Here is a 576,716-nt window from a genome sequence, read left to right as displayed (position 1 = left end):
AACTCATTCTACTAGGCCACCATCACCCTGATACCAAAACCAGACAAAGATGTCATAAAGAAAGAAAACTATAGGCCAATATCACTGATGAACATAGATGCAAAAATCCTCAACAAAATACTAGCAAACAGAATGCAAGAGCATATTAAAAGGATCATCCACCATAATCAAGTGGGTTTATCCCAGGAATGCAAGGATTCTTCAATAGATGCAAATCAATCACTGTGATAAACCATATTAACAAATTGAAGGAGAAAAACCATATGATCATCTCAATAGATGCAGTAAAAGCTTTCAACAAAATTCAACACCCATTTATGACAAAAACCCTGCAGACAGTAGGCATAGAGGGAACTTACCTCAACATAATAAAGGCCATGTATGACAAACCCACAGCCAACATCGTTCTCAATGGTGAAAACCTGAAACCATTTCCTATAAGATCAGGAACAAGACAAGATTGTCCACTCTCACCACTGTTACTCAACATAGTTTTGGAAGTTTTAGCCACAGCAATCAGAGAAGAAAAAAGAAATAAAAGGAATCCAAATCAGAAAAGAAGAAGTAAAGCTGTCACTGTTTGCAGATGACATGATACCATCCATACAGAAGCCTAAAGATGCTACCAGAAAACTACTAGAGCTAATCAATGAATTTGGTAAAGTAGCAGGATACAAAATTAATGCACAGAAATCTCTTGCACTCCTATACAGTAATGATGAAAAATCTGAAAGAGAAATTAAGGAAACACTCCCATTTATCATCGCAACAAAAAGAATAAAACACCTAGGAATAAACTTATCTAAGGAGACAAAAGACCTGTATGCCAAAAACTATAAGACACTGATGAAAGAAATTAAAGACGATACAAACAGATGGAGAGATATACCATGTCCTTGGATTGGAAGAATCAACATTGTGAAAATGACTATACTACCACAAGCAATCTACAGATCCAGTGCAATCCCTATCCAACTACCAATGGCATTTTTCACAGAAGTAGAACAAAATATTTCACCATTTGTATGGAAACACAAAAGACCCCGAATAGCCAAAGCAATCTTGAGAAAGAAAAACAGAGCTGGAGGAATCAGGCTCCCAGATTTCAGATGATACTACTAAGCTACAGTAATCAAGACAGTATAATACTGGCACAAAAACAGCAATATAGATCAATGGAAGAGGATAGAAAGCCCAGAGATAAACCCATGCACATATGGTCACCTTATCTTTGATAAAGGAGGTAAGAATATACAATGGAGAAAAGAGAGCCTCTTCACTAAGTGGTGCTGGGAAAACTGGACAGCTACATGTAAAAGAATGAAATTAGAACACTCCAAAGCACCATACACAAAAATAAACTCAAAATGGATTAAAGACCTAAATGTAAGGCCAGACACTATAAAACTCTTAGAGGAAAACATAGGCAGAACACTCTATGACATAAATCACAGCAACATCCTTTTTGACCCACCTCCTAGAGAAATGGTAATAAAAACAAAAATAAACAAATGGGACCTAATGAAACTTAAAAGCTTTTGCACAGCAAAGGAAAACATAAACAAGACGAAAAGACAACCCTCAGAATGGGAGAAAATATTTGCAAATGAAGCAACTGACAAAGGATTCATCTCCAGAATTTACAAGCAGCTCATGCAGCTCAATACCAAAGAACAAACAATCCAATCAAAAATAGGCAGAAGACCTAAATAGACATTTCTCCAAAGATATACAGATTGCCAACAAGCACATGAAAGAATGGTCAACATCACTAATCATTAGAGAAATGCAAATCAAAACTACAATGAGGTATCACCTCACACCAATTAGAATGGCCATGATCAAAAAATCTAGAAACAATAAATGCTGGAGAGTGTGTGGAGAAAAGGGAACCCTCTTGCACTGTTGGTGGGAATGTAAATTGATACAGCCACTGTGGAGAATGGTATGGAGTATCCTTAAAAAACTAAAAATAGAACTACCATATGACCCAGCAACCCCACTACCGGGCACATACCTTGAGAAAACCATAATTCAAAAAGAGTCATGGGGCTTCCCCCTGGTGGTGCAGTGGTTGCGAGTCCGCCTGCCGATGCAGGGGACATGGGTTCGTGTCCTGGTCCGGGAAGATCCCACATGCCGCGGAGCGGATAGGCCCATGAGCCATAGCCGTTAGGCCTGCGCGTCTGGAGCCTGTGCTCCGCAACAGGAGAGGCCACATCAGTGAGAGGCCCATGTACCGCAAAAAAAAAAAAAAAAAAAGAGTCATGTACCACAGTGTTCACTGCAGCTCTGTTTACAATAGTCAGGACATGGAAGCAACCTAAGTGTCATCGACAGATGAATGGATAAAGAAGATGTGGCACATATATACAATGGAATAGTACTCAGCCATAAAAGAAACAAAATTGAGTTATTTGTAGTGAGGTGGATGGACCTAGAGTCTGTCATACAGAATGAAGTAAGTCAGAAAGAGAAAAACAAATACCGTATGCTAACACACATATATGGAATCTAAAAAAAAAAAGAAAAAAGAAAAAGGTTCTGAAGAACCTAGGGGCAGGAGAGGAAAAAAGACGCAGACGTAGAGAATGGACTTGAGGACATGGTGAGGGGGAAGGGTAAATTGGGACGAAGTGAGAGAGTGGCATGGACTTATATACACCACCAAATGTAAAAGTGATAGCTAGTGGGAAGCAGCGCATAGCACAGGGAGATCAGCTCAGTGCTTTGTTACCACCTAGAGGGATGGGATGGGGAGGGTGGGAGGGAGACGCAAGAGGGAGGAGATATGGGGATATATGTATATATATAGCTGATTCACTTTGATATAAAGCAGAAACTAACACACCATTGTAAAGCAATTATACTCCAATAAAGATGTTAAGAAAGAAAGAAAGAAAGAAAGAAAAAGAAAAACTATAATCGGACACCATTGCAAACTCCCCGGGATGACTGAAATGAAAAGCACAGAATACACCAAGAGTTGGCCAAAATATAGAGCAACAAGAATTGTCCACACTGTTGATGGAAGTGTATTTGGGTAAAAACCACTTTGGAAAACGGTTTTGGAGTATCTATTCAACCTGAATACAGGCCAACGTATAAACTGTAACTTCCAATTCCACGTCTATACCAAAAACATGCATACATATTTTCACTATAGGACAAATAAAAGAACATTCAAAGCAGCACTACTAATAATAGGCAAACCCTGTGCACCCACCAAGTGCCCACCAACAAGAGAAGGAACAAATAAACCGTGGAATAAGTTAGGAACAATTTACAATTCATGCAAGATAGGTAAATCCACAAACAAATGTTGAGGGGGAAAGAGCAAATAAAAGAAAATACACACCAGGTTTATCCAAAGAAAGCCAGGCTGGTTTAACATCCAGAATTAATTAGTGTAAAACGCCATATTAACAGAATAAAGGACAAAAAAAGAGATGACCAAAAAAGATGATGGTGGTGGCCTAGGGCTGCAGCAGAGCTGGAAGGACTGGGAGTGGGTGGCCAAGGGATGTGCGGTTTCTTTTGTGGGTGATAAAAATTTTATACAACTGATTGTGGTGATGGTGGTACATCTCTATTGACATACTAAATAATACACTAAAAGCTGCTGAATTACAAACTCGGAATAGGTTAATTGTGAATTATATCTGGATAAATTTGTTCAAGGAAGTTAATATGTATGGTACAATTCTATTTATATGAAGTTCAAATATAAGCAAATATAAGCAAAACCAAATGTAAGCAAAACTGATCTAAGTTGTTAGAAGTCAGAACAGTGGGGACCCTGGTGGGAGAGGAAGAATGGTAACTGGGAAGGGGCAAAGGAAGCCTCATGGAAACTGGGAATATTTCATTTGTTGATCTGGGTGTGCTCCCTCCATGAAAATTCAGGGAGCTGTAAACTCAAGGACAGCACACTTTCTGTAGGTATGTTATATTTCAATAAGAGGTTTCTTTTTTAAAAACTAAATTGATTTACACATGAACCAGCCCTATTATTTCTCTCCAGTCCCACTTCCTGACAGAAAAATTACTGATCTCCACAACCTACAAACACACTTCCCTTCTACTTCATTTACTTCCAGGGAAAAGCTGAGGAAATACTATTATTTGTGCTACACCACAAAGTGATAAAATATTTTAAATGAATGAGAAATTTAGAAGAGCAGTCAGTATCAAAAATGCTTATGTCAATAGGTACCATTAAGTGTCAAAATCACCTTCAGGGCTTCCCTGGTGGCGCAGTGGTTGGGAGTCCGCCTGCCGATGCAGGGGACGCGGGTTCGTGCCCCGGTCCGGGAGGATCCCACGTGCCGCGGAGCGGCTGGGCCCGTGAGCCGTGGCTGCTGGGCCTGCGCGTCCGGAGCCTGTGCTCTGCAGCGGGAGAGGCCACAGTAGTGAGAGGCCCGCGTACAGCAAAAAAAAAAAAAAAAAAAAAAAAAAAAAAAAAAAAAAAAAAAATCACCTTCAAAATCATTTGCATCTGACATACCAAAACATATTACTAATATTTTATCTACTAAATAATCCATTAAAATATGTCTAAAACAACCCAGGTTTAAACATATCTTTTAAATAAAGTTACAGATACTGAAAGCATTTACTTACTTTTAAAAGACTATATGTGAAATAAATATAAATATATTATATAGCAAGAATATAGTGAACATAAAAAATCACAAGATTTTTGTTTAAGTTCTATATGAAAATGTATTAATAATCTTTAACATAATGTATGTAGAATATGGTGACTATTTTAAAAACAGCAGCACAGTTTTTAATCTCCCCAAATCCCCACATCAGAACATACAACGTAACAAGTTAGCAAAACACAAAAGCTCATGCATACCAGTTACAAGGAAACTTGGTGAGGAGAGAGCCCAGTAAAGTACAAAATACAAGGAAACAGGCAAACCCCCAGCGATACCAGGAACTGCATGGCTTTGTGTGCAAGGAAAGGAAGGGGGAAAGGACAGGGCAAAGGGCAGACGGAGAGCATCACCCTCCCCCCAGGGCTGACAGGTGTTCCCTGCACACGGGCAGCCGGCCTGAGTGGGGAGGGGGCTGGGAGTGGAAGGGGCTTTACCCAATCCGACAGCCGTGATGAAGCCAATATGGCTCCTATGGACTTGAGATTGGTCGGCCAGACCTCCCTTCCAGGACAGGGTCCCACACTGAGAAGAAACTGCTCAGGCTGTAGGGGTGATGAGAGAGGAAGGAAACTGTCTGGACAACACCGGGGAGGGGGACCGAGCCAGGGAGCCTCAGAAACCAAGCTGCCGTATTTGAACTCTCCATGAGAACATCAGGATGGGAGAGATCAAGGAACTGGAAAGTTATCCTGGCCCTGCTTTCCTCTAAAGTTCAGCAAAATTCAGTTCACACAAAAATGAACAACAGACAAGTATCAGGGTCAAGCCTGATACAAAGTTATTATAAGAACACAAAGAAGAAATATCTCAATAAAGCTGGGGAAAATTAATTTAAGAAGAAAAAGAAAAAAGAATCAAAGGAGAAGAATAGCATTCCTACACACAATGAAATCCTACCAGAAAGACAAAATAAATTTTTAAAAAACCACCTGCTACTCTAAGTTATCAGACATGAAACAACCATGTAGATCAAAATGAGGAAAACTTAGAAATGAAGTTACAGAGCTCAGGGGAAAAAACTAGAAATAAACAGTAGTTCACTTCAGAAATGATGCATCAATGAGAACAAACATAATAAATGACACATTAAGAGAAGGTAAAAAAAAAAGGAAGGAAACTTTAAAACAAAACAGAAATGAAGTGGCAAATATTAAAGGCAGGCAAAGAGGATACAAAGAACAGATGACAGGAGTCATTAAAAGTGGACATTAAAGCAGTAGAACAGAACAAATGCTCACAGATATAATTTATGAAAAGTCTACTGAATTCAACAAAAAAAGGTTTGACTACGTATTGAAAGAACACACCACCTACCAGAGAAACTGACTCAGCACATAACACCCTGGCATATTATACTGCAATTACTGAACATTAAAGAAAGTTAAAGTCCTCTGGCATCTAGACAAAAAGATAAGTGACTTTATAAGGGAAACAGATTACCTGCCAGCAGCCTTTGCCACAGCACTGTGTTGCAGAGAAGGAAGGCAGAACGTAAGGTAAGCAGGGAAAGGAGATATAAGCCAGTGGTTTTCTACCCAGCAAAACTGACCTTTCCTGTATAAAGGACACAGAAAAGCTGATGTCAACACGTGATAACTCGAGGATTATTGTTTCCATGAGCCTCTTTTGAAGAAATGACTGGACCACAGGCTCCAGGAAACCATGAGGACATAAGACTGGTAGTTGGAGGTAAACACATGTAGAACAGACTAAATGAGGGTGAAAGGAAGAACACAGTATTTCATGGATACATGTTCTGACAACACTGACAGCAATCAAAAGTGGAGGAAATGTGACAACAAATGAGAAAGATGGTTCATGGTTTTCAGGGGTCCTGTTGGTGATAGGTTTCCCTTGTTATTTTAATCCTGCTGTAGGTATAATGGGGGATAGAGCAGATGCATAATAACAGATTGTTCGAACTCCATTACCTCTGTGCTCTTGAAAATCAGGATTTTCAGCATGGGAGAAAAGAGATACAAATGTAACATAAAAGAGGTGTAGTAAAAATTGCATTTGAATTGCAATTACCAGTATGAATTCAAAATGTAGTCTGTCTTCAAAAATTCACATGATTTTCCCAGCTTTTCCCCTACAAAAATCTAGAAACAATGACCAACCTGCATCTCTAGAAATAAGAATGTGGTCTTGATGCCACGTTCACTAAATACAGCAGGTTCCCTTGACACTGGCTAATCCAAGTCTGGGACCAAAAAATGGACAATATGGACATCTCTGAAAAACTCTAGCATTGTGTCCAAAGGCCTCAGATGCCAACTTGAAGAGACCCGCCCACCGGCCAGAGACAGGAGTCACTAAAGTCTGAGCACCAACACGGGTAATAATCTCAAAGGACTAAAACAACATAAAATGTATCTAATCCATGACTTATAATAATACTTTTAAATGAAGGGTCGTCTTTGGAGAGTGACAGGAACAATCCATTATTTTGCTAACTTGTAAATAAACGGGAAGATGGAGCATCTATCTTGGCTGTTCTGTTGTAGAATGAAACAGCTGAAGGAAACCCTCCCATCAGACAAACAACTCCAAAAGGATCAAGGGCAGCTCTCGGAGTCTGATGCCGCCACTTAAGGTGACGTTGGAAGACAAACAGAAGAGCCCTCTGGGTGCCATCCAAGCCAGGAGGTGGGTGACCTGCTCTCCTGGGAAAAGCCACCACCTGCTTAGCGATGCAGCCGTGGTGCAAGGCCTGACCCACACTCCAAAGTCCTCCAGCGACCAAGGATGCTCCTGCCACTCCCATGAGGGCCTCGGACTCCCTGCTTCACGACTTATTCCTACAGAAACGCAAATCCACCAGCAGGTCCTCTTAAAGGGGCCTCTGCTTTCTCTGCACCTTCCTGCTGTTCTGAGCCCAGATGACCACACCGGGCACCTCTGTGACCAGGTTCTGCGGGGCGCACCGAGGGGCCCTGCATTCAGAGTCTGTTCTGACCCAATGCCGCTTCGGGGACAGGCCTGGGGCAACCCCACCGAGGACCCTCCTCCGGAGACCCGGGACTGAGCCAGGCCCCGCCCCCCAGCTCTGACTGACAATTAAGGGATACTGCCCATCACTTCGTGACTCTTACATTGTTTTACTCTAGTTCATTCTTTAGAATTTTATTTTATTTTATTTTATTTTTTACGCGGGCCTCTCACTGCTGTGGCCTCTCCTGCTGCGGAGCACAGGCTCCGGACGCGCAGGCTCAGCGGCCATGGCTCACGGGCCCAGCCGCTCCGCGGCACGTGGGATCTTCCCGGACCGGGGCACGAACCCGTGTCCCCTGCATCGGCAGGCGGACCCTCAACCACTGCGCCACCAGGGAAGCCCCATTCTTTAGAATTTTAGGTCTTAGGCTGAGTAACACATTATTTCTCACACTGTCTCCATAAACTATCCCTAAAACAATTATTTGCCTTAACAGAGAAAATGTCCGGGTACCTAAGAGAATTGGATTCCTGTAGCCAAACCCCCAACCAGTCACAAAAGGGCTTCCCAACAATCTCAAAGCACTACCTTCGTCCAAATCTTGCCCTCACCGTGACCAGGACCTCAACAAGGTGGACAAACTTTAAACTCTGCCAGGGACTTTGAAAGATTTATAATGTCCGTAGCTATGGGAAGCTCCTGCCCGCGTTGGCCCTCAATCCCTTGGCAGCATTTACAGCCTCGTGGAATTCTCGAGCTGCCATGTACCCCACGGTCCCCACGGGTTTCCATGGCATCACCCCCGAGAACAGGAAGTGTTCCCTGTACCATTTACAGATGTGGGGCCACCTCTAGGGCAGGAGCCAGAAAACTCTTCCTGTGAAAGGCCCAGCAGTAACTGTTTGAGGCTTTTCAGGTCTCATGGAGCCCACGCGCAGCCATGAACACGCGGCCATGAACACGTGGCCATGAACACGTGGCCATAAATGCACAGCTGGCTGGACCGGACCCGCAGGCCAGAGTTTGCAGCCCCAGGTGTAAGAACACACTGAACAAACTCAAAATGTCTTCTACCCGACAAACCTCCACCTACTCACAGGCCTTTCTGCTCCAGACAGAACGCATGTCAGCTGTTCTCCAGGGAACAGCCCCAGGCCCGTCCTGAACGCACAGCAGGCCCTGGGATGGATGCGTCCCCTGCCCCCGCCCCTGGTCTCCCCTCTCTGGGGCCTCCCGCAAGGGAAGCTCATCCCTCTCCAAATATATTCTCAGTAAACAACCTTCTTCAGCACTAAAAAGAAATGAGCCTTCAAGCCATGAAAAGAGAAGGAGAAACCTCCAATGCATCTGACTGAGCAAAAGCAGCCAGCCTGAAAAGACCACAGACTGCGTGACTCCAACTGCATGACATTCTGGAAAAGGTAGAGCTATGGGGACAGTAAAAAGATCAGGGGTGGTCAAAGGGAGGCATGAGCAGACAGGGTACAGAGGATTTCAGGGCAGTGAAACTACTCTGTTCGATACCATAATGGTGACTTCACGTCATTCATTATAAATTTGTCCAAAACCAAAGAATATACAGACACCAAGAGTGAACCCCAATGTAAACCATGGACTCTGGGTGATGGGTACGTGTCAGTGCAGGTTCATCAGTTGTAACAAATGCACCGTCTGGCGGGGATGGTGACAATGGCGGCGGCAGGAGTACATGGGAAACCTCTGTATCTTCCTCTGAATCTGGTTGTGAACCTAAAGCTGCTTTAAGAATTGTCTTTTTCGGTGCTTTGTGACCGCCTGGAGGGGTGGGATAGGGAGGGTAGGAGGGAGGGAGACCCAAGAGGAAATGGATATGGGAACAGATGTATATGTACAACTGATTCACTTTGTTATAAAGCAGAAACTAACACACCATTGTGAAGCAATTATACTCCAATAAAGATGTAAAAAAAAAATTGTCTTTTTCTAACAAGTCAACCTTCTAACATATTTCCAGCTCTAGTGCCATATCAACCTCACCAAACAAACATTTTAACCTGCCCAGCCCCCCGCCAAAGATCAACCAAGTCAATCCGACATTACCATCTTCCTCTCCCACCCTCCAAATTGGCTCGCCCACTGCACCACCCCAAGATCTTCCCAGCTCTGTCTGCAGGTCCACACTGAGCTGCAGGCAAGACACTGTTAACATCTGCTCAGTGCAGACTTCCTACCCAAACTCTCCTTAAAATTTCTAACCACCTACACCCCAGCATATGTATTTATTTATTTAAACGGCAATTCACCATGAACGACTGTACAAGTAGAAACATCACAGTTAACATTCTGAGTGGCGTGAGCTCTGAGATGACACGCCTCTGGGAAGAAGAATCGTCCTTGCGAAGGACAGGACAGGGACCCACACGTCAGCAGTTTTACAGGAAAGCAGGGCAACAAAGCCCATCACTCTGTCTGCCTCAAACCAGCTGCATCCATGCCTTGTGCTTTGAGCTCTGGTTCCCTCAGTGAGTGCCTGCAGGACAGACAGGGCTAAATTTAAGACAGAGAAAAGGTTCTTCAGGGCCACACGGCTGCTGTGTTACTGTGAGGTCGTGCTGTCACAGATGGCTCTTCAAGTCCAGGCGCTTATTTGTTATGTAAGGACAGGTCCGTCACCCACCCAGAGACAGTCTTCAGAGGAAGGAAATGTTCTTGGATCAGAACCCAAGGTCTCAGACAGGACCAGAAAGACCCGTGTTCAACCCTGAGATAAACGCGTAAGTGTCAGAGCCTCAGGACCAACTGACCTAACCCGAGAGTGTCCACGAATCCAAGGGCCCGGCCGACACGGGAGGAAGGTTTACATGTGAGGCTGGAAATAGCCCCAAACATTAAGAGACCTATGATTTCATTATCCTAAGTATTTCAAGAATTTGGAGACTCAGCCTAACATTGAGAAGAGAATTATATTCCAGGTTCACACCTGAAGTTCATGGAGTGTTCTAAGCACGTCTAAGGTCTCATACACAGACACACAGACAAACACACATACACACACATGCACAGACACACACGGAGACACCCAGACATACACACACAGACACACAGACACTGACACACACGGAGACGCCCAGGCGCGCGTGCGCACACACACACACACACACACCCAAATACAAAGAGACACACACACATACCCAGATACACACACCCAGACACATACACATACAGACATCCCCAGACACGCAGACACAGAGACACACACCCAGACACACACACACGTGACACTTAACAGGACAAGGACAGTCCTACTTGAGTTAATAAAGTCTCAGTCCTGAAAGTATTTAATTTACATGAAATAAGTTGTTTTTTTGTTTTGTTTTGTTTTGTTCTGTTTTGTTTTTGCGGTACGCGGGCCTCTCACTGCTGTGGCCCCTCCCGCTGCGGAGCACAGGCTCCGGACGCGCAGGCTCAGCGGCCATGGCTCATGGGCCCAGCTGCTCCGCGGCACGTGGGATCTTCCCGGACCGGGGCACGAACCCGTGTCCCCTGCATCAGCAGGCGGACTCTCAACCACTGCGCCACCAGGGAAGCCCCATGAAATAAGTTTTTGACAAATAAAACAGAGCACATTTGGGAAGAATCTACCAATAAAACCGTCAGGATAACCGCATTCTAAACCACGCTGGTGGGAGAATCAGACAACAACAAGGATGTGACCCAAAAGCTGTATTTCTAAGCAGCTCTTCTTTTTTTACACTGACTCCCTAGAGGAAGGCAGCTTTTTTTAAGGGAAAAAGATCCAACTGCTTTAAAGAAACACAAATTAAAATGCAGAGAAGTGTGAACTGCAATGAAATTTACAATTGTTTTAACTAGAAATCATTCTTCCCATTCAACAAAAATGTACTGAATAATAGTTCAAGGCACTAAGAAAAGGCAAAGGAAGCCCTCCTCGGCCCGTGTCTGCTCAGGATCTGCTGGATGCCCTACGACGATGGTACACAACGCTGCCGGCACTCACAGTTTTCACTTAAAAGTCCACAAATGAAAGCGGTGTATCCGGGCACACCTCTAAACCCAGCCACGAGGCCTGTGAATTCCTAATGCACCACCATCCACCAGCCCGCGTCCTGCACACGTGCAGCCTGACCCCGACCTCCAGGCAGGGGCTTGTCTCTGTGGGGCAGGTTCACAGGATGATTAAACATAATTACATCCCAGACAGTTCTTACCATATTCACCAAGTAATTCAACCTGGGTTTCCCTGTTCTCAGTAACAAATCCTGTGCTTGGTTATTTCATGTTTATTTAGGGCAACATCTTAACTACGTTTATATATGTCACCTAAGAGGAAAAGTCCACTGCACTGGTGGTGAAATCACAAATCCAGGTCCAGCTGAGGGACCATCAGCCTCAGTAAATAATTTTTTCCAGTACTTTAAAAATGGTAAAGGAGCTCATCTTACCTGTTATGCTCTGAAATATAGATAAAAGATGAAAAACTTACTTTGCAACTATTTTTCCAGGAAACGTAGAAATTTTGTTCAAATTCATGGTAAAAATAAAATCCCTAAAGAGGAAAGCTAAATACAAATTTATAATATATTAGAAATAAATGTAGCAGCAGAATGATGGAGCCAAAGATGTCCACGCCCTACTCCCCAGGACTTGTGAGCACTCCCCGGCATGGAAAAGGCACTTTGCAGATGGGATTAGGTCCAGGATCCTGGGATGAGAAGATAATCCCACATAATCAAATATGTCCGTAAAAAGCAGAGAACAGACAGGGACCCTCAGAGAGACTTCCCTGTGTTGCTGGATTTGGGGGCAGGGTGGAGGCAAGAACCGGGACCCGCATGGCACCTCTGGAAGCTGGAAAAGTTGGGGCCGGACTATCCACTAAAAGCTTCAGAGGGCCCACCCTGTGGACGCCTTGATTTCCGCCCAGTGAGACGGTGCTGGATTCCCGACCTACAGAACTCTGTGACGATCAATATATATTGTTTAAGCCAACAAGTTTGAGGTGATCTGTTACAAAGAAAAATCTGAATTCTCTTGGGATAAGGGCACTACGCTGACCCCAAAATTCCACGGATAACTGAGCAGTCACTGCTACCTGACATCTCTCTCACATATCTGCACAAATTACATGGGTACCATCAGAAAGAATAAAAGGCCCTAGGAACATAGTAGGAAGAACTAGCTAACAGGCTGTCTAATCCCCAGTCCTACTCCTGGAATGACACGTGCCCTCAGCATGCTTACTGGGTTTGTGGCAGTGTCTCCATAACCCTCAAAGCCAGATTAACCGCTAACATGCAGTCAGAGGGAACAGGTGTCCTAAAGATGGCATTTCATCACAAGGAACTGACTCAGGTCTAGGAGCCCCATCCCCGCGGCACCCAGCCTGGGCCATTTTCTTCATCCTAACTGACCCTACAGTGTTTTTCCAAAAGCATTTTGTTTAGGGATCATCAGTTCTTACACACACACAGAGCTGTTATTACCCCAACAGGCATTTTTAAAAGAAAAGAAAAAAAAAGCTTCAATGTAAACTTTTATGAAAAGAAATTGGTGGAAAAGAAGAGTGACCCCAATTAGCATTTTCCCAAAATACAGAGATAATCCAATATTGGAAAAGGTAATACCACCATTTCTCAGTAAATGATAGCACAACAGCTCATTGCCCACTTAGTGGCAGAAATAAGTACAGCCTTTACTTTATACATGAACTACAATAAAACCAGAATTAAAGATTTGAAGGGAAAAAATGAAATAAAAATATTAAAGTAAAATATAGCTGAATGTTTATGCAAAATCTGGCAAAGGAAGGCTTTTTAAGTCACAAATCATAAAGGAATACATTCCTAGATATGATTGTGTGAAAATTTACTTCTTGCATAAAAAATTGTAAATTGACCATCAACAGACAATTGGTACATATATACAACAGAATACCACACAGCCATAAAAAAGAATGAAATAGTGCCATTTGCAGCAACATGGATGGACCTAGAGATTATCATACTAAGTGAAGTAAGTCAGACAGAGAAAGACAAATGTCATATGATATCGCTTACATGTAGAATCTAAAAAATAATACGAATAAATCTATATACAGAACAGAAATAGACTCACAGACACAGAAAACAAACTTGCGGTTACCAAAGAGGAAAAAGGAGGGGAGAGGGATAAATTAGGAATTTGGGATTAACAGATGCATGCTACTATATATAAAATAGATAAACAACAAGGATTTACTGTATAGCACAGGGAACTATATTCAATATTTTGTAACTGCCTATAATGGAAAATAATCTGAAAAAATATATATATACATATATATATAAAACTGAATCACTTTGCTGTACACCTGAAATTAACACAATATTGTAAATCAACTATACATCAATTCAAAACTTATAAAATTGAAACTTAAATGGCAATCTGAGAAGCAAAAAATATTTGGATCGTAAATACATGAAAAGAGTTAAAAGACTCAACCATGCAATTCATACACACAAAAGAGGAAAAAGAAGGAAAAAGCATATTCAACAGAACCAATAACCTAAGTAATAAATTAAATCGCCCATTACGTGTCACCTGTCAAACCAGTAATTATAAAGAGAATTTTAAAAGCAAATACTGTTAAGTGTGTAATCTTGGTGGGAAGGCAAACAGGTGCATTTTTCTGTATTGAAATATACACTGAAAATCTTTTAAATCTTCATATCTTTTGAAACGTTTTAACTCCAAAAATGTATTCTAAGGAAATAATAAAGTAACTGAATAGAGGTAATTCATCCAAGCTTTATTTATATTATGAGAGAATTGGACATCACTGTCAACCTGAGAGGCTGGCTACATCAACTGAGGTGTACCAACCTAACAGTATTCATCTGTGGATAAAAACATTTTAACAGCTATGAAGTACACCACTATATGAGCAGACCTCAGTGGGCATAACCAGCCCACCCGGTTGACAATGATGTATACAACGGAATATTACTCAGCCATGAAAGAGAAGGAAATCCTGCCATTTACAACAGTGTGGATGGACCTGAAGGTATTATGCTAAGTGAAATAAGCCAGAGAAAGACAAATACCATATGATCTCACTTATATGTGGAATGTAAAAAACAAAACAAATGAGCAAACGTAAAACAGAAACAGTCATAGATATAGAGAACAAACTGGTGGTTGCCAGAGGGGAGGGGGATGGGAGGATGGACAACATAGATGAAGGGGATTAAAAGACACAAACTTTCAGTTATAAAATAAATAAGTCACAGGGATGTGAGGTATAGCATAGGGAATATCATCAATTGTATTGTAACAACTTTGTGTGGTGATAGATGGTCATTGGTCTTATCATGATGATAACTTCATGATGTGTAACAATATTAAATCACTATGTTGTACACCTGAAACTAATATAATATTGTACATTAATTATAACTCAATAAAAATAGATAAATATTTTAAAATATTTTTATGAACAAGGAGAGTTGCCATAATATACTGTATTAATTTGTTAAAACATCTGTTATTGAAACAATTGGTATAATCATTTTATTAATATATCTTGTGGAGATATATATATATATATATATATACATAGACATAAAAAACATGGAAAGTAAACCAGGACAACAATGACCATCTCTGATCCAGCAATCCCACTCCTGGGCATAAACCCAGAGAAAACCATAATTCGAAAAGACATATGCACCCCAATGTTCACTGCAGCACTATTTACAATAGCCAGGACATGGAAGCACCCTAAATGTCCATCAACAGAAGAATAGATAAAGAAGATGTAGTACATATATACAATGTCATATTACTCAACCATAAGAAAAGAACAAACTAATGCCATTTGCAGCAACATGGATGGACCTAGAGATTGTCATACTGAGTGAAGTGAGTCAGACAGAGAAAGATAAATATCATATGATATCACTTACATGTGGAATCTAAAAAAAAGGGTACAAATTAATTTATTTACATGACAGAAACAGAGTTACAAATGCAGAAAACAAACCTATGGTTATCAGGGGTAAGGGGCGGGGAGGGATAAACTGGGAGGTTGGGATTGACATGCACACACTACAATATATAAAAAATAGGTAACTAATAAGGACCTACTTTGTAGCACAGGGACCTCTACTCAGTACTCTGTAATGGCCTACATGGGAAAAGAATCTTAAAAAGAGTGGATATATGTGTATGTATAACTGATTCACTTTGCTGTACACCCGAAACTAACACAACATTGTAAATCAACTATACTCCAATAAAATTTTTAAAAAATGACCATCTCTGAATCTTGTTTTGTTTATGCTAATCTCTTCAAGGTAAGATATAGTGCTTGTATGATTTTTAAAAAGAGAAGAGACAACGAACTTAACACAATTTACAATTACAGTGTTCACAATTTCTACAAGTAAGTCTCTGAACTAGCCAGAGAGAAGGTACTTTCACAAAGAATTTGTGTAATTTATTTTTAATATAAATTTACTTGCTGCTAAAACAGTTAAAATTATTTAGTGATAAAGGCAATGGATATTCGCCATCCTATGCCCAGGAGTCCTTGTAGGTAAGTGTGATCTTCCTGCAGATGTGAGGAGATCCAGGACTCATGAGCATGGCCCCTCACTCACTCACAGGGGGCGGTGAAAGGAGACTGCAACGGGCCTGGCCACAGTCAAGGAAGGTTACTGACGCATCTGAGTGAGAGCCTGGGTCCCCACCGCCCAGCAAATGCTGGTTAATCGTACACATTCTGCCTCTATTTCATTCTGTAACATTAGAAACTGAATTCTCCACCAACACAACGGGTGACACCAGAGCCCTCCTGGCCTTCCTGCTGATAAAGGAGAAACCGAAGAACCCACTATTAGGTTTAGCCCCGTAAACAACCAACCCAAAGTGGACTCATGCATTTAATAAGGAAAAAAATTAGGTGTGTCAAAGTAAACACATTGTAAGAAATCAGAGGGCGTTCTAAAACCCTAACTAAAAACAAATAACTCCTGGCCCCGTGAAAATGAATAACGTTTTAATAGGTGGCTGCCTCTGGAAGCATAAGTCGATCATATATAGACGTTTAGGATCATAAATGGGTCCTATTTTGTTTCTCTTTCTCCATAACATTTGTCTCTGAGAAACACAGATCTATTTGTAGTTACCTCGAGGAAAGTGAATTTTCTTCTGCAAAATAAATTAAGTTTGTGAATTCGTAATTATTGTGGCTTGACCTGGAACCAGGGCTAAGAACGCTTTCTATAATTTCTCTCACTTTTAAATGAAACAAAATATCAAAGTGCAGCCTGTTTGTTTCCTTGCCAGAACACAACAGAAATGTAAATACTGTGCTAAACTTGGTGTGAGGGATGCAGTCACAGGAATTACCATGCATGTCATTACTTACACTGAACCACTGTATCCATGAAACGATAGCCACTTGAGTAATTCTAGTAGATTGTTTCAAAAACAGTTTATTGTCATCCCCAAAAGTGCAAACGTGCGTTTTAAATATAATCCATCTAAATGAATTTGCATGCATACCCGTTACCATTCCATGCTCCTAAGAGCCCCCATGCAAAATTCTAACATTGAAGAGAAATGGTTCTATATCAAGATGATATGATCCCCGTATCTTTCTTATTCAGACTCTTGAAGATACCTAAGGACCATAGGTTAGACCATAAAAGTTAAGCAGTGTTTCTCAGCCTTGCCTCGCGACATTTGCACCAGATCATTCTCTGTTGGGGGGCATTGCAGCGTGGATCACATCATCGTGGCCTCAACCCCCTAGATGTCAGTAGCGCCCTCCCCCCAAGCTGTGAAAACCAAAAATCTCTCTGGACATTGCCAATGTCCCATGGGGGCAAAAGTGCCCCGTTTGAAAACCACAGATATAAAGGGAGACAGAGGACCCCCTCCATGGGGTTGGAGCAGCCTCCCCGGGTCTCTCTAATGAGAGAGACTGGAGGGGGCATGAGAAACATGGGATGGAGGCAGGGAGATGAGGACTCCGCCAGCCTCTCTTCTTCCCCAAATCCACGTAAAGGACAGCGGTGAAAACCTAGGAATACATCCCAAACACAGCTGGGAAACAAGAACATGCCACCCCTACAACGAAAATAATGGAATTCTGAAAGAAGATGGATGGAATCAGGGTGACCCGCAGGGCAGCATCCAGGCAGCAGGCGGGGCCAGAAAGCAGGGCTTCTGACAAACCCTAGCCAGCGAAGGGCCACGGCTTCTACGTAACTTACCCACTTCTCAAGAATATTTATAGAAAGACAAGAACCCCACACCCAGTAAGGGAAAGTCACGGGGTGCCTGAATCAGGAAAGGAGAAAAGTCTCAAGTCACTGACTTCAGCTCTGACCTTTAAAACAACTGAAAAAAGCAAATGGACACCAAAGTAAGTAGAAGAAAGGAAACAATAAAGACCAGAGAACAGGTGTCAGTGAAACAGAGAATATAAAAACAACAGTGAGGGCTTCCCTGGTGGCGCAGTGGTTGAGAGTCCGCCTGCCGATGCAGGGGACGCGGGTTCATGCCCCGGTCCGGGAGGATCCCACATACCGCGGAGCGGCTGGGCCCGTGAGCCATGGCCGCTGGGCCTCCACATCCGGAGCCTGTGCTCCGCGACAGGAGAGGCCACAACAGTGGAAGGCACGCGCACCGCAAAAAAAAAAAAAAAAACAATGAAAATCACTAAAACCAGAATCTGGTTCAATAAGATCAATAAAGTTGACAAACCTAAGACAGATGAAGAAAAAAGGAGAGACGAAGACTCAAATTAACCCCACGCAGCATGAGAGGGATGACACCATTGCAGATTCCACGGAAAATAAAGGCCTGGGAGGGGAAATCAACAACTTGATGCCAATGAACCTGAAAACCTCAGGTGCTTCTCAGTGGGGCTGGGGGCTGACCTCACCCCCTGGGGGCATCTGGCCATGTCCGGAGCCGTGTCTGGAGCTCACGGTCAGGGAGAGGGTCCTGGCATCAGTGGGTGGGGATGTGGAACCCTGCCCTCATCCTTCCACACCCAGGACAGCCCCCCACAGAGAATTCTCTGCTCCAAAATGTCAATAATAGTAATGTGTCTTTTAAGCATTATCCCTACATTTCCACGAATTCCCACAAAGTTCTACCCAAAGGCAGAATCTGACAAAACTGCCCTTTTCGGCAACTTTGCCTGTAAACTGAAGGCAAGGCAGCTGCTGTGCTGGGGCGCTGGGGGGCTGGGTGTGGGGAGGCGCAGAGGGGGTGTCACAGGCCACTCTGGGGTTATCCGGGGCAGCAGGCGCTGTGGAGGCTCCTCACGGGCCAGCTTTGCTGGCAGCTTCCGGAAATTGTCCTGAGAAGCCTGTTCCTCCAAGATGCAGTGTCTGCCGTGGACCAGGAGCCACACGTGGTACCCTCCTCCCGTGGCCACAACACAGGCTCCTGCAAGCGTGGAGGCTGTCAGGGCGGCCCTGGTTCCTGTCCCCAGGACTCTCCGGTCTGCCCTGTTAGGCGTCCTGGTCCCCAGGGAAGGACAGTCCAGCAGGGAGTGAGTTATCCATGGAAACACAGGGATGCCCTGTGGACTGGATCTGGAGGGGGAGCTGGGAGCCGCTCAGGCTGCTGGACTGACAGGTGGCAAGGATGTCAGTGGACCCACGGTATTAGGACCCAGCGGAGTTTCCGCTCCGAGCAAGGGCAGAGGGTCAGACCAGGGGTTCCTCTGAATCCCCCACTGGCACCACCACATCCCCTGCAAAAGCTCACGGGAGCCTGCAGAGACCCCCACAGGTAGGACCACCAGGAACTTAGGCGTCTGAGGCATGAAGCACACTCACTCACACTTACCCAGAAAGTCAAGGTCTCAGGCCAGCAGAACCACTGGCCAGGGCCAAGGGGATGTGGAGCAGGCAGGGGAGACAGGAGCCCCGCAGAAACTGGAGCTACCCTCACCCCCATAGTTCTTCTTCACTGGATCACATATATATCTATAATGAAACTAAAGCAACCTGAACAACCCATAACCTAGTTTCCGAAAGGCTGTGTTGGCTGTTAGTACACAGGGCCCAGCAACCAGGAAGGGGTCACGCTGAACTCAGTAAACTTTGCTCCCAGACCCTGACTAGGAGGTAGATTGTGCGAGGAGTGGGATAAAAGTAAGGGTGTTTGCATTTTATACGGGACGGGGGCATTTACAACAGAGAGTGCTATTTGACAGCGTGGGGATGAAGAATGGGATCCATGGAGCAGACTCCAGCGGGGGCTCCCACGGGGGCCGCCCAGCACTTCCAAATAGGCTCCCTGCACCTCTGTCACTTTCCCTCGCTGGGATTGACCCCTTCCCAAATGGTAACATGAGCACAAACATCAACAGCAACAACAAAGGAGTTTTCCAGCCTTCCTGGCAGCCAGACGCAGGCAAGGCCCCCGGGTCTGGGCCCCCGACCTTCCCTGTGTGGGAGCAGCTATCCCTGGAACGAGGCTCATGCCCGGGGACCAGGGCATCTCCTCCTCATGCGGGGCCCTGCAGCGGGGCTGACAGCCTCGCACAGAACATCTCTATCCAGCCCCACCAAAAGGTCTGTGATGTGCCGACCACCCCTTCTTTGCAGTTAAGAACCCTACCTAATTCCTGGAAAAAATATGCGGTTGTCTCTCGCTAGCTGCAGGGAGTTTGATTATAGAGCTGGTAAGAGCACCGAAGAGACATCATGCCTTGTCTTTGCTGAACCAGAGGGGGAAGCAGTTTTTTGAAAAGAGAGAAGAAAAGGCTTGGTCTACACCCCAACGTTCACCTGCAGCACTATTTACAACAGCCAGGTCTTGGAAGCAACCCAAATGTCCATCGATAAATGGATAAAGAAGATGTGGTACATATATGCAATGGAATATTACTCAGCCATGAAACGGAACAAAATTGGGTCATTTCTAGAGATGTGGATGGACCTAGAGACTGTCATACAGACTGAAGTAGGTCAGAAAGAGAAAAACAAATTTCATGTATTAACGCATATATGTGGAATCTAGAAAAATGGTAGAGATGAACTGTTTTGCAGGGCAGAAATAGAGACACAGATGTAGAGAACAAACGTATGGACACCAAGGGGGGAAAGCGGGTGGTGGTGGTGGGATAAATTGGGAGATTGGGATTGACATATACACACTAATACGTATAAAATAGATAACTAATAAGAACCTGCTGTATACAACAGGGAACTCCACTTCGGTGCACAGTAGAAACTAAGACAACATTGTAAAACATCTCTACCACAATAATAAAATAAATAAATATATAAAAAGGAAAGAAAAGGCTTGGTCTCCTCAAGGCTCTTACACAAAACTCCCACCAAAAAATGACTGTGTTCCTGGCTATGCAGACTGACACCCCGTGTCAACATCTTTTTCTGAGAGCATCAAAAAGGTAAAAGAAGGTCTTAGGACACGGAGGTGCAAACATGTGAGGTGGCACCAGGTGAGATGCACGAGGGGTAGAAGAGGAGGGAGGAAGGTCATCAGGGGGCCAGTGACAAGGGTCCACCTGAAATTTCAACATCATTCATGCCTTAAACCTCTCCTGGAGTAAGAAGTAAGAAAGACTACAAATTGCTGCCTCTTCCTTCGAAAAATCAATGAAAGCCTCCATCTCTAAAGCCTTCAACTGATTATTTTATTTACTGGCATCAGGGAAGGTAAAAGGTCACACCTCTGCTCTCAAATACACTCCAAATGTGAGTGCAGATGGGTGAGTGGGCTGTGGCCCTCTGGGGGTTTCCTGAGAACACGCTGCCGCTCCGGGTGTTTTAGGAACGAACAGCAGTCAGGTTGCCCCTGAAGGGACATCTGTGCCCCGGCTCACTCACCATCAGTGAGTCTCAGACACACACGCAGAGCCACCGCCACAAACTCGTGGAAGCCCTTTATAAGCCTGGTAAGGTCATTCAACATCCCTGGAGAAGCCCCGTTCCGGGTGTGAGGTTTCACCGCCCACGTGTGCCCGCAGAGCCCCTCCTCCCAGCACACATGTGACAGCACGTGTGACATGTGACGCCAGCAGGACCAGAACCCAGACCTCATCTCACACTCGCTCCCTGGATCTCCAGTGGCCCCTCCCCTCCTTCCCAACCACTACACACAAGCACCGCATTTCTGAGCCGCTTACAGACACACCTCCATCTGAGCAGGAAAATCCTCTGCTAGAAGCTGCGAGACTGCCCCCTGGGTATTTACCCACCTCCATCAACTCCATCACCTGCATCACCTGCATCACCTGCATCACGTCCATCACCTGCATCACGTCCATCACTGCATCACCTCCATCACCTGCATCACCTCCATTACCTGCATCACCTCCATCACTACATCACCTCCATCACTGCATCACCTCCCATCACCTGCATCACCTGCATCACCTCCATCACTACTACTACCAGTGCCTCCCACCGCGTGGACATGGCCCAGAGGATGAAAGGGGTCACACAGTACCTGAGCAGTCCCCATGGTGGTGGAGCTGGTGCGGGCCGGGTGTTCACGGGCAGCTGCTGGGAAACCGGGCTGCTACGGCCGGGCCTCGGATGGTGGGAAGGCCTATGATGAGGAATGGATAGAAATGGGGAAAACATGATAAAAAAGGGTAAACAACCTCCCCCATGGAAAAAGAAACATATGGAATGTACATTAAAAAAACATGACACTGAGCAATAATTAAATCAATCTGGAACAGCAATATGGCAAGAACAAAACAGGCAGAGCCGCTGTTTATAAAAAATAACACCAGGTATTTTTAAACAAGACCGTGGAACCGAGAACCCTGTAGGCACCTACATCACAGGGGCATTATGCAAGTATTTCGATTTTCAAGCTGGATTTGAGGTTATGATAGATAGATTTCCCAACTTCAAAACATTCACCCAAAGAGAAATAATAAAACCATGCTTTAAATTAGGGGTGATGATTCCTCATATAACTTGAGCATGGAAACAATATTTGTGAACGTAGACTGGTTCTGCAAAGAACCAGGCAGATTCCAAGAAACAAAAGAACAGTCCCAGGGAATATGAAGAATCGATCATTTTCTTTCCACGAAAAAAAAAAAGTGCTATCCCCAGATAAACCCAAACACAGCATTTTTTAAAAGAGGTGCTGGTTCATATACTTTGATAAATTATAAAGCCTCCGCTCCTTTTTTCATTGCATACTGATACACGAAATTACTGTTTCCCCCAACATGAACCAGATGAAAGAGGAACATGCTTTTTTTTAGAAGACTTGTTTATAACATCACACTGGAAAGTGTGCTGTGCTTTCTTCATACTGAGCTTGTAGGAACACGAGTGTTCACCCACAAAACACTTCACGTGGCCCTGAAACACTGTGGTCACATCAGATTAATTTCCACGAATCCAGAAGAGCTGCATGCTGTACCCCATCTTCTGAAAATCCTGTTTTGTCAGCAAAAGCTCTGACCAATCACCAGTCTGATCACATGCTACTAAACATCATGTACTTACTTTCAAAGGTACGAGCCTAAGAAGTTGAGAAAATGAGCCATTTCTTACTGTAGCAAGCACCCGCCACAAGCACTGATTACAATACACAAACTGGATATCCACCCTTGGTCCCCGGTAACCAGTTAACACACATGTGTTGTGACTATCAATCTAAACGGTATATTAGTTCCAAGTTATTGAAGGTTAAAATGCCCGACCCTCCCAGAACTGACATCCAGCTCTTCTGCTGGACTAATTCACTTACTGTATCGCCAAGATCTCTCCATGTCAGCACACAGTGAGGCACGCCTCCTTTTAATGAACTTTACTTCACTGCATTTTGCAGATACTGTGGTTTTTACAAATTGAAGGTCTGTAACAACCCTGCATAATGCAAGTCTGTTGGTGTGATTTTTCCAACAGCCTTTACTTGCTTCATGTGTCTGTCACATTTTGGTAACTCTCACAATATTTCAAACTTTTTCATTAGTATTGTATTTGTTACTGTGATCTGTGATCGGCGATCTTTGATGTTACTATTGTAATTGTTTTGGGCATCACAAACCTCGCCCATATAGGACGGGAACTGAATCATTAAATGTTGTGTGTGTGTTCTGGTTGCTCCACCGGCCATTCCCCATCTCTCCCTCTCCTCAGCCTCCCTGAGATAAAACAATATTGAAATTAAGCCAGTTAATATCCCTACAAGGGCTTCTAAGTGTTCAAGTGAAAGGAAGAGTCGCACGTCTCTCACTTGAAGTCAAAAGCTAGAAATGATTAAGCTTAGTGAGGAAGGCATGTCAAAAGCTGAGACAGGCTGAAAGCTGGGCCTCTTGCACCAGTTAGCCAAGTCATGAATGCAAAGGAGAAGTTTTTGAAGGAAATTAAAAGTGCTCCTCCAGTGAACACACAAATGATAAGAAAGCAAAACAGCCTTATTGCTAATTTGGAGAAAGTTTCAGTGTCTGGTTAGAAGATCAAAGCAGCCACAACATTCCCCTAAGCCAAAGCCTCATCCAGATCAAGGCCCCAACTCTCTTGAATTCTGTGAAGACTGAGAGAGATGAGGAAGCCGCAGAAGAAAAGTCTGAAGCTAGCAGAGGTTGGTTCATGAGGTTTAAGGAAAGAAGCCATCTGTATGACATAACAGTATAAGATGAAGCAATAGCTGCCGACGTAGAAGCTGCAGCAAGTCAACCAGAAGATCTAGCTAAGATAATTAGTGATTTTCAGTGTGGATGAAACAGGCTTCTATTGGAAGAATATACCATCTAGGACTTTCATAGTGAGAGAGGAGAAGTCAATGCCCGGCTTCAAAGCCTCAAAGGACAGACTGACCCTCTTGTTAGGGGCAAATGCAGCTGGTGACCTTAAGTGAAAGCCAATGATCATTTACCATTCCGAGACTCCTAGGGCTCTTAAAGATTATGCTAAATCTACTCTGCCTGTGCTCTATAAGTGGAACAACAAAGCCTGGACGACAGCACATCTGTTTATAACATGGTTTATTGACTATTTTCAGCCCACTATTGAGACCTACTCCTCAGAAAAAGATCCTTTCAAAATATTACTGCTCATTGACAATGCACCTGGTCACCCAAGAGCTCTGATGGAGATGGACAATGAGATTAATGCTTTCAGGCCTGCTAATGCAATATCCTTTCTGCAGCCCACAGATCAAGGAGTAATTTCTACTTTCAAGTCTTATTATTTAAGAAATATATTTCATAAGGCTATAGCTACCAATAGCTACCATAGACAGTGATTCCTCTGATGGGTCTGGGCAATCGAATCAAGTCAATTGAAAACCTTCTGGAAAGGAGTCCCAATTCTGGTGCCATTAAGAACATCCGTGGTTCATGGGAAGAGGACAACATATCAACATTAACAGGAATTTGGAAGAAGCTGGTTCCATCCCTCACGGATGACTTTGAGGGGTTCAAGGCTTCAGTGGAGGAAGGAACTGCAGATGTGGTGGAAACACAAAAGAACTAGAATCAGAAGTGGAGCTTGAAGATGTGGCTGAATTGCTGCAATCTTGTGATGAAACTTGAAAGATGAGGAGTTGCTTTTTATGGATGAGCAAAGAAAGTAGCTTCTTGAGATGGAATCTACTCCTGGTGAAGATGCTGTGAAGGGTGTTGAAATGACAACAGAGGATTTAGAATATTACAGAAACAGCTGATAAAGCAGCAGCAGGGTTTGAGAATATTGACTCTACATTTTTTTAATGTTGCTTTTTTAAAAATTCTTTTTCATATTCTTTTCCATTATGGTTTCTTACAGGATATTGAATATAGTTCCCTGTGCTATACGCTAGGACCTTGTTTATTGGCTGCAATTTTGAAAGAAGTTCTGTGGGTAAAATGCTATTAAATAGCATCATCTGCTACAGAGAAATCGTTCCTGAAAGGAAGGGTCAATCAGTGCAGCCAACTTCAATGTTGTCTTAAGAAACTGCCACCCCAGCCTTCAGCAACCACCTCCCCGATCAGTCAGCAGCCTCAACATCAAGGCATGACCCTCCTCCAGCAAAAAGATTACAATTCACTAAAGGCTCACATGATGGTTAGCATTTCTTACTAATACTTTTTAATTAAGGTAAGTACATTGTTTTTTTTAGGCACAGTGCTATTGACCACTTAATACACTACAGTATAGTGTGAGCATAACTCTTATATGCACTGGGAAACCAACAACTTTGCGTGACTTGCTTTATGGCGGTGGTCTGGACTGGAACCCACAGTATCTCAGAGCTGTGCCTGTACTTAATTATTTTTTTCTTGCCTTGAAGACTCACAACTGGCCCTACAAATCCCTTACTGTTAGGCATTTGTGTTGTTTCCAATTTCCTCCAACTGGTAACAATTCCGTATATATTTTTGATTGCTATTCTATGAGTAGAATTACTGGGTCAAAGGATATGCACATTATTAGCCCCAAATGCTGCCCAAACATTTGTACCTATTTACCCATCACATAGTATCAATTTTTTTTTGTTTTTGCCTCTGTTGAAAAGAAAGTTTCTCATTGTTTTCATTGAGTTTCAGGGCCTTTTAATATGACTATTGATCAAATGTATTTCTGTATAAATTGCCTGTTCCATAGATTAGCCTACTTCTTTGGGGTGATAAATTTTTAATTACCAAACAAGTATCTCTTTAAAAATTCCGGAATTTTATAATTCTGCTCTGTAGGTTACAAATGTTTTATTTCATTGTCATTCATGTGTTAACTTCATCAATGGTATCTTGCAACAATTTAGGTGGGTTTAACATTATTTATGTGTCCAAATATATCAATCCTTTCCTTAATGGTTTCTGTGATTAGAAAGATCTTCCCAATTCCACAATTTAAGAGATATTTTCTATTAAATTTTCTTGTAGCCCTTCTATAACTATTTTTAATGACTGGAACTTTTTAAAATGTATTTGAAACTTTTTTGGGGTGTGAAATAGAAATTAATTTTTTTCTCTCCAATGGCAACCAGTTACCCCAACAAATTGGCCAAACAATCCATATTTTCTCCACCAACTTGAAAATGCCACTTAAATAGAGAAGTTTGTTCTGCAGATCTGTCTACATTCTGTAGCATTAGAATGAGATTTTCTCTCCAGTAGACCAGAACTCCCACCATTCAGATTTTCTTTAAAACTCTTTTTTGGACAATCTTGTGAATTGATTCTTTTAGTTAATTTTATTATCCCTTAATTAACTCCTCTCTCCCCACCTTTATTGCCCTTTCAAACAAGATTCTGACTAATGTTACAGCGCACGAGCGCACACGGACGCACACACATGCACACCTGAAGGGAAGTGATGTGTTTCAATACTGAGTTTCCCACTACAGTGTCTCCCCATACCAAGCCTTGGTAATGTCTTATGTCCTTTCCAAGCATTTTATCACTTTTTCCCCTATAGCCCTCATCCATTCCTGTTTTATCCCAAGGTATTTGGTAGGGTTTGTTGTTTTTGAGAGTGGACCTCAAAAACAAAATTATTTTATCATGTGCAGTATAAGGATTTTTATTTATTAGTTTTTTTTAATTAGTTTCTATTTTATAACAAAGTGAATCAGTCATACATATACATCTGTTCCCACATCCCTTCCCTCATGCATCTCCCTCCCTCCCACCCTCCCCATCCCACCCCTCCAGGCGGTCACAAAGCACCGAGCTGATCTCCCTGTGCTCTGTGGCTGCTTCCCACTATCTATCTACCTTACGTTTGGTAGTGTATATATGTCCATGCCTCTCTTTCGCTTTGTCGCAGCTTACCCTTCCCCCTCCCCATATCCTCAAGTCCATTCTCAAGTAGGTCTGTGTCTTTTAATGTGTCCTGTATAATCAGTGTTCCTACTGATCTAGCAGATTCTGTAGAATATCTTCCATTTTTCACTGAAATTAAGTCTTGATTTCCAATATTTTATCTCCTTTATTTTCCCATATAACCTTAAGTATAGACCCCAGAATAATACAGACTAATAGTGATCATTTTGACATTGTTACTTTGTTCCATATTTTAGTATTTCCTCCATGACTACCATGCTTGCTGTGGTTTCTGATTATATTCTTACCCCTGTTGAGAAAGGTCCCTGCCAATGCTCTTTCACTTAGAATTTATCATAAATGGCTACTGTATTGTTTCAAGGTCTTTCAGTATCTACTGATACAACTGTATGTATTTTTTCTTTTTTAACACGTTCATCTTATTCATTCCCACAATAGAGATTCTATTATTGAAATAATCTTAAATTTATGGAACAGAGCCTACTTGGTCTTATTTAATATACAGTTAATTCAATGTGCTAACAGTTTGTTTATGAAATTTACATTTACACTCTTAAGTGAAATTAGCCTTTTTCTGATCCATTACTAAATTATGGGATTATTCATTATAAATGAATTATTTATAATTCATTATAAAAGAGTGATGCTTATTTCTCTGAAATAGTTTAGATAACATAGAATTATCAATTCCAAAAAGTTTCTGTAGAATTTACCTATGAAATTGAGCCAGTGCCTTTCACAAAAGCACATTTATGAAAAAATTTTAATTTTCCCATGGTTACTGTTCCATTCATATTTTCTAACCTTTGTTCAGTCAACTTATGGCATTTATATTCACCAAGAAAACCAATGATTTCATCTTGATTTTCCAACTTCTCAGCAAAAATGTCTACAGATGATCATATGATTTTCTTTTAACTTTATTATTTGTGATTCTATCACATTTTCCATCTCGAATTCTTCATATTCTTGAATTTCCTCTTTATTTTCTTTATTAATCTTGCCACAAGTTTATTCTCAGTACATTTTTTGCATGTTCTTGTAAACATCACAGAACTCTATATTGTATTTAATACAACCTGAGAGTCCATTTCTAATCTTTTTTTTTTTTTTTTTTTGGCCACACCGCACAGCGTGCGGGATCTCAGTTCCCCAACAAGGGACTAAACCCAGGCCACGGCAGTGAAAGCCCAGAATCCTAAGCACTAGGCCACCAGGGAACTCCCTGTTTTTAATGTTTGAGTTTTGCCCATTTACATTTATTGTGATTACTGATAAACTGGAACCTATTTTGTCCTGATAGTTCATGTTTCATTTAATGTTTTTCGTTGTACATTTTACTATCTTATATAGCAGAGGATATATACTATCTTACGTCCCCAACCTTTTTGGCACCAGGGACCAGTTTCGTAGAAGACAATTTTTCCACAGTCGGGGTGGGGATGTGATGGTTTCCGGATGATTCAAGTGCATTACATTTATTGTGCACTTTATTTCTATTATCATTACAATGTAGTAGATAATGAAATAATTATACAACTCCCCATATTGCAGAATCAGTGGGAGCCCTGAGCTTGTTTTCACTTGCCACTCACTGATAGGGTTTTGATATGAGTCTGCAAGCAATTGATTTATTACGGTCTCTGTGCAGTCAAACCTCCCTGCTAATGGTAATCTGTATTTACAGCCAATTCCCAGCACCAGCATCACCGCCTCAGCTCCACCTCAGATCATCAGGAATTAGATTCCCATAAGGAGCGCGCAACCTAGATCCCTCGCTTGTGCACTTCACAATAGGGTTCGAGCTCCCATGAGAATCTAATGCAGCTGCTGATCTGACAGGAGGTGGAGCTCAGGCGGTAATGTGAGTGATGGGGAGAGTCTGTAAATACAGATGAAGCTTCGCTCGCTCACCCGCGGCTCCCCTCCTGCTGTGCAGCCCGGTTCCACTACTGGTCTGTGGCCAGGGGGTTGGGGACCTCTGTTGTATAGGATTTTCATTTTACTTTTTTTGTACCTATATATTTTGTTTCTCCCTTAAAAGTTTTAACATATGCAATTATATATGTTTTTCTAGCAAAGCCATCAATTAACCAGTATCTCTAACATCCTCTTGAACAAAACAAGGACTTCAGCGCTACGTTCTCACTTTCCTACAAGTGTAGACTTCCCTCCCCCATACTACATCTGCTCTGATATTACCATTATGTGGATTCCAAGTATGGCTGCTTATCAAACAAAGAGAAAATGTATTCCTCTTTCTAAAATCAATACTCATAAATGTGTCTTTGGTATTTTTCCTCACATCTTTCTGGGTTAATTTTTCCTCATCCTCAAAAACATGCTCCTGTTTTTCTTTCAACATGGTCTCTGTGGGGTCAAATGTCCAAGTCCTTCTATGTCTGAAAACATCTTATTTCACTGTCTATATATATATATATATATATATATATATATATATATAATTTTTTTTTCTTGTGGTACGCAGGCCTCTCACTGTTGTGGCCTCTCCCGTTGCGAAGCACAGGCTCCAGATGCGCAGGCCCAGCAGCCATGGCTCACGGGCCCAGCCGCTCCATGGCATGTGGGATCTTCCTGGACTGGGACACGAACCCGTGTCCCCTGCATCAGCAGGCGGACTCTCAACCACTGCACCACCAGGGAAGCCCTCACCTTCAATATTGAATGACAGTTAGACTAAGTATAGAATTCAAGAAATTCAACAGATATCTCCAGGCACCGATTGTTCCTGTTGAGATATTTCTTGTCAATCAGTAAGCAAGTTCTATTTCCTGGACCAAGTCTCTCAGGATTCTGTCTTGACTCTGGAGTGTGTGATGTTTCACAATGATGGTTTTTCTTTGCCTTTATTCCAGCCTCACAGGTGGTTCAATTTTTCAATCTGAAGACCGTTTTCCTCAATTTGGGGAATTATCAGCCATTTGATCACAAATATTGATTAACCACCTTATTTTTTTATAATTCCCTTCTTTAGCATTTTTGCCTTTTGGATCCAACTACTGCAACATTAACTGTGCTTCCTCATGTTCTCTCTTTACCTTTTTTGTGCTTAATTCTTCTAGTGCACTGAATTTTTTTTCAGCTATGCTTGACCTGTGACTATCTACTGAGTTTTCATCTCAAGGGCTATCTATCATTGTTATCATATTTCTACTTGGTGCTTTTACATAATTACCCCTTCTTGCTTTATAGGTGTTCCACATGGCATATTGGTTAAAAACACAGGATCTGAAGCAGAGGTTTGAACCCAGGAGCCACTCTTTACCAGTAACACATCCTCTGCATGCCCATTTCCTAATCGGTAGCTGCTGATAACAGGACTTACCCCATGAGGCAGTTATAAGGACTAAGTCCTTATTACTCATGTAAAGTCCTCAGAACATCAATAGAAACATCTTAAGAGCTTAGCGATAACACAGGAGTGGTCTCTGGGGCCAGTAACTTACTTTGGCTGTATGAACCCATCCACCCTGCTTTTCACTGCCTCTACTGATTTTAAGGGGAAACAAAACTAAATTCTACTCTAAAATTCTTCCTTTTTCATGGCATCTGCTCCTGCTTTGTAGATGAAATGTGAAATCTCCCTTCAAAGACATATGAGGGCTTTTTCTAAGTTCTCTTCTGGTTTCTCCTTCAGGAGGTCACCATTTATAACTCAGTGTGTTTTGCCTGTCAAGTGACGATTGCCTTCAAATGGCCTATTTTTTTACCATCTACTCACCCTCATCCTTCCACAGTCCAAGCAGCCTGAGTCTGGTTTCTGGGCTCCAGAAGGTGGACAGGCAGGCTGCCACTGAGGAGGATGACGGCCATCCTGAGACTGATTAGCTGGAAAAGTGTGGGCCCCACACTTGGTGAGGCAAGGAGGAAGCTCAGGCTCCCAGGCTCTTATGCGTGTCCACAGCTGGGGGTGTGAGAATGTGCCCCCCACCCCAGCCCACGGGTCCCGGGTCCCAGAGGGAAAATGTTCGGGTCGGCAGAGCAGGCCCCGAGGAGGATCCGATCAGCAGCGTCTGTGGGTTTTTAGGCCCTAAACCTCCTGTAAACGACACCGTGTAATTTTAATATAAACTTAACTTTCCATTTTTATTCCTTAGTGCTAAAAGGAATAGGATTTAAGAAATGTAACACACACACATGCGCACGCTTCAAGAATGGAAAGCAGACCATGGTTCATATTTATATTTTACAAAAAGTACTTTCCCTAATAGAAACAGATGAAATTATAGGAATCTACTTTCCAAATCACAAAATAACATTTTCTTAATTATATCATATGCACACGAGTATAAACATTACACCAAATATTCCCTACCTAATTTATGATATCCATAATTATTTCAACTGGCCATCCCAAAATGTCTCAGGTTTTTTTACCCTCTAAAAAGGAATATAAACCACTATGATATGCATGTGATAACAGGAACTGCAGATCATGTATGTTTGCTCTTTTGATACTTTAATAAGATGAGAAGGGGACTTCCCTGGTGTTCAGTGGGTAAGACTCTGCGTTCCCAGTGCAGAGGGCCCAGGTTCGATCCCTGGTCATGGAACTAGATCCCACATGCATGCTGCAACTAAGAGTTCACCTGCTGCAACTAAGAGTTCGCATGCTGCAACGAGGATCCCATGTGCCGCAACTAAGTCTGAGCACAGCCAAAATAAATAAATAAAATTTAAAATAATAATAATAATAATCAGATGAGAAAATGTAGAAATTTCAAGTTCTGTTTAGTTGGTTAAAAGGTAATCTTTTTTTTTTATTGGTGGCTTGTGGGATCTTAGTTCCCCACCAGGGATTGAACCTGCTCCCTCTACAGTGGAAGGGCAGAGTGCTAACCACTGGACAACCAGGGAAGTCCCAAGGTAATCTTGATTCAAGATAGTACTGAAATAAGAATATCTTCTACGGTAGCTAAGAAGAGGTTATGGTAAAGCACAACCGAATACAGCAATGACACGTGTGTTCTACTTTTCTCATTTTGTCCCTGATACGATACACAGATATCAATCATTCCTCACGTGGTCCCTGCAGCCAAAGCCAACATCCTCCCCATTTTCCAACAAACTTGAATTAACTGCCTTCTCCATATCCACAGACAAGGGAAGAAAGCAGAGCCAGTTCCCAGAGATGTATTCTAAGTATCACACACTAAGGTGAAAATAACTCACTCTACATATTATCAATTCTGATCAGAACTTATCATGTTTCGTCCAAGCATCACATCAGAGGTGAGTGCCCATGTTTAGGGAACGAGATCATCTATTAAAGTTTTAAGAAATAAACACATCTCAATAGATGCAGAAAAAGCTTTCAACAAAATTCAACACCCATTTATGATAAAAACTCTCCAGAAAGTGGGTATAGAGGGAACTTACCTCAACATAATAAAGGCCATATATGACAAACCCACAGCCAACATCGTTCTCAATGGTGAAAAACTGAAACCATTTCCACTAAGATCAGGAACAAGAAAAGGTTGCCCACTCTCACCACTATTATTCAGCATAGTTTTGGAAGTTTTAGCCACAGCAATCAGAGAAGAAAAAGAAATAAAAGGAATCCAAATTGGAAAAGAAGAAGTAAAGCTGTCACTTTCTGAGGATGACATGATACTATACATAGAGAATCCTAAAGATGCTACCAGAAAACTACTAGAGCTAATCAATGAATTTGGTAAAGTAGCAGGATACAAAATTAATGCACAGAAATCTCTTGCATTCTTACGCACTAATGATGAAAAATCTGAAAGAGAAATTAAGGAAACACTCCCATTTACCATTGCAACAAAAAGAATAAAATACCTAGGAATAAACCTACCTAATGAGACAAAAGACCTGTATGCCGAAAACTATAAGACACTGATGAAAGAAATTGAAGACGATACAAACACATGGAGAGATATACCATGTCCTTGGATTGGAAGAATCAACATTGTGAAAATGACTATACTACCACAAGCAATCTACAGATTCAGTGCAATCCCTATCCAACTACCAATGGCATTTTTCACAGAAGTAGAACAAAAAATTTCACCATTTGTATGGAAACAAAAAAGACCCCGAATAGCCAAAGCAGTCTTGAGAAAGAAAAACAGAGCTGGAGGAATCAGGCTCCCAGACTTCAGATGATACTACTAAGCTACAGTAATCAAGACAGTATAGTACTGACACAAAAACAGAAATATAGATCAATGGAAGAGGATAGAAAGCCCAGAGATAGACCCACGCACATACAGTCACCTTATCTTTGACAAAGGAGGCAAGAATATACAATGGAGAAAAGAGAGCCTCTTCACTAAGTGGTGCTGGGAAAACTGGACAGCTACATGTAAAAGAATGAAATTAGAACACTCCGTAATACCATACACAAAAATAAACTCAAAATGGGTTAAAGACCTAAATGTAAGGCCAGACACTATAAAACTCTTAGACGAAAACATAGGCAGAACACTATGACATAAATCACAGCAAGATCCTTTTTGACCTACCTCCTAGAGAAATGGAAATAAAAGCAAAAATAAACAAATGGGACCTAACGAACTTAAAATCTTTTTCACAGCAAAGGAAAACATAAACAAGATGAAAAGACAACCCTCAGAATGGGAGAAAATATTTGCAAATGAAGCAACTGATAAAGGATTCATCTCCAGAATTTACAAGCAGCTCATGCAGCTCAATACCAAAGAACAAACAATCCAATCAAAAATAGGCAGAAGACCTAAATAGACATTTCTCCAAAGATATACAGACTGCCAACAAGCACATGAAAGAATGCTCAACATCACTAATCATTAGAGAAATGCAAATCAAAACTACAATGAGGTATCACCTCACACCAATCAGAATGGCCATCATCAAAACATCTACAAACAATAAATGCTGGAGAGGGTGTGGAGAAAAGGGAACCCTCTTGCACTGCTGGCGGGAAGATAAACTGATACAGCCACTATGGAGAACAGTATGGAGGTTCCTTAAAAAACTAAAAATAAAACTACCATACGACCCAGCGATCCCACTACGGGACATATACCCTGAGAAAACCATAATTCAAAAAGAGTCATGTACCACAATGTTCACTGCAGGACTACTTACAATAGCCAGGACATGGAAGCAACCTAAGTGTACATCGACAGATGAATGGATAAAGAAGATGTGGCACATATATACAATGGAATATTACTCAGCCATAAAAAGAAACGAAATTGAGTTATGTGTAGTGAGGTGGATGGATCTAGAGTCTGTCATACAGAGTGAAGTAAGTCAGAAAGAGAAAAACAAATACCGTATGCTAACACATATATATGGAATCTAAAAAAAAAAACTCGTTCTGAAGAACCTAGCGGTAGGATAGGAATAAAGACGCAGATGTAGAGAATGGACTTGAGGACACGGGGAGGGGCAAGGGTAAGCTGGGACGAAGTGAGAGAGTGGCATGGACATATATACACTACCAAATGTAAAATAGCTAGCTAGTGGGAAGCAGCCGCATAGCACAGGGAGATCAGCTCGGTGCTTTGTGACCACCTAGAGGGGTGGGATAGGGAGGGTGGGAGGGAGACTGAAGAGGGAGGAGATATGGGGATATATGTATATGTATAACTGATTCACTTTGTTATACAGCAGCAACTAACACAACAATGTAAAGCAATGATACTCCAATAAAGATGTTAAAAAAATAGTAATAAATGTTTAATAAACAAAGGGTATAGAAGATTGTCATGTGGCATATGTCGTAAAAAAGGATTATAGAAAAACAGTTTACAGAGTAATGAAGTTTCATTTACAGAATGTATTTAAAGAACAATAGGCAGCAAAACGCTAAGTGTGAAATCCAATTATCGGCGTATTAGGCACTTACCACTTCATATTTGCAATTGTTTTATAATCACTGTACTGCCGTTTGCATAAGATGTGTAATGGTGCGTACCAGATCCGTACTCTACATTCTGCTTCATATTTTAATTAATGACTAAAAAGATAATAAACAGTATTTCAGTACAAAATGCATTTTGAACAGTATTAACTTATCAAGCATTGCAAGAATCAGTGATATTGGAGGAATTAAAAGACAGCAGCCAGGGCTTCCCTGGTGGCGCAGTGGTTGGGAGTCCGCCTGCCGATGCAGGGGACATGGGTTCGTGCCCCGGTCCGGGAGGATCCCACGTGCCGCGGAGCGGCTGGGCCCGTGAGCCATGGCCGCTGAGCCTGCGCGTCCGGAGCCTGTGCTCCGCAACGGGAGAGAGGCCACAACAGTGAGAGGCCCGCGTACCGCACACACACACGAAGAAAAGACAGCCCGCAGAGGTGGACACAGCAGAGCAGCACTGAAGCCCCAATGTCCCGCAGAAGGCGAGCCAGTGCTCAGAGACGCCCCACGATCACGGGCAGACGCATTTAAAGGGCTTGACGGCGGATCAAATTAAACCCCGATTTTTCCGCAGGACTGACCCCCACCCAGAGGAAGCATCTGGGCACAAACCTCAGCTGCAGCTCCAGGCCCAGAGCGGAGGCCCCGGATGGGGCGTCACCAACCACAGACACAGGGTGCCGCGCACAGTGGTCTCCCCGACAGGTCAGCCAGACAACAGAACAGAACTTCCGTGCCAGCGATTACGGAGGACGAACGGTGACCGTCAGGCAGACATCCCCACACGCGCTCGGCTGTGCCCTTGGGGGGCGTCTGAGGACAAGACAGGCATCCTCTTGAGGGGACTATGAGTTCTACTGATTTCAGGCCCCTTAACTCACAGGGGTGGACACATTCCAACTCACAACAGAATGAAGAAATTGTATCTGTAATCCCATGTTCTTCCCCAATGCTACGCCACCAAGGAACCACTTAAACTACACAGGATCGCGCTGTGGAAGAGAGACTGAAAACACGTCTGAGCTGATGAGACAAGCCGCACGCAGAGGCCGTGAGAGAGACGATGGATGGACAGAGGGAGAGAGAGAGAGACAGATGGACAGACAGACAGACAGAGGGAGGGAGACAGAGACACACACAGAGGGAGACACACACAGAGAAACACAGGGAGACAGAGAGACACAAAGAGACAGTGACAGAGGGAGAGATAGCCAGGCAGACAGAGAGACAGGGAAACAGAGAGACAGAGACAGACGGACAGATGGAGGGGGAGAGAGAGACAGACACAGGGACAGAGACAGAGAGAGAGACAGACAGAGGCAGAGAGACCAAGAGAGACAGAAGCAGAGACAGAGAGACGGAGAGAGAGCATGAATATAGACTTACTCTCAGCAAGTTACAGACGCCAGTTATTGCCTTAGCAGTAAAAAGTCAGACCAAAATAAAGGGTCTAAGAAAAAGTCAAAAAATTAATGGGAAGGTTTCAAACAGTGACGAAGCAGCTGAATGAAAACAGTTGTTGATAACCCTTTCCGGAGACACTTTGGGGACACGCTTTTTAAGGGGATTTCCACAGTTAAAGCAGTGACCATGGGCCCACACAATGATATAGAAAATACAGATAAATTTTGAGGAAGAAGTCCTGATAGATTCGAAAGGTACTAGGCAGCTAAGCATTAAGTACAAATGTCATTACCGGGTAAATGAGGTGTTTCTGTCACAGAGAAACTGTTGGTCCATGGTTCAAAGGCTTAGGGAAAGGCAGGGGTCTACAACAAGGTCATGAGTGTTGCCCGCCTAGGCCGCCCCGAGACGGCTACACGCCTGCACTTTGAGAAACCCCACCTCTCAGCAGCCAGTCACCCTGCGGAGGACACAATCAGTTCCCACCCGGAAAGGTGAGCACACCCATCCCTGTGGGTCCCGGTGGGCAGCCCCACGGTTTTCCCCTGGGAAGAGGGGGTCACCCATTCCCTCTGAGGGGAAGCACCCTCCCCGCACCCCCCTCGGGGGCCCAGCAGGACCAGGAGAATGTCCTGCTCATCGGAGAGGATGAATCCCACCCACACCCTAGGCCTGAGGTCTCTCCTCCTTCGGGGGCACCCACCACCCCTCACCTGCCCGGCACACACAGGTCCTTTCCCTTGAGGTCTCCGTGCACAAGCTCACCCCACACCTGCCCACCACCAGGTGCACACACGGCACTTCATCCACGTGTCATGGCAACAGCAGGGGTCCAGTGTGCCAACCCCATTGATCTGACACCCAGGGGCCCTGTGCCACCTTGTAACACAGAAGGCACGTGACCTTCTCCGACCCTCATGACAACCAGGGGTGGGAACCACGCCCACGACTGGACAGGAGAAGTCAGGATCGGGGAGCGAGACATGGTATGTCCATAGGAGCCCTGGCCAGGACCCCGACTCGGGTCCCTGACCTCAAGGAGCAGGGAGCCTCAGCGATGCCCTTGGCCCCAGGGAAGCTCCCCGTCCCCTCCACCTCGTGTGGCAACCAGGCCCAGCTCCCAGCCCCTCCTCCCATCCGTGGGTCCCTCCTCTGCTCTTTACTGGTCCCCCTCGTCCCTTCCTTAAAGTCCTTTTAGCCACTGTTGTCTTATTTCAAAAGCAGCTTCAAGCTCTAAAGGTAAAACGGGAAAGCTAAGAAACTGCCTTTTGGTTATGGGATAAAAGCAACCAGAGGTTGTGCAGGAAGCAGATAAATATATTATGGGTGTTATCCTGTTCCTCGGGCTCTGACAAGCATAAAACGAGAGACAGAAACAGAGAGAGCGAGAGAGGGAGGAAAAGACTGAGAATACCTCCCGTAACGTCAGGCCAGAGGCGAGTCTAGGGTTTAGGGAGAGATCACGAATACTTAGTGCTACCGGCCCGCTGGGCAAACCCACAGTAACCAAAGTCTCTCACGAAGAAAGTAAAAATGACTATATTTAAGACAGATAACCAACAAGGAGCTGCTGTACAGCACAGGGAATTCTTGCTCAGTATTCTGTAACAACCTAAATGGGAAAAGAATCTGAAAAAGAATAGATACATGTGTATGTATAACTGAATCACTTGCTGTACACCTGAAATGAACACAACATTGTTAATTAACTATGCTCCAATATAAAGTAAAAAGTTTTAAAAAAGAAAGTTAAAACGCCCAAAACAAGAAGCATATGAAGGGGCTTCCCTGGTGGCACAGTGGTTAGGAGTCTGCCTGCCGATGCAGGGGACACGGGTTCGTGCCCCGGTCTGGGAAGATCCCACATGCTGCGGAGCGGCTGGGCCCATGAGACGTGGCCGCTGAGCCTGCACGTCCGGAGCCTGTGCTCCGCAATGGGAGAGGCCACAACAGTGAGAGGCCCGCATACCGCAAAAAAAAAAAAAAAAAAAAAAAGAAGCATATGAAGGATCCAACATCTGAAGAAGCTGCTGAAATTCTCTGAGTCAAGAATTATTTGAGGGGCTTCCCTGGTGGCGCAGTGGTTGAGAGTCCGCCTGCCGATGCAGGGGACACGGGTTCGTGCCCCGGTCCGGGAAGATCCCACATGCCACGGAGCAGCTGGGCCCGTGACCCATGGCCGCTGAGCCTGCGCGTCCGGAGCCTGTGCTCCTCAAGGGGAGAGGCCACAACAGTGAGAGGCCTGCGTACCGCAAAAAAAAAGAATTATTTGAGGTTCTCCGTCCAAGGCAGCAGATCCAAGCTTCAAGCCTGTGCCTGCTACAGTCATAACAAGACCGTCCATCCTCGGGGACACTAGGGTTTATACGATCCCATATCACACAGTCACAGTACTAAGTATCTGTGTTTATTATTCCTTCTGGTCTTGCTCTTTTGTGCCCTGGTCATTTCATAAAGATAATAATTTAATATTTTTCTTTTATATATTGCTGTCTAATTTATAGAACCTTTTCAATGAGAAGAGTGACGAGCATAAAACTGTAATTGAACAGGGAAGCCTTTCTGTCTCACTTCACGATGGCTACGGAAAGCAGAGCTCTTTGATCCATCACGAATTCTCTGCATAAAAAGTGCCTAAGAGAAAGAAAATGAAATCGATCGACTAAAACTGCAGCGTGTGCCACAGGAAACACCGAGGAGCACAAAACGACGTACCGGGAAGAAGTTACAACAGATTCCTGTCTGTGCGTCATCTCTGCCTATAGAGCACGAATGCCTCTGCCTCTGGTCTTGTGTTACCTGTTTTCCTTTTGAGCTTGAAGCTGCTTTTGAAATAAAGAGGACAATGGCTGAACGGATGCTAAGGAAGGGAAAGGGGGAATGAGCAAAGAGCAGAGAGAGGGAAGCACACCCCCAGTCACAAGGGAACCCGCCATGCTCCCAGGGTGAGCACACAGCCCAGACCTGCCCCGTCAGTGCAGTCCGCCCCCGACCGCGGCTACCAGCTACTAGTCAGGATGCGCCCGCTGCTCAGTGACCGAAAGACAGTCAGTGTACGGCTTTCCTGGAGCGACGAGACGTGATGGGGGTGGTGAGACTGCAGCAGCCGTGGGCTCCCTGTGGAGAAGGCCGCCTTGTGAGAGACGCACAGCAGCCTGGAGCCAGGTCAGAACTGGAGAGAGAACCACAGCCCAAGGCCACCCCTGGAGCCCTTAGATCCTGCTTCCAACGACACGACCCCATCAAGTCCCCGAACGTGTGTAAACCACAGTGAGCTGAGCATCTGGCACTTGTAACCAATCGAGTGAGCCACTATTCTAGCCCAGGAAAATGTTGCCTGGCATCTTCTTCCGGTTCTAAGATAACATCTTACGCCCGGCTTTCCAAGGGGTTTCCAAATGCTCTTGGCAAAGATCATATGCAAAGGAAATTAGCAACAGAGAGCGTTCTTTTTCTTCTTCAAAATGGAAGAACTAGAAGGGAAAACCCAGCAGGAACTAACAGACCAGGATGAAATCTGCACGCAATTTCCCACAGATACATGAATATAAGTGTTGGTAAGATTCCCAGATTGGATCATGTCCCAGCAAACACGAAAAGATTAGGCCACAGGGGTACATAGGACCCTGGAAACTACAGGTGATTTGGGAGTTCAAGACCACAGACACAGGACAACCCTCCTGTGAGCAGGGATGCGCCTGACTTTGGGTCTGGGTTGTATTTCAGGGAAGACCTTTCGAGAAGGTGAGAGTTGAGGAAGACGTAAGAAGTGTGATGAAGGTAGCATCCCCAATCCAAAGACACCTCCTCAGCAAAGACTCTGAAACAGCCCCGTAACTGATCATAAAAGTGGCTTCCCTGGAGCTCAGCCACTGCCCAGAAGGAATGAGAATTGGGGAGGATGATGGGGAGTAGGGAGGAAAAGCTAGGGTTTTCCCTTCTCAGACTTACACTACAGATACAACTTCACAAAAAATCTCACTCTGAGGCATTATAAGAGGGAAAAGAGCAACTGCATGTAGTTGCCGTTTACTTAGGGGCAGGTCACTCCCATTGCAAGTGACTTGAGTAAGGATCTGGGGCTTTAAAAAGTGAAGATGAGTCGACATAAATTACTGCAGGACAATCAGTGCCCTTTCTGGATGACTTAAGATGAGTTAGAGTGAAAACACCATAGGAAAGTTTCATATATCTTGAGGGGATGAGAAAGGAAATAATTAACTTGGCACCTTCAAATATTCTCATGTTAGAGTTTTGCTGGCGAAAGTACGGGCTGCTGAGCCACAAACTGGAAATTACAAAACACAGAGCAAATTCTAATATGGCCACCCTGTCCTTTGTCACTATGTCCCTGACAAGACACAGAAACAGGAAGGTGATATCAGAGGACCAGGCACTCTGGGGCGTGTCTGACGCAGAAAGATATGTGTGGTCCAGTGACGGCTCCCACGGGCGAAAAGCAGAGAACAGGAGCTCGGGCTGAACACGCCGAGGGCCCGGGGGACCCGAGACCCCCAACCGCACACGCGGAGCCCATAATGGCTCACTTTCCTTCCCACTTACAGGAGAGTCTGAGAACTGGACACACAGCATCGAAGAGGGTAAAGAGCAAGCAGTTTCCCTGGAAATCCCAGAATCAGAATGAAAATAGCCTTCGAGGAGTCCTCGCAAACAGGGCGACCTCACAGAGTTCAATGATCTGTTATTAACAAAGACACCATCCTCTCTCCTGCTTTTTGTTTGTTTGTTTGTTTTTTGCGGTACGCGGGCCTCTCACTGCTGTGGCCTCTCCCGTTGCGGAGCACAGGCTCTGGACGCGCAGGCTCAGCGGCCATGGCTCACGGGCCCAGCCGCTCCGCGGCATGTGGGATCTTCCCGGACCGGGGCACGAACCCGCGTCCCCTGCATCGGCAGGCAGACTCTCAACCACGGCGCCACCAGGGAAGCCCTCTCTCTCCTGCTTTTAAAGACTCTGCAGTAAGAAGCCCTTGCAGCAGGTCTGGAGCTTAGTCTACCGTAACGTAGATGCTCGCCTCTTTTTCTCGCTGACTTTCAGATTCCCCATCCGCACCCCTCCCAACCCAGTAAGAAAAGGCAGCGTTACACTCACGTCAGAGCTGCAGGTTGAATGTATGCAGTGGATCCATCTCTTTATCCGTAACTGAACTTCAAATGTTTCTTGAAAGTCCTTGAACTGTACTTCCTTCTCAGAGCTAGCAAAACACTAATTTCCAATCACTAGTGCAGCACAAATATAACACGCTCGTTCGTTACGTTCACCATTCTCCACGTAAGTCCTGCAAAGTGGGAACAGGAGATTCTAGGGAAAATGCACTTTGCTGCTTGAAACAGGAAAAAGTCCCTGTGGCTCAAGTATTTCTACTTCCCAGGGAAGGCTAACACATTGGAACAGCCTCCTGATACTAAGTGCACCTTGTGATTTTGAGTTTTATAAAAGACAGAATTGACAACTAACTTTAGAAGAAACAAAGTTCTGAGTGTGTGTCTTACATAATCCCTCTCAGCAGCCAGGCCCCTGGTAACAGTCGAGTCGGCTCTGACTGCGGACAGTCACTAAGCCTCCTGGCCCTGTTTCCTCGACCACGTGAGTCGGCTGAGAGGCCTCAGAGGTCCCTCTCACTTTCAACCAATAAATACTGGATGAAAGATTATACATCTGTGCAGAAGTTATAAAAACGAGTCACACACAGATGTTATTTTTTATAGAGTTTACATACATAGCGAGGGATAAGCCATGAACAATAATCAACTACAATATAAGGAGAACACTGTAATTCTATAGGGTGAGAGGGGGTGAAATGCAGTGCGGACTCCCAGACAGGAGAACTGACGCCAAGCTGGAGAATCGAGGAAGGGTCCCTGTGAAGGAGGGGGTGCCCAGGCCGGACCTGCTGGGACCTGAGGGTGGTGTCGGGGGGGTGGTGTCCCGGGGCCGTAGTGGAGCAAGGGAGTCAGAGGGACCGTTAGTGTTGGGTTTGGCTGCAGCACAGGGGTGCATGAAAGGGAACAGAAAAAACAAGAGCGGCTGCATCAGCCCCTGATCTGCAGACCCAGGAAGAGCAGGCTGAGAAGCCGGGACTTGGCTTTGGGGCAGTGGGGACCACCCCACTGCCTTCCTGAGCAGGGAAAGGCCGGATGGAGCCGCTCTGGGAAGGGTCTCCGGGGCCCCCAAACATGGTGGAATCAGGGGCACGACAGGAAGCAGCCAGTTGCACTGAATCGGGGGACGATGGACACAAGGCCAGAGGCGGGGTCAGCACTGGAGGGGGTCTCAGAGGCAAAAGGAACACGACCACGCCCGCAGCCACGGCGTGGACGGTGCGGGGACAGGAACGCCTCTCCCGCTGGCCCTTCCCTCCTGGGGGTCGGGGCAGAGCAGGTGGTCCTGGGCCCCCAGGCTTCCAGCAGTGCCCACGAAGCTTCCAGGCAGGGTGGGCCACCTCCACCCTCTCGGGCCACGGTCACTGCACAGGGCCGCACCCTCTGGCACGATTCCAGAATCTAGGGGCCTGAACACCCCACACAGCCCAGACAGCAGCCCGTGAGCCAGGGCCACGAGCCTGTCGCCCGCCAGCCAGCCTCTGCCCTCTGAGGACCCCCCCGCGCCCCAGCACTGCTTGAATGGCCACTTTTCTCTGCCCGTCTCCGGCCTCTGCTCACCCCCCTCACGCCCTTCAGAGCATCTACAGCCCCAACAGGCCCTGGACTTGCTGCCACACACCCTCTTGTCTCTTTCTGCCCTGTGTGCTTCTCCCTTTCTGGACAGTCTGAATTTATAACCCTAACAACCCCTGGACACAAGACTCCAGCTGCACTTCACCCTGCCTGCAGCTGTGGACGACCTCATTCTCCGTTCACTTCTCTCCAAGGAGGAAGGGTCGGCCCCAGGGTGACCATGGGTTCCAGGGGGTTGACTCGATCTTAGAAGTTACAGTGGTTCGTGACCCACACCCCCCCAGCCCAAAAGCTGCAGCACGGAAGCCGATATCCAGTATGTCTGTGGGGCTCGAAGTTCACAGCAGCAGGTGCCGACTGGGGGAAAAGCTCCTTAGAGGGGTGATGGTAAAAAAAAGAGTGAGAAACAACCTTCCACAGGCTGTGAGCTCCCTGCATGGTGAATTTTACCCTCAAAGGCACCCCCAGTGTTTAGCCCAGAGCTTGGACCCAGGGTAAGGGCTGAAAACATTCAGACTGTCGCTCTCCTGCCCCCGCACCACCACGACCACACCATGTGACCACAAGACCACACACCACACAACACGTGACCACGAGACCACACACCACACAACACGTCACCACGAGACCACACCACCACCAGACCACATGACCACACAAATGTGACCACGAGACCACACGACAGAGGCAGAGAAGCAGAGGGACACGTGTGGCCCCAGAGCCAGAGACAGAGGTGCAGACACAGCCGCAGTGGAGACCAGGCCCCAGTGGCCCGCTGTGGGACAACTGTCTCGGATGGAAAACAGGTGCAGGAAACCGGGAGGAGACAGCAAGGAGCCTGCGTCCCAGGGTCCCCAGACGGGATGGCCGCTGCACAGGCCCCGGACGTGCGGAAGAGCGCTCGCACGCGTGACTTTTCGCCAAGGTGCCCAGGTATGGAAGGGGCACCCCCAACAGCTCGCGTGATTCTCAAAAGCATTTATGTTCCACTTTACTTAAGGCAAGAGTTGCAGGGCTTCCCTGGTGGCGCAGTGGTTGAGAGTCCGCCTGCTGATGCAGGGGACACGGGTTCGTGCCCCGGTCCGGGAAGATCCCACATGCCACGGAGCAGCTGGGCCCGTGAGCTATGGCCGCTGAGCCTGCGCGTCTGGAGCCTATACTCCGCAATGGGAGAGGCCACAACAGTGAGAGGCCCGCGTACAGCAAAAAAAAAAAAAAAAAAAAAGAGTTGCAGCCTGCAGAGTTTTCCATGAGACTAAGACCCATGGGGTCTTGTGAAAATCCTACAGTCCTCAGTTTCTCTTTAAAAGGGAGATAGGGCTTTCCTGGTGGCGCAGTGGTTGAGAGTCCGCCTGCCGATGCAGGGGACACGGGTTCATGCCCCGGTCTGGGAAGATCCCACATGCCGCAGAGCGGCTGGGTCCGTGAGCCATGGCTGCAGAGCCTGCGCGTCCGGAGCCTGTGCTCCACAACGGGAGAGGCCACAACAGTGAGAGGCCCGCGTACCGCAAAAAAAGAAAAAAAAAAAGAAATAAATAAATAAAAGGGAGATAATATGCATCTAGAAATCAAGATTATAAGACTCGTTGTCAAATTATTCAAATTATTTCCTCTTGTAGATGCCCTTTGCTAGATTCTTTTCTTAAACAGCTTCATTAATGAAGATGTATTAATAATAATTACAACTTAATGGCTGTTTACTATGGGTCAGAACTATACATATTAACCAGCAAACATGCACGCAGAATTCTGTGAAGTGAAAAGAAAATTCCAGAAGAGATGGTGCAGGAGGCCAGGCTGGTTACCGTTTATTTGGGTGCCGTGACCTGTGGACGGGCAGAAAATCAAAGGACTCTGGGGAGAGGGGTTAATGGGAAAGGATCCAGGGAAACCGTAAATCCTGATCGCAAGGAGTATTAGGCTTCCCGGGGGTGACAAGAAGGCAGGGAGGGTCACCCAGGAAGGGGAGGGGGGAGCACACAGAGGAGACAGGCACGGCTCCCAGCCACCAGGGCAGAAAAGAACAGAATCCCACCTACGAGAGGCAGGACCACGTACTTTAGTCTCAACAAACATCACCAATGCCCCCCGCACAACCCACACTGAGAAACACACATGCTTGCACACACACAGACATGCATGCAGAGCTGTAGGGGTGCACACGCGCATACACACATACACACCTGCAGCCCTGGACACACTTGCATACATATATGCACACCTGCAGCCCTGCACATACACGCAGGCACACAGACGCACGCACAGGTTCCCCTACTGTGCACACCAAAGAAGGCGTCCTGCCAAGTGACTCTCAGTCTCTACCTTGAGGGGCAACAGGATGACGGGTCCGCTCAGCTCGGGGGTGACGGCTCTGTCCCTGGCAGACGTCACGTGCTGCACCATGGGGGCAGGTCTGTGGGCCTCTGGGTGGCGCCTGCATGGTCATATACAGCCGTCGGACTCAGGGGGTCAGGACTAAATGGACGTTAAAGATTCTCCCACTGAGCCTCTCCAACGAACCTCCTTCTTGCCTCTGAAGAAACACTCCCGCTGCACAGCGACCCTGAAGAACTCCAACAAGTCGGGAACCTTCGAAACACTGGCCCACAGACGTCCTCACACAGGCCGGGGTCTCTGAGTGCCTCGAGCCTGAGAACAGCACAGTGAGATCCTCAGAAGGGCGACTGGGCATGTCGGGCAGACAAGACTCGAGCAAGCAGGCACCCAGAACAGGGTAAGGTGGCCTCCTTTAAAAAGTGGCCCCAGGGATTCCCTGGTGGCCCAGTGGTTGAGAGTCCACCTGCCGATGCAGGGGACGCGGGTTCGTGCCCCGGTCCGGGAAGATCCCACATGCCGCGGAGCGGCTGGGCCCGTAAGCCGTGGCCGTTGAGCCTGCGCGTCCGGAGCCTGTGCTCCGCAACGGGAAGGGCCACAGCAGTGAGAGGCCCGTGTACCGCAAAAAAAAAAAAAAAAGTGGCCTTATTTTAAAACTTTTTAAAATGTCATCCAACAGTGCGGTCTTATCAATGTGCTTCTTCCATGTAAGCACTGCAGAGGCCTTCATTAAAGCAAGTAGAAATGCTTATCCAATTACAGTAATTATAACATTAATTCAAAATATTTAAGCCCTTTTAATAATCCAAAGCGAGTTCACAGTTAATAGCCACTGTTTGATATGCATTATTAGTAAAATGCATTTTGCCAGAGATGCCTCATCATCCCGTGGACTTTGTGAGGAACCTGAGCCAGCAGGCAACAGGGCATCAGGCAAGCTGAACTCGCCGGTGTCCAACCTGTTTTTCCAGTTCCCAGCTTAGCCCACCTCCGACGCACCTCATTCTCCTATCCTGCTGCTCACTACTGCAGCCCCGCTTTGCCACGTGACTTATCCTCCACGCCTCTCCCGCCGCCCGCCAGCCAAGCCCACACCCTTCAGGGCCCTGGTGCCTCCGCAGCCCCACTCACTAGCCAGGGGCTCAAGGCAGTGACTGCTCAGGCAGGGAAGGGCCCAGCATGGAGCGGAACATCGAGAGGAGGTTCTGCTCAGCTCCCGGAAGCTCCCCATGTTCGTAGGGAGGAAACCAGCTAACCCCAAAGAAGGCCTGTGGGTAGGGACCTCCAGGGATCCTGTAACCCGACACACATCAAGCTGCCTCCAGTCTCTTGACATTCTAGGTCAGAACACAACCAACCTCAAGACTCTCAGGAAAATAGCCAGTGGGAAGCCCATCAGTAAACATCTACCTCCGGGGTCAACAGAAACAAGTACCTATTGTTTGCTGGGCCTTGGGTGCACCCCCTGCCAGGCCCTGAGCGGAGCTGGGCCGGAGTCGGGAGAAAGGCAGGACCCAGGCCCTGTCGGGAAAACCTTGGAGGTGGCAGACGAGAGCCTGACGCAGAAACTACCACATGAAAACGTGGCAGGGCTCCCAGGACGTCCACCAAGTGTCGGTGAGGGTTTGGTGTGCCTGGAACTCTCGGCGTTGCTGGATGGGACATAAGAAAGCGGGACACGCAGAGGACTGTGCGCACCTCTCCAAAAGTTACACCCACAAGTGTGGCCCAGCAACTCCCCTCCCAGTATTTGCCCAAGAGAAATGAAAACCTATGTCCGCAGGATGGCCCACCTCATCCACGAAAGCCAAACGCTGGTAACGACCCACAGAGATGGGACAAACAACGCCGTGGTCTGTTCATGGTCATACAGTGGAGTCCTCACCAGGAATAAAAGGAAACGGCTATTGACTGGCGTTCAACAACATGAAAAAATCTTAAATATATTATGTTGAGTGAAAGAAACCAAACACAGTAAAGTACAATCTGTATGGATCCATTTTGTTGTCACGAATAGGCATATAGTGACAGAGGTCGGAAAGTAATTGTCTCTGGGGACCTCTGGGAGGGGGCACTTCCTAGAAATGGGTACAAAGGAGGTTTCTGGGGTTATGGTCTCTGTGTTTGGGAGGGTAGTTACATGGTTATGTACAACTGTCATATTCACTACTGGTCCTTTTTTTTTTTTTTTTTTTTTTTTTTGCGGTACGCGGGCCTCTCACCGCTGTGGCCTCTCCCGTTGCAGAGCACAGGCTCCGGACACGCAGGCTCAGCGGCCATGGCTCACGGGCCCAGCTGCTCCGCGGCATGTGGGATCCTCCCGGACCGGGGCACGAACCCGTGTCCCCTACATCGGCAGGCAGACTCTCAACCACTGCGCCACCAGGGAAGCCTCTACTACCAGTCCATTTTATTGCATGTAAATCATTCCTCGGTAAAAACTTTTCAAAGAAGTGATGTCAGGTGTCCCGATGGGAATTAAATGAAGCTCAAGACAGTGCCTGCAGACAGGCGCTGGCAGTTAGGGGGGCTTCACAGACAAAGGGCCCCTTACCCGTGCTTGAAAGGGAACAAAAAGGGCCAGATTAGTTGTTGGGGAGCATCTGATGCCACGAGGCTTTAGGGGGACGGAAGGTGGTTCCAGGAGAGACACCTGGGGGAGGTCCGTGCGGGGTCCAGCAGGGAGCAGGCCAGGGGGCGGGGCTGGGAGGGGAGCTGAGCACCGGGCACCTGCGGCTGCAGAACTGGGCAGGGGGCAGGGGTCAGCTCGCGGAAAGACTTACAGGTCGTGCCAAAGGGGTCTCAATTCCCCTACTGGAGGCTGGGAGCTGGCGAAGGATTTTAAACAGGGGAATGGGGTGATGGATCAGGCCTGTGCTTTCGTGAAGGACAAATGAGGGGGCCCTGAGACCACTGCAGAGGAATCCGCTCGGACTGAAACAGTGACCAGAGAAAAGCAGTGAGGGCTGAGCCCGGGCAGTAGCTCTAGGGATGCAGCACCAGCAGGAGGGACAGCTCTCCCCAGATCCCTAGATACCACATTAAAGGTTTCTAAATGGCGCTTAAAATCAAGAAAGAATCCAACCAGCTGCACAGAAATCCTGAGGATTTCCTGAAAAGCAGAGGTCAGTTTGGACGGCTCGTGGGCCACGCGAAGCGGCGAGAAAGCGGCCGAGAGGAGGCAGAGAGCAGGCGGGTCCCGGGCAACACAGCTCGTCCTCGCTGTAGGGGTCCCCGGGCCTGAACTCCCCTACTTTGTTCAGGCTCAAGTTACAGCACTATTCGCCATCAAGTTCAGTGGGAACGGATCAATAACAGATAGCAAATAGGTGTCTTCCAACAGACACACACGTAAGACGAGGTCTAACCAGCTGATGGAAATGTGACGTGAGTCCTCTGATTCCAAGTCTGCAGCGGCTTCACAGCGTACAGCCATCAAAGGAGGAAACGCACGTAGGCTCCCTAAACAGTCGCCCCTCCCTGGGGTGCTATGCTAGGGCATGGGCTGCTGGGTCTCTCCCCAGGCTGCCCAGAGGGCTCCAGGGCGGCCCGTCAGCCACTGCGACCCAGGACCCAGCACAAGTCACTGTCACGGCACACGTGGCAGCCGGTTCTGCTGACTCAGGGCCGGGGAATGATTCCGGTTGTTAGAAACAGTTCCTGCCATCAGGCCCGTGGGATTTCAGAAGCACAGATGGACAGACGACCCGGATCATTCAGCACGAGGACATCACGCCATGAGGACAGGACACCCGATTCCGCCAACAGAAAGAGAAACAGAGAAGCAGCCCTCGTGACACCAACGTGGTGACAACAGGTGGCAGGAAGCACTGTGCCAAGTTCTGTGGAAAGGTCTGAATAGAGGCGTCGGACATGAAAACATAATCATCGTGATAAAACAGGAGAGGCTGGGGACGCCGAAAGGGCAGTTACTGAGCTGCAGGGCAGGCGAGGCTTCCACTGGAAAACTGCACATGATGCGGGGTTTGACAAACACGAGGTGACGGGCAGGAGGAATGACTCCAGGACCCGATGCCTGTCCAACAGGACTCACAACAGGACACCAGAGAGAGCAGGGAGGAGGAGAAGACAGAGAGAAGACAGATTCCCGAACACAAAGGAAAAGCGGCAGCTGGAGCTTGAAGGCGCCCCAGGGCAGCAGGAGACAAGACAGAGCAGGACTCCAGCCAGGACGGCGGGGGCACAGCCCCGTGAAACTCCGAAGATCAGATCAAATCAGGGCGGGAAGGGCGCGGGTCACCCATGAAGAAGAAAGACGAGGAGGTGCAGTCAGACCTCAGGCACATGGCCGTGGCTCTGAAGGGTAATGACTGAAGTTTCATTCCAGCACTCAGTAAAATTAGATTTTACGTGGGAATAACATATTTTTAGTCACCGAAGGACTCTGCAAGCTTTCCCACTCACAGATGTTAACAAAGGCCCTCTCCCGAAGACAGACGCCAGCAAAGTGAAAAATGAATAAAAATTAAGAAGGAGACACGGGAGAAGAGCCAGCGGCAGATGAAGCCGGGAAGGAGGCCAGGCACGGCGGACAGGCCGCAGCCGGGCCGGAATGCCCGGCTGAGGGTCACTGGAACTGAGGCTCAAATAAAATTATGTAAGTATGCGCAACCTCACCGGTGATCTTGGAATTAATTAAAGCAATGGTATGACAACTCTTCGTCAGAGCAGAAATCGTAGAAGGTGGATAAAATTCAAGCTGGTGAACACTTGATCCATCAAAGTCATAGGCATGAATATTCATTGATTCAGCAATTCCACACATTCACAAAGATGAGTATGCAAGGTTGACTATTATAGCATTGCTTATTCTAGGAAGAAAAAACCAGAAACGACCTACGTGCCCATCACCAGGGGAATGGTTAAGCAGATCACAACACATCCACACTACAATGTGCTGTGCAAATAAAGCCGGGAAGGAGAGGCGGCTAAAGAGACGTGACAACTAAACGTAACTCTGATCCCCACCTGGAGTCTGTACAAAAGGGAAAAAGGCGATAAAAGACATGATTGGGTCAATTGACAAAACTGGGGTGTGGGTGGTACATTAGCTAAACACACTGTATGATGTAAAGTTGACACTGATCCCTGTACTGTGACTATGGACTGACTATCCCTATTTCTGAGAAACACGTACTGAAGGATCTAGAGGTGACCTGCAAGGATATTTGCCACTTACGCTCACGTGGTTCACAAAAGACATACAGTATATGTGAGCTGGTGTGCAGAGAAAGGAGCGTGACAAAACAGTGACAACGGGTGAATGTGGGTGAGATGCAATGGGTCTCTTTCTACTGTTCCTTTCTTGACATTTTCCTCAGTTTGAAATTAAAAGGTTTGAAATAAAAAGGTTTCCTTAAAGGAATAAAGTAGGTTTTTATGCACATACATTAAAATGGAAAGCTGCGTGGCACATTAAGTGAGAAAACTAGCTGGAGAACACAACGCACAGCACGAACTTATTTATGTCAGAAATCTACACAGGGACACAAATATACATTCATAATGGATATACAGTTATTCGTATAAGTACAAAAAGACGCAGTTACATCTAGGGAGGATGAGAAATTGGGGGGCTTAGAAATTTTGCATTCAACTGTGAATTACCTGGAGTATTTTCAAATCTCTTAAAAACATACTCTTTGTTGAACTGTTTTCACTTGACAACACTGCCGGGAGTGGGGAGAGATGAAGACTGTGGTGAAGGTGATGACCCCGGATGTCCCCAGCTTTTCACTGCACAGAACCAGCTGGCCACACGCTCCCAGGATCAGGAGTGGAAGCGTCATTCACTCAGAAAACATGCAAGACGCCAACGATGGTTCTGTCGAGGTGCTGGGATGACAACTGATCGTTGCGTTCTTCTTTGTACTTTTCAGTACCCTCCAAGTTTTCTACAATGTGCTTGTATTCCTTTGAAAATTGGGCAAATTATATATAGTTTATATATATATAACGTAATATATCATCTAATTAAATCTCCAACGTTAATTGTAACAAAGGATGGTTCAAGAGCATGTATCAAATGAAGGGGAAAACGTGGAGAGAGCAAGCCGGGCTTTTTCCCCAGAAAAAAGTAGGGAAATGGGGAAGCGCATGGCTGGCTTCCTGGCAGCAGAGGCCACGTGCAATTCTGTTGCAAGAGGGGGTCTGTCCAGAGTCTACCCTGGGCGTCGGGGTAAACCTACCCCCCAGGCCGCCTGGGCCTTCCTCCCCCAGGTGCCACGCAGGTGCCCAGGCATCCTGACCCTCACGCCCCCGCGTTCATAAAGTATCTTTATCTTTCACAGACGAAAACCACCAAGGAGCAGGAACAGAGTACTTCAGCACTCGAGGGTAGGAAGTGGAATCACATCACACGTGTCACCGACTCAGCCTCTTTGCACTTGGTCACGTCCTCCCCACCCCACCGTCACTTCCCCTTCATCCGTCCAGTCGTTCCTGGACGTCCAGGCCACCCTTCACTCACTGCCCTGGAAACACGGCCTCGGAGCCCCCCTGGGAACAAATGTCCCCCTCTCCCCTTCCCGTCCAGTCCTGTCATTCTCTGAGGCCCTGACAGATCCAAACTCCCCCGGGACCCGCGAAAGGGACCCTCCCTCCTTCATGACCTTCCATCCTGTGGCCCCCGCAGGGAGGGGCAGCCCAGACCCCAGGGGGTGGTCTGTGGTCATCACCACCATCCCGGCCGGGGGGGGCTCTCAGTCCCCAACTTCCACAGGAGGAAACGGACCGCCGGCCACACTACTCGTTCCAGAGAGACCTCAGGGTCATATCCCGGGCCAGCTGCCCGGGCAGGCCTGTGCTCCTCCCCGAGAGCCAGACGAGGAGGCCCAGGCCTGCAGGGCCCTGACACCCCCGTAAGGACGCCCTGAAGCCAGAACGTCCGACCCACAAGCAGCAGCCTGAGGGTGGGCGCAGAGGCTCCCCGAGGCGGTCCGAGTCTGGGGCCCGAGTCCCATTTGTGGCCCCTTGGGAGGGACCTCCCTGCAGCCTGAGCCAGGGAGAGGCAGCCGGAGCCAGGCAGGGGTGGGGGTGGGAGGGCCGGGGGGTCACCAGGGCCCCAAGGGAGCAGGACGAGACGGCACTGCATCTGCAACGCCAGGATGTCATCCAGAACACACTCGACTGGAGAGAGAACCACGGCCGAGGTCTGTTTCCTCTTCCCCACATCAGGGGTCACGCCACAGCGATCGAGAAATAAGGTGCGCACGGCACTGGGCCTCAAAGATGCTTGCCCCTGGGTTTTCATAGGATTCAGAGGAAATATTACACAACCTTGAATGTTTTCAAATTGGCATCTAATATTCTCCATAAATTCAAGTGTCAAAGGACATAAAACCTGGTACAACTGACATTGGACATTCTGAGAGAAAACTCACATCACACGTATCAGCTGGAGCCTAAATGCTGTACAGACTTGATACCAACCATCATCCATGTAAAAACACGTGAGCAAGCTGGTCTCTGATGGTCTAAAGCATTACATCTCTCATTTTTGTTCTTAAATTCTCATTTTCATCCCACCTTCCCCACAGAACTGAATCCTGCTCAGACACAGATTTAGGTTCAAAAGGCTGCTTTCCCACTTTCTCAGCACGTGCACACACACGCATATATACATGTATGTATATAAAGTCAGAAATGTATTGTTCAATTTTATGTGACATAAAGATTGCAAATAATAATTTCCACCTGACTAAATTTTCATTACTCTTAGACTTGCATAATTGACCCCAAAATAGAAATATATGATAAATTTTGATGAATGAGTATTTTTTTTTTTGGCCACACGGCTTGAGGGATCTTAGTTCCCTGACCAGGGACTGAACCCGGGCCCTTGTCAGTGAGAGTGCAGAGTCCTAACCACTGGAGCGCCAGGGAATTCCCTGATGAATGAGTATTAAATATTAACATTTAAAATTTAATTGGAGGGCTTCCCCGGTGGCACAGTGGTTGGGAGTCTGCCTGCCGATGCAGGGGATGTGGGTTCATGCCCCGGTCCGGGAGGATCCCACATGCTACGGAGCGGCTGGGCCCGTGAGCCATGGCCGCTGGGCCTGAGCATCCGGAGCCTGTACTCCGCAATGGGAGAGGCCACAACAGTGAGAGGCCCACGTACCGGGAAAAAAAAAAATGGACCGATAGTGAATATGACAGTTGTACATAACCACGTAACTACCCTCCCAAACACAGTAGATTTTTAATTTAATTGGAAATGCATCTCCATGAGAGAGAGATTTTTTTCCAATCATTAGTGTGTCCACTGATAAATATTACTTTTTAGTGAAGAAACAGTTCAGCATCAATGAATTTTTCAATAGCTATAAGTACGGAGAAACTTAGATTAACAAGTGGGTGACAATGTAACAAGCACCTTGTTATGGCAATGACCCTCAATTCTACCATCAAAAATATCTTTGTTGGGCTTCCCTGGTGGCGCAGTGGTTGAGAGTCCACCTGCCAATGCAGGGGACACGGGTTTGTGCCCCGGTTCGGGAGGATCCCACACGCTGTGGAGCGGCTCGGCCCGTGAGCCATGGCCACTGAGCCTGCGTGTCCGGAGCCTGTGCTCCGCAACGGGAGAGGCCACAATGGTGAGAGGCCCGCGTACCGCAAACAAAAAAAAAATCTTTGTTAATTAGCTACCAACTCTATTTTATCCTCTTTCAATTATGTTGAAAGCAGGTTAGGAGACACCAAAAAAAATTTGTACCTACTCATTAGAGTCATTAACTTTGTCAGTGGCAACGCTGTTGTCTTTCCCCTGATGGCCTCTCCTACCCGGCAACACGCCGAGATTCAGGATGACAGGTGCAGACCTTGCCTTTACGAAGTGGGAGAAAGGTGGAAATGAGACCAGAGGAGAAAAGAGAGGTTCAAGCATAACAAACACTTTCTTAGATTAATATATTTCAGGGAAAAAAGCACATATGAAACTTACAATCAGGAAATTAATTTCCTTAAAACACTCTCATTGTGTTCTCCATAAAAAGCCTGATGCGCTGACAGAAGGAGCACCTCATTTTGAAGACACTGAATTAAGATAAAGAAATAACACAAATTCCCTTTCCTACCTAAAATGTCAGGAATGTATCTGCCTTTTGCACTCAGCTTTGTAAACTCAGAAAATAGTCCCAGTGTTATTTCCGCATGTACACAAGCTCATGAGATTACTTTAAAAATATGAAACCATACTAAACCAAGATAAATGACAGATGCTCACGTGCCTCTTAATGCCCTGAACCGTGTTCTCCCATTAAAAGGAGCTGCAAAGCACCTTCTGCAGTGTTTCCAGGCAATTCAGTCCCAAGCAGCAGCAGGCAGAGGCACACGTATTAACATCAGGGGACGTTTCAGGAACCATTTGCAAGCAGACTTAAAACCTACCTTGATCACAGGATTCTTTCACTGTTAAACTATTTCCTAGAAAAATCACATTCTTCAGGGTAGCCCAAGTGACTTGGGCAACTTTACTTAACCCTGCAATAACTGATGACTCCTTCCAACTGTCCCGGACATCACGCTGTCATAGTTCGACTTTCCTGGATAAGATGGGCAGCCATGCACAATGTCTGAGCCACAGGTGTACACTGATGTTTGAGGTGAGTACCTATGGCTTGTCATGTATAGTTGACAGCACCATGAGAGGTGAAGGGGACCTGGGGTGCCCCTGAAATCCCCTGAGGAGGGCTTGTACTTGAGGACACAGGGAGGGGGAAGGGTAAGCTGGGACGAAGTGAGAGAGTGGCATGGACATATATACACTAGCAAATGTAAAATAGCTAGCTAGTGGGAAGCAGCCGCATAGCACAGGGAGATCAGCTCAGTGCTTTGTGACCACCTAGAGGTGTGGGACAGGGAGGGTGGGAGGGAGACACAAGAGGGAGGGGATATGGGGATACATGTATACATATAGCTGATTCACTTTGTTATACAGCAGAAACTAACACAACATTGTAAAACAATTATACTCCAATAAAGATGTTTAAAAAGAAAAAAAGAAAAAAGAAATAGTTCTAAACCAGAAATATTCTAAGTTAGGCATGTGATTGGCAGATATAAGTTCATGCTCAAAGAGCCCTCAACTACCTTGACATATAAACTGTAACTTCAGGTTTCAACGTGTTGATTGGAATTTTCTGTAACAGTAACGTAACCCAAATTTGTTTGGGTTTGTTTCTCAAGTCTTTTTATGAAGAATTAAAATATTTTTTGAGCATTAAAATTAAAAAGTGCATGATCTACAGACCCAATGCAATCCTTACCAATATACCAATGGCATTTTTTTCACAGAACTAGAACAAATTATTTTAAAATGTCTATGGAAACATAAAAGACCCTGAATAGCTAAAACAATCTTGAGAAAGAAGATCAGAGCTAAAAGAATCACACTCCCTGACTTCAGACTATACTACAAAGCAATATTAATCAAAACAGTATGGTACTGGCACAAAAACAGACACATAGATCAATGGATCAGGATAGAGAGCCCAGAAATAAACCCACATCTATGGTCAATTAATCTACAACAAGGCAACAACATACAATGGAGAAAAGTCAGTCTCTTCAATAAGTGGTGCTGGGAAAACTGGACAGCTACACGTCCATGACATCAGTTAGAACATTCCCTAACACCATATACAAAAATAAACTCAAAATGGATTAAAGACCTAAATGTAAGACCAGACACCATGAAACTCCTAGAGGAAAACATAGGCAAAACCCTCTTTGACATAAACTGTAGAGATTTTTTCTGGATCTGTGTCCTAAAGCAAAGGAAATAAAAGCAAAAATAAACAAATGGGACCTAATTAAATTTAAAAGCTTTTGCACAGCAACAGAAACCATTAACAAAATGAAAAGACAACCTACTGAATGGGAGAAAATATTTGCAAATGATATGACCAGTAAGGGGTTAATATCCAACATATATGAAGAGCTCATACAACTCAACATCAAAAAAAAAGCCAGTTAAAAACTGGGCAGGGGCTTCCCTGGTGTCGCAGTGGTTGGGAGTCCGCCTGCCGGTGCAGGGGACGCGGGTTTGTGCCCTGGTCCGGGAGGATCCCACATGCCGCGGAGCGGCTGGGCCCGTGAGCCATGGCCGCTGGGCCTGTGCGTCCGGGGCCTGTGCTCCGCGGCAGGAGAGGCCACAACAGTGAGAGGCCCGTGTACCGCAAAAAAAAAAAAAAAAAAAAAAAAACACTGGGCAGAAGACCTGAATAGACATTTTTCCAAAGAAGACATACAGATGGTCAACAAGCACATGAAAAGATGTCCAACGTCGTTAATTATCAGGGAAATGCAAATCAAAACCACAATGAGATGTCACCTCACACTTGTCAGGATGGTCATCATCAAAAAGAACACAAATCACAAATTTTAGAGAAGATGTGGAGAAAAGGGGACCCTCCTATACTGTTGGTGGGAATGTAATTTGGTGCAGCCATTATGGAAAACAGTATGAAGGCTCCTTGAAAAACTAAAAATAGAGTTGCCATATGATCCAGCAATTCCACTCTTGGGTATATATCTGAAACAAACAAACATACTAATTCAGAAAGATACATGCACCCCAATGTTCATAGAAGGACTGTTTACGATATGTAAACAGCCAAGATATGGAAGCAACCTAGTTATCCATCAACAGACGAGTAAATAAAGAAGATGTGGTATATATATACAACGGAATACTACTCAGCCCTTAAAAAGAATGAAATTTTGCCATTTGCAGCAACCTGGATGGACTTGGAGGGTATTATGCTTAGTGAAATAAGTCAGACAGAGAAAGACAAATACTGTATGGTATCACTTATATGTGGAATCTAAAAAATACAACAAATTAGTGAATATAACAAAAAAGAAGCACACTTGGGCTTCCCTGATGGCGCAGTGGTTGAGAATCTGCCTGCCAATGCTGGGGACACGGGTTTGAGCCCTGGTCCGGGAAGATCCCACATGCTGCGGAGGAACTAAGCCCGTGTACCACAACTACTGAGCCTGAGCTCTAGAGCCTGCGAGCCACAACTACTGAAGCCTGCATGCCTAGAGCCCATGCTCTACAACAAGAGAAGCCACCGCAATGAGAAGCCTGCACACCACAATGAAGACTAGCCCCTGCTCGCTGCAACTAGAGAAAGCCCACGCACAGCAACAAAGACCCAGTGCAGCCAAAAATAAATTAATTATTAATTTTTTTAAAGAGAAGTAGCAGCACCAGAGTCACAGATATAGAGAACTAGTGGTAACCAGCAGGGAAGAGGGAAGGGGGAAGGGGCAGGACACGGGGAAGGGAGTAAGAGGTACAAACTATGAGGTATAAAATAAGCTACAAGGACCGCCTGGAGGGGTGGGATAGGGAGGGTGGGAGGGAGACGCAAAAGGGAGGGGATATGGAAACATATGTATATGTATAACTGATTAAATTTGTTATAAAGCAAAAAATTTAAAAAAAAATTGGTGAATACTATGGTATGAAAATCATACCTCAGTAAAGCTGTAGAAAAAAGGTTAATGGCAGAATCTAGGTGATGGGTATACAGGTGTTCATGTAAAATTCTTTTAATTCTGCTGTATGTTTGAATATTATAATAAAACATTGAGGGAAAAAAAATAAGCTACAAGGATAGACTGTATAACACAGGGATATAGCCAGTTTTTATAATAACTATAAATGGAGTATAATCTTCAAAAATTGTGAATCACTATATTGTACACCTGTAACATATAATATTGTACATCAATTTTTTAAAATGCTGCAACGAAAAAATAATAATAATAAAAATATATAGGGGGGCTTCCCTGGTGGTGCAGTGGTTAAGAATCTGCCTGCCAATGCAGGGGACATAGGTTCGATCCCTGGTCTGGAAGATCCCACATGCCATGGAGCAACAAAGCCCGTGTGCCACAACTACTGAAGCCTGCGTGCCTAGAGCCCACACTCCACAACAAGGGAAGCCACCACAATGAGAAGCCCACGTACTACAACGAAGAGTAGCCCCCGCTCACCTCAACTAGAGAAAGCCTGTGCGCAGCTATGAAGACCCAACGTGGCCAAACAGTAAAAAATAAAAAAAAATACATAGGACAAGAAAAAATTAACTAGTGCATGAATATTGACTAAGAATTGAGGACGGTTAATTTTAAAATATTGATCACAAGAAATAACCACAAGCATCTCAATATTATAATATTTAGGAATTTATAAAAAATTGGTAGTCTACTGAGACAGTGTATTTATTATGGGTCATCAACCCCAAAGGCAGTCTGAAGCCTTGCATGGTTTGAAAGGAGAATTCATGCAAGATGTCTACCAAGATCCCACCCGTCATTAGAAGTGATTCCGCTGAGCAGGAGCCAGCCCCCACCTCTTGAATCATAGTGTTATAATCTCCTAAATGCATTCAACTCTTCCCTCTTGACATCACAAACAAAAAGTATAGCACAAGAACTGGGTTGCAGAGAATGCTAACAAAGATACGTCAGGAAGTGAGGCTGTAGTTCCCATAGCAACAATCACAGGGGCCCTTAGACCGATTCTGTGCATTTGCGTTGTTTGACTCCAAGAAGTAACTTAATTCCTTAATGTGTCATGTAAACATTCAACCAAAACCCTGTGCCACAATGAATTCCTTTCTTCCTTTTGGGTCAGTGGTCGTAGAGCCCTGTAACCACCATCACCCTCCACATTCACAGGACTAATGTGGTGCTTTAACAACACTTCCTCTTTTTTTAACATCTTTATTGGAGTATAATTGCTTAACAATGGTGTGTTAGTTTCTGCTGTATAACAAAGTGAATCAGGTATACATATACATATATCCCCATATCTCCTCCCTCCTGCATCTCTCTCCCACCCTCCCTCTAGGTGGTCACAAAGCACTGAGCTGATCTCCCTGTGATATGCAGCTGCTTCCCACTAGCTATCTATTTTACATTTGATAGTGTATATATGTCCATGCCACTCTCTCACTTCGTCCCAGCTTACCCTTCCCCCTCCCCGTGTCCTCAAGTCCATTCTCTACGTCTGCATCTTTATTCCTGTCCTGGCCCTAGGTTTGTCAGAACCTTTTTTTTTTTTAGATTCCATATATATGTGTTATCATACAGTATTTGTTTTTCTCTTTCTGATTTACTTCACTCTGTGTGACAGACTCTAAGTCTATCCACCTCACTACAAATAATTCAGTTTCGTTTCTTTTTATGGCTAATATTCCATTGTATATATGTGCCACATCTTCTTTATCCATTCATCTGTCGATGGACACTTAGGTTGATTCCATGTCCTGGCTATTGTAAATAGAGCTGCAATGAACATTGTGGTACATGACTCTTTTTGGATTATGGTTTTCTCAGGGTATATGCCCAATAGTGGGATTGCTAGGTCATATGGTAGTTCTATTTTTAGTTTTTTAAGGAACTTCCATACTGTTCTCCATAGTGGCTGTATCAATTTACATTCCCACCAATAGTGCAAGAGGGTTCCCTTTTCTCCACACCCTCTCCAGCATTTATTGTTTGTAGATTTTTTGGATTATAGCCATTCTGACTGGTGTGAGGTGATACCTCACTGTAATTTTGATTTGCATTTCTCTAATGATCAGTGATGTTGAGCATCCTTTCATGTGTTTGTTGGCAATCTGTATATCTTCTTTGGAGAAATGTCTGTTTAGGTCTTCTGCCCATTTTTGGATTGGGTTGTTTGTTTTATTGATATTGAGCTGCATGAGCTGCTTGTAAATTTTGGAGATTAATCCTTTGTCCGTTGATTCATTTGCAAATACTTTCTCCCATTCTGAGGGTTGTCTTTTCATCTTGTTTATAGTTTCCTTTGCTGTGCAAAAGCTCTTAAGTTTCATTAGGTCCCATTTGTTTATTTTTGTTTTTATTTCCATTTCTCTAGGAGCTGGGTCAAAAAGGATCTTGCTGTGATTTGTGTCATAGAGTGTTCTTCCTATGTTTTCCTCTAAGAGTTTTATAGTGTCCAGTCTTACATTTAGGTCTTTAATTCATTTTGAGTTTATTTTTGTGTATGGTGTTAGGGAGTGTTCTAATTTCATTCTTTTACATGTAGCTGTCCAGTTTTCCCAGCACCACTTAGTGAAGAGGCTGTCTTTTCTCCATTGTATATTCTTGCCTCTTTTATCAAAGATAAGGTGACCATATGTGAGTGGGTCTATCTCTGGGCTTTCTATCCTGTTCCATTGATCTGTATTTCTGTTTTTGTGCCAGTACCATACTGTCTTGATTACTGTAGCTTTGTAGTAAAGTCTGAAGTCAGGGAGCCTGATTCCTCCAGCTCCATTTTTCTTTCTCAACATTGCTTTAGCTATTCAGGGTCTTTTGTGTTTCCATACAAATTGTGAAATTTTTCTACACTTCATTTTTAAGAGGGATGCGAACACTAATAAATTAAGTACAGCACTTAATCACAGTTGTAGTGAGTGTCAAGTGTTTTCACATTTTCATTCATTGTTTCCATTTTAAGCTATTTAATTTAAAAAAAAACCTGAGGTAATATTAAGTTTTTTTCTTTAATGTTTTTTGCCCTTCTATGAGTATCATTAGGAATCAAACCTCTTTATTAACAAGTCAAGAAATAATAAGGAAGAAATGTTAATTGCACTTAGACAATGGAGAAAATATAGGCAAAAAATTTTAACACAAAATTTTAATATTCAATTAATATAATGCATTTATAAATTTGACCCTATAAGGTGTACTAGGCCAAGCAATTTAGTACTTATTAATAATAAATATGAAATGTTAAAACAAATAAATGGTAGTAGAATCCTTAACACACGTGACTAATGTAAATAAAGGTGACTCAATAACAAAAGTTTAAAAAATGGTTATATATACATATTTTCATACCTGGCCTGAAACAAAACTAAAAAGTGCTTTAAAAGTCATAAATCGGGGCCTCCCTGGTGGCGCAGTGGTTGAGAGTCCGCCTGCCGATGCAGGGGATGCGGGTTCGTGCCCCGGTCTGGGAGGATCCCATATGCTGCGGAGCGGCTGGGCCCGTGAGCCATGGCCGCTGGGCCTGCGCATCCAGAGCCTGTGCTCCGCAACGGGAGAGGCCACAACAGTGAGAGGCCCGCATACCGCAAAAAGAAAAAAAGAAAAAAAGAAAAAAATAAAAGTCATAAATCACAAACAGGCCAAATGGGTGAAGGGGGTCAAAAGGTGCAAACTTCCAGGTATAAAATAAATAACTCCTGGGATGTAATGTACTGCCTGGTGAGTGAATAATTCTATCTTGCGTATTTGAAAGTTGCTGAGAGTACATCCTAAAAGTCCTCATCACAAGTAAAAAAAAAAAAAATGTGTAACTATGTGTGGTGATGGATGGTAACTAGACTTATTGTGGTGATCATTTCACAATATATACAAATATTGAGTCATTATGTTGTACACCTGAAACTAACATAATGGTATGTGTCAATTAAAGAAAAAAAATCACAAACAGTACACAACTGCATGGAGTTAATGGTAATTCCTCTCCAAATGCTCCTTCCCCTTAGACACAATCTAACACAGGTGGATTTATCTTGGTACTCTGTGTTGACATCTGCAGTAGTTTGTATTCTGGTACAGGAGAGGTCCCTTCCAGCCTTTAGAAACGGGATGTGACGGTGTGACACGGTAAGACCAATATGATTGGTCTCCATCCCAGTTGCTGGCAGAAGAGTTTCTAAAACCCTTGGAATTTCTGAGTGAGACAGGTAAAAGGAGAGTCTTTGTTATTCATAACAAGCCCCTTTCAACCCACCTGAGCTATGCTAATGGAGTGAGTCTAGGAGGATGGGGGCTGGTTGTCAAGGGAACCAGCTGATTAGAGGGTTGGAACTTTCCGCCCCACACCCCGACTTCCAAGTGGGGAGAGGGGCTGGGGATTGAGTTTAATCACCAGCCGCCAATGATTTAATCAATCGTGCTTCTGCAGTGGAACCTCCAAGAAAACTCTCAAGGAAGGGTTCAGAGGCCCTTGGTGGACCCGGGGAGGTGCAGGGGAGGGGGTGGCATATCCAGACAGCAGGGAAGCCCCCTGCCCTCCTCAGCCCTCACTCTGTGCGTCTCTTCCTCTCTACCCTCTGGCTGTTCCTGAGTTGTATCCTTTATAATAAACACCTTCTTGTGTTCTGTGGGTTGCAGCAAATTATTGAACCCAAAGAAGGGATCGTGGGAACCCCAATTTGCAGCCAGTCAAAAGTACAGGTGATAACCTGGGACTTGCTGCTGCATCGCGAGGTGGGGAGGTCCTGTGGGCTGAGCCCTTAACCTGCGGGTCTGTGGTGACCCTGAGAGCTAGTGTCAGAATTGAATTAAACTCTGGACACCCAGCAGGTGTCGGGGGACTTGCCGGTTGGTGCAGGAAAACCCACACTTTTGGTGTCAGAAGTGCTGTCGGGAAAAACAGATCAGGGGCAAAAGGAAAGCAAAGAGGCTGGAAGACGCTGCAGTGACCCCAGCAGACGACACAAGGAGGCAGGAGCAGTCATCCTCTGTCACTAAGACGGGAGGTGCAGGCACGCAGGGGGCTGGAGGGCATATGATGGCAGAAAGAAGGTTCTGGAAACCAGAGAACATAAATCACCCTCACCTTCCTAGAATAACTTCTTAGAACAACTTAGCAGATCTGTGAAAACATACACAGGCAGACCTCAGAGCTACTGCAGGTTTGACTCCAGACCACCTCAATAAAGCAAATATCATGATAAAGTGAGTCACGAATTTTTTTGTTTCCCAGTGCATATAAAGTTATGTTTACACTAGACTGTAATCCGTTAAGTGTGCAACAGCATTATGTCTACAAAAAATGTACAGACCTTAATTTAAAAATTATTTTACTAGGGACTTCCCTGGTGGCACAGTGGTTAAGAATCCACCTGCCGATGCAGGGGACACGGGTTCAAGCCCTGGTCTGGGAAGATCCCACAAGCCGTGGAGCAACGAAGTCTGGGTGCCACAACTACTGAGCCCTCGTGCCACAACTACTGAAGCCTGCACACCTAGAGCCCGTGCTCCACAACAAAGAGAAGCCACTGCAATGAGAAGCCCATGCACTGCAACGAGGAGTAGCCCCTGCTCACCGCAACTAGAGAAAGCCCGTGCTCAGCAATGAAGACCCAATGCAGCCAAAAATTAATTAATTAATTAATTAATTAATTTTTAAAAAATGCTAACCATCATCTGAGCCTTCAGCGAGTCATAGCAGTAACATCAAAGATCACTGATCACAGATACCATAACAAATATAATCATAATGAAAAGCTTGAACTATTGTAAGAATTACCAAAATGTGACACTGACACAGAGACACAAAGCAAGCAAATGCAGTTAGAGAAACGTCACCAATAGAATTGCTTGAAGGGCTGCCACAAACCTTCAATTTGTAAAAAAGGCAGTGTCTTGAGAAGCGCAATAAACCCAGGTCTGCCTGTATCGTGCTTCCCCTTTACCCAATATTCCAAGGATGCTCCCAGCTGCACTGCTGTGAAACACACAGCTTGAAACCCCGTGTGTGCGTGTGTGAGTGTGTATGTGTGTATGTGTGTGCACGCGTGCTAATGCCTAGATGCATTCTGGTTGTGCTGTATGGACTCTAGGCTATTCATCCACTAAAAGGAGTGAAGACCTGTATGTACTTACGTAGAGAACCCTCCAATGTGCGCCGGTAGGGGAATGAAGTTTTTTGCAGAAAACATAATCACGTTTATGTTACAAAAAGCCATTTGTGGGCAAAGGACCGGGTCCAGAACTATCCTGTCCAATACAACACCTAATAAGCACGTGTTTCTCGAGCACCTGGGGTGTGGTTAGTCCAAATGAGATGTACCATAGTGTAAAACATCAGACTTAGAAGGCTTAGTACAAAAAGAATGTAAAAAGCTTTCATGATTATTTTATAAGGATTATAAAATCAGGTGATAATATTTAAACTTGGCTTAAACGAAATATGTTATTAAACATAATTTCACCTGTTTATTTTCACTTGTTTTAATGTGGCTTCTAGTGGATTTAAAATCAGGTAGTACCTCCAATATTTCTTTTGGACACACAGTCTAGTAGGTACTCACCATGGACTGGATTGGAGAGGGGAAAATTCTCACTCTTTATATACTTCTGTGCTGTTTTAATGTTTATGGTAAATAGAAATTACTTCCATAATTTTTAAACAAAGTGATTTTTAAAAGAAGAAGGGCTCCTGAAGTTAAATTTGTTTCACCTTATGCTATAGGGAAGCTCCATAGAGGCAGCCACAGCTGTGGTAAATATGTCTGCACTCTGGGTGGTCGGTATAGATGGTGGTGGTGGTGCTGGTATTTTTACTATTATCAACATCATCATCATCACCACCATCATCATCACCATCACCATCATTATCATCACCATCGTCATCATCACCACCATCATCATTATCACCATCACCACCACCATCGTCACCATCACCATCATCATTATCATCACCATCATCCTCACCATCATCATTATCATCACCACCACCATCATTATCATCACCACCACCATCGTCACCATCACCATCATCACCACCACCATCGTCACCATCACCATCATCATCAACATCACCATCATCATTATCATCACCATCACCATCATCATCATCACCATCATCACCATCATCATCTAAACTACCCAGATTAGTACTGAACACCTTTTAACTTGGGACTGAGAGTCATCCCTATAATCCAAGTATTCTAGATATGAAGCAATTCAACAGCAAACACTCAGTGTCACAGCTGGCAGACCCATCTTAAACCAGCCCCAGGGGGCACAGGGACATGAGGTAGTTGAAGAGAGTAGTAAAAACCAAAAGGCTTCTGAAGGAGTTTCTCTCCACTTAACAAGGGAGACCCACCCAATTTTCCTATGAAACGTATTTTGATCTCAGTGTTAACAGATGTCTCTAGAAGCATTTATGAAAAGCATTTGCAAAACATTTTAAAATGTTTTAAAAGCATTTAAAAAATGACACTTTTGAGTATTTGCACAATATTCTTGGAGGCATTTTCAAGTAAATATGGCCAGAAAAGTAGAAATACACATGATGACATCTTTAGAGTTTATGGGAATTTAAGCCATCATGGACATAAACTAAGGACCAGTCCCATCACGACAGAGCAAGGAGAGCTGGGTGAGATCAAAGCCAGGGCAGGAGTCAAGAGCTCGGACAGCAGACAATTCAACCTGTACGTCCTGTTGCTGGGCTCAGAGAGTGATGCTTGCTCTGATGATACTTTTGTTGACTTTAATCCAACTCCCCCAAATAAAAAGATCATCTAAAGGTAGTTTTTTTCATGTTTCCTACCAGGACCAGGTCGACACGCCGTGCAGAAAACTGACCCGGATTTCCACTGGGTGTGAGGACCGTGGATCCATTCAAAAAACTCACCGTGCTTTTCACAAAGTACAGTTTTTAAACCAAAACAGGGCTGAGAGGTCAAATGTTTGTCCTGCAGTGGACAAGAGGAATGGGTCCTCATCTGATCGTGCAGTGCCCTACTCGGAAGCGGAACTGCCCACCTCACCCCCAGCCCCGACGGGGTCTGCTCACAAAGCACACAGTTCACCAGCCCTGCAGAAATGACCGTGTCAGCACGGCCGACCCAGCGACCACAACTCACAGCCAACAAATGGACTGATGTGGACAAAGGGGGATCATCCAGTCCTCACCTCAAGGGCCATGCACCCTGGCGAGTGCAGAGCCCACAGAACAGCCAAGGGCAATGCTGTGTGAATTACAGAAACTCACCGAGGGGGAGGAGGACGTTGGTTTGGGGCGATCCAGCGAAACTGGAGAACAGATGGCTTTCTGCAGAGCACAGCATGTACCCTCAGTCTCCAAATTCAATTTCCACAAGGAAAAAAGGCTTTCGGTCATCACTCAGAAAGTCTTCAGTCACAGACAAATTGACAGAATACGATCCTGTAACTAAATAAATCAGAAGTGTAACCTACTCCCCAGGGTAAGGAGGCTAAGAACGGTGAAGCCGGCACAGTGACCCAGCGGCCACATTGCCTCTGCGCCGGCTGCCCGTGCACAGGAAACACACCGCGGCTCTGGGGCAGGAGGTGGGCTTTCGTCCTCAACTGCGGGACCCCAGGACCCTGGAGGGTCTCTAACAGCCTCATGCTGTGGAAATCAATTCAAATAATAGGAATAGTGTGTTTGTTTTTTGCAGGAACATACAAAACATGTAGTAAGATAGCCTAGATAAGGCCTTGAAGGTACTGGTTAAAAAGTGATACAGGAAGATAAAATCTTTTATTATTATTATCATTCATACCTACGAATATCTTCCCCTCAGAAGATATATACTGTTCGAGACATGGAGAAACCCCCCGGGGGGCTGCGTTAGGGCCTCAGTGACCGGGACCCACACCTGCTGCGGCGTCAGCTCAGCCGGCGGTCGTCAGGTGTCACTGTGGACATGCCAGGACAGCTCCTGCTGCCTTTTGGGTCTCATTTCTGGTGGAAGAATCCCGTGGAATCCAACAGGCTCCTGACCCGTCCTCTGGTTCATGTGGTCACGCAGAACTGGACATGGAATCTTCATCTAAATCATTCAGAGTCCAGTGTTGCCCTCCAAACGCATGGGACTCAGGATTCTGAACGGATATTAGCTGAGATTTACTACTATCTTCCTTCCTAAACTAGGTGAAAGTTTCCATTAAAAAAAATTTTTAAGACCAATATGGGAATATGAAGGCTTATGGGGGATTATCTCTGGGCCATTTCACTGCACAAATCATGTCACATCTTTCCTGACTCGAAGTTAAGAGGTACACGTTCCGGAGCAGTGGCTGCTCTCGCTGTGGCCACCCAACCGCGTGACGATGACACTACCAATCCTATGAAACAATCCCCAGCGTCTCTCCACGGGCTCCTCATGGAAATTCAAGAGGCCGACACTTCTCTCCTACTGAGATCCGACACCACAAGTCTCTGTAACTCTTCACTTCGTAGAATCTTAGCTTCATATTACTCCAAATTAGTCCTTTGGATTTTCCTGGTTATCATTATTTATTAACCTTAAAAGATATTTTGTGTGGATTTTCTTTCTCTGGAGGGTCTGGCTGATAAGACCGATGTTCGCGGACCACTGAGCACACCTGGCGACCGTGCACTGTCTCCCATGAGCACATCACCTGTTTTGCTACCACAGGGCACAAACGACCACGTTCTACTGCAATAAATTTCTTCCAAGTGATCAAGGTTGCAAATTTGCTGAATTTGAGAAAAGTCACTCGCTAGTATGTAAACTACTCATCACTAGCACCCAGCCCACACTTCTGCTGCAAGTGTCCGGTGTTTCAAGTGTGTCCACATCTCCTTTAAAAATGCTTTGTGACGTCTCCTGTCACCAGCACGACCAGTACACATGGTGTGGCCTTCTGGTTCCCTCACTGGCAACAAGGGAAGATGGATGAGGGAGAGCCATGCAGCGCCAGCACCAGGGGCAGAGCGTAGACGAGGCCTGGCTGGGACAAGCGTCCTCTGCAGACACGCGGTTCACAAACGGCCACGGGAGGAGACACGGCCGCCAGTACAGGGCCAGACCAAGCGACCCAAGTCTAATTTCTCTTCTGTAGAAGTGAACGTGCTCGAGGAAATTTGTTATCCAAAATCTCGGGCCCAATTCCGCCTCCGTCACAGCTGAGAGGCGGAGGCCGGGCCTGTGCTGCGTCAGGGGCCTCGGGGATGTCCTCAGCCTCGGTCAGCCCCGCCATCCACACTCACAGTCCCAGGCCATCCGATGTACTTACGGCACCGATGAAACAGCTCATAAGTAAACTCTCGATGCGCCCAAGCAAGCCTGCATCCCGGCCTCGCTTATTCCATGGTCCAAAGCCAGCAGGGCTTCTTGGGGTGACTGGTTCTTTGGGGCTCCGCTCTGGGAGGGCAGAATTTTTTTTTTCAAAGAATGCACATCCTCCTCTGCAGCGTCTCCAGCAATCGTGAAATGACGCTCCAAGTATCGGGCAGGGCCCTCCCCACCCAGAGGGAAGCATTTACCTGGAAGAGCTCCACCTCTGATCCCAACAGCCTGTGCACATGGACTCACAGACAAGAGAGATGCAAGGTGGTCATTAGTCCACTATCAAAACTTATTTGCTGCACAATTCAGGTCACCCCAGAGTTCAGTTCTGGAGATCATTACAGAGATTGATTTGACCCATGTCAAGGAATACTATGACTCATCTGGAGAACGCGGTACCCCAGAGAAGCATAACTTGCGTTGAGCGTCCAGCCCACACTGCAGGTCTAAGTAGCTACCCGGGAAGGATCTGGAGGACGGTTGTACACCCACACCCAGGACATGCGTATGCGTGCATGTGTGCTTGTGCGTGTGTCTGTATGCATGTCTGTGTGTCACACACATGCACACGTGTGCCAGAAGTGGGGCAGAACGGGAAGGGGAGACACCTGGCGTGTCCTCCTCTCTCACCTGCCCTCCTGCTTCCTCAGCTGCCTCAACCTTCATGATACTGCATGAGTCCACATCCCTTAATCCAAAAGTCCAAATTCAAAAGGTCCTGAAAATCACAAGTGTGTGGGCCACTCACTGAGCCGCAGAGCCCAACTCCCCCATCCCTCACGGAGAGGGGACAACTGGCTGGAGCTGCTCTTCATCACCCGTGTGGTGTGAGTATCCTGACCCTGCAGAAGAGATAATGCCCATCCGCCCTCGGACAACCTGAGGGTCTCTGGACAGCGCCCCTTCCTCTGCCCTTTCTCCTCCCAGCACCTTCCACGACCCGGGCCCACGCGTCCCCACAGGAGGTGGCTCCAGGACAGGAGCTCTTTGCTTCTCGGCCGTCCTCCAGGTTCAGTGCCTGGTAAACGACGCCACTGCAGACATCCTCGTTGACGAAGTGTTACTTAAACCACAGACTTAACATTATAAATTTCTGAAATTGGCGTACAGGCTAAGCTGCAAAAAAAAGAAGGTAGACAATTGGAATGGAACCTTCCGTGCACAGGAATATGGTTTTGAACGAGGAAAACCCCATGTGTCCTTGTCCTGCCATTTCGCACACCAGGCACCCAGGAACCCGATGCCCAGTTTATTGATTTGTAAACTGGAATGAGCAGCTCATGCCCACAGACATGAAGAACGCGAGTAACGTAGGAAGGGATGCTTTAAGCCTGAAAGCGGCAGAAACATCACTCTCTGGTTTCAGTGGTGGGTAGGGAGGACCGCAGCTCCCAGAGCCACAGGTGTTTAATTTTAAAAGAGAACCAGACAACTTTTTAAAATTTTATTGGGTTATACTTGATTTACAATGTTGTGTTAGTTTCACAGGCAATTTTTAAAGTCCCTTTCTAGCCCTGTGGTGTGTGAGCTCTGATCTCATGACTGAGCCAGCCAGCATTTCCTAAAGGAAAGGTCACGCACAAACGGAAGAGGAGACGCGGGTGGAAAAGGGAGATCCCGCGGGTGGCGGGTGGTCACCTCCGAGCACAGCCGGCCTGGCCCCTGCCCTGCTGCTCTAGCGCCCGGACCCCAGCTGCACACACACACGTTGAGCTCTTCGGCTCAACAGGACTCAAGCAGAAGACACTGCTTTATCTACAGACGTGCCCCAAGCCTCTACGACCTGTGCATGTGCCATTAGAGAAAACATCATCTCAGAACGCATACTTTCCCTGGAAAACTAGGCTATAAATCACGAGGACAGCCAGATGGGGCTTCCTGTGGGTCAAGAAATCAGAATTTGAGGTCTGAGTAAAGCGCTGTTTAAGATGAGCTCACCACTGTCTGATCAAAACCATGTGAAACCCTAGTGAGAGAGAAGAGACACTCAGAACTGCGGGGCTGGGGGGACAGTGAACCAGGCATCAGAGCGCTAACCCAAGTCTTCACATCAGCAAGTCCAACGGCTAACGAAGCCAGGGGTCGCCAAGCTGCGGGGACCTGCTGGGTAAGGGCACGAGGGCCACGGACAGCCCTGCCCACGGGCTCGCCCACCGCCCGGCACGCCCGCCCACGGAACGTCTCCATGCACCCATAACATGGTCCAGGCAAATTCAGAAAAAATCTGCACGTGGGAAAACAGCAGAGGCAGACTGTTCGCCTCCAAGTACTAATAAGGGTCCGGCTTCAGACGGCACTGGTCGTGGTAAAGGGATCTGGGCAGCACCCATGAAACAGTTGAGAGGATTGTCGACCACACACCTTCGTTCACCAGGCACGAGCAGGACGAGTGCAGGACGTGAGGCCCGGGAGCACGACCCCGAAACGCGTCTGACACGGGCCGCCCCGGACGCAGCAGCGGAGAGCCGAGCCTGCGGCACTGCCGGGTCCCGGGGCCTGTGCCCCAGAGCATCAGCTGAGGACGGACCCGGGAGCCTTGCGGGGAGGCAAAACCTGAGGTGGGGGGTTCACCCGTCCTGGACTGAGAATGACACAACAGCCCTGGGCTCTGGGGGCGGTCAGCGGCAGGACAGGGAGGGCCCCCTGCTCCCTCTGGGTCTCGGTCAGAATCCTAAGGTCGGGGGGAGCAGGATAAGGGAGATAGGAAGCTGGACTCTAGAATGTGCAGGAAAAGAGCACGAGGCAGAACCACTGTGTGACTGAGCTCGGAGACGCTCCCTTCTCACTGAGGGGAATAAACCCAGAAAAGCGGACGGCGGGGCCGTGGAGCTGAGTGCACAGGAGAGGCACGTCCACGGCAGCCATGGGTGCCCTGATGGCAGGGAGAGAGCAGGGGCTGTCACCACGGCAACCTCCTTGCCAGGAGGCCCCAGGAAAACACACAAGCATCCAGCTCCTGGGATGCTGTGGGACCAGAGGGAAAATGCCTTACGGAGAGGGTTTCCTGACAGCAAGAACGCTCTCTTAGGGCTCTGGGGTTGTCAGCGTTTGCTTTAGAAACTACACTGCTTCTGAGCTGATGACTGGGGAAATGCCTGGTACAAAAACAAAGATTTCTAAACAGCAGTAAGCCACCCTCTTGGGGCAGCATCCCTGTCCTGTGACCCTGTCAGACGGGGAGGGGGAGTCAACCCAGAGCTCACTCAGACCCCGTCAGCATTCCCAGGGCCGGCAAAACCCACAGGGAAAATCAGGACGCGATTCCTTGTAAGGGTCATGTCTTAGATACTCACACAACTTTAGCCTTTGACTCCAAAATATTAGAATGTCTTCCTTAATTAAGAACTTTATTTTGTGTGTGTTTATTTCTCATTTCAAGTTTCTAATGTGAGAAAGCACAAAGCATAATATAACAAAACTGGGCATATCCACCGCTTACATTTTCTTCAGAAATAAGACCTTAACGCTGGGAGTCCACTGTGCCACCCTCCAGCAGAGACGCCTACATGTGCAGACCCACACTGTTTTATGTTTCCTTATCTTTTTTTTTTTTTTTTGCGGTACACGGGCCTCTCACTGTTGTGGCCTCTCCCATTGTGGAACACAGGCTCCGGACGCACAGGCTCAGCGGCCATGGCTCATGGGCCCAGCTGCTCCGCGGCATGTGGGATCTTCCCGGACCGGGGCACGAACCCGTGTCCCCTGCATCGGCAGGCAGACTCTCAACCACTGCGCCACCAGGGAAGCCCCGTTTCCTTATCTTTATCCATAAATAAACATAGTATCAATGGGTTTAAACGTATGTCAATGACGTCCTATGATACAATACTTACAATACTTACTCTTACTTTTTACTCAAGAATGCTTCCAAATGCTACATGCAGACCACTGGCCATACTGTAATAAACACTGTAAGCCCTTGGGCACTTGTGTAAGAATTTCTCCAGGATGGACACAAGGAGATGAGCTCTCCAAGTCACAGGGTAAAGCCTTTCCACTCTGCTCGACGTGGCCAGGCTACTCCGGCAAGCAGACGCACAGCTAACCCTCCATCCTGCAGTGTGTGGGCTCCTTTCCTCCATGTCCTCACCATTATTCAGTACAATTAGCTCTTTTAACTTTTGTGACTATGACAGGTATACGATTGCACCTGGTATTTTAATTTATATTTTCCTGATTACTCTGTTATGGACCAGCTAGTTTCCCTCATCTGTGCGTTGGGACACGCTCCCAGCCAAACGACCACGTGGGTGGAAATTATTTTTTAGAAAGCAACCATTTAAAATCTAGAAACTGTCCTAAGAACATGCAACAAATGAAGAGCTACTCGAGAAAATCAACTAAATCCTGGTAAAACCAGCCTGCAGTACAGTCTCAACAAACACAACCCACTCCCACCCCACCCCCGGCTTGGTGTATGGGAAGCTCCATTCCAGGTGGGTGTGGAGACGGGTTTCCTCCCGCCTCAGATTCAATGAAGGGGTACAGGAGGCCAAGCCACCAGCATTGCTCGTTCTCCTTGACTCTGAGTTGCAAAGGCCAAACTCCTGTCAGTGACACCAAGAGGCTGGGAAAATCCTTCCTCTACCTGGTCCCAGCCAATAGGGTGGAAGGTCTACTCCAGGTGCAGAAAGCTACTTGGCACCCCAACTGTCCTCTGCCCATAAAATAGAGGCTCTATGATAAGAGAGGCGCTGTCGACTGAATGCTTGTGTCCCCCTAAAATTCATATTTTGAAGCCCTAATCATCAATGTGATGGTATTAATTGGTAGGGTTTTCAGGAGGTAATTAAGTTTAGATGAGGTTATGAGGGTGGAACCCCCCTTATGGGATTAGTGCCCTTATAAAAACAGGAGGAGACAGGAGATTGATCTCTCTCTCTCTCTCTCTCTCACACACACACTTTCCCTCTCTCCCTGTCTCTCTCCCTCCCTCCCTCCTCTCTCCATGCATGTATCAGCAAAAGGCCAAGTGAAGACATATCCAGGAAGAGAGCCCTCACCAAGAACCTGACCACATCCTGATCTCAGACTCCCAGCCTCCAGAACCATGAGAAATAAATATTTGTTATTTAAGCCACTCAGGCTACAGTAATTTGTTACAGCAGCACAAAATGACTAAGACAAGAAGAACAGATGCACCAGTGGCTGCCCAGCCCTGCTGGTAGAGAAGGGGTCACTCAGAGAGAAGCAGGCCACTCCACTCCCAGGCCTACAGTCATGGCTCACAGATTGTGCCCTGAAGGAGAGGCAGCCCACAGGAATGAAGAACCCCAAAGCTCTCTACAAAGGAACTGACTTCATTTGAAACAGACTATAAGAAGTTCAAGCCCAAGAGCACTCTCAAGACAATGGGTATTTAGATGAAGCAATTAAAATGAGGATGGTAGCTCTATGACAACAACAAGTTAAACGAGAGGGAAACAAGTTTATCATAAAGAAGTAGGGAAATACACATCTAAGAAGAGCCTTCCTGGGGTCAGAACAAATCTCAAAGACTGACCTCAGAAACTATCATTGAAAAGGGGCCCAAATGTAATTGGATCAGACTGTGGCACAAATTATTCCCCTGGGCCTAACAGAAAACAACAGAGAAATCAGCTGACAACTAGTGGAGCCTAACAGCTGGATGTGGTACCAAATGAGGCAGAAATGTTAAGAGAGAGGAAAAGATTGAGACAAAGAAAACTCTGGTAAAACTACTGTTATCTGGGGTGACTGTGTGCAAGGCCGTGCCCTCTAAAGAGCTTCACGCTGCAGGGGATGTAGACTCCACTGGAAGAGTCCAGCCAAGACTTTCAAAGTTAAACATCAAGGAAAAACAAAAGCAAGCCCCAGAGATAAGATCGAAATCCTGGACTACCACGGTAAATTATCTAAAATGTCCAATTTTCAATACAAAATTATGAGACATGCAAACAGACAGGAATGTGTGATGCATACACAGAGGGAAAAAAAGGCACCAGAAACTGCTTAAGAGAAGACCCAGGTGTTAGACGTAACAAAGGCACCAAAGCATCCACCATAAATATGTTCACAGAACAAAGGGAGCCATGCTTGCAGAAGAACTGACACTGTCTCGTCAAATAGTGAACATAAATAAAGACATAGAAGTTGGGAAAAAGAGCTAAATGGAAATTCTTGACTTGAAAAGTACAGTAATTGAAATGAAAAGTTCACTTGAGGGGCTCAACAATAAATCGGACTTTCAGAAGAATAAGCAAAGTTGAGATAGTTCAGTAGAGATGATGCAATGTGATGAGCAGAAGGGAAAAGGGAATGAAGTAAAATGAAGACAGCGGTAAAGAAATGTGCTCCGGGCTTCCCTGGTGGCGCAGTGGTTGAGAGTCCACCTGCCGATGCAGGGGACACGGGTTCGTGCCCCAGTCTGGGAAGATCCCACATGCCGTGGAGCGGCTGGGCCCGTGAGCCATGGCCGCTGAGCCTGCGCGTCCGGAGCCTGTGCTCCGCAACGGGAGAGGCCACAACAGTGAGAGGCCCGCGTGCTGCAAAAAAAAAAAGAAATGTGCTCCATCATTAGCTAATTCAACATACGTGCAATGGGAACACCAGAAAAAAGGGGAAAGAAAGAAGCAGAAAAAAATATTCAAAGAAATAATGGCTGAAAACAAAGTTCCACAATTTAATTAAAAAATTAATATACACATCCAAGAAGCTCAACAAACTCCAACCAGGATAATGCACAGACCACATACAGATATGTCATGATGCTAAAAGCCAAACACCAGGAGAAAATCCTGAAAGCAGCAAGAGAAAATGATTTGTCACATATAAGGGAGCTCCAAGAATATGAACAGCTGAAATTACATCAGAAACAATGAGTTCAGAAGGAAATGGCATATTCTAGGCTGAAAGAAAAAACTGTCAACTAAAAACCTTATATTCAGCAAAACTACTTTTCAAAAATGAAGGTAAAATAAAGAAATTTCCAAATAAATCAAAACAGAGATTTTGTTGCTAGCAGAAGTGCCTTAGAAGAAAGACTGAAGAAAAATTTTTCCATCTGAAAGCAAGTGACCCAAGCCAGTAATTCAAGTACATGGAAGAAAACACACCAGTATGGTAGGCAAAACAACAGCACCCCCCAGCCCCGCAAATCTCCAGACCCTAATAGCCAGAACCTGTGACTATGTTAGGTTACATGGCAAAGGGGAATTGAGGTTGCAGATGGAATTAAGGTTGGTAATCAGCTGATCTTGAGATGGGTAGATTATTCTGGATGATCTCAGTGAGCTCAGTGTAATCACCAGGGTCCTTATAAGTGTAAAAGGGAAGCAGAAGATACAGAACCAGAGAGATGGCTGGGGGGTGGGGGTTAGTCCCAACACCACTGCCTCTGAAGACGAAGATGAGTCCTGTGGCCTCCGGAAGCTGAAATAAGCAGGGAAAGGGATTCTACGCTAACCCCTCCAGGAGGAACACAGTCCTGCTGACACCTGGACGGTAGCCCAGTAAGACCCATTTCAGACCTCTGACCCCCAGAAATGCCAGAAATGCCAGATAATCCATCTGTGGTCCTTTAAGCCACTAAATTTGTGATCATTTGCTATAGCAGCAATAGAAAACTAATATGGCTAGTAAAGATAACTATATAATTATAAAATGCCATATAAACACTTATGTCTTCCTCTTTCTTCCCTTAACTGATTTAAAAAGCAATTGCAAAAGACAATATGTATATGGTTATTCATGCACATAATCACATAAATGTAATTTATTTGCTTTTTTCTTTTGTTGTTTGTGCTTTTGGTATCATTTGTAATAAATCATTGGATAATCCAGTCATAAAAATTTGCTCCTAAATTTTATTCCATGAATTTTATAATTTTAGCTCTTATATTTAGGTCTTTGATTTATTTGTTAATTTTTGTATATGGTGTGAGGGAGGGGTCCAACTTTATTCTTTTGCATGTGCTGCATATCCATTTGTCCCAGCACTACATTCTCCCTTCATTTAATTATCTTTGCACCCTTATCAAAAATCAGTTGGTCCTATGGCATGAAGACAAAGAGCCCAATGGAGCAGAATAGAGAGCCCAGGAAGAAACCTTTGCACAGATGGTGAAATGATCTTCAATAAGGGTGCCAACCCTACACAATTGGGAAAGAATAGTTTCTTCAACATATGCTGGGAAAATTGGAAATCCTGATGCAAAAGAATGAAGTTGGACTTCATTCATTACCTTCACCACCTACAAAAATTAACTCAAAATGGATTAAATACCTAAACATAAGACCGGAAATGATAAAACTCCTATAATACAATAGGTGAAATGCTTCATGGCATTGGACTTGGCAATGATTTCTTGAATAAGATACCAAAAGTACAGGCAACAAAACAAAAGCAGACAAATGGGACTACATGAAACTTGGAAGCAACCAATATGCCCTTCAGTAGGTGACGGGATAAATTAAGGGTGGTCCATCCAGACAACGGAGTATTATTACGTGATAAAAAGAAATGAGCTATCAAGTCATATAAAGACATGAAGGAACCTTAAATGCATTTAACTGAGTGAAAGAAGCCAATCTGAAAAGTCTAAATACTGTATGATTCCAACTCCATGACATTCCGGAAAAGGCAAAACTATGGAGACGGTAAAAAGATCTGTTTTTGCCAAGGGTTGGTGGTGGGAAGAAATAAAGAGGTGGAGCACAGGGGATTTGTAGGGCGGTAAAATGACACTATGACACTATAATGATGAATGCATGTCATTTTATATTTGTCCAAACCCATAGAATGTACAACACTAAGAGTGAGCCCTGATGTGAACCATGGACTCTGCGTGATGGTGACGCGTCAGTCTAGGTTCATCAGTTGTAACAAACGGACCATCTGGTGGGGATGCTGCTAATAGAGGGGTCTGTGCAAGTGGGGGGGCAGGGGGTGTATGGGAAATCTCTAACCTCCTTAATTTTGCTGTGAATGTTAAACTACTCTAAAAATACGGTCTTGATTTATTTTAAATTCCTATTTTTATTTGGGTTAAAAAACAGAGCTAATAAATGAATTCAGCAAAGTGGCAGATACAAAATCAACACACAAAAATCAGTTGCATCTCTATAATAGCAATGAACAATCTGAGACGATAATTTTTAAAAATTTCCATTTACAGGGCTTCCCTGGTGGCGCAGTGTTTGGGAGTCCACCTGCCAATGCAGGGGACACGGGTTTGAGCCCTCGTCTGGGAAGATCCCACATGCCGTGCAGCAACTAAGCCCATGCACCACAACTACTGAGTCTGCACTCTAGAGCCTGCGAGCCACAACTACTGAAGCCGGCGCACCTAGAGCCCGTGCTCCGCAACAAGAGAAGCCACCGCAATGAGAAGCCCGTGCACGGCAATGAAGAGTAGCCCCCGCTCTCTGCAACTAGAGAAAGCCCGCGCACAGCAACAAAGACCCAACTTAGCCATAAATAAATAAATCTATAAAAAAATTTCCATTTACAAAAGCATCAATAAATAAAATACTTAGAAATAAATTTAATCAAGGAGACAAAAGACTAGTACACTGAAAACTACAAAACACTGCTGAAAGAAATTGGAAGGGACATAAATGAATGGAAACACATCCCACATTCATGGACTGGAAGATTTCATACTGCCAAGATGACCATATTACACAAAGTGATCTATAGATTTAATGAGATCCCAGTCAAAAATCCCAATAGCGGTTTTTTGCAGAAAGAGAAAAACCCAGCCTAAAATTCATATGGAGTCTCAAAGGATCCCAAATAGCCTAAACAACATTAAAAATGAAGAAAAAAGCTGAAACACACACACTCCCTGATTTTAAAACTTACTACAAAGCTACAGTAATTAAACTGTGGTGCTGGCACACAGAAAGACATACAGACCAATGGAACAGAATAGAGAGCCCAGAAATAAACCCTCATGTCTATGGTCAATTGATTTTCAACAAGGGTGCCATGATCATTCAATGGGGAAAGGCCAGTCTTTTCAACATATGATCCTGGGGAAACCTGAATACCCACATGCAAAAAAAATGAAGCTGGACCCTCACTTTATACCACATTCAAAAATTAATTCCAAATGGATCAAAGAACTAAACACATATATATGGAATTTAAGGAAAAAAATGTCATGAAGAACCTAGGGGTAAGACAGGAATAAAGACACAGACCTACTAGAGAATGGACTTGAGGATATGGGGAGGGGGAAGGGTAAGCTGGGACAAAGCGAGAGAGTGGCATGGACATATATACACTACCAAACGTAAGGTAGATAGCTAGTGGGAAGCAGCCGCAGAGCACAGGGAGATCAGCTCGGTGCTTTGTGACCACCTAGAGGGGTGGGATAGGGAGGGTGGGAGGGAGGGAGATGCAAGAGGGAAGAGATATGGGAACATATGTATAACTGATTCACTTTGTTATAAAGCAGAAACTAACACACCATTGTAAAGCAATTATACTCCAATAAAGATGTAACCAAAAAAAAGAATTAAAAGTATCAACATATCAAACTTTGGGGGAGTTCCCTGGTGGTCCAGGGGTTAGGACTTGGTGATTTCACTGCCATGGGCCCGGGATCGATCCCTGACTGGGGAATTAAAATCCCGCAAGCCTCGTGGTGTAGCCAATATATATATATATATATATATATATATATATATATATATATGTATATATAACTTTTGTGTATAAAAGTATAATATCAAGGAAGTGAAAAGACAACTCACAGAATGGGAAATAATTTGCAAATCATACATCTGGTAAGAAATTAGTATCTGGAATACATAAAGAACCCCTAGATGCAACAACATAAAGACAAAAAACCCAATTCAAAAAATGATCTAAGGACTTGAATACATATTTCTCCAGAGAAGACATACAAACGTCCAACAAGCACATGAAAAGATGCTCAACATCACTAGTCATTAGGGAAATGCAAATCAAGACACAATCGGATACCACGTCACACCCAGTAGGACGGCTGTTATCACTCCTAGTTATACATTCGTCACCACTCCTAGGTACACGTCCGAAAGAACAGAAAACAGGAACTCAGATTACAGGTACATGCATGTCCGGAGCAGCATTACTCACAGCAGAGCAATGTGAGTTGTGAGTAATGTGAGAGGTGGAAACAACCCAAGTGCCCACCGACAGATGAAAGGATAAACAAAATGTGGTCCATCCATATAATGGAATATTATGAAGCCTTAGAAACGGAGGAAGCTCTGAAACACTCTACGACATGGATGAGCCTTGAAAACATTACGCCAAGTGAGATAAGGCAGACACAGAAGGACAAAAATTGGATGATTCCATTTATATGACTTATCTAGGGTAGGTAAATTCACAGAGACAGAAAGTAGAATAAAGGCCACCCGGGGCTGAGGGAGGGGAAATGATGAGTTAGGGTTTAATGGGGAGAGAGGTTCTGTTGTTAAGAAAAAAAGTCCTGAAATGGATAGTGACAAAGATTGCATAGCATCATAAATTTACTTAATGCCACTGAACTTCAAATGGTAAAATAGCTAAATATTATGTTATGTATGTTTTACCACAATAAAAAAGGAACAAAGTGCTGATACACCCACAACATGGTGAAGCCTGAAAACATGCTGCTCAGTGAAAGACACCAGTCACCAGAGACACCAGGAATGGTGTGATTCACGTCCAGAGCAGACAGATCCATGGAGACAAAAAGCGGATCAGTCCTGCCCGGGGGTGGGGGCTGGAGTACCTGTTAATGAGTACAGTTTCTCTGGGGGGCGATGAAAATGTTCCAACACTGACTTGGTGACGGTTGCACAGTTTTGTGAATAGACCAACAACCCTGGAATTGGACACTTTAGATGGGTGAATTGCAGGGTATATGAGTTATATCTCAATAAATCTATTCTAAGGGAAAAGCTATGGCAAGCTTCCCCAGGGTGCTCACCTATGCCCAGGACACCTGTGGGCATGGTTCCTGCACCCAGTCAAACAGCACAGAACTCTGCCATGATTAACAGCAGCTGGTATTCAGGTCAGATGTGGGATCACGTGTTCCCTGGAAATGCGATATTTATTTATATATTCCTATTCTCTCTTAATATTAAAATACAATCATACGAAGCGTAGTGCCTAGTCAGTACTTGGTCTGTTACTAGTTGTAGGTACAGAAAAACCTTTCATGTTTGGAAAGAGACTCTATGAGGTGCGTGCTCTACCTTGTGATACCTGGTCTCAGGTGGGAATAAGCAGTTTACAGATCTGTGTCTACGATTCCCAAACTATTTCACTGAGTCCAAGGGCAAGATAATGGCATTTTTTTTAATGCTGGAGGGGATTTAATAAGAAGGTCTCTGGGTGTGTTGTACTTAAACTCTTGTACCTAACTGGAGGCTTCCCTCACCTACATACACACCTGACTTCAGGGCACAGCCTTCTGGAACCTAAAAATGTCATTTTTACTAGAAATTCACTCCTGTGCATATTGAGCAAGTCCTCCTGTGCTCCAACTACACTCAGCAACTCTTCGGCTGCATCACAGCCCTATCCCTACCTTGGAGTCCTAAGCCTCTGCTACAGACCAAGCATCTGTGTCCTCCCAACATTATGTTGTAACCTAACCCCAAGGCGATGGTGTCAGAAGGTGGGGCCTTCGGAGGTGATGAGGTCATGAGGGTGGGTCATGCTAAAGGGACCCCCGAGAATCCCCAGCCCTTCCCCCACGTGAGGGCACAGCGAGAAGACACCGTCTGTGAACCAGGAAGCTCTCACCAGACACGGGATCTGCTCCGGAGCTGTGAGGAATAGACGTCTGTTGTCGCTAAGTTGCCCAGTCTGCCGTGTCTCCTTTTTTTTTTTTTTTTTTTTTTCGGTATGTGGGCCTCTCACTGTTGTGGCCTCTCCCGTTGCGGAGCACAGGCTCCAGACGCGCAGGCTCAGCGGCCATGGCTCACGGGCCCAGTCGCTCCGCGGCATGTGGGATCCTCCCGGACCGGGACACGAACCCGCGTCCCCTGCATCGGCAGGCGGACTCTCAACCACTGCGCCACCAGGGAAGCCCTGCCGTGTCTCCTTATAATAGCCTGAACGGACTAATAGACACCTCTCCAGGGCAGAGCCACCCTCATTTCCGAAGTCTGTCTCTGGTCCATAACAGGCAGTGTCAATATTTTTTGAAAAACTGAATGAGTTAATTAAATTCTTCAGCTCTTTCTCTATTTCAAAATGAGAAATCTACTACGGATGCCAGGATCCGACACTCTGCCTTCAATGTGGCCCCAAGGTCTACCCGAGACACAGAACTTTCTGGCTCAGGTGTTGAAAGGACCAAAGCAGAAGGCGCAGGCTCCTCCCAGAGCCCAGAGCTGGCACCTCAGCCGAGCTGGGACCCACCCGGGGACCAGCCCTCCCGGCAGGGAGCCCACTGAGCCCGGCTCTTCGGAGTCCAACACGAAGCCTCTCTCAGGCAGCAGCTCACGTTTCTTTCATCTGTTTCCCGTGGTCCACCGCCTCGGTGAGCCTTGTTTTATTTCTCAGCCCTCAGCTGTCTACTTCCCTAATGAACACAAGGACTTCCAAACCCCTGGAGAAAAGGCCTTCATTTGACTACTCTCCTGACTGGGGTCCAAAAAAATTGTTGCCCTGGGTTTTCCTGAAACTTGCTCACATCCGAATACATTCACCAGCTCAGAGCCCAATTTCCCTGGGGACCCTGTCCCCAGACACCCTGCATGGCTGTGACTGAACCAGCGCTCTCTCAGCTGGTCCGGGCTCCAGGGTGAGGCAGCCCAAGGCTGTGTGGGGATGCGGGGATGATTCTTGTCCTGATAAGGAATCATTCCGGGTGTTTCCCCCGCCCCCATCCAACTCTGAATAGGCAATAACAGCTTCTTTCAACTCCCTCATTCCAGGGAGTCAGCTGCTGGTTTTAACGATCCTCAGAAACCCCTGTTCCTCCAGAGAGTCCCCAAGGAAGTTACAAGGACCCGCTTCCCGCTGCATGATTAATGTGGATCCTGGGGTGAGTGGCTCTCCTCCCCGACGTGACCCACGTCAGGGTCACCCCATCCCGCTGTCCTGCTCCCTCCAAGTGGACCTAGATTTCCAGTTAGGCTCACACACCGCCCAGCACTTCACGCACAGGAAGATGAGAGTGAATGGCCAGCCCACCAGCCCCCTAAGTACAGAATCTGAAAGGGCGTGAACGGGCCCTTCAGATTAAATCAACAGACCAAGAGAAAAAAAGAAAATCCAGAATTAGACCCAAGTGCCCAGCAAAATATAAACTTTTACCTTAAACCATCAGCAGCTGTTGAAATTTGAGAACAACTAGTTCATCAGATCAGACACCAGAAGGCTGCGCCCTGAGACTGAGTTAGGACAACTCGGATGGGGGAAGGGGCGAGGAGAGGGAGTAGTCACATGTGCAGCCACGCGTCCGCCCCCCGGGCTCCACGCTGTACGGCCCGTGAACGCAGAACAGGCCCCATAAACGAGCTTCACCTGCTGCATTCACCAGGTGTTCTACTCAGTAATGCATGTGTAGAACTTTTACATGTGTTCTCAAATCAATTTTTAACATAAGACTTACTGAGAACTGGGTGGTACTGAGATATCACCTTTGAATCCCTGATCTACTTTTATCAAGGATTGAATCCACAAACATTCCCTGATTCTCCATGTACTGTTCTTGTCTAGAAGAGCAATGCCTCTGACCTCTCGGTGGTATGTGCCCCTTGGAATGTTTTCTAGGAAGGCTCGAAGTACCCACAGCTGTCTGCATCATCCCACCTGGTCTCCTTGGAAACCATGACTTGCAAAACCTTCCTTTTCAGCATAAATTCTGTAACACCTCTTTCCTTGATACCCAGGACAGAGGTGCAAACAGAACCAATCCGTACAAAAGAGAAACAGAGGTGGCATATTGTAAAGATAGATACATCATAGTTAGAAAGGATTCAGTTATATTCCAGTGTTTCTGCTGCTAATTTTAAGGTCCTTCATTTGGGTCTTATATCAAATTTTAAAACAGGCCCACATTCAAATGATGGCACCACCACTGTGTGATCTTGGACAAGGAGGCAACCTTTCTAAGCACTGGGTGCTTTTCTGTGAAAACGGGGAAACTAGACCGACACGAAACAGCCCAACTTAGCAGCCTGCCACACCAGGGACACGCCAGCAAAGGCAGCTTTTTGCTTGGTTTTACCTGCAAACGCTGGGTAGATGTCCAGTCTGCGGTTCTGAACAATATTCTCACGAAAATCAACTAGTCTTTCGGGCAACCATACCTCTACCTTTTGAATCGTTTGCATCAAGCTTAAAATAATTAATCCATCTTGGCGACATCTATAAATTAAAACAATTAAAAACGAAGCCGCTACCTGTTTTAACTCCAGTGTGGTCTCATAAGCTATTATTTTATTAATAATTCTACTAAAACTCAAGAATCAGTAAAGATGACAATGAATGCATTTGTTTTCCTGCAATTGAACTCAACCATTTTAATTTGCAGAAACATAAATTTACATGCATATTTTAACCAGTGCTGTGGACTGAAAGTGTTCCTCCAAAATTCATCTGCTGAAGCCCTAACCACCAACATGACTGTTTGGAGACGGGCCTTTAAGGCCGTAATTAAGGTTCTATGGGGTCATAAGGGTGGAGCCCCAACTGATAGGACTCGTGCCTAATAAGAAGAGGAAGAGACAAGAGGAGGAGGACGGAGGCCCTGGGGTCACAGTGAGGACAGGCCCTCTACAGTCGGGGAAGTGGCCTCACCAGAAACCAGCCCCGCTGACCCCAGCCCCAGGCGTCCAGCCTCCAGACTGAGAGAAGTAGACGCCTGTGCTTAAGCCCCCTCTGTGGTATCTTGTTATGGCAGCCAGAGCAGGTTAACACAACCAGAGGAAAAGAAGCACAAATAGACTCCATTTATGTAACATCACTTTGTGGGGGAATCCATGAAACACTCCGCTTCAGCCCATTATGTATGAAGAGCAAACAAAATCCAGAAAGAATAAACTAAAATTTTAATTTGAAAAATATGGGCCTTCCCTGGTGGTGCAGTGGTTGAGAGTCCGCCTGCCGATGCAGGGGACACGGGTTCGTGCCCCGGTCCGGGAAGATCCCACATGCCGCGGAGCGGCTGGGCCCGTGAGCCATGGCCGCTGAGCCTGCGCGTCCGGAGCCTGTGCTCCGCAACGGGAGAGGCCACAGCAGTGAGAGGCCCGCGTACCGCAAAAAAAAGAAAAATATGAGCAATTTTGTCCCCATTTTCTTAATTATTCATTTTTCATCAGTTTTCTGCCCAAATCACTATAAAACAAGTAGGTCAAAAACCATCTGAGGGCTTCCCTGGTGGCGCAGTGGTTGGGAGTCCGCCTGCCGATGTGGGGGGCACGGGTTCGTGCCCCGGTCCGGGAGGATCCCACATGCCGTGGAGCGGCTGGGCCCGTGAGCCATGGCCGCTGAGCCTGCGCTCCGCAACGGGAGAGGCCACAACAGTGAGAGGCCCGCGTACCGCAAAAAAAAAAAAAAAAAAAAAAAAAAAACCATCTGAAAAGAAATCTGTGTCCCTTTCACCAATAAAATACAGTTCTTCATAAAGCATTAAGAACAATGTTTTTCACATTCTGATTAAAAATGACAAAACCCGTTGCTAAGTGCTGGTGGAAGCTTCACGGTTGTCCCCTCCTCCCAGGCCCCGGAGGACGTATTTTGGACAGCAGAGGGCACCAGCTCGCCGGGGCTGAAGCACAGACAGCTCAGTGTCCTGTGCCCACGGGGCTGGCATGCAGCACTTTTTTCCACAATCTGAGGAAGCCACACTACATCTAAGTACACCCCATCCACAACAGTGACAGAACAGTTCTGTAATTATCTCCACAGTTATCACAAAGCATCATCGCTAAGGACCAAACCTGGAAAGGAGGTGGTGACTTGTAAACAAATGAGTTAATAGCATGTTCAAATGAAACGGTGAGATGAGAATTTCTGAAAGGTGGTTTGATCCAAGTAAAGTAGACGGACGCCACTTTTTAATATTTTTACTGTACCGTGGAAAGAACACTTAAACTAAAATCCACCCTCTTAACCCATTCAAGGTCCAACACAGCACGGACCGGAGGTGGCATGTGGGGTAGCAAGGTCCCGAGCTCATCCCCCCCCGCCCCCGCTTAACTGAGACGCAGGCCCGCGGACGAGCGAGCAGCCTACCATCCTTCCCCGCCCCGCCACCACCTTCCACCAGGATTCCGTGGGGCGGACTATTTCAGGCACCGCATGTAAGTGGAACCATGCAGCGTTTCTCCTTCTGAGATTCACGATGCACTTCAGATGCCTCTTTATGTCAACCTTCCTTTATCCCCTGGCTGCCTGGCACTCCCTGGGGCATGGCTGCTGACGACCAGGCCCTGGGGCCCAGGAGAGACCCCGCAGGCATCAGCCAACAGCCTTACCTGCAGCATGAGGGCAGCGCTGCCTGGAGGGGACCCGGCGGATGGGTGTCCTGAGCGTCCACAGTGCCGCTGGCCCGTGAAGGGAGAGGGTATGAATGTGAGGCATGCAGACATGTCTGTGCCCTGATTCTGCTCAACGCGCCACACCACGGGCTGCACAGGCCACGCTTCTCCATGCTCACAACCACCCTGCGAAGTAAAACAAGCCTCCCTTTTCAAGTACAGAAACCAATCCTTAGGTCAAGTGACTCATCCACTATAAGACAGTAAGGGGGGCTTCCCTGGTGGCTCAGGGGTTAGGAATCCGCCTGCCAATGCAGGGGACCCGGGTTCAAGCCCTGGTCCCGGAAAATCCCACATGTCGCAGAGCAACTAAGCCCACGAGCCACAACTACTGAGCCCTCACGCCACAACTACTGAAGCCCATGCTCCTAGAGCCCGTACTCCACAACAAGAGAAGCCACCACAATGAGAAGCCCGCGCACCGCAACGATGAGCAGCCCCCGCTCGCCGCAACTAGAGAAAGCCCGCGTGCATCAACGAAGACCCAGCGCAGCCAAATAAATAAATAAATAAGTAAATCTAAAACTTAAAAAAAGACATAAGGGGTGAGGTCAGAATTTGAACTTACATATATGTGACTCCAAACCCATATTCCTCACAGCTACACCACCACACATACACACGTGTGTCACCGACCAAAAGAAAAAAAGATCCGCAAACAAACTTCAGAACCAGCTCTCAGAGGATACCAGGCTCATGAGCTCTGAACATCTAATGGGTCAGTTCTGGGGCGTCTCCTTAGACATGGGGAACTCTGTGAGTTACAGGAGGAGCAAGATGGTCAGAGAAGGGACGAGGGAAAGCCACTTGTGGGGAATGGTCTAGAAGCAGAAACAGATGTGGGAAGAAGTGCCTTCTCCATTTTAGGGCAAGGATCCTTCACAAAATCAGTTTTACCTTAAAATATAACAGGCAAAGCCTGGGGCAAGATCCTATATTCTGTGCTTCTGGCTTAAGAGGTATAGTTCTATTCCTATTGGCCAGCTTGGTGCACTACCATCATTTTAACTGAAATAGGTCTGGATAATTTTTATATCTCCAGGCAAGAAGAAGGAAGCATAAGCCCTCTTGTAACAAAACACGTTTAATATATGTAGTGGCACATGATCTATTTTATGGAGAAAATTTGAGATGATTACAAACATAATTGGTTTGTTAAGTATGAGAGATGCTGAAGGTCCCTAAAGAGAAATATGAACAACCAAACTTCAAAGATAATTAAGAAAATGCATGTTGGACATTCCAATATATTTTAATCCTTTAAAACCTAAGACATAGGAGAAAACATGAAGTGTTACAATCACACTACTTCTTAAACATCTATACCTGCCACCAAAAATTATCTACGGTTATCATAAATGACAGGTGCAAAGCAGAGCTTCCAAGAGAGAGAAATCCTCATTATGTTGGCTCTTCCAGCAACAGTAAAAAGTTTTTAAAAAGTAGTATATCACTTGGGGAATCATACACTCAACATCTCTCTATATACTTTTTATTGTGGTAAAAAAAATATATACATAAAATTTACCATTTTAACCTTTCTTAAGCACACAGTTCAGTGGCATTAAGTACATTCACAATGTTGTGCAACCATCAACACTACTTACATAGTTTTAAAAATATTCATAGCAGGCTTCCCTGGTGGCGCAGTGGTTGAGAGTCCGCCTGCCGATGCAGGGGTTCGTGCCCCGGTCCGGGAAGATCCCACATGCCGCGGAGCGGCTGGGCCCGTGAGCCATGGCCGCTGAGCCTGCGCGTCCGGAGCCTGTGCTCCGCAACCGGAGAGGCCACAGCAGTGAGAGGCCCGCGTACCGCAAAAAAAAAAAAAAAAAAAAAAAAAAATCATAGCAAAGAGGCTTAGCACAACACAAAGAAATAGGAACAAACCAGGTACAAGCCTAAACGCCTGGGTTTCTGCTTAGGAAACAACAGGAGGTAAAGTATAGGTCTCGGGACAACGCCGACGTGGTCCCTGCCCCCGGACTCCCCGAGCACAGTCGGTCCACAGGACTCAGCCACTCCGGGCTCCCTGCCTCGGCCGTCACGTCGGCGAGGGTGACCCCCATGTACGGCGACACGGCAGGGACTCGGAGGGCTCCATCCAAAGCCACGGAAGAGCGAGGCTCAGCTTCCCTGGCCCATCACGCCGCCCTCCCCACCGCCAGGTTGTGTTTCTGCTCACTGGAAGGCCCACAGCCGTGGACGCGCCTGAAGACCAGGCAACAGCTCTTCTGCCACCTGGTCCCCCGGAGTGTCCCCCGCGTCCCTCACAGTTCACACTCCCCATCTGCCGTGGACACTAAAACAGCCGCGTCCACACCGCTGTGATCAAGGGCCTTGGGAACTTTCCCACAGAGCAATCAGCTGGATATATTTAGGGAGGATGAATGTTGTCAAAATTCATTAGGTGCCAACGAAAAAGAAATGAATTACCGTGGCAGGTCCCTGCCTATGGGCAAAGAAGCCCAGGAGACCACGAGTCACCGCAGGAGAGGCACAACCTGAGTGACCGGGGGCCAGACATACATCTTCTCCTTTCCCACCTTTATTGAAGTGTAAGTGACACACGACACTGTGTAAGTTTAAGGTCCACGGTGTGATCATCTGATACACATATATATCGTGAAATGTTTACCACAGTGAGGTCTATTAACACTTCCTTCACCTCACATGGCCACCATTTGTTGTCGTGGTGGTGGTGGCAGTGGTGAGACACAGCAACTTTAGGTACATAATACACAACTGAAGTCACCATGCTGTATGTTAGGGCCCCAGACTTACTCATCTTATAACCGGAAGCACTGACCCTCTGAACGACAAGGGGATCCGGCCAACCCCCAGCCCCCCGGCAACCACCATTCTACTTTCTGCTTCTATGAGTTCAACTCGTTCTTTTTTTTTTTTTAATTCCACATATAAGTGAGATCATACAATATTTGTCTTTGGCCTATTTCACTTAACATAACACCCTCAAGTTCCATCCTTGTTGTCACAAATGGCAGGATTTCCTTCCTTTTTAAGGGTGGTTAATATTCCATCATGTATGTATACCATTGTGTATATGTAACCATTCATCCGTCAGTGGACATTTAGGTTGTTTCTATCTTGGCTTGTAAATAATGCTGCGACAAATGTGGGGGTATGGATTTCTCCTTGAGATAGTGGTTTCATTTCCTCTGGATATATAATTTATATCTTCTCTTTTTTTAATTTTTTCAAAAAATGTATACAGGTGCCGATATATTTTTTTTAATTTATTTAAGAGCATTACCAAATTACTAGGGTATTTAGGTTTTTAAATGAATGAAGGAATACTACATAGTAGTATAATAACAGCATAGCTGTTATTACTCAGGAATGTAAGGTTTTTAACATTAACATTACGTGCTCTTACTTTTTAAAAGCTGGCCCGCCCCTGTTCCAGTCCAAATAAATGCTCGTAGGGGTCGTCATTGGCAGATGGTTGGGAGAGCCTGGGAGGACAGGGGCCTGCAGAGGCACTGACGCTTATCCCCACATCCACTCTTTTTATTGTTAGTAATAATACAACCCCTGAGTTTAAGGTTTTTGTCACGGTGGTGGCAAAATATAAATAACATACAATTTGCCATTTTAACCACTTTTAAGTGTATACTTCAGGGGCATTAATTACATTCGCAATGTTGTATAACCGTCTGCACTGTCTCCAAACTTGGTCAACAGCCCGACAAGAAACTCTGTGCCCTGTAACACCCGCTCCCTCCCCTCCGCCAGCCCCTGATAACCTCTATCATACTCTGTCTTTATGAATTTGCCTGTTCTCTGTATTTCACATAACTGGAATTTTGCAACATTAGTACTTCTGTGTCTGACATTTCACTCAGCACAGTGTTTCCCAGATCCGTCATCTTGCAGCACGTGTCAGCCTGCATCTTTTTCAGGGCTGAATAACATTCCACTGTATGGATGGACTGCATTCTGTTTATCCATTTATCACTGATGGGCAGTGGGCCGCTCCACCTTTTGACAGCTGCGAGTAAAGGCTACAAGTCCCAGTTTGACTTGCTACTTTCAGATGATTTAAGCATATTTTAGGAGTGGAACTGCTGGTCATAAGGGGTTTCTGTGAACTTTCTGAAGGCCTTCCAAGCTGTTTGCCGCAGCAGATGAGATATGTTTCATTCCCACCGGCAACATATGAGGGTTCCAGTTTCCCCACATCCTGACCAAAATTTCTTTTCCTTTGCTGTTGTTTTGGGGTTTTTAATTGTTCTTTGTTTGCTTGCTTATTGGTTTGTTTTGTAGCTCTTGAGTACTTTATTTTGTTTTAAACACCTTTATTGGAGTATAATTGCTTTACAATGGTGTGTTAGTTTCTGCTGTATAACAAAGGGAATCAGCTATACGCATACATATATCCCCATATCTACTCTCTCTTGTGTCTCCCTCCCACCCTCCCTATCCCACCCCTCTAGGTGGTCAAAAAGCACCGAGCTGATCTCCCTGTGCTATGCGGCTGCTTCCCACTAGCTATCTATTTTACGTTGGGTAGTGTATATATGTCCGTGCCACTCTCTCACTTCGTCCCAGCTTACCCTTATCGCTCCCTGTGTCCTCAAGTCCATTCTCTACGTCTGTGTCTTTATTCCTGTCCTGCCCCTAGGTTCTTCAGAACCCTTTTTTTAGATTCCATACATATGTGTTAACATACAGTATTTGTTTTTCTCTTTCTAACTTACTTCACTCTGTGTGACAGACTCTAGGTCCATCCACCTCACTACAAATAACTCAATTTCATTCCTTTTTATGGCTAATATTCCATTTTAATATGTGTCACACCTTCTTTATCCATTCATCTGTCAATGGACACTTAGGTTGCTTCCACGTCCTGGCTATTGTAAATAGAGCTGCAATGAACATTGTGGTACATGACTCTTTTTGAATTACACTTTTCTCAAGATATATACCCAGTAGTGGGATTGCTGGGTCGTATGGTAGCTCTATTTTTAGTTTTTTAAGGAACCTCCATACTGTTCTCCATAGTGGCTGTATCAATTTACATTCCCACCAAGAGCGCAAGAGGGTTCCCTTTTCTCCACACCCTCTCCAGCATTTATTGTTTGTAGATTTTTTTGATGATGGCCATTCTGACTGTTGTGAGATGATATCTCATTGTAGTTTTGATGTGCATTTCTCTAATGATTAGTGATGTTGAGCATTCTTTCATGTGTTTGTTGGCAATCTCTATATCTTCTTTGGAGAAATCTCTATTTAGGTCTTCTGCCCATTTTTGGATTGGGTTTTTGTTCTTTTGGTATTGAGCTGCATGAGCTGCTTGTAAATTTTGGAGATGAATCCTTTGTCAGTTGCTTCATTTGCAAATATTTTCTCCCATTCTGAGGGTTGTCTTTTCATCTTGTTTATGGTTTCCTTTGCTGTGCAAAAGCTTTTAAGTTTCATTAGGTCCCATTTGTTTATTTTTGTTTTTATTTCTGTTTCTCTAGGAAGTGGGTCAAAAAGGATCTTGCTGTGATGTATGTCATAGAGTGTTCTGCCTATGTTTTCCTCTGAGAGTTTTATAGTGTCTGGCCTTATATTTAGGTCTTTAATCCATTTTGAGTTTATTTTTGTGTATGGTGTTAGGGAGTGTTCTAATTTCATTCTTTTACATGTAGCTGTCCAGTTTTCCCAGCACCACTTAGTGAAGAGGCCGTCTTTTCTCCATTGTCTTTTCTCCATTCTTGCCTCCTTTATCAAAGATAAGGTGACTATATGTGCGTGGGTTTATCTCTGGGCTTTCTATCCTGTTCCATTGATCTATATTTGTTTTTGTGCCAGTACCATATTGTCTTGATTACTGTAGCTCAGTAGTATCATCTGAAGTCCAGGAGCCTGATTCCTCCAGCTCCATTTTTCTTTCTCAAGACTGCTTTGGCTATTCGGGGTCTTTTGTGTTTCCATACCAATGGTGAAATTTTTTGTTCTAGTTCTGTGAAAAATGCCATTGGTAGTTTGATAGGGATTGCACTGAATCTGTAGATTGCTTTGGGTAGTATAGTCATTTTCACAATGTTGATTCTTCCAATCCAAGAACATGGTATATCTCTCCATCTGTTTGTATCATCTTTAATTTCTTTCATCAGTGTCTTATAGTTGTTTGTTTGTTTTTGCCATCCTGGTAGGTGTGAAGTGATATCCCTTTGTGGTTTTGATTTGCATTTTCCTAATGACTGACTAATGATGTTCAGAATATTTTCATGTATGTTGAGCATTTTATACCTCTTTTGGAGAAATAGCTCGTAATGTCCTTTGCCCATTTTTAATTGGGTTGTTTGTTGTCTTATGGTTGATTTGCAGGATTTATACATTCTGAATATTAAACCCTTACCAGGTATATGATTTGCCAACATTCTTCTCCATTCGTGAATTGTCTTTTACTCTGTTGATGGTGCCCTTTATGCACAAAAATTTTCCTATAATATAAACAAGGTCCAACATATATATATATATAGTTTTGTTACCTGTGCTTCTGGTGCTGTATTTAAGAAACTATTGCCAAAGAAAGAAAGAAAGAAAGAAACTATTGCCACGCCCAACGTCATAAAGATTTGCCCCTATGTTTTCTTCTAAGGGTTTCAGCTCTTACAGTGGTATTTGACCCATGATGAGTTAATGTCTGTATATGGTATGAGGTAGGGGTCCAACTTCACTCCTGTGCCTGTGGACATCCCGTTTTCCCAGCATCGTTTGTTGAAGGCACTATTCTTTCCCCACTGAACAGACCTGGCACTCCTGTCAAAAATCAATTGCCACTCCCTCTTTTTATATGGCTCATAAGCTAAAAATGGTTTTCGCATCGTTACATGGCTAAAAAATCAAAATAATAATGTTTCATGACATGTGAAAATTACATGGAATTCATATTTCAGTCTCTATAAAGTTTTCTTGGAATATAGCAATGTATATTCATTTATGTGTGTCCAGGACTGTTTTCACACAATAATGGCAGAGATGAGAAGTGCAAGAGAAACCATATGACCTGAAAAGCCTAAAATATTTATTATCTGACCTTTTATAGAAGACGTGTGATACTCCTGCTCTAGGATAAGGAAAACGTTTCCCGGCTTACCTTGAAGACAGGAATGACCATTTGACTACGTTTTGGAAGGTAAGATGTTAGCAGAAATGTTGGGTGACTCCTAAGAAATGTGCTTAACAATAGGGAGTGTGCCTTTCTTCATCTTCAGTGTTCCTCCTAACTGCTTAAGAAAGCAGATATGATGACTGGAGCCCTGGCATCCATCTTGGCCCATGAGATAGAAGACCCAAGTTGAAAGATAGCAGAGCAACAAAATAGTAGCCTGTATGCCTGATGCTGAAGGAATGTCCATAGCGCCATGCATGTTCCTGGTTTGGCCCTTGTTTATATTATAAAAAATCAGTGTCTCTTTAATTCACTGTTATTTCAGGATCTTTTTCAGATGGTGTGTCAGAACCTAATCTAGACTGAAATGCATCTGCCCCTAAGAGCTGCTGTATTTCAATGTCATTTAAGTCAATTAAGTCAAATGCCACGCATTTGGCAAATGATTATTTTGTTCCTGGCACAATAAATCAACAGAAACTGTCTCTACCAACTGTGGGACCCAACGGTTAGAGTCACTTGGTGAAGAAGTTCTTTCATTTTGCCAGGTACTGAGTAACAGGCTTAAGAATATTCTCAACAAACTACATACATACCAAAGGAAAACAAGGTCTTTACCAAGCACAGTATTTAAAAGTTATCAATTATCAAATCATCTTGGTCCTAGAAGGGCCTTTGAAAATCTTCTAGTAAATGTTACCAATTTTTTTGCATTTGAATTATATTTCAAATAGACTTATACACGAAAACCCCTATACAAAATACAGATAAAAGCAGATAAGCCCATATTGAAACCGGGATGGAGAGATGGGAGCCCCATCCACTCCCCCTAATTCTCAAGTTCCTTCTGCAGTACAGGCATAGCTCAGAGATATTGGGGGTTGGTTGGTCTCAGATCGCCGCAATAAAGTGAGTCACACAAATATTTTGTGTGCATATAAAAGTTATCTGTACACTATACTGCAGTCTGTTAAGTGTACAATAGTATTATGTCTAAAAAAAAACTAAACATATCTTAATTTAAAAGTAATTTATTGCTAAAAACAAAAATGCTGAGCCTTCAGCAAGTTGTAATATTTTTGTGGGTGGAGGGTCATGCCTTGATGTTGAGGCTGCTGACTGATCGGGGTGGTGGTTGCTGAAGGCTGGGGTGACAGTTTCTTAAAATAAGACAACAGTGAAGTTGGCTGCACTGACTGACCCTTCCTTTCAGGAACAATTTCTCTGTAGCAGCAATGCTGTTTGATGTTATCCACAGTAGAACTTCTTTCAAAATTGGGGTCAATCCTCTCAAACCCTACTGCTGCTTTACCAATTAAGTTTATGTAATATTCTAAATCCTCTGTTGTCATTTTAAACAGTCTTCACAGCATCTTTACCAGGAGTAGTTTCCCTCTCAAAAAACCACCTTCTTTGCTTATCCATGAGAAGCAACTCCTCATCCCATTCAAGTTTCATCATGAGATTGCAGTAATTCAGCCCCATCTTCAGCTCCACTTCTACTTCTCTCGCTGTTTCCACCACATCTGCAGTTCCTTCCTCCACTGAAGACTTGAACCCCTCAAAGTCATCCATTAAGGATGGAACCAACTTCTTCCAAACTCCTGTTAATGTTGATAGGTTGACCTCTTCCCATGAACCATGGATGTTCTTAATGGCACCAGAACTGGGACTCCTTTCCAGAAGGTTTTCAATTGACTTGATTCGACTGCCCGGACCCATCAGAAGAATCACTGTCTATGGTAGCTATTGGTAGCTATAGCCTTATGAAATATATTTCTTAAATAGAAAGACTTGAAAGTAGGAATGACTCCTTGATCCATGGGCTGCAGAATGGATGTTGTGTTAGCAGTCATGAAAACAACATTAATCTCATGGTCCATCTCCATCAGAGCTCCTGGGTGACCAGGGGCATTGTCAATGAGCAGTAATTTTCTTTTTACTTTATTTATTTATTTATTTTTGGCTGCATTGGGTCTTTGTTGCTTTGTGCGGACTTTCTCTAGCTGCAGCAAGCAGGGGCTACTCTTTCTTGCGGTGTGTGGGCTTCTCATTGTGGTGGCTTCTCTTGTTGTGGAGCACAGCCTCTAGGTGTGCAGGCTTCAGTAGTTGTGGCACGCAGGCTCAGTGCTTGTGGCTCACGGGCTCTAGAGCACAGGCTCAGTAGTTGTGGCACATGGGTTGCTCAGCAGCATGTGGGACCTTCCCGGATCAGGACTCGAACCGGTGTCTCCTGCATTGGCAGATGGACTCTTAACCACTGCACCACCAGGGAAGTCCAGCAGTAATATTTTGAAAGGAATCTCTTTTTCTGAGCAGTAGGTCTCAATAGTGGGCTGAAAATAGTCAGTAAACCATGTTATAAACAGATGTGCTGTCATCTAGGCTTCGTTGCTCCATTTACAGAGCACAGGAAGAGTAGTTTAGCATAATCCTAAGAGCCCTAGGATTTTCAGATGGAATGAGCACTGGCTTCAACTTAGAGTCACCAGATGCCTTAGCTCCTAACAAGAGGGTCAGTCTGTCCTGTGAAGCTTTGAAGCCAGGCACTGACTTCTCCTCTCTAGCTATGAAAGTCCTAGATGCCATCTTCTTCCAACAGAAGGCAGTTTCATCTACACTGAAAATCTGTTGCTTAGTGTAGCTACCTTCTTTTATCATCTTAGCTAGATCTTCTGGATAACTTGCTGAAGCTTCTCCATCAGCACCTGCTGCTTTGCCTGGCATTTTTATGTCATAGAGATGGCTTCTTTCCTTAAACCTCATGAACCAATGTCTGCTAGCTTCAGACTTTTCTTCTGCGGCTTCCTCATCTCTCTCAGCCTTCACAGAATTGAAGAGAGTTGGGGCCTTGATCTGGATGAGGCTTTGGCTCAGGGGAATGTTGTGGCTGGTTTGATCTTCTAACCAGACACTGAAACTTTCTCCAAATCAGCAATAAGGCTGTTTTGCTTTCTTATCATTTGTGTGTTCACTGGAGGAGCACTTTTAATTTCCTTCAAGAACTTTTCCTTTGCATTGAAAACTTGGCTAACTGGTGCAAGAGGCCCAGCTTTCAGCCTGTCTCAGCTTTTGACATGCCTTCCTCACTAAACTTAATTATTTTTAGCTTTTGACTTCAAGTGAGAGACGTGCAACTCTTCCTTTCACTTGAACACTTAGAAGCCCTTGTAGGGTTATTAACCGGCCTAACTTCGAGATTGTTGTATCTCAGGGAAGAGGGAGGCTGAGGAGAGGGAGAGATGGGGAATGGCTGGTGAAGCAACCAGAACACACACAACATTTAACGATTCAGTTCCTGTCTTACACGGGCGAGGTTCGTGACGCCCAAAACAATTACAATAGTAACATCAAAGATCACCGATCACAGATCACAGTAACAAATACAATACTAATGAAAAGTTTGAAATACTGTGAGAGTTGCCAAAATGTGACACAGACACATGAAGCAAGTAAAGGCTGTTGGAAAAATGGCACCAACAGACTTGTTAGATACAGGGTTGTCACACACCTTCGATTTGTAAAAAACGCCACATCTGGGGCTTCCTTGTTAGCACGGTGGTTAAGAATCTACCTGCCAATGCAGGGGACACGGGTTTGAACCCTGGTCCAGGAAGACCCCACATGCCATGGAGCAACTAAGCCCGTGTGCCACAACTACTGAGGCTGCGCTCTAGAGCCCGGGAGCCACAACTACTGAAGCCCGTGCGCCTAGACCCGTGCTCTGCAACAAGAGAAGCCACCGCAATAAGAAGCCCGCGCACCACAACGAAGAGTAGCCCCTGCTTGCCACAACTAGAGAAAGCCCGCGTGCAGCAATGAAGACCCAACACAGCCAAAAATGAATAAATTTATTAAAAAACAAAGCAAAAACTCCACATCTGCAGGGAGCAATAAGGCAAAGTGAAATAAAGTGAGGCCTGCCTGGACTCAAACTTTATTAAGTACTTTCTAAATGCAACTCAAACTTTCCAATAAAGCTTGTCAAATTATATTAGTAATTACCACAGCTTTACTGAATCTGTTCTGGTTACTGGGAAATTTTTTTTTCTTTCTGAATCTTCACTTCACTTCGAATAGGTTAAATTACCAAGTACCTGGATCTATACGTGAATTTTAGTACAATTAAAAGTAAAGTTCTGTGGTCAGAATTTGCAGTGGAAGCATTTTTGGCCCAGTCACGCCTCCATCTACGAGGGTATCTCTTAAGTTTCGAGCCCTGGGCTCAGCTGCTTAGAGGCAACCCAGTTCCTTTACATACTGTAACTGCAGGGCCCTATTTTATGGTACATGCGACGCAGGTCAGGGATGTGTGGCATTATAAAACTAACTGGCCCACAACATGTGGATGAGTTTTATGACCTCACGATAGAACAGCTTGAACTCGGGAGTGACGCCCAGACCAAACAGCCCTTGAGGACTCACAGTTGCTTCCCAGCTGTTATTCTCTCAGAAGACCTGTTAATGGGTTTTAGAAGAAACCCGCAGTTCTTTTTTAAACACCACAGTGACAAAAGTATATAATAAGCGTTCGGATAAGTTGTGATCTCATTTCTTCTCCCAGATGGAGTAACTCATAGGAAATAAGGAAAGTGCTGAGTAAGGGTTTAAAAAGCCTTGTGATAGAAGTCATTCTCTAAAGAGGAACTAAAATAAAACTGCTGTCCCCACACTCCCCGCCCTGCTGGAGGGAGGAGCCTTTGCCGGGCCTCTGATGCCATGCCCGGGACCCTCCTGTCGAAGGGAAGCCGTGAGTGGCAGCCGCTGGCCCAGCTCAGTGGACCGGGAACTCTGTGTAGACAGGACACCATGCTCCCTGGAGAATGGATCATAACTCAGTAGCACACCAACATATTTAAACCCTAACACAGACTGGGAAGCTGTAAGACACAGACATCCTATGGGAGTGAACGAGCTCTCCTATGAGAAGCCAGGAACACGGCCAGATATGGGGCTCCTTGTACCCCAAGACCCTTGATTTACTTACGACCCTGTCACTTTCTGCTTCATCCTTGATGTTGTTTTAAATAAGGAAATTATCAGCTAAGGTTCAAAACCACAATCAGGAAGGAGCTCTGTTTCCATTTCCCTGATTTTTCTCACCCTTTTCCAGTTCAGCTGTAGGTACTGAGTTCCTCACGTCTTCCGGGTGCACAAGGCACTGTGTCAGCACCCGCATGTCCACAACCTTGGAGAAGAGTGCGCCAAGCTCCCTGCCAGGCAGGCTCACCTCCTCTTAACCAGCATCGTCGCCGGATGGGGTCCGACCAGACACCATCTGTGCATCTCCAAATTGCCTTTGCCACCCACCATGCATTTATTTCCATAACTGTAACTGTCACTCCTTATCTCTCCTTCTTCCCATATCCTTTCAGACAACATCTCCTAGGAACGGTCTTGAAAGTGGGGACCCCCACCTAACACGACCCCACTTCAAGGTGCCACGTACACGCCTTTCCCTCTGGAGGTTCCTCCTGAAATATGGTGACGGCACAATCAAGAGGGCCAATCACAGCCCCTCAGATTCAGGCAACTCAATAATTCCTGAGCAGAGGGCTCTTTATCTCAATGAGCAAAAAGTGTAACTTGAAAATGGTATCACTGCACTTTCCTTAAATAGAGACACCTCCCTAAAAATCAGGTTTCTCAGAGAAGTACAATAATAGCACGCAAAGGCAGGGGGTCGTTAGCCCCAGAGCTCAGGGTGATGGGGCCGTTATCCCAGCCGCATCACTCCTCCTCCCTCCCAGGCATAAAATCCAGAGCTGATTTTCCTCCTGTTCCTTCTCCCCTTCTCCCCACGCTCCCCCAAACACCAGATTTCCCGATTCCTGATTCCCTAAACTAATGGTCTTCATGATTTTGCACAAGCACCCCTTAGAAACATTTTGCAGAGCTAGTAGAGCATTGCAAACGGTTAAATTCCTAGCATAGTGTCATGACTGCCATTCAATGAAACTGTTACCCCGTTCTTTTCGACGTATCCACTAGACTCGCAATGACCACATCCATTCGGGGGCCACCAACCTCCGAGCTGTCTGCTGTGACCAAGCAGACGGACCCCACGGAGGGACAGTGCTCCTGCAGCAGGCGAGTAGTGACCCTGAGCTGTCTCTTTTCAAAACACATGAACCACCAGGCCGTTAGAAATTTCACACTGTTACTTTAACTCCTTCAACTCCTAATTCCACTCCATTTACCCCAAAGAATTTCATCCTAAAGTAATATATTTTACGCTTGAAAGTTTTTATTGATCATCACTTCATTCTGCCCTGCAACAGAGATATGTATGTGAGTTAAAATAAGACATCCTGTGACCATGAGGTTCCAAGTTTTACACAGATACTGCAAATTTCTATTCATAATTTTAAACGTAAAAAGGAAACTTTTACCACTTCATGACAGAGCTCTTTTTTTTAACGTTTCCTCGAATAAATATGACTTCTTGCTGGACTGAAACCGAGTACAGCACCATTTCTATTCTCTATTTTGTTTGCCAAGATGTAAGCATGAGAAGCCTTTTTCACAAAGAGGCTCCAGCCACTGATTCCTGCAAAGTGCTATAGCAAAACTCACAGCGATCTTCCATCCAAAACCACTCTTAATGATCCACCGGACGACAATCTGAGAGGTCCTCCTCCGGTTTGGTGGAAAAGGAAGGACTCAGGACCACCTGATCTGCACCAGGACATGTTCCCCAGTCCCTATAGGGTCATCTCTCTCCCTTCCCACCAGCATCCCGAGTGTCCCCCAGAGATGGGCGCACTCTCTCCCCACAGGTCTTTGCAGAGGCCAGGGCAGTGGCTCTAGAGGACAGAGGTGGGACGAGAACACTGGGGAGAGGGGCCCCTTGATCTCAGGACGAGTTCTAGGGGAAAAGGGAACTATGTCATACTGTGTGTTTCACTGTGTTCTGTCTGTAATGCAGGGTCCTTGCAGACGTCTAACACACACACACATTCACACACGGGAGGGAGACTATCCACCACAGTCACTAAGATGCCTGATTCAAGAATCAAAGCGGCATGCTCGCCAAGGGAAACATCACAGGGGTTCCTGCCCGTCTGTCTGTCATCGAGCTCTGATTCTCCAGCATCGGCATGTCTACTTGTGAAATGTGAAAACACACAGACCTTTTAGGAACAGTGCTTCAGAGAGAGAGGAGAAACGGTAACACTGAATTTCGGACCAATGTCATTTAAATAATGCTGGAGAATCCTATTACTTTTCAAACTTTTAAAATAAAATAGTGGTTTACCTCATATTCAAGGTGCCCAAGTACCCAATTAATTACCTCCTCTTCCTTCTGAGACCCCCTTACGTGACTGCCAAGGACTGTAAGGAGAAGCAAATCTATAAACACGAAAGAAGCAGGTGCTGGAGAATCTGAGGGACTTGCTGAGTGGGCAGAGAGGAGGACTGAAGATGCAGAGCTGAAGAGGTGACAAAACAGGCGGGAGCGAGGATGCAAGCCTGGCCACCCTGCGGAGGCCCTGGGACCCCGGATGGGTCACTGGGGCAGAGAGAGACATGGTAAACGTCAGCCACTGTATGGTCCTCAAATCCCTTCATACAAAATGCCCGCCGGCCTGCCCCACCCACTCGTAAAATCGGAACTCTTCCCTTCAAAACCAGAATTGATTTGCTCTAAATGAAGACCTGAATTCTGGGACTTAGAGCTTCTCTAGCACCTCGGCCAGCTTTCTGCCCAACCGTCCTGAAGAGAAGCCCACTTGGCGACAAGCCCCACCTGCAAACACAGAGCCGGAGCCACAGTGACAGAATAGGCGAAAGAGACATTGCAAGGAATAGAGTGAAAAAAAGCAAATTAGTCTCCACAGAGAAATCTGAGAAGATATTGGACCATGATAAAAAGAAACAGAACAAAAAGAAGTCTTAGAAACTGAAAATAAAATTGAGATTAAAATTCTGATGGAAGTGTTAGAAGGCAATGTTGAGAAAATCTGCCAGAAAGTACTACAAAAATATAAAAGAGACTCAAAAGTATATAATGGAAAAGACATAGGACACTATGAATCAACGTGAGGAAGGTCCTGCATACAAAGAAGAGTTTCAGAAAGAAAAGAGAAAAGATAAGAAAATAAAAGAAAAAAAAGGAAAAAATAAACAACAGAAAAAATAGATGGTAAGAGATTATCAAGGAAATACTACATGAGAGTTTACAAAAGCCAAAGTCACATAATTCAAGACCAAAAGCATCCACGTAGCCCAGCATTTTGACTGAAAAGGGGGAGAACCTACACCCATGTATATCTTCGTGAATCTTTAGAACACAAAGATAAAAAGAGAAAACTAAAACTGTCCAGAGAGGAGAAGTCAGTTATAGCAAAGGAACAAGAATTGGACTTTCCACACTAAATTACAATAAACAAAGGAAAAATGCCTTCAAAATTCTTAGACAAAATTATTTTGACCCTGGAATTCTATACCCAGCCAAACTTTCACATATATGAGGGCAGCATTTCATACAGGCAAGTTCAGAAAATTTATCTTCTACTGTTATTTTCTCAGGAAATTATTTGAAGATGTGTATCAACAAAAGGAGGGTAAAAATCGAGGCAGAAAGACAGGAAATTTAAGGAACTCTAGGTCAAAGCAACCAAGAAATGAGAGTTAAGAGGGAGAGGCTGCACTTCATGCCCAGAAAGCAGTTCGTTCTGAAAATCAGAACAATTGTTCAGGAAGAAAACCTCCTGCAGGTCAGTCAGTTGATGGGGGGATCAAAAGGGGTGGTTATATCTTAGAAACGTACATTATCCCTTGGGCATTTGGAGCAACTTTAAAAGGCAATGAAGAAAGAAAATGCAAGAAAAGAAAACATCATTAGAAACTCCAGGAGCAAGAAGCTGTTTCTTTCTCAAAAAGAAAACAGTCAACATGCACCAGTCGGCAGAGCCATGGAAAATATCAGCGGTCGGAGGACAATGCAAACACATACGTCTCTTTTGTGTCTTCAGCCTATAGAAAAAGCAAAAAAAATAACTACAATTTCTAAACAGAACTTAAATGGACTCAACCTTGACAAATGCTGGCTGGTGAAGTGAAATGAGAAAGTAAGTAAATTGAGAGTGGCTAATGTCTCCACAGCACAGAATGGGTGTCAAGTGACACCACCAGAGCCGCTGGAATAAGAAAGAAGGTGGGGATTATCCATGAAAGCTAAGGAGTCAGCAAAGAGAAGAAACTAAAAGGAGTAACTTGATTATAGGGAGAGAAGGGGAAGACGTGGTAAATAGCTAATAACATCTAGAGTAGATTAACTAGGAGACATGGAAATCATCTGTGAAGGCACGAAAACACAGAAACAGTAAAAAGTGAGTTACACAGTGAAATTTCTGTCTGATACTATAATGATGGATACATGTCATTACACATTTGTCCAAACCCACAGAATGTCCAACCCCAAGAGTGAACCATGGGCTCTGGGTGATGGTGACGTGTCGGTGCAGGTTCATCAGTTGTAACAAATGCACAGCCGGTGGGGATGTTAATGATGGCGGGGACTGTGCATGGCGGGGCAAGTGGTATACAGGAAATCTCTGCGGCTTCCTCTCGAGGTTTCTGGGAACCAAAAACTTCTCTTAAAAAATAAAGTGTACGGGCTTCCCTGGTGGTGCAGTGGTTGAGAGTCTGCCTGCCGATGCAGGGGACATGGGTTCGTGCCCCGGTCCGGGAAGATCTCACATGCCGCGGAGCGGCTGGGCCCATGAGCCATGGCCGCTGAGCCTGTGCGTCCGGAGCCTGTGCTCCGCAACGGAAGAGGCCACAACAGCGAGAGGCCCACGTACCGCCAAAAAAAAAAATAATAAAGTGTACTTAAAAACAAAAAACATCTAGTTACAACTGATTCTCCTGGGGTTTGGGCTGAAAGAGGTAGGTAAGACCCTACTGCTTTTGATTATAATCCTTCTGTACTGCTTGCCCATACCTGAAGTATGTGCAAGTGTTACTTTAAGACATATGGAAAGATATATATTAAAATTAAATAGCTTTTAAATTTTTATTATATAACAAACATGAGAAGCAAGAATAAGGAGACAGAGTTGAGCTTTTCCTCATAAAGGAAATTCTTCATTATTGTTTCAAAGCTTATAAAGAAAGGAAAAACGTAGCCCTGAGTTTTTACTTGAAGGAAATACTAAGAAGGCTTCCAATACAGGCAACACCTGGTTAGATCATCCTGCCTTCTCTCCTCTCCCAGCACCCACCAGCCTCGGGCCAGAGCCACCCATTCATCCTGAACCAGCTTCGAAGCCTCGGGCACTCACAGCTCCGACCTCTGGGTCCCTCATCTTTAGAGCAGATTGATGACAGAGAAATGGCCTGTGCTTTGCTTTTCTTGTGGGGTCCTGTCTGGTTGTGGCATCAGGGTGATGCTGCTGGCCTCAGAAGATGAGTTTGGAACTGTTCCCACTACCTGCATTTTTTGGAAGGTTTTAAGAAGACCTGGTTTAGTTTTTCTTTGGATATATGGAAGAATGCAGCCACGAAGCCATCTGCTCCTGAGCTTTCCTTTGCTGGTAGGGTTTTTTTTTTTTGCGGTACATGGGCCTCTCACTGTTGTGGCCTCTCCCATTGCGGAGCACAGGCTCTGGACACGCAGGCTCAGCGGCCATGGCTCACGGGCCCAGCCGCTCCGCGGCATGTGGGATCTTCCCGGACCGGGGCACGAACCTGCGTCCCCTGCATCGGCAGGCAGACTCTCAACCGCTGCGCCACCAGGGAAGCCCTGCTGGTAGGTTTTTGATTTTTGATTCAATCTCCTTATTGTTAATGGTCTATGAGGCTATTTCTTCTTGATTCAGTCCTGATAGATTGTATGTTTCTAAGAATTTATCCATTTTTCTAGGTCATCCAACTTTTTGGCATAGAATTGTTTTTAAAAAAATCCCTAACGGTCCTCTTATGTCTAGGCATCCGTCGTACCGTCTCCTCTTTCATTTCTGCTTTTACCTACTTGAGTCTCCCCTCTTTTACCTGCTGATCTAGCTAAGGGCTTGTCAAGAGCAGAACCACCGTCTTGCAGCACCGTGGACTCAGTCCCCACGGCACGTGCCCCACTGGCTCAGGAGAGGACCAAGAACCCACACTGTCTCTACACTGAGGTTTGAAAATAATGATCACAGTATAAGTAACCTGGATAGAGTCTTGATGAATAATTAAACCTAAAGAACTACAGAGGAAGAGAAATTGATGTTTAAACTGAATAACCAGAATTATCTATTCCAATTCCATCCACTTAGAGAGTGTGAAACCAGAGCCAGGTGAGGCTGATGAGGCTGTGCTCACATAATCTCGGCTCATTAGGGGAAAGGGCAACACTAAAAAGGAGTGAGGGGCTAGTCTGTATATTAGCCATCAGCAGACATGTGCTAGTAAATAAGCTCTACGTGGAAAGCGCAAGTCAACGTAACCATCATGCAGAAGAGGTGACTGATTTCAGCGCTTGGAAGACACCCAGCCGTCTTCAGTACAGAGCCTCCAACCCCTCCACACCCCCACGCCACACCCCCGATCCGAGAGCCGGCCCGTGGAAGCACGTGGATGCGCCAGCCGAGAGCAGCAGGCCTGTGCTGAGATGTGGCTGAGGATGCACCTGGGAAAGAGCAGAACCCGCACAGCCCTGCAGGAGCCAGACCCGCCATGAGGTCAACCAGGAAAGCTAAGACAGCCCCGCCACCCTGTCCACTCGCAATATCCCTGATGGGCGTGAGGAAGTTAGGCTCATCCCACACCCAGCATCACACACCCCGCAAAACCATCAAGATCAAAACCTTGAGAGAATCCTGGAAGCACGTTTTTCGAAAGTTCCAAGTTAAACATATGAACTTCAGATGCTGTTCTGTTATTTCTAATTTAACATAAATACTCATAGATAGCTTTTTTATCAATAAAAATAAAAGATGTTCTAATCAAAAAAAATCATAGAGAATGTCAGATTTAAAAGAAGCCACGGGGCTTCCCTGGTGGCGCAGTGGTTGGGAATCCGCCTGCCGATGCAGGGGACATGGGTTCGTACCCCGGTCTGGGAGGATCCCACGTGCCGCGGAGCGGCTGGGCCCGTAAGCCATGGCCGCTGAGCCTGCGCGTCCGGAGCCTGTGCTCCGCAACGGGAGAGGCCACAGCGGTGAGAGGCCCGCGTACCGCAAAAAAAAAAAAAAAAAGAAGAAGCCAGGTGCCGAGAAGCCGGGCAGCCGTCGGTGGGGAGCCTGGCCGAAGGAAGGGCCTGCCTGCATGTCGGTCCCAGCCCCCTGCCACCCTGGCCTGCTACCCACCAGGCCTCAGTAACCTCAATGTCACTTTGATCTTCACAGCCCCATGTGAGGTGAGAAATTATCTTCATCCCCACTTCACTGATAAGTTACTGAAGCCCAGAGAGGCTAATGTCACGGTCAAGTGCACTCAGCCAGCTCTGATCCTCACTCCCCGCCACCGCTTCAGGTGGTCACCGCTCCATGGTGACAACAGCAGAGCTGTAGGGCGCAGCCTCGAGGAAGCCTGGTGCGCTGGTCCTGCTGGCCTAAAGCACAGAGAACAGATTCAGCCTCTGACCACACAGTGAACTCGACGCAGAACCCTGGGGAGCTGCACACAGCTTCCCACCAGCCTCAGCACCGTCTAGATTCTGTGAAAAACATGAATCCAAAACGGGGAAATCAAAGACACACAGTCTTAACTCAAAGACATCTGATCTGAGATGCAGCAGTGCATGACTGTAAACGCCCCCAGCCAGGGGGGCCACTCTACCTGGTGAGTCAGCATCGAGCAGCACGGGTGCTGAAGGAGGTGCATCCAAGCTAGTCACGGGCACCGTTCTTAGGAATCTTAGGAATCTGCCAGAATATCCCATCAGCCAGTAAAACACAGTGAGCCAACTTTCAAAACAACATGCCTAAGACCCAGTGTGAAGTAAATCTCATGTAACTGCACCATTGCCAATACATAAAGGAAACTATTATTTTAAAGAAAGCTCCTAGTGGGGTGTTTCCTAGTATACTTTTGTAAATCCAGCCAATCATTAGATGATAACTGGTTTGCTGGATTCAGGTATCTTATATAAGATGCCTTCTGAATGTTATGAGATGAAGAACTAACTACTAAAGGAAACCAAAAAGTAAAGGAATGGTCAGAGTTGAGGGAAGGAAGCATTTATAGGCGTCAGTTCCAAGAAGAAAGGGGTTTTGGAGTTAGACTGGAAAGAGGAACGGGCACAGACCAAGAAAGAAAAATAACACAAGAAACAGGCTGATAACGAATTCTCCAGGTGGGTGGTATGGCATGTGCAAAGGACCAGTGGCAGGTGACAGTAAGACAACAACAGGGAATTTGAGCAGCACTTTGGGGCAAACGTTCCATAAAGGCTCACAATGGAAATCCTCGGAAAGGGGACATTTTGCAGAAAGCCTTGAGAGCCAGAAAGGAGAAATCTGGATTTGACAAAAGGCAACAGAAAACAGCATGCAAAGAAGTGACATGATAAAAATGGCTTTAGAAAGATTATCCCAGCAGCTGTGTGTAGGATGGTTTCAAGCTGAGAGAGACTGGAGGCGGGTTGGGGGGGGAGTTCTGTAAGAACGTTCTCCTAATTCAAGTGCAGTGTGGCGAGGGTGCGGCCAGGCACAGCGCCCAGGGGACAGGAACAAGGAATTCTGGGCCCGTCCTCAGTTTCCCCATCTGTGAAATGTGAGGCTTCACCAGAGGACATGTCAACTGGAGCAGTTTTTGGTGCAACAAGTTTTCTGTTCTCCATGATCCAAGATGTCCAGGTGGGCTGGATGTGACTATGGATTCAGGGAGAAGGGAAAAAGTAAATTCCAACCTGCACGTCTAAACAGCAAGGCCTGGTTTGGCAAGTTAAAGTTCATGCATCTTTTTATTGTCTTAAAATTCTCTTAAATACAGGAAACTGCATCCGTTCTAACTGAAAACAGATCAGAGACCTCTCCCAAGCAGGAGGTTAATGGTCTCCAACCTCAAGGGCTGGAACTGCACCTCCGCTGGCTGAGGCCAGAAGCCTTGGTTAATCCTTGACGCCCCCTACACCCCTTTCCTTGGGCCTGGAAGACTCCCAACTCTGCTCCTGATTCCTGTTTATTCTTCCCAGAACCAGAAATGCCACTTCTGCCCCCAGACTCCAGGCTGCTAGCCATGGGTCAGAGGACCAGTATCTGCGCATAGCTGTCTTCAAAGCTGAATCAGAATCATGAGCATGAAAACACTTTTAGTATATGATTGCTGTATATTTATTTAATATTTATCTCCCCCCACAGACTCTTATCCAGCATTGTCCTTCTCGTTTATTTACTAAAATATACATAATGACGAGCACAGTTTTGGTACCTTGGGAGTTTACAACACATCGAATGAAAGAATTATTCATCAATAATAAACACTAGGGCTTCCCTGGTGGCGCAGTGGTTAAGAATCTGCCTGCCAATGCAGGGGACACGGGTTTGAGCCCTGGTCCGGGAGGATCCCACATGTCGCGGAGCAATGAAGCCCGTGCACCACAACTACTGAGCCTGCGCTCTAGGGCCCGTGCCACAACTACTGAAGCCCCCGCGCCTAGAGCCTGTGCTGCACAACAAGAGAAGCCACCACAGTGAGAGGCCTGTGCAGCGCAACGAGGGGTGGCCCCTGCTCGCCGCAACTGGAGAAAGCCCGCACACAGCCACGAAGACCTAACACAGCCAAAAATAAATAAATAAATAAATATTTAAAAAAATAATAATAATAAACACTAAATTAATGTCCTCGTTTGTATCCACCAGATATGCACCCTAAAGTTATTTTCCAAAGGATATATGATCAGCAAGTTTCTAGAAATTCAGCCAGTTACCCAGATGATTACGAACTGCTGGGGTGACTTACCAGACGATTAAAAACATGTATCCTGGAGGGGACGGTGGGCACCCCTACAACCCCCTCTTCTCTGAGCGCTAATGATTCCTCCGAGGGGATGGAGGACGCTAGCTGCACCCTTTCTAACCAGTTTTACCCCCGTCCGGACGGATGGGATGCGGGGAAGCCGCGCCCCGCCGGGTCTTCGTAGCTCTCGGGTCACCACCCAACTGACCATGCGGGTCCCTGACTTTTCAACCAGGGCTCTGTCCTTTCCTTCAAGGTCCAGCAAGGCCTGTCGGCGCAAAATCCAAGGAGCACCGCTCAGTGGAATCGGGAAGATAAGCTGCAGCTGGATACGACGCGATGATGCAATCGCAGACGCCCTGCGGGTCCCGTGAGCGCAGGGTCTGGAAGCATGGGGGCGTCTCCCCCAGCGGCTGCGGTGCTGGCTCAGAAACACTGAGGGAGGCCCCTCGTGCCCCCCCAGGACCACCCCTCGCACCCCCCCGGGACTACCCCTCACGCCCCCCACGGGACCACCCCTCGCGCCCCCCCAGGACCACCCCTCACGTCCCCCCAGGACCACCCCTCACGCCCCCCCCAGAACCAATCCTCCCGCAGGAGTAACCGAAGCCAGCTCCCCGCTCCCACTCGGGAGCGGAGCCTCCCCCACGGGGAGGACGTGGCTGAGTAGGCTGGGTCCACATCCTTCAAACAGCACGTGGAGGACACGTGGTGCTGCTTCCGTGAATCTCTGGGTCTCAAACGCCCATCTCCTGGCAGTTAAACAGACCGGCCGTCACCCCTCACTTGCGGTAGACACTAAAACACACCCTGTGTTCTCTACACAAAATTTTTTTAAAGACGTCAAGCAAAATAATGATTATTTACCTCATGTTATTATGTTTGTTGGATCATGAGAGGACACACAAGCCTGTTTGAGAAGCAGATAAAGCTCCACCTGGTGCGCTGGTAAACTCTTTACACCTACAACATTGGAGCAGAGGAATAAAGAACTCAGAGAAGCTTCTGAGCTGGTGAACGGCTCGCCCTCCGGTTACGTCCTCTCTCTTCACTCTCTTTCTGGGTTCATTTACTGCCCGGGCACCTCCCACCTCCCCCGGCGGCCTCCCCGGGGACTTCTGACTCCCTGAGAATCTGTCCGTGATTTCCAAACACCTGGTATCTTAACAGAAACTCTAGACTCTTCTGTCCTAGAAGGAGATGTTGTCCAGGCCTACTTAGGATTACGCAGCCTTCATTCTTCCTAGGGATCGAATGCCCCCGATTCTTGACAGACAAAACTGAATTATAAAACAAATCGTGGCTACCTTAGCCCAGAAGTAACACTAAAGAAAAATGACAGGATTACAAACTTGCCCGTTGTCTCTCTTCCTCAGAAGGTGCATGTGTAAAGTTCAGGTTCTGGAGGCGAAGTAGGGATCCCGCCAGGGTAGCCACTGTCCTCGCTTCCCCAGGAATGACAAGGTCTGAGGCTACGCGGCTCCTGATGGCCTAAAGCTCATGCCTGTGCCCCTCATTGCAAAGGCTTCCCAACTTTTCAGGCCTCTGTTCGCATGTTTGCAAGAGAGAGATGATAATACTTGACCCAAATAAGTCAAAAGACTCTCTTCTCTGTACTCTGTGTGTTCTTTCAAGGGGGGATTTAGGAGCAAACACTGGGTTCACCCGAGCTCCATGCCACAAAAATCAAGGGACGACCCTATCCTGGGCTAAGAGAATGCTACTTCTTCAGAAAAAAATAATAATTTTAAGCTTGAAAAAATAAGATGAAGCAGAAATTTAACACTTACTGTAAGAATGAAGAAAGGGAAAGGAATCCCAGAAAAAGCCTTATGTTTTTTAACATTATGATTCAACTCATTTAAAGTCTTCAGAAGAGCCAAGAATAAGGACCAGTGGGAAGAACAGAGGAGGAGAGGAAAGTGACCCTCCTGTGGATCATCAGGGCCGTGTCAGAAGCAACGCACCACCTCGGGCAATTATGCCCCAGTGGAAGAGGCCGGCCAGCGTGGGAGGAACGAGGACCTTCTCAGTGACAGGCTGTCGTGAGAGTGCGTGGCTGGTGACACCTGTTTGCTGATGGGACAGGAAGCAGAAACTTTCACCTTCCCAAAGCCCCAAAGAGCACAGGCCTGGAGACAGATATTTTGGAATAGAGCTATTTTCGATCTGGACATTTTTCAGACACTAAATTTAGCCAGCTTCAATTATTTTTAAAAATGCTATCCCATTAAACCTTTGAAACAGGAAATCTGCATTTATTATAAAGTTGGAACACAAGGTTCTCTGGTCAGCAAGCCCAGGAGGGACTGGGCGCCCAGCAACAAAATGCCACCGCAGGTGCATCTGGGAAGGTTGAAGGATGCAAACCAACAGAGGCCTTGACAATCCAACACTGAAAATGTGTGGTGTTTTTAAAATAATAACCCATTTGATAAGTTTTTTGAAAAGTGATGTTTTAATTTGCCTTTTTGTTACCATTCACTAGTGGTTCTCATTCTCAAATGCTTACGGACCCCTTCACCAATTTCTTGTTTTTTTCCCCATCCACTTTTATGCACACTCGAAAAACCTTTGCATATAAAGGAATTAGCCTGTTTTTCAGGATGAGAAGGACCGCGCTCCAGGCTCACCATGCAGCCTTACTTGGGTGGGCAGAGAGAAGCTCCCACGAGCTCTGGTCGAATCTACTGACCCTTTCCTTTGCTGCTCTTTGCTTGTTTTCCTTTGTTGCCCTCAGAGAGCCCTACCTGTGGCACAGTCGGCTGCCCTTTTCCCTGTACTTGGCGAGGTGGCAGCGAAATGAGCCTCGTATTCAACACTGGCGGGAGGCTCTGGTCACCAGCAGGTTCAAGGTTCATGGAATGTTCGTACCCACTGTATGTGGGTGTCACCACAGAAATCCCTGGAATCTACAAGCATGGCCTTATTTGGAAAACAGGTCTTTTTCAGTTGTGATGAAATTAAGAGCCTTGATGTGAGGAGAAAATCCTGGATTATCTGAGTGGGCCCTGGGTCCAATGACTAGTATCCTTAGGACAGAGATTCAAGGTGGACAGAACGGGAGACACGGACGCAGAGGAGGTGGCCCGTGAAGACAGGGCAGAGATGGGAGTGATGTGACCACAAGCCAAGGGAGCCGGGTCAGGCACCAGAAGCTGGAAGAGGCAGGAAGGATCTTTTCCTGGGTCCTCTGGAGGGAACGCAGCTCTGGAATGCCTTGATTTCAGGCTTGTTTCCTGTAGTTTTAAGCCCCTGAGTTTGTGGTAATTTGTTACAGCAGCCCTAATACACTAGATACATCCATTAACCCAGTAATTCTGTTTCTAGGAATTTACTAGAGAAAAGTTACACTTTCAGAAAACATCAAAAAAGGTATTAATCACAGCTCGGTGCTTTGTGACCACCTAGAGGGGTGGGACAGGGAGGGTGGGAGGGAGGGAGATGCAAGAGGGAAGAGATATGGGAACATATGTATATGTATAACTGATTCACTTTGTTAGAAAGCAGAAACTAACACACCATTGTAAAGCAATTATACTCCAATAAAGATGTTTAAAAAAATAAAATAATCACAGATTAATGGCCAAAAATTTTTGCAAGCAACTTAAACATTGAGCAATAGGGGAATGGCTGAATAACACTGCATACTGGAATATTATACTTCAATTAAAATCAAACTGTCAAAGAATATTTTGAAAATTTGGGCAAGTTCTCAGAAAAGAATATAAAGTGAAAAAAAACAAAAAAAACCCAGGAAAGTTCCCACTTTGGGTTTAAAGAATAAGAAGACACAACTGTAATTATTTCTAGGTCATGGAATTATTGGTGACTTCCACGTCATTAATTTGTGCTTCTCTATAATTTCTAAATATTTAGCAGATTAGATGACCAGAAAAAAGAGAAAAGAAAAATGTATGAAAGCAGCCCAACCAGCCCCCAATTCACCACAGCTATGACAGAACAAAATATATCACAGGAGAGAAGCGTCTCCAAAAGTGGAATAAATATAACAAAGAGAAGATCTGGTAGCCAAGGAAATGCGTTACCGAGTCTGACAGTAAAGCACTGACCTCCGGGTTTTGCCTATTTTTGTTTCCCGGAAAAACACTGAATGCTTTCCAAAGCATATCCTAACCCTAGAACAGAGAAAACCTGTAAAGGATGGAACGGCGGCTCACAGGCAGAGCCAAAGAATGGGCTGTGTGCATCGCCCACAATTAAGAACCTGAGTCGCCTCTGGGGACACTGCTAGGTGTCTGACACTGTGGACCTTGATTTTACCCCATGTCCCTATGTGGGTGTCTCTTTTAAAAACATAAACATGTTGTAGCATGACACGAGATACTATATCTCTCACCTTCCTCCCAGTTTGGACTCCAGTGCTCTACTGGGGAAAGGCCAAGCAAGGGTTTCCCCTTTGGGTCACGGGATAAGACTGCATATGTCTGCCTGGCCCACTGCCACCCCCAACCCAGGTGCCCCGCACGCCTCAGGCTGAAACGGAGCAGCCCCGGGATGCCCCACCTCTCAGAGCAAGGCAGGGACGAAACGCGCTGAGGGATGCCCAGGGGACACTTCCTCACCCCTGCCATGGGGCTCCTACCTTCCTGAAGCTTCTTCAGCCTCCCCTCGGCCGAGAGCTGGTCCAGGTCCTGCCAGTGGGGTCCGTTGTGCTAAAGTTAGCGGAACTTTGTTTCTGGGACTTAAGAACCCTGACACGTGAATTCCATCAGACAATGGCCATATGGACAACTGATCAAAGGTGGACTAGTTACAGCGGGTCTAGTGGGTCATCAGAAGGTGTTTCTCTGTCCTATTCGCTTTACAACAGCTCTGCAACCCTTTACTGCACGGATGCATAAAGATTCTCTTAAGACATTATTAGATTACAGAAGTGTTATGTTGTGCCCCAGGCCATTTATAAATTCACAATAGGCGTGTAATAGACACTATTGGTAGATACCCAGACAGCCATCCCCCTCCTGATTTCTAAGGGAAGTCAGCTTTTCCCCAGGGGTCACCCTCGTCTGCGTGGCCTTAGGAGCACCAGGCACAGCCTGAGAGGCGGCTTAAGATGAACCTAAACCCAGGCAATGATCCCATCCTTCTGACCGTAACCGGTCAGGCATGACGGGATAGGAGGTAAAGACTTCTGGAGACGTTCTAGGGAAGGTCTCTTCACTCCATAAATGAAACAAGGGAGGCTTCGCAAAACAGTCAGCTGATCACAAACCCTTTCCTCTTCTTTCCCGCCTCCCTTGAGGTGTGTGTAGCGCATGACAGAGGCCAAGGGAGCAGGAGCAGAAGTGGTGCGTGTGCTCCCAGGCCACGCCCACGTGGCCCCCCAGCTCCTCCCTCTACTGATTGGATGAGGATGATGGTGGCAGAGCCACCAGACAGAAAGAGCCTGGTTACAGGATGACCATCTGGGGGACCAAGAAAACCTGTCCTGACTTGACGTGACCGAGAAGCCAACCTGTGCCACGTTGCTCCCCAAGTGCTTCAGAGGGTCTTTGATACAGCAGCTACCGGACCCCACAGAGGGACGCGCCCTCGACATATGGGGAGCGCAGGCACGGGCCGTGCGAGGGCCCCAACGCCAAGCCTCCCAGGCCAGCTGCTCAGGGAACGGCACGGAGGGAGCAGCAAGGCTGGGCCTCAAGAGGGGACTCAGTCACGTGGGCAGCAGGTGGCGGGTGGTGCTGGGTGGCGCAGACTGCTCTGGGACGAGGCCTGGATCCCGAGTAAGGTGCTGATGCCACTGGGTGACACCCCCCTCCCCCCCACCCTGGCTGCTGGGTCCTTCCAGACTCCCTGCTGTGTCCCCCGCACAGCAGCTCAGACGAGGGTGCTGTGCGTGCTATTTGGTAACCTGGTTCCTTCACCTAACGGGATACGGACACCCCTCTGTAGTATTAAACATTTAATCTTCATCTTTTTAATGGCTGTGTATTTTTTTACGATGCTATATCATAATGAATTTATCCAATCTCCGGTTATTGCTATTTTCCAATATTTTACTGTGGAACAAAACTGGAGTGAACATCTGTTTAGCTGATTTCCTATAAATTCATGATTATTCCCTTAGGATACGTTCCCAGAAGTGAAATTGCTGGGACTAGTTATATGCAAAAGAAGATGATTTTTTTTTTAAATGGAGTGCCTGCTGTGACTTTTAATAAAATACAATTGGAGAAACAAGCAAGTGGATGAATTGAAGACTAAGAATTACTGTTTGGTTGCTTTAAAGAGCTGCATAACCCATCTCTCACAACAAAAATAAAACTTTGAACCTAACCATAGTAATAATCTAGACGATTATGTTGTAGATGCAGGAATGCTACACAACGGTCACAGTGGAAGCTTGACGGTACAACATTCAACTGTTTATGAAAACGTCTAAATTATCTATAATATGGATTCATTATTAAGTTTTTAATAGAATCAGAAAACAGATATTCAGAAACTTATTTAGAAACTGTCAAAATATTACAAAGAATGTCAGAAAATGGAAATTATTTTTAAAGAGCCAAAAGTTTCATAAAACAAGCAAATCCATTGACGTGCTTGTGAGGTGTCCTGTCTTGGTGAGACTCATGCAACTTGGAGAAGCAAGCAGTAAAGCCCACCCGTAACTGAGGAACCTTCCTCGAGTGTGCGAAGGGTCAGCTGCTTATGGATCTACTTATCCATTCAAACGTTTATTGAGTGATATGATCTAAAATGCTACGGTGGGAACTGTGAGGTTGCCAAATCCGTCCGTTCCCTGTTTCTCCTGGCAGGAGCAGGAACAGGGTCTCCCCAGGAACGTCCCTAAGGCCCAGGGACCCCAGTGGCTGAGCAGTGGCATCCAGGGTCTGGGAACATGCAGTTCGAGGTCTGAGAGGATAAATACGAGGAAAACGTAGAAAAGAAAAACTAGTGCTGGTCAGGGAGTCTTCCCCACCAAGCAAGGGCAGTGGTGAGTCTGGTAAACACCACGGGGGGCAGTGTTCCCTTCACGCGCCCATCCATTCACAGCAGCCCACAGGCAGGCCTAGGGCTGAGGAGGGCAGGCTGTCCTCCTGAAGGGCAAGACAAGCCGGGGGTTCCCCTTGGGGCGCGTGACGGTCACCCTCATCGCGAGCGCACAGGGAAGGTGCTGGGCCTTCCGATGCCATCAGGAGGAGCTGCTGAAATAGCTCCTGTGCCCCCAGGGGCTGGAGCTCCGCTCCCCGCCAGGCGGGGTGGATGGCGAGGAAGCGGGGACAGCAGCGACGATGTGTCTGCTCCAGGGGCCTTGTCTTAGGCTGAGACACTTGATTTACATGAAAGCACAGTGGGAAATAAGATACATGTGACCTGAGAGATCTGAGTTTTCCCCAAGACATACAACTCGAACCCACATATAAATGCTAAACTGAAGTAGACCAGGGGGAGGTCCAGAGCTCAGAGCCCATCTCCCGAAACCACAGTTTCCCATCTGGTCACAGAGGGAACGCAGAAATACGAGGAAAAGGTCACTGCACCTCTTACGGGTTGCCTGTGCATGTTTTGCCTTCCTCCAAAGTCTACTGTAATCATGAAAAACACTTCTGTGTTTGTATTACTGATGTATATGATCTAACCCAACCCCTCTATACAAAGTCAACCACGAGAGCATCTTTTACGATTCAGCACTTTTCTTCACTGAAAAGCGAGTATGCGATGTCCACCCCGCAAGGGAACCAAGCGAGGCCCTCTGTCTTCTGGTTTTGTTGAGTTGGCTTCCAGGAAACTCCGACTCAAAATTGAGGCCCAGAGGACTATGTTAACCCTTGTGGTTACCATATTTGTTTGCTCCGATTGCCTGTTTCTACTTTATTTCATTTCTTGGACCTTGTCCTTTTGTCAGTGAGTCAAAAAACTTTTTGGAAAGAGGTAGCAAAACATATATAAGAAAGTAAAAGGAGACTGGAAATAGTAAATACCTAAGTTTTATGGGAATTCGGAGAGTGGCTTCATTACGTCCAATGCAGGATGGCCCAAACTGGGCCCCAATTTCATTTCTTCATGATCAAAATAGTGGACACATGTTGGGCATTTACTCTGTATGCTGTTCTAACTGCCTTACTCTCATCAATTCATTTAATCCTCCTGACAACACTACCATGTTAACACTGGATCTGTCCCTCATGTAGTGATGAAGGACAAAAATACAATGAGGGCAAATAAACTGCCGGTGCCACGCAGCCACCCAGGCTGTCTGACTCCAGAACCCTCACCCTCACTCCTAATCACTACCTACGTGGCCAGTATAAAAAGCTGCTGGTTGGCATCGTACAAAACTAGCAGGACAAATTTCCATTAAGCACAAGAGGATAATTTTACGTTGCCTGGCTTAAAATGTGTACTCCATGGGTGCTAGGAGATCATTTCAATATTTTTTTCTTTTGTGCAGAGTATGGCACATGTTTTAAAGATAATGACCACTTAGATTTACAAAGTTACTTTTTAACAAATTTTGCTACAATTTTATGCAAGGGCTGGTTTCAAGTACTTATTCCTTTTTAACAAAAATTACTTTTTTTTTTCCTGTGGATACACACAAAAAGGCATACTAGACAAAAGGGTCACCGATGATGGATAAGTGTCACCCCACAATGAGAGCTTTAAAGAGGAAATTTTCCGGGAAACTAAAAACCTTTACATCCCATTGGGTGGTCAGGACAGAAACCCACGGTAATGACGGTTTCAAGCCCTACCTGACTCTGGACCTCAGTGACGTCGTAGGACCAAGTACATCCGTCCACGGCCCTGCTGTCCACCCGCGGCCCGGCCCTGCCATCCTGGGTACTGGCTTCCCAGGATGGACAGGCCACCCCGCCCCAGGCTGCATGTGATGGACCTACATCCTTTTAGATTTACCTCCTAAAGCTCTCCATTCTTGGCTGAGAGGAAACGCCGTGCTCTTCCCAGAGGTGGGGGGGTCCTGACCTCCTTATGCAGCTAGGAGCCCGCCCCCAAGCAGCCACACTCTAGAAGTGGGCAAGGCCGGCTCTCCGAAGAGAGCGGTGTGCAGGTATCCTGCAGGGCCAGGCAGCGTAGACCACAGAAGCCGTCTGCAGTCAGCCTGGTAAGTTCAGCTCCTTGGAGACCCCCCCGCAAGAAAGACGATGGTGCAGGAACAAAGGTCAGGAGAAACTAACTGGGGACACTTCCCAGGAGATGCGTTCTCTCAAGAGGAACCACAACTGAAGCTCCTTGTGGGAATGTCAGAACCTCCAGAAACGGGAGGCGCCCTGCCGGGCTGAGGGTGAGGGCCCTCAAGGGCCCCGGAGCTCCTGCCTGACGAGGCTCTTCACAGCGGGTGAGGCCAGGGCAGAGGCCCCGCAGAGAAGGGGACAACCTGTCTAACACGTGGATGCCACTGCCTTGGCCCAGGAGATTAATAACACCGGCTCCAAACCCGCTGTTTGTCACTGGTGTTAAGCCCTGGAAACGAAGGGTGCTGTAAAGGTAAAGGCTCTCCTAACGGCAGATGCAGGATTTAGGGGGTATCTGCACCCCCCAACCATACCCGTCGACGCCAAAGCCCACATGCTTAGCTCCCTGTAAACCAGAGTGTCTGCCATGAATAAACTGGAAGCTACCGTGCTCAGTTTTGTGACACACATGCCCAGAAGACAACGACACCTACTTTAAAAGCTGGTGATCTGCTGGAAATATGGTTACATGATAAAAACAACTTGTATGTAAAGCTGTGGTTGATCAGAATGATTTTTAACTGCAGAGAATGCTTTGCCCGCTAACTTCCTGTTGGGTGGCCCATAATTCTTTTATAACCAACATGCTGCCAATGTTTTAAATATGACTCCCATCTGGCCAAAATGATGAATCATAGTTATTTTTATTGTATCCAGTGAATGACCATGGCATAGCCATTCCAAGGGTCAATAAATAATACATTTAATTAATTTCCCTTTAAAATCTATGATCAAAGTGTATATCACTCAACTCCTTGAGTGACTGAGAAATCATGAAGTTTTCCCTCAAATATAAAAGAATTACAGCATTTCTTCAGTTTCATCATGTAGGCACACGATGGAAGACACTCTGTTAAAAACACAGATAACAAATTCTCTAACAAGCTTTAAAATGTTAGAATTTAGTTTCAGAATTGGTTGGATTCTGGGTATCCGAAATCTAATGTGATTTAAATTGTGCAAAGTGCTTTTTCACTTTTAGTATTTAATGTGAAATTTCCACCAATTTCAAAAATGAAGTAGACAAAAATAGGAGAAGTAATAGACTGCCATAGGAGGACATATTTATGTCACTGGGGAGAAATCATGCAAAGCAATCTGAATTGTATAGAAATAAGATATATTGTTATTAATTCGCCTACAACACAAGAAACCTAAGGCACAAACACACTGGTGAATAAGTACATGTTTACTTCTATCTCCGGCCACTTCGGATAGTTATACTGTTAAGTGGAAGGAAAGGGAATAAATGATTACCAGCATGGAAAGTCGAATAGGATAGAATGCATATTTCAGAAAACATCTTTGTGGTGAGAAAACTTAAATTCCTTCAACACTTTGGATTATTTATGTAGAATTCATTTTGCTCTTTAACCTAAAATGTAATCTGCAGATATGACATGATAGATCGCTAGGGTAAGTCATCCAATGCTTATCGATTTCTTAACCAAGAACAGAGGAAATTAGGGACAGGAGGGCACGAGGGGGCAGGAGGGGCTCGCAGACACAAAGCAGGCCTCCCTTGACGGGGGATCACAGAGGAGAAACCCCCCATTGATGGAACTCCTGACCTGGGACGGGACTCGAGTGCTGGTGGGAAGGGGCTGTGTGCTTCAGGACAGGCCTATTTCTTCTTACTGTTTTCATTCACTGGGTCCATACCTCTCCGAGCCCAGATGTGCCTGAGCAGAGAGCGTTCCCCACAGCCTGCTGGTCCTGCTTCCAGATGTGGGGTATAAAATATTCTAATTTGTTCCCTTCCAAGCAATGAGAAAGTCACACCATCTAAAAGGAAGTGGTACACACACTCTACAATTACTATCAGAGCTAAATCTGTGAGTCACCCAGCCACCTGCACAAGACAATTTGGCTACTGGAAAATCCTGATTAATGACATTTTTTTTTAAACACCAGAGTAACAGCTTGACCTGCCAAGAATTACGATTTTTTTCATCATTTCACCATTTTTTGCCTTGGTTACCTATTACCTTTTGCGGAGAATGTAAAGGAAGTAAAATGAAAATGGTGTTGTAACGCACATTAACCTCAAATCCAAATGTTCCTTCCAAGGTGTCGGGGGAGGGGAGACGGCTCTGTGGTGTCGGCTTTGAGCCAGAGAAAGAGTCCTTTTGGATGAGGCTGTGGGCTTTCTCAGGCCATGATAAGATGCCAGGGGGGGTTCTAATAACTAATACAATCGATTCTCATCTGCAAGCAAGAGTCTTCCTTAAGTCATAGATTACCAGGCCCGCGAGTTCCAACCAGACACACTGTCCAAGAGGACACACGAGCTGGTTACCGTGAGCAAAGCCCCAAGACCCCCGGCGCTGAGGCCCCTGGGGAAAGTCCTAGGCTGAAGTCCTCAGATGGCAGAATAAGCAGGTGCGCTTTACATTTCCGGCTCCAAAACCACCCACAGCCCGTGCTGGCAGAATTAAATCACAGGAAGGACTCGCTGCCGATCGCTTTATTTTTGATCGATCCGAGCCAGCCGCGCCGGCAAGTCCCGAATTCTGAATCCGGAGCCCGGCCAAGTCGCCATTCACCGGGGAAGCGACACCCAGGCGGCCGGACCACGTTCCGGCGAAGCGCGGGCGCCGGAGAAGCGGCTCCCGAGTTTCCGACGCAGGTCGACCCCCGGAGCTGGCTCTCGCCGCTCTCCGCCGGCGAGCCCGCGGGGCCCCACCCCACCCCCGACTCTTCGCCCAGCCCCCGCCGGGTCCCGTCCACTCTGCTCCGCGTCTCTCGGCGCCGCACGCGGGAGCCGGGGGCCGGGCGCCGGGCACCCAGCTGGCCCCCCGTGCCTGCCGCTCCCGCCCCTCGCCGCCCAGGCTGTAATAATGACAGCCTCCTTATTTCTCTTGCTACCGTTAGCGAGCGAGCCCAGAACGGCAACAGCCGCTGCCGGGGGAGGCTTGGTTACAGAATCCTGCGCCGGGTAGCGGCTCGCTTAGCAACCGCCCCGAAAAAGCCCCCGCGCTCCGCTCCCACTCGGAGAGCCGGAGGCCGCCCTCCCGACGCGCTCCTCCAGCCACCCCCGGGCGCCGCGCCCCGGCGCCAGTGACCCCTCCCGCCGCCCGGCCGCGCGCCCCCCGCGCCCCACGCGCGGAGCCCGGGCTCCCGGCGCCTTCCACGCGCTCCCAGGAGCGGTCGGCGTCCTGCGCCGGGCGGGGGGAGGGGGCGCAGTTTGCTGCCTGCCGCCCCCATCCCCTCGCGGTGCCCAGCCGGAGCCCGGCGCGCAGCCCCTCGCCGTCCGGCGCTTCCTCCCGGGTCCCCGCGGGTCCCCCAGCTTGCCGGGCCGAGCGGAGAATGTCACCCCTCCGCGACGCCCCGCTCTGCGCCCGCTCCCGCGCGCCCTGCAGCTCAGGGTGAGGGGACCCAGTGCACAGGCTGCCCCGGGGTCCCCGCCCCTCACCCAGCCGCCCTCGCGGGGCCCCAGCGGTCCGTCCCGCCGGGCAGCCTTCTCCCCCGCAACCCCCGACGGTTCTCGCGCCCCTAGCCCCGTCCCCGCGCGGCTCCGGTCCCGGTGGCTCGCACCTTCCTCAGCGTAGACATCCTCGGGTGCTCCAGTTCAGCAGGTGCGGGGCGACATGGCCCGTCCGCCCGTCAGTTCGCCAGCCCGCGCGTCCCCTCCACTGCCGCCGCTCCAACCCGCTGGAGCCCAGCGCACGGTCGGTCCTCACGGCCGGCGCCTGCGCACTGGGCGCCCGGGGAGGCACCGGCGCACGGGGGGGCGGCCGGCGCGCGGCAGCATCTGGAGAGGGGCCGGGCCCGCGCCTGGGGGAGCGCCAGGCCTCTACGCCGCGACCCCGGCCCGCGCTTGCGGCCCGGCCGCCTGGCGCGCCTCGCGCGCTTCGCGCGCACGGCCTGGGGAGCGCGCGCCCCGCCCGCACCGCCAACTGTTGCGCGGGGAGCGGCGGGTCACGCGGGGACGGCGGGGGACAGGAGGCGCCCGAGTGGCTCCCGGGGGCAGCGGCCTCACCGTTGCACGCGGAGCAGGTGCTCACGGCGCTGGAAAGTCAGCCCGCGCGTCCGACACGCACCCCGACACCTGGCACAGCGCGACCCGCTCGGGAGCGGTAGGAGAGACACGCGGGCGCATCGTGCGAGGGATTCGTGGACGGGGTAAAGTCTCCCCATACCCGGGACGCTCACGCGACACAGAGGACGCGGAGAGATGTGTACCCTACATGTCAGCAAGGGTACCGATGGGCTGCCCCTCCTGCTACCTAAACCGAGCCTCCACCTTTCCATGCGCGCTCCTTCCCGTAGAGAAACATGCCGCCGTGTCTTCGCAGGGAGGAAGGGTCACCACGGCGTCCCCAGGCCCAGGAACAGCGTCTCTCTGTCGGTAAACCTGGGGCGATGGGGTCTGGACGCCTTCGCGCGTCCACTCCCCGAGCGCAAAGACCACAGCAGCAGGGGGATAAGGAAGGAGAATCGGTTCAGTCGAAATTCTGTCCACGACCTGCAGCGAACTGGAACAATTCAGCGACTTTGGCCATGTTTTGATAGACTGGGATTAAATTCATGGGAATGCTCTTCCAGGGTGGGACTGCCAGGGGGAGGGAAAGTTACCATGGCCTAGCGTGAAGCCGCCTCACCGGTAACCAGAGACCAACTGGCTTCGTTCCCGCTTATCCCTGTGTTTTACCTGACCTTGGGCCAGTCCCAGAGCCCCGGTTTTTAATACATCTGCAAAACGGAGCTTTCCACGTTTCTAACTGGGCTGTTGTGAAGTTTAAATGAGATTAAAGACGTGAAAGCTTCTAGAATAAGAGAAAACACCAAGATGAAAGTTTATAGGAAAATGGGCAGGGATTAGAATAGGAAAAGAGAATCAGGCGACCAAAAATATTTGGGATGAGACTAACCAATCTTTTCCAGAAATTCTAAGATCTTTAAATAAGAACACTGCCTCCATAATATTTCTTTATATAATTGATCACTCACATTAATCAATTGCAGCTTATCTTCATAGCAGAGTTCCAAGTGCTGAGGGAGTGGATACAAGATGAACTAAAGAAACCTGCCCACAATCACATTTCTCCTTAGTGTTTATCTTCCAACTTGTCTCCTCTGTCAAAACCAATGCATTGTGTGTTCCAAACCTCAACCACAAATCTAAGTTCTAGATCAATTTTTTAACTTTAAAATGTACTTTCCCTTTACTTCCCTTCTCTCCATATTTGTCCTCATCCTTTCATCTTTCTTAAATTAATTAATTAATTTTTTAATTTTTATTTTATATTGGAGTATAGTTGATTTACATTGTTGTGTTAGTTTCAGGTGTACAGCAAAGTGATTTAGTTACACATATACATATATCTATTCTTTATCATATAGGTTATTACAGAGTATTGAGTAGAGTTCCCTGTCTATACAATAGGTCCTTGTTGATTTCATCCTTTCATTTTTTAAAAATTCATTTATTCATTCATGCAAGAGCAACAACAAAAATAAGAAAAATGTACTGAGTGCCCATCATGTCTGTCAAAATGTGAGCAAAACAGAGAAGCCGTCTCTGGCCCCTGGAGCTTCCAGTCTAGAAAGAGAATCATTTTTTTTTTAAATAGCACAGTAACATATAATTACAAATTATAATTACTTTTCTAAAGGAAAGTAGAGGGTGTTATTGAATGGTAGAAAGGCATCCACACAGCTCTGAGCTGAGAGAAGAACCCTTTTTGGGAATCCTCATTAAGTCTTTATCTTCCTCTGGGTTCTCCCACAAGCAGGTCCTGAGACATGAATTTGGGTGCAGGTAGCTTATTTGGGAGGGTGAGGCAGGAAGTGAGAAAGGAAGCAGGAAGAGTGAGACAAAGAGGGAGGGAATGTTATTAACCTTGATGCTTATCAAGCTGGCCACCCCTGTGGAGAGTGGGATCTCAATCTGGCTGGGGATCCCCGAGGGCACTGTGTGGAATGCACCTCAGAATTGCCTGCCTTCAGTAGAAAGGCTGGACATTTTTCCATCTGATCTCCATCTGCCAATGATTGCCTGTTGCTCCCCCCACCCCAGGTTCCTCTGGCTGAGTAAGTCCCACAGCTTCAGAGAACGCTGTGAGGCTGAACTGCAGGGCTTAAGGTGCCCGCAGGTGAGTGCAAGGGTCTCTACAGCAGAAGCAGCATGAAATCAGAAGGCCACTTCTACCAGAGCCCTGGAGAAGGAATGGGATTCAGGCAAGAAGACAGTGGGGCAGGGAAAGCATTTCAGGTAGAAGGAAGAGCAGACCTGAAGAGCCAGGGGAATAACAGTCAGAGAAACCAGAACAAAGTGAGCGAGAGAGAGAATAGCATTAATGCATCTGGAGAGCCAGTGAGGGGTGTTCAAAGGACATTTTAAGGACTCTGAGTTGTATCTTATATACAGTGAACATTTTTTTTTTTTTTTTTTTTTTTTTGCGGTACGCGGGCCTCTCACTGTTGTGGCCTCTCCCGTTGCGGAGCACAGGCTCCGGACGCGCAGGCTCAGCGGCCATGGCTCATGTGCCCAGCTGCTCCGCAGCATGTGGGATCCTCCCGGACTGGGGCACGAACCCGTGTCCCCTGCATCGGCAGGCGGACTCTCAACCACTGCGCCACCAGGGAAGCCCTATACAGTGAAATTTGACATAGGATTTTGAGCAGGGAAATAAGATGTTCTGCATAGACAATCATGCCATTTGTGGACAAAGACAACTGTATTTCTCCCTTCCCAATTTATACACCTTTTATTTCCTTTTCATGTCTTACTGCATTAGCTGGGATTTCCAGTACAATGTTGAAAAGTGGTGAGAGGGGCATCCTTGCCTTCTCCCTGACGGTGGCGGGGTGGCATCTAGTTTCTCACCATTAAGTATGATGTTAGCTATAGGTCTTCTGCGGATGTTCTTTATCAAGTTGAAGAACTTCCCTTCTCTTCCTAGTTTGATGAGAGTTTTATCATGAATTTTGGATTTTATTGGATTTTTTCAAATGTTTTTTCTGCATCTATTGATATGATCATGTGGTTTTTCTTCTTTAGCTTGTCAATATGATGGATTACAGTCATTGATTTTTCAATGGCAACGAGATTTTTTAAAGGTCATTTTGGCTGCTATGAGGAGAAGAGATGGAGGTGGGGATGGGAGTGAGGAAACAAGAGTGGAATTGGGGAGATCAGTTTAGAAATGTGTGGATAAACCGTAGTGAGAGATGATGAAGACATGAACAAGACAGTGGAAGTAAGAAATGATGCAGGTAGAATACACTTGCTGAGATTTCTTCGATGGGTCAAGGGGGAAGAGAGGGAGGAGAGGATGCCAATGAATCCCAGGTCTCTGCAGCTGGGTAGATGGTGCTTCTGGGAGACCACTGAGTGGATACCGACAAGTGTGCGCTGGATCCTGTGACATGAGGTCCTGTGACTTCAGCAAGAGCCGTTATGGTGTGGGAGGATGGAGACACATATGGGCAACAGAGTCAACTGAAGATGACAAAGTGGAGACTGACTTTGTCGTCAACTCTTTCAAGAAGTTTGAGTGTAAAAGAGATGAAAGGAACAGGGCTGGAGGAAAAGAGATGGTTTCTGGGAAGATCTCGTTGTAAGGTTAGAAAGTCCAGAGCTGCTTGAACACTGTTGGGAAGCTGAAGTAGAGAGCGAGGTCAAGTGTGAACTAATCAAGGATACCATTCCGTGTGCACTGCCTCTCTCCTGCACCATCTATTGTTAAATAGACTTGATTTTTTAGAGCGGTTTTAGGTTCACAGGAAAATTGAGGAGAAGGTGCAGAGATTTCCTCTATGCCCTCTGCCCCTACCCACGCACAGCCCCCACCCCATTATCAACATACAAACTAGATGGTCCATGTATTACAACTAATGAACCTATGATGACGTGTCACTATCACCCAGAGTCCATAGTTTACATTGGGTTCATTCTTGGGGTTGTATATTCTATGGGTTAGGATAAATGAATAATGACGTTTCCACCATTATAACATCATACAGAGTAGTTTCACTGCCCTAAAAATCCTCTGTGCTTCATCCCTCCCATCCCAACCCCTGGCAACCACTGATCTTTTTACTGTCTCCATAGTTTTGCCTTTTCCAGAATGTCGTAGAGTTGGAATTATATACAGTATTTAGACTTTTCAGATTGGCTTCTTTTGCTTAGTGATATGCATTTAAGTTTTCTCCATGTCTTTTCATGGCTTTTGATAGCTCATTTCTTTTTAGCTTTATAATATCCCATTGTCTGGATGCACCACAGTTTTCTTATCCATTCACCTGCTGAAGGACATCTTGGGTGCTTCCAGGTTTTGGCAATTATAAAGCTGCTATAAATATCTGTGTACAGGATATTGTGTGCACATACGTTTCCATCTCATTTGGGCAAATACCGGGGAATGAGATTGATGGATCATAGGGTAAGACACCACCAAACTGTCTTCCACAGTGGCTGTGCCCACCAGCAATGATGAGAGTTCCTGTTGCTCCACATCCTTGTCAGCACTTAATGTTGTCAGTGTCTGTATTTGGCATCCTCATAGGCGTGTAGTGGTGTCTCATTGTTTTAAATTGTAGCCTGTGATGACATATGATGTGGGGCAACCTTCAATATGCTTATTTTCCATCTGTCTATCTTTGGTGAGGTGTCTGTTAAGGTGTTTGACCCATTTTTTAATTGTGTCATTTGTGTTCCATTACTCATTTTCAGTCTCAACTTGATCAGATCCTTCAGCACATAAATTTGGTGTGTGTGGCATGTGTATTTTCTAAACAACCCTCTTTTGATTATATGTGTGTATGTGTGGTGTGTGTGTTCTGTCTTTAGGGACCCTCCAGCTGCTACCCCATCTTGGGTCCAGTAGAGAGAGATCTGCACCCAATATCTTCCATTTCTCTGCTGCAGTTCTCTCTACTGAATTCCCATCAAGCTTTTGCCTCCGCCACTTCAACGAAATTACTGTAATCAAGGTCACTGAAAACCTGCGCTTGATGAATACAATTGTCTGTGATGGGTCCTCGACATCATTTCAGACCAGCAATGACGTGACTTGGCTTCAGGACAGCTCACTGTCCTCCCGGCCCCCCCTGCCCTTTCCCTCCTCATCTCCCCACCTTCTAGAAGTTAGAGCCCCTCAGAGCTGTCCTTGGACAACTTCTCTATCTACACTCCCTCTTAGAGCTTTAAATGCACCTACATGCAGACAAACCCAGCTGTGTATCTCCATCCTCGTCCTTTCTCCTGAATCCTAAAATCCTATTCAGCTGCCTAATTGATGCCCACATTTACACATCTAAGGAGCACCTCAAACATAACATGCCTGGCACTGCACACCACCCAAAAATGACCGCCCCCCCCTCCACCCCCCAGGGAGGTTTCTCATCTCCTTGGGACCACTCCAGCTTCCCAGTTTCCAAACCAAAACCTGGAGCCATGCCACACTTCTCTCCTGCCAAAGCCACTCTTGCTCAATCAGAAAACCTCTTTTGCTCTGTCTTCACATATATCCAAATCCAACCACCTCTTCCCACAGCCTCATCCACCACTACCCTGGTGTTAGCCACCAGGGTCCTTCTCACAGGGATGGACTCGAGCTGGCCTCCTGCTTCCCCCACCAAATCTGATCTCAGCTCAGCGGCTCAAGCCACTCCTTCAAGATGGGCTTCAGATAATTTCACTCGTCTGCTCAAAACCAGCGGTATCCTCCATCTGACTGCCTGGGAAACGTAAGGCTGATCCTCGCGTCTTCGCAAACTTGCCCAGCACCACCTGCTTTCCTGTCTGACGGCGGCTGTCACTGTCCCTGCACCGTGTGCTCCTGTCGCACGGGCCCTGTGCTGCTCCAGGCCTGGACGGTCCCTTCTGCTTTGAGTGCCCTTTGCCTGGACATCACCGAGCCTTGCTCCCTCTGCCTCAAGCCTGGTTCAAATTACCTTCCAGGAGGCCTTCCTGACCCCCCACCTCCCCACTCTGAAACCCCTTCCCGGTGGGAAGACAGTGACAAACTCTCTGTCTCACGAGGACTTGTCTGCTTGTCAGCCTGTCAGGAGGTGACCCGGCTTCCATAGCAGGGCCCGGCACAGACAGGCTCTCAGGAAATATGTTCTCCAAGAAACGGATTCAAGGAAGAAGGGTAAACAATAAACCAAGGTCCCAGAGAAGGTGAAATGGTTGGAGGGGAGCACAGGGAAGAAATCCTCCTGCCGCAGTTGCAACAGCGGGCAGAAGGGGTCAGTGCCACAGGGGTCAGGGGTCAGGGGGTGGCGGTCTTCCTGGTCAGTCCCCGGGCTCCCCTCTTCCCAGTTTCCTCTCTGCTCTGAGTCTCCGCTTCTGCGGTACGATAGGACCCTGGCCCGATGGGCGCTCAGCGGACCCCTCCCACTGCTTGCATCCCTGTGCAGCGCTGGGACCCAGGGTGACACTGTGGACGGTCACCCAGGAACACAATCCCGCCCCGCGCTGACCTCCTCCCAGTGACCGCCTAACCCCTGACTCCCCTCCTGCTGACCCACTAACCACATCTCGCTGACCCACCCACCCACTTCCAGTGACGGTCTTCTGATGACCCCCTAACCCCTGACCCCCTCCCGCTGACCCCGCCCCATGACCCCTCCGCAGCCCGGGTCGGCTCACCCGGGTCACACCCTTCCCTCTGAGCATGCTCGGAGTAGTAACGCCCACGGGCCATGCCCACAGCGCGCGTTAGAGCCAATCTGCAGCCGGTGCGCGGCTGATTGGCGTTCAGCGGCAGAGAGCCCGGATCCTGATTGGGCAGGCCTGCTGTTGTGGACGGGCCTACGAGGACGGAGTCCGGAAGTGCAGTCGCGCTGCTCGGGCCTGGGCTGGGGTCGCAGGGGTCGCCGGGGCGGCTAGGCCGGCGGGGCGGCTAGGTCGGCATGGCGGCGCTGCGGAGGCACGGTAGGCGGGGCTCGGGGGTCTGTGGGAACCGGGAGCTTTGGAGGACGGGGACTCTGGGCCGTCGGGGACCCGGGACTGTGAGAACTGGGGGAACCTGGGGCTGTGGGGACGGAGGCTGTGAGGACGGGAACTGTGAGGACCCGGGGCCGCGAGGACGGGGACTGTGAGGATCCGGGGCCGCGAGGACGGGGACTGTGAGGACCCGGGGCGGTGAGGACTGTGGGGACCTGGGGCTGCGAGGAAGGGGGCTGTGAGGACCCGGGATTGTAAGGGGCTCCTCCCAAAGCCCAGATTCTGACTCTCAAACCATTTACCTGCAGGGATTCTGAGTTTCTGGGCAGGTAACTAGTGTTATTAAGCTATGGTAGTATTTTTAGTCAACACCAAAGGCAGGATGGATACATTTAATTGGTTAACCTGGTTAATTAGCCTTAGAATGAATGTCAGAGATACAGGGAACTCCAGACACCTCATGGAAAGCCCAGTAAACTTCTCATTACCCTATAATCATTAATATTAAAATGAAAAAGGAATATTCTATTTTTCCCAGTTTTATTCAGATATGATTGATATATAGCACTGTGTGGGTTTAAGGTGTGTATACAGCGCAGTGACTTGATGGGCTATGTACTACAAAACCACCTCATCCATCACCTCATACAGTTACACAATTTCTTTTCCTTGTGATGAGAACTTTTAAGACCTACCGTCTCTCTCAGCAACTTTCAAATTCGCCATACAGCAGTGTTAACTATAGTCACCATGCTGTACAACTACATCCCAAGGCTTATTTATCTTATAACTGGAAGTCTGTACCTTTTGACCATCTTTACGCATTTCTCCCATCCCCCAATCACCTCTGGCAACCATCAGTCTGTTCCCTGTATCTGTGAGCTCCTTTTTTCGATAGTTTTTTTTTTTAGATTCCACAAATAAGTGAGATCTTACAGTATTTGTCTTCTTTTGACTTATTTCACTTAGCATAAAGCCCTCAAGATCATCCATGTTATTGGAAATGAAAACATTTCCTTCTTGATGGCTGAATAGTATTCACATCTGCTTTATTTATCCATCCATCAGTGGACACTTAGGTTGTTTCCTTGTCTTGGCTATTGTGAATAATGCTGCAGTGAACATTGGGGTGCATGTATCTTTTTGAGTTAGTGTTTTTCTTCTCTTTGGATAAATACCCAGAAGTGGAATTGCTGGATTGTACGGTAGTTCTATTTTTAATTTTTTGAGGAACCTTCATACTGTTTTCCACAGTGGCTGCACCAACTTACATCCCACCAACAATGCATAAGAGTTCCCTTTTCTCCACATCCTCACCAACACTTGCTATTTCTTGTCTTTTTGATGATGGCCATTCTGACAGGTGTGAGGTGATATCTCATTGTGTTTTGATTGCATTTCCCTGATGATTCGTGATCTTGAGCGTCTTTTTGTATACCTGTTGGCCACCTGTATGTCTTCTTTGGAGAAATGTCTGCTCAGTTCCTCTCCCATTTTTTATTCAGATTGTTTGGGGGTTTTGGCTATTGAATTGTATGGATTCTTTCTGTATTTTGGGTATTAGCCCCTTACCAGATATATAGTGTACAAATATTTTTTCCCCTTCAGTAGGTTGCCTTTTCATTTTGTTGACAGTTTCATTTGCTTTGCAGAAGCTTTTTAGTTTCTTTTGTTTGTTTTTGCTGTTGTTGTCTTTGCTTTTGGTGTCAAATCCAAAAAAATCATTGCTGAGACCCATGTTGTCAAGGAGCTTTTCCCCTATGTTTTCTTCTAGGAGTTTTATGGTTTTGAAGGTTTTAGATATGTTTCTCTTTTTGTTTGGATTAGTTTGGGCCATGGTTATTTTTTTCCTCCTCTACGTTTAAAACAGATGGTTGTGTTTTTGCCCTTTGAAAGGAAAAGCCCAGTGGCAACTCTAGTTAATAAACATTTGCTTAAAATAGGAAAAAGAAATGAATTTCTCAGTAAGGCAGAATACAGAGAAGAGTAAATAATGTTCCCAGTCTGTGGCTTCCTTTGTAGAAAAACGCTTTGCCTGGCTTCCCCCATTGCTCTGAGCCCCAGGCGTTAGGACTCACCTGGTCAGCCTTAAAGAACAGATCATCTCATAGTGACGAAATTCCTCAACAGTCAGATGTTAGCTCCAAAGCGGGCATTACAGTATTTTGATGGGTCCCCAAGCTACTTTTTATAACCCCCACCAGCAGTGGAGCCAGCAGGCTCTGCAGACTAACTGTGAGGTTCGCGGGGGGCAGCCCTGACTGTGGCCTTCACGGGCCCCTGTGGCTGGTTGACCCCCTGCACCCTGACTGGGCCTCCTCTCCTGCCTGGGGTTCTGCTCTCATTCGCCAGCAGCTGCTCTCCAGCCTTCCGGTAGTGCGGCCTGGTCAAGCCTGGCAGCAACGCCCTGCTCTGGGCCCTCAGCTCGCTGCACCCAGAGGACTCGACTTTTCACCATCCGTCTTGAAACAGGCCTCCTTCCTGTTGGGTCTCTGACAAAGTTACCGAGTAAAGTTGGGCTGTTGCAGAACATTGTGGTGAAAGGCTGGATTAGTAAGTCTTGAAAGCGTCTGAGCAGCCATTGTAAGTGAGAAACGCAATGTCCATTCTCCGCATCTTCTTAACTAGGTCGCAGGAGCACTCGTGCTGGGGTAACAAACACTGAGGAACACTCGGTGGGGTTTTAGCCGGAAAAGCTTCTGAGCGCTTGTACCGGGTGGCGGTGTGAACCAGGGCCGCCTCTTGTCTTCCTGGTCTGCGGGGCTCGTGACGTGGACCCGATGCAGGCCGAGTGACGGTGGAGCAGTTGCCCCGCTGGCCGCGCTCGGGGCGCCGTGGGCCGGGGCGGCGGAGGCGGCTGCAGCGTATCTGGGCTTCAGAGGAGGAGGGGAGAGGAGGAGGCCCGGCAGGAGGGGGACCGTGGGGCTGCTAACCCCAGCGCGCCTTGGGGGCCAGGGTGAGGGCGGCTGGGCGAAGCGCTTCTCTTCTCGGGAGCCCTACCGCGTGCCTTGGAAGAAAGCCCCTCAGCTCGAGCTCAGGGTGAGAAAGCACGAGGCAGGTGGGCTGGCGTGCTGCCTGGGGGCGGTTCTGAGGCTTCCCTGCAGGTCGACGGCCCTGCTGGGTGATGTGGCCTCCTATGCGGTTCGTGGCAGAGCTCCTCGGGATGAAAGGAGGCTGTTGCCTTTGAAGCAAGGCTGCTGGAGGGAGAAGTAAATCTTTACTGTTCTCTCCTTGATGCCGGGGAAGCCTGTGGCCTGTACTGGAGGCCGTCCCTTGGGCATCCTTTGGGAGCTTCTGGGTTAACAGGCAGCGGTGGGTCCCGCACAGAGTGTGGCGGTGAGAGCAGTGAGCATCCAGCACAGAGTTATGGGCAACCCCGTGGGGACTGTGGAATCAGGAGGGATCTCGGCACAGCCCGGAGGGCACTGTGGGGAGGGAGCTGCACTGAGCTTCTCTGGCCATCTCGCGGGTGCTGGCCTGCGCGCTGGAGGCTGACTGCTGAGGGGTGTCCTCAGTCCAGCATCCCCCCACCTCCCAACAGGCACCTCGCCCCTTTTCAGAAAGTCCACCGGCTCTGCTTCTGGCTGTTGCAGCTTCTCCGCTTGGAGCATGTGGAGCCTTGTCCCCTGATGCACAGACCCCGGCAGAGCCTGGGGCACTCGCCCTTCCGGGCCCGCTCCACGCTGGCCGTGGACTCTCAGATGGGCGAGCGTGAGGGCCATCCAGGGCCGGCGTCCGGGCTAGGAGGAGGACATTGCTGTCATCCCCTCCCTGCTACTCGCGTGTGTCTGTGTGTAGCTATATGTGTGTGTCTGTGCATGTGTGTGTCTGCATGTATGTTCACGTGTGTGTGTGTGTCTCCCCCGTTGCACCCTCAGACTTACACTGCCCGCAGCTTCCTTTGGAGTCTCAGACCCATGGGTACTTGTTGGGGTCTGTCTCAGTTGGGAAGACCCCACTTTCCTTTGTGTTGAGCCACGTGCCTCGGGCGCCCCAGCAGGTGGACGGGCAGTCGCTCACTGACCTGCAGGAAGAGCCCAACTCTCTTTATCGACAAAAGTGTCACTTCGGTGTTTTCTTCTGTTCAGTGTGATGCGGCAGATCCCTTCTCTTCCGGATCAAGAGCGCTTTTTCCTTTCAGCGATCTCCCAGGACTGAACGTGCGTGCCGCAGGGCCTGGAGAGGGTTAACGCAGAGATGGGCCGGGGCTGGAGCGGGGGTGGACACGGCGCGGGGAGGAACTCAGAGCTGGAGGTGAGGGGCCTAGGCCACGGCATGGGAGGTGGGGAATAACTCAGGGACCAGGGAGGGGGCTCAGCCAGGCGGGGACGTGCCTTGCAGGGTCCCGTACCTTGGATGTGACTGGGGACCGGGGCTCAGCTACCTCCTGACCACTGCTGAGTGGTGAGCCTCACACTGCCCTGGGACCCGGGTGGGGTCACTGTCACCTCTGGGGAGTGCAGAAAGCCTCAGCCTGTGGCCAGCAGCAGGACAAGGTGGGCTTCGGCGCACCAGCTTCAGATCTGGTTCCTCTGTCACCATCCCCTGTGTGTGACGAGCCCCACGGAGGCGGTGCCGCCTGGGGCAGAGCCAGCGAGGTCGGACTAGCGCCCTCCCCGCCGGTCAGCGCCCGGGGCCGGGAGCTGCACCCCTGGACCGTCACCTCCAGGTGTCCGTCTGAATCTGTCCAGGAGGCCAGCGGCCGAAGGGAGGATGGAAGACGTGAGGGTCGAGGCTAGGCGGGGGCCATTGGGGCGGGGGAGGCGGGAGGTGTGCTGGGAGCAGTGGTAGGTCTCTCTCCCGGGCTTGACAGGTGTCGCGCGGGCGTGTGTGTAGGTTGCGGCGGGAGAGGGGCGCACCCGTGAAGGCGGTCCCTGGGACCCTCGGGCCTCGTCTGTAAGGTGGGGGCTGTTCTATGTCCTTTCACGAGCTGGTCAGTCAGGAGCGGCTGCCGGAGGAGGCTCAGGACAGGCCCAGGAAGGACAGTTTGTTGGGCTCTCGGGTCCTAGAGGCAGGGCCACGCCGGGCACGTGGGGGGATGGCCAGGGGGTCAGGGGACGGAGGACAGGACGGAGGAAGACTGAGGGCACGGCCTTTACTGGGGTTTCCAGGGCAAAGGCAGGCGGGGCGGGGGGAACACGTACGATTGGCTGCTTTTAGTGATTTTGCTGTTTTTGGGTGACAGGGCTGCCCCGAGCCGCCGGGCACCCGGCCCGGGTGTTTCGGGCAGAGGAGAGTCACCTCCCCGGGGGCGGGGCAGGCGGAGGAGGCCGGGCCTGGCCGGGCTGTTGGCATAGGTCACAGGCGGGCTTCTGGCTGGGCCTTTGGCTGGCGGCGGATGCCAGAGCATCACAGTAGACAGAAAATTTAAGATGTATGACTACTCGGTGAACAGCAGAGTCGTGAGGATTAACGCGGGTCACGTTTGTGAGGCGTGAGGCCCACGTGAGCAGCCTGCCGTCACTGTCACCCTGGGTGTGGGACGTGGAAGCGGCCGAGCGGGACCTTGTCGGGAAGACGGGGTGCACGGCCCAGCGGCTGGAGAGACGACAGCGCCCGGACAAGGCTTCAGGACCGTGGGAGCAGGACGGTTCCTCAAGCAGAGGGTGCCGGGCGCAGTGGGGGCACGATGGGGAGCCAGGGATCCTCCCTGCTCGGCTGGGGCTGCAGAAGCCAGTGGGAGGATGGGCACTTCCTCCCCAACATCCTCACCCGGAGAACAGGTGACCCAGCTATGGTCAGGCAAGCCTTGTGCCCTTTGGGTTGAATTCCAGATCTGTCTGCTGAAAAAGCCAGTGTCGATTAAACTGGAAAAAAAAATAAAAGTATTGGAGTAAGAGTAATAGGTTATCCTCTGTCTCCCCATTGTAATGAGGCAGCTTTCCGAGTTGCCTTTGAACGTCCCCTCAGCCCACCCCGCCGGGTCTTTCGCATTACGTCCTGGTGAGAAAACAAGACAGGCTGGGAGCTGTGTCTGCTCTCCCTGCATCTCCTGGGTTAGGACGCAGTCACTAAGCCCAACGAAAACGATCACAGCCTTATGTGCACTTAAAATGTTTCTGAATAGCTGATGGCATAGTAATTGCTGCTTAAAAAACTGCACGGAGAAATTTTGGACAAAGTTTAGAATTTTCTTTTTTAAGTGTTAAAGTTTTGGGAGAAAATGAAAGTTTAGTGGATATCTACCTCTTAAATGGGGAGACCACGTCAGACTGGTCATGGCGTAGGATTCCAATTATGTCCCATTTGAGTACTATTTCTGGTCTTATTTTGAGAACTATCTTCCTTTTAATTAATATTTCAGAAAGCTTGCCAGCTGTTGCTTAAATCTTAGCTAATTGTTTTTCCATTTACAATTCTATGATGAAAGTCATTAACAAACTATCATTCATTGAATTTGCATACTATATTCAGCGTCTCTTTCTTGTGAACTGATGCAGTGCTATTATCAATTTATTCCTTTATTCATAAGCATCCATTAAATACCTTCTCTCATTATAGGGATAAAATGGGAAAAAAAACCCACATTGAATATTGTGGGAGAAAAAGCTATGGAGAGGTTGGCAGATAAACATAGTCTTTACTGAAAAGAGAAAATTGAAAATGCTGTATCAGATTCCAAGAAATACCCTAAGAAAATTTAAATTTAAAGTGTCTCTTAAGCTCTACAGATATCAGGTGGAAAAGGGAATCAGCTGAGTCAGTGTTTACTGAGGTTGGGGAACTTCTTCCTTTTCTTTATGATTTGTCAGTGTGTGTTTGTTTTGGAAGATTTTCTCTACTATGCCAGGCTAAGGTCAGGAGGCTGTCATCAAACAGGGAAAAGGGCCACAGGGAAAGTTTCAATGAATTTCCATTTCTGATCTTATTTTCAGTAGCAGTTTTTCATTTATATATGATTTCAAAAAGCCTGCCAACTCTGGTTTCAAATTCTAGATAATCACTTTTCCATTTAGATAATCACTCTAAAAACGTACATCATAAAACCATTTGTTCTGATGTTTTTCTCTCATAATGAAATATCTCGAAGTCACTTTTTAGAAGTTATTTGTTAATATTTATGGTCTCTTTTATTTTTGTGTAATTCCTATAAGCATGTGGCCCCATCAGTTTTACTGTTTCCCATTAACATCCACCCTTGGAAATATAGTTTTTTAGCTAATTTTATTCCTCATGACCCCAGACTAGCTCCACGTGTTTTTTTTGTCCTCTGAGAGTTATGCTTTTCTGAGAGACAGTGGTTCATAGGGATGATTTGGCTAGAGAATTACAAATGAATCAATATCATTTCTAATCTCATCCATTACCAGAAAGATCTACAGTATATATTTAGTAAAAATAAATGTATAGTTTTACACCAATGATAAATAAAGTATATTGTGTACATAGATGTTGAGGGAAATGTGTATCACTTTACCATCAAAGTGAACTTTTTTAAGGAAAAGAAAAATATTTCTGACATTGATGGGGGTCTCAGTGGTGACATTGACTTAGTGGTCTCAAAGATCAGAGGTGGGCTTCCCTGGTGGCGCAGTGGTTGGGGGTCCACCTGCCGATGCAGGGAACACGGGTTCGTGCCCCAGTCCGGGAGGATCCCACATGCCGCGGAGCGGCTGGGCCCGTGAGCCATGGCCGCTGAGCCTGCGCGTCCGGAGCCTGTGCTCCATAACGGGAGAGGCCACAACAGTGAGAGGCCCACGTACCGCAAAAAAAAAACAACAACAAAAAAAACAGAGGTGCTTTTTTTTCTACCACATAGTTTTCATTTTCCTTTGCTTTTTTCAGAATGGAATATTATGGAAGAAAAATTTCTGTTTCTTTTTTTTTTTTTTCATGAGAGCCTTTTCTAATAGAAAGTACATGCACCCAGTTTCCCCTGATGAGGAAGCTTTCCGAGCTGGGAGGTGTGCCGGAAGCACCATCTGGCTCAGGCAGGAACCTGTTAGGCATTCTGCCCTAAGACCACAGCGAAGGAGACCTAATTCCTTGAAATGCTGCCATTAACACCTCTGTTAAAAATGGAGCAAAGCCCTTCCTTTTTTATACCCAACTGTTAGATTTTAAAACGCGTGACTGTGTGGAAGAAGAGTTCAGAATTGAATAGTTTACCACCAGCAGTCGAACTATCTATTTCCTTTTGAGTTCTTCCCAGGTGTCTAATTTCCAAAGAACACTTTACTGAAATTTTATTTTTATTTGGCTTGTGTCTTTAACCTGAAATAGCAAGTTTAGATGGCAGTCCTCTCTGAAAATTATATCAAAATGACTTAATTCCCCTGTGACACAGAGACTTGATCTCTCTGTTTGGTATTTCGTCGTATTAATTTCAGACAGGATGTTTTTCTCCACAATGACCTTTTTCTGTGTCTCTCATGTCCCAGCTCCAGTCGCCCGTCGCGTGGTGATTGTACTTGTCTCCTGCAGGCATCAATGTCCGTTCCCCTGCTTTTTTATGTTCCGCTGATTGCTTTTTGACAGACAGCAGAGTTTCAAGTTACAACCTGCCCTTGCTGGGAGAGGGGGACGGCACAAGCAGGAGGGCGGTGGTGGTTCACTGAGCTCCTGTCTTGCCACGGAGCTGCCTTCCTGGACCCAAGCACCTTGCTCTTTTTTGTTTGTTTTTGAGCACAGTGGAAATTAAGCCCAAAAGAGACTTTTAATCTCTAAATTGATTTTTAGGACTACGTTTGCAGTAGGCACGCGGGTGTGTGTGCGCGCGCGCGCACACACACACACACGCACACACACACACACAGAGGCACAAGGCGCCTTTCAACAAACCAAAGCTGACAGATGCTTTTTAAAAATGATGTTTTACTGTGTTCCTACCCTGAAAAAAATAACCTTTCATTTATGTTCTGCTTTTAATGTGAATCCCTAAGTAGGTTTGGCCAGTTAGAATTAAGTCCCTATTTGTAGGAAACCGGCAGGCAGTTCATGGGGTACCCAGCTCCTTCATAGCCCTGGAGGCTCAGAGAACTGAGAGTCCAGTGGCTACACATTTCTTTTGGTCTAAAATAGCTGATAATTTGTATTTAAGTAAACTTCGAGCTCCGTTTGTGATAGGAGTCCCATGTGACTGCACAGGAGCGGGTCCATCGTCCCTTTGAAAAGCAGAGGCACTGATCACTGGGGCTGGTGGGGGGCTGGGCAGGCAGGTCCACGCTAACAGCTTGTTTGCTTCAGAGGATGTTCAGGCGTTCAGTGGTCTTATTCCCTGTGTGTCTCGAATGCTGGGATAAAGTGAGATGCACCGAGGAACCCTCCAGCAATATTGGTTGGTAGAAAGTATTGTTTCCACTCTGTTTGTTACACATTGCTCTTTTAAAGCTGATTTTGAAAAATTAAAATCACATTATTTTTAAAAAGACTTTATGCTTTAAATTGTGTCAACTGAAGGTATTAGACATGTATATTTATCAGTAAAATTATTTTAATCTGAGGTACCTGGATATTTGGAATCCGTTAAGACTTACTAGTTAAGCTTCTCGTTGAAGACACAGCTCCCACTTCCGCTGTTGGGATGCCCGTCCTGACAGCTGTTTGAGATCATCTGTTCTTGTGCCTGTTGACAAGACATTTGATAAGTATCTCATGGATCATGGATAATAGGACGTAAAGCCTGCATCTCCTCTCAGAGCAGTTTTGTTCCCGTGATAACGTTTATTACAAGTCGTAGGGGTTGGATTGATGGAGCACGTGTGCTGCCGGGAGTGGGAGCTTGCAGAGACGCCTGGAAGGTGTGTTTTTACTTGTGAGGTTTTTAACACACATGAGTGTGAGATGGAAATCATGCTGCCTCTTGGGTTTACGAGATGCTTAACCCCATTTAGCTTAGGAGGATGAAAGTTCTCCTCTTTGTTTTAGTTTTTGAACTACTGTGCTCAATTTTAAATTTAAAACTTAGGAAAATTGTCTTTCCCATTTGATGAAGTGTGAAGCGTGCAGACCCTCTGGCCTTTATGAATTAGCACATCTGAATCCGTGTACTGTTCTGCCCACAGTCACCCTCCAAATATTCATCTTGGGATTTAAGCGTAGAGTATGACACTTTTATATTTAAGTTGTACTTTTATGAACATTTGTTTTGAATTTTGAGTGCTCAGCCTGTGTTCCCTCGATCTTAGATGGTTTGCGTGCTGTGCGTGCTGAGCCCCCTCCCCGTGGTGCAGCCGCGGGCTCCTCAGAAGCACGCGAACATGTGGTGCGTCCTCCTTCCCCGTGGGCACGTCCGGTGCTCGTGGGGCTAGTTCCCCCTCTGCTTCTGTGTCTGATGTGGGGCCTTGTGTCTTCAGTGGCCAAGACGGTCCTCCCTCGAGCAGCTGTGGTTGTTCAGCCAAGGACGGATGTGACTGGATTTGTGTTCAGAACAGGGACGCACCCTCCTCCTGGACACAGGCTCCTTGGAGACGTGTCGACCGCAGGGCGCAGGCAGAGGGAGAGCAGGTGAGCCTGGAGCAGCCCCTGGTGCCGGCAAGTAGCCACATGCTCTCAGAAGGCGGGGGGGGGGGGCGGGCATCAGGCGGGCAGCGCAGGGGCTGGCGGGCCGACAGTGCCCCAGGCCAGGCCATGGGCGCAGGGCGAGTGGGGAAAAACAGTTCAGTTTTGCTTTGTTAAAACACCGGGTGCTGCGGGCCGTTGGGTGGGCTTGCCTGCTGTTGGCAGTGGGGTCTGGATCTCAGGCGAGCTGGAGGACGTTTCAGCTTTTATCCCGGACTGAGACAGGAGTGGGTAGGGAGAGAGGCCGGGCATGAGGAAGTGAGAGCCCCGTCATCCACTCCTGTGTCGTCTCTGCAGCACACCTGTGTTGTCAGTCTTGCAGCCTCGCCCACAGAGGTATTTCTGCCCATTTTACAAAGGGAAACAGTGAGGCTCAGAAAGACCACTTAACTCAGACAAGATTTCCTACCTAGGAGTGGCAGAACTGTGGCTTAACCCAGTTGAACCTGCCTCCTGGAGGGATCCCTGGTGGGTATTGTGGGAGAGGGGAGGAGCTCTGCGTGGGGAGACCTGCAGGTTTGCCCTGTGCTCTGAGCCTCCTGCTCGCCGAGAACCTCCTCTCCTCTCAGGGTCACGAAACTTTGCTTCCTGGTAACAAGGCTGAGGCGGCAAGTATTGAACCTTTGAGTCTTGTGCTAGATTTTGTTTTTAAAATGTCAGTGGGGACACTACAGGGCCTGGCAGCCCTGAGCAGGGTCCCATAGTCAGGAGACATGGAGAGGGGCCCCTGTCCCTGGCAGGGCTGCCTCTGGTGGGGCGTCGGCTAGGATGATGTTTGAACCCCAGCTCTTGCCACCCTTCCCTATCGGGGAGGCCCAGAGCCCGAAGCAAGACCCGGCCAGCCCCCGTGGGGCGGATGAGGCCGCCCTTGGACCACGGCCCTCAGACCCAGGCCCCTTATAAGGAGCTCTCAGCTTCCAGAGCCAGGTGTGAGGCAAGCTTGTAGCCCCCAGACCCCACCCAAGTTGGGCCTGGCCCCCGGGACCTCAGCACTGGAGCGCTCAGCCTGGGGCTGGGACTGAATCTTGTCCCTGAGGAAGGACCACGTGTCCTGAACCTCCCAACGGGCTGAGACCCCTGCAGCGGTCGTGCGGGGACACTGCAAAGCCAGTGAGTGGAGAACCAAAGGGCCTCGAGAGCCGGAGGCTTTGCAGACACGCTGCCAGGTAGCTCCTTGGTGAAAACCCCTATTAATTAGGCTGTAAATACAATTTATTTAGGCAATCCGTTGAATTCAGTGAAAGTGCCACGGGCTTTTGTTCTTTTCCTTGCCCCTGCACACTACCAATGTTTCAGCTCGGGATCCACGGCAGAAAGCCCAGGCGGTGAGTCCCTGGCCAGCCTGCTGTGTGCCGCTCCCTCTCCACCTGTTGTCAGGGCACCTGTTCAAGCAAAATGGTCAGGTGCCCAATCCACTTCGGTGTTCCCTGGAGAGGGGGGCCTTCTGGGGGCCTGGCTCGCGCTGGTTTCTCCCCGGGATTGCTGTGTTTTTATGCCGGGTTCTTCGGGCTGTGTGGCTGCTCAGCTGTGATGCAGGCACTGCTTGGTGATGACCTGTGTCAGGTTTTCCTGTAGTGTTGTGTGTTCAGACACACACGTGTGTGCAGAAGCTTCGGCTCAGAGATGACCTCAGCTGGATGCCCGTGTCAGCCGCCACCAGCCCAGGCGAGTCTCAGGCTCCGAGCTTCCCCAAGTTTGTTTTAGAGCAGAGTGCCCAGTTAGGATTTTACCTTAATATTTGTTCTAGTTCATAAAAATGCTGACTTGTTGATAGTTTGTAGGTAAAGTTTATTTATCTGCCTTTGGTTTCTCCTGGAAATTGCCACCCAGTCTTTTGGAATAGAGTGTTTTCCCCTCTGCCATTTAAGGAAATGTACAGGACAGTTCAATTTCTAACGGAAACTTGGAACCTACCCTCTGGACATGTCTTTGAGCGCCAGTCTAACGGAACAGCCTGTCTCCCCGTGACGCACGCGCTGCCCGGGGCCATCTGCAGAGGCCTTGGGAATATTCTGAGCCGGGCCCTGCGCCGTTCAACCAAGCAGAGGTGGGGGTTGGAGTCCAGCATTGCCGGGACCCAAGACCGTAAATGAGGGCATCGTCGCCAGAGACAGTTTCTTCCATCCAGGGCCTCCTGGCCAAGCGGGCAGCCAGCCATCAGGCCACCGGGCCAGCGGGCGGGTGGCATCAGGACCCCATGCTCCTCCCAGGCGCCCGGCCAAGCAGTGCCTGGGCTTGAATAGTTTTCTGAGAAGGACTTTCGTGTTTTTAGACCCAAGTTGTGTTTTTTCCAACTAGTACCAGTTGGAGGGGGTTATTTCTGCTGCGAGGGCTGTCTGAGCACATGATGAGATGAGGAGTGGTCTGCGTCTTTAGGGTTGTGCCTCCCACGTGGGGACAGGGACCTGCCCTCTGTGACCCACAAGCCGCTCAGTGGCCCCTTCAGACTTCCCCTCTCACGTCACCGCGTCCTCAGTGGCCCAAATGTACATCCTCCACTTCATCGTCTGAAGAACTCAAACCCTTCTCCGGGGTCCCGATTTCTGCCCCACGGTGCTTGGTTACTCCAGAGCAGCTCTCTCTTTGCTGATTTGTTTCTAAATTTAATGAGGTTAAAACAGGTTCATTGGGTGAACCTTTTCCCCTCACCTTTTCTAGGATGCTGTTTTGAGATTGTATCTGTTCGTTGTTCACACTTAAATCAGGACAGAAATATTTATTCATTGTGGCAGCTCTTCCCCTCCAGTTAGATCAGAATGTAAACTAAAATAAGCCCAATGAAGACTCTGCACACCCTTGTGAGAACCTTGCCAGCTGTGCTGGTCCCCGGCGGGTGCCCTGGAGGAAGGAGCCGGGGCTGCCTGGGGCCTGCCCAGCGTATCTGCTGTGAACTGACGTGGCCCCAGCCTGTCTGGGGCTGCGCTGGGGCCCAGGACCTCAAACCCAGATTCTCAAAACACCTCGCAGTCTGTGCTTTACACATACGTTCAACCAGAGACAAGGTGAGGGAAGAACAGAACTGTGAGCCCAAGTGCGGCCCCCAGGTGTGAGCACAGGTGTGAGCGGCTCCTACCTGTGCTCACACCTGTGGGGGCATCCAGTGCTGGGAGGGTGGCATCCTTTCAGAGGACAGTGCCGAGGGGTCCTCTGATGGGGACAGTGCTGGGGGTCCCCTGAGGGGGACGGTGCTGGGGTCCCCTGATGGGGACGGTGCTGGGGGTCCTCTGAGGGGGACGGTGCTGGAGGGTCTTGGGGGGACAACCCCAATGGTGTCGTGTAGGGGGGCAGTCCTGAGGTAGTGATGTCGTGATATGTCTTCGTTTTATATAAAATCCATTTGCAATTTAAATAAAACTTCCATCAGTAATTCTTTTCCTTTCTTTTGCAAATTGATTGCCTCTGTAGTGTTTGTTGGAAAAGTGCTGAAGAAACTGTATCCTGAGGTTCCACGTGGCCAAGAGAAGAGGGCCCCAGTGGGTCCAGCCTGCAGAAACCCACCTGAGAAAGTGGCTCCTGAGAGAGCGAGGGGCAGGAGCGTCCCCCCCATGACAGGTGAGGGCGGGTTCCTTGGACGTTCCCCAGGAAGCACGTGCCTGGCCTTAGGCCACTGGGGTATCACCTCAGGGGACGGGCAGGTATCATTCTGCTCACACTCTGGGAGAACAGTTACTTCACTTGGGGAGGGAAGAAGCCAGCATTGGTGCCCCCAGCTGGGGACGAGGTCAAGTTCGCCATTGGTGTTGAGTTCGTCTACATGCTGTTCCCGGTCGCAGAGACTGGACCCTGCTGCCTGGTCTCTCATCTGCCCTGTCACCCTGCCCCAGTCCCTGTCCACCCAGGACGCACTCCTGACGTCTCTCCTGTTTCAGTCTCCTGTCCATTGCTCTTCACAGATGTCTGTCCAAGATCCTCACACAGTGGGGTGGTCGGCCATGGAGGCTCCTCTCATTCTGGTTCCCCATCAATGCAGCAGTGTTGCCCGCCGAGGGGCCACTGAGTGGGACACACGGAAGGAGGCCAGGCGAGGTGGGGGCAGCCCTGGCTGCAGCCCCTAGTGCCCAGGTGGACGTGAGAGGGCAGAGTTCCCAGCACCCTTTCTCTGGTCAGTCCCGTTTCTCTATGGCAGTGGCCCCTCACGGGGCTCTGTCCCGGAGTGATTCTGTTCCTGAGCGCTGGTCTCTCCTGCTGGCCTGGCCCGGTAACCTTGTGTCCACAAATCCTGACCCTCCCTGGTCCAGATCTCAGTGGCAGGCCCAACAAGCCCAGGGCATGCCTGCTGCCCACAGGCTGGATCTCCAGAAATAATCATACCCACGCCTGTTTCACCCATGAGATGGCTGATGCCTGTAGACGAGGGGAAAACGTTCCCCCCCCAGAATGGGGGGCTCCACAAGCTTGTCCTGCAGGATGGACCCGGGGCTGCCGAGTTCCCTTTCTGTGTCCTCGTGTGCCTCGGTGTGGTTGGGATGCTCTGACCCCCATGTGGCATCCCCCCAGGACCACCACTCTCTGGCGCACCTGCTGCTGTTCTGACAGAGCCTGCCAGGTGTAGGATGGACTCCCACCCCTGGAGTCACACTAAGGAATAGTGGCTGCTATTTAATGCGGTTTTACCTTTCGAAGACCATACTGTCATGGGCTGAATTGTATCCTCCATAATTCATATGCTGAAGCCCTGACCTCAAGATGTTGACTGTGTTTGGAGACGGGGCCTTTAAAGAGGTGATTAAATGAAACGAGGCCATTAGGGTGGGTCCTAGTCCAATGTGACTGGGGAGATCAGGAAGAGATCAGGACCCGGACACGCACGGCAGGACGACTGCGTGAGGACACGGGGAGAAGACGGCCATCCACACACCAAGGAGACAGGCCTCGGAAACCAGCCCTGTGACACCTCCATCTCGGACATCCAGCCTCCAGAACCAGGAGAGAAGGAACACCTGTGCTTAAGCCCCCACCTGTGATGCTGCCCAGAAAACTAACGTGACACCCGTTCCAACTGCGAGAGACGCACGTGGTTTTGAATAAGCACAGCACAGCTTAGCAAGGCGGGAACCGTGGGGAAGACGTGCCGCCTACAGGAGGAGCAGGCGTCCCTGGGCGTTCCTGGTTTTCTGTCCAAGATTGACTGAACCCATGTTCTTAGTCTTTTTAAAAATTTTGCTTTTAGGGTTTATTTGCATTTTCTTCCCTCTTCTAACATGATGGTTTTAACAGTGATTATTCATTAACAGTAATAATCTGGGTGGTGTCTTTCCACGGAAGCTCCAGGTTCAGTCATGTCATTTCAGCAGGCGGCTGTGAGGTGCTGTTGTTGTTCAGTATGAAGATGTTGAACTAAAAATCAAGATGCTGATGTAAAGTTGGTTCAGAATGTATTAATTACGTGAAATGACCCATACGGAAGGTTCAGAAGCTTGTTCCATGGAGCAGATGCCTGGTATGAGTGGATGAGGGGGCCCTGAGCACGGGGAGCCTCCATCACGTCCGCCAGGAGCTGGGGGTGGGCCCCAGCTGCCTGCAGCCTGAGCTGTGATGGGCAGTGGGGCACCCATGCGGCTGACTGGTGATCACACTGTGGTGGCCGGTGCCAGCGGCTTTGTGGCACAGTCGGAGGACAGAACAGGATAGACGCCAGTGTCCGGGTGGAGTTGGCCCCCCAGCCAGCACGGTGATGGGGCCAGAGGAGAGGTCCCATGAGGACCGCAGGTCAGGTTTCAGCCCGTGTTCTAGGTGGACCTCTCCACCCGCGTGATTTCTCAGGCTGCAGACTCTGCGCGTGGTGCTTGCTGTCTAAGGCAGCGCGGTGTAGACTGGCCACCTGCCATGGCCTGAACTAAGGGGGAGTGTTTAATGAGGGTGTGGTGTGACCAGGGCAGTCTCACCGGGTCCTAGAGGGGCGCCCAGTTGCTGCATCTGCACACCCCGCGCTTTCTCCCCTTCCAGAGCACCCTCTGGCCGCCAAGCATCCTGGAGTGGGGTGGAGTCTGGTGGGCAGGACCCCCACACCCTTTCTCATGGCTTCAGGCAACAAATAGAGGAGGCATTTCTGAGAGTTTTAGTATTTCACAGATGCAAATGAGCCTAACTTATATGCCTTTTTCTGAAAACTCCATACAACGTGCGGCAACTTTTTTTTTTTTTTTTTTTTTTTGGCGGTACGCGGGCCTCTCACTGTTGTGGCCTCTCCCGTTGCGGAGCACAGGCTCCGGACGCACAGGCTCAGCAGCCATGGCTCACGGGCGTAGCTGCTCCGCGGCATGTGGGATCTTCCCAGACCGGGGCACGAACCCGTGTCCCCTGCATCGGCAGGCGGACTCTCAACCACTGCACCACCAGGGAAGCCCTATTTTTTAAAGGTAAAATTCATTTAATCTAAAGTTTACCATAACCATTTCAAAATATACAGTTCAGTGATTCTTAGTATACTCACAATGTTATGTAACCATCACCACTAATTCCAGAACATTCTTTTCACCCCAAAAGAAGCCCATATCCATTACAGTCATCCCCATTCACGCCTCCGTGCTTTCTGTCTCTACAGATTTGTGTATTCTGGACATTTTGCCCGAGTGGAATTGCATAATAGGTGACCTTTTGTGTCTGGCTTTGTGTCACTTAGCATGTTTTCCAGGTTCATCTGAATTGTAATGAGTATCAGTGCTTCATTTCTTTTTGCTGCTGAATAATATTCCATTCCGTGGATATACCACATTTTGTTTATCTGTTCATCGATTGATAGATATTTGGGTTGTTTCTACTTCTGGCTTTTATCAATAATGCCACTTTGAACATCCCTGCACAAGTGTTTGTGTGGACATGTGTTTTCAGTTCTCTGGATATAAACCTAGAAGTGGAATTGCTGGGTCATGTGGTACTCCTATGTTTAACATTTTGAGGAACAGCCAAACTGTTTTCCACAGCAGCTGCACCATTCTTCATCACACCAGCCATGCGGGGGCGGGGGGGGGGGGGTTCCAGTTTCTCCACACCCTTGCCAACACTTGCTATTTTCTGTTTTCTTACCCTACTAGGATAACCATCCTAGTAGGTGTGAGATTGCACCTCACTGTGGTTCTGATTCCGATTTCCCTGATGACTGGTGATGTTGAGTGTCTTCTCATGTGTGTGTTGGACATTTGTGTATCTTTTTTAGAGAAATGTGTATATAAGTCCTTGGCCCATATTGTAATTGGATTGTTTGTCTTTTTGTTGCTGAGTTGTAAGAGGTCGTCATAATCTGGACACTAGAGCTTTATCAGATACATGATTTGCAAATATTTTCTCCCATTCCATGGGTTAGCATTTCACTTCCTTGATGGTGTCTTGAAGTATAAAACATTTTAATTTTGATTAAGCCCATTATATCTATTCCTTCTTCTGTTGCCTGTGTTTTTGATGTCATATTTAAAAGCTGTTGCCAAATCCAAGGTCACAAATTTTACATCTAAGGTTTCTTCTGAGTTTATAGTTTTAGCTCTTACATTTAAGTAATTTATCCATTTTGAGCTAATGTTTGTATATGGTGTGAGGTAAGGTTCCAGATTCATTCCTTTGTCTGGATATCCAGTCATCCCAGCACCACTTGTTGCAGAGACGGTCCTTTCTCCACTTGGCACCCTTGTCAAAAATCGATTGGCCATAGATGTTTGGGTTTATTTCTGGGCTCTCAATTCTATTCCATTGGTCTCTATGTCTGTCATTATGCCAGTACCACACTGTTTTAATTACTGTAGCTTTGTAATAAGTTTTGAAATCAGAGTAAGAGTCTTCCAACTTCGTTGTTTTTCAAGATTGTTTTAGCTATTCGGGGTCCCTCACAATTCCATATGAATTTTAGGATCAGCTTGTCCATTTCTGGAAGGAAAAAAAAAAAGGGAAGTTGTAATTTTGATACAAATTGCATTGAATTTGCAGAACACTGGGGATTAGGGCCATCTTAACAATATTAAGTTGTTCAATCCATGAATTTCGTCTAGCTTTCCATTTAAGTCATTTTTAATTTCTTTTAACAATGCTTTGTAGTTTTCATTATAAATTTTATACTTAAAAAAAGTTTATTCCGAAGTATTGTACTCTTTTTGATACTATTGTAAATGGAATTATTTTCTTTTTGGATTATTAATTGCTAGTGTATGGAAATACTAATAAATCCTTTGACCTTGCATTAGACAGTGGTATCTTAAATATGGAAATACAGATTTTTGTATGTTGGTCTTGTATCCTACAACTTTGCCAAACTTAATAGCTCTAACAATTTTTTTGTGTATGTGGATTTTTCAGGGTTTTCTATATACCAGATCTTATCTGTGAGAAGAGATATTTTACTTCTTCCTGTCCAATCTGGATGCCTTTTACTTCCTTTCTTTCTTGACTAATTACCTTGTCTAGTACTTTCAGTATAATGTTGAAGTGAAGTGGCAAGAATGTGAATTGTAATCATTCCTAATCTTAGAGGGAAGCAGCCAGGCTTTCTCAATGGAGTATGATGTCAGCTGTGTGTTTTTCATGCTTTCTCTATTGAGTGTAGTGTCAGCTGTGGGTTTTTCATGCATGCTCTTTGTCATTTGAAGTTCCCTCTAGCCCTAGTTTCTTGAGTGTTTTTTTTTTTATTAGTGTCTGCTTTATTTCTTGAGTGTTTTTTAACCCTGAAAGAGCAACATATTTTTTGAAGCAATATGTCTTGGGAATTTTGAAGAAAAAACAATTCATTTGCAGCTAGAAAAAGAGAAATCTTGGCTAAAGGCAAAACAATGAAATCACAATCAAATAGACAAATAAAAGTTGTGTGCAGGTCATATGAAACATTCTGTAAAGGTCATCTGAGAATTCGCTTGAAAGCTTGATGCTTGTGGAGGACACAGTTTGGCGATAAGCCGAGCTGCAGGTGTGCCCAAGTCTTTTTCAGTGTTGGAAGAAGCAGCCAAATGAGGAAAGGGGCCTTTGTCAGTCAGTCCTTGGATGAGGTTGAGAAAATGTTCTTTGTACAGTTAGGACACAGCATGGTGATTCTGATAACTATTTGTTCACTTTACAGAAGTGCATCTGTTTGTTTGTTTGTTTGTTTCAAAAGGGCATTGGTGGTTCCATTTGTTCTTGAAGATGAGGGCATGATCTGTAAACGGCCACAACAATCCGTGTGTATGCATTTTGGTGAATTTCCGTCACCCAAGAGCCCATGTTGGACCCTTATTTTTCGTTATTGCTTTATATCTGTATATATTTTAAAGAGCCAGGTAATCCCAGAAGAATTATAAAAAACAGCATTGTGCCCCGAGCTCCATGACACAAACACACCGATTGTGAAGGCTGCGGCCATCCCAAGGGTGGCTCGGTGGCGGTGCCCTGGCAGAGGGCGCGCGTGTCTGCTTGTGGGCAGGGGGCCATGTGGACAGGCACAGTGCAGGGGGAGTCAGAGGTTAGGCATGAAATCAAGCTCAAGTGGGTGTCCTGCAAATCAGACACAGAGCCAGAAAGGGTGAGAATTATGAACCTCGGATCTCAGCCAGCCGACCAACGAGAGGAGAGCTGATTAAGTCGCCTCTTCTGAAGCCTCGCGGCCAGCCCGGTGTTCCTAGGGAGACGGTGGCCTCTGTCAGCAGTGAAGGGGGTCCTGACATGCCTTGTCCAGATCCCCAAGCCTCACCCTGCGGGCCCGATGTGTGGGCGAGGGGATGCTGTGGCCGTGCTGAGCCCCGAGCCCTGAGCAGTGAAACACAACATCTGACTGCCGTCCAGCGACGAGCCATCTTCTACCAGAAGAGATCAGGGAAACCCGGGCCGGGAAGCTGCGCTCTGCGCCTGGCCACCCTGACACAGACAGCAGATCGCCTTCCTCAGCCCGCAGGCTTGGCCTCAGATGAGTGCGTGCTCGGCAAGGGAGCATCCGGAAGAGCTCTGCCCTCAGGTGCATCCTTGCCCTTCATCACAGGAGTCATTTCCTGCCTCAGGTCCACGGCGCCGCCTGTATTCATCCTGATACTTAAGTGAGCAGTAGTGTTTCCAAGTTCTGTTTGCTGATTAAAAGCTCCCAAAAGTATTCTGTGAAAAATGATCAAATGTTGATGTCACCCGACAGGGGATGGTCTGCCTGGAAGCACGTCCCTGCTCTGCCCTTGATCCTGGCGGTAACGACACAGTTGTTAATCAACCGGATGGATCAGATTAACATAAGAACTACATTCTTGCCTCTTAGCTTCACAAAAGTGAAGTATATTGATGGCAGAAGAATTTGAAAACATTCCAAAGCTTTTACAATTTAAATGTCTCGCAACCCACACGTTCTGTTACATGTGCATTAGTGATTTTGCTCAGTCCTTGTCATTGTTTTTAAAGTAAAATATTCATTTTTTCTGAGAAAGACTAATTGGGATATGCACTTGTGTTGGATAAAGGTTACTTTGCCATATCTTGAATGAGAACATGAAGATTAAAGTGTCTATTCTCCCCAGTGTTGAGAGCCTGGGGAGCGGCACCGGAAGCTGCCTCTTTGCACGGTGCAGACCAGCAGGCCCACTTCCAGGAATTTGTTTAGAGGAACCCTGTGGTCAGTTGTGCAAAGTTATGTACAACCAGGATGGTCATAGCAGCTTCTTGTAATAGTGAAAATTTAGAATCAACCTCCCTATGCAAAATTTAGGACAGTGGTTAAATTATAGTTAAATTTGCCAATAACATGGAATATCATGTAGCCTTTAAGAGTATGTAAGTTTAAATGTATCTTAATATTTTATCACATTCACTTTTGAATGATATTATACATATAATATATACGTGTATAATGATAAAATATGTGCAGCGTGATCCCATTAAGACGTGTGTGTGTCTGTGTGTGGGTGTGTACAGACACACACAGTGCATACGTGTTGTTAGCATATAGAGGGAAAAAGGTCCAGAAGGTTATGCACCAAAATGTTGAGATTCGTGTTGTGGTCATGAGGGGTGTGTTACGTGGAGTCTTTTTATTTTCTGCTTCTTATTCATGAATTAGTTATGTTTTTATACCATATTATAAAACCCCAGAAGTTTACATAATAAGTAACTTAATGTGAATTTAAATAATCATAGCTCACCCCTTGTTCCTGGCTGGGTGTAGAGCTTAGTGGCTCTGCTGGCAAAATGCTTGGCTGACTGACATCAGTATTTACGGCTCTGGCTACCCATCTACAGTGACGTGGCTGGAGAAGCTGCTCGGCAAGTAGACGTCTGATGGCATCTGTCCCTGCCTTTTCCTGCAGGTGGTGACACTCGAGTCCAGCCTGCGCGACGGCTCTACACCGTGGGCCTGCCTCCTGAGGGGTGGGTCCCTCCTCCGCCCGAGGCCCCCAGCTGCTCAAGTCCCGAGAGCACCTCCAGCAGCGAAGACACAGGAGGTAAGACCGCTGACAGCCTTCGGGGTCTTCCAGGGTCATGACTCCATCTGAGCTTTAACGGGAGTGAGTGTCTCACTGCCGTGTGGTCTGCAGTCATCAGAGATGCCTGTAAGATCCACAGCAGGAAAAGCTCAGGCTGGGAGGAGACTTAAGGCTGGAATGTGATCGCAGCCCCATTTGTTAGCAAGTTAGAAGTCTGGCGTTAATACATCCAAATGTGAAAGTGCTTCTCTTGTTAAGTAGGACTTTTTTTCTTGATTTTACAATTTTTTCAAAATTTCTGACATTGTATATCAACTTTGTAATGATGGAAATAACTTATGTTGCATCTCTTGTGGAAAATTGAATGATGATATTTGCTTTTGCTGTTGGATGTTTTGTGAGTGAAGGAAGATCAAGGGTCAGGTGCTCTGGTGGCGGTGCAGAGGCTGCACGTTACATTCTTACCTTAAAAAGTCAAATGGTAGGGCTTCCCTGGTGGCGCAGTGGTTGAGAGTCCGCCTGCCGATGAAGGGGACACGGGTTCGTGCTCCGGTCTGGGAAGATCCCACATGCCGCGGAGCAGCTGGGCCCGTGAGCCATGGCCGCTGAGCCTGCGTGTCCAGAGCCTGTGCTCCACAACGGGAGAGGCCACAGCAGTGAGAGGCCCGCGTACTGCAAAAAAAAAAAAAAAAAAAAGTCAAATGGTAGTTTTTTCCCCTTTTAATTCATCATTTCGGAACTTCCTTAAGAGGAATTTGGAATTTTCAGATAAAAATTTTCCCCAGTTGATTTTTAACAAGTAAAAACTAAGAAACTCTGTACCATAAACCTTAACTTGAATATCAAGAAAATATGATTTTCTAGTAGATTGATCTTTTTGACTTCCTAATTAAAGTGTCAGAAACCATAAAACCAAAAATGTGATAGCTAAGCAGTAATATAGTCATCTGTTCAAGCTCTGTTGAAAATCTTTGGAATATAATTATTGGATAAATAGATTATTTCATTCAAAAATTAAGCTATGTTCTTATAAAGATAAATTACTTCGGTGACATACTCTGTTGTGTATTTAGTATATTCAGTAAAAAAATGCGGACTCATTCCGGGGCTGTTGCCCACAGTGAGCTCTGCTGCCCATGCCTCCCGGGCGGGTCTTTGGGCAGGATCCCAGCCGAGAACCTTCTGGGTGCCCTTGACTGAATGCATTGCCGAGCTAGAGGGACGTCCTTCCAGGAGATGGGAAAGCGTCTCAGCAGCTGGACACACGTCCCTGTGGTAGTCACTCTTCCTGGCCCTCAAGTCCCAGTGCCACCGCCTCCAGGAAGGCATTGGGGTGGCCTGGTGCCACTCTGCTCTAGCAGGTGAGCAGTGGTCAGGGCGAAGCAGAGAGACGGGGAGTCGGTGCCTAGGACACATCCCTCTAATTACCATGGTAACCTGCACATCCCCGGCGACTTTCATTGTACCTTTGGCTCCAGCAGGTCCCAGGTTACGTTTCTGCAGTTGCTTCTTGGCAGGCCATCCTGTTCATGTCCCTCTTTCTGTCCTCTGGTTCCCGGGAGCACACAGGTTCCAAGGACCTTCTCGCAGAGGCTGTGGTCAAGGAAGGTGTGGTGGGCCACCGTCTCCCTCAAAGGAGAGAGTGGACTGGGAAGGGAGGTTGGGGTCTCCTTGCAGGATGTCAGCTCCATCCCTAAGGTCACAGGGTGACGTGTCCACCTTGCTCTGCCGTTCTGACTCAAGCTTCTGCCCTGACCTCACACCTGAACCCCACTGCTGCCCCCGCCCCATGTGTATCTGTCCCACAGCAGGCGGGCCTGGGCTCCTCGATGCCCTCCCGGTGGCCACATGGCTCTACCCCGCTGGGGACAGGTCTCAGCTTTAAGAAGCGGTCCTTTCTCTCAAGAGGCCCTGTGAGCTCAGTTCCCTAAGTCAACATCACTGAAAACGTTGACCCAGGTTTTCAGAAAAGCTTTGAATAACTCCTTTATGCACTTCTGGCTGGGAAATTGATATCTTTCTATCTTGAACACTTGTAACTCTTCTCCAATGTTTCAGCTCACTTTTCTTAACTGTTGCTCTAATATTTTTCCCTTTTGTGAACCCATTTGACAAGGTGGGCGCTTCAGGGGTCTGAAGTGACAAAATGGAAGGAAGTGTTGATGACACTGTTTAAAATGAGAGACCTGGGCTTCCCTGGTGACGCAGTAGTTAAGAATCCGCCTGCCAATGCAGGGGACATGGGTTCCAGCCCTGGCCTGGGAAGATCCCACATGCCGTGGGGCAGCTAAGCCCATGCGCCACAGCTACTGAGCCTGCGCTCTAGAGCCCACGAGCCACAAGTACTGAGCCTGCGCACATAGAGCCCGTGCTCCGCAACAAGAGAAGCCACTGCAATGAGAAGCCGCGCACCGCAAATAGAGAAAACCCGTGCACAGCAACAAAGACCCAACGCAGAAATCGATCTTAATTAATCAATCTGCCAAAAAGTTTTTTAAAAAATAAAAAAATAAAATGAGAGACCCTTCAGAGAGGCCTGAGAGGCCACCGCGCTCAGCTGGGAGGCATGTGTCAGGGGTCGTTAGGGCTCGATAGGGGGCTGGGACAGGAAGAGGGACGCCTGAGCCAGGACTGGCGGGGCGTGAGGCGTGCAGACCCACAAGGCTGAGAGCGTGAGGACTGGAGTCGGAAAAGAAGAAAAAGTCCAGAGATGACTGTGTCCACTGTTGATGTCCATTTGAATGCCCAGCACCAATAAGCCAGTTCAGTAGTGACTCCTTAAGAAGTTGGGAAGGAAGAGGCTTCCCGGTCGGCTGACCCGTCTGCGGCCGCCGAGTCCCGCGTCTCCTCCCTCGGCCCGTGAGGGGCGGCAGGTGTGGTGACACCCAAGGCTCACCCCTCCTCACCTCAGGGCCTGCTCCGGTCGCCCTGCCCGGTACCGCTCTCAGTGGGTGTCATGCCTGGGCAGGGAGACTGGGGCACCCTTCCAGGTGGCCTCGGTTCTCACCCCCTGCAGGTGACGGTGAGAAGAGCTGGGTCCTGGCTGAAGGAGGGCACTGGCTGCCTGGCTGCCCACCTCCCCTCTGCCCCGGCTCCCCTGACATGGACTGAGAGCAGGAGTGACTTTTTTTTTTTTTTTTTTTGGATAAATTTGAATTCATAATTTTTTTTAAATTTCTTTTTGGTCCTGGTCTATCGGTTTTGTAACAGAATTTGTCCTTCACGTTTGCATCTCTATGGCTCATTTACCATCTTCACGGGCTTCCTTCCACCCTTCACCTTTAGTAGCTGAACCAAGAATTCAGCCTTTCAACAGAGAGCAATAAGCCACCTGCGTCCCTTTAGAAACAGGATCGTGACTGTGGTCTCATCATTTCAGTGTTGGCTCTGGCAGCGAGCCGTCAGCAGTGCTGCCCCATGTCTTGCAGGCGCGTTTCTGAGAACGTAGGTGATCTTGGCGAGTGACAGTTCAGGTACACTTACCTGGTTTGAAACCTGCTTTTCACAGCCACCACTTTCTACACCATCTTCTCCTCTTTTCCTTAGTTAAGTATTCTTGCTAGCTGTCCTTCTCTGCCTCCCGTTTCCAGCTTTCAGTGTCTCATCTCTTATCAGCAGGCACTTGTCCTTGGAGCCAGACCCCATGCAGCCAAAGGTGCGTCCCTCCTCTGCAGACATTTGCGTCCTTCTGTCATAGCAGCTTTGCAGAGGTCCTTTTTTCATCATGAAAAGGCAGGAGTTCCTGCCTGCCGCTGCCAGTAGGTGAAGTTCTGGAACCTCTACACAGAAACTTTACATTTACACATTTTACACAGAAATAAGAACCTCAGTTTGTTTTATAAACTAAAAAACAGGCCAGCCTCTAGGAAAGAGGGCCTTTTCTTCTCTGTTACTCCAACCTTTTTTTTTTTTTTTAAAGAAAAATATTTTGTTTTTCTTGACCACAGAAACACTATAGAAAAGTCAAGCATTACAGAAAACGCACAGGAAGTAAAACATCACCTAAGGCCACCAGGCTGAGACCCTCAGTAAACATCTTTTGAAACCTCTCCCCTGTGCATGTTGTATATGCATGCGCAGATTTTATAAAAGTTGTACCATATTATATATACTGCATTATAAACCACTTTCCCCACTTAATGTATTTTGGAGGTTTTTTCCCATTTCAGTGCATATAGATATATTTATATCATTTTTTAAAAGTAGCTGAAATCTATTTTATGAAAGCAACTTGTTTATAACTAGGCTCCCCTCCCCTGCATTGAAAGACATCTAGAACTTTCCCTGGTGCTCAATAAGCACTTTGCACATGAACATCATTGTACATACATGGTACATACATGCAATAGTCTGATTACCTCCTGAATATAAACTCTTGGAAGTGGAAATATTAAGCATAAGAGTACCTGTGTTTCTAAATTTGAAGACATAATAACAAACTGTCTTTCAGAAAGCTGTTCCAATTTTCATTCCTGAAGACAGTCTAAGGAAATTCCCTTTCTTCCATTGCCTGGACATTTTCAGTCTTTTAAATTTTAGCTAATTGGTTGGACAACATATATCTTACATTTTCATGTGAGAAAACTGTGCGTTAGGGAAATTCTTTCTAAGCCTAAGAGCCTAAATGACAGGTTTGACTGTGAAGAAATTCAAACTTTCTTTATGGCAAAGGGCACTATAAACAAGGTTCAGAAGCAAAGGACAGAATAGGAGATGATATTTGCATATTCCACAGTAGGTGAAAGTTAGCTTCCTTACCATATAACGAGATATTACAAATCAGTAAGAAAAGAAAAGATCACCCCAGTAGAATGAGCAGAACAGATGGCGACACCCAGAGGGACAAATAATACTCACAAGCACCCTTGTATGGCTCCTGTTTTTATATTTTTATATGAAATGTTTGACCCATCTGAGATATATTTTGTTAGAACAAGGTGCAGATCCATCTTTTTAAAATAGATTTTCCTTTTTAAATCCTGCACTTTTTCTTTAGTTACCTATTACTTTTCTTGATGGCTTAGAAGCCCTGTATGTGATGGACCACGTTCCACATCCACGGCTCTCTTCTCGGCTTCTGCTCACCCATCTTCCCCGACCTGCGTTCCTCAGCGGCTGCCCCGCTGACTCGTGGGCTGGATGGGCCTTCACCGTGGGGGCTTCCTCATGCCTCTCTGCAGGCCGTTGGGTAGCTGCAGCGTCCATCCCTGTCAGCAGGACGGCTGGGGGTCCCTGCCCTCATCCGCACCTTCCCTGGGGCCACATAGGCATTGCAGAGCCGCGCGGAGCTGAAGGGCCATCCCAGGAGTCATGGGGCGCCCACGGAGTGGGGACTGCACCTGGGTCAGAGGAACCCGACCCATCTGGTTTCTTTTTTCTTTTTCCAGAAGCGCGTCTTAGTCATGAATGAGTGATTCCCACGTTTACCAATCTGTACATCGATCTGTTATTAATGTCTTATATAACTATTTACATTTCTCTGTGACCTCTTCCAGTATTGATCTCTGGATTTCATGATGGCACCACTGTTTGTTTGGGTTTTTTTTGGCTATCATAACATACTTTATGAACTTTTTGCAGACGGCCAAGTTTGATGAGGGCTGAGACTCTGTAATTAGGTCATCTCCGCGTTTCAGGAGCCACCTCCACAGAGTTCCCCCACCTGCACGTGCTGGGCTCCCCTGGTAAACGTCACCACCAGGAGGGCTCCCACGCCCTAGAGAGTGAACACCTGGGCAGAGTCTGGAATGCACGGCTTTCTTCTCCTTCTGCTGCCACAGCCCCGCGCCACCTGTGAGGGTGCCCGGCCTCCTCCACACTCTGCCCTTTGCTCCTTCAGCTGCCGCTCCGAGAGGGCACAGTTAGGCCAGAATTCACTCCTTGAAGTCACTTCCTCCCGTCCCCGTCCCCATCCCAGGGCCTCCAGGGCTGTGGGCTCGAGACTCAGCACCGTCTCGGGGTGCTCTGACCCAGGCGCCACCCTGGACCTGAGAATACTGGCCGGCTCCACAGTCCAGGGATGCACTGCGACCTGGTCCCGCTGCACTGTCAGAGTCGTGTGTCAGCTCTTCCCAATGTCCTTGTTCTCCTTGTGAGAACATGGGGGAAGCCTGGTCAGACGCCTGATCGCTTCCCTCGCTGCTGGCTGGTTGTCTGCTTTCCTCTTCCCTGGGCTGTGGCCCTGCAATCAAGTACACTCAACATCTGAAGCATTTTATAATCGCACACGCCCGGAACTACTTCCTCTCTTTGTGCCTTTTCCAGGATTTATGTCTGTATTGAAGATACCTGCCTTTTTATAACTGAGTATAACATAGCTATGATGTTATACGTTACTTTAGTTGTTGTAACAGTTATGTTCATTGCTTGCTGGGTGCCAGCAACCTGGCATCTGTTTTTGGATCTGTGGTTTCAGCGACTGAGAGGTGCCCCTGTCCCTCCGGGTGTCTTTCTTTTTTTTTTTTTGCCGTACGTGGACCTCTCACTGCTCTGGCCTCTCCCGTTGCGGAGCACAGGCTCCGGACATGCAGGCTCAGCGGCCATGGCTCACGGGCCCAGCCGCTCCGCAGCATGTGGGATCTTCCCGGACCGGGGCACGAACCCGTGTCCCCTGCATCGGCAGGCACACTCTCAACCACTGCGCCACCAGGGAAGCCCTTCCGGGTGTCTTTCTTACACAGTCCCACGGCTTGCTGTCTGGGCTGTTTCCCTGTTTTTCCTTGCTGGGAGCTTGTTTTGGATCTTCCTCTGCAGATGTCTTCCTTTTCCAGATTTCCTACGAAATCTGACTTGCCTTTGGTTTTAGTTCCTTCACTCAGGTCTGTGGCGCAGTTCCCCGGCGCGTCACCGTCACCGTCACCGCGGTGGCTCACTCTCAGGGTCCCCGTGGCCCCACCTCTTCGGTGCCTTTCTCGCTTACAGCTGCCCCCTGCAGTGCTGTTTATAACGGGAAGCGAGACCCCCCCGTCTGGCTGGCTCTCGTCAGAGGGCGCAGTGGGGCACTGGCGGGGCGGGGAGTGAGTTTGGGACACGGAGCCCCTCTGCCTGGTGCCTCTGCCTCTGTCAGGGCTCATTCAGGCTCGTCCCCTCGCCCTGGATCTCCTCCTGTGACCTCTGCCCCTGCCTGCTGAAGTAGCCCAGGGGTTCCCTTCTGCTCCTGCCTTTCATGTTCTTGCGAGTTGGTCCTGCTGGGGCCCAGCTCTGTGCTGGTTGGTGCGGGGGCTCCCGTTCGCTGACCTCACACACGTCGCCTGTGTCCGTCTGAGACCTGCCACGCTTGCGGTCACCCCCTTTGCTGATCTGCTCCCCGCTCCAGCCAGCCGGGCGGGATCGGGTCGGGTAAGGCTCCGGCTTCCTTCTAGCCTCTGCCCGCTGCTCGGTCCCTCCAGCGTGGGGACCTCTCCTCCGTCCAGATCCTGCCCTCCGCACGTCCTCTCTTGGCCTCCCTGACCCCGCCCCCCACCACGACACACAAGTGCCCCCTCCCTTTGCCTTCCATCCGGTATCTGGTTGTTTCTGTAACTTCCTTGCTCTTGCATCCTCACCTCCAGCCCCTGGGGGACGGAGCTCCGATGTGGCAGGTGGCAGAGTGGGCGGGAAGGGCCCCGGGTTTGCAGCCCCGCTGTTGACTGTGGGTGCCGTCTCCCTTACTTCCCTGAGCCTCAGTTTCCTTGGCCACCTGATGGGGTAATAATCCTGCACTCGCACACCACATGCTTGCTGTGCCAATTAGATTGGGTTTGTGCGAAGCTTGTGCAAACGTGAGCGCTGCCAGCTCTTAATTCCCTGAGGCACCGGCGCCTGCTGGTGTTAAGTCTTCAGTCAATATTTGATGAACCGAATTGCGTAATTATTTATAAAAACAGCCTGCAAAGAAGGAGCAGTCCTCTCTCCTCGTATAATCACTCGTATAATCACAAGTGGTTGACTGTATTGACATGGTTTTTGTGTTCAGATTAAGCTGCAAAGTCATTAAAATCAAGTCATTTCAATGGAAAGCTATTATGATTAGTATTCTGATAGCAAGCTCTGGTTGAAATAGTTATTAACTTCATGTTAACTTTTGGAAGCATGAGCTAAATGCACAGTTCTGATGTGGCTTCGTTGTGAGTCAACCATCCTTTCAACGAGTTTTGACAGCTTTAGGCCGCAGTTCTAAGGCAGATCCATCTTCAGATCTCACTGGCTCTGTCTGGGCTGAAGAAACCCTGATGCGTGATTTCTCTGAGCTTCCCAGGTGCAGGGCACAGCAGGCACTCTAGCTTGTTTGACTAATAAGGTGCAGTTTTCAGCAGAGGCCACCGGAGTCAAGGTAGAGTCCTCGGCAGGCTCTCAGCAGAGATTCTCTGACCGGGGCCACGTTCCATACACATCATACTCTTTCAAGGGCGCAGCAAAGCCAGACTCAGAGTTAGCAGGCTTTCATTCTTGTCCCGGTGATTTATTGAAATGAGACTTAAGACATGTAATTGTGTGAAAGCCTTTCCTTTCTCACAGGTTACTTGGGGGCATCTGAGGGACAGTAGAGGTGGTGTCATTCTGAGCCACTCTTTTCTCTCAGTGAGTCGAGAACCCCTCAGTTAGACTAGCTGCCTCTGCCATGCACTGTCAACAAGGTGACATAAAAGGCTAGACACGGAAAAGAGTTCATGCATTCTTAGAGCACCTAAAAAGGCCTAGATTGTTTCTAGAAGACTAGACTATTTTGTATGCTCATGTTTTTGTTTCTTTGGCATGTTATTGGTGCACACACCTGATAACCTGGATTCCTCTCAGTCACAGTGGAGTGAGATAGCATAGCTTTAGATATATGATTGACCAAGGACTATGTGGGTCCGAATATTAATTTTGAAATAATTTACCAGTGGAGTCTGCACAGCTCTTTAACCTGTCTTTATAAAAAAAAGAAAACCTACATTTGTTCGGATTGCCATTTATTTTCTTAAAGTATTTACTTAATTTCCAAACCATTGTTGGCACATATTCATAAGAAACTTGGATTAGAGAAATATTTAGATCTTGGTAAACCCGTACACCACCTTAGCTTATTGTTAAGCAAATGCATTACAATAATAGAACAGATTATGAATACTTCTTTGGATATTGATTAATATTTCTTCAACTAATAAAACTTATTGATTAATATTTCTTCAACTAATAGACATTCCATAAAGAGATACTGAGAAAAGAAGGTGGGAAATTATTTAAGATGAAGATGTCCACCCTTGGCGCTTTATTCAGCGTAGTATTGGAAGTCCTAGCCAGAGCGATTAGGCAAGAAAAAGAAATAAAAGTCCTCTAAATCAGGAAGGAAGAAGTAAAACTGACTCTCCTTGCAGATGACATGGTTTTATATATAAAAAACCCTAAAGACTCCCCCCGCAAAAAAACCTGTTAGAATGAACAAATGAATTCAGTCAAGTTGCAGGGTACAAAATCAGTTTCCAAAGATCAGTTTCATTTCTTTACACTAACAATGAACTATCAGAAATTAGGAAAACAGCCCAATTTACAATTGCATCAAAAAGAATAAAGTTCCTAGGTAGGAATAAATTTAATGGAGGTGAAAGATCTATACATGAAAACTATAAGACATTGATGAAGGAAATTGACAATGAAAAATGTAAATAAATGGAAAGATATTTCATGCTCGTAGATTGGAAGAATTAATATTGTTAAAATGTCCATACTACCCAAAGCAATCTACAGATTCAGTGCAATCCCTATCAAAATTCCAAGGGAATTTCTCACAGAAATGGAACAAATAATCTTAAAATTTGTATGGAACCACAAAAGACCCTGAATAGCCAAAGCAATCTTGAGAAAGAAGAACAAAGCTAGAGGTAACATGCTTTCTGACCTCAAACTATATTACAATGCTGCAATAATCAAAACAGTGTGATATTGGCATAAAAACATACACATAGACCAATGGAACAGAATAGAGAGCCGAGAAATAAACCCACACATATATGGTCAATTAATTTACAACAAAGGAGCCAAGACTGTGCAATGGGGAAAGGACAGTCTCTTCAATAAATGGTGTTGGGAAAACTGGACAGCCACATGCAAAAGAATGAAACTTAGACCCCTGTCTCACACCATACACAAAAACGAACTCAAAATAAATTTAAGACCTGAATGTAAGAACTGAAACCATAAAACTCCTAGAAGAAAACATAAGTGGTAAGCTCCTTGACATCCGTCTTGGCAGTGACTTTTAGGATTTGACACCATCTGTATCCTAAAGTAATGAGGTAGCACAAGAATCTTGCGAATTTTGAATGTAAATTCCATTGCATTTTCACAGCCAGTCAGATTCTTAATCTCAAGGTAATCAGAGCCAAACAGGAGAGTACTTGCAACAAAAGCATCCGGTGTGAAGTAGCAGTTGGTCATGGTAGAGCCAGGGTGATGGATCTCCTCTGTGTCCAGAGGCTGACCTTGTGAAGGTGACCTTACACCCTGCTCCCTGCTGTGTCCTGGGCCTTAGAAGCCATTGGCTGCGTGTGAGACTTGGATTAACGCATTGACAGCCCAAGGAACTGCCTGTTAGTAAAAAGTCAAGAGACCCAGACTTCCTACCTAAGTTCACCCTAATCTATCTGACTGGGAGAGAGAAAGCCTGACTATGAGAGTCCTTTCTGTTTGTATGAATACCGAGGAGTAACTCTGATGATCAGCAGATTTAAACGCACCACGTATAGCCATACTTCAGTCTCCAAAAGACAGTTGGTTCATATTTGTGGAAACGATAAATAAGCAGCTTTTGCTCTTGACTTCCAGAACACATGGGTTCTGTGCCCTGATTGCACCGTCTCTTTCTGCACCGTGGCTGGTTCTGAGATAACGAGCTATTTGTTTGAGCCTTGTGTGTCAGACATTGGAGGAACAACCGTGACGATAACACACCCCTTACTGCTGTAGAGCTTAGAGGTTACGGAGTGGAATGAAATCAGTAACAGACTTTGTCATTCAGTACTAAGTGTTATTAGCGATAGAGACCAAGCACCACAGGAACACAGCGGATGGAGAAGCTAACCTTGGGAAGTCTTATAAAGCACTTGAGATTTGAACTGGTAAGAAAAGTTTGGCTCATAAACAAGAGGAACGATTTAATTTTAGAGAATGAAGAATCATGAAAAGGTCTGGTATGTTTGGGGTGGAAACTGTTATAAATGGTCAAGTTTATCATTTTTCCATATTTTTATAAATTATGTTACATTACTCGGAGTTCTGCATGTAACCCAGCCAAACAGCTACGTTCTATTCTTTTTAAAAGAAACTGACAAGGGATTAATCTCCAAAATATACAAGTAGCTCATGCAGCTCAATATCAGAAAAACAAACAACCCAATCCAAAAGTGGGCAGAAGACCTAAATAGGCATTTCTCCAAAGAAGATATACAGATTGCTGGCAAACACGTGAAAAGCTGCTTAACATCACTAGTTATTAGAGAAATGCAAATAAAACCACAATGAGGTATCACCTCACACCGGTCAGAATAGCCATCATCAAAAAATCTACAAACAATAAATGCTAGAAAGGGTGTGGAGAAAAGGGAACCCTCCTGCACTGTTGGGAATGTAAATTGACACAGCCACTATGGAGAACAGTATGGAGGTTCCTTAAAAAACTACAAATAGAACTACCATATGACCCAGCAATCCCACTCCTGGGCACATACCCTGAGAAAACCATAATTCAAAAAGAGTCATGTACTGCAATGTTCATTGCAGCTCTATTTACAATAGCCAGGACAGGGAAGCAACCTAAGTGTCCATCAACAGATTAATGGATAAAGAAGATGTGGCACATATATACAATGGAATATTACTCAACCATAAAAAGAAATGAAATTGAGTTATTTGTGGTGAGGTGGATGGACCTAGAGTCTGTCATACGGAGTGAAGCAAGTCCGAAAGAGAAAAACAAATGCCGTATGCTAACACATATATGTGGAATCTAAAAAAAAAATGGTTCTGATGAACCTAGGGGCAGGACAGGAATAAAGACGCAGATGTAGAGAATGGACTTGAGGACGGGGGAGGGGGAAGGGTAAGCTGGGACGAGGTGAGAGAGTGGCATGGACATATATACACTACCAAAGGTAATATAGATAGCTAGTGGGAAGCAGCCACATAGCACAGGGAGATCAGCCTGGTGCTTTGTGACCACCTAGAGGGGTGGGATAGGGAGGGTGGGAGGGAGACGCAAGAGGGAAGAGATATGGGGATATATGTATATGTATAGCTGATTCACTTTGTCATACAACAGAAACTAACACAACATTGTAAAGCAATTATACTCCCATAAAGATGTTTAAAAAAAATATGTTCAATTATGTGTAGCCATTGCCCAGTGATCTATAGGTTATGCTGGAAATGTTAAAAGAGGAAAATAAACAGATCTTTGTATCGACTGTAATGCCTGCATATCATATCTAGGTATTAACATGCATTACTGTTTTTCAAAAGAAATGTTGAACCGTGTCTGTGTGAGTTAACTGGATATTCTCCACGCTAAGTCGCATCAAGATGTTGTACTTAGGAAACAGACACAAAGATGTCTCCTTTGGGGAAAAGGCCTCTAAGCACCGGCTGCTGAGGTGGATGTGAGCCCATGTCGGCTGGCACGCGATTAGGGTGGTGAAGTCCTCCTGCAGTAACCGCTGTCCCTCATCTGTGAGAAAATGAGAGACTCAAGCACCAAATACGTAGTCGAAAGGTCATTGAGTGATGAGTATTTCTTCAGATCAAGTAATTAGTCCTGTCAGTTACCATGAACAAGACGTGGAAAGAGCAGGGTGGCCGTGTGACCTCTGGCCCCGGGAGCCGGATGTCCCCAGCCATTGCCTCCTGCCCACCGCTCCTGCACGAGCCCGTGGTGAGCGTCCCGGACGGTGCCGTGCTGTCCAGAAGCAGAAGGACTCCCCCACCTCCAGGGCCGTGAGCCCTGGGAGTGCCACAGGGGCATGAGCTGAGGTGGAGACTCGGGTGACCCCAGGGCAGCGTGGGCGCCCCTGCCTCGGCCTCTGCGGAGCCCTCGTGACGGGGAGGCCCAGGGACAGTGAGGCTCCCTGCTGCTCTGGGGCTGCGGTTCCAGTTCCCGGTGGGGTCCCTGCGGTTGATGGTCTCTGCCAGGGTCGGCACTCACCGGCGTTATCCTGCGACCCTGGTTGCCGTGCGGGTGGGCGTCCTCCTTGCCGCCCTCGCATCCTGCTTCTGTGTCCGCAGGCTTCCAGGCAGCCTGTCTGTAGGGCCTGGGGGCCTTCTGGACTCACAGTGGTGCCGTCTTTAGCTGACGTCCCCCGTGAGGTCTGACACTTTCCCTCCTCTTGTTGCAACGCCAGGGCCTCTGGCAGGGAAGCAGCAGGGTGAGGGCTTCACGTGCAGTGTCCCTGCAGGATTTTCTCACCCTCTATCGCATTTCGCATTTCCCTTACATTTCTAGTTTGCTACACATTTTCATGATCTGTTGATGTTAATATTGATTGAATACTTTATATCACTACAATCAAACGGTTAATGTTTTGTTTAGAAGTTTTGTATTGACGTTTATGAGAGGGGTTGGCCTGCAGCCTCCCTGTCTTTCAGCGTCCTCATCAGGCATTGAAATGAGCACTGTGTTGTCCTCACAAAGCATGTGGTCACTGTCACTGTGTCTGTTCTCCAGAAATGTTTTTGTTTTTTTTGTTTGTTTGTTTGTTTGTTTTTGTGGTACGCGGGCCTCTCACTGCTGTGGCCTCTCCCGTTGTGGAGCACAGGCTCCGGACGCGCAGGCCCAGCGGCCATGGCCCACGGGCCCAGCCGCTCCGCGGCACGCGGGATCCTCCCAGACCGGGGCACGAACCCGCGTCCCCCGCATCAGCAGGCGGACTCTCAACCACTGCGCCACCAGGGAAGCCCTCCAGAAATGTTTTGTATGGTGGGCGTTTGTTTCTTCCTTAAATGTTCCTTAGACGTCAGGTGAATCCACCTAGTCCTGAAGTTCTTTTGTGGGGTTATTTTTAACTAAAGATTCAATCTTTTAATAGATACAGGACTATTAAGATTTTCCGTTTCTTCATGTGTCCAGTTTGGTATGTTGTACTTTTCTCAGAATTCTCCATTTCGTAAAACTGTGTAATTTATTTGCATAGAGTGCTTCACAGAGCCATCTTATTGGTCCTTTTGCGCCTACAGGATGTATGTTAACACACGCCTTCACCCCACACTGGCGATTATGTGTCCTCTGCCCACCCCGTCCAGTCTTGCGCTGTTCGTCTGTTTTCTTTCTTCACGGTGTCAGTGCTGGTTGCTGTCTCTCTGTTGGGTTTTCTTTTCTCTTCCTTTATTTTGTGCTCCTCTGATTGTTATTTCTTTCCTTCTGCTTTCCTCAGGTATAAGTTGCTGTTGTTTTTCCAGCTTCTTTCTTACTTATATCATTGATTTTTAGCCTTTTTTCTTTCCTGACATATTTAAGATTATAAATTCACCTTTAAGTAGAATTTAGTGCCATCCCATGTTTTGAGTTGTCATAATTTCATCAAGTTTAAAATAATAATTTTTCCTTATTATGAAAGCAGTATCTGCTCAATGCCCTACAGTTGGAAATCAGAAAAGTACAATGAAAACAACCTACAGTCACAGCACCCAGAAACCACAGTTAACCCCACAGGTCTGGCATCTGGACCTTCAGTATCTCAGTGTGTATTAAGTTTTCCTCTTAAGAAGTGTGCACACACACTTATATGAAAAAGTATGATGCTCTTATGTTTTACACCCTTTTTTGCCACCAACTCCTTCTCAAATTCCTGTTTTATCGTCTTTTAGAGCAGCAGGCTGATAGCATAATCATCCTCACAGGGCAGCATTCATGCTGTGCTCTCACCACTTGCAAAGGGAAATGAACCGGAGGATGACGTCAGTAATTGGCTCGGCTGGAAGGGCCTGGAGAACGGAGATATCGGGGAATAAATGAGAGCAGCTCTCTGGATGCCACTCTTGGTGGACAGTAAGGATGCCCCCAGATGACTGCATGCTGGTCCCCAGATGGCTTTACTGTGACGTGATAAAGCATCCTATGGATGACTTTTTTCCATATCAATAAAGGCAAGAATAGACCCCAATGAGGAGAAATGTAATTTTTTCTTTTTTTAAATGAATCTGGAAAATTTTTTAAATTCCATAAGCAGTGGTCATTTTTCAAACATTAATATTTTACAAGAGCAGCTCAAGGGCCAACTATTCAGAGATACTCATGAATCAGGTGTCTGTCAGCGACTCTAAGCAGGTCTCTAAAATCAGTTAATATCAACTTTCAAATGAAATAGGAAAATGCTGTGTTCAATCACCCACTGCTGATTGAGAAGAGAGAGAAAATGTACCAAGTATGGGACTGTATGACAGTGTCACATCATGACTTTATGAGGAGTAATTTGGGCTTCATGCCAAGTTGCAGGCACCACCAGGTCTCCTGGTTGTCACGTGTATCAAGAGAAAACTGAGGACTCTCATTCCAGAGTCGGGGAGGACTCTCCCCGTATCCAGAGGCAGTGTCTGGTTTGATGATGACACGAAGCTGCAGTGGAGGGGGCCTTCCGTGTCACACAGGCCGGGTGGGGTGGGTGGACGCTTGTTTAAATACGCAGGTGGGAGTTTGGCTGCATGAATAGACTCAGAGCTCAGAACAAGAGAAGAAACCACCTCCACGGATCAGAGGGTGTGACCAGCGGGTTCCGAGTCTCAGGCCCCTCATCACAGGAACCGCAGCTCAAGGACCACACGGCACCTTCTGTCTGACGTCAGCGGCAGCTCAAAGCCTCAGAGTGCGAATTACAGGGAGAGGGATCTTCATTCCACGTAGTGACGCACGGTGTCTCAAAAGTGTCACGCATGGTGTTTGATTTCTCACCATAACCTGTGGTGGGCCTAAGGAGAACCTGTGAGAAGTGAGGGTTGTTGAGAAAAAGCGTCTGAGCGTTGATGGCAGCATGCTGTCTTTGGTTGGCTGGGACGGAGCAGGTGGGCACGTGTGGGCAGCAGCGGGTGTGCTGGGCGTGCACCGGGCATGTGCTGAGCATGTGCTGGGCATGCACTGCTGCGAGGGTGCGGGGATGGGGTGGACGGGGCAGGATTGGCATGGGGGTCGTTCCTCTCAGGGCCCACGTCCACTGCAGGCCTTACCACCACACGTCCACTCCAGACCTTGTCTGCTGCGTGGCAGTGACTGCCACATCTCGACCATGTCACTTACCTGCCGAGAGCCCAGACTTCATCTTCATTCATATGGGACCCATTGCTGATTGGGATGGACAGGTCGTCACTGTTTGCTTCTCATCCTCACACGCAAGAAACTCTTTAGAAGGTGCTAAAGGACATTTTAAAAAACATAAGAATTCATGTTTCTCTCCCCAAGACCATAGGCATGGAATTTTACTCTCGATAAAACTGCAACAACTCTTACATCCTTAAAATCATACCATATGTCATGATTGTAACAACGTTGAATAAATACACATACACATACGCGTACACATACATACACCTTTTTTGGAAGAACAAGTAGGTTATTAACTTACTTCATGGTAAATCCCAGGATCCTTAACAGTGTACTTTGTTGGTATAAAGCTAAGAATCACTGAAGTAAATATTTTAAATTCCTTTTCTACTAACATTACAAGATCCTAATGGAAAATTTATTTAGCCTAGTAAGTTTGTTATGGTTGCATTTTACAGAAAATTGTTATATTTGAATTTTTGTTTTTTAGATCAGGATCTTCAGGCTCAACCAAAGAGAAGAAGAATTAGAAAGCATAATTCAAAGAAAAAATTTAAAAATCCCAATAACATTCCTGTAGAACAAGCAGAATTAGAGAAACAGCAGAGTATTTTGCAAGAAAAATTGCAGCCACGGCACACAGATGGCCCCACAATAAGCAAAAATAAAAAAAGGAAACTGAAAAAGAAACAGCAAATTAAAAGGAAGAAAGCAGCTGGTGTACTAACAGGAGTCTCTGGCGTCAACTTCATGTACCAGCCTGAGGAGACCAGCAGTGAGCAGGACGACGTGAGAGTGAGTGATGGAGAGGACGTCGCAGACGGGGAGGGAGGGGTCCCGGATGCCGAGGAGGAAGGAGCCACGGACGCCGGGAAGGAAGACGTTAAAAGTACCAATGAAAAGGCAGATGGTATCCTGAACTTTTTGAAGTCAACACAAGAAATTTATTTTTATGATGGTATGTTTTTTCCTGTTGTTCTTTTGAATTAATGGCATCTACTTATTTGGAAAATTAAGCAAATATAAAATATTTAAATGTTTAAAATACAAAACATTAAAAATATTCAGTATTCAAAGTAAGTCGTTAGTTTTGAGGCAAAGATCCAAATATTTGGGCTTCCCTGGTGGCACAGTGGTTAAGAGTCCGCCTGCCAATGCAGGGGACACGGGTTCGTGCCCCGGTCTGGGAAGATCCCACATGCCACGGAGCGGCTGGGCCCGTGAGCCATGGCCACTGAGCCTGCGCGTCCGGAGCCTGTGCTCCGCAATGGGAGAGGCCACAACTGTGAGAGGCCCGCATACCGCAAAAAAAAAAATTTTTTTAATCCAAATATTTAAATTCATCCCACCAAAGATCTGGGCTGGCCCCCTGCTCTAGGCTCACCAGGGGAAACAGCCAGCCCATTAGACGTGTGGGTCCAAACGAGGGTGGTCTCATCATCCTCATTTCTCTAAAATCCAATTTCAGAATATGTTGCTATTCTCAGCTATGTGTCTAAAGAAGAGATAAATCCAGGTTGGAGATTCTGATGAACTCTTGCTCATTTTCATCAGCTAGTGGAGAAGTAAAGGAAGCACAGCTCTCTCTCTTTTGGACACACGTTGATTTGCTCCCCAATGTGTGGCTTAGTGATTTGAGATTTTTCAGTAAGCATATTTGACCACTGTTTTTCCTGATGGAGGAGCTGAAGTTTATCCTGGGATTTATTCTGACGGGTGATAATCCCTCACCTTTGTGTGGAGCCTAGCAGACAGCAGCCCTGAGGGTCAGGAAGAAGCAGGTGCTGGCTCGGTGCCAAGAACAGAGGTGCTGGGATAACTGGGGATGCCCCTGTTCTGATCTGTCCCTGGGAGATTCAGGGGATGTGGTGGGCTTAGTGCGTCGAACCTCCAGCATGACCAAGATGGAGAAATACTGCCTTTATGATAACTGGAGGGGTAAGGAATGGATTTAAACAGTGATGCAAAAACACCATGATTAACGGGTCCACTTGAACCAAGATTGACCCTTTTCCTCTTTCGCTTGTTTATCCACACTTGGTGTTAAGTTGAAAACATCCTTAACGAATATCCACATGAGACTAATAGGAGGACGTGGCGGATACACTGCAGAACAGAAGTAGGCTTCAGAGAGGTCTCAGTAGATTATCCATTCTCTGCGTGAGGGAGTAGCTTGTGGCAGACAACCCTCCTGCCAAGGAAGACTGAAGTTTAAAGTGTACTTGTAGTTTTAAGAGCTGCTGTGGAGAAGCCCTTGTGACAAATCCCAGGGGAGGTGAACCACAGGCCGGGGGAGCCAGAGTGCTGCAGCCCTCCTTCCCTCAAGGTGTCTGCCGGTTTGGACAGGGGCTTGAGCGAGGGTCCAGGGGCAGGGGCAGTGCAGCCCTGGAGAGCAGGCAAACCAGCAGAGCCCCCGTGGTCTCACAGGTCTGGGGGGGGAAGTGGAGGGCCCAGGGTCGGCCAGCTCTGTAAGAAAGGAGGGCCAGAGACCAGAGCAAAGCTCTGCTGGTCCCCCCTCCAAACCTTGGCCAAGCCCTGAACTGTGGGATGGGAGGAGGGCAACCAGGCAGACCTCTTCCACACGGCAGGGCGGCCTTTGTGGTGTCCTGAGGGACCGAGCAGGCAGGGCTAACCTGACCCTCCAGCACAGCACGCAGGCCACGTGCTCAGGTATAGGTGGACAACTGCCGGCCAGACGTGCAGCCACCCTGTGGTCAGTTCAGTTGCCTGACCCTTCTCTGTCTGCCGAGGAGAGGCAAGGCGGGACCCTCTCTGGAGGAAAATGTTGTTAGCCGAGACCCTGCGACTTTCATGTTCATTCCAAGGAGTGTGTCAGACACAGCAAGAGACCGGACCATACGACCCGAAATCATGAGGAAAAAAGCAGCAGAAAGAGGCCACGGGGTGGAGACGCTGATGTTACCAGACAAGGGACTTAAAATAGCTATGATCTAGATGTCCAAGAAGTAGGGAGAAGATGGAGAAAAAAGGTGAAAAGTGGAGACTTTCACCAGATAATTTGAATCTGTTAGGATAATCAAACAGAAATTCTAGACCTGAGAAATACAATAACAAATTAAGAACTCAAAGACGAGTTCAGACAGCAGATTAGATTCAGCATAAAAGAGAATTAGTAACTGCAAGGCAGGCTGAAGGAAGTATCCAGAGTGAAGGAGGGAGAGGAGAGGATGGAAAACACAGAAGGAGCATAACAGCCACATGGGTCCGAAGGAGCCTCACCCATGGGACTGGGGCACGAGGGACGTGTAAGAGGTGGCAGCTGGGAGTTTTTCAAAGTTGGCAAAGACCGTGAAGTCACAGATTCTAGACATCCTGTGAACACCAACCAGTATAGTGCAGAAATGGCCTCAGCATGATGTAGGCCTGCTGCCGGCCAGCAGTGGGAACAGCACTGTGCTCATGGGGCAGCCTCCTTGGCTTTCTTGGAGCATCCCAGATACCCAGCAGCTTCATTCTCTGTTTGTAGATGCCTGACACCATCGGAGGGCTTGGTTTCATGTGTTTCCCCTGCTCCGTGCATGGACTCCAGTACATGGAGCACTCAGCTGCTTTACGAGATCGGTGCCCGTAATAGACACCACCTGTCCAGTGTGGTTCAACAGTTGTATTTTGTCGTTTGCTACTCATAGTTCTGTTCTGATCATCTCTCAAACACATTGTTCTAAATAGAAATATACGTTTGAGGCTTTCTTTAGGAGGTGAGAGCTTATCTTCAGTTTGTAAGAGTAAAAATGCATTTCTAAGTGACCCTGTCTTTGTTTAGGTGTCTCCAAGGATTCGGACTCGGCTGTCTTCATGGAGACCAGTGGAGAGCTATTTAAATATCTTGAAACTCACAGCATGCCCTCCTCAGATGTGTTCATTCTGGATCACATGAAAACGCTGTTACTTTTGCAAGATACTGAAAGATTGAAGAGTGCCCTGGAAGTGTTCCCAGAACATTGCAGGATGCCACCCGGTATGTACTGTGCACTTTATTCATTGTACTGCTTTAGACACTTGTCTAGGGTTTGCCTCTGAAAAACTTACTCTCTAGCAAAGCAGTCCTGAATCAGAAAATATAAGGATGCACATATGGCTTGAGGAATAGATTCCCACAGAGGAATATGCTTCTTGCATCTCTCTTGCTATAAAAATACCTCACATGATATATGCAGATATGCGTGTGCAATCTAATTCTCCAGACTTGTGAGCTCCACTCTTAGGAGCAAATCCTTATTAGTTTAAATGGAAGTGAAAGAGTTCATTTCTTTTTCCCTTTTCATTTTCCTGTGCTAGATTCGGAGAAGGTACATTTTTTCTGTCCTCCAAATGTCTTGGTCTGCCTTCCTGGACCCTACAGTAAAAAGAGAGTTGAACTATAAGATGATTTCTCTTTTGTTACTTCCTCAACCTTTGTTGGGTGCCCATTTCATGCAAACTGTAGAGTGCTGGGCCGACTGTGCTTGTGTCTTCACAATGCCATGGGTGGGGCTTCACACTGGCAGCTTGAAGTCCCACTGGGCCACGGTGGCAATACTCCGGCCACAGAAATCTGTAAACACTGAGTATCAGAGGGTGAGGGCTTTTTGGAGAGCACTTCACCTGCACAGCGTGGAGCAGAACTCTGTGCCGGGCCCAGGACAGGCACTGGACAGACTTCTAGTTGAGTGAATGAAAGTGATGCTACAGATGACCTTGGGGCAGTAATCTCAAAATGAGTACAGGGCATGGTTTTTCTCCTTGGAAACCTCATAGTATAGCTGGAGAGTCAAGACTGACATGTTTAAAAAGCCACATATCACATTTCGTCACATGAAATAACAGTAAAGCCAGCAGTAAAGCAATATGGCGCCAGTATAATTAGCAAGTGGCTGGCGGGGGTTGACGAGACCCTGTGCGTTGGGGTCGCCAGGAAGACCTGCCTCCCCCGTATGTCCAGTAGAGATCTGTTAGGGGGCCTCGTCTGCCCTGCCTGTGTGGCCCTGGTCCCGCCGTGGGTCTTCAGGGGAGAGCGCCCTGCCCTTCGGGGCTTCCGTTCTAGTGGGGGACGGAGGAAGCCAGACGGAGAAGTCAGTGAGGTGTGCTTCGTACAGCTGAGCCCACGGAGAAGACATGGTGGGGCGGGGTCTTGTGGGGGGTGGGGAGCGAGGGGGCAGAAGCGGGTGGGAGAGGAGCCGGGGACCGGGTCACGTCGGGCCCTGGAGGTTGTGCTGAGTTCGTTGGCCTTTATCCTGGGCGACGTGGGGCCGCTGGAAGGCCAGCCTGTTGGGTCTGACCGCACTTAGCAAGATCTCTCCGGCCGTCACGTTCGGACTAGAGAAGGGGTCGGGGACAGCGGGGGCTTCGGTCATACTCCCGGCGAGATGGCTGTCCCGGGCGCGGTCAGATTTGGGTCGGCTGTGAAGGTGGACTCAGTAGGGTTTGCCGACTGACTGGACGTGGGCGTCTGTGACCCAAAGCCCTGCGCAAAGCCTGCAGTGCATAATGAGGCCGGAGAGGCAGCCACAGGAGCAGGTGGGGTGCTGAGCGGGGCCGGCTGGAGGTTCCTGTCGGACGTCCACGTGTGGGGAGTCAGGCCTGGGAGAGCCACTGCCAGTCACCCTCACAGAGCAGCCTGGGCTCCGGGGGAACAGAGGCTTTGTCAGAGCGGGGCCAGAGAGTGGGGGGCTGTGGGACCGGAGATGGGGTGAAGGTGGCACCTTTGGGGTGGGGCAGTTGCTGCGAGGAGTAGGACCAGAGGAGGCATGAGAGGAGCGAGAGCCGGTGGGCTGCCGGCGGGAGCAGCTCCGGGAAGGGAGACCCTCAGGCAGGGGAGCGGGTGCTGGCAGAGCCCTGCGCCTGCTGGGGGCGCCGCAGGGCCACTCGGGACCCCCAGCCCCGTGATCCAGTGTTTGCCCCTTTCCTTACTGCTGGTTGTTGGGCCTGCTGTATTCAGTATTTAAAAATTTACATTTCCATAAGAAATGTAAAAAGATGTACATTTCCGTAATTTACATTTTCAGATTGCAAAAAGCCAATTTTATTAAGTTAATCTAATAGGAAGTTTTTATGAGAGATGAAAATAAATCATTTACAATTCAGTGGAGTTCCTCACACTGAAGACATTCCTCACGCGTGGCTCTGAGATGCACCAGGAGAGTTTGGAACAGGGATCGGGGATTGAGAGGAAACGCTTCTCTTGCTTCTTACATTGAAACCATTGGGCAGGTTTTGCCTACAAGCACCTTACGTAGCTGGTGGAACTAAAATTTATGCATGAAGCACTTTTCTGTGAAAACGGATTCCTTTTTAGTGCATGTAGGATGTGCAGTCAAAGTTTTTCTAGGTTGAACTACTTTGTAAAATGAAATCTTCCAAATGGTGAAGCTTTACTTTCAAATATTGGTTCTGTCTAATTCAGATTTAGCATTCTGAAATTGTTTTCTTTTTCATAAAACTAGCTTATGAAGTTTAATTAGTAGCTGTATCTCCCCTGTCTATAGCGTAAGCCTGGAAATAGTAGCATTTTAAGAGCAGACACAGGGGGCCTTCTCTCTCTGCTGCCTCAACGATTGTTTTTCCTAGTTCGCGGGTGTTTCATTGACTGGGGTGTAGCAGCCATGTCCCGAGGCCAGTACACGTGTTTCTACGGTTGGTCTCACATATTGTGTTCCGTCATCTGCACGTACATGCGCGTCACCATCTGTGGGGTTTTTATCATGCTCCGCGCACCATGAAGATGCTGCAGGCATCCCCGCCCTGGACCCTCCTGAGTCCTCTGTGCACACATTAGCCACCATCCTTGGGAGCCCAAGGCTGGGGGGCCGGGCAGCTGGCCCGGGCAGGACGGGGGATGAGTTTGGAGGCCCCTCAGCCACACTTCTGCATGGAGCGTGAGATGGGACCCCTCCCCGCAGTCCCAGCCTCTGCTCGAAAGTGCGTCTCGGGGCCTCAGCAGCAGTCGGCTGCCCCTCGGGCACCAGGATCTGAGCCAGACAGGGTGTGTGCGCTCTCCGGGTTGGAGCCTGCGGACCTGCGTGCCCCTCAGCGAGCGTCTTTACGAGGAGTGAGGCCCAAAATGAGGGGCTGTGACCTCAGCTCAGGCCCTTTGCTGGGCTGTTCCTGGGACAGTTTCCTGAGACCTGAGTGCTGTCCCTTCCAGCTCATCTCACTTAGAGTCCTGCTTCTGACTTCCTGCTACTTTGTCCACCTTTGAAGTAAACTCCTATTTCTGTTTCATTTCAGTTTGTACGTGGTCTTCTGTGAGCTCAGATGTTAAGCATGTAGTATTGCGTGTGGTGTTATGGAGTTCAGCTCTAACAGAACTTTTGTATGCAAGTGAAATACAAATATTCCAGACTCACCCATACTTTTATGGGATTCGCAAGCGTGCCGACCATCAACATCATTTCAACACCCGAGTTGTGTTTTATTAGATTATTTCAGGGTTTACTTTGGGCCTAAGGACTAATAGCTACAAAATAATAATTTATAATTTTTCTTTTTGTTTGAATTTTTTGTTTTATTTTATTTTTTGTTCTGTTTTCTTTTTGCTTTCCAGACTATGCCCGAGTAATCTCAGCTGTCTTTAATTACTGGATCACACATATCCTTCCTGAGAAAAACAATGAATAAAATCAGTACATCTATTTAAGAAGAGCTAATATTTGACAAGAAAGTAGGAAAGACAGATATGAAATGGGCTGAGACTTAATTCCTGTACACAGAGAAGATGAAATTCTCTAAGTTTTCTTTGTAACCCAAACCCTGGGAACTTTGAGGACATTTCTATTCATCTGTTTGTACATAATAGGTAGATGTAATCTGAGACTTTAAGTGAGAAATTGGGATAAAATTGAAAATTTCTTTGAAATTCTGTGTGTCTTAAATTAAAAAATGGACATTCTGTTAAGTTGAATAAACTGTATAGTTTGAAGCTGTGTATATATTTTGATAAGGTTTTAAATCACTTTGTGTCTGAAAGTTTAAGAATGTCGTATGGATATTAAAACGTTCATGTTTAAGTAGTTTGATTCTAGTTGAATGTATTGATTGTTTTCTTCTTTTTTTCCTCTTTACTTTGAGAAGAATATCAAGAACGTGTTTTTCCTGTTTGATCTTCCTTTTGTCACAGAAGCCGTCACCAGTTTTCAGTGAGACTGAGTTTTAAAAACATCAGTCAGTCGATGCCGCGTCTTAGGATTGGCACTGTCTCTATACATGAAAATATACTTTTTTATTGTGGTAAAATATATGTAACATAAAGTATGCCATTTTAGCCATTTTGTTTGTTTGTTTGTTTTTTGTGTTACGCGGGCCTCTCACTGTTGTGGCCTCTCCCGTTGTGGAGCACAGGCTCCGGACGTGCAGGCTCAGCGGCCATGGCTCACGGGCCCAGCCGCTCCACGGCATGTGGGATCTTACCGGACCGGGGCACGAACCCGCGTCCCCTGCATCGGCAGGCGGACTCTCAACCACTGCGCCACCAGGGAAGCCCCATTTTAGCCATTTTGAAGTGTACAGTTAAGTGGCATTAAGTACATTCACAGTGTTGTGAAGTCATCACCACTGTCCTTCCTTTTTTAGGCTGAACAATGTTCCACCTTCTGTCCGTGGACACTGGGGTTGTTTCCCCCATTTCCTGTTATGAATAATGCTACTGTGAACATCATGTACACAATTCTGCGTGCACATTTGTTTTCATTTATCTTGGGAGTGGAATAGCTGGATCAGATGGTGGCTCTACATTAACCTTTTGAGGAGCTGCCAGGATGTGGTCCACAGCCCCTGCACCATCTTCATCCCCACCAGCCAAACATGAGTGCCAAGTTCTCCGTGTCCTCACCAACACTTGTAATTTTCCATTTTCCTGGTAATAGCCGTCCTCATGGTTGTGCAGAGGCATCGTGTAGTGGTTTCAGTTTACATTCTGTGTACTCATTGGCTCTTCTCCTTAGAGAAATTCCTGTGGAAGTTATTGCCCATTTGTGAATTAGATTATTAGCTTTTTGTCATTGAGTTATGAGTTCTTTATGCTGGGTATTAACCCCTTATCAGATCTATGATTTGAAAATATTTTCTCTCATTCTGTAGCTTGTCTTTTCACTCTCTTGTTAGTATATATATAGATAGATTCTTTTTCATATTCATTATGATTTATTACAGGATATTGAATATAGCTGCCTGTGATATACAGTAGGACCTTGTTTCTCCATCCTATATATACTAGTTTGCCTCTGCTGGTCCCAAACTCCCAGTCCATCGCCCTCCCCACTAGCAACCACAAGTCTGTTCTCTGTCTGTGAGTCTGTTTCTGTTTTGTAAATAAGTACGTTTGTGTGATATTTTAGATTCCACATATATGATATCATATGGTATTTGTCTTTCTCTTTTTGACTTGTTTCACTTAGTGTGATAATCTCTAGGTCCACCCATGTTGCGGCAAATGGCATTATTTCTTTTTTATGGCTGAGTAGTATTCCATTACATATATATATATATATATATATATATATACCAAATCTTCTTTATCCATTCATCTGTCGATGGACATTTAGGTTGCTTCCATGTTTTGGCTATTGTAAATAGTGCTGCTGTGAACATTAGGGTGCATGTATCTTTTTGAATCAGAGTTTTGTCTGGATATATGCCCAGGAATCAGATTGCTGGATCATATGGCAACTCTATTTTTAGTTTTTTGAGGAACCTCCATGCTGGATCATATGGCAACTCTATTTTTAGTTTTTTGAGGAACCTCCATACTGTTTTCCATAGTGGCTGCACCAGCTCACATTCCCACCAACAGTGTAGGAGGGTTCCCTTTTTTCCACACCCTCTCCAGCATTTATTATTTGTAGACTTCTTAATCAGATTAGGGCCATTCTGAGTGGTGTGAGGTGTTACCTCATTGTAGTTTTTTGTTTGTTTTTTGTTTTTTTAATTTATTTTTGGCTGTGTTGGGTCTTCGTCGCTGTGTGTGCGGACTTTCTCTAGTTGCGGTGAGCGGGGGCTACTCTTCGTTGCGGTGCACGTGCTTCTCATTGTGGTGGCTTCTCTTGTTGCAGGGCACAGGCTCTAGGCACCCGGGCTTCAGGAGTTGTAGCACATGGGCTCAGTAGTTGAGTCTGGCAGGCTCTAGAGCGCGGGCTCAAGTTGTGGCACACAGGCTTAGTTGCTCCACGGCATGTGGGATCTTCTCGGACCAGGGCTCGAACCCGTGTCCCCTGCATTGGCAGGAGGATTCTTAACTGCTGCGCCACCAGGGAAGCCCCTCATTGTAGTTTTGATTTGCATTGCTCTAATAATTAGCAATGTTGAGCATCTTTTCATGTGCCTGTTGGCCATTTGTATGTCTTCTTTGGAGAAATGTCAATTTAGGTCTTCTGCCCATTTATTGATTGGGTTGTTTTTTTTGACATTGATTTGTATAAGCTGTTTGTGTATGTTGGAAATCAAGCCTTTGTCGTTCACATCGTTTTCAAATATCTTCTCCTAGTCCATAGGCTGTCTTGTCATTTTGTTGATGGTTTCCTTTGCAGTGCAAAAGCTTATAAGTTTGATTAGGTCCCATTTGTTTATTTTTGCTTTTATTTCTGTTGCCTTGGGAGACTGATTGGTATGACTTCTGTCAAAGAATGTTTTGCCTATGGAGTTTTATGGTGTCATGTCTTATATTTAAGTCTTAAAGCCATTTTGAGTGGACCTGTCCTGATCCCCATCCTGGTTGGTGGCCCATCCTAGCTGGTGGCCCATCCTGGTGTCCAGGCCTGGCTGACAGCTCCACTTACCAACCTTTATTAAGCTCAGGGAGCTGTATGGTGTATGGTATATGGGTGTGTTCTAACTTGATTTATATATATGAGGCTGTCCAGCTTTCCCAACACCACTTGCTGAAGAGACTGTCTGTTCTCCATTGTATATTCTTGCCTCCTTCGCCGAAGATTAATTGACTGGAGGTGTGTGGGTTTATTTCTGGGCTCTCTATTCTGTTCCGTTGATCCATATGTCTGTTTTTTTGCCAGTACCTTGCTGTTTTGATTACTGTAGCTTTGTAGTATTGTCTGAAGTCTGGGAGGGTTATGCCTCCTGCTTTGTTCTTTTTCCTCAGGATTGCTTTGGCAATTTTGGGTCTTTTATGGTTCCATATAAATTTTAGGATTATCTGTTCTAGTTCTGTGAAAAACATCATGGGTAATTTGATAAGGATTGCATTAAATCTGTAGATTGCTTTGGCTAGTATGGCCATTTTAGCAATATTAATTCTTCCAATCTAAGAACATGGGATATCTTTCCATTTCTTTGAATCATCTTCAGTTTCCTTTGTTAATGTTTTATAGTTCTCAGCATATAAGTCTTTCACCTCCTTAGTCAGGTTTATTCTTAAGTATTTTTTTTTGGATGCAATTTTAAAGGGGATTTTTTTAAAATTTCTATTTCATTGCCTTTCTATTTAATTGTTATTATAAAGAAATGCAACCAATTTCTGTATGTTAATCTTGCATCCTGCTATTTTGCTTAATTCGTTTCTCAGTTCTAGTAGTTTCTGTGTGGAGTCTTTAGGGTTTTCTTTCTATATGTAGTGTCCTGTCATTGGCATATAATGACAGTTTTACCTCTTGCCTTCCAATTTGTATACTTTTTCTTGTCTGATTGCTGTGGTGAGGACTACCAATACTATGTTGAATAGAAGTGGTGAGAGTGGGCATCCTTGTTCCAGATTTTAGTGGGCTTTCAGCTTTTCATCATTGAGTGTTATGTTGGCTGTGGGATTGTCATAAATAGCTTTTATTACATCGAGACATGTTCCCATAAATGGAATTGTTTTTATTTCCTTTTCAGATTGTTCATTGCTAGTGTATAGAAATGCGGCTGATTTTTTGTATTTATTTTGTATCCTGCTAGTTTTCTGAATTTATGTATTAGCTCTAACAGTTCTGTGTACGTGGGTGTGTATAATCTTTAGAGTTTTCTACATATATCATATGTGAAGGAGATCATTTTATTTCTTTCCTTCCACTGTGGATGCCCCATTCTCCAGAGCTCCTCTTCCCCATCACCATCTGTGTCCTTAAGAGGTGTCTCTCCCACTAAGTAGAACCTTCTGGAAGCAGATGAAACAGCAAGGATGCCCTACTGGTTCTGGCAATCTGTCAACTTGAGACTAGTTTGCTGTGAAGTTCCCTGAGCTTAATAAAGGTTGGTAAGTGGAGCTGCCAGCCAGGCCTGGACACCAGGATGGGCCGCCAGCTAGGATGGGCCACCAACCAGGATGGGCATCAGGACAGGTCCACCAACCAGGACAGGTCCACTGACCAGAACAGGGCCACCCAACCGGGATGGGCCACCAACTAGGATGGGTCATCAACCACGATGAGCCCACAACTGGAACAAGCCACCAACCAGGATGGGTCACCAACCAGGATGGGCCACCAACTGGAATGGGCCACCAACTGGGATGGGTCATCAACCATGGTGGGCCCACAACTGGAACAAGCCACCCACCAGGATGGGCCACCAACCAGGATGGTTCACCAACTGGGATGGGCCCACTGTACCCCAGGGGCTGCCTCCTTGAGAATGGATGATGGTCCACGGTCTCCATGGAGCTGGAAACAAGACACGGCCACAGCCTGAAGTAGGACTGTGGGCAGCTTCCTGTCCACGCCTAAGATGGCCTTCGTCTCATTTCCCCCTCGGTGGAGGTACGATCTGCTGCCACAACTGCTTTTCCCTCCTCCCCTGAGACATAACGTCAGTGAGGTCAGACACCCAGGAATTGTGTCACCTTCGCCGCATGGCTGAGGGGTCACTCTCGGCAGATAACATCAACCTGCTGCTTCCTTTCCAGAACCTCTGACTGCCTTGGGCGGGACACCTGACTTTCTGATTTGCCAGGTTGTAATCCTTCCGTTAAGGTGCCTCTTAATTAATGATACGTGTTTGCCGGTATGAAAATAAATTAAATATTGACAGATTCATAATTTCCCATTAATTCTCAGTATCCAAGTTGTGTCTTTCAGTTATGCACAATTTACATCTTTTCCCTGCCCAGCAAATGAATACATTATTGTTGAATTCTGGGGAAAACTTCTGATTTGCAGATAAGACTTAACCGTTTACTTGATACTTTCTGGTCTCAGCACAGAATCCCTGTAAACTTTCCTCCTGTCCGCTCATTGGGTTTTACTTTGTCCGTTTCTCTGACCACACCCTAAAAGTACTGAGGAACAGGGGTGTAATTGAGAAGGTGGGATGGTCAGGGTTAACCAGTTTTGCGTATCATTCTAATGTCAAAAAGAAAAATGCCTCTTCTAGAAAAAAAATAAATCTTGTCTCTGTGTCAGCATAAATACGATAATCTGTTTCTCCCAGTGTGACTGAAGTTAGATGATAATTAGATCAACTTATCTTTTACAATAGTGCAAAATATCATTCAGTCTGAGTCATTTGTTTTCTGTAAAGCATACCAATTAAGGCAGAAAGGAGGCTCTCGAGAATGTGAGGAATGCTCATCACTGTGAGATGGGGGGCAGGGCAAGCCCAGCGCTTTCCTGCCTCCTGAGATCTCAGCAATTAGGAGAGGTGGCAACAGTGTCTCCCTGCTGTTCCCCAGGCCCCGATGCTCAGTGTTTTCAGAAAAAACTGTCCTAGGTTCGCTTACACTCACTTGGCCGGTTCTGGATTTCCCTCTCCATGCAGCACTCGCTGTGCCCAGTTTCTCCAGGGAGCATGTGTTCTCATTCAGAGAATCTGGTGAAACATTGGGTCCCCTCCAACATAAGAAGCACGCACAGAGCTGCCCCACCACACACACGGACACTGCACAACTCAAGGGGTTGCAGACTCCCTGAAGCCCACGCAGCGGTGGATTGATTGTCTACTTCTGCATGACAGAGTACCACGAATTTAGGGGCTAAAACAGTGCCCTTTATTGCCCCCCAGTGACCATGAGTCAGGCCCAGGCTTGGCCCGCTGTGTCCTGGGTTTGGGGCCTTACGGGCTGTGGGCAGAATATTCTATTCCTGTGGTTGTGGGACTCTGAGACCCTCGTTTTCTTGCTGCTGGGGCTACTTTCACCTCCCTGAGGCCCCCCAAGTCCCACTTCCCCCCTCCCTCTTCCCACCTGGCAGTGACTCCTCTGAGGCCAGCAGGAGACCTGGGAAGGACCAGGTTCTGAAGGGCTTTTTTCCCCTGGTGGGGTCAGGCCGCCAGGTTGGTCTCCCTCTTGCTTCATTTAAAACCAACTGATTACAGGCCTTCAAGTCCTTTGTCCTTGCATGTGGCACTTGGCACCGACCCTTCTGGTACCTCCCTGGCCCATAGCACCTGGCACAGGTCTTGCACTGGTCACTCAACAGACATTTCTTGAGGCAGTCACTCAAGTTTTCCTTCCAGAGGACCTGCCGTCGGAATGTGGTTAGCTGCTGCCAGCCCTTCAGACCCACATACTGCATAGATCAGATGTCCTCATTTACCAGGGTAGACCAGATGCCCTCGGTTACCAGATGACCTTTATTACCAGGGTAGACCAGATGGCTTTCATTACCAGGGCAGATCAGATGACCTCTCTTACCAGGGTAGACCAGAGGGCCTTGGTTACCATCACTGTATAGGCCCCTTAGATGTTCAACTGGGGTCATGCAACCCCTTTCATTTTGCAAAAGAGAAGCTAGCGACCAGAGAATTTCGGAGGCTTGCTCAATGTCACATAGCACTCATAAAGGTAGAAAGTAGAAAGGAAGATGAGAAAGGTGTAGGTGAGAATGTACAGGTGATATGTTTTCAGAATTCAGGTGGAGAGAAATTACCCTCATGGAGGAATCAAGGGAGAAAGATGGCTTCATAAAAGGTGATACCTGAGCTCGTCCCTAAAAGACAGATAGGATGAGGATGTGTGGAAATACAGGAGGAAGGCAGAGGGGCTGGGAGGTGATAGAGCAGGTGGAAGAAGGGGGTGCTTCCCCGGTCCTGTGACCGTTTTCTCTCTGCACCAACACAGAGAGATTTCAATCAGCAGCTATGCTGTTGACTCATAAAAGTGTCACACTTCTGCTGGAAGTTATCCCCACGAATGTCTCCTCTTCAGATGTAATCACCACCACCCATGCTGGAAATGTGCCCGTCCTAAAATAATAAATGTTTTCTTAAGGGGTTAGAACATTCCAACATGAATGTAGACAGTAACTGACGGGAACTTCCAGCAGTCAGCCGTGCAAGGCAGTTACCACAGAACAGACATCAAGTAACTATGTCTGCAGAAACCACAGGGCAGCCTCATCTGTTCGTCCTCACAAACTCCACAGGATAATCCACTTTCTTATCTCAATGATGTTCTCATGGCAAGTTTAGGTGCTCATCCAGTTTTTAATTATATTCATAATGGAGAATGAAGAAGAAAAAGGCAACTAACACTTATTGAGCACCTGCTGTGTGCCAGGCGTGATAAATTCCTTACCTACGGTATCTTTCTATTCTCGAAATCCATTAAAGTTTGAACAGTTACTAGCATCCCCACTCTGTGGATGAAGAAATGTTTGCTTGACCTTAAGGTCACTATGGACCACGAGTAATGAAATGTTAGAATTTCCGTCGCTAAAGCTAACTTGTGATCATCCTTTCTCATAGACGTACATATCAAACTCGGCCTCACCACTTAGCCAGTTGTTTCCTTTTCCCTGCATCTGAGAATAGCCAGTGTCCATGACAGACATAGAGACCCATAGTGTCTCCTGCCTGGCAATGATGTTATGAGGCCCAGAGCAGAGTAGGCACACAGCACGTGTGATCTGATGGTGCCTGCGTGCATATGATATCGTGGTCTTAGACAGTTGTCACTTTCTTTAGTGGCTTGGGAGCGTCCTGAAATGGCCTTTTGGACCCTGGCACCATCCTTGTACCTGGCTGTCCCCCTACATGTGGTCCCATTAGTTGATGCACTTATCAGCTGTGATTCAGAAACATCCCAGGGCTGTGTTGGGTGCTGGGCTACACGGATGAACAGGAGCCAGTGTCGCATTTGTGCCCTGGGGCCAGCCAGCTGCTGTGCATTGTTGCCACATGGGTGAGTCATGACCAAAACCGCAGCAGATCAACAGGAATGAAAGGAGTCTTCTGCAGGCCTGAGTGGACGCTGACAGTACAGCGCCTGAGGGAGCGTCAGAGGTTGTCCCCGGCAAGGCTGGCTTTGCTGCACTCGGCGCCAGGCTCGGGCCTGAAAGGTTCACCCCAGCCCAGTGCTCCAGACGAAAACCGGTGGAGGCCGTGGAGCGGATTGATTTTAAGGACTTTGTCTCGACAACACTCCCAGCAGGAAAGGGCAAAGCCAGGTGAAGCGATGTAGCCAGAACCGAAGACGAGCTGCCAGAGAGCCAAGGTGACCACGACTCCAGCCAGCAGGACGGGGGCAAGTGTCCCGGAGGGGCCAAGGGTCAAGGCTGACAGGAGCACCAGGGGAGTCCTGGGTCCGAGCAGGCTCAGGCGGCCCAACCCCTCGCGGCACCTGCGCACAAGGCAGCCCCCCAGGCTGGCACCTCGGAGGCTCAAAGAACTCCCTGTTTATTGCTTTTAAGAAATGTTATTTTTATTCATACTGTTAAAAATTAAAGCAATGCAAAAAAGTACAACTAAGGAAGTAGAATATTACTCCTTAAGTCCCACCACACAAAAACAAAGATGGTTAATTTTGCTGAACATGACAGGCCTGGAAGGATGACAGCCATGCCGATGGTTGGGAAGAATTTTATAATAAAAGTCTCAAATGAAGATGAGTCCATTAAAACTAATAGGCATTTCAGCTCATTTTACTTGGATTTAATAAGTAAAAGGTTATGTGTTCAAGGGAAAGAAACTGAAACCGTATTAAAGGAGGTGCTGAACTTTGTAAAACTATTTCTCCTCCAAAGAATGTTAGTTCCTAAAGGATCCTTGCAGTAGCTCTGCCTGGGGGACTGACCCCTCAAGGGGAGCCTTGTAACCTGGGGGGACTCTCTGGACATCAGAGAAATCGGGTGGCCAGTTGGCGTTTAGGAGAGGGGGAGGAGACCAACCACCATGCAGGATGGCCCTCATGCAGTTTCCCCAGATGCCACCTGACCTGCAGGTGTTCCAGCGACAGGTATGCAGGTGAGAAAGCTGTTTACAGCGATCTGAGCTCAGCACCACCTCCATTTTCACGTATAAACACAAGGTGGTTTTCACACAACTGCAGTATTTCCTGCATATCTCAGGAGTGCCATGGTCTGTCGTACACATGGGAGATGTAGCACCTCATTTTGTGCCAAGAACTGTTCACCTTTTCTGAAAATCAATCCCCTTGGCAACGTCAGTCGTGTTGCTGAGTCACCATCAGGTGGGGAGGGGGAAATACCGGGAGACCACGACCAAAGATGGGAAAAGGATTGTGCACCAACGCTGCAGACAGACAGACTGCCCACTGCACGGTAGTGGCCGAGCCCTGTGTGGGGTGAACTGCCCCTTGCCCGCCTGCGGGATCTCTCACCCCGGCACATCCATCGGGGCTGCTTCGGGGATCCCGCATCTTATGGGTGCTGAAGAGGGGTGTCTGTGCTGCCTTTTAGGGGAAAGTCTGTTTTTAGGCAGAAAATGTGCTGGTGCAGGTGGGCGGTGTGTGGATAGTCAGTGCCACGTGGGCCAACAAGGGTTATATGGAGCCTGAGGGACTCGGGCCAAGTCCAGAGCTGAAGAACGGAGCCCAGGTCACTTTGTCACACCTGTGTCTCCAGCACCGAGGCCACGGATGAAATGCTGTGAGAAGCCCTCTTAAAACTCCTGGAAAAGAAAAGTCTGCACGTATGATTCCCTTTCCTGGTCATCTGTCCCCGGAAGACTCTGAGTGTGAAGCCGAGGACTCCACGGAATAGTTACCCCATTTCAGCTCTTGTTACGTGAAGGGTGATTTAATAGTCTTGATTTGGCTGAAGTGGGCCTTGGCAAACTGACAATAGGAAAATGACAGTTTCCTGCCTGCTCTGCTCATGAGTAGAACTTGGCCCACATTTAATCATTCGGAGCGAGCGGGGTGATGGCGGGTGAGGAAGAGGAAAAAGTGCAGCCTGGGTGCAGGGCCCAGGGATGGCGGGCCAGCCGTCAGGATGCCTCACAAAGAAGCTGGCGTCTCCTGCGGGCCACCAGGTGCCAGACAGACGTTGGTCCCCTCCATTCCGGAGGCTGAAGTCCCAGGCCACAAGCCTGGCCGGTCCCGTGGGGCCTCTTACTGGCCTGGAGACACACCTTCTGTGTCTTCACGTGGCCTTTTGTCTGTGGGGAGGGAGAGGGGACCCCAGCACCCCCATCAGAGCAGGATCCACCCTGTGACCTCATCTGACCTTAATCTCCCCGCAAAGGCCCACCTCCTGAAAAGTCACACAGGGGTTAGGGCTCTCGCAGGTGCATCCATATGGGCGGTGGGAGAACAGAGAAGAAAGAGGCAAACAGAGCGATGAGGCTCAGGAGGTGAGGAGGGGGCTGGGGAAGAGAGGTCTGGTCCATGGTGCCCGGTGCTCAGAGAGGCTGGAAGGGGCTCCGGGTGCCCCACAGCGGAGGGGATGACAGAGCCTCTCCTCAGGGCTGGCCCACCACGCTTTCCGGGCCCACGAGTGACACCATGGAGCCCCCAGAGGTCAGAGCGAGCCAGTCTCATTCTTTCCCTCCAGGTGAGGCCTGCACCCCCGGGGCTGAGAAAGCACAGCCCCTGGAGATGTGGTGAGGGCCCTCCATCTGCGATGCGTGTTGAGCCGTTGTGATGTTTAAGCCAAGGGCAAATGCTGGTCCGCCTTAAGCACGGGGTCTTGGGTCCACAATTATGGGGTCAGCGCCTGGGTGGGGGTGAGGAGGGTCAGGAGCATCCAGAGTCTCCGCCACTGAATCCAGACGTGGAGCTCCCTGCAGAGTCGGGGGAACTGTGGGCAGAGAGTGAAAAAAGACATCCTCTCAAATGAAGGATAATTGTGCTCTTGGGAAGAAAGAGGAAGGACCAGCAGGCAGAGTTCCCTCCATTTCATCCAGTCCTGAGCAGCTGTGATGTCACAGCAGTAGCAGGAAGAGACGGAGCCAGGGACATGGACGGCGCCGTGATGCAGGGGGACCTACAGCAGGGTGCACGGGGCTCACGGGCGCACCTGACATTCGGTCCTGGTTCAGACATCCTGGTGTCAGGACGGATGGAGACCCCCAGGTGGGGAGGGGCTGGGCGCTCGCAGGCCACCCAGCTGGGGGAGGGCGCAGTTGCTCTGAAAAGGCTTGTTGTCCTTGTTCTCGAGTGTTTGATCCTCTTTTAGCCTAACTGAGCAGCTTTTTGGTGGAGGGGCACGCTAGCGTCATCAATGCAGATGAGAAGGAAAACGATGAAAAACACAATTGTGACAAATTTTCGGTTGGCTGGCCCGGGGAGGGGAAATAAGCAGAACCAAAAGTTTGCTTGGGGACTTCCCTGGCGGTCCAGTGGTTGAGAATCCGCCTTCCAATGCAGGGGACGCGGGCTCAATCCCTGGTCTGGGAACCAAGATCCCACATGCCACGGGACAACTAAGCCCATGCGTGGCAACTACTGAGCCTGCGCACTCTAGAACCCGCACGCCACAACTAGAGAGAAGCCCGCGTGCTGCGACAAGATCCCACGTGCTGCAACTAAGACCCAACACAGCTGAATAAATAAATAAATGTTGTTTTTTTAATTATTAAAAAAAAAGTTTGCTTGAACCGTTCTCACAAATCAGATTGCAAAGAAATTCAAACACTTAGCCACAAACAAAAACTTGCTGATGAGGCTGTGAGGGACAGGAGGGTCACCACGTGGCTGGTGGGAGACACAGGGCACTGCGGAAGGTGGTCTAGAAATAACCCAGCAAGGGCTCCTGCCTAGGAACCCATCCTGAGTTTACATCTGCAATGGTTAACGACAAATTATATATATACACGTGTATATATATATGCACATACATGCATTGTATGTTATATACAGCATTGTGTATTACATGCAGCGTATACAACATTATATATTGTGTGAGAGAGAACAATGTTATATATTGTGTGATAGATAATGCGTACTGATAGTACTTGTTGCCAGTGATAAAATTCAAATCTTCACCTGAAACCTTGAATTTTGGAAACCTCATATCCATCACAATTATTGACATGATTTCATATTCCAGCTGCCACCAAGCTTTAAGAAACTTTGGGGCTTCCCTGATGGCACAGAGGTTAAGAATCCATCTGCCAATGCATGGGACATGGGTTCGAGCCCTGGTCCAGGAAGATCCCACGTGCTGCAGAGCAACTAAGCCCATGCGCCACAACGACTGAGCCTGCACTCTAGAGCCTGCAAGCCACAACTACTGAGCCCGCGTGCCACAACTATGGAAGCCCACGCACCAAGAGCCTGTGCTCCACAACAAGAGAAGCCACCACAATGAGAAGCCCGCGCACCGCAACGGAGAGTAGCCCCCACTCACCGCAACTAGAGAAAGCCTGCGTGCAGCAACGAAGACCCAAAGCAGCCAAAAATAAATAAATAAATAAATTTAAATTTAAAAAAAAAGAAACCTCAGCTTGTTGAGGTTGGCTGTTGTATAAAAAGTATCCATAATTATCAGGAAGGAATATTAACATACTCCTTCCTCTCTTTTCCCATTCTGTAGTAGATTTGCTAAAGAGTTTGTTTTGAAAAGTATAGTTATTTTTCACTAAAATGCGTTATTTGTGTTAACATGTGAGGGGTTTATTATTGTTCTTTTAAAATGAATGAGTACATGTTTTTAAATTTCTGTTTAATTTCTAGTGTGGTAACTGTTTATAGTCATATACACACAAGCACAGCTCACAGTGTCCTCAATACCTTTCCAGCATGGCAGGGGCTCCTGAGAGGTAGAGTTTGGGAACCACTGCTGCCCACCTGCTGCCCGGAATTAACCAGGCTCCTTGGAGAAATGGCCGCTTCCAGGCGTGGAGCAGGAGAAGTACAAGGTGAGTCCAGAGTATCTTGTTCCAGGAAGCAAGTAATTGCTCAGAAATGTAAAAGGACTTATCAAAGTGACAGAAAAGCCAGCTTCGAGAGTCTCCCAGTGGCCAAATTTGGAAAAATTTAAGCATTAAAGAGAACAATGATGTGTAACCCTAAGGAAAGGATGGGGAGGGAGGTGGGGAGGAGGAGCTCTTTTCTCTCCCCCTCTGCTCTCCGCAGGGAAGTCGGGTTGGGGCTGAAAGTTCCAACCCTGTAATCAAGGGAGGGTTCCTCTGGCCACCAGCCCCCATCCTGAAGCCCTGGGGCCTCACCAGCAGTCACCTCATTACTGATAAAAAGTCACTCATCACTCTGGAGAATCCGAGGCTCTTGTGTCAGGAACTTGGGACGGAAACCAAATGTTACCTCTCAGTATCACACCTGCTGCAGCCCCAGCAATCCACCCTGTCCTTGGGCTCACCAGGAAGAGGGTCTCACAGGGGCGGGACAGACCGAAGTAGCCAAAGGTCGGAATCATTTTCCCCCCTGCCCACAATTTGGGGAGAACAGAGATGGGCTCTTCCTCGGAGCCAGGCCTGCCTGGAGGGGGCATCGTGCACAAAGGTCCTGAGCCCGCCCCTTTCTTGGGGGACCTGTCCTCACAGGAGGAGTGGCCGAGGGGCCTGGTCGGACGCCAGGTGTGAGCGCAGACAGCCATAGACCAGACGTCCCCCACCCCCCTCCTTCCAGGTCACACGGGGCCCCAGCCCACCATGCTCGATGGGAACAGGCTAAGGGTTCAGTTGTGATCGGGACAGACATGAGTGTCTTGTGCAGAAGCTGGACCGGTCAGCTGTCCCCGATGCAAATACAAGGCCGACGGGAATGGACGTCGTGGAAGAAAGCTCAGAATTGGTGTTCAGATGTTTACAGACAGCTCCCTCTCCCTCTGAAGTCTTCCCAAAACACAGTGAAGAGGTTTTTTAAAGGCACAAATTCACGACTTACAGTGATGGGGATGGCAGATCTGGAAAATCTAGTCCGGGTCTATTGGTACAAAAAACAAGAACCAACACAGTTTACTCAGAAGAATAGCCCATGTTATGAGCTGATTGTCCCCACTGCCACCCCAAATTCACCTGTGGTGTTTTATTACAGCAACTTGCTATGGTCTGAATGTTTATGTCCCTCGAAAATTCATATATTGAATCCTAGCCCCCATGTGATGGTTTGGGGGGGGGACATTTTGGGAGGTCATGAGGGTGGAGCCCCCATGAATGGAATTAGTGTCCTTCTAACAGAGACCCCACAGGGCCCCCAGCCCTTCCTCCACGTGAGGACACAGGGAGAAGACACCATCTATGAACCAGGAAGCTCTCACCACTACACCTTGCTGACACCTTGATCTTGGATGTCCGGCCTCCAGGACTGAGAAGCAGACATCTGTTCTTTATAAGCCCCCAGTCTGTGGTACGTTGTTACAGCAGCCTGAAGAGACTAAGACACAGCCCAAGCTGACTAAGCCCAGACGCTCAAGATTTGGCAACATCAGGTTCTGTAGAGAAGGTGAAGGTCACCACTGAAATAGGAGGATCCTTTAATGGTCAGTTAAGAAGCTCTGACCCCTGAGGCCCCTCCCCAGCTCTGTGCCGCCCAGTGACTGCACCTTTCTTACCCCTGCAAAGACGGAGCTTGAGTCTCTGGAGGAGAAAAAGCAGAGGTTCCCTGGATGGAACCAGGTGCAGCTAAGAGCAAGGCTCCCATCCTGACAACATGGCATCAGGGTGTCTCGCTTGTTCTCTGCTTGTTGCTCATCCCTCAGGCCACTTCCTCATCACACCCCAGGGCTCCCAGCTAGTCCCCCGCTCTGCCAGCCCCCAAACTTGTCCTTCACGGCTCTTACCACGTCTAGCCATGTGTGTGTCTGTGTGACGTCCCACTGTGCCCGCCTGCAGATGCCAGGGCCTCCAGGAGGCCTGCTGTTTACCTTCTGTCCTCAGTTCTGTGGTCGGGGATTGGCGCACAGCAAGACTCGGCGAACCTTACTGAGGGGATGAGTGGCTGGAGGCCGGGGACTCAGTGCAGGTCATGTGGAGGGAGGGCAGGGCTTGAGGGGCTGTGGACCAGAAGAGAGAGACAGGAACCAGGAGCCGAGAGTAACAAAAACAGGACGGGCAGTCAAACCCGGGAGGACCGTCCGTTCCAAAACACGGGAAGCAAACTGCACAGAAATCCCAGAGCTGAGCACACAGAACTTATAAGTCTCATGGGAGAAAAAACAAAAGCAACCAGGAGAGTTTAGACAGCTGGGTCGGGCCAGGTGTTGGAGAGGGTGTTGGGCTGTGCACGGCTGCAGGACAGGTGGGCAGGACAGGACAGCCTGGAGAGGGTCCAAGCACTACTTTAATCAAGCACAGGCCTCACTTATGACTCTGCCGCTCTGCCTTTGGGCGCGTCACTCAAGGAGGTTCACGTGGGTCCTTGAGCTCATGCACGAAGATCCTCGCGTTGGCGCTGCTGGTGGTGGCTGCAAGCCGGAGGCTGCTTGGTGTCCACCTACGGACCAGGCCATAGTGTGCGTGTTGAAAGCGACAAATCAAATGGACATGTAGCCTCACAGGTGGAGTGCTAAGAGGAAAAGTAAGAAAAGTTTTCATAAAAATGCATGCTAGTAAAACAATAGCAGAAATTTTGCAAGAATGTATTCAAGTAAAAAGTCACATGGTAGAGAGGGGAGAGGGAGTGGGGAAAAGAGGATGAATGACAATAGCCAGAGAGCTCGCACAGAGCAGGAGTGGTCAGGTGGGGTAAAGTGAGCAGCATGATTAATTCAGCAGCTGGGGTCCTAGAAACAATGGAGCAACCAACCAACCACACAACCAGCTAAACCAACCAACAACACTGCCACTCAACTAGCCAATCACACAACCAACCAACCATACAACCAACTAAATCAACCAACAACACAGCCGCTCAACTAGCCAATCACACAACCAACCAACCACACAACCAACTAAACCAGTCAACAACACAGCCACTCAACCAGCCAATCACACAACCAACCAACCACACAACCAACTAAACCAACAAACAACACAGCCACTCAACCAGCCAGTCACACAACCAGCTAAACGAACCAACAACACAGCCACTCAACCAGCCAATCACACAACCAACCAACCATACAACCAACAACACAGCCACTCAACTAGCCAGTCAATCACTCAACCAGCCAATCACACAACCAATCAACCACACAACCAACTAAACCAACCAACAACACAGCCACTCAACCAGCCAATCACACAACCAACAACCACACAACCAACTAAACCAGTCAACAACACAGCCACTCAACCAGCCAATCACACAACCAACCAACCACACAACCAACTAAACCAACCAACAACGCAGCCACTCAACCAGCCAGTCACACAACCAACCAGCCAACTGTACAACCAGCCAACCACACAAGCAAATATGCAACCAACCACACAACAAACGACACAACCAGACAACCAACCTCAAGAAAGAAAAGAGTGAGCTGCTCGATGTAGGTGGGTATTTGGTGCACCAGAACACTCACAGTTTGAAACATGAAATCCGCACTTTGTAAACATTGAAGTCCATGTGAGCAAAGGGCAAAAGAAAACTAACGAAATTTATATCAGAGTTCTTAAATGTCAAAAGATTCCGAGACTCCTGGCTACGCTAATACACACATAAATGTCTCTGCAGGCTTAATTATTATTTGCTGTGTTTGATTCACTTACAGCATGCCTGCAGCTTTGGGGTGTGTGAATGTGAGAATAAAATAGAATTTATTACTGTAAGTCACAGAGTGCAGTCTCCTGTCTAGAGACACAGAGGCCTAATCTGTTAGAAAATCTAGGCCAAGACGAATAGCAGAGCCTGTGCTGCTTCTCTTCCTGAGAACATGCACGTGTGCCTCAGACCAGGGCCCACTCCGAGGCCCAGCTGCAGCCCAGGCTCTGCAGGGACAGCCTGGAAGCACAGAGAGCAGATGGTGTCTGGTTTCCCGGTTTGCAGCCTTCTCAGCGGCCTGATGTGACCGTGCCTGAAGGGAATCTGTAACTAACGGGAATTAAAACACCACATCGGCCAAGTTGGCAAATTGTTGACTCTTTAAAATATGTTCCATCAGATGCCACTCATGTTTTCAGTATGCATTCTCTTTTTTTTATAAGATGTATGTTATCTATGCATGTACCGTTTTGAATTAGGAAAAAATCAACCTTTATTCATAAAATTACTAATTGGCATTGAAAAGGGGACTCAGGGGCCCACATTTCAGTACATGAACAAGAGGGAAGAAGTCAGACGTTGCAGAGACATCTTGGTGAGACGCTCCGGAGACCCCACATGAGCTGGGTGGCTGCAGCCGAGCTGTGTCCTGGGGCAGGCGGTATCATTCCTGAGTTTTCTCAGCAGTTTGTCTTCTGCTTTCCCCTCTCTCCCAACTTGCAGAGGTTTGCTTTGTGCCCCAGAGATTTTTCCTGCCCTTGCTCTGTGTTAGCCCTGTGGTAGAGCCTGGGAGGGGCCTTATCGGAGGGGAGGGGACGCAGGGGACATGGGTGGGTGTGGGTGACCAAGAGAGCCAGGAAGAGCTGGAGTCGTGTCTGGAGACCCAGCAGCCAGCGTGCCCTGCGGACCGGCTCATCCGTGGGCAGAGGGTCAGCACCGGGGCTGCAGGTGCAGCCTGAGCCTGGTCTCTGGAGGACACTCGGTCTTACACGTTCATGCCCCGCAGGCCTTCACGAGGATCCCCAGTGTCCAGGAAGTGCTTGTTGAGGATACAGGGGAGGGAAAAAGCTTTTTGTCTCCGCTCCTGGGTTCTGCGCTGGGGCCCGGAAGTTAAACCTGCAAAAGACAGATTGACAAGAGGAAACAAACAGAGTCTCCTAAGAGGTGATCACACACACACACACACACACGTACGTGCACGCACAAACACGCACACGCATGCACACACAGACGCGCACACACAGACACCCACGTGCACATGCACACGCACACAGATACTCCACAAACATGCACACAGATACATGCACGCTTACATAGACGCACGCAGACGCACAGAGAGACACACACATGCACACACACACACACACAAACGCAGACACACACACACTCAGGAAAATCCAGTGGTGAGGAGCTCAGAGGGGTGGTTAGAACTCGACTCACTTGAGCAAAGAACGGGATTTGCAGAGAAGTGACAAGACAAGGAAAGGGCAGCCACCTGGGACGGTGAGCCTGTGGGGAAACGAGTGCAGATAAAGAGGGCGTAGGTTTGCCGTGTAGATTCCTCTGTGCCTCCCTGGGCTGGTGAGAGTCTGGATGTGTCCCCGGGGATGAAGAGTCTAGGAGGCGTCCTCTTCCTGCTACGGTGGTGGAAGACACATTACAAGTGGACATTTCTGTCCTGCTTCTAGGAAAGTGGGGGCGGGGAGCCGCTGCTCCCCAGTCGCCTTCAGCTCACAATGGCCCTCGTGCCAAAGAGGCCAGTGCTGTGGGGGTGGGGGAGGTGTGTTCTGCCCCTGGGTGTCCTGGCTCCTCCTGGGCTCTCCTGGGGTGGGGGGCGGGCTGGCCATGGGGTCCTGGGCAGTAAGTCTGCACCACCCAGCATTCCCTGAAAGCCTTTCAAGAATCCCAGAGGACTTTGGACAAAAGACAGAAACTTAAGGTAAAAGTAATATATCTTCTGGGAAAACCAAACTACAAGGGGAGCCTCTTGGAAAAGCAGGAGTCAGCGCTGTCAGAGAGACGAGTGAGGCTTTGTGCAGATCGTTCTGACGGGATGTAGGCAGGACCAGGGGGGAGCCTCGCAGGAGGGGCGTGGGGATCAGAAACAGGAGGGAAGGCCTCCCCCATGAGAGGATAGGAATTAGGTCAGCAAAGGCGAGGAGGTGAGAGGCTGCGGCTCCCTTGATGGAATTAAAACAAGTGCAGAGGGCTTCCTTGGTGGTGCAGTGGTTAAGAATCCACCTGCCAATGCAGGGGACATGGGTTCAAGCCCTGGTCCGGGAAGATCCCACATGCCGCAGAGGAACTAAGCCTGTGCGCCACAACTACTGAGCCTGTGCTCTAGAGCCCACGGGCCAACACTACTGAAGCCCACGTGCCTAGAGCCCGTGATCTGCAACAAGAGAAGCTACTGCAACGAGAAGCCCGCGCACCTCAAGGAAGAGTAGCCCCACTCGCTGCAACTAGAGAAAGCCCGCGCACAGCAACAAAGACCCAACGCAGCCAATAAATAAATAAATAAATTTATTTTTTTAAAAAAAGTGCAGACACGACACCCTCCCTGTACAATTAATCAGACAATATTATTAAATTATCGTTTGAATAATCTTTGAAAAAAGGTCTTGAGATGTAGGATGCTTTAAGGTACAAACTATTAACCTTTTACCAAGTAATTAAAGCCATCAAGTTATGTATGTAAATGTAATGGTGCTTTGCATCCATTTCCTCCAAGATTAGACTTGGGGGTTTCTTCTTTTTTTTTTTTTTTAATTTTAAATTTTGAAAATGATGCCTGTCAGCCCTGTTATATTTACCCAAGGGATGTACTGAACAGCCCATCCCTTTTGTCCTTGTTAACTACACACACATTTAGACCATGCTGAGGACTCTCCTTCACGAGAATTAATTCCAGGAAGCTTGAAACTGAACTCTTGGTCAGGCTCCAGCAGATGGCCCACCAGTGTCCAGCAGTGTATCTGTTTTAAGGTAAAATCACAGACTGGAGCAGATGTTTGTCCCCTGCCTCCCCTGTCAGGGGTTGAGGAAACGTCAGCCACACCCAGAAACGAGGAGCTGGGGCGGCCTCGGGGGAGTGACAAGGGTGACGGGGGCAGACGTCAGGCCAGACCCTGAGCACGGCGGAGGAAGTGCATGGACTGTCCTGCAGGGCTTTGTCCGGTTTCACATTTCCCTCAAACGCTCACTCCTGACCCCGGAAGCACTTGCTTTGAAGTCTTGGTTGAAACAAAACTGGGATTTTTAAGAAAAGTAAAACTAACACAATTTCCGGTACTTTAAAATGTGAACTGTATTAAGCTTTTATCGGCTTTTGTCAAGATCAGATTGCAAGGACTTCAGTCCCAGCCACACCCAAAGTGAAAGAAGAGATCCTGTCCTGTTCCCAAGGAACCAGTGGCCAGATGGGGCGAGGGTTCTGTCCTGGGTGCCTCGCCCCTCTTCCCTGGGGCCTCCTCCTCCCTGGGGGCCTTCCTCACCCTGATTGTCACCACAAACAAAATGAAAGGAAATACCGGAAATAGAGGCCAGGATGGAACCAAAGGCTGCAGAACGCCAATTCCATGGAGCTCAGAAATCACGTGCTCTGTTTACACTCACAAGAGGAGAGCGAATCTCTTCTATCGAGAAACCTCGTTCACGCTCGTTTCTTGGGTTTGGTAGTTTTTCTGGATCACAAGCAAGAAAACATTATGTAGAGAGAACCAGTCACATATCTAGGATGTTTGCACACATTACTTCAAAGGTGGGGGGCTTACATGGAAGGAGGCAAGTCACCCGGACCAGGTTGTCTGGCTGGTGCTTGGGAGCAGGGAGGGGGTGGGGAGGGGGCAGGGAGGGGCAGGCTGGGTGCCGACCAGGGCGGGACGTGCCTTAGAGCCTGCGTCCGAGGGGCTGCAGTTGGCCAGGGGGGGTTGCATGTCAGCGGCTCCCGGGAGGAACTGGGAATGAAAAGTTCAGCTGAAATACAAAGAATTCACATTTTTGGTATTAAAAGATAGCATCTGCTCCCATTTCGTGAGCACCCACCCTATACAGGCTCTTCGTTTACGTGGAGCATCGTTCAAGAATCTGTGACTAAACGCCCAGCTCTGCACCTACTCCTCTGTGTCCAGGACGGCCACTGGGGCTCGTCCTACAAAGGTGCTCAGAGGGCTTCCCGGCCACGGCACAGAGGACGTGCCCCTCAGATGTTAGTTATCGTCGTTCTTCTGAGTGTCTTGGAACCTCAGCCGGAAACATAGGGTCAAGCAATAGGGCATATACTTAGGGGCAGACAGCCAAGGAATTCAGAGCTGGGGTTATTTCTAAGCCCAGCGCCTGGGTTGGTCACTTTCGCGGTAGCCCCTTCGGCTCATGCGATGACCCCCCCACCACGCCCATGACAGGCGGGTTATTTGATATTTCGTGTGTGCCGAGCTGTAGCCCAGAGGCTCTGAATTAAATTCTTAGTGCAAAGTGCTTTCCAAACCGTCACTTCCTGTGTCTCTGTTTCAGTTCTTCTAGGAAGCTGTTTTATCCAATAAGAAAGATTGGAGTTTTCAGCCTGGAAGAGGGAGCAAGGTGACCACGCCACAGAGACGCCAGGGTGGAAATGAGCAGGGGCGGAGCCCCGGCCGGCCCTAGACGGAGCCGGGCTCCAGGAGGAGAGCGCATTCATGAACCTGTGAGATGCCCTCGAGCGCCTGGGCCCAGAGGTGAGTCCCTGGGAGAGCTCGGCCTGTGTCGCGTCTTTCACCCGGAACAAGACAGGCAGAGAGGTGACAACAGGGGGACAGCGTGTAGCTTCCGAGGGTGGACGGTGGTGGGTGAGTGGGTGAGGGGCCCCGGCGCAGGCTCTGGGCTGAGTCTCGGGTGGAGGTGAGCGTGCAGCCCTCCTGGAGGGGGACACGGGGCGTGGGGCTGGGAGAGAAGAGAGCTTTCCCTGCCTTTGCTGCTGCTTAATCAGCTTCAGCTCAAAGTGAACTTATGTCCCAGAGGCCCTTTGGGGGGACACGTGCTGGTTTCCTTCGGCCTCGTGCCTGATGGGTGATTCTTCGTGGGGGGGGGCGGGCGGGAGGACCCAGCCCGTGGGTATGCCCACCGAAGGGTGCGGCCAGCCCGGCGGCTCCGCTGGTGTCAGCACCTGGGGAGGGAGGGAGGGAGGCTGGAGCCCCTGAGGACCACAGTGACTGGGCTGCAGAAGCAGGAGTGTGGGTTCAAAGTCGCCTCATCGCCGAGCGCTGCGTGCGGGCAGGTCGGTCGGAGCCCCGGTGCGCAAAGTCCACACGGACGCCTGTGAGACTGAGCCCAGGGCTCCGTCCTCGGGCCGGATGAAGGGGGCAGAATCTGTGCGGGTGTCCTGGACGCGAATCAGTGCCGGGAGGGCCACGTCCTGGGGACCAGGTGATTTTTCTCCGAGAGGAAAGATTAACAAGGCTTCGGGGCCGCGCGGGCGCCTCGGGCCCAGGTGTGTTGCTGCGTGTTCCCTCCCGGGCGGTGGCCCAGCGCCCCGGGTGTTCGCCAAGCGTGTTGCTGGGACCGGATGCGGCCCCGCGGGTGGGGCCCACGCGGGAACGCGCGCTCTCTCTGTCTCTGCTCTGGAGGCCGGAGGCCGGGGGGTCACGGCGCCGGCAGGGGGCCTCCCCGGGGGCTGTCGGCCGCAGACCCCTCCCCGCCCCCGCTCCCTGTGTCGCTGTCCGCCCGTCACTGGATTAGGACCCGCCGCCAGGACCCCGTCTAACTCGAGCGCAGGTGTAAAGACCCCTCCCCGCGTAGGGTCACGTTCACGGTGCGGGGGCAGGACCCCCACGGCTTTGGGGGACACAATTCAACCCCCAACAGTAACAAGACAGTTCCTGAGCTTGGAGGACGCGCGCAGGACGGGGTCAGCGGCCGAGCCCCTCGCGGGTCATCTCTGCCCCGCTGGGAGGTGGGCCCCGCTGTGCCCACCTTTCTCGGAAAGGGGTTTGGGAGCGGGGACCCTGGGACTGCAGGCCAGAGTCAAAGCCTGCCCCCTTGGCCTCTGGGCCCCGGGCTCCCGTGAGTAAATTGTGTCCGAGATGGAGTCTTAGTTCATTTCCAGGCCTACCACCTAGGAGACTGTTATCATTTTGCCTCTGAAGATACTGGCCGTCCACCAGCACTGTGGCCTGAGGAGGAGGGGCCCAGGGCCCCCGAGTTGTGAGGCCGCCCTCACAGTCAGGACTCAGCAGTAGACCTCAGTCGGTCTCAGGCTTTATGCATCTGAAAAGTCGCCTTTTGAGAATTGCTTCGTGAGCAGGAAACTTGAAACATTGGGTTTTCAACATGTAAACGCAGTTTGGTTTTGAATCCATTTGTGATGTTTATGAGAAGAGGCCATACGATTGCAAAGCCCTTTCTTGTAACTTCAGGTCCAGCCTGTGAAGTGAATTTCTCTTTCTTGGTAGCAGCCTTTGGGGTTAAGAGAATCTGCTAATCAGAAGTGAGACATTTAGTAGAACTAGCTGTTCTTTTTATTTATTTATTTATTTATTTATTTATTTTTGGCTGTGTTGGGTCTTTGTTGCTGCACGCGGGCTTTCTCTAGTTGCGGTGAGCAGGGTCTACCCTTCATGGCAGAGCACAGGCTCTAGGCACACAGGCTTCAGTAGTTGTGGCACACGGGCTCTAGAGCGCAGGCTCAGTAGTTGTGGCACATGGGTTTCGTTGCTCCACGGCATGTGGTATCTTCCTGGACCAGGACTCGAACCCGTGTCCCCTGCATTGGCAGGAGGATTCTCAACCACTGCACCACCAGGGAAGCCCTGAACTAGCTATTCTAAGAAGCCATCCCGGTTGTGTGAGAACTTTGGAAGCTGGTTTCCAGGAGGTGGTGGGTAAGCCAGCTGGGGGTTGGTTGATTGGTTGGTTTTGGGGGTGGGGACCTGGATCATCAGGGAAGAGTTCTTTGGAGAAGGTGACCCCCATCTTCCCGTGCGTCCTGGCCTCTGCTCTGGACCAGGCTGCACCCCAGTCACTGGACCAGCCCCCTGACCTTCTGTGATGTTATGATAAAAAGCACATACTTTCTCTTCATGCCCAGCTCCTGGCTGGAGCTCCCAAACCTCTCTGATTTCCTAAGCAATGAAAGTGCCAGGAGCATCTTTTGCTCTGGTATTTGGTCTTTCTCCCCACTTCCTGACACTGAGCCCCTAAACCCCCTGGGGTTTCCTGGGTGATGGGAGCATGTTTGTCCAAACGAGACAGCTCTGGGTCGTCCTGGACAGGGCTGGTCACCAGGAGGACCAAGGCATGGTCAGAGGCTTGGGACTTCCAGCCCCACCCTCGTCCTCCTCGGAGAAGAGAGGGCTGGAGATTGAGTTAAGGACGGATCGCGCCTTCGTAACGTGATGGAGACTCCATCAAACTCCCAGTAATGGGAGACTTGGGAGCTCCCAGGCTGGGGCGCATGTCCCTGTGCTCGGGGCTCAGAACCCAGGGAAACACGTCCATCGGCCCCTTATATGATAAGGATTTGATAAAGGACACAGATGAACAGCCACAAAATAGGGCACAGAGCGCGAGATCTCGGGGTCCCTGGGAGCTCCTGTCCCCATGGAGTTGGGGTGCATCACCCCCAGCCTACAAACTCGGGGTCAACCTGTGACTTTACCAGGTGCTTACGTATAACCGCTGCTGAGGTCTGAATGTGTGCGTCCCCCCAAATCCATGAATCTGAGACCCTAACCCCCATGTGTTTTGGAGGGCTCTTGGGGGTGGTGAGGTCTTGAGTGTGGGGCCTGGGTGAACGGGGTCCGTGCTCTCATGGCAGACACGGGTGAGCTGTGTCTCCTCCATCCCCGCGTGGGGACGTCCACGACCTGGACGAGGCCCCACCTACACGCCGACGCCCTGATCTCGGACCTGTGCCTCTAGGACTGAGAGGGGGCGTGTCGTGGGGTTTCTGCCGCAGCACCCCCACCCGCTCTCTCCTGCAGCAGGTGGGCTGCTCCTTGGGGCTCCTCCACCCTCCGCTCTCTGCCACCTCCCACCTCACAGGCCGGGACCTTCAGGGGGCTCCCCAGCACCCCCCGGCCTCCTGCTGACCCTGCCCCCCCATCTGCTCTTCCTGGGGGCCCGGCTCCCTCTGCTGAGGCACTGGTGCACATGAGGCCTGACTCACAAGCAAGCACCTCAGGAATGGAGAATGCTTTCATCCCAGCAAAGGGACCTGGGAGACACTTCCTGCCATGGATGTTTTGTCATCCTGCCTGTTTCCACCCGTCCCACCTGACCCAGCTCTTAGGTCTCCTGCACCTACTGGAAATGGCAGTTTCTAGACCCCATGGAGTAAATCATTTTTGAGGGGGTATTTTTTCTTTTCAGCTTTATTGACATACAACACGCGAATTTAAGGTGTACAGCGTGATGGTTTAATACACACATGTATACTGGGAACTGAGTACTGCACTAGGGTTAGTTAGTTCCCCCAGCCCTCACATCATCACCTTTTTCCTGTGGTGAGAACATTTAAGATCTCCTCTCTTAGCGACTTGCAAGTGTACAATACAGTATTAGTCATACAGTCACCATGCTGGACATTAGATCCCAGAACTTACTCACCTTCTAACTGGAAGTTTGTGCCCTTTGACCAACGTCTCCCCATCACCGCCCCCCAGCCCCTGGCAACCGCCATGCTACTCTCTGCTTCCATGAGTTTGACTTTTTTAGATGCCACATATAAGTGAGATCATATGGTATTTCTCTTTCTGTGTCTGACTTGTTTTACTTAGCATAATGTCCTCAAGGTCCATTTATATTGTTGCAGATGGCAGGATTTCCTTGTTTTTTATGAGTAAACAATGTTCCTCTATCTATCATCTATCTACCATCTATCTATCTCTATCATCTATCATCTAATCATCTATCTATCATCTATCTAATCTATCATCTATCTATTATCTATCTTCCTGTCTCTCATATTTTCTTTGTCCATGCATCTGTCAGTGGACACCTAGGTTGTTTCCATGTCTTGGCTATTGTAAATAGTGCTGCTATGAACATGGGGGTGCATGTATCTTTTCAAGCTAGTGTTTGCATTTTCTTTGGATAAGTACCCAGAAGTAGAATTGCTGGATCATACAGTAGTGGAGGGCAGCACAGAGGTCGTGTAGAAATGTGTCGACTGCAACCGTGTGGGCTCTCCTGGTCTCACCGAAAAGTTAAGGAGTAGGTGGTGGCTTGTGTTGGTTCATCTCCTCAACAGCATCACTAGAGACCCACACTCTTGGTGGATTTCTACTCCTCCATCTTTCAGATGTTGGCTCTTGCTTGATGCTTCACGGTCACAAGGGCCAAAGGGTTTGTTTCAGGGAAGAAGGGGGGCTTAGATATTGAGTAAGGCAGTGAGGAGCATCCAAGTCACAGGTCGTGATGCCCATAAACTCACCTGTGGCCTCGCCACATCACAGGTGAAGAGTCAGAGGGCCACCTCACAGCCCACAGACTCTCAGCCTGCTCTTCTCCCAGCCCTACGTAGCCTGGAGGAGGACCACTCATTTCTGTCGGCGGTTTCCAGCCCACAGTGCACATGGTTTGGACAAAGACAATGGCCAAGCATTCTGAGAACCTTCTGGTACAAGACCCCATGCAGTCACTTCTTTGCTGTTTCAACTATAAGGATCCTTATCTTCTCTGCTTTACTCCCGTTGACTCCGTATTGTGAAAGAGCTTATCTACCAAACTGATTTTTAAAAATTGTTTCCATTATAAAGATAATTACATAACTAACTAGACCCCATAATCAGAATGCTAATTGGGATTACCACAGTAGGCTGATGTAATTACAGCCCCAAAAAAGTAATGGGGCCTCCCGGGGAGGCTTTGCATGTGTTTATGGGTGAGTGTGGGATTTCCATTGGGTTCATTCATTCCACTACTGTCTACTGTGATTTCCATTAAGTTCTCGGCTGCCCAGCGTCCTGGGAACCAGATCAGTAACCGTGTTGGATCTGCTACTGTAGTTCCTCCCCCTCCCCAGCCTGGTCCCCATGAGATGGGGTGTTGAGGACGATACCCTAGAAACTGCCTTGGAACCCCGAGAGCCTCCAGTGCCAGGAAGAGTGAGAAGTGGTGAAGAACATCCCTGCTGGTCAAGAGGTGCTTGTCTGCCTTCCTCTCTTGGTCGCCAAGTCCTGATAGGCAGCTAGTGGTCCGGCCCCAGGCTTGCGGTCACCCTTCACGCCAGAGCCACATGTGAGGTGTTAGGAAGCTCGGGAGCCACATACAGGCTTGAATGTGGTGGCTTCCAAGTCCTGCGGACAGTCTGCCAGCCCAGCCCTGGAGAGGGACCCTTTGCAGCAGCACCGCTGACCTCCACCTCTCCTCCTGTTCCTTGCATTCCTGGCCCCGTGGACTCTGCACAAAGTGGGCAGCCCTGGAGTTGAGCTGGAATGTGAATGTTTTTCCCGTTAGTTTCAGGCTCGCAGAATCAGGTCCCCTGACGTGTTTGCTGGGAAGAGAGCCTGAGACAGAGGCCAGAGTCCAGAGGCCAGCATGTCTGCTCTCAGGGAAAGGCTCCTCTTTAGCTAAGTTGACAATCCTATGTGTCAGCTTGCGTGACTTTCTAAAGCCCTGGAGTGTCTGGGTCCTGAACCCAAAGTGCTCTTTGAAGCAATGAAAAGCCAGCAGCTGCAGGAGAGCCCGAGGGCCACTGTCACCCCTTCCCCCTACTTTCTTCCCCAGAAAGTCTCCAAAAGCAGGTAGCTGGGTGCTGGGGCTCCTGGGGGCCTTGGTGGGCACTGTTCTGTTATGGGGTGAGGGGCCTCAGAGCTGGACATTCCTCAGGAGGCAAGAGAACCTCTTCCTTCCATTTTCCCATCTGTGATCTGGTTTGGCTAGCAAGGCTGGACTACGTGCACGCGTCCTGCGGGCGGCCAGCTGTGAGCGCTTCTGCATGACCCCCTGTCCATCCCCGTGGCCGGTCAAACCACTCAGAGAGCAGTTGCCTGCTGTGAGGCCCCAGCCATCCTTCCTCTGCACATACAGTGAGCACCTACTGCATACCTAAGCCATGCTTGGGGCTGTGAGTGAGACAAGAGCAATCTGCCTTAGAAGGCACCAGCCTTAAGACATTCTTCACTTGAGATAAGACACATAACGTAATTAATACAAAAAAGAATAGAAGAGAGACTCTTATTCCATTCGGGCTGCTACGGCAGAAATTCCATAGGCAGGTGGCTTATAAACAACAGACACTTATTTCTCATGGTTCTGGAGTCCAGGATCAAGGCACTGGTGAGACCTTCCTGGTTCACAGACGGCGTCTTCTTGCTGTGTCCTCACGTGAGGGAAGGGCTGGGGGCTCTCTGAGGTCCTTTTTTATCAGGACACTAATCCATTCAGGGGGCCCCATCCTCATGACCCAATCGCCTCCCAAAGTGCCCACTGCCAACACCATCACCTTGGGGTTGGGCTTCATCGTATGAATGTTAGGGGTCACGTAGAGGCCTGCCTGAGAGACGGGGCAGTGAGTTTTCAGAGGACACGACACGGTCACCTCCTCTGCCTCATCCTCACCTGCACACACAGCCCCTCCCACCCGGCTCCTTCAAGGGTTACAGCCTCGTGAAAGGATATGTCAACAGGCATGTGAACAGCTGATGTAAAGCTCTGTGAGCCTGGAGGTGACTGACTGCGCATCTGTCCTGTGTAACTGATGTGAAATCATTCAATTCACTGGAAAGAGAATTTCAACCTTGGAGTTTCTGAAGTTCAGTTAGAAGATTGTAAAATGATGGGTGAATCACTGGATCTTAGAACAGAGTGGGAACTTGGACAGCATCTATACCAGGGCTTTCAAAACTTTATTATTGTTATTTTTTAAAGCAGAGGAACTGTTTTCCAAAGTCTTACAGTTTAACAGCATGACAGAGCTGCTCTGACTGAAATTTTTTTCTTCTAACTTCTTAGAAATGGTATTAAAATAGACATCACATAAAATTTACCATCTTAGCTATTTTCAGTGTACAGTTCAGTGCTACTAAGTATAATCATATTGTGTGCAGCCATCACCACCATGCATCATCAGAACCTGTTTTATCTTTTGCAAAACCAAAATTCTGTCTCCATTAAACATGAACTCCCCATCCCCCTCCCCCAGCCCTTGGGGTTTCTGTCTGTGAATTTAACTACTCTAAGTACTTCCTGTAAGTGAAATCGCAATATTTGTCCTTTGTGACTTGCTTATTTTCACTGAGCACAAGGTTCTCAAGGCTCATCCGTGTTGTAGCCTGTGTCAGAATTTCCTTCCTTTTTAAAGCTGAATAATATTCCATTGTGTGGGTGGACCACATTGTGTTTATCCATTCACTGTCGGTGACACTTGCGTTGCTTCCACAGTTTAGCCATTGTGAACGATGCTGCCATGAACATGGGGGTACAAATATCTCCTTGAAACCCTGCTTTCAATTCTTTTGGATATATACCCAGAAGTGGAATTGCTGGATCATACGGTAATTCTATTTTTCATTTTCTGAGGAACCACCATACTGTTTTGCACGTTGCTGTCCCATGTCAACATTCCCACCAACAGTTCACAAGGGTTCCAATTTCTCCACATCGTAGCCAACACATTATTTTCTGTTTTTGTTAATAGTTGTCATCCAGGTGGGTGTGAGGTGAGCATCTTTTCATGTGTTTATTGGCTATTTGTACATTTTCTTTGGAGAAATGTCTACTCAAGTCCTTTGCCCATTTTTAAAAGAGGTCGGTTGTGTTTTTGTTGTTGAGCTTTAGGAGTTTGCTGTATATTCTGAATATTAATCCATTAATGTGATTTGCAAATCTTTTTTCCCATTCTGTGGGTTGCCTTTTTACTCTGTTGATAGTGTCTACTGATGCACAAAATTGTTTAATTTTGATGAAGTCCAGTTTGTCTATTTTTTTTTTGTTGTTTTTACCTGTGCCTTTGGTGTCACATACAAGAAATCATTGTCAAATCCAGTGTCGTGAAGCTTTTGCCCTGTGTTCCCTTCTGAGATTTTATAGTTTTAGGTTTTACATTTAGGTCCTTGATCCATTTTTAGTTAATTTTTGTAGATGGTATGAGGTGAAGATCCAACTTCATCCTTTTGTGAGTGGATGTCCAGTTTTCCCAGCACCGTTTGTTGAAAAGACTGTCCTTTCCCCATTGAATGGCCTTCATGCCCTTGTTGAAAACCTTTTGACAGTATATATGAGGGTGTATTTCCAAGCTCTCTCTTCTAACCCATCGGTCTATCCGTCTGCCTATGTGCCAGCACCACCATTCTGATTTCTGTAGCTTTGGAATGTGTGAAGTCAGGGAGCGTGACGTCTTCACCTTTGTTATTTTTAAGATTGTTTGGCCATTTGGGGGTCCCTTGAGAGTCCATGTGAATTTTTGGATGGGATTTTCTATTTCGACAAAAATGTCATCGGGATTTTGGTAAAGAGGTAACATTTCAAGGGCTTTAAAATGTCCTATTAATGTTATTTACTTTTTTGGCACTTTGTCTTCTCAACATTATGCTTATGAGACTTATCCGTGTGGATGTGTGTGTAGTTCACTCACCTTAATGCAATGTAATGTTGTGTTGTGTGAACACATCATCACTCATCCATTCTCCTGTTGAAGAATATGACGATTATCAGTTATTAAACAATGCTTCACTGTGTCTCCTTGTGTGGAGTGGGAGAGTTTTTCGAAGGTATAAACCTCGAAATGGAATTGTGGGGTTGCGGGGTGTGCCATCTGTTTCTTCATGAGATAGCACCAAACTGGCCTCTACACAAGTTATCCCAGTTGACATTCCCACCAGCAACATCCAGAAGTCCTGGTTGACCTACGTCCCCTCAGTGTGTCTCAGCGTTTCCTATCTCAACACCAATAATGTTTGGAGCTGGATAATCCTTTGGGGGGATGCTGTCCTGTGCACTGCAGGGTGATAAGCCCCATCCCTGGCCTCTGCCCACCAAATGCCAGCAGCACCCCTAGTTCTGACAACCAAAAGTGACCCCAGACACTGCCAAATATCCCCCCTGGGGTAAAAATCACCCCACTTGAGAACCACTGGTGTACTTAATCTTTGTCAACTTCACATAAATAACATCCTTATCTTAATTTGCATCTCTCAATTTAGCAGGGAGGTCGAGCCTCCTTTCCTGACTTTTGGCCATTGTGTTCCTCTTTTGTGAATCTTCTGTTCATAACTTTTGCCCATTTTTCTATTGGGTTGTTTGGTTTATTCTTACTGATATATATATTCTTTAAGTATTTTGGATACTTATCTTTTGTTAGTTATTCCAGTGATCTTTCTGCACCAAAATAATGTTTATATATTTATCCTTATAACGATAGGAAATATAAAGCCTCTTGAATTAATAAACCTCCATATATTTTTAAGTAGATGGGCTTTAAGAATCTTTGGATGATTTGATCTTTCACTTTCTTTTAGTCTTAAGTAAGATGAGTGAACTTTTCAAAATTTCTTTGTGGGGGACTTCCCTGGTGGCACAGTGGTTAAGAATCCGCCTGCCAATGTAGGGGACACGAGTTCAATCCCTGGTCCGGGAAGATCCCACATGCTGCAGAGCAACTAAGCCCGTGCACCACAACTACTGAGCCCCCGCACTCTAGAACCTGTGCTCCACAATAAGAGAAGCCACCGCAGTGAGAAGCCCACGCACCGCAACCCGCGCACGCCAACGAAGAGTAGCCCCTGCTCGCCGCAACTAGAGAAAGCCCGCGTGCAGCAATGAAGACCCAACGCAGCCAAAAAGAAATTAACTTTTAAAATATTTTCTTTCTGGCTTGACATTTTAAAATTTTTTACTCAAGTTGTGCTACTAATCAGGAATTGTTGTCAAAACTTTGCATGAAATCAATCACAGGTTTGAGAAAAATTATCTTGAGACTTTTTTTTCTCTGAAAACATTAACTAATGAAAGGTATTAACTCTGAACTGTTGAATATTTTTCTCACTGTAAGGATTGGTGGGTTTTTTTAATGCATTTCTTTTATTCCTTTCAACAAAGGTAGATTGAGGATGAAGCAGGACACCATAGATACTATCACGTTGAACAAAACAGTCTCCACTTGAGCAGTTTGTGATTCGTTGGGAAAATAAGACACTGGTGCAAATCACCAGAACATCAGAATTTAACACCTCCTAAAAAACAAAAACAAAACAAAACCTCGCAGCCGGATGGGTTTATCTGGCAGCCGGCTCTCTGCCGGTGCACGAGGCGGCGGTTAGGGTCTCCGTCCCGAAGAGCACCCTGGTCGCGGAGGAAATCAGAGCATGTGTCCAGGGAAGCAGGGCTTACTCTTCTGGCTTGAAGCTGCAGAGAGTTTAAAGAAGCAGAGAACCCCGATCTAGCCCTTAAAGAACGGGCAGAATTTCTTTGGGGATAAGAGAGGGGTGGGCTTTCTGGAGCTTAGCGCACAGCTTTGAACGTCTGCCTCAGAAATCAGCGCGACCCTGAGCTGGGCGAAGGCCCCCTGGCGGGACGTGCCCTCGAGCAGCGCCTGCTGTGGCGCCCCAGCTCCCTTGAGCACCCCTACATCACCTCCCACGAGACCATCGCAAAAAATTAGTCAGTGCCTATAAAACCCAAAATTCTTGGGTGATTTTTAAGAGAACTGCAAAAAATGCATTAGTCATCCCCCCCCCAAGGAAAACTCAAGTTTGCCAGTTTTTATCCGGTGGAGGAAGCTGCAGCCTCCGGGGTGTTGCTGGCGGGGGGTCCCCTGGGCAGTGAGGGAGGGTGGTCTAGGCTCTCTCCCTCTCTCCCACCCTCTCTTTTTCTTTCGCTCTTTCTCAGTCTTATATTTAGAACCTGCAGACAAAAAAAAAAAAAAAAAGTGCGTGCCCGGCTGGCTCTATTTCAGCGTGCTGGGTACAGCGTCATGGGGTCAGTCCCGCCCTGGGCTGCGTGGGGGGCGGGAGGGGGGACCTGAGACGGTGCCACCTCTGTGCCGAAAGGGGAGAGGGGCTGAGCCCCGTGCCGGTGTGACCCGGGCCGGCAGACGTGTCAAGTCCACCTCGGAGATGAGAACGACCCAGGAGCAGAAACTAACAGGAATCTGGGGAGTTTTGCCGGGGGGAGTGAGTGTTATTATTTCGGTTTTGTTTTTCTTTTCGAGGAGAAATACCAGATGAGAGTCCCTTTATTTCACCCGCTGGCCTGATCCTGAAACGTATGAAAGGCGTGGGCGTTTCTGGTGCTTTTCCAGGCACTTCCCTCTAGCTGCACGGTCTTCCCACTTCTTCAGTGCATTTGTCACAAACGTAATTACCAGGGTGGAGGTTTTGGAGCTTTGAAAGAACTTCCAGAACTTTGGAACTGTAGAGCTGCTCAAGCCATTTTGTGACACCCCCATGGCTGCAGAGTGGGAGTCGGCTTGGGGCACTCGGCAAGTCTGCGGAGAGGGGGGAGGTGCCAGCTTTAATGCTCTGCTTGCCCCCCACGTGACCAGCCCTCAGCGCCCCAGAACCCGCCCTGGTGAAGCACGCCGTCTGCCCTGACCGCGGATGGATAAACAAGCTGTGCTCCTTCCGTACGACGAACGGAATGTCATTCAGCTTCAGAGAGAGAGGAAACTCTGGCACCTGCTGCGACATGGATGAGCCCTGAGGACGGTCCACTTAGTGAAAGAAGCCAGAACGAAGCACAGACACTGTGTGATCCTGCTTATGTGAAGCAACCAGAGGAATCAAACTGAGACACAAAGTGGATGGGGGTCCAGGAACTGGGGTGGGGGTTGTGTTCAGTGGGGCAGAGTCAGTTTGGGAAGATGAGAAGGTTCTGGAGATGACGGTGGGGATGCCACCAAGCCGTGCACCGAGCAGTGGTTGAGGTGGTGGATTTTCTGTGATGCGTGTTTTCCCACAATTAAGAAACAGCCCCTTCCCAGATGTCTCCTCCACTGGCAGGCAACGTGTGCCTGGGTGTGTGTATGTGTGTGTGCACGTCTGTGTAGTGTGTGTGTGTTGTATGTGGTGTGTGTGGTGCATGTGTTGTATGTGGCGTGTGTTATATGTGGTGTGTGTGTTGTATGTGGTGCGTGTGGTGTATGTGGTGTGCATGTGTTTTATGTAGTGTGTGTTGTATGTGGTGTGTGTAGTGTGTTGTATGTGGTGTCTGTGTTGTATGTGGTGTGTGTGGTATGTGTGTTGTGCATGCTTTGTAGTTTGTGTGTTGTATGTGGTGTGTGTAGTGTGTGTTGTATGTGGTGTCTGTTGTATGTGGTGTGTGTGGTATGTGTGTTGTGCATGCTTTGTAATGTGTGTGTTGTATGTGGTGTGTGTAGTGCGTGTTGTATGTGGTGTGTGTGGTGCGTGTGTTGTATGTGGTGTGCATGTGTTTTATGTAGTGTGTTGTATGTGGTGTGTGTGTTGTGCGTTCTGTGTAGTGTGTGTATTGTGTGCTGTGTGGTATGTGATGAGGTCGGAGGGCTAGAATCATGAGTATAGGACGAGCCTTGGCAGCTGCTCCCCCAATCCCTCCCAGCTGTAGGGGGAGCTTGAACGGCTAAAGCCCCTGCACATCCCTCCCAGTCACGGTCAGGGTCAGTGTCTACCGTGCCCCCGCCCCCCCCATCCCCTACCCCAGGCCAAGCCCAGCCGTCCAGGCTCTGGTCCCGTCCCCCGGCCTCTGTCTGCCCCCCCGACCACCTGAGTGGTCCCAACAACCCCGTGGGGTCCAGACATTTGGAGGTCACCGAGGACCCGCAGAGGCAGAGGTGACGGGGAGGCGGCACGGTCCGGCAGGGATCGGGTCCGTCTGTGTCCGTCAGCGTCCGTCAGCAGCAGGTCTGTGCGCAGCTTTGCTTCCGCCACTGCTCCTGGCCCCACGGGCTGTTCGCAGAGCAGTCGGTTGGCGTCCACACCCCTCCCTACCATCCTGACAAAGCCCGAGCGCAGCTGAGAGGACGGACCAGCGGGCATTACAGCCGCCATGCGGACAGAGACACGCTGGCTGGTGGAGGCTGGTCCGTGGCTCCGGGTGTCTTCCTGTTGTCCTGTCTGTCCCTGCCCACCTGTCTCTGCCCAGCGAGAGCGTGAGGCTCAAGGGTCCCCGTCCCACCTGGGCTGTCCCCTCAGTACTGCCCGACGGATCGTCACCTCACCCGGCGGGCTCGCCGCTCGCTGACTGTCTCGGAAGCAAATCTGGGCTTGGGGTCAAGTAACCCGAGTCTTGATCCCCACGTGAACGGACTTTGTGTGGCGTCGAGGCCTCATGAGGGATGGGCAGCTGCCTGGATGGAGCTCCGCATCCACCTGGTCGGTCTCATTGGATTCTCCCATCCACCCTGCAGGGACAGGGCCTGGCTTTGTCCCCTGAGGCTCGGCCAAGGGCAGAGCCAGGTCCTGTCAGCACTAGGGAGTGTCCAGGGCGCCGTGGGGTCTTGGCCTGCCCTGCTGCACTGCCCACTGCGCCACCCCCAGCCGCTGGGACAGGGGTGCTGCCCCTTCCTTCTCCGATGAGGGGCCGGCAGTCGGCTGGTGTGGAGGCTGGCACGGAGGCTGGCAGGGGTGAGGACCACGTTCCCGGGCCTGACGGGCAGGAGGGCTCCAGAAAGGCGGCTGAGGGTCTTTCTGTCGATATGCGCTGAAATCCTCAATATTTGGCCCTAGGGAGAATCTCAGAAAGTGGGCTTTTCTAAAATGTCACAATTTCTAAGCAGACTCAGACCTCCAGGTGTTTGCACCTTGAACCCTGCAGACAACGCTGTGCAGGCCACCCTTATTCTTCATTAAAACAACTTTAAGACAGGCGGGCCAGTTTCCTGGAGGGCACTGCTGTCGGAACAGGGCCACAGCGGACGCAGGAACAACCACACGTTTGACACGTGTGTGAAAGGGGCAACGAGGCAAGAGGTACGTCCCCACGTAGAAGGGACGCAAGCGGAATAAAAACAACTTTCCTCACTAGGTGGACGTGGACTTTTTTAAACCAACATGACTGTGATTTTATGGGACAGAAAAGTCTGGACCACTTTTTTGAAATGGCATTTGTGCCACAAACCTTGGAAGATCATGGCTTCTTAGCCCAACTGAAAACGGCATTTTGTAAGAGCAATCACACCTGGGGACACGTGCATCCCAAGGTGAAGAGAACACGTAAGGCGCAGATCCTGGAGACCTTGGAAACAGGCTTAACGTCACGCGCCACACAGAAGTGGGCTGTACACATACCTGCCAAGTGAGGGAGTCCCTGTCTAAAGGCCAGGTCTGTATTAACTTTTAACACGTTTGTTGGAGACACAATTCAGAGGCTTTTTGTGCCGCCGTCACTATGGTGAACTTCAGAGCATTTTCACTTCCCCCAAGAGAAACCCCACACCTCTCAGCCCCCGCCGTCCACCACCCGGCGCTCTCAGCCCTGGCAACCCCTCGTTCACTGTCTGAATTTGGACACTTCACGTACATGTGCTCACACATGTGTGGTCTTTGTGACTGGCTGCTTTCACTTAGTGTGCTTTCGAGGTCCATCGTCCTGGGGCCTGCGTCAGTGCTTCATTCCTTCCCCGGCTGAATCCTATTCCATTGTACGGATACCTGACGTTTTCTTACCCATTCATCAGATGATAGCGAGTTGGGTGTTTCCACGTTTGGCTGTTAGGAATATTGCTGCCGTGAACAGTCGTGCACAAGTTGTGTGGTCATGTGTTTTCAGTTCTCCTGGGTGTACACCCGGGAGTACAATGGCCGAGTCTAAAGTAACTCTGTGCTTAACTTTTGGGGGACCTGCTGCACTTTTCCAAAGTGGCTGCAGCATTTTATGTTCACATCAGCAACATGTGTGATTTCTTTGAAGTTTCGTCTCAGTGGCTTCTGCCAGCACTTGATGTTACGTCTCTTTGCTCACAGCCACTTAGTGTATCTGGAGTGATACCTCATTGTGGTTTTGATTTGCATTTCCGGATGGCCAATGAAGTTGGACATCTTTTCATGTGCTTGTTGGCCCTTGGTGTGTCTTCTTTGGAGACTCATCCATTCAAATCCCTCCCTAATTTTTAATGGGGTTATTTGTCTTATTGTTGAGTTGTCAGAGTTCTTTATATATTTTGGATACCAGTCCCTCATCAGATACAGGATTTGCAAAAATCTTCTCCAATTCTGTGAGTCGTCTTCTTTCTTTGTTGATGGTGTCATTCACAACAACAAAGGTTTTCATTTTAATGTCATCTAATTTATCTATTTTTTGGTTGCTTGTGCTTTGGACATCATATCTAAGAAACCATTGCCACATCCAAGGTCATGTGAATTTACTCCTGTGTTTTCTTCTGAGAGTTTTGGCTCTTACAATTAGGTATGTGGTCCCTTTTTACTCGATTTTGGGTATAATGTGAGGAAGGGATCCAACTTAATTTTTTATATGTGAAAATCCACTTGTGCTGGTACCATTTGTTTAAAAGACCATTCTTTCCCCTTTGAATTGTCTTGGCACCTTCGTCAAAAATCAACTGACCATAAATATAAGGGTCAGGCTGAGGAAGTCTTCTTCTATTCCTGGTTTGGTAAGTGTTTTCTAATTGTCAAAGGATGTTGGATTTTGTCAAATGTTTTTTCTGCATCTATTGAAATGCTCACGTGGTTTTGTCCTTAGTCTATGAATTATATGGTGTATTACATTGATCGCTGTTAAACCAATCTTGCATTCCTGGGGTAAATCCCATTTAGTCATGTTGCATAATCCTCTTTATATGTTGCTTTAATCTGTTAGCTAGTGTTTGGTTAAGGACTTTTGCATCTATACTAATAAGGGACATTAGTCTGTAGTTTTCTTTTCTTGTGGTGTCTTTGCCTGGGTTTGGTATCAGGATAATACTGTCCTATGGAATGACGTTGGGAAGTGTTCACTCCTCTCCTATTTTTTGGTAGAGTTTGTAAAGCATTGGTATTAATACTTCTTTAAATGATTGATAGAATTTTCCAGTGAAGCTCTCTGGTCTAGACTTTGGTAGAAAGTTTGTACATTGTTAATTTAATCATTTTACTTATTTTAAATCTATTCAGAGTTTCTGTTTCTACTTGAGTCAGTTTTGGTAGTTTGTGTTTTTCTGGGAATTTGACGTCTTATTAAATTTCGTTGACATATAATTGTTGATAATGGTCACTTATAATTCTTTTCTATTTTTATAGTATCATTGTTTTTATAAGATGTTACCTCTTTCATTTCTGGTTTTGGTAATTTAGTCTTTCTTTTTTATTCCCTTAGTTAGGCTAGCTAAAGGATTGAATTTTTTTTTATCTTTTCAAAGCAGTAACTTCTAGTTTTGTTGGTTTCTCTAATGTTTTTCTACTCTCTATTTCATTTATTTCTGCTCTAATCTTACTTATTTCCTTCCTTCTGCTGTATCTGGGCTTAGTTTGCTCTTCTTTTTCTGTTTTTTTAAGGTGAAAATGTTAGGTTATTAATTTGAGATCTTTTTTAATATAAGCATTTATAGCTATAAAATTTCCCCTGAGCACTGCTTTAGCTGCATCCCATAAATTTTGTGTTTTCATTTTCATTCATTGCAAGACTTTTTAAATTTTCCTTGTGATTTATTCTTTGTCCCATTGGTTATTTTGGAGCATGTTGTTTAATTTCCACATGTTTATGAATTTCCCAAATTTCCTTCTATTATTGATATCTAATTTAATTCCATTGTGCTCAGACAACATATTATGTATTTCAATCCCTTCAAATGTACTGAAGTTTATTTTATGGTGCATCATATGGTCAATCCTGGAGAATATTTCATGTATACTTGAGAAGAATGTATATTCTGCCATTTTGGGTGGAGTTCTGTAGGTATCAGTTAAGTCTAGTTGGTTTAAAGTGTTAATCAAGTCTTCCATTTCCTTCTTGATCTTCTGCATATTTGTTCTATTAATTATTGAGTGTGGAGTTCTGGATTCTCTAACAATTATTGTTGAATTGTCTGTTTCTCCCGTCACTTCTTTCAGTTTGTTTCATGTATTTTGAGGTTCCACTGTTAAGTGTGTATAGGTTGATCATTGTTTTATCTTCCTTATGAATTGACCCTTTTATCATTACAAAATGTCCCTCCTTATCTCTAGTAACATTTCTGTTTTAAAGTCTGTTTTTTCCCTGATGTTATTATAGTCTCTCCAGCTCTCTCATGGTTTGTTTCCATGGTACATCTTTTTCCACTCTTACTTTCAGGCAATTTGTACTTTTTGAATCTACACTGGATCTCCTATAGATAGTATATATTTATGTAACCCAGCATACAGTGTAGATTCATATAAATATACATAAATATGTCTTTATCATATTTTTTCAGTTTCCCATCTGATAATATCTGAAAATAAATCTTTTATTATTTTCCAATTGTATTGAGATATTATTGACACTCTGACTCTTGATTGAATTATTCAGTTGATTCACATTTAATGTTATTATTGGTATAAGTGGATTTACATCTGCCATTATGCTCATCATTTTCTGTATGTCTTTTTTGTTCCTTCATTTCTCCTTTACTGCCTCCCTTTGTATTAAGTAGATACTTCACGGTACAACAGGTTTTTTGTCTGTTTGTTTTGTTTTGTTTTACTATATTTTGGAGTTATTTTCTTGGTGGTTGTTCTACAGCTTATAATACACATCTTAACTCAAAATCTGCTTCATATTTATACTAACCTAATACCACTGAAATACAGAAATGTTACCCCAATAACATTAAAGCTCCATTCCATAGACTTCTTTTTTGTGCTATTATTACCTCTGTGTCACAAGCCCAACAATATAGTATTAAAATTATTATTTTATATAAACTTAATTTCTTAAAGAAGCTGAGAGAAGAAAAGAAAGCATATATAAATAAATGGAGTGTGTTATATTAAACTTCTTACTCACCATTTCTGATTCTCTTCATTTCCTCCCGTGGATGTCGGCATGGGTTACCACCTCTGTCACGCCTTTTCTCTGATACAGCTTTGTCCCTACCCACCTGCCGTGTACTGCTATTTCCAAATATGTTACATTTCTATATGTTAAAATCCAAATAATACAATTCTTCACATATTGTTTTATGCAGTTATTTTCTAAATTAGTTACGAGACGAAAGGGAGAGAACTATGCTATTATACCGTCCTTTACAATTACCTCTACCGGCCTCTTTGTTTCATCATGTGGATTTGAACTACTGTCTGGTGTCACCTGCTCTCAGCTTGAAGAACTTCCTCGTACACCTTGGAACCTGATTCTGCCAGCAACAAGTTCTCTTACTTTTGTTTATCTGGGAACGTCTCCACTTCGCCTTCATTTTGCTTGCCGCAAAATCCTTGACTGACAGCTTCTGCTCTCTGCGTGTTTCATGGGTCATCCCACTGCCTCTGGCCTCCGTTGTTTTTGTAGCTCTGCCATTAATCTTACTGGGGCTCCCTTGTGCGTGATGTCATTGTTCCCTTTCTGCTTTCAGGAGTTTTCTCTTCTTTGGCTTTCACCATTTTAACTGTGATGTGTCTGGCTCTCAGTCCCTTTGCTTTTATCCTGCTTATTGTCCTGCTTAGCTTCTTGGATGTGTAGATTAATCTTTTTAATAACATTTGGGAAGTTTTCAGCCATTATTTTTTCAAATGTTTTTTCTGCCCCCTTTTCTCTCTTCTATCCAGGTAGTACCATTACGTGTTTCTTGGGGGGCTTAAATGGCGTCCCACATTTCTCTGAGGCTCTGTTCATTTTCCTCCGTCTTTTCTCTCTGCTTCAGCTTGGATGATCTCTCTTGCTCTGTCTTCCACCATCCCACATCTACTGTTGAGCCCATCTAGTGAATTTCCACTTCAATTAATGTACCTTTTAACCCTATAATTTCCATTTTTATGATTTCTATCTCTTGATTGATATTCTTTATTTGATGAGGTGCTTCCTTTAATTCTTTAGACATGGTCTCCTTCAGTTCATTGAACATACTTATGACAGCTTCTTTGAAGTCTTTGTGTGCAGAGTCCAACACCTCAGCCCTTTCCAAAGCTTCTTCTGTGGCCTGCTTTCCTGCGTATGGACCACACTTTTCTGCTTCATCAGATCTTGACATTTTCTTGTTGAAAGCTGGACATTTAAATACTATATTGTAGCAACTCTCAATACCAAACCCCGCCCCCTCACCTGCCCTAGTGGTTGTTGTCAGTGTGTTTGTTGATTTATTTGTCTAGTGACTTGGCTAGACTAACTCTATGAATTCTATTCCCCTGTGGTGAGCAGCCTCTGATGTCCCTGCTCAGTCTTCTTTTTCTAGTTTTCACCTTTTAGCCTGGCTACCTAGGGGTCACCCTGGGCCAGGATAAGTGACTTATCTGTCAAAGGTTGTGCTTAAGGCCCTGTGGCCAGTGAGATTTTCGGTCTTTACCTTTGGATGTCTGTGCGACGCGAAGCCTGCTGTCCCAGTTTACTTTTTTTTTGCCCCACATGAGGGAGACCAGTAATGTGAATTCCCTGTCGACCCCCTAGTCTGCACCTTTAGGAAAACAACCGTCAAGTCGTCTGGAAAACCTTAGCTTGGTCCTTTGAGAGGATCATTTTCTTTACAATGCATGAGACTGCAGCATATTCATTGAAGAGAGAAACTAAATATTGACAGAAAACAGGGGTCGGACATTTGTCACAAGACGTTCTAGCAGAAGATGGGATGTTCTCTGTCTCGTGCAGGCTGTTAGCACAGCTCTGCGGGCACCCCCGTCACTCGGGGCAGTGGGAGGTGTGGTCCTTCCTAAGTGGCATCGCCGCCACAGGCTTCTAGCTGTTTCCGGCAGCCACGGTCGGTGGGGCCCACACGCCGCCTCTGGCCCCGTGGGGCGTGGCTCCCACGTGTGATAGCAGCTGGCCCGAGCCCTCACCTGAAAGCCACGGGGGCCGGGTGTGTGCACCGGCCTTTCCAGGAAGAGCGCCACCTCGCCCCGCCCCTGCAGACAGCAGCCGCTGATGCTATCGTGATCGCTGGTCTTGTCATTTTCGCGGCACCCGTCTGCGGGCCCATAAACATCAAGTTCCAGCCGAAGAGGCTGCTCTCCCCTCCCCCGCCCTTTTCCAGGAGCCCGAGCCGACCTAGGAGAGGAAGGGTGAAGGTGCCGCGGGCTGACTCGTGGGCTGGCTGCGGCGCTTCAGGTCAAAAGGGACTTTGTCTTCCGTCGCTTTTCGCTGGGTACGAGAAGCCAGGAAAGACGGGCCACAGCCTCCGTGAGGCCGCTGGCGCACCAGGTGCAGCAGGGCTCGGATCTCCAGTGCCGTTTGTCCACCCCTGATGCGGGATGACGGGCACTGACCCTGCCCCTCTGGCTGGCGGTGCGGGCCCACAGCTCAGTGCCGCCCCCTTGCCCAGTGGGGCCGGGCGCCTGGCCCAGCTTCAGGCCTCGGGTGACCTCCACAGCGACGTCCGCCGCCCGAAGGACGCCCTGTTCAGGTGAACCCGCCTCAGCGTCGGGCGCAGAGCCGGTCAGGAGCGCGTGTCGGTTACTAAAGCAAGCAGGAGGGACTGAACCCCTGTCCGCGCCTACCGCTCAGTCCTACCTGAAATCCTAGGGGAAGCGAGTCGTGGTCTCTATCCACGAAGGGCGCGGACTCAGAGGCGACACACACGCACAACCGTCGCTGCTGTGGACACTGCCCCTACCTGCCCCCCGGCAAATCCAGTAGAAGGCGCATGCGGAGCCCGGCACCTGCCCGCACGGATGCACACGAGTGGCAGTAAGTCTGTGGTCGCGAGAATGGGATGTGCATGTCGACGGGTCCCCGACTGAAGAGAGAAATACCCGCAAACAGGAAACCCCACCGGGCGGCGATGCTTAGGGAAGGTGGGCGTCCGTGCTCCTCTTTTCGCTTCTGAGAGGCCTGGGCCCGAGTCCCAGCGGACAGCGGACCCTTGAACCACACGGGTTTGAGCTGCCGGGTCCACTTAAACGCGGGTTTTCCTCCCAAGTAAATTCTGCAGGACTGCACGCTCTGCGGATGTGGAACCGCGGATACTGAGGGCCGACTGTAAAGTCACTCGTGGACTTTCGACTGCGGTGGGGAGGGGTGGTAGGTGCCCAACCCCGCGTTGTCCAAGGGTCACTGGTACCCAGATCCCAGAGTCTGAGCCTCGGGCGTCCCCCCTCGTCCCTCTGGTCAACCGGGAGGCCGTGTGCAGGTCAGGGCATCCGGTCACCACAGGGAAACACAGGATCCGTCCTCGGGTTTCCAAGTAAACAGCCTGTTGATCTCAGGTGACTTGGATGCAGGGATGAACTGGTTTTCAAAATTGCTGCGCAGCCTGGAAAGGTTTCGGTGCTGTCCGTTCAGGTACTGTCGTGCTCCTTCAGTTCCCTGTGTCAGGGTAACACCGGTGCCGCCTGGAAACCCGCTTGAGTCTGTTGGGCTTGATGGTCCTGGAGGGGATGCCCTTCCTCCGAGGATACACCTGCTACCCGCTCATTAGCCTGAACTTCTGCCTTTGACTTAGGCCTGCAGCCTGCAGCTGAGCCAAAACTAACACCGCAGGGAACCCGGAGCCAGTGAAGGAGACCCAAAATTCTCCTCTGTGACGCGACCCAGAGTAAAAGTTCTAAGTTTAACACCTCTAGGTGTTTGAGAACTTGGAGGAGAGATGGCCTCTCTGGGCCTTGTTTCCATCTGCAAATGGAAATGACAATTAAGATGTTCTAGATTCCTGGGGAGCATAGGAGAAAAATAAACATAGTTTGGCCTGTAGGATCCGGCTTTAGTGCATTAGTCATTTAGCCCCCACCATGAGTAACAAGGCTTTGAAAGGGAGCCCTGATTGACTGTCTTATCATCAGAGGAAAAGAAGTGAACAAGTAAGGGGATTTGGGCATGGGAAAATCAAATACCATAAGCATCTTTATAAGCAACATTGTGCATGCAGTAATGTACTTGATAACTATTTCCCAAAAGAACGAATAACGAATAAATCAACTCAATATAAATTTAAAATCTTTTTAAACAGTTGGGGCTTTAGTCCACTTTGATGGCCTCTCACAGTTAAAGAAACAAAGGCCCAGAGAAATGAAGGCATTGGAGGATTTTGGAGATATTATTGGCCAAATATTTTATGATTTTTTTATTCATCAGTTTTAACAAGGATTTTATCATTTAACTTTGTATATTTTTTCCTTTTTATGCATTTCCTAGACTGAGTCTCATGAATGTTTAATTTCTGTTTAAAAAATTTGTTGTATCTACATATATAAAATTCAACAAGTTAGGCATTCTTGCAACTTAAACAAATTTTCTCACATAAGAAGACTAATACATTTAAAATATACCTTTGGGGGCTTCCCTGGTGGCACAGTGGTTGAGAGTCCGCCTGCTGATGCAGGGGACATGGGTTCGTGCCCCAGTCCGGGAAGATCCCACCTGCCACAGAGCGGCTAGGCCCGTGAGCCATGGCCGCTGAGCCTGTGCGTCCGGAGCCTGTGCTCCGCAACAGGAGAGGCCACAACAGTGAGAGGCCCACGTACCACAAAAAAAATATATATATATATATATATACACATATATGTATATATATAATACATGTATATACATATACATATATATACATATACATACATATATATGTATATACATATACCTTTGGTGCAACATTTTGGCTTTACCTAATGAAAAATGCTCTATTTCACATTTGGAGTATTTTCAGTTTCGTGGATATTTTATCTGTATAATAAAATTCATAATTCATTCTTTAAATAACAGCTTCATTTTGTGCATTCTATAGATTTTATGCAAGCAAACATGCAAACCTTTATTGGTCCACAGATTCCATTCACTGTCATCTCATTTTAAATAAAAATTGGAAATTATATGAATATAAATCTTTTGACTTAGGTGAGTGAACATTAATAAAAGATACAACAAATTTGCAAAGATTTTTTTTTTTTTTTTTTTTTTTTTGCGGTAGGCGGGCCTCTCACTGTTGTGGCCTCTCCCCCTGCGGAGCACAGGCTCCGGACGCGCAGGCTCAGCAGCCATGGCTCACGGGCCCAGCCGCTCCGCGGCATGTGGGATCCTCCCAGACCGGGGCACGAACCCGTGTCCCCTGCATCGGCAGGCGGACTCTCAACCACTGCGCCACCAGGGAAGCCCCTTGCAAAGATTTTAATCATCCATGGAACTAGGCCCTGAATAGCTGGGTAACATCTTTCAAACTCTGCAGTTATTTTGTTAGACAAACAGCTGATTCAAGTTCAAGTACCTTGTACTCTCAGTGCCTCCACCCACAAGTCTTAGGGATGAGCACTGGCTTGTGCTGCTTTGTGTTGTTAAGTCTGTATCAAAGTACCTTTGAAAGTACCTTGGAGACCTTTTGTTTAGAACAAAAAGCTTGTACTTAACACTGACTGGAAAGATCAAGCCTGGCTTATCCACATCATCTCCGTTGATTTTAATGTTTTCATTCTTCCCTCTTCTGATTGTAAGAAACTGAATTGAAAGAGAAAAAATAATGATAAAACAAAAGCATTTTCTTCTGTTTTTTGAGAGTTAATGTCTTTGTGCTGCAGATAAAATTATTCATTTTGTACACCTATTGGGATTAACTATTTAAATGGAGCAGGAAAGTTTCATTCCTGTGACTTTCAGTCACAGAATGGAAGTTTGTGGGTGTAGACGGCCTTACCCCTGACCATCCCTGCGGTCAGCTGGAACCCTTCATGCCCTTAACAGCAAACTTCACCCAGGCTGCTTGGAGGAAAAATCTTCCCCCAAATTCTCACCCAGCAAGTGAGTGCCTACCCGACACTCAGCCCCTTGGAGTTCTATGGGACCACTTGGGTTGTACGGCTATGTTTTAGTCCCTTCTGGCTGCTATGACGAGAATCCCATGGCCTGGGTGTCTATAAACCACAGGCATCTATGTCCCACAGCTCTGGAGGCTGGATGTCCAGGATCAAGGCACCGGCAGATTCAGTGTTGGGTGAGGCCCCATCCTGGTTCACAGACAGCGTCTTCTCCCTGTGTCCTTAGTCGGGGAAGGGCTAGGGACACTCTGGGTCTCTGTTTTAAGGGCACTAATTCCATCACGGGAGCCCCACACTCATGACCTACTCACCTCCCAAAGGCCATGGGGGCTAGGTTTTGTCAACTGAAAAAAAAATTGCACAACCTAAAAGTTGAGAGTTATGTTTTATTTCGTGGGCATACTGAGGACTTCAAGCCTAGAAGGCAGCATCTCAAGTGGCCCTGAGAAACTGCTCCAAGGAGGCCAGGGTATATAGGAGTTTTTGCAACAAAAGGCAGGTAGTCGGAAAGTCAAAAGATTATTGTTAATTAAAGAAAACCAGGTTTTCAGGTTAAGGAATTTAGTGCTTTTCTATGTATGAGAAGAGGCAAGAGTCTGGCTGGGTTCACTGAAGTCGTTCCTTTGATGTGCACCTCAGCTATCTGGGGCCAGTGTCCTGTGCTTTCTCATCTGGAGGCTCCTCATAGCTCACTCTCCAGGTGCCTGCAGTCTGATGGCTGCTAGATGGTGGGCATTCCATGTTTCCATCCTGAGTTCCCTCAGGACTCACCGTCGGGGTGGGAGGGGCTGCATTCGCTGATGACTGCGACATCCTTCATTTTCTGAAAGGGCAGCAACATTCTTAGTCCACAGCTTCAACCTATGGATTTGGGGGGGACACACACATTCAGTCCCTGGTCCTCACTGTCCAGGACTGTGGCATGAGGAGGCCGGAGGGGTGTCCCTGGTGTGGTGGCCTCGCGGTTACTCTGTCCGTTCAGGAGCAGCAGTGGCCGGGAGCCCCCGGTCTGTGGCTCCAGAGGTTGAGGTCAGTCAGGCAGGAGCTGGTCTGCTGTCAGCTTCAAAGTTGCCCTATGGGCTGTGGCTGATTTTCCACACTTTGCAGATGAGAAAATTTATCAGCTGATTTGAATCATCATCATCTTCTTTTCCTTCTTCTTCCTTTTTAACAAGCTGGAAGGAATAAGTAAAGAAGGAAGCTGGTGGGAAATGTGAAAATCTAGAGGCAAAACCACACATTTCCTGGTCTCCCCCTGGGTCATGACTCTCAGGTCATCCAGGGCTGGTGATGGGGTCTTGCTCAAGGCAGCCATTACTTGGGATCCTTGTGCTGAAAAAATAGAGTCCCTAGAATAACATTTGTGCAGAAAATCTGAGACTCTCCCCACAGGCTGTCTCCCCCGGGCCCTGCAGTAATTGCCTATGTTTCTCTGGCAATGTGCTTGTCTACCAGAAACTGCATTTTAGAATAAAGGAGGTAGGGTAATTCGTAGCATTATTTTAGTCTCCAAATGGTCATTCTTAGGTCTGAGTTATATAAAAAGAAATTCAAATAAAATAAATAGCAGTTGAAACGTAGTCTAGCTGACCCACAGAAAACAAACAAATCATTTGTCCCTCAGGTTAATGTAAGTCTGTGTCACCCTATCAGAACTCTATTTTTCTCACTTTCTCTATGTTCCCAACTTAAGATCAATTTTCTTGTGACTTTTTGATTCAAACCAAAATGTCTTTTGTAACATTTGTAGACAATGTCTAGAATTTTGCGGGTAGCTGGTATCAATCTTCATAAATGAGAGAGTCAAACACAGAGACATCCCTAAGTCAGAAGAGAGAATGCCAGTGGCTTTTCAAATTCGGAACAAAAGGGCAGAAAAATAGTATCCAGAGGTTAATGTGTGGAATATAATAACACATTGTTCCCAGGTGAATTAGCATATTAACCTTTTAAAAATTCATTTGAAGGTAAAATAAATGGAATTGGTTTTCAGAACAGTTAATCAACTCCAATCTATTTGGTTCTGGACTCTGAACATGAAAATCTAATCGCAATAGTTGAATATATACTTAATTGCAAGACCTTTTATTTTAGGAAGTGAAAGCCGTACTTAGTTCTTTTCTATTGGGAAAAAAAGAGACGTTATGATATTTTGGTAGTTGGATAATTTTTGGAGAAAGGTTTTACATTATTTTTAAAGCATTTTCCAAAAAGATGCTTATTTTACCCAAACACAAATCAACCAGGAAGTTAAATAAATTAGATGATCAACTTCTGTTTTGTTGACAGGAACTGACCTCTTAATTTGCCATCTGCAGACAGATGTGGTTCTGAGTATTTGTTGCATCCCATTAGATACCAAATCATTAGTTAAGCTAAGATGGTACAAATAAATTTCAATATGATTATCTCCTGGTGCAGCCTCTTTCACCTACTCATGGATTTATGTGTTCTGGAAACCAGGCCTCTCTACAGTCAAGGAATTCAAAAAACATAACTTGAAAGACGGGCCTTCCCCCTTGACACCTGCCACGCTGGACTCTTGGCTCTGTTTAAGGGGCTACAGTGAATCTCCATGAGCACCCGGTGGAGGAACAGCGCCATCCCCGCCAGGCACGTGGGTGCTGAACACACAGGTCCACGTGACATCGAGGACAGAGGGCGGGTGCACGGCCCAGCCTCTAACCACAGCTCAAGGCTCTGGCCAAACCCACCAGCCTTTGAAGCCAACCAGCTTTGGATGCTCAAGTCCCTCCCCTGAGATTTTACCTAAACCACCAGTTTCCGTATCTCTAAAGACAGACAACGATGAATCTTCACACGAGCCATTCACACAGCCTCTCTGTGTGCCTTTGTGCTGCAGGTTTTCCCCAGTGAGGTGACCCGTGTTAATATTTTACTGACTTTACAAAGAGCTTGGTTTCCTACTGTTGTTTCATTGGACAAGCAACAGAAGGCCCTTCTGGCTGATATAAGCGAAAAAAGGACTTAGTGGAAAGTTACTGGGAGGGTGTGTGGAGCAGCCAGAACCCGAACTGCACCGAGGGGGCCACAGGAGGCATTGGTGAGCACTGGAGCCCTGGACGCCGGGCGACAGCCAGGGCAGGAGTGTCGCCGTGCCCTCTGCCTCACTGGCCAGGACCCCCCCACCCCAGGCCCTCCATGTCACTCACTGCAGATCAAGTCCCACAGGGGCCCAGTCATGCCTAAGCCACCTGCACACACACCACTGGGGGTCAGCACTGTCACAGGTGCAGGTGTGCTGGATGTGGCAATTCTGCTCTGAGTTAAAGCACAAGTGCGTGTCGGTGCTCTGTGCCCAAGAGAACCAGGCAACCAGGATGTCTGCAGTCAGTGATTATTTTTATATTGAAAGGCACCAGAAAAAGTGAAGGCTCTAGTACTTATTTTGTATTTGCCGTGTACCAGATGAGATAAACAAGCCCCTTGAGAAAATCCTCAGAACCACCAGTAAACAGATCACAGGGCAAGTTGTACAGCCAGGTCTCTGGGCCCCCAGAACTTGTGTCCCCATCGACAAATTTATGGGAATTTGCTCACGTGTGGGAGCTGGAACATGTGTGTTTACGTCCACATCTTCAGAAACTCCACTAAAACTAGTCACAGAATTGTCTGCACAGAGGTGTGGCGGGGGGTGGGGGTGGGGGAGGACTTACCGTTTCTGGTCCAGCCTGTAAGGAGCTCAAAAGTCATTACTCCTGTCCTGAAAACAACACAAGAGCTGAGCAAGCTGAAAACCCACAGCTCTTCTGAGATCCATCAGCAAATTGAGGGCACACTGCTGCCCTGAAATTGGAGGGACAGCAGCAGATAGACTTCAAATGTGATTGAGAACTGTTGGAAACTCAGCATGGATACGTTTGAGAGTTTAAAACTCCAGGGGGACCAGTCCAGGGGCCCCCATACTCTTTTCCATGAGCTCTACCACCAGGAACCCTACCAGGTTCTCACAGTAAAGATCAGAGACAAATCCCCTCCTGCTTCCAGCAGGGGGAAGAGAAAGTAGCCCGGTTGAAATATACCCAGAACATTGTTTCATTTGGGGTTTTTTGTGTTTTGTTTTTAAAGAGAAATTATTTTACCAGAGCCTAACCAACCTAACCCACGCCAGCCGCTTCTAGCCTTCCACCAAATACCAACTCCTCTAGCCGTTCTGTCTCACCTGAATTGGAGAGGGAACTGAATGCATTCATCACAGCCCAGGCACAGGCTCCCTGAAAGACAGACCTAATCACAGGACTAGAGAAGATTCCCATCCCCCCCACACACCTTATCTCCACATCAGTAGGGCTCCTGTGTAATAACAGGAATAAAACGGAAAGAATTAAATGTCTCAGCACTTACGTAAGAAGTGTCTAGGGAAACCCAAAGACAACGGGGAGATGAAAACAAGGACACACAGATGAAAACAGGACATCAGGACACAAACAGCTACAGCAAACGGTAAACACAGCCCAGCCCCTGGCAGATAAAAGGAAAACCTCACATGAAAGAACTATTAACTTCAGTTCCTTTACTCAGTGCATCATGTCTGATGTGCAACAAGAAATTACAAGGCATACTAAAAGTCAAAACAAAACACAGTTTGAAGAGAGAGAGCCAGACTCAGATATGGCAGAGACGTTGGAATTATCAGACCAGGAATTTAAGACTATGATGAACATGCTCAGAGCCTGAATGAAGAAAGAGAACGACATGCACAAACGGATGGTAATGTAGGCAGAGAAGGAAACACTAAGAAAGAATGAAAAAGAAATGCTGAAATCAAAAACACCATAGCAAAAATGAAGAGTGCCTTTGATGGGCTCAGCAAGAGACTGGACACAGCTGAGGAAAGAATCAGTGAGCTTGAAAAAATGTCAGTAGAAACTTCCAAAACCAAAGTGCAAAAAACTTACCAAAAAAAGCCCTGAAAACTGAAAATCAGTTGATGTAATCCGTCACATCAACAGGCTAAAGAAGAAAAATCATATGATCATATCAATAGATGCAGAAAGAGTGTTTAAAAAAAAACCAACATTCATGCTAAAACCCCTCAGCAAACTAGGACTAGAGGGGAACTTTCTCTACCTACAAAACGTCTACGGCTGCCATCACACTTTTTTAAAAGATAAATTTATTTATTTTTTATTTATTTATTTTTGGCTGCATTGGGTCTTCGTTGCTGTGCATGGGCTTTCTCTAGTTGCTGCGAGCTGGGGTTTCTCTTCCTTGCAGCGTGCAGGCTTCTCACTAAGGTGGCTTCTCTTGTTGCAGAGCACAGGCTCTAGGCACATGGGCTTCAATAGTTGTGACACGTGGGCTCAGTAGTTGTGGCTCGTGGGCTCTAGAGCACAGGCTCAGTAGTTGTGGCGCACGGGCTTAGTTGCTCTGCAGCATGTGGGATCTTCACGGACCAGGACTTGAACCAGTTTCCCCTGCATTAGCAGGTGGATTTTTAACCACTGTGCCACCAGGGAAGTCCCTGCCATCACACTTAATGGTGAGAAACTGGATGTCTTTCAGCTAAGATCAAGAGCAAAGCAAGGATGCCCCATCTTGCCACTGCTTTTCAACATCATGCTGGGAGTCCTAGCCAATGCAATAAGAAAAGAAAAGGAAATAAGCCATATGCAGATAGGGAGGGAAGACATAACACTCTCTGTTCACAGATGAAATGATCGTCTATGTAGAAAATCCCAAAGAATAATTTTTAAAAACTCATGGAACTAATAAGTGATTATAGCAAGGTTGCAACCTTGCTATATAACCAAGGATGCAAAGTTAACATAAAAAACTGAATTGTTTTCCATATATCAGCAATGAACAAGTAGAATTTGAAATTAAATACACAATACAATTCATGTACATTTTCACCCCCAAAATGAAATGCTTAAGGAATAAATCTAACTAAATATGTGCAAGATGTATATGAGTAAAAGTACAAAATTCTAATGAAAGAAATCAAAGAAAAAATAAATGGAGAGATAATTTATGTACATGGATAGGAATATTCAATAGTGTCAAGATGTCAATTCTTCAGAACTTGATCTATAGATTCAATGCAACCCCAATCAAAATCCTGTTATTGTGTGGATATTGATGAACTGGTTCTAAAGTTTATAGAGAGAAGCAAACAAACAAACAAAAACCCAGCCAAACAAACAAAAAATAGCCAGAACCCAGAACAGCCAACACAACATTGAAGGAGAAGAACAAAATTAAACGACTAACACTCCCTGAATTCAAGACTTCCTATAGCACTACAGTAATCAAGACAGTGTGGTATTGACAAAAGAGTAGGCAAATAGATCAGTGGGACAGAATAATATCCCAGAAATAGAACCACACAGATATAGTCAACAGATTTTTGACAAAGAAGAAAAACAATTCAATGGAGAAAGGATAGTGACTTCAACAAATGGTGCTGACACAACTGGACTTCCACATGCAAAAAAAGTAATCTGGACACAGACTTTACACCCTTTACACAAATTAACTCAAAATAGATCAGAGATCTAAATGTAAAGTGCAGAACTATAAAACTCCTAGAAGATAACATAGGAGATAATCCAGGTGACCTTGGGTTTGGTGGTGACTATTTAGATATACCAAAAGCATGATCCATGAAAGAAAAATTTGACAAGTTTAATTTCATTAAAATTAAAAACTGCTCTATGAAATATACTGTTAAGGGAATGAAAAGACAAGCCACAGACTGGAAGAATATCTTTGCAAAACATATATCTTTGTACACATAAGATGTACAAAGAACTCTTAAAACTCTACAATAAGAAAACAAGCAACCCAATTAAAAAATGAACAAAAGATCTGAACAGACACCTCATCAAAGAAGATATTCAGATGGCAAATGAGCATATGAAAAGATGTTTACCCATCCTAAGTCATTAGGGAATGGCAAATTGAAAAAAAAAGAGCTACCATTACACACCTATCAGCCTGGCTAAAATTGAAAACACTGACAACACCAAATGCTGGTGAGGATGTGGAGCAACAGGAACTCTCATCATTGCTGGTGGGAATGCAAATGGTGCATCCACTTTGGGAGATAGTTTGTTTTTCTACAAAACTAAACATACTCTTACCCTATCATTCAGTAATCACATTTCCTGGATTTTACTCAAAAGAATTGAAAACTTATGTCCAACACAAAACCCTGCACACAGATGTTTAAAGCAGCTTTATCCATAACTGCCAAAACTTGGAAGCAACCAAGATGTCCTTCAGTAGATGAATGAATAAATAAACTGTGGTGCAGCCAGACAATGGACTGTTATTTGGCTAAAAAGAAATGAGCCTTCAAGCCATGAAAAGACACAGAAAAACCTTAAATGCGTATTACTAAGTGAAAGAAGCCAATCTGAAAAGGCTACAGACTGTGTGATTCCAACTATAAGACATTCTGGGGCTTCCCTGGTGGTGCAGTGATTGAGAGTCTGCCTGCCGATGCAGGGGACACGGGTTCGTGCCCCGGTCTGGGAAGATCCCACATGCCGCGGGATGTGAGCCCGTGAGCCATGGCCGCTGAGCCTGCGCGTCCGGAGTCTGTGCTCCGCAACGGGAGAGGCCACAACAGTGAGAGGGCCGCGTACCGCAAAAAAACAAAACAAAAAAAGACATTCTGGAAAATGCAAAACTATGGAGACAGGAAAAAGATCAGTGGTTTCCAGGGGCTGGGGAGAAGGAGGGATGAATAAGTGGAGCACAGAGGATTCTTAGGGCAGTGAAACTACTCTGTATGATATTGTATGATATTGTAATTATGGATACATGTCATTATATGTTTGTCCAGACCCACATAATGTACAACACCAAGAGGGAGCCCTAATGTAAACTATGCACTTTAGTTAATAATGATGCATCAGTATTGGTTCATCAGTAGCAACAGATAACCAACCATACTAATAAAAGGTGTAAATTATAGGGAAAACTGTGGAGAGAGAGAGGGAGTATGTGGGAACTTTCTGGTCCATTTTTCTGTGAACCTGAAACTGGTCTAAAAAATAAACTCTATTAAAATTTAAACAAACTATTAAACTATTTAAACAAAAAAATATTGCATACATACAGTATGACTCCAATTATATGTATAAATGTTGGAAAAATATACCAAAATGTTAATTATGGTTGCCTCTGAATAGTGGATTATGGATTGTTTTGATTTTCTTCTTTATTTATACTTTATTGAATTTTCTTATTTTTATGCAATGAGAATATGACTCTTTAATCATTAAAAAAACAATAAAAGTGGTTCATTATGTTTTATTTAAATAAGATACATAGTTTCACAAGTATAACTGTACTTTGGGGACAATAGAAAACAATGTTTGAAGTTGTTACTGTCCCAGAAAATCAAGGGACCGTGTTTCCTGTTATTACACAGAACACCAAGACATATGCCCCAAAGAGCTGACACTAAAATGAGAACAGATGTTGGACAGATTCATGTGTGTGTCTCTAGTTCAAGGGAGTCATTACACAGGTAACAGTGTGGTGTTACCTGAGAAAAGGACACAAGAAAGCACCCCGTTGTTTTGACTCCACTGCTGTAGAATAAGCTCCAGGGAACCAGCCATGAGGACGTGCTTGACTCTCTTGGATTCTGTGGACCGTGGGGTGTGTTTCTGGGGTAGAGAATCGATGCTGCTTGTCCACCTGCAAGTTCACAGATTCTCTTGTCTGCATGGAGCAGTGTTCTTTGCACTCACTTCTCCTCAGCACTTTGAGAGGGTTAAGTGGTTGTTGTTTTTCATTGTTTTGGGTGAGGTTGGAGGGTCTTAGGCAATAGTCGTCTTTTATTTTTTGCTTTGGGGCTTATCATGTCCTTTGTTTTCCCAAGTCCCATCACATCTGCTTCAGAAGCCTTGACATGAGGGCGAGAGGGGCTGCTGCTCTGAGCCCCCAGGGCTCTGTAATTGTGTGACTGTCACTGCCGGGTGACCATGCTGCGTGTGTGGGGAGCTCTTGTCTTAGGACGGTTGGAGTTCGGGATGACATCGGGTAGCAAGCAGGCCCTCACAGCGGACAGTTGGACTGATTTTAGGCGTACACTGTGTTAGGTGGAGTTGGTGACGGTGGAGCTGGGATGGGGGGGAATCCACATGGCATCTAAGGTCTAATCATAGCAGGGGCACCGGTACAGGGACAGCTGTGGCACGAGGTTTACCACTTCATCAACTAGTCCTGGCCCCACCAGACCCCTCCCTTTGTGACCTTGAGTAAACCACTTCCCCTTTTGCATTCTCAAGCAAAATTAGGGGTTGGATTAGCTCAGTGGTTTTCAAACTATTTTTGGCCCACAGACCCCTATGTTTAAATGAAACTTAATTATACAGAAACCAGCCTAGAAAGGAGATAAAGGAGGAACAGCTCTGTTCTAAGCAGGAGTGGTGACATGGTCACCCACAGCCCCTCAAGGGCACACGGAGAACAGAAGTTAAGCTCGTTGGGATCACATGATGTCTAATCTCCTTGAAGCCGTAACACACCTTGTGGGAGGATGTCTTGTCATATGTCAGTCTGGGGTCTCCTGAATCTAGCCGACCACACACTACTCTTTTCACACCCACCAGATACTAAGAGAAGCAGCTAGAACGGAGATGAAATGATACCTAGGGTCAAAGCAGGTGGGTTAGTCCTAACCCACCCTGACTCGGTCCTAACGTGGAACAGAGCCCCAGCTCTCTGGCTCTGTGAAGAGCACACAGTGTCTTGCTGACCTTACGGAGGGTGGAGGGGTGTAAATCAACGTCCAAATTGGTGGTGTTTGCAAATCAACTCAGCATCAGCAGGGCATTGGTTATGAGAGGTACAGAAGAGAATGCAGAAATAATTAAGAGATGGTGTGATCTGATGTCACCATTACAAAATCTATACAGATGTAAGGTACTGTCTTTATTTACAAATCAAAATGCACAATGAAAGAAACTTTTTTTATTAACCACTCTTACCATGGTGTACATTACACCCCATGGTTTATTTATTTTATAACTGGAAGTTTGTACTTTTTGACCCCCTTCACCCATCCCCCCCAATCTCCCAAATCCCACCTCTGGCAACTGCCAATCTGTTCTCTGTATACATGAGCTCAGTTTTTTGGTTGTTTATTTGTTTTGTTTGTTTGTTTTTAATTTCACATATGAAATCCTACAGTATTTGTCTTTCTCTGTCTGACTTATTTAATTTAGCATGACACCCTCAAGGTCATCCATGTTGTTGCAAATGGCAAGGTTTCCCTCTTTTTTATGACTGAATAATATTCCATTGTGTATATATACCACATCTTCTTCATCCATTCATCCTCAATGGATGCTTTGGTTATTTCCATATCTTGGCTATTGTAAAAATGCTGCAATGAACATGGGGGTACAGATATCTGAGTTAGTGTTTTCATTTTCTTTGGATAAAGATCCAGAAGTGGAATTGCTGGATTATTTGATAGTTCTAGTTTTAATTTTTTGAGGATAAACCTCATTGCGTGAGTTTAAACTGAAATCTTACGGGACATAGAAGAAAAATTCAGGAACATTTGTAAAGCTGCTTCCTGGAAAGGATCTCATCCAAGATAAAGATTATAATGCAAAAAAACCAAAAATGAAATATTTACCATTCCTGAAAGATTTAACTGTCCTTTATCCTTATTTGTGAATAAGGGGTCGCAGCTCTAATTTCTTTCCTCAGAAATGAATTACTAGGACTTCTGCTCATGGGAATATGTACTTTTCCCTATTCCTCGCACTAAGTTCAACTAAAAACCCTACACTGTGTATAAAGGAAACAAAAGACAACTCTGAAAGATGGAGAGAAGAGACGGAATAGGGACTCCAGGAGCTGAGGAATGACAACTGGGTTGTCTCATAGGTCCCAGAAAAAGCCAGAGGCCTGGAGACACCAAGAGTGCAGACCGTAAATGCCCGACAAAGGCTGCTCTCCTAACCAAAGATCCAGGGAGGGGGGCTAGAAAGACAGAGAACTTTAGACAGTGACTCTCAAACACCACAGAAAAAACTGTGGCCACAGCCCCACCCACGCCCACGCCCAGCAAGGCCTGGAAGAGCAGAGACGCCCACCCTTGGAAATCCGCTAGGTGGTGCCGTAACCTCCCCTCAGATGTGATAAAGCTGGTGACCTCTACGGAGACTGACAAAGAACCAGAGAAAAGACACAAGTGATGAACGTTAGGAAGAAACAAGGACATCACTACAGACCCCACAGACATCCAAAGGACAGTAAGGGAACACTGTGAACAGCTGCAGACACATGAATTTGACAACTTCGATGAAAGGGACCAATTCTTCTAAAAACGTAAACTACCACAACTCACCCAATATGATGTAAACAATTTGAGTAGCCCTATAACTGTTAAGGAAATTGAATTCATAATTTTAAAGCTTCCCTCAAAGAAGTCTCCAGGGGCTTCCCTGGGTGGCACAGTGGTTGAGAGTCCGCCTGCTGATGCAGGGGACGCGGGTTCGTGCCCCGGTCCGGGAGGATTCCACGCGCCGTGGAGCGGCTGGGCCCGTGAGCCATGGCCGCTGAGCCTGCACGTTCGGAGCCTGCGCGTCCGGAGCCTGTGCTCCTCAACGGGAGAGGCCACAGCAGTGAGAGGCCCGCGTACCGCTAAATAAATAAATAAATAAATAAAAATAAAAAATACTACGATTATATGACTCATTTGGCTTTTAAAAAAAAAAAAAAAAAAAAAAAAAAAGAAGTCTCCAGGCCAGATGGTTTCACTGGAGAATTCTACCAAATATTTATAAAAAATTAACACAGATCCTACAAAATCTCTTTCAGAAAATAGAAGAGGGAATAATTCCTAATTCATTTTATGAAGCTAGTATTACCCTGATGCAAAAATCAGACAGACAGTACACAGAAAGAAAACTAAAGGCCAACATCCCTCATGAATATAGATGAAAAATTCTTAACAAAATATTAGCAAATAGAAGTCAGCAATATATTAAAAGAATTATAAACTAATGACCAAGTAAGGTTCATTTCAAGATAAACATACAAAAATCAATTGTAGGGAATTCCCTGGCAGTCCGGTGGTTAGGACTCAGCACTTCCACTGCTGAGGGCCTGGGTTCGATCCCTGGTCGGGGAACTAAGATCCTGCAAGCTGCATGGTGCAGGAAAAAAAAAAAATCAATTGTATTCCTGTATGCTAGCAATGAACACCAAAATTAAAATACAATACCATTTATAATAATTTAAAAATTGTGTGTAAATGTAACACATCATCTATAGGACTTGTATGCTGAAAACTATGCAACATTGACAAAAGAAATCAAAGAAGATCTAAATAAACAGATGTTATTAATGGATTGGAAGACTGAACATAGTTAAGATGTCAGTTCTCCCCAAATTGATATACAGTTTTAACAAAATTTCTATCAAAATCCCAACAAGATTTTTTTGAGATATAGACAAGATTATTCTCAAATTTATATGGAAAGGCAAACTAGAATAGCTAAGACAATTTTGAAAAAAAAAGAGAATAAAGTGAGAGGAATCATTCTATCCAGTATCAAGAACTTATTTGATAATGACGGTAATCAGGACTGTGTGATATTTGCTGAGGGACAGACCCGTGGATCAAGGGACCAGGACAGAGAACCCAGAAATAAACCCACACAAACACACCCAATTGATTTTTGACAAGGATGCAAAGATGGCCTTTTCAACAAAAGGTGCTGGAACAACTGGACATGTACAGGCAAGAAAAAGAACTTCAACCGAAGTGTCCCACCTCATTCAACAATTAACTCAAAGTGGATCATGGACTAAAATGTAAAACATGAAACTATAAAAATTTTGGAAAAAAATACAGGACAAAATCTTTGGGATCTAGGGTTAGGCAAAGAGTTCTTACACTTGACACCAAAAGTATAGAGGAAAAAATTTACAAATTGGATTTCATCAACATTTTAAAACTTTTGCTCTGTGAAAGCGCTTGCTAAGAAGATGGCAAAACAAGTTACAGAATGAGAGAAAATATTCCCAAACCATAGATCCAACAGAAGACTGATACCTAGAATATATAAAAATGCTCAAAGTTCAACAGGAAAAAAAAAAAAGTCCAGTTAGAAAATGAGCAAAAGACCTGAAGAGACATTTCGCCACAGAGGATCTGCAGATGTCAGGTCAGCCTGTGGGAAGATGTTCACCCTCCTTAGCCAGGAGGGAAATGCAAGGTGGAACCAGAGCAAGAAATCGCTGCACACCCTTCAGAGGAGCTAAGTGAGCAGCGACAGCCCTGCACACGTGGGCCTGGGGGCCCTGGCTCACACTCATGCTGGTGTGGGTGTGACATGCTGCAACCACTGTGGAATCATCCTGGCAGGTCCTTTAAAAACTAAACTTGTGATTACCCTAGATGCAGTGGCCACGGACCTGGGCACTCATCCCAGAGAAATGGAGGCTGGCGACTTCACAGAGCCTGCACACAGCAGTTTATAGCAGCTTCACTCACAGGGGCCGGGCACTGGGGACAACCCAGGAGCCCTTCAGTGGCTGAAGGGCTAACCAGAGTGTGCCACATCCTTCCACGGATTCCACGCACAGCAGAGGGGACAGACGTGGTACCCACGACAACCTGGTGCGTCACCAGGGAGTCCTGCTGCTGGAAAGCGTTAGCCCAAAGGTTAGAGACGCAGGACTCCACTACGTCATGTTCTTGAGGTGACGAAACTGTGGAAATGGACGCCGGGGCGGGGGTGAGGGCAGCGTGGAGGTCTGCCCCTCCCGGGGTGGCCGCTCCAGATCCATCGTGGATGGAGGCCCACGTCTGGGTGGACAGTGGGCTGTGGTTTCACGATGCTCCTGCTGGAAGAAGCCAGGTAGAGCGTACCTGGCCTCCCTGCATTCTTACGACCACCTGTGAATGTACTATTACCTCCAAAATCAAAAATTTAATTAAAAAGATAAATTGCTAAATTCCTATCTATGTAGCCTTCTCTCATCTAATTTTGAAAGGTATTAGATACAATGAAAATATTACATATACTTCCTCTAAAGCACATTAAGTGTTTCTTTAATCTGGAGATTCTAAAGTGGTCTCAAGAGTCATCTCTGGAACGTCCGCTGTGGTTGCACCAGAAAAAAAACAAATCCTTTGAGCTTCGTGGAGCCTCAGCTGTGTGTAGGAAGTCCTGTTCCCATGTCCACAGAAGCCAGGAGAGACTGGTTTGTTTTTTCTGTCGTGTCATTTTTGCTGCCGTGAATCATAATGCACTGAAGTCTCATTAAACCCATGATGTGTGATGGCCTTGAATTTGGTGGAAGGCAGATCCATCTCAGAAGGGACATGACTGTCGCAAGTTCCTGGGGGGCGTCACAGGAAAGAGGGGTGCCTTCCCCGAGCCTCAGAGGGCAGAGCTGGCCTGGGGGTGGCTGTCTTCTTCCCCAAACAAGGAAATTTCCCGAGGCCAGAGCAGCAGGAAAGAGGTTAGCTCACGGGACGTTTGCGATGGGCCAACCTTGGGGCTGGGAGCTGGGGGCTCTCTGCAGCCCTGACCTCCCTCCATCCTCTGACCTGCACTGAGCCATCGGGTCTGGAGGCTGGGCCGCCTGCCCACTGCCCGCCTGGAGCTGTCACCAGAGCCGTGAGCGGACAAGGCCCCGGCCCCCCAGCCCCACTGACATCTGAGTCGAGTTTCTCAGCCTCAGGACCCTGGTTTCCCAGTCCTCCCACTGGGCCCTGGGTTCCAGGGATCCTGACTCCGGGGCCTGGGTGATGCCTCAGGGCAGCGGGGACACTGCTCCCCTGATCCTAACAGACACTTTTCGTCAGAAACCATTGGTCTGTGTGCAGCCTTGAGAGGATGGGGGTGGGGGAGAGATAGGGAGACAGAGAGAGAGAGACAGGCAGATAACAAGGTGTTTGTGGTGGTCTAGACTGTCAGCAAAAGCGCTCCGGTCTCTTGTGTCCATCTCTATCTCCTGTCTCCTGTCCCTCCTGCCCTCCCTGCAAGCCTCCTCTAAGATGCCCGTAACTATCTCTGAATCACTAATCATGGGTTTGACTCTGTGTGGAAATTCCCCTCAGCAAATATATTCAGTTGCTGCCCTAGAAAAACGGAATGAACAAAGATGCAGGGACCCCCTCCAGGGCTGGGGTTCATTCCTGGGGCAGAGCTGTCTGGCCGAGGCCCCTTCCCAGCCCTGTGCTGCGTGTCTAAGGCCTGGATGCCTGCGTGCGCTGCTCTGGTCCGGGGACAGGACAGCAGGGGAGAGGGGAGAGAGTCGGCTGAGGCCCGAGGTGGGCGTCCACATGGTTGCCCTGGAAAGAGTTCTGGGAGCTGGACAGTGTCTGCGGTCAGTGTGGGAAGGCCCAGGAGGTCTGATGATACTGGAGGCTTAGGGGCCATCAGAAGCCCCATTGGGGCCAGACTTGGGAAACGTGGGGCCCCTGTGAGGGATGACTTGGTGCCGGTCGATGCAGGCAGACCCTCCTCTCTGCCCACCCCCCTGCTCCTCCCCTGGCCCCCCCACCCGCCCCTGGAACTCCCTGAGTCCCCTCCCCCTGTCCCCAGGGGCTCCCTGAGTCTGTCCATCCCCTCTGAGGCTTTGCGGGTCTTGTGCTGTGTGGTGACCTGTGTTCTGGGAAGAGTCTGGATCTGGCAGAGGAGAGTTCGGTGTGAGGACCCACCGGGACCACAGTTTGCTGGGGGCCCAGAATTAATCTATTTATTTATTTGTTTGTTTGTTTATTTTTGGCTGCATTGGGTCTTTGTTTCTGCACGTAGGCTTTCTTTAGTTGCGGCGAGCAGGAGCTACTCTTCATTGTAGTGCACGGGCTTCTCAATGCGGTGGCTTCTCTTGTTGCAGAGCACAGGCTGTAGGCACATGGGCTCAGTAGTTGTGGCTCATGGGCTCTAGAGCACAGGCTCAGTAGTTGTGGCGCACGGGCTTAGTTGCTCCGCGGCATGTGGGATCTTCCCGGACCAGGGCTCGAACCTGTGTCCCCTGCATTGGCAGGCGGATTCTTTTCCACTGCGCCACCAGGGAAGTCCCAGAATTAATCTTTTAGATGCTCTGAGATTCAGTCTGTTGACCCACAAGGTGGACAAATGCCTGTCATGTCATCATGTGAAGGTAATATTTATGACAGTACTTTGTGAACTGTGAAAAGTACAAGCTTTAAAAAATTAATATTTAAAACCTTTTTCCGGGCTTCCCTGGTGGCACAGTGGTTGAGAGTGCGCCTGCCGATGCAGGGGACACGGGTTCGTGCCCCGGTCCGGGAAGATCCCACATGCCACGGAGCGGCTGGGCCCGTGAGCCACGGCCGCTGGGCCTGCGCGTCCGGAGCCTGTGCTCCGTGGCGGGAGAGGTCACAACAGTGAGAGGCCCGCGTACCGCAAAAAAAAAAAAAACTTTTTCCCCAATCCTCGTGAATCTGTAGCGTCGACACACTTTTCTAAAGCTCTTGTGTATTTGGCATCTTTTATCATGTCTGTGTTTCCACAAGTTTCTCTGCACCACTAATACGGAAGCAGGAAGTACCAGGGTGAAGAGTGAGCTCCTGGGAATAACGGATTTCATGCCCTGTCCATCCGATGTCGGACGGCACCCTGGCACCGTTTGTGCTGGGTTTTCTGGCCGACGCTGGTTGGATGAGATGGAGGTGGTGAGCAAGCTCCCCCCGGGCAGGTCCTGAGCTGGAAGAGACACAGTAATGCTCATCTCATGAGCTGCTGCTTCACCTGAGCCCCAGCTTCTCACTCTGAACACAGAGGCTTCACTCTGTTCCTGGAGCAAGGCGCTCAGAGCAGGACACAGACCACCCCTCAGCCCCCACGGGCCCTCCCTCCGCCTGATCGCACCTGTGCCCCGACTGCTTCCCCTCCTCCCCCCCTCCCCCCGCCGTTTCCCTGGATGAACAGTGGGGCCTCGTTCCCTCTGCTCCCCACCCTCCTGGGGCAGCAGTCACCAGCTCAGGTTATGCCAGGTTGGGCGTTCCGTGTCCACCTGGCCGTGGTCGTGGCCGTGGTCCTGCAGTGCTGCATCCGCTGAGCCACAGAGAGCACCGTGCTCGCCCCTTCATGTGCATCCTGTTGCCCTTTGGAGCTCGTAACTGTTGCACTTTTGTTGTTATTTGCTCAGATTTCTATGAAGCCACCACCACGTTAGCCACATGCTTTCTGACTTGCTGTCAAGTGGAGAGCATCGGGTGACCCAGCGGTTCTGGCCCCCCCCCCGCCCGTCTCCGCTGCGTGGCTGTCACCACCCGGTTCCACCCTTCCTCCCTCCCTTCCTTCCTTCCTTCGTCTTCTCCGTCCCTGGTGGGCATCCTGGTGTCCCAGCATCATCGGATCACTACTCTTCTTTCCCCATCAGATGTTCTGACACCCTAACGAAAATCCAGATAGTCAATTTTAGAGTTTGCAGATAATTTTATCTCCTCCTTCCTAATTTTTATACTGTGTTTTCTTGCTTTTATATCCAATTGCATGGACTGGTACCTCCAGTATAATGTTATACAGTAGTGCTAGTACTGGGTATGTTTGCTTTTTCTTGATTTCAGTGGAAGTACTCTCCTATTAAGCATGAGAATGTATTTTATACTTGATATATTTCTTAATGGTAAGGAAATATTCATCTATTTCATTTTATTCGGTGTGGTTTTTTTGTTTTGTTTTGTTTTGTTTGCAGTAAGCGGGCCTCCCACTGTTGTGGCGTCTCCCGTTGCGGAGCACAGGCTCCGGACACGCAGGCTCAGCGGCTATGGCTCACGGGCCCAGCCGCTCTGTGGCATGTGGGATCTTCCTGGACCGGGGCACGAACCCGTGTCCCCTGCATCGGCAGGCGGACTCTCAACCACTGCGCCACCAGGGAAGCCCTATTTGGTGTTATTTTAAAGAATGTTTTTAGAAATACTTTTTTAGCAATTCTGAAGATGACCATAGAATTTCTTCTTCGGATTATTAATACGATGGATTATATGAATAGATAACTGTTATAGACCCATCCTAGCATTCCTTGATCACCTTGCGTTATTACTAATGTGCTATTAACTTTGTTTCCATATTTTATTTACATTTTTATATTGATATTTATAGGTGAGTTGTTGAAAACCTGTATTTTCATTTGGTGCAGTCTTTAGGTTTTCATCACTAATGTTATATGCACTTGGCAGAAAACGTTGGAAGTTTACTTCCCTTCCCAGTGCTCTGGAAACGATTTCAAGTTGTTGGAGATGGGTCTGTTCTGCCACAGGAACAGAGCCATGAAAAGACAGTTGGTCATCTGATTCCAGGATGAAACTTCTCTATACATTTAAACTATAATCTAGGGGGAAATTTTACTGATAAGTCAAGGCTACACCAGGACAGAAACTTATGACTTTTTGATTCCCCAAAAAGATTGAAGTAAAAATGAAAATTCTTCTTGTCCAAACGGGAGTCAAGGTTAACGATACATGGGAAACACAACTTACGACCCACAGTCATTAGAAATGTGGTTCATTCTCATCCCCCTGTGGTCCCTGCGTCCTGCGTCCACCTGTGGCGGCTGCTTCTGTTCGGGCCACCGGCCAGTAGTGCCCGTGGACTTGACAGGCTTCAAGGACCACAGGCAAGTTGTGTGTGAGCTGGGGGCACACCTAGCGTGTATGGTTTACCCATCAGGTCAGTGGGTAACGTTGTGTAGACTCAGGCACCTGGGCTGTGCACATGGGTGTGTCCGCCCAAGGAGGGATTCAGGCTCCTGTGTCCTGAGATCCGGGAAGAGTGTGGTCATGGCTGGAAGCAGACACCAAGGCTGTTTGATTGTCTGTGAGGACTGAGTCAGCCTGCAGGAGGCCGACGCACATGCACGGTCTGCCATCAGGCCTGGGAAACGCCAGCAGTGCAGGGGCGGGAACCCCTGCTCAGACACCGCCGGAGGGTGGGGTTCCCTCGGGCTCCAGGCTGTGTATTTTCTACCCTCATTTGTTCGTCTAGTCTCCGGAGCAGAGGGTTGTGCACAGCGTTTCTGCTGCTGTCCCGGCTTCTCCCTCCCACGTTTCTGCATTCGTCCTCTTCACTCAGGGCCCCTGTCCATCTCCACTCATCACGGCTGTGCCTGCTGTGGGCTTGAAATCCGCCCTCAAACGTGTGTGTGGAGTGTGAGCTCCCAGGGGTGGGGATTTCCACCTGCCCCGTCGCTGGCGTCCTGAACACACTGTGCACCCCAGGACATGTTTGCCGAGTGGCTCCGGGGCGCTCCGTGTGTGTGTTAATTTCATGGATGGCAGGAATGGTTGACACCGTTCTTTGACTCCTTTCTTGTCTCCACGTTTTAAACATCTATCCATGCGCCGTGTGAACACCTGGGTGCCCTCCAGTGTGTCCGACCTGCAGGTGGTACGTGTCCTTGGTCACGTCCCCTCTTGCCCCTGGGCCGGCTGCCCTTGAGTTACGGCTGATGGCTGTGCCAGAACTTCCTCCGCCCCTACTGTTGTCACCAGCATCCGATGGGGTCCAACTTTCCAAGCTTTTCAGAACCGATGGGTGTAGTGTGGTGTCTGGTTGCTAGTTAGTGCTGCGTTTCTCTTACCTCCCGGGACTTACAGGAATTCTGCCCACAGAGCATCTGTGTTCCCTCTTTTGTGCACTGGGTAGCAGTTTCCTGTGGCCACCATGACAAGTTCCCACAGACACAACGCTCTTATTCTGCTGCAGGCCTGAGGGTGGAGCCTAAAAATGGGTCTCCCCTGGGGGTTCCGGGGAGAATCGGCTTCTCTGGCTTTTCCAGCCTCTAGAGGCGCCCACATTCCTGGGCGGTGGCCCTGAGTCTCTCTGCCTTTTCCGTCCTCATGGCTCCTTTCTGACCTCCACCCCCTGTTAGAAGGACCCAAATGATTACACTGGACCCACCCAGACAATCCAGGGTGAATAACATCTGCAGCGTCCCTGTCACCTCGTGTGGTGACATAATCATAGATTCTGGGCATTTGTCTTTTTCTGGATGATTTGTGGGAGGTCCTTGTATATTTTAATATAATATTATCCTGGTTGTGTGAGATACGCATGGCATAAGTCTAGGGTAAACTTCACTGAATATAAGTTGCCGAGGTTGACATAAGTTCTATCTTTCTTTTAACTTTATGGATTGTGTTTTGGGATTTTTGTTTAAAAAGCTTTCCCCACCTGTAAAGATCCTTTCTATGATTGTCCTACTTTCACTTTTCACATTTGAGAATTAGTGTGTCTGGAGCCTACCTTTGCATCAAGGTTGTAATGAGGCACCCATGCAGTCATTTTCTCCTCACACAGACTAAATGACCCACTATTCCCCACTTGCTTTGTGGTGTCTCCTGGATCGTTTATCTGGGTCACTGTTTAAACTCTCCATGTTCCATTCGTCTGTGACAATGTTCCTGTGTCAGTACGATACTGAATTTTAAAAAAAGAGTTTCATCATTGAAAATTTAAAACAATTACTAGAGAAGAGAGCAGTACAAATACCCCCATAGTCCCTGCCCGGCTTCCACAATGTTGGGTCCCTGCTATTTATATTGTGACTTATCATCTTCTCTCCTTTGTCCCCTTTTAATAGAAATCACATTTACTAACTGGCATTTCTGCTTTCATATTAGTTTAGAATAAATTGTTGAGGTCAACAAAAAATCCAGCCAGAAGAGGAAAATTCATAGCTTCAAACACTTGTAATAATAAAAAAGAATGCCTGAGAATAGATTAATTAAGCACGTGACTCAAAAAGCTGGGGAAAGAACAAAAAGTAATCTGAAGAGAAGCAGAGGGAAAGAATTACTAAAGATAAAAGCAGAGTTTAATGAGAGGGAAAGGGGGCGACAAACATTCTTTGGAAAATAGAGTAGATAAATCATTAGATGGTATCATGCAGGCGACGTGGGGAGGCACAAATACACAAATAGCAAAGGCTGCGAAACACGAAAGTTAAAGCAGCCTCATGGGTCAGGTGCTCCATGCGGCTCAGATCTGCTTGGAACCCGCGCGGCTGCTCAGACAGAGAGGCGGGGGCTGAGATTCCGTTCCTGGTGAGGCCTCTTCCTGGCCCGAAGACGGCGCCTGGCCTCCTCCTCTTCTTACAAGAGCACTGATCCCACCTCGGGGACCCCCCTCCTCACTCCCACCCAGGGGTGCACTTGGGGGACATTAGGTCCAGAGCACCAGGGTTCCTGCGCCCGCCACCTCCTCTCTGGGGTCCTGTCTGCGGAGGGGATGTGAGGGGCGAGCACTGCAGCCGGTAGCCCACTTGGGGACCCCAGAGCTAGGGGACCCGCGAAGGTTTCTGAGCCTCCCGCGGCCTCAGGGCAGGATGCTCCCGCAGTGTGTGCAGCGGACGCCCCGTCGGGACACACGGCACTTCTGTTATCATCTCTGGGCCAGGGGCTACAGTCCGTCCATCTCCCTGCTGACCCCGTTTTGTGGGAAAATGTCTGAGCTTGGGCCGTCTGCCCACCAGGCTGGGTGCCGAGGCCCTGCAGGGGCGGGGGCTGTGGCCCCTCAGCGTCTGTCACGGCCGAAGCCTCGCGGGGCTGGGTCCCTGACGAGGTCGCTCGTGGATAAATGCTCTGGCCTGAGGGAGGGCCCGCGTTCCAGCATTGAGGTCTGCACGACACAGCTTTCCCTCGAGAGGAGCGACAGGGAGGGGTGGAAGCTTAGTAACTACAAGCCAGACAGTCGGGTTCATCAGCTCGCGGCCTGCATGCCACCGTCTTAGCTGCCTGGGGGACACAGGTCCCAGCGGTGCCTGGAAAAGCCTCCTCTGTGCCTAGACAAAGAAACACCATTTGAGGAGCCCAGCAGGGACAGCGCGTGGTGACAGTCACCTCCCTGTGCCCCGGGTCACCGTCTGTCCATCCGCGGGGTGTCCAGGATGGGCTCTGGGCTGGCTGGGCATTTTAGGTGACATTTGCTGCATATTATTTTCTACAAACAAGTAAAAGGCTGTCTCTGGCTGGTCCTCAGGGGGAAGCAGGGGCCGAATCAGGCCAGCGGTCATTGACGATCCAGTCCTGGCTGCTTGGTCGACTGTTGTGGGCTTGGCGTTGGGCTTCCTGGACTGTTTGCTGGAGACACAGCCTGACCTCAGCAGGGCCCTGGGCAGGTGAGTGCAGAGGGCGGGCTGGTCTCAGGGCAGGTGACCACAGGTGAGGGGCTGGTTTCTAAACTGGTGAGTGCAGAGGGCAGGCTGGTTCCATGGGCTGGTTGCTGCAGGCTATGGGTCAGGGTTCCACTTTTGCACCTGGTCTGGCCATGTCCATGCGCACGGTCAGTCTCTCATTCTGAAGTGACGAGGGCTCCCTGTCTCAGGCTTGGCTGGAGCACAGACCCCGGACCTGAGGCCGTGCGATGGTCCGCTGTCTCCTTACCATCCTCGGAGCCCAGCTTTGTTTCCAAGCGCCCTTCCTGGGTGATGCACAGGGCTCAGCCCCGCCCAGGAGTGACTGCTGGTCATTCTGGCTGTTTTGTTCTCCTCTGAGTGATCACTTTATCCGAGGGCTCGGCCCCACCCGGCCAGCACTCTGACCTGGTCTTCATGGGGGGCGGGGCCTTCAAACCCGCAAAAGGAGGGCCGTGTGAGGAGAGGCCCTCTCGTTTCTCCCGCGAGGTTGGCCCCCATCCTCTAATGGGCCTGAGAAGACGCCAGTGCCTTGGAGCTAAAACGCGGAAAGTGAGTAACAGTCTTCTTCCTTGAGAACAGCCGCCTCCAGACTTTGTGCTAGGAGAGCAGAACCCCTGCTATTTGGGGCAAAGAGAGTCCGAAGGCTTCTCCTGACAGGGACTGCATGGTCCTCTTCTCAGAAAGGTCGGACGCTGGGTACTTACTGATGGGAATTTGTACCGAGTCCATCAAACGTTCAAGCCCAGCGCTGGAACGGAAGATGTCCCAGGGAAGCTTTCTGTCACCTCGTGGCAGCGCGTGGCCTGTGACAGGTGCACAGCTGGGGGGTGTGCGGGGGTATCGGGGCCCCAGGCGAGGCCCTGACTTGTCAGCCTTTGACTTCAGAGGGCTGAACGCTGGCTGTATTCCCAGGTAACTACTGCACTTGGAGGAAAGTAAGAGCAGGTGGGTTTGCAGTTTACCGCTGTTATTCTAAACATTCCCTTTGTGAGTAAAAAATCCACCCATAGGTTTGTAAAACAACCGCAGTCCTGTTACAGAGCAAACAGCCCTGCTTCCTGTAACCTGAAGGGAAAACACGCCAGGAATTTTCCTTGAGGAGCCGCCGGCGGGAAGGGCCGGGTGGGACCAGAGGGGACTCAGGGTCCCGAGCGCCTCCGCAGCGGAATGTCACTCAGGAGTTGATGTTCTGTGTCCTCGGCCCAGAGAAATGTCTCATTCGTTTTGGTTGTAAAGCAGACCATTTGAAAACTTTTAAAAAGCACTGATGTTTCACACTAAGTCAGCAATTCAGATAATTGTTTTAAACTCTTCAAAATTATGCCCATAGATTTTACACTCACTCTGAGGATACAGAAATGTTTTCCAAAGGCTCAGAACTCACTGTGCTGTGGAGGCAGTTCACACAAGGCAACAAAAGGTCAGAGCAGCAGCAGGGGAGGTGGATGGGGCCTGGCCTGGAGGAGGGAGCGCCTGTGAGGGGCGCTCCCGGGGGCCATCCCCAGCGGGTGGACCGTCCATGCGGGAGCCTGAGGTGGGGGACAGGCAGGGCAGGGCCGCAACCGCTCTGCCCAGTGTTACCCCAGAGTACAAGAGGCGTGGGTCCTCCAAGACCCCTCAGAGGCACGTCCTAGGGAAAAGCTGTCCAAGACACAAGATAGAGGGCAGTTTGTATGCTGCCATTACAAGGACCTTTTCACCTGCGGGTACTCACCCCTAAGAGACTCTGCCATTTCCTCAAGCTGTCACGTGTCACCGGGAGAGACGCGTGAAAGCATCAAATGACAGCAAACCTGTGACAACGTTTGAAGTCTCCTGCCCTCAGAGGACGGCAGGCAGCAGTTGGCAAGGTGATTTGGGCCCATCTATCCACAAAAGACCCCCTTCCTCATGTTTTGCTACATAATGTATAAAATATTGATTATTGCCCCAGACTATCTTTTTTAAAGGAAAAGATCGCCGGTGTGTTTGTATTTGCGTGTTTAAGATTTGCAGTCTAATTAACCCTAAAATGGATCTGTGAGGTCACACAATTAAAACAACACACAGCAAAACCAAGTGAAGCAAGCAGAGCATCAGATTCCACCCCGGGGCACCTGCCACTGCGCACGATGGTCTCGTTCTGAATTAGGTGTGGCTCTCCCCTTGGAAGCTGGGCAGGGACCCCAAACGGCCGGCTTCTGGAACTGGGGCAAAGCACCTTAACTTCCGACGAAAATTATTAAAACCAAGTGTGTTTAGCTGTTTAGCTCATTTACGTGAGAGGAACTGAAAGAAGGAGTTCTCAGGAAGAGGTAGAAACTTTCCACGTTCACGGGATGCGCCAGGAGCTGCAGGAAGGAAGACGCCTCAGGAGCCTCCGTGTGTGACCATGACCGAGTCTGGGGCTGGAAACCACTCACGCTGCTCCCAAGCTGGCAACGTCAGAAGCCAAGTAGAAAAACAGAGGAGTTCCGAGCATTTAGAGGCAAACTGGTAACTGCGGAGAGCAACAGGGACCCCAGGTGCTGGCCCTCCTGTGTCCGAGTGGGTCCTGGGTCTTCCTTCCTCAGGGAATTGGGATGATTCCATCTGGGGAAGGGCCAGGTGGCAAGTTTCCAGTTGAAGGAAATGCAGTTATTACTAAACTCTTTGATGCCTAGAATCCCCAGTCAAAATGCTCCAGAAGAAGGAGACAGAGAAGGAGAAGGAGAGGAGGGAGAAGAGACTTCACTCTCTGCACAGAGAGATCGTGGCCCGGGAACAGCAACATTCCAGAGAGTCGTTGTACTGAGAACCAGAGGGCAGGGGTCCTCTCAGGCCGTCTGTTTCTCATCTGAGGGCAACTGGGTTCTCCTTACAGGGCTCCTTCAGCTCCCACTTCCTGAATGAACGCTCCTCGCAGCCCAGGCTGGGGTCGCGGGGTCTGTGAAAAACAGCTGAACTCTAGCAACTTGTTTAAAGACAGGAGCAGAGATATAGGGAAAATTCAGATTCGGCTCAGTAACCTATTCTCTGAAGGAAAAGGGTACTTTTACAGGACGAGACAGCAAAGATGCATATGTTAAAGCTTGATAGTTCGTTGCCCACGTGGTATCCCTGCGAAGACTGATTTATTTTCACATAGGAACGTCTTCTGCATCACCCCCAGATGTTTCTCTTTTACCTCAATAGGTAACTTTTACCTCCAAAAGGTCAAATATTGTTTCTGCTTCCTGTCCTCACGTAATAATCAAGCACTCTTTCTAACACGTTTCTAATTATACTTCGTGCTCATTTTCCTCTAACCACGTTCAGTATACAATTGTGACAAGAGTGACATTTTTTCCCCTTTTTCTTGGGCCAAGGATGCTGCCACAGAAAAATAATTCCTGCCTATTTTGAACTCTGTGGCACCAATTTGAAATAATGGCTAATCACTGAGCTCATCATTTGAAAACGGCTGGTTCATCCACCCAGCAGTGTGGGAGCAGGGCCACAGCTGCCCCGAGGAAGGTCCCGCAGGACGACCCAGGAAAATGGGGACAGAAATGAGAGAGAGGGGAGAGGGGGACAGACAGACAGAGCACAGGAGCTACTGCCTCTGATTAGAAATTGCTTTAAAATTACATATCAACGGTGACAGCCAAGGGGTCCGCCTGTTGCGTGCTGTACTCTCTGTGAGTCAATTGACTCATGTTCTCCCAGGACGTGGATAAGACTTTCTCAAGCCTTTTTTTAAATCTGGGAAATATTAAGTACCTCTTAATGCTCTCTGTAGACCAGAGCCCTTTCTACCAACTTATGTCTCTATAATAGGAAGGGAAAAGTTATGTTTTCATCTTACCCACTAGAGCTGCCTGTAGGTAAAGAGATCTCAGAATCTTGTTCCACTGGGGAGATGAGTATGAATATTATTTTGAAAGAAGTTGTACCCAAGTTAGACCCCGTGAATATGGGATTGAAAAGTGGGAATTCGTGTGGTCCCTACTGAAACATGAAGCATGCAGGTCTGCAGCGCCATCAATTCAAAGGCCAGTTTTTAAGCGTTAGGTTCTTAACACATATGGTCGTCCCTCGGATCCTCGGGGAAGTGTTCCAGGAGCCCCAGTGGATGCCTGAGACCGCAGGGAGTACCGGACCCTACATACACGATGTGTTTCCTGTCCACACACCCCTGTGACAGAGTTTAATTTATAAGCTAGGCACAGTGTGTTGATTTCCCAGCATCACTCCTCCTGAGCTTTGGGGTCATTACTAAGTAAAGTAAGGGTCGCTTGAAAACAAGCTGGGACACCTCGGCAGTTGATCTGATAACCAAGACGGCTACTAACTGACTGACTGACTGACGAGCAGGATGCGCTGGGTGATTCATGCCCCAGGCAGGACGGAGCAAGATTTCATCACGATGCTCAGACGGTGCACAATTTAAAATGTATGAAGTGTTTACTTCTGGAATTTTCCATTTAATATTTTCAGATCACAGTTGACCACAGGTAATTGAAATTGCGGAAAGAGAAACCGTGGATGGGTGAGGGCTACCGTATTTCAACGAACAACGGCCAGAACACACAAAAAGTAGAGCCTGGCCCACACCTGCAGCAGGCAGCCCAGGGCCTCTGCAGTTACGGCCCAGGGCCCAGCCTGCGGAGGTCACACGTGTAGGGGGTCCTGCAGCCAGTCCAGGAAGCCCAACAACAACCCGGTGACAGTCGACCAGGCGGCCAGGACTGGATCGTCACTGACCGCTGCCCTGAGTCTGTTCCTGCTTCCCCCGAGGACCAGCCAGAGACACCAGTCCTGAGGAAGCCCTTCTAGTGGGCGCACTGCACCTGCCCCACCTCAGCCTCCGTGAGGGCCCCCAAATACCCTCCTTTCTCCCCCTGGACAGCTGCTGCACAGCCCTGCCTGCCTTTCAGCCTCTCCCAAAGGCTCCTGACCAAGGCCAGCCCCCCACCCCAGCAGGCTCTGTGTGAACAGCCTCTGCCCACTCTCATCTGGATGGTTTTCATTTATTTCCACAAGATTGAGAATATCCGGCTTTTCTTGGTGTCCTGACATCTGCAGTCCTTAGGCACTGGTGTAGATCTGTTCGTTTTCCCTTCTCAAAGTATCGTATATCCTGGTATCAATAATCTGTAACATCTACGGATGCACTGATCTGACCAGCATATACTGCGTGCAGCTTTGAGGAAAGCCTCTTAATCCATCAACCCATGGAAGCACTGGCTAGCTTGTAGCGTTTCCATTATTTGAGCTGCAATTTCAAATCCTGCAGCAACATGCCATCAGATTCCTCTGTGGGAAAGGGTGGAAGGGGTACAATTCTGCCGCTGCGTTCTCCTTAACCTCCTCCCTATGTGCTGCGTTTCAGATGGGACATATTTTTCTCTGCTCCTGGACCCCACTCATCTTCACCAAAGACGTTCATTCACTTTGCAAAATGAATACACGTCTTTAGGACCTGTCTTCCCTAAAGCCCTTCTTATCAGCAAAATTACTGTCTATCTGTGTCAGCCATGCCTTCCTCCTGCAGGGGAACTCCACAGGTGTCACACCCGTGAATGCCACTTCCTTGATGAGTTCCAGACCCTGGATTTTCCAGGAGAATCTCATTTTTAATGAACAAGGATCCTTCAGAAAGACTTAGGGAAGTGACAGGCAGAATTGCTTTGTGGGTTGATTCATTTAAATTTATTCAATCAACCAATAGTGATTAAGTACCTATTCTGTGAGAGGTTCTGGACGCACATGCGTAAGACGGCGTGCACTGCCCCCAGGGGCTCTCAGTCCAGCTGGGCACACGGTCACGAGGCCACAGCCGTGGTAAGAGGTGTGATCAGGCTCTCCCAGCACAGATAAGCACTTACCTCTCTGGACATTTTATTTCTCGTGGCTCACGTACCGTATTTCATTGTTATGAAGACAGTGGAAACACTGCACAAAGCTCACTCACTCCTATTTCTCATTTCTCAGCATCTGGTACTTATGCCCAATACGTGTTTGTTGAATGACTGAAGGAAGGAAGGAAGGAATGAAGGCTAGCTTGAGGAGTCCAGCTGTGCCTCCAAGTCCCTCTCTGTCCCTGCGGGGCCAGGACTCAGGCCAAACAGTGGAGGCTGGGACTCCCCCCCGAGCAGTCGAGCAGACGTGGAGACTGACGCCTCACCGCTTGGCGCCCCGGACGCCCCTGCTCCGGCATGTCCGTGAGACATTATGTTTATGCCGAAGCTACCAGGGCCGACTGGTGCCTTCAGTGGAGCTACTCCAGGTCCACGGGTAACCCGACCCCGCAGAATCCTATCTGGAGATTTTTATTGTGTTTAGAGATTTGGCTGGGAACATTCCCACAGAGATAGACAGATTTACATTCTTGAGAATTTTTAATGTCCTTGGAAAATTCTTACTACATGACATTTAATGAAAAAGGATGGATGAAGAATCTGAATTGAGGGTATAATTTTTTTAAAAGGCAGAGAAAAAATTGAACGGAAAAATGCTTACACACTTAAACAGAAATTCGAAATGAGGGTTCCCCAAATGCAGTGCATGTTTTGTGTGTGTGTCGGTTTCCTATCGCCTCTGTGACAAATTACCACAAACAGTGTCTTACGAGGACACGGTTATCTTACCGTCTGGAGTCAGGGTCTGGAGTGGGTCTCCCTGGCCTAAAATCAAGGCGTTGGCAGGGCTGTGTTCCTTCAGGAGGCCAGGGTGGGGTCTGTTCCTGCCTTTCCCAGCTTCCAGAGCTGCTGCCCTGCCCGGCCCCGGCCCCTGTGTCTTCAGCCGGTGCTGCCCTCTCTCTGGTTTAAGGCCCCTTGTGATCACGCTGGGCCCACCCACATTATCCAGAATAATCTCATTTTAAGGTCAGCTGTTAACAAGTGCAATTTCGGGGACTTCCCTGGTGGTCCAGTGGTAAAGAATCTGCCTTACAATGCAGGGGACGCGGGTTCGATCCCTTGTCAGGGAACTGGGATCCTACATACCGCGGGGCAACTAAGCCCCACGCCATAACTACTGAACTTGTGTGCACCCCAACTAGAGAGCCCACGTGCTGCAGACTACAGAGCCCACGTGCTCTGGAACCTGCGCGCCACAACTACAGAGCCCACGCACCCTGGAGCCTGTGCACCACAACTAGAGAGAAGTCCGAGCGCTGCAATGAAAGATCCTGCATGCCTCAGCGAAGATCCTGCGTGCCGCAACTAAGAAGCAACGCAGCCAAAAGTAAATAAATTAAATAATAAATAAATCTTAAAAAAACAAACAAACAAAGAAAACCCCGCTATTTCAACTGCAACCTGAATTCTCCTTTGACCTAACATATTCGTAGGTTCTGGGGATCAGGATGTGGACATCTTTGGGAGCCATCATTCTGCCGATCACATGGCAAGTGTTGGGACTCAATATTAATTTTACTTTATTTTGGTTTTTCCCAGTGTTGTTTAGATTAGATTCTTCTTTTTTTTAATGAACATAATATAATTTTTAGAATAAAGATGTTTGTTTTACTTTTCTTATAATTTTTGGAAAAAAATCTTTGTATGAACTGGATTTAAATGTCTGCATCACGTTTCAGTGTATGGATGTCCATTTGAGGATTTTATGAATGGTATTCAGGTAGGAAGGTCTTTTCACATGTGTAGTTCAGCCTTGTCCCTGCAGTGAAGTTCTGGAGAAGGACATTGATGTCACTACTCAGCTCTGCACTGGCACCATGAAGCAGCACGGCGGGTCACGGCCCCTTAGGGGCACCTTGTCACTTCCACACCTGCTGTTGTTAAGGGGGGGAGTGTCTCGCTAAGTCCCAACTCTCAACTTTCTCATCGAGACAGTGAACTGGGTGCCATGCACCCCGCAAACGTTTGGCCTCTGCCTTGGGTGGGCCCCAGGCTATGGCGCCCATCCTGGAGGGGGTCCCCGCTGGAGCTGTGACGTGGACCAGATTTAGGGGCTGGGGGTGGGCACGAGCTCGCTCCCCCGGTTGTCTGGCCTGTGGACCGTCCTCCTCAGCCTCTTCAGACTGCCCTTTGGCCCTCGGTGAGCACGGGGCTGGGCCGCCATGTGACACGCCCTGCTCCCCGCTCACGTGCTGGTCTCTGTGGTCCCTGGGTCTCCACGAAGGGTTCAGAACACGCTCCCCCCACAAACACACTGCATTGGCATCTTGATTGCTCTGGGCCAAGGCACCTGAGAAGCTGCAGTTACAGGAGTGGCCCTCTGGCCTCCCTCTACCTGAGAGCAGGGCCTGAACTTCCCCGTGAGGAAGGAGCCCCACCCTGCACCAGGGAGACCAGAACATCCTCATAGCTGGAGAAGGGGTTCGATGCAGAAAGGGATCTGGGCAAGCCCAGTAACATGACCCTGATCTCCTGTTGGGGCCTGTATGCTTCCTAGTCTCAGTTTACCTCGTCACAGCGCCAGGACTTATCATATCTTTGTTTAAGAAGTGTACAAGCTCTGGGCTTCCCTGGTGGCACAGTGGTTGAGAGCCCGCCTCCCGATGCAGGGGACACGGGTTTGTGCCCCGGTCTGGGAGGATCCCACGTGCAACTGAGAGGCTGGGCCCGTGAGCCATGGCCGCTGAGCCTGAGCGTCCGGAGCCTGTGCTCCACAATGGGAGAGGCCACAACAGTGAGAGGCCCACGTACCGCAAAAAAAAAAAAAAGAAGTGTACAAGCTCTGGATCCTAACTGCTTCTTCAGTCTTCATTTTCCTTATGAAGACTCCTCTGTGTACATAAAAATATTAAATAAAATCTATATGTGCTTTTCTCCTGCTAATCTGTCTTATGTTGGTTTAATTCTCAGGCCCCATCACAGAGCCTAAGAGGGTGGAGGGAAGTTCTTCCTCCTTACAAAACCTTGAAACCTGATTTGTGTAATGGAAGCTGTGATTGGCTTAGTTGGGATGGGTTATCCATGTGTCCACTGAGTAAAATCAGCCGTGATCAGGGGCCTGCGGTGTCAGGGACACCCTGTCATCAGCAACGGAGGTGGATGGAGAGTTCTCGGGGAAGGGGCTGACCCGGAGAGGCCTCCTTGAGGGTGTCCGCCTGGCCTTTGCTGGGAACCGATATACACTGGGCCCTAGGGGGCAGCTGAGTATAAGCTGGGCTGATCCAGTTCACTTCTTGGGAAGAAAGGATGGATCACAATTCATTGCACCACAGCACCCTGCCAGCTCTGCCACGGTTCCTCCTGGTCTGTGGAGGGACGAGAAAGAAGGGAGCGGAAGGAGGCCGACATCTGGGAGGTGAGAGAGTCCCAGGACTATGAGGGTCTCGTCAGCTCAGCCTGGTCCAGGACGCCTCCTGCGGCTGGTGAGCTGTGTAGCTAGGGGTCGGCCCCAGAGTCACGTTACAGTTTTAAACCCTAAAGCCCTGCGTGAGGACAGCACTGCATGTTCCATGCATTTGGTGAAGGGCCAGGCTGCTTGGCTGGATGATGAAGTTGTTGCAAATTGGATAATTCCTAGTTACTTTGTGCTCTTCATTATTTACCACGTGGCCTATTGTGAATGTGCATTATCCTTGTAGCAGAACTATTTTAACACCAGTGTAAGAAATATGTTGCTATTAAACGGAATGAAAAGGGACAGGCATATTGCATAAGCAAAGCCTTCACACATCCAATTACTGAAGAGAAAGGAGGAGGAGGAAAGAGGGAAAGGTGGCTGCATCCTGACGGAGCGGAGGGTGCCAACGCCGGGACCCCGTGCTGCCTACGCACTGGGCTCACTGGGCTCACTGGGTCCGCTCCGCTCCTCCAGGTCTGCAGCTCCTGCGTGTGAATGCTGTGCAGTCGTTGAGGTGCTGTGTTGCTTTTTTTCCATTTGACACCTTAAAAAAGGACTGATTCAGTGGTGAGATGGAATTTACCGTGGGTCCGTGAAAGCCTGTGATTCTGCACAGCTGGCGGCCACTGAAGGTCAGTGTGCTGGGCTCTCCCCTGCGGCGCTGGAGCCTGTGCCCATGCATGTGTGTGTATGTGTGTGTGGTGTGTGTGTGTATGTGGGAGGTGAGGGGTATGTTGGGGGGTGTATGTGTGTGTGATGTGTGTCTGTGATGTGTGTGTGGTGTGTGTGTATGTGTATGGTGTGTGGTGTGCGTGTGTGTATCGTGTGTGTGGTGTGTGTATGTGATGTGTGTAGTGTGTGGTGTGTGTAGTGTGTGGCGTGTGTGTGTGTGTATGTGGTGTGTATAGTGTGTGTGGTGTGTGTGGTGTGTGTGGTGTGTGTAGTGTGTGTGTGGTGTGTGTGGTGTGTGTGTATGTGTGCGGTTTGTGTAGTGTGTGGTGTGCATAGTGTGTGGTGTGTGTGGTGTGTGTGTATGTGTGTGGTTTGTGTAGTGTGTAGTGTGTGTGTGTGGTGTGTGTGGTGTGTGTATGTGTGTGTGCGTGGTGTGTGTGGTGTGTGGTGTGTGTATCTGTGTGTGGTGTGTATAGTGTGTGGTGTGTATAGTGTGTGGTGTGTGTAGTGTGGTGTGTGTGTGGTGTGTGTGTATGGTGTGTATAGTGTGGTGTGTGTAGTGTGTGTAGTGTGGTGTGTGTGGTGTGTGTGTGTGGTGTGTATAGTGTGTGGTGTGTATAGTGTGGTGTGTGTAGTGTGTGGTATATGTGTATGTGTATGTGGTGTGTATAGTGTGGTGTGTGTAGTGTGTGGTGTGTGTGGTGTGTGTGTGGTGTGTGTGTGTGGTGTGTGTAGTGTGGTGTGTGTATGTATGTGGTGTGTATAGTGTGGTGTGTGTGGTGTGTGTGGTGTGTGTGGTGTGTGTATGTGGTGTGTATAGTGTGTGGTGTGTATAGTGTGTAGTGTGTGGTGTGTGTGTATGTGTATGTGGTGTGTGTAGTGTGTGTGGTGTGTGTAGTGTGGTGTGTGTGGTATGTGTGTGTGTGGTGTATGCAGTGTATAGGCGGTACATGTGTGGCGCGTGTGCTGAGTGCAGGGCGGGGGTCTGGGGTGTAGATGGACACGGGCAGACGGCTCCCCCGACCCCGCCGCCCCCCGACCCCGCCCCCGTAAGTGCAGACGCTGTGCATCCCCCGGTGCGGGGCGCCCTGCAGGACCAAGGCCCACCACGTCCCTGTATACACACCCGCAGCGCCTCCCACACATGACCCGGGGCGCGGCGGCTCCACCGGTGCCCTGGAGGATGGACAGGCTCGCCCAGGGCCTGCCCCATGCGCAGACCCCAGAGTTGGAACCAAAGTCAAATGGGGAAGCCACGGGGCTCCCCTCCCTCTGGCGGAACCCCCCATCTCCACGGTCCTGGGAAGGAGGGGCCGCCCCCAGAGAAGGCTGGCGGCGCCGCTGTGAGGCTCCTGGCTGGGGGGTGGGTCAGATGCCGAGCGGGTTCTGGCTGGGCTGGGACACGGGGGCACCTCCGGCGCGCCGCCCGGCCCCATTTAGTCCGACCTGGCTGTCGGGTTGCCCAGCAGATCCCCTGGGCTCGGGTCCCCGGACCCTGCTCCTCTCGGGCAGCCACCGCAGGAGGGGAGGAGTGGGGGAGAAGTCACAGAGCTCGCAGCTGGTGGGGCCTGCGTCCCGGAGGGTGGGGGGCTTAGGTCTGCTGAGCGGCCTGTGATCACGGCTTACAGGTTTTAAAAATGCACGTTTATGACTTTGCGTTTCCACAGTTTTTAAGCATGTAAAATAGCTATTTAAATACAGTACAACCTCTTAACATGATTATAATTTTAAAAAGAAATACACAAACTTGTATACAGAAAATAGATAAGCTACAAGGATTTACTGTAGAGCACAGGGAATTATACCCAATGTCTTGTAATAACCTCTAGTGGAACATAATCTGCAGAAAACCGAATCACTATGATGTACACCTGCCTGAAACTAACAGTGTTGTAAATCTGCTACACTTCAATAAAAAACAAAAAAAGGGAATAAATATTATGCTTGTTAATTAAGACGTTGGGAATGATTCCAACGGGACAGCAGATACAAAAATGCTTTAAAAATAAAGGTGCTGGGGGTGGGCAGCAAGTGTATTCATTGTTCCTCTCAGTATTTTATCGTATTACTTACCCTATTATTTCCTTGGAGAAAACAGGTTTAATTAAAAGGCACAGGCCTTTGGTTTGGTGACAAAGAGGATGGCTAGTAACTGGTGACCACCAGCCCTCAGAAACTGAGCGTCCTGGATGGAGATGGCTGAGGGGGGACTCCGGTGGGAGGGTTTTGATTCTTCTGTGCTTTCATCGTCTGAGTCCTGATCCCTGGGCGGCCACAGCACCTCTAAGAAAGGTATCGGGACAGTCGCTAAAGATGGTCCGGCTTTACTCCAGCGGGGCTCTCCCTGGGGCGCTGCAGCTGGGCCTGGGCAGGCGGGGCTTCCAGCCCAGGAGCGGGGCGGGGTCATGATGGAAAACATCAGGGGCCAGGGGATTCTTTCTGGAGGCAGGCTAGAGGGTCAGGCTCCCCTGGGTGGTCAGCACGAGCTCCGGCTAAGCCGACCCATCAGGGGTCTTGCTGAGACTGGGCGACGCAGGCCAGCTAGACCGACGCTGATGGTCAGACACTGGAGGTCGAGCCTGGAGGGGCTGAGTTTGGGCCCCGGAGGGTTTGTGTTCCTCACAGATGGCTTGTTGTGGAAGGGGGAAGGGAGCTCGGACCCAGGTCACAGAAGCAGTCGCTTCACACACTGCATTTATCCAGAGATGCGGTCTGGCTGTGGTTAGAAGCCGTACTGGTCCGGCTGTACAAGTGGAAGAGGAATCCCTCTCAGGTTAAAGACCTGGAACACCAAGGCTCAGAGAGGGCAAGGAACTCTTGCAAAGATTCACAGTGAACACACATTGCGTCTTTATGCTGAAGACGAGCCCTACCATGCTCACCTCATCTGTGAAGCCTTCCCATCACTAGATGACCAGAGAACAATAGCTCAAGATGCTAAAATGACTTTCCAGAGTCACAGAGTTAGTAAGTCAAAGAGCTGAGCTATTTATATTCCCCAAAGAACCTTTTAATTAGAAAAATATAGAAAAGTACAAGAACAGAAAACAAAGTTCCCATAAACAGACGTGATTGTTAGTAACATGCTGTATATTATGTTTAATTGCAGGAATGTGAGCTTTTATGTTTTCACCATCATTATGTATACATTTGGATATAGTCACTGAGGTTATCATAGGGTTTTAACATGCAAAATAAGATAACTTAGAACAAGTCAATCATTTAAGTTTGTTGTAAATTCCCTATTGGTTGCAATGTGTAGATTGTTTATATTTTATAGAGTAGCAAATTTCTTAAAAATTCAAAACAGCAAATACTTTTTGATTACCTTGCTTACTTACTAGATACATAATATATATGACCTATACATAATGTGTTGTCTATATGTGTCAAAATTCATATCTATAACTACATAAACCAAAGTGGAATTTTCTTACTCTGATTCTCAAGCTTACTTCCCACAGGTAACCAGTACTGAAGTTTGGTGCAAATCCTTTCAGGCTCTTTTTTTTTTTTTAAGTAGAGCTAAAATTGTAATCCAGGTCAATGTACTCCAAATTCTGTGTTGTTTCCATTAAGCGAGATAATGTGTGTAAAGTACCAGCAAATGCCTAGTGTGTAGTAAGCACTCAGTAACCTGTAGTTTTGTTTCACTTCTGTCAACAACGCTGAATGGAATTAGTGATCCAATCAGTGAATTCTTGGTGCAAGTTTTGTGCTCAGTACCACACTGGGTATAGGATGTACTTGAGAAGGTGTGAAGGGTACAGAATGTCATTTTAATAATACCTACAGGTAAGGGAGTCCAGACAGAAGCCTGGTCGGGAGGATACCAGGTAACCTGGTAACAGAGAGGGGCGTGAAGGCTGACCTTCAAGGCCGCAGTGATCTGACTCCTTCATCCTCCAGGTGTTGTCAATGACCGTTCCCTCGCTTTTGATAAAAACGCATTGCAGGCGTATGGCAGTTTCCACGTGGGCCTTCCATGTGGCAAATGTAACTGTAAGCAGATAGGTTAGGGGGTCCCCAGAGAGAGAGAACTAGGAATGGCTTTCTTGACCTAAGAGAACCCATTTTGTGATCTAAGCCTGGCCACAGTGCTTGCCCTTGAACGGGTCTCAGTCATTAATCTTAAGGGAACAGAGGAATGCAGGGAACAGAGAAGGGGCAGTGAAAGCAGTGCAGTGATAAGCAGAGTCCTAGCTCCTCTTCGAGGGACAGGCCTAATAATAAATACATCCTTGAGCTCTGAGGGAACCAAGGACCCCTCCCCAGTGGACGTTGGAAGAATAATGGTGACCCTCCTGACTTCAATCAACTAGAGCTTGGACTCTGTAGACCTTTGCCCCAATTCTATGCTGAGTTCTCCTCTGTTCAAGCCCCTCATGAATATGCGTGCACCCTAGCTTAAAACTTCCTCGGTTTTTCTGTCGGGGAGACACTGCCTTAACATCCCCGGTGTTCTCCTTACTTGCTGCAAGTAATAGTAAATCCCTCTTTCTCTCCATCTTTGGCTTGGTTGTGTCTACTGGCTCGCCAACCACCAAGAGGCGAACCCAGTTTTTGGGTAACAAAACCACCAGCCTGTGGAGGCTCGAACTCCGTCGGGTACGCCTGGCTTCATGGCCCACGTAACTGGAATAACATGACTTCAAATCCAGCTGCCTTTGCTGCTCAGATCCGCCTCTGCACCATCCCCTCCCGGGGTGTGGACCCGTCTCTGGAGGCCGCTTAGTTCACTCAAGTTCTGGTTGCTGGAAGCTTCTGTATGGTGCCCCAGACAGCACTCTCCTTTAAAACTAATTTTGCCAGAGTAAAATCTCACTAAGTTGAGCCTTCAAACAGGGATGGCACACTTGATCTTTGTTAACAGAGTTCTTACACCATTGAATTTTCAGGACTCTATTAGCCATAAGAGCAATTCAGGCTAAAATTAGTAGCTTCCTCCAAGGAGAGCTCAGTAAATGAAAGGTTCTGTAACCATGTCTTTCTAGATCTAGAAATGGATTCTTATGTGTAAGCATTGTATTTTTCTATAATTAATTAATTAATTAATTTTTGGCTGTGTTAGGTCTTTGTTGCTGCACGTGGGCTTTCTCTAGTTGCGGTGAGCGGGGACTGCTCTTCGTTGCGGTGCTCGGGCTTCTCATTGCAGTGGCTTCTCTTGTTGCGGAGCATGGGCTCTAGGCACGCGGGCTTCAGTAGTTGTGGCCTGTGGGCTCAGTAGTTGTGGCGCACGGGCTTAGTTGCTCTGTGGCATGTGGGATCTTCCCGGACCAGGGCTTGAACCCGCGTCCCCTGCATTGGCAGGTGGATTCTCAACCACTGCGCCACCAGGGAAGCCCTGTAAGCGCTGTATTTTTGTGACACTGGATTGTGTCAAGCACACCTCTTATAGAACTTTAACAATAGCATGACTTAATTTTATAAAACTCATAAATGAGTAAATGAATGCCTAGGGCCAACTTCCTAGAACTCCCCAGAAGTGCTCGGAATTCCAGGATGCCTGAAGCTCAGTCACCATCCCCCTCCTGTTCGCCTCAGGCGCTGTGCTTTGGGTTGCAGGTCTTCCCTCCCGAGCTCTCCTAGAAATAATGCAAAACGTTGTTTAAATATACTGGAATTTAGCTTTTTATTTAGTTAGCCTGGCCTTCTTATTCCACATCGGACTGGATTTGCAGGAGGTTACAGATTAATTTATAAAGAAAAATTTCAAAGCAGAGAAATGCGGATATGCCAGACAAAGGAAGCCAGTGGTCCGGCACAGGCCCCGTGCTCTCTTGGTGAGAATAAAGGCATCCGTGTTATTTGTTGAAGTGTTCTGAGTTAGTGTTCTGTTTTGTTTGTAGTGACCTTGAAGTGGCTGTTTGGATCCTGGCTTTGTTTTGTAACCTCTACTTTATTGTTTCTGATTTTTATCAGTGTTTGTGCTTGCAGTATGTTTATTTTGACAGAACCCTGTGGGCCCCAGGTACAAATTCATCGTGTGTAGGTAGCACATATTAGAACCATCACCGTGTCTACATTCAGTATTTCCATCCTGAAGTCTTCCCAGTCCAGAAGACCAAGCTTATTTGACCTGGTTTGAAAAGGTGTGTAGATATATAATTTTATCATTCTTATATTCCCATGAAGGAGGAGTTCTTTAATTTCTACTGGGTAGATTATTCTTCAGTGGGTGTTCTGGGGTTTCACATCAGTTTGTAATATTTGTGCCTGGTAGGCCCAGAGATATTTGTGTGCCTGTGTGTTTATCTCCTGACCCTCGCGACTCACTGAGAAGGGAAGGTGGGGACCACTGGGCTTCTTGCCACGGCCTTGCTTTCCAGGTAGCTGGTTGGTATGTAAACTTCGGCTTTCCCCCTCCATGCCCTAACCACTAACCCTGACAGGGCCCCCATGCCTGTCACCACTGGGTCTGTTCTCAGGGCTCCTGCCGGCCTCTTCCAAAGACAGACTCAGAGCCTCTTTTCATTTTAAAAATTTTGCTGCTAATCATTTCTGGAAAAACCCAACAGGTACAGTTGATTTTTTTTTCTCTCAGAGTAGTAAAGATACAAAGCTTAAGAAAATGTTTATAGAAGCCGACAGTTCTGGATTCTTTTTATAAAATGTACTTTTAAATCTCTCAAGTAATACACGCTTGGTGTGAAAACACAAGCAATACTGACGTATACCGAGCAAAAAGTTTCTCTAGGGATGGTAATTTGCTGGGCAGAGCGTTTGCACATTGAAATTGGGATAGATACTAACAAATGGATGCCTTCCGAAAGCGTTGTACTGTTCACACGCCACCAGCAGCTAATTTCCCTGCCCAGCTACCAGTTTCCCTAGGTGCTTCCCAACACTGGGTACAGCTTTGCAAATGTTTACCACTTTGATAGGCGAGAAAAGGGCATTTCATGTTTATTTGCATTTCCCTCATTACAATGGAGTTGAATATCTTTTTATATTTTATTGTTTGGCTCTTTTGTGAGACATGAAATCAAAGTCATCTTGTACTTGGGAATGTGTGAGGTACCTCTCCTGCTTCTGAGTTTTGGTGAGAGGCCAGAGGACACTTCGGGCCGGTCCTCCTCTGCCCCAGGCTGGGGTTCGGGCGGGGGCCCTGCGACGTTCGCCGTGACTGTGGCTGTAACCTCTTACCTAGAAAAAGTAACAATTTTCGGCTGTCATAATTAGCTGTCAAAGCCCCTTCAACTGCCTGTGAACTACACCACGTGTGCCACATCTTACTTGCTCGTTAACGTCAGGCTCGCCGAATGCGAGGGACCAGCGAGCACCACGGCGGGTTCCAAGGTGGCCTGGCCAGCTCAGCTGCCCACTTTTCCCTCGGCCCCTGGGCTCCTAACGTGGAGACGCTGGAAGCTCGCGTCCCTCCCCCTGCCTATGGCTGAACACGGTCCCTGCACCCGCCCCGGCCGAGCCCACCGCCTGCTGCCCATCCCGGGGCTCGGCCGCACCCTCCCCCCAGCAGGTCCACGTGCCCAGCGCCTCCGCCCTCGGGGGTCCCGGCAACCATTCGAGCAGTTTCCCACCTGAACGGCTGGGCTGCTGCGCAGCCCCGGGCCCACCAGGCGCGGGGGCGGGGCGCCCTGGCGGGAACTGGAACCGCTTCCAGTCCCGCCCACCGCGCCCTCGAGCCACGGACCCAGGGGTGTGCACATGCGCACTATGCCCGCTCCGCGTCCGGCGGCTGTCGCCATGGTGACCGGAGCCCCGGCCGCCCCGCCCCCCGCGCCGCTGCCCCGCAGACCTGGCCGCGCCCCCCCGCGGGGTGAAGGGTGAGGGGGGTCAGCTCGGGGTGGGGGGAATCCCAGGCTGAGGGGTGAGGAGGTCCGTCCGGGTTGCGGGGGCCTCGGGCTGAGGGGTGAGCGGGGGCGGTCCGAGATGAGTGGGGGCCAGGTTAAGGGGGCCCGGGTGAGAGGTGATCCCGGGTGGAGGGTGAGGGGGTCGGCCGGGGGCTCGGGGATCATCCCGAGGTGTTGGGGGGCCCGTGGTGGGGGTTGAGGTGTGAGGGGGTCAGCTTCGGGTCGGGACCCGAGGTAAGGACCTCGTGGAGTGATGTGGGGGGCGGGGACCTCGCTGAGAGGAGGAGGAGCCTCGTTGGAGGTGTGGGAGGGTCGGTTGGGGTCAGGGCCTGGCCGGAGGGGCGGTGACTTGGGGGGGGACCGCGAGCAGGGGAAATGGGGGCCCGGGGTGTGTGGCCCGGCCTGGAGGTGGGCCCGGTCCCGGGCGTACGGTGGGTCTCGCTGGGTGCGGGGACCGGGTCCGGTCCGGGAGGGGCCGGGGCGGGGGTGGGGAGGGCCGGGTCCTGGAGGTGGGCCCGCCCCACAGCCCGGCCCCGCCCGGCCCCACTGGCTGCGTCCGGTCCTGCAGGAGCCGCAGCCGGTGCGTCCGCGCTGCGGGCCGGCCGAGGAGGGGCGCGCACGGACGCACGGACGTACGGACGCCGGCCCCCGCCCGGGAGCATGTGGAAGCTGGGCCGGAGCCGGGTGCTCCTGGACGAGCCCCCCGAGGAGGAGGATGGCCTGCGGGCGGGGCCGCCGCCCTCCGTCGCCCCCGCCGCCGCCGCCGCCGCCGCGCAGGTGAGGGGGCGCGGGTCGGGGAGGGCGCGGGTCGGGGAGGGAGTAGGTGAGGCCTGCGCTGCGCGGTTGGAGAGGCGCACAGGTGGGGTGCGCAGGTGAGGCCCGCGCCGCGCGGCCCGTTAGGAAACCGAGGTTGGTCCGGGGGCCACCGCGTGGCTCGTGGTGACCCCCCACGTTAGGAGTGACTGAACCCCGCGCCCCGCCGCCCCCCTCGCGCGGGTTCGGGACGGCGGGCAGTCCCCGGAGGTGGTAGGGCACAGGGCGCGCACCCAGTAACCTCGGGCCGTGGCCTTGCTGCGGACGGGGACCTGCCTGCCGAGTGGTTGGTGCCCGGGCCGTCCTCTGCGCGGCGAGTCCGGGACCGCGCCACGCCGGGGCGGACTCACGGGCAAGGCCTGGACCGGTGGGGGCCAAAGCAGCGCGCTAAGTGTGCTAAATACTTGTTTGGATAAGCAACAGGCCTTCACCTATGTTTAAACCTTTGGCTGGAGGAAGAAGGCAGATGTCCTTTATACAGAAAGACACTGGCCTTACAAGTTCAGAGATGTGCCTGGAATGTTTAGAATTTTTTAATTAAAAAGGATCCCAGGTGGATCCTGTCTGCGCTACAAATGCTTCCCTCCACCTCACCCCCAACGCAGCGTTCCTTTCCATGTGCAGTGAAATTCAGCTCTTTATTTTATTTTTAAAATGACGGTGGTCATACAGTTTCTTGTTTGTTAAATGTTTGGAAACTCGCCTGTTGCTGGTGGCCTGTAAAGGAAGTTAATGGGGATCTGTATCTTTCTTCTCAGGACTTGTAAATAGTTCACCAGATTGTTTCTTTCCCAGTTGGTACTAAATAACTTCCCTTGGAACTGAAGTTGTCTCATCTTGATAAGACATTTCTTAATAGGAGTTAAATGCCCTTGATTAAGCATTTAAATATGGTCCCTATCTGAAGTGTCTTTCAGAAATCGAGTTTTGGTGGTATTATTGCTCACCTTACTATTTATTTTTTTAATTTCAAAATTTTATGGTTAGTTTATTTTTATAAATTTATTTATTTTGGGCTGCGTTGGGTCTTCATTGCTGCACGCGGGCTTTCTCTAGTTGTGGCGAGCAGGGGCTACTCTTCGTTGGGGTGCGTGGGCTTCTCATCGCGGTGGCTTCTCTTGTTGCAGAGCACGGGCTCTAGGCACGCGGGCTCAGTAGTTGTGGCTCACGGGCTCTAGGGCGCAGGCTCAGTAGTTGTAGCGCACGGGCTTAGCTGTTCCGTAGCATGTGGGATCTTCCTGGACCAGGGCTGCAACCCGTGTCCCCTGCATTGGCAGGTGGATTCTTAACCACTGTGCCATCAGGGAAGCCCTTTATGGTTACTTTAAACAGCAGCTTTCTTAAGTATAATGTTGACAATTTATATGCAGTTTAAGTGTGGTTACAGAGTTATTTAATTTTGTAATTAAGTTTACTGGTCAACCATAAGCAATATTTGTTGTTTCTGAACAAACGCTTAAAATTTTTAAATTGATTCTTCCTATGTTCAGCTTCTATTTCTCCTAATGAATCCTAAAACACATTTTTTCCTCTTAAGTTAAATTACTAACAGGGAGAAGTTGGAAGGATAGGAGATTGAACACCCACATATATACTTCCTAGACTCCACCATTAGTCTTTATAATCGTTTTTATTTTTAGGTACCCAGCAATTGAGTGGAAAATGCAGAGTTCTCATATACCCCCTGTCCCCATACAGACACAGCCTCCCCCTGATACTAGCAAAATCCCATTTGTTAACAACCAGTGAACCTCCACGGACACATCATTATCGCCCAGAGTCCACAATTTACATTAGGGTTCCCTCTTGGTGTTCGTTCTGTGGGTCTGAACAAATGTGTAATGACATGAACTCACCATTATAGTGCCATACAGAGGAGGTTCACTGCCCGAAAAACCCTCTGTGCTGCCCGTTCACCCCTTCCTACAGCCCCACAGCCGCTGATCTTTTTAGTCTCCGTAGTTTTGTCTTCTCCAGAATGTCAGAGTTGAATCATAAAATATGCAGCTTTTATAGATTGGTTTCTCTTACTCACTGAGCAGTATATTTAAGGGTCCTCCCTGTCTTTTCACAGCTTGGTAATTCATTGCTTTTTAACGCTGAATAATATTCCATCGTCTGCATGTACCAGTTTACCTGTTCACCTACAGAAGGGCATCTTGGTTGCTTCCAAGTTTTGGCAGTTGTATATAAAACTGCTATAAAACATCATGTGCAGGGTTTTGTGTGGACATCAGTTTTTAACTCACTTGGATAAATACCAAGGAGTGTGATTCCTGCATCATAGGCTAAGAGTATGTTTTGTTCTGTAAGAAACCAGACTGTCTCCAAAGTGACTGTACCAATCTGCATGCCCACCAGCAATAAATGAGAGTTCCTCTTGCTTCCTGTCCTTGCATTCCAGCATTCGTTATCAGTGTTCTGGATTGTGGTCATTCTAATAGGTGTGTAGTGGTATCTCGTTTAATTTGCGTTTCCCTGATGACATGTGATGTGGAGCATCTTTATTGCTCATTTGCCATCTGTATGTCTTCTTTGGTGAGATGTCTGGTCAGATTTTTTTTGCCCCATTTTTTAACTGAGTTGCTTTTTCTCCTTATTGTTGAGTTTTAAGAGTTCTTTGTGTACTTTGGATAACAGTCCTTTATCAGATGTCTTTTCCAAATATTTTCTCCCAGTCTGTGGCTTGTCTTTTCATTTTCTTAACATTATGTTTCACAGAGCAGAAGTTTTTAATTTTAATGAAGTCCAGGTTATCGGTTATTTCTTTCATAGGTCATGTCTTTGGTGGTGCTTCCCCAAAGCCATCGGCACGCCCGAAGTCATCTGGATTTTATCCTGTATTATCTTCTAGGAGTGAGTTCTGACTGCAGCTTCTGTGTTACTTTGTATCTATCGCTTGATGTGTTGAAAACTTTGCTATAGAAAAGCAGACTTTTTGTGACAAGTCAGTCATACTCTGAATTTAGTTCATTTCATCAAGTAGATTGATCTTTATCCCAAAGCCAGCTTCTCTTAGCATTAAACTTTAAAGTTCGCGACAAGTCTACCATAAAACTTCTGCTGGCAAAATTTTATTTTAAAGTTGAAAGAGGTAGGAATTCATACGAGAATAATTTAATGGATCTGTTAAATTGTGTCTCATTAGAAAGACAGTCTCATTCTGTTTCGTTTTCAGTCTCAGGCGGCCCGCCACCACCCCTGCACCCCTCCACCCCTGTCAGCCCGCTCATATTAAACATGTAGGCTCAGAGTACACTTTGTCTTATTCTAGAAGGGCATTTAGTTTGTATTCAAATCTGGTCTGTTCGACCTACTTGAAAATCAGGTCACATGGCTGTAATCTGTGTTGTTTTTTAAAAAAGAAAAAATAGCTTAATGTTAGGTTCTAATAAGTTTGAAATGTGAGGCATTCAGTTATTACTTGGATTTAAGGAACACTTGACTGTACTAAAGTAGCTTTAACATTATAGAAAATAAATTTCTCTGAGCATTTCTTTAGGCAATTGGCCTTTTTTGTCATGAATACACATCTATTTTTTATTAAAGTATAACAGTGGGGTTTTAAGGTGAACCATTTATTGTAATCATTTAAAAAAGAGAGACTTGCAAGTTTTAATGAGTCTAATTAAAAAAAAAAAAAAATCTGCTATGCATATGGTAAAAGATTTCTGGATATTAATTGCCAGGTCTTAACTTCTTCCTCTTTCCAGTGGGAAGTATTGTTACCTTTTTTTATATAGCTATCCATGAAGCATTTATGCATATACATAAATGTATGTTTAAAATCATACATTTGTTTTCCGACTACAAACATTCTTCTGCACTTTGAATTGTTCCCTTGATAAATAATATGTGTACCATGGAGCACTTCCTGTCTTAGCACTGCAGCTGAAAAAAATCATCTTTAAGCCTGTGTATTATTAAATCTAATTGGGCTCCTTCTGGTGGATATGGAGTTGTTGAGTCTTCTTTAGGCCCTGCTCCGGGGTCTGTGAGCCGTGAGAAGGAAATGGGGGTCTGCAATGAGACCCACGTGCCGAGGTTTGGGCCGGCCTTCACTTGCTTTGAGCTGCACTGCACTGGGACTTAGCTAGCTGTACTTTAATGTCCTTAAAAACAAAACTCATGGCGTTTTTGGCATATTTTCGTGTTAAAATTTTAAAAGGCTTAGACATATTCTGTAGGCATTCCAAAAAAAAAAAATCAGGGAACATTTCAGGTGCTTTTTACTCTGCTCTGAAGATAGGAAGAACCAAGGGGTAGTAAGTCTTAGTTGAGATGACACCGAATCTGTCTTGTGGGGTACTGTGAGAGCTCTGTTTAAGTTTGCTTTATGGTGATGGGAAGAAAGGAGTGAAGTAGATGCTTGAAGGTTTATGGGAGCGCTTTAGTTGAGGAAGTAAATGCTCTAAGGCCTCACACTCTTTCTTGGGGGTGATATACTGGGAGGAGCATGGGCTTTGAGGATAGACTGGGCTTTAATTAACAACTTTAAGACGCTTACCCCTTGCTTTTTCTACTTAGCAATACGTTTTGGATCCGATTGTTATGTGAAGAGCTTCTTTATTCTTCACAGTATTTGTGTGTGTTTCAGTGTTGTATGGTATTTCCTGGTATGGATATATAGACTTTAAATGCCAGACCTCTATTGGTGACCTTTAGGAGGTTATTTGTAGTCTCTTTCTATTACAAACATGAGCATAAATCATTTCACATATCTGACAATAGATGTCTAGAAGTGGAGCTGCTGAGTCCAAGGGGACCTCCCTTTGTAATTTTGTTTTTAATAAAACATTTATCATTTATTAGTTTATTTTTCTTCTTTTTCTTATTAGTTATCTGTTTTATAAATATTAGTGTGTACATGTCAATCCCAATCTCCCAATTCATACCCCCTCCCCCTGCTTTCCCCCCTTGGTGTCCATGCGTTTGTTCTCTACATCTATGTCTATTTCTGCCTTGCAAACCAGTTCATCTGTACCATTTTTCTAAATTCCACATACATGTGTTAATATGCGATAATTTGTTTTTCTCTTTCTGACTTATTTCACTCTGTATGACAGCCTCTAGGTCCATCCATGTCTCTACAAATGACCCAATTTCGTTCCTTTTTATGGCTGAGTAATATTCCACTGTATATATGTACCACATCTTCTTTATCCATCATCTGTCGATGGGCATTTTGGTTGCTTCCATGACCTGGCTATTGTAAATAGTGCTGCAGTGAACATTGGGGTACGTGTGTCTTTTTTTTTCTTTTAAAGCTTTTTTTTTAAAACTAATTAATTTTATTTTATTTATTTTTGGCTGTATTGGGTCTTTGTTGCTGTGTGGGGGCTTTCTCTAGTTGCAGTGAGTGGGGACTACTCTTCACTGCGGCACGCGGGCTTCAGTAGTTGTGGCCCGTGGGCTCTAGAGTGCAGGCTCCGTAGTTGTGGCACACGGGCTTAGTTGCTCCGCGGCATGTGGGATCTTCCCGGACCAGGGCTCGAACCCATGTCCCCTTCATTGGCAGGCAGATTCTTAACCATTGTGCCACCAGGGAAGCCCCATGTGTCTTTTTGAATTATGGTTTTCTCTGGGCATATGCCCAGTAGTGGGATTGCTGGGTCATATGGTAATTCTATTTTTAGTTTCTTAAGGAACCTCCATACTGTTCTCCATAGTGGCTGTATCAATTTATATTCCCACTAAGAGTGCAAGAGGGTTCCCTTTTCTCCACACCCTCTCCAGCACTTGTATGGAGACACCAAAGACCCCGAATAGCCAAAGCAGTTTTGAGAGAAAAAAAAAAAACGGAGCTGGAGGAATCAGACTCCCTAACTTCAGACTGTACTACAAAGCTACAGTAATCAAGACAGTATGGTACTGGCACAAAAACAGAAATATAGATCAATGGAACAGGATAGAAAGCCCAGAGGTAAACCCCCACACCTATGGTCAACTAATCTATGACAAAGGAGGCAAGGATATATAATGGAGAAAAGACAGTCTCTTCAATAAGTGGTGCTGGGAAAACTGGACAGCTACGTGTAAAAGAATGAAATTAGAACACTCCCTAACACCATACACAAAAATAAACTCAAAATGGGTGAAAGACGTAAATGTAAGACCAGTTATAAAACTCTTACAGGGAAACATAGGAAAAACACTCTTTGACATAAACCACAGCAAGATCTTTTTTGACCTACCTCCTAGAGTAATGGAAATAAAAACAAAAATAAACAAATGGGACCTAATGAAACTTAAGAGCTTTTGTACAGCAAAGGAAACTATAAACAAGACCAAAAGACAACCCTCAGAATGGGAGAAAATATTTGCAAACAAGTCAATGGACAAAGGATTTATCTCCAAAATATATAAACAGCTCATAGAGCTCAATATCAGAAATACAAACAACCCAATCAAAAAATGGGCGGAAGACCTAAATAGACATTTCTCCAAAGAAGACCTACAGTTGGCCACGAGGCACATGAAAAGCTACTGAACATCACTAATTACTAGAGAAATGCAAATCAAAACTACAATGAGGTATCACCTCACACTGGTTAGAATAGGCATCATCAGAAAATCTCCCTTTGTAATTTTGATAGATGTCTCGAAACTGCCCTCCCAAAGAGGTTGCATGAATGTATGCGTCAAGCAGCCATGTATGCAACTGGCTTTCAGGATGGGCTGGCCGGTATGATACAATGCAGTATGTCTGCAGAGTTTTAGATCTGATGGGTGAAAAGTACTACCTTAATGTGGTTTTAATTTGTGTTTCCCTCGTGGACGATATTAAATAGCTTTTCCTATGCTTATAAGCCTAAACAAAGACTTCTAAAGTCTTCCCCATCAGTCCTGTTACCGTGTCACTAGATGGGTTAAACTGGAGTCAAAATAACTGCATTTGTGTGCAGATACAGCATGGTGGTTCAGATATGGACGTTGTCACTGGTGTCCATATCCATATGCCTTGGTTGAGTCCCACCCCTGCTGCTTGTTAGCCAGATGCCCTTGTGCAGGCCCCCCTATGCAGACAAGCTTCAGGTTTGTTTTGGTTTTTGTTTTTGTTTTTTTTTTGCGGTACGCGGGCCTCTCCCGTTGCGGAGCACAGGCTCCGGATGCGCAGGCTCAGCGGCCATGGCTCACGGGCCCAGCTGCTCCGCGGCCTGTGGGATCTTCCCGGACCGGGACACGAACCCGTGCCCCCTGCCTCGGCAGGCGGACTCTCAACCACTGCGCCACCAGGGAAGCCCTCAGGTTTGCTTTTAATCTGTGAAATTGGGATAAGGTGAAGCTACTCTACCGTGTATTGTCTGTTGTCCTTAGACACTGCTAAAAGCCCTTGACTGGGTTAGTGCCACCATTTGCCAGATGTGTAAACCAGTCACAAAGCAGGAGGGTGACAGCTACTACTAGGTGGTGACAGAGACTCTCTACTTGACCAGAATGGAGTCAGGCTCCCTTGTGCCCTGTTTCTGATCAATGTCAATGAGTCTTGACCCTGAGAATCTTTGTCAGCAGCTCTGGAATCTTCTTGCTGCCCATGTGGCCCGGCCGGGGTAGGGGTGGGGAGGCTGCAGATGGACAGGAGATTTGAGGGTGGCAGTGACAGTGATCCCAGCGTCAGCCCAGCTGCACTCCTACCAGTGACACCGACCTCCTGCATCTTACTGATTTGATAGCGTTTAGAGAGCACTTAACTGTCTTCTTAAGAGTCATCTAGATTCTAGTCCAAAGGCTCCACAGAGAAGGATTCAGTGTCCACTGCTGTGACCCTAATGCCAAGAAAGGGCTGGAGGTGCAGCCGTGCGCACCTCTCCGTGCTTGTGGAGTGGAGGGACTGGGCTCAGGATTGTCAGCACCACCAGATGTGGGAATTGGGGTTGTGTGTAAAGTGCTGAGGGGGTTAAATGGGTCATCAGGGAAGGAATTGCAGCATCGGTTTTCTTTTCACCGGCCTGGAAGGATGAGTGGGAGTCATCTAGCCTAGAAGATCTGATTTCTTCCTGGATACAGGCTCATTTGGGACTAGGTAGATACTTCTTTGTGAGGTTAGTCTTATTGGACATTCCCATGATAAATCTGATGTTTAGTCCGCAAAACTCCTTTCATCAAATAAAAGCAGACGGTTAGTTGAGGAAAGGGGAGGAAGAGAAGATAAAAGATCAGAGGTAAAATACTCCTTCCCTCTAGATTCACTTAAGGCATCTCAAAGGAGGCCTGAAGTTTCTCAACTGTTTATGAGACATAGTAGCACAGTCCAATAGAAATACAGTGCAGAAATTTTCTGGTAGCCACATTAAAAGTGTTTTTTAAAAAGGTGAAATTAATTTCAATGCAATATTCTAAATTAAATATATCCAAAATATTAATTATATCAATATGTAGCCAATATACAAATTTGTTAAGGAGTTACTTTACTTTCACTTTTTTTCGTACTAAGTCTTTGAAATCTAGTGTGTATTTTACATTTACTAGCACATGTCAATTTGTATACTCACTTTTCCTCAGAAATACGTGGTCAGTATTTAGATTTTATAAAATTTGCAGTTGAAAAAGTAGATTGTTTTATCCAAGTTGTTCTGAACATACATAAAAGTTTTCTGATAACTGAATTGAGTGTCTTTTTTTGAATTGGTACATAAATAATTTAAAATGCGTTTCCTCAGTCATGCTAGCCTGGTTCCAGCTCCCTGGCAACTGTGTTTAGCTGCTGGTTAGTGAATTGGATGGCATAGTTCCGGACTTTTCCCCCAGATTCAGATCAGCTCATCTCAGGTTTGTGGATACTTGTACGTGCCTGGGCCTGTGAACCTCTCTAGGCATGAGGTGGTTGAATTCCAAGGTCCCCCACCCTGTCGTGTTAGCACAGTGGCCACTTGAGGATGGAAATGGTTAAGGCTTGGTGTCTGTCTCAGGCCCCAGGCCCCAGCACACTACTCTGTGTAATGTTCACCCGTCAATGCTAATATTAAGCATTTAGATTGAAATTGTTATTCCTAAGAGTTTAAAATCCTAATTCATAAGATTCACTTTTACTGATTTTACTAGAGCTTAAGGTCATACGACTTAGAATATTCTTTAAAAATTGCTACTCATTTAAAAATTGCATCACAGAAGATTGTGATGTACCTTAAGGAGAAGATGCATGTTAGATGAGCTTTGTTTAGGCGTGAGGTCAACGTTAATGACTATACAATACATATTAAATAAAGTGTCTTTATCCAGAAACACACACAAAACAAGGTTATGTATTGAATGATTGATGAAAATGTGACAGAGGCTCACAGGAACCTGACCCCGTATTTCCTGTAAGAGCAGTGATTCAGTATTTGCTGATTCATTGTCCGTGGCAACTTTTACAGCGCAGCTGCCTTGAATAACGAGAATCAACTCTATTTTACATTTGAGGAGCTTAAGGTAGCTAAAAAACTTGTGCAGAGTTATGTAGCCACTAATAGGAATTTGAATCCGGGTTTCTCTTGAGGTTTGGTGTTTTTTTTTTGTTTTGTTTTGCTACCCTCTTTCTCTTACCTTACAGTTTATCATAAATTTGTGATATTTTTCTTCACTTTCCAAACATTCATATTTTATATTCAAAAAATTCTAGGGCTTCAAAAGTTAGTGCCTTAAAAAGCATTGATAAAATCGTGTCTTGGCTCAAATTTCAACAAAACAAACACCCTAGGATACTTTTACTTTTTTCTGTGCTTAAGTATTGTAATAATGAGTGTATTTATCGAAGTCTTACTATGGGAGATAGATGGTTCTCTGGTGAATTAGCAAGTGAAAAGTACTAGAACATTGTGAGAAAAGCAGAGCTGTCACACATACACGCACCCTTTTCTTTATTCACCTCCTTTTCAACTTAATTATTGGAGGAAGAGCAGGTAGATTTTAAGCCGGTTCTTGAGGAAAGACAGTGAGAAAGGGGGGAAATGGCGTAGCTTTGGATCCAAAAGAGGTTTGGGGGATAGAGAACAAACCAATTTAACTGGCACGGGAGGTTAGGAAGCCCCATTAAGAGTTTCAGACTTCACCTTTTAGACAAATATTGAGGGCCTTTGAGTCAGGGCTTCATGCTATTTGACAGGAAATACTTGTCTGAGGAGGAGGGATTAGAGGCCAGGTGCATTTAAAACAGGATTCTGGTGTAGGAGTTCGGACGTGAAACAAGAGCCTGAATTCTAGATGGATTAGTATCAGGACAAGCGGGAAGAAGTGAGCTTGCCAAAGCCGATGGAAGAGAGCTCTTACCTTTGGAGGTGAAGGTCAAAGGCTGAAGGACAGTCGGAGTGATCAGGACGAAGGTGTCACCTCTGAGCAGTAGGGAAGCCCAGGGCACTGTGGCTTTGGGAGCAGCTTAACGAGTTGACTGTGGACGTGTGACTTGGGGACAGCGTCGCACATCCTGATGGACAAGCCGCGCAGGTGCGGTGCTGGGGGGAGGAGCTGAAGGGCTCATCATTTGTGAAAAACTGCAAGGACCTGGCTATCCATTTCAGAACTTACACGGCAGCTGATGAATGAACTGGGACCAGTGGAAAAGGAGTAGGTAGCCCGGTGTCAGCAGGCAGACCTGGGCCCACCTGTCACTAATTGTGTGACGAGGGGCAGATGAGTTAGTTATTCCCTCTCCAGAATCCCTGTTCTCAGTGAGAGGTTTAGAGCAGGAATTGCTGTGCAGGCTATACGGTCTCCATCACAGCTGCTCAACTTTGCACCTGTCCTGTGCAAACAGCTATGACGTGTGTAAGTGAACAAGTGTGGCTGTGTTCCATAGAACTGTATTTACACAAACAGGGCTGGGCCGTTCTTGGCTGACCCCTGGTTTAGACTAAAGGATCTTTGAAGTCTCTTCTAATTCTAAGGCAACTGGATTCATTAGAGGTTTGCAGTGTGGCACTTGTTGTGATTTCAGGTACAAGTAGGAAGTCTTAATTGCTAAACTTGGAAATAAATGGCAGGGTGCTAGAGCTCATTTGTATTCTTCCTAGGCTTACATTTTGTTAATTAACAAGTGTGCATTTGTATAGCTTTTCATGCTTTCACATAAATTAATTGTCTAGTTTGGTCCTTTATCTCATTCCATGATGAAATGAGTCATGCTTTTATGGTCAAGGAGACGACATTAAGAACAGCATGTGATCATCCGCATCATCTTAACCCAGATGGAGCGTGGAGGCAAAAGGAACTGGGAGGTGTTTTGAGATAGTAAGAACGGTGTGTGTAACGGTGTTCACCTTAGTTCTGCGGAGCCTGGGGGCCAGCAGGTGCCCTTCTGGGGAGACTGCTGACTTTCCCCTAGTAGCAGGTGTTCATTGGGTGTACAGCTCCCTAACCAGAGAGCATCGTTTGCACCAGCAGGGGCTCTGTTTCCAGGTTCTGGCCTGTCATGTGAGAGGAAGCCATGTGTGCACCTGCCTTGCTTCCTCTCTTTCCCTCATCACATAGGTCAGTGGTGGCGGGCTGTCTTCCACCCCAGAGGTGGTGTTGTGTTGTGCTGTGCTGTGTTACAGCAGCAAATTTTATTACAACCAAGAGGCTTTATTACACAATTCCCCCCAGTGACCTACTGTAAGTCACGTACCAGTTACTTCATTCTCCCTCTTCTGTATCAGTTAAACTTTAAAATAATACCTGATGTGATTTAGTGCTTCCTTGTAACTATTTATATCTCTTTTTAGATCTTCTTTGCCAGGTATTTGGCTATAGCTAAATACTAAGCTTGTTGACTGAAGACCAATAATACTTTTTAAAAACAAAGTTTTATAGTGATGGTGTTTTAAACAATCAATGGAGAAGTTTTGCCCCAAGATGTGATTACAGACATTGATCGATGTGGCAAGAAAGTGTGCTAAGAAATTTTACAGAGAAAAGACAGTCTGTAACTATAATTAAGACTGATCATCTCCACACCTTTCCATTTTTATCATAAGGAATATATATATCTCCATGTTGTTTTTTCCTGATACCAAGCAGTTCTCCAATTTTCTGACACCAAGTGGGTGTTCTGCGATTCATTTCATTTCTGACACTACCTGAAGTTAGCACAGACCCCACAAGTGAAGGACTCAGTCCCACAGGACTGCCGCCATGTCAGAAGTCAGCCGCAAATGGGGTGCCCAGGCAAACATAAGAGGAGTGATGCCAGCAAGATGGTGGAAAGGAAGCCGCAAACCTATTTCCCCTCGGAGACACTGCCTTAACAATATATGGTCCAAAAAAACCTTTATGACTCCAGAAACCAGTTAAGAAGTTGCAGTAAGCCAGGCAGGCACAAAGCTGAGAACAGTTGCATTGAAATGGGTAAGGAGGCTGCTTCATTTCACTCACAATAGCCATTCCCACAAGTGTACCTTAGCACAATTGGTAGTAAATGCCAAACTCAAGACTTCTTTGTCAGGAAGGTAATAGAAGAGTGGAGCGTGTGCCCTACGTTCTGGCTTTTTGAGAAGCTGCCCAAGGGACTAGTTTGTCTCACCTGACTGGCATACTTGGCACACCTGGGGCCACTGAGAACAAATGAGAGTTCAGCTGCTTGTTGCAGTGCCAGAGAACCTACAGTCCCACAGACAGATGCCAGAGGGAAAAAGAGGTTACAAGCTCTGGAAAGAGAAACTGAGAAAACTCTCTAATTGGGAAATTACATGCACAACCTCAGAGGAGACACATCCCCAGAAAAGATTTAGAGGCTCTCAGAATCTCTAGCCAGCATGATTGGTGAAGGTCTTTCCCTGTATGAAGTCAGTCCATAAAGACTGGGAGAGGTGGCAGTTTTTTCAAATGCCCAAATCTCAGCAAAAAATAATGAGGCACATGAAGAAACAGGGAAATAATGGCCTCGTCATAGGAACAAAATAAATATCCAGAAACTGACCCTAAAGAAGCTGAGATCTGTGAATTACCTAAAAATTCAAATTAATTGTCTTAAACTCAGTATGCTACAAGAGAGCATAGAGAACTAACTGCAATTGTGAAAATGATGCATGAACAAAATGTAAATATCAACAAAGAGGAAGTATAAAAAAGGACCAAATTGTGGAGCTGAAGAATACAATAGCTAAATTGAAAGTTTCTCTAGGGGGTTCAACAACAGAATTAACCAAGTAGAAGAAAGAATCAGTGAGTTTGAAGACAAGTCACTTGAAATTACTGAGTCAGGAACAAAAAGAAAAAAGAATGACAAAGAGTGTAGAAGGCCTAAGAGACTTATGGGACACGAATAAGTGGACCAATACATGCAGTGTCAGAGAACTAGGAGAAAAGGGCAGGAAGCTTCCCAAACCTGAGGAAGGAGATAAATATCCAAATTCAAGTTGCTCAAAAGAGGCCCAAACCAAGACACATTATAATAAAACTGTCACAAGGCAAAGCCCAAGAGAGAATCTTAAAAACAGCAAGAAAAAAGCAAGTTGTCAGGCTTCCCTGGTGGCGCAGTGGTTGAGAGTCCACCTGCCGATGCAGGGGACACGGGTTCGTGCCCCGGTCCGGGAAGATCCCACATGCCGCGGAGCGGCTGGGCCCGTGAGCCATGGCCGCGGGGCCTGCGCGTCTGGAGCCTGTGCTCCGCAATGGGAGAGGCCACAACAGTGAGAGGCCCACATACCGAAAAAAAAAAAAAAAGCGAGTTGTCACATACAAGGGAGCACCCATAAGATTCTCAGTGACTATCTTAGCAGTAACGTTACAGGCCAGGAGGAAGTGGGATGATATAGTCAAAGTGCTGAAAGAAAATAAAAATGCCAACCAGGAAAACTATCTGGCAAAACCGTCCTTCAAAAATGAAGGAGAAATAAGACCTTCCCAGAGAAATAAAAGCTGAGGGAGTAATTACCTTGTCACTAGACTTGCTTTACCAGAAATACTAAAGGGAGTTCCTTCACGTTGAAAGGAAAAGATGCTTGATGTAACATAAAAATGAAAACATAATGCTTTTTGTTAAAGGTGAATATATAGACAGGTATGAAATCTGTAATATTGTGATGGTGTTACATAAATCACTTTTAATTTGGGTATAGAACTTAAAAGATAAAAGCATAAATAGAGTAACTGTAAATAAATGTAAAAATATGTAATTTGTGATATTGATAACAAGTGGAGGGGAGGTGTACAGGAGTAGAGGTTTTGCATATGATTGAAGTTACTAGTTTAAAAGATTGTTGTAACAATAAAATACATTATGTAGCCCCCACGAAAAAATACCCGTAGAATATACACAAAAGAAAGTGAGAAAGGGATCAAAGCATGTCCCTACAGAAAACCAGTGAAACAAAGGAAGGAAGCAAGAACAGATAAGAGGAACAAATAAACTGTCAGACATACAAAAAAACAATCAGCAAAATGGAAATAGTAAGTGCTTCCCTATCAGTAATTACTTTCAGTGTAAATGTATTAAACTCCCCAATCAAAAGATACAGAGTAGCTGAATAGATTTTTTAAAGTAAGTATGCAAGTACATCGGACAAAAAAATAAGTCAAAAATTTGTCACAGGAGACAAAGAGGGTCATCATATAATTGTATATATTACATATATATTATATATGTAATCCATACATCACAGCTCCCAAATATATGAAGCAAACATTGACAGAATTAAGGACAAATAGACAACAACATAATAATAGTAGGAAACTTGAATACCCCACTTCCAGTAATGAGTAAAACAACATACAGAAGATCAGTAAGCAAACAGCAGATTTTTTTTTTTTTTTTTTTTTTTTTTTTTTTTGCGGTAGGCGGGCCTCTCACTGTTGTGGCCTCTCCCCTTGCAGAGCACAGGCTCCGGATGCGCAGGCTCAGCAGCCATGGCTCACGGGCCTAGCCGCTCTGCGGCATGTGGGATCTTCCCAGACCGGGGCACGAACCCGTGTCCCCTGCATCGGCAGGCGGACTCTCAACCACTGCGCCACCAGGGAAGCCCCAAACAGCAGATTTGAACAACACTATAGACCAAATGGACCTAACCAGACTGTATAGAACATTCCCAACAACAGCGGAATACCTGTTCTTCTCAGGTTAACAAAGAACATTCTCCAAGGGAAATCATGTTAGGCCACAAAACAAGTCTTAATAAATTTAGTAAGATTGAAATCATATTGAGGGTCTTTTGAACCACAGTGGAATGAAACTAGAAGTCAATAGCTAAAGGAAAACTGGAAATTCATAGGTATGTAGAAAGTAAGACACTCTTGAACAACCAGTGGGCTAAAATCACCAGAGAAATTAGAAAATATCTTGAGACAAATGAAAACAAAAGCACAAGACACCCAAATTTATGGGATGTAGCAAAGCAGTACCAAGAAGGAGTTTATAGTTTCAGATGCTTACATTAAAAATTAGACCTCAAGTCAATATATTTACACTTTAAGAAACTAGAAAAAGAACAAACTAAATTCAAAGTTAGCAGAAAGAAGGAAATCATAAAGAATAGAGCAGGGAGAAATTATTAGATAGTAGAAAAACAATAGAAAAAAGTGAAACTAAAAGTTGGTTCTTTGGAAAGATTAACAAAGTTGACAAACTCTCAGAGGAAAAAAAAGAAAAATCAGAAATGAAAGGTGGTATTAAAACTGATGTCACAGAAATAAAAAGGATTACAAGAGATTGCTATGAACAATTATACACTAAAAAATTTGATAAACTGGAAGATATGAATAGATTTCTAGAAGCATACAACCAACCAAGACTGAACATGAAGAAATAAAAATCTGAACAGATACATAACTAGTAAGGAGTTTGAATCAGTAATCAAAAACCTCCCAACAAAGAAAAACCTTGGACCAGATGGCTTCACTGGAAAATTCTTTTGAACATTTAAAGAAAATTAACACCAGTCCTTCTTAAACTCTTCCCAAAAATTGAAGAGGAAGAAACATTTCCAAACTCATTTTATGAGGCCAGCATTACTCTAATAGCAAAACCAGAAAAAGATACTACAAGCAGACTTCACTGGCGGTCCCGTGGTTAAGACTTCATGCTCCCACTGCAGGGGGCATGGGTTTGATCCCTGGTCAGGCAACTAAGATCCCACATGCTGCGTGGCGTGGCCAAAAAAAAAGAAAAAGATGCTACAAGAAAAGTATAGAACAGTATCTTTGATGAATATTGATATAAAAATCCTCAACAAAATACTAGCAAACCAAATTCAGCAACACATTAAAAGGATGATACACTATGACCAAGTGGGATTTATTCCTGGAACCCAAGGATGGTTCAGTATTCGAAAATCTATGTGTAACATGCCACATTAACATATTGAAGGAGAAAAACCACATAATTATCTCAATTGATACAGAAAAAGCATTTCATAAAATTCAGCACCTTATCATGACAAAGCATTTAACTGATTATAAACAGAGGGAAAATACCACAGCTAACATCCTGCTTGGGGGAAAAGCCCACAGCTAACATCCTGCTCAGTGGTGGAAAATGGAAAGCTTTTTCTCGAAGATCAGTAACAATGCAAGGATGCCCATTCTTGCCACTTGTGTTCCATGTAGTACTGGAAGTCCTAGCCAGAGCAGATGAGGCAAGAAAAAGAAATAAAAGGCATCCAAATTAGAAAGAAAGAAGTAAAATTATCTCTTTTTGCAGATGACACGATCTTATACATAGAAAACTTAGAGATTCCACAAAAAAGCTTGTTATAACTAATGAGCAAATTTAGAAAAGTTGCTGGATACATAATCAGGTTTGTTTCTATACACTACAGTGAAAATTCCAAAAAGGAGATTAAGAAAAAAAATCCCATCTACAGTAGCATCATAAAGAATAAAAAACTTGGAATAAATTTAACCACGGGGACAAAAATGCTATTCACTGAAACTAGAAAACATTGTTGAAAGAAATTAAAGAAGACTCAAATAAGTAGAAAGACATCCTATGTTCATGGAGCGGAAGACTTGATATTGTTCAAATATCCACACTACCCAAACTGATCTATGGATTCACTGCAATCCCTACCAGATCCAGTGGCAGTTTTTGCAGAAGTAGAAAAATCCATCTTAAAATTCATATGGAATCCTAAAGAACTATGAATAGCCAAAATACTTTTTGACTAGCCCCCAGTTTTTTTCTTGAGAAAGAAAAAGCTGGAGACCTCACACTTTCTGACCTCAAAACATATTACAGACTACAGTAATATAAACAGTATGGCACTGGCATAAAGACAGACATACAGACCTGTGAAACAGACTAGAGAGCCCAGAAATAAACTCTCACTTATATGGTCAAATGGTCTATGACAAGGGTGACAAGAACACATGATGGGGAAAGAACTGTCTGTTCAGCAAACGAAATGTAGAAAACTGGTTATCCACATGCAAAAAAATGAAGTTGAACCCTGACATTTTACCATATACAAAAGATAACTTAAAATGAATTAAAGACCTAAACATAAGACCTGAAACCATAGGACTCCTAGAAGAAAACAGGCAAAAATCTTCTTCATATTGCTCTTGGCAATGATTTCTTGGATATGCCACCAGAACACAGCCAATAAAAGCAAAAATTGACAAGTGAGGCTACATGAAACTTAAAAACTTCTGTGCAGCGAAGGAAACAACAGTAAAAAGGGCAGCCTATGGAATGTGAGAAAATATTTGCAATCCTCATACCTGAGGTTTGGGGTTAATATCCAGAATATAGAAATGAACTCCTACAGCTCAACACCAAAAACAAACAAGGAAACAAACCTGATTTTAAAAATGGGCAAAGAACTTGAGTATACATTTTTCCAAAGAACTATGCAAATTTACTATATTCTGTTTGCATGGAAATGCAAATCAAAACCACAATATCAGCTCACACATGTTAGGATGGCCACTATCAAAAAAACCCCAGAAAATAACAAGTGTTGGTAAAGATGAAATTGAAATAGAAGAAATTGAAACCCTGTGCACTGTTGATGGCAATGTAAAATGGTACAGCCACTATGGAAAACAGCCTGGAGTTTCCAAAAATGTTTTAAATATAGAGAAGTACCATATGATCCAGTAGTCCCACTCCTTCCTTCTATAAAGAAAATGTGGTCCATGCACAGAATGGAATAATGCTTAGCCTTTAAAAAGAGGGAAATCCTGTCATGCTCCAACATTGATGAACCTTGGGGATATTATGCTAAGTGAAACAAGCTCATCACAAAAAGGTAAATATATGATTCCACTTATATGAGGTCTTGAAATAATCAAAGTCTCAGACACAGGATGTAGAATTGGAGTGCCCAGGGCTAGGGAAGGCAGAAAACAGGGAGCTACTGTTTGGTGGTTAGGAGTTTCAGTTTTGCAGGATGAAAAAAATCCTAGAGCTCTCTTGCACAACAGTGTGCATATAGTTAGTACTTACTTGCTATAGACCGAATGTTTGTGTCTCCCCGCAAATTTATATGTTGAAACCTAATCCCCAAGGTGATGGTGTTAGGAGGTGGGGCCTTTGGGAGGTCATAGGTCATGAGGATGGGATTAGTGCCCTTAGAAAGGAAGCACCAGAGAGCTCCCTTCCCTCTTCTGCCATCTGAGGACATAGGGGAAAAAGTGCCATTGTGAACCAGGAAATGGGTCTCACCATACACTGAATCTGCAGGCCCCTTCATCTTGTATTTCCAGCCTCCAGAACTAGGAGAAATAAATTTCTGTGGTTTATAAGACACCTAGTCTATTGTATCGTGTGTGGTAATCCCAAACTGACTAAGACAGTACTATATACTTAGAAATGGTTAAAATGGTAAATTTTGTGTTATGTGTTTTTTACCATAATAAAAAAGTGGGGTGCCCAGGCTACCCACACTTCTCTCTAGCTGACTACAAGTCAAGGGTTCCATGATCTCCCATTGGTTTCAGTAATTAACTAGGCAAGCTTACAGAAATTCAATAAAGCACTTTACTTAGAATTACAGGTATATTGTAAAGGATAAAACTCAGGAACAACCAGATGGAAGAGATGCATGGAGCCAGGTGTGTGGGGAGGGGCCTTCTCGACCTCTGTGGACCTGCTGTCTTCCCCACACGTGCCCTCACCAGCCTGGAGGCTCCTGAACCTGTTATCTGGAGGTTCTGTTTCCTCCTATCAGGCAGGATAGATTAAATCAGTGGCATTGGTCACTGAGTCAATTTTAGCCTTTCCCAAAGGTCAAGGGAGGGGGCGGTGGTGAGACAGGCAGACTGACAGACGGAAAGTTCTAACTATAGGAGTTTGCTTTTCTGGTGACCAGCCCCCATCCTGAAGTTCTCTAGCTACCCCCCCCCACCAAGACCCCTATGCGTCATCTTATTAGCATACAAAAGACTGTAAATTACAAGGCTTTAGGGGGCTTTGTGCCAGGAAGCAGAGACAAAGACCAAATATTTATCTTTACCAAATCCCCAATATTTGATTTGTTGTAAATGTATATGGATTTCAAACTAGACTTTTTATTTAAATATGTAAATGTTTTCTTAAAAAACTTTAAAAAATGATAAAATCTCTTAGTTTTTTTCTGTGTTTTTCCTCTCGCTTTTATGCTGAGAAAGGCATTTCCTTCCTTGAGATCAGATTCTCCTTAGTTCCTTTATGGCTTCATTTAAAAGGAAAAACTCTTTCATCTGTGTGGAATTTATTTTGCTGTCTGTTGTGAAAATAAGAACTTAAGTTTTTTTCTCTAAAAGTAGATAACCAGTTGTTCTAAATCTTTTTTTTTTAAAGTCATTGTTCTTTTACCCTCTTTGACACATCACTCTTATTAAAATTGCTGTGTGTTATGGTTTGTTGGGTTTTTCCATTCTGTTCTCTTGAATTCTGCCTATTCTTGTTACATTTCCACAGTTTACTTGCTGAAGTTTTATAATATGTTTAATAACTGGTGGCACAAATTGCCTTTTCTTAGACTTTTAAAAATGTCTTCCTTTTTGTGAATGAAAAATGTTGCCTGCCACATCCTGAAAAAAGGATGTTGCTTCTATCAAACCACTACAGCCGCTCCTGATGGTGCGCCCTGAGGGGACTCAGGCTGGAGACAGATGGGCTGACTCAGCCACTGCAGCCCTCCCCCACCGCAACCGCTCTCCCCAAACTGTGCACCCTGAGGGAACTCAGGGTGGGAAAGCACAGGATGCTGGCCCCACAGAGCTGAGGTGCATAGCAAAGGAATGATTTCAGTGAGTCCAGACTCTTGCATCTTGCCATGCGTAGAAAAGCACTAAATTCCTTAACTTGGTATTCTTTAATTAACAGTACTCTTTGGATGTTCCCACTACCTGGTCTTTGTTGGAAAAACTTCTGTGTAGCCTAGCTCCTCCCTTACCTCTTCAGAGCACTCCCTCAGAGCCATCTAAGAGGCTGTGTCCCAGGCTTGAAGTCGCAGAAATAAAACAACCGTCAACTTTTAGGTTGTGCTTTTTTTTTTTTCAGTCGACACTTTCCTGTTTACTTTTTGTATGTATGTGTCTTATTGAGCTAGGTTATTATCTTCTTTTTTTTGTTTTTAATATGACTTTATGTTTTAGAGCAGTTTTAGGTTCACAGCAAAATTGAGGGTGGGGCACAGAGATTTCCCGGCCCCCGCCCCTCCCCCAGCCCACTGTCACCATCCCCACCAGATGGGACGTTCGTTACAATCCATGAACCTGCACTGATACATCATCACCACCCAGAGTCCCTGGCTTACATCAGGGCTCACTCTTGGTGTTGAACATTCTGTGGGTTTAACAAATGTATAATGACAGGTATCCACCATTATAGTGTCATAGAGAGTAGTTTCACTGCCCGAAAAATCCTCCGTGCTCCGCCTGTTCCTCCCTCCCCCAAACCCTGATCTTTTTACTGTCCCCACAGTTTTGCCTTTTCCAGAATGTCGTAGAGTTGAATCACACAGTCTGTAGCCTTCTCAGATGGGCTTCTTTCACTCAGTTAAATGCATTTAATGTTTTGTCGTGTCTTTTCATGACTTGATAGCTCCTTGCTTTTTAGCTGAATAATATCCCCATTGTCTGGTTGGATCAAGTTTATTCATCCATTCAACTGCTGAAGGACATCTTGGTTGCTTCCGAGATTTGGATATTATGAATGAAACTTCTGTATAAACATCCACATGCAGGTTGATGTGTGATCATAGCTTTTTGACTCCTTTGGGTAAATGCTAAGGCATATGATTGCTGGACCTTATGGTTAGAGTATGTTTATCTGTATAAGAAACTGCCAACCTGTCCTCCAAAGTGACTTTTTTTGTGTGTGTGTGTGTGTGCGGTACGCGGGCCTCTCACCGCTGCGGCCTCTCCCGCTGCGGAGCACAGGCTCCGGACGCGCAGGCCCAGCGGCCATGGCCCACGGGCCCAGCCGCTCCGCGGCATGCGGGATCCTCCCGGACCGGGGCACAAACCCGTGTCCCCTGCATCGGCAGGCGGACTCCCAACCACTGCGCCACCAGGGAAGCCCCAAAGTGACTTTTCCATTTTGCATTCCTGCCGGTAACGATGAGGGTTCTGTTGCTCCACATCCTCACCGGCACTTGGTGGTGTCAGTGTTTTGCATTTTGGCCATTTTCATAGTTGCATAGTGGTATCTAACTGTTGTTTTAATTTGCAATTTCCTGATGACATATGTTGTTTGTCACCTTTTCATATGCTTCGTCACTGTCTGTCTATACATGTTTTAGTTAATGCTTAATTGTTTTCCGTGAAATAAATGTGCTGTGGACCCCCTGATATTTAATGAGTGTACACAGGTTCACTCTGGCTGGGACACCAGTTACAGCTGACATCTTTGATTATTCACTTCTGCATGTGAAAGTGGAAAACAGGTTTGTTTTTGTATGAGAAAATAGGAATTCACCTTTTTTATTTCACCCTGTGTATCTTCTTTGATGAGGGGTATATTCAGGTCTTTAGCCCATTTTTATATTGGGTTTTCATTTTCTTGTTGTTGAGATTTTAAGAGTTCTTTGTATGTTTTGGACGATAGTCAAATACCTGATAGGTATGTCTTTTGCAAATATTTTCTTCAGGTCTATGGATTTTCTTCTCACTCTCTTGAATTTTCACCTCTTCTTGTTGTATTCCACATTCCTGCGGACCATGATTGGATGCCGATGCGGGCAGCAGCTCACTCTCTGGAGGGACTTGGGGAGAAGCAAGGGGCTTAGACCTGCATCTTCTGAGGCCCATGGGACTTAGAGCTGCCACATATTCTACCCCCATCCCAGGTAGAAATCATACTACCAGACCAGTAATTTGAGAAGAAATTATATTTCCTAATATTTATTCTTGTCATTCAGGTAATGATTTTTTAATCTTCATTTATTCAAGTTATTTTTTAAATATAGTTTGTCAAGGTAACGTGTAACTTTTTTCTGGACATCTTAAATGTTCTTGTCTTGAGAATAGCATTTTTTCTATTGTCTTTTAACTGCAATAAACCTATTGAGTTTTATACATTTATTTTATATTTAGCCATTTCATTAGGTCTAATGGTTCTTCATTTGATGCTTTTCCATTTTCTAGTTATATGGTCTTTGCCTAAATCATAATAATTGTATTTTCCTTTCCAGTTGTTTTAACTCATTTCTGTTTTATGCCTTGTACTGATTAGAACTTACAGACTAATACTGAGTAATAATGTGGGAGGGCTGCCATATCTTTTTTCTGACTTTATTTTGGGTTATGCCTGCTAGAATATCATTTATTTTGATAGTACTTTAAGCATGCTCATGTACACAATATTTTGAATGCCTGTATCTGTAGTTTTAATCAGAGAGGGAGATTTCATAGTTTCATACATACAGTTTTTTTGGCTGGCCAAGAGATTAGTGAGCATTTAAAAATCATAGAAAATGTAGAGCGGAAAATATATTTAAAGTGAGGGTGGGGGCTTCCTTGGTGGTGCAGTGGTTGAGAATCTGCCTGCCAATGCAGGGGACACAGGTTCAAGCCCTGGTCTGGGAAGATCCCACATGCCACGGAGCAGCTGGGCCCGTGAGCCACAACTACTGAGCCTGCGTGTCTGGAGCCTGTGCTCCGCAACAAGAGAGGCCCGCGAACCGCGATGAAGAGTGGCCCCCGCTTGCCGCAACTAGAGAAAGCCCTCGCACAGAAATGAAGACCCAACATAGCCAAAAATACAAATAAATAAATTAAATTAAAAAAAAATAAAAAATAAAAAAAAATAAAGTGAGGGTGGAGGAGGAACCTGTCAGATTCAGTCCCACGGCTCTCTCAGTATGTGGAGGCCAGTGTTGTCCAAATTTAATGAAGTTCAGGCTGAGTAGGCACTAGGTCATTTCCACTAGGTTGCAGATGGTAAGTGGAGACCTGACCTGACCTGCATTCCCAGTATTTGTGGTATCTTTATTCAGAGATACTAGCTGAAGTGTAATAAAGTCTGAACTGTAAAACCTTTCCTTTTCTAGATTTTTTTTCAGGATAAATTCCATCAATATCCAGTTCATTCGACATACAAAATGAGAATCTTTATTTTAGGTAGCCCTTCAAGGCCAGAAGCAAATACTCTCAACCTGTTGGTGCCAGCCTCTGGGGGCGAGGGATGGCATGTGAGAGCTGCAGATCGGCTCATTCAGCATGTGTCCCCACGGTCTTTGGGTGGGACTCCTTCCCTGGAGCTGGAAAGCTGATTTTGCCATTTCCCAGTGTCAGTGGGGACTACCCTTCCCTGTAGCCCCTTACAGAAAACAGTCCACTGTGCCAATGTGGGCCTTCTGGTCACCAAGGGGCTTTGTAACCAAAGGGTTCCTTGTATTTACACGTGTGAGCTAAGGAGCAGCAGGTCGGGCAGAGGCATCCTGGACCCTGGATTGTTGCAGAGAATGTTGATCCAGAGAGGCGTGGAGGACGGCGGCCTCCCTACTCCCGTGTTGTGGTTGTGAATCCGTGGCTGTTGCCTGGCAGGTCAGCTCTGGTCCCGTTTTCTGGGGGTCATTCCTGCAGGCTCAGTGTGGAGCCCCATCCTTCAGTCTTTCAGCAGCTGGACCTGCAGCTGTATTTTTCTGTATTAAATCTCTGTATGTGAGTTAAATAGTGGCTGCTGTTAGTTGTCTGTACCAAGCTCTGTAGGCCCTGGGTGTGCTGCTCCCAGGATTGGAACATGTGAAGATCAGTCATGGCAGTTGGCATCTGCGCTCAGGCATCTTTACACAGGAGTGAAAAGCGTAGTGCATACCCTGACTTTGCTATGAACTGTTTCAGCTGTAAAACTACTATTAAGAGTCTACTTTTGTGACGTGACCAGATATTTCAGGCATTTTCCTCCATTGTCGGGCCAAGGCTGGTAAGAGGTGGTACGAGTAAGCTCTCTCTGGGCTTCTGAGTGTAATCTGCACCCCTTCCACAGTATTTTCAAATAGAACCACCTGCCTTTTTCTCTTTAAACAGCTTTATTGAGACGTCATTCATGTAACAGTGAATTCATTCACTTAAATGGTACAATTAAATGGTTTTTAGTGTATTCACAGATATGTGCAACTGCCAATTTTAGGACATTTTCAGGACCTCAGAAAGAAACTCTGTGCCCTGTAGCTCTCTACCCCCCTATTTTCCCTCCCCAAGCAACTGCTTATCTACTTTGTATTACTACAGATTTCACTATTTTGGACTTTCACAGATCATGTAATGTGTGGACTTTTGTGACTGGCCGCTTTCACTGAGCATACTATTTTAAAAGGTTCATCTATGTTATAGCATGTGTCAGTATTTTGTTACTTTTTATGGCTGAATAATATTCCATTTTATCAATTTACTACAAACATTTGGATTGTTTCCACTTTTTGGCTGTTATGAATGCTGCTATAAACAGCTGTGGAAAAGATTTTGTGTGGACCTATTTTTCATTTCCGATGGGTATATATCTAGGAGTGGAATTTCTAGGTGCCTCAGACTGAATGTTTATGCCCCCCAAATTCATATGTTAAATCCTAACCCCCAGTGTGAATTAGGTCGGGTGCCAGAAACCTAATGAATGGCATTAGTGCTCTTATAAAAGGGACCCCCGAGAGTTCGCTGCCTCTTCCATCACGTGGGAGTGCGCTGAGCTTAGCCATCAGTGAGCCAAGAAGTGGGCCCTCATCAGACACCGACTCTGCTGGCACCTTGGTCTTGAACTTCCCACCCTCCAGACTGTGAGGAATAAATTTCCATTGTTTATAAGCCACCCAGTCCATCGTGTTCTGTTAGAGCAGCTCAAATGGAGAAGACACTGGATCACATGGTTTCTCTATGTGAAATCATTTTACAAACCTGCTGACTGTTTCCTACAACTGACATCATTTTTCATTCCCACCAGTAGTGTTTGAGGGTTTGATTTCTACAATTCCACACATACACGTATTATTACCTGACTTTTTGATTCTAGCCATCCTTGTGGGAGTGAAGTAGTATTTCATTGTGGTTTTGATTTGTATCAGTGTTTCTCTGATGACTGATGTATTGAGCATCTTTTCGTGTACTTATTGGCTATTTGTATCACTTTCTTTTTTTTTTTTTTGTGGTATGCGGACCTTTCATGGTTGTGGTCTCTCCTGCTGCGGAGCATGGCTCACGGGCCCAGCCACTCCGTGGCATGTGGGATCTTCCCAGACCAGGGCACGAACCCGTGTCCCCTGCATCGGCAGGCGGACTCTCAACCACTGCGCCACCAGGGAAGCCCTCTATCACTTTCTTGATAGTGTACTTTGAAGCACAAAAGTTTTAAATTTTGATGAAGTTTAGTTGCTTCATGGTTTGATAAGACATCAGCTTATCAGTGTCTACAAAGAAATCAGATAGGATTACATTGCATTGAATCTGTAACCATGTTATGTATTCTGATCCATGAACATTGTATGATTTTTCCATTTATCCAGCTATTTTAAAAGTTTATTTCAACAATATTTTGTGGTTTTCAGAGAAGAAATTTTGAACTTTTGTAAAATGTATCCCTAAAGTATTCTTTTTGATGTGTTTGTATGTGGCATTGTTTTCTTTATTTTTTGATTGCTCATTGCTGGTGTATAGGAACACAACTGATTTTTATATATTGATCATGTGTTGTGTCACCACATTGAACTGGTTTATTCTAATAGGTTTTTAGGGGATTCCTTAGGATTTTCTATGTAAAATATGATGTCATCTGCAAATAGAAGTATTGTACTTTTTCCTTTCAAATCTGGATGCTTTTTATTTCTTTTTCTTGTCTAATTGCCTTGCTGGCACCGCAACACAGTGCTGAATAGCGATAGGCATCCTTGACTCATTCCTGATCTAAGGGGGAAAGCTTTCAGTATTTTACCATTTAGTCTGATGTTAGCTGTGAGTTTTTCATAGATGCTCATTATCAGATTGAGGAAGTTCTCTTTTTTAAAAAAAAAATAATCATTGACTTTTAAATAGCATAACAAGCAAAACAAACATTTAAAATTTATTGCTACCATGCTTAGAACATACAGTGACAGTTCTATTATAACTATACAATATATGTAAATTATACTTGAAACCTGAAAGTTGTGTCTTGACTTTAATTTATTTCAAAATATTTCTGATTTCCCTTTTGAGTGCTTGTTTGATTCATTGGTTATTTAGGCATGCGTTGTTTAATTTCCACCTTGTTGTGAGTTTTTCCTGGTATGGATTTTTAATTTCATTCCTCTGTTGTCAGAGGCTCTACTGTGAATAATTTTATCCTATTAAATGTACTGAAGTTTATTTTATGGCCTAGCATATGGTCTGTGCTCCATGTGAACTTGAGAAGGATGTGTATTCTATTGTCGGACAGAGTGTTATATTGAGATCTATTAGGTCTAGTTAGTTTGTAGTGTTTTTCACGTGTTGTTTATTTTCTGTCTAGTTCTATCCATTATTGATAGTGGCATACTGAAGTCTCTTTTGTTGGATTGTCTAGTTCTCTCTTTACTTCTCTACATTTTTGCTTCTTATATTTTTTTCTGTTATTATGTGCCTATATGTTTTTCTTAATTTTTTTATTAGTTTCTGCTTTATAACAAAGTGAATCAGTTATACATATACATCTGTTCCCATATCCCTTCCCTCTTGCATCTCCCTCCCTCCCACCCTCCCTATCCCACCCCTCCAGGCGGTCACAAAGCACTGAACTGATCTCCCTGTGCTATGCGGCTGCTTCCCACTAGCTATCTACCTTATGTTTGGTAGCGTATATATGTCCATGCCTCTCTCTCGCTTTGTCACAGCTTACCCTTCCCCCTCCCCATATCCTCAAGTCCCTTCTCAAGTAGGTCTGTGTCTTTATTCCTGTTTTCCCCCTAGGTTCTTCATGACATTTTTTTCTTCTTAAATTCCATATATATGTGTTAGCATACGGTATTTGTCTTTCTCTTTCTGACTTGCTTCACTCTGTATGACAGACTCTTGGTCTATCCACCTCATTACAAATAGCTCAATTTTGTTTCTTTTTATGGCTGAGTAATATTCCATTGTATATATGTGCCACATCTTCTTTATCCATTCATCCGATGATGGACACTTAGGTTGCTTCCATGTCCTGGCTATTGTAAATAGAGCTGCAATGAACATTGCAGTACATGACTGTTTTTGAATTATGGTTTTCTCAGGGTATATGCCCAGTAGTGGGATTGCTGGGTCATATGGTAGCTCTATTTGTAGTTTTTTAAGGAACCTCCATACTGTTCTCCATAGTGGCTGTACCAATTCACATTCCCACCAGCAGTGCAAGAGTGTTCCCTTTTCTCCACACCCTCTCCAGCATTTATTGTTTCTAGATTTTTTGATGATGGCCATTCTGACTGGTGTGAGATGATATCTCATTGTAGTTTTGATTTGCATTTCTCTGATGATTAGTGATGTTGAGCATTCTTTCATGTGTTTGTTGGCAATCTGTATGTCTTCTTTGGAGAAACGTCTATTTAGGTCTTCTGCCCATTTTTGGATTGGGTTGTTTGTTTTTTTGATCTTGAGCTGCATGAGCTGCTTATAAATTTTGGAGATTAATCCTTTGTCAGTTGCTTCATTTGCAAATATTTTCTCCCATTCTGAGGGTTGTCTTTTGGTCGTGTTTATGGTTTCCTTAGCTGTGCAAAAGCTTTTAAGTTTCATTAGGTCCCATTTGTTTATTTTTGTTTTTATTTCCATTTCTCTAGGAGGTGGGTCAAAAAGGATCTTGTTGTGATTTATGTCATAGAGTGTTCTGCCTATGTTTTCCTCTAAGAGTTTTATAGTGTCTGGCCTTGGGGCTTCCCTGGTGGCGCAGTGGTTGAGAGTCCACCTGCCGATGCAGGGGACACGGGTTCGTGTCCCGGTCCGGGAAGATCCCACATGCCACGGAGCGGCTGGGCCCGTGAGCCATGGCCGCTGAGCCTGCGCGTCCGGAGCCTGTGCTCCGCAACGGGAGAGGCCACAACAGTGAGTAGGCCCGCGTACCATAAAAAAAAAACAGTTATAGTGTCTGGCCTTACATTTAGGTCTTTAATCCAGTTTGAGCTTATTTTTGTGTATGGTGTTAGGGAGTGATCTAATCTCATACTTTTACATGTCCCTGTCCAGTTTTCCCAGCACCACTTATTGAAGAGGCTGTCCTTTCTCCACTGTACATTCCTGCCTCCTTTATCAAAGATAAGTTGACCATATGTGTGTGGGTTTATCTCTGGGCTTTCTATCCCGTTCCATTGATCTATCTTTCTGTTTTTGTGCCAGTACCATACTGTCTTGATTGCTGTAGCTTTGTAGTATAGTCTGAAGTCAGGGAGCTTGATTCCTCCAGCTCCTTTTTTCTTTCTCAAGATTCCTTTGGGGCTTCCCTGGTGGTGCAGTGGTTAAGAATCTGCCTGCCAATGCAGGGGACACAGGTTCGTGCCCTGGTCCGGGAAGATCCCACATGCCACGGAGCAACTAAGCCCGCGCGCCACAACTACTGAGCCTGCGAGCCACAACTGCTGAAGGCTGTGTGCCTAGAGCCCATGCTCCGCCACCACAATGAGAAGCCTGCGCACCACAATGAAGAGTAGCCCCTGCTCACTGCAACTAGAGAAAGCCCACGCGCAGCAGCAAAGATCCAACGTAGCCAAAAATAGCCAAAAATAAATATAAAAATAAAAAATAAATAATAAAAAAAAAAGATTGCTTTGGCTATTCGGGGTCTTTGGTTTTTCCAAACAAATTTTGAAATTTTTTTTCTAGTTCTGTGAAAAATTCAGTTTACATTTAATAGTATTATTGCTTAGTTGAATTTACACCTGCCATTTTTTGTTTTCTTCATGTCTTTTTTGTTCCGATATTCCTCCTTTACTACTTTCTTTTGTGTTAAGTGTATACTTTCTAATGTAACATCTTAATATCTTATTATTTTACCGTCTGTAGTCATCTTCACAGTCCAGTACAGTTTTACCCACACCCGCCTCTTTTATGCTATTATTGGCAAATGTATTACACTTGCGTTACGTAAGCCCAACATTACATTAGATACATGTTATTGTATACACTTTTTAAGTTAGTTATAAGAAGTAAAAAAATAAGCATTTATACTGTGTTTTATAATTACATAATTACTTTTACCCCAGTGCTCTTTGTTTTTTCATGTGGATTTGAATTACCATTTGGAGTTACTTTTAGTCCGAAGACCTTCCTTTAGTGTTTCTTGTAAGTCAGGTCTGCTAGCAACAAATTCTTTCAGATTTGCTTATCTGGGGACGTCTTTATTTGATCTTCATTTATGAGATAACTTTGTTGGATACAGGATTTGTGTTTGTCAGTTTTTTCATGGAGTACTTTGAGTATGTTTTTCCACTGCCTCTGGCCTTCATTGTTTCTTCTGAGAGTCAGCTCCTAATCTTACTTGGCAGGGGGGGGGGTCCCTCTGTAAGTGACTGGTTGTTTTTCCCTTCTAGTTTTCAAGACTTCCTCCTTGTCTGTGTGGTGTAATAAAGAAAATGTCTGGCCTTTCCCACCCCCACCCCCCCATTCCTAGCACAGGGGTTCCAAACCCTTGGGATTCCTGAGGGTCAGGAGTCATTGTTACGCTAAGACATGAACTCACGGCGTGCCCCTCCACAGCATCAGGATGGGGTTGGTTACCAGAAGGACCATGCATAGGAATAGAGGTTTGGGATCCCCCAGGGAATGGAGAGGGCTAGAGACTGAGTTCTATCACATGGTCAATGATTTAATCAATGAATCATGCCAACAGAATGAAATTCCAGTAAAGACAGTGGAGCTTCATGGTTGGTAAACACATTGGGGTGTGTGGGGCGGGGGGGGTTTGAGAGAGAGAGAGAGAGAGAAGCTGGCTCTGAATCCACAGGCAGAGGGCAGGGAAGCTCTGCATTCCCCCCAGCCTCTGAATTTATACCTATTTGATTGCCTGGGGCCCCTGAAATGAGGCTGGTGTCTTCAGCAAAGACAGTCTTGAGGAGGACTGAGCCTTGAACTTGTTGAGTCTGAGACTAACTCCAGGTAGTTAGCCTCAGAATCGTATTACAGTAAAACAGCTGATGTTGACTCTGAGTTTGTTTAACTATGATGTATGTGTTTGTGGGTCTCTGTGTTCACCCTACTTGGAGTTTCTAGAGCTTCCTGAATGTATGGATTTTTGTTTTTCCATGAATTTGGGAAATGTTCTGTTATTTCTTTGCATTTTTTTGGTGGTTGTTGTTGCTAATTTCTCTCTTCTTCTCGTACTCCATTTTGCATATGTTGATGTGCTTAATGGTATCACATTTCTCTGAGGTTCTTCATTTTTTTTTTCATCTTTTTTTCTCTCTGGTTTTTGGCTTCAGGTTCAATAATTCTTTATTCTCCAAATTAAGACCTGCTGTGGAGCCCCCTGTAGTGAATTTTTAATTTTGTTTATTTTACTTTCCAACTTTAGAATTCCACTTGGTTCTTTTTGGTCATTTCTGCCTCTTTACTCCTGTTTTCCCCTTGGTGCAGCAGTGCCAGCATGCCTTCATTTACTTCTTTAATGGTGTTTCCTTCCGTCCTGTTTATGATGGCTATTTTCTAGTGTTTTTCTGTTAAGTCAAACATCTGGTTTGCTCTCACAGTTTGTATTGCCCACATTTTGGGGGGGGTGGTCTATGGGTCCTACTCTCCTCCTTTTTTGGCTGCTTCAGAATTTTTCATTAGAAAATGGACATTTTATTATATTTAAATTTTTAAAAATTGAGGTATAACTAAGATACATTATATTAGTTTCAGGTGTACAGCATCATGATTTGATATGTGTACTGCAGATGATCAGCACAGTAAGTCTAGTTAATACCCATCACCACACATAGTTAAAATTTTTTCTCTTGTGATGAGAACTTTAAGATCTATTCTCTTAGCAGCTTTCAGAAGTACAGCACAGTGTTATTAGCTATGGTCACCATGCTGGACATCACACCCGCACAACTTATTACAACTGTGAGTTTGTAGCTCTGACCCTGTTCACCCATTCCCTCCATCCCTCCTCTGCCTTAGGCAGCCAGTAATCTGTCTCTGTCTCTGTCTCTCTGAACTGGGTTCTTTTTTGTTTTGCTTTGTTTTGTTTTTGACTCCACATATAAGTGAGATCATACAGTATTTGTTTTTCTCTGTCTGACTTATTTCACTGAGCATAATGTCCCCAAGGTCCATCCATGTTGTTGCAAATGGCAAGATTTCATTCTTTTTTATGGCTGAATAATAGTCTATTGTGTGTGTGTAGGTTTTTTCTATGTCTTAGCTATTGTGAATAGTGCTGCACTGAACATGGGGTACTACATATATCTTTTTTTTTTTTTTTTTTTTTTTGCGGTACGCAGGCCTCTCACTGTTGTGGCCTCTCCCGTTGCGGAGCACAGGCTCCGGACGCACAGGCTCAGCGGCCATGGCTCACAGGCCTAGCCACTCCGCGGCATGTGGGATCTTCCCGGACCAGGACACAAACCCGCGTCCCCTGCATCGGCAGGCAGACTCTCAACCACTGCGCCACCAGGGAAGCCCAGGGTACATATATCTTTTTGAGTTAGTGTTTTCACAGAAGTAGAATTGCTGTATCATATGGTAGTTCTATTTAATTTTTTTTGTGGAATCTCTATACTGTTTTCCATAGTGGCTGCACCAATTTACATTCCCACCAACCGTGCAACACTTGTTATTGATATTTTTTGTGTTTTGGTAATAGCCATTCTCATAGGTGTGAGGTGATATCTTACTGTGGTTTTAATTTGCATTTCCCTGATGATTAGTGATGTTGAGTATATTTTCACATACCTGTTGGCCATCTGTATGTTTTCTTTGAAAAAGTGTTGAGATCCTCTGCCCATTTTTTAATTGGATTGTTTGCTTTTTTCTATTGAGTTGTATGAGTTTTTAATATATTTTGGATATTAGTCCTTTATCAGATATATGATTTGTGAATATTTTCACCCATTCAGTAGATTACCTTTTCATTTTGTTGATGGTTTCCTTTTCTGTGCAGAAGCTTTTTTGTTTGATTTAGTCTGGCTTGTTTATTTTTGCTTTTGTTGTCTGTGCTTTTGGTAGAAAATCCAGTAAGTCATCACTAAGACTGATGTCAAGGTGCTTACCCAGCTGTGTTTTCTTCCATGGTTTCCAGTCTCACACTCAAGTCTTTAATCCATTTTTAGTTAATTTTTGTGTACGGTGTAAGGTAATAGTCTAGTTTCATTCTTTTGCATGTATATGCTGTCCAGTTTTCCTAACACCATTTATAGAAGAGACTGTCCTATCCCCATTGTATATTCTTGGCTCCTTTGTTGTAAATTAACTGATCATGCATGCATGGATTTATTTCTGCCTTCTCTATTCTGTTCCATTGACCCATGTGTCTGTTTTTATGTCAATAACACGCTATTTTAATTACTGTAGCTTTATAACATAGTCTGAAATCAGGGAGCATGTTGCCTTCAGCTTTGTTCTTCTCAAGATTATTTTGGCTATTTGGGATCTTTTGTGGTTCCATACAAATTTTAGGATTGTTTGTTCTATATGTAAGTAAATCTGGGCACTACCCCCCCATTCCTGTTGCTTACTTTGTAACTTACTTACTTATCGCCTCCTTGTTTCGTGTCCCACTGGATTATCTTTGTGAGGTTCTGCCCCATGCCCCCCAATGTTGAGTGTTGTGCATTGCCCCTCAGGGAAGCCCTCCTCTGGGTGCACCCACATCGCCTGGGCTGCGGTGGGTTTGGCCGGCCAGCCTTCCTCTTGCCCTGACAGCATCCAGCTGTTAAACTCCACTGACTGCCAGCTGGCTACTCTATTATTTCCAGTAATACTCGGGGGCATAAATTGCTCTGCAGATGCATGCACTCTGACTGGCTCCTTTGAGGGAAGCATTTCTGAGGCCCAGGTTGATCATCACTCTGACCTCAAGGGGTTCCTTCTGGCTTCTCCTCCCCGCTTCTCTCCTGCAAGCTTGCTGCTCAGCTTAGCTGCACCTCAATTCTTTTCTTTATTTTTTTTTTTGCGGTATGTGGGCCTCTCACTGCTGTGGCCTTTCCTGTTGCGGAGCACAGGCTCCAGACATGCAGGCTCAGCAGCCATGGTTCACGGGCCTAGCCGCTCCATGGCATGTGGGATCTTCCCAGACCGGGGCACGAACCTGTGTCCCCTGCATCGGCAGGCGGACTCTCAACCACTGCGCCACCAGGGAAGCCCTCAAGTCTTCTCTTGATTACCTTTCTCCACCACCCCCTGCTCTTGAGAGCACCCTCCCCTGTGCTGTGTCACAAATGAAGTTGGTGCCTTTGGGAGGAGTTCTTCCCTGGCTCCAAAGCTCTTGCTGGCTCACAGCATCTCGTGTCCTGCTTTCCCCTGGCAGGGTCTCTGAGCCAGGGCTCTGGAGCTGGGGTGGAGACCACGACAAGCTTCTCTCTGAGTGGCACCCCACTCTAGGAGCTGAGCGCTCGTGGGGGTGGGGAGCAGCCTGGGGTCTCCTGGTGTGTAGTAGCTGCCACTGCGTGAGCTGGACCAGGAGACCAGGGTCCAGGGTTTCCAGTGTTCCATACCCAGGGTGATCCTCTGTCTGTTGAGTGGGGGCTGGATGGAAGGAGGGAGCCCTCACCTCTGGGGCCCACTCCTCGGGAGCCTCGGGATGAGAAATGCAGAAGCCCTGAACCCTGCCTGGGGCCTGGGGGAGAGCAGGCTCAGTGCTGCGGCTGCAGCTGGGGGCCCCAGGGGCCGTGGTCAGGTTCACATGCCACTGATGCTTGCTTGCCTTTTGTGCATCTTCTTAATTTCTGGATTTTCAAATATTCGTCGATTTTCTTGAGTAGATATTTCTTCATTTACTCTTCACTCTAAGGAGCATTTCCAGAGGCTTTTGATGGTTGTGGTTTTGTTTGTTTACACATTTCAGTAGTTTCACTGGGGAGTGGGTCCTGGTCTCTTCAGGCCGTGGCGGTGGAGGATGATACTTGCTTTAATTTCTAAAGCCCCATTTAAGTAGGTGTTGCGTTGTGCGGGGGCAGGGTCAGCATGACCCACCCACCCCCAGTGCTGTCTCCGTTTCTCGTTTTGCTCATTTCTGGCGGAAGGCAAATCCGCCACCTCCTCTGCCTTCTAATAGGAAGCATTTGGTACAGAAGTGAATGGAGGGTGGGAGTGCACGACGTAAAAGTCCTGTGTTACTTTTGCTGTTTCTGGCGTTCTCCAGGCCTGTGTCGAGAGGGCACAGCAGCCGCCACGCTACAGCAACGTGGTGATTGCGGGCGCAGCTCTGCTGCGAGGCTGGACCCGTCGTTTACCGTCAGTTCAGGAGCCACTGTTTAAAATCAGCGTTTAGGATCAGTGCCATTTAGTGAGTTATATGTCTCAAATAATTTTCAAAAGGAATGAGGGATTGAGTTAAGGTGAGAGTTTTCTTCTTGTATCTATTGATTCTTATCTCTGGCTCTTACATATACGCGTCTACCTTTAAGTTTATTTTTGCAGTAGTAACTTAGAATACTGGTCTGATTTTTACATGTGTTTATTGGCATCTTTATGCAATTTGTAATTGCTCTGTTTTGACACTTAGAACAAATTAGGCTCTTACTACTGTTTTTAGTAGTATGATTGCAAATATCTAAAATTTTAGAATAGCTGATGATTATGTGATTGTTACACGGTTAACGATGATTAGCTTCTCATCCCGCTGTGGGAGTGGAGAACGGAATCTAAATTTCTGGTAGGATTATGGGCTGTTCTGCCACTTGCACCCTGGAAACCACGCATGTGACCCACACGGGAGCCCGGGGGGCAGACGGGAACCGGGCTTCCCGTCCTGCTCTGCCCGCTGCTGGTGGGTCACTGGCACCCCTCTCTGGCGGTGACTGCTGAACGGCCTCGAGGAGGCGGCCAGGCTGGCCTCTCCTAGGACAGAGGCCCGCGGCGTCAGAGCAGGAAGGGCCGGGACAGCGGCGGCGGTGGTGGTGCTGTCAGGGGCCGGAGGGAAGTGCAAATAGCCTGGTGCCTGCGTGTGAAGGTGGGGCAGTGGCCTCACCACACGAGGGTGAAGCGTGGGAACGGCTACCCTCCGGGCCAAGGAGACCTGGAGCTGAGACCACGTGCATTGGAGCCCGCTCCTCCTCCTGGGACCGTGGGCAGGGGGAGGGGGGCTGGCAGGAGGGCAGCATCCCCACCTGGGGCCTGGTTTCAGGTTTCTAGCTCTGCTGGCCCCCCTGCTCCCTGGCGAGGCCTCCTCCTTCCAGGCCTCTTCACTGGAGGGTGTGCACACTTCCTTGCGTGATTTCTGTGCTGCTATGCAGAAGGCTGGGCTTTGTGAATAATCACTTTTATTTTTTCTCAACCTAAGCCTCGTTGATGTGTTGGTTATCTGATGATACTGGATTTTGGCGGCTTTTTTATTCGCATTGTTGTGGTTGAAGAGGATATTCAAAGGTTGTTGGAAGTGGGTGGGAGCAGATGGAATTTTCCTTTGGCTTCTGGCAGCAGGTTAAGTTCATCCGTCTGAAATATTTCTAGCAAAAAAAATCCCCATATTTTGGATCTTGATTGGCAAAGTAATGGATTATGTTTCTTCACTGGACTTGCTTTTTCCAGTTTCTTTTAAGCGTCTTTGTCTTAGTGTGATCAGGCTGCTCTAACTAAACGCCACAGACTGGGTGGCTTAAACAACAGAAATTCGTTTCTCGCAGCTCTGATGAGGACCCCTTCCTGGCTGTAGGCTTCTTGCTGTGGAGGAAGGGCTGAGGAAGCTCTCGGGGTCTCTCTTCTAAGGGCACTAATCCCAGCACGAGGGCTCCACCCTCAGGACCTGGTCACCCCGGAACCATACATTTAGACTGTGGCCTTCCACGTGCTGACGAATAGCATTTCTCCCTCCTGAGGGCCCTTCGGCCCCGGAGTCTAACCAGAGGGCCTGCATAATGAGCCTGTTATTAAAGCCGATTAGCACTTAGCGCCTGGGGTGCGTGGATTTGTATGGAACAGTTAACGCTCCTACTGGATTAGTCCTTCACAGCACTTGGCAAACCTGTTGCACAGTTTGTACCAAGGAAGTACAACCGTTGTTGTGGGCAGTGTGTATGGGTTCTGATTTCCCAGTTACATAAGTACTCCACGTGTATTAATTAATGTTTGTTTTCATCAGGCCTACAAGATTATATGAAGGTTGTAATTTATATTGGTTACATAAATTGAGTATTTAAGTAATCACTTAAGGTTAATTTTTATTTCAGGTAAATACTTTGTTAAAAAATTTGGTGTGGGAAGGAAAAATTCCCTTTTCCCCACTCTCTAAATCCTGCTCTAAATAAGTAGTTACCACTATTAGTATACAATTAGCCAGTTAGTTTTCAAACAGCTCTTTTAAAAAGGACATAAGGTGGAAGTTTTTCAGAATGGGAAATGATTAAAAATGCAGCTTAAAAGCTCTGAGTGAATTTATTACGTTTGGTTCCGAAATGTGCAAAAGCCAAGAGCAGAGTTCTTTTGTCTTAACCATGTCTGTGTCTGAATAGTTTTTGGTGTGTTAGAATTTAAACATTCTGAGATCTCCGTGTTCACTTCCTGAGATGGTAGAGCACAAAGAAGTCAGTGGACCGGGAGTGTGAACGGGTAGTGTTTGCGGGAGGGCCGAGTGCTGAGCTTCTCCTCCTGAGACGCTTGGCTGATAACAAGGTGGTGGCCAAGCGTGTGCAGATCCAGGGCACGTGCAGAGACCCGGGCCACCTCTGTGGGGACAGCGTCCACGGCCCTGTGCCTCCTGAAGGGATCTCATTTCACTCCTCATTTGGGGACATGTTTCTAGCTTCATGCAGAGACCCGGGCCACCTCTGTGGGGACAGCGTCCACGGCCCTGTGCCTCCTGAAGGGATCTCATTTCACTCCTCATTTGGGGACATGTTTCTAGCTTCATGCAGAGACCCGGGCCACCTCTGTGGGGGCAGCGTCCACGGCCCTGTGCCTCCTGAAGGGATCTCATTTCACTCCTCATTTGGGGACATGTTTCTAGCTTCAGGACTTTTAATAACACTTCATGGCTGCACCCCAAGGCTAAACGAGCGAAAGAAAACTGATGGAAAAGAAGGGCATGTTACGCAGAAGACAGCGTCTCGGGCGTCAGGAAAGGCCGAGGGCTGCCGGCGGGGTGGGGGCGGGGGCACAGAGCTGCCGGGAGCTGTTTAATGACAGAAGATCCGAGTCATTTCAGCCCACGAGTCCTCCCCTTCTCTCTGGCTGTAGAACAGAAGGCTGGCCTGACCGGGTCCTGTGTCTCCTGAGCTGAAGACCTGGTCACATGACCAAGCTTCTCCCATATACTCGGGCTTCCCTAGTCAGAGAAGATCCTGTTTTCTTTTGTTTTGCCCATTTTCCTACTAGGTTGTTTTTGATTTTTTTTGTTTGTTTGTTTTATAAAACTCTTTATATTGAGGACTTTGGATTTTTATCATTAAAAATCCAAAAACTTCTGCAATCTTTCCTAGAAAAATAGCTTTTTTGTTTTTCAAATTCGGAAAGAACTGTAAAGTTTATAATTAAATAAAAGAAGCAGTACCCATTTCTCCCCTCCCCATGATGAATTCTGGTCTCAGAAGTTACCCCTTTTAATGTTGAAGCTATCTCTCAAGATACCTGCCTGCAGGTTTCCAAGCTCAGTGCTTATCCTATGTTGCAGAGAGAGATTCTGTAGAATGTGGCCTCTGTAGAGACTGGCCCCTGTGTGTATAGACTGTTTGCTCTTTGCTTCTGGGTTTCAGAGGGAAGCACTTTTCAGAGCAGTCTTTTCTGCAGCATTAGGGAGACGTTTCCCACGGGCATGGGGTTGAGATGTGTTTTATTTGACCTGTTACCTACGGGGCAGAATCCCACGTGCCCTCAGTGGCCTCTGCTGCGGGTCAGACGTTTTCCGACCCCTGAGAATGCATTGCTACACATGTTCCTCTCCGCAGCATCTGGGAGGCATGGTCCCCCCGGCGGGGAGCTCTGTTCTGAACTGGGGGCTGCTGCTGTGGCCACTGCATGTCTGGCTTTGATGCTGGAAAACCCTCAGCCGTGCTCTTGCTTTTCCTCATGAAACCCATCTCAGCTGGGTAGCACTCTGACTCTGGCTGAGCTCTGCCCTGCGTGTTTCTACCTGGCGACTTGCCCCGTCGCACTGAGGTCTCCTCCTCCCAGAAGACTCAGTATCTGTTTGGTAACACGTCGCACTCTTTCTGTCCACCGTCTGCCTTTTAGTTTCCTGGGGCCTCCTCCCGCCTCGGCCCCCGCCAGCCAGCCCTTCAGGGATGCCCTGTTCCCTGCTCTCTCCGGCTAGGACACATGGTCTGCAGCTGTAGCTGTACTAAAGGGGACACGTTGAGTCTCTTGTCTACCTGCCACCCAGTTCTCCAGTTCACAGCTTTTGCTCTTCCCTCTAGAGATCCTGTCTGCATGTAACACACGTAAACACAGAAGGACGTCAGTACACACATGCATGCCCAGATGTCCTAAGTACAGAGTGTGTGTGTCCCCAGATCTGTACGGGCAGCTGGTAGCACCACTGGCATCTTGCTGGTGGGTTGGTGTTAGTCCCTGTGGCCCCTTCTGCCCCCAGGTGTGGATGCACCGTGTCTGCCTAATGAGGCCTCAGCAGACAGGCGTTCGGGTCGCCCCCCTCGGGACTCTGCAGTGTATTTTCCTGCTCATGCTTTCGGCACAGAGATGCACTTTGCTCTGAATCACGAACCTCTCTCTTTTCTTCCATTAGCATGAATAATTTAGTTGACTGTCAAACGATTAGGGTATTTAAAAGATTTAAACATTGTTGAACAAGTGACCAAACAAACCAAGTAACCAAAGTTTAATTGGTGGTTGATCAGGAACATTTTTCATATTTTAGAAACTACTACATGTGTTTGTTACTATCGGTGAACGCGACTGTAACATTGAACACTCCAGAACAAGTGCATGTCCCCACCAAGGAGCATTTCCACAGCAGACCGTTGTACAGAATGTAGCTTCCAGAGCAAGCCACGTGAAGCCTTAGCTGTTTCTCTACTGAGTCCAAGGAGTTTGTGTAGAGTTCTTTGGTGAGCGCCATCCCGACAGATTAAAACTGTCAGCCGGATGGATGCAGAGCCCCCGGCCGCGGAGTGGCTGCCTCTGGTCGGGTTCAGTGCAGGCAACGGAAGGCCCTCGGCTCACCCCAGCCGTCCCTAAAGCTCAGTGCACTAGTGGGGGAACCGCGGTGTCCCTGCGTTGGGCAGAGGGAAAGCACGGGGACACAGTCAAGCGGGCACGCCTGCCTCACTCTACCCGGGACGGGGACGGGGACGGGGAGGGCGCGGGCGCCCTGTTACCCACAGGTCCTCAGCAGGTGTCGTCCTGCCCCGGGTCTGAAGAGTGTGCCTGGAGTGTGTGTGTCATCTGAAGGGTTTTTTAAATTGAGAAGCAGGTGATGTACGATATTATATGAGTTACAGGTGTGCCACACAGTGGTCTAGTTGTTAAAGGTTATACTCCATGTATAGTCATCGTAAAATACTGGCTGCATTCCCTGTGCTGCACAGTGTCTGACGGGCAGGGCTGAGGGCCAGGCGTCCCCTCGGCCTCACGCCGGCCCCGGTCCCCCTGGCCCTCCTTCACCCCGGTGGCCGCTCCCACGCCCTCCCTCCCGTTTCTGTCTCTGCCATCAGCGGCGGGACCACCTTCTTCTCAGACCCCTTCACCTCGTGCATCTGTGAGCCTGTGAAGGCCCCGTAGCGATTCTCCCGGAGCCGGAGAGCTCTCGTGCGGCGACGGGGCCTGGGATTTGGTTTCACAGCATGACCTAGAGGCCTGGACTGGGTTGTGAAATCAGTTTCCTCCAGGATTACCAGTTTCTCAATAAATTCAGTGTTTAAACATAAAGTGGTTGTGAGTTCTAAAGTTTAGAAGGGTTAGGAAATGAGGCTTTTTTAATGACATTTTATTCGGAACCTTGGCCATTGCTGTCCTTTAGGACACACCAGACTGAGCCCCTTCCCGTGCTGGGTACTGAGGGCAGGGCCTCAGCCCCAGTTTGTGGCTTGGAAGTCATGCCCACAGCACCCACTGCCTCCAGAGTCCCCGGGCAGAGTTGAGGTGCTGAGGGGGGGCTCCCGCCTGGCCCCAAGCCACCCCACACTGCCCACCCTGAGTACTTTTCCCTCCAAAGCAGCTTCCTGGCACGGATCCGAGCCCTTCCCGGGGCAGAGTGGTGGCCCTCGGTCTGCCGACAGGATGACTCCGGAGTTGGGCTCTGCTCTGGCACAGCGCGTGGCCCCAGGCTTCAGGCGGCCGGCCCTGTGCGTTGACCGCTCTGATCCACGCAAGGAAACGCACTCCCGGGCGGGTGACTGTGGGGCGACAGTGCTGCAGTAACGTCCCCTGGTGCAGACGACCACGACGCTGCAGCTGAACTCCACCCCTGCAGGGTGATAGCAGTGGTTTCCTGCTAGAAGGTTGGGGGCCTGGCCTACGGAAGAGTCACCGTCGTTTCCTGATGTTTGACCTTAACTACCTTTAAAACATAACTGCTTTTATGAAAGCATTCACGTGCCATGGGATCTGGACTGGACCAGTACCCTCAGGTTACGTGGCATCCACAGAACCCACCAGAGCACTATGTTGTATTCTTCCTCATCATCCCTTGCATTCGTTTCTGATTTTCAGGGATATCTTGGCAGCATATTTCCTTGGCCCTCATCACTGAAATGGCGCATCTCATTTATCACCATGCAGTTTTCATGTAATTTTTCTTGCTCAGGTAAAGTGTGTGTTTTGATACTCTTTTGGACCAAGAGTTGCCCTGGCAGCCTGGGGGCAGGTAGCTAATGCTTTCTCACAGTGCACGTATAATCAGACACTTCTAATAACTCGGTTACACACTTTGCCAGAAAAATTTGAGATGAGAAGCTTGCATCTGTCACTTTTGGGTAATTAAAGCACTTAAAGCTTTATATTTGAGGAAAAACAAGAGTAAATGCAAATGGTACTATATTTTGGTCTTTAACTTTGGGACATTTTGTTCAATTTTTTTTTTTTTTTTTTTTTTTTTTTTGCGGTACGCGGGCCTCTCACTGTTGTGGACTCTCCCGTTGCGGAGCACGGGCTCCGGACGCGCAGGCTCAGCAGCCATGGCTCACAGGCCCAGCCACTCCACGGCATGTGGGATCTTCCCGGACCGGGGCACGAACCCGCGTCCCCTGCATCGGCAGGCGGACTCTCAACCACTGTGCCACCAGGGAAGCCCTGTTCGATATTTTAAGATTACAAACTGTGAGACTGAGTTGGCGGGATGGCAGCTTAGACTGTTTAACTTGGTCAGATAAGGCTCTATTTTCCAGATCCAAAGAGACGAAGTTCACAGGTCTAGTTAGTTTGCTTTTTTCCAGTTTTAGGAGATAGATATAGCTGACACACAGCACTGAATAACTTTCAGATGTACAGCATAGTGACGACTTATATATATTTCGAAATGAGGACAACAATAAATTTAGTTAACATCCATGGTCTCGTAGATACAAAACAAGGAAACATTATTTTCCTTGTGATGAGCTCTTAACAGCTTTCTCTTAGCTTTCGAATGCACATTACAGCATTGCCGTCCGTGTCACCACGCTGCACACGGCCAGTACTTGTTTATCTTATAACTGTAAGTTTGTGCCGTTTGACCACCTTCCCCCGATTCCACCCACTCTCCTCTGGTAACCACAAGTTAATTTTTTTTCAAGATTCCATGGATAACTGAGACCATATGGCATTTGTCTTTCTCTGTCTCGCTTATTTTCCATCGCATAGTGTCCTCAGGTCCATCCATGCTGTCACAAAAGGCAGGATTTTATTTTATTTTTTTTATGGCTCAGTAATGTTCCACTGTATATATGCCACATTTTATCCATTCATCTGCCGACAGACACTTAGGTTGTTTCCACAGCTTGGCTGTTGTAAATAGTGCTGCTGTGAACATGGGGTACATATATCTTTTTGAGTTAGTATTTTTGTTTCCTTTAGATCAATACCCAGAAGTGGGACTGCTGGGTCATACGGTAGTTTTTACTTTTAATATTTTTGAGGAACCTCCACACTGTTCTCCACAGTGGCTGCACCAATCTGCATTCCCACCAGCAGTGCCTGAGGGCTCCCTTTTCTCCACACCCTCACCAACACTTGTTACTTCTTGTCTGATGATGGCTATTCTGACAGGTGTGAGGTGATATCGCCTCATGGTTCTGATTTGCATTTCCCTGATGATTAGAGATGTTGAGGACCTTTTCATGTACCTATTGGCTACCTGTATGTCTTCTTTTGAAAATGTTCTAGTCAGATCCTCTGCCCATTTCTACACCATATTGTTTGCTTTTTGTTGTTGTTGTTGTTATTGAGTTGTATGAGTTCTTCAGATATTTTGGATATTATCAGGTATATAGTTTGCAAATATTTTTTCTCATTCTGTAGGTTGTCTTTTCACTTTGTTGATGGTTCTTTTTGCTGTGCAGAAGCTTATTTGTTTGATGTCATCCCACTTGTTTATTTTTTATTTTGTTGCTTGTGCTTTAGTGGTGATTTCCCCAAAAAATCATTGCCAAGCCCTATGTCAAAGAGCTTTATTTTCTTATGTTTTCTTTTAGGAGTTTTATGGTTTCCTGTCTTACATTTAAGTCTTTAATCTATGTCAAGTTAATTTCTGTGAATGGTGTAAGATAGGGGTCCAATTTCATTCTTCTGCATGTATGTGGCTGTCTGGCTTTCCCATGACCATTTATTGAAGAGACTGTCTTTTCTCCATTGAATATTCTTGGCTCCCTTGTCAAGTATTAGTTGACTGTATATGCATGGGTATATTTCTGGGCTCTCAGTTCTGTTCCATTGATCTTTGTGTCGGTTTTTATGCCAGTACCATACTGTTTTGATGACTATAGCTTTATAGTATAGCTTGAAATCAAGAAGTGTGATGCCTTTTGCTTTGTTCTTCTTTCTCAGGATTACTTTAGCTATTCAAGGTCTTTTATGGTTCCATACACATTTTAGGATTGTTTCTGTTTTTTCCACTTCTGTAAAAAATGCCATTAGAATCTCAATAGGGATTGCATTGAATCTAGAGATGGCTTTGGGTAGTATGGACATTTTAACAATATTAATTCCTCCAACCCATGAACATGGGATACCTTCCCATTTACTTGTATCTTTTTCGTCAATGTCTTGTAGTCTTCAGTGTAGAGATCTTTGACTTCCTTGGTTAAATTTATTCCTAAGTATTTTATGTTTTAGATGCCATTGTAAATGGTATCATTTTATTTCTTTTTCACATAATTTATTGTTAGCTTGTAGAAATGGTACCAATTTTTGAATGTTAATGTTTAAAATTTATTTATTTATCTGTTTTGGGCTGTGTTGGGTCTTTGTTGCTGTGCGCAGGCGTTCTCTAGTTGAGGTGAGCGGGGGCTACTCTTCGCTGCGGTGTGTGGGCTTCTCATTGCAGTGGCTTCTCTTGTTGCGGAGCACGGGCTCTAGGCATGTGGGCTTTGGCAGTTGTGGCACGAGGGCTCAGTAGTTATAGCGTGCAGGCTCAGTAGTTGTGGCGCATGGGCTTAGTTGCTCTGTGGCATGTGGGATCTTCCCAGACCAGGGCTCAAACCCGTGTCCCCTGCACTGGCAGGCACATTATTAACCACTGCGCCACCAGGGAAGTCCTGAATGTTAATTTTGTAACCTGCAGCTTTATTGACTTCATTGATTAGTTCTAACAGGGTTTTTTTGGTGGAGTCATTAGGATTTTCTGTATATAAAATCATGGATTCTGCAAATAGAAACAGTTTTCCTTTTTCCTTTCCAATTCTGATACTCTCTATTTATTTCTCTGGCCTGACTGCTCTGGCTAGGACTTCCAGTAAGTACTGTGTTGAATAAGAGTGGTGAGAGTGGACATCCTTGTCTTGTTCCTGATCTTAGGGGAAAAGTTTTCAACCTTTCATCATTGAGTATGATGTTAGCTGTGGGCTTTTAATCTGTAGTCTTTATTATGCTGAGGTATGTTCCTTCCATACTTAAGAGTTTTTATCATGAATGTTGAAAATTTTGTCAAATGCCTTTTCTGCAACTACTGAGATGGTATTTCTTTTCTTTCCTTCTATTAATGTGATATGTATCACACTTATTTGATTTGTGTGTTTCAACCATCTTTGCATCCCAGGGAAATCCCACTTGATCATGGTGAATGATCCTTTTAATGTGCTGCTGAATTTGGTTCGCTAGTATTGAGAATTTTTGCATCTGTGTTCATCAGGAAAATTGGCCTGCCTATAATTTTTCTTTTCTTGCACTGTTCTTTTCTGACTTTGATATCAGGGTAATTCTGGCCTTGAAAAATGAGTTTACAAGTGTTCCTTCCTCTCCGATTTTCTGGAAGAGTTTGAGAAGAATTAATGTTAATTCTTCTTTAAATGTTTGATAAAATTCACCAGTGAAGCTGTCTGGTCCTGGACTTCTCTTCATTGGGAGATTTTTTAAATTACTGATTTAATTCCCTTACTAGTAAATGGTCTGTTCAGATTTTATATTTCTTCTTATTCAGTCTCAGTAGGTTATATGTTTCTGAGAATCTTTCCATTTCATCTTGTTGTCCAGTTTGTTGGCATGTAACTGTTCATAGTATTCTCCTACGGTGGTTTGTTTTTCTGTGATGAGTTGTAACTTCATAGTAGCTTCTTATGATCCTTATATTTACGTGGTATCAATTGTAATGTTTCTTTCATTTAGAATTTTGTTGATTTTGGTTCTGTTTTCCCTGGTGAGTCTAGCTAAAGGTTTGTCAATTTTGTTTATGTTTTCAAAGAACCAACTCTTAGTTTTGTCAATCTTTCTATCATTTTCTTGTTCTCTATTTCATTTATTTCTTCTCTTTATCATTTTCTTTATTCTACTAACTTTGGGCTCAGTTCGTTCTTTTTTTTCTACTTCCCTGAAGCACGGAGTTATGTTATTCGGGATCTTCCTTGTTTCTGTGTGAACTTGTCTCTTAGAACTGCTTTCACTGCATCTGTAAGTTTTAGTATGCTGTGTTTCCACTTTTGTTTGTCTCAAGATAACAGTTTTATTTCCCCTTTAATATCTTCTTTGACCTGTGGGTTGTTCAGGAGAGCCTTGTTTAGTTTCCATGTGTTCCTGCAGTTTCCAGTTTTTCTCCTCTTACTGATGGTATATGTTGGGGTCAAAGATACTTTTACCATGCTTTCAGCCTTCTTGAATTTGCTCAGACTTGTTTTGTGGCCTAACGTATGGTCTCTCATAGAAAACGTTCCATGTGTGCTTAAAAGAACGTGTATTTTGCTGTCATGCTATATAGAATGTTCTGCATGTGTCTGTTAGGTTCATTTCATCTATAGTGTTGTTCAGACTCACTGTCTCCATATTGATTCTCTGTCTGGATGATCTATATCCATTGTTGAGAGTGGGGTATTAAATTCCCCAGCTATTACTGTATTGCAGTTTATTTCTCTTTTTAGCTCTGTTAGTTTTGTTTTGCTTTTTTGGCCACACTGCGTGACTTGTGGGGTCTTAGTTCCCCAACCAGGGATCAAACCCAGGCCCTTAGCAGTGAAAGAGCTGAGTCGAACCACTGGACTGCCAGGGAATTCCCTTAGGTCTGTTAGTTTTTATTTTATACGTTTATGTGCTCGAATGTTGGGTACTTAAATATTAATTTTATCTTCTTGATGGACTGACCCCTTTATCATTATATAATGGCCTTCTTTGTCCCTGTTTACCATTTGTAAAGTCTTTTGTCTTGAAGTATCTTTTTCCATCATCCATTCACTCTCAGCCTATGTGTGTCTTTAAGGCTAAAGTGAGTCTCTTTGTAGGAAGCATATTGTTGGGTCTTGTTTTTTTAATCCATTCAGTCATTTTGTGTCTTTTGATTGGAAACTTTAGTGCATTTATATTTAATTATTGATAGGCAAGACACTTTGTTAATTTCTTTCTGACTATGTCATAGATCCATTGTTCCTTGCTTTTTATCCTGCTCTCTTTTATCGTGTTTTTTGTTTGTTTTTTGGCTGCCTTGGGTCTTTGTCGCTGCGCGCAGGCTTTCTCTAGTTGTGGCGAGTGGGGACTGCTCTTCGTTGTGGTGCTCGGGCTTCTCATTGCAGTGGCTTCTCTTGTTGCGGAGCATGGGCTCTAGGCACACGGGCTTCAGTAGTTGCAGCACGCAGGCCCTAAAGCATGCAGTGTTCAGTAGTTGCGGCACACGGGCTTCAGCAGTTGTGGCTCGCGGGCTCTAGAGCACAGTAGTTGTGGTGCACGGGCTTAGTTGCTCCGTGGCACGTGGGATCTTCCCAGACCAGGGATCGAACCTGTGTCCCCTGCATTGGCAGGCAGTATTTAACTTCTATTTCTTTTCCCTCTCACATTTTAGGTTACTGATATTATAGTTTACATATTTTTTATGTTGTATATCCAAGGACAGATTATTGTAGTTACGATTATTTTTAGTACTTTTTTTCCTACTTTTTAGAGTTGTGATTTATGCACCACCATTATTACCATATTACAGACTCTAACTCTGACTATAAATTTACCTGTACTAGTGAGTTTTACACTACCTTCATATGTCTTTATGATATTAATTAGATTCCTTTTATTTTGCTGATGAGCTCCCTCAGCTTTTGTTTGTTTGGCAGAGTCCTTATCTCTCCTTATTTCTGAAGGACAGTTTTGCTGGTATAGAAATCTTAGTTGACAGTTTTTTCTTTTAATATTTTATAACATTTTATAATATTGTATGTTAATTATAATTCAATAAATAAAGTAAAAATTTTAATAATTAAAAAATATTTTGAATATATCATCCCATCCTCTCCTGGCCTGAAAAGTTTCTCTTAGAAATCTCTCCATAGTTTTATTGGGGGAGGGTAGTGGGTTCCCTTGTATGTAACTTGTCTCTTTTCTCTTGCTGCTTTCAAAACTATTTCTTTGTCTTTGACTTTTAACAATTTAATTGTGTGTCTCAGTGTAGATGTATTTGGGTTCAACCTATTTGGAGTCCTTTGGGTTTCATGGATCTGGATATCCATTTCTCTCCCCAGGCTTGAGATATTTTCAGCCATTATTGCTTTAAATATACTTTCTGTCCCTTTATCTTCTCCTGGAATTCCTGCAATGTGGATATTGTTGTTTCTGTGTTCCACAAGTCCCTCTGGCTTTCTTCATTCTTTCTTTTTTTTTGCTCCTCTGACTGGATAATTTCAGCTGTCCTGTCTTCCAGGTCACAGATCGTTTCAATTGTTTCTCTGTATTGTGAAGGCTAGTTTTGAAGCTCTCTATTGAAATTTTTCAGTTCAGTGACTGTGTTTTTCAGTTCCAAGATTTCTGGTGTGTGGTTTTGTTTTTGTTTTTGATGGTGTCTACTTCTTTGTTGAACTTCCTGTTTTGTTCATGTGTTGTTTTCCTAATTTCATTTAGTTGTCTGTGTTATTGTGGTTCACTAAACTTCTTTAATAGGGTTATTCTGAATTCTTTGATAGTTCATAGATATCACATTTCTTTAGGGTCAGTTATTGGAGCTTTATTAGTTCCCTTTGGTGGTGTGACATTTACCTGCTGTTGTGATGCTTGATTCCTTACGTTCTTTTCTGCGCTTTTGAGTGAGTGGGTTCCTCTTCCAGGCCTTATAGATTCTCTGCTAGAGACAGTTCTTGAGCAGCTTAGTTTGTGTTTCTGGACCTGTCAGCTGCTAACGTGCTTAGGCAGATGGGGCTTGCTATGCATGTTTACTTTGGGGCAAGGCCACTGTCTGAGCCCTGGGCCCTGAGGTCGTGTTGGGTGGTGGGGGGTTGCTGCTGGCTGACAGCATTCAGACAGGTTGGCTGGCTTGGCTCTTTTTCCAAGTTGAGACTGTAAGAAGGACTGCAGGGGCCTGGGTTCTCTGGTTAGGCTCCACAAACAGCCAGGATGGGACGCTATCCTCAGCAGTAGAGGAGGCTGTGCATTAGCTTCTGTGCCCTGGTGGGACAGCAGGGTGGGCCTCAGGGTCTGCCCAGCTCCGTGTTTGGGATCCCAAGTCAGACTGGACTGTGCCTGAATTCCCCGGCTAGACGGGGCCACCAGTTTTGCTCTGCAGAAGGGCAAAACTTCGGGCTGTGCCCTCCACTCAGCTGCCACTGTAAGCAGGGCTGCTGGATAGACAGCACAGCCTCCTGTGTGCTTTGCTCAGGGCCCCTGGTCAGGTGGGCTGAAGACTGTACTCAGCCGTGGGCGGGACGTGGGTTAGTGTCCCCTCCCAGGGGCAGTGGGTGGTAAGGCTCTTTGTGGTCTTGACTCAAGCTGACCCGCACCCCAAGTTCCCTTGTCGGATGGTGCTGCTGGCTTTGCTTTGTGGGTGATCAGATCTGCCTGTTGGGACTCTGGTTGGCAAGGCTGGGAGCTTTACTCAGCCGTGGGCAGTGCTGTGAATTCACTTTCTGCCCAGGCAGAGCGGGAGGCCCGGAGAACCCAGTCGGGCTTTGTGCTCACGCAGGGCAGTAGACGAGGTGTGACGAGACCCTCCTGCTAAATTGCTCCAACAGAACGAGTTTTGGTAAGTTATGGATGATAACTTTCTAGGATTTCATAGATTTTCCTCCCATGGGGCGTGAAGTACTTTTTTCAACTGAGTTATGGGCACAGGGAAAAGTAATTCTTCCTTGTTTGGAGCTGAAATTCATTTTCTCATCTCTTTTGGACAGCTTCTTGGGTACCGCTCAGAGTTTCATAGCATATCATGTTTGTCTTTATTTGGGGGCCGTCCCTTTCTCCCTGGCCCTCTTCTCACTTATAAAGAATTTTTTTACCCCTGGCCCTTCTGACTGCAAGAAGCATTTGAGTTTGTCACCTCTGCCCTCTGAGGATGGAAACTTCCTCACCCCACACTGCGAATGGCACTTGCACTCCACACAGCCCACGGTTCCAGTTGAGCTCAGGAGCACTTCCACGTCCACAGGCACCCTTCATGTGGTGCTTGTGGAAGGCAGCCTCCCTGAGATCAGGGGCAGAGCCCTTGGGCTGGGACCTGCTGGGTGGCTGCAGTCATGTCTGTGGGTGACATCCCCATGTCCCTCTCGGGGTGCGGTTCTGGTGTAAACGTGGGCACTGCAGGCAGAGCAGGTTTGTCAGTGAAGGAGCGGTCTGGCTTTGACACATTCTTTTGGGATCGTTAAGCCCAGTGTGATGGCCGCGCTCCTGTAGGATGTGCCTGGCCCAGGGTGGGTTTCCCTCAGGCTGCCGGCGGGCTGTTTGCCCCACTCTGTACATGAGCGCTCACCACTCAGAACTCCTACTGCTCTGTAGATGTGCCATAACTTGTCACTTAGTAGTTACCTGCCAGCAGAGGGAGGTTTTTGCACCTGGTCTCTCTGATTTCTTCCAGGTGCCGTGTCAGCTGTGACCTGGGATGTCTGCTTGTTGGGGACGTGGAGCCTCGCTCTTATGTCACCTGGCAGGTATTGCCAGCCCTTGAGTGACGTGTGGCAGTGGGACAGGTGTCCTCCCCACAACCAGAGGCCTGGATTCACACACCGGGGACAGATGGGGCATCCAAGGGGGCGGGGTCACCTACAGGTTCTGAGCCCAGCCGGACTAGGGGCACCAAGGCCAGCCCATGGAGGGAGAGGCGGGAAGAAGGCTGTCCTTCTCGAGGGGCGGCAAGGTGGAGGCGAGCCTGGTGGGCAGCGTCCAGCGGGAGGTGTGGGGGAGGTTTGTTAGAGCTCAGGGCCCGACACGGGCCCTTATGCTCTCCACGGAAAGGTGGGGGGTGACACCCAGAGGGCTCTTCGCCTCACGTGCATCCCTGCACCTGTCCAGAGGGCGAGCGCGTCTGTGTTTCCCAATTACAGGTGAGAAGGAGATGGGAAGGGGGCGTTTAGAGGCCAAGGAGAGGGGAGGAGGGGGAGAACGCCCCAAGCCGGTGACACGTTCCCGCAGCGTGGGGCCTCCCGGGCTGAGGGGCATAGGCGGTTTGTGGTGAGGTTTTTATTATTGTAAACGTTTTTAGACGCTCCTTTCAGTTCCCTTCAAGCTCTGGGGCCCACATCTAAGACTTACCGTCTCATTTAGATCATCTCAGTGATTTGTGGTAAGTTTCTCCTGTAGGCTACCGAGTGGTTGCCCTAGAACTCTTTTTTTCTCCCGTTTTATTGAGAAGTAACTGACACGCCTCACTGTATAAATTCCACACGTGTGGTATGATGCCGTGACTGACATACGCCAGGAAGTGATGACCACGCTAGGGTTAGTTACCACCCATCATCTTGTGTAGATACAGGAAAAAGGAGGAAATAGGTTTGTCTCCTTGTGATGACAACGTAGGATGTACTCTCTCAACAACCTTGCTGCACAGGCAGAGAGTGGGTTCCGTCCAGATCACTGCGGTAAAGCAAGTCATGCCAAGTTTCTGATTTCCCAGCGTGTATAAAAGTTGTGTTTACACTAGATTGTAGTCTTTTAAATGTGCAGTAGTATTATGTCTTTAAAAACGTAGACACCTTAATTAAAAAATGCTTAATTGCTAAAAAACATGCCAACCATCATCTGAGCCCTCAGCAAGACATCATCAGCCCTGGAGGGGCGAGCGCAGCAGGGTCGCAAGCCGTTCGTTTCCTGTTCTGTGGATGGTCTCACACCAGTGCTCGCTTGTGGCCTCCTGGTTCAGGTTTCAGTGCTGCTGCACTTTTAACGTTTCAAAGCATTTAAACCCACGTCTGCCCTATGGGAGATGCCCTCCTCCATCCCCTTCAAAGAAAACCAGCTGCAGTTGGTGATTTTGGGCTCCAGGGACATCAGAGTGGCTCACTGTAAAGGCACTTGACATGAGACTTCTGGAGATGTCCTTCCTTTTCTCCATTCCTCCCTTATTACTGTATCTCTTTGAATCTAAGATGCCAGGCGTTAATTACATCCTGATTTCAGAAATGAAAAAGTACAAAATCATTTGTCTTAGAATAAACAAAAACGCATGGTTTCTTCTCAAAGTCCACCTGGAGGTTGGTGCAGCCCCCCACCTCGTGTCAGGAGCCCCACCATCCCGACCTGGTTTGGCTGAAGTGTGGTCACTGATCATCCGTTATTAAACATGGGTGGGTTTACCCACTGTCCTCACTGGGTAACGGAGATTACCTGCAACTGATGGGAGAACTTACCTGCAACTGATGGGGAAAGTCCCTGTGCGGATATGGCAGGTAAGGAAATTGGTGCCAGCTTCTGTGCTGAATGTCAGCCCCACAGTTACTGCATAATACAGCTGTGACCTGTTTATTTACTGTCAGATGTGATCTTTTCTTAACCTTTTATTAGGTTCAGGGAGCGAGTTTCCGAGGCTGGAAAGAAGTGACTTCGCTGTTTAACAAGGATGATGAGCAGCACCTGCTGGAAAGATGTAAATCCCCCAAGTCCAGAGGGTGAGTAGCTGCTGTCTTGGACGGCAGCCGTTCCAGAGGCGGTGGAGAGCAGGACCGTGTGCGGGGACGCTCAAGGCTTCCTTCCCCGCGTGAGGAGGCAGAAATGAGTTGTACTGATTTTGACAGTAAGCACTTAGAAAGATTATGGAAAAGTGGGAAAAAAGAGCTTCTCTGACCAGCTCTCAAACTTAACAGTAAATAGAACTTATGAGTCTTAAAGCAGCCTGTAGTCATGCTTAAGGTGTGTAGTAGTTTCAGAAAATCAAGAAAAAAACCCAGTTAAAAATGCAAAGATTGATTGTAAACTGTAAAAGATTTTAGAAAACTGGGGCTTCCCTGGTGGCACAGTGGTTAAGAATCTGCCTGCCAAGGTAGGGGACACGGGTTCCAGCCCTGGTTCGGGAAGATCCCACAAGCTGCAGAGCAACTAAGCCTGTGCATCACAACTACTGAGCCTGTGCTCTAGAGCCCGCGAGCCACAACTACTGAGCCCGTGTGCCACAACTACTGAAGCCCACGCACCTAGAGCCCGTGCTCTGCAACAAGCCACTGTAATGAGAAGCCTGCGTGCCACAACGAGAGAAAGCCTGCGCACAGCAACAAAAACCCAACACAGCCAAAAATAAATAAATTTTAAAGATTTTAGAAAATTGAATATATTTAGGCTGACAGTGCTGCTAGTTTATTATAAATATTTTGAAAGTTTAAAAAATGTATTTAGGGAGTTCCCTGGCAGTCCACTGGTTAGGACTCTGCACTTGCACTGCCGTGGGCCCGGGTTTGATCCCTGGTTGGGGAACTAAGATCCCACAAGCCATGCAGCATGGCCAACAACAACAAAAAAATGTTTTTAAAGATGAAAATATAAATTCAGCGACGACCTAGTAGAATTGCCAGCGGCAGGTGACTCCTGGTGAGTCTGACCGTAGAGAGGCTTCTCCTCCGAGGACCGGGTGCCTCAGCAGCACTTATGACCTGCCAGCGCTGTCTGGCCCTACCCTGCCTCTGACCCCATGGTCATGACCTCATGCGCCTTCTCTGCAGGGACTGTGTAAGTCGCTCCTCTTGGATGTCAGGGTGGCAGCTCATGGGGGGCCTGAAAACACACCTGTGTCCTGGCCCCTCAGTCCAATTAAATGAGACTCTGAAGGGGTCGGGCCTGGACGCCAGTGTTTTTACCCGTGTCCTGGGGATGCTCCCAGCAGCCAGGCTGGGGGACCGTGGCCAGAGCCCTGAGTCGTGTGTGAGCATCCGCCTCCACAGTCGGCCGTGTTTTCCTCAGAGCGCACAGCGCTGCAGCTGTGAATAAACCTGTGGAAAACTGAACCTGTGGTAAATGGAGTAACCCCCCTTTCTGAATCTGGACCTGGGGCTTCTTTTCTCAGGTTGGTTCAGAGACGAGCTCGGCCTTCCGTGTGGCCTTGAGACAGTCCACTTTTTTCTCTTCTGAGAGTGACTTTGCATTTTGCCAAGTGTGGTACCTTAAATACAGCATTCACAAGTTTCCCTAATCATGTGTAGTGGCTGATTTTTCCTTATTAATATTAATATTTCAAGTTTTACATATAAATCTCTGTGAGCTTTCCAAACAAGACTTTAAAAAGAACCTTTTATTTTATAAAATAAACACAACTTGAGGCTCTGAGATGATTGATCACCAACACTTAACTCTTTCATCTCCTGTAGAACTAACTTACGATTAAAAGAAGACTTGAAGATGGAGAAGAAGTCTGGATTTTGGGACAACTTGGTTTTGAAACAGAATACACAGTCTAAGAAACCAGATGAGATCGAAGGTTGGGAGCCTCCAAAACTTGCTCTTGAAGATGTGGCAGCCGACTCGGGAGACCTCATGAGTGACCGTCTGTCTGGGCCAGGCTGGGAGGAGGACGCCAGGGGCTCCACCAAGTACACCAGCCTGGCCAGCGCTGGGAACAGCTCGCGCTGGAGCCTCAGGTCAGCGGGGAAGCTGGTCAGCATCCGTCGGCAGAGCAGAGGCCACCTGACGGACGACTGGGAGGAGCTGGAGTGACGGCCCCACTCCTGCGAGTTCACAAACCAAGATCTGCCTGATTTTGCACCTTTGTATCTCATTTCATTCAGATTCCTAGAGTTTGCTGTATCACAGTGTTTTTTCAGTAGAGTATCAAGTTTGGTCTTTCCCAGATGAAACGTGCAGAGAACCTGCCCTGTGCTGTTTTACGTGGACTCTCCCTCTTCAAACGCTTACGTAGGAAATTCCTCGGTGGACACGAACAGGGACCGCACGTCGACTGCCTTATGTGGAAACGTCCTCCTGTCGTCCAAGTGTTGCTGAGACTGGAGACGTGAGGTTTGCTGCTGTCCAGTGGTAATTTGCATTTTGCCACAAAACCGTCTTCCTGTGTCCTCGGTTGCAGTTTTTTGTTCCGTGACTTGATCCCTTTCTCTGCATGTAGCACATATGTGTAGTCTATGACACAAGAATGTAGCAGCTGCGCAGTTCTCTTCTGTTGCCAGAAACCTGCAATCCAGGTGTAAAATGAATCTTCCATAGGTCGTGTTACATTGTGTTAACTCTTCTTTTGTAGTAAATTTTGAAATATGCAAGCAGAATAAACCCTGGAGAAGCGAAGGCTGTATCTGATCAGCGTGAATGCACTGTCTGCAAACGCATCTTCATCTCCAGCCTCCCGTAAGCGCATTAGATGGTGACAGTGGTTCTTATCTTGAGGTTTTATTTTTACTTTTCCTGAACTTTTAAATATTGATCTTACTTTCTTCTAAAACTTTGTTCTCCGTTTTTGACTGCAGATTAAAGAATGCTATAAAGCATGGATCAGTTTTAGTAACTTGACACTTAATTTTGTTTGGAAGATGATAACTTGCTCGTTAAGAGTTAAAACTGTATGTAAAATGATGAAAGTGCCTCTCTTCTCTAACACCCAGGGTTTTGTTTTTCCAAATGAGAGACTGGCTGGTTTGGGCACGTCACTGAGGCGTCTCGTGTGTCTCCAGACTTGCTTTCTGCCTCCCTGATAGACTGGCCCCTTGGTCGGGTACCCGTGCACGTGTGTCCTCAGCAGGACAGCTCTGATCCACAGGAGTACGTGTCTATCTCAGGTCACGGTGGCTTCACAGAGAAGGTATAGGGGTTTTTTGGTTAAAAACAAAAACCTCCAGTTACACTGTGCATTCCTCTCTTTAAAAGCCACTGTCCTCAGTGTTCAGTTCTGTGCTGTTCCACGTAAGGGGGTGTCATTTAGCATTTCTGTGGACTCCGGGGGGTGACAGTGTCTGCCTGTCATCTGTCATTTCTCAACCAGTCACCTGTCTACACTGTCATCTCCAGCCATCGGTGTACAATGTCTACCTGTCCTCTAACCATCTCTCTCTCTCTGTCTACGTAGCATCCATCAGTCATCTATGTCCGTCTTTTCCTAAGAGACAAGAAGTTTACTTCACTGAGCCTTTAAAGGGGGCCATGTAAGTGGTGGTAAAATCCAGTTTGCGTTAGAACCTTGAAATGGTTAACACCGGAACTGAAAACCGTGTTTCCTCAGGTAAACAGTTCAGTACATAGACTGTAGTCCTTCTCCCTAAAGAGACGCTTGCTGTGGCTGCAGACGAGCTCCAGACCGTCATTTACGTGAGGATTTTAAAGCAGGAGCCGCGGGCTTGTCTTGGGCTAATCCTGTGTTGCGGTGCAGGGACGCAGACCTCGTGTCCGAGGCTCTAGGCAGGGAGCTCAGCGCGGGGGTGGGGACAGCGTCCTCACCGTGGGGAGCCTGTGCCCGTGCGCTGCAACGCTCAGTGCCTGTGAAACCCCCGTGGTGCCCAGCCGGCAGAACAGCTCTTCATACCGTTGTTCCTCAAAACCAGACCGGGGTTGGAATATGCACACAAATCACACTTATCTACAAAGATTAACGTAAAAATGAATTTTTCTTCTGTTGTGTCTGATTAAACGAAAATATATGTGGGTTTTAATATAAATATTTATTGGTATGCTTTGGGGGAAAGATATTTTTTCTTGATAGAATTTACCAAAGCATCTTTGTTTTGTTCACTGGCTGATGAGAGAACAGGTTTGTTTGAATTCTGTAAAAACATAGCTTCTCTGTGTGAAGAGTGAAGTGTCTGCCGTTTTTAACAGGAAAATGATTGGCTTCAAAGAAGGTTGAATTCTTATTGCTGAGGTTTTTAAAAATAAAACATGCTTTATATACTCTGACTGTTAGTTTGCACGGTTACTGGCATCTGCTTCCGGTGACTCAGTCACTCAGAGCTGATGGTACCCGTTCTCGACACCTTCAACCTCATTTAAGATGCCAACAAAATGTGTAGACTCATAAATAAACGACCAACTTCAACTTCAGCTGTCGGGATGTATCTTTTGTGTATTTGAATGGACGCTGTTTGGGAACAGCAGGCGCTGCGTCTGCCCTGCCCTGGGCCCCGCTTCTGATTTTACTGCAGTGACTTCAGGAGTTAGAGCCTGAAGCAAGCCTCCCCTCAGCACCCAGCTGATAGGAGTACGTTCTTTACTTAATCATCTTCATCTTGTAAAAAGGTTTCCATCTGTTTTTCCCAAACAGTGGCCTCTTCTGGAGAGAAACCCTGACCTCCCTTAGGGACTGGATGACCACGATGCCGTCTCACGCCAGGTGACACGTCCGAGTCCCACCACCTTCCTTTCCCGTGGTGTGCGTGTTTCTGCCTTCCCCTCGCTGGCCTCCTGGCCTGTCCCTGCCCTCATCCCCTTCCTCCCCTCCCCCCCACCTCACCCACTCCTGCTCTCGTCCTGCTCTCCACCTGCCTCTGGGGGCGTGTGGTTCCACTGGTGGTTTCAGACCCTGAACCTCAGATGCTCACTCACGGATGTACATCACCAGACAGGCCAGGGGACTTTCTCTTCTTTCTCCCCATTTAATTCCAGCCATTTATCTGCTTTCTAGATTTTATGGTTCTCAGTTGGTATTGGATTGAACAAAAGAAGGGCAGAACACGAATCAGCTTTAAAGAAATGAATTGGCTAAAAATCCTTTCACTTGGTGATAAAATAGTCCAAAGGGGGCACAGATGGTGCCGGATGACTAACCAAGGGGCCCACTGCTGCCACTGCTTTCTTTTGGCAGAAGAGCCGTTCTGGGTGATGGATGCAGGACAGGAACGCCCTCCGAGGGGGTTTCCCAGCGCCTGTGCCCTGAGGACAGGCACCGTCACCTCCTAGTAGTTGCTGCTTCACCACAAGGGTCTGACGGGGCTGTGACCTGCACGTGACGCTGTCGTGGTGAGTGCGTGTCCTCACGGCTGTGTTCTGTAGTTTGTAATCGTGGATACAGGACCCAGCCTGGTCCAGAACTGTCTGCAGGGCACCTCCTGGGTCGCAGGGTCCCTCGGGGCTCCTGGGGCAGGGGGTGAGGTAGGGTGGTGGACGGCCACATCCTGTCCCAGCCTGGTCCACTCGGGGCTGGCCAGCTGTTAACATTCAGCCAGCTGAATGCACCTGTTTTCAGAAAAAGCACTACTTTGTAACCTAAATGGCTTTCGATTCATGTTGTGAAGAGTCACATTGCAATGAAAAATTACCAGTCTTCACTAATAGCAGAACAAAGTGATGAACTATTGACAGATTTTGCCCGCTGTTGAAAAATGTAAAATTTCTACTGAAAGGAGCCGTCTCAGGATTTGGAAAATATTTGAGCTGTGTCTTTTAGTAACAGGGTGACGAACGCAACGGTGACCCCCCCCAGGGTATGAGGTGTCGCAATGGGTCTAGAAGGAAAGCCCCGCATAGCTGGGTAGCACCCTGGATTTGGTGCCCCTGACGAGGTCATCGTGTTACCCCGGAGATAGTGGCCCAGCACCCGACTTTCCTCAAACCCATGGGGAGAATGACGTGGCAGACGAGACCTTTTAACGGTTGCATTCGGATGAGGGATTACAGGTGACTTTACCTCTTATGTTTTTCATGCCTTCTGGGGTATTTTGAAATATCAGGCAAGCATAAGACCATATTAACAAGCAAACCAGCTCTGCTCTGGGTTTTTCTAACCATGTCGTCTCCCCGCTGTGTTCGCACAAGGACAGGTCAGGGCACTGCGGCTGGTCCTGAGGCCATGGGAAGGTGAGGTGTGGCCGGGCCAGCCCCGCAGGGGGCCCTGACCTGCTCGGTTGTTGGGGCCACACCCAAGGCTACCATGACCCGGGCACGGCTCCCGAGTCCTCCCGAGAGTGGGGATGTGGGCTGGAGGGACGACCCGCCCGGGCCTGTGGCCCCCGAGTCCCCCCACCTGCACAGATGAGAACGGGGACTTGGCAGTGAAGCCACGGGGGGAATAAACCGAAAATTGGCTTCTTCCCCGTGAGGAAGAGGCCGTCTTTTCTGACCAAGTGCCTGTGTTCCAGTTCCCAAGTGGCGACTCCAGCCTTCATGCAGAAATTCTGAATTTAGAAATGGTGGCTTTAAACAGAACAGCAAGGGAGAGATGGCACGTGGCTGTGGCGCGTGCATCTGCCTCGCAGAGGGAGGACAGGGAGGAGACCTCAGACCCGCGCCGTCCACTCCACTCCCTGGTGCCGCCCGGCCTCCTGCGGGGCACCTGGCCCATCAGGGCTCCCGGAGGCGGTGCTGCTGCACCTGTTTTGCAGATGATCATAGTGAGGCTCTGAGGGTGTTTGTGCCCAGGCACTCGTTGGACCAGGAGCTGAGATCCAGGTGGGGAAGCCCGAGGCACCTGCTGTTCCGAGGGGTCTGACGTGTCCCCAGGACTGGTTGGGGATGCAGGGCCTGGCTTCAGACTGACAGGGACGGGGTCTAAATGCTGGCTTAGACCCTGGGAGGCCACAGTTTGTCCCTCGTCGCAGAAGGCGTGGCTGGACAGGGCGTGGCTGGCGTGGGATGCAGTGATGAGGGCCAGGCGAGGCTGTGGGGCGTCTGGGCAGGTGTCCCCACCTGGCGGTTCCTCCTGGATGGGTGGAGCCCCCTGCCCATATGCAGCGGGCAAATGTTTTCATGAAGCGGACGGAGCATGGGATTCAGTGGGGTGAGGAGGCCGTGTAGCTGGAGGACGGGAATCTGAGAGGCTGGCGGAGTTTGGGAGACGTTCCTGGGGCAGCAGGGGTGCCAGGGCCTCGGAGCGGGAAGTTATTCCAGATCTGCAGGCTCTGTGAGGCTGGTTCAAGGAAAGGGGCTCCTCCTGGACTTTGCTTTTTGCACCTGTCAGCCACCCAGGGTCCCGATGGTGAGGAAGCCAGCGCCCAGCTTCCGTGCATTCACAGCTCATCCAGGAGAAGAACCATCCCCAGTGAAACAGTCATTCTCCTTTTAACAACAGGAAAGGCCACGCTCAGCTGTGAACAAGAGTCCCCACACCTCGGTCCCACTGTGGGTCCTGAGGAGTTGGGGGCCCCCGGGTCTCAGTGTGTGGGGGAGTGTTAAGAGTTGTGCTTTTTCTGTACAGTGTGTGCCACTCCTGAGCCCGGTAGCAGCAGGCATGTGCAAGGGAGGCCAGATTACACCTAAACCTCTAAGTGGTGGTTATTTTTCATAATTAACCCGGCACATTTCAATTTGGAAGTGACAAGCATTTCAGTTTTTAAAAACTGTTATTATGGAAAATATCTATGCAAGAGTAAAAACAGTGTGGTGGGCAACTCAGCCACTGAGATTCCACAGTTGCTGAACGTGTCATATTTGCTTCACATGTGTGTTTACCTGATCAAGGATTTCAAGGCTGAGATATATATTTACCATTTAAAAGTAAATTACAGACATCATGACGTTTCACTCCTGAATGCGTACAGCATGCATTTCTAAAAACGAAGCTATTCCGCCGGCATAACTAACTACTACGTCAATGGCACACCTCACAAAATTAACCATTCCCTAACATCATCCAATACCCATATATACAGTCAGGTTTTCCCAATTGTCTGGAAAATGTCTTTTTAGCTGCTTTTAATTTTGTCCTCAAGACCATGACATGGTGTATGGATTGTGACTGGCCTGCTGCAGGGGCTCAGCCCATACTGAGGTAGGTGTGAAATGTGGGCTTGGGGATGACAAGTTCCCTCCCTCCTCACGTGCCTGCAGTTGCCTCTCTCCGCCTGCAGGAATGTGTGTCTGGGGACTTGCTTCTGTACAATCCACTGCTTTGTGCTGGGTTCCGATACTCATGAGTCCTTTCTCTGGGTGTCTGCCAAGTTTCTGATTCTGTCCCAGGCCTCTGTCATCTGTCTTCTGGTCGCCAGTCTCCCTCCAGGGTCTTTGGCCTCAGTGAAGTGGTGGACAAGTTTATGTAATTAGAAGTTGATGTCTCAGCATGACTTCAGAATTGCAGAATTTAGTGATAAAGGCAGGGTAGAATTTTAGCTTTCAAGAGAGCTGAATAAATCTAGAAGGGGGTGGTGATGGGAAAAATATTTGCTTTGAGTTTTCTTTTTGAAAAGTATTTTTTTTCTTTAGAGGCTAGGGTTTCAAAATTCTCTTCTCCCTAGAAACTCAGAACTGGATCAGTAAGCTAGCAGGAGGATGCCAAGAATTTTTGTTCTGTAAGAAATCTCCAAAGCTCAACATGCAGAAGCCCCTGGAAGACCAGTTTCCCTTGGGAATCAGTGAGCAGGACCCAGAGGAGGGCATTGCTCTCCCCCAGGAGACACGCAGCTCTATTCTAGTACTTCGCTGTTTTGTTTCTCTCACTTTATAATTTGGGTGCTTACAGGTCTTCAAAAGGCAATGTGAGATAAAATACTGGAAAGATATCAAAATTTAAGTAATTACCTTGAAGTAGAATTATGGGTAGCATTTTCTTTTTTTTTTGTATATTGGCTTTTTAACAAAACTTTTTACAGTGAATATACATTACATTTGTGATCAAAAAACAGGGTGACAAATGTTGAAAAAGTAACATCTCAGTTTTTAAATGGAAAATATCAAACATATCCAAAAGAAGAAACAAAATTATATAAATCATGGGTTGGCACACTACAGCCTGGTGGACAAATGTGGCCATCCCCCTGTACTTACTTATATGGCGTGCAAGTTAAGAATGTTTATATTTTCAAATGGTAGAACAACTTAAAAGAACAATATACTGTGACACATGAAATCCCACAGAGTTTAATTGGAACACTCGCTATCAATGTCCCCCACGCAGTCCAAGTCTGAGTTACGTATAGATTGTCTATGGCTGCAAGAGAGAATGTGGGCCCTGAAAAGCCAAAAACATTTAACACCTGCCTCCTCACAGAAAATCTGCTGAACCCTGGCGAAAGCTCCTTCATCTACACATCCTGCCCCTCTACGGTTTTCAGCTCCTGGCCAATCTTGTTTTAACTTTAGTCACCCCCTAGCCTCAACCAAGAGAATTATGTTAAAGTAAATCCCATAATCCTGTAATTTCATCATCTTCATGTTTAAATTAAAAAGTTGAGAATTTACCAAGAAGATGTAATAATCATAAACATACATGAACATTAGAGCTTCTAAACATATGAAGCAAACACTGAGGAAAGAGCCAGCTCTATATTATAGTAGGAGACCCCAATACCCCACTTTCAAGAAGAGACAATATCCACCATTAGATCAATCAATTTAATACACGCTATTATACACAGAACAAAGGAAAAACATGATCATTTCAATTGATGCAGAAAAAGCAGTTGACAAAATTCAACACCCTTTCACGATGGAAATACTCAACTAATTCTGAATAGAAGGAGACTGCCCCAACATTATACAGCCATATAAAAAGTTCCAGCTGACATCCTCTCAATGCTGAAAGACTGAAAGCTTTTCCTCTAAGATCAGGAACAAGACAAAATGCCCACTCTCACTACTTCTGTTCCACACAGATTGGAAGTCTGCACCAGACAGAGCCATCTAGGCAAGAAAAAGAAATAAAGCATCCAGATTGGAAAGGAAGTATTAAAATTTTCTGTTTGCAGGTGGCATGATCTTGTATGTAGAAAATTCTACAGACAACAAAAAATCAACATACAAACATCAGTTGCAGGTCTATACAATAACAATGAAAAATCCAAAGAGGAAATTAATAAAATTCCATTTTTAATGGCAACAAAAAGAATAAAACACTTAGGAATGAACTCAGTGAAAAAGGCTGAAAGAAAAAGACACAAATAAATGGAAGACATCCCATGTTCATGGATTGGAAAACTTCCACCCAAAGCAATCTATAGAGTCAGTACAATCCCCACCCAAGTCATAAAGGCATATTTGGTCAAATGATTTTCAACAAGGGTGCCAAAACCGTTCATTAGGGAAAGGACAGTCAACACATGTTGCTGGGAAAACCACATATCCACATGCAGGCGAATGAAGCTGGATCCTTACCTTATTATGCCACGCGCAAAAATTAAAACTGTAAAACTCTTAGAAGAAAACATAGGGAGAAAGCTTCATGACATTGGATTTGGCGATGAAAATCCTGGATATGACACAAAATGTGCAGGCACCAAAAAAAAGAATAGAGAAATTGGACATCAAAATTAACACAATCAACAGAGTGAAAAGGCAACCTAGGGAATCGGAGAGAACATTTTCAAGTCGTCTAGCTGATAAGGACTTAGTGTCCAGAGTTGTAGTAGTTCTTTCTATATTCAACAACAAAGCCACATACAGCTCAATTAAAAAGAGGGCAAAGGACCTGAACAGACATTTCCCCAAGTAAGACATATAAATGGCCAACAAGCACAGGAGAAGATGCTCAACATCACTTCTCATCAGGGAAATGAAAATCAAAGCCATAATGAGATACCACCTCCCAACCATGTGGACAACTACTATAAAAAACAAACAAAAAAAGCCCAACCCCACAAGATAACAAGTGTTGGTGAGGATGTAGAGATATTGGAGCCCCTGGGCACTGTTAGAGGCTGCACCGTTTTACACTCCCACCATGGAAAATAGTATGGTGGTTCCTCAAAATATTAACTATATAATTACCACGTGATCCAGCAATTCCACCTCTGGGTATATATCCAAAAGGAAACGAAACCTTTACCTAGAAGAGAGATTTGTACACCATGTTCACAGCAGCCCAAAGGTGGAAGCAACCTAAGTGCCCATCAACAGACGGAGAAACAGAATGTGGTCCAACCACACAATGGAACACTATTCAGCTCACAAGTGAAGGAAATCCTGAGTGATGCTACAACACGGATGAAAAGACAACTACTTTATGATTCCAGTTACATGGTGTGTCTACAGTAGTCAGATCCACAGAGACAAGGTAGGTGGTGGGGGCCAGGGGCTGGAGGATGGGGAAGGGGAATTAGTGTTTAATGGGGACCATTTCTGTTTGCAGAGATAAAAAGTGTTCTGCAGATGATGGTGGTGGTGTTTGCACAACAATGTGAATGTACCTAATGCCACTGGACTGTACACTGAAAAATGGTTAAGATGGCAAATTTTATGTGTATGTTACTGCAATTAAAAAATTTTAATGACATTTGAATTTTCTATGTAGATTAAATAGTAAAAAGCTACTTGCATTGGTCTGTGCAAATTTCTCAAATGACTATCAAAGAAAAGTGAAAATTTTATCCAAATAATAAAAACAACACAGCCGAGGTGCCTCTCCTGTCTGACACAGAAGAACACTGTGTGTGGAGAATCTCGCCATCCTGAGTGAGAGGCACGTGAAAAGCCCTCTCGCATCCTCAGGTGGCTGTGCCCTGAGCACCTCTGTTCTCCATGTGGGCCTGAGTCGGTGCTGGGGGCGGGGAGGGCGGCAGGCCCCCCAGGAATACGCCTGAGAGGCGCGTGTGCCGATGACACCCAGACGGTGCCGGCGAGGGGGCAGTCACACCTGTGCGGTGGGAAGGAGCAGCCACACCAGCCATAACGGGTCGGGAAGGTGCACGTGGCACGTCCCTGCTGGGATTCTGGGGGGCGCCCAGGGGACACTGTTCTCCAAAAGTGAGGGTCTGCTCCCTCTGCAAAAAGGGACAAAAAGCAGAGCTCGTCTGGAGTGAGGTCAGAAGACGTGACCACACGCAGATAGGAGCAGGGGAGTGCGAGCTGAGAAGCAAATGGCTGTCGGGCCTTTCAGCCGAGCAGGTGTCGGCAGCAGGAAATCACTGGGTCCCTCAGGGTTTTCCCTCCCAGTTTTGCAGATCCTTGGGCATCTCACCGGGTGGGGGTGATGCTGTGTTTGGTGGGGAATACAGGAAAGGGAGAGGAGTGAAGCATATGCATTTTCTCACACCATTAATGAAAGAAAGAAATGTCATAAGCCAAGACAGCTTCTGCCTTTTCATCTATGGTTTTCAGCACACTTCCTTCTGTAACTATGGAGGAAAGCAGATGAAGTTTACAGCCCGTTTATTGCTAGGTTAGGCCCCATGATGAAGAAAATGAGCTCTAACCAAGATACGTCTCAGCTAAGACAAAACTACCCTATCCCGTTAAAGGCAAAGGATTTTCCAAAAGGGAGGATGTCACTAAACTGAAAACAGACGCTTCTCCTCAGTAACTTAAGTTTCCAAGGAATTATCCTAATTCTTAAAGGAGGACTCATGCCAATTCTTCACAAACCCTTCCCAGAAAATGGGAGGGAACGCTCCCAAGGCAAGCCCCTTCTAGGAGGCTATTTTCACCCAGATACCAAAACCAAAGACTCACCAGAAAAGCACAGCTAATCTCTCTTGTGAAAATGCTCAGTAAAACCAGCAAACTAAACTCACCAACTGTGTATGGAAACCACGTGGGACGTGGGCCTGAAAATGCACGGTTGGTTCAACATACAAAAGTCAACACACGACCACCTCTGTAGACGTAGAAAGAGCACTTGACAAAATCTAACACCCTTTCATGATTAAAACAAAACAAAACAAAACACGTCAACAAAGCGAGGCTGGAAGGGAGCACCTCACCCTGATACAGGCGTCCACAGAGATGCCCAGCATGCACCACACCCACAGGCGAAGGGCGGAGAGCCTCCCAGGAACACGCTAGGATGTGTGTGCACTGCCGTCCACGTGCGTGGGGGCCTGGCCGGAAAGCTGGGAAGGAGAGGAGAGAGGGAAGGAGGGAGGGAGGGAGGGAAGAAAGAAGGAAAGGTGAAAAGCCGCCTCTATTTGCAGAGGACACGATGTATATCCACGTCCTAAGGAATATACAAAAAAATACCGCTAGGTTTAATTAGTGATTTCAGCAAAGTTACAGGATACAAAATCAGTATACAAACACCTTACGTAGGCATTTTGTTTGATTCTGTATGTTTGTTAGAATCTATATGATTCTAAAAGCAGCATTTACAGCAGAAATAACATCAAGTCCTTCAATACCGTCCCTAAAGGAGACATGGTTCTCCACGGACAGCCCTGAGCAAATGCACAACAGATGCCATGAAACTCCCAGACTAGCACCTGGACCTGCTGCAGAACCTACTGTGGCTCCTCCTGGCCCATGAGTCACAACCCGGGTGAGAAACTGTACCTCAAGGCAAAGGAAGACACCACAGACTTCCAGACGCCACTTCCTGGGGGTGGCAGTTCCCGCAGGGGCGGCTCTGGGCCCACTCCTGGCTGTCCTGAGAGGGTCGAGGGCGTGCAGATGACACATCGCGGGGAGTGACGCTGTGCAGCCTGAGTCCGGTGAGCCCCCTGACGGAACCACACTCAGAAATGCCACACGAACCTGCAGCTCAGGACGATCCCTCTCTTCCTGTTCACGTCACCTGATCTTCTGTAAATGAGGGATCAGGGCCCAGGAACTGTGTGCCTGGAACTCTGTACGTGTCTGTACGTGCCCCCTCCCAGCGCTGCGGGCCTCAGGCACACCTACAGGTTTTGCCAATGCCTGTGTGCAGTTTTGGGTCCAAGCACATCTGCTGCCTGTGGAAATGGGCTAATTAATAGGGGGAACAGCTGGACTCTTCTCCCAAGACTTTTAATGTTCTCTGGGGAAAAGAACTCACTTCAAGAGGTTAATGTCCTCCTAAGAAGAAACTAATACAGAAAAGACCAACACCCCAAAAGTAAAACAGGCAAAGAACACAATTAGGTAATTTGCCAAAGCAAAACAAAATACAGGGCTTCCCTGGTGGCACAGTGGTTAAGAACCCGCCTGCCAACACAAGGGACGTAGGTTCGAGCTCTGGTCGGGGAAGATCCCACATTCCGCAGAGCAGCTAAGCCCGTGAGCCACAACTACGGAGCCTGCGTGCTGCAAACACTGAAGCCTGCGTGCCTAGAGCCCGTGCTCTGCAACGAGAGGCCACCAGAATGAGAAGCACGTGCACCGCAACAAAGAGTAGCCTCCGCTTGCCTCAACTAGAGGAAGCCTGCGCACAGCAACGAAGACCCAGCTCAGCCAAAAATAAATAAATTTATACATATAAAAAAAATACAGAAACAACTCGCCAATAAGCTTTCAGAAGACATATCCTACCTCAGAGCCTCTTCACGTCCATCTTCGGGGGAGAAAGATGCCACCTTCCATCGTCGCCAGTGCTCTGGAAACATCCTTACAAACAACTGCCTTGTTTCCCTGGTTCTGCTTCTCGTTTATCGTAAGGAGATCATCAGATGCACACAAGTGCACATGTGGTGATGCTGATCACAAAGTGATCTGGTCCAGCTGTGTGGTACCACGTTGCCAGTAAAAACCATATTTTCACAAACACTTTTGAAAAAAAGGCTGGTTATAAAATGAAAACGGTATATATGATGTTTACGGTTTTATGAAAAGCTTTCACCCAATACACACAGAGGGAAACTACCATTTGACAATTAAGCATAGTCTTGGCTGTGTCAGTTCAGCACAGAATGTAGTGAAAATACAGACTCTTTATTTACAAATATGCAAGACAGCAAATTTCCATGTGCTAAGAAGGAAGTAGAAATGACTTTGCTTGGGTCCTTGACCCTGTTCAGTCTCCCCTACACCTGCCGGGGCCATTCCTGCATTCCTTCTGGTAAGCACAGCTATCTCTGGGTGGCAGGGTTATATGCAAGTTTTATTCTTTTATAAACCTTTATTTTCAAAATTTTCTAAAATGTACATGCAATATTTTTAAAATAAAACAATCTTTGAAAGGTTTCAATAAATGATATCAAAATCATTGATACTACTTCCTTCAGTAAGATGCAAAACTGATGAAGTTAAAATCAGTAGATAAACATGATTTATTACTTAGCCTGCAAAGGGGGATTCAGAGCAGTACAGTGCAGGTCACACTGGGCCAGCCCCCAGGTCAGGGCCCCTGCCTGCCAGCATCGGGCCATGAGCCCAGGATCACAGCCCCAGACTCACACCTTTGTGGGTCTCGGATGTCTGCACAATTCACAACCCAACGCTGAGCACCCAGAAGACATGCACATACTTCCCTGGGTTCCTTCTGTATCCAAAAGGATTCATATGGACAAGACCAATACAGTTAAAATACATCTCAAGAAAAATAAATATTCTGCACAATGTCCTTACAAGGATCAATGATCTATCCCCACCCCCAATCACTACAAAATCAGGAAACTATCATTTGACAATTAAGAAGCATATGCTTGGCTGTTAGTGTCAGTTCAGCACAGAATGCGGTGCTGAAAATACAGACTCTTTTTGAACCACATTCACAAACATGCAAAGTTGCACATTTTAATGTGCTTAGAAGAAAAGAATTTTTTAAAGAAGGAAGTAGAAATGATTTTCCTGGGTTCCCTGACCCCGCTTCAAAGGTGGAAACAACAGGTGCTCCTGCCCGCAGGTGCCAGGGCAGCTTTCCACGTCCCTCCACGCCCTCCAGCCTGGGCACCAGGTCACGGCTCAGTCACGGAGGACGCGTCCTACCACGCTGCCCAGGCCACGACGCGGCGGGGCCCTTAGAACTTGAAGAGGTCGATGAAGTGCTGTGGGGACACGGGCGTGAAGCAGCTGTCAGGGTCAGCAGCCGTGCAGGGGTGGCCCGAGTCCTGTGGGAGGAGTGGGTCGTTACCATACGGGGCGTGTTTCTGGAGGGAACGCAGCTCAGAAGTCACCAGCTGCTTGTTTAAACGCGCCCCAGACCCCACCACAAAGGTGCGTGGACAGCAAGCGATGAGAACTACGAAAATGAAGGCAGCCACGCGGCTCCCCGGGGGAGAGACTTCCTGAAGGAATTCCTGCTCCAGTGGATGGGGAGACAGGCCGCCCTGAGTTAGGGCCCCAGAGGGAGCCCTGGGCTCTGCGCCCCTGTCCTGGCCACACTCCTCCCCTCCCGCCGTGGGTCAGGGTCCACCCCGGGACCTGCTCTCGGCACCGCCCACCCCACTCACCAGAGGGCCCAGCACCGCGTCCCGCAGCAGAAACGGGGCTCAGGTCAGGAGACAAAGCAGCCTCGGGACTGGGATCCAGTTAGGCTGGGGACCCGGCGGCCAAGCCTACACCCTCCCTCTGGTCTACAGGGCAGCTCATGGGACCCCCGGTCGTGGCAAAGCAAGCAGGCCAGTCGCACATCAGCAGAGGGTGCGGCCTGAGGGGCACCGGCCTCCTGGGGACGCGCGCAGATGCGGGCAGAGCAGGAGGTACCTCGAGTAATAAAGCAAGGCGGCAGTCCTTGGAGACGGCGGAGAAAGGGTCAGGAAGGAGTGCAGAGAAGGGAGGAAAAAAGGGAAAACAGGGTTATTAGGAAGAGCCAGACTGTACTTAGCATTTAGGCTGGATGTGTATTTACGAAAATGGCTAAAATCATCGGGCAGCTGAATCAGAGGCACCGTCCAGCACCTGAAGGGCCACAGCACCCTCAGGCCATCTGGGACACTGCCACAGTTTCCACTTCCTGGAGTCTTGGACTGACAACTGATGACGCTGCAGAGCTAAATAATCGTCGGAACTGTTCACTCACAGTGCGCAGAGTGACACTGACACATACGGTTTACACTGCAAATATTTACGGCAGGTTTCTCGGAAGCTCCCTCATTCCCACTTCACTGGGAGTCAACTCCGTGGAATTCAGAGCACGAACCAGATTCCACGCGAGCCCAGGCGCCCCAGAGCCCGCTCCCGCGCGGACGCCTGCTCATCCACGGTTTCCAGCTCGAAGTCAGCACCAACCTGCCTCTCTCACCTCTTGCCAGCCCGGCCACCTGGCCTGGCTTCCCCACCCTCGCTGGAGACGGGGGCTGGCCATCAGCGCGGGCTGGGGCCAGCAGCCTCCCTGCTCTGGCCACAGACCCGCAGTGTGGACCTGGCAGTGGACACGCCGAGACAAAAAAGGACACGGGGTCCTGATTCCCAGCCTTTAACTGGACTCATCCTGTCCGGCTTCCAACTCACCCAACCCCCAGTGTTGACCGAAGTTCCATGAAGTCGAGAAACTCAGCTGGAGGACGGTCAGGCGGAAGGAACACAGCGGTCTCGCATCACTACTCAGCGACCCGGGAGGGCTGCCCCACGGAAGCCAGACAGACCCCGAGCCGGGCACCTGCGCTCGCCTGGCTGACTCGGCTCAGTGACTCCAAGACTGTGCTGCACAGTTCTTAAGCCCAGTATTTCCCCTCCTTTTACTTTGGAGGAGTTGCCACAAAGGCAGGTAGAAAACTAACCCCCAGACTCCAGAGAGTGAAGCCAGAACAGACAGGACGGCTGGGGCAGCTGAGAAGTCAGAGCCCAGGCCCGCATAGGCGGAAGAAGACGAGTCTGGTAGCGTGCGGGAGCCGGACCATAGTGGGTCCCCACCAGCACCCGGCAGCACCTGATGGTGTCACGCTGCTGTCTTCCCATCAGCAGAAAGTGCTGGCGAAGGTGAGTCAAAGCACAGGGGCCACTTCCGAGCACCAGCCCCACGCAGGGCAGGGCACTGCTTAACCTTCACGACTCCACGCGGCAGGTCTGCCCCGACAGGAGGCTCCACGAGGCTGGGAACTGGGGTGAGGCCACGGGATGGTGCGGGACGAGCAGGGGGGAGAGTCCGGTCAGCTGGGGCAACGCAGGGGGCCTTCCTTGGGAGCTGACACTGCAAGCAGTTTCCACCAGAAATTCCAGAGACTCATCTTTTTTTTTTTTTAATTTCCACCCACAGATTCAGAATAAAGTTGGAATGGCCTCTAGGAGAAAAAGCTGCAATGTGACCCCGTGGGTGGACCGAGCCAGGCCCTGAGGCCTGAGGCTGCATGGACATCGAGGTGCTCAGCCTTCAAGGCAAGACTGAACATTTCAGAGCCAAAAGACCAGCAGGAGACACTTGTTCTGAATTTTCATAAACAAAATCTGCAGGCCAATTCCTCTGGAAACCTAAAAAATCACGTCTCAGTTTTAAAAAATCCAGAACTTCCGTGCTTCTCGATGCCTCAGCAGCACATTCTTACACCAACCACAGGGAGACTAAGGAGGAGGGCTCCCACGCTCTGCAACGGCATTCTTAGAGAAACACCCATCACATGCCAGGGCGGAAACTCCCGCCCCAGGAAGAAACACCACTGCTCCCAGTCTCTCTCTGGAATGAAGTGGTCTGCTCAGAACAGAAAACCCTGGGGAGGAGCGTCAGTTCAGAGCAGCAACCAGACGGTCTCACCTGCTCTGACTCAGCCGTGAAGACGCCTCCTCACGTGTTTTCCACGGACACCTGCCCAGCTGTGCATTTCTATCCCTGTGATTGGGACCAAGGGCGCACAATAAGGGCTCCGCTCTATGTCCTGTAATCCCGCTGACTGATTCGCCCGCGTCCCCACGGAACGCAGCCGGCACACCGGCGAGAACGAGCGCGAGGTGCCCCTGCCCCAGAGGAACAAGGTTCCACAGAATAGCCACAGCAGCCACGTAACACATTTCTCCTTTTTAACTGTGTGGGAAAAGCCACACTAGAATACAAAACAACAAGTTACCAATAACGTGACCTCCTGTTGGTCATGGGTGGGGACAGCAGGACCTGCTCGCCTGCAGCACAGGAGGTAAAGCTCTGTTGACACAGGGCCTCTCACCCCACAACCACAGGTTATAGTTAAAAAAGAGCCACATTACCACGGATATAATCTGAAATGAAAACAATTTAAAGTAGTCATTTCTCTCCCAACAGTTTAGAGTCTGCCATGTAATCCAGGCAACAAATTAGAGATAAACGAAGAGCAAAAGAAATACACAAACAGCCAAGGTGTTGACCAGGCGGAAGGCCTGTGGCCCTACAGCCACGCCCGAGGACACGGAGGGGCAGGCGCAGACCGCCTGCCAGTTTCGCCACTTTTCTCCCTAGTGAAATTTCACAACGTTAATAAGCAAATTCAAACTCAAGGCAAACTGTGGAAATGATTTTACTGAGAGGAGGTGCACGGAAGCACCCCACTCCCCCACCCTGGAAACTTGTTTTTATCAGAGTCTGGACAGGAGAGTAAGGGAGCCAGAGAGGGAGGGGACGGGCCCAGACAACTGCGGACATGGCTCCGTCTCCACCGAGGACCAGACTTGCTAAGTGTGGCTCAAACACATGAGAAACCTGGGCACCTTCGTGGGCCTCGCCTCCCCTCCAGGCACAGGGCTGTGAGGAGAAGCCCCCTGGAGCTGCCGTCTTTGGGGGTCCCGACAGTGGAGGCTGAGGCCGAGTGTGGAGGACAGGTGAGGGGCCCCCCTCGGCTTCCAGAAGAGGGTGGGGGATCCTGAGCCTCATCTCAGGCTGAGCCTCGACAACAGCAGAAAGCAGCCCCACCAGGACTTGGGCCAAGGTGCCAGCCAGCTCGCTCACCGCCCTCGGGGACAGGCCCCCACCTGCTACCACAGTGCAAGGGGACGGGGTGGGTGGCCTGACGTTCAGGTCCAACCGCAAGTTGTTCTACTTTTGTGAACCTGTTCCCCTGCCCCAGTCCTTGGTGATACATCATTATCTTATCACAAATACAACTTGTTTTTTTTTTTGTTTTTTTTTTTACCATTACCGTTAGGTGAATAGTTTGTTTCTCCAAATTTTAATCCTCAAACTCCAAGAGTACATCTGAAATTTTTACCTTCCAAAAGAGGATGCTGCAGTGCCGACAAAAGTGCAGTGTGTCTCCGTACTGTTCCTTAGTGGGGTAATGTTTCTGAAGTGCAAAATACATCAACTTCCATTCGATATGACCTTTTTCTGAAAGGATCAAGTGTCTACAAAACTAGACAAACAAAATTCTGTTCAGAATCAGACAGTTTTCATAGCATAACAATTTTAAAAGCAGTATACTGCATGAAACATTCAATTATTTGAAATTAAATTTCAAATATAATTCAATCTATACAATGGAATACCATGCAGCTGTTAAACAGACTTAAAGGTTCTGATCTGGAATGATGTCCACGACATACTATTAAGCTAAAAATAAGTTACATACATCATGCATCTGCCAGGGACTTGTAACTAGAACACAAAAAGAACACAACTCAGTAACAGAAACAAAATCCAAATACAAAATGGGCAAAGGACTTGAAAAGACATACAAATGGGCAACAAGCACATGAAAAGATGCTCAGCGCCTCGGGCATCAGGGATGGGAGGAGGCAGCCCCTCACACCCCCCGCGAGGCTGTGACCAAACACTCAGAGTAACAGGCGGGGACAAGAACGTGGAGCAGTCGGGGGCTGCCCGATGGGGCGGTGACTTTGAGAAACAGCTTCTCGGTTCCTCGGAACATTGGACTCCACTCCGGGGCACCCCCCCCACCCGCCCGCCCTGAGAAGCGGGACCATAGCGGCCCCGTGGCCTGGCCGCGCCCAGCCGCGCCCCCTCCAGCACGCACTTCTCCGTTTCAGGGCCTGACCCTGCTCACCGCCAGGACGCCCCTGCCCACCATGCCCTCCGGAGTGGCCGTGTCCACCTGGGGGACGGGCACGTGACCCCACACGTCCCCCGAGCCCGTGTCTGAAGAGACACGTGACGTCTGTCCCCTCGGCAAGGACGCCCTGCCCCCTGCCCCGTCCGAGACTGTCCCCTGCCCTCACGCTGCCATGCGTGTCGGGGGTGCCCAGCTGTCAGTGCTTCACTCCAGAAACACCACGGGGCAGGGGGCGTGGAGGGGGGCAACGATGAGGGGGACACACACGAGTCCGCCGGTCCCCGTGGCTAGTCCCGGTCCTGGGAGGGCAGGGGTGCAGGGAGTGGCTGGCCACCCGTGATCTCAGCGGTGACACACCACCCGGAGAGAGGCCTCGAGTTACGGGAAAGACGAGGGGCCCGTCCTCGACAGGAAGAACCTGCTCTTGTTCTGCTTCTCTGTTCTGGGCTGTGTTTAGAATCACAGCTCATTCTCAACATGAAGAACAAGCTTTCCCGTAAGTGATTCTAGTCCATTCCCCGAAGTGGCCAGGCCTGGCCGCTGGGGCCGGAGCGCATGCTCACCTGCTTCTCGCCGAAGTGGTACTGGCAAAGCTTCTTCCACAGCCGCCGGTCCTCGCTAAGCGCGGACAGCGTCGGGGTCACCTGACCCAGAGTGACGATGTCCCACCCATCTGAGAACCTGTACAGGATGTTGCTGAGCATGTGCACGGGAAGGTCGCTGAGCGTCAGGCCGCTGTCCACCTGCTGGGAGGACCCGCGCACTTACTCCAGTGAGAAGGCGCAGGAGCGGGCGCTCACGCTGATGTCTGAGGCCCAGGCGACGGGAAGGCCGCCCGCCCCTCCTTCCTCCCCACTTCTCTCCAGATAACGCCCAGCAGCGGCCCTGCCTGGACCTGCGCGACAAGCATTCCCTTCCCTGGGGATCCCGACCACTGACACCCACGCTCCCCGAGTTCGCCAGCTGACGAGGCGTCACCACGCATCAGCTACTAGGGGACAGTGGCACCTGGCCACGTCTATCAAGGCCTGGATAGCAGACACACCCCAGGTGCATGTGTCTTCAGGCAGGTGGCCCTCACAGCACAAGCCCCTGCCCGTGGGAACGAGGTGGGGTCTGTGCGGCGCTCACACCAAGGCCGCCTGGACACTGGATGTTAGATTGTCCCTTGTAACTGTAGGGCCTTAATTAGGGAATCATTGCTCTTTGTAAATCCCACATTTAGATAGCAAATAAATGGCCCAAAGTTACGGTGTTCCAAGGCCACCTTTGAAAGCAACCAGAGATAAATGAAACACAACCTAAAACACTTTAGTCAATAGGGTCAACATTTTTCTTGATGAAACTAGTTACCAGAATAAACAAACAACATCAGAACAACTGGAGTGAGCTGCATGCTCCTTCTGAACTACAAACACATGGACATACCATGCAACGTACAACACATCAACCCTAGAGAAGCCACAACAGATGAACACAGTCACTACTATACAATTTAGCCTTAATTCACTGAACGTAATGTTAGCCTGAAATACCTAATCTCCTGTAAAGGTAAATTAATTCACCACCTCATCACCCACAGGATCAGCTCTTTTTAATAATTACCATCCCCACCGTCCTTCCAATGACACCTATAACCCATTAAAGGGTCTTCTGGTCTTAATCCATCTCACAACAGTTTAATATTTATGAAATGTAAAGGAAAAAAACCTTTGGAGAAGCTGTAATAGTCTTTCACGTACGCTTAGAAGTAACAACAGTGTAACAGAAAAACAGAGCGTACTCACTTGTAGGCCAAGAAATGCATACCTCAGTCATCTGAAGATTCTGTAGCTGCTGTTGCCAGTTGAGAATAGTTTCTAACCGGCAAACCCAAATGTTGATATTTCCCACCAGAACGGACTTCCCCACTCCTCTAATTAGAATGCAAAGGGTAGAGCTTAGGTCTTGGAGAAGATCTTTGATTAGGCGAGGGTTTTGGTGGTCATCAAGAACTGGAACAAACAAAAACAATGCACTGATACAGTCAACCCCCGCTGTTAAGAATGACCTGCTTTCACAGCCCAAGGGCCCATTAACAGATAACACAGATACACAGAGTGTGATATATACACACCATGGAATATTACTCAGCCTTAAACAGGAGGGAAATTCTGACACGACGTGGATGAAACTTGAAGACCTTATGATAAGAACCAGCCACAAATGAACAAGTATTGTGTGATTCTCCTTATGTGAGGTCCTTAGAGTAGCCAAATGCATAGAGACAGAAAGTAGATGGGGGGCGCCAGGGGCTGGGCAGTGGGGGGAGGGTCGTGCTGGTTGGTGTTCATGGGGACCGAGTGTCAGCTCTGCAAGGTGAGCTCTGCAGACGATGGTGGCGATCGTTGCCCAATGATGTGAATGTACTTAACGCCACTCTTACGAGTGGTTAAGATGGTAAATTTTATGTATATTTAACCACAATAAAAAATTACGATCTAATTTCACTGCAACTCCAAAGTGGCATCATTCCTGAGATCGCACAAGTATGATGAGATTTTAAAACTTCAAAATATTATCTGATAGTGTATGTTTGGTTGAGACTACAGTTTTGCCTTTAAGCCTGTCAGACTCTGTTTTCTTTTAGACTTAATCATGAGAACGGATATTTAAAATGGCATATATATGCATAAACTCAAAGTTCCGTTTATTACTGGCCACTAACTAATCAGGACAAACATTAAATTAAAATGACAGGCTTATCTGATGCCTAAGAACTAAGTCACAACCTTGCTAATTATAGAAACACTATACAGCTAAGGTGAGCTGTGACTAGTTACCCATGAAACAGTAAGTGTCTTTTTAAAACTCAGGGATTAACTACCTTTCTCTGGGACTTCCCTGGTGGTCCAGCGGTTAAGACGCCGCGCTTCCACTGCAGGGGGCTCGGGTCTGATCCCTAATTGGGGAACTAAGATCCTACATGCCACACAGTGTGGCCCCAAAACAAAAAAAATGATCTTTCTCATTACAATATGTTCTTCTGTATGCAAAAGCACCTTTTAAAGAACAGCAATAACAACGTAAGAACTGAGCAGCCAAGCCGAGCCCTTGCCCTTGCCCTGACACCATCTCATTATTTGACACCATTAATACTGGGGGGAAATAAAAGAAAAATCCAATCTCCTTGCACCGAATTTCTAATTAAGATTTAGATTATTAAAAATATCAGTCATCACCTTACCTTTTTGAACAATTTTATCCAGAACGTTGAAGTAGTTCTTCTGGGCCACACCGCTCAGCGAGGTCAGCTGGGACTTTGCGATCAGCTGCAACAGCTGTGGGGGGGAGGGGGGGAGTTACAGGGGAGCATCACCTCTGAAGGGAAACGCCCCCAAGCGACAGGGAAGGAGAGCGCAGGCCGCAGGCCGTGACACCCTCCCCACCACGGCACATCTCTGGGGGTCCACCCAGCGCCCTGCTGTGCCCTCGCCTCTGAACATCCCAGCCTCCCACGAGGCAAGCCGGACCTTCCCCGACGGCCTCACATCACGTCTGCCCCCCCAGCCTCCCGCCTGACACGCACGGCACTGCCCCTCCCGCAGCTGTTGCCCGGCGTGCCTCCCAGGCTCCTGCTCCGTCAGGGGCTCGGCTGCTCTCAGCACACGATGCCGGCACGGCGGCCGGCGGGGAAGGCCTGGGAAGGACGGGACAGCCCTCCCGCTTCTCTGCCCCAGTGCCGTGCCCTCCCCTGTGCTGCTCCGGGGAGAGCTGGTTGTCACAAATACGGCTCATCCGTATCAGTCTTCGGTGAACCCACGGCCCACCTCTCTGTACAAACTGGGTCTCAGGAATCCTGTGTCGGCCACTTCCCTGCGTCCCCTCACGTCCTGTAATTTCCGCCTCCCACGCGGGGCCTCGCCCTGGACCACGCGTGTCTCTGGTGTGGTCCAGAGCTACCTCTGCCAAGTCCTCGCCACCTGGACACATCCATTCACTTCTTCCCATACTGTTTCTGCCCAATCTGAGCCACTCTGGGTAAGCCTTAAACAGATTTTAGAATCTGTGAATTACATTGCCTATTTCTCTGAAAAAGGAATTTTTCATCTCTCCTTCCCAATCCTCCTAGCTGCCTCTGTGAGTTTCCAGAGGGAGAAAAGAAAATGCTAACTCACATACTCACATTGCCATGTTGACCGTGGAAGTTAAAAAACAATTGCAAATATGACAATCACATGATGATTGTTGGGAAAAAAATCATTCTGCAACTTCCAGTATATTTACATAAAAGTGTCCTGTACTGCAGTGAATACAGAAACAACACTCCAGGGCCCTGGCCAGAGAACACCTGAGAAGCCCAAGGCTACAAAAGGTCAGTCCGGCCCCTCAATCTTTTTTTTTTTTTTAACATCTTCATTGGAGTATCATTGCTTTACAATGGTGTGTCAGTTTCTGCTGTATAACAAAGTGAATCAGCTATACATATACACATGTCCCCATATCCCCTCCCTCTTGCATCTCCCTCTGGCCCTCCCTGTCCCACCCCTCTAGGTGGTCACAAAGCAAAATGTTAGCGTCTTCCGTCTTCCCTGTTCTACCAGCATCACAATCAGCACCACTTTAACTGACTCAGACCCTTTCCCCCGCCTGCGTTTACAACCAACTTAGAGACCTGAGGCCAGCTTCACTGCTAACGACAGCCGGAAGGGGTGAGGCTCCCAGCGCTGACCCGACAGACAGAGCCACCGGCCCTGGGCAGTGAGTAACAACCAACCTTCCCTGACAGGCTCCCTGCTCTCAGGACGCTCAGGACCTGAGAGAAACGGACCAGGATACGCAAATACACGCCTCTCCTGCTCCACAAATAAAAATGAGAGCATGGAGCCCGTGGGCCACGGTCCTCAGAGAGCTGTCCAGGGAGCCCCCGGGACCCCAGATCTAAGCTACTTCCCTGGCACCACTGCCGCCTCGCTCGTGTGCAGTACAGGGTCCCGGGACCCCACGAGGATGCTGCACACGCTGAATCCAGCCCTGAGAACGCGCCATCTTCCACCATCGCAGACGCTGCGAAGATGGGCACGGGAGGACACAGGCACTCTTTATTTTTATTTATTTATTTATTTATTTATTTTGTGTGTGTGTGTGGTACGCGGGCCTCTCACTGCTGTGGCCTCTCCCGTTGCGGAGCACAGGCTCCGGACGCGCAGGCTCAGCGGCCATGGCTCACGGGCCCAGCCGCTCCGCGGCATGTGGGATCTTCCTGGACCGGGGCACAAACCCACGTATCCTGCATCGGCAGGCGGACTCTCAACCACTGCGCCACCAGGGAAGCCCTCTTTATTTATTTATTATTTTTTTATTTTTTTGCGGTATGCGGGCCTCTCACTGTTGTGGCCTCTCCCGTTGCGGAGCACAGGCTCCAGACACGCAGGCTCAGCGGCCATGGCTCATGGGCCCAGCCATGCCGCGGCATGTGGGATCCTCCCGGACCGGGGCACGAACCCGTGTCCCCTGCATCGGCAGGCGGACTCTCAACCACTGCGCCACCAGGGAAGCCCGACAATTTTTTTTTTTTAATTTATTTTTTGGCTACTTTGGGTCTTCATTGCTGTGCGTGGGCTTTCTCTAGTTGTGGCGGCGGGGGCTCCTCTTCGTTGCAGTACGCGGGCTTCTCATTGCGGTGGCTTCTCATGGGCTCTAAGTGCGTGGGTTTCAGTAGCTGTGGCACATGGGCTCAGTAGTTGTAGCTCATGGGCTCTAGAGCGCAGGCTCAGTAGTTGTGGTGCACGGGCTTAGTTGCTCCGCGGCATGTGGGATCTTCGCGGACCAGGGCTTGAACCCATGTCCCCTGAATTGGCAGGTGGGTTCTTAACCACTGCACCACCAGGGAAGCCCCCAGAAGACAATTTACAAAGATATAACCACGCATTAGCCTCTATTCAGCTAGATATATAAGACAAAATCTGTTGGAAACTTAAAGAGAATTTGTCAAAAATACAAATATTGTGGGAGATTTTTATACGTCTCTTCAAATTTAACAATTCTAAACACGTAAGGATGTGGAAGAATTAAATAATATAACTGCCAAACCTTGTTTAATAAATAAGCAGAAAAACTTAGATCCTTCAAATAGAGAATCTGCATTTTTCTTATGTGTTAATAGAATATTTACAAAAATCCACTATGAAAATGGCCACAAAGGAAAATTTAATGCATTTCAAAAAAGCAGAGATTGCACAGGCCGAACTCTCTGATGATAACATACTAAAGCTAGAATTAAATAAAAGTACAGAAAACCTCAGCTATCTGAGCTCCCAGGCACATCTGGAATGCCCGAGCGCACGCGTCACATGGTCAGGATGACAGCGTGGGTGCGCGGGAAGGACAGAGGGTGACGGTTTCGTGCTCGGGTCGCTCTCGTGCAGCACAGGGCACCCTCGACGGGCGGAGGCCAGTGGCCGTCCGTCTTCACTCCTGGCTTCACGCAGATTTCCACACTGACCCGTTATTACCGAGGCGCTACCGGAAGGGCTGGACGTGACTGCCTAATTCTTACAACACCCCTAGGAGACGTACTGTATTATCACTCTGCACAGCGAGAACTGAGGCCCAGAGATGAGGAAAATGACCCCAAAGTCACACAGTAACAGGGACCGGATTCAGGACTGAAACACTGCAAACTCGTGCCACGCTGCGTCCCGTGCACCTCACGCGTGTCAGGACGCAGCGAACAGCTCCCACAGGCTTCAGCGACGTGCAAGTTGATTACCTGATTTTAAAAGTCTTCTCAGTTTGACTGTATTTAATGAAAAAGGAATGAGACCTAAACTCTGCAATAGCAGATTCTCGCCGAGATGTTCACAAAGCCGGAGCAGTGCCAGCACCCAGGCTTGTTCGCAGACTCTGAGTCCATGTTGTTATAACTCTCTGGGGAGTGTGAGGAGCTTCCATCAGGTTCTCCCAAGGTCTGTGGCCCCGTTCCTCCCCCAGGGATGAGGGTATCTCAAGCAGAGCAAACGCAGGCTGCGTCGAGAACAAGGGTCCCATCTGGGGGACCAGCTCGGGCAGATGGCCTGTGAGAAGTGACCTCTTTTCGGATTGTCCCTCTTGTCCACCCTCCGTGGGAATTAACACCTCATTTGACTCTCATCCTAGTCACTGACTTCTAATACTGGCAGAAGGAAAAACTGTTATCTTCTATGAATTGAATCGTTGCACAATCTATAATTTCAGTTTTGTTAAAAGAATTCTTAGTTCTTGCGTTTGGTCACATTCTACAAGTTACATTGTTGGCAGCATAAATATGCGGGAAGTTAAAGAAAAATGAAGATGGTACTGGACACTTGCAGACTCTGTGCTAGTGATATTTCAAATTTCCAGAGGACATGCCATCTAATCGGCGCACTCCTGCTGGCTGGACACACACATCCCATATAACGTCAGAGCTACAACATCTAATTTAATTCTCTTGAGGTCAAACTGTCCAGTTAGTGTCCAGCAGTGTTTCCTTCAACTGGAAGCAGGCATCCCTGGGAGGTCCCACGTGGTCTCTTCTCCTTCATGAATCTTGTTCTTAGGAGCAGTTACATATTTTGCTAGCTCACTTTAATCCAACACTTTTTAAAGGGAAAAATGAGAGGAAACTCCTGGAGTAAGTAGCCTATAGCCAATTCTTGAATCAACAAGAAGGACGTTTTTAATAAAATGTAAACGTATCTTTTTGTGCTAAGGAACTCAGAGAGCATTCCTTTTGTGAAGAATCTGTTTTCTAATAAGGAACTTCCTCCATTTCTAAATACCAGTATTTTTGAAAAGAGGAGGTGCCTGTAGGTTCAGTAAAATGACCGGCAAATTAATTATCTTAGAGTCTCTTACGAGCCAGTTCATATTCAGGTAGAATTTGTGCAGAATGTTTACCATGGAAAAAATCACCAGAACAACTCACAGGACAACCTGCTCATCCGCCCGCTCACTGCGAGTGGAGCAGCTCTAGGTCTGTTCCGGGTGCTGGGGGCATGTGTGTGTGGGGGGGTGCCCAGCGGGTGGGCACGTGACAGGGACCAAGCTGGGCTGCGACCCAAGACACTGCAACGTGACACACAAAGGCTCAGGTCAGAGATTCTACGGATGGTCCCTCTCAACAGTCGCCCTGAACTCAAAAGGCCACTGTTTTAAAATGTCTCCACGCATGTCAGGAATTAACACAGGCTCCTTTTCCACACGTTCGAAGTGAGATGGTGTGAGACTATCTGACTATCGTGTGAAGAAGCATGCTCGGTCCTTCGCAGAAGACAAAACATGAACAAGCATGACCGCTCCTCTCAAGGGGAAAAGCACACGGCGCCCCAGGGGAGAAGTCACGGCCCTGCTGCATGGTTCCCGCCGCACGGGGTACGTCAGCGGTTCTGAGGCCACAGGTCCAGACCCCGGTGTCGGCAGGGCCCTGGTACGTCCTGGCCCAGGGAGGGGACCTCCTTGCCTCGCTCAGCTCCCAGTGCTGTGGAGTCCCTGGGCCAGTCTCTTCACGTGGCTTCTCCCTGTGACTGCGCCTCTGTTTCCTCTTCTCTTAAGGATCGGTTTGGGGCCCTTCCCACTCCAGCAGGACCTCATCCTAACTGATGACACGTGCAAAGACCCCGCTTCCAAATAAGGTCACGTTCTGAGGCTACAGGTGGACGTGAACCTTGGGGGACACTGTTCAGGCCCGCAGGCTCACTATTTAGAAGTAATTCCTCAAAAACACGGTCATTCCTCTAATACAGGAATGTGGAACAGTGAAAAGACTTAAGCAAAACTCTACAACTGAACTTTTCACGCAGGCAACCCATGCGCAAGACGGGAACCCCTCTGTGGCTCAGGTCAGCGTCTGCCGCGCACGGTGACCCAGCCCACCGAGCTGGCAGCGCATCAGAAGTGAAGAGGCAGCGAGGGTGCTCTGTGAGCCGTCGAGCCTCCCGGGGTGGCCTGTGCGCACCTGGAGCAGGGCCGGGCCCACCACTCGGCCGCCCGACTCCTCGGCCCGAGGCCGGGTCCCGTTCTGACCTCCACCTCCCGCAGTTAATCCTGACACAGGACAAAAATGGAAAGAAAGTGATGAGAGGTGTGCCATCTCGAAGGACAGTGAGAACTCAGGGTCTGTCCACTGAGATCAAGTGGCGCATCCGCACTCGTCCCCTTGGCCTCCTGTCACCAGACCTTTTCACTGCCCCTTTTCCGGCTCACACCGACACCCTCGTCTCTGGCTCTTCAGGGTGGGATCCTGCACGTACACGTCTGTGACAAAACGCAGGCAGTCCCTGGGGGCCGGGCTGAGCTGCAGAGGGGCTGCACTCGCTGTGGCCTCTCAGAGCTCCCCTGGCGTCCGTGGGGCCTCCAAGCCCGACCGTTGGTCCCTGGCGCCTTTCACTTCAAGAGCCACAGCGCAAAACCAGGAAATCGGCCCTGCTGCATCCTCCTGGCCAAGTCACTCAACAATCCTTTTATTTTATTCATTTGTATAAGTTTCAGGTGCACAACACAGTGACTGGCAATTTTAAAGCTTATACTCCATTTACAGTTATTATAAACTATTGGCTGCATTCCCTGTGCTGCACAGTGTATCCCTGTAGCCTGTTTATTTTATACACAGTAGTTTGATCCTCTTAATCCCCTACCCCTACCCAACAATCCCTCTTAGAAATCCGGTTTCCACTGCCAAACTTCCTTCTAAGTCATAAAGTTGTTGAAATATCCTTTAAGAATATCGTACGCGCTTCTGGGAAGTCCTACCCCTTTAGTGAAATGTTCTAAATGGAGAAATTACTATTCTGCGCGATTCCACCTTGTATAAACATGAACCTTCCATGACCGACTTCTCGTAAGCACCCTAATAAGTGCATCTGTTACACCCTAAGCACACCCTGTATTTATTAATATTTCCTGATCCCCTACTGTGACTAGGGGGTTAGTAGATTCCTCCTGTACGACCCCGAGTACAAGAAGGGACTTAAATACGTCACAGACGACAGGTTCACCAGCACCGCTGGCAAGGCCCGATCAATTATTAAACCTCACAGATCCTGCCCCGCCGGGCAGCACCTATTCTCTAAACAGGCCGTGAATGCTAGCAGTGCGTATTAACGTCTGTTAAAATGTTTCTCAACAAGTATTTTATTAAGTCACACAGTTCAACTCTCCTAACGCTACGAATATGACGGTGCAGCACACACAGCCAGCATCCGGCACCTCCCGCTGTTCCCTGGGCGACACGCAGGACGGCCCGCTGCCGGGCGTGGCTTCCCCGAGCTCAGGGAGGAGCCTCGGGCGAGCTGGAAGGGCCGTCAAGAGGCTGAGTTACTGTCACAGATAAAACCTGATGCTCCTGTGACGAGGCTTCAAATAAAGCTCAGAGAAACCAAACCTTCAGTGAGTAACACATTCCAATTACAGGGAAGTTAATGTGAGGAAGTTAAGGTAACCAAGGTAAAAAACAGTCACTATTTACAAGCCAAATAAAGTCAATAATGTGTCATCACAGATGGCAACAAAGCTCACTGACCACAGGCAGGGAATGAAGTATAAACTCATTTTCCAAATAACCCAAATAAAGGTACATAAATGGAACGATTCTGAGTTTTTCCCCTAAGAGGAACCTACTTTAGGAAGCACAGCACACCTGGCATTGTCATACATTTCAACTGCTACCCTGTGCTGCTCTCAGGGAGTTTCTTGACAGCCTCTTTGGCCATCGCCCCCAGATGCCGACACTTCCAGTCCATGCCCTCCTTGAGCCTGCCCCGTCTCTCGCAGGGGACCCGTAGCTGCTGTCCCCGCAGTGCTGGGGGGCCTCGGACTCCAGGGAGCCACCATGCATGACCTACACGCTCCACAGAGAGACACAACCCAACTCTCCCCCAGGAAGGGCTGGCACTGAGGGGCTGCCCAGTTTCCGGGTGTGCACTGACACTGCGGACAGACGCCACCTCTCTGCATTGCTGAAACTTCAGTGTGTATTGCTGACAGATGTGATGAGGTCTATGGCTGGAATGTGAATTAGAAGATTCCCTGACACTGTTAGTTTGGAAAGACAAGTCAACCTCACAGGATGTGACCGTGCACCTCTCCTAAGGGTGCTCAGCAATGTGGGCACCAACATTCTCATCCGTCCCACCTCAGACCAGGGGATACCGACTACTAGGCGGGAGGTCAAGATGCTGACACTGAGCTAAAAGCCCACTTCAAAGGCCTTTTAAAATACCAACTCTGAGTGCTATAAATCTCCCACGTTGTGGCAAAATAACTACATATGTGCTAATAATTCCAAGTGTTTGGTTCATTTTTCTACTTAAACATTTCAAAATTCCACCAAATTTAAGTCTTTGATTTATCTTAATGAAAGTAAGGTCCTAAGACTGACCCAAAATGCTTTTAATTCACTTATACATCACATATACAGGGGATGGATGAGAAGTGAGCTCAGTTACGGACCAGACATTAAGAACTGTCCACTCACCAGGGCCAAATCTAAACTGCATCTTAACTGTCATTTTTTTCCCCCAATAAGGAACTTTCTCAGCACATATTATAAAATAATAACTGCAAATAATCAGTTAAGGAGAGAAAAATAACTAGTGAGTAAAGGCCAGTTTTTATTGATTTTCTGGAAATAAATTTAATAGTTCAATAAATTATGCTAAGGGCTTTTCAGCAGCCGGCCAAGACAACATTCTCAATCTATACATAAGCATTTTTTGGTGAATTACAAGATAGTTTTAACAGCAGTTTAACACAATAGCCATATCACTGACAACCAACTAGTCTGAAACTAAATATACAGCATTACATTTGTAACACAAATTCTGCTGAATGGTGGTGAAGAACACGACTGTTTACAAGTGTGCCGACGAAGCTCAGCAGCGGAGGCGGTGTGTGTGTTTATGCACGTGTTAGCCCAGAGTAAGAAGTGGTGTTTGGACTTATCCGTGGCCAGATGGACAAAATGTAACGTGAATGAGGTTTAAGAACAGGCCGAATGCATGAAGAGCGTGTGAGAGACCACCCACTCGTGCCACCACAGTGCTGAGGGGCAGCTCACACCCCATGTTTACAGATCTTCCTTACGATTCCCACCAGCGCCGGCAGGCACTGCCTATGTGATTCAACAGTGACCCTAAATTACGTGCCATGTTCTGAGGAACATGGCACATGAAATTAGTTCTCTATTCTCCTTTAAAAAGTTGAGCAAATGCAGCTTGGAAAAACAATGTTTATTCCTCAAAATCAGACTAAAATTTTGAAAAATTGTAAAAGTAACCTAGGTATGAAGATGTTTCAAATATTTTTTAACAGACAATACCAACAGTGGCTTATTTCATATACAGGATGTGGAAGAGACAATTTAATTTGGATTTGTGTAATTAGAAGACGTCAAATTTCCATTCCTGCCAAAGTACAGGAGACTAAAGACTAAACTTCCATTCCAAACTACTTATTTTTATTTTGACAACTAAAACAATTTATACTGAACACTAAACTCTAATACTATTTTTATTCCGAAACTATGTAGTAATTATGGATTAGCCTCAGTTTAAAATGTTAATTTTAGATAAACAAATGGATTTCATATAAAATGTTAATTAAAAGATGCATTCTACTCATTTTTTCATATAAATTCTTAGGGGAGATATTACTGCATGCCATCCGAGATGTAAGGAAGCTCTTTCATCAGTCATTTCAAAACCACTGCGTGTACATCTACAGCTCTTCTAATATTAAGGAGTGGCCATCTGGACAACACAGCACAAGTTATGGGAAACTGTCTTGTTGAGAAGAACTGCAAGAGACCCTCACTGTCCTGGTAGGTGTGGTGTAAACATGAAAGCAGCAGAGAAGTGCCAAGTACACTGCTCCAGCCACTGAGGCCAACTACGATTCAGTGCGATTCAGGGGTACTGACCGCACGATGACGCACTAACAGACCCGCAAAGCAGTGCTTCCGCCCCAGTGGCGGGTGCCGAGGGAGAGGGGATCCCACCCCCACAGGCAAGGTGGCAGCAAGTGCAGGGGGACATATCACCCAGAGGTGAGGCACAGAGCACGATCAAAAGAAAGCAAGTGGGGGCATCAGGCCTGCTGGGGAGGCAACAGGAGGAAAGGGAAGGGAGAGGAGACAGTACAGCACGGGGACCCGAACACAGAGCGTCACTAGGGCCAGGGGACAGCACGCCATGGCCACAGCATGTTTTCCCAATCACAGAGAGTCACTAGGGCAGGGGACAGCGTGCCATGGCCACGGCACATGGACCCAAACACAGAGAGTCACTTGGGCCAGGGGACAACACACCATGGCCACGGCACATGGACCCAATCACAGAGTCACTAGGGCCAGGGGACAGCACGCCATGGCCACGGCACGTGGACCCGATCAGAGTCACTAGGGCCAGGGGACAGCACGCCATGGCCATGGCACGTGGACCCGATCACAGAGTCACTGACAGCTGGCTTCATTTGTCTTTGTCTTTCGGAGAAGGTAGACATAAGCAGATCAGTTTGGGAAGGTAACTGGCCTCGGAAAGGGTCTGAAGGAGCAGGAAGCAGGGGCAGGAGGAGGGTAAGGAGGTGAGGATCCCTGATGGGGAGGCCCCACCTGGCGGGAGCACTCGGCCATCATGTAAGTGCCACAGAGATAGGCCAGCCGTGTGGGAGGGCCCACTGGTGCTGGCGGGCCTCGCATAGTGGCCTCAGCAGCTGCCAAAGCCACCAGCCCCGGCGGCCGTTTCTAGGGGAGATGCAGAGAAATGCCACTTCACGCGTTTGCACGTGGACACACCATGCATTTTACTTTTTAGTTATGTATTTTTTTACACACACTACAAAAGAACCAGCAGAGAAAGTCTACGATCTGCCAGGTACTACTGTCGAGGATGAGGACAACGTCTGAAGAAAGGCTCCTCAGTGAAAAAGAGATCAGCATGCGGACAAAACCAAGATCCCAAGGCTGTTCAGGTGACCAGGTTCAGTAGGACACAGAGCACAGAACGCTCAGACCTTCTCTAGTCAGCAAACCAAGGGTCTGGACCAGCAAGACGAGCAGAAAGCCCGGCACCGAAACCAGGAGGCTCGGTTCTCCCTCCCGCATCTCCATGCTCCCTCCCGCGTCTCCGTCCTGCCCCAGAGTCTCTCTCACGCCCCCACGAGTAAAATCCCTTGTGTGATTGCGGTCCAGAGCGGCTGGTATTAGGCAACTAAGCATGGTCTGAACTATCAAAAAGCATGTGGGTAAACGCTTACTGTCTAACAGACCTCTCTGCTGACACACGTTTTCCTGGATACTCAAATCTTGGCATTTCTACAAAGTGGAGTCAAATCCCGGTTCGGTCACCTGGAGGGAAGAGGTAGCTGGCGGAGGCCCCCGTCTGGTGCGCAGGCACCTGGGAGAACTCGAACCCTCGGAGGGACCACGGCCTCCACACAGCCCCCACCTGGCGAGGCTGCAGAGAGCACGTGGCTAGGAACCCCAGGCGCTGGTCACATGGATGCCCGGCAAACTCTGACCGGGACCAAACCAAACACTCAGGCTTCAAATCATTTAGCCACCCAGTTTTCTGTCCTTCCGGTAGCACTTCCAAACGCCTAGCAGCCATTACAAGGAATATCTTTCCAGAGTCTCACAGCACCATTAAAAATCCAAAATTGGGCTTCCCTGGTGGCACAGTGGTTGAGAGTCCGCCTGCTGATGCAGGGGACACAGGTTCCCCGGTCTGGGAAGATCCCACATGCCGCGAAGCGGCTGGGCCCGTGAGCCATGGCCGCTGGGCCTGTGCGTCCGGAGCCTGTGCTCCGCAACGGGAGAGGCCACAACAGTGAGAGGCCTGCGTACAGCAAAAAAAAAAAAAAAAAAAAAAATCGAAAATTAACAGCTTCGTGACCCATCACTTACTCTTTGCCTATAATAGTAAGAGGGTGAATAAATTTGTTAGGCAAATAAAAGCAGACAGTAAATGGAATATATGGCAAGATCCTTTCTTTTTCTTCTTTTTTTTTTTTGCGGTACGTGGGCCTCTCACTGTTGTGGCCACTGCGCCACCAGGGAAGCCCAAGATCCTTTCTTTTCTGAATGTAGGCCAAGATAAAGATTTCCTCTAAAAACGTGTTATTAACACAATAAGGCTTCTGTGGAGTTCCATTCGGTATAAATTTCCTCCTTTCTGTTAGCCCACTGTCCCTCTAGTAAGCAGGGATCATACTCCGTGAAAAACACAAAGTAGAAAACGCATGTGAAGCCACCGGGTAAGGATTCCCAGGATAACTTCTGCCTCCTCTTTGCATCTCCAACAGCGTGACGGGCGGGGAGCGTGCCCCTGCCCCCGCGGGAGCCTGCAGAAGCCCCAGCACCAGCCCGAAGCCTCACCCACCCGCCCGCCCCCGGGGGTTCTCTACCAGCGAACAAGCACAACTGTACGCAGCTGTCAAAAGCATCTTAAATATTTCACATGATAATCCTCAAAATGCAGTCGCTCCAAAGTGTCATCAAGTGTCTCTGAAATAAAATACTCACTCTGGCCACGTAAGTGAACCTCCGGGCGTCCTGGACCGCACTGAAGAAGTCTAAGCGGTTAAAAGCTTCTCCCAAAGTGCAGTAGCCGTGTCTCTGGAAAAACAGACACAAATGAAAATCTGTCAAATGAGTCATGAGTCAAAATGAGCTAACAGTTAACGTGAATTAGTCTGCGCAATTTCTTTTTTAATTTCGGCAAAGGATATTCATTTTTATTATGATCTATTCCATATTTAGCTGCAAATAGTGTAAAATTAAAACAATGCTAAATTTAAGTCATTTATGTATAATCAAGACACTATGCATTGACATTTCTACACCACTGAATGACAAGGATAAATATTGATTAAATATTTGTCAATTTCCTTTGTTGGCATGCATTTGGGGGAGGACAAAACTAAGCCTAAAGTCATAAAATAACTGGATGTATTCTAGGCTGTGCAACTACTAATACATAAATCATGCTTGGCCACTATGAAGAAGCATCTGCTATAAACTACACGTTGGAATTCGATTCCTCTGCGGGGAGTCCTGTGTGCCTTCAGGCCTGGACGTACGCCCAGCCACTCAGGATCAAGGCCAAGAGGCACCTGAGTGGGGTGGGGTTCTGAATACCAGCGTGTGGGTGCAAAGGGCTAGAGGTGACGGGACGTGACTGTGGGCAGTGATATGCCCTATATTCCATACTGGTTTGTACAGATCTCTACCCTAGGTTTCAGAAGACATTTTAAACTCCATCTTCTGTATTGGAATACTTAGAACATAAAGAGATCTTCAATGCAGAGTTGTGGGTACAGATAAAGTGGGGAATAATCACAGAAGACATGAGGTGACAAACACGCCTCATATTTCAAACAGAGGACAGGAGCGGGGCCAGAGGGGGAGCTGGAGGGGAAATCCTTAGTCTCTGACGGAAGACGCACCATGAGGGCTGATTTGGTTTTACACCCAAATCCCAACAACACTCTCAATGTGTGCACAAGCCAACAAGATACACTTATTTAAAACATTCATTATGTATTTTTACTGAATATCCACTAAGTACAAAATATTTTCCTGGGAGCTGTGGCCGAAGCCAAGATTAACTGGATATCGATCATAACCTGAAATCAATCACAGCCGGTAACTATTCTCTTTCTCAGTGAACAGAATTCCAAACACTGGTGTTCCTTCCAGGCAGCCACCCATCTCACAACAGCCTCTTCTTTGGGGGGAAATAAAATCACACGTTTGAAGCACACAAGCAGCAAACACCTGGCGGGCCCCAGGTGAGAAGACCAAAGGCGTGATGTGAGGTGGAGAGAGATGGGACCAGCTCCGAGTCCTGGCCCCTTCCTGTGCCGGTTCCCAGGACCCACGCAACACCCCGCAGACTCACAGCAAGTTCCCCCTCTGCCGCGTGTGCAGCCGAAGCTGGACCTCTGTCCTGTAATCAGTGTGGTGACACCCAGCAAATGAAATGTCTAACAGTATTTCTTTTTTTTTTTTTAATAAATTTTATTTATTTATTTTTGGCTGCATTGGGTCTTCATTGCTGCGCGCGGGCTCTCTCTAGTTGCGGCGAGCGGGGGCTACTCTTTGTTACAGTGCAAGGGCTTCTCATTGCGGTGGCTTCTCTTGATGCAGAGCAGAGGCTCTAGGCGCACAAGCTTCAGTAGTTGTGGCATGCAGGCTCAGTAGTTGTGGCTCGCGGTCTAGAGTACAGGCTCAGTAGTTGTGGTGCACGGGCTTAGTTGCTCCGCGGCATGTGGGATCTTCCCGGACCAGGGCTAGAACCCGTGTCCCTTGCATTGGCAGGTGGATTCTTAACCACTGCACCACCAGGGAAGTCCAAACGTCTAACAGTCTTTCATAAGCTCAAACTAGGTCAGATTCGCCAAACGCCTTCCAATGGTGTACTGGAGTGTATGTTACGGGTTAGGGTGGTTTCATACCCGTTTAACAATGTTAACCATCGCCAAATAGGTCAGATAAATTTTCTATCTCAGAATCTAATCCTTAAGCTTCTAGGAAGCTGGAGTGGTTTCAGAACACCCACTATTAACACTTCTGGAACCCTTAACTTACGCTAACATAATACATGCTAAACAACTGCTCCCTGAATATTTTCCCCCATTGTTGCAAAATAAGGCAAATGCAGAGTTTCTCAGACAACAGATGGAGGCAAGCTTCTCCAGATACCAAGAGAAAAAGGAAACATGCAGAGTTGAGGTGAACAGACCTTTTGCAAAAGAAAGGCGGGTGGGCTTCCCTGGTGGCGCAGTGGTTGAGAGTCCGCCTGCCGATGCAGGGGACACGGGTTCGTGCCCCGGTCTGGGAAGATCCCACGTGCCGCGGAGCGGCTGGGCCCGTGGGCCATGGCCGCTGAGCCTGTGCGTCCGGAGCCTGTGCTCCGCAAGGGGAGAGGCCACAACAGTGAGAGGCCCACGTAACAAAAAAAAAAAAAAAAAAGAAAGGCGGGCAGGGCTCGAACTGCTCTTTGCAGATTCCAGCTTAACTACCAACATCGCCTTAGCTACTACTCTACAAAATAAATGAGGGGTTTACAAACTGTTCTCACCAACCCAAAACACAGGAGAGCCGAGACACAGCCCTACTAGTACCAGAGGCTCACTACGAACAGCTTTTGGGGAGGGCAGGGGAGGAAATATCAAAGTACCTGGGGGTCCATACTTCTTCTGAAAGAGCCCTTTGCTGATTCGGATTCGTACGGGGCATTGACATACACCACACACACGAAACACTGTCTCAAGACCCTCTTATGCCTTCACCTCTTAAAAGTGTGGACACAGGTCTGATATTGCAAAAGAAACAATTTAACGTGACATCACATATTCAACAGTAACAATACAAAGTATATACTCTTATTTATAACAGAATACTTACTTCTCTTGTGCTTTCTTTATGGACATAGATCCATTTTTCACGATAAAAACCTAGAATAAAAATTAACTTTGTTTTTAAAAGCTGGTGAATCATTACAAAATGAAGATTTTAAGGAACTTCAACAGTGGCACATGCTAACAAAATTATCTGACATCATATAGATAAGAGATGCTTTGACTTGGCTAAATGCAACCAGAATTGCTTCGTTTCCTGATAGCAGTTTAAGAGGTACTGAAACATCTTTACATGAAAGATGATTTATGACAGTACCACATCTAGGTAACCTGGAAGAAAATAGTGTCACCAAGTGACTGCAGTCATATCCAAGCATAAATGGTTATAAAAGTGCATTTGGTATACACCCTAATAAAAGTTCTCTTCCTCTTTCCTTGCCCCATATGGTGTTCCATTTAAATACACTTTCCAAGTCACTCATATTCCAAAGCTCCGAGGATCATGACTACATTGTCCATGGGGGCCTCCAGAGGGCGCACGACTGAATTCACTAACAGGGTCTCAGGGACTCAAGTCTGGGCATCTGCACAGGGGCCCTTTCAGAGCCTCCCCATCCCCGTCCGTCCTGCCTGCATGGCTCCAGCTCTGACCATGTCTACCTTCTGCTCCGAACCAGCAGCGTCTCCTGCACCAAAGCCCAATGTCAAAGTCCCTAAGGTTCAGCCTCCTTGCTTGGGAGTGAATGGACCTGAATTGAGGACTGCTATTCAACATTCAGACATAGAGGCTGTTTTGTAGGTTTTCCTGTCTTTGGTTTCATTGTAGCAAATCTTACTAATGACTTACTCAACTAAATGGTTGAGCTGCAAATATCTGACCACTAAGTCAGTGGGCAACTCTGGATACAGTGCTGCTACTTATATAACTGTATCAGCATTTACCGTCGTAAGACAGCACTGTCAATGCAATTCAACTTATCAACATATTCAACAAGTAAATATGAAATTATTAATGAAAATGATCTTACACTGAGTATTTTTGTCATTTCTAAAATGGTCCTTTTTCCTTTTTTTGGATGCATATTCATGCTCTTCATCATTATTGAATATTTCTTCATCTTCACTATTTAAGATACTGAAATAAAGATACATTTTATTAAAATATTTTTACAGGGGTTTCTTCATCTGGATTTTCTTTTGTTAAAAAGAAAAAAGAAATATTTGGTTTGCAATTCAGGAGCCCAAAATAAAAATCATGTTAAATTCTGAAAGCAATCCTTAATTTTCAAAGCAACAAATCACAGGTTTGAAATTACAAGGCTAATGTCTACGTTTTTTGCTTGTTTTGAGAAACCTGAGATTTCTCCTGGTTCTTATCAGAATGCTTTATCAGGAAGTGATGCACAAGTTTTAGAATCGCCTAAGGATTTTGAAATGCTCAACCAAGGTAGTTTCAGACTTTAAAACTTATAGTTTTATAGTTTATACTCTGGAAAAAAGTTACTGTGACAACATGATACCTAATACTAATGATTTGCTATATCCCTGACCCAGTGCTGAGTAAACTCAACATTTCTCTTTGTCCCCATACTTCCAAAGACTTAACTGGAACTACTGTATTTCCTTACTAAGCATCAACCAAATAATGCTACCTGTTAAGGCGCTTAACTGAAGCCAGATGAAGTAAAACATTTCTTTTCTCCACTTAAATACATCTAATTAAAAGCTTTCCCATTTTTTTTTCTTTTGGATGAAATAAGAAAATAAAATCATAAGGTGATAACTAAACAACTTGAACACACTTTCTTTTTTTAAAAAATTTCTTCCTTGTAGTAAAAAATAAATAAATAAGACTATGCAAAAAGCAGTCCACCCCCTCAAAACTAAAGATGCACACAATTTTTATTTTCAGCACACTGACAGCTGGATTGTTTTCAGTCTGACAGCAAGCAGGGGCTCTGTGGAGATGAGCTGGCTAGCAGAGGGCCAGGGACTGACACTCAAAGCCGAGGGAGTAACCCTGCTGGCTGCCTCGTCGCCACTCTTTGACAAGAAAATTGTACACAAGCTCCTTCCTCTAACCTGTATTCACTTTTTTTTTTTTTTTTTGCGGTACGCGGGCCTCTCACTGCTGTGGCCTCTCCCGTTGTGGAGCACAGGCTCCGGACGCGCAGGCTCAGCGGCCATGGCTCACGGGCCCAGCCGCTCCGCGGTATGTGGGATCCTCCTGGACCGGGGCACGAACCCGTGTCCCCTGCATCGGCAGGCGGACTCTCAACCACTGCGCCACCAGGGAAGCCCCTGTATTCACTTTTAATCAAAACAGCTGATTTTCCCAAATGAATCCATTTATCACCATCAGAATAGACTTAAAGAACACTAGCAATAGTTGTAAATCATGAAGACAAGCAAAAGTGCATTTAGAAAAAACAAACAACTTAACATTCAGTGGCAGGCGTTAAATAACACCAGTTCACAGAAATGGGTTGATCCCGGCTGTATCTCACATTGGTCTGTTGTCATTGATTCAAATACTGAAGGTAGAAGATTTCAAATGTGAACAGCTTTCCCACCTACAATCACAAAGGCATCAAGGGAAAAGCAGAAGTAAACTGTTCTCCAGAAACAGCGTCATAGAAAGGAAACCAGGCACCAGGAGAGGAGGGAGCCGCCCGTTACCTCCTGGGAGAGGGAGCCGTTCCCGGCTAGGCGCAGGCAAGCGAGGGGCACTGGGCAAGCGCCCACGTGTGCTCTGCCCTGACTCTGCCCTGGGAGGGCTGGGCCCTCTGAAGGGAGCCAACAGGCCCAGGGGACAGACGTACAGGAAGGAAGCACAGACATCTATACATTTCAACCCTGTTGACTTACAAGGCGACACTCTCAGCCCTCCACGCCCACCGCTCAGCACTCCATTAGCACCCCATCACCCTCTCTCTCGGGAATGTTTTTCTGATAAACCCACCAAAGGTGCATGGCTTCCCCACACCCCACGTCCATTTCCAACCAAGACAAGGATGCGTGTGGAGAAGAACCATCAAAAACATCTCCTGACATACAGGTAAACAGCAAGGACCTACTGTATAGCACAGGGAACTGTATTCACTATCTTGTAATAACATATAGTGGAAAATAATTAGAAAAAGAATAGATATGTACGTATATATGTGTAACTGAATCACTCTGCTGTACACCTGAAACTAACACAATATTGTAAATCAACTATACTTCAATTAAAAAAAATATATCTCCTGACAGAAATAACCAAGGGCCGAGGAAAGAAGTCTCCTAACTCACTCCTTGAAGTCAGCCTGCAGCTTTTAACATTGTCCAAGTGTGACCTGACCTTTTCCCACCTTATGATCCTCACCCTAGTGATGACCCATTAGACAACTGGTGACATTTTTCTCAAGAGTCACATAACATGGTCTTAAGCTTCATCCCCAGAACTTTCTCAGGTCAGCACAGCCTGGAATGCAATACTCTGTGATGGGCTATCACCTTCCAATCATTTCCACCCAATTCTAGGAAATAAGACAAGGGAGGGTAAACCTCCGGTTTTGAAAATGGTTAATCGGCAGTTCGTAACTGTAATGTTGTAAGACAAGTCACAAAAGTCTTGTAATTAGTAAGAAAAATTACCAAGATTTGTGAATGATTTACATTTTAATATTTATAAAGGTAATTTGTGCTAATAAAAAAAAACAACCAAGTATAAAATGAAAAGTCTCCCTTGCCAATCTCACGCCTGAGAATTGGGTAAATTTTCATTATTTCTATCTTCACTTGTTCTGGTTGCTAATTTTATAATTCAAAACAAAACAAAACAAAAAACCCAGGCACATACCTCTGTTTTGAGTTGCCTGTCAGAGACAAGGAATTAACCTCATTACTACCCTCCTCTCCATTCTGGTTGGCAATTCATCATTCAACGATCATCGACTCATAACCCATCTTACCTCATCTCTCTCTCCACCCATTTCTTGGCCGGGGACCCACTTCAATTATTTTGACATAAATCCCAGACAGGCTATCATTTCAGGTGTAAACGTCTCAGGATGATACTTAGTCCTGCTGTGAGTTGTGTAATTAGTGTTTCTTCATGGATGAGTTCTTCGGGGCGTTCCCATCAGCATCCGATGTCTCTTAAAGGTGCCCAGAAGGCAGGGATTCCTGCTGGACTACCCCCTGGCTGGGGGATGGGCAGGCACTGCTGCCTGGGTGCCCCTGCCTGGCCCTCAGTGAGAGATGGGGAATAGGTGGGCTGTGCTGTTGGCCCGTGTGTATATCAGGTCTGGAACTGCGGGCACCCCGGCCACCTATGGTGCTGCCCTGACCACATCACTGCTCAGTGCTGGCGTCAGATACCTCCACGGCCTGGGGGAGGGAGGGATGCCCAGCACGTGTTCTGTTGGTCTCTCCTACTGCATTTCTCAAGTAAAGACCCCGAGGCTGTCCCTGGGAGGAGCCCCCTGCTGCAGCCACCTCCTTGGCGACACCACCCCACACTCTCCCCACCCCACACTCTCCCCACCGGGAAGCCCTTCAGCTACAGACCATGCAAGTGTGTCTCACAGACTCCTTACATTTTCGGGTGCACCAAGACACTGAGGGTTGCGCCCCCCATTTTTTCTCAAGTACAATATATATTTACAGTATTTAAGATAATATATATCTTTTTTTATCATTTCTAGGATTTTTCATAGGAGGGGAAACTGCAGCATCCATCCCCACCCAATTGCTTGAAATCAGAATCTTAAAAACTGTACTAAACCAGAAATATTTATTACTGCCTTGGGTTAAATAGTGGCCCCTCAAATATGTCTAAGTCCTAACCCCTGGAACTTGCGAATATGAGGGTCTTTGCAGACATAATTACATGAAGGATCTCAAGACAAAATCATCCTGGATTAACCAGATGGGCCCTAAACCTTATATGGGGAGAGGCCACACAGGACAGACTCGGGGGGATGGCGGGTGACAGCGGCCAAGGGACAACAGCCCAGTGACAGCAGAGGCAGAGACTGGAGCTGAAGGACGGCGAGCATTGCTGGCAACCCCAGAAGCTAGAAATTCTCCCAAAGAGCCTCCAGGAGGGACCACCCCTGCTGACACCTGCATTTCGGACTTCTGGCCTCCACACTGCAAGGAAAAAATTTCTGTTGTCTTATACCACTGTGTTTTCGGTATGGCAACCCTAGAAAACTAATACAATTCTCTATCTTCTTAAATTACCTCAGTTGGTATTGCTCTTGAAAGCACATATGGGCTATCAATTCTACCATACAAATAGAGGAGACTCTGGGAAGAAAAACTCAGCGAAATGAAATATTTAACATACTAAAGTAAACATGACAAACAAAATGTGATCATTTTACTAAAAAACAAAACAGAGGAACCCCTCAGACACAGTCACCAGTAACTGACTGCCAAGCTGACTTCCACGGGCATTTCTCTCAGTGAAAGAAACTTCTCTCCCAGCAGGGCCACAGTCTCTGCTCTAACATTCCCGGGTTACTGTTCTCAGTTGTATGTCGGTCACCTATTAAACTTAGCTTTTTATCCTCACATTACCCACAAAGGGTCAGAGTTATATTACTTTCTCCTGCTGGCCAAATGTTCATGTTTGTTTTCCTGATATAAACTCACTTTTGCATCAGTGTATTACTAGCCTCTTTTGCAAAAAATATATTTAAAAAAAGGTCCAATTTTTTTAAGGTAAAAAAAAAAATGCAAAACCTGTTTGGTTTTAGCATTAGTATTTCTGACCTAAACATCTCATGTGACATGCTTAAGGAATCTGATGCAGACATGATGCATGAAGGGAGCAGCAGGCAGATGGCAGGATGGGATACTGAAGACCAAGGTAGACAGCAGCCCAGGCAGCCCCACGGCTCTGCCAGCGGGAGAAGCAGGGGACACCCCCCATGCAACTTGGCGAGGGGAACACCATCTTTCAGAGGTTCCAGAGGGAGCTCTCTTGGAGAAGGGCCGTGTAAGAAGTCCAACCACAGCAGCTGCAGACTCCATGAGAGAGAGCCGGGAGCGCACGAGGGCATAGCGGCCACCCTCTGCATTCCACCGACGCCCCGCAGGCGTGCTCTGACGGCTTGCCTCCAACCCGCTGCCTCGCCTGACCGAGACCCACCGAGCACCGCATGACGGTCACACTCCCGCTTACTCTAAGAGTGCATGTCCATAACGTGAGACAGACACAAAGACTTGACAGCTGTTCTGTAGGAGGAATCACAGGCCAGGAATGGAATGGGTTCAGGTGACATCTTTAACATACTCAAGTGAGTCAAGGATTTATCATTTAGATAAACCCAGTCTTCAAGGTAAAGGTCGCAACAAACGTTATGAATGTGCATGAACAGAGAAGTACTGCAACCAGGAAATGAGTGGAGAATCCATTACAGAATGAGCTCGGGAAGCCACCAGGACTAGAGAGGCAGAGGCAAGAAGGCTGGTGTTAAACAAGTGACGTGTATGTACTTGTAGAATTACATGTTTCTACACGTACACGAAGGGTCCGTGATGACAGAAAAGACACAGCAAGTGATGGCTATAAGACACATAGCAGAGAACAATGACTAGCAAGGTAGGGGAGGGCAGGGGAGACCGGTCAGCAGCTAACTGCAATATTACACACTGCACGGAGCCAACAGTCAGTGTTCAAAAAGAAGAAACCAAGGATCCTACACAAAGGTATTAGCACAAAGGTGAAAATAAGAGGTAAAAAACTTCCTAAATATCAAAAGAGTAAAAGCAAATAAAACAAAACACAAGGGGCCAGACTCTCTGCTGTGTCTATGAGAGAGGTGAACATAAATAAAGACAGACAGATACAGATGCAGACGTGTACTGTACATCCAAAACACTAATTTCAGGGAACTGAGGCCAAACGGAGCAGTAAGTGTGAAGGGGCTTGGCTCACTTTTAAAGGAAAAGTGTTTGGGGTTGGCTCACAAAGCAAGACAAACACCATACTGAATACGCACACGTATAACAGGATGGGGAAGTACACATCAGAATTTACAGGACCCAAGAAAGACAACTGTGACAGGAAACTTTATAGCATTAAATACATATATCGATAAAAAGGTAAATAATATAAACATACAACTTGAAAGCTAGAAAAAGAGTAAGTGAACAAAAAGACAGAACTGTTAAAGATAAAAACAGGTGGGACCTTCCCTGGTGGTCCAGTGTCTAAAACTCCACGCTCCCAGTGCAGGGGGCCAGGTTCGATCCCTGCTCAGGGAAAGGGAACTAGGTCCCACATGCCGTAACTAAAAGATCCTGTGTGCTGCAACTAAGACCCAGCTCAGCCAAATAAATTAAAAAACAACAAAAAAAGACAAAACAGGTATTAATAAATAGTAAAAGAGTAGAACTGAAAAATAAGCCCCAAAGCTGGTTCACTGGACAAAACAAACCAGCAAGATAAACCACTAGATACCTTAGCAGAAAAAATAGAGAAAGTACACTATATAAAATTAATGACAAGAAGAAAATCACAAGCACAGACAGGAAATTTTAAAAATCGTAAAAGGCTACTTTGTAAAACTCTTTGTAAATAAATGGGAAGAAATGAAACAAGTTTTTTTAAAATATAAATTTAACCAATAAAAAAATATCAGATTTTTCCCTTAGAGCTAGTTAAATACAAAGTTCATTCAAGAATAAAGCGAGGGGGCTTCCCTGGTGGCACAGTGGTTGAGAGTCTGCCTGCCGATGCAGGGGACACAGGTTTGTGCCCTGGTCCGGGAAGATCCCACATGCCGCCGAGCGGCTGGGCCCGTGAGCCATGGCCGCTGAGCCTGCGCGTCCGGAGCCTGTGTTCCACAACGGGAGAGGCCACGGCAGTGAGAGGCCCAGATACCGCAAAAAAAAAAAAAAAAAAGAATAAAGCGAGGAAGAATTAGGAGACGATTCAGAACAAGAACAGCAGTGGGAGAAGCCTAGTCCTACCTGATATTAAAACAAATTATAAAGCCTCACGAAAACTGCCTCTGGTCCAGTTCAAGATGGTGACAAAGGAGGACCCCAAACTCACCTCCTCGCAGACACACGGAATTGACAGCTACATATGGAACAATTTTCCCTGGGGAGAAACCCCAAACCAGCAGAGCACCCCTACACATCAGCTGAACAAGAAAACAACACATTTAAGTGGGTAGGAGAGGCCCTGACACATCTCACCACAAACCTCAGCCCCGAGGGGCTGCCCAGAGTCGGGAGGGAACTCCCAGCCTGGATCTTCTCTCTGAGGAGTGAGGGACGTGAACCCACATCAGCACCCCAACTTTTAAGACCTGCACCTGAGAGACAAGCCCCCAGACATCCAGAGAGAGCTCTCCACCAGCTGCCTCCAGAACACAGTACAGAGACCTCAGCCCAAAACGCACCAGCCTCCCTGTGAAAGAGGCCTGTCAGTTTACCTTCAGCTATGGCCGGAGGGGCAGGGTGCTAATGAAATACTCATCTGGGGGCTGACTGCAACCCTCTCTAGAGACAGGAGCCTGGCAGGCACCTCATTCATACTCTCTCCCTGCCCCACTGCGGGTCATCAGCATCTCTGAGTGAGGAGCAATGCACACACCTGGTACATGGACTGTCATGACTGCTGCCCAGAGACCCCAACCCTGGATAGCCTGGCTCTGGTGGCCAGTGGTACTGTGTTCATGGGTTCAACAGGACGGTAGCAGAGAAGGAAACCATTCTTAACTGGCTACCCCAGGGCTCAACTCAGAGGAAACCGACAGAAAAGCCCACCTCCCAGTCTTCCCTGAGAGGTATATGTGCATAAGCCGCTGCCTCAGGGTCTGGCTTCCAATCAGCTTGAATCTAGGTAACAACTGATATACTCCCCTTTGTGACACTGACAGGTCTTGGCACACCCTCAACTACTGAGAGAGACTAAAAATAAAGTAGGCTGATCGGACAATCACAGAGGTTTGAGAGACAACCAAGAGCTGGGGCAGGGTTGAACAGAAAGGTTCATCTCCTACCCCAGGCCACTCCTTCGAGACTGGAGAAGGTGGCTGTTTATCTAATGCACAGAAACCAACCCAGAGAGTCAAGGAAAATGAAGAAACAGAGGATTAAGTTCCAAATGAAAGAACGAGATAAAACCTCAGGGAAAAAACCTTAATAAAATGGAAAGAAGTAATGTACCTGATGAAGGGTTCAAAATAATGGTCATGAAGATGCTCACTGAGCTCTGGAGAAGGATAAACGATGAACAAAGTAAGAATTTCAACAAAGAGATAGAAAACATAAGAGTACCTAATAGATGTCACAAAGCAGAAGAATACAACAACTGAACTGAAAAATACAACAGAGGGGTTTCAAAGCAGACTAAATGAAGCAGAAGAAAAAATCAGTGACTCAAAGACAGGGAGTGGAACTCACCCAATCAGAGCAGCCAAAAGAAAAAAGAATGAAAAGGAGTGAAGATACCTTAAGGCATTATGGGACAACATCAAGCAGACCAACATTCACATTATAGGGGTCCCAGAAGAGAAGAGAGAGAGAAAGAGGCAGAAAACTTACTTGAAGAAATAATGGCTGAAAACTTCCCTAACCTGGAGAAAGAAACACACATTCAGATCCAGGAAGCTCAGAGAGTTCCATGTAAGATGAACCCAAAGAAAGCCACACCAAGATACAGTATAATTAAAGTTTCAAAAGTTAAAAACAAGAGAAGAATCTTAAAAGCAGCAAGAGAAAAATAACTCCTTACACACAAGGGAATCTCCATAAGAATATCAGCAGATTTTTCAGCAGCAACTCTGTAGGCCAGAAGGGAGTGGAACAATATATTCAAAGTGCTGAAAAAAAAAAACAAAACTGCCAACCAAGAATACTCTACTCAGTAAGTTTTCCTTCAGAATTGAGAAGAAATAAAGAATTTTCCAGAGAAGCAAAAGTTAAAGGAGTTCATCAAGACTAGAACAGCCCTACAAGAAATATTAAAGGGATGCCTTTAAGCCGAAATGAAAGGGTGCTAAATACAAAGAGGGAAACATGAAAGTATAAATCTCACTTGTAAAGGTAAATATGTAGTAAAATTAAGAATAATCTATGTAAAGGCAGTCGGTTAATCACTCATAAAGACAGTGTGCAGGTTAAAAACAAAAATAGTAGTAGTAAGAATAACTATAACTACTATAATTTGTTAACGGATACACAACATAAAAAGATGTAAATCAACACCAAAAATATAAAACGTGGAGGGAGAGTAAATATGTAGCTTTAGAATGCATTCAAAACATAAGATGTTATCAACTTAAAACAGACTATTACAAATACAAGTTGTTTTATGTAAGGTTTGTGATAACCACGAAGCAAAAATCTATAGTAGATACACAAAAGATAAAGAGACAGGGAATAAGCATACCACTAAAGAAAGCCATCAAACCACAAAGGAAGTAAACAAGAGAAGAAAGGAACAAAGGAATTACAAAACAGCCAGAAATTAACAAAATGGTAGTAAGTACATACCAATCAATAATTACATTAAATGCAAATGGACTGAATTCTCCAATTGAAAGACACAGAGTGGCTGCATGGATTAAAAAAACAATACCAATTTTTATGCTGCCTACAAGACACTCACTTCAGGTGCAAAGACACACTAAGACTGAAAGTGAAGGAATGGAAAAAGATAGTCCAGGCAAATGAAAACCAAAAGAAAGCTGGGGTAGCTAAACTTACATCAGAAATGGACAAAATAGACTTTAAGACAAAGACTGTAATAAGAGACAAAGGAGGTCATTATATAATGATAAGCAGATCAACCCAACAAGAGGATATAACATTTGTAAACACAGGAGCACCTAAATAAATAAAGCAAATATTAACAGAGCTAAAAGGAGAAATAGACAGCAATACAACAATAGGAGGTGACTTAAATGACATATTAGACCACATGGACTTAACAGACATATACAGAACATTCCATCCAAAAACAAGAGAATACAGTCTTCTCAAGAGCACAGGAAACATTCTCCAGGATGGATCATATTATAAGGCCACAAAACAAGTCTCAATAAATTAGAAAAAGACTGAAATCATATCAAGCACATTTCTGACCTTGATGATATGAAACAAGAAAGCAATTACAAGACAAAGACTGGAAAATGCACAAATATGTGTAGATTAAACACATGCTAATGAACAACCAATGGGCCAAATAAGAATTCAAAGGAGAAACCAAAAAAATACCTTGAGACAAATGAAAATGGAAATACAACATACCAAAACTTAGGGTATACAGCAAAAGCAATTCTCAGAGGAAAGTTCATAGTGATAAGTGCCTACATCAAGAAACAAGAGAAATCTTAAATAATGTAACTTTATATTTCAAGGAACTAGAAAAGAAGAACAAAGCCTAAAAACAATGGAACAAATAGTAGGAAGACAATGGAAAAGATCAATAAAACTAAGAGCTGGTTCTTTGAAAAGATTGTAGAAAAACAATGGAAAAGATCAATGAAACTAAGAGCTGGTTCTCTGAAAAGATAACCAAAATTGACAAACATTTAGCAAGACACAGGAAGGAAAAAAGAGAGAGGACTCAGAGCCAGAAATGAAAGAGGAGACATCACAGCTCATACCACTGAAATAAAGGATCTTAAGAGACTACTATGGACAATTATATTATATATATATATATTTTTTTGCGGTATCTGGGCCTCTCACTGTTGTGGCCTCTCCCGTTGCGGAGCACAGGCTCCGGATGCGCAGGCTCAGCGGCCATGGCTCACGGGCCCAGCCGCTCCGCGGCATGTGGGATCCTCCCAGACCGGGGCACAAACCCGTGTCCCCTGCATCGGCAGGCGGACTCTCAACCACTGCGCCACCAGGGAAGCCCTCTATGGACAATTATATGCCAACATATTGGACAACCCTGAAGAAATGGTTAAGCTCCCAGAAACTCACAACCTACCAAGACTAAATAATGAGGAAAGAGAAAATCTGAACAGACTGATTAAGAGTAAGGAGACTGAATCAGTAACCAAAAACCTCCCAACAAACAAAAGTCCAGGACCAGAGAGCTTCACTAGTGAATTCCAACAAACATTTAAAGAAGAATTAATACCAATCCTTTTCAAAGTCTTCCAAAAAAATCAAAGAGGAGGGAACACTTCCCAAAGTCACTTTGTGAGGCCAGCATTACCCTAATATCAAAACCACACAATCAAACCACAAGAAAATTACAGGCCAATATCAATGATGAACACAGATGCAAAAATCCTCAACAAAACACTAGCCAACTGAATTCAACAATACATTAAAAGGGTCATATACCATAATCAAGTGAGATTTATTCTAGGGATGCAAGGACGGTTCAACATCTGCAAATTAACCAATGTAATACACATTAACAAAATGAAGTAAAAAAAAATCATATGATCACTCAATAGAAGCAAAAAAAAAGCATCTGTCAAAATTCAACATCTATTTACGATAAAACTCTCAATACACAGGGTATAGAGGGAACGTACCTTACCATAATAAACGCCATATATGAGAAGCCCACAGCTATCATCATACTCAATGGTGAAAAGCTGAAAGGGGGAGTTCCGTTTGCTCCACATCTGCATCACCATTTATTGTCAGCCTTTTTAATTTCAGCTATTGTGGTGGGTGGATAGTTCTACCTCACTGCAGCTTTTTTAAAAGGCTTTATTTTTTAGAGAAGTTTTAGGTTTACAACAAAACCAAGACGAAGGTGCACATCACTGGGGTTTTAATTTAGTTTCCCTGATCACTAAAGATTTGAACTTTTATCTTACTGGCCATTTGCATGTTTGTCCAAGTCATTCTCCCAGCTGCTAACTGAGTTGCTTGTCTCTACTAAGTTGCCGAAATCCTGGAAGAAAAGCCTGTCAGTATAACAGCTGGGTTCAATCAGGACGCAGAAGCCACATCACTTATTTTAACAGAGAAACTTAAAATGAAAATGTACAAAACACTGTTAACTAGGTAACCTAAAAGCCAAAAAGAACACTGAAGCGTTCCAGAGGTAGTGACTGCAAACAGCCGTCACCACACTGCACTGGGAGAGCGAAGTGCACAGGCTGGAACCAGCAGGAGGAAGCACTGTTGGCTGGTGCTGGAGTCTGAGCTCAGATGAGAAGCCCCGAGGGCCTGGGGTCCACCTGCGGGGTGGGGTGGGGGCACCAGCATCTGGCGTTGAAGGGACACAATGAGCCAGGTCTGCAAATGTCAGAAAAGCTCGGAGGGAGAGTCCAGTGCTGCCGACCTGGGGGGACAGGTACAGAAAGGCCCCGGCAGCAGCTGCCCCAGTCCCACCCCACAGGCCCCGTGGCACCCTCCCCAGGCAGGGCCTAGCAGGGCCCACCGGCTGCAGCGTCATAGGGAGGTGTGAGCAGGTAGAACGGAGCCTAGAAAACAGCTTAGTGACAGCTTACAAAACACGATACTTTCTCCCAGTCACTGGCTTGCCTGTTGATGTTCTCAATGGTGACTCTTTAAAGCAACTTTCAAAGATCGGTTTAGACTTCAAGAAGAGTTGCAGCAACAGTACGAAGTCCCCTCCCCCAGCTTCCCCACCATCTCACATGAATGCAGGACGGCGACCAAAGCCAGGAGTGGATGCTGGCGCGGCACCGTGGACTCGCCCACAGACCTATGTCTCGCCAGCCTCCCGCTGGTGCCCTTCGCGTTCCAGGACCCCATCCGGACCTATGCGATCAGGGTACACGCTGCCCCTGTGTCTTGCTCCTGGTCATGTCACCTGGACCACTCGGTTAAGGTGGGATCTGCCAGGGTTCTCAACTGCAAAGCTACTGTTTCCCCTTTGTGAATTCACAGATATTTTGGAGGACGCTTTGCAAATATTGTTTTTCCTTAACATCTCACCCACGAATCTCAGCACCTATCAGTGGACTCTGCCTGCGGCCATCATTACTGCGGTGTCCTAACGGTGACAGTGTACGTCCCTATCCCTTCCACATTCACTGACTGGAATTATTCTGTCAGGAAGAGCTGACCCTTCTTCCCCACGTATTCATGTGTTATATCCCCATAAACTCAGGGGTATTTATCTTCTCCTTTGAGTTATAATCCAATACCACCATTATCTGCTTTTTGCTCAAATGGCTCCAGCTTTAGCCACTGGACTGCTTTCAGGTTGGCCTCTGCCCTTTTGACATCTGACATATTCCCATCCGCCCCCCTCCCTTTTTTTTTTTTTTTAAGTATTTCCTTACTTTTGGACACCACAAGATGCTCTAGGCTCAGCTTATATTTCCCTACCCCAGCTCTGGAATCAACCACTTCCCCAGGAACCCTTCAAAACCAAGATCTTGGTGTTCAGTCTGCTCATTGCTACTGGGACACCACCGCTCTTGGCCTCCCAGTAGACAGAACTGGGGAACATGTTATATTAACTCACCTACACACTGATCCCTATCTACCCACCCACCCACCCACAAGAGCAACAACCGCCTAAGTACACACTGACACCATCACCACCAATCCAGCACCACAAGGTATAGTCTAGCATGATTTTGTGACTTCCTTCTCCAAAGTGAGAGATCTGGCTGTCATTGTCTGCATTTTATTTACTCACCCAGCTCAACCCCATATACATAATAAAGTAGTTTCAGAATTGCTAACCCACACCCTGGGGCATGAGAAGCACATTTACCACCTAGAGTGTCTGTCTATAGCCTGACAATATCCTGTCAACATGGTTTTCCCAAGTTCCCAGGTCAGCTCCTTTCTTCCACACCCTCCTCAGTGCGGTTATGGGGGTTGTCTGTAACACAGTCACATCCATCTGTCACAGTTTAGATCATCTGGGTGACCAGCTCCCCATCACACACATCCTGGTTGTTTTTTTTCTTTAAAGATTTACACAGAGCAAAATTTGCTTTTCGTGCCGCACAACTCTATGGGTTTTGACGAATGCAGAGTCATAAAGGGACCGGCGCCTTCCCTACAGGGCAGCTCTACCACTCCCCAAAAAGCCTCCTGCCCTGTGTAATCAACTCCTTCCCTTACCTCTAGACCCCTCGCATCCACTGGTCTGTTTTTCACCCCTTTGTCCCTATAGCTTTTCTTTTTCCAGAAGGCCATATACATGGAATCACACAATACGAAGCCTCTTGGGTTTAGTTTTTCTCACTAAGCAAGATGAAATTAAGATTCATCACGTTGTGTCAATCAACGGTTCGTTCCTTTCGCTCCTGAGTGGCCCTCCCCCTGGAGAGCTGAAGAGCATGGGTGAGGTCCAAGCTCTGGCAATTACTGGAAAAAAGCTGCTATAAACGTTCACATACAGGTATTGTGGAAACATAAACTTCCATTTTCCTTGGGTAATACCTAGGACTGAGATGCTGGGTCATACGGCAGCTATATGTTTAACTTAATAAGAAAGTACCAAACTAGTCAGCAAAGTGGCTGTGCCATCCCACACTCCCATCTAGCTTACGAGAGGACATTCTCGCCAGCACTCGGCACTGCCCTCACCAGCACCTGTAACGTTCTGTTGTTTGTTAATTGCAGCCGCTGCGGTAGGTGTGTCAAGGCACCTTATCCGGCAGGTGAACACTTTCTCCACACTTTTGTCTAGGCCACCTCGGCTGTCTCGCTCCCCTGGAGCTTCCCTTACGTTTCTAGCTGGTCTGCTGCTGAGCCCACACTGCACTGTGATCTCAGGCTCGCTGCGACGCGTGTCTTCCCAGATTGCCTGCACCTCCCTGCTGACTAATGATGCTGAGCTTATTCTTCTCTGCCCAGATTTACTTCCCAGAAATAAAAAAATGGTTAAAAAGGATGAGCAGTGTGGTCAGATGAACATGCACTGACAGCAGGAGCAGAAATAGATACCACCTCGCTGGAAAACGGAAGGTGGGCCTGCCCGTGACCCAGCAGCTCCAGTCCCGGGCACGAGCCCTGAGGATCTCGCGCGTGCACAGGAAGGTACACGGTCAGACCCCACTGTCATCAGACGAACGGCCACCCTCCCAGCTGTGCAGGCCGAACACCTGCCTGCCTTCGCCGCCGCCCCCCTCCACTGCCCACCCACTCCGCCTCTCAGCCACCTGCCAGCTCCACGTGCAGAACATCCGACTCTGAGCGCTTCTCACCACCCGCCACCCCCTTCCTCTCTGAGCCGCAGTCGTTTCTCACTTGGGTCACTGCACAGGCTCTTCGGAAGGAGTCTCTCTGCTCCTCCTCAGCTCCCTGCAGCCCATGTCCAACACCAAAGCCAGAAGGAGCCCGTGAACACACAAACCTGAACAAACCCCCCTCTCTCTGCTCCAAAGCGCCGACCCCCTGTCTAGCTCTGAGAAAACCCAGCTGGCCCTTCATGACCGGCCACGGCCACGCTGCCATCTGGTCCCCTGCTGGCCCTCATCCCACCCATCTCGCTGTCCCCGCTGCTCCCGAGTTCACGACACCTGCCTCGGGGTCTCTGCTCTCCCTTCCCCACCTGGGCCGCCCTCTCGGTGCCCAAGGTGTCATTCAGCTGACCCTTCTCAGAGAGGGCCCCCCTCTCGACACTTCCACGCACCACCCCCACCCCCACGGTCTTCCCTGCCACCCCAGGTTTTTCCCTTCACAGCACCTACGACACAGAACAGACCACGCGGAGCTCCTTTTGTCCCTCGTCTGACTGTCCCACTAGAATGCAAGCTCCTCCAGGCATGGGTTTTGCCTCTTTCCGTTTACTGCTGGATCCCAGCACTGGGAATACACAGTAAATGCCCGACATACGGTACAGACTGAGCACATACAACAGCATGTGTAATCACAAAACCAAGAGGCGTCTCAGGTCTGGCTCATGGAGAGATTTATCTACACACCAAAGGAGCACAGGCAGGACTCAGGACCCTTCTGTTTCCAAGGAGCCCCCTCTGGAGGGGAGGGGACGGCCGCATCCTTTCTGTGGACAAGCAAAGCAAAGTCACCTTCTCCTGGTCCCTCACTGTGAAGGGTCTGGAGTAAGCACTGGGCTGGGAAGACCAACCTCTTTCCGTTCACAGAAGGTAATTAATAAAAACATCTCTGATCCACACATCTTTGTGTGGTCTGGATGAAGCTGATAAAGATTCAGGATGAACTTAATAAAGATGAAAACTAAAAGTCCAACTGCAAGGGTCTGAGAACAATTCATTTACTACGGTCCCACCATGTTCTCTGGCAGGGAGTGAGTGAGTTGCCCACGGTCCCATCCTGTTTGTAAAGTTTATGTAAGGTTGGTAATTACATATATCATTCGTATAAAGAGAAGGCACCCAGACTTGCGAGGCACCTGGATGGGAGCAAGGTGTCTTCACTCCACCCGTGGTGGAGAGTCCATGGCTGTTGTGACACAGCCCCTGTCCCTGTGAGGACACCCACACAGAGAGGCCTCTGCCATCACCACTTATATTTCAAAGGATTTTCAAATGAGTATGAATAGGAATGGGTGAGTGGGAGTGTCTGTGGGGAAGGGGGGAAGGGAGACAGGAGAACATGGAGTTTATCATGCAAAGAAAACAGATCTTGATTGTATTTCTCTAATTCTATGCATATATGAGGAAAAAGTATTCTTCGATATTCACAACATGTTTGGAATGAGGGGAAATAAAGAATACATGAGGAAAAAAACATATGCAAATTCCTTAGTGTAGAAGTAGCAGTACATTCTATTTCATGCATTACAGCTTTTTTTAAACTGACATTTTAGAATTCAGAATGGCAGAGAAATGCCACAATATAAATTCAACGAACACTGTGTGTATCCTTCCTATAATCTTAAATATAAAATTAATTTCTGCTTTAAATACCGCAAACCCCAATCTCCAGTCTAAAGGTACCAAATTCCTATCAGAAAAACAGATGACCGGTCCGTTCGAAATATACAATTGATAGTTACGCAAATGTGAGATAAACATATGCAGTAAAATGGATGACTAGACCCGTGACACTCTGGAGGAAGAGGTCTGCAGGCCTCCCCAGTCCTCCAAATGCTCAAATACACTTGTGACGGGGATTGCAGGTGAGCACACCACGGCCACACGGGCCTGCTCCTGCATCCATGCAATCTCTCACCTTCATCTGGAGAAAGACCACAACCCCCAGCCTGCCCTGCAGCTCCCACTCCAGCCGGTGAGGTTTGGCACAGGTACCCTCCTCCTCTACCCTGCCAAGCGCAACACGGAGGTGGGGGCAGAAATCCACCCTGAACCCCGCCGACGAGGCTACTCTCTGGGGATGGCAGAGCTAAAGGCCACCTCACCAACTCAGGCCTCTGACAGAGAAGACTATACTCCTGTCTCGCGCAAGCCACTGTCACCATGGGCCTCTGACGCAGGCCACCAAAACTACATCTTTTAATTCCTTCAGGTTCCTCAGCTGTAATGGGAGGTTAGTAAGAATAATACCTATCTCTCGGGCTACTGTAAGGGTTAAGCGTTTCAAATTAAAAAGAAGACGGCAGCATCTGTGCGTGGGCACTAGGCGATCTACCAGGCTCAGACTTTGGCTAGTAACTTGTTTCCTTACACCAGCCTTGTGCAGGTGCGGGGGGGGACTCTCAGCCAAGCGGTAAGTCATGGGCTCCAACAGGTGAAGCCGTAAGAGTCAGGCAGGGACGGTGTGGCTCTGCTGAGCTGCGACTCACGTGCCGTGGCTGGCGCCACACCGGTTATTCTCTCCTTCAAGTCCCTCACTCCAGGGTTCACATCTTTTCCAGCCGTCTTCTGTTTTAATCCAGCTCCATCCAGGAGATCTCCAGTCCTGGCCCAAAAATGGCATAGCTCTCCTATAATTCAGGTTAAAAATGTATGTGTAATTGATGTAAGTTTCTTTTCATTTAGAACATTTATTCGTTAACTTTAATGAATACAATTCATACTTAATATTTAAATGTCTGCACGTGCCTTACGTGCCGGCTAGACACTGAGATGAAACACTGAAGGTAACGCAGGACTTCAGTTGTACTAAAATGATAAGATGGATGAGGACTGGTGGATTTATTAGCCCAACCCTGCACGTGTCATGAACGGTTTCCCAGAGGTGACATCTCAGCTCATGCCTGAAGAACAAGCAGTCAGGGAATGAGGAAGAAAAGGAATATGACACCGAACAGAAAACTCATGCCAGAAATTAGAAGCAACAGAAAATGAACACTGATGCTCAGCCCTGTACACAGTCCAGTCTGCCTGAGGCTGACCACGTAAGGGGGGAGTGGGGAGTGGCTGGAAGTGAGAATGGAGAGGCCACTGGGGGCAAACGAAGTCAAAGGAGCTGGACTGCACTCTGAGGACACCGAGCGGCCAAGGAAGGAACCTCCACTCTGCAGGGAGACCAGATCTGAGCTTCACAAAGACCTCAGGGCTACTCAGTCTCTGCCAGAGCCTAGTGTCTTCCTAGTAATAAATGCTGTCTGAAATTACTTACATGGCTACAGTCTGCCTTCCTCAAGAAAACGCAATGTCTTGTTCAACTCTGTGTCCCAACACTTGGAACGATGCCCGGCGCACAAAGGTAGCTCAACAATCACTGAATGAATGGCTCAGAGGGGAGGGTAATGCTGGAGAGCAAGGCAGGCAAACCACCAGCATCGAGACTGTACAGACAGAGACCAGACAGCGTGGGGACAGAAGACAGCCAAGGAGCCAGCTCCAAGGGTCGCTGACACTGAAGGGACAAGCAGGTGAAGACAAGCCGAGATAGGACACCCAACAGGAAGAGCCACGATGTAGGGGAAGTGGGAAGGCGAGAGAAGAATGGGTTTAAGAAAGAAATGATCAACAGAGAGGAAAGCGTTATAAAGAAGCCAGTACGGTATACATCGTATTTAGCTACAAAAAGGTAGTTGATAACTCAACAAAAAGTTTCCATAGAGTAACGTGTTACATTAATCTCATGTCCGACGATGTAGATTTGGGATATTCCACTAACGTGGAAGTCTCATATCACATCATATCATAGAGTACACAAGAGATGGAAGTGTTCAGATACCATCTCCCAAATATATTTAATGTAGCTAACAAAAAATAGGCTATTAAATAGGCATTTATACTGGCTTAGAAGAGACAAAAAATTTTAGAGGGAAATTATAACTCTTCAACAATATTCCGTGTCAACTACAAGTGCTCAACGTGAAACGTATGATGAAGTCATTTTCCTCGGTACCAAGAGGATCTCAAAACCTTGCTAAACTAAGTAATAATCAGAACACATCTTTTCCAGTCATATATTGTTTAACTGAAATTCTTTCTTTAGAAGATAATTAAAAATAATTCCTTAAATTTCAAAACCATTTTGAGAAGCCTCATCTTACGCTCTTGTTTCACAACTACTGATCACCCTAAAATGCAAAAGCCACCACCCATGTCTAGTCCATCCAGATTATTTAAGGTTGTCTCCAATAGCAGGTGTCTGATGCTTTTTCATGACGCTTCAGACAGAAGCCAGAGAATACTTTTACAGAAGAAGGCAAGTACCATGATGTAGTAGATGATGCTTAAATGGCAAATTTAGTCTCATAAAACACAAACAAGAGAAGAATGTCTTTGAAGACCACCTCTGACAATTGCCAAAGTATCTCTCAATATCATATTTAAACTGCGTTTAAAAATAATCAAGTGGCAACTGTGCAGAATATTGCTAATAGGTCAAATACAGTATTACTTCAATGACAAACAAGTAAAGACAGACTAAATGTGTTATTACCTTATGTGTCCCTTCCCTAGGGCACACACAATATATGTAGGTATATTTAAAATATATTAAAATATATGCATATGTGTAGTCAAAATGTACAAACCAACAGTCATAAAATAAATAAGCACTAAGGATGTAATGTACAACACGATAACTAACACCTGCTGCACATTATATTTGAAAGTTATTAAAACAGTAAATCTTAAGAGTTCTCATCATGAGGAAAAATGTTTTTTCTTCTTCTTTAATGTTGTATCTAGAGATGACAGATGTTCACTAAACCTACTGTGGTCATCATTTCATGATGTATGTAAGTCAAATCATCAAGTTGTACACCTTAAACTTACATAGTGCTATATGTCAGTTATATCTCAATAAAACCGGGGCAGGTGGATGTTATGTAGAAAAACTGTCCCTTGAAGAATTCTTTGTAACAGGAACAAACTGCAACAACTATAAACAATTAAAATATCTAAAAGAGGTTTTGTTAAATATATTTGTTATTATACTGGGATTGTAAATGGCTATTAATAATCGTGCAAATATCTGTTAACATGAAAAGATACTCACAGTATATTAAGTGAAAGCAAAGCAAGTTTTAGGAAAATATATGTTATACTTCTGTGTATTTCTACATGCAGGCACAAGTTTATACATGCGTGTATAGAAAAAAATCTGAAAGCAGATATAGCAAAATGTAAACAGTGAATATCTCTGCATGTTTGAATTTCAAGTGATTTTACATTATTTTTTATTTGAGGCATTTTTATTTTTAATATTTCTTTTATCAGATGAAAATGTACTACCCATGTGACAATTTTTATAGAACACGACTTGCTGATCTGAAAGGCAGAAATGGTGACATTGTTAACCTGTATTATTTGATTCCTGATGCAGTTGAAGAATTGTCCCCAGTATGTTTCCTTTTTTCTTTTGTGATCTGTATGCTCACAGATTTTACAAATTTATTATTTTAGTTTTTTCCATTCTTGTAGAATTTAGAAGTCTTCATATATTTAAATTAATAAAATTGGTTTCTCATTACATATATACATATATATATAAATGTCATATATGCAATCTTGTAATATGAGTACTAAATGAGTGGTAAAGAAAGAATAACTAGAAGAAACTCAGAGTAAAAAGCAAACCACCTGGGAAACCTCTGAAGAGAAACCAGGACATGAGCTTGGCCTTAAAGCATGGTTAGATCTTAAGTGAATGAAGAAAGGAAAAAAATACCCATCACAGACATGGTGGGTGAAAAAAATGAAGACAGGAATACATGTGACATATTTGAGAATAAGTGGAATACGCTGGCTGAAATACAGAACAGATTGGAAAGGGGACTAGGAGAATGCAGAATATCAAAAGTGTTTGTACTTCATTCTCTAAATAATTAAAAGTTTTTGAGCAATCCAGCAACGTGAGCAGTGCTATTTTCACAATAATTTGCCAGGGCGTGAAGGACAGACCGAAGGGGAGAACAGAGGCAGAAAGAACAACTACTTAAGCAACAGCAACTTCTTACCAACACCTCAGCTAACAAGATATTTTAAGACTTGATGACACACACTGTACTTGCCTATTTAGACACCATGCCCACTCACCACTTAATGCACTTATATTCAGGCCTCACAAGCAATCCCTATAACATTTACACTAAGTTTCTGCTGTAAAGTTAAGAGTCGGCTTGGGGTTTCCTGTAAGATAACTGATTCCTTTACAACTACCAAAACTCTACAGATCATTCATATTGACTTTAACAACTCTCTGTGAGAAACAAATATAGTTAGCCTGAACTTTTCAGCTGCTAAGTGTTTATATTTCCATGGGTTGGAAGGAGTGAAATGCAGCTAAATGGACCATGGAAATAAAAATAGTTCATTTCCAAGAGTTTTATTTTCAACACAGAGGAAAGATTTGTTTCAAAATAACTGTGTGTATTCCATTCCATATAGGTGTATATTCTTTATACTTACGCTTTACACTTGCATATAACTTTTTTTAAAATTGAAGTATAGTTGATTTACAATGTTGTGTGAGCTTCAGGTGTACAGCAAAGTGATTCAATTATGTACATATTTTTTTCATATTCTTTCCTATCATGTTATTACAATATATAACCTTATATAATACTTATATGTAATCTTTATACTTTATGCTTTAGTTCATGAACTAAAGCAGAGATTCTGAAAGCACAGTTATTACAAACAATAACAAAAAAGCCATAAGGGAAAAGAAAAAAAGAAAGAAAGAAAAAACACACGGGTTGCAATGTGAAAGGCTTGGGTCTCAAATTTTCAAAAATAGTCCCAGTCTGAAGCATCTAACAAGTCTGCAAATTGAAAAATACTGTTAAAGTTTTGGAATGATGACAACCCATCATTTTTTATGGAAATGTATTTATCTGTTCTGCTAAAAGATCTGAATTGCTATCATGTTATAAATTTAATTAAAATCACCTTTGTTTTGATAATTTCCAAATACAAAAATAAGAACTAGAAATTACACCTGAAAATTATTAAATGTCTAAGAGCAACTACTCAAAAGTGGCTACTCTTGTAAAATAGCTGGTACAATCTGCAATTTTGTGCACATTTCATGCCAACTAATGTCAGAGAGCATATGGGGCCATCTGCTGTAGATCTTCCCTCCATCTCTATTTTATATGGCAGGACATGGGGGTGAAGCACTGCAGGAGAACAGGGCTTCATGAAGTTCACGTGCCAGTGGAAACTCCTGCACAAGACAAGAAATGTCTTTCCTTCAACAAGCACACTTTCCGTTAACTAATGATAACAGCTGCAAACATTTACTAGATCCCAGTATGGGTTAGGCATCACCCCAGACAATTTACCTCTATTATCTCATTTAGTCCTCACACTACTATATAAGATAGGAAATGCTGCAATCCTCATTTAAAAGTTTTAAATCTCTATTTTATAGATGAAGAAACTGAGGCAAAAAGTTTAGTGGAGCTGGGATTTACAGTCATGGAATCTCAATCCACAATCCATGCTCTACCATTATATTTTTAAAACAGCAATTCCTGAACACCCTATTAGAAACAGATGTCATAAAACTGCAGGGGTTTTTTTCTTACATTTTTTAGCTTATATGTCATACATCATCAGATATGATCTGAGGTAACGACTGATCTAAATATAAAAACACTAAGACAAGGAAAACATGACAGGAAACAGCTCTAAAAAATTTGAAAAGGTTACATGTGTAACAGTACTTACTCTCCTCAGTTACTAAACTGATTTTCAGAACAATAAAGACTATACCTGTAGAGCAAGAGCTATGGCTATACACATTACAAACAGATAAGAAACAAACAAGTTACAGTGAAAATAAAAGGCACTTTCATATTCAGAGAAAAAAAGCCGACAAAGGAGTTTCTCTTCCAGTATTTCTTATACTGGAAATTTCATCATAAATTTTGAGAAAATAATTTGCATTGTTCTGAGATAAGAATGACTGATCCTCAATTTGATAAGCATTTGGCTTTTTCTACTGCTTTCTCTTCCTTACAAGATTTCCAAATAATTGAGGGTCAAACATGAATATGGCTTTTAAATGTGGAAGAATCTGATCCAGAAAGACCATCAAGAAATGGTAAATCGAGGGCTGAGAATCAGAAATGGGGTTTACTGCAAGAAGGCCTGAGAGATAATCACAGATGCCTCACGGAAACAGAAAACCTTCCTGTAAGAGGGGAAAGTGGAACACGAAAGAATAAGGTAAAGCGCGTCTTCTGTGATTAGGGCTGGAGGTAAGGATTTGGAAAAGGTAAGAAAGGAGGGCTCCGCAGGAAAAGGCACGATTCCCCACACTCCTTCAAGATGGGTCTGAGCAGGGCCAGGGCTGGGAGAAGGGTCCAAACGGAGCTTACCGCGAAGAGAAAGACGCAAAATTGAAACGCGTCCGCTCAAGAAAAATAAGAAAGGCAACCGAAGAGGGGCCGAAACCGGAGCAGAACGGGGGCAGAGGACGGACGCCGAGAGGACGAGGTCAGGCCCGGGCAGGTGCCCGCGCGGAGGAACTAGAGAGGACGAGGCCGGAGGGCGGACGCCGGAGACGCCGGGCCGGGGAAGGGTGGTCCAGGAGGCCCCGGGCCGGGGAAGGAAGGGACCGACCCGGTGGGAGCGGGTTCAGGCGGGGGCGTGAGGGGAGCTGGGCTGCGGGACGCGGAGGGTGGGCGTGGGGTTGAGGACGGGTGGGCCGCGCCGTGTGGCGGGCAGACTGCCTCCGTCCCCACCTGACGCGCGGACACCCATAGTCCCCACCTAGCGCGCGCGGCGTCCCAGTCCTTACCTGGCGCGCCGACGGTCCGGGCCCCACCTGGCGCACTAACAACCCCCAGCCGGCACCTGACGGCGGCCCGTCGGGATTTATTGCCGGAAATCGCCCACCGCCTACCCGGGAGCGCCGCGGGGAAGCCCCGCCCCCGGCCGCGCTGATTGGCCAGCGCGGCTCCGCGCGGCCTTGTTGCTACCCTGATCCCTGAGTCGGCGGCGCGCGCGTGCGCAGTGGGCGTCGCTCCCGGCCCTGTGCCGCTGCCCGCGCGTGCGCAGTGGGTGCGGCCCGTGGGGCTGGTGGGGGAGGCGGGGCGGGGCGGGGCGGGGCGGGGGGGGTAATCCGAACGCGGAGAAGCCCGAGGTGCTGAGGGAGCAGAGAAGGCGTGGGTCACCTGGGTTCTGACTGCCGGGCCGACTGCAGACAGACACTCCAATCCGCTCACCCCAACCTGCTCAGCTTTCCAACCCAACCTGAATTTCGGGAATGCAGCTTCGATTTGCCCCCAATCCGCCTGTGCACCTCATTACCTTGTATACTGAGTTTTAAGGCCCAAGTACTTTGTATTTATAAACGATTTAGTGGGGTTTTCCCAGTTAGGAGACAAGGATGTGGGGTTCCGGAGGGCAGGGTAGGAGCAGGGCCCCCGGTTCTAGCCAGTGCGAGCTCTCGGCCGGGTCGGAGCAGGACCGGCTGCCGAGAGGCGTGGGCATTCACTAAGGCCTGAACCTCTGTCTGCCTCACTTTGCCCGCAAGTAAAATGGAGCCGGCAGCGGGGCTTACCTCACAGGATCTTTATGAAAATTGAATTAACATGGGCAAACATTCAAAACAGTACCTGGGGTATGGTGAGCAGGACATAAGTATTTGATCTTAGCATTTTCCTTTTTGTAAAATGTGTAAAATATAGTAGGTATTCATATTTTAGAAAAATATTTTTGTAAATTATTCCTCATGTGCTTATTACAGTTGTGTTCTTTGACTACATGCTTTTAAAACAATGGGAAAGTGATTATGGACAGAGGTCAGCAGTGCTTCTTGCATATCCCCAGCTTAAGAACCGCCCCCTCCTTTTCCTAGTTTTAGGTATCGTCCATGGATGAGCGTTCGGTTCCTTACAGTATTTTGCCGTTAAAAATAAATGAGTAGCTGTATGCGTGGGCGGTTTTGGTTTCTTTTTTAAATTTGTGGGGTGGTGTGTTTGCGAGTAAACTACTATCATTGGAATTGTTGGGCCAAAGGCAAGTGCAAGTCGAGTTGTGGTCGACATTGCCAGGGCGAGAGCCCCGCCGGCACCCCACGGGGCTTAGAGGAGTATGAAGTCTAGACTAACTGGCCAACGTCCACATAGCTCCTTGTGAAGGAGTTCCACTGGCTGGATTGAGAGGAAGCAAAGTGACAGCCATCCGCAGAGAAACGCAGGGGCCCCCCAAGTGGTTCAGGTCAATTCCGTCCAGCAAATATCTCTGAGGGCGCACTAACTTTCTGCTTGTAAAGAGGAGCATGTTCACGGCCCTCTAGAAACTTCACCAGTGGAGGAGGAGAAAGCAGCAGAGGGGCAGGAAGATGCTCCGCAAAGACAGGGTGTGGCTGGGCGCTGTGGAGCCCTGGGAGTGGGGGGAGAGCCCCTGGGAGGGAGCTTGGAGGCCAGGGAGGAGTCGCCGTGGGGCGGGCGCTGCCTCAGGAACAGTGACCCAAAGGGAGGGGCCACCTACCAGACCGTGCTGGCGTCCCTTCATCTAACAAGTCTACCAACTGGGATGAGGGAGAATTTCGAGTTCTTTATTTTCCTAAAAATAATCCAACTGTGATTCGATCCAAGGATTTGGGGACACTTAAACACATTGTTGCAGCCCCTCCCCAAAGGTGGGGTCCGCCGTAGCAGTGAGCTGGGGCAGTCACTGGTCACAGGCGTGCTGGTGCCTCCATGCCTCACCGGGGGCTTGCGGTGCGGCCAGCACGGGGCCCCCACGCGTCCTGAAGGCCGCTACACCGCTGGAGAGTGTGTCCCTGATCCTCTGGAGACAAGCTCAGCTTTGCTCCATCCAGGCTCAGGGAACTGTCTCTTTTTCCATGCTCCACCCTGTCTGGAACACATAAGATGCTTAATGGCATCTTTATACAACACATGAAGACTAATTCTATTTTCTATGCAACGATAATACTGGGGTGCGAAATAAAAACCAAACCAAACCCTGTCACCTTGCTGCAGACTTGGTAGAGGAGTGGGTACATTAGGGTGACCACGCAGACCACATGCTGGGCACCGTGGCAGGCGGTGAGGATGTGAAGTTGAAATCCCTGATTTTCAGGAGCTCACTGTTCGAGGCAGATATAGGATCGCAAATACACAGTGAGAAAATGGGGTGATGGCTATAAAGACGTACAAAATATGGAGAGGCCTGGGGCAAAAGCACCTCTCTGACAGATGCCTCCAGGCCAGCAGGCAGCGATGGCCAGGGCAGAAGAGGAGATAGCTTGTGTTTGCTGGCTTGTTTCAGATCTCCTCTCGGTCTTGGGCCTCCTTATCTTTCAAATAGGAATCGGAATAGAATCTTAGGATCCTGAACTAAGAGGTGGCCAGGAGCACGTGGTAAGCGTGGGACGGAGGGATGGGAAGGCTGACTGCACAGCCACCTGCAGGCACCTCATCCCTCCACTTTTGAAACTCTGTATTTGCCGGACAAGACGTGTCGTCATCAGGCTTCATCCCGAGAGCAGCCAGTTTGCAAGCCCACAACTCCTCACCCAGCTCCAAACCCTCTCTGTTCACCTGGCGCAGAGCTGAAGCCGAATCCGGCCTCTGTGGGCAGCATGCCATTAACTGTTAACTTCTCCCACCTGGTGGGGGTCTCTACCTGCAAAACAGCTCAAAGATGTTGTTCTGTGTATCCCTTGATGGGGAACCAGGACCCTGCCCCAAGGCTGCTCTATTGTTTCTCTCGACTCCCCCTCCCTTCCCTAATTAACAACTGCTTGAATCTGCCCCATGCAACTCATGGAAGGTCATGGAGGCTGACTGAAGCCTGTTTTCTATAATCAAAGAAATGGGGACACAGGAAGGATTTTGTGCCCAGGAGCCCCACTGGGCCCTGCTCGGTATCAAGGCTCTCTCTAACTCCACTCATGGACATGTTTACATTAATACAGATGCCCTAGCACGTCCCACCCTAGGTATTTATCAAAGATAAATGAGGGCTTCCCTGGTGGTGCAGTGGTTGAGAGTCTGCCTGCCGATGCAGGGTACACGGGTTCGTGCCCCGGTCCGGGAAGATCCCACATGCCGCGGAGCGGCTGGGCCCGTGAGCCATGGCCGCTGAGCCTGCGTGTCCGGAGCCCGTGCTCCACAACGGGAGAGGCCACAGCAGTGAGAGGCCCACGTACCGCAAAAGAAAAAAAAACAAAAGAGTTGTGGGAACTGCAGAAATGTAGAAACCTTCCCTGCCAGCTAGGAGCTTGTGCTCTGTGATTGAGGTAGGAAATACGTGTAAAAAGTGTTAGCAATCGAACATTTAAATGAAAACTCAAAAGACCCCAAGGAAGGGCCAGGTCATTCGCACAAGTGAACTTTGATGGGGGTCACAGGTGCAGGGAAATCACTGTAGCCTGAGCAGTCATAAGAAGATACTAAAATTCACTTTGGCAGGTGAGGGGGAAAAACATAGTTTCATAACTTAATATGGATTCTAACAGGGCAGACGTTTTCGGTAACATCTATTAGAGCCATGCTCCCTTTCCTCTAATGTAAATCTCAGAAAACAGGCACTTCAATCTAGAAACAAAAATGGTAAATCTCTAAGTCTCTCCCAGTTCTGGTGTCTTGAAATTCCATCCACGAATTCAAGGGAGCATCTCCATGAAGTCCTGAGTTAGTCTCAGCCTGCCCACATGACCCCACTCCTCAAGGCTCAGACCAACCCTCTCTTTATATGCTGATAACAATGACGGCTTTGATAATGACAGTGATGGTGTAAATGGCCAGCCTTTACTTACTGTTCACTGCACACCAGGCTGTGCTCAAGCACTCTGCTTGCCTTATGCTCCAAATAATCCTAAAAGGTCAATCCTGTTATTACTGTGTCTTGAAGATGAGGCCCCGAGGCTTCGAGAAAGCTCAGTAACCTTGCTGGGACCCCACAAGTAGGCAGACATGGATCCAGGTGTGACTTGGCTTGTCTGACGCCATCACTGCGTGTCCACCTCCCTGGGAGGCGCCCCCCTGAGAGGCCTGTTTTAGGTGATCCTCCTTCCCTCAGCCCTCCGGTGCTTGAGTCTTTACCAGTCACTAGACAATCACAGTTTCCTGTAACTTCTTTCAGTTACTTAAATCCCAGCTCGCCCTGCCCTCGACTTATAAAAACATCTCAGCTTTGCGTGAAGACCGTGAGGTCTCTGAAGGCAGGGACTAGGGTCTGACACTTTACAGAGCCCTGAAAGTAGAATTCTTGGTGGAGAGGGGAGGGAGAGGCTGGCTGCCCATCCAGCCAACATTGTTTCATCTACACAACACGACCACAGCTGGAACACTGGGAACAGGTCCCCTTCAGAGTCACCTCAGATATGGTATTGAAGTTGGCTCGTCCTCTGCATGGTTATTTCCATGCTGGCATGTGCTTCTCTTGGTTCTATGTTGCTTTCTGTGAGATCCAAGCAATGGGATAAACTTCGATAGATTGTTACAACCAAGAGAGAACGCTGCGTGGAGCCTAATCTGTCCTTGTAGATAAGGCCACACCTTCAAGACTCAGCTGGGGGAGGAACGGCAGAGCTGGAGCCGAGCCTCCCATGTCAAACATGGTTTTCTTCCCCTAACACAGCAGATGGTCTCTGTGTCTGCTGTCCTCTGAGCCTGGAAGTCCCAGATCCCTCTTCCCACGTCCACCAAATGAGAAACCACCACGGGCTGGGCATGGTCGCTAAGGTGTCTGTAGCCTTTTATCAACAGCATTGCTGGGCTGCTCTCTGACTGGCCCAGACTTCCAGTCACCTTAGGTCACCCTGGTCTCCTGCCCATCATGACTCTGTCCCTCTGCTGAATGGGGGACGACTGACCATACCCTCCTGGGAGGAAGCACAGAGGTGCAGCCTCTGGGTGAGATGAGCAAAGTCTATTAAGGGGACCCTTCTTTGAAAGGAGAGGCACGAGCAGATCCTCTCATGTCCAGCCATGAGAATTTTCCGAGTTTCTGGTTAGGGTCACTAGTCAAATGAAGGCAATGTGCCACAGATGCCCCGTCACCAGGGCTACAGTAAAAACCTAATAAATGGAAAACAGCAACATTGCCTAATGAAAAACTGGGTTTTTCCAAGCAATTTTGTCAGCAGAAGTTTACTGCTTTTTGATAGCATTGAAAATAAACAGGGGCTTCCCTGGTGGTGCAGTGGTTAAGAGTCCGCCTGCCAATGCAGGGGACACGGGTTCCAGCACTGGTCCGGGAAGATCCCACATGCCACAGAGCAGCTGGGCCCGTGTGCCACAACTACTGAGCCCACGTGCCACAACTACTGAAGCCCACGCACCTAGAGCCTGTGCTCCACAGCAAGAGAAGCTGCCACGATGAGAGGCCCACACACGGCAACAAAGAGTAGCCCCTGCTGGCCGCAACTAGAGAAAGCCCACATGCAGCAACAAAGACCCAACGCCACCAAAATAAATAAATTAATTAATTAAATGAAAAAAAAATTTTTTTAAGAAAAAAGAAAAGAAACAGAAACAATAGAAAGGCAGTATTTTAAATACACCTGGGTTTTAGTAAATCATTATGGTAATGTGCTACATAATTTTGGAAAATTAATTCTGGTTTGGCTATTAGCAATAAAATGATGAAATGGTTAATGGGCTCCATAATCATTCTTCCAATAATGTCTGGGAGAAAATGAAGTTAAAGCAAATCTAATTTAGAAAAGCAAGTGGAATTCAATGGTTGAAAATGTCAACAGAAATGATTCTCATCTGTTGGAAAAAAGTGTCTAATGCACACGTGGAACTATATAACCAGAACACAGAAATTTAGCTTCTCTGTTCACATGAAAACCTCAGCTTCATCTGAAATGCTGAGGATGACAGGACAGGAAGAGGATGAATTCACGCCGATAGGGAGTCTGCATCTGTGGGACCGAGTTGATAAAGGCAGCCACAGCCAGGAGAGTAGGTGTGTACGAGGGCCAGAATTTGTTTCTGTGCACACCAGGACCCACACTCACAGAGATGTCTAAACAGAGGAGGCACTTCCTGGCCCCGTGACGGCTCACCTTTTTTTTTTCTGCTGGCCCACAGAGCTTCCTTCCAAGTGTCTCAATCCACCTCCAAGGACAGGGGAAGCAAAGAACAGCAAAAATACCAACAATTTTGCTCAGGCTTTGTACAAATGCTCTTTGCTTTTACTGCAACCTGAAACCCAGAGCAACGTAAGTGACACGAGCCACAGATCGGTGTAGCATCACTGAAAGCCTAACATTTGAGGAGTACGTAAGGTATGGCACATAACTGCCTGCAACTTCTCTGCTGAAGTCATTCTTCCGAGAAGAACTTCTCTACTATGTCTGAGTGGGCAGAAGTGAAGAAAAGCACATGCTAGAGTGAGGACCATGCTTAGGCAGGGAGCCCAATCCCAGGTGCATATTTTACAGATATAATGGGGAAACCTTGAGGCACAACCAAACCGAGGAAGGAACTTACACGTGTCCGGAGCTGTGGAGGGCAGTGGAGGGTCCCCAGTGTAGCTACTTGGTTGGGACTTGGTGAGGTTTTGTGCACAGCTGGGGTCTCTCGTCTCTGTGACCCATGGGTCTGATGGGTAGGCAGCTGCTGCTGGAAATCCCAAGGATTAGTGTGGCTGCTTAAGTGACCCTGTCAAGTTGCCCCAGTGATGCAGCAAAGTCTAGAGGCAGGAGCTTACCTTCTGTTTCTTGGCTCCACTGCCTCATGTTGACTTGTGGCAGCAAAATAAATCAAACATTTACCCTTTCTTCTGCTTCTCATTCCAGCTCTAAAACTCCTACTTCTTTTCAAGGCAACGTGGATGCTCTAACTAGTGCAAAGTCACATACAAGGAAGTAGATAAACAGAAGTCAGGGAGATTCATATTTCAAGATATTATCCTTCCCTACCGGGAATAAAAGTGTACTGATGGCAAATATTCAGCCAGCGTTCTAAGCCAGAGAGCCTCATAGGTCCATGGAAATTGCATGTATTTTAAAGAAAAATCTTGAGAGGAAAATAAATAAGCTACTTTATATAGACGTTTCTCCTTTGACTGAAGGACAATTGTGCTGTCTACAATAGTCGTTAGAGCTATAAAGCCTTAAAAGGGCATTTATAAGAAGGAAACACAGACTTGCTGTGATTCCTGCTGTTACAAGTGAAGTGCCCCCTTGCTCTGCCTTGTCTCATCCTGGGATGGAAGGAAAATTGCCCGGTAGACAGTGTCTGCACAAGATCTTGTGAAAGCTGGGCCTTCAGGTGACTTGCAAGTATCATTCGTTTACATATGGTGGCGCTTCCTACCTTATCAAGGCCCCACTCACAGGTTGCCTTCTCATTAGACCTACCTTTGGTATTTCAGTTAAAGTTGCGACGTCCCCCAGGCACTCAGAAACCCCCTCACACTGGTCTATTTTTCACCCTTATTAATGTGTTAATAAATTTATTAATTTATTAATTACCCCAGCATGTAAGCTTCACCAGGGCAGAATTTTCTTTTTTCTCTTTTGTTCACCAATGCATCCCGGCTCCCAGGACAGTGCCTGGTACATACTAGACCCTTAGATACTTGCTGAATAAATAAATGAATGAACAAATCAATGAAACACATCCTTCATATAAAAAATGTTAAATATGCAGGTTCATGTTCTAGACCAGAAGATTCTACTGATGTCACAACAGAATTGAAGGAATATACCAGGAGGGTTGGTAAATGGAGATATTTCCAGATTATGTTGCTTATTCACTTGATAAAGTTTGATGTTACTATGGCCTGAAAGTTTGTCCCCTCAAAATCCACACGGTGCACTCCTAATGCCTGATATGATGGCATTAGGAGGTGGGGCCTTTGGGAGGTGCTTGAACCCCGAAGGCGGAGCTCTCATGAACGGGATGCGTGCCTGGTAAAGCTACCATTGTCTGTGCTTTGCCTGAAGCTTTTCCTGTATTAACTAGAGATTCAAGGTGGGGATGGTGGGAGAGGATGAGGAATAAGGGACATATGAGCACAAACAATAAGAGTCAGAAGAAAATAAAAAGACAATAGAAGACAAAAAGGTGGAGCAGGACAACACAGCTTGCGGTTTATAAAGCAGACAGCACACATGAAAAGATCAAACACTCGCGTCAGCTGCTGTTGGTTAAATAGGCTGTAATGGACTACCTTGGGAAATCTATGTAACACACATGACATGAGTACTATGGAAAAGGAGACCAAGAACCAAACTGTAAAAAATGGAGTCCAAGAACCACACTCTAAAAAATGGGCAAGAATGTCTTTCTAAACTTGTTGCTTAGAAAGGAGACAGATTTTTCAGTTGTATTCCTCTTTATCATATTTTAAAATTATTGATCACTATTATTTTATTACTGAAACAATACAGTAGATGGAATCTACTATACGCTTAACGAAAAATAGAAAATACAGACAAGTGTAAAGAATAAATATCTACAAACCATCCATAATTCCACCACTCGGAAGCAACCACTGTTGTTTTTAAAAGAAGCCCTGTTTTTAAGCCTCAGATAGCTATGCAGGAAACGTTCACCTTTGGAAGAGGGAAGGTCCACCATGGGGCACATGTGCCGTTAGTTGTGTTCACGTGTTTCTCTGCACACGGCCCTCAAACTACTTATATTAGAATCGTCTGGTGCGTTTATTTAAATGCAGCATCCCAGGCACACGTGTGGCTTCTTAGTCAGAATTTCTGGGGCTGAGGTCTGGGCAGCTGCTAATCTACAAGCTACTCAGGAGATTTTAAGGCACAGTACAGTTTCAACTGCTGGTCCAGACGAACATTTCCCAAGCTCGCCAGGATGTGTGCGCGAGGATCACCCGACGAGCTTGTGAAAGCTGCCGTCCCATCCCCATGAGATTCTCTTCGCTTTGATCATGGTAAAACCCACACACTTCTGTTACCCAAGATCATGGTAAAACCCACACACTTCTGTTACCCAAAGTCTTTCCGGTTGATTCTCTGCAGCCAGATTTGGAAGCCCCTGCTTTAGATCAGTTGTTTCCTATTTTTGTTAAGCCCTCAAACGCTTTGTTCCAATGACTGGGCTTTCAATTAATGTGTAAAACAAGCGAAAGCAATTACTGTTTGAATCAGAGAAATCTGGGCAAAACTTGTGCTCTCCGCGGTGCCCAGAGGGCTCCCCATCCTGCAGCCTAAACACCGCTGCTGGGTGGGGGAGACCCCGCGGGTGACGGCGCACAGGGCCCGCACTCTGTGGTCTGCAGTTGTCATGTGTTTGATGTTCCACAGGGGACACAGCAGAGAGGCTGGCATCTCATAATCAACCCACGAACTTTCACAGAACGGCTGAGGTCTAAGAGGGGCAAGGCCCAGTTCACACAGACGTCCACTGCGTGTGGAACTCAGCCCAGGGTCAGCGCCAAATGTGACACAAGGGTACAGAATCAAAACGCGATTGCTCCTGCTCTGTGAACACTGTGTACGCATGGAAAACACTTGCTCGACGTCCTGTACAATGCTGGTCTCTGAGCGCAAACAAGGGCTATTCCAGGGAATGGCATCAAGGGAACAACCGCAATTTCTAAAAAAAAACTAAATGTTAAATTACCCTTGCCCGCTTGACCCAGTGTCAGTTCCCCAACAGTGCTTTTCACAGTGGCAACAGGAAAATGGTAAAAGTATTTCAGACAGTATTTTGGTTAAGAAAAGGGCAAAAATAAAAAGAAAATAGCGTTCTGCAGCAGGGCCTTGCCCAAAGTGCAGCAAATCAGAATTCTCCGGCTCTTCCGGCTTCCTGGGGTTTAATTTAACCTGTGCTTTGGCATTCCTTCTGCCCGCCAGTCTCTCCAGAAGAGGTGAGATGGCTCAGTGAAATTTCATGCATTCATACCACCCGGGTTAAGGTACAGAAAACCACATGCTTTTTCTAGCAACTACAGGCATTAATCTTGACAAAGCCAGTGGAAAGAGGTCTGTATTACATACTAGATCCCTCTCTACTTCCTCAGATGTAGATCCCTCTCTACCTCCCCATAGGGAAGGATGGAACATTCAAATTTGGGGTAGTTGAAGGAGAATTTAGTAAAGGGACTATGTACACTGGTGTGGACAGGGTTTAGGAAACCCAGGAGGGACAGTGTAGTCCCTGGGGCTGGGGAACGTGAACGCCAGTCCTGTGTTCACCCTGGGTGAGCAGAGTCAATGCCAGGGAATAAGGCCACAGAGGTGGGACCGCCTGAGCTACGCATCCATCCCTGGTGAGAGGGAAGACCTCCTGATAACCCAGGAAAAGCGGTTTATGGTTATGGAAACATAGTAACGTTTCCTTATCGCTGATGAGTAGATGCCACAATACTGTTTATAGTGGATTTGCATGTGAACTTCCATTCTTTTTACGGCTCTCACAAGGTGGTTTGTTAAATGTATGACAAACAATTTACCGTTTAGAAGTGAGACATAGGAGAGGCAGTTCCCCTTAAACAAGGTCTCAGACGTGCAGTGTTTTCCGCTGGAATCCCGTTCGTCGGAGCCCTGTCGATAGGACGTGCATGTGGGGCGAGCTGGTGAGGCAGGAAATAGATGGCCCCAGGCTGAGCAGCTGGAGTCCATCCCCCTGGACAGATACTCCAAGAGGAAGACAGCAGCAGGAGGGAGGAGGACCTGAGCCCAGCGCAGATAAGAGATAACGAGACCTCATATTCCTCATTCTCAAGGTCAAGGAGACTTCCCGATTACACACGTGCAGAAAGGCTCCTGGGGGTCAACAGGAGGGGGCGCCACCCCATAGTAGGTGATGTCAACCTAACCGTAGGCCTCTGTGCTAGAATCCATCTTGGCTAAGAGATGCATGCACACACAGGGCAGGACCTTGAGGTAAACCAAATACAGACTCAGAGCCAGACAGAGCAAGATGATTGGCCAGAGGAAACCGGGAAGAACTGCCGAATATAAGTGATTCAAACTACCACGAGGGCGCGACTCTCTGAGTCCATCTATGTGTCTATCCACACGTACTCTTTTTCCTCCTAATAAATACTTTACTTGTTTCACTGCTTTCCGTCTCTGTGGAAATTCATTTCTACAAAGCCGAAGGGTCAGGGCCTTGTCACTGGCTGCTGGTCTAGTGGACAGGATTCAGCGCCCTCACTGCCGCGGCCCGACTTCAATCTCTGGCCAGGAGCCGAAATCCTGCCTCAGGCTGCCTCAGGCCAAGGCCACCTGAGATCAAGACGTGCAGTGTTTTCCACTGGAATCCCCTGTGCCTAGGAGCCTGGTCCAAGGGACGAGGGTGCATGGGGGCAGGCACGTGGGTTTAGGGGGCAGAGGCCTGGGGGGCAGCGTGGGTGTGGGGGACAGGGGGCGGGGACGTGGGCATCGGGGTGGAGTGTGATTACAACTCAGGTTTGAGGGTGCCAGCGACTGGGACCGTGACCTTCACAAGAGCCTCTCAGTTCTGTTTTCTCCCCACCTCAGGCGAGACCTTGGGTTTGCCCTGTGATCTCAGTTCTCTGAGGGGTCTAAGAAGCATTGTTGATTGTCAATTTGTTCGCTTTTTACTTGTAAAACCACAGGGGTGGCACCATCCAGGCTGCTTACCTGCCAGCCTGGACCCTGGAGACTGGCAGGCCACGCCCTGAGCTCAGGCGCGTCTCAGCTCCGGGCCTGGGGACTCTGGAAGGCTGTACATTTGCGTCCTCCTTCCTGCCTGCAGGTCCGGCCCTGCACAGCCCCGGGGCCCCACCCTGCTCCCCTACTGGCCGCCTGCTGTGGGTCCTGACTGTTGGGCGTGCAGACAGCCTCTAGAGCTAGAAAAAACAAAGACGTGGATTCTCCTCTGGGCGCCAGAAGGAACCCTCCCCTGCCAACACCTAGTAGGACCCTGACCTCCTGAGCTGTAAGATAAAGGGGGTTGATGATGGGGTGGGGGGAACCAGGTGGGAGAGGAGGAGGCTGGGCGGCGGGCAAATGCTCTCCCTGCGGGCAGCTCCCACCTGCAGCAAGCCCACCCGTGGCCCCTGGGGCTCGCGGCTTCCTGGGCTCTGGGTTGGACCGTCGGCCCCCCTCTGAGGGGGCAGACTTCTCAGCAGAGGCCCTTGGCCGCTCAAGCCCTCGGCATCAGCCAGACCATCCGTCAGGGACAGAGCCCCTCCTGGGCCACCTGCTCGCACGCCCGCCAGCATGCTGTGTGCCTCTCTGTTCACCCGGGTAATCATTCACCCTCCCCTATGGGCCATCGCTGCAACGTCTCCTGGGGAAGAAAAACAAATCCACTGGACATAAATAAAGCAAAAGCAGATTTTTTTAAAAGAAAAAAGACCACCCTGAGGGCTGTCAGCAGCAGCTTCATAGGTCGGTTCACCAGACTCCAGAGGCAGCTTTTGGGCTTTGAACAATCCCCCTCGGCCCTGAGATGAGGGTAAGACGCCCCCGCAGAGAGCACAAGGCTGGGGGAACAGTTCTTTCACCGTAGACTCCTGCTAGTCTTCCTTCCAATCTCCAGTGGGAGGACGGGGATAAAACCTAAAAGTGTGAGGTAGGCATTCCATCCTTTAAAATGAGCGGATAAATAAAAATCCAGACTTCAAATGAGTTTGGAGCACTAATCCACCTTGCAAAGGATTCTTAACAAGTCTTCAAGCAAATGGAGTTAAATCTAATTAGGCACAGCTTTAAATATCACTGAAAGCAAAGGCCCACGTTCCTGACTACAATAAATGACAGTGAGGCATCCGGCACTATTTAAAACACAGTAAGTGATTGTATTTAGCTGCACAATGGCCGAGGGCGGGGGCAGGGGCTGGGGTGGAGTTCAGGCTGGAATGCTCGCGAGGGCGCAGGGTGGCTTTAAATACAGCTCTTGTGGTTGGGATTAACAGATACACACTACTACATGTAAAATAGATAACCAACAAGGACCTACTGTGTAGCACAGGGAACTCTACTCAATATTCTGTAATAACCTATAAGGGAAAATGTGGTGCTTCAAGGACAAAGGACAGCCCAGCCTGAAAAAGTTTGTTACACACCCCACCAGACTCTCTCGCCCTCCGCGCCATGTTGCGAAGGGAACGAAATTCCTGAGCCCACCTGGGCAACGGGACTGTTCCTCTCTCGTCCCAAATAAGGAAAAGCATCTGCCTTGTCCCACTCCTACCCTATAGAAGGAAGGTATATATATGTGCCTTGACCAATTGAGAAAAGAAATTTTCACCTCGGACCATTCTTTTGTTCTCTGGCTATAAAAACCGACTAATAGCACACGTTCAGGGTTGGCTCTCCCGGACTACTAGGAAGTTGGCCCGCTGTTCTGGCAGCAACCATTCCCTCTAATAAATTCCATCCTCTGCATTCAGCCTTGTGTCTAGAAATTCTTTTCCAACCTGCATTTGGACCACGACAGAAAAGAATCTAAAAGGAATATATATTCAGTTATATACATGTAACTGAATCACTGTGCAGTACAACTGAAACTAACACGGTATTATAAATCAACTATACTTAAATAAAAAATATGTAAATAAATAAAGTTCTCGTTCTGAAGGGTGCTCGAAGCTGAGAGCTTGCACACCAGGCTCAGCCGTAAACCACATTTTGGAGGCATGTGTCGTAAGGACCCTCTACTCAGCGTGGTCCAAAAATCAAATGTCTTTCACGTGTGGCCCCTTGTCTACGCATGTACCTAGATGTATTTGTGATAATAAAACACACATTTCTGAAATGTTACTGAATAAGTACCTTTTTGTCATTATGCCCTTTCCCAATACACAAAAATTCTGAGTACAAGGGTGGTCCTCGGCCTTTCTTAAGTAGCCACAGTTTATTCCCCTACAACACTGACTGATCTTATTATCCTGTAGAAACTAGGTGAAAGCCCTTTTGTACTTTTATTTTTATTTATTTATTTATTTTTGCGGTACACGGGCCTCTCACTGCTGTGGCCTCTCCCGTTGCGGAGCACAGGCTCCGGACGCGCAGGCTCAGCGGCCATGGCTCACGGGCCCAGCCGCTCCGCGGCATGTGGGATCCTCCCGGACCGGGGCACGAACCCGCGTCCCCCGCACCGGCAAGCGGATTCTGAACCACTGCGCCACCAGGGAAGCCCCCTTTTGTACTTTTATAAAACTAGTAATTTGTACAAGCACAATTTCAGTAAAAAAAAATTGGAGGGGGAGAAAAACAATAAGCCATAGTAAAGAAGTGATTATAAACTGTCATTCTTAGATCATATAATCTGACAACAACCAAACCAGTACAGACTCCGGTGTTGGTCCTGGGTCTCCAGTTTTTGTTTTGTTTTGTTTTGGGTTTTTTTGCGGTACGCGGGCCTCTCACTGCTGTGGCCTCTCCCGTTGCGGAGCACAGGCTCCGGACGCGCAGGCTCAGCGGCCATGGCTCACGGGCCCAGCCGCTCCGCGGCATGTGGGATCCTCCCGGACCGGGGCAAGAACCCGCGTCCCCCTCATCGGCAGGCGGACTCTCAACCACTGCACCACCAGGGAAGCCCCCTTTTGTACTTTTATAAAACTAGTAATTTGTACAAGCACAATTTCAGTAAAAAAAAAATTGGAGGGGGAGAAAAACAGTAAGCCATAGTAAAGAAGAGATTATAAACTGTCATTCTTAGATCATATAATCTGACAACAACCAAACCAGTACAGACCCCGGTGTTGGTCCTGGGTCTCCAGTTTTTTGTTTTTTGTTTTTTTGCGGTACGCGGGCCTCTCACTGTTGTGGCCCCTCCCGCTGCAGAGCACAGGCTCCGGACGCGCAGGCTCAGCGGCCATGGCTCACGGGCCCAGCCGCTCTGCGGCATGTGGGATCTTCCCGGACCGGGGCACGAACCCGTGTCCCCTGCATCGGCAGGCGGACTCTCAACCACTGCACCACCAGGGAAGCCCTAGGTCTCCAGTTTTTATACTAACACAGGTGCCAGGAGTTCTGCCCGCCCCACGACCTGGAAACAGCAAACGCTGAACATGTCTGTGTCATTTTGACATTTCTGGGAATATTTCATCTTGAATAAAAAGGGGAAACATGAAATAAGAGATGCTAAATCCTACATAGCTTTATCCAAAACCCAAGAGAAAAGCAAAAATACATTTTTAAATATTTCTATTATAATCACTTTTTTAAACTGGAGGGTGTAAACACCAAGTTGGGCATTATTCAGAAACGTGCTTGGGCCTGACTGGCTGAAGGTTAGGTCAGTCTTAGCTGCATTTTCACAGTCAAACCTACTGTTTCACACTCAAGTCAGTGTGGTAAACGAAATATTCAGGAAGAAAAATCATAGTATTAGTATTAGTTTCCTACTGCTGCTAGAACAAATTACCACAAATTTAATGGTTTAAAACACGCAAATTGATCACTCTATGGTTCTGGAGCTCAGAAACAGAAAGGGGTCTCTCTGAGCTAAAATCAAGGTGTTGGCAGAGCCGTGTCCCACGGAAAACCCATTTCTTGCCTTTTCTTGCTTCTAGAGGTTGCCCACCTTCCTCGGCTCCCGGGACCCTCCCCCTTCAAAGCCAGCCCTGACCACCAAGACTTCCCTGCCCCCCTCTCCCTGGTTCCTCCACTCACTCATAAGGACCCTGATGACACTGGGCCCACCTGGGTGATTCCGGCTGACTGTCCACCTCACGGTCAGCTGATAAGCAACGTTTACCGCTTAGCCTAAGGTAGTCGCTGTTTCTGGGGATTAGGACTTGGACATCTTTGGGGCCTTACTCTGCTGCCCACAGATGGTTTACTGGTCTTCACAGACAATGGTTCTGCACAGGCAGATGATCCTGTGCCTCCGTCCAGTATGGGGACAAAGGCACAAGCGTTGCCACTGAGCCACCAACGCCTCCCACTGGAAGCAGGACTGTCCCGACTTGCGCCATCTGTGAATTCCACCCCACTGGTGCTCCAGGCTCCCACCAAGAGGACCCCTGCATCCCCACTGCCTTGTCACCATCTACTCAGCTCGCGCAGGCATTTCCTGCTGGTGCCCCTCGACCCTCGGAACTCTCAGTCCAGCCCCTCTGTCCCTCTGAGCCACTGTCACAGTTACAACCTTTAATTTATTACCAAGTGACTTCAGGTGCACCTCTCCGAGTTGGACTGTAATCTCCATGGGGGAGTGCAGTTCTGTTCTGTTCCGCATGGGAGCTGTGACACAGTTCTAAGAACCCGCACTTAGATGGTGCTCTGGGAATGTTTGCTGAAAGAACGAGCCTCCCACTGAAAGAAAATAAGATGGGAGGAGCTTTACAGAGGACGGTGAACAGCTGGTGACGCGGGTTTGATGACTGAAGCTGACGGGTTATCAGGATGCAGGATCTACCCAACAGTGCCTCTGTTTTCATCAGTGGAAACTGTTCATGAGACGGTGGTGAAGGGGCCAGACCGACAGGCTCAGCCCCAGCTCGCCCGCCCGCGGCAGACCCTTAACCCCGTGCCTCCTTGTTTTCTCTTTTGCAAAACACGGTAGTGGTACCTGCCCCACCCTCTCCTCCCCCTAGCAGTGTAGTGATGGCTGAGAGCACGGTGATCAGTCTTCTTCGGACTTGGGCAGAGCCCGGTGCACTGTGAGTGTCCCCGAGAGCCACACACTGTCCTCGTCAGCACAGCTGTCAGAAGTCCCCACGCCGCGCCACAGCACAGCCATCATCCGTGGACCGGCCAGGAACTGGAGTTCACTCGGAAAAGAGGGATGGAATTGTTTTTTAAAGCACGTCAAGGTGGTTTATATAATGTCATTTAATTAACCCTTCAAAAAAGGACCTAACGTCAAGAGTCTCTAAACTGATCTCTAAGGGTCACTAGTGAGCAAAACGGTGTGAGGACATCGTACCTAACACGTCCTCACTCCTTAACCTTCGTTTTGCTCACTAGTGACCATTAGAGGTTTAGGGATTCCTGACCCTAATTTAAGGTCCATTTCAATAATAATAACAAGTCGTCAAGAGTGAACAATCTATTACTTCAAGAGAGGTGTTAGTAAATTTGCTGAGTGGAAATGAACTCACTAAATCATCAGCCCTGGGGACGGAATGAACTGCCCTGGGGCGGGGGAGCCACAGCGGCAGTCCACACCTCATGGCAGATCACAGGGGCCTTGGGAGGGAGCAGCAAAGAACTCCCAACAGTTTCTCCTGTTGGAGAAGCATGAGGAGAGATGATTCTAATTAGAAAAGAACAAAATGCTGAAGGTCCCATACGATACAAGATACCGCATGTAGGGCTAATTAGCCCTTTAAAGAAGAAATTACCTGCCTAAGCAGTAGACAGTGAGGGCTAACTTCATAATAATCATCTCTGACTCTAATTGGAGAGCTACCCTTTGGAAGCAGAGCTCAGAGAAACAATTTGCAGATAACATCAAAAGAGATTTAATCATATGCCTTCCTATTTGAAAATGTTAGCTGCCGCTGTGCAGACATATAATCACTTATCTACCACACGAAAGATAAAAACTCAGCACACCCACTATTTCTTCTCTGCAAAAAGTATTTTTTCTCTGATGGCTCGTTTTCTAACCAAGAAACTTACTGCTTATGTGGTGGCTTATTTTCTGCTGCTAAAGTATTAACTGTTCAAATGTCTTGAGGTGAGAATATGGAAAAGCGGACTCCCGGGCTCTCTCAACGTCACTGTACAGGAAGCTGGGAAATGGAACCGAGTTTTACAACTTTGGGAATCAGGGGCAGGAGGGGAAGGAGCTAAGGAAGCATGAACGCCCAGGGTCTCCCGCACCCCAGGGTCGCCTGCCCCTTGCCCCATCTGAGTGTCCTGTCCCTGCCACACACCGAAGGCACAGAGCAGGGCAGAGAAGAGAAAGCGGTGGAGTCTCGGGGACCCGTCATGCATCAGGGATGAGGGCCTGGGCAAATCCATGCATCGCTCGGCTGGGGATGCCTACCCCTGTTTGAACTGGCCGTGGACCCTGGCTCTGTCCCAGAGATAGGGGTGCTGGGGGGTTCCCTGGGCTGATGGGCCTGAGAAAGGGGAGCTGAGACCCCTCTCACATGGCGGGAGGTAAAACTGAAGGCCAGTCTGCGTGCTAGTTCTTTGGCCTAGGACCCAGCCTTTTAGCTAAGAGTCGGCCAAGGAGAGGTGGGCGGGGAGGGTGTGGCCACCGTCATTCTGTGTGAGTTAGGGGATCCTGCAGGGGACGACAGCAAACCCAGGTGGTGTCCTGGTCTCTCTGCAGCTCAGCCCTGTCCCTGCCCCCACGGGCCTTCAGGACCAGGCTGGCTCAGCAGACCCGCTTCCCTCAAAGATGAATGCTGATTGCCCGGAGTCAGCTCAGGGCCAGGTGGAGACATGCTGCCCAACTGGGCGGGGAGAAGATGTTAGGCAGATGGGGAACGTACAAGAGCCATGAACGTGAGGGACAAGTGCGACAGCCAGTTATCACTACTCTTCTCAACAGTGCACTGGAGAACAAGCCTTTGCAGTAAAATAAAAAATAAAAACTGTGAGTTATAAGGGATGAGAGAAAGCAAAGCTATCATTTTCTTGCAGATGATACGATTGTCTACCTATAAAATCCAAGAGAATCTATGAATAAACTACTCAGATTAATAAAAGTTTAGGGCTTCCCTAGTAGTGTAGTGGTTAAGAATCTGCCTGCCAATGCAGGGGACATGGGTTCGAGCCCTGGTCCAGGAAGATCCCACATGCCGCGGAGCAACTAAGCCCGTGTGCCACAGCTACTGAGCCTGCACTCTAGAGCCCGTGAGCCACAACTACTGAGCCCGTGTGCCACAACTACTGAAGCCCGCGTGCCTAGAGCCCATGCTCCGCAACAAGAGAAGCCACCACAATGAGAAGCCTGCGCACCGCAACAAAGAGTAGCCCCCGCTCGCCGTAACTAGAGAAAGCTCGTGTGCAGCAACGAAGACCCAATGCAGCCAAAAATAAATAAATTTATAAAAAATTAAAAGTTTAGCAAGATTTGCAGAGGACAAGAGCAATGCACAAAATTCATATCATTTCTTTACAGTAGCAATAACCAAGTGGGAATTATAATTTAAACTGAGTCATTCATAGCCACAGCAAAATCTATAACATTCATAGTTGCAGCAAAATCTAACAAATGTGCAAGATCTTCACAGAGAAAACAACAAACGTGTTATTAAAAGATATAAAGGAAGAATTTAATAAATGGGGGAAAATTTCATGGTTAGAAATTTTATTCAATTTCGTGGATAGAAAGATTCAATTTTGTAAGTGAATTCTCCAAAATCTTTAAATTCAATGAAAATTCAATCAAACGTCCATCAAAATATATGGGGAACTTAAAAAACTGATTTTAGAGAATATGTGTAAAGAAATAGCTTAAGAAATGCTTGGGGGCTTCCCTGGGGGCTTCCCTGGTGGCGCAGTGGTTAAGGATCCGCCTGCCAATGCAGGGAACACGGGTTCGAGCCCTGGTCCGGGAAGATCCCACATGCAGTGGAGCAACTAAGCCCGTGCACCACAACTACTGAGCCTGTGCTCTAGAGCCCGTGAGCCACAACTACTGAGCCCGAGAGCCACAGCTACTGAGCCTGCATGCCACAACTGCTGGAGCCTGAATGCCTAGAGTCCACACTCTGCAACAAGAGAAGCCACTGCAATGAGAAGCCCGCACACCGCAACAAAGACCCAACGCAGCCAAAAAAAAAAAAAAAAAAGAAATGCTTGGAATGATACACTACCTGGAATTGGCTTCCAAAGAATCTGGGGCAGGGGTGGGGGTACCAAGGGCGAGGCATAGATGAAAATAGATCGGGCATGAATTGATGATCACTGTAGCTGGGATTGGGCTATCCCATTGGGTCTACTTTTGTATGTTCAAAATTGTCTATAATATAAGGATAAAAAAGTTTGAGAAGGAAAAATACCAAAAACTCTTTTTTTGAGAAAAAGCCAAATTGGGAGAATTTACAAGAAAGTGAATATATGAAAGGTGCAGTCATGAAGATTGCGGCAACAGTACAGCAGTAGACAAACAGACCACAGGAAGAGGAGAGCTCAGAAGCAGTCCTGTGTGTATCGGGGAGTTTGGTAAGCTGACGGTGGTGGCGTCACAGGTCAGTAGGCAACACGGACATTCAATATAGAATGTGGGGAGACTGGGTCTCTCTATCGGGAAAACCTGTTAAACAAGATTCCTGCTTTACGAATAAGACAAAGTAAAGCCTAAACGTGACCAACCAAAAACTAGTAGGATGAAATATAGGTAATATAGGATTTTGTGATCACGAACATAGTGTGAAAAGAGGAAGGGGAAGAATAATTAAGACAGCGCGGTGCCACTTAATGTAAAGTAACACTTTCAAAAATAAGTGTGTATAATGGACACATGTACATATGTAAATTTTTTAAAAAGGAATATAAAAATACAAACCACCAAACTGTTTACCACCGGGTGAGTGAGGACAGGCCTCTGTGTTGTCTGTAAAGGATTCCTGAGCTCTATCTATGATGTATTTTTTTTTAAATGGATTAGAAACAAGTATGACAAAATATATAGTTAAATATATAATTAAATTTGGGTTATGGAAACACAATGTGTTTTGTAAAAATTCTTTATACTTTTCCTGTATCTTTAATTTTTTTTCAAAATTGCAAAAAGACAAAGAAATAAGAAATCATTCAAAGAAATAACATCACTAAACAAACAGAGCCAAGACAAGCTCTCCTAGGAAAAAAGCAGAAGGAAGAGCTGTCAGGGCTCCAAGGAGAGACTGCAGGACAAGGACAGAGGATCAGGAGTGGACGAAGGAGGAAGAAGCCGGGAGGTGAAAGCTCCAACAGAAGCCATCAGAGGTAGGAGAAGCAGGTGGGAAGTGCTGTCCTGGACACGGGGAGCAAAGCTGAAGTCACTCAGGATGCTGGGCATGCACAGTGCAAAGCGGTTAAGTGACTCGGGGGCCAGGGAATGATGTGGAGACGATGGGAAAATAACGTGTGTATAACTGGTGCTCCTAAAGAAAAAAACCAGAAGAAATAAAAGAGGAAAAATTAAAGATATGAGTGCATAAAGGTATCTTTAAAAAATGAAAAATTTTTATCTCTTGGTCTTATGTTCCAGGAAAAAATAGTGATACAAGAAGATGGATATAAAATACCTTGATTAAGTAACTCAACTTCAAGGAGAGAGAAAGACCCCTGGTTTCCAGAAGGGAAAGTATAAAAGGCAGGAAGAGGTCCAGAAGCCAGAGCCAGGGGAAGGGACTGGGGGCGCCAGGCAGAGGGAGGGGGTCTGTCATAGCCACTGGCTGGCTCACACAAGAGGGCGGGGTCCTTGTGGGCCTTGGGCAGGGACAGAGGTGATCCACACCCAAGGAACCAGCTGAAGGGAGCTTCTCCAACGCTTAATAATGGGTCTGAATGCCCTGCATTGGATCAAACTCCGTAGGAAAGCTCAGGAAGGGCCCCTAAGGGGCACCAGCTAATCTTTCAATTACTGACAAGACTGGACCAGGGAGCTTAACTGATTTTTCCAATACTCCACAGCTGATTAAAGAGAGCCAGAACTCCTTCTAGCTTTTATTGAGTTCTTAATCTGCTGCTCTTTGTTGGAAAGATCAAATGTATAATATTTGTAGTTTTCTCCATTTATTTTGTAAAATAATATATTTTAAAAATATTTTATATCCATATATTTACACATAGATTATATATCATATAAAACATTTATATAATATATAATATAGAACTATATAGAATACTATATACTATATATAGTATAGCTATATATTATGGTTATAACATATGTAACTATAATACTATATACTAAATATTTTACACTCAATATATTTTATATACAATATAGTATACACTATATTGTATATATAGTATTCTATATATTATATAGTATATATGGAATATTTAATACGTTCTATATGTCATATACCATATGTAATATATATTATAATTACATACTAAATACTAGAAATACAAATTGTTACAGAATTACATAATCTGCTACAGAAGCATACATACATACATAACTATATATATATATATATACATATACATACATAACTATACATATGATAACCTAAAATATATAACGCATGTCATACACACGCATAACTGAGAACAATGTCAGCGGCTCACCTGGTGGTGCCCTCCTTGCTGACCCGGCCAGAGGGCATTTCTGCGTCTGCATCTTCTTCCTTCTATTCTTCAGCCATCTCAGGACCTCCGATCCCTCCCCAGGAGGCTCTTCCGCAGCCTCCTGTCTCCCAGGGTTACACTAGCTCCATTCGTGACAAGACCGCGTTTGTATTTTCTCATTTATGGCACTTCTTTCTCTTTCCTACGACGTTACAGTACATCAAGCTTGGAGCACCGTTTCCCCAGGGGTCACTCCCCCGTGGCCTCTCCGGTACATTCTGTGGCACTTGGCACTCGACCACATTGTGCGGATGAGGTGCAGACGTTGCTTCTCCTCTGTGCCTTCGGAACTGCGCTTCACAGGTTGAGAAAAATCTTACTTAAATAAACTCTGTGAGGCTGGGATTCAAAGCAGGAAGCAACTGCGGCTGAAACTTCCTTCTGGACAATCATCTGTTTAAACAGCAAGAAGTAGCCTGTGAAATTGAAAGTAAACTCAAAGATGCCTTTGGACAATGTATCAAAGGGACTGAAAACCAATCCTGCTTAGTCCTTCTAAACGGTGCCTGAAAAGACAACGAATCACCCCAAATTGAGGAGGTGTACATTGGGAGCAACGATATATATATTTTCCCCCTTTTTCTCTTTTTGTGAAAGTGTATGTGTATGCTTCTGTGTGTGATTTTGTCTGTATAGCTTTGCTTTTACCATTTGTCCTAGGGTTCTGTCTGTCTCTTTATTTTTTATTACTTAAAAATTTTTTTTCATAATATTTTTTAAAAATTTTAATAACTTTATTTTATTTTACTTTATTTTATTTTACCTTCTTCTTTCTTTCTCCCCAGCAGGAACGCAACCTGCCAATTAGAGAAACATAAGACAAACACAATCTCTTGGGGCTGCGCGGTGAAGGGGGACACGTGTATTTAATGAGACCTTCGAAGGGGAAGCCAGTTACAGACCTAACATCTCCGTGGGCAGAACAGGGAGAAGCCAGCACCCCCAGGGGAGAGAATGCCAGGAAGTGCCAAAATTACGCAAACGGTACGGGGGAAGCTAAAAACAGACCTTCACAGTTAACCTCCTGTAAGGAAGCCCATGGATCTCCTAACAGAATCAACACAGTTGCCCTGCCAGGCACCTGAGAGCATCTGGTCTGAGGTGGGAGCAGCCAGCCTCAGCCGGGCGCCGGGCTCCTCCTCCAGTGTTGTCGACTCCGGGCACCACGTGCAGTTCGGCTCCTGCCTCTGACTAACGTCCCTCCCCCCTCCCCCTCCACAGCCCTGACACCCACCGTTCCAGTCCCTGACCCCATGAATGTGACCCTTTCAGATGCCCCATGTGAGTGGGATCATGTGTGCGTGTCCTGTGATGGCTCATTTCCCTGAGCGTATGTCCTCCAGGTTCATCCATTCCACTGCATATTAAGAATTCCCTTCTTTTCCGGCAGCCTCGGCGTGTGCCGTAACCTCCCCACCTCCCCCCTTATCACCAGTGTCAGTTCTTGTTTGGTCGTATCGATATGTCTTTGGCTCTGTTACCTACATGGTGTTGTAGAACGTGGACTTGAGTCTGAGCAGTGGGCGTGGGACTCCGAAGGAGGTGCTGGGTCCAGGAGGATAAGGTGCAGGGGGAGTCAGCTCATCATCGGCAAGGAGACGGTCACCAAGGAGACGGTCACCAAGGAGACGTGAGGAGGCAGGCTCGGCCCTCCTCACCTTCACCCAGTGGAGCGCCTGGGCTGACAGTCTGGTGGCTGCTCCACCTTTCAGACCCCAGTGTGACGACCGGCTGGAAGCTGCTGTGAGATTAATTTTCCGATTATGTAACTTTGTGGAAACGCAGAAGACCCTGGACAGTCACTTGAAGTGAACATATGGGCTGTGACATCTCATCTATGAAGTTCGTAAGCAGAAAACACATGGCTTGGGAGCTTCAAGATGGCGAAGAGTGAGACGCGGATATCACCTTTCTCCCCACAGATACATCAGAAATACATCTACATGTGGAACACCTCCTACAGAACACCTACTGAACGTTGACAGAAGACCTCAGACCTCCCAAAAGGCAAGAAACTCCCCACGTACCTGGGTAGGGCAAAAGAAAAAAGAAAAAACAGAGACAAAAGAATAGGGACGGGACCCGCACCAGTGGGAGGGAGCTGTGAAGGGGGAAAGGTTTCCACACACTAGGAGCCCCTTCGCGGGCGGACACTTGTGGGTGGCGGAGCGGGGGGAGCTTCGCAGCCGCGGAGGAGAGCGCAGCAATGGGGGTGCGGAGGGCAAAGTGGAGAGATTCCTGCACAGAGGATCGGTGCTGACCGGCACTCACCAGCCCGAGAGGCTTGTCTGCTCACCCGCCAGGGCGGGCGGGGCTGGGAGCTGAGGCTCGGGCTTCGGTCAGAGCGCAGGGAGAGGACGGGGGTTGGCGGCGTGAACACAGCCTGCAGGGGGTTAGTGCGCCATGGCTGGCCGGGAGGGAGTCCGGGAAAAGTCTGGACCTGCCGAAGAGGCAAGAGACTTTTTCTTCCCTCTTTGTTTCCTGATGCGCGAGGAGAGGGGATGCAGAGCGCCGCTTAAAGGAGCTCCAGAGACGGGCGCGAGCTGCGCCTATCAGCGCGGACCCCAGAGACGGGCATGAGACGCTAAGGCTGCTGCTGCCGCCACCAAGAAGACTGTGTGCGAGCACAGGTCACTGTCCACACCTCCCCTCCCGGGAGCCTGTGCAGCCCGCCACTGCCAGGGTCCCGCGATCCAGGGACAACTTCCCCGGGAGAGCGCACGGCGCGCCTCAGGCTGGTGCAACGTCACGCTGGCCTCTGCCGCTGCAGGCTCGCCCCGCATCTGTACCCCTCCCGCCCCCTGCTTGAGTGAACTAGAGCCCCCGAATCAGCTGCTCCTTTAACCCCGTCCTGTCTGAGCGAAGAACAGACACCCTCCGGCGACCTACACGCAGAGGTGGGGCCATATCCAAAGCTGAACCCCGGGAGCTGTGCGAACAAAGAAGAGAAAGGGAAATCTCTCCCAGCAGCCTCAAAAGCAGAGGATTAAATCTCCACCATCAACTTGATGTACCTGCATCTGTGGAATACCTGAAAAGACAACAAATCACCCCAAATTGAGGAGGTGTACATTGGGAGCAACGATATATATATTTTTTCCCCTTTTTCTCTTTTTGTGAGTGTGTATGTGTATGCTTCTCTGTGTGATTTTGTCTGTATAGCTTTGCTTTTACCATTTGTCCCAGGGTTCTGTCTGTCCCTTTTTTTTTAATTATTAAAAAAATTTTTTTTTTTTTAGGGCTTCCCTGGTGGCGCAGTGGTTGAGAGTCCGCCTGCCGATGCGGGGGATGTGGGTTTGTGCCCCGGTCCGGGAGGATCCCACGTGCCGTGGAGTGGCTGGGCCCGTGAGCCATGGCCGCTGAGCCTGCGCGTCCAGAGCCTGTGCTCCGTGGCGGGAGAGGCCACAAGAGTGAGAGGCCCGTGTACCACAAAAAAAAAAAAATAATAATTAATTAAATAATTTTTTTTATTTTAATAACTTTATTTTATTTTATCTTCTTCTTTCTTTCTTTCTTTTTTTTCCTCCCTTTTATTCTGAGCCATGTGGAGGACAGGCTCTTGGTGCTCCAGCCAGGTGTCAGGGCTGGGCCACTGAGGTGGGAGAACCAAGTTCAGGACACTTGTCCACAAGAGACCTCCCAGCTCCACATAATATCAAATGGTGAAAATCTCCCAGAGATCTCCATCTCAATACCAAGACCCAGCTCCACTCAACGAACAGCAAGCTACAGTGCTGGACACCCTATGCCAAACAACTAGCAAGACAGGAACACAACCCCATCCATTAGCACAGAGGCTGCCTAAAATCATAATAAGACCACAGAAACCCCAAAACACACCACCAGACATGGACCTGCCCACCAGAAAGACAAGATTCAGCCTCATCCACCAGAACACAGGCACTAGTCCCTTCCACCAGGAAGCCTACACAACCCACTGAACCAACCTTAGCCACTGGGGACAGACATCAAAAAGAACGGAAACTACGAACCTGCAGCCTACGAAAAGGAGACTCCAAACACAGTAAGTTAAACAAAATGAGAAGACAGAGAAACACACAGCAGATGAAGGAGCAAGATAAAAACCCACCAGACCTAACAAATGAAGAGGAAATAGGCAGTCTACCTGAAAAAGAATTTGGAATAATGATACTAAAGATGATCCAAAATCTTGGAAATAGAATGGAGAAAATACAAGAAACGTTTAACAAGGACTTAGAAGAACTAAAGGGCAAACAAACAGAGATGAACAACACAATAAATGAAATTTAAAATTCTCTAAAAGGGATCAGTAGCAGAATAACTGAGGCAGAAGAACTGATAAATGACCTGGAAGATAAAATAGTGGAAATAACTACTGCAGAGCAGAATAAAGAAAAAAGAATGAAAAGAATTGAGGACAGTCTCAGAGACCTCTGGGATAACATTAAACACACCAACATTTGAACTATAGGGGTCCCAGAAGAAGAAGAGAAAAAGAAAGGGACTGAGAAAATATTTGAAGAGATTATAGTTGAAAACTTCCCTAATATGGGAAAGGAAATAGTTAATCAAGTCCAGGAAGCACAGAGAGTCCCATACAGGATAAATCCAAGGAGAAACATGCCAAGACACATATTAATCAAACTGTCAAAAATTAAATACAAAGAACAAATATTAAAAGCAGCAAGGGAAAAACAAGTAACACATAAGGGAATCCCCATAAGGTTAACAACTGATCTTTCAGCAGAAACTCTGCAAGCCAGAAGGGAGTGGGAGGACATATTTAAAGTGATGAAAGAGAAAAACCTACAACCAAGATTACGCTACCCAGCAAGGATCTCATTCAGATTTGATGGAGAAATTAAAAGCTTTACAGACAAACAAAAGCTAAGAGAATTCAGCACCACCAAACCACCTTTACAACAAATGCTAAAGGAACTTCTCTAGGCAGGAAACACAAGAGAAGGAAAAGACCTACAATAATAAACCCAAAACAATTAAGAAAATGGGAATAGGAACATACATATCAATAATTACCTTAAATGTAAATGGATTAAATGCCCCAACCAAAAGACACAGACTGGCTGAATGGATACAAAAACAAGACCGTATATATCCTGTCTCCAAGAGACCCACTTCAGACCTAGGGACACATACAGACTGAAAGTGAGGGGATGGAAAAAGATATTCCATGCAAATGGAAAGCAAAAGAAAGCTGGAGTAGCAATTCTCATATCAGACAGAATAGACTTTAAAACAAAGGCTATAACAAGAGACAATGAAGGACACTACATAATGATCAAGGGATCAATCCAAGAAGAAGATATAACAATTGTAAATATTTATGCACCCAACATAGGAGCACCTCAATACATAAGGCAAATACTAACAGCCATAAAAGGGGAAATCGACAATAACACAATCATAGTAGGGGACTTTAACACCCCACTTTCACCAATGGACAGATCATCCAAAATGAAAATAAATAAGGAAACACAAGCTTTAAATGATACATTAAACAAGATGGACTTAATTGATATTTATAGGACATTCCATCCAAAAACAACACAATACACATTCTTCTCAAGTGCTCATGGAACATTCTCCAGGATAGATCATATCTTGGGTCACAAATCAAGCTTCGGTAAATTTAAGAAAATTGAAATCGTATCAGTATCTTTTCCGACCACAACGCTATGAGACTAAATATCAATTACAGGAAACAATCTGTAAGAAATACAAACACATGGAGGCTAAACAACACCCGACTTAATAACCAAGAGATCACTGAAGAAATCAAAGAGGGAATAAAAAAGTACTTAGAAACAAATGACAATGGAGACACGACGACCCAAAACCTATGGGATGCAGCAAAAGCAGTTCTAAGAGGGAAGTTTATAGCAGTACAATCCCACCTTAAGAAACAGGAAACATCTCGAGTAAACAACCTGACCTTGCACCTAAAGCAATTAGAGGAAGAAGAACAAAAAACCCCCAAAGTTAGCAGAAGGAAAGAAATCATAAAAATCAGATCAGAAATAAATGAAAAAGAAATGAAGGAAACGATAGCAAAGATCAATAAAACTAAAAGCTGGTTCTTTGAGAAGATAAACAAAATTGACAAACCATTAGACAGACTCATCAAGAAAAAAAGGGAGAAGACTCAAATCAATAGAATTAGAAATGAAACAGGAGAAGTAACAACTGACAATGCAGAAATACAAAAGATCATGAGAGAGTACTACAAGCAACTCTATGCTAATAAAATGGACAACCTGGAAGAAATGGACGAATTCTTAGAAATGCACAACATGCCAAGACTGAATCAGGAAGAAATAGAAAATATGAACAGACCAATCACAAGCACTGAAATTGAAACTGTGATTAAAAATCTTCCAACAAACAAAAGCCCAGGACCAGATGGCTTCACAGGCGAATTCTATGGAACATTTAGAGAAGAGCTAACACCTATCTTTCTCAAGCTCTTCCAAAATATAGCAGAGGGAGGAATACACCCAAGTTCATTCTATGAGGCCACCATCACTCTGATACCAAAACCAGACAAAGATGTCACAAAGAAAGAAAACTACAGGCCAATATCACTGATGAACATAGATGCAAAAATCCTCAAAAAAATAGTAGCAAACAAAATCCAACAGCACATTAAAAGCATCATACACTATGATCAAGTGGGGTTTACCCCAGGAATGCAAGGATTCTTCAATATACGCAAATCAATCAATGTGATACACCACATTAACAAATTGAAGGAGAAAAACCATATGATCATCTCAATAGATGCAGAGAAAGCTTTCAACAAAATTCAACACCCATTTATGATAAAAACCCTCCAGAAAGTAGGCATAGAGGGAACTTTCCTCAACATAATAAAGGCCATATATGACAAACCCACAGCCAACATCATCCTCAGTGGTGAAAAACTGAAACCATTTCCACTAAGATCAGAAACAAGACAAGGTGCCCCACTCTCACCATTATTATTCAAAATAGTTTTGGAAGTTTTAGCCACAGCAATCAGAGGAGAAAAAGAAGTAAAAGGAATCCAAATCGGAAAAGAAGTAGTAAAGCTGTCACTGTTTGCAGATGACGTGATACTATACATACAGAATCCTAAGGATGCTACCAGAAAACTACTAGAACTAATCAATGAGTTTGGTAAAATAGCAGGATACAAAATTAATGCAGAGAAATCTCTTGCATTCCTATACACTAATGATGAAAAATATGAAAGTGAAATTAAGAAAACACTCCCATTTACCATTGCAACAAAAAGGATAAAATACCTAGGAATAAACCTACCTAAGGAGACAAAAGACCTGTATGCAGAAAATTATAAGACACTGATGAAAGAAATTAAAGATGATACAAATAGATGGAGAGATACACCATGTTCTTGGATTGGAAACATCAACATTGTGAAAATGACTCTACTACCCAAAGCAATCTACAGACTCAATGCAATCCCTATCAAACTACCACTGGCATTTTTCACAGAACTAGAACAAGAAATTTCACAACTTGTATGGAAACAGAAAAGACCCCAAACAGCCAAAGCAATCTTGAGAAAGTAAAATGGAGCTGGAGCAATCAGGCTCCCTGACTTCAGACTATACTACAAAGCTACAGTAATCAAGACAGTATGGTACTGGCACAAAAACAGAAAGATACATCAATGGAACAGGATAGAAAGCCCAGAGATAAACCCACGCACATATAGTCACCTTATCTTTGATAAAGGAGGCAAGAATATACAGTGGAGAAAAGACAGCCTCTTCAATAAGTGGTGCTGGGAAAACTGGACAGCTACATGTAAAAGAATGAAATTAGGACACTCCCTAACACCATACACAAAACTCAAAATGGATTAAAGACCTAAATGTAAGGCCAGACAACATCCAACTCTTAGAGGAAAACATAGGCAGAACACTCTATGACATAAATCACAGCAAGATCCTTTTTGACCCACTTCCTAGAGAAACGGAAATAAAAACAAAAATAAACAAATGGGACCTAATGAAACTTAAAAGCTTCTGCACAGCAAAGGAAACCATAAACAAGACAAAAAGATGATCCTCAGAATGGGAGAAAATACTTGCAAATGAAGCAACTGACAAAGGATTAATCTCCAAAACATACAAGCAACTCATGCAGCTCAATATCAAAAAAAAAAAAACCCAATCCACAAATGGGCAGAAGACCTAAATAGAGATTTCTCCGAAGAAGATATAGAGATTGCCAACAAACACATGAAAGAATGCTCAACATCATTAATCATTAGAGAAATGCAAATCAAAACTACAATGAGATATCATCTCACACCGGTCAGTATGGCCATCATAAAAGATCTACAAACAAGAAATGCTGGAGAGGGTGTGGAGAAAAGGGAACCCTCTTGCACTGTTGGTGGAAAGGTAAATTGATACAGCCACTATGGAGAACAGTATGGAGGTTCCTTAAAAAACTAAAAATAGAACTACCATATGACCCAGCAACCCCACTCCTGGGCATATACCCTAAGAAAACCATAATTCAAAAAGAGTCATGTACCAAAATGTTCATTGCAGCTCTATTTACAATAGCCAGGTCATGGAAGCAACCTAAGTGTCCATCAACAGATGAATGGATAAAGAAGATGTGGCACATATATACAATGGAATATTACTCAGCCATGTAAAGGAACAAAACTGAGTTATTTGTAGTGAGGTGGATGGACCTAGAGACAGTCATACAGAGTGAAGTAAGTCAGAGAAAAACAAATACCGTATGCTAACACATATATATGGAATATAAAAAAAGAAAGAAAGAAAGAAAGAAAATAATCAGAAGAACGTACGGGCAATATGGGAATAAAGATGCAGACCTACTAGAGAATGGACTTGAGGATACGGGGAGGGGGAAGGGTAAGCTGGGACAAAGTGAGAGAGTGGCATGGACATATATACACTACCAAACATAAAATGGAAAGCTAGTGGGAAGCAGCCGCATAGCACAGGGAGGTCAGCTCGGTGCTTTGTGACCACCTAGAGGGGTGGGATCGGGAGTGGGGGAGGGAGGGAGGGAGATGCAAGAGGGAAGAGATATGGGGACATATGTATATGTATGACTGATTCACTTTGTTATAAAGCAGAAACTGACACACCATTGTAAAGCAATTATACTGTAATAAGGATGTTAAAAAAAGACTAAAAAATAAAACTCAAAAAAAAAAGAAAACACATGGCTTCATCAATGGTACGGCATTTGATTACATTTAATCACGTAAAGTTATTATCACGATTAGGCCATACAAGTTAGCAGTAAGTGCTTTACTGAATTCATTAGCACATGTGAAAGGTCGCTGGGGAACATGTAATCTTGAAAGGCTCAGCAAATTGGCAAATAAAATGACAGAGAATCTCACACACAAGTTGCTCTTTAAGAACCAAAACACACTGCGTCCTCTGGGACAGGTCCCAGGTTTCCCTACAGCTCCCCTGGAGACCTGACATCCCGCTGTCCCATGGGCAGCTGGTGGATCTGGACTCCTGCCTGGGTGTGTGTCCAGCTCTGCAAACCACTGGGACCCCCGGGAGTCCGTAGTCCCAGCCCCTCACCGGCTCTCAGTGGAGCCCTGCAGTTCAAACAAGACGAGGCTGTGGGGAGACTAGGAAAAAGTGATTCATCTTTCCAGCCAGCTTAGTCTAGCCTGTTTTGACTCATGCCCCCATCTCTCATTCCAAGAACTAACACCGATTTCTTGTGAAATTTGCCTGTTTGCCCTCTGTATGCGTTTCAGCAGCTCGTGAGAACCCGTGAGCATCTTGGGCTGCGGTCACTTGCGCTCCAGGCGGCTGCTTCCCAAGCCTGCGGCGCCAAGGCCCAGGCTGACCGTTACTCACCCCTCCTAGTCAGCCGTGTTTTGGGGGTTTGCACAGTTTAGAAAGTGGGGTGAGGGCACCTTAGTCTTGGTAATGATACTCCACGTGGTGAGGTTTAGACAGCTGGGAAGCTGGCAGCGCCCCGGGATCTCAGAGCATCTGAGGGTTAGAGTCCGTTTCCAGAAGAAACTAAAAGCTGGGTTCTGCGTTGCCAAGATCTAGGGTCAGGCCCGCTCCGCTTGCACTCACGCTCTTTCCTTTCTCACTCATCCTGAGCCGAGCCGTGCTCCTCTCCCTCCCGGAAGCGATGCATCGAGGGTGCAATCTCCCGAGGCCCGGAAGACCCACGACCAGGAATCGACCCTGGAGACGAGAGCCTGCACTTGTCTCAGGAAAGCAGAGAGGTCCCAGGAGGCGGTGGGTGAGCCCAGCGGGGGAGCCTGCCGGCAACCCGAACCTCGGCACCGGTAAACTGTCTGCAGCCGGGCAGGGCCTTCTGGCGCCGGGGCCTCCTTCCTCTCCTGGCGCTTGGACCATCCAGATGTTTCTGTTCGTCCTCTTCCATCTTCTGCTCCCTTTCGAATCATCCCCTTCTCGCCAGTTCTCCAGTTGAGGCTGAGATTTGAAGCTTCCTTCCTCCTGGACCATCCAGCTTGAATCACGTGATGCAAACAGCAGATGCCGTTCTCTGGTGTTTCCCACTTCCTGGGGGTGCAGCTGGTGACCTTGTTCAGCCAGAAGATACGCTTTGTGAGGGCTCAAACTGAGGCTGAGTATTTTCTGTGTATTAATATAAGGACCTGTCTGGTCTGGACTGTACTTCTTGTGACGCAGTGGTAATGGGCAATTACAAAGCCCGTAATTACACTTAGAAACTGGATGCCATTCCTTAGAGTTTTCAAAGCTTGGCCCCTGACTGGTTCCAGGTCAGGAAGACATGTTAAATGTTTGTAATATGCTTAGTTTCAAGCAAAATTGACCTTGCGGCAGTAAACTGCTAACCTTGAAAAGCACTCTTTTTTTTCCCCTCTCAGAACGGGGAGCTCCAACAGTACATTTTTCCAATAGATATTTCTCAGCTCTGAGAAGGTACATAAAGTGTGTAAGTCAGTATGTACATTTTGGGCTGCTGATTCCCATTCACTGACGTAGAGTAACTTATAATAACTATAATTAAGACATTGAAGAATGGCTTAGCATGGCCTGTTTTTGTTGTAAAAATCCAGTTTCATGAAATTTGTGTGAGGAAAAGTAACAAGAGAATTTAGTGTGTTCTTCAAGCTTTAGTTCCTGGCGCGACTGATCTTACATGGATGGAGTGGGCAGGGGTTTGTGGATGTTTCCCTTTGTGGGCCACACAGCTGTGCCCATGACTCAGCTCAATTGTTACAGCAGGAGAGCGGGTAATTCTTAGATGGGGGGCTGTGGCTGCGTTTCATTAAAACTTTATTTACAAAGGCAGATGATCACTGAATTTGGCCTGTGGAAATTTATAATTTGATAATTATAAATTATAATTTGCTAATTCCTGACCTAGAGATTTAAAATATTTACTTAATTCCATTCAACAGAACAGGCCCTGGGCTAAGTAATAATGAGGGAAAAATGAGAAAGACAATTCGGAGTTTATCAGGAGATGATAGTTCTAATTCAATTTTTCTTTCTTTCTTTCTTTTTGTTTTGTTTTGTTTTTTAGGTCACACTGTGTGGCATGCGGGATCTTAGTCCCCAACCGGGGATCGGACCCGTGCCCACTGCATTGAGAGCGCAGAGTCTTAACCACTAGACTGCCAGGGAAATCCCTCCAATTCAATTTCTTTTTTTTTTTTTTTTTTTTTTTTTTGCGGTACGCGGGCCTTTCACTGTTGTGGCCTCTCCCGTTGTGGAGCACAGGCTCCGGAAGCGCAGGCTCAGCGGCCATGGTTCACGGGCCCAGCCGCTCCGCGGCATGTGGGATCCTCCCGGACCGGGGCACGAACCCGTGTCCCCTGAATCAGCAGGCGGACTCTCAACCACTGCGCCACCAGGGAAGCCCCAATTCAATTTCTTAACTGGAACTATTTAAAACAAAATATTTTCTTGGATCAGTCTCCTAAGGCAAAAGGAATAAAAGCAAAAATGAACAAATGGAACCAAATTGAACTGAAATGCTTTTGCACAGCAAAGGAAATCATCGACAAAACAAGAAAACAACCTACAGAGTGGGAGAAAATATTTGCTAATGATGTGACCGACAAGGGGTTAATCTCCAAAATATACAAACAGCTCATACAACTCAATATTGAAAAGACAAACAACTCATTCAAAAAATGGGCAGAAGACCTGAATAGACATTTCTACAAAGAAGACATACAGGTGACCAACTGGCCCATGAAAAGATGCTCAACATTGTTAATTATAGAGAAAAGCAAATCAAAACTGCAATGAGATATCACCTCACACCAGTCAGAATGGCGATCATCAAAAAGTCTACAAATAACCAATGCTGGTGAGGATGTGGAGAAAACGGAACCTTCTTACACTGTTGGTGGGAATGTAAATTGGTGCAGCCACTATGGAAAACAATGGAGGTTCCTCAAAAAACTAAAAATAGAGCTACCATATGAACCAGCAATTCTACTCCTGGGTATGTATCTGGAAAAAAATGAAAACACTAATTCAAAAAGACACATGCACCCCAACGTTCATAGCACCACTATTTATAATAGCTAAGACACTGAAGCAACCCAAGTGCCCATCAGCAGATGATTGGATTAAGATACACACACACATATACACACAATGGAATATTACTCAGCCATAAAAAAGAATGAAATAATGTCATTTGCAGCGACGTGGATGGAGAATATTATATTTAGTGAAGTAAGTCAGAGAAAGATAAATATTGTATGATATCATTTATATGTGGAATCTAAAAAATAATACGAATGAATCTATTTACAAAACAGCAATAGACTTACACATAGAAAACAAACCTGTGGTTACCAAAGGGGAGAGGGAAAGGGGGAGGGACAAATTAGGGGTACGGGATCAACAGATACAAACTACTATATATAAAATAGATAAGCAACAAGGATTTACTGTACAGCACAGGGACTTATAAATATTATCTTGTAATAACCTATAATGGAGTATAATCTGCAAAAATACTGAATCACCATGCTGTACACCTGAAACTAACATAATATTGTAAATCGACTACACTTCTAAGAGCCGGTGCAATGTCCCAGCATCTTTCCCTCTGCCATGAGGCTGGCAACGCTGAAGATGTGGGAGAGTCTTTCTCCGTGGGACTGAGGGTGAAACTGATTGAGCTGGTGAATTGACGAAGCAGCGCCTCTGTTAGCCTGTGGGCAAGTAGTGAAGCTTTTTTAACCCACAGAGGTTTTCTGAGGTTGTCTGTTACCATGGCAGGGCTTGGTCCGTCCTGATTACTATGGTCAAGAGGGGCTTGAGGCACAGCTGTCCAGGTGAGGATACAGGGTACCCACTGGTTCATCGTTCACACATTTGCCAACTGCTCTGGGATACCTGTGGGGACAAGATGAGTAAAACACGATTCCTGCCTTCAAGGACCTTAGGGCATTGCAGGGAAACAGCGGTGGAGCAAAGTGCTGCACAGGATTACCAAGGACAGACACTGTTACATCCCTGGGAAAGCCTGGAATAAACCGTAGGGTACTGAAACTTTCCTAAGAGATTGTAGGGAGTTACATATTCAAGAATCTTATTAAGTGGTTGCTTCTAAAGGGTAGAATTACTGAAGGTTTCAGAAAAGCAAACCCCTGGTGAAAGGCAGCGTCGGTTCTGTCTGAGGAAGGGCAGCCTGACCAATCCAGGATTTCCAGAAGGGGCGCATGGATAAAAGATACTGTTGTTGTAATCTACATAAGATTTAAAAAAGGAACGCAAAATGCTGACTTCCCGGTACCTTTCTGGAAGGAAACGGGCACTTCTGTTTCTCAGGGGTAAGTGCAGGACCTTATTTGAAGCTCCTCTAAGTGCTCTTCAGAAGACAAGATGTGAGGAGGCTCAAAGCTTTTTGATAAGTTGAAATAATTTTCTTGCCTTCGTTTTTTGGGCCCCTTTTTCTTCGCCCTCCTTTCTGACGCAAAAATCAGTAGAGCTTAAGGCTCAGCTGGAACACCTCTCTCAGCCTAATGTACAATGTACTGTAATGCGAGCCAGCAGAGTACATCGGGAAGTAAGTAGATTTTGATAATAAATCATAAATAAACCATTCAAAGTCAGACCCCAGCCTCAAGGGGCCCCTGTAATCACAGAGCTGAGGGGCTGAAGGTCATTTTGTCAAGGTCAGTCTCTGGCAGAATCTCCCCACAAGCGATCTCCAGGGTTGGGAGCAGGGGGCATTGCACAGTCGAGTCTTCGGAGGTGGAGCACACGTGGAAGGTCATGGATCAGAGCTAGTGAGTTCTCCTGCTCTCATGCCAGCTGCTGGGGCCTTCACATTGATGAATGGTTGTGGAAAACGTCAATTAACTGCAAAGACCAAGCTGGACAGAGGTGTCCCAGAATTGCAAGGATGCTTATCCTAGAAGGCAAGGAGTAGAAAATGACATAAAAAATGGAAACATGTTGGAAAGATGCTTTGATATTAAGGCACCAATGACTCTAAATCCCATTTTCAGTGCGGTCTGGACTGTGGATGGCAAGGGGGTACATAGAAATGTGAGTTAATTAAATCAATCCTTATGTAAAATATTTCAAATCTTCTTCCAGAAGAATGACCTAGTTTTCTCCAGAACACAATACAATACAATACAATACAATACACAGATCTAAGGCACTCCTGTTTCTGAGCAAATTATTTTCCATGAAAAAGAAAGATTTAATTGTTACTGCTGTTACTAAGCTTGGAATTTTGCTTTACTGTGAAGTCCTAAAAATCCATGCAGAGATGTCAACAATATTTTCTGTATCAAATGTGACTTGTGACTTTTCTTGAGCTGGGTGTTATACCACTAACTGTACGAAATGGCTGTGCCACTTTACAGGCCTCATTTCAACACTGCTCTTCCAATTATAAACTATATTAAGTTGTTTTATGAGGTTCAAAATAGTGAAATCTGTTCCAAAATTTTAAATAGAAATGCAGAAGAATTTACAGTGAAAATACAATGAGTTCTTCTAATGTGTCTGAGGACCTTTTGGATGCATAGTTACATGCAGTGATATTTTAAGAATGACTGATCCATTTGTGGTCCCCTTCGGAAACCAGGCACAAAACAAATACAGTGCTTTGAATGCTTTCCAACTGTTATACTTTCCAGCAAAATTACTTTTCCTGATACTGTATTCAGTAATGTGGCATCTTGTTAAATATCTTGCACACTCACTGTTGGTGTGACTTGCAGCACAGGCATTGCGTGTAACAAGCCCCCAGGAGGAGGAGCAAGTTAGTCCACAAACACGCATGAGGCGCTTAAAACAGAGACAGGATCTATGTCCCTCTTGCCCCAGGAGTGCATGCTTTTCAACAGACAGCTCAGCAATCACTTATTAAGTGGCTTCCGTAACCGGATACCATTCTTGATACAGGTGTACAAACGTGATTAGACCTCACATCCACTGGTGGGGTCAGATCCAGGGTAGGCAGCAGGCAACAAAGGCGTCAAGGACCCAATGGCGGGGTGGGCACAGGGCCGGTCACTTGGCCCGGAGTGGATGCCCCAGCTCTCTCAGTGTGGGAGTCCCTTGTGGTGCTTCTTGGTCACTTTTTTTTTGGGGGGGGGCTGTGCCAGGTCTTAGTTGCTGCACCCAGGGTCTTCGTTGTGGCACGCGGGATCTTTTTTTTTTTAGTTGTGGCATGTGAGCTCTTAGTTGCAGCATGTGGGATCTAGTTCTCTGACCAGGGATCGAACCCGGGCTTCCTGCATTGGGAGCACAGAGTCTTAGCCACTGGACCACCAGTGAAGTCCCTTGGTCACTTCTTTTTTTTTTATTAATTAATTTATTTATTTTCATCTGCGTTGGGTCTTCGTTGCTGTGCGTGGGCTTTCTCTAGTTGCAGCGAGCGGGGGCTACTTTTTTTTTTTTTTTTTTTTTGCAGTACGCAGGCCTCTCACTGCTGTGGCCTCTCCCCCGTTGCGGAGCACAGGCTCCAGACGCCCAGGCTCAGCGGCCATGGCTCACGGGCCTAGCTGCTCTGCGGCATGTGGGATCTTCCCAGACCGGGGCATGAACCCGTGTCCCCTGCATCGGCAGGCGGACTCTCAACCACTGCGCCACCAGGGAAGCCCATGGGGGCTACTCTTCATTGTGGTATGTGGGCTTCTCATTGCAGTGGCTTCTCTTGTTGTGGAGCATGGGCTCTAGGTGCGTGGGCTTCAGCAGTTGCAGCACGTGGGCTCAGTAGTTGTGGCTCGCGGGATCTAGAACACAGGCTCAGTAGTTGTGGCACATGGGCTTAGTTGCTCCGTGGCATGTGGGATCTTCCCCAACCAGGGCCCAAACCCATGTCCCCTGCACTGGCAGGTGGATTCTTAACCACTGAGCCACCAGGGAAGTCCCCCCTTGGTCACTTCTTAACACTTGAAAATCTTGATTATTTGTGGAGAATTTTCCCACCTGTGAACCCTGCCTCTTCAAGGCAGAAATCTATTTTCCAAGCTTTTCTTGGCACCAAATGGCTTCTTCCATTTGAGGACTGGACTCTAAGAAGAGAGACGTGAAGAGGGCATTGTCACGGGGAGGGAGATATGTCCAGTTTTTCAGGAGCCTCAGCGGGAGAGCCCCACCCGGTGTTGCAGAGACCCTGGCTCCTGTGTCCAATGCGGAAAGCAACCCTGACTTTAGGCCTTTGTTCCTGGCCTGTAGGCTTCGAACGCGATTCTATGGGCCTTCCCAGAGAGTCGGTGCCTGTGTCCTTGTAAGATAACGTATATAAAATGGCTAGCGCTTGTTGAGAGCTTGGCTCAGTGCTAAGATTTTTACATGCATTTTCTCAATCAAATATCACAAAACCAATATGAAGCATTTTTTTTAATATGCATTTTACAGGTCAGGAAACAGAGGCTGGGGGATATTGGATAACTTGACTGGCCTAAATCATTTATCAAAGCAGGTGATTCCCTCTAGGTTATTTCTTCTCCAATGTGGCTGGGAAGCAGAAGATCACCAAGAGTCAAAGTGAAGTTCAGGGGCCAGAAGCCGAAAGAACATGGGCAGCATAGCTGAGGTCAGGGCCTGGTGTAAACCTGGGCAATGCCGAGGCTGCCCTCGTGGCTGTTGTGGACAGAGGCGCACCCACAACTTGACTTCACTGGTCTTTGCATACCTGGTGAGTTGGCTGGTCCTGCTTGCAGGAAGATCCAGTGTAATGTGAACAGGTATGATTCTGTTCCAAAGTGTGTGGGTGTCCCTCATGACTCCAAGCGATTCTCTGGGTGACCTACGAGTCAGTCAGTTCTGGCTTTTGTACCTGGAGGTAAGTGTCAGATTCCACAGGGGAGGGGCCCAGGACCCCAAGACTGCCCCCGACCCAGTGCCAAACGCAAGTCCAGGTTGTCACCTGTGCTTCTGGCCAATTGGCTATAGTCTGCAGGTTCCCATGACTCCTCCTTGGGATCAATTAATTTGCTAGAGTGGCTCACAGAACTCAGAAAGCATTTTACTTACTAAATGACCTGTTTATTATAAAAGGATGAACTCAGGAGCAGCCAGATGGGAGGCACGTGGGGCAGGGTGTGCAGAGGGGGTTTGGGGCCCCGTGATCCCTCCAGGAGCCCCTCTCCCAGCATCTCCATGTGTTCACCTACCTGGATGCTCTCCAAACCCCGTCTTCTGATTGAATTGCTGACCACTGGGGGTAGATTCCACCTCCAGCTCTCTTCCCCTCCCCAGAGGTGGGGAGTGGAGGTGCGACTGAGAGTTCCAACCCTCCTATCACTTGGTTGTGCTGTATTTCTATACACTAATAATGAGCTATCAGAAGATAAATTAAGAAAACAATCCCATTTACAATCGCAGCAAAAACAATAACATACCTAGGAATAAATTTAACCAAGGAGGCGAAAGACCTGTACACTAAAAACTGTACACCACTGATGAAAGAAATTGAAGACACAAATAAATGGAAATGTATTTTGTGCTCATGGATTTGAAGAATTAGTATTGTTAAAAATGCCCATACTACCCAAAGCAATATACAGATTCAATGTCATCCCTATCAAAATTCCAATGGCACTTTCCACAGAAATATAACAAATATAAAATCTGTATGGAACCACAAGAGACCCTAAACAGCCAAAGCAATCTTGAGAAAGAAGAACAAAGCTGGAGGCATCATGCTTCCTGATTTCAAACAATATTTCAAAGTTATAGTAATCAAAACAGTTTAACATGGGCATTAAAAAACAGACACAAAGGGCTTCCCTGGTGGCGCAGTGGTTGAGAGTCCTCCTGCCGATGCAGGGGACACAGGTTCGTGCCCCAGTCCAGGAGGATCCCACATGCCGCGGAGCGGCTGGGCCCGTGAGCCATGGCCGCTGAGCCTGCGCGTCCAGAGCCTGTGCTCCGCAACGGGAGAGGCCACAACAGTGAGAGGCCCGCGTACCGCAAAAAAAAAAAAAAACAGACACAAAAATCAATGGAAAAAATATAGAGCCCAAGAAATAAATCCATGCACATGTAGTCAATTAATTAATGACAAAGGAGTCAAGAATATACAATTGGCAAAGGACAGTCCCTTTAATTAAATGGTGCTGGAAAAACTGGACAGCCACATGCAAAAGAATGAATCTGGACCACTATGTTACACCATACACAAAAATTAACTCAAAATAGGTTAAAGCCTTGAATGTAATACCTAAAACCATAAAACTCTTAGAGGAAAACATAGGCAATAAGCTCCTTGACATCAGTCTTGGCGATATTTATTGGACTTGACACCAAGAGCAAAGGCAACAAAAGCATAAACAAACAAGAGGGACCACGTGAAACTAAAAAGCTCTGCACAGCAAAGGAATGCATCAGCAAAATGAAAAAGCAGCCTACTAAATGAGAGAAAATATGTGCAAATTATATACCTGATAACGGATCAATATCCAAAAGATATAAAGAACTCAAACAACACAATGGCAAAAACCAAACACCAAAAAACAATCTGATTAAAAAATGGGCAGAGGCTCTGAATAGACATTTTTTTCAAAGAAGACATACAGGTGGCCAATAGGTACATGAAAAGATGCTCAACATCACTAACCATCAGGGAAAGTCAAATCAAAATCACAATAAGATATCAGTTCACACCTGTTAGAATGGCCATCACCAAAATGATAAGAAATAACAAGTGTTGGTGAGGATGTGGAGAAAAGGGAACACTTGTATACTGTTGGTTGGAATGTAAATTGGTGCAGCCACTATAGAGAACAGTATGAAGTTTCCTCAAAAAATTAAGAATAGAACTACCAGATGATCCAGCAATTCCACTTCTGGGTATTTATCCAAAGAAAACAAAAACACTAGCTGGAAGAGATACCTGCACCCCCATGTTCACTGCAGCATTATTTACAACAGCCAAAACATGGAAACAACCAGTATGGTTTCTGGGGCATCGCGATTTTCCTGCTTTCTTTTTTTTTTAAAATAAATTTGTTTATTTATTTATTTTTGTCTGTGTTGGATCTTTGTTGCTGTGTGCGGGCTTTCTCTAGTTGTGGCGAGCGGGGGCTACTCTCGGTTTTGGTGCGCAGGCTTCTCACTGAGGTGGCTTCTCTTGTTGTGGAGCACAGGCTCCAGGCATGCAGACTTCAGTAGTGTGGCACACGGACTCAGTAGTTGTGGCTCGCAGGCTCTAGAGCGCAGGCTCAGTAGTTGTGGCTCATGGGCTAAAAGCACATGCTCAGTAGTTGTGGTGCATGGGCTCAGTAGTTGTGGCTCGTGGGCTCTAGAGCACAGGCTCAGTAGTTGTGGCACACGGGCATCAGTAGCTGTGGCTCGTGGGCTCTAGAGCGCAGGCTCAGTAGTTGTGGCACGCAGACTCAGTAGTTGTGGCTCACTGGCTCTAGAGCACAGGCTCAGTAGTTGCGGCACACGGGCTTAGTTGCTCCACAGCATGTGGGGTCTTCCCGGACCAGGGCTCGAACCCGTGTCCCCTGTGCTGGCAGGCGGATTCTCAACCACTGTGCCACGAGGGAAGCCCGAGGTTCATCATTATTTTCTTGGCTGTGCTTCTCTTGGGAAACTGTTATCAGGGTCCCTTTGAACCGTGGTGGCTGGCACAGACTGCCCGGTTTATGGCACACTGACCCCAGCGTGGAGGGAGAAAGTTTTATATTGAAACAAAACCAAGAAACACTACAGATCCAATGGTCATTCCATCACAGTAACATAAGATTCCTCTCGTCAGGCTTCCGTTCGAGAAGTCCCAGCCCCACGGGGGATGCACCACGGAGCTGAGGAAGCGCCAGGGCCCTGTTTCCAAGGTGCCCACACCTTGTCGGTCACTTTGAACTCTTCTTTGTGAAGAGGCTCCCTGACTTGCCTAAGCTCAGACCCCACAGAGCCTGGACCCGCCCGGTTCCCACCACGGGGCTGTCCTTAGGTGGTCAAGTCCCCAGAGCCTGCTCCGACCGCCGCTGCCCCACCAGCAAACCCCTCCACCTCTGAGCCCCATAAACAGCCCCGCGTCTTCCAAGAGGGCGTCACGGCACCGCTTTGGAATCCACGCCTGGCTCCGCTCCCTCACCTGCTGCGGAGTCCTCCCTGCAGGGGCCCAAGTCCTCCATTACCCGGTGTAACGTGAACCACATCTTCAATTCGATTTCACGTAATTTCTACCTAGACTGAAAGGCATCACCCTGATGCCAGCGGGAACAGGGAGGGTGTGAAACAGGTGATCTATTCAGAGGAGGGCATTCACGGCTAATGCAATGTCAGCGGGGAAATAAACATAAATCCACTTGCCTCGACCACTTTGCACCTGGCACACTGAAGGAGGATGGTTTGATTTGCAAAGACCTGAGCTGACTAAGGCTCCCCGGGGTGGCTGACTGGAGGAGAGGAATGAGGACACACAAGCTGGTCTTTAAGGAGGGCTGTGGGGGTGGGCGCCTCGTGCTCCCTGCGGGGCACCCCGGCCCTGCTCCTCACGCATTCAGCATCACCCCACCCCCCCAACCCCCGTCACCCTCTCCATAATGTCTCAGCCATTTCTTCCCAGGTCGGCCCCGCCTGGCAGACCCTAAGCCCTAGGTTCTCCCCTCATGGTGCCCGTCTGTAGACAATCCACACTTTCGGACTGAACCTGTGGCCACTGCGACGATCTGAGTTCCCGTTACGGCCCCGTAGTGGGTGTCCGTGGGAGCTGGGAAGTTTCTCGCATTTGTTTTTGATAATATCCTCCACCGTCCACATTCTTTCCATTGTCCTTTCTCTCCTATTAACCGTCCCTTTGCCTTCCTGGTCCACGCCTGGCCCTTCCACTGCAGTTTTACTTTAGCCACCCTGGGTTTAGTGCACAGCTTACTGAGTGTGGCCTGCCACCCACACCTCCCCTGGGTGCGGACCTCCCTGTCCAGGGTGCCTTCACCCCGGCGCTGCCCGATGGCCAGTCAGAGCCTTGCCCACACGCACGCTCGGCGATGCAGCCCTGTCCTGCGGTCACCATCAGGGACACTGCAGCTCGGTTTCCCACTATTTCTCTGCCTCTGAGGGACCTTGGAGCCATCGAGCTCCTCCTCAGTGTGATTAATAGTTCAGAGGGCTGGTCTTGGAACTGAGAGATGCACGGACATGTCTGACTAATGAGGGACACTTGAAATGCGTGTGGATCAGGAAAGGCCTGCACTTGTGATCTTTCACCTGGCGACACACAGGCCGGGGGTTCAGAAGGGAATCAGAATTCCCAGCAGCAGCTGCCAAAGCCAGAAAACAGTCCCCCAGCTACGATTCTCCCTCAAACTGAAATGTTAGTACAAATCATTACTTGTATTTAACTTATTGGTTTTATGTAGCACACACCCATACAGCACTCGCCCTGGGCTGAGCTAGAGTCTTCCTAAGTATAACTCAATCCCCATTTTACAGACAAGGAAATTGAGTCAGAGACATTGAATAATCGCCATAGCTCAGGTGACCAGAGAGTGGCCAGAGGGCAGACAGCCAGCTGCCCCTTCTGCACCTCAAGGCTGTGCCGCCCTCCTGGTTCGCAAGCGGGAGCTCTCAGGGGAGTAACGCCCACTTCGGACCTGCCTTTGGGAGGAAGGGATTCCCAGGAGCAGATGCAGCCCCGAGGCCGAAGGCCAGGCAGGAAGGAGTCTGCGGAGCCTGGGGAGAAGGAGGGTGAGGAAAGGGCCTCGGGTGGCCGTTCACACACCCAAGGGTTTGGGTTCATCCCAAGGTCCACAGGAGGCACTGGAGCATTTCAAGCAGCCAAGCTGTACAGTGTACATCTTGAAACGATGCCCTGTTATCTGAAGGGTGGATTTGGGGTGGAGGCAGGTAGGCCCCTCCAGCAGGCAGTGAGACGGGAGAAGTTGGATATTCAAATATATCTGCAGGGAGGTCACCTTGGGATGGACGGACAAGGGTGTTCGGAGGAGATGGGGAACCAGTCATGGGATGTGGGAAGTTTCGGGCCTAGTCTCAGCCCTGCTATAAATTCGCTCTGTGACTTCAGGCCAGTTACCTAACTCCTCGGGGCTTGTTTTCTCCTGTGTTAAATAACCAAGTAGGCAACGTGGTGGTTGTTAGGAGATCTTGAGTATGTTCCATAAAAAGGGAACATTTTGACCCGTTTCATGTGATGCTGCATTGATTTCCCTAATTGGGCAGCTGATGAAAGCTTCCTTAATCAGTACCTGCAAAGAACAATGAATCTTTCATTTCCCAATGTGGTGCGGCTGTGGAAGTCTTTGCATTCTTCCTTTACTGGTTGTTTCAGCAGGAAAGTAGGAGACCTTGAGCCGGAGTTAGTGCCCGCTCACCTCATCCAACACGGGTGGAACCTGCCATGTTCCAGGGGGCTGGCACTTGCTTCCCTCTGTCTGACCCGCACGTGCCCGTTCTTCTAAGAACTACTGTTTAGCAGTCAATCTGGTCCCTGCTTTAGTCATCTGAAATTTCTGCATCTTTCAGTCTGCTGCAACTTCTTAAAAGGTTTGGGTTTTTAACTTTTTTTCCCTGAAAATTTCAAATATTAAAAACATTTGTTCTTTTTCTGATTGTAAAGTGAGATATGGTTGTTGCAGAAAGTTTGAAACGTGTCATTGTGACTTAAGCGATGAGTTGTCTGAGACCGACTGATGTACAGGGAGCCGTGGGGGAGGGTGGACGGAGGTGCCGCCCGCAGAATCAACGATAGAAATGGCCCTGGAGGCCCCTGCTCCCTCCTCTAAGGAAGAGTCCAAGGTCACATGGCACAGGGGCTGCCGCAGGCTGAGGGACCCCACGCTCTCCTGCTCCAAACACCTGGATGCCAGTGAAGACAGCCCGTGACTCGTGGTCACTGTGACCAGGGGACCGGTGAGGAGGAGACACCTGGATGCAGGTAAGAGTCTCACACAATCTGGGATTTTCCTCTTTGTGTAAACCTTTCATCTTTTGATATGACTCCCATGGACAACTCACTCCTCCTCAGGAGGCATGAGGGTTTCCACTCGAAGGAAACTCAGTGGCAGAGATTTATCTGCTGTAGCTCAGGTGGGGAGGGAGGAGGGGGGCGTTCCACGACCCCAGTGACACCACTCCTCCTGTCATTGGGATCGACTTGGCTGTGGTGTCTGGGACCCAGGAAGAAAGGGCTGACAACTGTCATTATTTCTACTCTCCCTAGAGGACACAGAACATTAAGTGTAACTTGCTGATGGCTTTCAATGACAGGAGAGAGATTAATGTGAAGAATCCTGCTCAGCGAGAGGGATGGACGGGTGACCTGTTCTAATTTCTTCTGTCGTAAATAAACAGGGGGCATTATGGCTTCCACAGCTGATGAAATTATGTACAGAGCTATTCCAGGTCTGGGGCCGTTGAAACACAGAACTCCAGAGACAAGGCCCAGTTCACGTGTGCTGCGCTCACCTTCCCTGCACACCTGTGCTTTCCCAGCGCTGTGCCCTCACCTTAAGCCATTCTCCCAAGGTGGAAGGGAGAGTGTTATTTTCCCTCAAAGACTCCCTGGTTCAGTGGACTGGCAGGGATGGGTGGCCAGCCGACCAAAGCTCTCGGGCTAGAGGTTCACCCACAAACTAGCCTGGTGGTCACAACTGACTCACCTTCCTGGGTCTCAGAATCGCCCCCCAGCACTCCCGTTCTCGTCTCAGCACTTCTCTCACCGAGGTTTGGTGACCTCGGCCAACTGACATTCTGATACCCATTTTCCTACATTCTTTTATTTCTATGGGGCAAGGAGTCAGGTCACTGGTACTAAGAATAAGTGTACTTATAGTTTGGATATATCTTGCCACACTTTCAAAAGACAAAAATTTGTACTTTCACAAGGACTGTGGGAGAACTCCCTTTTCCCTTCATGTCTTGCAGTTTATGGTAGAACGCTTCTAATATTTCTCAAACCAATAGGTATTATTTTACTTGTAATTTCCCCTAAATTCTAGGAAGGAGGAAACTCTGTTCCCATGTTTTTGAAGAGCTTTTAGTTACATGTATTTTCCTTCTGTAAATAACCTATTTTATGCTTTATACATTTTCCTCTTGCCTGTCTCTTCACAATTTCAGTTTCCTTGTCATTTTAAGGCATTTTTATATTGTATTAACCACTATCAGTTATCAAAATTGCACTTAGTTTTTCAAAGTATCAGTTTGTCAGTTGACCTGCATTTAATGTGACGTCTGCATCCCTCTTTAAAACCTTTATTATTCATATCAGAGCCACTTTGTGACAGACCAGTGTTAAGAGACAGGGGTTTTTCTGTCTTCAGATTCCCCTCCCTTTGCTCGCTGGTGCAGCCCTCTCTCTGCACCTCATTTGTGTGCTTCTGTCTGTCGTACACGTAGACCCCACCCCACCTGTCACTGTCTGTGGACGTGTCTGAACCGTAGCATAGCAAGTGTCCAGAACGACCGCAGAGTTGTGTGCACAGTATCAGGAGGCCCCAGAGGAGGGGCCAGGACATCTCTCTGGTTGGGGGGAAACGTGTCACACACACGCTGGTGACCTTCCCGGCTAATGGTTGTCCAATGATGCTTAGTGAACACTAAATCTACAGACTTCGGGGGAGAGTTGGTATGTGGGACACAGCATGTCCCTGAAGCACGTCTCTGTCCTTGATACAGTTTAGAAGTTGATACACAGTCCTGTTAGTTTGATGAAATGGCATCTGGAGGGTGCAGGGTCACTGAACAAATTTTTGGCGTTATCATTCACTCAAGTCTACATCAAAATTAATCTGACAACCACACATAAAGAGTGTTAAGAGTCCTGCTCTGTCTAAAAGTACTGGTCAGCATTGGAGAGGATTTAGGAATTTGGTACATTTAACAGAAGCAAATGACTGAAGACTGAAGCCAAGAATGGAAGGCCTGGACTCAGCTGAACAGTTTATCTCCGAGGTAGAAGAACCGCCCCCCCCAACAGAGCCGGGGCCTTGTTGGCACCAACAACCTCAATGGGAGGATTCCCCCAAAGGCAGTTCTCACCCGGCTGCCTTCCCTCTTTCACCTGGGCAATACCCCCTCCACCACCGTAGCAGGCCAGGCGCCTCCTGCTGGGACCGTGCTTGGCAGGTTTGGGTGTTCTGGCTCCACTACCCAGACTGCTATGCTCATTTCCCAGCCTCTCTGCCTGAAACAGACTGGAACAGACTGGACTTTGATTCAGAAACTTGTTAAAACAGACCTTCAAGCAAACCCCAAATCAAGGAGTCAACAAGAGCAAAAATCCTTTTTGAGGAGCATTGGGTTCAACCCTCTGGAAACTCCCATTAAAACCAGGATCTGGCCAAGGAAGGGAAAAAGGGTGATGGGGAAAATTAATCCCTTTATTTTGATAATCACATTTTGTAAAGATTAAATCTGGTTGAAAAACCACAGAGACAGTCCCAGACGGAAAACGGCAGGTTTCTCCACACTTGGAGAGCCTGTGGAGGGAGGGCTGCTGTGGCTTGGTGACCAGTGCTGGTCTGCCTGCACTGCTCTGCTGAGGATCATCTGAACAGCCCGGAGATCTGCCTTTCTCTTTCTCACCCGCCCCTCACAGCCCACCCCCTTCCCAAGTCTCTCTCCAAAGGCTCTGCTTCCCTCCCAGAAGCTCAGGATCTGGACAATCACAGCACAGGTGCCTCTGACAGCTGACCCAGTATGGAAGCTGCCTGTGGCCACCAGGTCCTAGTGGAGTCTCAGGAGCTTTAGAAAAATACCTTTCTACTGTCTTGAAAATCAGAAGAAGGACAGTGATTTCATCCTTGTTCTCCCTGCCTTGTGGATATTTCAAAATGGCACCCAGTACACAAAAGTTAACTCAAAATGGATTGAAGACTTGAACATAAAACCTAAAACCATACAATTCCTAGAACAAAACATAGGCAGTAAGTTCTGCGAATGGGTCCTGGTGATGATTTTTTTGGATGTGACACCACAAACAAAGGCAACAAAAGCATAAACAAACAAGAGGGACTACATCAAACTAAGACGCTTCTGCACAGCAAAGGAATCCATCAACAAAATGAGAAGGCAACCTACCAAATGGGAGAAAACATCTAACAAGGGGTTAATATCCAAAATATAATAAACTCAAACAACTCAATAGGAAAAAAAACCCCCAATCTTATTTAAAAAATGAGCAGAAGATCTGAAGAGACGTTTCTCTAAAGAAGATATACAAATGCCAACAGGTACATGAAAAGATGCTCAACATCACTCATCACCAGGAAAATACAAATCAAAGCCACAATGAGATATCACCTGATACTGTCAGAATGGCCATCATTAAAAAGACAAGAAATAACAAATGTTGGCGAAGATGTGAAGAAAAGGGAACCCTTGTGCATTGTTGGTGGGAATGTAAATTGGTACAGCCACTATGGAGAACAGTCTGGAGGTTCCTCAAAAAGTTAAAAATTAGGGACTTCCTGGGAGGTCAGTGGTTAAGACTCTGTGCTCCCAATGCAGGGGGCCTGGGTTCCATTCCTGGTCAGGGAACTATATTCTGCATGCCGCAACTAAAGATCCCACGTGCCGCAACTAAGAACTGGCGCAGCCAAATAAATAAATAAATATTTAAAAAATTAACCTATGATATGACCCAGTGATTCCACTTCTGAAGAAAATGAAAACACTAACATGGAAAGATATATGCACCCCCATATTTACAGCAGCATTTAAATAGCCAAGATATGGAAGCAAACTGAGTGTCCACTGATGGATGAATCAATAAAGAAAAATGTAACACACACACACGCACACACACACACACACACACAGAATACTAGTCAGCCATAGAAAAGGAAATATTGCCATTTGTGACAACATGGATGGACCTAGAGAGTATTACGCCAAGTAAAATAAGTCAGAGAAAGACAAACACCATATGATCTCATATGCGGAATTAAAAAAAAAACAACACATGACAAAAACTGACCTCACGGTTACAGAAAACAGATTGGTGGTTACCAGAGGAAGGATTAGGGGTGGGTGAAATGGGTGCGGGTCCAAAGCTACAAATTTCCAGTTATAAGTCCTGGGACGCACTATACCACACGGTGAGTGTGGTCTCATTCCGAACCAAAGGTGTCCAGTGATCTTGGTGACTCTCACCCAGCTCTGCAGGTCAGTGGTGGCTCAACACAAATGGGATGAGAGGGGAGATCATGCTTGTAATCCTAGCATTGCAAAGGGAGCCTCTGAACAGAAGGGTCAGCTGGTAAATGTGGAGTACAGGTTTTCTCTATTAAATAGGTCGTTTTAAGAGGGATGCGTTGAGTCCACGACATGCTAGTTTAAAGCCATCCAGGACTACGTATTCCTTTATTTAAGACGCGCATTTTCCCACTTGGGGGCGTGAGAAAAAGTACGGTGTTCACTCATTGTACTTTCCCTCTGGTTTCTATTTCCCTTGTTTTTAAAGACTCTTTATCAGCCCCAAAAGATGAAACATCCTCAAATACGAAAGGTCTGCTCTCTTTTTGAAAAGACTAGCCCCAAGAAATACACCCACGTTTCCACAGGCTTCAAAACTGTTCATTAAATGCACTGAAAGAGAAGAATGTTGAGGAGGGCTGGTGGGGGTCTTGGGGTGCCCACTCGGGGGGACACACACTGGAGAAGGGCTGTGGGGTCTTGTAAAGTATCCAACAAGATTGTCTACGGAGAGATTTCTTAGAAACAGAAGGTGTAATCAGGAGATGTGGATAACCGAGGGCAGTTAACTGTAAGTTTTAACCAGGTGATCACAGGAGTCAGATAGTCACATGTCTATGGTTAAGCACTGGGATATCTTGTTTAATTTTTTTCAACTGGCAACCAATTTAAAAAAATTAGTTCTGTTCCCTGCTAATCAATCATGCATTAACAAGCAATAAATATTTGAACCCTCTGCTAGGTACTATAGGTGTTAAAAGAGACAGAAGGCGATTTTAACCTAGTCTGGAAAGCAAGATGTGTGCACAGGATGACCTGACTGGAACCAGGAATATATTGAGAATCAACAGCACAGAGAAAAGCACAAGGACGGGGAAATGAGGTGGCAGAGGAAACGGGCCGTAACCTGGAAAATAAAACATGGGCGGTGGTCAATCCCCCGTTTGCTCGTCCAGAGCTCACTGGTCCTCGAAACCTGACTTTCACGTAATTCAGTGGTTTGGTGCATGTTCCCCTCCCCAGCATTCTTGAAAATGTTTAATGTGTGGGACCAGCCAGCTTATTGAAAAGTTACAATTTAATGAACCAAAAATATTGTGTAAGGCCTATATTCGACATTAAGTGGGCAGACTGCATAGAAAGACAGGATTTCACCTTAATCTACAAAACCCATTCACAACCTGCACATGTGCAAAGCCCGGGGGGGTGTGATTTGGCCCTGCGGCTCCACGCTTTGACCTCGAAGCTTCCTGCACACGCAGGCCCCCAGCCTCCTGGGCTGTGCTGTCAGAACCAAGACGGGTCAGTGCCAGCCGGCACCGCGGGTCAGCATGGGCCGTGGACGTGGTGGCTGCCGTGGAGCTCAGCAAGCCTTGTTGAGGTAAGTGGGCCGTGGACTCACTGTCTCGGGCAGCACTCTCCATCCCCTTAGCTGTGCCAACCCTCAGGGGAATTTGGTGGGTGAGGACGTGTCGGACTAGAGGCCAACTCCAGCACTTGTGTGCGTGTATGTTTCCGTATGTGTGTGTGCATACTGTGGGTGCATGTGTGTGCACATGTGTAGTGTGTATGTGTATTTAAGTATGTGTGTACATGTGTGGGTGTATGTTGTGTATATACGTATGCACGTGTGTACTGTGTGCCTGTGTGTGTTTCCTCTGTGGGTGTTGCTTTGTGTGCACACATGTCCTCTGCATGGAAGTACATGTGTATACATGTGTGCGCATGTGTATGTGTTTTGCACATGTATGTGATTGTGTGCACGATATGCATGTGTATGTGTGTTCTGTGCAAGCGATGGTGTGATGAGGGGAGGTGGAGGCCGCTGAGCTGCCACAGAGACACATATTGCGAGAGAAGCAGGATCCAGACCGAACGGTGAGCGCAGGGGAGGCTCCAGCCCGGGGGCAGACCTGCCAGGCTCCTCCCCGCACCTGGTGGAGCTGCTCACTGGATTCCTGTCATGGGCTTCTCCCATCCTGTTCCAGTCTGTTCCAGTCCTGCCCCTTTGAGGGGCGTCCACGCAGGGACACAACAGCTGACAGCGTTTCCCAATCCTCTTGGGTGGACTCAAGCTTTTACTAGCGGGACTGGTCAAAGGTCAAGGGTGCAGCCCCTCGGCGAGGGGGGCAGTGGGGGCTCCTGACCCCCGTGTTCAGGAGGAACAAGCAGGCTGCGTGCACGCGTCCTGAGCGCAGAGAACTCCACTGCTGTTCTTCCCGCAGGCCCTTCCTCCTCCTCCAGCCACTGCCCTCGAGTCCGGATCTGGAGCTCTGGCGCTCCGAAAGCGTTACAGCCCAGGGGCGGTTCCTTCCTCAGGGCCTCATTCCTGCTGAGCGAGAGGTTTCTTTGAACTGACCAAAGTCATATTTGGTTGATTCAGGTTCAACAGATTTCATGTCTGTCAATACAACTTAAAAATACCCCCGAACATACATGCCCTATTACAGACTTTCTTCCAGGTACATCTCCCTCACATATGAGTCAGCCTAATAATTTCTTCTCACTTCTGCAACAATAAACTTCTTTCCTGATCAGCTCTACCCAACAGTCACAATATCCCAAGTAGGCACTTGTAACGTAAAAGCTGATTACAGGAGGTGCCGAGGTTATGAGGCTCAGAAAATACGACCTATTCAATGAAAATCCCGAACCAGGGCTTAGAACTCTGCATACTTTCCTCAGACGCAAAGGAAATCCTAGGAGCCCAGGGGCTGCAGTTGTGGTCTCTCATTATGAGGAAGACGCAGCAAAAGGGGAACAAACCTTAAAGAACAGGGAGGTAATAAATGGAATCATTTGTGGGCTGATGAGAATAACTACCAGGATAAGAGCCATGAAGCAAAGATTAATCGGCACGTCAGCGATTTGCAAGTTTCGCGGAGTTTAACCACAGGAGGAGGACAGCGCTCTAGTACACAGTCCTGCTGGGACCCGCGCGCAGACGGGGTGGGACAGCTGGCGCTTTTGAAGCCCGATCTCCCTCCGCCTCATGCCACCCGATTTTAGTTGTGACTGTGCCAGACTTGTGCCAAACTATGCTTAAAAACGAAGGCAAGTTTAATTTTAAAACCCCAGCTGTTTTTTGAAACTTGTGTATCAAGGATAAGATATTCATTTGTGATCCTGTGGAGTGAGTCACGTCCCCCAAGGAGCAAGGGTCTTAATACGTCCCACTTGGAGGAGGATTTCCTTGTCTCCTTTGTAATTTATGCTAATTAGATTTCTTTTTTCTTAAGAGGATGCTTTCAGAATTGGGAAATAAATGAATAAGATATGACAATAGATATGTCTGATTTTTTAAAAATATAGAAATATCTACATTCAAGTGATAACTCTGAAAATAGACCTACATATTAGTTCCAATGATTTTATTACTGTTTAATTTTTTTTCTTCAACTCTTTTTTTTTTTAACCACCTCTACAGCCAAAGGTATATTCATTAAGATCTACTCTCTGGTGGCAAAACTTCATCATTTGAGGGTAAATTTTATTTTGGGAAAAGCTAAAATCATTCCAAGCTAAATATGGTAAATAAGCAGCGTGATCAAGGATAAGAATATTGTTTGGGGCTAAAAATTAAGTTTGAGGCTAAAAACCAAGGTTTGTTTTCTTACATTGTTCAGAAATGGACTCCAACAGCAATTTATGTAAAATATTTATTGAATATCTACTAAGTGCGAAAACTGTATAAGGCTTAGAGGTAGATGAAAGTGATGAAGACATGGTTTTCCACCAAAAATGTTTACAGCCTAGGGTTTCATCAGGTGAAGAGGGAGGAGAGGGGCACTGCGGGCAGTGGAAGGACCCAGGGGGGTTTGCACGGGAAGTGCCAGGTCTTCCACGCACCGGCCAGGCTGGCAGGAAGGGTGAGTCCTGCTGAGGAAAGGTGGGCGATGAGATTAGAAAGTAGTGAGAAGCAGCAAACGAAACAACATGAAAACACAACTCAGGGAAAGGGAAGCAATATTAGCAAACCATATACCTGATAAGCAGCTAATACCCAAAAGGAACTCACATAACTCAACAGCAAAAAATCAAACAACTCCATTAAAAAATGGGCAAAGAACCTGAATAGACATTTCTTCAAAGACATACAAACTGCCAACAGCTACATGAAAATAGGCTCAACATCACTAATCATCAGAAAATGCAAATGAAAACCACAAAGAGCTATTACCTCACACCTGTTGAATGGCCATCAACAAAAAGATGAATTAGCATGTGTTGGCGAGGATGTGGAGAAAAGGGAACCCTTGTGCACTGTTGGTGGGAATGGAATTTGGTTCAAGCACTATGGCAAGTATGGAGGTTCCTCAAAAAATTAAATGCAGAACTACCATACGATCCAGCAATTCCACTCCTGGGTATTTATCCAAAGGAAATAAAATCCCTACATCAAAGAGATATCCACATACCTATCCATGTTCATTGCAGCATTATTCACAATAGCCAAGACAGGGGAACAACCTAAGTGTCTGCTGATGGATGAATGGATTAAGAGAATGTGATATATACACCATGGAATATTATTCAGCCTTAAAAAAGAAGGGGATTCTGCTATTTGCAACAACATGGATGGACCTTGAGGGCATTATGCTAAGTGAAATAAGCAAGACACAAAAAGAAATTTACTGCATGATGTCACTTATATGAGGCATCTAAAAAAGTCAAGCTCATGGAAGCAAAGAGTAGCATGGCGGTTGCCAGGGGCTGGGGGTGGGGTAACGGAGAGACGTTGGTCAAAGGGCATAAGCTTCCAGTTAGAAGGAAAGTAAGTTCTGGGATCTATGATAACTATGTGAGGAAACTATATGTTAATTAGCTTAACTGTAGTAATTTCACTATGTATGCATGTCTCAAATCATCATGTTGTACACCTCAAACACATACAACTATTACCTAAAAATAAAATAAGAAAGTAGTGATAAGCCATGGAGATAAAACCTTCTAAAACACTGCCCGTCCGCCCAGTTTTAGGAGACCACAGGCAACAACAGACAAGAAGGCTTCCCAAGCGGGGAGAGGGACAGGGCCCCGGTTTTAGGCTGAACCTGGGACTGGCAGGCCACGTCGTGTGAGAGCCCAGGGTCGTGGTGCTGTCTTTAAACCCCTTCCAGCGCACGGTTGTGGGGAGACGCCCCCTTCGCGTGGGAGCTGCTCCCACACAGGGTGTCCAGAGCAGGACCGGAGCTTCAGAGTGAAAACACAGAACCGCACATTTCAAGGACATGGGACTGCTGACTCGATGTCACCATCGTGTGAAGCAAGGTTGGGCAAGAACGAACGTTCATCCAATGCAACCGTCTTTTATCAGATGCGTGAACCAGAACAGGAAAAAAAAAAGGAAGAAGCTGTTAAATTACTGTGTTAAGTTGAGGGTTAAGTTGAGGGTTTGAGTGGTTAAGTGACATGTCTGAGTAAAAACAAAATTCTGATTAAAAAGTGATACGTTCTTATCATTAAAATTTCAGAAAAGTACAAAGCAAAGTACAAAGAGGAAAATTCAAAAAACCTGTACCCATAATGGTAAGATATATGTAACTTAGATATATAGTTGGTGTTTTGATGGATTCTTTTCTGATTTTTTCCTCTATGCAATATTCACGTACATCTACAGAAAGCAACTACTCTCATTTGCAATAGCTAAAATATTTTATGTGGAGTCCCATATTCCCCTTTCACTTAAAAGTCCTTTACAGGGGGCTTCCCTGGTGGCACAGTGGTTAAGGATCCACCTGCTGATGCAGGGAACACGGGTTCGAGCCCTGGTCTGGGAAGATCCCACATGCCACGGAGCAACTGGGCCCATGGGCCACAACTACTGAGCCTGCGCACTAGAGCCTGCGAGCCATAACTACTGAAGCCCGCACACCTAGAGCCCGTGCTCCACAACAAGAGAAGCCACTGCAATGAGAAGCCCGCACACCACAACGAAGAGTAGCCCCCACTCGCTGCAACTAGAGAAAGCCCGCGCATAGCAACGGAGACCCAACGAAGCCAAAAATAAATAAAATTTTTTTTTAAAAAGTGCTTTACAGGACTTCCCTGGCAGTCCAGTGGTTAAGAATCCACCTTCCAATGCAGGGGACATGGGTTCAATCCCTGGTCAGGGGACTAAAATCCTACATGCCTCGGGGCAACTAAGCCAACGCGCCTCAACTAGAGAGCCCATGCACCGCAACTAAGACCCGATGCAGCCAAAAATAAATATATTTTTTAAAGTTCTTTACAAACATTTCACCATAGATAAAAAAAATTCAGAACAATTTTAATGACTAATAACATTTCATTGCATTTATATTTAACCAGTTCATCATTTTGAACTCAGATACCTTCAATAATTTTTATATAAGTAACACAGTTATGAACATCTTCGGATGTGAATATTTGTATTTCTAATTATTTTCTTAGCCTAGTTTCCTAAAAACTAAAATTTCTAGGTCAAAAAGTCAACACACGTCTTGACTGACAAGTTGATCTCCACAAAGTGGCTATCAGTCACCTCCCACTGCGTGGTATCTGCAATACCCTGTGGTCCACAGCTTCCACACATGTCTATGTTCTCCCGTGAAACTGCATCCTTGGTTTATTGGACATGCCTCCTCAAGCCTTTGAAACTACCTAGCAATTGCCTTAGTTTTCTAATCAGTTCTGATTTCTAGGATTACAGGGCTTTGGGGAGAAACACAGAGCTAGCTAGTTGTCCATGACAATCAGAAAGGCTCCTTCACGTGGAGAAGAGCTGTGCTCCTCTGAGCCTTCAGAAATCTTTTGTCATTATAATGACTTGGGCTCTGACTCCCTCCAGCTCAGGCTGATTTCCTGGGCATTGTTTACTACAGAGGATTCAGAGTCTGGGAAGATGCATTCCTGCCTACAGCATCCCCCATGAGGCTAGAACCAGGAATCTGAAGGAGCTGGGGAAAGGTGCTCAGAGCCCTCACCATCTCCTTTTCACTGGATGCTGAGTCAGGAAAAGGGCGGTGGGCCCTGAGGACGTGCCCACCTGCCCTGTCCCAGCCAGGGCCGCCTACCTAACTCTCCCCCAACTCCCTAACTCCCCTCCACCATCTCTCCACTCACCCAGCCAGAGGCCCTTCCTGCTGACACTTCATGGTGACGTGCACTTCAGACGTAGTGCCTACTTCTCAAACAGATCTGGGCTCAAACAGAGCCCAGATTTCCACCGACATCCATCCCCACTTTGTTGTGTTTGTGGTCAGTTCCCTCCCCTCAGCAGTGCTGACTATACAGTCTAGTTGGAAGGAACTGGTGCCCTTGCCCGTGTGGGATACACCAAACCCTAAACACGCAACCAGAAACCATCTCTGCAGCATAAGCTCACCTCCATAATCTTTAGAACACCCTTGAACTTGGATTTTTTTTTTTTTTTTTTTTTTTTTTGCGGTACGCGGGCCTCTCACTGTTGCGGCCTCTCCCGTTGCAGAGCACAGGCTCCGGACGTGCAGGCGCAGCGGCCATGGCTCACGGTACCAGCCGCTCCGCGGCATGTGGGATCTTCCCAGACCGGGGCATGAACCCGCGTCCCCTGCATCGGCAGGCGGACTCCCAACCACTGCGCCACCAGGGAAGCCCTTGGACTTGGATTTTTAAAGTCTTTTTTCTCATCCCTCTATAAGGGCTTCTAATCTTTCTCTAGCACAAAATTTAATTATTTCCACTTGGGGTATCAGTCCTGGCTGCTTTGATTTTAAAGTAACCTCTCATTTACGAAGGAGAATTCATTAGAGCAAAGAGCTGTTTTCTCTCTGTCACATCCCATTAAAACATGGCAAGAATCAGGCAGAGGGGCCAGCAGACCTGGGTTGAGGTCGCCAAGCAGCAAGTGGGCAGCCGAGCCCCTAGCCACGAGGAGATCCTGAGACAGGAAATTGCCTTTTGAGAGGCCGAGGTCAGAGACGCAGGCTATGTATTACTCTGTATACAAACATGTATACATGTACACATACGCAGGTGTGTGATCCAGCTCTCAGCAATACTGTAACCTGGCGGCAGAAGACAAACACACTGGACTGGGAGTGGTCGCTGTTCTGGAAACTGCACCTTCCAGCAAGTTCAAGTTGAAGAGCCAGTCAGTCTGTGAGGCAAAAGCAGAAAAGGAGCAGCACCCTGGGGCCCGGGGTCCTCTGCCCGGCATGGGTGCAGGCAGGGGCTCGGCAAGTGTTCTCCTGTGTCTGATACTGGGTATTGTTCTCCCAGCCGTGGCTGGCCTGGAACGCTCTGACCACTGCTGCGTGCGGACATGCCCCTGCCTGGGTTATAGGACCACAGCCTTCGGGAAGCTTACAATGACCCTCGGCAGGAATTCCCCCTTCTCCTCCCTGCATAGCATCTGCCATCACTACAATGCCACTGAGTCGGTTCTTCTCTGACAGGGAGATTCATCAGGAAATGGCCAGGACATCGTATATTGCAATGGACTGAAGCCCAATTCAAAATGGCTTCGGGTATGTAGCCCAAGGCCCAGGTGTGAGCATCAGGCATGGCTGGATCCAGGTGGTCATATTGGAAATTTGTCCCCATCTTTGGTCGCTCCTTCTGAGTAGGCTTCATTGCTGGCTTGGTTTCTCCATGTGGCAGCAACAACGACTCCCAAAGCTTGGGGCTTTCATGTGCTTTGTGTCCAGTTATCAGAAGAGGGGCTTTCCTTCAATAATCCCAGCAGACGTGGGTATAACATGTATTGGTCTTGCTAGAGTCAGGGGCCCACCTTGAACCCATCTCAGCAGTCGGGGATGGAAGACCCTCCCAGGAGAGGCCTAGCTTGTGGGCCTCCCCTAGAGACACAAGGTGGGGCAGCCCCACCCAGTCACACTCTCAAGAGTGTCACCCAAGTCACATGCCTTGGAGAGGAGTGAGTCCCCAAAGGAAAACAGGGTGACCTTATGAAGAAAAGAAAGAGGGTGCTGGACAGACAAGCAGAGCAGGTGCCCCTACAGTTGTCAATTCTAATTAGGAAGCAGGGCGGGGACCATCAGCCAGTTCACCAGAACAGTTGTGCTGGCTTTTACTAAAACGTGACCTACTAAGAACATGGCACTCATTAGTGTTGTGCCTCCCTCATCCTTCTTTCCTTGGACAAAGAAGAGCATATTTAGTAACGCCACTTTGTGCTAGCACTGTGATACGCCACACCCAGGCATATCATAGCTAGTCCCTCTACTGAGGTGCTCACTACATAATGTTGAAGGCAAAGATGTTAACAAAAACGCCTAAAGTTATATACAAATATAATCAGTTCTACAGCAAAAGGCTGTGGAGCAACAACTCTGGTTCGGGGTGTGGAGTGGTTGAAGGTTTCAGAGCTGACAACATTTGAACTGGGCTTTGAAGTATGAATAGGAGCTCACCAGACAGTAATGAGGTATTCAGACATTGTATGCAGAGGGAAACAAAATCTGAGAGGGTGGAGAGTTGTAAGTGACTCTGTCACAGAAACAAAACCTTCTGCAAACAAGAATACTGTAAGCATAGGCTTTGCTATTAGTGCAGAGCAATCTTTGTGAATAAGTTAAAAAATACTAACTTAGAACACAGGAAGTGTTTGGCAGGGATGTGGGGAGAGGAGAGAGCTGAAGGTGGAAACACAGGACCAGATGATGATGTGAAAGAAAGAGTCTTGGCCTCATCCCACAGGAAGTGAGGAACCATACACGGGAATCAGCCCACAAACACAGGTTCCCGTGAAGCACTATTAAGGCAAAGTCACTCCCTCTCTTTGCAGCGTGTGCTGCATTTTCGGTGGGTATGCGGCTGGACTTTGGCACAGCGCCCAAAGCTTATGGCATTAAAAGCCACCCTGACTTACACGTAGCTGGTCAGGGAAGATGGACAGAAGCCAATTCCTCCGAACACAGTCCCTTTTCAGACACTTTACGCAGATTGGAAGTCCAGGAGCAGGAGGCTCTCCCTGCGGTGGGGACGGGGACCCCAGGTCACGTCCACGGTCCTGTAAAGTGGGCTGGCCGATGTGTCACATGGGGGCGAGCAGGACCCCCCTCTTCTACTCATGCCCAGGGCACACGTGGCTCACAGTGGCCAGAAACCAAGGACGGGCCTCCCTCGGCCAAGGTTGTTGAAGTGGAAGGATAGTTCTGCAAGCTGAAGGGTTGGTGCATTGTACCCAGGTGAGATGCCTGTCTCCTAGATGCTCATTCTGGGATCTCAAGGTCAGTTTTCCCACTGACTGCACAATACAGGGAGCCCACTGATCCAGCTGAAAACATAAGAACACCTCACTCTTCTAGAACACTTCCCTCCTGCGTGGTCTGGGTCTCAGACACAAACACCTTGGACCAAAGAAATGTTGAGGCTGTGTGTGCCTTTCTGCTTCCTTTAAGCTTTAAGAAAAAATGTATGAGGTGGCTGATTGCACCAAAAATACAGGCTATTTCTGGCATTCATTCTGAATGCCACCTGACACGGCCAATTTTGGGATCGTACGTTTTCCTCTGAAGGACTCTTCGGTCTGGGTTCACAACCATGCAGCCCTGTGGTAGCAAAGTGCCCAGCACATGGGGTGGCTGCCCCTATGGCACAGCTCCTGTGTCCCGCATTTGGACCAAGCAGAGAGGCACAGAGACCCATCTGAGAAAAACAAACCATAGACGATGGTTCCCACAACAGATCAGAGGAGTGAACCAGACAGGAAGCCCCGAGTGAAGGTGGGGCCTGCCCATTCCCATGAGAATCTCCACGCACATCCAGGCGGCCTTTCGTACCTGGGGCTTGTTTTTTTCTTTCCCTCCTTGAGTCAACTCATCAATATGCAAACATGCTGGTCTTCATCTAAAAGCAAAACAAAAATCAAGCAGAACCGCCTCTGACGAGCACACGTCAGCCTCCGGATTCCACTTCACTTCCCTGTCCTCCGTTACAGCATGGCTTCCCCCGCCCCCGCTCTGCTGACCAGGCTTCCAGCTCAGGGGTGGCGGCGGTGCCTCTGAAATGCTCTTGACAGAGTCCCTGTCAACTCCCTGTTGGCAGATGTCAGCCTCATCTGCCTGGTCCTTGCAACAGTATTTGGACACTTTTGCTGACCTTTCAGAAACCAGGTTTTGAAGTGATTTTTCTGGGAACCTGCAGTTTTCCTGCTGTGCCCTCGGCCACCTGGCTGGATCCTCTCCTCTTCCTGGAAATAACGGAAATCCTTTCATCTGTCTCCGTACTCAGGGGGTCGCACCCTATCCCAAGAGTTTAAGCATGACCACAATGCTGACAGGTTCCCACATTTAGATGCTCAGCCCTGCTCTCCGGGCTGATACCCAACCTCTGCCTGGACGTCTCACCTGGATCTCTGGGTGGCAGCTCGGAGGGAAAGCTTCAGCGCAGGACCCCTGCCCTGCCCTGCCCTGCTCGGCTCAGCGTGGCAGAGACCAGCACCGGCTCAGGCCCCAGGCTCAGGAACCGGCTCAGGCCCCAGGCTCAGGAACTTTCTATAAACCCGGTCTCCTTACGTCACAAGCCCAGTCCGTTAGCAAGTCCCGAGTCTGGCCAATTCCCAGGGTCCGAGCCTCCACGTGCCTCTGGGAGCCTGGAGCCCCGTTCCCCGCACCCGGCCCCGCACAGCAGCCAGCGTTCAACCTCCAGTAACCCGCGTGGCTGAGCTCAGAGCCCCCGCTGTGCCCAACAGGCCCAACTCCGTCCTTCCTGCCTTCTCCTGGCGCCGTTTGCCCAGTCGTCAGCCTTTCCCCCCGGGACGAATATTCCAAGCTGGCCGCACGCTCTTCTCCAGGCTCACTTCAGTGGTCCACTTGAAGGCTGTGGATACTGGAGTTTTGGTGACCCTGAGCCCACCCTGTTACTTCATCCCCTTGCCCTCCTGGGAGTCCCCACGGCCGGAGGGGCCGCATGTCTGAGCCAACTCCGTCTTCTAACCAAAGGAGCTGCAGGCGCCGTGAGCTCGGGGCCTCGCTGGTGCCGACTTCTTGCCCTTCATCCAGGCGTCTGAGGCAGCGGTCGGTGCTAAGGACATCCTGTGCGTGAATTACGGTGAACTGCAGCTGGGGTGGGTCAAGGAACGTAAGCAGGTTTAGTAAGTGGCCTGATGACAAAGCAGTGTAGAAGCTGTGCGCACATCGGGCAGGTAACCTTGTGGCGGCCTTGAGGCACAGGCCCTGTTTTAATTGTTGGAGAGAAAGAGGTTGGCATTCATGTTGGAGCAGCAAAAACAGATGCGCAGAGGCAGAAATAGACAAAACGTGTTGATGGAATTTAAAAGAGAGGAGTTTTATAGCATCAGAGAAGTTGGAAGAGAAATCGTGCGAAGTAAGTTGAGACTAATAAATGGAGGGCACCCAGCAATGGGCCACAGAGCCTGGGCTGCAGGGGACGCGGCAGAGGTTGTGAAGGCAGACGGGTGCTGAGGTCCTAGGACTCACCGTGTGTCCAGTCCATAGGCTTAGTGGGGATTCAACAGAAACAGTGGGTCTGCTCTATAAAATCTGTTGATTGGGAAAAAGAAAAAACCCACGTTTTTGTGTCCATTAGCAAGAAAATATACTTCATTTCACATTTTAAATTGAAATGTGTGACATTTACCTTCTTTCTCTATAAAAAAAATCTGCTTTCAAAAAAGTGAACATCATATTAACAAGAAATGAGAAATTCTTACTGACTCAACATTCAATCAGCCTGGATCATTAGACCATAGATTACACGTCACCAGAAATCCTTCTAAACCAGCATTTGACACAAGAATTGAAATGCAGCATTGAACCAGTTTGAACAAATCTGGAGCAGTGGTGTCTGTGCTTTATATAGATAGATATAGATATAGATATTTTATATATAGATATTTATAATTTAAATATCTATATCTATATATATCTCTACTTGTCAAGAGATGATCGGTTAAAGAAAGAAAACATTTTATTCAATGCTCCAGGTCCGTCGTGGACAGACTTTACAGAAAGCCTCCTTCTGCGTGCGGTTAAAACAACTGCGCTCTATTTCTTTACACTAAAGGAGCCTCTCACTGTTAGCCAGAGTCAGAATACTTGAAGCTTAACGTGCTGCGTCTCCTTGTGGAAACTCCTTCTGCAGATGTTTGTGGAGCTTTTGTATCAACGTTTCAGAGGTAAAACCACTTGCCATATGAACACATATGTGTTACTTCTTCCGTTTGCCAGAAAACTTCAACCAAAATCACCTTTTTTTCCCTCTAGAATTTTAGAAATTGTATTAAAATTCATCAAGATGGCAGATAAGCATATGAAAAGATGCTCCACGTCGTATGTCATTAGGGAAATAAAAATTAAAACAATGAGATCCCACCACACACATATTAGAATGGCCAAAATCCAGAGCACTGACACCAAATGCCAACAAGGATGTGGAGCAACAGGAACTCTCATCACTGCTGGTGGGAATGCAAAAGGGTACAGACACTTTGGAAGACAGTCTGGTGATTACTTATAAAACTAAACATACCCTTACGATGTGATCCGGCAATCATGCTCCTTGGTATTTACTCAAAGGGATTGAAAACTTATGCCCACACAAATGTCTACAGCAGCTTTACCCATAACTGCCAAAACCTGGAAGCAAACGAGATGTCCTTCAGCAGGTGAGTGGATAAATAAACTTGGTCTATCCAGACAGTGGGATATTAGAATGTCAAGTCCCAGCAATCTCTGAGGCGATGCAAAAGGGCAGCTGAGGAGAAAACCGTGCAGTCCTGGAAGGAAGCGCTTTGTTCAAGGGACAATCTTTCCAAGCCACCCTGTTTCTAGGGGCGTCTAATCTCTGCCCTTCTGAATGAGGCAGAGTGTCAGGAATTCTCCAATTTTCTTTGCCCAATAACCTCCAGCTCATCTCCAGAATTCACGGTGAAAACAGTCTGCAGAGGTGCCTCCGTGGGTTCAATTCTTGGGGTCAAACCCAACATAAGACCCAATTTCTAATCAGCCCAGCCCAGAAGCTGGCGGCTTCCTGCTAAGGGCAGCCCACAGGCTGGTTCTTCTGTTCCCTTGGCCACCGCCAGGGAGCTGGGTCATGTCTCTTGTAGAACAACAAACCAGCCAAGGGCTACCTGTGAATCTCTACAAGCGGGAGATTCTGGAAAGTTACAGTTAATGCATCATTGCACGTATGGTCTGGGGTCGTGGGGGTGGATTTACCCAATAGACCAACATTTTCTTTTTTTTTAATTAATTAATTTATTTTGGCTGCATTGGGTCTTCGTTGCTGCACACGGGCTTTCTCTAGTTGCGGCAAGCGGGGCCCACTCTTTGTTGTAGTGTGTGGGCTTCTCATTGAGGTGGCTTCTCTTGTTGTGGAGCACAGGCTCTAGGCACGCGGGCTTCAGTAGTTGCGGCACGCAGGCTCAGTAGTTGTGGCTTGCAGGCCCTAGAGTGCAGGCTCAGTAGTTGTGGTGCACAGGCTTAGTTGCTCTGTGGCTAGAGCGGAGCAACTAAGCCTGTGCACCACAACTACTGAGCCTGCGTGTGGGATCTTCCCGGACCAGGGCTCGAACCCGTGTCCCCTGCACTGGCAGGTGGATTCTTAACCACTGTGCCACCAGGGAAGCCCCAGACCAACATTTTCTGTAAAACTTTTCGACAAGTGGAAGACAGTGTGGTTGAAACGTAACAAGCAGGATTACCCAGAAATGACCCCAGGGGCAACTTCCATTCTGAGGGCCATGGCGCTCAGACCACCCCTCAGCAGGACGACCCCAGGGATCAGGTGCTGGGAGCTGCTGGTCCCACGTCCCGAGCAGGAGCTTGCCACCCAGAGCCCTCTCCTGAACACTCAGCCCATGGGAGGGGCTCAGAGGGATGTTCACCCCTCGCAGAGCGGCCCCAGCACGCCACGGCCCCCCCAGGCCCAGGCGCCCTGCCTCTTCTGCTGCGCCCCCCGTCCCCCCAGGCTGAGTCTGCCCCCACCTGAGTGTGAACCCATCTCAGCCAGCGCTTCGATGGAAACAGTGGTTTCATTCTCTCTCAGTGATGGATCTTTCAAATAATGTCACACTCGGGTCCTGGGCCCTAGACTCAAAACTCACTGGAGGAGTGTGAGTGGCCGACGCAGGGGTGCGGGCTCGGGGGCAGCTGGCATGTGCTGACCCCTGGGCTCCTTTTCCCCACCCTCCTCCTGCACTGGAGCCCCGCCGTGGCCAGAAGCTCCACACCTCCTTCCGCTGCCCCGGCCGTTTCTTCAGGTCTGAATTTCACCCAAAAACTCCCAGCTGGTGGCTGAGGAGAAGGCAGGAGGGTCAGAGTCAGAGGAAGAAGATGTGAGAAGAAGCTGCCCGGAGGCCTTGAAGGTGAAGGCCTCGAGGCAGGAGCCTCGAGGAGCTGGAAGAAGACAGGGAAGAGGTTCCCCCAGGAGCCTCCAGAAGGAACTGCCTGTGCATTCACTTCAGGTTTCTGTCTCTACAACTGTAAGATCATAAATATGTGATGTTCTAAGCCAGTGAATTTTTGGAAATGTTCTACAGCAGCAATGGGAACCTAATTCATCACCATTTCCTTGTTTTCACTCTCCAGTTTTCTTACTGACTTCATGGTGTGCGGTGATCAGAACTGCATATACTACTCTGTGAGAGGGTAGGGGAATATCGGCCAGATTTGCTTGGTGGCCAGGAAAATTATTTCGTAACCTCAAGAGAAGAGTACAGACCAGAACCTTTGGAGACAGGCTTCTAGAGAATCCTGGGTACCAGAAGCACACTGACTTTGAATTTTAGTGAATGATTATATTGTCCACAATAACAGTGATGTATTGTATTCTTTTCTACAATTGACCCTGTTCTAAGTCTCATTAGAAAGTTGAAAGCCCATTTAAGGAGGAGACTGGGAAGATGGTGGCAGTTTAGTGTTTTTGTATTTTCCCCAAATTCTCCCAGAAATAGACATACTAGATTTGAAAGCAAAACTAAGAACCCAGTACCCACGGATCCCACAGTTCTGGAACAGTCTGAACCCTATAAACTCAAAACTAACAGAGCTCCCCCAGCACCCAGATTCCTTCCCTCAGGAGAAACTCCTGAGGACGGAATCTGACCAAATTGAGCAGGACACACAGTAGGGGCAGAGGAGAAGACACCTCGCAGGTGGTCGGGGAGGGGAGACAAGCGGGTTGATTTCTGAACCGCCCAGGCTAAATTGTTCATCGCTTTGTGAAAATAACAAAAGAGGAAGCACCAGAGCTTCGAAGTTAAAAAGCTATGCCAGCCCATTGCTATCTCCTGGCGATTCAGGAAAAGTCTTTGTTTTATTTTTAAAAATAAGCAGCATGAACAATCACAGGAAAATCTACACAAGCATTGTCAATTCCCTGCCAACAATAAAGGCGTGCCAGGAAAATACAGGCCTTCCTGCATATTGAAACACACCCATAATAGCAATAACTATAACAATAACAGAAGGAAACCACTAAGTTAAAAGCGGGAGCGGGCATGGACATTGTTATTCTGAGACTAACGTTTTTACGTTGAGGTCAGACTGAGTCATTACTTTGATATCACTGAGAATCAAAATAGTGTGAGTGAAAGGAGACGGTCATACAACAGATGAGGTTAAGTAAAAACACTGTATTCCTAAATTCGAATGGGAATTATGGATGTGAAATGACTAGCTTTGTACAGAAAAGGACTGAAAACAGTGACCAAACCTGACCAACAGTCACCCCCAGTGAGTAGATTTCTCACTAAAACCATCCGTGGCTTCTGGGAGAAATGGAAGATTTCATGTCTGAGTCGGGAAATGCACCATCTAAAACATCGTGTCCACCAGAAAACAAGAAAGCCACCAAAGGTCTCCAGGTCCACATCAAAAGGATTCACTGAAGAGGGCCCCACCGACTGAAGATGTGAGAATTACCGCATTGAAACACAACTAATGTTTAAATCCACGAGTTAACAAAGACATTAAAACAAAATAAAACAAAAAGCGCAAAATCTAAATTGAACCTCAAGGTACAAGTAGTTGATGAGGAAAGTGTTTTTTGTTTTTTTAAAGTAGAAGCTTGGAATTAAAATGTCATTGTTTCACAACTCAGCATACCTGAGTAAATCTAGGCATCCATTTTCAAAGGCTGCTAACATCACCGAGAGAGACAGCCAGGCACTGGGGTTCCCGTGATGGGATCTGCTGTGGTGCCCAGAGGCCTCCAGCCGGCCCCAAAACGCTCACCCTTCCACAGCCCTGCATTCTCCGGGCTAAAGGAGGCCACAGATTAACAGATACCATGCTGGGTGTTTTGTTTTGCTAAGCAATTATTGTCAATTCTTTGTTTAATGATAGAAATGCAATTACCTCCCATCTTTCAGAGATCCTTAGGGTGGATGCAACAGTACCATATCTGGAATTGCCCTAACGCCCCTGGGGGAGACAGGTAGGCAGGGCAAAGATGGAACCAGATCGCCCAGCTGTATAACTTATTCTCTCTACTGGCAAATTTCCACAATAAGAAAAAAAACCAAGACAAACAGGCACAAAGCTACACATACTCATTTAGATGAGAACCTGAATGGATTTGGTCCTACAGGGCTTGTGGAGCCACTGCGGGTGGAAATTAGAACCGGGAGACGTTTTTGTTCTACGGCACCTCCTGAGCAGTTTTGCAGCATTAAAAGCATTCTAAGTGGTACCCAAACTCTCACCAAAAAGAGATCTCCCTGATCCATTCTTACGCAAGGAGCTGTGATGTCAGCTTTGTTGACTTAAATTTTAAGCAAAGGGTAGATGGGGGTGACCAGGGGCCGGGAGGCAGGGGAGGTGGGCAGGAGCTGGTCACGGGGACAAAGCTGCAGGGACGCAGGGTGAGCAGTCCTGAGACTACTGTCCAGCACGGTGACTGCAGGTGATAACGCTGGGTCAGGTCCTGGAAATTCACTCAGGGAGTGGACCTCAGGTGCTCTGACCACGCACAGTGGTCACTACGTGAGCCGGACGTGCTAACTAGCTTGACTGTACTAACCCTTTCACTGTGTGTAAGTGTTTCAAACCAGCATGCTGGGCACCCTAAAAATTTTAAATTCTTATTTAAATTAAAAAAATTTAAATGCTAAAGAGCTGTGAAAGTGCACTTCTGCTAAATGCCGCCTTCCTGTTGCTTCTGGTGTGAGTGTGCCCTCGAAGGCCGCGGCTGGTGGTACCGTAACCAAACTGGAGTTGAGGTGCACGGGTCATGCGGCCCTGGGAGCAGGTGCCCCAGAGAACTGCCCTAACGCTCTTGCCCAGGCCTTCCTCTTCCCTCTGAGCTTCACGTTTACGCCAAGGGAGGGCTAAATCCCTGGAGGTCTTGCAGACCAGGAGCAGGCGGGGAGCAAGGCTGAGAGCCTTGCATCCTCCTCACAGCATCCCCTGCTCCTGGTACGTGCACTGCAGGCCTCTGCCCACATCGGCCCCTGGAGGCCCGCGAGGAGGGGAGGGCTGGCAAGCGCCGTGCTCCTCCCACAAAGCTGGTTCCACTCGCCTCTCTGCAACTTCCTTTTTCTCTTTCCCAAATCTCCAGTCCCGGAGCATGTCCTGTGGTTAGTGGACACCTGTGCTGTCTGCCAGGGCCTCCTGGCAGGGCTCCCCAGCTGCCCGCCACTCGACACCCTCCGTGTGAAGACAGGCTGGTCCGCTGGGGGTGAATCAGGTGGTCACGTCCATGCTCAAAAAACTCCAAACTTGTTCTCAGCCTGTGAGGTCCTGCAAATCCAGCCCTGCCTTTTCTCTCCAAACTCGGGTCCTGAGCCAGCCTCTCGATCTCGTGGCTCCAGCCTCTGTGGGCTTCTCTCTGAGCTGCAAGGGGAGAGGCCCATTCCCCTCATAGGACCCTCACTCTCACCGTCCCGCGTGCTGATCTTCACATCTGTCTGTGCGGCTGTGATTCAGATCTGGTGAACTGACATGGCTTCCAGGGGATCTTTACCCCACTGATTTGATCACAGACCTAACCCTCTGTGTTTTCTTGACTGTGTTTTAGCGAAGCCTCTTTCTCTCCGGCTGGTGCACGTTATCCTGGCACAGCCCCGTCTTGCTGGTCCTGCTCACCCTCCACCTCTGGGTCCTGCCGCAGTGCTGGGCCCCGAGTGCGTGCTCAGTGAAGGCCTTTCTGCCCCTAGGTCTCCATTCTGCTCCTGCTGTCTCCCCAGAGCAAGTTTTGTTAGTTCCCCTCCCAATGCGTTCTTCCATTTTCTTGGAAGGAAAAGGGTGCAGACCCTCCCTAAGCCAAGGTCAGCTCCCTTGCAGGGACTTCCTGCAGATGCTGCCGTTGGAGGTGCACCTGGGGCCAGGCACCTTCCCCGAGCGCTGCGTCCTCTGTCTGGAAGGGGCAGGGTGGGCCGTGGGGGACGAAGTCAGACCAGAGATGAGGCCCCATGGCTCTGAGGAGCAGACGCCCAGGTCCCCAGGGGTCATTTCATTCCCGTCTCCGCCCCCGACCCTGCTGCCCCCGCAGGAATCATGAGCGGTCCCGACTCCTGTCTCTCCTAGACCCTTGGACGCTGGACCCCAAGGGAGCCTCACTCGGGAACGTGTTTGTCGTTGATGGGTTTCCGTTTGTTGACCAGGCTCAGCAGCTGCAGGAATCAAGCTCTCCTCCTACAGAAACACCAAACCCCCAAAGGGGCCTTCAGTTACCCCTTCCAGTCACTCCAAGTCAATTAAAAAAAAGTGCTCACTGGTTCAGGTGTCTGCTATTTGTTTTGACAAGAGCTGGCTGTCTCTCTAGGAAGAGGCAGCTATGGACCAGCTCCCTGGCGTGGCCAGCTGCGTCTCAGCTCAGACTGGGACCGAGGCCACTGGCAGAAACTTTGTTCTCCTGACCTTGAGAGGATGACAGCCAGGAGCCCCTTTGGACTGAATAATCCTATAAAGTGCTCAGTGGCCTGGAAAAAATGATTTTTTCAGCTTTAATCCGTTATGATATGTTATTTGAAAATGTAATCTGCCGTGCAAACAAACAGCACACTGGCCTCCTTTGCTGGCCTGACGTCCCCGTCTGGGCTGACAGTGTCTCTTCAAAGCCGTCCTCTGGTCGTGTCTGCAGGCTGTGAACTACTTGCATATTGGGGAACCTCGAGCCGACGTGAAAAGTGAATTCAGTCCTTAGTAACCAGGTGGCCTTGTCTCTGGGACCCCAGCTAACAGATCGGAAGCACCAGGCTCTGCACGGGAACTGAACACAAACGTCCACGTCTTCCAGGGACTGAGTACATCTAAACCCTCTAATCCTTTCTGAGAACCTGTCTCGCTTGTTTGGATTACACCAGTTCAAGGGGGGCTTCGGGGTCGTGCACCTAACTGGACCTGGGAGGAGCTGGGGGCTCCCACGGCCGCCCCATGCCCCCTCTTCTCTGCCCAGCAGGGCCCTGCCCTCAGCCCCTGGACACAGGCCCAGCCATAGGGAGGGAGTGTAAGGACGAACCCCTGGACACATGCTCTGGGGAACGCCAGGCACAGCCCAAGGGGACGTGTCTGACCGAGGGACCCCCACCGCATCTTCAGGATCCAGTCCCTGGGCTCCGTGGGGCAGAGTAAAGGGATGTCAGGGTTGTGGAAGGAACATGGGTTTGGGTGAAAGAGGGTCCAGGTTCGATCCTGCCTCTGTCACTCAGGGCCTTTGGGAAGACATACTCAGTTCCCTCACAGGGGCGCTGGACGATGCTGGCTTCCTCCCTCGGACAAGGAGGTGAGGGTACACCCAGCCTGGCCAGGCAGCAGCTGCTCACACTGGCGCTTCCACCCTCTGCCTTATTTGTGCATTATACACTGATCTCTGCTGTGGAGGAAAGGCCCTCCTCCCTCCTGGGAGGGCATCAGGCACGGCACTCGTGAGAGAGGTGGGGTGCTGGGACCCTGCCTCACGGCCTGCCCCCACCATCTGCAGGAAGGACTGGGGTGCCCAGTCACACACGGACACAGAGCAGGAGCGAGGGCACCCACCCCCAAGCTCCCTTCCCACCACACGGGGCTCCGCCCCACACCCTGCCCCGCAAACAAGACACGCAGGCCGGTCTGTCCTCAGGAGCAAGGGTGGCGCAGGCCCTGCGGGGCAGCAGGAGACGGCAGCAGGCTTACCTGCAGTATGTGGACAGACGGGGTTACTCCAAGCCCTTGGGGACTCCGGCAAAGTCGTGTTGGAGAGAGAGGAGCTACTGCCATCTGGTGGACGACGCTGGAGGTGCTGCCCAAGGTCCCGCGGGCAGGACACCCCACACGGAGGACTCTCTGCTCCCAAAGCAGGAACTGACTCGGCTCTGGACCCACGCTGTCCAACAGAATCACGTGCAATGTTAAGTGTGCTGGTAGCTACAGGAAAAAGTAAAAAGAAATTAATTTTCATAACATTTTATGTAACCCAACAGATCCAAAATATGATTCTTTAACCATGTATTCAATCTAAACATTACTAGTGAGGTATTTTACACTTGTCTTCTCCCCCAGCACGTCTGGGTTCCAGTGTGAATTTCACACCGACCGCACCTCTTGGTGCAGACGGGCCGATTTCCAGGCCCAGGAGCCTCTGTCATTTTGGGACAGTGGTGGCCTGCCGGAGTCTGGTGTCCCCTTTCTGAAAAGTGGAAGAGTCTCAACTACCCTGTAAATTGAGCCTCCAGTACTTACTGGCTGGTGTTGTTCCCACCAGGGTCAAAGGTTTTCTAAGACTGATCTCTGACAAAGGCACACAGGCAATTCAATGAGGAAACAACAGTCTTTTGAACAAATGGTGTTGGAACAACTGGACAGCCACAAGCAAAATAATGAATTTAGATGCAGATATTACACCCTTCATAAAAATCAACTGAAAGTGCATCATAGACTTAAATGTAAAATATAAAACTATAAAACTCCTAGAAGACAACATAAGAGAAAGTCTAGATGACTCTGGGTTTGGAGATGACATTTTAGGTGCAGTGCCAAAGGCATGATTCATGTCAGAAAAAAATTGATAAATTGGACTTCATTAAAATTTAAGGGACTTCCCTGGTGGTCCAATGGTAAAGAATCCGCCTTACAATGCAGGGGACTCAGGTTCGATCCCTGGTCAGGAACTAAGATCCCACATGCCACAACTAAGCCCCTCGGGCCACAACTACTGAGCTTGCGCGCCTCAACTAGCGAGCCTGTGTGCTGTAAACTACAGAGCCCACACGCCCTGGAGCTTGCATGCCACAACTAGAGAAGAGAAAACCCACACGCCACAACTAGAGAGAAGCCCATGCACCACAACGAAGAGCTCGCGTGCTGCAACGAAAGATCCTGCACGCCTCAACAAAGACCCCACGTGCCGCAACTAAGATCTGACGCAGCCAAAAATAAATAATAATAATAAATCTTAAAAGAAATTTTAAAAGTCCAACCCAATTAAAAATGCACAAACTATCTGAGCAGACACCTGACCAAAGACATACAGACGGCAAAGATCCAACATGTCATAAGGGAACTGCAAATTAAAAGACCTGTTATCATGGCTAAAACACAGAACGCTGACAACACCAAATGTAAACAAGGATATGGGACAACAGGTGCTCTCACTCACTCCTGCTGGGAATGTAAAATGGTACAGCCAGTTTGAGACACTGAAGCTACTTTTCTCCACTGGGGAGGTGAGGCTCAGTTCATTATCTTTCCAAAACGCAAACCTGCTCAGGCAGCCACAGCTGGTGCTGAAGTCCACTGGGGTCTCCCTCTAGTAGAAAAACCATCACAATCACCACAGACACCATAACCTGCATGATGGTTTTGCTTCTGTGGCAACAGTGCCCCCTCCTTCAGAGAAACTTGTCTGACTTAAGAGACTTTATGGGACTCTGGAATATGGGGACCGCCTGCTACATGAATGCAGTGCTGCAAAATCTGACATATACACCATCCCTTGCCAACTCTACACCGACTCAGAGGTACTCTCAGATTTGTCGGCGTTAAGGATTCTGCATCCTATGTACTAGGCAAGCCATCATCATTGTGATGTTATCAAGCCATCACACCCGTGAGTTGCTGGCTTCCATACACACAAGCAGGAAGATGCCCATGAATTTCTGATGTTCACTGTCAACGCCATGCAGAAGGCACGTCTGCAAGGCGACAAGTAGTTACAGTGTCACTTCAAGGGCACCACCCTAACACGACCAATATTTGGAGGGTGCTGGAGACCTTAAATCAAGTGTCTCCATTGCAAGGGCATTTTAAACACCTTTGACCCTTACCTGGACATTAAGCTGGATATCAAGGTAGCTCAGAGTGAGAGCCAAGCTTTAGGATAGTCGATGAAGCCCAAAGAGCTGGACCGCGAAAACTCCTGTCATTGTAGTGTTTGTCTAAAGAAGGTGCCTACTGCCAAGATGTTTACTTTGCACACTCCAAGGTCCTCATCCTTGTATTGAAACAGTTCACAGGTGACAAAATTGCTGAGTAACCATATCCCGAGTGTCTTGACGTGCAAATCTTCCTGTCTCAGCAGAACGCAGGACAACTTGTCTATTTACTCTAAGCTGTGCTGGTCTATGCCGCTTTGAGTTGTCTCAATGGACATTACTTCTGATATGTAAAAACTGGGGGGAAAAAAAAGAGTGGGATGATGGATGATCTAAGGTAGCCACCTGTGACATGACTTCCTTCCTGAGCCAAACTGCCTATGTCCTCTTGAACACTCAGAAGAGCAAACTGGAAAGAAAGAGTGGGAGTCTGGCAATAGGTAGGGAACCAATAGCCCTTGGGCTGATGACACAGCCATGGGAGCAGATTTAGGAAGCCCTGAAGGAGACGCCTACATCCAAGTTCCTGAGTCACAGGAGAATTTGGAAGAAACACCAACCAAAGGAGTCACCTTAGACCAGGGGAAATTTCTCCAAGAACAAAACTGACCAAAGCCTGAATTCAACCTCAGGAAAACAGAATTCACCCTGGGGCGCTGCAGTGCAGTTGTGATTCAGCAGTCTAAATAAAGAGGTGGGATGAGAAGAATCTCCAGAGCAGGAAAACTACCTGCTGAACGTTTCATTCAGGGACATCCCAGCTCAGGTGGAGGAGAACAGTAGCAAACTCCCTTGTCTGGGGCAGAGTAACAGAGATACCAAGAGAAAAAACAAGAAGGGTGAGGAGCCTGTGCGTGTATTCCAGTTATCTTGGTACAAGTGTTGAGGGCACACGTGTGCAATGAGCACATACACACAGTCCCTCTGGGGTGAAGAAACAAAGGTGGGGTTCGGTGACGTGTACACTGGTGCCACTGTGTAATGGTGACGGATCCAGAGCCAAGGCCTTAGAAGGGAAACTGTGCCTCCATGCCCTGAAACGTGTGTGGGATACATGTGAATCTCTTTAACAACTTGGCATATTTGATTTCGGAGGTATTCTAGTGGGATTGGGTGTTGTACATGTGCCGATAGGTTGTCAAAAGAGATCTCAGGGTGAGTTCTCAGGGAACACCGGGCTGAGCAATTAAGTGTTTGGAGGGATTCTTAGTATAGATTTTGTGGTTTGTGGGTGGCACAGATGGGGTAGGTGTATGAGAGCTAAGTGTGAGAACAGAGGTATTTTTTGCATATCACCTTGCCCTGGTCAGATATGGGATTTGTATTTGAGCTTATGTTTTGTAAAATTCAGAGACGTGGGGAATGTGTGTTGGCATTCTATGTGTGAAGATTCGTAAACTTTTGGGGTTACAGAGACAGCAGGGAAAGTTTTATTTGAAAATGGGGGTAGAAGGCACTTTGCCTTAATGGTGGAGCTTTTTATGGAGACATGTAAATGCTTTAGGAAGAGTTTTTTTTCCTGTATTTTGGCTGCATACTATTAATATCTTACAGAGTTCTCCTGGTTGCCACCTCTATCTTTAAAAGTTATGTATCCTCGGGCTTCCCTGGTGGCGCAGTGGTTGAGAGTCCGCCTGCCGATGCAGGGGACACGGGTTCGTGCCCCGGTCTGGGAGGATCCCACATGCCGCGGAGCGGCTGGGCCCGTGAGCCACGCTCCGCAGCGGGAGAGACCAGAACCATGAAAGGTCCGCATACCGCAAAAAAAAAAAAAAAAAAGTTATGTATCCTCTTTCCCTAAAACAATGATCTTTCCACGCAATAGAGAAAGCTTGTATGAAACTGAAACTAAATTATAAATAGCAAATGTCCAAATTCATAAAGATATAAATACAGGGAAAACTAACTAAATGCTATATGCTGTTTACTTGCTTCAGTTCATTAAAATAGAAGTTATATAAGAACTTCCTGAAAACAATTAATTTTTATATACATAGAGGGTACAGAGGAATTCAGAAACATTTACAGCAAAAAATGACAACGTCACCAGTTTTCAACATTTCCTAACAGATACACTTGCATGTTAGAACATGTTGGCTTGGGAAAACTGAGTATTTAAAACAATGGGGTATTGGAAAAACAGCGACAAACATCCAAAAGAGCAAAAAGAAACAGAGTAAAAATTACAAGCATACAAGCGATATATATAGAACAAAAAAAGGGATGTCACAGAAGCTGTTCTTGAAAAGATTTATAACCTGAATTCACATGGGGCACATCATGTAAAAGAGTAATACTAGAAACAAACAAAACACAGACGAAAAAAGGGGCAAATAATTATGGACAAAGCAGATATGGGAATTACTTTCAATTATACGAATAATTCCAAGACAGTGACACTAAAAAACACAAATTCTGAGCCTGTTCCCCAGTGTTTGTGGGAACTGACTTTATAAAGATAAGCCCGCTGTCGCTGAAAGGCAGCATCTTCCCAAAGAAACCCTCCTAAACACACAGGCCCCGCCGTGTGCGTTAGTGTGCATGTGGGATGGGAGCCAAGTGTCAGATAGTAAACTTCCACACAGGGACCGTATTTGTTGGAGGTACGGTGGCTTTTTTCTTATGGTTCATACTTGTACGCATTACTTGCATCTTATCTGAGAGTATCAAATAAACAATAAAGGTGATGTCATTTTGAGAAATCATTTTGAAAAAACAGAAGATGTCACAAAGGACACTATATTAGTTTCCTAGGGTTCCCATAACAAATTACCACAAACTTGGGAGCTTAAAACAAGAGTAATTTATTCTCTCAAAGCCCCCAAAAATGTGCTGGCAGGGCCACATCCCCTCCAGACTCTGGGGACCACCCCCCCGCCCCCCACCCTCCAGCTTCTGGCAGCTCCTGGCCTCTGCTGGCTCATCGCAGCCTCCGTCACCACGTGGCCTCTTTCCCTGCGGCTCACACTCCCTCTCATCTCTGACAAAGATACCATTCACTGGACCTACGGTCCACAATAAATTAAGGAAACTCAACTTGAGATCTTTTTTCAACACCTTTATTGGAGTATAATTGCTTTACAAGGTGGTGTTAGTTTCTGCTTTATAACAAAGTGAATCAGCTATACATGTACATATATCCCCATATCTCCTCCCTCTTGCGTCTCCCTCCCACCCTCCCTATCCCACCCCTCTAGGTGGTCACAAAGCGCGGAGCTGATCTCCCTGTACTATGCGGCTGCTTCCCACTAGCTATCTATTTTCCATTTGGTAGTGTATATATGTCCATGCCACTCTCTCACTTCGTCCCAGCTGACCCTTCCCCCTCCCCGTGTCCTCAAGTCCATTCTCTACGTCTGCGTCTTTATTCTGGGGGCTTAATGTTCACGGTAGGCAGGGCTGCTACGCTGCAGGAATGTGGGTGTGGCTCAGGAGTCCTGCCTTCCTGGCAGGGAGCTGCGCCCCATCAGCTAGCTGGCTGCTCTCCAGAAAGCAGGTGGGTTTAGGGCAGTGGGTGAGTGCCAATCACACCCCCTAGTGTCCCCCAGGAATCCCCCAATTACACCTCTGCCTGACTTCTGATGGTTTGCTTTTCCCTTCTGGCGTGGTCTTCCACCTTCAAGGAACACGTTTCAAGGTACAGAACTATGTATGACTGCGACCCAAACCACCCCAAAAGTACTGATTTGGGCACTCTGTCACTCATGCAGGGTAGGCTATACTCTATTCTCCCATTTCCTGACATTATTATTTATCATTGTTGTTGTTGTTGTTATAAGACATTAAATAACATTTCTCTATCCGGTCACGGTCTGATTTACTGGCTAGGATGACTACTTCCAACACACACACACACACACACACGCACACGCACACACACACACACACACATGCGCGCGCGCGCGCGCGCGCGTTCCTGCTCTACCACAGTACCTCCCGATGGCATTTTCCCCGAGGAGTGCCTGGAAATTTTCAAGTCCCCTTCCAGATGCTCAGGCCTGCCATTTCTACAGGGGAAGCTTGAAAAGGACATCCTGTCCTGCCTGAGCCCCTGGAAAATATTCTAAGTTATCTGGGGTCCAGCAAGGGCCCATGGCTGCCCGAAGTTACTTGGAGGCCATCTTTGGGCCACAAGAGTCACTTCAAATTTCCTGAGACCTCTCAGGGACAACAAACCACCAAGGCAAGTTCAGAAGTCTTGAGAGAAGTCCTCACCTGTGCAGAAATTTCTAAGTATACCCTAGAACCAGGGAACCATTAATGCCACACCAGCTCACAGCCTCACAGCCAGGAAACTCTGAGGATGCCGAGGGAACAATCCCATGGCCCATGAACAGCTCTAAACAAAAAGGGCAAGCCCAGATGTCTGACCTGAAGGTGGCCGGCAGAAAGTGCAGCAAGGCGGTCAGCAATGAGAGTGCTGCGGCCTTAATATTTGGTGTAGGTGGAGCTTTGGAGGCGAGTAAAGATGGATCCTGAGTCCAGCTTCCCTGGAGGAAACATACACACAAACATATTTAAATGAACCAAAAAGAAGAGTTGTCTCTGAATGACAAATTGTTTTCCAAATGAATTTTCATGCCCTATCATTTTTGCTAATTCTATTTCAGTATTTTTTTAAAAGAAAGAAGAAAAATGAGTATTGCTCCTATGAGTTGGATTACACAAAAAAATCAATATGACCATCTATTCTAGAACATCCTTCATATAAGCAAAACTTATAATAAATATATAACGTACCATTTGGAAACTATATCGCAATTAAATAAAATCCATACCAGTAGTTTTCTACATTTAATTTGATAGTTTCCATGTATCACTTGGCCTAGTTGACAGAAACCATGAGCTCCACGAAAGTGAGTTCCTGCTGCCCTTAAATGCATCTCTGATTCTAAGGCTGCTGCCAAATAAGGTATGACTACTGTCTAACAAGGTGTGCAGGGCTCTTTACACATATGAACTTAGATTCTTTAGGCCAACTGTTGCTCTTTTGTAATTTCAAACGAAATATTACGCAATTCATAGATACCATTTCTTGAAGAGAAGCCTTATACATTTCACATTTTAATGTTCATTCTAAAAATATCGAAACAAGCTCAGTGAAACTGTACCATATGAAAAACATTTGAAGAGGAAAAATGGACACTGCATATCTCTAGCAAAAATTAAACACCAAAATATGGTATTTACTCACTCTCTTTCACTCTGTCTTTCCAAGTGCATCAGACCACCTCCCTCCTCTATTTAAACCTCTTTTTCCAGTGGGACATGGGAAAAGTAAAAACACCAGGCAGGGCATTTTGGCCCATAAGAGCCACCAGAAAAAAAAAAAGTTGGTCAAGCCAGAAACTGCTTTTGTTAACATGGAACATCAGTGAACTTCATCTATCTCCTGCCTGGCACTCTTAAGATTTTCTAAGTGGCCCTGAGGACCCAAGAGCCACTAGTGTCTGCCTGGAAAGAATGGAGAGGGTGCCTATGCCCGTTAATCTTGCTGCAGAATTTTCTAGGTCAGTTCAGGAGCCTGGGAAATGCCACTACCCAAATGCAGTCCCATGGAAAGCATTCTAGGCCTGCTTGGAAATGTTCTAAGTCCCCTCAGATACCCAGGAAAGGCTGGTGCTGGACTGGAAGGCACTAAGGGAGGAACACACTGAGAAATGACTAATTCTTTAAGTTCTCAGGGGACCCAGGGAAAGACTTGTACCTGTCCCCCTTGGTGGCTAGGAGCAGCAGGGATGACTGGGTCCTTGAACATTTGTAGAGGAAAGACAACAGGAACTTGAAGAGAACATACACTTAGTTGGAAACCTTAGCTCAAGACCAACTAAGTCAAAAGATCGTATAAGCAAAGAAAGGAAGCTGTTATATACTAGAATGATTAACTAGGTTTGACTGTTAATAAAAACATTACCAACATCCTTACCAAGAACACGTTAAAATAGTGTAACGTGCCAAATAACATTTTCAATAAGTAATAAAGACTGGAAAAGCATTGAGGCCGCTAACCAAACCTGAGACTATACATTTCAAAAGGAAAATCATGTGGAAACCAGAAAGCCATCTAATGAATGGGATGGGATCCACCCTCCTGTTGCCCCTACTGTTGCTATTTTTTTAATACTCTTTTTTTTAATTTATTCATTTATTTTTGGCTGTGTTGGGTCTTCGTTTCTGTGCGAGGGCTTGCTCCAGTTGTGGGGAGCAGGGGCCACTCTTCATCGCGATACGCGGGCCTCTCACTGTCGCGGCCTCTCCTCTTGCGGAGCGCAGGCTCAGTGGTTGTGGCTCACGGGCCCAGCCGCTCCGCGGCATGTGGGATCCTCCCAGACCAGGGCTCGAACCCGAGTCCCGTGCATTGGCAGGCAGATTCCCAACCGCTGCGCCACCAGGGAAGCCCCCTACTGTTGCTACTGATCAAGGCCCTCTCCTCCTATTCTGCCCTCCTCCCATCTCTCTGATTCCACTGGTGTCTATTTTCATTGATCGCACTGCTTCTTGCTTAGCTCACTCTCTCCAACTCTTACTGTTTTGCCAAGTCCACAGGATCCACCCACTCTCCATCCTCTACTTTGCAGTCTTTTCCCTCACTCTCCCTGGCTAGCTGTCTCCCTGGCTCTCCCTCTTTGTCCCTTTTTCCTCAGCCCCCCGCCCACTCGACATCCACACGGGTGGGAACAAAGATGCTCTGCCCAGAAGAGCACACTTTCCCGTGAGACATCAGGAATGTGGACACACGTTGGCCGGTATCGCCAGCGGATAGGATTTGGGACAGAAGGACACGGGGTGTCACTGGACAGGACTGGTCCCCTGCCCGCAGCCCGGGGCTCTAGGGCCTTTCTGAGGCGGTGACCGCGAAGGGCAGCGAGCGGCATGGCCAGGCCGCAGGAGGCCCAGGATGGGCAGGTGGTCTCAGGAGAACACTGGGGTCTGTGGAGTCCCAGGGCCACGGGAGGGCGCGGCGTCCCGGGCTGCCCTGAGGGGCCGAGAGGGGCGATGCGGGGCGCGAAGGGCGAGAGTCCACGTCGCGAGTGGGGACCTGACACGGCACGGCTCGGGCCGGGAGACGGTGAAGAGACCGAAGGCAGAAAGGCCTGACGGGGACGGCCGCGGAGCGATTTTGACCGGAAACGAACGCGGCCTCGGACCCGGCAGCCGAGTGCCCGGCATCCCGAGTCTCAGGGCAACGCGGGCCGGAGGGGCGAGAACGGGGACCCCCAGAACCTGCGTGTGAAGGATGCGGTCGGGAGGGGGCTGCGGAGCGCGGGAGGTGCTCACTCACCCGAGGGGACCTTCGCTCCCGAAATCCGCTTCCGCGTCGCCAGGAAATTACGCAAGAGGGGCGGGGCCTTACTCAGGGAGAGGCGGGGCGGAGCGGCGTGGGCGTGGGCGAGGGCGAGGCCTGAGCCTTCCCGCCCAGCTCCCGGCCGTTTCCGGCTCGGCCCCTACCCCGACCAGACACACCTCCAGTCTCAGCGTTTGTGTGCGTTGGATTCGGCTGGTGTCCGGGAAGCCGGGCTGCTCCCTCGGGGCTTCAAGTTAAGTGTTTCGGACAACTGTAGGTACGAGCTTAGAGCTGTGAGCCCTTTCGTAGTGAATTCTGGGATGTTTCCCTGTTAACATGTTGAAAACGGTTTAGGTCGAAATCCGCTTTCGCGCCTGGAGACTCGTGTCCTGCGAGTGCTCGGGGCGCGACTCGGCCTCGGGCGGGGACCTCGCTGGGTCCAAGTGGGCCGTGGTGGGGTCCCGAACAACGTCTGTGGTTCCTGCGCTTGGAATGGGTTATTCAGTTTAGCAAGGGCTGGAATTATCTGTGCTGGTGATGGAAACCAGAGCGACCATGATTTCCATTTCTGCTCCCGGGTCACCAGAGACGCAGCCCTGGGCTCAGTATCGGGGACTTCATGGGGCCAGGACCTGGGCTGCGAGGCTGAGGGGCTGAGGCATTGCTTTACAAGAATAAAGTGTACTGCGTGTGTAGATGTAAATTCTTTTCTCCTTACATTTCGCTTGTTCAGTTTCACTCATCTTGAGGTGATTTATGAATGCAAGACCTTTGAGACAAGCGTGAATGCTTATCATTAATTTCTAAATATATTGTAATTTCACATTTTTCTTTTTCTATATCACAGAGCTATCTGAAAGTTTTTAATTTAAAAAATGTGAGATACCTTAATCCCTTTGTTTTCTATTTCTCAATGTTTTATGTCAAGTTAGGATGAGGCTTACAAAAGAGTCAAGTGATATATATCTGCATGTGTAACTCATCCAACCTCCCAATCACCTTCTCCACCAAGTCTTCTGCATTTAGGTTTATACATAATATGTGCTTGGGAGTCTCCATATCGACTAGTGATTCCTCTTGGGTCCATATGGGATACATATCTCTCTAGGAGAAGCTGAGTCCATGAGATGGGTACCTTATGAGTAAACCAGTCTTTACACCACATCTCTGAGTCTCTGTTTCCTTGGCTGGGGATTAGATCTAATGAAAGCTCAGAAGTTAAAAGAAGTGACATTGCACTGAAGAATAATTTCTTCAGTTTATGTTTTCATTGTCATTATTACTATTTAAAGAAGAGTTTCCAGGGATTCCTTAGAAAAACTACCTCACTACAGAATCAGTCCCTTTTTTCAGGAGGAAATATAGTCCTATGTAAGCAGTGTTTATTTTAATGGAGATTATTCCTAAACTACTCTCCTCGAGTTTATACACTATTTCAACATAATCATGTGAATTTTTATTTGTACATGGGCTGTTTTTGTGGGTGAATCTTTGAACAGCACCTAAAAGATTGTATGAGTGATACATTGTTTTTGCCCACCACCTCCAATGGTCCTCAAACTTTGCTGCACATTAACATTATCTGGAGAGTGTTAAGCCTTATGTCAACCTCACCAAAATATGTATCTATGGGGGTAGGACTCAGGCATCAGAAAAGCAGCCTTGGAGCATGCATGGCACGGACTTCTTCCTCTTCCCGATAATCATCAGTCTAACCAACTTATCAATAAGGGTTGTTCCTTCTATGGAGAACGTTCTCTGTCTCCCTCCTCTATTACCCAGCACCGGTTTCCAGGCTAATTCCTACTCTCCACCAATCTGGTAATTTTTAGATAATTCTTCCTCAGACAGGCTTTTCTATGCCGTCCTCAACAAAATATAAAGTATCATCTAGTAACTTATACTTTAAGGTATACTTCATATACTAACGCAGTTAATAATTTAATAGTAATTTATTTAGGTTTTAAATATAATTTTCCAAAACAAACAATTCTTATGTCTGTTGGAACTTCTACTACTGGCTGCATCTGACAAACACATGACTAGGATATAGATACTGGTTTAAATACAGCCAACTCCCAGAAACTTTCATATATATCTGGAAATCCTGCCAACAAAAGTATCCTTCCAGCTCCATAAGCACTTCAAACCTTATCACACACACACTCAGATGCGCGCACACACACACACACACACACACACACTCACTTTTACTAGTCTCCACAGAAGGGATTGCCACCTACTACACTGATGAATTAGATCGTTTGAGAAACTGTAAGTCATACCTCAGATGACTGCCCGGAAGACTACAGTTATCCCTGCGTTCATACCCATCCATTACTACTGCTCTCCTGTATATTGAAGTGTCCTCTCTACCCTGGGACATTCCAATTTCTCCAATTAAGTCCTTGTCTTTCTTGCTATCTTAGGAACTTTATGCTATTGCTGCTATATTAAATCTACTTTACCAGACATATGTCCTATTCTCCTTGATCTCTCTACTCAATATGAAACTATTAAAAGTCTTCCACTTTGAAACAAAATCTTCATCTGAACCTATCTTCTCTCTAGTTTCTGCTCTGCTGTTCCTTCCCAACCAAACTGAAAGCTGAAAGTGTTGTTACCATTTCCTTATATTTCCTCATGCTTTGACTTACTAAAATCACCAACGATAACCCAATACATTTATCTTGCTGGCACCATGCATGTTATTCCCATCTAACAGATGTGTCTCGAGCTTTCTGAAACCATGTTCATGTCATTTGTTAGATAGGTAAATGTCTTGGTCATCCCGGGCTGCTATAACAAAATACCACAGACTTGGTAGCTTAAACAACACACATTTATTTCTCGTAGTTCTGGAGGCTGAAAAGTACAAGGTCAAGGTTTCATCCTGGTGATGGACCTGTTCTTGGTTTGCAGAAGGCTGCCTTCTCACTGTGTCTTGACATGGTAGAAAGAAAGAGCTGTGGTCCATTATGGAAAAACCCAAACAAACTTTTTGGCCAACCCAATATTTGAAAGTATTGGTGAACTTGAAATTTTCACCAAAATTAAATGTGTTTCATGGAAAAATAACATATCACAAAAAAGTAGATTTAACACACCTCCTTGTACCTAAAGTTCAGAAAATAAGGAAAACAAAAATTGTATTAAACATTACTTTCTGCTTAAGAGATTTAAACATATTTGCTTAATTAATCCTCATAAAAACCCTGCTGATTTTGGTTTATTTACTATTATCGACTGAACTTCTGTGTCCCCCTCCCCCACCCTCCCCCAAGCAAATTCATATGTTGAAGCCCTAATCCCCAATATAATGGTATTTGGAGGTGGGGCTTATAGGAGGTAATTAGGTTTAGATGAGGTCATGAGAGTGGGTCTCCCACGAAGGGATTGGGGTCATTGTAAGAAAAAAGGACCAATGAAGTTTTCACTCACAGATGCACACTGACCCAAGATGTCTTAATTCATGCTGGAGAGAAACCTTTTAAATGTAATGAATGTGGGAAACACTTTAGCCAAAACTCTCATCTCATTTCCACAAAATAACTCACACAGGAGAGAATCCATATGTCTGTAATCAGTGTGGAAGGGCCTTCAGTCATTCTTCATCTTTAAATAGATATAGAATTCATACTGGAGAGAAACCATATGAATGTCATCTATGTGGGAAAGCCTTTGTTCAGAGCACTTGCCTTAGGCGACATGAGAGAACTCACTCTAGAGAGAAGCCATTTGGATGCCATCTCTGTGGGAAAGTCTTTATTCAAAGCTGTTGTCTTAGAGAATATGAGAGAACTCATACTGGAGAAAAATCATTTGGATGTCATTTGTGTGAGAAAGCCTTTGTTACAAGCTCTTGCTTTAGAAGACATGAGAGAACTCACTCTGTAAATGTTATGAATGTGGAAGAGTCTTCAGCCACAGCTCTAAACTGAAACTAATCAGAACGCTACACGGGAGAAATTCTATGACTATATTCATTATGGAAATACCTTCATTTATAATTTATCCTTAAAGTTCATATCCTTGAACTCCACTTGGTGGAGCCCTATATTTATAATCAAGGTGGAAGAGATTTAAGCTGATTTCTAGTTGTGGGGTGCACAAAACTCACTATGAATAATATTCTAATTTCCCTAAAATGGGAAATTAGACACGAAACTCTTTATCAGGAGGAGTGCATGCTAGGGTAATAACAGAAAATTAGTGCTGGAGAACATATTCAGTGTAATATGCCTGGAAGAAACTTTTACTTGAAGAGATACAATTGTAGATGTGAGATTCCACACTATGTACAAAACACTTTCAGTGTAATGAATTAAGGGTTAGACTTGTAAAATTTTCCAGATGCCCAGGCAGGGTTTGCCTCTGGAAGGAGACTTCTAATATTTCAAAAGGCTCATCTAACAAACAGGTCTCAAGGGCTACTGCAGGGGGAATTCTCTGCTGGCACAGTGGTTGGGAGTCCACCTGCCAATTCAGGGGACATGTGTTCAATCCCTGGTCCAGGAAGATCCCACATGTCGTGAAACAACTAAGCCTGTGCGCTACAACTGCTGAGCCTGCGCTCTGGAGCCCGTGAGCCACAACTACTGAGCCCACGTGCCACAACCACTGAAGCCCGTGCACCTGGAGCCCCTGCTCTGCAACAAGAGAAGCCACCGCAATGAGAGGCCCGTGTACCGTGATGAAGAGTAGCCCCTGCTCAGCGCAACTAGAGAGAGCCCATGCATAGCAATGAAGACCCAATGCAACCAAAAATAAATTTAAAAAATACTATTTAAAAAAAAACTGATGAAAGTGCTTTCACTTAAAAAAAAAAGGCTACTGCAGGAACCTGGGAGAACTGTGAATGTGTAGGTATGTTGAGGGACCTTCCCTTATCTTCAGTCAACCTGACACCTAGGTGAAAAGAGAAATTCTGCTCAGTGCTGTATAACTACCACCACAAAAATAATGCATAATAAAAAACCATAATAATAAAAATCATAATGAGTAACAACATTGATAATGATGATTATCCTAATTACAATAAAAGTAGTAACTATAAAAATGATAATAATTAGAAACCTAGGGAGATTGTAGAATAGAATACAGACTCTCCTACCTAAGTGACCAGATACTGTTATTGGACCTCATGGAATATTTTGGAGTTTGAACCCTAGGTCTGCACAATAAAATGTGTTTTGAAAGTCATGGATGAGAACAGGAGGGAAGTAAAAACCAAAAGAGGGGAATATGGGCCAATGAGGGATCTCCTGTACCAACCCTGGGAAGAGGGATCTCCCCAGCAGAGGTGGAGGATGCAGGTCTGGAGCCTGCCAGTCATAGGATTCCCACCAGAGGGACTTCCCTGGTGGTCCAGGGGCTAAAACTCCACACTCCCAATGCAGGGGGCACGGGTTCAATCCCTGGTCAGGGAACTAGATCCCACATGCTGCAACTAGGTGTCTGCATGCCGCAACTAAAGATCCTGCATGCTGCAACTAAAAGATCCCGCATGCCGCAACTAAGACCCAGCACAGCCAAATATATAAATAAATAAATACTTTAAAGAAAAGTATTCCCATCAGATATCAGGATTCAGGTCAATGGGCTGACAAAGCTTGACTCCAGATTTACAGCCAGGATACAGTAGCCCCACCAGTAACATATATTAAGCCCCCAGTGTTATCTCAGTTCTCAGTGCCTAGCTTTCTTTCTACCATCTGATCAACCCAGGCCCCTTGAGGTCCAGACATCTGTGTTCATATATATCATTCTGGGGCTGTTGGAGGATGTTACTATTGGAGCTCCCAGCTGGCAAGGTGTGACACGAGCAGGCACTAGAGGTTCCTTGTAGCCACATAGAACTTATAAATTTCTTCAATTGATCATTCTGGTGTGTTGCACTCTCCCTGCCTTCCATTTCAGCCCCTGGCTTTTCTGGGCACCGAAGAGGACTTAGAATATTTGCAGAGGCTCTGGCAGGTGTGGCTCATCCTCTGTGCTCCTCAGTTTTCAGCAATGGTACTTTGGACCTCCTGAGGTGACAGAAAATTCTGACAATGCTCTGTCAGGTTGAGAATCCTTCTACAACGTTTTCAGGAAGATAAGAATGGTTTCTGCATCCCTGAGTTGACTTACAAATCTTTGTGATTTCTCTAGCAGGTCAAGGAATACTTCCCTGGGTCTCTTCAGATGGAAAAAGAGATTCCTGGTCCCTGAAGAGCTGAGAAAAGAGATTCCTGGTCCCTGAAGAGCTGTTGTAAAGTGAGCAGGGCCTCACTAAGATCAATGGAATCCTCATCTGGAACTCACCTACTCACAGGTTTGTCCCTGCTTCTGGAGCTGGAATTGAAAAACAAGAGTTTTGCTTATTGAAAGGATACCAAGTGGTATGGCAAGGAGCATGGGAGACCGTGAATGTGTGTCTGTTCGAGACCCCTTGGCAATCATCATCTGAAAATCAGACATCTTTCTTAAGTAGAGAATCACTAGTCAATGCTGTGTAGCTAAAACCACACACGAAAATCCAGAATAAGAAACTTAATAATAATAAATAACTATAGTGATTATTAGCCTTATGACATTAATATGAGGAAGTATAATAATAATACACCTAAGGAGATAAAATACAGACATCTCTAACTGAATAACAAGATAATGACATTGGGCCCATTGGGTAGTTTGAAGTCTTAGTTCTAGGTTTGTGCTAGGAAACTTGCTCTGCAAGGCAAAGACAAATATCAGGAGGGAAAAGAAAACCAACCTGAGGAGAGCATGGGAAAACTTGGCAACTTGTGAGACACTTAGGAGAAGAGAACTACCAGAGAGAGGAAAAGAGGCCCTGGTCCAGGGTTTGCCCATCCCTGGACACTGGAGTTAGGCCAACCCCTACAAAGACAGGAACCAGATCCGTACCCAGCAAGAAGCCTCACCTACAACATACCTTACATGTCCAGCACAGTGTCAGCCCTTGCCATCTGGGTGCCCTTCTACCTTCTGCTCTGATCAGCTCCTTTGAGGTCTGACATCTTGGTTTTCATATCTCAGAGGGGCTGTTGGTAGATCCCATTTTCAATGTGCCCAGGCCAGCAGAGGGTAACACGTGCCTATACGAACCTTGCAGGGCTTCCTGGAGGACTTAGAAAATTTTACGTTTGTTCCTGCTGGTGTGTTGAGAAAATTTTATGTTTGTTCCTGCTAGTGTGTTGCTGTCTTCCTGCTTTCTATTCTAGCACCACCTTTTCTGGGACACCCTTGGGGATTTAGCTTAGAGTCAGGGGCTCAGAGCAGCCTAAGACAACCTTTTTGCAGCTTCATTTCCAGCAGTGGTGATAGCGGTACTCCTGCCTCATCACTGTGTCATGAATTTTGAAACAACAACAACAGATACAGAGTGTCGTGGGTCTTAATTTCTGGCAATTGAAAGTCTAGAGAAGCACAGAAAAACTTCTCCTTTCTGGAATCCTCCGATGACCACAAGAGTCAAAGAATTTTAAGATCTAATATAGATAGCAACCTGATATTTGAATCACCTGAGGGTTAATAAATGTTCTTTGATCTGCAAATAAAGGGGTCATGAAGGTTTTGTTAAAATAGTATTGATGCTAGGCTCATCCTCAGAACAACTGAAATAATTTCTGGAGTGATGGTATTTCTTACAATTATCTAAGGTTTCCCAATGGGAAAGCAGTGCTGAGAATTATTTAAGTAAATATTGCTTTTTAAGCTGTAATATACATGGAAATCTCTTGGAGATCAGGGGTTCAACATTAGGAAATTATGATTCAGGATGTTTGGGAGGGACCGATGAAATTTTATTTTATAAATTTATTTATTTATTTATTTATTTATTTATTTTTGGCTGTGTTGGGTCTTCGTCGCTGCAAGAGGGCTTTCTCTAGTTGCTGAGAGCTGGGGCTACTCTTTGTTGCGGTGCCGGCTTCTCATTGCGGTGGCTTCTCTTGTTGCGGAGCATGGGCTCTAGGTGCGCGGGCTTACGTAGTTGTGGCACGCGGGCTCAGCAGTTGTGGCTCGTGGGCTCTAGTGCGCAGGTTCAGTAGTTCTGGCACACGGGCTTGGTTGCTCTGTGGCATGTGGGATCTTCCCGGACCTGGGCTTGAACCCGTGTCCCCTGCATTGGCAGGCGGATTCTTGACCACTGCGCCACCAGGGAAGCCCCCCAAATTTTATTTTTAACTTAAAAATGGAAATGCTGGGACACAACATCATTTCTAAGCACAAATAGATTTGGTTCCAGCAATATCACCCATTACCTCCCCCTCCCCCAAATTATATTATTTGTTGACGCTTATCAAATTGAGAGAAGAATAGAGAAATCAGCAGTGTCTGAGCAAGACAGTATTTGAGAAACAACATGCATCAATTCACTAAAACAAGCTTTACTGAGCATCTCCTGTGTGCTCTCAGGTTTGTTAGGCTCCAATGTGTACAAGGCACTGTGCTGGGGACCTCAATACATTATGTAATTTAATCCTCAACATCTTGGCGGTTAGTAATATTCATCGCATGCAAGGAAGGAAGAAGTGGAAATGGTGGGGGGTGGAAGGCAAGCAAGGACATCTAGGGGAAATTTCAGAGTTGGTGGAAGAATGATACTGTGCTACAAATTCTGCTGTGTTCTGAGACCTTGTCACTGGTCCAGGGGTCTAGAGTCTAGAGTCAGTGAAAGAACCAGGTTGCTGCTGCAGATACTGAACCTGCGAGGGGAGAGTGCTAATTGGAGATCCTTCCCACGTGTGTAGCCTGTCGAGCAGGAACCGCAGTCAGACAGGTTCTGTGGGGAGCCTGTCTCTGGGGTAGTGTCTGGTTCTGTGGAGGCAAGTTGGTACCCTGTGCACAGGAGTGGGCACTGGAGGGACCTTGAGTAAAGGTGCAGTTACTAAAGACCCGGCTCTCAGGGCCTGTTGATCCCCATGCCCCCAGCTGCCCTTAGTCCTCAGTACTCATTCTGACAGGAAGGCGTCTTATGAGAAATAGTGGCCTAACATCCACAACAGGAGAGACTCAGAACCCAGTACATGCTTTTTGGAATTATGACACTTAAGATGACTCAAAAGCCATCTACCGTTCTTTCCTTCATCTGGAAAACTCAGTCTTCCTCCAGGAATAGTAGAAGGAACGGGCTCCTGATTGAGTATGAAGGAGCCAACTTCAAATATTGACTGTGAACTTCCCTCACAGAGAGCTGGACATTCTGATCCTTTCTCAGAGGTCCCTGGACAGATGTGGTGGTGGAGAACCACAGCAATATGGGGTATGTGGGTATTTCTGTGTTGCCCCGTTCATGAAGGTCTGTCTTTGGAAATGACTTGTGATTCCCTATGATGGGAGCTCTGGGACCTCTAAAGTGTGTATCTGAGGCTGGATGTGAAGGTTATCAGCCAACACCCATTGTGTTTATGTTCTTCATTCCCCACTTTCCACTCCTGGATGGCTGTGTTTTCTTCACTTCCAACATGGCATTGTTAGAATATTAAAGTAAACATACAATTCATCATGAAAAAAATGAGACAAGAGTTGCTGCATGAGCATCCTGATGATCTCAGCAGAATCTCAGTAGGACAAAAGCCTTGCAAACATTTTCAACACTGGGAAACACCCTATTCACTAACTCCCCTAATGTGCTCATGTCCCCATGAAGGGGAATTGGAATCTCCCTCATTGTATCTGCCTAAACCAAACATATGAACCAAGGTTCATATGGTTTCACCAAGGTTCTGTACTTTAACTCACAGCAAACATCTCAAGCTGAGGGTCCCTAACATGTGAGTAGCCTCAGGTCACTTGATGGTCACATGTACTAGGACCAGGGGTACCTTGAGGAGGAAAGTTCCCCCGCCACCCCAGGAATGTGGAAATAGGTTCCCTTATGTGCACTGCATTATGTTTTAGAGAGCCCACCTCTTTTTCAGGCCATCTGACAACTCTCACCAAGATGTGTTAGATATGGCTGAATCTCTCCCCTCAAAGGAGTAGTTCTTTAATGAGGGGGCTTTGCAAAGGAATACCTGGAAAAAATGTTAATTCTAGTAACAGTAAAGAAAACCAATTACATTGTACTTCAAAGCACTGACACTTCCCTTTACCCTTCAGCTTTCATTGGACTTAATTCCCACATAAGGAAACAGAGTCTCAGAGGTGTGGTGGGGAGACACTGTCGTCACTCAGACACCCACTGCATGTAAACATGAACACAGAAGCTCTGACTTGGCAGGCGGGTTGGGGGAATGGACAGTTTGTAGAGGCAGAAGTATAGTGCTTGGCTCCTATGACAAGAGGGCGTGTCTGAAGTGTCTAACCCCTGGGTCTGTGGGTCCCTGCAGTTGTCACAGGCACTGAACCCCCTTGTCCCGCCCTCAGGGAGAATGCCTCATCCTGAAACGCCCGGAGGCCAGGCAGCAGAGTTTGGGTCATTTCCTTTTCTGCTTAAAAGCACCCCAAGGTCCCTGCCGACCTTTCTGCATTTGGTCTCTTTACCGTCTCCTGCCTCGTACTGTGCCAGGTCCCCACTCAGGACGTGGACTCTCACCCTTTGCCTCCCATCATCCATCCTGGCCCTCAACCTAGCCCCAGGATGCCACGCCCTCCCTGGCCCTGGGATTCTGCAGACCTCAGTCCTCGGGAGAGGACTAACCTCCTCGTCCTTGTCTTCATGGAGCTGGGCCCTGTACCTCCACAGGTCTCCCCTTCGCGGTCACTGCCTCTGGGAAGCCCCTGTCGACTGAAAAAAAATGCACAAGGTGAGAGTTGTGAGCTGTGTTATTTGGGGCAAAATTAGGACAATAGTCCGGGAGACAGCACTTCAGATAGCTCCGAGAAACCACTCCAGAGAAGTAGGGGAAGGTCAGTGTTATAAAGGATTGCAGTGAAGGCAGCATGTGCAGTCAAGCACACCTTCTGGCAGAGGCTTGCTGCTCATCACGAGAAGCAGAACAGCTCTCTGAAGACCTGTTCTGCCAGTTTTGCCCAGAACACAGAGTGCCTCCTTCCTCATCTCCATCCTGATCTCCTTGCAGGGGGTGTTGAAGGTGAGCAGGTGTAGCGGTCTGTGACTTAGTCCTTATAGAGGCAGATGACATGTGCCGATTTTTAGTTGGCACCCCTGAGCCCTGGCTAGGAAAGGTGACTGGCCCTGTCCTGTGACACCCGCGTCCTCTGTCCCAGATCCCATCTCACTGGCGGTGCCTGCCAGGGTGTGTTTACATTCCTGATGTGAACTCTTCTTGCACAGGTGGCATCTTTATTCCATCCTTGTGAATGTGGAGGTGAAGGGCGGAGAAGGGGGAAGAGAGACAAAGGGAGAACCAGGGAGACAGTGAGTCAGGGAGGGAGAAAATGAGAGGGTAACATAGAAGATGGAGGAACAGGTTGGTCCGATGGACCTTCTAGATACGAGAGCAGTCAAACGGTGACCTGGGCAAGAAGCAGTGTGTTAAATGAAAACAGACAAAAAGGGTATCAGCAGAGAGATGGAGCAGGGAAGAATAGGAAGAGAGTAAAAGAACGATAGATCTCAAATTCATTAGTGTTTTCAAAATTACTTCTCTTAAATTTATTGTGTCACTTTCAGATTATGTCAATCATTTCCCACTATTGTATGCTGAAAATATTCTTTTGAGCTTACTAAATAATATTATTCTATTTCAATATGCACTTGGTAAGCATATCGACAAACCTTTTTTTGTATTAACAGTCAAAATCTTGTTTAACCAGTTTGTCTAATAATAATTTTCATCAATTCCCTTATGCGATCTTTTAACTTCGTGGTCTGTAAACTGAAGTTTCCCACTAAGTCTATAAGCTCCCTTTCTCCTTTCTTTGTAAATGTTCAAGGACTGACTGAATTGTACCTGAATTTTGTTCCGACAAGGCCCATCTGTTCAGGATGAATACACTTCATAGAGGTGTTTACGTAGCTGGCTTTCCTTCATGATTTCCAGTGATGGTCATTTGTTCTTAATTGTATATTTTCTGATAGATTAATGTAATGTTCTAGAAAAGAGATGTTAAATACTTGAGATAATTATGATTAAAACCATAGAAGAGAAGTTACTCGTTTGAGCGTATGAAATACGGTCTATAATCTTTAGATGTAGGAGTGATAAAGTAAACCTTGCCCTATTCTGTTCAGGCTACATTATTCCTCTGAGGCTAGTGGTTTCTACATTCTACTGGCTTCTCCCACTGACTTGCTTGCCTGTCCAACACATGCACAGAGTTCCCGGTCATCTGGGTAGGGGAGGACCAAGACTTTTAAAACTAAGCATAGAACATAAATCTCTCTCCCATTTGGAGGGGACACTTGGCTATGTGAACCGAGCTTGGAGAATGAAAAGAATGCTATAGGGGACGAAGGAGCTAGGAATGGGTGGGACACTGGGAAGCTTAGAATTAGGATAAATGAAAATCTTTGCCCATCCTTTCCTATGTTCTTCAGGTACTAGAAGCGTCTTCGATGTCTCCAACTTCAAGGGTAGGTCAGTCCCTCCCACACGCCCACTGCTGCCAAGTAATATGTGGGTTTCATCAGGACAGGAGGACTTTCTGAAGGACGGAAAAACCAAACTGCAGGCTCCACGTAGTTTACTGACCCTGACTTCCCAGTGTTTTCGTGGACAGCAGACTGTCATATCCACAAGTGAATTCCTCCTTATCTGTATGGTTGTGTCACAGGAAGGGGGTATGCTGAAAGGCCTATTTTCAAACACCCAGGAGCGACCTAGATCTTACCCTAGAAAGCTCGTTTGAAGTGAGGAGTCAGGAATGCTTCTTAGGAATCCTGTTGGTTGTTACGTCCTCTTCCTAAAACACTTTTTTCTCCAGGACCTGCTAATTGCTAACTCTCATGTATCTTACCAACACATTTGCTCACAGTCACTCATGGCCTTCCCTGAGCCCTCTTCCATCTCAGGATAGATTCCATCTTACCATGACTTGTGACAGAACTGGCTCCATTTGGGGGATAATCATGGGAAGGACTTCACACTCAGATGTGACCTGAATGGGGAATGAGCACTATAGTTTAAGAGAGAGAGAGAGAGAGCACAGCAGGGGTCACATCTGGATGCACGGTCAATTCTCTATGGATAAGGTATCAAAGGAACTGCAAACTTTTTATTAATCTGCAGGAATAGCTGGAAAACAAGATAATGCAAAACGTGATCTGCCTAAATTTGTAACACATCCCACCCTTAACAAAGTCAATCAGTGTGAATTTGGCCGCAAAATATTTAGAATAAAATGGAGAATTCAGAAACTGGTAACAGTGAAAATTAAGACTGCATTTTATCCACATGATGGGAAGGGTTTTATTCCCTGCTTTTTAAAAATTCAATCAACCCAAATGTCTAAAACAGCTCACACTACATCTGTCCTAAGGAGACCTTGATGTTCCTGGATTTGTAAAGAATTTTTTTGTGGCTGTTTCTGAGCATAATTACTTATCTGCAGATGTCAGAGTGTTCCCCTGATTTGGGGAAGTTGGAGTTTGGTTGCTGGTTCAAGTTATGGTGCATTCATATTTTGACAGGTTTTGGCAAGCTACCCCTTACCTAAAGCTGCAGTGATATCCTCACCCACAACCAGAATGTGGGCTTTTCACTCAGCTTTAAATAGGACTTGATACTACATTATTTTTTATATATATGGAAAAATGAGTATTGTTTGTCTCTTTCCACATCACTGATTACTGAATAAAATTTATCAATGCATTTTATTTCATAGACATGTACATGTAAGTTAACTTTCTTACTTGGCCAATTTTTCATGTAATTTTACACAGTTTTATATTCTGTAGTTTTATTGTGCACACAGACTTGTACCTGTACACGTGCCTGCACTTTGATCCATTTTAGTTATAATTTTTATATGATAAAATATAAATCTTTCCTTCATGTTGTCTCCATTTTGGAAGACCTCCTCTATTCCATCGTTATAAAATACTTTGTGCACTTAGTCTTGGTATTATATTGTATAACATATTTACAAATGTTACATCCTCTTCATGAACTCAGTTTTTGAATTAGTCCATTTTGTCTGATAAAAGTGTAGCTAGCTCTGCTCTTATGATTTCCATTTAGGTGGAATATGTTTTCCTATCCCTTCACTTTGAGTCCATATGTATCCCCCAGAAAAACATGGGATAAATTATAAGCATCTGTGTTCTCAGTTTTGCCACCTGTGAAACACGGATATTTGTCATGTTCAAATGACTACCAAGAACCAGCCCTTCTGTTACCCTGGCAGCAGAGAAGCTCCAACTTTTTCTCTCTTAGCCTTCTGTATTTGTATATGGGAGGGGCTGGGACTCATGGGTGTCATTCCCAGTTGGTGATTTGTGGATTCATGGCTGTTGTGACAGGGGAATATGGGCAAGATCCGATTATCTTGGCTTCTTTCTGCTCTCCCAGCTTTCTGGGTGTTTTATGAATCACTAGGAGGGGCAGTACTTTGTCATTACATGAATAAGTGTAAATATATTAGGCATTCCAGAAATGGGATATTCCAAATGTCTTCAATCTCCTTCATGTACTAATTTATTCCCACTTATTTCTTTTTTTAGCAGTTACCTGACACTGAATCTTCTCATGAATGCTAAGGGTGGTGCTAAGTTAAAAGAGAGTGCACAGTGATTACAGGTCTAGAATTTCTCTCTTGTGCGGTTTACTTATTTATTTAAAGGATAACTTATAACTCAAGGCATTTCCACACTGATTACAGACACAGAATTTCTCTGACATGTGATTTATCCATTTAGTTTAACAGTTACAGCTGAGGATGAAGATTCTACCACATTCATTCCATTTGTAGTTTCAGTTCTCCCACCTGAGTCCACTGCTAAATGTTTTGTTACATAGGTGACATACATATGGATTCTCTCCACTTTGTATTAACTTTTTTTTTTTTTTTTTTGCAGTACGCGGGCCCCTCACCGCTGTGGCCTCTCCCGTTGCGGAGCACAGGCTCCGGACGCGCAGGCTCAGTGGCCATGGCTCATGGGCCCAGACGCTCCACGGCATGTGGGATCCTCCCGGACCGGGGCACGAACCCGTATCCCCTGCACCAGCAGGCGGACTCCCAACACTGCACCACCAGGGAAGCCCTGTATTAACTTTAATTGAGTGGAGTAATAAGGACGAATAAAGGCTGTTATACATTGAATATAAACATAGTATTTCTTCACTGTGTGAGCCCACAATAGTGTTTATACTTTGAAGCTATGGGTGGTGAATCTTCCACATTTACTACCTTTACAGCATGAGTTCTCTCGTGTTGCTTAAGGTTAAAATATTTACTGAAGGCTTTCCCACATAGATAACATTTATGCGGTTTCTCTCCAGTGTGAATTCTCTTATGCAATCTAAAGTTATAACTTCTATTGAAGGCTTTACCACATATATTGCATTCATATGGTTTCTCACCAGTGTGAGTTCTTTCATGTCGTCTAAGGACAGAAGAGTGATTGAAGGCTTTCCCACATAGGTGACATTCATATGGTTTTTCTCCAGTGTGAGTTCTCTCGTGTCGCTTAAGGACAGAGGAATCAGTGAAGGCTTTCCAACACAGATGACATTCATATGGTTTCTCTCCAGTGTGAGTTCTCTCATGTCGTCTAAGGACAGAAGACTCAGTGAAGGCTTTTCCACATAGATGACATTCATATGGTTTCTCTCCAGTATGAGTTCTCTCATGTTTTCTAAGGTGAGAACAATGAGTGAAGGCCTTCCCACATAGATGACATTCATATGGTTTCTCTCCATTGTGAGTTCTCTCATGTTGTCTAAGGTAAGAAATTTTACTGAATGTCTTCCCACATAGATGGCATCCATATGGTTTCTCTCCAAAGTGAGTTCTCTCATGTTTTCTAAGGTCAGAACAATGAGTGAAGGCTTTCCCACACAGATGACATTCATTCGGTTTCTCTCTAGTGTGAATCATCTCATGTCGCCTAAGGTTATAACTTTTACTGAAGGCTTTCCCACACAGATGACATCCATATAATTTCTCTCCAGTGTGAATTCTTTCATGTTTTCTAAGGTCAGAACAATGAGTAAAGGATTTCCCACACAGATGACATCCATGTGGTTTCACTCCAGTGTGAATCATCTCATGTCGTCTAAGGTTAGAACTTTTACTGAAGGCTTTCCTACATACATGACATTCAAATGTTTTCTCTTCAGTTTGAGTATTATTGTGCTGCCTAAGGGCAGAATTTTGAATAAAGGCATTCGTACGTTGATGACATTCATATGATTTACTTCTCTCATGAATTTGCTTATGTATATTAAAGGATGACAAGTAACTGATGGCTTTTCCAAAATCTTGGCTGATAAAGGGTTTCTTTCCCACTTGAGGTATCACATATTGAGTCAATGTTAAGATTTCAGTAAATTTTTCTCTGAAATCATTGCATTCCAAAGGATCCTCTTGACTGTGAGACCTCTGCTTTTTGAAAGGAAATGAGAGACTGTTACAGGTTTGCCCACATTTATTCATTCCTTCATTCATTCCTCTACATATAAATTCTAGAGTAATCATTCAGTGACAGACTCCAGTTAAAATTGTCCCTATGTTATTTACATAAACATGGGATATTACTCTCTTGCAAGCATAGATTTTATCTTTTGTAGTAACCCAACTGCAGAGACATCTGTTTATACAGATGTTAAAGACATTATTATGTTTCAGTGATTAGGAATATAAGCCATGATTATATAATTGTCTGTTTATATAAGACCTCAAGTTATGGTTTTCACTACAGGTTAATGTTTCTTTCCTAAAACCAAACTAACTAAAATTTTCTCCTGTGAGAGCCCATGATCCCAACTTTAATTAAATCAGGTAAGTGTGCCAAATTCCCCACTTATTCATTTCCTAGGTCTTCATTTGGAAGAACACGTTTACATCCGTGAAGCTTACCATTGCACTGATTACAGATGTGTCCTTCTTGTAGATATGTTGCATGGATATCATTTCCTGTTTTCTCAGATCATCTTCTCTACCTGAAATGACTGGAAAAAAATAAATCTCTATAGTGGTATTAGGAATTAAAATGGTGAAGAGACCTAATGCCCATTTGTGTATGTTTCAAATACTGACACGCAGATGGCAAAGAATGTCAAATTAAGGAATAGTCTGAAGAGAAAAAAACGAAAGAACATCAAATTAAGGAATATTCTAAAGAGAAGAAACACATTATAGGACTATAACAATTGTCATTCTCAGGACTGAAATACGAGAAAAATAAAATGAAGATGGTGGGGACTTCCCTGGTGGTCCAGTGGTTAAGAATCTGCCTTCCAATGCAGGGGATGCAGGTTTGATCCCTGGTCAGGGAACTAATATCTCACATGCCACAGGGCAACTAAGCCTGTGTGCTGCGACTACTGAGCCCACGCACTCTAGAGCCCACACCACAACTAGAGAGCCTGGGAGCCACAACTACTGAGCCCACATGCCACAACTAGAGAAGCCCACACGCCACAATGAAGAGCCCATGTGCCACAATGAAGACCCGGGGCAGCCAATAAATAAACAAACAAACACTTAAGAGGAAGGAAAAAAAAAGAAGATGGCAAGTTGAGGAGGAAAAGAGAAGATCCTATTCATAGAACAGGACCATGAAAAGGGACTTTCTGTGAATGTTTATTAGCTCCAGTGAGTATATAAATTTCACCTTGCCTAAAGCCAAAGACAAAGGCAGAAAGACATGTGAATAGAAAATTGATACCTGCAAGGTATGACATCATCTGAAAAATTTTTCTCCTATGATATTGTCTAAATTTCAAAAATATCACTAAACTTAGATATCTTCATGTGATATTTCTTAGGGCCTATTCACTCACTGACCAGGCTCCTCCTCCTATTGAAGCACAGCTTCTCGGATCTCACCTGGACTCTGGCCTTGCAGAAAACCTAACCCTTCTCTTGAAAGTTGCTCTCCTTGCTCCAAATGGGAAATCACATCTGATTTGTAGAGCTGATTGCCTGTTTGTAGGAGAAAGATATGTGGATTTTGAGTTCTGTGCTCATAACAGTGCATCAGTACAGGGCAGACTAATGAGGAAGAATACAATAACCTCTGAGGGTCAGCACAGAGAAGAGTACATTGAAAACAACATGTATACTCTTTGACCAGCAAAATGATAGCTCTTGAACTTGTTCCCAAGGACATTAAGAACCTATCACAGCTAACGCCCATGCCCAAGTTCAAAGACAGACTGTGGAATCTGCCATATTTTCATTCTACGGTGTTTTAATATTATATCCAAAAAGAATTCAAAAAATACAACCTCCAAAAACAATCCAATAAAAACAACTTCCAATAAATACACCACAAAAATCTAAGTTCTATGTGGAAAACAATATATCTGTTATTTTTAACACTGTGATCTGATCAAACCAGTCCTTGCTGTGAAATACATTTTAAAAAATCAATACATTTACTCACCCATACAAAAATAATTCCCACCACTGTTTGAGTATCAGAGATTGAGTAGCAAGAAAGACACAAAATTATGTCAGGAAGATTACACTGTAGTGGGATTGACAAACTAAATGTAAGTAAGAAGTAAAGAAAACTGTGATAAGGTAGTTGTGAGAGTTATGAAAGGATCAAGACAGAGTTTGGAGTAAGAAATGGGAAAGGATTTCTGCATACTTGTTGAATGAATGAATACATACATAATAAAGAGTAAGAGACTCACCAACTGAGACCAGATGACTGATGTTCTCTAGCATCACATCTCTGAATAGTTTCCTCTGGGATGTGTCCAGTAGGGCCCACTCTTCCTGGGTGAAGTCTACAGCTACATCCTTGAAGGTCACTGATTCCTAAAATATTATGGACATTGTTTCAGATAGGGCCATCTCTGCCAGGGGAGGATGGTACAGGTGTCAAGCACTAAGGAGGTGGGGGTCAAGTGTACAGAAATCTCAAACAGTATTTTGGGTCCAATCACATCATTCTCTGTGTTGACATGAACATCTGACTTTCGGATATACCTACAGAGACATACACACTCTAGATACATAAAACTTCATTATAAAGAGATAACACATGATGTGTGGTGTAACATACCCTGGAGATTTCCCAATAAATTTGTAATTACGACTTCCAGATCATGATTATAACATTTCCACTTGAAAACTTATATCGAAAACAGTCTTCTCAACCAATTTCAAGTAAATCTTTTAAAGACTTCTCACAGGGATGAAGTATCCATGATATGCCACTTTTAAAGCACGACTATGGTGGGATTTCCCTGGTGGCACAGTGGTTAAGAATCTGCCTGCCAAGGCAGGGGACACGGGTTTGATTCCTGGTCTGGGAAGATCCCACATGCTGCGGAGCAACCAAGTCCATGCGCCACAACTACTGAGCCTGTGCTCTAGAGCCTGCGTGCCACAACTACTGAGCCTGCGTGCCACAACTACTGAGCCTGCATGCCACAACTACTGAAGCCTGTGCGCCTAGAACCCATGCTCTACAACAAGAGTAGCCACTGCAATGAGAAGCCCATGCACCGCAATGAAGAGTGGACCCCGCTCGCCGCAACTAGAGAAAGCCCATGTGCAGCAATGAAGATCCAACACAGCCAAAAATATATTAAAAAAAAAAACAAGCATGGCTATGGTTAGATTATTCCCCTTTATGGTCTCAGTTTCTTCATCAGTGAAATAGTTTAATAATCTGTTATGAATTCTGAAAGATCTAATGAGCTAATGTGTAAAGTACTAACTATCTAGCAAATATTTCTTAAATATAACTTTTAGGTTTATTATTCATGAAATGGCAGAGAATACTGAAGCAACATCCAGGACTCTGCACAACTGACTAGAATTCAAACAGGTCTTGGGATCAGCAGGTGCAGGCTTTTATCTCTACAAAACTGAGGTGTTCATTATAAAGGATAAATGATTCAGCAGCTCAAGCCAGAGGCTCTGAGAGTCCCCCCAGCACCTGTAACACTGGATTGACTGACCTCACCTGTGGAAATATCTGAATCTCTATTGGTTTGTAATGTTTTCCTCCTCACTCATCTTCATCACCAGTATTCACTTCAATCCTAAGCTCATTACATTTAATAAAGTGGTTAATGACTAATTTTTTTTTTTTTTTGCCAACTAGGCCATGGTCTTGATGAGAAAAAGAGAACCTCTCTCATCTCTTCTATGAATACACAGCATTAACAGAGACTGGAATATCTTAGTGTGATGTTGGGAAGGAGTTACCACTTGATGAGTCCTTGATCCAACAAGACCATTCCAGAATTCTGGGGAAACTTAACTGAAGCTCAGATCCTTGAAAAATCTCTCGAGTGTGCTTAGAACATGTGTGCCTGTAGGAGAAATATGTCCATATACTGAAAATAGAGATGCAATTTCAGTAGAAAGAGTAATTTCCTACTTACCTGTGATTCCATTGTAACTAGCTCAGCTGCCAGCTGACTTCTGGGTTTTCACTTACACACAGTCCAAGCAACAGGAGGCAAAGCTGAGGAAGAAGAAAAAAGTCATTAGACTCTAGCTGTTCACAACCTCCATATTCACTTATCATGAAGCCCCAACGTTTCACCTGGAAGTAGCCCCCTGGACAACCAAAAGAAACATGCAATGTGCTCTAAGAGAAATAGGGCTAGAGCTCTCCTCTACCAGGATCAAACGTAAAAAGGCTATGACTATTGTTGCTAGTTAAGAAGATATAAATACCTTCAATTTAGAGAGCAGAATGTGAAAAACCATTGAGTTTTGTATGCTAATTAACCCCTGGTGTTCAGAACTGTCCAATCCCCTCCGAATTCCGAACCATAGGGATCCCTGATTCATGTCACATGTGTCCCCACCTCTAGTAACCACTGTGGAACTTCTTAGGTTGAATCATTCTTACTCTGTGCACTAGCAGTTTCTCCAGCTCCGTTCCAGCCCTCTGGTGCCTCAATCCATCCCTACTTTTCCCTTCTTGCCTTTACAATCAAACTAAAAGATGCAGGTGCAGTTGCCGAATCCTCACATCCCAGTCACCACTTATCGTACCGATAATATCTGTATAAATAAATCCAACGTATGTGCCTCAGGCTTTTACCTAGAGCTTAATAAAAAGTATAACATGACCTCTTTTTGGGAACATACTCTTTCCTAGGTTTCTCTAACATCTCAGTCTACAGTCTTCAAAGGAATCTTGTCATTCTAACTCCTTATCACTTGCCAAGAACTTCTCAAACAATATTGTTGGAGGATCTCAAGACTCCATCCTACTCCTTCATCCTTCTCTACTTACGTACACTGCCCAGGTATGCCCACATATTTATTCAATTGTTTCAATTTCTTCCATTACTTTTTCTAAATTGAAAGTGACAAAACTCATATCTGAATTCCATTTCTGAGTTTGCTTTTTTTTTTTTGAAACTAACATACATAGATCTCAGGACATTATCTCCCACTTTCCCCAAATATTACTCTTTATCTAGTCTCTAAACTTTTCAATGTCTCCACCAGACATCCAAGGGTTAACTTTTTTTTTTTTTTTCGCGGTACGCGGGCCTCTCACTGTTGTGGCCTCTCCCGTTGTGGAGCACAGGCTCCGGACGCGCAGGCTCAGCGGCCACGGCTCACGGGCCCAGCCGCTCCATGGCATGTGGGATCTTCCCGGACCGGGGCACGAACCCGTGTCCCCTGCATCAGCAGGCGGACTCTCAACCACTGCGCCACCAGGGAAGCCTGGGTTGACATTTTATATGCTCTCTCAGAACATCACAAATACAATTTAGCTTTGTTATTACTTCTACACTATTCACTATTATCCTTCATTTCTACTCAAATCCACAAACACAATTTCCTACCCCATACTTATTTCCTTCAATCTGTTTGAATGTCAATTCCTCAGAGATCCTGTCATTGAATTCTTACCAAAATGAACACTTCCATTCACAAAAAATCATTTACAAAATAAAGGAGGGCTATCCCTCCTGGTGAAAATGATCTCCAGTACTCACCAGAACCCAAACAGATGGAAAATCCAGTGAAACCAAATATTTATCGAGGATGCTGACACAACATTCCAGAGTTCAGAGCTTCTTTCTCTTTCTAGAAAATGCATCATTTTGATTGTGAACTCTCTTTTAATGCAGTTGGCAACCTCATCAGTGTTGTAATCCAAAGGACAAATCTGATTAACTTGGGTCCCAATCAAGATAAATGTATCAAGAAATGCCTCTTTAGATAAACCCTGTAGATGAAATTAAGGACAACAAATTATATCCTTTAATTCTGCTTCTTCTAAAAGTCTCAAAAGCAAACTTCATGCCTTTTCTCAGAGACTTCAGGGTTTTATGGATTTTGGTTGTTCTGGGCAGTACTGAGAATCTGCAGCCCAGAGACCCCTTCCTGCTCTTTATTTTTATTTGTAGGAGGATTTGTAATCTACCAACATTTTCTCAGGCTGTGGACATAAGTGTGACTCTACAGAAGTGTAAGTGTTTGTGCTCAATAAATATCTACAAAAGGAAAATATCTTTTGTTTTTACTACCAAGTGAGAAAAAGCTCATCCAGTGTTAGGTCTCTTCAAGTCAGATCTAGCTCATGTCCTAAAAACTGCAAAACCCTACAATCCTCAAAATATTAAGGATTTCCAGAATAAATGATCAGTTTCAGGACTGATTTTATTGTAGACAGAATTTAATTTTTTTTATTGTGGTAAAATACACATAACATTTACCATCTTAGTCATTTTTAAATGTATAGTTCAGTGGTGTTAAATACATTCATAATATTGTGCAACCATCACTGCCATCCATCTCCAACACTCTCTTCATCTTGTAAAACTGAAACTCTGTACCCATTAAACAACTACTCCTTATTCCCCTCTCCTACCAATGCCTGGAAACCACCATTCTACTTTCTGTCTCTAAATAGGATTTGTTTTGGGGGGTGGGGCTGTGCTGTGGGACTTGGGGGATCTCAGTTCCCCGACCAGAGATTGAACCCAGGCCATGGCAGTGAGAGCCTGAATTCTAACCACTAGACCACCAGGGAATTCCCATCTAAGTAGCATATTTTAAAAAACTGATATTAAAAAGGAAATTAAACATTTAAAAATCTTAAGACATTACTTTATAGAAGGGTATTATTTCTGAAGGAAAATCAAGCAATATATTTCCATTTTAGATAAAGGCATAAGAAATATTTGATCCCATAAGAAATTCTTTGTAATTTTCTTTTTTAAAATTATACTCTTCTCAGCTCGGTGCTTTGTGACCGCCTGGAGGGGTGGGATAGGGAGGGTGGGAGGGAGACGCAAAAGGGAGGGGATATGGGAACATATGTATATGTATAACTGATTAAATTTGTTATAAAAAAATTTAAAAAAAAGCTTCCATGAGGCAAAAAAAAAAAAAATTATACTCTTCTGACAGTAAAAAAAAAGGATTTAGTATGTATTACTTTCTATCAACTATTTGATTTTCATGTATTTCTGAGATGGTCTATGTCTTTTCAGCCCATTTACTGCAACATATTTGAGGTAAGTGATGATCTCCTTTTGCCATAAATGAATATGTTTCATGTCAACTCAGAGCCAAGACCATAGCAGGGAGTGAAATCATACTGATGAATAAAGCAGAGAGATCACTTGTCCTTATGGAGTTAAAATACTAGCTTAGAACAGATTAAAGAAATAATGAAAAAAAAACAAAAAAAATGGAGGGCCTCCCTGGTGGCGCAGTGGTTGAGAGTCCGCCTGCTGATGCAGGGTATACGGGTTCTTGCCCCGGTCTGGGAGGATCCCATATGCCACGGAGCGGCTGGGCCCGTGAGCCATGGCCGCTGGGCCTGCGCGTCTGGAGCCTGTGCTCCGCAACGGGAGAGGCCACAACAGTGAGAGGCCTGCGTACCGCAAAAAAAAAAAAAAAAAAAAAAAAAAAAAAAATGACAAGGATACTACTCTGTGAACATATGAAGTGTTTCATTTGTGGAGGTGGGGAAGCTCTCTAGAAATGCACATTATTTATGACACCTTAAAAATTCAGTTGGGCAAAAAGTCTGAGGCAGTTTTGCAGAGATGGAAATAGGTTCAGAAGTTTGTTTTTTCTTTCTGATTTAGGAACAAGTATAAAATCATGGACACATCATAGAATGGGCTGTACCCCAGGAAATGAGAACACATTGGAAGGCAGTTGAGTGACAGGAAGACCTGGAGAGGGTGTCAGGCAAGTAGATTTCAGGGCCCATAGGCCACTGTAATTGGATTGGTCCTTCTTCTAAAGCTAATGGGAATTCACTGGAGAACTGAGAGCAAGAAGATGACAGGAAGACTTGTGTTTGTAAATGAGCCTTTTGTTGAAGAATGGAGTTAAGTAATTCAGAAAGGTTTAATGAGTTTTAAGAACTGGATGATGGTTGTCTGGCACAGGGTGTGGGTAGTGAAATTATGGTGAGGGAGGTGGAAGGATATGAGAGAAAAAGAAAAGGAAACATAAACAAAACAATTTTTTGTTGTTTCTCAGATACTGTTGGGCACTGATTACAAGTCAGACTTAGTGCTACAGGCTGGGCATACAGTAAAGCAAAACAATGACATGATTACTGCCTCCCCTTAATGCATTTACAACTTAATAAACATAAATATTAAGTTACAATACGGTGTTACTATATAAACCTAAAGACAGGTTAGCAGAGAACTAAACTTATTTGGTTGGGCACAGGATAAAGATGGCCTGTCTGAGGTCTAATTTATTCAAAAATTATCAGAAGGAAATAGAAGTAGGGAGTATCCTAGAAATCAGTGCACTGGGTGCTTGAATCAGAACCAAGAAAAGAGAGGAAAGGAGAGGAAATTCAAAAACAGCATCAAAGAACTGAAACTGTATGGATTCTCAGAAGATATGATTTTAAACAAAAAAAAAATTGGGGAATCCATTTTAACTGTCATACCTAAATATTTTTTAAAGAGAACAGATCCAATCATAATATACTGAAATCAATATTTCCTGTTTAGTAACAATAATTTAAAAACTAAGTAAACACACAAAAGCCCATCTCTAGGTACAACAGCAAAATATTATGACTCTCACTTGAAATAAATTTGCAAACCCATGTAAAGAAATTTTAAAACTTTTTGAGGACATAAATACGACATGAATAAAGCCTGCCATACCAAATTCTTAGACTAGAAGACATGATGACAAAAAAAGTCTCAGTGACTGCAGAAATTTGGTGCAACTCAAATTTAAAAGTCATATGCAGAATCTAAAAAAGAATGTATATATGTATATGTATAACTGAACCACTTTGCTGTACATCTGAAACACAACACTGTAAGTCAAGTATACCCCACCTCCAAAGTCATACGTGCTATTTCACATAAAAAATGAGAATTATCCTAAAAGTCAATTTTGTCTCAATTTTGATTTGGGATGAGGATACAGCCAAAATAATTGTGAAAAAGGAAAAAAATAGAGACAGGTCAAATTACATCTGAACATGTATTATGTGAAACTTTAAAATAATTAAATTAAATAGTTGAAACAAACAATATATTATGACTAAATGAACATAATATTTTATACTATGAAATAGGTGACACCTTACAAAGGAAAGAAAAAAAAGCAAAGGCCATGAAGGAAGGATTTTGGTTTCACTTCATCAATGTTTTCAGAACAAAGTGTGCACATATGTGTGTGTGCATAATTAAATTATAAACTATAAGCAGAAAATAAGTAGAAAAATTCATTTTACATATACATGTCTATGAAGAGCAACAATCATTCAGTCTCAAGTAATTAGTAAAATGGAAATTAAAAACAGAGTTGTCATTTTATCCAAATCTACAACCATATATATATATGTATATATATAAAATATATATATACATATATACATATATATATATATATATATATATACACACACACATATATATATATATAAAATGAGGGGCTTCCCTGGTGGCGCAGTGGTTAAGAATCCGCCTGCCAATACAGGGGACACGGGTACGAGCCCTGGTCCAGGAAGATCCCACATGCCGCGGAGCAACTAAGTCTGTGCGCCACAACTACTGAGCCTGCGTCTAGAGTCCATGAGCCACAACTACTGAGCCTCCGTGCCGCAACTACTGAAGCCTGTGCTCCTAGAGCCTGTGCTCCGCAACAAGAGAAGCCACTGCAATGGGAAGCCCGCGCACTGCAACGAAGAGTAGCCCCCGCTCGCCGCAACTAGAGAAAGCCCGCACACAGCAATGAAGACCCAACGCAGCCAAAAATAAATAAATAAATACATTTAAAATGAATCCTGGTTAAAGTATGGGGGAAACCTCAGGAGTTGATGATGGATGAGGATTTCTTTACAGTTGTGTATTATGTGTGGACAGGGAATCGTGCCAGAATCTATTACAAAATGAAACGTACCATCTCTTGGCCCAGCAATGAAACCCCAAATACCCAAAGAGGCAGAATCCTCAAATATCTGTAGAAAAGTCAATTCTTTACAAATCCATGAACACCAAAGTCTCCCTGGGACGGATGTGATGTGAACAGTGTTAAAATCCTCTTACTGTTAGACATTTGGGTTGATTCTATTTTTAAACAATTACGGAATAAAATATACTATATGATGTGGATGAAATGCCACCTTAATTTGTCATGGCTAAGTCTCTAATCTCTGCCTTCTATTGCAAATCATTAATATTTTGAGGCCAAATACACAGATTCACTTTGTTAAGCTTCAAATGTATTACAAAATCAGGTAGAACAAGTTTCCCCTTCTCCATGACTTTTTAGGTATTCCTGACATTAATTCAGTACCAATGTGTGCAGTTTCTTTAATCTTGGTCTATAGTACATCCAGATCTGGTCACTATGCAATCCCTACTGGCAAATCTTACTGACACTATGGTGCCCAGTCCTTGCCTCTAATCAATGTCTGGGCATGCAGCATTTCTCATAACGATACCCTAAATGAAGCCACTTCACAAGTTCCATGTCACTGGCTGACAGTGAGATAGAATTGGTCTGGAGATAGGAGAGGCCATCAGTGAGTGAGGAAATGTGTTAGGCAGGATATCTGAGAGTCAGATTTTGGCACGTCCTAAAAACAGCATTTCAGGAAGGAGAGGACAGATCAATCAACAGATAATATGACCTTTTCCAGATAAAGATTTATTCCTGACTCCTCATCTTCTTCCTCCTCTGAGGGTCTCTCGCAGGCAAGAAGTCACTCTTGAGTGTTGAGAATGTGCCATTCAGGTCTTCAAACAACGTATCCCCTTCCTGGCCACGACCACATATGTAGGGAGAAATTCAACATTTGGAAAAAATAGTCCTCTGCTGTCTGCTGAACTATCAGGGAGCAGGGACGATAAACTCCTACATGGAGACCAACAGCTAAGTTTCTCTGCCCTTTACTCCATACACCCTTCTACCCTGTAAAGCCCACACATCACAGGGCAGATATGGGAATGTGAGTTGGTGTGACCCTCCCTTTCAAGTCACCATCCTCACAGTGTCTTCTAGTACCTGCTGAGCACAGGATCCCCAAGTAAGGATGGGCAGAGGTCTCCTTTTCTCCTATTCCTGAGCTTCCCAGGCTCTCTTCCATTCCTTAACATCCAAACTGCATTGCCCTTTCTCCTCCAAGCTCCCTTCCCAGAGCCAAGTGTCATCTCCTCATTGGAGAAATAACTTTGCTCTGTGCTTAGTTTAAAAAATCTTGGTCTTTCCCTACCAGCTGCCTTTGTACTATGTGTGTGTGTTTGGGGGCAGGAAGAGATGTGAACAGGAGAGAGTAACCATTACTGGCCTCACAGGCATGGGGCGGTCTGGACTGGATAGTGGCAAGGCTTACCATTCTCACCCCTGCCCCTAAAGATTCCAGATCATATTTAATTCTCCCGAGCAAGGGCAAGTTCTCTGTCATGCTTTTAATCATACTGATGAAAATCATTTAATTTCTCTTTTCCATAATAAATATCAAAATATACATTTCCATGAATATATCAAAAAATATAATATTAAGAACACTTAATTATCGGCATTGGAAAACACAAAAGTTCCGCTGTGGAAATAGCTCTGAATAATGTATTCATCATGAACAAAGGAGGTTTGTGAGAACAAAGTTCTAGAACCATCCAGCCTATCATTCAATATTTGCAAAACAAACAAACAAAAAAAACAAAGGGGATTTGAAAAGAACATATACTTGGTTGGAAACTAGCTCACAGACCAATAAATTAAAAAGTCACATACAGAAGAAAGGATGCTGTTGAATACTGGACTACCTGTTTTAAACTACCTGGTTTTGACTTGAAAGACAAAATTCATCGATATCCTTACCAACTGCACTGAAAAATAGTGTAAAACTTCTTTACTAAGCACTAAAGAATACTTTTAGTATACAATAAAGACAGGAAAAGCACTGAGGCCTCATGATCTGAACCTGACACAATACATTTAAAAAGAAAAGTAATTTCAAAATTAAACATCTAATGATTTGTAATCTATCCTTCTATTTTCCCCAACCGCTACTCTTGGTGAAATGCCCCTCCCCTACTCCATCCTTGGCCATCTCCCTCTTGGTCTCCTTTTTGTCTATTTTCATGTACCATACTGCTTCTTGCCCAGGTCACTTTCTTTTTCACCTGTATTTTGTCTTTCCAATTCCATTGCACCCACCTCCCTCCCTCCTCTATTTCACTTTTCAAGTCCTCACTCTCCTTTACTCCATCGGTCTCCTTGTTCTATCTCATCCTCCCCCGCCCACTCGACATCCACAGGGGTGGGAACAAAGATGCTCTGCCCAGAAGAGCACACTTTCCCGTGAGACATCAGGAATGTGGACACACGTTGGCCGGTATCGCCAGCGGACAGGATTTGGGACAGAAGGACACGGGGTGTCACTGGACAGGACTGGTCCCCTGCCCCCAGCCCGGGGTTCTAGGGCCTTTCTGAGGCGGTGACCGCGAAGGGCAGCGAGCGGCACGGCCAGGCCGCAGGAGGCCCAGGATGGGCAGGTGGTCTCAGGAGAACACTGGGGTCTGTGGAGTCCCAGGGCCGCGGGAGGGCTCGGCGTCCCGGCCTGCCCTGAGGGGCCGAGAGGGGCGCGAAGGGCGAGAGTCCACGTCGCGAGTGGGGACCTGACACGGCGCGGGTCGGGCCGGGAGACGGAGAAGAGACCGAAGGCAGAAAGGCCTGACGGGGACGGCAGCAGAGCGATTTTGACCGGAAACGGACGCGGACTCGGACCCGGCAGCCGAGCGCCCGGCATCCCGAGTCTCAGGGCGACGCAGGCCGGAGGAGCGAGAACGGGGACCCCCAGAACCTGTGTGTGATGGATGCGGTCCGGAGGGGGCTGTGGGGCGCGCCTCTGATTCTCAGAGTCGAGGGGCTCACTCACCCGAGGGGACCTTCGCTCCCGAAATCCGCTTCCGCATCGGCAGGATATTACGCAAGAGGGGCGGGGCCTTACTCAGGGAGAGGCGGGGCGGGGCGGCGTGGGCGTGGGCGAGGGCGAGGCCTGAGCCTTCCCGCCCAGCTCCCGGCTGTTTCCGGCTCGGCCCTTACCCCGACCAGACACATCTCCAGTCTCAGCGTTTGTGTGCGTTGGATTCGGCTGGTGTCCGGGAAGCCGGGCTGCTCCCTCGGGGCTTCAAGTTAAGTGTTTCGGACAACTGTAGGTACGAGTTTAGAGCTGTGAGCCCTTTCGTAGTGAATTCTGGGATGTTTCCCTGTTAACATGTTGAAAACGGTTTAGGTCGAAATCCGCTTTCGCGCCTGGAGACTCGTGTCCTGCGAGTGCTCGGGGCGCGACTCGGCCTCGGGCGGGGACCTCGCTGGGTCCAAGTGGGCCGTGGTGGGATCCCGAACAACGTCTGTGGTTCCTGCGCTTGGAATGGGTTATTCAGTTTAGCAAGGGCTGGAATTATCTGTGCTGGTGATGGAAACCAGAGCGACCATGATTTCCATTTCTGCTCCCGGGTCACCAGAGACGCAGCCCTGGGCTCAGTATCGGGGACTTCATGGGGCCAAGCGTGGATGGCATCGCATAATTTGTTGTTAATTTCTAAATATTTTCCCATTTTCCTTATCTATATTCCCACAGCTATCCGAAAGAATGTTAGTGTTAAAGAAAAAAGTTCAGTGATACTTGTTAAAGCTGATGAAATAAATTTATATTTTAAGGCGGGACAAGAAAAAAATTAAACATAAAATTTTCTGTGTTTGGACCTCCTCCCTCCATAACGTGCTATGTGCATCTGCATTACACGTTAACCAGAGCTCCTCAAAGATGGCAGTGCCTGCTCAACCATAAAGATCAATTTTTTTTTTCTTCTTAAGCTAGCAATGTAACTTCTTAAAAGAATAATGTTCTTTCCCAGCTCTGTAGGGGGTAATGATGGCTTGCAGCTCGCTTTGTATGGGCTTACCTGGACTATGTATCCTTGGTGAACTTTCTGTAAATATCAGTATGTCATTTTGATGTATGATCGTTTGTCTCAAAAATGTACTTGACTATGTCCTAGAGTTCTAACAGGCAGAGCTTTTTGAGAATCTGCTTCCCGACTTATAATCCTCAGTTTGGTTCAAATAAAAATTCCCTTTTTTCTTTTTAATTCAATTAACTATCAAGTTTTCTTCTTAACTTGACAGTTAATTGAATGTTCCTCGACAAAGCATCATAAGGAAGATTTTATTCTGGGGGTGAGCTATCTCCCCAATTGGTATAGGAACCACTGCAGTGGGATTTTGTATTGGGTGAGAGAGATTGGGGTGAACTCCAAATACAGGATGAAGTGGGAATTTATAGCCAACGAGCAGGGTTGGGAGGTCAGTGGATAGAAAATTACTAAGAGGAAGCATCATGGGTAAGGGGAATTCTAGCTAAACTGATGAGCAGGTTTCTTTCAGAAGACACTCCATGGTGATCAGACATCACCTATGGAATAGCAGAGAATGAGGAACCTGAGCAGATATCGAGGGTGGTGGATTCTCGTTGAACTGACTTAGCAGCATTCTTGCTAAAACTGGATTTTACAAGGAAGTGCATAGATGGGCATAAGAGAAGCTTTAGGAGCCTAAAGTTTGGTCAAGCAAAGAATGTTTGTCTTCAACCCAATCAAAAAATGACAGAAGACCTAAATAGATATTTCTCCAAAGAAGACATACAGATGGCCAAGAGGCACATGAAAACCTGCTCAACATCACTAATTATTAGAGAAATGCAAATCAAAACTACAATGAGGTATCACCTCACACCAGTTAGAATGGGCATCATCAGAAAATCTACAAACAACAAATGCTGGAGAGGGTGTGGAGAAAAGAGAACCTTGTACTGTTGGTGGGAATGTCAACTGATACAGCCACTATGGAGAACAGCATGGATGTTCCTTAAAAAACTAAAAATAGAATTACCATATGACTCTGCAATCCCACTACTGGGCATATATCCAGAGAAAACAATAATTCAAAAAGACACATGCACCCGAATGTTCATTGCAGCACTATTTACAATAGCCAGGTCATGGAAGCAACCTAAATGCCCATCAACAGACAAATGGATAAAGAAGATGTGGTACATATATACAATGGAATATTAGCCATAAAAAGGAACGAAATTGGGTCATTTGTAGAGACGTGGATGGACCTAGAGACTGTCATACAGAGTGAAGTAAGTCAGAAAGAGAAAAACAAATATCGTATATTAACACATATATGTGGAATCTAGAAAAATGGTACAGAACTGGTTTGCAAAGCAGAAATAGAGACACAGATGTAGAGAACAAACGTATGGACACCAAGGGGGGAAAGCGACTGGGGGTGGTGGGTGGGATGAATTGGGAGATAGGGATTGACATATATACACTAATACATATAAAATAGATAAATAATAGAAAAAGAATCTTTTAAGTTAATATCTATCTATTTATTTTGGAAAATTTGAAGTTCATGCTGGCTAGAATTTGGCAAGATCAGATCCCAACTATATGCTACAGAGATTTTTCCAAAATAAGACACACTTCTGATTTTCCCAGAACTGTGAAAGGAAAATCAAAATGGAGTCAGTATTGCTGAGAGAGTTCTCTAAAATGGAGCCAGGAGACCCTTAAGGAAGTGTGACCTAATGCATCTCTCAGCCTGGATGGAATCTCACCTTTTGACCTGATGAAGTCATCCAGAACATCTGCCAGAAACTCATGACAGCCTATCTACGTATTGCACCCCTACCCTAAAACAACTTGTGATTCCCAAGGACAAATATTTTCTGACTCTCATCAGCATTAATTACAATTCTCACCAGGCAAGTTTTAACAACCTTGTGGCTTTTTGTCTTTATAAGCCCCTGACTCTTGCTGTTCTCCTGAACACTCCTCTGGGGTTACCAAGTCTGTGTCTCCTGAATTGCAATTCTTAAGACCCCCCCAAAATAAACTCTTTTGTTGTTTGCAGCCTCTTGCATTATTTTTTGGTTGATAGAACAAATACCATCTTCTCCAAGTTTAACATTTATTTCATATTAACATGTGAACCAAAATCAACTTAAATTTTGGAAGATATCTTTTTCTTAGGCAGTAGAACTGGAACTACCCTGGGTTTCATATAGAGGAGGGGGAGCAGCTCTGCTCACTGCTCCTCCAGGTCTCTAGGGCTGAGTTCATGTCCCCCGAGCTCAGCTTACCCCTCTAATTGCATTGAAGAGCGCTTTCTGTAAATGCCTCTGTGCCTAAAACTAGAGCTCAAGAATTCCCAGGTTTAAGCAGTCATGAGCAGTTTCTCTTTTTCTCAGCATTCCCTCTTCTGCTGCCCCGGGTAGTCTTTTCCCATAATATGCACAGATGCATGTCCCCAAACCTAGGAGGTGGGAACTCAGGCTATATAATATGGGAAAGGGGAGATACAGGGAGCTTGGAGGACTGGTAGTTAATCCCTGGACCCTAAGTGAGACACCTCTATGCATCTCCTGATCACTTTCTGAGTGTCACTTAGTTGGACAGAGGCCATGGGACAGTTCTGTGGATCCCAGGTAGCCTCATGCCCTTAAGTCTCTTAGGGTATTTCCTATAGATGTTGGTACTTACTTCACTTTGCAAGCCATACATTGAATTTAGAAAAAAAAAGTATTTTTTTTTCTTTTCTTCAGAAGGAGACTGCCTAAGTAAGCAGATTCCTGTAGAATGAGATAAAGTCCAGGAGGGCAAAGTTGGGAATGAAAAGGAGGTTCCAGTAAAAAGGCCATGTGTGGACAAGACAGTAAAGCAGACCAGCATGTGTCCCATAAAGGAAATGCTGGTGCTTCTGTTCAAGGGAAATATGAGTAACACTGAAATAACCCCTCTGGCCATACCTGATGAGATTTGAGCCATGTTAAGAGCTGGTCCTTATCTTGTCAGCCATGCTTTCACAAGGTTCACTCATAAGGTTCCCTGGTGCACTTGTCAAACACGCAGAGTCCTGGTGTCCATCACTGACTAGAGAGGAAGGGCCACTGATGAATTCTCATTTCCACATTCTTCAGGGGATTAATAACCTTTGAGAACGGTGTCTGGTGTTTCTCAAGCCTCACAAATGCATGTGTGGTGTGCATGCAGTTTTTCCCACACCAACGACCGATACTCTGACACCAACTGGATGTCCTACCTTATTCATTGGGCTGGAAAAAAATCTCTGGGTTTTGACAAACCCATAGTGTGTGTGTCAGTATAGAACTGCATGGAATACTTCTACCCCAAAGCCACCCCATGAACTGTTTACCACCTGTGTAGTTTTGCCTTTTCCAGAATGTTGTGTAAATTGGTCACACTGTGTAGCCTCTTCAGAGTGGATTCTTTCACTTGGCAATGCATACATAAAATTCATCCATGTCTTTGCATGGGTTGATGGTCCATTCCTTGCTGTTGCTGCATAGTACTCAACTGCATGGATAAGGATGAAAAATACTTTTCCCTATACCTTTCTAGGTTCTTGGCTTAGGCCCTCCTGTAATAAGTGAGAAAAAACAGAAGTTTAATAGTGTGTATACTTCCTGTATACTTGGGAGATACCCAGGAAAATGGAGTCACTCTCTGAAATGGCCCAAGCCATCACCTTAAGTGCCATCTTCAGCTAAAAACAGAAGAAAGATGTTGGGGGAAGGGGGTACCCAGTTAAGGAAGGTTATTAGGCAAAGCACAAGGTGAGGCCCCAGAGTGGGGTCTGAACCCACCACCCACCCAGGGTGACTGCCCACACCCAGCAGGTTCCACATGTCCCCTCTGAGGGGACCAGCTCACAGAGCCTCCTCTTAGGGGGATTCACTTTGCAAAACCTTCCCTTCAGCAGATTCACGTTACAAAACCTTTTAACAGGATTCGTCTCACAATCCTTTTTTTTTGGCAGGGCAGTCACGTGGGAGGCTTGTCACCCTGAAGTGGGTTCAGTCTCACGTCACCAGGCCAGCTTTCCTGGGTCACACTCACCACCTGCTTGTCCACTCCCAGCTTAGGCCCAGAAATGCCCCCTCGGTTCCCACCCCACGGCTCCACCTGGGCACTCACTCCTATCCTGCCTGGTCCTTCCCTTCCGTGTCCCCTGCAGGGTCACCAGGAGCTCCCACCTGCCCCAGGCAGGCTGTCTGCTCTGTCCTGGGGAGGCCTCTGTGGTGTCAGGTGGAAGAAACAAGAGGTATCCATGGGGCTTCCCTCATGTAGCACAGTGGCCAGCACCCGCCTACTGACCTCATCACTCTGGATGGGCCCAGGGGGCCCGCAGTAGCTCTTTGTTCTCATCTCACCCCAGCACCACCCACGGGGGAGTTGCTAAGCAGCTGGTGATGCCTGCAAAGAGAGGATGCTCATTCACATGCCCCTGCCAGCCCATGGGACTCTCGTGGGCAGGCCCTTCGCAGAATATGGAGCTCACCTGGGCAGGCACCCTGGCAGGGCTCAGCACACAGGAACTGTGCCCATAGCCCTTGTTGCAGAGCACAACCAGCCTGAGCACCTCAGAGCCGGATCTGAACTAACAAACCGCAGCTCCTGGACAGGTCTGTGACCCTGGGCTTCACTCTGTGCGGCCTCCCTCTACCGGGTCTTCCAGAGGCTTCCACTGCAGCCGGGGCACCAGGCCTCTGTCTCCACCCACCACCCCTCCTCTCCCTGACTTCCAGATTCCTCTTGCGTGGAGAGGGTCTTCTTGAAGTTGTTTCCTACTCACGGGCCAGTTAAAATGATTAGAAAACAAGCCAGAGCTGCAGCCCCTTGTGTATCCTGACTCTCAGGACCCTACACCTGTTCCTTGGACCTGGCCGGTACAGCAAGGCCCATTTTCTGCAACTATGAGCCCCTGATGGGTGAGGATTGGCTGGCCTGGGCAGTCTGACCCGGCCAGCCAGCCAGCCCTTCCCAGGTGTGCCTGGGTTGAGGTCAATATAACCACCCCCCACCCCACCCCTCCAGGCAGCAAAATTCCCTGCAGCTGTGCCTGACGCCATACTTTCTTCTGCATCAGCAGCCGCAGGACTGGGCTGGTGGGAGGGAGTGAGCGACCACGGTCTTGTGGGTGTCCCGGCCTAAGTGGGGCTCTGCTGGACTGTCTATAGGAGTTGCCAGGCTGCCACCTGCTAAGGAAGAAGGTGTGTCACCCATACGTGCTGTTGAAATTTCTCCCCAGGCAGAGGTTAGGAAGCAAGAAAAAAAGAAGTAGGAGCCAGGACAGGAGGGGTAACTCAGGTAGGTAAATGGAAAGCTTCCCAAAGAGCATCTGGGCCAGGACCATCCCACATGGCCTGCAGGAGCCAATTCAGCAAGCGTGCTGTCCCTGGTGTGGCTCCAAGCCCTTTCCTCCAGCCTGTAAGGTCCTTGCACATATTTAGGTTTGCTTCCCTGGGAAGGGTGGATAAAACTCAGGAGCAGCTGGCCTGGGGTTCAACTAATGTTTACTCAGAGATGCCTCCACAGGGCTCACGAGCTTTCCAATGAGGACCCTCCTTGTGGGGACTGCTGGCTGCATGTGAGAAAATTCCCCACCTCCGACCATCTTCAGAATTGTTCATCGGTGTAGTAAGTGTCCTGTTTGGGTTTTCATCTGTATAACTGGCGGGTTCTTAATTAGCAACGTGAATGGTGACATTAAATAGCCTCAATCAGGGTTGAGATACCTTCCCCCACATGTACAGGTGTAAGGACCTGGGAGGCCGTGGGCAGCCGGCACTCTTAGGGATGGGCTTCCGACTGACCCCTCAACATTCTGGTGTCCAGCCACTGCTTTAGGATTTCTGGGGGCCCAATGCTGACTCTGAGGGTTCTGCAATCCAGCCTCTGTCTGCCTTTAGTGAGACCCGCACTTCCAGGATCCTACTGAGCAGTGTCTGTGTGACTGTTCTGTGGCTTCTGTAACAAATGACCACAATGTACCCTAAACCTTACCCGTTCACTAACCCTAACCCTAGCCCTAAACCTAACCCAAACCACAACCTTACACATAACCCTAACCCGTACCATAATCCTAACCCATACACTAACACGAACCTGTGCCATAACACGTACCCTAATCCTAACCTGTGCCCTAACACGTACCCTGACCCTAACACGTTTCTGTACACTCATCTGTACCCTAAACCTTACCCGTCCGCTAACCCTAACCCTAGCCTTAAACCTAACCATAAACCCAACCCTACCCCTTAGGGTAACCCATTCCATAATCCTAACCTGTACACTAACACTAACCCGTGCCCTAACAAGTACCCTGAACCTAACACGTTTCCGTACCCTCATCTGTGCCCTAAAACTTACCAGTTCGCTAACCCTAACCCTAGCCCTAAACCTAAACCTAACCCAAAGCCTGCACCTTACCCTAACCCGTACCCTAATTCTAACCCATACACTGACACTAACCCATGCCCTAACACGTACCCTGACCCTAACACGTATCTGTACACTCACCTGTACCGTAAACTTTAATCGTTCACTAAAGTTAACCATAGCCCTAAACCTAAACTGAACCCCAACCCTACTCCTTACCCTAACCCGTACCCTAATCCTAACCCTTACACTGACACTAACCTGTGCCCTAACACGTACCCTGTCCCAAACACGTTTCCATACCCTCACCTGTACCCTACACCTTACCCGTTCACTAACCCTAACCCTAGCCCTAAACCTAAACCTAACCACAACCCTACCCCTTACCCTAACCCACACACTAACACTAAAACCTGCCCTAACACGTACGCTGACCCTAACAAGTTTCCGTACCCTCACCTATACCCTAAACGTTGCCCGTTCCCTAACCCTAACAGTAGAACTAAACCTAACCCTTACCGCAACCCTAACCCTTACCCTAACATGTACCCTAATCTTAACCAGTACACTAACACTAACCCATGCCCTTACACGTACCCTGACCCTGAGACATTTCCATACCCTCACCTTTACCCTAAATCTTACCTGTTCCCTAACCCTAACCCTAGCCTTAAACCTAACCGTAAACCCAACCCTACCCTTTACCGTAACCCGTACACTAACACTAACCCGTGCCCTTACACGTACCTGACACTAACACATTTCCATACCCTCATCTGTACCCTAAACCTTTCCCGTTCGCTAATCCTTACCCTAGCCCTAAACCTAACCCTAAACCCAAGCCTAACCCTTACCCTAAACCATACCCTAATCCTAACACGTACACTTACACTAACCCGTGCCCTAACATGCACCCTGACCCCAACACCTTTCCGTACCGTCAAGTGTACCCTAAACCTTACGCATTTGCTAACCCTGACCCTAGCCCTAAACCTAGCACTAACCGCAACCATACCCATTACCCTAACCCATACAGTAACACTCACCCGAGCCCTAACACGTACCCTGACCCTGACACGTTTCCGGACACTCACCTGTATCCTAAATCTTACCCGTTCGCTAACCCTAACCGTAGCCCTAAACCTAACCCCAACCCTACCCCTTGCCCTAACCGTGCCCTAATCCTAAACCATACACTAACACTAACCTGTGCCCTAACATGTACCCTGACCCTAAAACGTTCCTGAACCCTCACCTGTACTCTTAACCTTACCTGTATGCTAACACTAACCCTAGCCCTAAACCTAACCCTAACCCTACCCCTTATCGTAACCCGTACCCTAATCCTAACCCACACACTAATACTAACCCGTGCCCTAACACATACCCTGACCCTAACAGGTTTCCGTACCCTCAAGTGTACCCTAAACCTTAACCATTTGCTAACCCTAACACTAACCCTAACACTTACCCTAACCCGTACCCTAATCCTAACCCATACATTAACACTATCCCATACCCTAATACATACCCTGACCTTAACACCTTTCCGTACCCTCACCTGTACCCTAAACCTTACCCGTTCGCTAACCCTAACCCTAACACTAACCCTAACACTAACCCTTACCCTAACCCGTACCCTAATCCTAACCCGTACACTAACACTAATCTGTACCCTAACATGTACCCTAACCCTAACACGTTTTTGTACCATAACCTGTACCCTAAACCTTACCCGTTCTCTAACCATAACCCTAACCCTACACCTTACCCGAACCCACACCCTAATCCTAATCCGTTCACTAAGTGGTTCAGTAACACGTACTCTAACCATAACCCGCTTTTGTACCCTAACATGTACCCTAAACCTTACCCGTTCACTAACCCTAACCCTAACCCATACCCTAACCCTAACCCATAACCTAATCGTAACCCGTACACTAACACTATCTCTAATCCTAACTCTTAGCCTAACATGTACCCTAATCCTATCCTGTACCTTAATCCTAACACTTACCATAAGCCATACCCTAACCCATACCCTAAACGCTAGTCCTTACCCCTAACTAATTTTTTTTGTATTTTCAACAATATTTTTCTGGGGTTAAAACTAATTAGTAGAACAACAAAATAAAACAGAAAGTAACCTGAGTGTCCTTCAAAAAGCTAAGTATGAAATCCTTGTTACATCTGTTCTATGGACTGTTATGTAGCTTATAAAATGTTTTAGAGCTAAATCTGTTTTTCTACAGTGAGAAACGTGATGTTCCAATTGTATAGAACATCTGGATAAAATGAGAATGCTACACATTATGCTGGTTTCAGGGAGTGGGAAAGGATGCCAAGTGGTAAAATATTATCTTTTCCTTTAATCTTTTTAAAGTTCACTTGTTACAAAGAACTTGAATTATAACTGTACTTTTAAAAATTAACAATGTTAATTTAAAAGAAAAAAATATATATTGTGTTTAATTACATTTCATAGAATTATTATCCCTGAATCATAATTCTGTCAGTACATCAGTATAGAGATTTTTTTCTTAATATTTAGTTGAGAACCATTTCCTTCTGTTTTAGAGAAAAATTCTGTAAACTCATTTCCCGTAATGGCACTTTTCCCCAAACAAGGGAGATGCAAGCAGAATTATCATGAAAACACAAAGCAATACAACAGCAACAAAAAATTTCTAACTTCCAATAACAGCTCAATTTAGAACAGGGTTTATATCTTCAGAACAAAAGCATCCCTCCTTGACTTTCTAACCAGTAAAAATCTGCCTATTCTACAGAAAAACTGTGATGTTATTCCCATAAAATTACCGTTTACTGCTTCTGCCTCCATTAGATTTCCTAAGCACTACTATTTTAATGTACAGGTAAAAACCAAAATCCTAATGTGATTTATTTATAATGTGTATTCTTTGTCTTATCCTAGTGTCTAAAGTCTTCTCCATGGCTGGACCCCAAATAATATTCCTTTATGTGCTAAGTGATATCTGGAGAGTCGGAGAGGTTTAAAAAATACCCTAACCCTAAAGCATTCCCTAACCCTAAGTCTAAACAAACCCGTATCCTAATCCTAACCCATACCCTAACACTAACCTATACCCTAACCCTAAACCTAACCCTTACCCTAATCCATACCCTAATCCTAACCCATACCCTAACATTAACCCATACCCTAACACATACCATAACCCTAACCCATATCAATACACTAAACTGTACCCTAACCCTAAACCATACCCTAACCCTAACCCAAAACCGTACCCTAACCCATAACCTAATCCAAACCCATACCCTAACACTAACCTGTACCCTAACCCTAAACTGTATCCATACCCTAAACTGCATCCTAACCCTAACCTGTACCCTCACCCTTACCCTAACCCATACCCTAACCCTAACCCGTAACCTAACACTAACCCATACCCTAACACGTACTGTAACCCTAACCTGTAGCCATACCCTAAACTGTACCCCCATCTCATACCCTAACCCATAACCTAATCCAAACCTGTACTCTAACACTAACCCGTACCCTAACCCTAACCTGTATCCATACCCTAAACTGTACCCCAACCTGTACCCTCACCCTAACCCATACCCTAACCCGTACAGTAACCCATACCCTAATCCTAACCCGTACACTAACCCTAACCCGTATCTATCCCATACGCTAACATGTACCCTATCCCATACCCTAACCCGTACCCATACCCTTACCTGTACCCTAATCCTAACCTGTACCCTAAACCTAACCCTAACCCTAGAGAGTGGGAGAAGTTTAATAAGTACCCTTATCCTAATGCATACCCTAGCTCTAACATGTACCCTAACCCTAACCATACCCATACCCTTACCCTAACCTGTACCCTAACCCTAACCCTAGAGAGTGGGAGAGATTTAATAAATACCCTTATCCTAATGCATACCCTAACTCTAACACATACCCTAACCCTAACATGTACCCTAACCCTAAACCATACCCTAACCCTAACACGTACCCTATCCCAGGCCCTAACCCTAACCGACACCCTAACCCTAACCCATACCCTAACCCAACCCTAAACTGTACCTGTAGCCTAACCCATACCTGTACCCGTTCCCTAACCTGTAACTGTACCCTAACCTCTAACCTAACACGTACCCTAACCAATACCATACCCTAACTATAACCCTAACCCATAACCTAACCTGTACACTAACCCTATCCTGTACCCTAATCTGTACCCTAACCCTAACCCATACACTAACCTTTACCCTAAACCCTAATCTTTACCCCTAACTTAATTTTTTTATATATTTTAAAGTATATTTTCAGGTGTTAAAGAAATTAGTGGAACAACAAAATAAAACAGAAAGCAACCTGAGTGTCCCTCAAAAAGCTAAGTCTTAAATGCTTGGTACTTCTGTTCTATGGACTGTTATGTAGCCTATAAAAAGTTTGAGAGCTAAATCTGTTTTTCTACAGTGAGAAACATGATGTTCCAGATGTAAGGAACACCTGGATCAAATGAGAAAGCTACACATTATGCTGGTCGTTTCAGGGAGTGGGAAAGGATGGCAAGTGGTAAAATATTTTCTTTTCCTTTTATCTTTTTAAATTTCACTTGTTACAAAGAACTTGAATTATAATTGTACTGTAGAAAAGTAACAATGTAAAGTTAAAAGAAATATATATATATTGTGTTTAATTACATTTCATAGAATTATTATCCCTGAATCATAAGTCTGTTAGTACACCAGTACAGAGATTATATCTTAATATCTAGGTGAACACCATTTCCTTCTGTTTTTGAGAATAATTCTGTAAACTCATTTCCAGTAATGGACTCTTCCCCAAATCAAATGTTTAACAACGGAGATGCAAGCAGAGTAATAATGAAAACACAAAGCAATACAACAGCAACAAAAAATTTCTAACTTCCAATAACAGCTCAATTTAGAACAGGGTTATATCTTCAGAACAAAAGCATTCCTCATTGAATTTCTAACCAGTCAAAATCTGTGTATTCTACACAAAATCTGTGATGTCATTCCCATAAAACTTCCCTTTACTGCTTCTGCCTCCAATAGATTTCCTAAGCACTAGTGTTTTAATGTATAGGTTAAAAAAAGAATCCTAATGTGATTTATTTATAATGTATGTATTCTTAATCTTATCCTAGTGTCTAAAATCTACTCCATGGCTGGATGCTGAATAATATTCCTTTACGTGCTAAGTAGTATCTAGAGAGTGGGAGAGGTTTAATAAATACCCTAACCCTAATGCATACCCTAACCCTAACCTGTACTCTAACCCTAACCCGTACCCTACCCTAACCCATATCCTAACCCTAACCTGTACCCTAACCCAAACCCTAACCCTAACCCATATCCTAACCCTAAGCCATACCCGCACCCTATCCCGTACCTGTACTCGTACCCTAACCCGTACCCTAACCCTAACCTGTACCCTAACCCTAACCCGGACCCTAACCCTAACCTTGACCTGATGCTGGTGCTAACAATAGCTAAGTGTCTTGACACAACCAATAGATAATGTCCTGAATTGTACCTTACTGAGGCCCTGACCATGTCCTAACTAAAGCCCTGACACTGCTCCTAACGGAGGTCCTGAAACTGGTCCTCACTAAGGCCCTGACACTGGTCCTAAATAGAGGATGAGGAAGTCAATAACTAAGGCCCTGACACTATCCTTAGCTAATATCTTGATGCTGTTGATAAATAATGTGCTGAAGCTATCCCTACAATACTGATGCTATCCTTAAGTAAGCACTGACACTGTCCCTAACAAAGGCCTTGATGCTAGTCTAACTCAGACCCTGATACTAGGCCTAACTCAAGCCCTGACACTAGTCCTAACTCACTCCCTGACACTGTCCCTAATCCAGGCCCTGACACTGGTCCTAAGGCCCTGACACTGTCCCTAACATAGGCCCTGCTGTTGTCAAGAACTAAGGTCCTGACACTAACCATGGCTAATGTCATGATGCATCCCTTACCAAGGCCCTGACACTGTCCCTACCTCAGGCTCTGAAGCTGTTCCTTACTAAGGCCCTGATGCTGGTCCTAACCAAGGACCTGGTGCTCTAAGATCTATGCTATCCCCTAGGTCATTTCCTGACAATGTCCCTAGCTAATGTCCTGACTCTGAGCCTAACAAAACCCCCAACGATGTCCGTAACTAAAGCCTTGAGAGTATTCCTAACTAAGGCCCTGAGGCTGTCTCTATCTAAACTCATGAGCATAGTCTTAACTAGAGTCTGATGCTGTCCCTAACAAACTAAGATCGGGACACTATCCCTACTTAATTTCCTGATGCAATCTCTAAGGCACTGACACTGTATCTAACTAAGGCCCTGACACTGGTCCTACCTAACACCCTGATCCCATCTTTCAATAGTGGACTCACTGTTTCCCTAACTATGCCCTGACATTGGTGCTAGCAAAGGCCCTGATGCTGACCCTAGCTAAAGCCATGATGCTGGTCCTAACTAAGGCCCTCATGCTCTCAATAACTAAGGTCCTGACATTGTCCCTAGCTAATGTCTTGACTCAGCCTAACAGAGGCCCTGACACTGTCTCTAACTAAGGCCCTGACGCTGGTCCTAACACTCTGATTCTGTCTCTCAGTAGTGGACTCACTGTTTCCCTAACTATGCCCTGACACGGGCACTAACAAAGGCCCTGAGAGTATTCCTAACTAAGGCCCTAACAGTGTCTGTAACTAAGGACATGACAGTGGTCCTAACTAAGGTCCTGAGGTTGTGTCTCTAACAACGACACTGACACTGTCCCTAACTAAGGCCCTGATGCTCTCCCTAGATAAGACCCTGACACTGGTCCTAACTAAGGCTATGACACTGTCAGTAACTAAGGTCCTAAGGCTTGTTCTAACTAAGCCCTGACGCTGTCCCTAACAAAGGCCCTGACACTGTCCCTAACTCAACCCCAGATGCCGGCCATAACTCTGGCCCTTCTGCTATCCCTAACTCAGGCCCTAATTCTTTCCCTAACTAAGGCCCTGACACTGTCGACAATTAAGGCCCTGACTCTGTCTGTAAATAAAGCCCTGATGCTAGTCCTAACTCAGGCTTTTCTGCTGTCCCTAACTCAGTCACTGCCGCTGATCCTAAGGCCCAGAATCTGGTTCTAACTAATGCCTTGATGCTCCCAATAACTAAGGTCCTGATACTATCCCTAGCTCATTTCCTGACACTGTTCCTAGCTAATGTCCTGATACTGATCCTAACAAAAGCCCTGAAGCCATACCTAAATAAGGCCCTGCCACTCTTCCTAAACAGGACGTAAATGTGGTTCTGAGGCCCTGAGTCTGTCTCTAACTAAGGCCCTGATGCTTTACCTAAGTAAGGTCCTGATGCTGTCCCTAATAAAGGCCCTCAGGCTGTCTCTAATAAGGACCATGCTACTGTCAGTAACTAAGGCTCTGACGCTGGTCCTAATTCCCTGACGCTGTCCCTAACTCAGGCCCTAACGCTGGTCCTAAATCAGGCCCTGACATTGGTCTCAACTAAGGCCCTGATGTTCTCAGTAACTCTGGTCCTGACATTATTCCTATCTCATTTCCTGATGCCCAATCTAGATAATGTGTTAACTCTGATCCTTATTAAAGCTCTGACGCTGTCCCTAACTAATGCCCTGATGCTGTTCCTAAATAACGCTCTGATGCTAGTCCTAAGTCCCTAACCCTGTCCCTAACTCAGGCCCTGACCCTGGTCCTAACTAAGGCTGTAATGCTCTCAATAACTCTGGTCCTGACACTATTCTTAACTCATTTCCTGATGCTGACCCTAGATAATGTCCTAACTCTGATCCTAAATAAGACCCTGATGCTGTCCCTAACTAAGGCCCTGAAGCGGTCCCTAATTAAGGGTCTGACTCTATCCCTAATTGGAGGCCTCACGTTGTCTCTAATGAGGACCCTGATGCTGTCCCTAACTAAGGCTCTGATGCTAGTCCTAAATCCCTGACCCTGTCACTAAGAACGTGCCCTGATGATGGTTCTAAGTAAGTCCTGATGCTGGTCTTAACTGTGGTCCTGAGGCTGTCCCTAACAAAGGCCCTGACTCTGGTCTTATAAGGCCCTAATGCTGTCCCAAACATGGGGCCTGCTGCAGTCAATAACTAAACCCATCACTACCCTTAGCTAATGTCCTGACCCAACTCTTACCAAGGTCTTGACACTGTCCCTAAGAAAGCCCTGAGGCTGTCCCTAACTCAGGCCCTGAGATTTTCCATAACTAATGTGCTAATGCTGTCGCCAACTAAGGCACTGACACTGTCCCTAACGTAAACCCTGAGCTCTCAATCCCTAAGGTTCACACATTACAAGTAGTTAATGTCCAGATGCTGTCCCTAATTAAGGCCCTGACGCTGGTCCTAAATAAGGCCCTGATGCTCTCAGTAACTAAGGTCTTGACACTATCCCAAGCTCATTTCCTGACACTGTCCCTAGGCTATAAACTAAACCAGTCCATAGCTCCTGCCCTGCGTCTTATGCTAACTAAAGCCTTGATGCTGTCCCTAACTAAGGCCCTGACATTAGTCCTACCTCAGGCTGTGACACTGTCCCTAAGTAAGGCCGTGAAGCTGTCCCTAACGTCAGCTTTGTTGCCATCAATAATTAATGTCCTGGCACTAACTTGAGCTAATATCCGGACCAATCTCTTACCAAGGTCCTGACATTGTCCCTTTCTAAGCCCTGATGCTGCCCCTAAGAGAGGCCCTGGGCTATCCCTAACTCAGTAAGAGATGCTGTACCTAAATCATACCCTGAAATGTCTTTCAGACCCTGACGCTGCTCTTAACTCATGCCCTGACACTGTCCATAACTAAGGCCCCAACACTTGTTATAACTCATCCCTGAGGCTAGGCCTCACTCAGGCCCTGACATTGTCCCTAAATAAGGTCCTGATGCGGTCCCTAACTAAAGCCCTGACACTACTCCTAAGTCCCTGACACTGTCCTTAACTAAGGCCCTGACACTGTCCCTAACTAAGGCCCTGCTGCCGTCAATATCTAAAGTCCTGACACTATCCGGAGCTAATATGCTGACCAATGTCTTACCAAGGTCCTGAAACTCTCCCAAAGTAAGCCCTGACACTGTCCCTATGTGAGGCCCTGAGACTGTCCCTAACACAGGCCCTGATAATGTCTTTAACGAAGACCCTAATGCTGATCCTACAGAGGCCCTTATGCTGTTCCTAAGCCTTGCCCTGACACCGTCCCTAGCTAAGGCCCTGACACTGGTCCTAAATAAGGCCCTGATGCTCTCAGTAACTAAGGTCTTCAAATTATCCCTTGCTCATTTCCTGACATTATCCCTAGCCAGTAACCTGACTCGGTCCCTAGCTAATGTCCTGTCTCTTATCCTACCTGAAGCCCTAATGCTGTCCCTAACTAAGGCCCTGACTTGTCCTAACTAAGGCCCCGACACTGTCTCTAAGGCCCGGAAGCTGTCCCTAATATAGGCCCTGCTGCCGGTAATAACTAAAGTCCTGACACTATCCTAAGCTAATATACTGACCCATCTCTAACCAAGGTCCTGACACTGTCCCTAAGTCAGCCCTGACGCTGTCCCTAAATAAAGCCCTGAGGCTGTCCCTAACACAGGCCCTGAAGCTATCCCTGAGGCCTTGATGCTGTGACTCACTCAGGCCCTGATCATGTCTTGAACTAAGACCCTAATGCTAATCCTACAAAGGCACTGATGCTGCTCCTGCATCCTGCCCTAACACTGTCCCTAGCAAAGGCCCTGACGTTAGGCATCACTCAGGCCCTGTTGCTCTCCCTAAGTCAGGCTCAGGAGCTGTCCCTACCTGAAGCCCTCATGCTGGTCCTAAATAAGGCCCTGATACTCTCAATAACTAACGACTAGACACTATACCTAAGTCATTTCCTGACATTATCCCTGGATATTAACTTGACCCTGTCCATAGCTAATGTCGTGCCTCTTATGCTAACTAAAGCCCTGATACTGTACATAACTAATGCCCTGAAATTAGTGCTGAGGCTGTGACACTGTCCCTAATTGAGGCCTGGGTGCTCATCCTAAGTCAGGCCCTGATACTGTCTCTAACTAAGGCCCTGACACTACACATAACTCGGGCCCTGATACTGTCCCTAAGGCCCTGACACCACTCCTAATTCAGGCCCTGACACTGGTCCTAAACTAAGGCCTTGACACAATTCCTAACTCGGGCCCTGATACTGTCCCTAACTAAGGCTCAGACACTACTCATAACTCAGGCCCTGACACGATACCTAACAAAAGCTCTGATGCTAGTCCTAACTAAGGTCTTAACACTACTCCTAAATCAGGCCCTGACACTGTCCCTAAGGCCATGACTCTAAACCTAACTCAGGCCCTGACACTGTACCTAACCAACGCTCCGATGCTAATCCTAACTAAGGCCCTGAAATGGTCCCTAACTAAGGCCTTGACACTACTCATAACTCGGGACCTGATACTGTCCCTAGAGAGGGGAAAGATGGTGGAGGAGTAAGACGCGGAGCTCACCTTCCTCCCCACAGATACATCAGAAATACATCTACATGTAGAACAACTCCTACAGAACACCTACTGAATGCTGGCAGAAGACCTCAGACCCCCCAAAAGGCAAGAAACTCCCCACGAACCTGGGTAGGGCAAAAGAAAAAAGAATAAACAGAGACAAAAGGATAGGGATGGGACCCGCACCAGTGGGAGGGAGCCGTGAAGGAGGAAAGGCTTCCACACACTAGAAGCCCCTTCGCGGGTGGAGGCTGCGGGTGGCGGAGCGGGGGAAGCTTCGGGGCAGCGGAGGAGAGCGCAGCCACAGGGGTGCGGAGGGCAAAGCAGAGAGATTCCCGCACAGAGGATCGGTGCCGACTGGCACTCACCAGCCCGAGAGGCTTGTATGCTCACCCGCTGGGGTGGGCGGGGCTGGGAGCTGAGGCTTGGGCTTCGGAGGTCGGATCCCAGGGAGAGGACTGGGGTTGGCGGCGTGAACACAGCCTGAAGGGGTTAGTGCACCATGGCTAGCCGGGAGGGAGTCCGGGGAAAAGTCTGGACCTGCCGAAGAGGCAAGAGACTTTTTCTTCCCTCTTTGTTTCCTGGTGCATAAGGAGAGGGGATTAACAGCACTGCTTAAAGGAGCTCCAGAGACGGGCGCCAGCCGCGGCTATCAGCGCGGACCCCAGAGGTGGGCATGATACGCTAAGGCTGCTGCTGCAGCCTCTAACATTTTTTTTAATGGATCTCCCCCAAAATATTTATGATTTAAATTATTTACCGCAATAAAGTTCAGGAATGACATTATTAGAATGAGCTGTAAGACACCGGATGCCCCCCCCAATGATCTATTACTTGGAGGATTTAAAATTCTAATGAGAAAACACTCACTCTTCTCTCCCTCTTGGGCGTCAGCACAAGGCGGGAATCAGCTGCATTCTTTATTTATCCCTCTAATTTTCCAGAACCTTTCCTTCAAGGAGAAATCTCTGGGCTCTGTGGGAACTGTGAGTGGTGACCATCAGGTAAATCTGAGACTGAAAAGCAAGAGAAAAAGAGATAGAGGAGGAGATGAGAATCGGTGATGGGGAGAAGCAGGGGCATCCCCGTTCAATCGCAGGCCGAGAGTCTGGGTTCATCTCCAACGAAGCTAAGGACCACCAGGATCTGGCCCCACTGGCCTTGTCACCTGGTGTGGGGACTGGGGACAGCCAAACCACCATGGCCACTCTCAGAGAAATAAAGAAGGTGGGAGGGAACCCCAAGAGCCAGATTGAAAATGGTCATGCTGTGAAATAATAAGATGCCCTTTTCAGAAAAGTGAAGACTGTTCTCTTGGTTCTCAAAGACTCACAAATACTCTGTGTCCTTCTAGAGGCATCCTGAAGCCTTCAGCCTTTGAGGGTTGTAATGGGAGTGAATCTGGGCTCAAAAACATCCAGCACTCACTCCTTGAGGGTGCTGAGGATGACCAGTGTCCACCCCTTGGGTGCTGTGGGACCTGAAATCCCCTTATCACCTAGGACGGGAGGGGCCATACAGACACTCCACTGGACCACCAGGGGCTTGGCTGTTGGGCTACAGTCCTTTATCATATACATGGTTTGCAAACATCTTGTGCCATTTTGGATGGTGGATTACCTTATTCCTTGCTCCTTTTATACACAACTGTTTTTCATTTTGAGGAAGTCCAATTCATCTATTTTGTCTCTTGTTGCTTGTGCTTTTGGTAGTAGATCTAAGAAATCGTGACCAAATCCAAGGTCATGACGATTTACTCTCATGTTTTCTTCTACGAGTTTTATAATTTTGGTTCTTGCATCTAGGCCTTTGGTCCATTTTGCATTGATTTTGTATATGGGGTGGGGGGAGGTAAGGGTCCAACTTTATTCTTCTCCATGTGGGTATCCAGTTGTTCCAGAGCCTGTGCTGACTCTTTGCAAGAAAATACCTGCAAATGATGTGACCAACAAGAGCCTAATTCTAAAATATACAAACAGCTCATACAACTCAAAAAAGAAAAACAATCAAAAAATAGGCAGAAGGTCTAAATAGACATTTCTCCAAAAACATACAGATGGCCAATAGGCACATGAAAAGATGCTCCACATCGCTAATTATTAGAGAAATGCAAATCAAAACTACAGTGAGTTATCACCTCATAGTGGTCAGAATGGCCATCATTAAAATGTCTATAAATAAATGCTGGAAGGGGTGTGGAGAAAAGGGAACCCTCCTACACTACTGGTGGAAATGTAAATTGATGCAGCCACTATGGAGAACAGTATGGAGGTTCCTCAAAAACTAAAAATAGAACTACCATATGAACCAGCAATCTCACTCCTGGACACATATCCAGACAAAACTATAATTCGAAAAGATACATGCACCCCAGCATTCACAGCAGCCCTATTCACAATAGTCAAGACATGGAAGCAACCTGAATGTCCCTCAACAGATGAATGGATATAGAAGATGTGGTACATATATACAATGGAATACTACTCAGCCATAAAACAGAATGAAATAATGCCATTGGCAGCTACATGGATGAACCTAGAGATTATCATACAAAGTGAAGTAAGTCAGACAGAGAATGACAAATACCATATGATATCACTTATATGTGGATTATAAAATGAGACCCAAATGAACCTATCTACAGAACAAAAACAGACTCACAAATATAAAAAACAGACTTGTGGTTGTCAAGGGGAAGACAGGGGAGAGGGATGGATTGGGAGTTTGGGATTAGTAGATGCAAATTATTATATATAGGATGGATAAACAAGGTCTTACTGTACAGCACAGGGAACTATATTCAATACCCTGTAATAAACCATAATGGAAAAGAATATGAAAAATATGTATATATGTATGTATATATATATATGAATCACTTTGCTGTACAGCAGAAATTAACGCAACATTGTAGGTCAACTATACTTCAGTATCAATTAGTCTGAAGGCACTTTTATAAATTAGGTTTTGTTTCTCTTGTCCTTTCATCCTGGGACAAATGCATAACAGAAACTAACCTGGATTACTCCCGGATGAACTCATATCACACAGAACTTTAATTGTTGAACAAACCATTAACACCAGTTACACCATGGGATGTCCTGATCCAATATGAAGTTTGTAAACCTTGTATCAAGCCTGCAGAGTCCACTAAATTTGGAAATTCAAACTGAAATGAAGACAACTATCCCATGACTTCTCTACAACTAGTTATACAACATCAATTGGAAACCATATACAATCAAATGAATGTAGAAAGAAACAACTATAGCCATCCTTTCTTTTCCTTTTAGATGAATACAGTATTTAAGGTGATGTCTTGGGCCATTTCAGGGTGTTACTCAATTTCCTGGGTATCTCCCATGCACACAGGAGGTACACGTTAGTTAACTTGTTTGTACAACTATATGAAGGTAGTTAATACCACAAAACTGTATACGTAAAATGAATTAAATGCTAAAGTCATGTTTTGTATTTTTAATGACAATGAAAAAAAGTGTAGTGCTGATATTTGTTACAAAAATGAACATTAAAAACATTCTTAGTGAAAAAAGCCATATAGAAAAGGCAACTTAGATCCCATACTCATCTTGTCTGCTTCAAATCCATCATGGTTGTCCAAATGAGGGGGAAACTCAGTAATGGTTCCAGAAAAAGAAAACTGGATCAGGATGGAAAAAGACATTTTCATACAGTTGGGACAACAGGTGAAAGTTGAAGTGGGGCTGAGTATTAAATTATAATGTGGACATCAGGATTTCCTCATTTAGGGGTTATGTGCTGGTTCCTTGGGCAAAGCACACTGAGCATTTTGTGTGAAGTGGCAAATGTGAGTACTTCTGGCCATTATTGAAACTTTTCTGTACATTTTAAATTACTGGAAAGTAAATTACTTTTCTAGACAACCATGTCAGTATCATGCCAGAAAATCAGATAATACAGACATCAAATTTTGTTATAGAGGCTACGACTTACCCAGACCAAGTTCAACCAAAGTTGTGATAATTATTTCCCTTGTAGGAGTCCACATGGTATCAAGAGGCACCGTGGGAAGAGTATATTATTAGCTACTATGTCTTGGTTCCTGTGGATTACCTGGGATGCAGTAGAAACAGTGAGATTTTAGTATTGAAATTTTTCACATTACTGCAAAAAATATGTTAAAAATAAATTCAGTAAAGTTGCAAAATATGGAATCAATATACACAAATCAGTTTTGTTTTTATACACTAATAATGAATGACCAGCAAGAAAAATTAAGAAAACAATCCCATTTACAATTCCATCAAAAAGAACAAACTATTTTGGAATAAATTTAACCAAGGACATGAAAGACCTATACTCAGAAAACTATAAAGCGTTGACAAAGAAATTGAAGACACAATAGAAAACAATATTCCATGCTCATGCATCAGAAAAAATACTATTATTAAAATGTTTATTCTACCCAAAGCCATCAAACAACAGTGCCAGGAAAACTAGACACCAGACTCCAAAGAAAGACAATGGTCACCACCTACACTGCACATAAAACTAACTAAAAGAGCACAGTATTCCACATTAAACCCTTTCTCTCCTGAGTCCCCTGAAGATGCACCCCACCCACCCAGCAGTCAGCTGCACAGGAAGATTCTCCACACTTGCTCATTTTTTCCTCTTGTGGAGTCTCCTCACCAGTGGTTCCTGAGAAAACCCAGCTCCTGTCAGTGTGGACAATGCCTCATGGTCCAGAAACCTAAGCCCTGGCAGGAGATAAAGCTCCTGTCTGCTTGTCACAGAGCAAAGTCTGTGGGCAGGGTGCACCTGTGCCCCCAGAGTCAGACAGGTGGGTTCGGCGCCCCCTGTGGGACGTCAGAGAAGTGCCGGGAGCGCCACATACAAATTCAGAGGCCTCATTCGGAAGGCAGTTCTGCTGTATATACTAAGTTTGGAAATCCAAACTGAAACGGAGCCAAGTATCTCACTGTATCTTCTCAAAAGATTGTTAAGGAACAATTAATTACAAACCATATGTAATGAAATGAATGTCGACACAACTTTACAACTTAAACCAAAATTCACTCAAAATTACCCATAGACAAACTTAAATTACCAAACTATAAAAATCCTAGGGGAAAAAAATAGAAAATCTACATTACTTTGTGTCTGGTGACCTTATTAAGAAAACCAAAAGACAAACCACAAACTGCAAGAAACTATTTCCAAAACACATATCTGATAAAGGATTTGTACTCAAATTATGCCAACAACGCCATTAAAATTTGGTAAAGATTGAAACACACATGTGGCCCAAAAAGATAAATAGGAAGTAAATAAGCACACAAGAATATACTCAAGATGCTGGTGGAATGCATGTACAGCCAACTTTGGAAGACAGTTTGGCAGTTTTTTCCAAATCTAAAGAGTCTCACCTTAAGATCCAAGAAGTGTACCTCTTGTATTTAGACAACTACTTTGAAAAACTGTGTTCAAAACAAAACCAGCATCAAGTAATGCACAGCAGCTCTATTCATAATGGCTAAAACTTAAAGGTATCAGGATGTCCTTCTGTAGATGAATTCATAAGCAAATTAGGACACATACATGTCAGGGGGAGCAGAATACACCACCCCAAAATATGCTCATTTGACAAAAGGATTCTTTTGGACTGATTAATTTAAGAAACAGCAGACCCAGGAGAATCTTTCAAAACCAAGCCGAAAATGCCCTTTTATGAGGTAAATTTACATTTATTAAGGATATCTCCATTTGTAAGGGTATGTCCCTCTCTGGACCAGGAATTGAATGATGACTAAATATCAAGAAAAGCTTGTTGGGACTTCCCTGCTGGTCCAGTGGTTAAGACTCCATGCTCCCAGTGCAGGGGACCAGGGTTCAATCCCTGGTCAGGGAACTAGACCCCGCATGCTGCAATTAAGAGCCTGCATTCCACAGCTAAAGATTCCACAGGCCTCAACTAAGACCCGGCACAGCCAAATAAATGTTTAAAAAAAAAAAAAAAAACTTGTCAATGAAAGAGGCCTGGATGTAAATCTCTGTAACAACCATACCCTTGTTTACTGTGCTTTGCCTAATAACATCCTTTAAACGGCTTCCTCCATTCCCTAACATCTTTCTTTTGTTCTCAGCAGAAGATAGCATTTAAGGTAACAGCTTGAGCCATTTCAGGGAGTGACTCAGTTTTCCTGGGTATCTTTCAACTATACAGGAGGTATGCATGGTATATATTAAACTTCAGATAGTTTTCTCCAGTTCGTCTCTTTTTCATTACAAGGGAGATCTCAATAAAGAACATAGAAGGGTAGAGGGAAAACTATTTTTCCTCTCATATACATGCAGTGCAATAGTATTCAGTGATATAAAGGAATGGACCATCAACCCACGCAAAAAAAAAAATAGATGCATATAACACATTGCTAAGTGAAAGAATCCAGTCTGAAGTGATACACACTGTATGACATCATTTATATGACATTCTAGAAAAGGCAAAACTGACATGGTAAACAGTTTACGGAATGTGTGGTTGAAATAGTCCATATGATACTTTAGTGGCAAATACCTGTCACTATGCATTTGTCTACACCCACAGATTTTTACAACCCAACAAGTAATTTACAACCTATTCAAACTTAGCTACTTAGGATATGGGAGTGTCAAAGACTGGAATACAGAATGTAACAAAGAATCTAACTGATTCAGAAATGTATGAAAAAACTCACTGTTGGTAGTGGGACAAATGGGCTGACCTAAGTTAACCTTGGAAATGTACAGAATCTGTAGGCCAAAGATAAAATGTGCCATACATACATAGTGGACTCTATGTCCTTTCCCATGAGGGGTAGTAGCTAACAGTACTGAAACTACTATATCAGTAATCGAATGGAACAAGCACTGAATTTAATAAATGACAAATGGTGGAAGCCAGGTTTCTTACCACTGGAGTGGGATATTACAGTCAAACAAAGGGAGAAGGTTACAGTATCCATGTCATAACAGATCCGGTTGGAGACATCAGTATAAACTATCTTTAGCCTACACATAGTTCCACATGGAAATCTTTATAATTATGTGTCTATGCATAGGCTAGGATACATGCATATATTTATATGCACTGTCAGCTGAGCATATTTAGCTCCCACATGTAAGTTTTTAATACCATTCTCTAATAAAAGGAACAAGGGCTCTTCGAAGAAAGGGCTGATGCTAGGACTGAGACAATAAATATATGAAGCAGGATAATCTTAAAATATCAGAAAGTAAAGAAGTACCAAAAATTTTAAAAACCCACAAAAGAAAAATTATGTAAAATGAAAACAGGAGCAAATGGAAAAAGCTCTCAACAGCCAAAGCAAGAATGAACTAAGCAGTCTAATAATGTAGTGCTGGATTATAACCAAAAGTTTACAATAATTATTCACGTGTCCAAACTGGTAAAAATAAATTACATAGTTTTTGATGAATGGTGTTAAATAGAAATCTCCTATGCAGAAAGCTTCTAAACAATTCATATAGACACTCAGCTGTCCATCAAGGATGTGAAGCTAACCCCTCTCTCCTCAAGTGTGGATCCTGCATTGTGACTTCCTCCTAAATAAGACACACAGGATGGACATGGGAAAAAATTAACCTCACTGTGGGAAAACTTGACAAACACTACCTCAGCTAGGTGACCAAAGTTAAGATATAAGTGAGAAGTGCCGTTAAGAGCCTGTCCTCTTGATATATAGTGAAGAGGAAGCACTTCACCTCTGTGATCTGCTTTTTCAAAGCCAAATCTAATCACGGCAAAAACACCAAGCAAATCCCAGTGCCCGCCAGTCTATAAAATACCTGACCAGTCCTCCTCCACAGTGTCAAGGTCATGGAAACAAGGAGAGTTTGAGAAACTGTCAAAGCCCAGAAGAGACTAAACACATATGATGACCCCATGTCCTTTGAGATCCTGGAACAAGGAAAGGTATAACAAAAGGAATATGAATAGGGACTTCAGTTAATAATAGAGTATCAATATTTGTTCATTATTTGTCATGATTCTGTAGAAAATTAGACAGGAAAAATTAAACATCAAGTAAGAGAAACCTACTATAACAAACTGGAAGTCTAGAGGAAATGGGTGATTTCTTTGTAAAAACACATTACCAAAATGAACACTAAATTAAGGAAAATAGAAAAAGACCAATTAACCACTGAGGAACCTCTTCCCCATACTGGTTACCACTGTTCCAGGCTTTCCCTCTCCGAGGACAGGGAAGGAACAGGGACAGAGCTGTTTGGCAGCTCCCCTAGTATATGACCCACCCAGTGTCTTCACCTCCCCCAGCCACGCCTACCCAGGGAGGACATCTGAGGAAGGATCGGGGATTATTGATCCAGATGTGTCAACTATGACTTCTTCTATTCCCAGCAACTGGACACACTTACTGAAGTAAAATAAATTAGTATTTATTGTAAGGGTAGAAATAAATTAATACTTGCAAGTGGCAAGTTGAAGAATGGGTTTGGACCTGGCAGGTCCAGTGGCTCACACTGTCTCAGTGTGACCTTGCTTCTCTCCAAAACTTTGTCCTGCTCAGTGCCTTTGGGGGACCCCATTCACAGGCACAGGCTCTCTCACTGCCCTTGGACCAACAGCAATTCTAGGCTGACAACCACTCACCATCCATTTTCCGAGAAAGAGTTCCTCCTTTTCTTGGATTCCAAGAAAGTCATGGCTTTAAATGCCTTTGATCTGGCTTGGGTGGCATTCTCATCCTTGACCCATCACCAGAAGATGGAAAATGGGACTGGCTAGATGTGGGTTGTAAACCCATCTTCGAGCTGGGTGGAACATGGGGTCATCCTTCTGCAACTGTTTGGACTGGAAGCCGGTGAGATGTAATTCCCAAAGGAAAATGAGGCACTTGGGCATGAGAACAGATGCTGGCTGGGAGAAAGCCACAGATTCTAAGTCAATGGCAGCTCACTGCACAGCATAGAATCTGACACAAAAGGAAGAAAGGGGTTCACTTAGGGTCAGGGGCTGCAGCTACTCATCCAGTGCTCTTACTGTCCCTCCCAAGACTGCAAGAAGTTCTTTCACTTGCTGAAAAGGCAGGATCATTGGTGGTGGTAAACTCAAGTCTCTTTCCTTGGGCATCAGGTCCTCACATCTCAGAGGTTGGCCCAGAACAGCCCATGTGCCCTCAGAAGACACACAGACTTCATTCCTGCCCCTGAGAGGTAGGAGCCCTTGAGTTATGCCATCTCCCTGGCCATATTAATTGCCCATCCCTGAAAAACAATACTGCTCCTTTTCCAGTTTCTTCTCTCTCCTTTACTAAGTGAAGAAACCAAATTCTAGGGTGGTAAGGAAACTCTTGTGCAATGAGGTAATGGGAGGCTCAAGAATTATTCCATGCCATGGAACCCATAATTGGCAGGTTTTCCAGAGGCCACGTGGATGCATATGGCTCTCCAAGACAATGCAGTCTCAGTGTGAACCTCCCATTGGGAGGCCCAGTTACTCCCATAACTTTGATTCTTAATGAATATGAATGTCAAAATTTCTAACAACTGAAAAGACAAAGGATTGCAGGGCCATGGTCTGCTGTATGGTTGTTGTGTCAGGGACACACTCCAATGTTTAGAGGATTATTACTTCTCTTGGCAGCCTATGAGGCTGTGAGGGGGAGGCCTTTTTCTCAACCACATGGATGTGGGTAGTTGAAACTTCTCAAAGGAATGTCTACACTTCCCAGGTAGCTGAAATGTCCAGCATCATGGTCAGCTCCGTAACTATACATGAGGGTCTGACAATGCCCAGGCTGGACTGAGCTAGAGGACCACAGATGCCTGCCTGGATAGTCAGAGGTCAAGGGCTGTCCTGCCTGAGACTTGATCATCTATTCATGCCCACTCAGATGGGACAAAGGATGCCTCCAGGGCCAGGAGGACCCCACCAGCCCTTAAGAAGGCAGCATCTGGAGGCTAGCAGGTCACTGCACCCAGTCCTGTATAAATCCACACGTGTCCACAGGAGTGCCCTCCTGTCTGGGCTGCACTGGAACCTGGGGCTGCCCAGGCAGAGTAGGGCCAGCATCACCCTTCCCAGGGAGGAGGGCAGAAGGAAACCATGCATGGCTTCTGACACCCTCCCCAGTCCTTGACAGAGGGTGAGCTGGATAAGAAACAGTACGAGACAAGAACAGACATTTCATTCTTCTCTCAGAGCCCAGGACTAGGGGAAGGAGGCCAGAAAAACAGTTATTGACCTCAGCTCCCTGACTGCTGTTTGACCCTGGGCAAGTCCTACCCATTCTGGAGGCTTCAGAGAGAAGGAGAGGGGAGGGCAATGACGGCCAATTGTGCTTAAACCTAACTCTAACCTTCAGCCTAAGAACCCTAACCTCTAACCGTAACCCCCTAACAACCCTCGCCCCAGACCCCTAGACCCTCGCCCCTGACCCCTAAACTCTAAGCCCTGACCCTGACTCTTTATCCACAACCCTCTACCATGACTCTCCAACAATGACCCATAACCCTAAACCATGACCCCTGAACCCTCACACTGACTCAACCCCAGGCCTAAAGCCTGGTCTAGTGGGTACCAAGGGATGACTGTATGAACTTCTCATATAAACCAAGGAATTAAAGCTTGCTGACCATGAACGTAGCAATGGTTTCTTAGATTTGACAGTAAAGCATAAGAAATGAAAGAAAAAAATAGATAAATTGGATTTCCTCAAAATTACAAACCTTTGTGCATCAAAAGAGGCTATCCAGAAAGTAAAAAGACAGCCCGCAGAATGGAAGACAATATTGGCACATTTTATATATGATAAGACTCTTTACCTAGAATATACCCAGAACTTTTACACTTCATCAACAAAGAGACAAACAATAAAATTTTTGAAACAGACAAATGACTTGCATAGACTGCTCTCCAGGCAAGACATACAAATGGTCAACAAGGACATGAAAAAATGTCCAACATCAGTAGTCATGATGAAAATGTAAATTAAAGCCACAATGTGATGCTCCTTCACACACACTAGAATAAAAATAAATTTTAAAATAAATTTTAAAATATAAAAATAACAAAGGTTGGCCACAATGTAGAGAAATTGGAACCCTTAAAAGTTACTTGTGGAGATGTACAATGGTGCGCTCTATGGGTACAAAACTTTAGCATTTACTCAAAAATATAAAATATAATTACCATGTGGTTCAGCAGCTCCACTCCTAGATACATACCCAAAAAATGGAAAACAGGTGCTCAAACAAAAACTTGTACACCAATTATTCATAGCAGCACTGTTCACAATAGCCCAAGGTAGAAAAGATTTAAATGTCCATCAGCAGGTAAATGGATAAGCAAAATAAGGTAGATACATAAGATGCATTATTCTGTCATATAAAGGAATAAAGTAAAATTATCAGCCGCTGTGGAAAACTGTATGGTGGCTCCTCAAAAACATGGAAAATGTATGATCCCTTGATTCCGCTCCAGGGTGTACACCCAGAATATTAGAAAGCAAGGACTGGAACAGACATTTGTACCCCATATTCACAGCAACGTTATTCACAATAGCCAAAGGGTGGAAGCAACACAACACATCCTTCAACAGATGAATGGATAAGTACAGTGTAGTATATACACAATGGAATATGATTCAATCTTTAAAACTAAGGTAATTCTCACACATGCTACAATATGGATGAACCTTGAAGTCATTATGCTAAGTGAAACAAGCCAGACACAAAAAGGACAAACGTTCTATAATTCCACTAGTATGAGGTATCCAGGTAAGTCAAATTCAAAGACAAAGTAGAATAAGCTTGCCAGGGGTTGAGGGTAGTTAGTGTTTAATGGCTACGTTTTCACATGGGGAAAACAAAGTTCTGGAGATGGATGGTGAGGATATTTTTACAACAATGTGAATGTAGTTAATGCCACAGAACTGTATACTTAAAAAGGTTTAAATGGGGCTTCCCTCATGGCACAGTGGTTAAGAATCCGCCCACCAATACAGGGGACACGGGTGCAAGCACTGGTCCTGGAAGATCCCACATGCCACGGAGAAACTAAGCCCGTGGGCCACAACTACTGAGCCTGTGCTCTAGAGCCTGCAAGCCACAACTACTGAAGCCCGTGTGCCTAGAGCCTGTGCTCCGCAACAAGAGAAGCCATCGCAATGAGAAGCCTGCACATGGCAACGAAGAGTAGACCCTGCTCACCGCAACTAGAGAAAGCCTGCACACAGCAACAAAGACCCAACACAGGCAAAAAATAAAAAACAATTTTTTAAAAAAAGCTTTAAAAAATGGTTTAAACGGTAAATGTTATGTGTTTTTAATCACAATGGAAAAAATGAATGCAATAATGATCAATGTTACAATGTGGATAAACACTGAAAACATCTTAAGTGAAAGGAGCCATACAGAAAAACCACCCAGATCATGCTCATCTTGCACACTTTAAATCCAACAAGGTTTTTAAAGTGAGGAAAAGCCCCAGTGATGGTTCCAAGAAAAGAAAACTGGATTCGAATGGAAAAATACATTTCCACAAAGCTGGGGCAGCTGGTGAAAGTTGAAGCAGGTCTGTGGATAGGATTATAATGCGGAAACCATCATTATTCCTCATTTTGGGGTTATGTGCTGGTTCCCTGGGAGAGTGGCCCTCCCACTCTCACAGGGTAAAACAAACTGGAGTATTTTGTGAATGTGGAAAACTTTATACTGCTATTTAAAGTTTTTATACACTTGAAATTTACTAGAAAATAAAGTACTTATCAAAACAACCATGTCATACCAAGCCAGAAATACAGACATCAAACTTTGTTACAGAGGCCAAGCCCTACCCAGATTCAGTTCACCCACAGTGGTGATGCTAATCACCCTTGTAGGAGTCCACATACTACAAGAGGAACCATGGGAAGATTATATAGGGAGCCACTATGTCTTGGGTGCTGTGTATGACCTGGATGTAGTTGAAACAGTGGGATTTCTGAATTCTAGTTTTCCACATTCAACTACCAAAAAACTGTTACAACTAAAAAATGAATTCGCTAAAGCTGCAGGATACAAAAAAAATCAATGCACAAAAATCATTTGTGATTCTATACACTGATAATGAACCATCAGAAAAAGAATTTTTAAAAAAATCCCACTAACAATTGCATCCAAAAAGATAACTAGGAGTAAATTTAACCAAGGACGTGAAGGACCTGCACACTGAAAACTGGAAGACACTGATAAAGGAAACTGAACAGACAAAAATAAATGGAAAGATACCCCGTGCTCATGGGTAAAAAGAATATTGTGAAAATATGCATTCTAAGGTGGGACTTCCATGGCGGTCCAGGGGTTGGGACTCTGCGCTCCCACTGCAGGGGGTGCAGGTTCCATCCCTGATTGGGGAACTAAGATCCCGCATCCTGCATGCCACATGGTGTGGCCCAAAATTTTTTTTTTTTTTTTTTTTTTTTTGCGGTACGCGGGCCCCTCACTGTTGTGGCCTCTCCCATTGCGGAGCACAGGCTCTGGATGCGCAGGCTCAGCGGCCATGGCTCACGGGGCCAGCCACTCTGCGCATGTGGGATCTTCCCGGACCAGGGCACGAACCCGTGTCCCCTGCATCAGCAGGCAGACTCTCAACCACTGCGCCACCAGGGAAGCCCCCCCAATTTTTTTTAATTTAAAAAAATATGCATTCTAGCCAAATTAATGTACACATTCAACGCAATCCCTACCAAAAGTCCAATGACATTTTCCATAGAAACAGAACAAACAATCTTAAGATGTGTGTGGAACCACAAGCACCCAGAAGAGCCAAAGCGATCCTGAGGAAGGAGAATGGGCTGGAGGCATCTCACTCCCTGACTTCACACTTCATTACGAAGCTCCAGTCCCAAAAAAGTGTGGAATTGGCACAAAAACAGGCACGCGGACCAGAGGAACAGAGCAGAGAGCCCGGGAATCAACCTACAGGTATGTGGTCAGTTAAGTCACAAGAAAGGAGCCAAGAACATACACCAGGGAAAGGACAGTCCCCTCAATAAACGGTGCTGGGAAAACCGGATGCCACATGACAAAGAACAACACTGCACTCTGTCTACACCACACACAAAAGGGGCCAAAAACCCAGTTTTCCACATCAAGCCCTTCCTCTCCTGGGTCCTCTGAAGACAGACCTCCTCAGCGGTCAGCCACGCACAGGAAACTTCTCCCCACTTTTCCTCACCATCTCCCACAGCGGCATCACCTCCCGGAAGGTCCTATGGAGACCAGGCTCCTGTCAGCATGAACTGGACCCCCCAGTGTCCCAAAGCTGAAGCCCCAGTGGGTCCTGAGGAGACCCTGCTTCTGTGAGTGTGGACTCGACCCCGGGTTGTCCCAAAGCCCGGCCGTCAGCGTGGACTCAGCCCCGCGTGTTCCAGAAGCCAAAGCCCCAGCGGGTCCTGAGGAGACAGGGCTCCTCTCAGCATGAACATGAACAGCATGATCTGAACAGACGTCCTGCCAAAAAAGATGCACAGATAGTAAAAGTCATACAGAAACAAGCTCAACATCATACACCATTAGGGAATTACAAATTAAAATCATGAGATATCACAGCACACCTATTAGGACTGCTAAGCTCCAAAAATAGGACAATTGCTAGAGGGTGAGGAGCAAAAGGAACTCTCCCTCATCGCTGGGGGGATGCATGTGTAGCCACTTTGTAAGACAATATGGCAGTTTTTTCCAAAGGTAAACAAGTCTCATGTTGGGATCCAACAATCATGCTTACAGTATTTAGGCAACTGCTTTGAAAATCTATGTCCAAATGCAAACAAGGATGCAATTATGCACAGCAGCACTTTCATAATGGCTAAAAACTTGAAGAAATCAGGATATCCTTCAAAAGGTGAATGCGTAAGCAAATTGGGGTACATCCATGTCAAGGCGAGTAGAATATACCACCCCAAAATGTCTCTCTGGCATAAGGATTATTGGTCTGCTTTAAAAAAAAGGGGGGGGGGCTCCCTGGTGGCTCAGTGGTTAAGAGTCTGCCTGCTGATGCAGGGAACACGGGTTCGAGCCCTGGTCCGGGAAGATCCCACATGCCGCCGAGCAACTAAGCCTGTGCGTCACAACTACTGAGCCTGCGCTCTAGAGCCCGCGAGCCACAACTACTGAGCCCGTGTGCCACAACTACTGAAGCTTCCATGCCTAGAGCCTGAGCTCTGCGACAAGAAAAGCCACCACAATGAGAAGCCCACGCACTGCAATGAAGAGTAGCCCCTGCTCCCCACAACCAGAGAAAACCCTGCACGCAGCAAAGACCCAATGTAGCCAAAAATAAAATAATAAATTTATTTTTTTAAATCTCAGAAAAATGAGATTGCTGTTTTATGAAGGACATTTACAATAGAGAAATCTCCATTTATAAGGGTATGTCCCTCTTTGCACCAAAAATAGAAGGATAATTAAATCTTAAGTAACTCTTGTTCAATGGAGAAGTCCTGACTTAAATGTGCAAACAATCATACACTTGTTTACTGTGCTTTGCATGATAACCTGCCATAACTGGTCTTTCCCCCTTCCCCAGCATCTTTCTTCTGTTTTTAGCTGAAGACGGTATTTAAGGGGATGGTTTTGGTCATTTCAGGGAGTGACTCAGTTTTCTGTGGTATCCCCCCTGTATTCAGAAGGTATACACGTTATTAAACTTCTGCTTTTCTCCTGGTAATCTGCCTTTTATTACAGGGGCAGGGGGGCCTCAACCAAGAACCTAGAAAAGTAGAGGGAAAATTGTTTTTCCTCCCATCCACATGCAGTGGAATACTACTCAGCAGAAAGGAATGCACCATCAACCTATGGAAAGACATGGATATATCCTCAGTATATACTGCTAAGTGAAAAAATCCAGTCTGTGGAGGCTGCACACAGTATCACCCCATTGATGACATTCTGGGAAAGGCAAAGCTACATAGATGATAAGCAGATCATGGGGTGGGGTTTTGAAGTAGTTCATGTGATACTCTAGGATGGATACCTGTCACTATGCAGTTGTCTAAGCCAACAGATAGATGTGTATAGCCCAAGGGGCCAATCATAATCTATTCAAGTTTAGTTATTTATGATGTAGGAGTGTTGCAGGATGGAATACATAATGTGACAGAATCTAACTGTATTAGAAATATATGAAAACAACTCCCTGTAGGGGATGGGATAAAAGGTGCTGACCTAAGTTACCTTTGGAAATGAATGGAATCTGTAGACTAAAGGCAAAATGGACCGTATATAAACAGTGGGCTTTATTTTACGAAGTTCTTTCCAGGGCGTAGTAGCTAACAATTCTGAAACCTCTGCACATGTAACCTGGAAAGGAGTAATGCAGATAAATGGCAGATGGTGGGAGCCAGGCTCCTTGCTGTGGGAGTGGGAAGTTACAAGTGAGGACGGGGAGAGCCTCTGCCCTCATAATCCTGGATCTGGGCTTCCTGGGAGGACGCTGACTGGCCGGGGGAAACGCACAGATCTTCACGCTGGAAAGACCCTGCAGACATAGGAACTTCACACCCCATCTTTCCACCCATACCTGCTGGAAACACTCAGCCCTCCATAATCAGTCAGTTGCAGCATTTAAGACATTCTCACCCCCAGGCAGATAAAGGAGCATGAGGGTCTTGCTTACCCCTAAGCTGTCCCAGAATCCAGGCCCTGGGGGTGAACCCAGGATGGGGGCTCCTGGGCCTCTGACCAGCAGGTGAGAGGAAGGAGGAAGACCAGTCCTGAGGACAGAGGTTCCCTCAAGTCTGTGAGCCCAGGAGCCCCGATGGGATTCATTCCCAGTGAGGACATGGGTGGGGCCTGCAGAGGTTCTGTGTTCCCTCTGGGCCCCTTTGATGAAGCCACGGCAGCACTGGGCCCAGACATCTCCTGGCAGTGTCTCAAACTCTGACACGGCAGTTTTACAAAGGAACAAGAGAATGGAGCTGAGCCCCTGACGGCCACTCCTTTCTGGCTCTGAGTTGCTTCCAACAGGACCGCGGTCACCTGCACGTAGTCTGCTGTGACCCATCTGCCCCCACTTTGCCTTTCCTCTCCCTCCCTGCGATGATTCCAGTGACATTCCCAGCCTGGACCCCTCTCTCACGCCAGATGCCTCTGTCCAGCCACTGCATTCCCATCTCACCTTGGGGGCCTGTTAGCCCTCAAGGCCCCTCAGAGGACTGGGATCCTGCAGCTCCCCACACCCAGGAGCAGGCTGGTGAGCCCTTCCCAGGCTGCTGAGCCCAGGCACCGGGTCTAACCGAGCAGGACCCTATGGGGCCTTTCCAGGACAGACCCCTCCCCCACATCCTCTGCTGTAGGTCCTCTCTGAAGTACCTGGATAATAGTATCTGATGCATGCTTCCTGAGTTGTTTTACAGATGCTAAAACCACCACCAAGTGGTAGAAATTAACTACTTGATGATCATGAACCGGTAGCCCCGGAGCTTCTGGTGCCTAAGAATTTACAACGTTAACTGCTCTGTTACCTCACCATCAACCAGAGAATTGTGCACCAGTTGATCACATACCTTGCGAACCCCCTCCTTCACTTGGCCTTTAAAATTGCTTTGCTGAAATCCTTCAGGGAGTTTGGGGTTTTAGAGCACAGGCCACCTGGCCTCCTTGTATTGGCACTTGTACAATTAGAGCTGCACTTTCCTTCACCACACCCGGTGTCAGTAGACTGGCTTTAGCGCACTCGGGCAAGCGGACCCACATTTTGTTTGGTGACACCGGGGTCTCCCAGGATCCCACCCTCCTTGAGCCCCAGTGACTGTCATCTGCTCCTCCAGAGTCTTGTTGCAGCACAAATAGAAATGAAGTTTTCCTTCCCCTGAGAACAAGGAAAACAAAGGGAACAGCGAACAGCCTAGAGAAGAAACATAACCTGGCCTAAAAGAGTTCGTCACTCCTTGTTTTACTTTATCACTCATTTGTAGTAACAAGATTTGTACTTTACAAAACTAACCTCACTCCCTGACACTATGTAATTTACCTTTGGCACCTATCACCCCTGACTCTGTGTGAGTTACATCCCCTGCCTCTCATTCCCTAACCTTATTATGTCCAGCACTTACATTCTATATGCCCCTCATAACAAATCACCCCCTATAGTTTTTCATTTCAGAAACAAGGTCACCGGTCGATAAACCAGAGGCAAATGGACGCAATTACCAGACTGCGGGACCCCAATTACCGGGCAGCCTGACGCCAACTATGACTGTTTTGAAATAATGCAAAGGAAAGGAGGAATGCAAGACCTTCACTACTTTGATCCTCATCCTATACCCCGGACTGCGAGAGCCCCACATATAAAATCTTCCCTGATTCTCAAGGAGGGGTGCCCAGTTCTTGAGGCGCTAGCCGGTTATGTCTTCCCTGCTGCCTGGCAGAAAAATAAAGCCATCTCTCTTCCTCCAAAATCCCTGTCTCCGTATTTCTGGTTGGCCTCGGCGCACAGGGAAGCCGATATTTCGACATCAGTCTGTGGCCAGTTCCCACACTAATTCCCCTCTACACCCACAGCCCTGGCCCAAGCCTGATCTTGTGCCTGGTTCCTCCATCAGGCCCTGGCAAAGCTCCCTGCCCGCACGGTGCATCTCACATCCCACCCCAACGTGGTCTTTCTGAAGCATAAACGAGACTGTGACTCTCTCCCACCTGTAATCCCCCAAATGTTTCCCCACTTTCGCTGGGTATCTGCCGGGAGAGACATCTGCCAAGGCCCTGAGAGTCCCCGGCATCCCCACTAGGCTGCTGGCTCCTGAGTTCCCTGACAATGGGCACCTCAGCAGGCCAGGAGACACGGCAGGAAACCCCAGAACTGCTCACCTCAGGAGGGGACTGGCACTGCCACTGCCTGATCAAAGAGAGCAGAGAAGGGCTCCCCTGCTGGGACACAAACTCTGCACGAGTGGCCTCTCCTTGAGCCATTACATCACCTCGTGTGACTTGAGGGAAGGACCGAGGTACACTTGGCTCCTAAGGAGGATGATACAGGCTCAGTCATGTCCCCCCAAATTCACCTGCTGAATCCCTAACCCCCAGGACCCCAGGATGTGGCTGTATTTGGAGATGGGATTTTTAAAGAGGTGATCAAGGTAAAAATGAGGTCACTAGGCTGGATCCTAATCCAATAGGATTGATGTCCTACAAGAAGAGATTAGGACACAGATAGGCACAGGGGGAGACCATGTGAGGACCTGGGGAGAAGATGGCTGTCTAAGCACCAAGTAGAGAGGCCTCAGGAGAAGCCAGCCTGCAGACACCTTGATCTCAGACAGCATCCAGGAATGGGAGATAGGTCTGTTATTCAAGCTGCCCATTCTGTGGTATTTGTTACGACGGCCCCGAGCAGACTGACACGCAGGGTAACTCAGGGCTCACAATGGACAGATCCCACTCTCCATCCCCCTGTACGTGAGTTACAGGAGCCCCAGGAACTGAGGAGGGGGTCCCTGATGGGAGGCACAAGATAGAAGATGCTAGGCATTAACATGACTGCATTCATGTTAAACGTGCCTGAAGTCCATTCACGCGAGATGGTTTCATCCTGTATGTACGCCCACATCGGCGCCTTCAGTCTGAACTGCAGATCTTTGGCTTCACCAGCTCCACTGAGGTCATTAGCTTCACCTGCTGTGTACCGTCTCCTATAGGATTTCCAGAACCACAAAGCATCGAAGCTTCACAGGACCCAGAGTCTGTGCGCTAGCGTCCAGGTGACCCTCACAGGAGAGCCGTGCAGCTGCCCATCAGAACCCATTTCCCTTTTTCCTGTTCACGGCTACCCTGCACCTCCCAGCCTTCACACCCCTTACAGCTGGGGCACAGTGTTTCGTGTTACCAAGGGGAAGGGGTGGAGGTGGTGAGGGCCTTGACCAGCCTGCATCCTAGGACGGAGGGCATGATGCCCAGCTGGTCACCCCACCCTGCTGGTTGGAGCCCTCACCTGGAAGCAGGGAGGAGAAACAAGGGGGACAGAGCCTGGGACCTGACACCCACCTGCCCTGGACTCTCACGAGAAGGGGACAGAGACATCTTGAGCTTCAGCCCAGTTTGGGGAGACACTTTGTTCCAGCAACAAACTTTGCCTTAAAAGCCAAGGTGCTTTACAAACCCCTCCCCAGCTGTCACAGAAAGTCAGGCTTCATCTCATCACACTTTTCTCAAACCCCAGCTCAAGGTGAGACCACCTCTCAGGTGATGGTGCTTCAGAGCAGCCCCTTTAAAAGATATCTGGAGTTCAGCTCTCCCAGCCCTGCCTTCAGTTTAAGGGAGAAGTTTCCTTGACAAACCTGCTCAGTTTCCTTGACAACCAAGCTTCGCAATCTCCCAAACTCTCCTCCTTCAGACATTCCTATTCGAGGCTGGATGAGCCTAAAGTGACAATGCTGTCATCATGTGCCAGAGAGTGACTCCTCCAAGCCCGTAGTTACCGGTTACGTGATGCTATTGACGATGAAATCCCAGAAGAGTCAGCTTTGCAACATAACCATTTCTGGACTCGGCACTGGGTCCCTTTCCACGGGCAGAGTGGAGTGGCTGTTTCCACGGGCCCCGGGGTGGGAGCGCTCACCTAATGCAGCCAGGACTTCATCCTTTCCAGGTGATTCCAGGGTCCTCACTCTCCCCAGACTCTCACCCACAAGGCTGCCGTCTGTGCCAGTCTATATGGGACCTTGGTAATCTCCTAAAATGAGGGTTATTTTATACACAGGTAATGGGTTGAATGCCGGCCCCAAAAGATGTGCCCCCCAAGAACACGTGAACAGGACCATATCTGGGAAAAGGGTCTTTGTAGATGTAGTTAAAGATCTAGAGGTGAGGTCATCTTGGGTTAGGGTGGCCCTCAATCCAACTGAGAGAGTCCTTATGAAAGACAAAAGAGGAGTAACACAGACATAGAAGAGAAGCCACGTGAAGACACAGGCAGAGATGGTAGGGATGAAGCCTTAAGCCTGGGGACGCCTGGAGCCCCCAGAAGCTGGAAAAGGCAGGAAGAACCCTATCCTGGAGCCTTTGGAGAGACTTCCATCCTGCCACACCTTAATCTCAGATGTCTGGTCTCCAGGACTGGGGGAGAATGAATTCCTGTTGTTTTAAACCACCCAACTTGTGGTCATTTGTTACAGAAGCCACAGAACAGTCACACAGACCCTACTCTGTAGGATCCTGGAAGTGCGGGTCTCATTAAAGGCTGACAGAGGCTGGATTGCAGAACCCTTAGAGTCAGCACTGGGCCCCAGAAATCCTAAAGCAGTGGCTGGACACCAGAATGTTGAGGGGTCAGTCAGAAGCCCATTCCTAAGGTTGCCGGCTGCACACGGCCTCCCCAGGTTTTTACGCCTGTACCTGTTGGGGATGAGTACTTCCATTCTGAATCAGGACTTCTGATGTCACCCTTCACGTTGCTAATTTAAGAACCCACTAGTTACACAGATGAAAACCCTATCATAATACTTGCTCCAGTGATAAACAATTCTGAAGTTGGTCAGAGGTGGGGAATCGTCTCCCATGCAGCGCCCCCCACCCCGCAAGGAGCATCCTCACTGCAAAGCTGGGGGACCGTGCCGAGGCGTCTCTGAGTAAACGTGAGCTGAGCCCCAGGCCAGCTGTGTGCAAGGACTTGAAAGGCTAGAGGAAGGGCCGTGGAGCCACATCAGCGACAGCACGCAGGCTGACTTGGTGCCTGCAGGCCAGCCAGGATGGTCCTGGCCCTGGTCGCTCTTCTGGAAGCTTTCCATTTCCCTGCCTGAGGTACCCCTCCTGTCCCGGCCCCCACCGCTTTTTTCCTTCCTCACCTCTACCAGGGCAGAAATTCCAGCGGCAGGTATGGGTGACACATCCTCTTCTTTAGCAGGCAGCAGACTGGCAACTCCTGCAGAAAGTCCAGCAGAGCCCCACTCACGCCGGGCCACCCACAAAGCCGTGGCTGCTCCCTCCCTCCCAGCAGCCCAGCCCAGAGACTGCTGACGCGGCAGAGAATATGGCGTCGAGCACAGCTGCAGGTACTTGCTGCCTGGAGGGGTATTTATATAGACCTCAACCCAGGCACACCTGGGGAGGGCTGGCCGGCCGGGTCAGGCTGCCCAGGTCAGCCAATCCTTGCCCATCAGGAACTCAGAGTTGCAGAAAATTTTCCTTGCTGCACCGGCCAGGTCCAAGGAACAGGTATTGGGTCCTGAGGGTCAGGAAAGACAGGGGGCTGCAACTCTGCTCGTTTTCTCAACATTTTGTCTGGTCCATGAGTGGGAGATAACTTCAAGAAGACCCTCTCCTAATGAGAAGAAGCCAGGAGTAAGGGAGAGGAGGGGTGGTGGGTGGAGACAGAGGCCTGGTGCCCCAGCTGCAGTGGAAGCCTCTGGAAGACCCGGTGGAAGGAGGCCGCACAGAGTGAAGCCCAGGGTCACAGATCTGTACAGGAGCTGCTGTTTGTTAGTTCAGGTCCTGCTCTGAGGTGCTCGGGGTCAGCTCTGACCAACAGGTGGGCTGGGGGTGCCCTGCAATGAGGGCTACGTGCACGGTTCCTGTGTGCCAGGCCTTGCTGGGTGCCTGCCCAGGTGACCTCCATACCCTGGGAGGGGCCTGACCACGAGAGCCCTGGGGGTGCTGGGTATCTGCTCAGGTGAGCTCCATATGCTGGGAGGGGCCTGACCACGAGAGCCCTGGGGGCTGCTGGGTACCTGCTCAGGTGAGCTCCATATGCTGGGAGGGGCCTGACCACGAGAGCCCTGGGGGCTGCTGGGTACCTGCTCAGGTGAGCTCCATATCCTGGGAGGGGCCTGACCACGAGACTCCCGTGGGCTGCTGGGTACCTGCTCAGGTGAGCTCCATATGCTGGGAGGGGCCTCACCATGATAGCCCCGTGTGCTGGGAGGGGGGGCGTATGTATGAGCATCCTCTCTGTGCAGCCGGCACAGAAGTTGCTTAGCAACTTCCCTGTGGGCAGTGCTGCGATGAAATAAGAACCAGGAGATGCCACGGACCCCTTGAACCCCCGTCCGTCTAGAGTGATGAGGTCAGTAGGCGGGTGCTGGCCACTGTGCTGCGTGAGGGAGACCCCACAGGTACTTCTTGTGTCTTCCACCTGACACCACGGAGGCCTCCCCAGGACAGAGCAGCCAGCCTACCTGGGGCAGGTGGGAGCTCCTGGTGACCCTGCAGGGGACATGAGAGGGACGGACCAGGCAGGAGGGGGTGGGAGCCCAGGCAGAGCCACGGGGCTCGGGGCCGAGGGGGCCTTTTTGGGTCTGAGCTGAGAGTGGACGTGCAGGTGGTGAGTGTGATCCAGGAAAGCTGCCCTGGTGACGTGAGGCTGAACCTGCTTCAGAGTGAAAAACCTTCCAGATAATCCCAAAACAGGATAGTGAGACGGATCCTGTTAGAAGAAGGTAAGTGAATCCCCCCAGCAGGAGGCTCTGTGAGCTGGTCCCGGGAGGTGGGTGAAGGGAACAGGTGTGGAAGCTGCGGAGAGTGGGCAGTCCCCCTGGGCGGGCGGCGGGTGCAGTCCCCACTCCGTGGTCCCACGTCTGTGCTTCCGGCTGGATTACTTGGCTTCTCGGAGCCTCAGCTTCCTAGTCTGCTCGTGGGGTGATGATGCTGAGTGAGATTCTCCGACTCTTTTTCACTGTCTGCCTCTCGAGCCTGTGAGAAATGGAATATTTCTTGCCATCTCAGTAAACAAAGGAGGTCACAGTCATCAGCCCTTGCAGCCCTCCAGTGTGAGCCGCGGGCCCTGAGGAACTCCGGATATGCAAACACAGAATGCAGGCCCCAGAGCGCTAAGGTGCGTATGAAAGGAAGGAATTCAGGGAGCCCAGACTCTGGCATCTTCGCCTCCAAAGAAAGCGCTACATTCCTCACGTTGGGAGAGCTGGTTTTCCTTAGTTAACAATCACCTGTTGATGGTCCCCATTACCTGCGCCAGTCCCCTGCCCTGTCAGGGAGGAAGGAGCGCGGAGGGACTCGGCTGAACAAGGCGCCTGCGAGCCTCGGGAGGCATTTTCAGCCGCTTTCCCCGCAGTCGGGAGGAGGGGCGCTGACGCTGCAGCCCGACCCTGCGCCTCACTTGTCCCGTTTCCCCTCAGGACGCTCAGGCCGACCCCCTCCCCACGCCCCCCAGGCCCCACGAGCCAGGCCGAGGGCAGGGGCGAGAGGAGGGACCGAAATTCTCCGGACCAGACGCTGGGGGCCGCTCGTCCTGCACAGCAGCGGCGGGTGGCAGCGAACCCCTGCCCCTCAGAAGCTGGTCTTGCGCTGCCACCCGGGCACCGGACCAGGCGGAGGGTCGGCGCCCACTTATCCGGCCCGCCGTCCCCACGACTCTCGCGGCTTCGGCCGCCGGGGCCCCTCCAGAGCCGGCAGCGTCAGTGAGGCCGCCCTCCCCTCGGGCTCCGGGGCAGTTCCGTGACGGCGGGGGGAAGAGAGTCCGAGCCAGGATTTCCAGGTCTGCGGAAACGCGGGCTCCGTTCAGGCAGAGGAGGGTGGAAATTCCAGAGATTTAAGCAACTCAGCCCCACCCCAGTGGCCCCCAACTGGAGACTGAGAAAGTATTCTGTTCCACACTGGCTCCCAGTGGGATTAAGCTCTGCAACCACAGTGATGATTAGCCTGATGCTCCACCCCACACAGGCTGCTTTCCTGCCCCGTCTCACTCCCCTCTCCTACCTGTGTAGCAGCTTCCAAATAATGACTTGCTTCGCACCTTGTCTTCGTTTTTTCCCCACCCTCACAGATTACTTATTAATAACAAAAGAAATCTGGCAGACCCCACCCTAAGTGAACAAATTTAGCATCGCCAATAATGGGACAAAACTGATTCAGTTGGAAGTACCCCACATCACGTATGAAACATTCTCGACAAAAGTCTTCAAGCTCAATTCAATCATAAGAAACAATCACACTATTATGTTACAGGTTGAAGTGTGTTTTCCTCAAAATTCATATGTTGAGGCCCTAACCCCCAGTACCTCACAATGTGACCTTATTTGGAAATAGGGTCTTTGCAAATATAATTAGTTAGGTCAAAATAAGGTCATACTGGAGTAGGGTGGACCCTAAATCCAACAAGTGGTGTCCTTATAAGAATACCATGTGAAGACACAAAGGCAGAGATTGGAGTTATTTTATCCAAGGCCAAGGAACACCCAGAGCCACCAGAAGCTGGCAGAAGCAAGAAAGCATTCTCCCCTAGAGCCTTTGGAGGGAGTGTGGCCCTGTCAACTCCTTGATCTTGGACTTCTAGCCTCTAGAACTGTGAATCAACAAATTTCTGTTGTTTCAAGCCACCTGGTTTGTGGTACTTTATTACAGTAGCCCTAGTAAACTGCTGACACCCAAATTCAGATTGTAGGATAGTCTACAAGACAACTAGTTTGATTCTTTAAACATATCCATGTCATAAACAGCACCAACACAAAAAATAGGTGGGGACTGTTCTAGGTTGAAGGAGACTAAGGAGACATGATAATTAAATGTAGTGTGTGACTCTTGATTAGATCCTGGCTATTAAAGGGACAACTGGGGAGATCTAAATATGGATAGGTGAGATTACTATACCAATATGTATGCTTCTTGGGTTTGCTAATGCTGCTGTAGTTATACAGGAGATTTCCTCATTCTTAGGAATGTGTGTCATGATGACTACAACTTATTTTCAAATGGTTCCAAGAAAACTATTTTTAAAAAAGTCCCCACATACAGACTGATCAAGCAAATGTGGCTAAACAACTGGTGATAAAGGTAAATAAATACACTACTCTTTCAACTTTTCTTTAGTTTTGTAAATTTTCAAGATAATACGTTGAAGGAACTAGTATATTTTTTGTGGGTGGTGGTTTATGGCAACCACCATAAACTTTCACAGATATGATGCTTACACTTATTTTCTAACAAATTAACTAGTTGTGAAAAACTGGTTGACTTTTGTTCAATCCACATCTTGTTTAAGTGGGTGGCTATATGGGATATAAGAATGCATCCCCGGGACTTCCCTGGTGGTCCAGTGGTTGGGACTCCACGCTTCCACTGCAGGGGGCACGGGTTCGATCCCTGGTCAGGGAACTGAGATCTTGCATGCTGCATGGCTAAAAAAAAAAAAAAAGAATGCATCCCCTTTGAGAAACCAGAAGGAAACTGAGCAGATCTTCTAAAACTTATACCCCTTTGGGAAGTGTGTACCATTTCCTGCTCATATATGCCATCCTGCCTCTTAGGCAATCTAGACTCTAGATATGTCATTGGGCAGACATCCCATAAAACCGACGCACACCCATACACACACATGCAAAAGCACCACATCTAGCAAGTAATTTTTTGAATTTCAACTAACTTGTATTTCAGCCCTGAAAGACTAGTATCCCAGTTTTAGATTTCAACATTCTTTTTGAGGTTATTATAAAATGCTGTGACCTTAACTCATGGAATAAACCTTTTAAAATGTGTTTTTCTCATTCAATTATTTAGATTCAACGTTTAGGTGACAGTGTTGAGAACTCTGAATATGTTTCCATCATATTCAAAGTACTTCTACTCTCTGGACACCTCAGGGTAATTTCTGACATTATGACAAATATAAAAACCCTAATGGCTGAATTTGTGAGTGCAAAGTAGTTATATTATGGCATTATAAAGAATCTGTGAAAAGGATCCTTTCAGTCATATATTAGAGTTCATTTCTAGAACATGGAATTTCATTTTTACACCGGGGAATCTCAGAAATAGCTGCTCTATATGGTTCCAGGCTTTGCTTCAAGCACAATAAGAAACAACGCCTCTGGCATAACCATAAGAATACAAGAGTGAAGATGTACTGGTCTGGTCATAATTGTTAGCTGTAATGTCTGTAATTTGACCATGTATATTTTAAGTAATTTATTTAAACATAATATTTTTATACTTAGTATCTAATATGAATAGAATATAAATTTCAATTGGTCAAAAAATGACCAATGAGGGTGAGTCAGGTACAGCCTCTGTCTTCCTAGTCACTGTTGACTGTTTCCACTTTTGGAAACTCCTCCTTCACTGGCTTCCATGATACACATTCTCTTTGTTTTCTTCTGACCTCTCTGTTTACTCAAGTTTATTCTTCCTTTGATGGTTCCTCTTCCTCCAATCACTGCTTAAATATTATCTTTCCCTGGAGACTTTACCTGTTTTCTCTCTTCATTCTACACATTCTCTCTGAGGATCCTATACATGGTTCCACCTACCACTGACAACACCCAAATATTTCCTTTGAGCCAACATTGCTCTTCAGAGCTTCAAAATCAAGTATGTTTCTTCCTGCTGGACATCTCTGCTTATATGACCCATAGGTACTCAAGCACAGCATGTCCAAAACTCATATTACCTGTCCCCCCGCTACGTTCCTCCTTCTGCATCCCCATGCTCAGCAAGTGATATCTTTTTCCCACACAAAACTTTGGGATTATCTGAGACTTTTCTCTCTTCCTTGCCCCCAAATTAATTGTTCATTATGTCTATTGAAACTATAGCGTAAATATCTTTTAAATCTCTTATTCTCCATCTTCACTTTCAATGACTTGACTGATGACTCAATACTTCTGTAATATTCCAGAATCATCTCCCTTTTTTGCGACTATTTGTGAATCTACTCCTTACATTAGTGTCAGAAGGACTTTCTTAATATGCAAATAATATCACGTCCCCTCACTGCTCAGAGTCCTTTAATAATACCTCCCCTTTATTCTCAGGGAGCATCCAAAATCCTTAGAGTCCCCTACATAGCTCTTTCTGATCTTGAGTTTTGCCCATTCATCCCTGTTATGTCACGATAATGAACTGCATTTAATTTCCAAATCTTGCTCTGCCGTCTCACACCTCTTTGCCCCTGCACACACTGCTTTCTTTCTCTGCAATGACTTTCTTCCATTTGCTTTCCTAGCTGACTCCTACTGTCCTTGAAAGAGTGAGCTGAAGCATCAGCTCATCTGGGAAGACTGTCCCAGTCTGATTAGGTACTTCTCTATGTGTTGACATGCTATTCTGTTTATACGTCTATCATGCAATATAATATAGTGATATTAGTTTATCTTCTTGTCTGTGCCCTTCACTGGATCATGAAATTCCCAAAGTCAGAGTCTGTCTTTTTTATATTTTTTAATAAATTTATTTATTTATTTTTGGCTGTGTTGGGTCTTTGTTGCCCCACGTGGGCTTTCTTTAGTTGCAGCGAGCGGGGGCTACTCTTTGTTGTGGTGTATGTGCTTCTCATTGCGGTGGCTTCTCTTGTTGTGGAGCACGGGCTCTAGGCATGTGGGCTTCAGAAGTTGTGGCACGAGGGCTCAGTAGTTGTGGCGCACAGGCTTAGTTGCTCTGCGGCATGTGGGATCTTCCCGGACCAGGGCTGGAACCTGTGTTCCCTGCACTGGCAGGTGGACTCCTAACCACTGCACCACAAGGGAAGCCCCCAGACTCTGTCTTTTTAATCTCTGTATCTGCATGGCCTGGCATATAACATTTGCAAACAAACATTTATTAAATGGAAATCTATGTTAAAAACTTGCATCAAAGAAGAATTTCAGTGCACTGAGTGATTCAAGTGTTACAGTTAATACTGAAGTTGAAAATTGGTGGTGAGGTCCACAAACACTAGTTTTTCTCAGTGTCAAGTGACCAGAGATTTGTTGCCATAGAAAGGGAAAAGTAAGTTTTAAAATGATCTACTGTAGCTAGTGGGAAGCAGCCGCATAGCACAGGGAGATCAGCTCAGTGCTTTGTGACCGCCTGGAGGGGTGGGATAGGGAGGGCGGGAGGGAGACACAAAAGGGAGGGGATATGGGAACATATGTATATGTATAATTGATTAAATTTGTTAAATAAAAAAAATGATCTACTGGAATTTGCTATAATGGTTGTAAATTCTCTAATGACATTACAGTAGAACCATTGATAACAAGATATTGTTCTGTTTTTCTAAGTTCTCAATATATTTTTACTTATATGAGAAACCTATTTTTCAACACTCTGGATGTCACTTAAGCTTTCTACTTTGCATTCAGTTGAACTGCAGCTAGCTGGAGATTTAAAGAGGAAACACTCTATCATCATTTATATAACAAGTGCTGCAGGTTCTACAGTCTTTATGAGATTCATGTGAACCACTGATTTGTGACAACATCAGTTGACATTTTATAGATCATCAGAGTCTTCCTCAAGGCAGAAATTTACAGTCTTGTTTCTAATAGCCAATAGTCACAGAAGTATTCATGTACCTGCTAACACTGATATTCTTGAGCCTCACTGTACAACTTCATTGTACTGTATTATCTTTTTTTTTTTTTGCGGTACACGGGCCTCTCACTGTTGTGGCCTCTCCCGTCGAGGAGCACAGGCTCCGGACGCGCAGGCTCAGCGGCCATGGCTCACAGGCCCAGCTGCTCCGCGGCACGTGGGATCTTCCTGGACCGGGGCATGAGCCCGCGTCCCCTGCATCGGCAGGCGGACTCTCAACCACTGCACCACCAGGGAAGGCCCTGTACTGTATTATCTTTGACAGTACTTCCTTCACCTATTTTCAATCATTCTTGGTTATGAAGCTATACAATTAAGAGCACATGAGAATTAGAATCTTCTTTTAACTTCTTCCTTGACTGTGTTTTTTCAACAGAGAAATGAAATGATTCAGCTAATATGGAGACTTTCTTAAACCCTCCATTTCTTTTTATTCTCAGTCTGCTTCTTTTCAAGGAAAAGAGATACTTTGTTCTTCAGTATGGAGGAAAAAGAATCTTTACTCCTCTGGAATTCCATATTAGGAGCTAGAATCCTATTGAGAGTACAGTCTATAGCATTTCCTTTTGTTTAAAAAATATGGAGGAGGGACTTCCCTGAAGGTCCAGGTCGTTTGGACGTGGCACTTTCATTGCCGAGCGCCCGGTTTCAATCCCTGGTTGGGGAACTAAGATCCCACAAGCTGCGCAGCGTGGCCAAAAACAAACAAACAAACAAAATAAACAGGAGTTGTTTTTTTGTTTTTAATATGGGGGAAAGTTAGACAGGAATCCCCAGTATCCAAAGGTCAGGAGATACAATGATGTGGTAATGTGCAATCACAGTTCAGCACCACGGACAGTGGAACAGCACTCCACTGCCCCCTCTCTGATTTTTAAAAATATTCTGCCTACATGTAATTACCCAAAATGAGTTGCACTAAATGTTCCTTTGGGATGGCAGAAGAATTTCCATTTATAATTATTTTTATCTAAAAAAGTTTAAAGTTAAGCTTAATTAATATTAAGTATATGTAGAGATAGGAGTACACATGTATAATTTATAAATAAATACATATATATACTCTATATATATATATTAGGGGTGCATGCTCAAAATACTTTTACTGATATGTATACAATCAAATGAGTTTTGAGATTACTACTAGAGATGATGGGGCACCACTGAAAATTTTGGCTGGGGAAATGACATGATGACAGGAGAATCTGGGGAAAAACCATCTAAGAGCAGTATAGGGGTTAGATTGGAAAGAGTAAATGTTGAATTTAGAAAGACTAGTTAGGAGGCTATTGCAAGAATCTAAATATCAACTAGGGTGGTGACAAGGGGGAAGCAGAAAGCCATACTTGCAAGAGATGTTGTAAAAGAAGAATCTTAAGTATTAGGAATGAAAAAATGTCAAAGAATAAGTGGAAATTTTGAGCTAGGCTGGCTGGGAAGAAACAAGGGGAATCAGTTATGAGACGTGAACCACACTGTAATTGCCACTGACAAAAAGGCCCACATAAATAATGCAGAATCTACAGTATTATCTTCTTGAACAGGAGAGTTAAGATCCTGAAAAAGCCCATAGTAGGAGATACATAGTTGAATAACTTAAAACCTTATAGGAAAAAAACAGAATTGAGGGGCAAGGATTGTACCCAAACTTGTGAAAGCTGTATGAATTTGTATGTTCAGAAAAATAAAATAATAAATACCGAGACCCTTCTGAGTAGTTTTGTATCCACAAAATAAGTAATAAATATTAGTTAAGAAACAGCAATCAATTAAGGAAATATCAATAAAATGTACATATATATGTAACTGGTAATAATAATTAGTATAAGTTATTTTCATTTGCCAGCTATAATATACTGGGAACTTTTCAGGTACTTCCTCTCCCATTTTCAAGACGTGCCTTGAAATTTGTTTTTATTTTTTGTTGGACAAATGCATAATAAAAAAATTCTTTTTTGCTGTTGAGTCTTATCCTCCAAATTTCTTTCTGATTTTTGACTCAGATATGTTGCTTTCTGTTTCTTGGACCCCACTGTGACTCCAAAGATACAAAGTAATTGGGATGTTTAAGGTATAAAATCTTTGGGTGTCATTCAAATCACCTTAACCTTGGCTCTGCCCATGATAAAGTAGGGCTAAACTACCTGACACCAGTGCACCTTAGACTTCTCCCACAGAACCTCTGCTAGCCTTTGTACAACTAGAAAAAGTCCTCCCTTTGTGTAGATGCAGCCCTGAAAATCACTGTGTGCATTTCAGTCTCCATTCTCACCTCTGGCCAGACACCACTGTACAGTGCACAATTTCTGTTGTTTTAAGCCACTCGGTCTGTGCAGTCCTAGAAAATGAATTCATGCACCATCACCTCTCTCTCATCTCACACCTATGGCCAGTTCACCAGAAGAAAATATGGGCTGGTTCAAAGATGAGTCAACAGGCTATGTTGAAGTGAGCTAAAGCAGACAGCTGCTGCCCTGCAGATCCACTCAGAGATGCCCTTGAAAGGCAGCAATTACACTGGGCAAAGCAATGGGCACTGTACCTAGTGATCCCTCTGTATCGAGAGAGAAGTGGTCGAAGGTAAGTATATATGTGGACTCTTGGGCAGTGGTGAAAAATTTTGTCACATTGGTTATGGGCATCAGAGGGGGAGGTTTGGAAGGGGACAAGGAGGTCTAGGGAAGAAACATATGGATGAACCTATGGAAGTGGACATGGAAGTGGACACAAGGTGTGAGGCTCTTTGCATTGCGTGGTAATGCCTATCAGAGAGCTTCTGCCACATACAAGGCATTAAACAGCCAGACAGATGGTATGGCTCATCCAGCTAGCCAGCCTCTATCCTTGCCACCCCAGTGCTTGCAAAAGGCTCATGAACAAAACAGCCAGGTGGCACAGATGGAGACTGTTATGGAATTTGCTCTAGCTGTTCCCTCTTCCTGGAAGAGTCTTTTGCAGATTTCTCTGTCCTTCAAGTCCTGGACGAATCTTCCCTTCTCAGTGAGACACACCTGCAGAGGCAGAGTGATGTGTGAAGCTAGCGAAGTTTCAGTCGCCGGACACGTCACTCACACACGCCTCCGCGAGGGCTGCAAGTTGCTGGTAGTCGAGTGTGGAGAACAGGGCACGGGTTTACAGTTAGGAAGCATTTCTATGTAAACATTTCTGATAAGTGGTTTATCAGAAGATAGGGACCTATAACTCTGATGTGACTTATTTCTTGTACTCTTTTCTCATTCCACAAATCTTCACTTTGGAGCCTAAGTTTTTAATTCCCAATTTTGCATTTATTTCTTAAGGAGGAAGCCCCCCAAACTTCACAAGCTTTGGGTACCACAAAACCTGGCTGTCCCTGCCTCTTCCAACCACTCTGTTTTACTGCTTTACTGCCCTTTCCCCCATGGTGATCTCATTTACCCTGCTTTAAATTTTCTTTTCTTTTTCCCACAGCCCTCATCACCTTTGAACATACTATTTGATTTACTGCTTGTTGTTTATGGTTTGAGACCCCTCATTAAAATGTAAGCTCCAAGGAGGCAGGGGTCTTAGCGTTATTCCTGGACTCCATGTCCTAATGCAGTGCTTTACACATAGCAGATACGCAACAAATATTAGTGGAGGAGGTGGGCTTCCCTGGTGGCGCAGTGGTTGAGAGTCTGCCCGCCGATGCAGGGGACACGGGTTTGTGCCCCGGTCCGGGAAGATCCCACATGCCGCGCAGAGTGGCTGGGCCCGTGAGCAATGGCCGCTGAGCCTGCACGTCCGGAGCCTGTGCTCCGCAACGGGAGAGGCCACAACAGTGAGAGGCCCGTGTACCGCAAAAAAAAAAAAAAAATTAGTGGAGGAGAAGACAGAAGGGAGGGAGAGAGACATGGAGGAAGGGAGCAAGGAGGGAGAAAGGCAGAAAGGAAGGAGTGAAGGAGGAAGCAAAGGCAGAAAGTGGGAACCATTAAGAGTCACAGCTTCAGAAACAGCAAGAGCTGAGGTAGGATTGAGACAGCACGGGACGATCACAGGGCCCTGACCAGCCCAGAGGACAGACCACAAGCTCATCAGCCACAGGTGTCAACAGTGACTGCCAGCAGTGCGCAGGCAGCAAGCGATGGGGACTTCAACCCCCAAACCAGCAAAGGCTCAGAGGACAGCACAGGACCTGAACTTGAGGACCTGAGGCCTCCTCTCCTGACCACCAAGAGGACACTGAAGCTTGTCTCTATACCCAACATCTGGAGGAGGAAAAAGCAAGGGGGAAAAACTCTGAACACCTGAGCAGTTACCTGGAGGAGTGTATTTGAACGGGAAAAGAAAGCATTAATTGGCAAGTCCTTCCTCCTTCTCTCCCACAAGCCTACTATACACATAGGCCGGAAGTTTGAAACAAGATTATAACAATTATAGGAATAAACCATGTGTTCTTGGCATGTCTGAGTCGTAGTATATAGCCTTTCAGAGACTAGGAAAAACTAGTGACAGAAGTACACAGAATAACTGGTAGCGTTTCAATATGCTTTATTCTAAAGGTCTGAGAGTGTCCACAAAAAGGAGAGTATCCATCAATATTTTGGTCAGTTTTATAAAACAAGTCTTTCGGGCTTCCCTGGTGGCGCAGTGGTTGGGAGTCCGCCTGCCAATGCAGGGGACACGGGTTTGTGCCCTGGTCCGGGAGGATCCCACATGCCGCAGAGCGGCTAGGCCCATGGGCCATGGCTGCTGAGCCTGCACGTCCGGAGCCTGTGCTCCACAATGGGAGAGGCCACAACAGTGAGAGGCCCGCGTACCGAAAAAAAAAAAAAGTCTTTCTTAGTATTTTTCCTTGCGTGTGTACTTACTTTTGACTAATGACAGCATATACTCAAATAAGAGACACCTGGTGGTTTTTACTGTGTGCTACTTTGAGAAAATCTTGTTTTATATGAGTTACTATATCATTTATAGCATTTTTGTCATGCAAGCTTCTGGCATGTAGCTTCTACTATATTGAAACTTAGATTAAATTAATTGGGTTTTAAATAATTTGTAAAACAAATTAATGGAACAAATAGTACCTCTACTACACCTTTTATTTAGTCACATTTATATTCCAGTCACAAGATAAGGGATACATACTATGTACACAAACACACACACAGAGTCTTAGCCTTCGATGTGGAAAATCATCCTCTTTGGCAAAAGAATACATTTATCTGGAATTTAAAGAAGCTAAAAATAAAAAATATTTGTTTTTCTGGAATAAATAAAAACCAACATTGCCTTAGGCATTCTCTTCCGGACATGGCAAGAAGCCTTTTCAGTCAGACAAGGGCTAATTGATCAATAGAAAATGCCAGTGAAGCTCACTGTAATGGGATTCTAGCCATCTGTAATTTCCATTCCCAGAACCCTTGGTGGTAAATGGAAATGTCTACAGATTGTCATCTCACAGCAGTGAGAGGCCCACATACCACACACACACAAAAAAGCTACACTAATTAAGATAGTGTGGTTTTAGTATAAAGATAAACATTAGATCAATGTTACAGATATAGAGTCCAAAAACAGCCATATATACATATTATATGTATATATACATATTATATATATACATATTATATATATATATATATATATAATCAACAGATTTTTGACAAATATGCCAAGGTAATTCAATTAGGGAAGAAAACAATCTTTTCAACAAATGGTGTTGGAACAGCTAATTATTTACATGGAAAACAATATAAAAATCCTTCCCTCAGGCTTCCCTGGTGGCACAGTGGTTGGGAGTCCGCCTGCCGATGCAGGGGACACGGGTTCGTGCCCCGGTCTGGGAAGATCCCACATGCTGCAGAGCGGCTAGGCCCGTGAGCCATGGCCGCTGAGCCTGTGTGTCCGGAGCCTGTGCTCTGCAACGGGAGAGGCCACAACAGTGAGAGGCCCGTGTACCGCAAAAAAAATAAAAATAAAAAAATAAATCCTTCCCTCACAACGCACAAAAATTAGCTCTAAATGAATCATAGACCTAATTGTAAAAGCTAAAATTATAAATTTTCCAGAAGAAAACATAGGAGACAAACTTTATAATCTGGGGGTGGGCAGAGCTTTTGTAGCCAGGACACAAAATACACTAAACAGAAAAGAAAAAGTTGACACATTGGACTTTATGAAAACTTTAAAATTCTGTACTTCAAAAGACACAGCTAAGAAGATGACTGCAGACTGGGGAAAATATTTTTGGTATATTTATATGACAGTGAGATTATACACAGAATATATAAAGAACTCCTACAATTGACAAGACTGAAAAATCGATAGCAGTAAGATTAATAAAAGAGAAAGACAGAGGGGGGAGACAACTAAACTAATCAAGAATTAATGTGTGGACATATTAAATGAGGCTGGAGACAGTAAACAAGATATAAACAAATTTGGGCCAATTAATTTGAAAACCTAGAGGAAATGGATACATCATTTTATGGGCTGAATTGCGTTCATTTGCTGAAGTCCTAACACCCAATACTTTGGAATGTGACTGGATCTAAAGGTAGGATCTTTAAAGAAGTAAGTATAAATGGGATCTTTAGGATGGGCCCTAAACCAGTTGGACTGGTGTCCTTATACGAAGAGGATGTTAGGACGCAGACAGACACAGAGGAAAGACCATGTGAAGACACAGGGAGACGACAGCCATCTACGAGCTAAGGAGAGAGGTCTCAGAAGAAAACAACCCTGTCCACACTTTGATCTTGGGACTTCCAGCCTCCAGAACAGTGAGAAAATAAATTTCTGTTGTTAAAGCCACCTACTCGGTGGTACTTAGTTATGGCAGTTCTAGCAAACTATAACACATCCCTAGAAAAAGTCTCAACCATTAATAAAACTAAATTTATAGTTTAGAAATCTTGTCACAAAGAAAACAGCAGCCTCAAATGACTACTTCTAGTTCTACCAAATATTCAAATATTATATTCTATTCAGATAATTTCTCTTCCAGAGAATAGAAAAAGAGGTTGTAAAACTAGCCTGACATACATATAAAAGCTTTAAATAAAATGTAGACAAACCAAATATAGTGATATATAAAAAATACAGTACCTGATTATCTTATTGGGTTGATCCTAAGAATTCAAGGCCAATTAATGTAATTCACAATAATGTAGCTTTAAATCAGAAAAACAAAATAATGGAGAAAAATCATTTGATAACATTCAATGTTCTTCATAATAAAAATCCAGCAAGCTGAGAAAACAACTTCCTTAACCTTGATAAAACACATCCTCATAAAAAGAAAAAAAAACACCTGAGAAAATACCATATTCAATTATGAAATATTAAAAACACTCCCTTTAAGATCAGAAACTAACATGAATACCTGCCATCACTCTTTCTCTTTAAGATCATTTTGAAGGGGGCTTCCCTGGTGGCGCAGTGGTTGAGAGTCCGCCTGCCGATGCAGGGGACATGGGTTCATGCCCCGGTCCGGGAGGATCCCACAAGCCGCGGAGTGGCTAGGCCCGTGAGCCGTGGCCGCTGAGCCTGCGTGTCCGGAGCCTGTGCTCCGCAACGGGAAAGGCCACGGCGGTGGGAGGCCCGCATACTGCAAAAAAAAAAAACAAAAAAGATTGTTTTGAAGGCCTAGCCATGTGGGAAGAAAAGCAGAAAAAACAGGAAAATATAGAAGGATTGGGCAGAAAGAAACAAGATTGTTATTACTTGCAAGACGATACAACTGTCTACATAGAAAACTCCAAATAATCCATAGATAAATTACCATAATTAATAACAGGATACAGCATGTTTGCTGGACAGTATCAATCTACAAAAGCCAATATATTTTAACACATTGGTAACAATCAGTTAAAATACCATTTACAATAGTAAGAAAAATATAAAGTACCTAGGAAGAAATCTTACAGAGGATGTACAAGACTCGAGGGGCTATGTTTTAACAAGATCTTTAGGGGATTTGAACACACATTGAAGTTTGAGAAGAACTCTTTAGTACAGTGGTTTTTACCCTTAGCTATATGCAGTATAATAGAATCAAAACTATTATATTATATTATATTAGACTAATTCCCCATTCTAATGTGTAACCAGCACTGGCATCAGTATGGTTCAAAAGCCCCTCAGGTGATGCTAATGTGTAATGAGGGCTATAAACCACTCCTCCAGGGGAAAACAGTAGGAGGTACTGGAGGAAGGACACGTGGGCACTAGAAATGTTCTATTTTTCCTTTGGGTGATAGATTCTTTGGAACACTGGTCTTTGTCATACATATATCTTTTATATTCTTTGCTGTATTTTAGATTTCAGTGTAACACAAATACCCCCTTACCAGTAGTGGCAGTGCAAAAGTTTCATTATTTAATCATATCATGATCTCTCTAATGCTGTGACACAGTCATTTGCTGGTTTTCCTAATCATCGCAATTTGAGACTGCTTGAACTCCTACCACTCGTCACACAAAGTTAAGCAACATCAGAAACAAAACACAAACATCTGTGCCTACCATTTAGAACAAATGAACTCCTCGCAGAATCAGAGGACCCGGATGGCACATTTCACAGGATCAGCCTTTTCTAACATAAGCTTGGCCAAGATTTTAGCTAATAAGAAAGTATACTTTAAGTTGGTATTGTCTTTCTTGCAAATCAAAAATTCCCATCAATGGGTTTTCCCAATGGCCCTAGAAATTTTGGTCAGCCTTCAAGCACTGTTATACCAAGAACTATGATAAACATATAGTTTGAACTTGGAACTCTAGGCCCAATATTCAAATCACTTTTTCATGAAAACCTGAGAAATCATATTTATCTCACAGTAGCCTTTGAGAGGAAAATAACCTATGACTCTGTACAGACATAAAATCTTATTTTCTGCACTTAATTTTATTTCAACTGCAGGGAAATTGGTATCTTCGTACAGTCAATTACAGACACTCACTGGACCTGCCCAGCCTTTGGGAGGGCCCCAATGTCTTTCTCTTTCCAAGGGTGCTTTTCAGACCTCATAACGTTGAGAGAGGTGAAACCACGGAAACTCACAAGTGCTAAGCAAATAAGCAAAACCAAAAACACCCAGTGGAGCTGCTGAAATGTTGCTAGATGTTCAGTAACTGGGAACAAAAAGTGAAGAATTATTTCAGGTTTTTTGAAAATTACTGGATTCATTAAAGGGGCCAGATTAAAAAGGAGTCATCAGTGTTTAACAATAGCATAGTATCAAGGTAACTGTTACTTCACAGGATTACAAAGCTCTAAGTAATTTAGAGAACACTGAACTCAAATGTCCTTAGGGAAGCTATGTGTCTGAGAGGCTAAAGGTATTTTTCAATATCACACATTATTTATGGCAAGATTAGGATTAGCACCCAGGTCTCCCAAATCTTCCTGTACTGCCACTACTCCAAGGTCTCAGGGAACTCTGCACTGGTGAACTGAATTCAGAACACATAGGAGTTCTTATGTGGCTGCAAGTCCCATGTCCCAAGTGGAGAACAGCCACCCTGGGTTAGTGACATCTACTTTGTTACCGTCTTTGGCTTGACATTAAGGACTGCACGCTTGATCTCACTGAAATAATGTCTCATGGGAAACAATGCTCACTGGGTATCTCTCACCTGCTACCTGACTGTCCAGATACCTACTGTTTGGAGACTATAAACGGCAACCAATGCCACTGTGGAAACTATAACCTATTTCGAACTATTCAGTGTACAGAACCAATTTCATATAATGCCCAATAAAAAAGCCACATAGGTTTAAGGTACACAAAATATGGGGAGGGGGGAGAAAAACAGCATGGTAGTTCCTCAGAAAATTAAACAGAGAATTGCCATGTGATCTAGCTTTCCACTTCTGGGTATACGAAAGAATTGAAAGCAGAGACTCAAACAGATCCTTATACACCCATGTTCACAGCAGCATTATTCACAATAGCCAAAGGATGGAAACAATCCAGATGCCCGTCAACAGATGACTGGATAAATAAAATGTGGTCTATACATACAATGGAATATCAGTCACTCTTAAAAAGGAGTGCAGGGGCTTCCCTGGTGGCACAGTGGTTGAGAGTCTGCCTGCCAGTGCAGGGGACACGGGTTCGAGCCCTGGTCTGGGAGGATCCCACATGCCGCGGAGCGACTGGGCCCGTGAGCCACAACTACTGGGCCTGCGCGTCTGGAGCCCGTGCTCCACAACAGGAGAGGCCGCGACAGTGAGAGCTCCGCGCAGCGCGATGAGGAGTGGCCCCCGCTCGCCGCAACTGGAGAAAGCCCTCGCACAGAAACGAAGACCCAACGCAGCCAAATAAATAAATTAAATAAATTTATAAAAAAAAAAAAAGGAGTGCAATTCTGATACATGCTACAACATGGAAGAACCCGGCAGGCACTGTGCTAAGTGAGGTAAGTCAGACACAAAAGGACACATGTTGTATGATTCCACTTTGATGAGTTACCTAGATTAGTCAAATGTATAGAAACTGAAAGAGTAGTGGTTATCAGGGGCTGGGGGTTATGAGGTTATGGGAAGAATGGGGAGTTGGTACTTAATGGGTACAGAGTTTCAGTTGAAGGAAACAAAAAGTTCTGGAGACGGATGGTAGAGATGGTTGTACAACAATAGGAATGTACTTGATGCCACTGAACTGCACACTTAAAAATGGTAAACTTTACGTTATGTATATTTTGCCACCGTAAAAAAGGGGGAGATTTCTACTTCACATTTGGAGTTGGTGCAGAGGAAGACATTAGTGAAACAATACATTATTAGCAAGAGCCCACTTCTAAAGAAACAGGATATTTCACTAAACCCTTAGTTGTGTTTGCTCCTTCTCAAAAGATCAGAAAGAACTGATGTTGAAATTGAAAGCATTCCTTCCACCACAGTGGTAGAATATTGCAAGGAAAGCACTGTTATCTTGATCTCTGTACCTGAACAAATCTTCTTCTCATGTTTGCTGTCACACTTTGATGTGTGCCCCCCAGCCAGCAAGCTACCCTGTTTGGCCATGGAAACTCCCCGTCTTGCCCTCGACCTCGGGGGTGACCTGGTGCGTTAGTGGCTCCTGGCTGAGGTAAATGATACGGCACGTAATAAGGGTAACCGTCAGATCTTCCCCTTTCTCCACCTCCGTTCACTGTGAAGCGTCTCTCCCCCACTCCCTCCTACCAGGTATCAAAGACGCAGATAAAGGGGAAGGGAGTTATTTGACGCATGTGTGCCCCCTGTAAGATATCCAGTAATTTATGGTCACTGGAGACATTTTCTTTTAAGTGTGTTAGTGAGTGACCTAAACGTATAGTTTTCCTCCTACCCTTGACAGAGTCTTCCTGTGTCTTGTATTTAAAAATCTTAAACAGTCCTTTCCCTTCCTCAAGACTAAGACAGAAGTTTGTGAAACCACGTCGTACCCCATCACAATGCAGAGAAGGCGCAGGCACTGGAGCCCTGTTCTTTAGTTTTCATATTGCACCATTTTTTTTAACTGATCCTAGGACTACAGCTAATGTCATTTTTGAAATGACGGTTGAGCAGGGCCATAATGCAGAGGATGCCTGCCATAAATGCTGCTCTGTCAAGGACAGGGAAGCGACACAAAAGAATTCCATCTTTGCAGCCACTTCCGCTGTCCCCTGTAGGAGTGAGAGGGTAAACCCCTGAGCTCACAGGGGAAAAGCTTCAAATCCCACTTGGGTGGAGGAAGCTTTAGGTGGACCTAAAGATACATTTCGTTCTCTGAAAAGCCTTCCACCTACCTCACCCTTGGTGCCCACTACACCAAAGCAGTTGGAGACCTCCACATGTGGCCTGATCCAGAGGTTCTGTGAACTGGATGGATGTGAGGGTCTTTGAATCTTTGCCCCAGGGAGTGTTCCCACTTCAGGCGTCCCCACGCTGCTTAAGGAAAGCAGCACCTGTTGATCTCCTCCAAGACATTTTGCCATTGCTGTGTGTGGGATGAATCCACCAGCAACGTTCCCAACAAGAGCTAAAGAGTGAAAGGTCTGGGTTGCATCTAGCACCAGACTCTCTATACAGCCGTGGCCTGTGCCTCCTCTGGGCTTCCATGTTCAGAATGGGGAGAAGGAGCTGGAGGACCCCGGGGCTCCAGATCACTCCCCTGTGGAGGCTCCAGACCATCAAGTGCACAACAGCCGGTCTAACAGCCACCCATGCCTCTACTCTTTCCCTTTGCCCCGTGTTCACAACCCTTTTCATCATTATCATAAGGAGTTTTTTAGACATTTTTTTCCTAAGCATTCCCCTCCATGAAATTTTAATAGTATAGGTGTACTAGATATCTATTTCTGTACTATATGTATACACGTACTTTATAGTAACTATGAGGTTATTGTTCCCCAAAACCAACTGCTGCATCCTTGGGGGCAACATGGTCCCTGTTGAAGATGCACGCCCTCACGCCTTTGGAGAGCCAGTTGGACTAGATGTGACTTGAAGACAGAGCTGTGATGTGGCATCTCCCTGTGGCCGGTCTGGCAGATTGGCAAAGCGAGCCAGCTCTGGAGTGAAACTCACCAGGATCTGTAAGCAGGTGCCACCCTTCCCTAGTGACAACAGCTGGCTGGATTTAGGAAATGCCCATATTTTCTCAAGGCTCAGACTCCTCATCTATAGAATGGGGATCTTTTCTACCTTCAGCGCTGTAGTGAGAATTACAGGAGGAAATATGTACCAATATTACAGCAGCGAGCGCCCATCACGTTAAATGCTTAGCGAATCTTGAGTTTTCCTCTCTCCCTGTTCCCTTTAGTTTCTGTCAAAAACAGAATATTCTGGTTTATGAGAGCTGTCTTGTGTTCTTTAATAGGATTTTATTCCCTTTTCTGGAGATATACTAGATTGGAAGCTAATTTGCAAATGAATGTAACGTGTTGCTGCTACAGCTGGTGTGTAAATGTTAACGATCAAGAGTGAAGTAAGTCAGGGGGTTTCCCTGGTGGCGCAGTGGTTGAGAGTCCGCCTGCCGATGCAGGGGCGGGTTCGTGCCCCTGTCCGGGAGGATCCCACATGCTGCGGAGCGGCTGGGCCCATGAGCCACGGCCGCTGAGCCTGCACGTCCAGAGCCTGTGCTCCGCAACGGGAGAGGCCACAACAGTGAGAGGCCCGCGTACCGAAAAAAAAAAAAAGGGTGGGGGGAGAAGATCGTTTTTTATGGATGGGCTCCTCTTACACCTTTCCTTTTATTATGTAGACAGTTTCTGAGACAGGTTTATTGATGCTACTGTGAGTTACGGATTCACTTTGAACATTTAAAGTACAAAATGGTTCACAGAAATGAAATGTTTCTGCACTAGAGAGGCAGACTGCCAACAGTTTACAAGAATAGGTTCCGGACTTCCTTGGTGGCGCAGTGGTTAAGAATCTGCCTGCCAATGCAGGGGACACGGGTTCGAGCCCTGGTCCAGGAAGATCCCACATGCCGCAGAGCGACTAAGCCCATACGCCACAACTACTGAGCCTGCGCTCTAGAGCCCCGGAGCCACAACTACTGAGACTGCGCACATAGAGCCTGTGCTCCGCAACAAGAGAAGCCACTGCAATGAGAAGCCCGCGCACCATAACAAAGAGTAGCCCCCGCTCGCCGCAACTAGAGAAAGCCCACAAGCAGCAACGAAGACCCAACGCAGACAATAATAAATAAATTAGAAAAAAAAACTTAAAAGAAAAAGAACAGGTTCCAGCAAACCCCTTTCCCAAGACCCTGTGAACCAGGTGTTCCTTGTGTGGAATATTTATTACAAACTCCTGACACACTGGAGATGTCAATTGCTCTTCAGAAGACCTGTTCTTTAGCACTAAGTTATGTACAGTGGCTGTCCCCAAGGGTCTAATTTTATCCTTTCACGGGTCAGACATATGCACACTCATGTTTCTAAAAAAAAATCAAAGTCTCTGGAAAAGACTCTTTTTAAAAAAATTTATTTTATTTATTTATTTTTGGCCGTGTTGGGTCTTTGTTGCTGCGCACGGGCTTTCTCTAGTTGCGGTGAGTGGGGAGCTACTCTTTGTTGTGATGCGCGGGTTCAGTAGTTGTGGTGCACGGGCTTAGTTGCTCCGTGGCACGTGGGATCTTCCCGGACCAGGGCTCGAACTTGTGTCCCCTACATTGACAGGCAGATGGAAAAGACTCTTGTTGGTCTCAATTCTCTCCTTATGGCCAAGGAAGGAGAAATAGCAATAGAAAGAGAAAGAAAAACCAACCCTCCCTCCCCGCCATTGATGTGCCCCTGCTCTGATCAAGAGAAAGAAAAGACTTTTCTAGTTCATGAAAGTCAGTATCTTAGAAAGGTCTGGGCGGCTCAAGGGGAAAATCACCACGGCAAAACATTACAGGCTCCATCTTCACGTTTCTCACAATGAGTAAAAATGCCATCGTGCTTTTTATTGACGCTTTGAGCCACATAACAGATACAATCGTAGAGTTTAACACAAGCACAAGTGTAACAATGACCCAAGTCAAGAAACAGCAAAGGATGGTTGTCAGAGAGCAGCTCCTTCACCATCATTTCCTGGTCGCGCCCCCCCCGCCCCTTCCTCCTTATGCAGGTCACGCTCTCATTATTTCCCCCCAAATATACATTCCCAACAATACAAAATAGCTTTGCCTATTTATGAACATCATATGGACTTTTAAATAAAATCATGATGTTTATATTCTTTTGTGACATGTTTCCCCCTTAGCATTGGTTCATCCAGGTTGTCATGTGTAACTGTAATTCATTCATTAGCGTTGCAATATAGTAATCGCCCTCTGACTCTACCAGGATTTACTTCCTTATTCTATTGTTGACCCATCATATTTTATGGCGATAACCTCCTCCAAATCCTTGATGTTGACCATGTGCTTCCCAACTCCTCACCCCAGGGGACAGCATCCAGCTCTGTAGATGCTGTGGGCATGGCATGGATTATTTTGGTCTTTCACACTCAAGAGAATCTGAAGTTGTTTATATTTTATTTGAAGTTCTTGGAGTGCAAAAAGTTGCTTGGTTACTAGTGAATAATATTTTTCAAGGTTGTTTTTCACCAGAAATCACAGCATTCATCTCAGATAAGGCACATGGTGAGTGGCCAGCAACTTCTTGTGGGTGATAATACTGATGACGCCTGCCTGGTTGGTCACCAGAAACACTTTCAAGCAGAGTTTTGAGTTAGATATTTGTTAAGCACATCTTTCCTTTCCACGCTGAACTGAAATTATTTAGGTTAAAAGAAATTCACCTGATACTTTTTAATTTTTTATGTATTTATGTATGTATGTATTATTTTTATTTTTTGCTGCACCTTGCAGCTTGCGGGATCTCAGTTCCCCAACCAGGTTCTGAACCCAGGCCACAGCAGGGAAAGCCCTGAACCCTAACCACTAGGCCACCAGGGAACTCCCCACCCGATGCTTTTTAACAACTGAAAAATGGTGAACGTAGCAGTGTCATGAAGAGGAATGAAGGAAAAATCAGGCTCCAGATCCACTTTGAAGCCCCGTCTGTTGGGGTCTCTTTAGCTCTGTCACCTTCCCCCACAATGCCCGGCAGCTTGTGTGGTGTCACTTGCTGCCAACTCCAAATCCACCAGGGCCAACGGACAGGAGAAATCTTACAGCTAATTTGGTGGGAGGCTGTGAGGTTTCCAGCAAACCATTAGTTGCTTTTTCCACAGTATTGTCTGATTGAATAATCTATAGCAGTAAAGTGCTTTTAACTCTTTCTTTTCCTTCTTAACTATGAAATATATCAAATATAAATGATACCTAAAATATCTGTACAGTTCAAGAGAGGAATAAGGCAAACATCCGTATATAACCCGAACCAAGAAACAGAACGTAGGCGGCACCCAAAAGTCCCTCCCTCATCCCCTCCTGTCCCCAGTAGAAACGACTGCCATTTATTTTGACGTTTCTAAGAATCATTTCCTTGCTTTTTTTTTTTTTGGTAGTTTTACCATCTATGAAAGCATAGTTTTGCCTGTTTTTGAATTTTAGGTAAGTGGAATTTTATTGTATCTATTATTTTGTGACCTGCTTCTTTTTTTAATTGTGGTAAAATACACATAGTATAAAATTTACCACCTTAACTGTATTTATGTGTACAGTTTGTGGCATTAAGTACAGTCACATTATTATGCTATCATCACCACTGTCCATCCACAGAACTCTTTTTGTCTCACAAAGTGAAACTCTGTACCTGTTACACAATAATTCCTCATTCCCCACTCCCCACAGGCTCCTAGCAACCACCATTCTACTTCTGTCTCTATGAATTTTACTAATCTAAGTACCTCAAATAAGGGGAGTCATACAATATTTGTCCTTTATTGACTGGCTTATTTCGCTTAGCATAATGTCCTCAAGGTCTCCATGCTGTAGCCTATAGCAGAATTTCATTACTTTTTAAAGCTGAAAAACTTTCCATTGTATATATGTATACTGCATTTTGATTACCTATTTACCCATTGATGGATACTTGGGTTCTTCCACATTTTGGCTGTTGTGAATAATGCTGCTATGAACATGGATGTACAAATATCTCTTCGAGTTCTTGCTTTCAATTCTTTTGAGTATATATACAAAAGAGGAATTGCTGGATCACACGGTAGTTCTAGTTTTAATTGTTTGAGGCACTGCCACACTGTCTTCCACAGCAGTAGCACTGCTTTACATTCCCACCAACAGTGCACAAAGGTTCCAATCTCTCCACATTCTCATCAACACTTGTTATTTTCTGTTGGTTTTTTTTTAATAGTGGCCATACTGCTGGATGTAAGGTAGCATCTCACTAGTGTTGATTTGCACTAATGATTAATAATGTTGAGCATTTTTTTCGTGTGCCTCTTGCCGTTTGTGTATCTTTTTTGGATAAATGTTTATTCAAGTCCTTTCTCCATGTTTTAATTGGGTTGCTTGTTTTTTTGTTGTTGTGTTGCAGAAGTTCTTTATATAGATTGGATATTAACCCCTTATCAGATATATAATTTGCAAATGTTTCTCCCATTCTGTAGGTTGGTATTTTTTCTCTCTAATTTTGCCATTTGATGCACAGCAGTCTTTAATTTTGATCTAATTTTTTGTCTGTGTTTTTGGTAACATATCCAAGAAATCTTTGTCAAGTCCAGAGTTCAAGAAGCTTTCCCCCTATGTTTTCTTCGAAGAGTTTTATAGTTTTAGATCTTAGTTTTATAGTTTTAGGTCTTTGATTCATTTTGAGTTAATTTTTGTGTATGGTATAAGGTAATACACCTGTCCTTTTCTCATTGAACGGTTGTCGACAATCACTTGACTGTACATATAAGGGTTTATTTCTTGGCTGTCTATTCTATTCCATTGGTCTATAAGTCTGTCTTTCTGCCAGCACTAAACTTTTGTGATTACTAGAGGTTTTTAGTAAGTTTTGAAACCAGGATGTGTGAGACCTCCAACTTTTTCTTCTTTTTCAAGATTATTTTGAGTATTCAGGGTCCCTTGGGATTCCATATGAATTTTAGGCTATGACCTGCTTATTTCGTCAAATGTCAAATGCTTGTGAGTTTCTCCTGGGTTGCACATAGTGGTAGTTCATTTGTTTCTAAGGCCACCTTTATCCAGTCTACTGTTATTGGACATTTGGGTCCTTTCCATTAGGGCTACCAAGAACAAGGCTGCTATGCACGTTCTTACACAAATCTCCTGGCACAGATATGTAACAGTTTCTGTAGCATGTATGCCTAGGCATGGAATTAGTGAGTCACATGGTATGTTCATATTCAACTTTACAGAGTAGTGTCAAACTATTTCCTAAAGGGTTGATACCTATTTACGCTCCCACTAACAGTATGTAAGAAATCCCATTGCTCCACATCTTCATATATTTACCAAATTTTGTTTATTACAGCAAAAATATTAGAAGCAATTTAAATATCAATGGGCAGTTGGCTAGATAAATTATGATAGTTATAGAGTAGGATATTTTTCAACCATTAAAAATGACAAGGACAGCTAAGCTTTATTGAGCTAGGCATTTTACATACATCATCTAATTTGTTCCTTACAACAGCTCCATGAAGTAAATATTATTATGTTACCCTTGTTACAGGAGAAGAAACTGAGACACAAGGATAAAAAATTGCTCGCCCAATTTCACGTAGCTCATAAATAGAGGCCAGGATTCATTCCAAGGCAAACCGACTCCATAGCTGTTATAAAATGGTCCAAAATAAAATTTTAAAATCTAACAAAAGTAATCAAAAAAACCAGAAATAAGCAAATCCCTTTAGTCTTCAGGCTACCTAACCTTTATATGCAATTCTGTGGATTTCTTTTCACTGAAGCTCACAAAAAGAAATACAAATTTTCCTCCATGGCCACTCTTTGAGGCACAATCAAAAGGGTTATGTCATTCGAAGAGTTACTAAAAGTCAAAATAACACTGGAAATATATTTCTCATGCCTAACAACAGGGCCATTCAAAATCCTTTTTGTTTGCAAAATACTCAAAATGTAATACATTTACGCTTTGTCAATCAGCTCCAACATGTAAGTAGTTTTTAGAAACTGGAAGAGGACTTTCCTGGTGGCGCAGTGGTTGGGAATCCGCCTGCCAATGCAGGGGACATGGGTTCAAGCCCTGGCCCGGGAAGATCCCACATGCCACGGAGCAACTAAGCCTGTGCACCACAACTACTGAGCCTGCGCTCTAGAGCCTGCGAGCCACAACTACTAAGCCCACGTGCCACAACTACTGGAGCCCACGCACCTAGAGTCCGTGCTCCGCAACAAGAGAAGCCACTGCAATGAGAAGCTCGCGCACCGCAACGAAAAGTAGGCCCCACTCACCGCAACTAGAGAAAGCCCGCGCGCAGCAACGATGACCTAACGCAGCCAAAAGAAAAAAAGAAAAAAAAGAAATTGGAAGAGCCACCAACTCCTGTTTTAGAAATCCTGTCTGCCAGTATCCCTTCCTTTTCACCCCATCGTCTCGTCTTCTCAGCTGATGGCCTCATGTCCTGCTTCATAAAGACAGGCAATAGCCACCATGTGGGCACAACCCCAACTTCCTGTCCCCTAAAGTAGAAGCTCCCCAATCTGCTGCCCTCCCCTCCTCCTTCCACAGCAGAGAGCATCTCTCCCTGTAGCAAAGGTCCCCCCCGCCCGCCGTGCTCTCCACCCATCACTTCCCGCTCCCTCAGGAAGCCCCATGCACCGATGATCCCCTCTCCTTCCAATTCTTCTCCATTCAGCCTCTCCCGTAAGCGTATAGTCCTGCTCTGGTAGCCCCCACCTTAACAAACAGATAGACAGAGGATGAACTGGACATCTGGTTAAGACTGTGCAGCGTGTTTGTGCTCTGACACACTCTTTTTCTTGAAACGTATAGTAATGAGAGAGAAAATATAAAAACAGAAACCAGAAATGCAAACTGAGCTCAAAAACAAGAAAACATCACTATGGACCCAAAACAGAACAGAACCGCAAAGCAATAGGCCAGCTGGGCTCCAGATCCAGATGAGGGTGATGAGGTGGAAGGATGCTAAGCCAGGCCAAGGGCTAAGCCAGGCTCGGGGCCGAAGCTGCGACACCGCCGGCTCCTGCAAGGAGGTGGAAGCAACTTGTTCCTGAACCTTCTATCAACCACATCTTTTTTTTTTTTTTTTTATAAAGAAGATGTTGGGGGTAGGAGTTTATTAATTAATTTTATTTATTTTTGCTGTGTTGGGTCTTCGTTTCTGTGCAAGGGCTTTCTCTAGTTGTGGCAAGCGGGGGCCACTCTTCATCGTGGTGCGCGGGCCTCTCACTATCGCGGCCTCTCTTGTTGCGGAGCACAGGCTCCAGACGCGCAGGCTCAGTAGTTGTGGCTCTCGGGCCTAGTTGCTCCGCGGCATGTGGAATCCTCCCAGACCAGGGCTCGAACTCATGTCCCCTTGCATTAGCAGGCAGATTCTCAACCACTGCGCCACGAGGGAAGCCCTCAACCACATCTTTTATTTGCTGCGTTCTGATGATTTTGACCTCTGGGGCCCGGCTGACCTTGGCGAGACTGTTCCCCTCCCAAAGGTTAGACAATTCCTAAAGATGGTAAACATCTCTACCAGGACCCAGTAACGTGCTAGGGACTTTCTCAAGGAGCATATAATTCTCTGCTAGGAATGGCACGGCCCTGCTCTGGAATCTCAGGGGCCTGCCCTGTGATTCTCCCACTGGGGCTTGCAGCAAGCTGCACGCCGCATCTTTTCTCACCACTGACACCTCAACCCCACAGGGTCTGCTGCATCATATGGCCCAAGTAAGGCTGCTTGCACCACCAGAGCCTGAACATGTGCCAGAGCCCTTTCTGCTCCACTCAAAGCTGGCAGCCTTCACGCCATCCAGTAGATGGAGGCAACAGTCTTCTCAGCTGTGGAATGCACTGCTTCCAGAACCCAAGGGTATCCCACCGGGGCAGTGCTTCCTTCCCTGTGGTAAGGATGTTATTTTAGAGGAGATGTCCCCGGATGTGCCAGGTCTCTGAGCTCTAAAGTCTTCTGTCCAACGGCAGGGTTCTGAGTCTTCACAGGGTTCATTTCCCACCCTCTAGAGTATGTGTGTCTCACAGAGACTTCTTGGTCATCCCGTCTCATTGAAGTGAGACCATCCGTCCATCCCAGCATCTCCTGACTCTACCGTTGGCCTGGGTACCTCAGGCCTTTCCACTTAGCTGCGTACTGGTCATCCCTTTCTCCAGGCTTCCAGGAGCCACCCCAGCAAGGAATTCTCCCCACCCCCTGGGGTCCTTGCCAGGATATTAAATCCCATCTCCCAAGAAATTACTTATCCAGTCCCACATTACACTAGTCTTGACTGAGCATCTTTAAAATTTAATTCCAGGGCTGGCCCCCTGGCTCCTGCCAGCAGATGCTGGATGCTTCCTGTCATTCTTTTGGTGTATGGTCTCTTTCCTCCCTTATCATGCCCAGTGCATCTTCAGCTGGGTTGCACTGGGATGTAACCCTAGTGATCAGTCTGGCTGCCAGGAGAAGAGGTGGGGACACCCAAGAGGGGACAACCGTTGCCTCGTAGGCAAGGTCTCTGCAGTGTCTTCCCATCTAGCACAAGTGCTAACTCTGACTGGGGAAGGGTGGACACCTCTGTAAGCCTGGAGGATGGAGGTGGCTGGTGGTCACAGAGCTGACATGCGCAGGGCATCCATTCAGGTGACCCCATCGTATGTTTCAGAGTCTCAGGTTTTCCCCAACAGCGCTCAAATTTTTGTGTTACAGGCCTGCCTTGGCTAAGCCTGCAGACGTCTCTAACAGCTGTCTTCAGTCTACTCTCCACTGCGTCTGCTCTTCCACTGCAGGAGAGAAGGGCCCCTCTGTAAGGTACCACGGAGGCTCTCACACTTAGCCATTAACTGCCCTCAGTTTCTCCTTATCCCTCTGCGGGGCATCAGTACAATTTAACAGTAACCAGTCAACTCTGTTTTTGTAGGTATGGCTCCCCTATACAGCTTGAGTGCCTGCATCGTTGCTGTAGCCCTGGCACTGAGGCATTTTTTCACATCACCACTGGTGAAATCGTTAGTAATTAAGCCTCCACCCTGTGCCAAGACGCTTCGTGCCCCACCGACCAACTGGGTTGGCGTCCTCCTGGTCCACTTAGCAGTGCATGGGGCAATCTCAAATGCACATTTCTCATCTACTGTCTTGGGTTATTCCTGGTATCACTCGGGCTAGTTGTGGTGCTCCAGGAAGCAGACACCAAGACGAGACTAGACATGCAAGAATTTATGAGGGGAAATGCCCGTGAAGGAAAATGAAGAGGCATAAAGGGAAGGGCGGGGGCTTAGGGACCTACCACACTGCAGTTCAGGCCCCTGTGAAGGAGACAGAGAAGGATGGAAGGGTAGGTGGGAGAGTCTTGAACTGCAATGCAGCACTAAGAAAGTTCAGTAAGGCTGGAGGGGAGTGCTTGAGCCAAAGTCCCCTGTCAAAGGAGTCTCGTGTCTCCCATAAACAGGTTTTCCCCCGGGTCCTTGCTGTGCCTGGACATGTCCTCTGCATGAATGTGGTCATGGGTACCAGAGCACAGCAGCTGGTGCCATCAGCTATTTATGCTCTTAATCGCCAGATATCTGAGAGGTGCATGTTCATGGCCACCACAGAGACACCTCAGACACTGGGATGCCCAGGCATATGCTATAAAGCAACTGCTTTTATGCATTAAGCAGTAAAAAACTAGCTTGAAAATATCTCCAGGAAACCAGAAACTATAAACATTACATTAACAAAGACACAAATAGAACTTCTAAAATTGAAAAACTCTGTAACTGAAATTAATTAGTCAAAAAGAGTTTAACAGCAGGCTAGACAGAGCTAAAGAGAACATTACTGAACTGGATGTTGATGTTGGTCAGAAGAAATTATCTAGAACGCAGCACAGAAGACAAAAAGTACAGAAGAGAGGATTAAAGGCATAGAAGATAGAAGAGGAGGGTCTGATATACATTTATTGAGAGTCTAGAGAGGATGAAATAAATAAGTAAAAGACCATATTTAAAAGGATAATAACTAATGACTAATAAAAGAGACAAATCCACAGATTTAAGAAGTTCATCAAATCTTAAGCAGGAAAAAAGAAAATCCACATCTAGATACATCAAAGGAAACTAAAACAAAGCAAAAGAAATTTCTGAAAAACCCTAAAACAGTATCAATTATTTTAAAATCGAAAGAGAGAGACCGTAAAACCAGCCAGAGAGGGAAACATGAATTACCTTGGAAAGAGTTACAGTCAGACTGAGACCTAAGTCCTTAACAGCAACAAAGGAGGCTTAAAGGATGAGATTTTTCAACGTGCTAAGAGACCATAATTGTCAGCCTAGAATTATTTCAGGGAGGAGGGCAAATAAAGACATTTTCATTCAAACAAAACAGAGAGTTCACCACAGCAGAAACTCACTAAAGGAAATTCTAAGGGATATTCTTTTAAATTTATTTTATTTATTTATTTTTGGCTGCGTTGGGTCTTCGTTGCCGCGCACGGGCTTTCTGTAGTTGCGGCGAGCGAGGGGGGCTACTCTTCCTTGCAGTACGTGGGCTTCTCATTGCGGTGGCTTCTCTTATTGCAGAGCACGGGCTCTAGGCACGCAGGCTTTAGTAGTTGTGGCATGCAGGCTCAGTAGTTGTGGCGCACGGGCTTCGTTACTCCGCGGAATGTGGGATCTTCCCTTAACAGGGCTCGAACCCGTGTTCCATGCATTGGCTGGCGGTTTCTTAACAACTGCACCAACAAGGAAGTCCAGGGATATACTTCTAAAAAGGAAAATAATCCCATATGGAGGGCCGGAGATGAGGAAGGAATGAATAGCAAAGGAAACCATAAATGTTTGGATAAATTTAATAAACACTGGGCTTCCTTGGTGGTGCAGTGGTTGAGAGTCCGCCTGCCGATGCAGGGGACACGGGTTCGTGCCCCGGTCTGGGAAGATCCCACATGCCGCGGAGCGGCTGGGCCCGTGAGCCATGGCTGCTGAGCCTGCGCGTCCGGAGCCTGTGCTCCACTACGGGAGAGGCCACAGCAGTGAGAGGCCCGCGTACCGCAAAAACAAACAAACAAACAAACAAACAAAAAATTTAATAAACACTGACTGTATAAACCAATAATAACGACGTCTTTGGGGATTTAAAAATTGATACAAAGGTAATTGGTATAATCTCTATGGAGGGAAACTTGGCAATATCTATCAAAAGTACAAATGTACATGCCCTTTGATTTAGCAATCCCACCAAGAATTCTAGGAATTTATTTGAAGGTTACATAGTTCTTATTATAATTAGTCTTCCCAAATGTTTTGATTACAGTAAGACTATTTCAGATATGTGCACACTTAGTGGAACTAACAGAATCCTGAAACTGTGTGATTCTTCCCAAATTCTTTGATTCTTACTGGCTCTGTGTTTACCCCCACTGGATTTATAGCAACTTCTATTTCTCAATGTTTTACAATCGAATCACAATTTAAATGCATTCAGGTGATCATGTTATTTAGAGATTCCGTGATAAGTTAATCTATGAAGTTACAAATCTTTTTAATATTATAAACAAAATAGCCCCTAATTTATGTTTTTTAATTGCAGAAAAGTCTCTTGTTGAAGCGGACTACATTTCAAAAGCTTTTAACTATTTGTTTGAGTTCAAATGAATTTTCCCTAAAAGCAGTTTTATCAATGATGATTATGCTTACAAACAATCTCAAGCAAGCTGATATAACCCACAATTAGCTGGAAAATAGAAAAAGGAAAATTTACTATGGCTAGAAAATAGAAAATCGATGAAAAGAATTAGAAATATTTTTCTTCAACGTTGGTGCCTCAGGAAAAATGAGTAAAAATAGTGTAGATGCAATTAGACGGGAAGACAAAAAGCATCTTTTGTGAAACTCTGGGCCCTTTTGAAGCCTTTAGAAGTCTGTGGAAAACTTATAAATTGTATGATTTCCTTTTTCCTTGGAACAATGTCTAACAGCATAACATTTTCGCTTTAAGTCATGGTTAGTGTCATTGGTGGTGCCCAAATGGAAGCTAAGAAAGAAGAAGAGAGCTAACCATTTCTAAAGGAACAGAGAAAGAACTGAGAGACGATAGGGGGGCAGAGAGGGTAAAAGAGAATGAGTCCGTCCCCAAGAAAGCAATTGCATGAGATTAAATAAACTAAATTGTAAATGGTAAAAAGGAAAAGTAGACAGGGACAGGCATGTCCCCTGAGGAATGATCACAATCCCTGGCCCTCATGTAAGCTCAATAAATGTTTACTGAACACAGCAGACCTGGACTGAACTGGATGGAGGATGCCCGGGAGAGAACAGCTTGGGGGTGAATGTTAGTTACCCCTGTTGACCACCAGGTGGCAGCAGCATCTCATAACCTCTCCGGTGTCCCAGGAAAAACCCGGAGGGCAGGAAGAGGGGTCCGTCTACAGGCTCTGAATTGTGTGTATGAAAGTTCATCAGTCAAGTGTTCATAATTGGGGAAGAACCTATATGACCTTTCTCAAATCAGGTGAAGTGCACTGGAGTAATATTATTGATGGAATTTTGGCCCCAAACTCCCTAACTTAACCTAAAGTCATTGTTCTTCAAAAATTTGCACCACCACCCCAAAAAAACTACATGTGTACATTTCTAACCATTCATATCAAGTTTAAAACACATGGACTGGGTGACTTAGCAATAGTTTTGATGACCGACCTTCAGAAAGAACTATTGCTACAAGATGTTACCTTTTTAGTGGCAGCTGTGAACTGACCTATTTCTCCAAAATACAATTATTCCAAGCTCCATTATTTCAGACTGATTCATATATGAATATTCCTCTGGGTATTACTAAAATAAAAATCAAGTGAAACAGATTAAAAACTATATTTAATGATCCCCAAAGAACCCCTTTTTTAAAAAACCTTCTCTCTGCCCATGCTAGAGAATGATACCAAGATAGTTTAAAAGTTTAAAGCAAGCTAAGCAGAAAGAAAAACAAAATGTTCTTAGAACATGTTGACGAAGATTTGGATAAATCCTTAAGAAGATAGAAAACATAACGAGAGATAACGTGTTTTTCTTTTTCTCTTTTTTTTTCCCCTCATTTTTTTCTTTTTTCTCATTTATCTAAGCACTGACTGCTAGATTGGGATCACTTTTCATGAATTCTCCTTTCTCCGTGTGCACACTGAAGGTACACGCCTCTCTTCTCCTTCTGTACTCCCTGGCTGACGATCCATCCTTCGGCACAGTTCTGTTTATCTCCTGGGGGAAAACTCCAAAATTCTAGCCCTCACACAGATCTCCCTTTCCCTGCCAAGACTCTATCCTTTATCTGCTGAACACCTGCTACTGGGAATCTGTGAATCTTGGATTGCCCCATGAACAAGACTGAACTGAGGTTTCATTTCCTTTCCCTTACTAGGCAGGATTTAACATATGAATTCTAACATTTATGCAAGGGTCCTTCAGAACATTTATGCAAGGCTCACTGGAAATGCATTTGATTGCAATGGACTTGAGTCTTGGACTCTTGACACTTTCCAAGGAGTGCTTCTGGGCCTTGACCATTTCCAGTAGTGGGTGCAGGGCCATGGTATCCTTGAAGTTTTATACATCGACCTAGGATGAATGATGGATGCATACACCCAAATTATTATCCTCAGGTCTACAGTTTAATGTGGATAAATGTGATGAGGGCAAAACCACAATGAGATATCACCTCAGGCCTGTTAGGACGGCCATCATCAAGAAGCCAAGAGGACCGATGTGGGCGAGGATGAGGAGAAATGGGAACCCTTGTGCACCGTTGGAAAGATTGTAAATTGGTGCAGCCACTAACTGTATGGAGGCTCTTCAAAACGTTAACTACGTTATAACTACCACATGATCCAGCAATTCCACTTCTAGGAATATATCTGAAGTAAATGAAGACACTATGTCAAAGAGATATCTGAACCCCCAGGTTCACTGCAGCATTATTTGTAAGTGGCCATTTACAGATGAATAGAGAAAGAAGTTGTGGTATGTGTGTGTGTGTGTATATACACACACACACATATACATATACATGTATTTCAGCCATAAAAAACAAGGATTTGCAGCAACATGGATAGACCTTGAGGGTATTATGCTAAGTGAAATAAGTCAGACAGAGAAAGACAAATACTGCATCATCTCCCTTATATGTGGAATCTAAAAGACAAAACAAAACAAAAAACCCAACAACCTCATAAGAAAAGAAATCTGACTTGTGGTTACCAGAGGCGGAGGGTAGGGGAAGGGGAAATTAGAGGAAGGTGGTCAAAGGAACAAATTTCCATTCGTAAGGTAAGTAAGTACTAGAGATGTCACGTACAACATGAGGACTACTGTGTGATACGTAGGGAAGCCAAGACAGTAAACCCTAAGAGTTCTCATCACAAGGAGAAATTTTTTTTCTTTTTCTTTTTTTTTGTATCTACATGAGATGATGCAAGATACCTAAACTTTCTCCGATGATTGTTTCTCAACGCATGGAAGTCAAATCATTAAGCTGTACACCTTAAACATATATAATGATGTGTGTCAATTATATTTCAATCAAAGTGGAAAACGACAACAATAACAAAAGGTGTGATGGGAGTCCATGAAATTAAAAATAGCATTTATAAAAAATATCAGAATTCCCCTTTGTTCCATTTACCATGTAGGACGTACTTTGAAGGGAAGTCTTGTCATATACAGAAGACAAGGGCAATATATTTGCAGAATATAAACGCTTGCTTTCTGCAGGTTCGACAAGCTACACTGGTTCTGAAGTAGTCTGATAAGGCAGCAGTGTAAAGTATATTTGCTGATTTTGTGGATATTTTTAAAAATATCCTTTAAAGTTGAAAAGGAAGGCTATTTACTAGATCACAGAAAATCATGAATGCCAATGGAAGTAATTTGGGCTTTATTTGTTAAATTAGGCAACAAAGGGCCACTAAGATATCTTGAGAAGAAATACTAGCATCTGTGTTTTAGGAAAATAACTCCTTGAAGGATGTAGATCCACAGCTGAAGTCAGGGGAAGTGAGGAGTAACTGCAAAATATCGGGCGACTGCTGATGAGTCCTGGATTTGTGAGGTGACTGGGACAGGTGAGAAGCGTGGAAAACTTTGTGGGAATTGAGTTTATGGGACCTGGGGACAAGGGAGTGGTGAGGGAAGGAAATAAGCGATGGTTGGGTGGTTTCATATTTTGGGTCTCTAAGAAGATAATGAAGTCATTAAGGGAGGGGGCAGGGCAGAAGAGGAGGAAAAAGTATGAAAAGACAGTGGGTTTGGCTGGAGGATTTATTAGTAAGACACGGCCGTGAAGATGTCTAACAGGCATCTGAAGAGTCTGTGTAAATCTCGGGAAGAGTGAAGCTAGAGCTATAGACGTGGAATTCTTCTGTGTGAAGGCCAGAGGTGGAGCCGGGAAAATGGATCATCACCTTGTGAGAAAACGTAGAAAGAAAGAGAAGGGTGCTGAGAAGGAACCTGGGGAGCATTTCTATTCTGGGGTGCAGAGATGGCAGAGGAGCCAGTGGGGAGCACTGAGTAGCCAGAGAAAGGGGAGAAGCAGCAGGGTTCAAGGACAGGAAACCCAAGACCGCAGCCAGTTTCAAGGACAAAGCTTGAGACTGGGCTGTGGATTCGTTTGCTAAGGCTGCCATAACAAAGCACCAAAACATTAGTACTTACCACAGACCAAGTGGCTTAAACGACAGAAATTTATTTTCTGAAGTCTGCAAGTCCAAGATTAAGGCGTGGACAGCACTGTTTTCTCCTGAAGCCCTCTCTCCTTGGCTTGTAGAAAGCCACCTTCTCCCTGTGTCTGCACAGGGTCCTTCCTCTGTGTGTGTCTGCGTCCTAATCTCCTCTTCTTATAAAGACACATTGGGTTAGGGCTCATCCCCACGAGCACACTTCACCTTAATTATCTCTTTAAAGGATCTACTACTTTCAAATACAGTCACATTCGGAGACACTGGAGGCTACGACTTCAGCATATGAACTGGAGCGGGACACAATCCAGCCCATAACAGGCTGGGAGAACTGAACATTGCTCACTGGCCAACTAAGGGATATGGATTGTAATGGCCAGAGTTAACCCTTACTGAGCACAAACTACACGCTGGGCCACATCGGGAGCATCTCACGTGTGTTAACTCATTTTAGACTCATAACCACCCTCTGAGGAAGGTGATAGTATAATCATCACCTCTTTCCCCAGAGCAAGAAACAGAGGTACCGAGAGGTAACTTGCCCAAGGTCACACAGCTGGTACAGCCCCTCAGCTCAGTTTCTATGCAGTGGATTTTGGTCAATGATTTCTTAGTTCACTATCAGCAGCAGAGATCTGCAGAAGTAGTGATGTTTCTGAATACTGAGTAAAACAGAAGAATTTTCCCATCAGCTGACACTGATTGCAGGCTTTCTTTGGAGTGAGGTGAATTCTGGTGGCTAGATGCAGCAGTTTGAGGAGAAAGGAAAAGAAACGATAATTAACAGATGGTTCTGATCAAAATGCCTCTGATTGAAAAGCTCAAAGAAAGTAACCCTATTATGACTTCAAATGTATTACATCTATTATGACTCCACACTTATTTAAATTGTGCTTCTTACTGGTGGGGCTGCAATCCAAGAAAGTACTGTAAAATGCGGGGAGCAAATATTCAACATTGCACTAACATGTCTACAAATAAGGGTATTTAAAAATTGTGGTACGTGCAAACTGCTTTTAATCCTGGATTTTCTAGTGATTTGGACTTTATTGGTTTTTAATCAGAGAAAACTGGGTCAACTCTTTTTGACTCCAGATTAGACTATAATGTGGGAAGGCTGAGGAGAAAGAAACACACACTAAGCTACACACACATACACAGCCAAACATGTACACTTGGAAGTAAAGAAGTGAGAGGAGAAGAAATAAAATCAGGTCACTAAAAGAGAAATGCAAACCAAAACTACAATGAGGTACCACCTCACATTGGTCAGAATGGCCGTCACTAAAATGTCTACAAATAACAGATGCTGGAGAGGGTGTGGAGAAAAGGGAACCCTCCTGCACTGCTGGTGCGAACGTAAGTTGGTGCAGCCACTGTGGAGCATAGTACGCAGGTTCCTCAGAAAACTAAAAACTGAATTACCATATGATCCAGCAATCCCACTCCTGGGCATATACCCAGACAAAACTATAATTCAGAAAGATACATGCACCCCTATGTTCATAGCAGCACTATTCACAATAGCTAAGACATGGAAACAACCTAAATGTCCATCGCCAGATGAATGCATGAAGAAGATGTGGTACATGTAAACAACGGGATACTACTCAGCCATAAAAAAGAATGAAATAGGGGCTTCCCTGGTGGCGCAGTGGTTGAGAGTCCGCCTGCCGATGCAGGGGACGCAGGTTCGTGCCCCGGTCCGGGAAGATCCCACATGCCGCCAAGCAGCTGGGCCCGTGAGCCATGGCCGCTGAGCCTGCGTGTCCGGAGCCTGTGCTCCGCAACGGGAGAGGCCCGCGTACCGCAAAAAAAAAAAAAAAAAAAAAAAGAATGAAATAATGCCATTTGCAGCAACATGAATGGACCATACTAAGTGAAGTAAGTCAGAAAGAGGAAGCCAAATACCATATGATATCACTTATATGTGGAATCTAAAATATGGACCTATCTATGAAACAGAAACAGAATCATGAACATAAAGAACAGACTGGTGGTTGCCAAGGGGGAGGGCGTTGGGGGAGGGATGGAGTGGGAGGTTGGGGTCAGCATATGTGAGCTATTATATACAGAATGGATAAACAATAGGGTCCTACTGTAAAGCACAAGGAACTATATTCAATATCCTGTGATAAACCATAATGGAAAAGAATATGAAAAAAATGTATATATATATATGTAAGTGAATTAGTTTGCTGTAAGCAGAAATTAACACAACATTAAATCAACTATACTTCAATTAAAAAAAGGAAAAAAATCAGGTTACTAAAATTAAATTTCAAGCAGCACCCACCAGTGAGGGTTCCTAAGAGAAGGTGGTAGGTAGCCTGTCACTTTAATCTAGGAGAGAGATTCCCCAGGCAATGGCTCAAAAGACGGGAAATGGCTCTAGAAATGTCTCAGACACAAGTCCCTTCTTAGACCCCTCTCCAGAAGAGCTGCCTAAACAGAGAAGGCAAAAGAGCCTGGATGAAATTGCCTGAGAGTAAAAGTCTTCTGCGAAGACCGAGACCTACCGCCCCTGTTGAATGCCTGACCCATCACTGGCACAACGAACCCTTTACTATACCAGATCTCAGCACTACCTGCAGAAGGGTGTTGCTGCTGCTCTAGCCCTCCTTGCTTCTTTGAACCACAGTCACGTTCCATTGGGAGCATCTGATGGGCTGAGCCCAGTTCAGTACCCCATTGGGAACGTCTGACTGGCTGAGCTAAGTTAACGTACCGCCTGTACTTCCCTCCTGGTTCCCCTAGCAGAAGGCAGAATTCCCTGCCTTCCATCAAGGCTCCCAGAGTGGGGCTGCATCCTAGCTTAGGAAGAGGGTTCAGAGGTTGGGAAAAAAGAAAGTCCACTACAATTTTTAAACACTTGTTGGAGACACTGACAGGTTTGAAATCATGAGATGTCTAAATTAGAAACCTAAAAATTCTTAACGTATTCAGTAAGGACCAAGTCCTTTGAAACATACTTTCTTTCCAAGGTAATGCAAATTACTTTTTGGGGTAAGGAGTTAAATGCAGAGGGATGGCAAAGAGAGACAAGACTGTTAGAGGCCAGAGAAGAAAAAGTGAACCAACTCTGGTGCTGCCCTGTTGTTTCAATGCTCCCTGCAGTTTCCTGCGGTGGGTGCTTGAGTCCCCACGTAACAAAAGAAAATCTGAGCTCAGAGTAAAGTGGTTGTTAGGGTCACCCAGCTAATATGTGGTGCAGCCAGGAATGCAGCCAAGATCTTCCTGACCCCCCAACATTCAGGCTTTTCCCCAAGGCTACTGTAGCTTCATCTAGTGCTCCTAGGAGAAGCTGCTGGGTGTATGTACACACACACACACACACACAAAACACAGTCAGAAAAAGAAGAGAAAAAGGAATACACACATGTGCCTCCGTATTTATGCACATGTCCATTATCTCCATGTTCACTGAAAGAGAAAGTAAGAAGGGACAAGGCAGCAGATTCTGAAACAACAGTCAAACTCTCTAGGTATATCATTCCATATACCAGGGTCACCCCTCCTGTTCCTCTTCCTGGACACTTTCAGAAACTTACAGCCCAGGGAGTGACTGATTCTTAATGAAGCCAGGGTAGCAAAGGCATTCACACCCCAGGAATCCTTGAATGGAGCCAAGAACAGGACTTAATCAAATAGGTACAAGGCTGCTTCACCTGTTTGTAGGGAGAGTCTTGCAGCTTGCACCTTGGACTTTTCAAAAGAGGCCAAGAGTGCTCTCTGCTAAAAAGAAAAGTCCCCTTTCTCAACACACTTTTTGTTGTCACTTGTCAACACACTTTTTTCTTTTTTTTTTTGCATTGAGAAACCAGAGCAAAACATAGAAGTGAACTTTGTAGCTGTTTAACTCAAAAACCAAAGACCAGCCAGACTGTTTAGAAGCCAACAGTGATCAGATGACCATGACTTTTAGCTGCGTGTTTGCAAACACACGCATATATTGCTTTGTGTATATTCACGTGCAAAATCACTGTAGTACACACAACCTTTCTACAGTTCAACGTTAACCAGTACTGGCCCTGTGATACATTTTTCGGCCTTCACGGAGTTAAACAGAAATCCATCAGGGGGTTTAGCTAATATGTGGCTGTACAGAATATATTTAAGTCAAGAAATTCTCAATATAACATTTCTCTGGGCATTGAGCCCAAATTAGTTTCATGGAGCTTCATCTCCCATATTTATTTTTAAGTAAATGCTTTATAAATTATTATTCTATTATCCATGATATAAACTTTGAAGCATCAATATATAAGAGTGAAAAAGCAGAAGGCTGTGCAACTTACAACCACAATGGCAGAAAAACGGACTTTTCATGCCAGCTAAAAAATAAGAGCCAAAAGAGTCAGGAGAATTTTCTGGGCTTTATGGCAGCTCAGAGTCCATCTGTTTCATCTGCTATTTGGCTGTGAGAACGGTTGGACTTTATTTCCTCTACATCATACTGAACTTTTTTTTTTCCCACTAAAAGAATCTTTATAATGGAAAAAATAAAAAAACATTAGTAGAAAGCTTTAGCCATCTAAAAGGTAACCTTAACTTAGTCCATCTCCTAGCATCACAATTTTGAATCAGCTTATCTTTTTTAAAAAATCTTTATTGGAGTATAATTGCTTTACATTGTTGTGTTAGTTTCTGCTGTATAACAAAGTGAATCAGCTATACGTATACATATATCCCCATATCCCCTCCCTCTTGCGTCTCCCTCCCTCCCTCCCTATCCCCCCTTCCTATCCCACCCTTCTAGGTGGTCACAAAGCACCAAGCTGATCTCCCTGTGCTATGCGGCTGCTTCCCACTAGCTAGCTATTTTACACTTGGTAGTGTATATATGTCCATGCCACTCTCTCACTTCGTCCCAGCTTACCCTTCCCCATCCCCGTGTCCTCAAGTCCATTCTCTACATCTGAGTCTTTATTCCAGTCCTGCCCCTAGGTTCTTCAGAACCCTTTTTTTTTTTTTTTTTAGATTCCATATATATGTGTTAGCATACGGTATTTGTCTTTCTCTTTCTGACTTACTTCACTCTGTATGACAGTCTCTAGGTCCATCCACCTCACTACAAATAACTTAATTTCGTTTCTTTTTATGGCTGAGTAGTATTCCATTGTATATATGTGCCACATCTTCTTTATCCATTCATCTGTCAATGGACACTTAGGTTGATTCCATGTCCTGGCTACTGTAAATAGAGCTGCAATGAACATTGTGGTACATGACTGTTTTTGAATTATGGTTTTCTCAGGGTATATGCCCAGTAGTGGGATTGCTGGGTCATATGGTAGTTTTATTTTTAGTTTTTTGAGGAACCTCCATACTGTTCTCCATAGTGGCTGTATCAATTTACATTCCCACCAACAGTGCAGGAGGGTTCCCTTTTCTCCACACCCTCTCCAGCATTTATTGTTTCTAGATTTTTTGATGATGGCCATTCTGACTGGTGTGAGGGGATACCTCATTGTAGTTTTGATTTGCATTTCTCTAATGATTAATGATGTTGAGCATTCTTTCATGTGTTTGTTGGCAGTCTGTATATCTTCTTTGGAGAAATGTCTATTTAGGTCTTCTGCCCATTTTTGGATTGGGTTGTTTGTTTTTTTGATATTGAGCTGCATGAGCTGCTTGTAAATTTTGGAGATTAATTGTTTGTCAGTAGCTTCGTTTGCAAATATTTTCTCCCATTCTGAGGGTTGTCTTTTCATCTTGTTTATGGTTTCCTTTGCCGTGCAAAAGCTTTTAAGTTTCATTAGGTCCCATTTGTTTATTTTTGTTTTTATTTCCATTTCTCTAGGAGGTGGGTCAAAAGGGATCTTGCTGTGATTTATGTCATAGAGTGTTAAACAAACAAAAACTTTTAGCCAAAGATTGGGCACAGATGTGTTGCATTATGTATTGAAATAGGCTTTATGTGCACCTCCTTTATATATCTTAAATAATTTATTGTATTTGGTCTTTAGAATCCTATTTCTTTGAGCATTTAACTTCCCAGTTCAATGTCTAGCGCAAAATACTGATTCAAGAATACTGGATGTTTGAAAGGCATAATCAGTCCACATAAACTGGAAAAGCAAGCAAAATTGTTTATAATTAGCACTACTTAAAGATTTTTGTCTGGTGTTTAAAAAATTCTAATCATTCTTTTTTTTAAATAACATCTTTATTGGAGTATAACTGCTTTACAGTAATCACCCTTGTTTGTACTAAAAAATGTTATTTCATGGGGTTTGATTGTATCATACAATAAAGGTTGTTACATACGAAATATACAATATTTCAAAACAGCCCATATGACATATATTTCTTGGTATTCATAGATTACTAGCCAACGTTGTGTGAATTGAATTAAATAAAATTCCTATCAAGTTGGAATCATAGATCTGGAAGAAATCTCAAGACAGCAAACAGTGCAGCCTCCTCCCATATAGGTAGACCAACCAACCTCCTGTAAAAGGCAATGATGGTTTTTGCACATTTAGAGATATCTCCATAAAGACACCCTCTAGAAGGGCTGCCAATGTGGTGAATCACTGAAGGGAGGGGAGACTCCAACAGGGAGGCTGATTGCCCACGGCCGTCTTCAAGGCTGTTGTGTAGGTTGGACTTGCCCCCAACACAGTCTCATTGGAGGAAGCCTGTCCTTGCTCCTTTTGTGGGGGAATTTTTGCCTTATCCTAATCAGCCTGGGGTCACTGCCTGGAACCTACGTTTATTGAATGGGGGAAACCAGGTTTGGCCCAGTGGACCAAGCTGTCCAGTGTAAGGCAGCAACTAGGGAATGAGGGCAACTGCCAACCTAGACTTCAGCACCTAAGACTAATGAGGTTGACTGCAAAGGTGTGTGCCTTTGAAGTCCTCTTACAGTCTAGGTTGGAATACCACGGCAGCATACAGCAGACACAGCATACAGTGGTGACAGCTAAAGCACATGCACACCAGCAGCCAGCGTGTCTTCCCAGGCAGAACTGGCTCTTGGGTGAATCCAGTTTGCAAGCCAAGAGACATCTAGAGGCATGTCCCTCTATAGAACACTGAGTCACCCTGCTCATCGTGCCAATTGTGTTAAAATATACCTGTGGTATTTTAACTCATGGAGGTGACTAAGTGAACACGGAGAGGCTAATGCCATTGAAAGAATTTGTTACTTACATTTTCCAAAAGAAGGGAACACACTACAGCACACGGGGCCACATGGGGAAGCATTAGGTTTGGTCAGGGCAGAAGCAGGAGCATGGGGAGAGCACAGGCTACAGAATTTACTGGGGTTTCCCTGGGAAAGGCAAAGCTTAGGATTAGTCTGAATAATTCTAGCATGTGCTTTGTTTTTAATTTATTTATTTATGTATTTACTTTTGGCTGCATTGGGTCTCTGTTGCTGCACGTGGGCTTTCTCTAGTTGTGGTGAGCGGGCGCTACTCTTCGTGGGCTTCTTATTGCAGTGGCTTCTCTTGTTGCGGAGCACGGGCTCTACGCACGTGGGCTTCAGTAGTTGTGGCGCACGGGCTTAGTTGCTCCGCGGCACGTGGGATCTTCCCAGGCCAGGGATTGAACCCATGTCCCGTGCATTGGCAGGCGGATTCTTAACCACTGCACCACCAGGGGAGTCCTTTAGTATGGGCTTTGAAGCCTAGGGGATGTCCTTGGTTGTCTGGTACCTGGCCCTGGGTTGATATAGAGCTGGGGAAATATTGCCTTGGTGTGTGAGAATTAAATAAAAGAGGTGGTGGTGGGGCTTCCCTGGTGGCGCAGTGGTTGAGAGTCCGCCTGCCGATGCACAGAACACGGGTTCGTGCCCCGGTCCAGGAAGATCCCACATGCCGTGGAGCAGCTGGGCCCGTGAGCCATGGCCGCTGAGCCTGCGCGTCTGGAGCCTGTGCTCCGCAATGGGAGAGGCCACAACAGTGAGAGGCCCACGTACTGGGAAAAAAAAAAAAAAAGAAGTGGTGGGGGATATGGATCTGGGATTGGTTGGAGGGTTTATAATACGATTTTTCACACACCCACAAAAGCTGGATGATACGGGAGATGAAAACAACCTTGGCTGTTTAGTTTGGCCCTGTGATGGTTGAATGCCAAGTGGACAAATACAGAACCTAAGAAAATACAATCCTAACAGTTGCCTCCTATGTCCCTTTGATACATCCCATTGTTTTGCTCTCTGGGAACTTCTTTACTTTCTTGTACTACAAGATGCTCCAGGCACATCTTGTATTTTCCCTGCTCTCTCCCTAGAATCAGGCACTTCTCCAAGGATCCCTGGTTCCTTTTATTGGAAAATGGTGTTAGAAACCAAGACGTGGATGCTTGTCCTTGGTACTGCATCCTTAGTAGCAAGTTCTTGCTACTGAGGTGCCATTGTTTCTAGGTCCTCTAATGATACAAGCCAGGAAATACATGTGCGTAGATAAACCCATGGATACACTCATATTTCTATCTATCTATCTACTTCCCTATCTACCTATATTAAACTAAACATGAAAACTTGAGTTCATACTGATGTCTCCAACACTATTCTAGTACCACAGGGTTCACTCTAGATTTCCCCCTTGCTTATTTGTAACTTTTTTTTTTTTTTTTTGGACAGTGAGAAACCTGGCTCGGGTCTACCTAAACGTTTGCTAATAATAATGACTCAATTTTGAGTGAAGACAGAAAGTAAAGGAAGCAATGTGCTCTTCATAACAATTGTCCACACTAACCACCACTCTGCTGTGATGTGGCCAAGAACACAGGTCCCGAAGTCAGTCCCCCTGGGTTTGAGTTCCAGCTTCATCACTTAATAGCCATGTGTTTGTGGGCAAACAAGTCAAGTGATCTGTGCCTCAGTTTCCCTCCTCTCAAAAAGGAGTCATGAAAATACATACTCCATAGAGTTGATGGAAGAGAAAATGAGTTTACAGAAGCAAAGCACTTGGGACGGTGGCTCATGGTAAGTGCTAAATAATTAACTTTTTAAAAAATATTTATTTATTTATTTTTGGCTGCACTGGGTCTTCGTTGCTGCGAGCAGGCTTTCTCTAGTTGCAGCGAGTGGGGGCTACTCTTGGTTGTGGTGCACAGGCTTCTCATCGCGGTGGCTTCTCTTGTTGCAGAGCACAGACTCTAGGCACGCGGGCTTCAGTAGTTGTGGCACGCGGGCTTCAGTAGTTGTGGCTCACGGGCTCTGGAGCGCAGGCTCAGTAGTTGTGGCACACAGCTTTAGTTGCTCCGTGGCATGTGGGACCTTCGTGGACCAGGGCTCGAACCTGTGTCCCCTGCATTGGCAGGCGGATTCTTAACCACTGTACCACCCGGGAGGTCCCAATAAGTAACTTTTTTTAAAACGTCTATAACAGAAGATTTATTTGCCCAAAATATCCAACAGCCAACAGTGACCTGATGACTTCCAATTTTAAGAGTGTCTGTAAATATGACTCATAAATCAATATAATACATAAAGAAGAATCACTTCAATATGGAAAATCTTCAGTTTACTATTTGTTTTAGATGAATCAGTGCATTCCTCTGCAGCAACCTCTTTAACCAGAACTTCTCCAAATTACACATCATTCATTTAGCGTGGTGTCATAAGATCTACTTTCAATCCCCTTTTATCATTATTACTGTTTCCAACTGGGCTAATTTCCTTTTCACGGAGAAACTGGAGAACTTCAGAACTTTCTTTCACTTGCAGTCTGACCTTCCTTTGGGTCTGCAGTTTTTCTTTTCTTGTGTACGAGTCCAGCTCTTTAATAATCCCGATAAGAAAGCAGCACAGGAGCATTAGTGCGCCACCGCGACAGTTTAGGGATATTTTAAGTCTTTGCAGTGGCAGTTTCTTTAAAAATGTAAAATTATCTGAAATATTTAGCCTTCACAAAGATGTAAAAGACATGGCTTGAATTTATCATCCACGTATATCTTATTTGAGCATTATAGCTGCTCTGCAGACAGCTTGTACTTTTCCCTCTAAAGTTCACGGCGACTGGTTCATAATTAAACAAGGTCTTGTACAGTCAGGTGAAATTAAAATATTATAGAACCTGAGGGAACATTCAAAGTCGACCAGAGCAATATTTACAAAACTCACTTAGTCAAAGGAGTAACGTGGAACTTATTCAAGAGAAGCTCGGGATTATTGTTAAACACACAGATGCCCACTCCCTTCCCCTAGAGAGTCCGATGCAGTAGACCTGATCCTGCAAATCTGGATTTTTAACAAGACATCCAAGTGATGTTCATCATCAGGAAAGTTTGGAAGCACTGATTTAATCCAAGATCCTGATTTTATAAGGAAACTGAGGCCCAGGGAAGAGGATCCCCTGCTCCACCCCCCCACCCAGTGCTCGTGAAGCACCTCCTCTTAGAGGGGTATGTTGAAAGGTCTGGGACAGTGCACTGCTATGCATGGCCAGTGGAACCACAACGTGGTACAGCCTTTTAGGCAGACGGTTTGGCAATACTTGTTAAGATATTAAACGTGCTTATCTTTTGATGCTGTTATTCCAGATGAAAACAGAATTTCTTAAATTGTCACTCAGACCACTTGCATCAGAAGCACCTGTTGAGGATGTGGATCTCACCATCTCATTTCAATTGACTGAATCATAATATCTGGGAGTGGATCCCAGCAATTTGCATTTTTTTTTTTTTTTTTTTTTTGCGGTACGCGGGCCTCTCACTGTTGTGGTCTCCCCCGTTGCAGACCACAGGCTCCGGACGCGCAGGCTCAGCGGCCACGGCTCACGGGCCCAGCCGCTCCGCGGCATGTGGGATCCTCCCGGACCGGGGCACGAACCCGTGTCCCCTGCATCGGCAGGCGGACTCCCAACCACTGCGCCACCAGGGAAGCCCCATCTGCATTTTTAACAAGGTTACCAAGAGGTTACCAAGAGGTTACCAAGGTTCTACTGAAGCTGTGAGAAATGCTGCTCTTACGAGTGTGAGAGTCAGAGCCCTAGCTGGGGGGACGTCCAAGCAGAGGGGCAGTCCCCCTGGTATGGGATGTGGGACTTAACCAAGAGGGGTAAGAAGAGTGTGTGCTTGGAAGGGCAGTAAAACAAGCAGCACAGAGATGGTGTCCTCGTGCAGGTGCAGCCCAGCGTGGGGTGTCAGAGCCGGAGCAAATGAGTCCTTTGAGGGCGTCGGGTGCCCTGGTGTGGGGTGTGGGAGCTTGAGTGGGGTGAGGAGGGCCCCTGCACGGCAGAGCGGCCCGGCACCAGGTGCGGGAGCCCACAGAGGGTAGGAGAGGCTTCTGGGAGGGCGTGGGCCAAACGCGAGGTGTGCAGGCCACGGGGGTGGGTTGGGGGTGGTATCATCGGGGAAGGCACAGTGGCAGCCTTGGGAGGCTGGTTACATTCCGGGGTATCGATTAAGTACATAAATACACTGAGGAGAAGGAGAGTCAGTTTTCTCCCTGTTCGAGAAGGGCGTTACAAACACGGAACGGAAACAAAACTGGAGTGAGTGCTGCGATGTTGAGTTTGAACTGAAGGAATTCATATGAACTCGTGGTTTTTGACAGAGAAATAGATAAGCATGTAAATGTATCCACTAAGAGGGCCTGCGTGACCCTCCAATATCGATGACTTCACCTAGATGCCCAGATGTTAGTTTCTAAATACCATTCACTGCCCACTAAAAGGACCTGGGGTCCTTGGAGAAATGGCTGAGTCAAGCTCTGGGACAGGGAAAGGATTAAAGGGAGACTGGAAAATCTTCTTGTGCCAGAAAACAAGGAAATGCTCAAAGAATGATGGGGATATGGGACTTCCCGGGTGGTGCAGTGGTTAAGAATCTGCCTGCCAACGCAGGGGACATGGGTTTGAGCCCTGGTCCGGGAACATCCCACGTGTTGCGGAGCAACTAAGCTCATGCGCCACAACTACTGAGCCTGCGCTCTAGAGCCTGCGAGGCACGACTACTGAGCCTGCGAGCCACAACTACTGAAGCCCGCGCGCCTAGAGCCCGTGCTCTGCAACAAGAGAAGCCACTGCAATGAGAAGCCCATGCACCACAACAAAGAGTAGCCCCCGTTGGCCACAACTAGAGAAAGCCCGCGTGCAGCAACGAAGACCCAACACAGCCAGAGATAAATAAATAAATAAATTTATATTAATAAAAAAGAATGATGGGGACATGTCAGAGAACACAGGAAATAGAATGAAGGAGCTCCCATAGGCCAAATCTAAGACAATTTGAGCATAAAAAAAAAAAGATGGTGCAGTTGCCAGGAATGGGGGAGAGGGGAGCATGGGGACTTAGTGTTTAAGGGGCACAGAGTTCACGTGGGGAAGATGGAGTCCTGAAGACGGATGGTGGTGATGGTTGCACAACAGTGTGAATGTACTTAAGGCCCCTAAACTGTACACTTAAAAATGATTAAAATGGTAGGTATTACATTTATTTTACTACAATAAAAAATGCTGGAATGGATTATAACACACTAAAAAATAATCCATGTGTCCCTAGTGATAAAAAAAATAACAACCATCATGGCAGAAAGAGATAGGGAAAGTCCTTCACATAAAAATGCTGGCTGGTAGGGGCTTCCCTGGTGGTACAGTGGTTGGGAGTCCACCTGCCGATGCAGGGGACGCGGGTTCGTGCCCCGGTCCGGGAGGGTCCCACGTGCCGTGGAGCGGCTGGGCCCGTGAGCCATGGCCGCTGGGCCTGCGCGTCTGGAGCCTGTGCTCCGCAACGGGAGAGGCCACAGCATGAGAGGCCCGCGTACAGCAAAAAAAAAAAAAAAATGCTGGCTGGTAAATGTAAGGAAAAAACCCACCATTTTGGAACCATGAATGTAATAATTGATATATGTAAGCATGGCTCTTGAATAAATGCCAAATGCAGTGGGTGAAAGATTTGTTTGGGAAAAGGACATTCATATGGTCTTAAAGTATAACCCCACAGATAGCTATTAGTACAGAGGAGAAAAGAGGCCTTTGCAGTGGTATCAGATACACCTGTCGGATGCCACGTTGCATCATTCAGTGGTGCATGGGACCGACGACGGGACAAAACTGACATCACAGGCCTCCTGATGTGATGAGGTGGGAAGTATAAACCTAACCATGGAGCTTTCTGGACAAGGATTTTCATCTGAATCTTGAGGAAATCATCTAAACCCAGATTGTGGGATATTTTGCAAAACTGCCAGCCTAGACTCTTCATCATTGTCATGAAAGATTTTAAAAAAATAAAAAGCAGGGGGATGTTCAAGATTGGAGGAGACTAAAGAGACAGGACAATTAAGTGCCACGTGGTGTCCTTGACGGCATCCTGTTTAAAAAACAACAAACAGCTGTACAGGACGCTTTAGGGTAATTGGGGAAATGTGGATATGGACTGTATATTAAGTAGTATTTATTCTATCAATTTTAATTTGGGGGGTTGATAATAATACTATGGTTATATCAGAGAATGTCCTTATTTTTACTTTCAAATGGTTGAATAAAAAAAGCCTTTATCTACAAACAGAGATATAAAAGAGATAGTAACATGGCAACATGTTAATATCGCCTGGTGAATCTGGAAGATGCTTACACAGGTATTCATTTTATTATTCTTTCAATTTTTCTGTAGTTTTCACATTTTTCAAAATAAAAAGAATCTAAATTTCTTGGGTGTGTCTCAAGAAGTAAATGGCTCCAATTTTTTATTTTTTAAATATTAAAATAACAGTATTATACCAACAAAATTACAGATATTTAAAGACACAAAAACAGCACAATGCATGGGAATACCCAAATACTGAGAATCAGTACTGTTGCAATCGAGCAGGGACCTTGTTCTTACTCAGCCTTTAGTTTTCAGAACTCTGTTCATATTAAGTGTGCAATAGAAGTTGAATGGATGAGTGAGGGACTTGTCTTATTTTGTGATTTGGTGGTCTAGGTAAATTCTAGAAGAGGTGATTTGGATGTTTTCTACAAAAAGAGTTGAGTGAGCTGAAGGGTAAGAGCTAAAAAAAACTGGCGTGCACAGCACAGTTCAGTAAAGTCGGGCCCCCGCTGGCCTACCCGCTGCCCCTCCCCCTCCCCCCCAGGACACCAGTGGAACAGTAGTCAGGCCATTTTAAAACTGAAAGTGTTTAGTAGCCAGACAGAATATTGGTTGTGTAGAATTACTGTTGTGCATAATTTATTATGGTTTTAAGAAGTTCTGGTACAGGATATGAATTTGAAGGATATAGCTTCGTTTTACAGAATTATTGTAATTGGATCTTATTTGTATATATGTCTCAACATCTGTAAATAAACAAATAAGGGAGCTTACTCTATTTTAGAAAGAATAATCTTTAGTGGGGCATTTGCATTCACACACTGAATGTGCTAATTACAAGTACAATTTTCATCTGTTCATTAAAGCAGGTTTCCCAGGTCTTGGGTATTCCCCATGCTTCAAGATAAAACTATAGTATTTCCGTGTGTGTGTGTGTGTGTGTGTGTGTGTGAGAGAGAGAGAGAGAGAAAGAGAAATGTAACATACATACAGAAAAGTGTATAAACATGTGCATATAGTTTAACAAAAAATATAAAGCAAACAGGTTAAAAAAACCTCAGAACATTCACAGAATTCCTCTCCCCATGTCCTTCTCCCCAAGTTCAACATTATCCCTCCCTTTAGACGTAAGCACTATGTTGACCTCTGCGGTACTTATTTCCTTGTTTTTCTTTATACTTTCACCTCTTACATACACATCTCTAATCAATATAGTTTGGTTTTACCTGTTTTTGTGAACTTTATGTGAATGAAATCTCTGTGTACAAATTCTTTTGTTTCTTGCTTTTTTTATCCAACATTATATTTTTAAAGATTTACCGAAGGGGTTTTGTGTAGTTCATCCGTTTATCACTGCTCTATTGCATTGCATAAATAAACCATAATATATTTATCCACTACATTCTTTTTTTTTTTTTTTTTTTTTGCGGTAGGCGGGCCTCTCACTGTTGTGGCCTCTCCCCTTGCAGAGCACAGGCTCCGGATGCGCAGGCTCAGCAGCCATGGCTCACGGGCCCAGCCGCTCTGCGGCATGTGGGATCTTCCCAGACCGGGGCACGAACCCGTGTCCCCTGCATCGGCAGGCGGACTCTCAACCACTGCGCCACCAGGGAAGCCCTACATTC

The 576,716-nt window shown here is 46.4% G+C and overlaps 5 protein-coding genes, 4 long non-coding RNA genes and 1 pseudogene across 25 annotated transcripts in view; 4 read left to right on the top strand and 6 right to left on the bottom strand.

Annotated features, from left to right (window-relative positions):
* The window catches only part of DLGAP2 (DLG associated protein 2), a gene marked incomplete at its 3' end in the record, with an annotated part of 747,505 nt that extends 626,532 nt beyond the window's left edge, over positions 1-120,973 (bottom strand). The window contains exons 1-2 of the mRNA XM_081221055.1: positions 120,854-120,973; positions 22,087-22,188 (exon numbers count right to left, since the gene is read on the bottom strand). Of these exons, the coding sequence (XP_081077181.1) occupies positions 22,087-22,101 (15 nt within the window). The 5' untranslated portion in view covers positions 22,102-22,188; positions 120,854-120,973. The remainder of the gene's footprint in view (positions 1-22,086; positions 22,189-120,853) is intronic.
* Positions 120,974-128,061: 7,088 nt separating this feature from the next.
* On the top strand, positions 128,062-174,249 carry ERICH1 (glutamate rich 1). Of its 3 annotated transcripts, XM_081221060.1 has the most exons (6): positions 128,066-128,204; positions 142,122-142,268; positions 149,954-150,088; positions 166,822-167,289; positions 170,116-170,310; positions 173,875-174,249. In XM_081221060.1, exons 1-6 carry the CDS (start codon positions 128,183-128,185, stop codon positions 173,946-173,948), a joined length of 1,041 nt encoding a protein of 346 aa, XP_081077186.1. In that variant the 5' UTR covers positions 128,066-128,182; the 3' UTR covers positions 173,949-174,249. The 3 variants fall into 3 exon arrangements, with proteins under 3 accessions (XP_081077188.1, XP_081077187.1, XP_081077186.1); XM_081221062.1 differs by lacking the exon at positions 166,822-167,289 and having other exon boundaries at positions 128,062-128,204; XM_081221061.1 differs by lacking the exon at positions 142,122-142,268 and having other exon boundaries at positions 128,065-128,204.
* Positions 174,250-187,168: 12,919 nt separating this feature from the next.
* Positions 187,169-316,591, top strand: TDRP (testis development related protein). The gene is made up of 5 exons (XM_081221063.1): positions 187,169-187,292; positions 195,547-195,746; positions 260,193-260,401; positions 312,131-312,234; positions 313,921-316,591. Exons 2-5 carry the CDS (start codon positions 195,644-195,646, stop codon positions 314,264-314,266), a joined length of 762 nt encoding a protein of 253 aa, XP_081077189.1. The 5' UTR covers positions 187,169-187,292; positions 195,547-195,643; the 3' UTR covers positions 314,267-316,591.
* On the bottom strand, positions 257,114-259,455 carry LOC308608138. The gene is made up of 3 exons (XR_014014096.1): positions 259,352-259,455; positions 258,835-258,959; positions 257,114-257,398 (listed from the first exon to the last, which is right to left on the bottom strand). It is a non-coding gene; the product is annotated as an uncharacterized lncRNA (long non-coding RNA).
* Positions 316,592-316,685: 94 nt separating the features above from the next.
* FBXO25 (F-box protein 25) lies at positions 316,686-376,452 on the bottom strand. 4 transcript variants are annotated; one of them, XR_014014116.1, is made up of 12 exons: positions 376,327-376,451; positions 369,956-370,096; positions 352,335-352,441; positions 351,353-351,402; positions 348,467-348,559; positions 336,176-336,269; positions 334,759-334,943; positions 333,513-333,695; positions 332,149-332,292; positions 328,745-328,771; positions 326,633-328,149; positions 316,686-326,076 (listed from the first exon to the last, which is right to left on the bottom strand). XR_014014116.1 is itself a non-coding variant. In XM_081221057.1 (11 exons), exons 2-11 carry the CDS (start codon positions 370,087-370,089, stop codon positions 328,060-328,062), a joined length of 1,104 nt encoding a protein of 367 aa, XP_081077183.1. In that variant the 5' UTR covers positions 370,090-370,096; positions 376,327-376,452; the 3' UTR covers positions 316,686-328,059. The 4 variants fall into 4 exon arrangements, 3 of the variants coding, with proteins under 3 accessions (XP_081077183.1, XP_081077182.1, XP_081077184.1); XM_081221057.1 differs by having other exon boundaries at positions 316,686-328,149; positions 333,513-333,692; positions 376,327-376,452; XM_081221056.1 differs by having other exon boundaries at positions 316,686-328,149.
* A 1,629-nt stretch (positions 376,453-378,081) lies between these two features.
* Positions 378,082-400,470, bottom strand: LOC308608086. Its single transcript, XR_014014089.1, has 3 exons — positions 398,590-400,470; positions 392,563-393,173; positions 378,082-378,395 (listed from the first exon to the last, which is right to left on the bottom strand). It is a non-coding gene; the product is annotated as an uncharacterized lncRNA (long non-coding RNA).
* Positions 400,471-429,926: 29,456 nt separating this feature from the next.
* On the bottom strand, positions 429,927-457,254 carry LOC308608258. Of its 4 annotated transcripts, none has more exons than XR_014014117.1 (5): positions 456,782-457,254; positions 453,871-453,989; positions 447,323-447,553; positions 431,336-438,748; positions 429,927-430,160 (listed from the first exon to the last, which is right to left on the bottom strand). It is a non-coding gene; the product is annotated as an uncharacterized lncRNA (long non-coding RNA). The 4 variants fall into 4 exon arrangements; XR_014014118.1 differs by having other exon boundaries at positions 429,927-438,307; positions 438,686-438,748; positions 456,782-457,243; XR_014014119.1 differs by having other exon boundaries at positions 429,927-438,280; positions 438,686-438,748; positions 456,782-457,243.
* On the top strand, positions 449,048-449,840 carry LOC308608105 (ubiquitin carboxyl-terminal hydrolase 17-like protein 6; annotated as a pseudogene). The gene has a single exon. The product of its transcript is annotated as a ubiquitin carboxyl-terminal hydrolase 17-like protein 6 (transcript).
* Positions 457,255-462,997: 5,743 nt separating the features above from the next.
* Positions 462,998-467,182, top strand: LOC308608243. The gene is made up of 3 exons (XR_014014115.1): positions 462,998-463,100; positions 465,980-466,052; positions 467,159-467,182. It is a non-coding gene; the product is annotated as an uncharacterized lncRNA (long non-coding RNA).
* Positions 467,183-471,438: 4,256 nt separating this feature from the next.
* Positions 471,439-490,150, bottom strand: ZNF596 (zinc finger protein 596). 8 transcript variants are annotated; one of them, XM_081221184.1, is made up of 8 exons: positions 486,183-486,200; positions 483,933-484,060; positions 478,792-479,024; positions 477,211-477,293; positions 475,504-475,630; positions 474,689-474,784; positions 473,717-473,808; positions 471,439-473,242 (listed from the first exon to the last, which is right to left on the bottom strand). In XM_081221184.1, the coding sequence occupies exons 4-8, from the start codon at positions 477,220-477,222 to the stop codon at positions 471,977-471,979; spliced, it is 1,593 nt and encodes a 530-aa protein (XP_081077310.1). In that variant the 5' UTR covers positions 477,223-477,293; positions 478,792-479,024; positions 483,933-484,060; positions 486,183-486,200; the 3' UTR covers positions 471,439-471,976. The 8 variants fall into 8 exon arrangements, with proteins under 8 accessions (XP_081077310.1, XP_081077309.1, XP_081077312.1 ...); XM_081221183.1 differs by lacking the exon at positions 486,183-486,200 and adding an exon at positions 486,108-486,172; XM_081221186.1 differs by lacking the exons at positions 483,933-484,060; positions 486,183-486,200 and adding an exon at positions 490,128-490,150.
* Between the last annotated feature and the right edge of the window lie 86,566 nt (positions 490,151-576,716).

The sequence above is a fragment of the Mesoplodon bidens genome (genome assembly GCF_964165515.1).
Source record: "Mesoplodon bidens genome assembly, chromosome: 20".
Taxonomy (NCBI): domain Eukaryota; kingdom Metazoa; phylum Chordata; class Mammalia; order Artiodactyla; family Ziphiidae; genus Mesoplodon; species Mesoplodon bidens.
The sequence above is the reverse complement of the archived record's forward strand: the minus strand, read 5'-3'. Positions and strand labels throughout refer to the sequence as shown.

Coding starts and splice junctions, on each gene's coding strand:
- FBXO25 (XM_081221056.1), bottom strand. CDS start 370,089: ATGCCATTTTTGGGCCAGGACTGGAGATCTCCTGGATGGAGCTGGATT. Junction 352,442..369,955: donor TGTGGCGCCAGCCACGGCAC/GTGAGTCGCAGC, acceptor TCTTTATTTCAG/TATCTTAAATAGTGAAGATG. Junction 328,150..328,744: donor GCCTTGCTTTATTACTCGAG/GTACCTCCTGCT, acceptor CTCCTCCCACAG/GACTCGGGCCACCCCTGCAC.
- TDRP (XM_081221063.1), top strand. CDS start 195,644: ATGAGCAGGGGCGGAGCCCCGGCCGGCCCTAGACGGAGCCGGGCTCCA. Junction 195,747..260,192: donor TCGAGCGCCTGGGCCCAGAG/GTGAGTCCCTGG, acceptor CCGGTCCTGCAG/GAGCCGCAGCCGGTGCGTCC. Junction 312,235..313,920: donor AAATCCCCCAAGTCCAGAGG/GTGAGTAGCTGC, acceptor CATCTCCTGTAG/AACTAACTTACGATTAAAAG.
- ERICH1 (XM_081221060.1), top strand. CDS start 128,183: ATGGCGGCGCTGCGGAGGCACG. Junction 128,205..142,121: donor GGCGGCGCTGCGGAGGCACG/GTAGGCGGGGCT, acceptor TTGCCTCTGTAG/TGTTTGTTGGAAAAGTGCTG. Junction 150,089..166,821: donor CAGCAGCGAAGACACAGGAG/GTAAGACCGCTG, acceptor TTTGTTTTTTAG/ATCAGGATCTTCAGGCTCAA.
- ZNF596 (XM_081221186.1), bottom strand. Junction 473,809..474,688: donor TCTGCAAGGCCAGAGTCCAG/GTGAGATCCGAG, acceptor ATTTTTTTCCAG/TCATTTCAGGTAGAGAAGAT. Junction 473,243..473,716: donor CATCTGTAATCAGTGCAATG/GTAAGCTTCACG, acceptor CCTTTCAAAAAG/CAGAGGTCTCACAGTCAAGA.